This window comes from Pteronotus mesoamericanus, unplaced genomic scaffold (genome assembly GCF_021234165.1).
Source record: "Pteronotus mesoamericanus isolate MK-2021 breed Mesoamerican mustached bat unplaced genomic scaffold, CSHL_Meso_final scaffold_232, whole genome shotgun sequence".
NCBI lineage: Eukaryota > Metazoa > Chordata > Mammalia > Chiroptera > Mormoopidae > Pteronotus > Pteronotus mesoamericanus.
In genome coordinates this window covers 11524358-12101073 of record NW_026555311.1, presented here as the reverse complement: position 1 = coordinate 12101073, position 576716 = coordinate 11524358, and the positions used below count along the sequence as shown (strand labels likewise).

The window sequence follows — 576716 nt, the reverse complement described above, 5'->3', positions numbered from 1 at the left end:
AACATCACCTTCCAAATTCTAATGAGCCTTTGGATGAGGGGAGAGGAGGGTCTCTATGCTGAAGTTTTAAAGCTCTTGAGAAGATGCCTGTAATCTGCCTCACACCGCTTTCGGAGTCACTTTATGTCAGCATCTTAACAAATCTTACATATAAATCAGTAGCAAAATTTGTTCTGTGGAGACTAATGCTTTATATTTTTAGGAAAGACTATTTTTTGGAATAATGCAAAAAGGAAGCCTCTACTGATGGATTCAAGAAAAAGAGACAATTTTATTCACCCAACTAACTTAATTTTAAGACTTTTAATTCTTCCCAGTACTTTTACCTATTGGCTTAAAAACGAACCCACTGTCTGTCTTTGCAATGAAATCTCAGTCCTGGGCTGGTGGAGAACAATGGAGCAAACTAACTCTGTATATTAAATTATGAAGTTCATTATGATACAGGACTGACTGCCTTTTGTCTCAAACACCGTTTAACTGGGGACCTGAAAGTGCCTTGTAGCAGCACCTAAAAGTAAGTGAAGAATATAATTTTCACTAGTTTTTTTTTTTCAGAAGGAAAAGGTATGTTTCCTCCAAATTTAACTCTGAGAGCCACTCTTATTTTTAGATTTTTTCTCAAAAATGTTTAGAAATATATAACATATATGTAAAGCAAAAATGTAAGTGATGATACATTATCACGGCTAGTAAATTTAAGTATCCATGGCATTTCTTTATGGGGTTATGACATATTTCCAAATCATTTAACTCTATCTCTTATCTCTACCTCTACATAGATATACAGACATAGATATATTGATTTTTGACCCATAAATATACAATAAAATCAATTATGTGTATACATGCACACATACATCTATCTACTTGGTATCAGGGATATACATTAGCATTTGTGGGCGAATTTTAACACTCCATGGCCATTTTTTCTTACAAAATTTTAAATGTATCACGAAGCACTTATAAATACTGATGTAGTTTACTGTTGTTTTTGTTTTCAGAATGTGACAGTTGATGATTATCTCCTAAATTAATTGGAAACATCCTAGGGTATTCAAGATCAGCAAGGACTGAATGGAGACTACTCTGCATGGAAATTGTTCTTTGAACTAACCTTACAAATGAACTTCTTTGCTAGTTGATTTATTTGACCTGATAATTCAATTATAATAAATGTTCATACAGTAAAACCTTGCCTTGGCTTTATTCCTGTGAGACTTATGAGATAAGTAAAGGTAGAAATATGTTGAAAGATGGTTTATTTCCAAATTCTAGGGTAAGTTACTAAATGGCATTTTGAAAAGTTGAAAAATCTGAAAGTAGATTATTTCTTAGAGATCTAGTTACATACTTTTCCTAGACTTCTCTTTCTCTGTACACAATCTTGTTAGGAAGAAGAGAGTTGGTGCTGGGTTTTAGAATCTGGAATATGGGAGGCAGAGAGGAAATATCTAATATACTGAGGAAGTATCTTGGTATCTGGCTGCTAACTTGAAGACGTATTTTTTCCTAGTCTGTAGTTGGCTTTTTATCCTCTCATAGGGTCTTTCACAGAGCTCAGCTTTTAGTTTTGTTAAAGTCTAAGTTACTGATTTTTTTTTTCTTTTATGGATTGTATTTTTTAAGAGTATTAACTCTTAAAATCAGATGGATTGATCCCTCCCATTCTCTAGTCTCCTGTTTCAAAAGTACTTGACTTATTCTGATTTCTTTGACTTTCTATATAAATTTTAGAATTTTCTAGGTCTATGAAAAATTTTGTTAAGACTTTAGAATAGCATTCTATTAAATCTGTATATCAGTTTGGGAAGATTTGACATCTTTAATACATTGTTTTCCAATCCATGAACACTATGTGTCTCTCTGTTTATTAGATTATCTTTTACTTTTTTCTTTCAGCATTTTGTAGTTTAACATCTTTACATACTTTGTTACGTTTACACCTATGTTTTTCATTCTTTTTGAGCAATGGTAAATGGTAATATACTTTTAATTTTGATTTTCATGCATACATTTTTTATATATAGAAATACATTAATTTTTATATGTTAATTTTGTATTATCCTGTGACTGTACCAAACTTGCTTATTAGTTTTGAGAGTTTGTTTTTATTGTTGATTCCTTGGGATTTTCCTGTCATCTGCAAATAGGAATAGATCTTTTCTGATCTGTATGCCTTTTATTTCCTTTTTGTACTGGCTAGAACTTTCAATACTATGTTGAGTAAGACTGGTGAGAGAGGAAATCTTTGTCTTCTCTCTGAACTTAGGGTAAAATTTCCCCTCTACTCCCAGTTTTCTGAGAGTTTTTTTGTTTTTTTTTTATCATGAGTGAGTATTGAATTTTATAAAATGCTTTCTCTGCACCAATATGATATGGTCATGGGGTTTTTCTTCTTTAGCTGTTAATATAATCAAATATATTAATTGATTTTTGATTATTGGACAAGTTTTTCTTTTTGAGGAATTGGTCCATTTCATCTTTACTGTCAAATTTATTTATGTAGAGTTATTGGTACTTGGTAATATTTCCTCACATTATCACTTTATAGAGTTATTTATAACATTTTATTTATTTTCTTAGAATACATTATTTTATCATAAATATCCCTTTGGAGTACCTGAGATATGTATAACTTATGTAATCATTCCCAAACAGGTGTCAAAGAGTACAAAGTAATGAATAAAAATGAAAAGCTATTTTTGCTGTCATTGGTATAGACAGTAAAATTAGATATGGCAACAATTTCTTACAAGCCCTGACAGGCAGAAGTATTTTGTAAAGACTTTTACTAGATTACATTCTAATATTTTAGATAAAAGATAATCAGATTCTTTTTATAATATGTAGTATATATATTTACTTTTTACTTTTGTATTCCAAATGTATCCACTTAATAACTCCCTCCACAATGTATATACCCCATCTTATTAAAGATGAAAATATATTCAGTATTTGTAATGACTAGGTGTAACTGTAATTTTAGCTCTATAGAAATTCTCTTTCATAACAAATTATAGGGTGACATAGTTTCATGTTCTGCAGAATTTTGATTTTTTTTATTATCATTTACAGTTATTTTCAGTGTTGCCTAGGGCAAGATTGTTGCCTTGGTAGCACAAAAATGTACATTTTATTCTAGACCAGAAGAGCAGAATTTTTTTCTTCTTTTTACCTTTCTACCATGCCCTTTTCGATGAGCACCTGAGGCTGGGGGCGGCAGATCCATGGCACTCACATTCCCCAGCCCCATTCTGCAACCATGGAGACATTGTGAATCAGCCAGGGTACTCTGTTCTAGAGAGTGAAGAGTGAGGCAAAGGATTGTTCTGCTTTTTAACATAATCGTTCAGGCAACTATTGCCTACCCAGCAACATTACATACAAGATGAAGTCCACAAGCCTTCTCTATCTAGATGTCTTATGTTAAAATATTTAAAAATAAAATTAAAAACATGATATTATTAGTTTTTACCTGAAACTTGTAGCTGGTCATTTATAGGAAGCATTTAAACAAAAGATTATTTGGAAATGAAAACTTCTGTTAAAGTATGTGACAGACTGAGAGCAGAAAATGTTATTGCAACACCATTGTTTTTATAACCATATTGTATAAAATATGCTGAAAATTGGACCTTGCCAACTTCCAAATTAATATGCATTTTTCCATGGTTCAAAATTGATCTTTTCACTTCCAAATTTTATAAATAGTGAAAACAGCATTTTTTAAAATTACACTGTAACTTTAAAAATGTTTATTTTAGGTAGAATATTGTATTAATTTTTATGTCCATTTATTCATTCATTTCACAAATATTTATTGAATGTCTAATAAATGTCAGTCACTGTTCTTTGCTCCAAAGGTCAGTGGGGAACAGGAAAGCCAAAGTTCTGTTCCCCCAAAGAAGGAGATGGACAGACAGCTAGAATTGCACTGACATTCAAATATACCTGTATGCAGAGTACTGAGTGAGGATGGTTTGCTGGGGAGTACTTGGCAACTGATTTAGGTTGGTGGAGGAGGGGTGGCTTCTCAAAACACCTGATAATTTGATCAGACACATGAGTTAGAGCAAGGAGTCAGCCTTGCGAAGTTGGAGACAGGGGAGGAAACTCTCACGCAGGCAGAGCTGGCTTCCTAACTTTTAGGGAAATGTAGGGCCCCTTGTTCTAAAAGCAGAAAAATTGCCGTTAAAGAAACTCACATAGTAAGCTTTCTCATTTATTTTGTAGTTTTTCTCTGGACTTGCAATAGTGTTTGTTACTTGACATATTTTAACATTATTAATATGTTATATTAATGTTATTCTAAGCAAAGAAGATTAAAATTTCAAATTATTTGACAAATGCTACCATTCTTCTTTGTATTGTGTAGTGCCAGTTTTAAAAGCAAAAGTGACAACACTTAACTCATTGGTGGCGCAACCAAAATTACGTAATTTTTGATTTAATAGTTTGTTTGTACATATATATGTATTTCATTCTTACAAGAAACATTGTACAGAGTTGACCAACTATTTTTATTTCACTTCTTAATAGGTATGCTCTTTGCCTTGAGTTTACTTGGAGTAAGGAAAGGCTAAATAAAAATGAACTATGGGTTACCCTATCTTTTTATTTCTATTTCTTCATTTTGGTGTAGGTGGTTAGCTAATACTGGGAAGTTAAGTGACCAAGAAAGGTTATTATAAGGTTCTTTGATTATTCATGTGTCTTAGAATGCCATTGCTTTCTTTCTACTTATAAGGGAAGTTCTTGTTCTCACCAGAAGGCATGGCCTCTCAGAGCAGTCAGTGGCCCTGCCTACTCAATCCTGGTCCTCACATGCTTAACTTGTACTCATCTGGAGTCCTGATGAACTCCCACACAGTGTAGATCCATCAGAACTCTCTGTTCACAGGGCATTGCGAATGTTGCATGCAAATGAAGAGGCAAGGGATGGTCAAAATATTATATGTGTTTCTTCTGCTCACCCATGTACTCCATTATGCCATTGGATTTCACTTACAAAATACAAGTTAAAAGATGAAGTTATTAAAAACTTTTGTAAGGTGACAGTAGAACAATAAACCATGTGTGAGTCTCTTTTGATATCAGGGCCTTGTGTGACTGCATGGGTCACACACGTGAGGAGGAACTAGTGAAAGGCCTTACAGCAGAAATGATCTTGGCATTTTTTAACATGAGCAAGAAGGCCATTGAGGCTTGGTGTGTGGGAAGGAGAATGAAGGAGATGAGGTCAGTAAGGAGCGAGGGAACAGATGACACAGGACAGTGTAGGCCAGGGTAAGAAGTCTGATGTTTATTTTAATTTTGACAGGAAGCTATTAAGTCTTGTATACTAGGAGCCGTGTGACCTGATTTACTTTTTTAAAAGATCCCTCTTGTGTGGAGTATGAACAAGGCCCAAAGAGTGTGGCGGTCTGAATCATGTTGGAAATAGTATAGATGGAGATATGGGCAAGGGTTAGGATGTGTTTTAGAAGTTGAATGGACATAGCTTCTATTGGGTTGGGAGTATGATATGAGGGAAAGAGAGCAAGAAAAGAGAGAGATTTTTCTCCCTGCCCAATGAGGTGAGGAGGTCTAGTGGTAGCACAGTGTTTGGCAGAGATAGGAAATCAATAGGTCTTTTTCTCTTAGTTGCCTGCTAAACCTCCAATGGATTTTGCAAGTTGGTTATTTAAAAGTGAATAGATGAAGGTGAATTAAAGAAATGTATAGAGAAAACTTATAAAGAATTATAGATTGTCATTTTTTTCTGCAAGAGAAACAAATGACTCTTCCTCAGGGGGTTCATTTCAGTGCACAAACTAGCAAGATGACAAGCTAAGTCTTTCTTTCTTACTTGTAAGGACAGGTCACTGTGCACACCTAGAAAGGTCTGGAGGTTCATCTATTAGACAAGAAACAAAATATTATTAATAGCGAATTACACAGATACTTGAATTTATAAAGGTGGTATAAAAATTTATTTTAATACAACTTACATATCAATTTAATGGAAATGGCAGCATATGAGATTACAGAGGTCCTCCCCTTTTGTTAGTCTTTTCTGTTCTTTCCATTTTATTTCTCTGACTTTTGGATCTTATTTAAGTGGTCAAAGTCAATGGGTCAAAGCTGACCCTGGGAGGTTGCATCCAGAAGACTAGGGTCCTGTCTCCATCCATAGCCCCTCACATTGTGGACACTCACGCTTACTGAGAATTTGCTTGGGCTGTTCAGAATTTGCAGGAACGACGTCTAGAGCAGCAATACCCCATTCTTGTATTAGTATCCACCACTTCTCATCTCACAGCCTCTACGAGCTCAGTTGTGAAAAGCACTTTGCTACCATAGGTGAAGATGTGGAAGTACGAAGGGGCGATAAAGAAGATAACCCTGTTGTGCCCTAAATAGCTACAATTATTGAACATCTATTATATGCTATTCGTTTCCACACACTGTTTTTAAAACGTATGACACCTATGCAAGATAAATGGTTCATTTCTGCATATTACAGCGAAGTCAAGATCAGATAGCTTGTAAATTTCATCTTTGCAAATCAAATGCATTCGACAAAATCTGTGCTCTTCCCATTGGACAACACTATCTTTCCGAGGAAAACTTTGGTGTTTGAAAGCTTCCTTTTCACATCCCAAAATCCATCTGCTTTCGAATTCTAACTGGCATTACTAGAAGGCTATTTTTATAGACTAATTCAATATCTAATTTTACAGATGAAAACACCAAAGAGGTTAGTTGATCTGTCCAACGTCACATAATAAACATACTTAATTATAGTAGCTTATTAGTATTATATACAAATTATTCAATAAGGTTTGCAATTTGTCCTTGTTAATAAATAGTGTGATATCTGATAGATGTAAGAATATGCAGGGACTTACTTTTCTCTAAGTCCCTACACAAATTACAGACAGTTTTTATTTGGAATAAATTAAATAAATACTAATAAACAAATGTAATCATAGACAGGACTAGATTGTAGTCTGTCTTCTACTTAGCCTAATTCTGCATCTTGGGACAAATGCAATTTGGTCTTATTATTTATGAAAATTAGTCCAAATGTAACCTCATTATATTTGTTCTAAAATGGAAGCAAACATCAGACATTACAATGGGACATGCAAAAAAGACATTTTCTTTTTTAACACAAAATAAGAAAAGGATACCACAGAACTTCCCTGTAATACAAGTTAACTGAAATGACTGACTTGGGATCATAGCAGGATCCACAAGGATTTGGATATTCTTTATTATCTGTAATTATAGCGAATGTTAGCCACTGGGTGAACAGGGCTAGGAAAGAGGGTTTTTCAGGTGTTATACAGCAGGAATAAAATTAGAATCTGCTTCATTAAGGAAAGAGGTTAAAAAAAATTACCCTCTCTTTTTTTCAGTTTTTCCAAATATTTTGGAGACCTGGAGAAGTTGTTAACACTGTTTTACAGCTTTGTGATCTTTAAGTGTAAATTCTACAGAATGGGAACTAGTTGGTTAGAAAGTTAGGAAGAGGCAACAGTATTTTTCAGCATTGTGAAATTCATCCAGGATCAAGGTGGCCAAGTGCAGCTGAGCATAATACAGTTTTAGTGGTTTATGTAAAATACATTGGTAGTTTTTCCAGATCTTAATTGGAAAAATCCACTCTTCCCTGAGAGAAATGATTCTGTTCAAGCCAAAATACAAGAGGTAGATGGAACATCGAGTAATGATTCCTGTTTCACATGCCAAGGGAACTGTGTGAAGACTGAAAAGTAAAAAGTTGGAAGAGAAAAATGTGTTCCTGCTGCACCCTTCAGTGAATAAAGGTAATATATATGCTTCCATAAGAAGAGACATTTAGGAAGTGCTTGAGACCTCCACTTAAGTTTTTAAATAAGCAATTAGCCAACAAATATATCTCAAGAATCTGCGTGTTCACAACTGTGATAGGCCCAATGGGGGATACAATGGTCCCTGTATGCATCCTGCCTTCAAGGGATGCCCCCTGGAGTCACAAGAAAAAGATGCTACAACAGTAAGCCATAATAGGTTTTTGGATGTACAACCAACATATACAGTCATATTTTTTCACTAAAGTCCAAATATGATTCAAAGAGCCACCTTGTATTCAGCTTTGTAATCTTCGTCATGGTTACTGTTTTGGAAAATGCTTTGAGGGATGTCTAGAGCCCTTTGTGTAGATGTGGCAGCTGTGTGACTGGCAAATACTCAATCTCTCTGTGCTTCACATATATGGAATAGGGATAATAACAGAGAATATATGTCTGTATTATTCTAAGATTGAAAACAAAAACAGTATGGACAGAAAATGTTAGGCCTGGACATAAGATGTCCTCAGTCAATATTAGTTGTTGTCATCATCATCATCATATTGTGAACCTTCCATACAAATTTTGTTTATGGTTAGAATTGAATATGAATGAAAATAGAATTTTTCTCTTTTTTCGTAGCAACATTTCACCTGGGTGAAATTGGGACTATGTGCATAGTTTAACAGGGAGCATCAGTAATTGTAATTTTATTCACTCCAAATTAAAAAAAAAAAAACAACCTGTTTGTAATTCAGTTCAACAAATAATCATTGAACATGAGAATATTCCAGACACCGTGTTAAGCATGGGTATGTGAGATAAATAAAATATACCCAACTCTCAAGGATTTTAGAGTATGGAAGGGGATTCCAGCAAGTAAAGACACTCAGTAGCTTTTATGCAACTCTCTGAATGGGAGCAGATTGGAAGTAGGCCCATCCTAATATGGAAGGGAAGGAGAGCATCTGTGAAGTCTTCTTAGAAGAACTGTGCATAAGGTGAATCCTGAAAGATGACTTATATTTAGAGGAAGAAGGGGGTTGTAACAATGATGGGAGCCTTGCATGGACGTTGTGTTTTGAGTAAATTATGAGTAGTTTTGGACTAAAGAATGGTGTGGCATACTTGGATGGAAAATTTGCTATAATTATAAGCAGGGTCTGGGTCATCAAAGATACATAATCAGACTAGAAAGGGCTATTCTAGACTGGATTGATGAGAATCACCATTCAGATTATGTTCAAATTTTCTTTCACTTCTAGTTACTACCCATATCAGCAAAAAACTGATGCAAAGAAAGGGTTGCATTGCTATTTGCATTTATGGAGAAACAAATGAGTAACTAGTCTCTGGTTCCAGACCTATCTAAAAGTGAAAGGCAGTGTTGCCTATGGCGTAAAATGTCAGAGTTGCAGATGGTGGCTGCCATTGGGCTGGGGGAGAGATGAAGCAACCACTCAAGGGTTCATTTACTCCCATGTAAAGCAATCCTTGCTGAAGCCTGATTATGTTCTTTAGGTGTCCATCTCTAACTGAGTCATCAGAGTTAAAGAAAGACTGGCCATGGCCTGGCATAACACTTCGTGTGCTATTCCTTCAGGTCAAGGAATGTGGACTTGCTCTTAGAAATAATTTGGAGTAATTAAAAGATTTAATTTTAAAAAAGAATATGATTCCTTATATTTTGGAAATCACCACAGCATCAGCATGTTTTCTGATACTGTTATAATGTACAGAAGATTATAAGAGGGAGTTGCTGAGGGCTGCATAAACAGTGAGGAGACTTGCCTGAACACAAGCAAGAGAAAATGAGAACCTAAACTAGGTCAGTGGCAGGGGGTGTGGACTGTAGGTGAGCTTGAGAAAGACAGATAGATAGGAGGCAAATCATCAGGACTCATGACAGAGAATAGAAGAGAGATGACAGGTTTTGTGAGCTTTGGGCTATTTCTGAGCCTTTGAATAGTCGGGAAATCCCAATCCCCTTTGGCTTAATCATTTAGGATCAAGTCCATCTTTTACAGCCCTCTTTGGACTATACCATTTTTCTGTTAAGGATGTTACATCAGCAGATCCTAGGGATCATACCAGTTTTACCTTTCACTGTCATGGACTATATGAAACCAGTATTATAATACTTGATTGTATTTTGTATATGTTTTTTAACTTTTTATTTTTTAAAACTTATTGTTGTTCAGTTACAGTTGTCTCGCCTTTTCCCCCCTTGCTCACCGTAACCCTTCCACTCCCACAGCCAACCCCCGCCCCCTTGTCCGTGCCCATGAGTCCTCTATTCATGTCCCTTTTCTTGCCCCTTCCCCCTCTTTGCCCTGTTATCCCCTCCCGCCTCCACTCTGGTCACTGTCAGTTTGTTCTTTATTTCCAAGTCTCTGGTTCTATTTTGCTCATTTGTTTGTTTTGTTCATTAGGTTCCACGTACAGGTGAGATCATATGGTCTTTGTCTTTCACTGCCTGACTTATTTCACTTAGCATAATGCTCTCCAGTTCCATCCATGCTGTTGAAAAAAGTAAGAGTTCCTTCTTTCTGCTACATAGTATTCCATTGTGTATGTACCACAGTTTTTTGATCTACTCATATACTGGCAGGTACTTAGGTTGTTTTCAGCACTTGATATTGTAAATAATGCTGCTGTGAACATTGGGGTGCATAGGTTCTTTAGAATTGCTGATTCAGGATTTTTAGGGTATTGTCCCAGCAGTGGGATCTCTGGATCGAAAGGCTGTTACATCTTCATTTTTTTTAAAGGAAATTCCATACTGTTTTCCAAAGTGGCTGCACCAGTCTGCATTCCCACCAACAGTGTATTGGGGTTCCCTTTTCCTCCACAACTATATCAATCTTTTTCTACAGTAATCTGCATTCTCTATTTTTTACTGGTAATCGTGGCCCTAAGAAAAAAACAGAAATTCTTGTATGTATAAATATGATATAACCTCATGGTAAAGACTTGAGAAAATTTGAAAATCATCAGCTGAGTATAGATAAATATAGAATGATTCTATTATGATATCTACATGCTGAAAGGACCTCAATCAAACACATAATTATGAACAAACTAGAATCTCTGCACAACAGTATACGTTTCTACATAATTCATGTTTGGTATAAAATTCCATTACAGAACTTTCAAAATTAGTAAAGTTTTTCTCTATTTATTTTGTTAGCTATTTCTGTTCCAGTGAGATGTGGGAAGTGGGAGAGTTTGGATTGGATCAAGAAACAGTAGAGCAGACTTCCCTGTAAATATTCTGATTTCATAGGTTTGGAGTGGGACTTGGAAAATTCCATTTATATTTAAAAAACTTCTGATACAGGTTTAGAAGGACATGCTTTCTGGATCTAGCCCAAAATTGTTATTATGACAGAGGTGGTCCATCTCTGGGCATTGCCTACCACCTTAGCCCCATTTTTCTACCACCATCTGCTTTCCACCTGGACCAAGTAACTTGTAATTCTCCAGACACATCAGACTGAGTTGCGTCTGCCTGCTAAACTCATAATTCAAGAACCCAGGTTAGAATTGATTACTAACCCCTTTAGTTTCTTCCCTACTCTGTAAGGACTCCTATTCTAGCACATAAACACTTCAAGCCAGGGTCAGAAATGTACCATTTGAAAATTGCCTGCAAGCTGCCCCTATTGTACCAAGACTGTTGACAAACTCTTAACACTCAGGAAAACTGCTCGATTATTTAAGAAAAATGTTTAGTAGAACTTCTGTTTGTGCAAAGGAAAGATTTAAATCCTACCTTGAAAGGATAAAGTTGAGCAAAAGGAGAGCTAAAACCCCCTGAAAGGATAATAAGGCTGAAAAAACTCTTGGTTTTCTGGGAGAAGAAATGTTTTGCCAAAGCAAGGCCAGTTTCAGACTGACAAAGACAGAGTGTGGATTATAAAGAATTCTTACAGTGTTTCAAAGTAGCAAACTGAATTCTGAATCAAGAGCAAAGGCCTTTAGTCCTACAGTTTAATTTGGTGCTGACTGATGGGTCTAAGCCCACAGGGGGTTATTGGAGACAGAAGGAAGTTAGACTTCCAGGTGCCTCCTGCTTCTCTTGAGTCACAACACTACTAGAAAATGATCAAAACACATCCACCCAGTGGGGAAAAAAACTGCAAAAGGTGCTTATTATCAGCTATCAAAAGCCTCTAAAGATCCCTAGTGATCTTTACTGTGAAAGGTAAATTCCATACTGTGAAAGGTGGAGTAGGGTCTATAACCACAGAATAAATTAGAAGTAGAGATGTCATGGGGTGAGTTTGTTTGCATTAATAATTAATAACCTTTACTGAATGCTAACTGTGTATACCAGACTTGATGTGTCTTAACATTTAATCCTTACCACAGCCTTTCCAGTTAGTCCTATCTGAGAGCACAATAAGGATGTGGAAATAGAGATCAGGCTTCTAGCAAGTGGCAGAATGAGTTTTGACCCTAGTTTTGAGCTTAGATACAGGTCACTCTTTTAAACACCGTGCACTTTAAGACAATGTAGTCTACAATGACAAAGGTAAGGAAACCTGCTAAAAATGTTTATTATGAATAGGGAAGAAAGATTAGATTAGAAATTTTACCAAGTATATATTAGAGTATACCGCAGGACACTAAGAAAAGCCCAGATGTGATTAAAACAAAACAAAACAAAACAAAACAAAAATCTTATTTAGGACCTATTTCAAAGTAATAGCAACCTCTTGTTCTCTTTGTTGTGGCTAAGTCATTTATGTGTAATAAGTTAAATTTCAATGGAGTCAAAATTCCTAGTCCTTTCCCCCTATTATTATAGATTTTTAATTTTATTAAAATATATCTTCTTTCCTGTTCCAGTTTGTTTTACTTAATGATTTTCCAGCTTTAATTATATGTATATTTTATTTTTTATTTTTTAATTTCTTCATACTTCATTTAGTGTTTTATTGTTTTTTGCTATTAGAGTTGTCCCAATTCTTTCCCCTTCACCCCCCACTCCCACAGTCAATCCCCATACAATTGTCCATGTCCATGGGACCTTCATGTATGTTCTTTGACTAATTCCTTCACCTTGTTTCAAACAGCCCTCACCTTCTTCCTACCCTCTTACGGCTATCAGCCTATTCCATGATTCTGTGTTCTGGTTCTATTTTGTTCATTAGTTTATTTTGTTCATTATATTTCTCTTATAAGTGAGATCATAGGTATTTTTCTTTCACCAACTGATTTATATCACTTAGTATAACAGTCTTCAGTCCACCTATGCTGCTGCAAAAGGTAGGATTTCCTTCTTTCTTTCTGCTACATAGTATTCCATTGTATAAATGTACCATAGTTTCTTTTTAAATTCACTCATTTATTGATAGGCTAAACTTAGGCTGTTTCCAAATATTGGTTATTATAAATAGTGCTGCTATGAACATAGGGGTGCATTAATTCATTTGAATTGGTGTATCTGGATTCTTAAGGTATATTTGCAGCAATGAAATCACTGGGTCAAATGGCAGTTCCATTTTTAATTTTTTGAGGAAATTCCATACTGTTTTCCACAGGGGCTGCAATAGTCTGCATTCCTACCAACAGTGCACTAGGGTTCCTTTCTTTTCCTCCACATCCGCACCAGCTCACTAAACTCCTCCACTCAACTAAGTCAACTTGAGAGTTTATACAAGAAATCTCTCCTTAGTCCTAAGTAATTCATTTTTTCTATTTTTCTATTTATTTTTAATTATACTTTATTGATTATGCCATTACAGTTGTCCTGATTTTACCTCCTTTGGCCCCTCCACACAGCACCCCCTATTCCCTGAGGCAATCCCCACACCATTGTTCATGTCTATGGGTCATGTGTGTAAGTTCTTTGGCTACTCCATTTCCCATACTGTACTTTACATCCCCATGGTTATTCTGTAGCTACCTATTTGTATTTCTTAATCCCTTAACTTCTTCACCCATACCTCCACACTCCCCTCCCATCAGGCAACCATCAAAATACTCTCTGTATCCATGATTCTGTCTCTGTTCTTCCTGTTCGCTTAGATTCAACTGTTGATAGACATGTATTTTTTGTCTATTTTATTGTTTATAGTTTTGATCTTTTTATTAATAAGTCCCTTTAAGATTTCATATAATAATGGTTTGGTGATGATGAGCTCCTTTGGTTTTTCCTTGTCTGAGAAGCTCTTTATCTGTCCTTAAATTCTAAATGATAGCTTTGCTGGGTAGAGCAATCATGGCTGTAGATCCCTGCTTTTCATCACTTTGATATTTCTTGCCAATCCCTTGTAGCCTACAAAGTTTCTTTTGAGAAATCAGCTGCAGACTTATGGAAACTCCTGTGTAGGTAACTAACAGCTTTTCTCTTGCTGCTTTCAAATTCTCTCTTTAACTTTAACTTTTGGCATTTTATTTTATTTTATTTTATTTATTTATTTTTTTGCCTTGATTCTTTGATTTTTTTTTAAAATTTATTTACTTTTTAAATACATTTGTCTCTGCCTCCCCCCTACCTCTTTCCCTTGCCCCCTCCCACCTTCCCTCCCTCAGCTCTTCCCCTTTGGTTTTGTCCATGAGTCCTTGCTATATGTTCCTTGACTTTCCCCTTCCCTTCCCTTTCCCTGCTCCCCCTTCCCTCTTGTCTCTGTTGATTTCTTTTCCTTTCAGTGTTGCTGGTCATATTTTCCTTGCATCTTTGCATTGTTGGTTAGGTTCCGCTTATAGGTGAGATCATATGGTATTTGTCTTTCGCCCCCTGGCTTATTTCGCTTAGCATGATGCTCTCCAGTTCCATCCATGCTGTCGCAAAGTTTAGTACTTCTTTTTTTCTTTCTGCTGCGTAGTATTCCATTGTGTATATGTACCATCATTTTTTGATCCACTCATCTACTGATGGGCATTTAGGTTGCTTCCAAGACTTGGCTATTGTAAATTGTGCTGCTATGAACATTGGGGTGCATAGGTTCTTTTGTATTGGCGTGTTGGTGTTTTCAGGGTATAGTCCCAGCAGGGGAATCGCTGGATCAAAAGGCAGTTCCATTTTCAGCTTTCTGAGGAAATTCCACACTGCTTTCCATAGTGGCTGCACCAGTCTGCATTCCCACCAACAGTGGACTAGGGTTCCCTTTTCTCCACAGCCTCGCCAGCACCTGTTGTTTGTGGATCTGTTTATGATGGCCATTCTGACCGGTGTAAGGTGGTACCTCATGGTGGTTTTGATGTGCATTTCTCTGATGGCTAGTGATTCTGAGCATCCTTTCAAATGCCTCTGGGCCCTCTGTATCTCCTCCTTAGAAAGCATCTGCCCAGGTCCTTTGCCCATTTTTTGATTGGATCGTTTGTCTTCTTGGAGTGGAGTCGAGTGAGTTCTTTATATATCTTGGAGATCAAACCTCTATCTGATGTATCATTAGCAAATATATTTTCCCATACGGTTGGCTCCCTTTTCATTTTGCTGATGTTTTCTTTAGCCATGCAGAAGCTTCTTATTTTGATGAGGTCCCACTTGTTTATTCTTTCCTTTATGTCCTTGCTTTAGGAGACATACCAGTGAAAAAATTGCTGCATGGGATATCTGAGAGTTTCCTGCCAATGTTCTCCTCTAGGACTTTGATGGTGTTGCGACTTATATTTAAGTCTTTTATCCATCTTGAGCTTATTTTTGTGCATGGTGTCAGCTGATGATCCAATTTCAATTTTTTGCATGTAGCCGTCCAGCTCTCCCAACACCATTTGTTGAAGAGGCTGTTATTGCTCCATTTTATGCTTCTGCCCCCTTTGTCGAATATTAGATGCCCATAGAGACCTGGGCTTATTTCTGGGCTTTCTATTCTGTTCCACTGGTCTATGGGTCTGTTCTTGTGCCAGTACCAGAATGTTTTGAGTATGGTGGCTTTGTAGTAGAGTTTGATGTCCGGTATTGTGATCCCTCCTACTTTGTGTTTCTTTCTCAAAATTGCTGCGGCTATTCGGGGTCGTTTATGGTTTCATATAAATTTTTGAAATGTCTGTTCTATTTCTGTGAAATACGTCATTGGTATCTTAATAGGGATTGCGTTGAATCTACAAATTGCTTTGGGTAGTACGGACATTTTGAGGATATTAATTCTTCCAATCCATGTGCACGGTATGTGCTTCCATTTATTTGTGTCTTCCTTAATTTCTTTTTTCAATGCTGTATAGTTTTCTGCATACAGGTCTTTTGTGTCTTTGGTTAAATTTATCCCTAGGTACTTTATCTTTTTTCATGCTATATTGAATGGTATATTTTTTCTGATTTCTTCTTCTTCTATTGCATTGCTGGTGTACAAAAACGCCTTTGATTTCTGAATGTTGACTTTGTATCCTTCTGTTTTGACAAATTCATTTATTAGGTTGAGGAGTTTTTTGGGAGAGTCTACAGGGTTCTCTATGTACACTATCATGTCATCTGCAAACAATGATAGTTTTACTTCCTCCTTTCCTATTTGGATGCCTTTTATCTCTTTCTCTTGTCTGATCGCTGTGGTTAGGACTTCCAATACAATGTTGAAAAGTAGCGGTGAGAGCGGACATCCTTGTTGTGTTCCCGATCTTAGTGGGAAAGCTTTCAGTTTTTGCCCGTTGAGTATGATATTAGCTGTAGGTTTTTCATATATGGCCTTTATTACTTTGAGGAATGCCCCATTTATTCCCATTTTGCTGAGTGTTTTGATCATAAATGGGTGCTGTACCTTGTCAAATGCTTTTTCTGCATCTATCGAGATGATCATGTGGTTTTTGTCTTTTCTTTGATTTATGTGGTGTATCACGTTTACTGATTTGCGTATATTGAACCATCCCTGCATCCCTGGGATGAATCCCACTTGATCGTGATGGATAATCTTTTGAATGTATTGCTGGATGCGGTTTGCCAATATTTTGTTCAGGATTTTAGCATCTATGTTCATCAGGGAAATTGGCCTGTAGTTTTCTTTCTTTGTAGGGTCTTTATCTGGTTTTGGGATCAGGGTGATGCTGGCCTCATAGAAGGAGTCTGGCAGTCTTCCCTCCTCTTGGATTTTTTGGAATAGTCTGAGAAGGACAGGGGTTAGCTCTTCCTTAAATGTTTTGAAAATTCTCCTGGGACCGTCTGGCCCTGGGCTTTTGTGTGCAGGGAGTTTCTTGATGACTGCTTCAATTTCCTCAGCTGTTATCGGTCTGTTCAAGCTTTCTGTTTCTTCATCCTTCAGAGTTGGAAGATTATACTTTTCTAAAAATTTGTCTATTTCATCAAGATTTTCAAATTTCTTGGCATATAATTGTTCATAATAGTTTCTGATGATCATTTGTATTTCTGTGGTATCCGTTCTTATTTCTCCTCTTTCGTTTCTGATATTATTAATTTGGGTCCTCTCCCTTTTTTTCTTGATGAGTCTGCTCAAAGGTTTGTCCACTTTATGAATCTTTTCAACGAACCAGCTTCTGGATTGGTTGATCCTCTGAATTGTTCTTTTTGTCTCTATGTCATTCAGTTCTGCCCTAATCTTGACTATTTCCTTCCTTCTACTTGCTCTGGGATTTATTTGTTGTTGTTTTTCCAGTTCTTGAAGTTGTAGTGTTAGGTCTTTTATTTGAAATGTTTCTATCTTTTTTAGGTAAGCCTGTATTGCTATGAACTTCCCTCTCAGGACCATCTTTGCTGTGTCCCATAGGTTTTGGACAGCTGTCTGTTCATTTTCATTTGTTTCCAGAAATTTTTTGATTTCTTCTCTTATCTCATTATTGACCGATTCATTGTTTAATAGTCTACTTTTCAATCTCCATGAGTTTGCAAGTTTTTGAAGTTTCTCTTTGAGTTTGATTTCGAGTTTCAAGGCCTTGTGGTCTGAGAAAAAGTTTGGTATTATTTCAATTTTCCTGAATTTGCTGAGGCTTGCTTTGTGTCCTATCATGTGGTCTATCTTTGAAAAACTGCCATGAGCATTTGAAAAGAATGTGTATTTTTCTTCTTTGGGATGTAAGGTTCTATATATGTCAGTTAAGTCTCTTTGATTCAGTGTGTCATTCAGCGCCACGATATGTTTATTAATGCTTTGTTGGAAGATCTGTCCATTTTTGACAGTGGGGTGTTGAAATCCCCTACTATCAGTGTGTTGCTGTCTATATCTTTTTTGAAGTCATCCAACAATTTCCTTATAAACTTGGGAGCTCCTATATTGGGAGCATATAAGTTTACAATGCTGATGTCTTCTTGATAGATTCTTCCTTTAAGTATGATAAAGTGCCCCTCTGGGTCTCTCTTTATGGCCTTTGCTTTGAAATCGACTTTGTCTGATACAAGTATGGCAATGCCAGCCTTTTTCTCATGTCCATTTGCTTGGAATATTTTTTTCCATCCCTTTACTTACAATCTGTGTAGGTCTTTTGCTCTGAGGTGGGTCTCTTGTAGGCAGCATATGTGTGGGTCATGTTTTCTTATCCATTCAGCTACCCTGTGTCTTTTGATTGGGGCATTTAGTCCATTCACATTGACAGATATTACTGATAGAAACTTACTCATCTTTTCTCTTTGTACTTGTGTTCCTCTCTGTCTCATTCTTTTCCTTCATCTGCTTAAACCAGTCCCCTTAGCATATCTTGGAGTGCTGGTTTGGTAGAGATGTATTCTTTTAACTTTCTTTTGTCTGGGAAACTCCGTATTTCTCCTTCTATTTTAATGGAGAGGCTAGCTGGGTAGAGCAGCCTTGGTTGTAGGCCCTTGCTTTTCATGGCTTGGAATATTTGTTGCCATTCCCTTCTTACTTGTAGTGTTTCCATTGAGAAGTCAGCTCCTAGGCATATCGGGGCCCCTTCTATGTTACTTTCTCCTTCTCCCTTGCTGCCTTGAGGATTCTCTCTTTGTCTTTGACATTTGCCATTTTAATGATGATGTGTCTTGGACTGGACCTTCTTGGGTCCTTCTTGAGTGGGGTCCTCTGTGCCTCCTGGATCCATGAGAACCTTTCTCTCCTCAAATTAGGGAAATTTTCCATCATTACTTTTTCGAGGAGGTTCTCTATTCCTTGCTCCTCTTCTTCTCCTTCTGGTATCCCTATTATACGGATATTATTGCGTTTCAGGTTGTCCTGCATTTCCCTAAATGCTTCTTCATTCTTTTTGAGCCGTTTTTCCATTTCTTGTTCTTTCTGGGAGCTTTTTTCTACCTTGTCCTCCATCTCACTGTTTCGATCCTCGGCTTCATCCAGCCTGCTTTGGATCCCTTCTACTGTGTTCTTCAATTCAAAAATGGTATTCTTCATATCCTCTTGTGTCTTCTTGATAGTTTCTATGTCCTTTTCCAGGCTGATATAGTTTGCTGTAAGGTCCTGATAGTTTCTCTGCAGTTTCTCATAGTTATCTTTGAGCTGGCTGAGCTCATTGATCTTCCTTAGAACCATTGTTTTGAATTCCATGTCTGATAGTTCCCTTGCCTCTATTTCATTTAGCTCTCTCTGTGGGGAGTCCCCTTTTCCACTCATTTGAGGGGAACTTCTTTTTCTTCCCATTTTTGTGAGAGTCTGTTAAGTATTTTTGTCCTGTACTTTTCTTTCTGGGCTTGCCTCTGATGATGTCAGTTGTTGACCCTATAGGGCCTTGGGTTGTTTGTTTGAGCCTTCCAGGAGTCTAATGCCTGTGTCTGACTCCTGCTTGGAGCAGCTCTGTGACCCATTCGGTCAGGGCTGGGCTATTTTTTGGGATCTCTCTGTGCTCTCACATGGGCTCCTTGAGCGCGTTCCCAACGCAGCAGGATCCTCCACCTGCCTGGGCTCGCATGTGCTTGTGCCAGACCAGGGGGCTTTTTCGCGACCTCACGTATTCATGATGCCTCCCTGGCACAGGAGCTTCGCGGCACTGGTCAGTTTAGGGTCTTCTATTGTGTATTTTCCCTGCTTTTGGCTCTTTGGGTGCGTTGCTTGCCCTCGCCAAATGGGGACTACGGAAATGGGAGGAAATCAGCTCTAGGACTCCGCGGTTAATCCTGTTTCTGGTCTCTCCTCCAGAGACTCTGGGCAGCTCTACTTATTTTGTGGGCCGCTCCGCAATCGCGGCGGGTAGGTCAATTTACGCCTGCCCTTGCCCCTCTGTGCACACCCTCGCAGGCCGTATGGGTGCCAGTCTGTGTGAGGCCTTGCCGGCAGGTGCAAGCGTTGGCCAGCCCGCGTGGGTCACACACACGCTCACCAACCCTCGCCGGTCAGTCGGCGCAGGTGTGCGCGCCTGCTTTGGGTGTTTTGGGGGTGTCTATGTTTGCTTTTCAGCTTTTGGCTCTTTGGGGGTGTGGCCTCTTCCCGCGCAATGGAGACTTCGGCAAGGAGAAGGAGTCGGGACTCCCCGGTTCCTCCTCCCGTTCTTTCCCCGATGCCTCCGTTTCTAGTCTCTCCTCAGGGGCCTCTGGGCAGTTCTGTGACCCCTTCGGCCGAGGATCCAACCCCTGTGCGGACTGCGTTTCAATCGCAGGCAGTCTGGTTCATGCGCGCCCCGCTTCTGCCTCTTTGGGGTCACGCCTTTCCAGCCCGCAATGGAGACTACCAAACGGGGAGGGAGTCGGGACTCCCCGGTTCCTCCTCCCGTTCTTTCCCCAATGCCTCCGTCTCCAGTCTCTCCTCAAGGCTCTCCCAGCCAGTCTGCACTCAGCCCCGCAGGTCACACGCGCACAAGCTGTGTGCGGAGTGCACAAAAGGCAGGTTAATTGCTTCCCTAAGGCCTGAGTGAGATGGTAGCTGCGGAGTGGGAAGTGCATTATCACCCGGGCTCCACCGGCCGCAGAGTCAGTTCTCTTCACAAAGTTTTCCTCACCAGTCTTTTCCCAGGCACCAGCCCACCCTGCTGCCGCCTGTACCCAGCGATCAAGGAGGGTGGCTGCCGCTGCAACTTTTGCGTTTGCCCTTTAAATGTCTTTTTGCATTCCCAGCCACCTGTCTCTGGCAGAGAGCGCCCCTAAGCTTTTTGGGGTTGCGTTTTGTCTGTATTTTCTCGGCTTTAGCTGCTATAGTTTAGGGGTTCCTGTTTATGATTCAGACCCCATTCTTCTCGGGGGGAGCTAACTGGGCCTTTCAATGTCCCTCTGGTGCCAGTGCCCGTGCGCACCCAGCCCACCCTCTCGAGCCTCCACCGCAATTCTCACCCGTTGGGATGTGTGAGAGTCGAATCCACTGTCTGCGGCACCAAGGCTCCTCTCCCTCTATCGCTCCACTGCTTTCCAGGTGATTACTCCATTATTTAGTTGCAATTCCAGTTTGGTTTTGGGAGGAGGTCAGCGTGACTCCCTTTCACTCCTCCGCCATCTTTCCTGACACTTTTGGCATTTTAAATATGGTGCATCTTGGGGTGGGCTGCTTTGCATCCCTCTTGTTTGAGACTCTCTGTGCTTCCTGGACTTCCATGTCTATTTCCTTTACCAAATTAGGGAAGTTTTCTCTCATTATCTATTCAAATAGATTTGCAATTTCTTGCTCTTTCTCTTCTCCTTCTGGCACCCCTAAGATGTGAATGTTGGACTTCTCAAAGTTGTCCCAGAAACTGCTTACACTATCCTTACTTTTTTGGATTCCTTTTTCTTCTTGTTGTTCTGATTGGTTGTTTTTTTGCTTCCTTATGTTCCAAATCATTGATTTAATTCTCAGCTTTGTCCACTCTACAGTTATTTCCATGAAAATTGTTCTTTCAGTTAGTGTATCCTTAGCTTCTGACTGGATCTTTTTTATGCTTCTGAGGTCCTCATTAAGTTCCTTGAGAATCCTTATAATCAGTATTTGGAACTCTGCATCTGATAGATTGTTTATCTCCATTTTGTTTCATTCTTTTTTTGGAGTTTTGATCTGTTCTTTCATTTGGGCCATGTTTCTTTGTCTCATTTTGCAGCTTCCCTTTGTTTGTTTCTATGTATTAGGTAGAGCTGCTTTGACTCCCTTGTCTTGATAGTATGGCCTAATGTAATAGGTGTCCTGTAGGGTCCAGTGGCACAGCCTCCCCTACCACCCAAGCAGGATACTTGAGGTGCACCCTTCATGTGGGTTGAGTAGACCTTCCTCTTGTAGTTGAGCCTTGGCTGTTATTAGCAGGTCAATAGGAAGGATTTACCCAGGTCAGTCAGCTGCAAGGATTGGCTGTGACCACTTACCACCAACCTCCACCCTCTGTGGAGGATCAGCTGTGCAGGGGCAGGGTGGTAGTATCCTAATGTGATCTGTAGCTGTCCACCGGGTACACTGTCTGTGGGGTTTCCCTGGTGGTGCAGGGCAAGTTCAGCCCTGTCTTTGTTGACTTTGCCTGAGTTATAAAGCAACCTGAGATGGCTGCTACTTGTGCAAGGCTTGGAGATTCACAGGCAAAGCCAGACTGTGAATCTAGGCTGGCTGCTGCTAACGCTGGTCTTAGGGCTCACTGAGGCCAGCTGTTGCTCATTTGAGAAATTTAGAAAGTTGTGAAGCATGAACCAAGACAAGCCATTCATATGGAAAAGCAGCTTGGGTGGGCCTGTAAGTTGGGTGGGACAGAGTCCCTGGGGACTTCCAAGGTGGGTCAAACAGTATTAGCCAGGTTGATGGAGTCTCAGATATGGCACCAACGTGTAGGCTTTGTTGGGGGAAGGTTTAGATAGGGGATAATGGCCTCTGCTTGCTTTGATGCCAAACACTTCAGTTTCTCCATCTATGCCACTGTTGCCTTTTAAGCTGCTACCCCAGTGCTGGAGCTCAGAGGGTAGAGTCTGAGTAGGTGAGTCTGTATGTGGATTGTTAAAGAGGAATTGCTACGGGCACCAGAAGTTCCTACCACTGACTAAATCCCCTCTGTTTTTTTAACCAGAAGTTGTGGGGACTTATCTTCTGGGCAGTGGAACCATATGCTGGAAGGCCTTGTGTGGGGCTGGAACTCCTTACTCCTGAGAGATCCCTCCCAAATTTTTATCCACCACATGTGTCTGAGGCCATCCATTGCCTGCACTCCTCCTGCCAGTCTGAATGCATGTGGTTTCTTTAATCCCGTAGTTCTCCATCTTGCACTCAACTTGATTTCTGGTGATTCTGAGTAATGGTTTTTCTATATTTCAGTTGTAATTTTAATGTGGTTGTGCAAAGAGGCAAATCATGTCTGCCTACATCTCCATTTTGACCAGAAGTCTCATTTTTTCTATTTTTTTAGCAAATATTTCAGCAACCCCTTTGAAAAGAATTGGCAATAAGACAGAATTTCTTCTAATTTTAAGAAAGTGTTTTTTTCACTGAAAATACAAATTCCCATAAATATGAGACAGTACAGATAAAGCCATATGTGTAAAGTACAGATACCAAGCTCATGATAATATTCCTTTAAGAGATATTATAATACTCATAAAAGGACCTGTCTGAAGAGTAAGGCTTGGCTTTTGCCTTTTAGGTTATGTAATACAAATTAAATTTGAATAACATCTCATCATGCTTACCCCAATGAGTTTCATGGAGGCAGCTAAGCACATATTCATTTTTGACAGAGTAGTACAGTGTAGAGTCTACATGGTGGTTTTGCTAAGAAAAAAACTGTAAGAAGGTACAGTATTATTGATGGATTTCAACTAATAAAATCAATAAAAGTTATTTGTGACCATGTATAACTGCTGGAAAATGGTGTGTAGAGTCCTAAGAGTAAGATAAGAACAAAGGACTTTTTCCTGTTTTCTTATAGATCAAGATGTTGTGAAGCATTCTCTTGCCAGTACAATACTCCAAGGGTTAGCTTTTGGTAATTAAAACCATTCACCCTTATTATTAAAGTTTATCTATATTTAAAATTTAAAGTCAGCCAGCATGAAGAGCTCAAATCATTATTAATTTAATAAAACTATCCAGGGAGGTGATGTGATTTAACAGAAAACACTGAAAGTCAATGAGATGGGTATTGGTGTCCACTTTGTGACTGAGACCTATGCCTCTACTCCATGTCTCAACCGACTCTTTCTAAAAAGGAGACAATTACATTTCCTTCATCACAGATTAGCAGGACAGCAATAGTTTAGTATTGATGCCTTCACTATTAATGTTTGACCAATAGTCAGTCTGCAGTTGGCAGTGTCGTTGGGTACCTCTTCCATTGCCCGAATGCTGATTCTTCCAGTTTCCCCATAAAGTTATTACCTCCCAAAGCCCCTGCTACTTCCCATTTACAATGTGGGTGAAACGCATGAATTATTTTAGTGTTAGACAAAATGTTTGATTCCCCCTTAAAGATTTTAAAATTGTTAATGTATGGTCTGACTTTGCATCACAGAACAAGCCATATGTTAATGTTTTTGAGAAGCAAAATATTCTCAGGAACTAATAGTTAGTTAACTATTTCACTTTCATTTTATTTAAGTTTCCAAATTATGTGTGCTCAGGTTAGTATTAAATAGACTTGTGATAGATTACATTTCCAAATACACAACTGCTGGACAGATACAGAAAGTATCTGGGATCACATTGAGTAAAAAAGGGACAAGTTTAAGGGTAGCATCCATAAAGCGAATGACAGAGAATAGACTTCAATTTTTATATCAGTAAATAATGGATTAGTAATAAAAAATACTTGCCTTCATTTATTTCTTTCAGATTAAAAAAAATTGGCAATTAAGTACCTATAAGCCTAATTAGAGGAAAGATCATTGACTCTTGAGTTAGACAGATTTTAGTCTGAATCTTAGTTTTGCTTATTATTAGCTATGAGACATAGACATCTACTCTTACTAATTCTCATACCTGTTATTAGTGAAATAAAGATAAAGGAAGATGTGAAATTCAATAGGGACAAATAAAGCATCTGGCACATGGCAAACATTACATTAGTTGCTGTTCCACTCCCCCTCTACTCCTACCATTCCCCTCTCCACTCCCAGACAGAAGGATGTCAGGGAAACAGGAATGAATATGACAGTAGCAATCGGATTGCAGGTTTTACCAGGGCAGGCATTCTTTCCTACCTACTCTTGTTTCTCTAGTCCTGGGCTTAATGGTGGCATATTATATACTCAATAAATGCTGCTTGGGAGAGTATGCTGTGTCTGTATATAGGGACTTATATCTATGTTGGTTAAAAATAGGTATTGCCAGGAAAAAGTAAGAAAATTACACACACACACAAAAAACACAAAGGCAGAAACACATGAAAAACACCTAGCAGGGAGAAGCAGCTCAGTGGATGCTCAGCTTCTCTGAGAAGGGCTGGAACCCAGAGGAAGAAGCCACAAGAAAGGTTAGGAGTTATTGGAGGTTTATTAGTTTCCTTTGGTGTTGTCAAATTTACCTAATTTTTCATGATTTTTTGTTCCATATGTTGGTATCTATGCATTTGATAAATTGGCTTCTCTACCAAACTTCACAGGTTTGCTTTGGTACAGACAGCTTTTTTTCCGTCACCTCAGTTTGGCTTTCCGAGTGTGTCTGCTGGTAATGTTCTTCTGCAGAGGGAGCCTACTGTTACGGTCTATTTTGGGGTAAGGTAACTGTTTGAGCTCTGAAGGTGGGGTTTGTACCGCTGATTTCAGCCAGCTGATTGGATGCCCAAATGAGGCTGCAGGGAGGGATTCGTGGTTGCCTGAGTTCTCTGATCAGACTTACCAGAGGGTTGGGACTGGGTACTGTGTTAAGTAGTAGATAGGGAAGCTATAGATTAACTTCCCTGCCCAGGCAGGTCAGCAAAACAAGACCCAGGGCCTGTACAGCTCATAGTTTAGGTACTCAAATCAGTCCACAGTGTGCCCTGAATTCTTTTGTCAGGTGAGATCACTGGTTTTGCTTTGCAGATGGGAGAAACCAAGGGCTGTGCTCTCTGTTCAAGTGCCACTGTATGTAGGGGTGTTGAATGTACTGAGCAGCTTCCCTTGTGCTGAAGTTAGGTTCTCTGGTGGCACAGGCTGATGACTATGTTCAGTGATGAGTAGGCCTATAAATTGGATTCCCTGCCTGGGTGCAGGAGAAGCAGCTCTAAGGCCAGTAAAGCTTTTTGTTGTCTTGACTCAAGCCAACACACACCTCAAGTTCCTTGACCAAATAGGGCCACTGGTTTTGCACTGCAAATTACTGGCTCTTCCCAACTCTCTTTCTGAGCCACACTGGCTGCACTGCTTTCAGGAGTTGTTGCCAGCCCTTCTGGCAGATGGGCCTGGAAGGCACTCTCCACAGTGAATGGGGCTGTGATTCAGCGTCTTGCCTGGGCATGGGACAAAGACTGGAACATTCTTGTTTGAAGATCCAAATCAGGCAAATCTGAATACTGCCAAGTTCCCTGGTCAGAGCGTATCTCTGACTTAGGTCTGAAGATGATCAAATCAACCATACCACTGGTTGGTATGAAATTGGTCTGCTAAGTTTCCTGTACTCGTCATTGTAAGCCCCCTCCCCTTTTCCATGACAGTCAGATTCCCACTGTTTGAACCCCTTAGATTTCCCTGCAACCTCCATGGTGTGACATCAGAGTAGGAGCTCTCACAAAACAATGCACAATGTTGAGAAGAGCTAACTGTGCCCTGAATTTTCTTTTCCCACTGAAGTCTCAGGGGAGACCTTTCCACATGGCCCTGCCCTGCCCTGGGGGAGGGACAATGTGGTCAATGCTGAGCCACTTCTCTAACCCTCTAATGGTATCTGTTTTGGTCTCTATGGTGCAGAGGGATACTTTGGCCTCTCCCCCATGTTCTAGGATTCTCTCAGTGGTGTCTTGTCCTTAAATAGTTGTCAATTGTTCTTGTGAGGGAAGGTGAAGTCAGAAACAACCTCTGTCACCATCTTGGTAATGTCATACCCATTATCTGTATTTATTGTCACACTATTATATCTTGAACTACTAAAACAAAGTATAACACATGATAGTGCTCAATGAATATTTATTAAGTAAGTGAATAAAGGACTAATATCAGGAAAAATTTCATTTAATTGGTGACATTTTTTCACTTGCCCGAAGGAAAAAATAGAAATTGTTGCCCGTACACACTTTCTTATTGAAATTATTCAAGGCTGTATTGTCTGTCTCTTGAAGAAAAAGAGAAAACTGGGCCATGGTGGAAGATGATCTTTTGTTGTGGCTTGAGAAAGGATGATAAAGTACAGCATCTGAGGACAAACTTTCCTTTGCCCCCTACCACTGAATTAGCTTTGATATCCTGATCTTTAAAGATTTCATGTAGTTTATGTGGTAACAAACTGTCATTTCCACTCTGTTCCTTATCCTGTCTCTCAGAGGAGTTCTCATGATCCATGCATGATCCAGCAAGTTCACCCGGAAACTAGGGGGATGGATTCAAAATCACAGTTAGTGATAGAATGTGACTGCCTATGATCTCTGTGTACTGACCAGACAAGTATACAGAAAGGGTATGTGTGACTATAGTAGGAGGCTGGCAGGAAGTCCAGGGGCTTCAGAATGTTGGCTAGTTTTTTATTATTTTCTACTATAACTATCTGCCCTCTTTTTAAAAATAAAACTTATGGTGAAGTACAGGCTGGAGATGGATAAGATGATGGGTTATGAACATTGGGAACCAGTGAAAAATGTGATCTGTAGATTATAATCAGATTTTAAAAAGGAGTTTGGATATAGTACAAATATAGTAAAAAGCAGGGAAACAAGTTTTTAAGAAAGAAAAGAATGCAATACAGTGTGTTTTAGGAAGACTAATCTGGCAGCCGGTGGTATTTGCTTTAGCACTTAAAAGATTTCAGTGAAATTAAATAGAATAGGTGACATTACCTCAGTTGAATTTATCTTAACTTTCTGCAACTTTTTTGGATCAAATGCAAGGAGAGAAATTTCAAAGAAGTTAAAAATAAATGAATCTTTTACTTTCAACGGAAGTCTTATAAAATATTGTGAATTTATTTTTTTATTACAATATTATTTAATCTTTTGGTAATGAATTAGGGGCAGGCAATTCATGTAGCCCTAGGGAAAAAAATTAAGCTGTATTTAAGACTATTGTGGAGTTCATGTAATGGATAAAGTGAGTTTTTAAAGTACTAATTGTGTGTGTGTGTGTGTGTGTGTGTGGGTGTGGGTGTGTGTGTGTGTGTGTGTGAGAGAGAGAGAGAGAGAGAGAGAGAGAGAGATGGGTGAAAATATATTATTATATTTCCTTTGAAAATTCAGTCAGAAATGCTTAAGAGAAAATAGTTTCAGATTGGTGAAACCAGTATAACTCATCCAGTATGTCTTTTTATATACATTTAGTAAATGCCTATAAATCTAAATTTTAGGATCTCTATTATATATATTTTTAGACACATTTCAAAGTAGAAAGAGGAGCTTGCTAAATTAGTAAATCTACTTGCATTGAAATTTGGAGTTAGATTCAAAAGATAATTCTCCTTTCACAGGTGGTGATTAACAACTATATTCGTTAGCACACCATAAACTTAACACAGATAGCTTTCTGTATAAATGTTTTCGAGAGGAACTATTATACAAAGGAACATTAACTCTTTAATCTACTATAGTTGGTTTTCAGATATTAAATTGCTGCTCTGATCTTTTGGGCTCCTGGTAATCAAAATACTAAGACCTGCAAATGGCATTCTCTGTGCCTAAAGCCTCTCAGCAGCAATCTGTAACTGAGAAGAGCATTTAAGGCTCATTTATCAGTATTCATGGTTGGGTTGAGTTAGAGAAAAATATTTTAATGATATTAGAGATTATATTGTAATAAGAATTTTTTGGAAAACCTGAAGTTATGTATGGTATAAAGCCCATTAACTGTATGGAGACCCACTATAATATCATCTACATTTATTTTTACTTCAACATCTAAGCTATACATTCCTGGGAACTTGTCGTCTATAGAGCTGTGTTTAAACTATTTCACCTTCTAGATGTGTGACCCTGATTATGTTACCTCCTCTTTTTGTTTCTTTCTTATGAAGAGGGCCTGTGGCCCAGAGCAGGTCAGCATGAAATAATGTCCTTTTTTTAAGTACTAAAATATTAGCATCTGGTATAGTGCAGAATCTTACTCAAAGAATTAAATACAACAAATAATATCAAAATATGAATAAAAGAATGAATCAGCAACATAAGTCTTTCGCAATGAAGACTGATAAAGTGCCAAGCTCCCTCACTTCATGGCTGGGTTTTATGACACTACTTAAGAGGCCCTCACAACAGGGTTTGAAAGTGCAGAATCTTAGAACTCTGCTGACTGGCCAATTTAGATTCAATTATTTACTAGTTATATAGACTTGGACGCATCTCTTCATCTCATTATACTTCAATTTTCTTATCTTTAAAAAAAGATAATGAACATATCCAAACCCAGCACCATTCAGGGTTAACTAATATAAATCAAAGAAATCACATAAAACCATTTCTGGATCATAGTATTCAATGAATAAGTATTAGCATTGTTCCCAAGTCTATAACCTGGGGCAGTGGTCTTTGAATTGGACATATGTACCTCTTGAGGCAGATGAAGACTTTCCAAAGGATGATAGGCATAGAGAGTTTCAAGTGAATTGATCAGACTTATCCTGCTTTGTCTAGCACAGTCCTGATTTATGCTTGTTATTATTGACCTATTATTAGTGTCATCCCCTTTTACTCTCAGAATAGCCTGATTTAGTAATTAATAAATAATAAATTAAATAATATTAATAAATTAAAGAGTATTAATCAATAGTATGATAATGCTTGTTTTGAAAGAATCAACTCCCAGATTCTCAACTTTCCTATGGAATCATTCCTAAAATAATTTCTCTAAAATGTTCTTATTTTTAAAATAATTTCTTAAAAAATGGTCAAAGTTGTGCCAGTTGTTCTTTCCCATATCCTCTTACATAAGTCAACTTTCTCTTGCTTTATAAAATTAGGTATACCTTTCTTCACCTGACTTCTTGGAAAAAGAAACATGAGAGATCAAATCAAAGTGGGCAATGGTAAATGTTATACCCAGACATCCAATCTATGTTCATCTTCCAGATGCATCTTTGTTAACATTGGAATTTAAAAATGAAATTATTGTCATAGAGACTTACAGTAAATTATTTACTATTAAATTATTTATTTAATTGAAAAAATTCAGCCATATTTTATCTGATTAAAAATAAATTTCATTGGCTTGATAATGAGGAATGGCTTTGCCTATTATATTTTAATGAGCTAAGTTTGCAGTTCCAACCCTTTTGAAAAAATATGTATTTAACTTACAAGTTAAATGATTTTTTTCAAAAATAATGTACTGAAAAGTATGTATTAAATTTACCATTTTGACATTTCCAAACTTTTTGAAACATATCATGTTAATAAAACAAATTCTAGCAAAAGAGTCATGGGCATATTTCATAGTTATTTGGTAAGTCTTGGTACAGATTTTTTTTAAAGTACTTCCCTGAAATTGGGGAAGTGAATGACTCATAGTAACACAGTAAGAAAATCTTTTGTTGAGTCAGAGGTTTTCTACTTTGTTTAAAAAGAAATTCAATTGCCTACTGGTAAATCATTAAAAATATCCTTTGTTGAACACTCACTATGTAATTTGTGATATATAATTTGGAAGGTGTTCAACAAATTGAGTGACATTGCTATAAAAATTTTTTTTCATTTTCATCAAATTATTTGTGTAAGCCACTTTTCTCATTGCTTACATGTATGAGAAATTATTTGAGCAAGAAGTAACATGTATTTACAAATCCATAAATAAACTAAAAAAAGCCTCATTCATTTTCTTAAGTATTGCATTTCCAATAAAAATTACTATGCATACTTAATGTTTTTCAAAGGTTAAAATATAGTCTTAAATGTATATTAGTAATAATTGCAATAATTCAATCAGGAGAAGATCAAATATATTACTGCATAAGCAAAAAATAAGCATTTTTATTTTTTTAAATGTGAAGAAAATTTTTAGGTGTGTTTGTGGGGAGAAGTTTGAAGGTTATTAATCTAGAGAATCTATCCCTGGCCTACTCCATTTTTCCTAATATTTTTCCTTAATAATGTACAGGTATTATTTTTAAAGAATACAAAATATGACTGAGATTTTTATTTGTAAAGGTGTTATTAACTTCGCAATTATAGTACCTAAAGTACCTATAGGAAAAATGACCAGCTGTTCTTTATGACATTGATGATTTCCTCAGTCCTGTCGTAATTTCCCCCCAAACTTCCCTTTTATTGTTTTCCAATACAAATATCAGGGGACCTCGTAAATATGCTCTATCTTGTCTCATTGCTTTTGATTTATTACCGATCATTCTTAAAATGTTTTCTGTCTTGCCTCTTGATCTATTTAAAGACTCTTTTCATTAGAATACAGCCCAAATGTTATCTTCTCAACAAGGCCTGTTTCTACCAGTTTTTATTCTGGGCCATTTCATTTCATTCTCACATACCTTGCATTGCGTATGTCTTGAATCTGCAATTAGACTCTCACATAAACACTATCCCTCTTGTACTATCAACTTCCACAAACATGTCATGTTCCAAGTATGTGGAGATACTAATAATTTTGCTCATCAAACACTGTATCTAAAATATCCTTTCTCTCTGCTTTCCGTTTCTTCAGCTCACAGAATTTTCACTCATTCTTTTTAAAGTTTTTAACAAAATACTTTATTTAACCCAATATATTAAAAATATTGTCATTTCAACCTGTTAATGGATAGCTCATATTTTAATGAAATATTTCATGATTTCATATTTTTTTGTACTGAGCGTTTGAAATCTGGTATATAGTTTACCCATCAGCAGATATCAATTTGGACACTAAATTTTCCTTTCTATTTTTTGGTATATATTTGGAGTTTTATTTATTTGTTTATTTAAATTTATTTTTAATTATAGTTGACATACAATAATATATTAGTTTCATGTGTACCACATAGTCTGATTCACCATTTATATACTTTATGAAGTGATCGCCACAGTAGGTTGTGTCCATCACACACATAATTATTATGATACTGACTATATTTCCTGTGCCGTGCATTATATCCTATGACTTGTGATTGAGACTGTGTACTTCTTAATCCCTTTCCCCGTTTTTGTCCATCTTCCTCCTCTGTGGAAACCATCAGATTGTTCTCTTTACCTATGAATTTGTTTCTGCTTTGTTTTGTTGGTTTGGTTGGTTTTTTCGATTGTACTGATAAATGAAATTGTATGATATCTGTCTTTGTTCAGCTTATTTTATTTAACATAATACTCTCTAGGTCCATCTATGTTGTCACAAATGGCAAGATTTTATTTTTTATAGCTGAATAATATTCCATTGTGTGTGTGTGCACGTGCATGTGTACCACATATACCACATCCTCTTTATATATTCATCTGTTGATGAACACCTAGCTTGCTTCCATATCTTAGTTATTGTCAATGATGCTGCAGTGAACATAAAAGTGCATATATGTTTTCAAATTACTGATTTTGTTTTCTTCATATACCTATCCAGACATGGAATGTTTGTGCATAATAATTCTATTCTTAATTTTTTTCTCCATACTGTTTTTCATAGTGGCTCCACTAGTTTACAATCCTGCTAGCAGTGCATGAGGGTTCCCAATTATGACAAAAGCTCTCAACAAAGTGGCTATACAAGGAACATAACTTAACATATTATGGCTAGTTATGACAAATCCACAGCTAATATCACACTCAATGGTAAAAAGCTGAAAGTTTTTTATCTAATACCAGGGACAAGATGAGGATGACCCCTCCTTTTGGAAGTCCTGGCATAGAAATACAGCAAGAAAAAGAAATAAAATATATCCAAACTGGAGAGAAGGAAGTATAATTTTCACTAAATTCAGATAATATGATGCTATATAGAGAGAACTTAAAGAGTTTACCAAAAACCTATTATTATTAATAAATTCAGTAAAGTTGCAGGATGCAAAATTAATATTTAGAAATCTGTACGTTTTAAACACTAGTAACAAACTATTAGAAAGAGAAATTAAGAAAATGAACCCACTTACAGTTGCATCAAAAAGAATAAAACATGTAGGAATAAATTTAATGAAGGAGATAAAAGACCTATACTTTGGAAACTGTAAGACACTGATGAAAGAAATTGAAGACACCACAAGTAAATGGAAGTCTATGCCTGCTCATGAATTAGAAGAATGTATATCCTTAAGATGTTCATGCTACCCAAAGCAGTCTACAGATTCAATGCAATCTCTAACAAAATATCAATGGCATTTTTTCACAGAAGTAGAACAAATAATCCTAAAATGCATGTAGAATTACAAATGACCTCAAATAGCCAAAGCAATCTTGAAAAAGAACAACAAAGTTGGAGGTGTCAGGCTCCCTGATTTCTATCTATACTACACAGCTATAGTAATCAAAATAGTTTGGTACTGGCACAGAAACTGACACGTAGATTAATGGAACACAATATAGAGACTTTAAATAAACACATTTTGTGTGGTCAATTAATCTACAATAGAGGAGGCAATAATATAAAATGGTGAAAAGACAGTTTCTTGAATAAATAATGGTGGATAAACTGGACAGATACATGCAAAAAATATAAAACTATATCACTTTCTTATAATATATACAAAAATAAACTCAAAATGGATTAGAGATTTAAATGTAAAACCAGAAGCCATAAAACTCCCAGGAAAAAAATATAGGCAGTAAACTCTTTGACACTGATTTCAGCAATACTTTTGTTTTTTTGGATATGTCTCTAAGGACCAAGACAATAAAAGCAAAAATAAACAAATGAGACTATATCAAACTAGAAAGCTTTTGCACAGCAAAAGATAAAACAAGATGAAAAGGCATCTTACTGAGTGGGATAAGTTATTTGCAAATGATTTATCTAATAAGAGGTTAATATCCAAAAATATAAGCAACTCATACAACTCAATATCAAGAAAACAATCCAGTAAAAAAATAGGCAGAGGACCTGAATAGATATTTTTCCGTTCTTTAAGGTCTAGCTCTTAATCGCTTTTGGGAAGAACTCTGTGGTTTCTCCAAAGTTTTCAGTGCTATCTTTGTGATCTCACTGAATATACCTATGTTTATGTCAGTTAGCAAATATTGTATCTACTTGTTTATATTACTTGCCTCTCCCATTAGAATTCCACGCAAAAGTGTTAATAAATATTTGTGGAATAAAATATGTTTTGACTCAGATTGTTGATCATAGGCTGAATCATATAGTAGAAACTAACTGAATATTTATTGAATTAATATCTCAGAGAAAAGTAGTAATTAATTGAATGAATAAGAATGTTTGTGCATTTATCTCTGGTATATTAACTCAGAAAATTTAAAAGGAGCAAGCAGCAAAAGTATCAAGCTTTGTCTAAGTGGGTATATATAGAAACTCAAATCTGTAGAATTTATGAAACTTCTGTAAAATTTTTTCATTAATTTCAACCCACATTATATGATGACACTAAAATTAATTTGCAAATGACAAAGTGTAGCCAGAAAAAAAACATTAATCTTTAAAATTAAATTTTTTTTTCTTGTGACAAATAGCAATGCATATGTTAATAAGATAAAGAATAATTCCATTACACCAAATAATCCCCCTCTCCTGCCACCATGACAACTACAGTTCTCTATTTTTTTTTATATTTATCACCACAGGTTAGTTTTGCCTGTTCTTGATCTTTATATCAGCAGACTTATATGGCATGAGTTCTTATGTGTTTTGTGTGTATATGTGTTTGCTTCTTTAGAGATCTGTCCATCCTGCCTTAGTAGTTTATTCCTTTTAATTGCTGAGCAATTTCCCAGTGTATAAATTTACCAGTTTATTCATACATTTTCCTGTTGATGGAATCTCAAAGTGTTCCGGTTTGACGTTGTTATGACTAAAAAGGACATGAACATTCCTATCCACACCTTTTTGTGGACATATTTTAACGTTACTTGTGTAAATAAATGTGAAGTAAAATTACCCTGTCAATGGATATGTGTATCTTCTTTCTAACAAGAAGCTTCCAAACTATTTTCCAAACTGCTTCTACCATTTTACATGCACCCCAGGAAAGTATGAAAGTCCCAGATCCTCCACTTACAACAGGAACTTTGAGTACTGGCAGCCACCTTGATTGTAACCATTCAAGTATGTGGGATCTGGTATTCCATTGGAGTTTTGATTTGCATAGCTCTGATAATAAGGTTGAATAATTTTTCATGTGCTTGAATGGCTTGGAAAAAAGTTTCTGAGAGAGTTTTTCTCTTTTTGGACCTAAATTTAAAAAATAGTCCTGAATATTTTTGGATTAAAAATGTTAGAAACCTGTTGATTTCTAATACATGACACTTTTCATTCTTCTCTTACAGACAAGAAAGACACACAGAAATATACAAATAGTTTGAGTCAAGATGTGAGAAAAAGCATCACATGCAAATAAAATGGTGCCAGTAACTTTAAATTATACTCTCAGCATGAGCCCCCAAGTCTGACCAAACCAAGGCTGCCAAAAGCAGCAGTTAATGTGTTAGGGAGAAATAAAACTATAAATCCCAACACAGTTACCTCACCTGCCTGAGAGTTTGATAGCAATACCCCATTATGTGATTTGAAATATTTTCTAAAGAAATTGACATGTAACTGCCTATCTCCAAAGACAAATTGATGAGTTTGATTATAAATTTGCTCAAATTTAATAAAGTTCTTGTTTTATTAGGTTATTGGGATTAGTAAGGCTTATATAAATTTGAAATAAAGTAATTCACAAATTTCCATAAACAGAAAAAAACTTTAAGTGCTTATCGAGCTATAACTCAAGGAAAAAAATAAAGAGAACTTTAGAATAATTACCTTGATTGCTACACTATAAGAAAAAAACACAGAAACACAACTGATATCAAATAGCAAGGAAAAAAAATAAAGAACATCAATACTTCTAAGTATATTTAAAAGATGGAATCCAAAATAAAAAGACAACCCATGGAATGGAAGGACATATTTGCCAATATATCTGATAAGTTAATATCCAAAATTTATAAAGTACTTACAGTACTCAACATCAACACACACACACGCACACAATTAAAAAATGGTCACAGGAGATGAATAGACATACAGATGTCCAAGAGACATATGAAAAGATGCTCACTGTCACTGATCGTCAGAGAAATGCAAATTAAACCACAGTGAGATACCAACTCACACCTGTCAGAATGGCTATCATCAATAAATCAAAAAACAAGTGCTGGTGAGGTTGTGGAGAAAGGGGAACCCTTTTGCACTGCTGATTGGAATGCAGACTGGTGCAGCCACTATGGAAAGCAGTTTGGAGGTAACTCAAAAAATTAAAAATGGATCTGCCTTTTGACCCAGCAATCCCACTTTTGGGAATATATCTGAAGGAACCCAAAACACTAATTCAAAAGAACATAAGCACCTCTATGTTCATTGCAGCATTATTTACAATTGCCAAGATATGGAAGCAGCCCAAGTGTCCATCAATAGATGAGCAGATAAAACAACTATGGGACATTTATTTACACAATGGAATACTACTCAGTTGTAAAAAAGAAGAAAATGTTATCCTTTGCAGCAGTATGGATGGACCTGGAGAACATTATGCTAAATGAAATAAGCCAGTCAGAGAAAGAGAAATACCACATGATTTCACTCATATGTGGAATCTAACAAACAAACTGAACTAACAGACAAAACAGAGACAGACTTATAGATGGAGAGCAGGTGACAGCTAGGGGTGGTCGAGGGGGGAAGGTTAGAGGGTGGAAAGATTGAGCAAAAAGGAAAAAGGACTCATGGACATGGATAACACTGTGTTGATTGGTGGGGGGAGGGCATATAAGGGCACTAAATGGTAATGGGAAAAAAGTACAATAAATATTATATATTAAAAAAGAAAGATGAAATCTAAATAAAATTCATAATTTAGTTAATAGTACTATGCCAATTTTAATTACTGAGTTTTGCAACTGAACCAAGGTAATGTAATGTGTTAACATTAGGGGAAACTGAATAAAAGGCACACAGGAACTCTCTGTATAATAGGTGTAACTTTTCTGTAAATGTAAAACTATTCCAGAAAAAATGTTTATTTTAAAATATGCATATTTAGAGAGAGATTAAGAAAATGTGACAAAATGTTAAAAACTGGTAAATCCAGGCAATAGTTATATATGGATGCTTACTGGCCAATCCTTCCAACTTTTCTATAGGTTTAACATTCATCAACGGGTTAAAAGACAATAAGAAAAAAAGAAAATCAAACTAGATAAAACATAACAAAAAATAATTTAAAAATATATTTGTATATAAATGTTGAAAATAGTTTAGACAATATTTCTATTCCAGGTGAATCTTTGGACAATTTATACTGGTTTAATAATATTCATTTAAAATAATATGTACTATCTCCCTGATTTTATTACAATTTAAAAAAAGAACATGTTTTATTTTATTATATTATATTTAGTGATGTTTTAGTTTATGTAAAATATGTTTATTTGTTTATAAAAAGCTTAATTCTTCCATAGTTTCTAATTTTACATACTAATTTTATGAGTCAAATCATTTATCATTGTTTTCGCAAAATGTTTAGGTAAAATTTACTTATACAACTCAAATTATAATAACAATTTTCTAACATGGTTTACTATTTAAACTTCTTATTATGCTAAAAATCAATAGGACTAATCATTTCAAATATACTATTTGGGCAAAAATTTTTATACAATAAAAAATGGCTATAAGTCAGTGAAAAAGACATAAAATATTTTGTATTAGCATACATGCTTATTATTCATTTTCACAAATATAAAAGGCATATATATGACTGTACTGTGATTCAGCCAGGTATTACCAAAATATTGCATATTTAACTACCACAAAACTCAGTGGGCTAAAGGAATAAATATTTATTTTCTTGCTCATATGTCTGCAGGTAGTCTGCCATTTATTGGGGCTAGACTGGACTTCCCAGCTCTGGGATTCAGCCCCCAGACCCCATGAGGCAAGAGTATTTGTTTTGGGGTATAGACCGAAGGGCATTGACTACCTGGGGCATTTTGCTCTGATAGGCAATCTCTGGAGTACAGGAGGGCATGCTCTTTCATAAGAAAACATTTCAAGCCCCTGCTTATCTCATGTACAATAACATCCCAATGACCAAAGACAGGTACATGGCCAATCCCAAGCCAAGAGATGAAGAAATGCATTCCACCCATCATCAGACCATGGCGAACATGTGAAAAGTAAAATACTTTAACAGATCAGTGAAGAGCTGGGAATTCTGCTACTCGGCTAATGTGTCTGTGACAGACAGTTCTTGGTTTATTCCCTAGTACATTTTAGTCTGTAACAGGAATAAGAAACTACAGTTAGGAACAAGCTATCATTGGTAACTGATATTCTAATAGTAAATTCAAATGTTTATGGAGAACAGTGGGTTTGATTTTTGTCTATGGAAGGAAAAAAGAGAGTAAATAAGTAAATGGTTGGTTGTGACAGAATGTGAAAGACCACAGTCTAAGACAAATTGAGCCTCTACAGTAAACTTTTAAATATATGAGGTAATGTTAACCTTATTTGTCTTGGTTTTTAGTACCTGCTATAGAGAGTTTAGAAATGAACAATGTAATTTGCTTAATTGTGACGAAGATGGTCAGTGTTGAGTTTATTTTAATGAAAGTTTTGGTTCTCACTCACGCCTGGCATCATTATTCCCTGCCTTTGTCACTCTTCCTCCTGTTATCTGCCCCGGGGCGATTCATCTTCCCTTACTGACTCCCTTAACCCTGACTGCATCTCCACATATGGTCCCTTCATTTAATTTTTTATAGTTTAAACCCTTTGGAAGGTTACATCTGTTTCCTTCTGGCATCTTGGCTGATACATATTTATCTCTTTGTTTCATTTTGTGAAATGTGGTTTTGCCACATTTTAATGTTTAGATATTACTTTATATCCACTGTTGCTAGTTGTTTACAGAGTATAGAAAAAAGCTCAGTGTGTGTAATCTTATGATGTCATCTTTTATATTAAAGATATTCTACCCTCATTGATTATCATGGAACATATACACTTATTTAATCAAAAATTTATCTAAGATTTTTTCCATCTTATCATTCAAGAATCAGAAAGGCATATCTGAAATTAAAGTAGAAATAAATGTGTTAAAAATGATTCATCTGGTTTTTTTTTTTAGAAGAAACAAACAAAACTCTCAATTTCCTTGCAATTTAGGATCTTTTAATGGACCTTCTACTTATCCCTTCTTTAGACTCCCATTGCATCTCTCTGCTCTGGTACAATATGGTGTCTGATCATAGAGCCCATGGAAATAGTCTAACCCTGCACAAAAAGAGAGATTACGTGGGTTTGCTGCTTCAGATGTTTTATGGCAAATCTCAGACTTAAAGCTAGAATTTATCTTAGGCATCAGTGTTCTGGGAAAAAATATTTTTGCATTTAATGGGAGGTGCTTTGATAGTCCTTCCTTCCTTGCCTTGAAGAGAGAAAAATTCCTTAAAATAAAGGAAATAGTTTGGGGGGATGATTGCTTTCTGCTAATTAGAAACATGATGAACTAATGAACAACCCCCAATTGGACAAATTGTTACAGTGGGAAGTACATAAATTCATGACTGAAACCTGGGTTCAAATCCAAGTTGAACAAATTATTTGTAGGAGGAGGTCAATGAGAGGGCATGACCGTCAGTTAACCACACGCTGGGCCCATTCTTGGAATGAAAGTCTGCCCACCGTTCCTGCTGTGGCAGCTCTTTTCAGAGATGCAGCCTTGGGAGGATAATGCATTGTTGAGACCATCTGGGCATTATATATGGATGAACCTGGTTAAGGTTTCCATATATACTTTTAAAATTCTGGCAGGTGTGTGCAAAGATTCACTCGTCTTGTGGCCGCTCAAGACAAGCCCCATATATAAGTTCCCTTGCTCATTAAAACTGCTACCTACCAATCTGGAGTGGCTGCCTCTTTCTTCAGTCTCTGCTTGTGCTCTCTGGAGGGGCTAGTTTCTAAACCAACGTTGTTTCACCCTTCTGCATCTTTTCCAAGCAATGCCTATTTTCCCCGACTATGTCATGTAGAAAAGGACCACTAAAGAATATTATATCTAAACCTCTTATTTACAGAAGGATTTTTATTAAACTAGACTGAATAGTGCTTAGGAATTCCCTGCTCCGTGATTGTCTTCAGCCCTTCATTGTTTCATGTTATCTGGTAACCTTGAGCAAATGCCTTAAGTTTGCATTGCTTCATTTTCTTTATCTTATAATGGAGCTAATAAGTGCCATGTACCCAATATAGTGCCTGGCTCATGGGAGGAACACAATAAATATGATTATTGCTATTTATGTTATTAGAAAAGGCATATATATGAGTGAGTGCTATTATTGAAACATTGAGAATAGGGACAAGGGGCTCTAGAGATAATATTGAGAACTCATGAATAAAATAACCTAGAGAAGATATATGTATTTAGAAAATAAGAAGGTATTGTATTTTGGCCTGAGTGTCATTTTTCTCTCCTTTAAGATTCTATTGTGCTACCTTCAAACTGGGTTAACCTGAATAAAACACCTAGATGGTGGTAGTTTGCCTGCCCCCCAAATACCAGGGGACAGAGCCTGTGCTGGACAGTCAACAAGAGGAAGAGGCCATTTTACCTGGGTAAAGTACTTGTGTTCTTATCTTCATTATTTTAGTCTTGTGGATAATGGAATTATAATATTTACCTGCTTCATAAAGATGTTGACAAAGTAAATTAATTTACTTCTTAGAAATACAAGTTAAAATTATTTATTGCAAGAAAATCAATCTTTTCTGTTGGAAACAGACAAAAAGATTTTTCTGCATCCTTTGACTGCAGTTTTGGGGTTTTCATGAATTTTGAAAACTGATGCATAAAGAAAAGGGTATAATCCCAGGAGTGAGTCGGAAGGTTATGATGCAGGATGACTTGTGGATGGATATCAGCAAGTATCAGGAACAGGTAAGGCAGAGATAAGGGAAGGTGTTGTGTTGGGTGGAGGGGAGCTGGCTTAGCTGTCTCAGGGTGCCAGAGATAAACCACCCAAAATATCACCAAAGGTCTGGTTCCTACCATATCATATATTTTTTGCATATAAACTATGATAAACACTCCCTTGGGCTCTAATTTTTAAATGTTTTTTTATTCTAATAAACTCAATCTTCCCCCTTTAAGTGGAAGAGTTTTAGTACTATCAATACTATGAATAATAATAAAAGCAACAGCAGCAAAAATGACAATCAGCAATATCATCTTAATATATTACCTTCTTGGGCCTGAGTCATCTTACTGAATATCATAGCAAACCTTTAAGGAAGATATCCTTATTTTACATATGTAAAAATGGAAGCTTATGGAAGCTAAGAAACCTCACTATGGTCACATAGGCAGGAAAACCTACAACTAGGATTCAAACCCAGATCTACCTGTTTTGAAAGCTGAGTTTTTAATCCTTATATTGGTTTATTGTTTCCTTATCTTGTAAAAAATATTTATTGTTGTTCTATTACAGTGGTCGCCATTTTCCCCCCATTGCTCTCCCTTGCCCTCCTACCCCCAGCTTCCACAGTCATTCCCCACACTTTTGTCCATGTCCATGGGTCCTTTATACATGTTCCTTGACTTGACCCTTTCCCTTGATTTGATCTTTCTCCCTTTATTCCCCTCCCCTCTCCCTTGTGGTCACTCTCAGTGTGTTCTTTGTTTCCATGCTTCTGGTTCTTTTTTGCTTGTTTGTTTTGTTCTTTAGGTCCCTCTGTAGGTGAGATCATGTAGTATTTGCCTTTTACTGTCTGGCTTATTTCACTGGGCATAATACTCTCCAGGTCCATCCATGTTGTTTTGAAAAGTAGGAGTTCCTTTTTTCTTTCTGCTGTGTAGTATTTCATTGTGTAAATGAACTATAGTTTTTTGGTCTACACATTTGCTGATACACACCTAGGCTTATCTGACACTTGGCTACTGCAAACAGTGCTGCTATGAACATAGGGGTGCATGGGTTCCTTTGACTTGGTGCTTCAGGATTCTTAGGGTATAGTCCCAGCAGTGGAATAAGTGGATCAAAAGGCAGTTCCATTTTTAGTTTTCTGAGGAAATTCCATCCTGTTTTACACAGTGGCTGCTCGAGTCTGCATTCCCACCAACAGTGCACTATGGTTCCCTTTTCTCCATATCCTTGCCAGCACTTGTTGTTTGTTGATTTATTAATGATGGCCATTCTGACCATTGTGGTTTTCATTTGCATCCCTCTGATGGCTAGTGATGCTGAGCATCCTTTCATATGTCTATGGGCTCTCTGTATGTCTTTGGAGAAATATTTGTTCAGGTCCTTTTCCCATTTTTTAATTGGATTGTTTGTCTTCCTGCTGTGGAGTCATATGAGTTCTTTACATATTTTGAAAGTCAAATCCTTGTCCAAGATATCATTGGCAAATATGTTTTCCCATACAGTCAATTCTCTTTTTGTTTTGATGATGTTTTCTTTAGCCATGCAGAAGCTTTTTAATTTGATGAAGTCTCATTCATTTGTTTTTTCTTTCCTTTATTTCCCTTACCATAGGAGATATTATCTGTGAAAATGTTGCTGCGTAGGATATCTGAAGTTTTACTGCCTATGTTTTTCTCTAAGACTTCCATGGTGTCACAACTTGTATCGAAATCTTTTATCCATCTTGATTTTATTCTGGTGTATGGTGTAAGTTGGTGGTCTACTTTCATTTTTTTGCATATAGCTGTCCAGATCTCCCAACACCATTTACTGAGGAGGCTATTTTTACTCCAATTTATGCTCCAACTCCCTTTGTCAAATATTAATTGACCATACAGACATGGGTTTATTTCTGGGCTCTCTCTTCTGTTCCATTGATCTTTGTGTCTCTTCTTATGCCAGTACCAGACTGTTTCGATTACAGTGGCTTTGTAATATAGTTTGATATCAGGTATAGTGATCCTTTCTACTTTTTTCTTTTTTCTCAAAATTACTGAGGCAATTTGGGGTCATTTTTGGTTCCATATAAATTTTTGAAGTATTTGCTCTAAATCTGTGAAATGTGTGATTGGTATTTTAGTAGGGATTGTATTAAATAATCTATAGATTGCTTTGGGTAGTATGGGCATTTTAATGATGTTAATTCCTCCAATCCATCCATATCTTCATAAAACAATAATTTTATAGTGCTTTATAGAATTAACATTTTGGATTGTATATCAGCAATAAGAAGAATGGACATAAAACTCATGAACTACAGTGGCTTTAATTGCTATTTACTGTTTATCCTTTTGGAAATGACCTAGGAAATTCTACCAAGAATGCCAAGCTGCACAAGAAATAATTTACACACTAGAGAATATTAGTTAAATATGATCACAGAGTATTTTTCTTTTACGGTAAGTCAACCTTTTATATGGTGCAAATTCTAAACATGTTTGAAAAGAAATTATTTTTAATGTTTCCTAAAGTACACTTAATTTTCAAAAATTCTGATACAAACCTGTAGGCCTTTAATTAGAAGATGGAATATATGTTGACATAACATATAGAGGTTAAATTATGAATTGCCTTTTAATTCTTTTCTTTCTCATTTTCCTCCTAGCCACAAATACACCTACTTTTATAATTCAATTTTAGGTCTTAATTTCTGAAATGCTTGGCTGTGACTTTCTTTGGTATATAGACCAAGGCAAGCTTATAGTGACAAGATATTCAGTTTAGAGTCTTAAACATGTTAAGAACATATAAGTATATGCACGGTGAGTGAAAAACTTTTATAAATAATTATGGTGTCCTTATTATCAATCTCAGAAACCTTCTTACTTGAAAGAACATTTAAGATACAGAAAGAACCAAATTGATGTACATTTCACTTATTTAACCCATAGAGATCTATGAAAAAATATTATGAGCATTGATTCTTTCTCAATTGAAATTTTAAACCTAACTTAGAACAACTTTTACTTGATATATTTTAGTTTACTTTTTAATATTTAGCAAGATTATTATCACTGTAACTATGTGTGCAGAAAACGCCCTCCCTCTGAAGAACTACTGTTGCTTTTCCAGTAGAATGATGCCAATTATGTAATGAGAAACAGGATATAAATCAGGATTTTTGTGTGTGCATATGTGGCATTACTTACATCTATTTGAATAAAGAGCCTAAGATTTTAGGGTTTTTAGTGTCAGTCCGAAATGGCCTTATTATAATCAAAAATATGTTTTCCAAAATATGCCATGAGCCTGTGATGGTGAATGCTTTAAAAGATTAAATTTTTGCCATGCCTCACCCCCCTGCAATCAAATTCAAATATATGATATATGGCCTGTGCCAGTTTTTCTCAGGAGAGTTGTTCCTTAAGGAACGTTATTTTTTTTTTTCATAGAAATGCTTTTAAAATTATCTGAATAGCTGTAATTGACTGAAGAAATTTACTTTTGATTGCTGAACCACCTTGTTAACTGCTTCAGAATCTAAGTAAAATAAAAGGTGAAATACATTTAAATAGCAGTATATGACTCAAAATATCAGTTTTTAAGGTAAAATCTACTTGTTTAAGTTGCTTTTATTGTTTTAAGAGGACAAGCAATGGTTCTCAGTTAGGGCCAATTTTGTTCCCCAGGAGACTTTTTTTATTGTCACAACTTGGGGAGTGCTCCTGGCATCTATAGGGTAGAGGCCATGGATCCTGTTAAACATCTTGCCGTCCACACATCCCCACAACCAAGAATGATCCAGTCCAAAATATCAATAGTGCCAAGGTTAAGAAACCCTAATGTAAAGATATATCTAATTAATGTGATTGAGCATTATAAACATTAAATAAACAGAGTATAGATTTCAAGTTTCAAAAACTGTATTTTTGAGAGGGTTAGAGTACAAGAAGCTGTGTCAGATAAGGAAGAAAATTAATAAGCTATTGAATATGTAGAAATCATAATCAGAAACTGAATACAGTGAAAAAATAAACTGATCTGAGGTATCTGAATAGTTATCATGTTACAAAAAAAGGGAGAAAAGTGAAAGCATTATTATGTATAAGTTTTTCAACTTTAAGGCCATGAGACAATTCAATGAGAAAATAAGTCTTTTTACTATGTGGTGCTTAAACAACTGGATATCAATATGAACAAAAATGAATGTAAATCCTGACTTCACTGCACACACAAAGATTACTTTGAAGTAGATCAGAGATCTAAATGAAAACCTAAAGCTATATTAACTTCCAGAGGAAAACCTAGGAGAAAATCTTTAACCTTGGTATGTGCAAAGGTCTCTTAAATAGAACACAGAAAATAGAGCCAAAATTTGTTTGTTGTTAATTTGAAATTCATTAAAATTAAACATTTTGCTCTTCCAAAGACATCATTAAGGAAACAAAAGGTAAACAACAAATTGGGAGAAAATACAAAATTTATATAAAGGACTTACATTCAGAATATATAAAAACCCTAAACATAATTATAGGAAGACAACCTCAATATAATGCTGGTAAAATATTTGAACAGACATGTAATCAATGTAGAATAGTCAATAGAAAGAATGGTTAACATCATTAATCATTTGGGAAATGAAATTGAAACCATAATGAAACAGCACTACGCACCCATCGAATGACTAAAAGTTAAAAGGCTGATAATGCCCTGACCAGTGTGGCTCAATTGATTAGGTGTCATCTCTCAGAGCAAAGTCTTACTGGTTTGATTCCCAGTAGGGACACATGACTGGATTTCAGACCCAGTCCTGGTCAGGGCATGTGGGAGAGGCAACTGATCAATGTTTCTCTCACATATTGATGTTTCTTTCCTTTTTTTCTCTCTCCCTTCCCTTTTCTCTAAACATAAATAAATAAATAAATAGCTGATAATACCAAGTGTTTTTGCAAGGTTGTGGAACAATTGAAACTCACATATGATATTGGTGGGAATGTAAAATAGTACAATCACTTTGAAAAACAATTCAAATGTTCTTAAAAGGTTAAATACATATCTACTATACAATATAAAGATAATGAAAGTATATGCCTCTGCAATTACTTGTACTCAAATATTCATAGCAGCTTTATTTGTAATATCCCCAAATTGGAAATAATTCACATGTTCATAGACAAATGCATAGAGAAAGACGATATATGATAAAAACAATGTAGCAGCATTTAATTAAAATAAAATAAACTTATGATACATGCAATAAAATAATAGATCTAAAAATGATTATGCTGAGTAAAATAAGCTAGACAAAAACAGTATATACTCTATAATTCTATTGATATAAAATTATAGAAAATGCAAACAAACCATCTTGAACCAGATAGGTCAGTTGTTGCCTGGTGACCTAGGTAGAGGGAGGCATGAACTAAAAAGAGATGTGCAGGAACTTTTGGGACAATGGAAATGTCTAAAATGATGATTGAGGTGAGAGTTTCATGTGTATATACATATATATCAAAGTATACACTTTAAATTAGGATATTGTATGTAAAATTAACTCAACAAAATATTAAAACTAAAAATTCTATGGAATAACTCTTGACTAATGTGGGAGAAGAGGCAGTAAAAATATGATCCCCAGTTCCAACCATCAAAGAGAAAATTCTGAGGGCTCATTCTACACACTAAGAGATTTGAGGTCCAGTTGGCCAGAAAATTGGCCAGCTTGATAACATAACCCAGTATTGTCTTTTCTTTTCTTTGTTACATTTTTTCTATTGCCTGCTCCTATTCTCTGGTTTATTTCTAAAAATAAACTACCACATGTAAGCCCTTTTTTGAGTCTGCTTTATGTTGAGTTTTCAAGATAAGATATATGAGGTCTGTTGGGAAAAAGTCCAGCCATTGTTTGCATAACAAGAATGATTTGCATGACATAGATGTAACCTGGCAGCCAAGGAGAATAGACTGCAGTGCACATGCACGCACAATGATGACTTCACTGTACTAGTCAGTGGGGATGGTAGATGCCACTGAGTGAGCATGTGTACTGTGTGGCCATTGCATTCAAAATGACTGAGCGAGTAGAGCAATGGATCTGAATCAAATTTTGCATTAAGCTTGGAACATTCCTCTGTGGTAACTATTCAGATGACTCAGAAGTCTGCAGCTATGAGCACCTGGTGATTGGCAGCTGCATCAAAACAACATGCCCACTCATGCATCATGTCTTGTGCAGAGTTTTTTGGTGAAACATCAAATCACACAGGTGACTCAGCCCCCCTACAGCCCAGATTGGGCTCTCTGCAACTTATGGCTTTCTCCAAAACTAAAATGATCTTTGACAGGGAAGAAATTTCAGACTGTCAATGAGATTCAGGAAGATATAATGCAGTAGCTGATGGCAACTGGGAAAACTGTGGGGTGCATACTTTGAAGGGGACTGAGGCATCATTGTCCTATGTACAATGTTTCTTGTACCCTGTGTCTTCTTCAATAAATGTCCCTATTTTTCTTATTACATGACTAGTTACCTTCTGGACAGCCCTCCTATATCTTTTCTTCAAAATCTCTCCACACTGTAACTGTAGCCAATGCTATAAATAGTGCATGTGTAGTAAGACCTTACAATAGAGAAGATATTTTTGAGTGATGCCTTCAGGAAATATAGGACTGCCTTCTGTAGATTTCTTTCCCAAAAAATTAAATTTTGAGGTGACATTGATTAATAAAATTATATAGGTTTTAGGTGTACAATTTTATAACACATCATATGTATATTGTATTGTGTTTACCGCCCTGACTCGCCTTCTTCCATCGCCATCATTTATCCCCGCTTTACTGCCCTCTTTTACCTCCTCCATTCCCCTGCCCTCTGGCAATCGTCATACTGTTGTCTCTGTCCATGAGTCTTTTTTTTCTTTGCTTTATCCCTAAACCACCCTTCAGCCAGAGCTCCAGCCAGAGCCCCCTCCAGCCAGAGCCCTCTGCCCCTGCCACCAAAAGTGTCAGCCTGTTCTCTATCTATGAATCTGTTACTATTTTGCTTGTTGGCTCATTTTGTTCACTAGATTTCACACATGAGTAAAATCATATAGTATTTTTCTTTCTCTGACTGGTTTATTTCACGGACACACTTTCTAAGTCCATCCATATTGTTACAAAGGGTAAAATTTTCCTTCTTTTTTACAGCCAAGTAGTATTCCATTGTGTAAAAGTACTACAGATTTTTTATCCACTCATCTACTGTTGGGCACTTGCGCTGTTTCCAGATCTTGGCTATTGTAAATAATGCAGCAGCAAACACATGGTTGCAAATATTCTTTTGAATTAGTGTTTCAGATTTCTTCAGATAAATTCCCAGAAGTGGAATCTCTGGGTTATAAGGCATTTCCATTTTTAATTTTTGGAGTAACTCCATAATGCTTTTCACAGTGGCTGTACCAGTCTGCATCCCCACCAACAGTGCACAAGGGTTCCATTTTCTCCACGTCCTCGCGAGCGCTTGTTGTTAGTTGATTTATTGATGATAGCCATTTTGATAGCTGTGAGGTGATATCTCATTGTGGTTTTAATTTGCATTTCTCTGGTGATTAGTGATGTTGAGCATCTTTTGTCGATTTCTAAATGTGTTCAATTGAATCATTCACTTGAAACTTGTCCAACCTTAAGCCATTCCTCAATTTTATTTGGTGTAAATTCAACCTGATATTAAGGGATGTATTTCCAGCCTATTTGAGTGAAAGGACTCACTTGAGCTGCTATGTTAAATGAGAATTTGCAGACTTGCAACCTACTTTAGTGTGAAGTGAAACTGAGGTGTGTTTTGTGCATTTCATTTAGGTTTATTAGTTTGCACTTTTATTTCCCCAAGGCCAAAACAAATGGATACTGAGTGTCTTTTCATCCAAATATGAAAATGCTCCTCAAGAAAGCTTTGGTTTGCTTTGTTATTAACATATCGTTTTAAAGAGATAATGAATATTTGTTGCCTATAGCTTGAAACTAAGCTTTAGATCTGGAGAATGAAGTTGGAGGCCTGCTGGAACCTTCTTGTACCAGTTTCTGAGATCTGAATACACAGATCTTTTCTGAACTTTTGTTCAGTGACTTTGAAATTGGCAAAGGTGAGACTATTTATGCTGAGGAAACTGGCAATCCCTGCAAACCAGAGTCTCCCTCCTCCTCTACCTCCTGGTCAGTTTATTGGGCCGTCACTGATGTAATCAACTAGGTGGCAAAGGGCACACTGCTGCAATCACCATTTCCTCCAAGTGGTGCATTGCTGAGCTACCTATGCCAAGTAACCATAATTAACACGTGGAAGGGAATGGAGACCTCCTCTGCAACCTAAAACTTCCTTACTTTGCAGATGAAAGTATTAATATCTGGAGGGGTTACGTGACATAGGCAGCATCACACAATTGGTTTCAGGGCTTAGGCTAGACTCTGCCTCTTGACTCTTAGCTACTTGGGGCGACAAAAATTTTCTAATTATATAATTTTCTGATTATTCAAATTTGCAAGTTACCTCTATAGTTGTATGGACTCAACTTGACCTAAGGTTTTCATCCAAGCCTTAAACATATTTGTGTTCAACACCTCTATTCATGCTATTCATTGTGGAAAATCCTAAAAAAGCCTGCTGAGATATTTTGTCTGTTTAATTGGCAATTTTAGGTTTTTTTTTTTGAGATTTGAAGAGCTCAATGTTAACTTTCTGTAAGCACTAATGCATATACAGACTCAAGTGAAAATTGCAGTGTTGCTCTATATATGCCTTTTTAATATAGTTGTTTTTATTTTTATTGCTTTTTTCCATTACAGTTTATCCCTCTTATACCCTCTTCCACCTCTACTGATGCTGCCAGTCACCACACTGTGGTTCATGGCCATGAGTTCTTTCTCTTTTTTTTCTTTTTTGCTCAATCTCCCTACCCCGCCAGAGATGGCAGCTTACTCTCTATCTATGAATCTGTCTCTCTACTGCGTGCTAGTTCAGTTTATTCATTAGATTCTGCATATGAATGAAATCATATGGTAGTTGCCATTCTCTGATTGGCTTATTTCACTTAGTTGTTTTTTCAACTCATGTGATTTTTTGGACCCAATAGAAAAAGAGCTAGTGAAATAGATCTGACCTTTGAAGATCTTAAATGCTTAAACAAATGATACGAATGATATAATGATATGAAATATCTAAGACCAGAACATATAAAAATAAAAGTGTACAAATAAAGGTGTACAAATTAATAAAGGGAAACCTCATTTAAAATGGAGCCAAGAGGCTAATAGAGAGAACTGTCAGGCATGTGTCACTCAGTATACACTACTGACCCCAACAGGAGGAGCGGCACCTTGCATCTCTGACAAGAAGTGACACTACTTGACTACCTCAGCAGAGGGGAGATTCCTTCTGGCCCTGTAACAGCTCAGCCAATGGGAGATGGCCATAACTCAGCCAATGAAAAGTCATTATACTGGGAATTTTCAGTGCCTCCAATGGACTCATCCTTTTCAACAGCCCCTCCCAAGTCCATAGAAGAGCACTCCCCTTCTTTGTAATTCTGGATTTGTGTGTGGTTTGCCATTAGACTACCTGTCCTGAATTACATTTCTTTGTTGTTCCTTAATCAATCAATTTTGCTGGAGAAATATCTGGCTATTTGTGTAAGGTAAACAAAAGCAAAATTTAAACAAAACACTTAGAATCTTGGACTAAACAAATTTTCTTCTAAAGATTTTATTTATCTTTAGAAAGAGAGGAAAAGAGGAAGAAAGAGTGGGAGGGAAACATCAGTGTGTGGTTGCCACTCATATGCCCCCTACTGGGGACCTGGCCTACAACCCAGGCATGTGTCCTGACTGAGAATTGAACCAGTGACCCTTTGGTTCACTGGCTGGCACTCAATCCACTGAGCCACACCAGCCAAGACAGACTAAAAGAATTTTGAGAAGACCCTGAGTAAAATTTTATTAGTGATTTCTGAATTGGTATTCATTGAATTTAATTGAAACTTAGATGGCATTCTAAAACTTAATGTAGTAATTTTGTTAGCACATTTCAGTGTTTCTAAGTGTTTTGCAGACTATGGGGAGTGCTTGCAGTATGGAACAAGAATGTTAATTTCCATAGTAGGATATGAAAAGAATGGCATTAGTTGGGGGATGTCATCCTGAAGGGAGTAGTTTGTACCTCCTCATCTCTGGACTGTGGTTCTCTCGCTGCTGCTTGGTTGTGTTTGGGAAGTCTGTGTCATCTACCTTCCTTGGTAAAGTTTTGAGATGCAAATACTTTTAGGTATATTCTGGGAAAAATATCCACACGATTATCTGCCAGAATTTACAAAAATTCTTTGATTTTCCCAATGATAAAAGTTTAAAGAAGTTAATTAACTCTTTTTTGCATATTTGTGCAGCACTGTTTAATGCATTTAAATATATAATTGCATTTATCTAGCCTTCACAGTTTGAAGAAATGCTATTACTTGCCTCCAATATGTCTGGCCTGCCTTCCTGATCTGCTCCAGTGTGTTCTAAACCTTTTAATCCTCAGAGTTTTAGATAGTGGATTCTATCTAAATTGGCTGAAACAATGTGCAGGATGGTAAATACAGTAGTTGTTTGACAGATCCTTATTATTCAGTTTACTTCCTTGGGTGTCATTATTTACCCAAAGTGTCTTCTTGTATCAGGACCTCCCTTGGGCAAAAGCACATATTCTACTATAAAAGGGAAGCATCTGTCTCTATATAAAGAGAAAATAGTCTATAAACTTCTTGTAACTGGACTATAAAATGAACAACTAGAATTCCATAATGAAGGGGCCAGTTTCCCCTTTGAGTGTTCAGAAACTTGGGTTTCCTTTGGTTAAAGGTGAAATATGTGGCTGCAATTTTCCTACATTCATGTGAAGATTTTGTCTGGATACCACAATCAGTCAAAACATATTGTAGCTTGACCTGAGGTTTTCATCAGTTGAGTTGATGAGAAAGCAGATGGTTGCAATGAAGTAAGACAAGTCGTAGGCTGCTGCAGGCATGACTCTATGAAATACAGGTGAGCAATATATGAAAGCAGTAAAGAATCGAAATGATGGAATAATTTCATATCTCAACACAAAAGTTTGCTTAGGAATTTTCCTATTCAAAAGAGGAAATATGACCATCTGTCCTGGCTCATAAACAATTCTATTCAACATTTTAAACTTGCCTACTTTTTCATACATTGTTAGATGTATTCCATAGCCTTGAGCGAACATAGCAAGTTGAAGCCTGAAAAATACCCTAATTCCTCCCCAAGCATTTAAGAAGAATCTGAGATTCCAAAGTTCTACTCCTGTTACAGCAGTTTTCAAAGCCAACTGAAAGCAACTGGATTTTTCGAAGGAGAACAGAAGGTGTACTGAGAGAGGTTTGAGCACAGGGGGCAATTTTCATGTCGTTAATTCACCTGAGAAACTGTGAGGCAGAGGTAGGAATTTAAGTACCCTTGCTGAATTGAGTTAATGTTTGAAAGTCAGGTGACAAAATTCTTGGTGTGCTTAAGTCCCTTTATAATGACTTAGATCGTTAGCTAAATATACTATCTTAATGACCTTTATAATCTAAATAACTTTTAGAAATTTATAGGCATACCACCATTAGTATGAAGAACATCTCATGTGATAGGTAATGGGATAGTGTTTCAAGGCAAGGACTTTGGAATCAGAAGACCAGAATTTATATATGTCTCTACCACTGCTAATTGTGACAACTTGGGCAAGTTTGGTAACCTTTAATTTGTATATGTGCAAGTTTCTTCATGGATAAGATTTAAATTGTAACAGCAATCGTCTTTATAAGGTTATTTATAAAAAACTGCATGGATTAATGCATATAAATCCCAGCACAGGATCCTGCATCTTGGAAGCACTCTGCATGTTGGTTCTTGCTACAAGCCATACTGTTGGCTGTAGGAAGAGGGCAGTACTAGGACAAGTCTTGGCATCCTGGCTCTGCCAGATGCTGTCAAGTCATCAAGGCGGTTCACTTCTCTGGGTGCAGAGTTCTCACGCGGCATAATGAAAGGATTGACTGGCCATAGCTTATATGAACAAAAATAAGGACGCATTTAATAAATTGTAGTAAAATAATAACTAACAGTTGTTGGTTAGTTTGTGGGTTACTGTTTAAAGTACTTCACATGTATCAACTCATTAATTCTTTATAAAAATCCTACAACATAAGAATTATATTTTAATGTCCTTTTTATAAATGAAATTAAGACACAGAGAGGTTAGGAAACTTGATACACAGTAAGTGGTAGAGCTGAGATTAAGTGGATTAAATATATGTATACACACATTTTTGGAAAAAATGTAAAATGCACTTTTACATATATAAATTGCATTTATACATACATAAATGTATTTCAAATATATACTATATTGTATATGTTCATATGTGCATGTGCTCACACACACAGAGTCCAAAAGAAAATTCAGAGAGGTTTACCTGATATGAATGTTTTGAGCAAGAAACATATTGTAGGTGAACAGGGAAGCATTAAACTTGAAGTCGTATGAGGCTTAAGGGCATGATGTTAGAGGGTGGTTTATGAAGAGAAAATGAGGAAGTTCTTTAACCTTTACACTGATTAATTATTACAAGGGGCTTTCCAGACAGCAGGGGTTTGGTTACAAGTGGTTCATTACCTAATACCATTTTAGGGAGACAACTCAGGTTTCATGCATGATCTTCAAAAGCATTTACAAAGAATAATTGAAGTAAAATATCACTTACGTTCATGGAATAAACTAGATTGACTTTTGCTTACCTGACTTAACCAGTTTTGTCTACTCAAGGGATATTCAAGCCTAATCTCCATTTTATATTATTTAAACAGTTCCACTTTTTAGATTAATCTCTCAGCAAGCAAAGAGTGCAACCAAATAGTACAGTGTTACTCTTGGAGACCACTGTTGATGCCTTTCTTGGACTGATAGTCATGCAATCGCTGTTACCAAGGAATAATCTTTAAAATGTTAAAATGTTAGAAGGAAATACATCTAACAGGTGGAATAGAGGGTGACTTTATATTTCTTCTTTTTGCTTGATGATGTTTTAAGTCTTTCTACAGTATAAATGTACTGCTTGAACAAAAAAATAAACGTTATACAAAACAAAAATATGATTTCGACAAAATGAACTTTCAGGTCCTGCCTGAAAACACTATTCTGTGATCCCACGCACCAACAAGCGCAGTGGCGGGCGGCAGGTTTGCTGTAGAAGCGCGGGCAGTAAGTACCCTCCCGCTCTCAATCTGTCTCAGGTTCCCAGGAGACACCGATGGAGCGCCTGCCACCATTACCGCTGCCACTGGCCTCAGGAGAATTGCTGGTATGGAATGACTGCCACTCTGTTGTGACTTCAGTGCCACCGGAGGCTCCCTTTCCTCTCCTCTGTACTGGTTTCCAAAGCAGCAGTGGAGGGACGGAAAGGGCTTAGGGGCAGCAGTTTCCTGGTGTGTTTGTGAGTGCCATTGTTCAGTGACACACAGTTCCTTTCGATATGGATTGCAAAGTATGCGTATACTAGGTGACTCCAACATGTCTACTAAAATGATTGCTAATTAAAACTTTCAAGGAGATAAAAGAAGGAAACAGAGATTAAATGCTAAAGTAGGGAGCTCAGCTACTGCAGTGTTCATATTTGAGATATTCTCACTCTGGAACACAGAAGAGGCTGGTCCAGGTTGTGCACAGGGCTCAGCATGCAGGAATGCCAAATCTTTTTTAAAAATAATTTTATACATGATATGTTTTTTGAAAAGTTGCATCCTGTCCTGTGTGGCTCAGTTGGTTGGGCATCGCACGCGAAGTGAAATGTTGCCGATTTCCTGTCAGGGCACGTGCCTCGGTTCAGGATTCAGGGCCCATCAGTCCCCAGTCCAGGCTCATGGGAGACGCAGCTGATGTTCCTCTCTCACATCCATGTTCTTCTCCCTCTCTCCCTCCGTTCCCCTCTGTCTAAAAATAACTAAATAAAACTTTTTTTAAAAAGTCGCTGTGGGAAAAATACAAAACTTCTTGCAATTTTTAATACTTATTTTATTGTTTATTATTGGTCATGGTTTGCATGTGTGGGAGAGTGGAGTGTTCTCTTTATAGCATTTAGAGTCTCCAAAGGTTTTTTAACAAATCTTTAGCATCTGATTCTTTAGAGGCAGAGAATACAGAATAATAATTGAATGAGAAGAATAAGAGCTGTTACAAATATTTCTAAACTAATGGCTGTGATGTTTACTTAAGCATAATTACTGATTATTGATCACTGCCCATAGCTCTTTACCAAAGTTAAGTTTTCTCTTTGGACCTAACTATCCTAATTTCTGGAATGAAAAAGATAAATGTGATAGTACCTGAAAGTATGATTTTTATATACAAGGATGAGCGAAAGTAGCTTTACAGTTGTAGTATGCAATACAGAGTTTATTCTTATATTCTTAATTATTAATTGTTGTATTATTTATTTGTATTACAACTGTAAACCTACTTTTTCTGATACCTGTATACCTGAATAAACCTTACATTTCCTCCTTCAGAACTGAGTAAAGAGGGAAGACATTTCTCATCTGGATTAAAGTCACTTGAATATTTAATTACCATTTTAAGCTCTCCTGTGACCTCATTTGTTTACCATCAAAGGATAATCTGACATGGAAGACAGAGCTAAAAGGGGTCGTCTTAGGTTATTTTAGAGAAAAAAATAACTTTCCTAATAATGTGTCTTAAACATGAAGCATTTTCTTGATTAAATCAATGCATTATGTCTAAATTGGTGTATGCAAAAACTATTTTTTTCTGTCTGAAAGATGGTTTGTCTGTGTATACTATGTACAATATACTCCAATTCTTTAACAAAATAAACATGAGGCATCTATTTCTTTCTAGAAGAAAAAGAATCTTAAGAGTCAAGAGACATTTTGAAGCAAAATTCTAAGAAAGAAAAGAGTATTTAGGTTAGAAAAAAAAGGAGTTGGATTCAGTTTTACCTCTTCTCTTCAGTTTTCCTCTTCTCTAAAATGTAGAAGGTCAAAAAACAAGGAGTGAGTTCTAGATATCAATAGCCATCTTAAAAAATGAAAGGAGAAGGTGTTCAGAGAATCAGGCTTTCTTGAGACAACCTAGACTTCGAACAGTTGATGAAACATTTGACAGGCTTTTAAGGGTTAATAAATAATGACAGAAATAGAATCAACTAATTTTGTTTTAACTTGTACCATGGTGAATGATTTGCATATATTTTGGAGGAAGAGACACTTGAACCCAGAATTCCCCTGGGCTCTACTTTATTTTCACTTCCTGGAATAGCAGCTGAGTGAAAGTTTCAGATCATGGAAGTCTTGCTTGGTTGATAGAGAGAGAGTGAATTTTCATCATAGAATCTTAGCCCCACAAACATTTAGAAAGAATAAATTTAAAACTACTTAAATACATTTTTTTTTATATCCCACATGGGTTGAAATCATATGGTTCCTGCCCTTTTCTTTCTGATTCATTTCATTTAGTATGATACTCTAAGATCTATCCATTTTGTTGCAAATGGTAATAGTTCATCTTTTTTATGGCTGAGTAGTATTCCATTGTGTATATATCTTCTTTATCCAATAATCTCTTCGTCAAAGGGCACTTAGGTTCTTTCCAAAAAGCAACAAATGAACAAATAAAACAAACAAATGTATAGATACAGACAATAAAAAAGTAGTTATCAGATGGGAAGTGGGGTGTGGGGAGGACCAAGATGGTAAAGGGGGTCAAATATATGGTAATGAAAGGAGACAAGACTTTTGGTGATGAGACCACAATGGAGTTTACAAATGTATTATCAAGTTTTATACCTAAAACTTATATAATGTTACTAACCAATGTTACTCCAATACATTTAATTAAAATTCAGAAAAAAGCTATTCAAACAGAGATTTAAAGAGTTGAAGAAAAATGAATTAAGGTAAAATGGAGTTGCTTTGTCAGAGATGCTGGTGATTGTTTATTTCGTAATGAAACTTAGTCCTGTCATGGCAATACCAGAGCAGCAGCTCCTTATCTTTTAGATAATAACATTGAGGTTTCAGTTTTTGGCAATTAGGAATTTTTTGGTACTACCCAAGTGAAAACACAACTTCTTAAACATTTTTAATCATATACCAGCCTATAATTTATTCATTCAATATATTGTATATTTGTAACTACTTCATATATGTCAGGTAAACCATTTTTATTTAAAGTGGAATCAGGGAAAAAATAGGTGGGATTAACATATTTCTAAATATGAGACACATTCTTTTCTGTCTCTAATTCTGAAGAACTTTCTGATTGGACCTTTTTATATGCCCAAGTGATGCCTGCCCAATTAAATAATAAAGACAGGATAATTTTCTGTCAATTCTGACTCTGACATAATATAGGAATCTCTAAGCCTCAACTTTTTTCAAGTATCCATTATTAATTGACTATGACTGTAATTTTCTTCTGAGAAATTCTCTGAATACGGGAATGTTCCAGAAATGGGATGCTCTGCATTTGGTTCACAAAGTAAGATTAATGACACCATGTTGTTGGTGATGACAAGGTCATGCTGAGCAGTCATGGGAGATTAGCTTGTAACCATCTGTTTTCTGTGTGATGTCTTAATAAATACCACCACCTACACTGAGGTGTTATTGCAGTGAGCCTCCTGCGAATGAGTAGATCACGGCACTTGGGCACAAGGAAGAAATTGTTGTATCCTCCTGAGCTAGCACGTGGAATGTTTGTGGCCTACATTCACACAGTGGTCCCATTTTATGGGATGTGTGTGTGTGTGTGTGTGTGTGTGTGTGTGTGTGTGTGTGTGTTAATTGTAGGGAACATTTGGTAAAGGAATGCTGGTCATGGAAGGTTGAGATCAAGAGTGCTTAGAGAGAAAGCATAGATGAAAAATTATAAAAAGTAAGACAGAGGAAAATATATCTCTAATCTTTGACCAAAAAGAATGAAATAGAGAAAATCCTTGTTTTATATTATGCCTAATATGAATGCCAATAATAATAAATTCCTATGAGTATATTCTAGTTAAAACTGTCTATCCATGATAAACAATATATGTGTATATACATATTTGTGTATCTCATGCATTCATTCTATAAACATTTATGATACTATGGGAAACTACTATATGCCAAGTAAACCAGTTTTTTTTCAATATGAGGTATCTGATCTTGTTATATAAAATACAATTAGTAAGTTAAATTCTGCTTTTTTATAGAGATGATAATAACTTATGAGTCTGAACGTAACTTATCTGGTATATTACTTAATTAGTGTACACAAATGAAAAAACAAATTGAATTAAAATAAGAAAAAGATCTGCATGGGATAAAAGATATATACTTGGGTCTAAGCTCAGGGACCTTCTTACTTTATTCATAGAAGTATGCCTTAGCCTTTCATTCATAACATATGGGTTACTTTTATTTTTTTTAAATGCAGACAGCATTATGACTGCTCTGATTAGCTGCTGATTAGAAGGGGCAAACTCAGGGAGAAGAAGAATAAAGGGAACTGTTAGACTGATGGCAAATAGACAAGAGTGAGAAAAAGTGGTTGAAATAGTCACAAAAATAAAGATAAATCAACATTGACCCATTTAGTTTAGGGGTAATGATATTGCCTACATCAGTAGGACCAAGGGTAGTAGTATTTTTCCAGCAGTATATTATAACTGTTGTTGTTAATAATAAATTTGAGCCACCCACAAAAAATTTTTAGGTTTATTTGTTTAAGACAGAGAATCAGTGATAATTTTAGAAATATTTCTATCTAAATTTAGGAAGAGAAATTAAAGCTTGACTCAAAACCTATTGTGAAATTTGTTTATTTAGAAAATCTTATATTTGAATATGCAAGATAAGTGAGTTTTTATTTGCAGTAGGGAACTGTCTTTTGACTCAGCAATTCCACTGCTGGCAATTTACCCTAAGAATCCTGAAACATCAATTCAAAAGAACTTATGCACCTCAATGTTCATAGCAGCACAATTTACAATGGTCAAGTGCTGGAAACAGACTAAGTGCCCATCAGTAAATGAATGGATCAAAAAACTGTGGTATGTTTACACAATGGAATACTGTGCAGCAGAAAGAAAGAAGGAGCTCCTACCCTTCTCAAGAGCATGGATAGAACTGGAGAGCACTATGCTAAGTGAAATAAACCAGCCAGACAAATAACATATGATTTAACCTTTAAATGAAACCTAATCAACAAAACAAACAAGCAAGCAAAATATAACCAGAGACATGGAATAAAGAACAGATGCACAGTGACTGGCTGGGGGGTGGCACAGAGAGGGTTGTCAAGGAACATGGATAAAGGACCAATGGACAAAGCCAAAGGGGAGTAGGATTGAGGTGGGAGGTGGGGGGTGGGTGGGGTGGGGGAAAGTAGTGGCAGGAAAATGGAGACAACTGTACTTGAACAACAATAAAAAAAATTTAAGGAAAAAATCACTAAAGACAAACAAAAAATGTTCTTTTGTAACCTTATTCTTTATTAGTTGACTTTAAATTTAGAAACCGCAGTTCAGACTTGATTTTGCTAACACACATCGTCTCATACTGGGCAAAGATAAGACAGGTCCCTTCTTAGAGCTTATTTTAAGAAAAAATTATGCTTGCGAAGTCCTGGATTTGGACATGCTTCAGTTTTATACCAAGAAACTATTACCATTGACCTCTTTTGTTCCAAAAGACCATTTCACATAGGGAGTGGAGGGCAGGGCTAGTGAGAAGTGGAAATTTTGTCATATCACTATCTGTATTTACAGATATCCTGTACTTCTCATAAGTCATCTTGCTTTTAGTAACTTCACATTTATGCACTTTCCTGTCATTTTCTACTCAACTGAATATTTTATAACCTTTGTTGTAACTTGATACAGTGATCTTGCAATACTTTAAGTCCATTGTTTTAAAGAACATACTAAAGTGATTCATGTCTCAGTAAGAAAATGCTAAATCCTTTGCTCCTTTTTGGGGCCTTGCTTTGTACAGGTTTTTAGAGTCAAGAAAACAGAGCCGAAAGCAGAAAGCTCATTTAGGAAGAGAGTGAGGTCCCTTTCCTGATTAACAGTTGACTAATTGTGACTTACTCTCCTGTCTGGAGGGACATGGCCAATTTTAGCTTTTATAAATGCTGAAGTATCTATGTGCCTTTTTGAAAAGCCTCATCCAAACTCCAGTGACATCTTTTCCTCCGTTAGTCATTGCCCAGACTTTTCAAGTGAGCAAAGGCAGAAGCAAAAGCAAACCAATCAACTAGAAAAAAAAATTCCTCCCTGGGTGCCTTGAGGCTTTCTAGAAATAGATCCGCACCCTGCTATCCATGATTATGATACACAAGAAAAAATTAGAACAATTAAAAATGTTTGAGTCTTTTTCAGTTTGTATTCAAAGTTCATAAGGCACAATAAACACTGGGAAGTTGTGTGTGTGTGTGTGTGTGTGTGTGTGTGTGTGCGCGTGCGCATGTGTTTTCTCTCTCTCTACTTGTAGTTTCCTGAAGGGCTCTAGGCTAAACTAGTTCCTTGCTGTTTGTGTTGTGCACAAAGTCTTTACTTTGCAAGATAAGCCCCAGAACCTTTTGAGAAATGGATAGCAATGTTATCAGCATTTATAAGGAGGCTTCTGCAAGGATGTTGGCAACCTCACATGAAAAATCAGCCTTTTGTGCTAAAGGTAGTGCAGACAGTTGAGGCCCAAGGAATTGCCTCTTGCCTTTGCTAAGTCTTTAACTCTTCCTTTTGATTATTTTTACCCTTTTCTTCTTGAGTACAATTCATGGTACCTGTAGAGCATTAGAATACTAACCCTTGTTAAAAATACAGAAAGACGCCTGATCCTATAAGAAATCATTCTTAAATTCAAAATGCCAGGAAGCCTGCTTATTGTTATCCCTATGAGATTATTTCAATAATTAAAACTCATGCTTTCTTATAGATAATTCCAAGTACCTCACTTATGGTATTTTTGAAAACTATGCTGATGGGTATATTTTGAAGTGAAGATATGAATTGTATCAGCATCTTTAAAATCTGAAATATTTAAAAAAAATGAGTGAAAAATTTCTACAGGTTTGGTATTCTGTGGGTTAACAAATAGGAGCTACAATTCCTACTTTGTTTTAAAATTACTGGAAATTATTAAAAAAAATTGTGGCACATTGATTATCCAAACACTATAAAATGTCTTGATTATTTTCACTGCAGCAATTAGTAATGAAATGCCACAAGTTTTATTTTTCAGTGCACTTTATGGTTTTTAGTTTTAAAGTTTTAGCAAGATATAATTCAATAGCAAGTATTATATTTCAGAGAAATTATTTACTTTCAAAAATGATTGATCCTAAAATATTTTCCATTGAATCTTACAAACACAAGATACAAGCAGAACATCATATAAGAAAAGAAAGTGAGCTAAGGTAAGGCAATAGTGATGAGAATTAGAAAACATAAAGCACTCAGATTTATTGTTATACATATTTTAGAGAATAGCCTTAGTTTGGAGCTAATTACTTATTGAAACAATTATAATTGTCTTCAAATATTTACATAAGTACTATGTCTATAGCTTGCAATGACAACTGTGATGTATCTATACCCCTGGGCTCATATAACAAACATAAGAACAAGTTCATGATCACAATTTGTTTTTCCCCAAATGTTATTCCAACCTAGTCCTGTAGGTTGTTTAAAGTTATAAAAATAAAGAGTTCTGTGGTCAAATAAATTTTGGAAATACTGTGTAAAGTTTAAACTGGTCCTTGAATATAAATCTTCCCTGTTTTATTTATGTGTTAATGTGAATACTGGCTCTAGAACAGAATGATCATTTATCAAATTTGTTTGACAACTGTACTAGTCAGGGTTCTTCATAGAAACAGAACTAATATGATGATAGATAGATAAATGATAGATAGATAGATAGATAGATAGATAGATAGATAGATAATAAATTATGGGGGATTTGTTCCCATGACTACAGAAGCTGAGAAGTCCTATGATCTGCAGTTTGCAAATTGGAAGCCCAGGAAATCTGATGGTCATGTTCCAGTCCAAACCCTAAGACCTGCAAATCAGGCAGGAGCGTCAGTGTCTGAGGGTAGGAGAAGATGGATGTTCCACCTCATGCAGAGATTAAATGTGTCCTTCCTCTGCCTTTCTATTCTATTCAAGCCTTCAATGATTGGATAATGTTCGCTTAAGATGGAAACTTTTACTTAGTCTATGGATTCAGTTCTAATCCTTTCCAAAAACCATGTAGACACACCTAGAAATAAAGAATTACCAGTTATCTGGGCATCTATTCACTCAGTTAAGTTGACATATAAAATTAACCATCACAACAATGAAGCTCTTTTTTTATGCTAAACTTATCAGATTCCATGACTGTTTTTTGTAAGCTACTGGCATATGTACATATATATATATATATATAGAGAGAGAGAGAGAGAGAGAGAGAGCTATCTTTGCCATTAAAATGATACTATTTCAATTATGACACTTTTAGATAACCAAATAAAAATATATAGCTCCCTCACTTTTTAATATAATTTTATTATATTTTATAATATGTCTTCTTTTAGCAATTGCTGTTCACCTATTTAGACTATTTGAACTTGACCCAAATGTCAAAATATATTTTTCTATAAGTTAAAAATGGAACTCTTGTCTCACGTACTCCCAACTTTAAAGTTACTTTGCCCCACCCTGTACATCGCTGGGATTCTCATCACCTGTAGGATCTAGTAGTTTCATTTACTATTTTATGTCTAACCTGTAGAGATGCTTTTCACTGCATACCTAAGTAAACTTACTGTAAGAATGTTCATTCTTATTCTTTCATTCAGGTAAGTGCTTTCTTCGTCTAAGCACTAAAGGGATATGTGAAGCAATGTTAACATTTTTGGTAATGCCTTCAACTAGGGATTATTGTGTTTAACTGCTTACAGGAAAGCTTGAATAAAATAAATATTGTCTTTTTATATGTCAAAAAATATATGCTGACTGTTAATTACTCCAAGTCCAAAATAATAATGCATTGAGCTAGTCAAGCTAGGTTTATTTGACAGTTAGGGGGAATACCACCTTGACCAAGCTTCAGTGAGAAAGGAGACCACCCAAAACAAGGCGACGCTGTTAGCACTAAGAGCTGAGATAACGTATGTGTACCAGCATGACGTTGTCCCAGGAAATCTTTATGATGGAAAGATAAGACTGGAAACCAATAAATATTTTCACTGTTGGCTTCAGTAATTCATGTAAATCGATTTTTTCTGAGATAACAACCTGCTCATCTGGGTAAACAGCTCGCTTTTCCAACAGCAACTTATGAAGATCCGCTTCAAGGCCTTTGTCTCACTATCTCCACCAACCTCGAACTGTTACAAACTTTGCTCATTCCCCGGACAGCCCTCTCCCTAGAAAACCTTGAAAGGCCCACCTTAATTAAACCACTTGAAAAATCTATGAACCTCTCCCTCTAACTCCCCTCTTCTGAGATACCGCTAAGATGGTATTCTGCTTTAATAAACTTAGATTTATTAACTTATTATTTGGTGAAGTTTTGAAGAATTCAATGGTGGGACCTCAGTTAGGGGAAATTAAATAAGTCTATTTTTAGGGTTTTAGGTCCTCAGCAGGGTGATTTTGGGATAAGGTGTATAAGGCAGAGAATTGCACATAGTTTGTATATAATAGCTTTGAGTTGGTGAGAACAGCAAGGGAAGGGTTTTGAAACAACTCTTGATAAGCAAGCTATTTGTTTTAATACATATACTCTTTCATGAGTTTATAGTCTTATCATTTAGGAGCATATATATTTAATTGAGCAGGGAGAAACAATTTTTTAACTTGGTCCCAGTGTTACTTAATACAGGGATAGAAAAATATGCATCATTTTTGTATTTCAAAAAATACAAACAGGCAAGGAATTATGTTGGTTTTAGTTCTCACTGTTATGGAGATATGGAATGAACATATATTTTTAATTGGATTAAGTCATTAGAAGAGCATTTAAAGCAGATTAAGTTAAGGATGCTTGGATAGCTATAACAAATGGCTAATGGCCCATAGCAATAAAACTGTAAACTTTGTGGTTATCTTTTCTACTGGACAGAAATCATATAACCTCACAATAACTGATTTTAATTCACATATAAGTAACAAGGCAAACAGAGATGTATTAACCTAGACAATTAAATAATTCTTGCTTGGGTCTTTAAAAAGTGTCCTACTGTGACATTAAAAGGACATGTCACCCTCGACTTACTTCAAGTTTTATATTTAAAAATATTGATGATTTGACATTGTAAAAGAGATAAATCCCTTGTTTAACATTCCACTCCACAAAACCAGGGGCTTGTCTCAGAAAAGGTTTTAGAGTACTGCACATAGTACATGCTCAATTTGAATTGCCTACTTTTCCATCTCTAAAATTTTATGCCTTATGTATTTAAATGCAGCCCTGGTGACTTGGAGGTTTATAATTCAAGGTAGTTAGAATACGCTGTCTTATTTCATGCTTTGTTTTTCCCAGGAACTGCCATTATTGCTGTGGCAGTCAGGATGCTTTAGCATAAACAAGTTAAAGAGATATATGAATGCTAAGGGTTCTTACGTGACGCAATTGTGCTTAATTTCATCTGAATAACTAAAATAAAATTTTAAATAGGGAGGACTGAAAATTAAGTGGACAGTGTTATAAACATTTTCAATTGAGTGAAAACACATTTGTTTTTAAGGGAATAACCTCCCTCCTGGGTATGGGCACAAAGCATATAATATGACTAACAATTGTTGAACAAACTAGGAAAAAAAGTGAAGCAATAGAGGTAAAGACAGTTTGAAAAAGTAGAGGTTTGTCTTGGATAAAATTTGTCTTTGCATGATGGTAGGTAGTGGGAAAAGAATTCTAAGCAAAATTAGGGGGAAGTGATGAGAAACATAATGGGAGAAAAATTTACATTTGAAAACAATAGATGTTCGGAGAAGTAAATGAAACCACTTTTTCATAAATTAAGAAGCCAGGATGAGAAATTTGATTTGATTTTGTAAGTGTGAAAATAGGACTGTCATTTATTAGAAAACTAAACTGAACACAGTGTTCAGGATGTATAAGAAAGGGAGACTGAAATTAGATCAACTAGTTGAGAAGCAATGGCAATAACTCAGACAAGAAGCTGAGAGAGTTTGGATTAAAATAAAAGGATGCATCATAGAATTTTGATGGATATGTTTACAGAATTTGATGGCTGATTGTTTATAAGAAATAAAAAGAAGATTAGAATAAAAGAGAAATCTAAGATTTTAATGTTCATCTCTGAAATGAGACGTTTGGGAGGTAGAGGTGGAATGGGGACAGAATTGAGAATCTAATTGAGACATACTGAATTCATGGTTTGAGGCGTTCAAACAGTGAGAAAGATGCTGGAGGAAAAGGCTCAAAGTTGACAAAGGAATCTGTCTAAGTAGGAAGACAGTCTACGGTAGAGATCTAAGAATCAGGCATCATTCAGCCTGTGAAAGTGGGTGAAGTTTCTCACAGAAATATAAAAGCAAATGGCAAAGTTCAAGGCCACAAGAGATACAGAGGATCAAGTATAAACATCAGTTATTATAAGGAAGAACAGAAGGAAAAGGGCTGTGAAAAAAATATTAGATTTGACGAGGTGAAAGCCATTCTTTGTTTTAGAGATAAAGATTCACTTAGGGGAAGTGGATTGTAAAAAAGTTCAGAAGAAATGGAAAGATGAGGAAATAAAATTGGTAAGTGTAGATACAGACAATGTATTCAAGAAACCTGACAGAGAAATAATGACAGTTAGAGTGGGCTGTACATATGTGAGATGATGTTAAATGAAAGCTTGTTGTTAAAAATGCAAATAAGGAAAATATGTTTTAAGGAATACATTCAATTAGAGAAAGAAGGAGCAAGTTACCTCAGTAGTTAGGAAAGAATAGGGTCAGGACAGTAGTATTAATTTTAGAGAAAAGATACCATTTTTCAAACCAGAAGGAAAGATAAGATCATCAATGCAAATTTATATATTGATATATACCATACATATAATACCAAAAAATTTATATTTTATTTAGATAAGAGAGGATGTACACTTATTTTGCAGTGATATAATGTTTGGGAGATGAGAAATGGGTCAAGAAAAGAGAGCATTTTATAGTGAGAGTTTATCTGGCTGGATGTATTAAGTGAGTCAGGATGGAGACGTGACTCTGTGCCCTGTTTTCCTACTTGTTGCTATGCAGAGCTGGGAGTTCTCGGTGAAAAGCTACAAATATCTGTTTTATGAGCAGACAGGTCTTTTTGGCAGGAGGGGATCAAGACCTGAAGTACTTTGTTGTGAAATGAAAGACATCAAAAACTTTAAAAAGATCAGGAATCTTTTAACAGGATTATATGATAGAGTAGCAAGGCTGCTGAAGTAAGAGGCAGAAAGAGGAGCATGGGCTGGTGCCTGAATTGGAAGGTTGAAGGTCTATTCGGTGACTTACGAGGGAATCTACTTTGACCCAGCTGTCCTGTTGGCAACCTTCTGTCCTAAGTAGGAACCATGCAAATGAATAAGTAAAAACCGAAGTTATGAAAACCTATAACCCTGCGGCCAGACCTATGAGACACTTATTGCTGAACATGAAATCGAAGATAGGTGGATGTTTCCTAGCAAATAGAGAAAGCACTGCAAGACCAGCAGTTTCTGAAAAGGCCTCTCACCAAACTGCTGGACTGTGCCAGTGCTTTAGCAAGGACACCGGGCCCCACTCTTTACAAGTGTTAGAGCTACATTGTGAGAAACTGAGTAAGCCAGCAGGAGGTGCTGCTTAACTGTCAGGCCTAACAGGTTGGTCACAATGGACAATCTGATTCAGTGCAATAGGTAAACCCGAGAAGAATCTGTGCAAATGATTAATTTAGAAGGGTCTTTATGAGTCCTTGGAGAGAAAAGCTCAGCAAAAGATGTTCTTTCTGCAAATTTGGACATATTAAAGCTGAGTTTTTATGTATTGAACATCAGAAGACTTGAGAACTGATTTTCTGTCCCATCGTAGAGAAGTAGAATAAAGATAGTGGAGTTTGCCCCTGACTGGTGTGGCTCAGTTGGCTGGACATCGTTCCACAAAGTGAAAGGTTGCCAATTTGATTCCTGGTCAAGGCACATGCCTGTGTTGTGGGTTCAGCCCCCAGGGACAACCAAATGATGTTTCTCACACTGATGTTTCTCTCCCCTTCTTTCTTTCTCCTTTCTTCTCTCTCTAAAAATAAATAAATAAAATCATAAAAAAGAGATACTGGAGTTTTTCTTGTTACAACAAAATTCTTGCATATATGTAATATTTAGACCACAGGCTTTGTTTCAATAGATTATGACTTAAGTTCTGGTTCTACTAACAGTTGTGTAATTTTATGGGAATTATTTAAACTTTAGGAGAGATTCAATGAGAAAAAATAATACGTGCTCTGAAATACTTTACTAAGTAATACAGATAGAGAAGACAGAGCTCAGTGCCTGACAATATACAGGGTGGGGCAAAAGTAGGTTTAAAGTTTTTTGTTTGGGAAATACTACAATAACATAAAAATAATAATACAAGAATAACCTGTGTTTTGTGTAGTCATAACTGTAACCCTACTTTTGCCTCACTCTGTATGGTTGTGGCGATTGTCATGATGATTACTATTGTTATGGTTAATTCTAACACCACGTCTATTATCTATTTCAGGTGACTTGCAAATTTTGGAGTTGAATTTTTTGTGTGTGTGACTTGCTGTATTTATCAACTAAACTCTGTGTCCCAACAGAGGGTTAGTACATTTGTCAATGTTAGGAGAGGGATTGTTTCTTTCCCACTTTTGAGGACCTCCTTTCATGCAACAGGGTCTTTAACAGTGGAGTTCTTCTGGCCTGTCTCTCTGCTTCTTTGCATACTTTGCTCCATGGGGATGATTTAAAAACCTAATCTGATGGGTGAGTTTGGTTGCAGGAATTGTATATGCATATCTCCCCCAATTCTTCTTGTTGGAACATGAGCTGCATGCAAGGACCATGCATTTTCCCTTCTTCACCCATGCTACACGTACACCTACGGTAGCCCTGGCAGTAGCGGGAGGAGGCCAAGCCAGGAACAGGTTGGGCTATTGAGCGGGCATGTCTATCTTGTTCTGAATGTCCATTTTAGGTAGTTCATTTGCCTATGCATTTAAACCACATCTTCACTTTTTACTTCTTATAGAAATTTTAATTTCTTCCTGGAAGTATTCACCTTCCTATGGGAGATGAATAACAGCTGTTTCATTATCAAAGATTCACGTATTTTGGGAATTATGACAATTTTAAGAAGCTGCAAGTGAGAAAGAACCTAGGACTAGGAAAGTATCCCAGCCATCGATGTTTCTCCCAGGAGAAACCACTTAATACCTAATCCTGTGCCTCATGTAATAGCAGCTAAAAAATCTAGGTAAGGGCGCTCTTCTGCTGCTATTGCTGCCAGCATGTTAAAATTTACAAATTTGCTCCACAGCAGATTATGTTTTCTCTTTTTTTTATGTTAGCCATGTTTGTTTTGACTAGGCTCAACAAACATAAGAAAATTTATGTTGAGTGACTTAATCAGCTATTGTTTCATATGTGATATCACTACTTTCTAAAAATATTCTATAAGTTGAGTTATATGGATCCCATTTTCCAGGTGCAGAAGCTAAAGACTGGAATGGTTAAGTAACTTTATCAGGATAATATATTTGTAGATTTTCAGGTTATGATTTCTTTCAACTCAGGCCAGACCTGTGTTGTTCCAAAGCTCATGTTATTTCTATTCTATCATACTTTCTCATTAGAACTAATATCTTGCGAATTCCAGTCCTGTTCTACTTTTATTATATTGCTTAAGGTATTGAATTTGTTTTCATATTAATGACATTTGTTTAATCTAAAGGGCCTAAAGAGTTATTGCAATTCCGTTTCTAATTTTAACATCAAAGAATAAAAAGATAGAATGTTTACATATCTTCATTTCACCAGCTAATAGCTTTGCTTTGCATAGACCACAATGCTGAGCATACCAAATTTGAGGATCAAAAGAACTGTAAATTGCACATTCTTTTTAAATTTAAATATTTAAATGCATACTTTATTTTAACCTGCTAGTGTCATTCATGCATTTAGCAGCATGATTAAGTGCAAGGACTATTTTAAGTTGTAAAGGCTACAGCTGGTCCTTGGTAAGGCGGGGCAGGTATGCAAGACAGAGAAATTATTTTCCAAGAGAATTATCAAAAAAGTAGTAAAAACTAGTAGTCCACAAATAGGATTTATAATAAATCTAGGTCCGAGGCTGCTCACATGAATGGCAGTAGTTTCTCAAAAAGAATGTATAGACTAAACACAGCATTATCCTGAACCCTCAATATAAATTGCATGCATGAAGTAATAAATAAAATATTTAACCATTTTATTTAAATTTTCAAAACACTAATTTCTACCATCTTATAGAAAACGAATAAAATGTAATACTATAGATTTGGTGAAATATTTTGAAACATTTCCCAAGGAGAAATCTGATAGGTTTATCATTCCTACATCTGTAAAACATGCTATTCCCTTGCAAATTGTAGCTTTTGCTATTTAATTTGGATAGCTGCCCCTGAATGAGGTAGTTTTCAATAAGTGATGAAACAAGCCTATATTGTAAGCATGATTTTTTCACAAAATGGGTATGAATGTTTCCATTTTTTGTTATATAGAACTGTATCTTGAACCAAAGTAGTTGTACATAAGCAGGGGCCAGTGGACCATAGTTTCTGAGAGGACAGGCTGTGGACTAATTCAGGGACCAGCTCTCTCTTTAATGACTGTGCAACCTCAAATAAAGTCCTTCTCTTCTATCAACCTTGTTCCTCATTTTTAAATAAAAACAATGATACTACCTATTTGATAACTACATAGTTATTACCAAGAATAAATTAAATAGTACTTTTAAAATCCCCAATGCATTGTGATGACTCAAAGCATACTGGATATTATGATAGTGGCTCTTGGCTATATTGTTCAAGGTCACATTTAAAGCTATGTTATGATTTATAGAGCTTTTAAAGAAAACTGAAAACATTCTGTCAAAGTAATCATTAACTTCTGCCAGTTTATCGTGACTGCCATTCTTATTTACAATCCTTGATTAGAATTTAATTTTATTTACCACTCTGTGTGTCTGTATTTGAATTTTTATAGCTAATAGGAAATATTTTCACTTGAATCAACTTCCCAGCTTTTCCTTTTTTGCTTTCGCAAGTGTATAAGAAGCCTTGTAATGGAATATAATGAGGATGCTAACCTATTAGTATCCAAATCCCAGGACCATTGTCCCCAACACAGATTTATTGCCCCTTTTACTTCACATAAGATAAGAGAGACTACACTGTGTTCTCACCTTACCTTTGTCTCATTTAGCTAGAAGTTTGCATACAATGGAGTAATTCACTGGAAATGGCTCAATTTGCCCAAATCCCCTCAATGTAGGAACTGTAATGAGACTTTGCCAAAATAACATCCAGTTAGGAGCAGAGCTGAGGTAAGACAAAGTCCTCTGGATTCTCAATCCAATACAGTTCCCACTAATTACCTAATGCCTCTCAGCTGGCCTCTCAGCTGTCATTCTAATCCTAGATTTGGCCCAGGTACAATCATTCTTTTCAAAAGAAACAAGCCAAAAACAAACACAAACTTTGTCTTGCTTGCAAAAAGTTTGTTTCCTACTCCTACCCTCTCTCTTCATACCATTGTCCACTGGATGAGAACAAGACTGGAGATGTAAGTTTGGAGGCTGAGCTAATAGTTGCCCTCCCCAAAACCCATACATTAGGAATTTCAGGGATGCAAATGAAAGCATATGTTATGGCTCTAAGAAAGTTGCTAGGTAAGTCAGGTTCTCCTCTGTGTCTAAGATCTCTAAAGCCTCGATTTTCTTCTTTCTTTTCTTTTGCTGTAAGAAACTTTTAAATCATTGATCAGGAGAAATTGTCCCAGCCTAGTCCAGTTAATTAGGAGAAATGCCTGCCCATGTATTTGGAAGGAAAAGTTTGATATTCAAAACATATAGCTTTGGGCTTTGTATCAAAATGTATTATTTTTAAGATTTTAATTATTTATTTTTTTTATTTTTAGTTTTTGATGTTTCTCTTTAATTTTCTTTATTTTTTCAAATGCATTTGTCTCTGCCTTCCTCCCACCACCTTCCTTTGCCCCCTCCCCCCTCCATCCCTCAAACCTTCCCCTTTAGTTTTGTCCATGAATCCTTACTACATGTTCCCTCACCCTCCCATTCCCTTCCTTTTTCCCCGTCCCCCGCTCCCTCCATCTCTCTTGTCTCTGTTCGTTTCTTTTCCTTTCAGTGTTGCTGGTCTTATTTTCCTTGCATCTCTGTATTGTTGGTTAGGTTCCACTTATAACTGAGATCATATGGTATTTGGCTTTTGCCCCCTGGCTTATTTCACTTAGCATACTGCTCTCGAGTTCCATCCATGCTGTCATGAAGTTTAGTAGTTCTTTTTTTCTTTCTGCTGTGTAATATTCCATTGTGTAAATGTACCATCATTTTTTGATCCACTCATCTACTGATGGGCATTTAGGTTGCTTCCAACACTTGGCTATTGTCAATTGTGCTGCTATGAACATTGGGGTGCATAGGTTCTTTCGAATTGGCGTTTTGGTGTTCTTAGGGTATAGTCCCAGCAGGGGAATCACTGGATCAAAAGGTAGTTCCATTTTCAGCTTTTTGAGGAAATTCCACACTGCTTTCCACAGTGGCTGCACCAGTCTGCATTCCCACAAACAGTGTACTAGGGTTCCCTTTTCTCCACAGCCTCGCCAGCACCTGTTGTTTGTGGATCTGTTTATGATGGCTATTCTGACCAGTGTGAGGTGGTACCTCATTGTGGTTTTGATCTGCATTTCTCTCATGGCTAGAGACGCCAAGCATCCTTTCAAATGTCTCTGGGCCCTCTGTATCTCTTCCTTGGAAAAGCGTTTGCCCAGGTCCTTTGCCCATTTTTTGATTGGATCGTTTGTCTTCTTGGAGTGGAGTCGAGTGAGTTCTTTATATATTTTGGAGATCAAATCTCTATCTGATGTATCATTAGAAAATATATTTTCCCATAGGGTTGGCTCCCTTTTCATTTTACTGATGTTTTCTTTTGCCATGCAGAAGCTTCTTATTTTGATGAGGTCCCACTTGTTTATTTTTTTCTTTATATCCCTTGCTTTAGGAGACATATCAGTGAAAAAATTGTGGCGTGGGATATCTGAGAGTTTCCTGCCAATGTTCGTCTCTAGGATTTTTTTGGTGTTGTGACTTATATTTAAGTCTTTTATCCATCTTGAGTTTATTTTTGTGTATGGTGTCAGCTGATGATCCAATTTCAATTTTTTGCATGTAGCCGTCCAGCTCTCCCAACACCATTTGTTGAAGAGGCTATTTTTACTCCACTTCATGTTTCTGCCCCCTTTGTCAAATATTAGATGCCCATATAGACCTGGGCTTATTTCTGGGCTTTCTATTCTGTTCCACTGATCTATGGGTCTGTTCTTGTGCCCCATAGTACCAGATTGTTTTGAGTATAGTGGCTTTGTAGTATAGGTTGATGTCCGGTATTGTGATCCCTCCTACTTTGTTTTCCTTTCTCAAAATTGTTGCAGCTATTCGGGATCATTTATGGTTCCATATAAATTTTTGAAATGTCTGTTCTATTTCTGTGAAATACGTCATTGGTAACTTAATAGGGATTGCGTTGAATCTATAAATTGGTTTGGGAAGTATGGATATTTTGATGATATTAATTCTTCCAATTCATGAGCACAGTATATGCTTCCATTTATTTGTGTCTTCCTTAATTTCTTTCTTCAGTGTTGTATAGTTTTCTGTGTACAGGTCTTTTACCTCCTTGGTTAAATTTATTCCTAGGTACTTTATTATTCTTGTTGCTATATTGAATGGTATTTTTTTCTGATTTCTTCTTCTATTTTATTGCTGGTGTACAAAAATAGCTTTGATTTCTGAATATTGACTTTGTATCCTGATGTTTTGACAAATTCACTTATTAGGTTGAGGAGTTTTTTGGTAGAGTCTATAAGGTTTTCTATGTACACTATCATGTCACCTGCAAACAATGATAGCTTTACTTCCTCCTTTCCTATTTGGATGACTTTTATTTCTTTTTCTTGTCTGACTGCTGTGGCTAGGAATTCCAATATGATGCTGAAAAGAAGCAGTGAGAGCGGACATCCTTGTCATGTTCCCGATCTTAGTGGGAAAGCTTTTAGTTTTTGCCCGTTGAGTATGATGTTGGCTGTAGGTTTTTCATATAGGGCCTTTATTACATTGAGGAATGCCCTATTTAGTGCTATTTTGCTGAGTGTTTTGATCATAAATGGGTGCTGTACCTTATTGAATGCTTTTTCTGTGTGTATCGAGAAGATCATGTGGTTTTTGTCTTTTCTTTTATTTATGTGATGTATTATGTTTATTGACTTTCATATATTGAACCATCCCTGCATCCCTGGGATGAATCCCACTTGATTGTGGTGGATAATCTTTTTAATGTTGGATGCAGTTTGCCAATATTTTGTTGAGGTTTTTAGCATATATGTTCATTTGCGAAATTGGCCTGTAGTTTTCTTTCTTTGTAAGATCTTTATTTGGTTTTGGGATTAGGGTGATGCTGGCCTCATAAAAATAGTCTGGAAGTCTTCCCTCCTCTTGGATTTTTTGGAATAGTCTGAGAAGGACAGGGGTTAGCTCTTCCTTAAATGTTTTGTAAAATTCTCCTGTGAAACCATCCGGCCCTGGGCTTTTGTGTGCTGGGAGTTTCTTGATAACTGCTTCCATTTCCCCAGCTGTTATTGGTCTGTTCAAGCTTTCTGTTTCTTCCTTTTTCAATGTTGGAAGATTATACTTTTCTAGAAATTTGTCCATTTAATTGAGGTTTTCAAATTTCTTGGCATATAATTGTTCATAGTAGTTTCTGACAATCCTTTGTATATCTGTGGTATCAGTTGTTATTTCTCCTCTTTCATTTCTGATATTATTAATTTGGGTCCTCTCCCTTTGTTTCTTGATGCGTCTGCTTAAAAGCTTGTCGATTTTATGTATCTTTTCAAAGAACCAGCTTCTGGCTTGGTTGATCCTTTGAATTGTTCTTTTTGTCTCTATGTCATTCAGTTCTGCTCTAATCTTGACTATTTCCTTCCTTCTACTTGCTCTGGGATTTATTTGTTGTTGTTTCTCCAGTTCTTGAAGTTGTAGTGTTAGGTCTTTTATTTGAAATGTTTCTATCTTTTTTAGGTAAGCCTGTATTGCTATGAACTTCCCTCTCAGGACCGCCTTTGCTGTGTCCCATAGGTTTTGGACTGTTGTCTGTTCATTTTCATTTGTTTCCAGAAATTTTTTGAGTTCTTCCCTTAGCTTATTATTGACCTATTCATTGTTTAATAGTGTACTGTTCAGTCTCCATGAGTTTGCAAGTTTTTGAAGTTTCTCTTTGAGGTTGATTTGGAGTTTCAAGGCCTTGTGGTCTGAGAAAAAGTTTGGTATTATTTCAATTCTCCTGAATTTGCTGAGGTTTGCTTTGTGTCCTATCATGTGGTCTATCTTTGAAAAACTGCCATGAGCATTTGAAAAGAATATGTATTTTTCTTCTTTGGGATGTAAGGTTCTATATATGTCAGTCAAGTCCATTTGATTCAGTGCGTCAATCAGCTCCACAATATCCTTGTTGATGTTTTATTTGGAAGATCTGTCCATTTTGACAGTGGGGTGTTGAAATCCCCTACTATTAGCATGTTACTGTCTATATCTTTTTTGAAGTCGTCCAACAATTTCCTTATATATTTCGGTGCTCCTATGGTGGGTGCATATAAATTTACAATGTTTATGTCTTCTTGTTGGATTCTTCCTTTGAGTATTATGAAGTGCCCCTCTGGGTCTCTTTTTATGGCCTTTGTTTTGAAATCTATTTTGTCTGATATAAGTATTGCAACTCCTGCTTTCTTTGTGGCCCATTTGCTTGGAATATTTTTTTCCATCCCTTTACTTACAATCTGTGTAGGTCTTTGGCTCTGAGGTGGGTCTCTTGTAGGCAGCATATGTGTGGGTTATGTTTTCTTATCCATTCAGCTGCCCTGTGTTTTTTGATTGGGGCATTTAGTCCATTTACATTGAGAGTTATTAATGATAGAAACCTGTTCATTTTTTTTCTTTGTACCTGTGTTTTTCTCTTTCTCACTCTTTTCCTTCATCTTCTTAAACCAGTCCCTTTTGCATATCTTGTAGTGCTGGTTTGGTAGAGATGTATTCTTATAGCCTTCTTTGGTCTGGGAAACTTCTTATTTCCCATTTTATTTTAATTGAGAGCCATGCTGGGTAGAGCAGCCTTGGTTGTAGGTCCTTGCTTTTCATGACTTGGAATATTTGTTGCCATTCCCTTCTGGCTGTAGTGTTTCTGTTGGGAAGTCAGCTCCTAGGCGTATCGGGGCCCCTTCTATGTTACTTTCTCCTTCTCCCTTGCTGCCTTGAGGATTCTCTCTTTGTCTTTGACATTTGTCATTTTAATGATGATGTGTCTTGGAGTGGACCTCCTTGAGTCCCTCTTGAGTGGGGTCCTCTGTGCCTCCTGGATCCATGAGAGCCTTTCTCTCCTCAAATTAGGGAAATTTTCCATCATTACTTTTTCGAGGAGGTTCTCTATCCCTTGCTCCTCTTCTTCTCCTTCTGGGATCCCTATTATATGGATATTATTGCGTTTCAGGTTGTCCTGCATTTCCTAAATGCCTCTTCATTCTTTTTGAGTCTTTTTTCCATTTCTTGTTCTTTCTGGGAGCTTTTTTCTACCTTGTCCTCCATCTCACTGATTCGATCCTCGGCTTCATCCAGCCTGCTTTGGATTCCTTCTACTGTGTTCTTCAATTCAGAAATGGTATTCTTCATATCCTCTTGTGTCTTCTTGATAGTTTCTATGTCCTTTTCCAGGCTGATATACTTTGCTGTAAGGTCCTGATAGTTTCTCTGCAGTTTCTCATAGTTCTCTTTGAGCTGGCTGAGCTCATTGAGCTTCCTTAGAACCATTGTTTTGAATTCCATGTCTGATAGTTCCCTTGCCTCTCTTTCATTGAGCTCTCTCTGTGGGGAGTCCCCTTTTCCACTCATTTGAGGGGAACTTCTTTTTCTTCCCATTTTTGTGAGAGTCTGTTAAGTAATTTACTTATTTATTTATTTACTTTTGCTTCAATTGGGCCTTCTAGATTTCCTGACTTTGTGGATTAAACTTGTATGGTAGTAGGCGGGTCTTTTTATTTTTTTCCTTTACTTTTCTTTCTGGGCCTGACTCTGATGATGTCAGTTGTTGACCCTATATGGCCTTGGGTCATTTGTTTGAGCCTGCTAGGAGTCTACTGTCTGTGTCTGACTCCTGCTTTGGGCAGCTGTGTGACCCCTTCGGCCAGGGATCCACTATTTCTTGGATCGCTCTGCCCTCTCCTCCCAGCTCTTTGATTGCACTCCTGGGCCCGGCAGGATCCCCCACCAGCCTGGCCTCACACGTGCTTGCCCAAGCCCAGGGGGCTTCTTCGCGACCTTGCGTACTCGTCTGGCCTCCCAGGCCGGCAGGCACCCTGGCACTGGTCCGTTTAGGGTTTTCTATTTTGTGCTTTCCCTGCTTTTGGCTCTTTGGATGCGTTGCTTGCCCTCGCCAAATGGAGACTATGGAAATGGGAGGAAGTCAGCTCCAGGACTCTCCAGTTAATCTTGTCTCCCGTCTCTCCTCCAGGGACCCTGGGCAGTTTTGTGACCCCTTTGTCCCGGGATCCACTATTTCTGCGGCCTACTCTGCACTTGGGGCCCTCACAGGTCGGTTTACACCTGCCTTTGCTGATCTGCGTACTCCCTCGCAGGCCCCGTGGGCACCAACCTGTGGGAGTCCCTGCCAGCCCTCGCGGGTCCACACATGCTTGCCAATCCTCGCCGGCCACTGGGTGCGTGTGCACGCCTGCAGTGGGTAGTTTTGGGCTCTCTATTGTGTGCTTTTCAGTTTTTGGCTCTTTTGGGGGTGTGGCCTGTTCCCACACAGTGGAGACTAGGAAAGGAGAAGGAGTCGGGATTCCCTAGTTCCTCCTCCCATTCTTTCCCCAACACCTCTGTCTCCAGTCTCTCCTCAGGGGTCTCTGGGCAGCTCTGTGACGCCTTTGGCCAGGGATCCACTATTTCTGTGGACCATGTTGTAATTGCGGGCAGTCTGGCTTGTCTGCTCCCTGCTTCTGCCTTTTTGGGGGTGCTTCCTCCAGCTCAAAATGGAGACTACCGAATGGGGAGGGAGTCAGGACTCCCAGGTTCCTCCTCCCGTTCTTTCCCCAATGCCTCTATCTCTGGTCTCTTCTTAAGGCTCTGTATGCAGCTGTGTGACCCCTTTGGCCAGGAATCCATTATTTCTTTCAGCCAGTCTTCACTTAGCCCCCCAGCTCACACCCGCACAAGCTGTGTGCGGAGCGCACAAAAGGCATGTTAATTGATTCCCTTATGCCTGAGCGAGATGGTAGCTGCGGAGTGGGAGGTGCGTTATCACCGGGGCTCCACCAGCCACTATCTCAGTTCTCTTCACAAACTTTTCCTCACCAGTCCTTTCCCAGGCACCAGCCCACCCTGCTGCCACCTCTACCCAGAGATCAAGGAGGGTGGCTGCCGCTGCAGTTTTTGTGTTAGCCCTTTATATGTCTCTTTGCATCCCCAGCTGCCTGTCTCTGGCAGAGAGCGCCCCTAAGCTTTTTGGGGTTGTGTTTTGTCTGTGCGTTTTCCTGGTTTTAGCTGCTGTAGTCTAGGGGTCCCTGTTTATGGTTCAGGCTCTGTTCTTCTCAGGAGGATCCAACTGGCCATTTCAATGTCCCTCTGGTGCTGGTGCCCGTGGGTGCCCAGCCCACCCTCTCGAGCCTCCACTGCACTTCTCACCCGTGCAGATGTGTGAGAGTTGAATCCACTGTCTGCCCACGGCTCCAAGGCTCCTCTCCTTCTATCGTTCTATTGTTTTCCAAGTGATTTCTCCACTATTTAGTTACAATTCCAGTTTGGTCTTGTGGGGAGGTCAGTGTGACTCCCATTCACTCCTCCACCATCTTAGCTCCCTCCATTGATGTTTCTAATTATTTTTTTTTTACAAAAAGGGAAAAGGAGGGAGAAAGGGAGTGAGAGAAACATCAATGTGTAGTTGCCTCTTGCCTACCCCCTACTGGGGATCTGGCCGGCCACCCAGGCGTGTGCCCTGACTGGGAATTGAATCGGTGACCCTTTGCTTCACAGTCCGATGCTCAGTCCACTGAGCCACACTAGCCAGGGCTCAAAATGTATTTTTAAGAGAAAATATTTTAGACAAGGGACCTCTGGTCTTCCTAACCTCCTTAACCATGTGTGTGTGTGTGTGTGTGTGTGTGTGTGTGTGTGTGTGTGTGTGTGAATGTTTAGTTCTTTATGTTCTGTGTAAAAATGATTTAGAAAAAAACAGAATGCTTAAAGTTGATGAAAATATTGAACTTGACTCTGAAATATTGGTATGGGTAAATTTCCTAAGTCAACTTTCTGAGTCAGAGCTGAAGGACATCATTTCCTAACTCTGGCTCATAAAGTCTCTTCCTCATAATTTCTTTCTTCAAAAAGGGAAGCCACCCAAAATGAGAAGAAGGCAGGAGTACTGAGTGGAAATGATGATTCATTAGTGATCCCAGCAATACAATAATCCGTTCACACAGATCTTGGTCATCTGTTTTTCTATGCCATTATGCTAATGAATCACTACTGCTTGGGGAGTCACACCTTTCAACACCTGTGAGAAAGAAATACTGTTTGAAAGCTGGCTTCTTGGGTAGAATGCCAAAATATTTGGTGACATGCTCTAGTTCCAAAAACCTAGCAGCAGAAAGGACTACATTCATATTCTAAATCTGAAGAGGCTGCTTCTCTGAGGGAGGGACTCTGTTCTTCCAGGAAGTGTCCATGAAGCGAGATATGCATGTGCTTCCTTCACTGTCTCTGTCAGACAAAACAGGCTTCAGCCTGAATTTGACCATGTCAACTCTGGCTCATTTAAATTAGGCAAGCACAAATAAGGAGATATAACACTGTTTTCCCATGGTAAAGACAATTTATTATGTTTTGGACTTACCATTTTGGCTTTGAAATTTCTAAGATGTTTTAGGCCAAGATTGCAGTTACCTCTTTTCCTAGTTAACCTTGGTATGTGAATTCAGACTTCTGAAATTAATTCTAAAAGCAGTCAATTATAAAAACATGTTAGAAAATAAGATAATTTGATCTTTGAGGTATCATATTTAGTTCTATTACCTGAGAACTGTTTTACTCAGATGTCTTCTTGTTCAATCATTTGCTTCTTGTGCTGATATGATAAGGAATAACACACTCCATGTTTAGGTCCTTTGGAGCTGATGGATGAGATGCTTTGCCTCACTACTTTGAATGCGTATCAGAATGTGGTAATTCATTTTCTGTCTCTCTAATAGCGTATACTATTGTGATTGCTTCAAAAGAGCTTTCTGGTAAGGAACCTAGCTATCATCAATTAGCTATTTGAGAATTTCACTGAATGGAAGAAACTTTGAGTGATAGGATTCTTTTTGAAAGTATGATTGATGAGGCCTCCCCAAAAGAAATAAAGAGATTTAGAATGCAAAATGGAAGACCAGCACAAACACTATGTTTCTCTGATAATGCTGGGGCAGCTGAAAAGTCTTAAAATTCTGGCTTCCCAAGTCCCAAAGCCAGCAAAAACAATTCCCGAGAGATAGACAATATCTCCAGTTGCACATGAAAAAAAGTAAGTAATACAATGGAATTGTTAGGGATTAAATGGCAACTCAATAATCTCTTTCCTTTTAGGTTGAGTACATTTGTTTTCTAAGCAAATAGCAAATGGATCTTAGGAATATTATTTTAGCTAGTGTGGTATTTTTACTTAAAGACCATTTTAAGCCTAGTCATAGTTCCAGATGGTCAGCATGGAAATCACTCAACTCACTGTAGAGGTAAAACTAAATTTATAATGGCAAATTTACTAGGATTTTGTTGTATTCTAGAAATTCAGAATGTTTTAGGACGTCTGATATGTTTGAACATGGTGCAGAAATGCAGTAAATAGGCATGATGTGGTTATACTATGACAAAAGCAATTTTATGCAATAGACATTATAAAGTGACGGAAGTGTGAAAGACATCAGCCACATGAATACTTGGTCACCTATAATTCAAGTGGGTTCTATGGCAATATAATAATTTCTTTTTTCATGTCCTTGGGGTGGATTCATTCTTTTAGAGAATATTAGAAACAACTGTAACAAAAGATTGAAATTGTAACCATTTCAATGGGGATATTACTTTATAACCAATTACTACAGACTGTTGCTCCAGGGCTGATAAAAATTTAGTGGATTTTTGTGGTTTGTGCTATTTGTTGAAAATCACTAATGATACAATGGCACATCTCAAATTATAACAATTTATCTAAATCTTTCTTTCTCTTACGACTTTCTTGTGAATTACATTGCCTAAATTTCCCATGATCACTTACCATTCCAAGACATTTTAAGACATCTAATGGATCCCGTTTGTGAATTATACACAGTCAAAATATCATATTCTTGCAAGGTATGAAGTTTGAGTTTACTAAATTTAATATAATAAATATTTATTTAGCAAGAAATGCATAGCAGGTATATGCCAGGTACTGAAGATGCAACCTAGGTCCCAATAGCCCCTATCAACTTGCTAGAGTATAGAAATGAGTGAGAACAAAAGGCCCTTGTGTTTTCAGAATAGATGCCTTCATGGGGAATTCAGGGACTCACAATATCTCTGAAATATTTTTGAGTTTTGGTGTCCTTAGCATTGTAAACTATGGAATAATATTTTCCTTCTCTGAGCCCCATGTTTATGTGTAAAATGGAGATAACACTTCATTACATGGTGGTTCTGAGAACATATATATATGTTTATATATAAACATATAAAGCACCCAGTATAATAACTGAGAGGGGATGCTCCACAAAGAGCATTTATTCCCATTATTATTCTAATGTTTTTAAGAGAACCATGTTCATTTAGAAACACTAAGAATTTAGAAAGAAGCATCACAGCTTTATTTTGCTTGGAAGTTTTTGGGTTAACTGGGCCAGATTATGAAAGATCTGTGGGGCATAAAGAACCCTGGTAGCAGTCCAAATTCCTCACAAGAAGAAAGAAGAAGGTACATTTAGCCAAGTCCTTTGGAGATTGAATTACTAAACAGGAAGACCTCTGCTGAGGTAAAGAAGATGCAAAGAGATGCGCTTCCCTTTGGAGGATTCAGTGAAGGTTCTATTGATACCAAATAGAAGAGGGCCACATTCTTTGCTCCTCATCCAGCTCCTGAGAAGTAAGCATTATTAGTTGATTCTACAAATATTTATTGTGTGAGTACTATGTACCAGACATTGTTGTTAATTACTGAAAATGGAGAAGCGAAAGGACAATTGATAAAAATCACTGCCATCATGCATAGTCAGTAACATAGTCAATAAATAATGTGTGAGGTATGTTAGAAGGTGATAAGATCTAGTGAACATAATAAATCTGAGAAGAAGGCAAGGAGTGCTGGGGGTTGCAACTTTAAGGGTAGGCTTCAGTGAGAATGTCTCCTCCGAGAAAATTTTTTCAAGAAATATGTGAATGAGCCAGGCAGGTCCTCAGAGTGAAGAGTATTGCAGGGAAAGGAGACGGTGTCACTGCAAAGGCTCTGAGGTGGAAGCGTGATAAGCCAGAGCCAGGGTTCAAGATAAAGAGTAAGGTCTCTAAAAAAGTATAGGGAAAAAATATAGGAAACCAGATCATACAGGACAGTATAGACATTGGTAAGGATTTGGCTTTTATTTCCAGTCATGTAAGGAGCCATTGGAGAACTTTGAACAGATGAGCCTCATGCTTTGACTTTGGTTTTTGTTTTGTTTTTTAAGTCTTGCACTAACTACTGGATAGGAATAGACTTTTGGGGTGGTGGGGAAGAAAGGGTGCACAGTGGGGTTAAGAGCAACAATAGGAAGCTCTCTTTGGAATTTGTGATTCTTTACATTGAGGAAATTATCTGCCATAGCAACCAAGCTGTCTTGATGGTTAATATTTTATAGGTCAGGACATTCAGTGTTGATGAGAAACCTGTTCTGCTTGAGCAAGAGTTGCAACTTACAAGAAATCCTGTTTGGAGTCCTGGAGGGCCATTCTGAGCAACAATGGTTGCAGCACCTCCAGTGCCAAATAACCACTATAGCAGCTGGTGCTAGGGGACAGCACAGCGGTAGGCGCAGGAAGCAGGAGGACTGGTACAGCCTCCATGGGTTCACGCATCATTTAACAGGAAGGTGGGGGAGGACGGCTGTAGAAAAGCATGACTAGAAGAATGGCTATGACCTTGGGCTGTACAGTAGGTGGCTCCAATACCAGAAGTGAGGCCCCGAGTAGTCTCGTGTTTAGCTGTATCAGTATGGATTGTTGTAGAGTGAATTGGAACTGACGTTGTAGCAGGATGTCTTTTGTACATATTAACAAGTATTATAGTTTAAACATCTAGAATCTGCTGCATCAGTTGCCTGAGGGAAGGAATGTTGCAGCAGAAGCTCAGTGAAATTTCAAAAGTTCTGTCCCCTGAGAGGACTTAGGGGTAGAGAGAATGTTTGATGAGTCAGAACAAGTCTTGCAAATCCCCGAGGCTTCAGGTTTTGCAGTGAGGAGAGGAGGAAAGGCAAAGCAAGAAAGTAGTCACTTCAGGGGTCTGAGAAACAAGAGAACTGTTCAGCAGTGAGGTTCAGCAGTGAAGACCAGACCCTACAGAAATTTGAGGGGATGTGAGAACAGAAGGTACTTTAGCCTTTTTTGCCAGGTAGACCCAAGGATTTGGCAAGACACCTGAGAAGGAAGACCTGAGGGGTTTGTCTAGGCAAATGTGTGTGATATAGTCACAAGTCATTTGTATTACAGCACGAGGCAGGAGCAGAATGAATGTCGGAGACTCTCAAAGGGACCGGTGGATACAGAATGGAGGGTCAAAGGGAAGAGAGACTGGGGAGAGCCCTACTTTGCATAGGGATGAGGAAGGATACATCTGGGACCTTTGTGGGACAATCACTGAAGTCTGCAGTGAATCGTGGACTTCTCAGAAAGTAGTAACTATGGCCTGACTACCTGCCCTACCCAGAACACAGGTGCAGCCCCACTGGAAAAAAGAAAATAGAATTCCATGGGGCTAGAATGAATGTCAGGGACTTGTTGAACTATACACTGAATTTCTTGTACAGTTAAATACTTGAATTGAAACCTGTATTTGTGATCCATTTGTATATATCTACTTCATTTAAACTATTGCTATTAAAAATAAACAAGCAATAAGCAAAATTTGGTGAACCCTTTAGGCAAAGATTTTTTAGATTATAACTTAGGCTCTTGATATTTTTTCTCAGAAGTGAAAAAAGAGAGTTGGATGATGTGAGAATAAAGTGTGACTCTATTAAAGGCAGAAGAAAGGCAAGAAGCACAGAGACAAGGGAAGATGGAGAAGCATGTGAGGAGTGAAATGAGGGCACTGAATGGTCCAAATTCAGAAGATCTGGTTGAATAGGATTAGAAAGAGTGAGGGAGTAAGGAGAACAAATGACAGAATTTGTGCTAGATGCTCTCCCTGCTTTGGGGAAGTAGGAGGCAAATCATCTGCTGAGAGTCGGACTGGGGGAGCGGGACAGGGACCTCCGTAAAGCAGACGGTTGTAACAGATGCTTGGGAGAATGCATTACGAAACCAACAAGGAGAGAGCTCCCAAGCAGCAATGAAAGCTCAGTAGAAATTAGATAACATGAATCTGTAACATGCCAAGGAAGGAAGGAAGGAAGGCGGGGAAGGAAGGGAAAGAGAGTGAGAGGACAGAGAAAGAGAAAGGGAAAAGAAAGGAGGAGAGAGAATGTGAAGGTAGGGAAAGGAAGGAATGGAAAGCAAAAATGGAGAAGTAACATAGTCCAGGAATTTGGGGCACCCTCCTCACAACTTTTCTTTTAGATGCACAGATATTTGTACCACAGTTTAAGTAGCTGAGAAGTTCTTGAGTAAATAAACATCCTTAATCTTATACTGCTATCTTGTTTAAAACCCATAACCTATAAGAAAATATAGACCAGAAAATAGTAGGTGCAGTTCAAGAGGAAGAGCAAAGCATTTGGAATGTTATGGGCTTGAGACAGGCACATAACAGGCTCTCAATAAATAACTTTAATTCATATTTTTAAACAGTTTTTCAAGCCCTCTGTTCTAAGGCCAGTTTTGGCACATTAGGGGTAGAAGTCAAGAGGAGGAATAGGAAGTGGGGGTTATGGACTTTGTGGCCTGGGTATCACTCTGTGACTCATGACGTATCAGGGGCTGGTCCCTTCTTGTAAGAGGGACCAGGAGATGCACTGGTTAGAGCTGTGGGAAGAGAAGGGTGGGAAGATACTCAGATCAGTGTTGGGAAAAATAATGAAGAAAGCAGACTTCGTTATTGATGGGCTTTCATCACAATGAAACCTCTGTCAAAAAAAGAAAAGAAAAAAGGAAAATATGTTCGCATTTAATCACTCTTTTATTTGTACCGTCACCCCATCATATACATACAATCCACACAATCTTATCTTTCACTTCTTCAGTTTCTTACCAAACATATAACAGCAACTAAGATTTCCATGTTGTAGCAGGATATTAACAGGAAACTCTTGCTTGCATGTTACCCTGCTTTGCTCCTTCGCCCTGACCCGGCATATCACTTTTGTTCTGTTTCCAGAGCCTGTTTATTTAGTTTATCTTCATAATTTTAAGGATGGAGGCAGCAAGCTTTAAAATTAGGTTAGCCACAAAGCTCATTTGTTTTTTTCTGTAAGACGGCTCTAGTAGTACTTAGTTGCCTTTAACTTCATTCGAAACAACTTTGTTAGATTGTATTGTGACAGCTGTCATATCAGCATGCATTAAAAAAAATCAAAATTGGTGAATTTTTGTGTAGCCATTTTAATATTGAAGATGGAATAAAATACGCAACATTTCCTGCATTTTATGCTTTACTATTTCAAGATAGGTACAAACACAACTCAAATGCAAAAAGAAAAGAAAGAGGTTTGTGCTGTGTATGGAGAAGGTGGTGTGACTGATCGTTCACGTTGAAAGGTATTTGCAAAGTTTCGTGCTGGAGATTTCTTGCTGGACGTTGATGCTCCGTGGTTGGGTAGACCAGTTGAAGTTGATAGTAGTCAAATCAAGGCATTAATTGAGAACAATCACTGTTATACCACGTGGGAGATAGCTGACATACTCAAAATATCAAAATCAATAGAGTTATTGGTGAAAATGAAAAATGTGTCTTCTATGGAAAAAACTAAAAGGACTTTTTAACCAAGCCAATACTACTTTTGTAAACTTCCTCTTTGATTCATATTTATTTTAGATAGATAGGAAGGTGGCCTAGAAGGCTGATTCTTACACTTAGGATATTCCTAATTTCAGTATTTCCTATTTCTTGGCAATTATCCTTCCACTGCTCATTTCAAAGACCTCCCAATGCCTGCATCTTTAGGTGGCTTACTTTCCTTTGAAAGCAAAATAGATACTGCTGCTGAGTGTTTAGCGCCTCCTGACTGTACACAGAGGAGGCCTGTGGCCTGGGAAATCCATCACTCCACTTGGTTTCTAAAACTCACCAGAACTTTGACAGGAAGAATGTAAGACCCTAGAAGTTTTACTGGAAACAAACCAGTTTCTCACTAAAGCCATCTTTTGTAAAAAAGAAGTCTGAGAAAACCTCTCATGAGTACATGCTAATGTCTAGTATGTAAATAAATTATACTTAGTAAGTTCGCAGAGGGCTATGAGTGTCCAATCCAATAAAAGCAGCCTCGCTCCTGCACTGGGAACAAATGATGATGTTCCTTGGAAATTTTCCAGGTAAACTAGCTTGGGATTATGCGAAGGGCTTTAATGGCATTAATAATACCTCCCATTAATTTCAGGAAAGGCATATTTCACAGCTACCTTTTGCTTTGTTAATCTCAAGAACAGTAAATCATTTGTTCAAAGTCACATGGCACATGAGTGGCTGAGCTGAGACTGAGGCCTACGCAGTGTCAAACGTTATGATACACAGGCCCACAGTGCCTTTGTTGATTTGGGTCAGATGTTATTTCAGCTTTCACAATTTTTAAGATTTTAGAGAAATAGACAGTTCATGTATGTACATTTTAACACCCTTAATGGGAGTCGGGGTAGTGTCTCATGATCAAATACACAACGATATCCGTAATAAAAGAACAAAATAAAAGAAAAATGTATCAAATTTAAGTCATATATATAGCAGCACATAAAAATACTTATGATATGGTAAATTAAAAAATCTATCTATGTATAGTTACAGACTATTTAAAATTCTGCCTGGATAAGGATTAAAAAGATTGAAAGGGATTGTGGCAAGTCACCTGGGATCTAGAAGCTTCTCAATAAACATTGATGAGTGTTCTATTAATGTACGTGAAAAAAGAAACAATAGTTTATTAGTGTGGTGGGATTGTTGGTAAAATTACTCAATTTTGTTATGAATATTCCACTTATAAAATAAGTAATTCTTAAAAATCAATGGGCTAGGTGACACTGTTATTAAAACCCTCTATCTTCTTTATCACTCCACCCTTTTCTCTACCTGAGCTGTTTCTATCCTTCTTATGGCTGGTCTCTAGTGATTAAAAAAAAAAAAAAAAAAAGTCCAAGCGCTGTGAAAGTAAATGTAAAAGTTGTTCGCTGATGCAACACAGACTACCAGATACATATCACTGCATTCTCAGATTAAATATTGGCCAATACAATGGTCTACTTAAGGGACTATATGATGTGTTTTCAAAGAATGTTGGTCCCCAAATATTATTAATCTAAGACTAATGCTTAAATTTTAACTTTTATAAATGTGTTCCCTTGTTTAAGGCTTGCCCCAAAATGAATGAAGCTGCCTGGAGAAATAATACTTTAAGAATTCTTGGTCATTTGTACATGGTGTAAATATTATAGTTTGGGCAAGGGAGAGAACCTGAGGATTCTGGAGGTGGGAGGGGGCACATTGAGAGGAAAAGTGGCAAAGAGAAAGGATAGAAGAGAAGGCCAAAACTCCTTCCCAGAGCTCGCCCTGCTGTTCAAGGGTGCACCTAGGACTGCTGAAGCTGCCGCCGCTATGTTCAGTTGTTGAGAACGTAGTCAGGGATTTATGGTTTGGCTGCAACTATGATTGGGGTAAGCATAGTCATGTTTAAGCTGCCTCATGGTCTGTGGAATTCCTGAGCCAGTAGTAGGTCTACTGAGGGACTAAGACACTACATATTTTCAGATGGGATTTGTAGTCAAAATGCACAACCTGGATCATGGTACATTTAACAGTTTTTAAGAGGATACTATGTGATTAAGATCACATATTGGCTTTTAAAACAATTTTATGCTATAGATTATGAACCTACAAATTCCAACCCTTCACTCTTAATAACAAAAGAAATATCTCTGATATTAATTACAAGTTTCTAACTATGCATTAATACCCAGTCTCCAAGGAATCCAAACTCTTTGCTTGTAGTGATCATTAATCTGTACTTTCTTTTGACTAATGAAAGAAAAGGTGAGAAAAGGCGGCAGATATACTGTGCAGTGACATCTTAAGTGTTTATTATGTGCCAGGTGTTGTTAGGTAAGTACCACTATCATTCTCATTTCATTCATTGTGAAATTGAATAGATAAATCATATAAATATTTTTTTTAAACTATAGAAGAGATTAAAGCAATGGAAAAGGAGTGGCAATTCTGTCATTTTCTATCCTTTTCAGGGTTCTATTTAAGTGGGACAAAATGAAAGCAGATAGATTTTCTGGGGGCAGTATTGGAAAATTAGGTGAGCTAGACAGGGATATTGAGATGCCTTTAATTTCTTTGTCCATTTTATTTAAATCTCACCAAAATAGTTGGATAGTTGTTTATTTTATTTGTCGTGATGGTACTGTTCATGAATTGACATTCAAATCCATACCAACTAAGAATGTTGCTTACAATTATAATGATACTCTTAACAGAAAGAGCCCATAAAGGGTCTGAAATATATTAATGACATTGCTTTTAGAGGCAAAGAGCATGATGTATTGATGTAGAGCTACATTAAAAAAAATTACATCCCAAGACTCTGCTCTAAGTCCCAAAATGGGGCATTCATGAAATAAGTTTTGCTATTCATTGTCAAACAAGCAAGTACGTAATCAGTTTGATTCTATTTCACACACACAACATATAACATACATATCTGCAAAAAATACTACAACCAAAAATACTGAGTGGTGATTGTTGAGTGATAAATGGATTTTTTTTAACTTTTTGACTGCATTTTAAAAACTGTCCACAAGAAAATAATAGGCCCTCATTTTGCAGTAAGAAAATTTATGGAAGTCAGTTAGTCAATATTTATCATGCTGCTGCCAATTAAATGATATTGTACTAAAATCTTTGTAGAAAATAATGTATTAGGAAGGAATTCTGCCCTCTAGAAACTGTTTATATATTGTAGAGATAACACAAAAAATGAAAAAAGTAAATGAATGGCACAGGTATTGATTCCTTAGGAGGGAGCGATCCCTGAGAGTTGTGCTTTTGAGGGAAGATTGCCATGTGAGCTTCACCATAAGGCTGTTGTTCACTGTGTAATACCTCCCAGACCAAGTGATCCAAGAGTGAGAAGAAGAGTATAAGATAAAACTGTCAAGAGAAAAACCACAATGCTTTTTATAACCTAATCTCAGAACTGACATAGTATTATTTATGCCTTATTCTATGGGCCACACAGACCATTGTTGGTACAACGTGGGAAAGAACTACACAAGAGTGTGAATACCAGGTGGTGAGGATCATTGGGGACCATCATGGAGTCTGGCTACCATGGATCGTTAGGTAATTTTCATTAACCATATTATGGTATAAATAGATGATTTACTAGGATGAAATTAACAATTATATATACTATATTCCTGCCTTTAACCTGATGAAGTGGAGTCTTTAAAAACAGTCACATATCTGCTCTATTGGCAATATTTAAATACATTTGAGAGACATATACTTCCTTGAAATACTATTTTCCGTAACAGTGGCACAATGCTATATACAGAAATGCCAACTATGAAGCAACACCTACCTTGTGGTCTGTATCTGAGCAGAGAGCTCTACACTGTCCTCCTGAGGTCAGGCTTACTTCCTGGGGAACATGGAGCAGGAGACATGTGGGTGTGTTCCACAGCCCCAGAAGCATGTTACCCTGGGAAAGAGCCCTGGTCCAGGAGTCCAGGCTCTGAGCCACTGAGCGACGGGGTGACACAAAGTTGCCCTTTCTGGTCACCTCCTAAGTAACTTGAGTGCACTGAAGTAGATAAAACATTTAAACTCTTTAACTAATAGAGATGTCTGCTCTCTCTGATCAAATAATGGTCTTTGTAGCAAAGGATTGACTCCCACATAGCTCCAGAAACACAGTGAAGCCCCCAGGAGGGCTGATGGAAAGGATTAGACTTCTGTACTTAGTATTTTGGCTAATGAGTTTGATCATAAAAGTGCAAAGTGAAAATTGAAGAAATAAGAAATTGAGCCCCAGGAAGATTCAAATAAGGTAACTCTTGAATTTCAAAATTTTAAAGCAAAGAAATACAAACAGTGTGCATTCAAAGAAATAAAGCTATTATAGCTCATGAGTAACCAAGATTTATTGCCAGTGAATTTTGAAAGCTTAGTACCCACTTGAATAAGGAGTATGAATTTTAAAATATAATTTCCATTATAAATAATTTCTACCATAGAAATTATAACCTAGATTTCTGTGGTCAAATTTAATCATCACATGAAGTCAAATTTTTCTTTCATATTTGTACAAGTATCAGTCATAATTTCATTCCATACCTCATTGGAAGGCTGGTATCTTTCCTATGATTTCTGGAAATTTTCAAGAATTTATGCATACCAGTCTAATTTTCAATTTCTACTTCAATCTGTTTAGCATGTCCTTTTTTGGCTTATTTAAACTCTCCATCAAAGATCAGCATAAACATGGACCACAAGCCCTGTTCTGTGATTCCCTCAAAGCATCCAGAATGCATGTTAGCAGCATGTAATTTTCTGGAGGTTTTTCAGGGGGTCAGAAACAGGTGCCAATGGATACATCAATTATATAGCAGAGAAAACAAGTTAGGATGCAATAGCGTCCTTAAGAGATTTCATAGGGATTCCTACTACTAAGCGATCCTTTGACCACAGCCTCCTACCATGTTGCTTGGCCTATTTTCTTTCCAACTATGGCACCTTCTTCATTTCTGCCTTACTTCTTGTTATTGTTCCAATGTTCTTCTTGATTCTTTATCCCCTCCCACCTGATCCCACATACATCCTTTTGTTTTATGTTCTCCTTCAAGAAAATGCAAGTAGGACCTTTTTCCTACCCAAAGCTGCCATCAAGGTATTTTTCCAAACAAAAGGCCATTTCTTTTTGTATACACCTTATAGCATCTCCTAGTATGCTGAAATTCACTGTAATCTATGCTTGAATTGCAGAGCAAATTTTCTTAATTCCCAAGTGTAATGCAAAAATGTTTAAGTATAAGCAAAAATTAAAATAAACATTTATTATTGCATGACTTCTGACACTGGTAATTAAATATATTATTTTAATCAATCATATTGTATTTATACTGCTAAAACTTATTGGAGGCATAACACTTTAAACATTGTACCTGGTTTGTTGGCAAGCCTAAGCCTTTCTAACACTTGACAACTGATGAAATTGCAAGTACCTAACAACTTACTTCTGTTTTGAATAATCACACATTATTACTTTAAATACAGCATGTGAAGTGCTACAAAAGGAGGTAATTGACAGTGAAATGCCATAGCATAGCTATTTATTATTTGCTACAATAATTTTTGTAAACATGCTGTCACCTGCCAATGTATAGCATTTATTCAGTATATTTTATCTTCAAAATACTTCACCCACATGAATTAATTTATTTCCATAAACACCTCAGCAAAACAGATGATGCATAGTATCTTATTTTCTAGGTGAGAATATGAGACAGATAAACTGCTCTACATCATACAAGAAGAGGATTAGAACAAAGTTACAAGCAGGACTTTCTACTGTATTCTAAACTTCTGTTACAATATCTAGGTAGTTTTCTTTTTAAATAAAAGAGAAATTGAGTCTGGAGATGAGCATTTTCCTCAGAGACAATGATGTTGGCTTCACTTATAATCCTTTCTTTCATCTTTTTTGTGACATTACCTTATCACTAAACTTTTACTTAGTTTTATTAATGTGGAAGAGAGTGTGACAGTTTTAGATTCTAATGTCAAGATATCTGTAAAGGTAAAGATAAAAAAGCAAAATCCAAATTCAGTCTTGTTTTAAACCTTCCAAAAGCATCATAGGAATCTTCTGATACATCAAGAGCTCATAAAACCAGAGGAGCCCTAAACCAGGGGACCCTGTGGTTGGACGACTTACAGCTGGGTTTCTACAGCTTGTTTCGTGTCACTGGAAATTTTCCCTTCATTTGAATTTAGGTAATTCTCCAACTGTTAAAATTAAATTTTTATTGGAATCACCAAAAATGCCCATCAGTGGATTAATGGGTAAAGGAGATGTGCTATATATATGCAATGGAATACTACTCAGCCACATAAAAGATGAAATATTGTCAATTGCGACAACATGGATGGATCTTGAGGGCATTATGCTAAGTGAAATAAGTCAAAAAGAACAAGAGCCATATGATTTCACTTATATGTAGGATACAAAACAAAAAAGAAACAAATGAAAAGATAAAAACAAACTCATACAGACAAAGATTGGTGGTTACCAGAGGGAAAAGTGAGTGTAGGGAGGAGGGTGAGATGGGTAAAGGGGGTCAAATATGTGGTAAATATAGCACCTAGATTTTTGGTGGTGAGTGCACTATAATTCACAGGGAAACAGAATTATAATGCTGTACACCTGAAACACATATAATATAATGTTATTAACCAATGTTATTTCAATAAAGAGTTAAAAATTAAATTTCTATTGGGTAAGTGACTTTAGTGAGGGAAAATCTTATAATCCTTTTACTCTGGTAGTTAATAATTATTTTTTTGAACATTTGATATATATGTATACTTTTCTATATATGTGTATATATGTATATATGTGTGTGTGTATGTGTGTGTGTGTGTGTGTGTGTGTGTGTGTGTGTACATACTTTTTAAATATTTTTAAGCTAGGTTGTCTCACTCTTCTCTTCCAAATCCTCTGATGACCTCCCATCCCCTTTATCACAGCCGTCAAAACTCTTCTGCGGCTCTTCTCCTGCCTCTGTGTTCCAGCCACACAGGCCTCCTCACCCTTTCTTATACACAGCACACTCTATTCCCCACCCCCATAGAGCCTGTGTGCTTTTTTGACCCACTGCTGTGATTTTCCAATGATGGTCTGGCTTTTAGTTACTCTGAACTTTTGAAAGTGGGCCTGCTCTAAATATATGTTAAGCCTGTTTCTTGACACAAACTTCTGATAAATAGTCCTTAACTTTGATAATTATACTCATTTCTAAATGTCTAAGTGTAAGACTATGGATTCTTGGTATGAGCATTCATCTAGAAAGGGGAGCATTACCAGCTAGTTCTGAAAATTATATCCTCTTAAAAATGCAAAAATATTCTCAAGTTCTGTATACAATTTTCTTCTTAAGACATCTTTTGACATTTTAGGCATAAAAACTACTGTGAGAGGTTTTCTAGTTTGTCTTCAAATTCCATAAAATATTCGCAACTGGATCAGTTAGTCTCCACCCATAAATCAGAATATTTATTAAGTTATTAGTTAATGTTCAGAGTGAAGAAATAAAAGCCACAAGGTCTGTCTTTAATGTCTATTCTTCTTCCAAGTTACTGCCATTTGGAAACATAATGTAATAAAAACATAAGTAGTCAGAGAGCCATCTGCCCTTCCTTCTGATCCTAGTCTCCATGATAAAATCCCAATATTCTTAAAGATTGACTTTTTCTCTGAACATCTGTCAGGGATAAAATTTACCTTTGCTTACCGATTCACATTTAGGGCTGAAAGTATTTGGAACAGTTTTAATTACCTTTAATAAAATTTTATTTAATCTGAATTTTTCCTTCTATGTGTAGTGGTTCTGTTCTATCAATGTGCTTGCATAAATTTATAATGTCCTGAAAATGTGAATTCAACATGATAAAAACAGGAATATTGATTATATAACATTCTAACTGCATTACACATGGACGTGGACAAGGGATTAGCACAGGTACTTATAAAATGCAAGTTTGCAACAGAGATAGCTTTGTAGTCATTCCTACAAATCCCTAGGGATGCTGTTGCTGAAAACCATTTCAAGTAATGTAATGCTGCTCTGCCTTTTCCTTGAAATGACTGCTGTAATAGACCCATTAGCACTACGGGTGTTTATATTCTGCTTTTCAGAGGATGGACTCAGGAGATGTGTACCAAGAGTTCATTGAATGAATTTCTACTAAGCAGCATCTTCCAGCATGTTTGAGAATGTCAGTAGCAATGGGACAGATTTAACTGTTCAGTGAACTGGAAATGTTTGCTTGGTTAATGGTGTCTCTTTAAAGCAGGTCACTTTATTATGGCAAATTCCAAGAAACCCACCCTTAGAAACAGAAGGAGAATTTTGATGTTATTAGATAGTGGGAGGTGGAGTTATCAGCTTTAATATTGTGAGAAATTAATCCATTAGAATTAGATTTCTCAACTTTTGTGTTTCTCATTGGGACCTTTAATCAGATCTTAGATATATTAGTAAACTGAGATTTAAAAGATGGGTTTAGACAGCCAGACTCAATGATAACTCTGTTATAGTCTTCCTTGAAGAGTTGAAAAATTGAAATATTGGTATTTATTGGGTCATGTAATTAAAATGCCAGGAATCTGCTTTATAACTTATAGGTTGCAAATGAAATACAATTGTGTCTAAGGCAGTAGAGCACAGTATTTGCAAAGATGGCAAGGGTAACAAAATTTCTCTTCTCTGGGAATGTGGAAGTGTGGCTTCCTTAGACTTCTGTTTTGAACAAAGTTTTTGTCTAGAACCAAAGTAATGATTCTTTTCTAATAAATAGTTCCAGTTGATTTTAGTAGTACTACCTATTTATATAAAAATATTTGCTTAATCAAAATGAAGTAGACTTAACAAGTTTAGCATTGATGACTTAAAACTGACAGAATTTTAGCTATTTCAAAATATAGTGAGACATCTGCCTGTGATTTAATACTGGCGCTGGGATGAGCATAACACAGTTTTTAGAGAGCATGTGATTGTGCCCTTATGGAGTTTGCTGAAGGGTAATGGAGAAGAGATGATGTTTAGGTAGTTAGGTGGAAAATCCAAGTGGAGGGAAGTCTATAGCATAGTTTCACCATCATTCCTTGGCATGAGTTGACGTATATCATAAGTGAAGTTCAACAATGCAATGACTAGATGGGAGGGTGGTGGAAGAAAGGGCTCCAGAAAATTCCCGGACCTTTTTCCATGAAATTTTATCATCTGTTCAAGGATTTCATTTGGATGACCCTGATGTCATTCATAGAGTTGAGGCTCTTAAAGATATTGGCCAAGGTAGACAACTCCACATCCCATGAAGTCCAGGAAAAAACAAAAGTGCCCTAGGTGTTTCCTAGTGGGACATGTTAGGGGTATGCTGTGGTGACTCTTGGGCCTGAGTTAACTTTCAGCCCATAGTTGCCTCTCAATCAGATATTTCATTTGAATTCGAAGAAATCCCAAGAAAACTAATAATATTAAATGTTCCAATTTTCTTTCCTTGAGAAATAGAGTGGGCCATAGGATGTATTAGGATGCTTTCCGATGCAAGTAACTAAGGAAACAGTAAGGAAAAACTACTATGACATATGAGATCTGAGGATGGTACTTTTAATGTTGGCTTACTCAGTAGCTTAGTGACAATATCAAAGATCCAAGTTTTCCCCCCTAGTTTTCTCCTCTTTTGTTTTCTGCATGTCATCTGTTTCCTTCACAGGGGCAAGGCAGTTTCACCAGCCTGGGTGTTACATCCTATACAACAATATCCACAGGCCAGAAGAGACTACAGTACGTTCTTTCATTTAAGAGTAAGGGAGGTTTCCCCAGAAGCCCCTAACAGTTACACTGTTGTATCTCATGTGACAGAATTGTACTTTTCCTCTAGTCTTAAACTATAGCAAAGGAAAAAGAATGGGGTTATGACTGAAGGACTGACGAACCCAGAACACACTGAATCTTGTCTGATGCTTAAGAAAGTAAGGGTTCTTTTGGTAGGAAAAAGAGATGAATGGATAATGTGTAGACTGTCGGGTGGAAGACCACAAGTTTCATTTCCATGGTACTCAGCTTAGCAAAGAGGAGTAGAAAGATCTAATGCAGGGTTTTTCAATCCTAGCACTACGGACAGTTTGGGCCAAATAATTCTTTGTTGCGGGGGTTGTCCATGCATTGTACATTATTTAGTAGTATCTCTGGCCTCTACTGAATAGATGACATTAGCAGTCCCTCCCACCTCCCTGCACAAGTTGTGACAACCTGGTTGCATCATTAGGCAGGTAGGAGGAAGGGGACAAAATTATCTTTCATGGAGATGCACTGATGTAGTGGAAAGACATGGGAGAGGAAAACTGCCCTTGGTCTTGACCATAGGTCTATGAATTTGATCGTGTGCTAGAGTAAGTTGTGCATGAGTGACTTAAGGCCAACTATGCCTCGTGTACCTTCTGACAGCATCTGCCTAATGCACAGGGCTTTCTCGTCACAGATTTGCAACTTTCTTTAGCTCCATGTAAGGTGATCTATGAGTCTTCCTCTGCGTGTGGAGGTCTTCTGGATAGTGGTTGAAGTCTGGGAAGATGCTGGTGCAGGGCTCTGTGGGGGAAAGGCAGAGGCTGAAATGGCGATTTACGGAGAAAAATATACTCTGCATGGGAATGTGAAGTGAGTTATTATAATGTCATTTTATTTGACCTGTTTGATGTCTTAAATGTTGTAGGAGGGTTGCACCTGAACTAAGGAATTTAACAAATGGTCCTCCAAAATTAGGGCCTGACCTGGAACCCTGGCTTTGAGACATATTTAACTGAAATTAGTAGAGTTCAGAAATTCAAATTTCTTCAACTCAAAGATGAAAATAGTCACCACATTAGATAAATTGAACAGCTGAAATAAACCACTTCTTACATTTACCTGGCGTGGGAGATACCATGATCATGAAGGTGGTTTCCCAGGACGAGGCTTATCCATTGGACTCCGGATGTGCTGACCCCTGCGATTTCCCCAAATGTGGGAAACCTGACTGCACAATTTGTGGTAGTGGGGGACTGTGTTCGTGCTCGTCCCCTGAAAAAAAAAACACCACCAAACAATGCTTATTTAGAGGCAATGTTACTTCAAACTAAAGTAATTCTGACTAAGGATTCTCTCCCTTTATTCTATTTAATCTTCATTTCAATATAAGAAAATAACTTACACTGTACAAAATTGTGGAAAATTTGTAAGAGAGACATTTTGGGGATACAATTAAGCAAAGATATTCTTGGAGGGGAAAAAAAGGAAGGCAATGAGGAAGTACAGCACAAAAAATGAATAGTTGGAAAGAATGAGAGAAGACATATGGACGGATACACAGCAAAGTACCAGTGGTACCATCCTGCTTATAATTTATTCAGTAAATTCACAGATTTTAGAAACGCTGTTGTTTATATTTTACAAATGATAATTAGTACATGTCTTGTTCCTTGACAGTTGATTGCTCCGTGATTTTGTTTTAACATTTAATTTTGTATGACATAGTGGGTAAGAGTAGGAGTGTGAAGCACATCCTCACTGCTTAACAGCCGTGTGCCTGGGAAACCGCATGACACTGCTGTGCCGCAGTCCTGTGGAATGGGGTAGCCCATAGAACCCAGGCCATGGGGCTGCTGTGGGCATTTCCCTAGTTATTGCAAGGTAATGACTTGCAGAGAAAATGTTTAACAGCTACTGTTACTGTTTTAAAAATATTTTCTTGATCTCTCTCTAGCCAGCTGATCTTGGAACTTTTCTAAATTTAACCAGTAAATTTAACCGGCTAAAGGTGTCAGCATTCTCCATTAATTGAATACAGTTAGTGCTTCTCATCCTAAATCAAAACAGTGGAGAACAACAGTGAGCATGCCTAGATAGGAAACATTAAAAAGTTATAGAATCAACAGTGATTAAAATTTGGGATATGCAGTTGACTAAATACCAGTTTGTAAAATGATAATAGAAACTCAAGAAGAAAAACAACATTTTGATATTTTGATAATTGAATTTTTTACTGTGTTCAACTATAAAACAGTACATGTGTAAAATATAATGTGTATAATGCATTTATATAAGGTATAAACACTAGTAAAACAAGCACCGATGTACTCACAATACATTGAAAAAAAATGCATTGATGTTCAATATCCTTGTATGCCTCTCTTACTGAATTTTGTGTTTCATTCTTTTTTCTTTATACATTTGTAATATATTAATAACCCCTAAGTGACATAATTGTTTGGCTTTACTTTTATTTGAACATCTTGTAATGATATCTGTCCTCTGTATGTTTCTGAGACTTACTTGGTATTTAAAATCAACAATTCTTTTGTTCATCTATGTGGATATGGAGATGTAGTTCACTTATTATCACTACTATAAATATTTTATGTTAGAAATATACTATTTTCTGTTTGTCTACTCACCATTTGAAGGACGTTGGCTTTTCTTAGCTGTTTGTATTCACAAAGATGCTGCAATGTACATGACTTTTGGATCCCATGTGCAAGGGTTTTTGAAGTATGACAACTGGGCCAAAGAATTTTTTAAGTATATTTTATTAATTATGCTATTACAGTTGTCCCATTTTCCCCCTTCGTTCTGCTCCACCTGGTAACCCATTCCCTCCAGCAATCCCCCCACCTTTATTCATGTCCAGGGGTCATGCCTGTAAGTTCTTTGGCTTCTCCATTTCCCATTCTATTCTTAACCTCCCCGGTCTATTTGTGTACCTATTAATTATGCTTCTTATTCCCTGTTCTCTCCTTTTCTCCTCCCCACTGATAATCCTCCATGTGATCTTCATGTCTACGATTCTGTTCCTGTTCTAGTTGTTTGCTTTGTTTGTTTGTTTGTCCAGGTTCAGCTGTGAGTTTTTTGTCATTTTACTGTTCATAGTTTTGATCTTCTTTTTCTTAGGTAAGTCCCTTTAACATTTCATATAATAAGAGCTTGGTCAAAGAATTTAAATGTATTTGTGGCTGCAAGATAATGTCAGTTGCTTTCCAAAGTGAATATACTAATTTACACTCCCATAAATTGTGTAAAACTTACAGTTACTCTACATTCTTACCCACCCTTAGTATTATGAGTCTTGCAAACATGAGGGTGTGATTTGCTGTCTTTCTTTTTGTCTGCAATAAATTTAAACATTATATTTTCATATTTTCTTTTCTGTAAAGTACCTCTTTCTATTATTTGCCTATTTTAAATCATATCGTTTGTCTTCTTACTGGTTAAAAAAATATCTGGGAGAATACTCCACTGTCAGTTATATATGTGATAAACATCTTCACCCAGACTCTGGATTGCTCTTCATATGGTTTAAGGTACCAATTGTTGATAGGAGTACTGGTTCCAACTCTTCACTCCCTGTAGCCGGGTGATTTGTTCATGCAGTTATAATGACCTACCTCCAGAATAGTTGGAATATGACATCTTGCCACCATAGTGTTGGGCTTGGCCAAGAGTCTTGCTTTGGCCAATGGAATATGAGCAGATGTCATACAAGCAAAGGCACTAAATATTGCTTGTAAGGTTCAGGTTGCCATCTTGTGCTTCTACCATTCTCCATAAGAACAGCATGTCCTGGTAGCCACGGGTGAAAGGAGGACCTCTGGAGCAGCCTTAGTTCAGTCCTAAGCTGGATCCAAGCCCAACTCATCTACAGCTGACCTGTAGACCCAAACATTTGATTTTCACAAGATTTTTTACATCTCAATTTTATATCAGCTGAAGTCAGAACTAATAGGGAGAAGTCCTTAATTCAATGTGGTTGAATTCATCATCTTTTCCTTCAGGATTTGCACATTTTATCTCTTCTGTAAACTAGTTTCTTACATACATCTTCATAAACATGTTCTTTATGTGTTGATCACAAACATCTTTCCTGTCCCAGGGTTATCAGTACAGAATATTATATGCATTTAAGTCTATTAGGAGCAGAGAATAGATTTTTTGTATGTATGAAATAGGGCACAAATTTACTTATTTTTCACATGAATGCCACAATTTCTTAGCACAATGTGTTTATGCATTCTTCACTGATATACAATGGCGTGATATTCGACTGGTGAAAAGCCACTGATGTGCAGCGCAGAGATAGCCCCGCAAAGACGATTTTCTTTAATTTCTGATGATTTTAATTTCCACCAGCCACACTGAATCTCTGCTATAATTGGGCCAATGTAATTTATTTTCTTGGTGGTTTTTTGCATCATCCAAGATGACTGACTTTTACTAACACTTTTCAGGGACTATTTCAACTATTCCAGCCCCACACCACTCCCTCCCTCCCATGCCCAGAGGCAAAGTTACTCCAGACAAGCTTCTTTGCAGAGCGTTTTTGCAAAGCAGTTCTTTCTAATTCGTCATTTTATGGAAGATGTAACACATTAGGGCTCCTAGATTGTAAGTGGGTCTCCAATACAACTATTCAAGTGTCCTGTTTTATTTATTTATTTTATCTCCTATGTGGTTTTTGAAACTGCCACTTCGCTTTGCTGAGGATTAGGTGACGCTCCATGCAAGCTGCTGGTTTAGTGCTTCCTGTCTGCTCTAGACTCACACGGCTGCTTCATCTTTTGGCCCTTGAGAAGGAATTTTCCTGATTTTCTTTCACATTTACAGTTCAGATATGTAATAAATATAGTTTTAAAATATTTCGTACACCAATTTTAGATATTTAGTAGTGAACTGTGTTTCAGATACATCTAGGTACATGTTTAACTTTAAAGAAAAGCTCTTTGACTCTTAATACTGACATTGTGTTTTTCCCCCTTCACTTTAGAAATTATTCTGTAGAGTTGATATTTAAACTGAGTCATTCTTTGTACCAACACTTTTGGGATTTTTTAAATTCACTTTTTGTTAACTTTCCATGTGTTCAAGTGCTTGTTTCTTTGCTGCAATGCACACACACACGCACACACACACAAACAGAAAAAAATCATTTTGTTTTTGGTTTTTGGGTTAAGGTACTGCTATTGCTGGAATTGCAGGAAATCTGCTTTAGATCTGCATCTGCATTGTATAGTAGTGCAGCTTTCATATTATAAGATCTCTAGTACAAAATTAGATACTTATTGAAATGCACTAGGTACTATGTACTCAACTAAAATGCGTTGAACTTAAAACATTTCATGTATTTAATACAGTAAAAACAATGAGTATGGGATACTCCTGCATCTCCAATAATTTAAATAAAATAAGTAGGTAGCTTAAAATATAGGTATGTATATTTTGTCTGTTTTTTGGTCTTGATCAGTTTGGTGTTTGTAGAATTTAATGTATATGGGGATATTACTGTGGATATTTGTTATAGTAGCAGCAGCAGAAAATAGCAACATTTAGGAGAGAAAGGATGTATTAACCCTGATTATTGTAGAAGCAATTATTACAATTTTAATGGAAGTATAATTGTGAAAGAGCAGAAACATCCCCTGCCTCAAAATTCATTACAAATTCTTTAATATTTATGATCTAAGACTATCAAAGAATTTTAAAAACTAAACTAAATTATTTTCAATGCAAACAAGTTCTTAAAAATATGCATTTTGCCCATTGTTTAAAAATCCACTATATTGACTATTCAGTGTTTGTATGGTAGGTATTCACAAAGGTCAATTCCTCTTCTATTTCCTGGCTTTGGGAGACTTTATCTTCTCACCTTCTCATATTTATACAAGGCAGAGTGATTTACTTTGACCAGTGAAATGTGACCGGGAGTGATATGTGTCACATCCAGTCAGAAGCCTTTAATGGGTAATCTTCTGGTCTTCGAGACTCTCCCCATCCTGGTGCTCATAGAAGCACTGAATGATTTGCAGCTACCTTGAGTCACATGCAGCCCAGAAATGGGGATCCACTCAGCACAGCTGCGCAGGGAGTTGCCAAGATCTGCAGGTTTGCATGTGAAAAAATTAAACTTTTATTGTATAACAGCACTAAAATTTGGAGTTGTTTTTAATTATGGTATAAACTAACCTAAGCTAACTTATACAGGTGGTAAAATATGAAATACTTTTTAACAAATACAAAGAGAACACTTCATAAATGCAGGCAAAAGGAAAAAAAACTTGAGATAAAATATTTTCTATTAAGAAATATTTTCCATGTTTTAAAATGTATCAAGACATCAGGTAAAATTAATATTTTAGAGTTCTTATAAAAGTAAGTCGAAATGTAGTTTACCCTGTTTTCTCAGCTTTTTGAGCTCAAATTTACTTTTTATAGATTGTAATGTTTTATCCTGAGATAAAGTCTCTGAGTATTAAATATTTTTGTATGCTGATATTTTTTGCTGAGTATACTACTTACTTATTGAATTTTATTATTCTGATCTGTTACTCTAAATCTCTTTTTTTCATACCCAGGGTTAGAATAGGAACAAGCCTCAGCTGAAATTTTAGAGAAAGTGTGATAGGGAACAATATGATTTCATAATTACAGGTAGACCTTTATTTTTTGTCTCAGTTCATTTGTTTTATATTTGCTTGTTTGGCTGCTTGGCTTTTGAAGTCCCCATCCATGTTGGGAACTTCTCTGCTGTCTGAGTCTTGCTGGGAGAGATTTATGTGCAGATGTAGCACAATGCCAGCCAACCAGTGCCCAGCAGTGGGATGACAGGCTCCTCCCCAGAGCATTGCTGTGGTAGAGAGGTGGCTATTGTTCCCAGCCTTGCCACCTGGCCACGTATTTTTTCAAGCCATGGAAATGGTTTTGGAGGACTGTCTGGCCAATAAATTTCCCTTATTGGTTTGTCAGTTTTTATCTCTTTTTACCAAAAATATTGATAAAAAGAATAAGAATTTTTTTCAGCTTCTATATTAACCAAATATTGAGATTTTTAAATCTTGGTGCAGAACAAATGAAGCTTCAGCTTTTACATTATGTATCTGATTTCACGTATGTCATTACATTTCCGTTACTTAGACATTAATTTTGTTATGATGATCTGTTGGGACACAAGGATGTCATGTTATAATATATAATACACAGTTGACCCTCAAACAGCATGGTTTTGAATGGCGTGGGTCTGCTTACATCCAGATTATTTTTCAATAAATACTGTTACCTTTCATATTAGGGGATTTCACATCTTTGGATTCAACCAATTGCAGATATAAAATAGTATTTTTGCATTCCCAACTCTGGATTTCCAGCCACAGGTGGAAAATGCTGTTTTCCATCTGAGGTTGGTTGAATTTGTAGGTGTGGAAGGTCTGACTATAGAGTCAAAAATTATACACAGATTTTTGACTCGGTAGGGAAGGGTCAGCAGGTGTTCCAAATCCTTGCATTGTTCAAGGCTGAACTGTGCATGTGCGTGTGTGTGTGTGTGTGTGTGTGTGTGTGTGTGTAATTATAATAATATAGTAATGTGGGTGAGGGAAACACATGTGGTAACTTGGAGAAAAATGTCATGTGTGCAGCTTTGTGGGGAGGCATATTATGTGTAATACCTTCAATGTTAGCATAATATGATGAGTTCCCTCTTAAATGGATCTGTGTTTATAGTGAGAAGATGATCTTTGACTTGATACAGTCTCTAAGTACACCTCCCTAAGACCTCCTTGGGAGCTGAAGCTTTGGATAAGTTATCAGCCTGTAAAAGTTAATGCTACAAATGAGTGGAGAAACTAGCCCCTGGAGGGGTAATGTTGAGAGGGTAGAATTGTTGGTGCTTCATATTAATCTGAGTTTTGGTTTTATGCTGTGAAGAGCAGATGGGAGAAATAGGAAATTTGTAGGATATAGTGAAATCTAGTGCTCCAATTTAATTCATCAAGCATTTATTGATTGCCTACTAGGTGTAAGGTGTCATTCTAAGTGCTATAGGTAATAGAAAGAGTAGTGCTCTCTGCCCTCAAGGAGGACATCTCTCCATTTAATAAGTGCTTGAGCCCTATGTATTCCTGGTACTAGGTAGTGAAAATAAAAAGATAAATAATAAAAAGTATCATCTCTCAAAGACCATACAGACTAGAGGATGAAACACACATAAACAAAGATCTATAATATCAAGTGATGGTATTACCATAGACATGTCAATCTAGGGGGGACATCTTTAGTTGCTGGACACCAGTACTATGCAATGACAATGGGACTAATATAATAATCTATAATTTTTCAGCTACCAAAGGAAATTTTGTCTATAGATGCTGCTACTTGCTACTTTTTTTACCCTTCCCTAGGGATATGTTTTTATTAATTTTCAGAGAGAGAGAGAGAGAGAGAGATGTTGCCTCCCATATGCACCTTAACCAGGAATCAAACCTGCAGCCTAGGTATGTGCCTGACTGGGAACTGAAACAGCTACCTTTTGGTGCATGGTATGATGCTCCAACCAACCAAGCTACCCAGCCACACAATGGTGCTTCTTTTTTCAGGCACATAGTTTCTAGCCCATTCATTCATTTGCTCATTAAAACACTGTGTGTCAGCTAAGTATGTTTTTATCACGAGTGACATGGTGAACAAATATGCATGCAGGGATGCGTGGGTTCCTTAGGGATCTTCAACATGCTATATCCTTCCTACTCAGAGCCGTTCAGATGCTGCTCCTTCTATTTGCACTGTCTCCACACACCGTTGTATCCTTACTCTAAACCTGTACTGCTCTCTGTAAATGGATTCTATTCTATCTAACAAACTTTTTCTCAGCCATCAAATTTTAGTGCCAAGGTAAACTACCCATAAGGGTTCATTCAGCTCTGTAAATTTCATCCATAGCATTTCATGTATTCTTCAACTGTGTATTTGTGGATTATTTTTTGTTTCTCTCCGTGTACCCCTTTCGCTCATCGTGATATCCTCCCTACCTAGGGAGGAAAACAATCCCTTTCATGGCATAGGTGCTCAGATCATATTTGCTCAGAGAATGAAGGCCACAGGCAATCAAAATACAGAGATACATGCTACAGTTTGAGTAACTGCAGGGGGCTATGGGCTCCCAACATGAGTGATCTCACTCAGCTTTTGAAAATCAATGATATGTAAACTGAGATACAAGTGGTAAATCGGTCAGGAGGAGCTGTTATGGGGGAGAAGAGAGAAAATAGGGGACATGAAAATATGTAAAGGAAACAATGTGTAGAAAGGTCAGGAAGCAAAATATCATGGAAACTCATAGAACATACCACGTTTGGCATCTGGGACGTACTCGATGCACATGCTCATTGGGATGGGGTGAGCTCACATTCAGTCTTAGTCGCAAAGTTGCTGTGGCTTCTCCCTGTAATGGTTGGTTCTTCTTTCCTCTGATCATCTCACCCCATCAAGGAGAGAGGAGGCAGGGCTACAAAATCGTTAGCACAGGGTTACACCCGACTAGCCCTCTTCCTAGTGAGAGAACAAGGGATGCCTGCTGCATCTCTCCAGGGTTACAGATTTTATCCCTCAGCTTTTTATTCACTTTGTGGCAGGCATAAATACCCAGGTTGTGCATGCTACTCACATGAATCAGTTGTTCTTGGTCTCTATCTATCTTTCTTTTGGAAGCTCTTGTGTTTATTTCCAGTTTAATTTTTTTCATGTATCTATATATGCTGCTTCAGTTGTGTATCAATATCTGTTACTGGTATTTTGTAACAGTGGCTTTTCATTTTGGACTTTTTTGTAAATTGAAGTATTGCATATATAGTATTATTATTGTGATTTTTTGGGGGGTCAGGGATCTTCATCTTCCCTGTCAACTTATTAATCATAATAATGTCTATGCTACAAACCAGTAAGTCTATAATTGACTCAGTATGCAGACAGTGGTTTCCCAGTGAAGAGGAAGGAGCTGGGTTTTCAGCATCAGTAGCCAAATTCTTTAGCTATTGACATGCTTTACCTAGTGTTCTGAAGTTTATTAATGTCTTCCATATGCATATTGAATTTTTAATTTTATTTTATATCTTTGGAAGCAGTGTTGGGTAGCAGAATAAGTATTGCAAAAGCCTGTTTTAAAGTCTTTTTCATTCAGTAACAACACAATTGCCACAGAGTATCTTCTAAGGAGACTTAGTGGCCTTATTTACAAAAGGAGGCTAACAATTCTCGCCACATGGGTGTCATAAGGATTAAACAAGACACTAATTCAAAACAGAGCTTCTAAAACATGGTATGTGGATAACTAATTTGTTGCTTTCTCTTTCCTAGTTATTCATATCATACTGATTAATTCACATGTGTAATACACAATGTGAGCACTCATTTTTTTGTGCAAAAATTTGATAATTTCACCATGAAATAGATTCCCTGACTTTTACATTATGATTTTGAAGTTCCTAAGGCACGTAAGTAGGAGGCTTATTGTTTAAAAATAGACTCAGGCTCAATTTTCTTGGAATACAGTTCTGCTACTTTGGGTATTATTTCTTTACCCTCCTACTTTTTTTTTTTGCACTCCTTCAATGATTCATTTTCATGGCTTTAAAGGCCAAATATTTAAAGACAAAAATTTATACTTCAGTAGCATTTTACTTTTATATTTATTTATAACTAATCCTGGTTTGTAAATATGTATGGCAGTGAAATAGTGCATTTTCCTTGAGAAAGGAGATCTCATTTGAAAGAAGTTATTCTTTTGAAATTAATAGCAAAGGAAAAAGAGATTTGGGGTCAAAAGTTGTTTGCTTTTTGGGGGTCAAATCTCTTTTGACCCCAAAAGTTGAGTTCAGAGCTCTCTCTGAACTTCATTTTCTTGGTCTATGTAATTAGAAATCATATAATTATTTTAAGCAAAATAATGTACTTTGGAACTTTATAACTTAGAAATTACTACATACGTGTTAGTTTTTGTTGCTATGAAAATAAGAAATTACCTCTGTTGCTAAGGATAAAGTGAAAGTAGAAAGAGATGTAACTAGTCTTTTGTTTGAGTAGGCTACTCTTCCAGTTAGAATTGAAAAAGTAAGCTCAGTAAGTAATTTGTTTCTCATTTTGCATTTTCTCTATTTCCAATTTTTAGTTAGTTTTAACAGAATATGGATATCATGTTTATTGGGGGGCAAAGTCAAACTCAAGAACTCTAAGACTGATAAAGTTTATGACCAGTGCTTTCAATCTCTATTTCTTTTTAGCTTGTCGACCCTGTAATACTAATATTTTTAGGTGCACTTTGGACCCTCAGGGTTTTCCTCTCTGATATTTAACTAAAACAATATCTTTTTTATGCCCACCAGAATTAACCTTTCTAGTCGGCAATTAAGAACTAATCTAGTCAGCTAATCTGCTGAATGTCAAGATGGTCAGATGGTCTCAGGCTAAGAATATAGGGGGAATAGCATGAAGTATACAAAGTTAAGTCCTCTAGGAGGGTAGCTGTGGTTAGCATTGGTAAAGATTATTATGATCCATGGAAAATGTGTAGTGACCTAACATTTCTAAGGGTTATATTTTATAACCCTAAGATTATATTTTAATATAATCTAACATTATTACTATTGAATGTTATACTTCTTGATTGTGAAGATGAAGAGAAAAGAAACGAGGTCTGTCCAGAACGTATCCAGCATTGTAACATGGAAAATAGGGACATTTATTGAAGAAGATACAAGATACAAGAGGCAGTGTACGTAGGACAATGACGCCTCCATCCCCTTCAAAGTAGGTACCTTGGGACCCCACAACAGTTCTCCCAATTGCCATCGGCTGCCCTGTCATATTTCCCTGAATTTCACCATCAGTCTGAAATCTTTTCCCTTTCAAAGGTGATTTTAATTTTAGGAAAAGCCAGAAGTCGCAGGGCACCAAATCTGGGCTGTTAGGGGGCTGAGTCATCAGGGTGACTTGATGTTTCACAAAAAAACTCTGCACGAGATGCATGAGCGGGTGTGTTGTCATGATGGTGCTGCCAATCACCAGTTGCCCATAGCTGTGGCCTTCTGAATCATTTGAATATTTTCCATGGAGGAATGTTCAATCTAATGCAAACTTTGATACAGATTTGTTGCTCTACTCTCTCAGTCATTTTGAATTGAGATGGCCAAGTACACATCCTCACTCAATGGCTTCTACCACTCACACTGACTAGTACGGTCAAGTCATCATTGTTCATACACGTGCATTCCAGTCGACTCCCCTTAGCTGCCGGGTTACATCAAAGTCACTCAAATTGTTCTTGTTATGTTAACAATGGCTGGACTTTTTCCAGAGGGACCTTGTATTTTCTCAGTAGAAAGTATGAGAGAGTATTGCTGAGACCACAGCATCACTGACAAAATGCTTTGCTAAGTTCAGGGTAGAAGCTGAACCTTCAGGGTTTTAATATGAACTGAAATCTTTGCTTGCGACCAGGGGAATGATCACTTGCATACTGGAAGAACAATGAACAAAGCTAAAGAGTGGGGACTTAGTGAGACAGTAAAAAGACAGCCTCTACATACACGATGCCCTTGATCCTCCCCCTCATGTTATTAAATCAAATTGTTAAATTTAAAATTAAATGACAAAATACTTGAGGTGATTTTTTAAGAATAAGATTAGATATAGAGCTGGGGTTTACACTTGGTCTAACATGGACTGATCTAAGACATCATGTCCCAAGAAAAAATGTGAGCCTAAGATAGGTATATGAAAGTAATTGTCTGAGAACTCACAGAAATCAGAAAATAAGCTCTAGACTTTCTCGTGAAAGGAAAATTAACCAATTAGAGCCCACGGTAAGTCTGACCAGGCCATAGAAAGATGGGAAACCTAGACAGCATCTAAGCTATAACAGTAGAAATTATTTCTGCTATGGTTTGCAAGGGCCTATCTCTTCTCTTTAAAGATAAGAAAATTGAGACCTAAGTATCTAAGGAACATGCTTAAAATCACTAGGCTGACCCTCTGGTCTAGTAATACAGTGAAGAGACGAGAATCCATTCATATACCATTTACAGTAAGTGAGGAGAGTCCTATCAAAGAAGTGAGTCAATCCTTTGTTAACTGGCCCACCAGTCCTGGGACTCTTTCAGAGCAGAGTTAACACAGGGTGGTTCTCAACTCTCATTCCAATTTGGAACTAATGTTTTTGACAACCCACTGTGACATCAGAGCCCCATATTTCACATCTGTTATCCTTGATGCATCTTTATGAGTCCATCACCTCAAGTCAATCAGTCCTTTTGTGTTCTACAGTTTCTCCTTCCTAGTTTGAGCCCAATTTACTTTCCTCTCTCCTCTAAGCCTTCCCACTATGACTTCTTGAGTCCCTCTTTCATGATAAAGCATGCTTTATCCTAAAACTCTTCACTAAATACTTCTCTCTATTGGCTTAATTGATTGCTTGCCTCTCTTACGCTTCTCTATCCACTATCACTCGGCTTCTGCCCCTCATCATTTTTATAGGAATGGAAACATTTGCAGTATAAACCCACAATGATTCTATGATTTAGGTACTATTATTATCCTTATCTGTATCATAGGTATGATAATCAAACTGACTTCATAAGGTTAGTGAGGGCTTCAAATGTCATGCCCACAATGTACTCACAATTTAAACTCACAATTGCTACTCTTACTATGTTTTTGTTGTTTTTGTTGACTGTTCCCTTCCTCTAGAAAATGCTCTTATTCTTGGACTCGGGGACAAGTTTCTCTCTAGACTTTTTTTTTTTTCCCCCTGGATACTTTTTCTCTCTGCCTTATAGCTCCTCTTCCTTTATCAATTCTTGAAAAATTAGCGTTCTTTGGGGGCTCTTCCTGAGTGACAGGCTATCAGCAATATCTTTTCTTCTGACCATTTTGGCTGTATCTATTGTTTCTTCTCAGAGCTTTACCTCCAGGCCATAACTCTCCAGAGCTTCAGAAATATGAGTATAATCACTACATCTTCTATTTTCCATATCTCAGTAAATGACAACACCTGCCAGTTGTCCAAGACAAAAATTGATATCAGTAATGACTCTCTTCCATATTCAATTAAAAGTTGGTCAATTCTGTCTTCTAATTCTTTATGGGTTCTATATGCTTTGCTTCACTCTGTGTCCCTGGCATTTAGGATTGCAGCAATTTCCTAATTGGGCTTCATTTTTCTGGTAAAGAGATCCGTTCTCTGCATCACAGCGAGCTTATCCCAATTGGACCCCAGATCCATTTTTCACCACCTTCTTCTTGAACACTATAGTCCAACCTCATTAAACTACACTAAGTTCCCTCAAGATTTCCTGTTCTTAGTTTAGCTCAGGGCTTTGTACATCCTCTTCCCTCTACCTGGAAAGTTGCTTCCTTTCCCTGTATCCTTCATTTAGTTGATCACTTCCCATCCTTCAGGTTTTACTCAGATACTATTTCTACTGGAAAAACTTTCATGCTTTACTCAAACTCTGAATGAGATATTCTTGCTATGTACATCTAGAATACCAGTTGCAGCTCTCACCACCCTGCTTCATGATTTTCAAGGTACTAGTTTGTCTCTCCCACTAGGCTGTAAACCATCTTTAGCATAGAGATTGATACTGTTTATTATTGTATCTCTAGAAACCAGTGCAGTGGTAAGTACTTAAGGATAATTTGTGAAAAGATAAGAATGGACAGTAAAGACCCACTTGAAATTTAAATGTATTTTTCTAAAATCCACCTCCAAGTGGAAGCACAGCCTAATTACAGTGATATACTTTGAGAAGTCACTCTTGTTTGTAAAATAAAGAAGTTGGGTGAAAAAAATATATATCTCCACAAGTCTATTCAGCTCTAATATTTTATTACTTTCTCTGTATAGATTCCGCAATTAGAAGCTCCAAATACTACCATCAAACAAACCCATTAAGCAAAAATCCAGAAGAACTGTTGCCTCTTGGCTGAGTCAATACATGGTGTCTTCCTAGATCCTGAATACAGGACAAGAAGACAACTGTCTAATTCCAGATATTCTAGAACACTTGCAATTCAAAGACCAAAGTATTTTCTAGATGGGACTGTAGACCATTCTAGAAGAACCATGCCAATATGTTCTTTTGAATCCTGGTTTTATGCTATTGGTAGTTTAATGCTGAGCCAGTATTATAACCTTTGTGGCTTCCCTTGAAAATTATAGGAAATACAGAATAGAGAAGCTACTTGGGAGTCAGACAGCCTGCACACAAATCACTGCTCATGGTGGCTTTGGGAAAATCTCAATTTTTTAACCCACAAATTGGAATAACAATAGCATTTTATGAAGATTAATGCATTAATGCATGCACAGTTATTAAAAAAGTCCGATGTAGAGTACAAAGTCAATAAATGTTATCTTTCATTGTGTTACCTTATTATTATTATTTTAATTACTTTCTTGTTTACTTAACTTTCAGTTAAGAAAATTTTTAAGATAAGATGGTCTTAAGCCTTATGTAATCTCTTTTCATGTGCCTTCCTAGAACAACCCCTTTATTAGACCACCAGATGTCACTGTTTTGGACAGTTTCCAACTTCTTGACCATCTTTAGTAGGTATTGTGCTATTTCAAAGGAAAGGTGTGGGTAATATTTTGGGGGGAGAAGATATTTTAATTCTATGGACTTTTCAATAAAGTTCCCTAAAGCTATATCTAACCATCTACAAGTTATATTTTTCATATAATACTCACAGATTTGTATTACAAAAGCCACTTCTGCATTAACGCTGATGATAATGAAGACCTGAGACTGATTCCTAAATGGATTATTTTGGGTTTATTCATTAATTAAACAACTCAACAAAAAATGTTTTAATCACTGACTATGTTTAATATACTTTACAAGCAACTAAATTAAATCAGACATAGCTATTACTATCAAATAGAGGCTAATCACATAGATTAGGAGGTTAAAAATAGCTATACCAAAGTAAGAGTGATAAATGTTCCACCTGAAACTCTTATAGTAGTGTATGTCAACTATAATTAAAAAATAAATTTATAAAAAGGCATATAATTTTTTTGAAGTGCTGTCAGTTAAACAAGAAAAAGTGTTGTGCTATGAAAACACAACAAAGAAAAAGATTTTTCTTAAAAGGGCACGAGAGACAATGCTTTGGAGGAGAAGCACTTGAGAGAGTTCTTAAAGAACAATTAGGATTTGACATTTGGAAATAGATTAGGGGTGATTAGTATGTGCCAACTGTAAATACTGTACAGAAAAGTACAGAAAATATATGCAGAACAGTATGAGGTTTATTTCATCTTACACATAAGGCATATAATACACAGTGTTAATATAAAGAGATCATGAAATCAGATTGTGAAAAGCCTTGAATACCAGGGAATAATATTTAGGAATATAGCAAAACAAAACGGAGCTCTGAAGATATGCATAGCCGAGTTTGAATCCTCATTTAGACTCTTACTATTTAATCTTAAACCAAACAACCCCCTCCTCCCCTATAGAGAGAGACAGACAAAGAGGGAGGGTGGAGAGAGAGAGAGAGAGAGAGAGAAGAGAGGAGAGACTTATGTGGTAAAGCTGAGCAAATAACATTGTTGAGAAGATTGATGATAATGCACTATAAGCACTTGAAATATGTATTATTATAATTTCATCTGTGGCTGATGGTTTTTCTGTTATCAGAAATGATGCTTCTATATTTAGTGAAAAGTGAGAGACAATTCACCTGAAGTTGCATAAAAACAGATTTTGCCCTCCCCTGAGAGCATGTGTAGGCTTTGGGAACCTCTGTGTCTACTGTTGAATAAGACATTAGTATAAATGGAGACCCTCTCCATGGAGCAAGTGGTCCTGCGACTCTCGACCTATTCTCAGAGGTGTTTAAAGATTTGTTGAAATCCTTACTTGCAATTGTCAGCTTTAGGCCACATCTGCCCCAGCCATTGTTTCCAACTAGGGTGCTGGAGCCTGTTAGTCTCTGACAGGGAACACTTCTGTTAGAGTAATTAGGCTCCTCACCACTTCACAAGCTCGGAAAATATGCCCTGGTTTGAGATTTCCAGAAATCTCATTTTGCTTTCAAGAATGAAAATGAGCTCATTATTATTTGTTTTCTCTTTAGAGAGATCCTATGCATTACAGTTACATATTTTTTGGTCTTCTCTATTAAAAAATAATTATTACAGGTCATGTGAACCAAAGAATCATAATACTTAGAGGCTGAAAGAAAGTAAATCTTCACTTTTGGACCAGTATGCCTTGCTCTAATGTTACCTTTAATGTTTTATAATGATTCACTTTTCCATTGTCCCTAAGGACAGAGTTTTGCCTGACTTCTTTTCAGAGACCATTCTGGAATATTGTAACGGAGCTACTAACTCATTTTTTCTCTCTTTGGGATATTTCTCTTGACACAGTAAATTTTCTTTTCTGAATTTCATACCTACCTCTGTTCCCTTGAACCAAGCTAAATAATTCATTTCTTTGCCATTTCAGCTTTTTATAACACATAGCCTGTTATTCTACTCCCAGCTTGCTCTGCTTTAACCAAACTGTACAATTTTAGAGGCTTGAATCTTCCCTGTTTTCCCCTCATCATTTTACTCTTGATTTCATTACTTCTGCCACTTGAATATCAACAGTAAAAGAAGGAGAAGAAGAAGGAGAAGGAGAAGCAGGAGAAGAAAAAGGAGAAGCACAGAAAGTTTTCCAAGTTTGAAAATGACTTCAGTAGCTATTGTTGCCAAGGAAACCACTTCCACTGTATCTCAGTTTTATTTAGCACATAGAGTTCATTACCAACTAGATTTTGAAAAATCAGTGCTAGATTTGTCTCCCTATCTTTTTCTGTTAGAAAACTGGGTCCCCATTCCAGGGAGAAGTTGAGGAAAAGAGTAAACGCCCTGAGTATCCACTTTGATTACACAGAGGTCACAAAATACCCAGTGGTAGGCTGAGGCACTTGCTGTTGAAATATTTGGAGTAAGAGCTGGGGAACTCATATTTATCACTGAATTTTTGAGTGATCTTGTAAGGATTTAACCTTTCCAATATTATTTCAGTTTAAATATTCAGTTGGTTTATCTCACCAAATTATTCTCCCTAACGGTAACCCATTCTTTGGCATGATAGCAGAATATTTTTTCCTGGAACTCTCATGCTTGCTGTTATTGTATTTTAGGAAATGTTATATACACTTATGAAAATGCTATGAAATCATTTGTTTGAATATTCATATTTACATACTACACACATTCATTTAAAATTTACCATCTTGGTTTTCAGTGAATTCAGTTAACCAACAATATGGTAATTTTTTTTCTGTCAAATTCCTCAGAACACTTGAGAAATCCAACACTTGAAAAGCATAAATATTTGTTGATTGCAATGTCTTCTTATAAAACAAGTATTTTCAGCCTTTAGCAGCACAGAATTTTAATATATTTGCCTCAAGTATTCAGAGGCACACAAGATCAAAAGCAAATGAAGTAAGTCTTCTTCAGTTATCACTAAGCATGAGAAACTATTCACCATGGGCTGGTGGCTACTTGCAAGGTGGCAGTCCCATTCTAGTATCCTCATCACACTTCCTAGCTTTTGTTACCCCTATTAATAGGCCTGTATGCTCAGCCAGCTGGGGGCTGCGGAGTGACTGATATTTCTGCCTTCAGCATCTATTATTATTATTATTATTTTGCCTAGATGAATATTTAGAGAAACTGGCAGGCCCTTGTTAGAACTGCAGAAAAGTTGATATTTGTCCTTTTAATCCTTGCTTATTTGGCATACTTAACCCCTCTCTTTAGACCATCGGCTGCCAAACCCTTCCCCCTAATCAAACAGACATTCAAACTTACGGTTGTCACATATGCACACCACACAGTACAATTACCCCTAGCATATTTGCCTTAATTTAAACTTTTACTTTTCAATTCCAGGAAAATTCCACATACTTGCTGCTTTGTACTAGATTCTTTCACACCCATTAACACATAGTGACATTATGAAAAAAATGGTTTATTGCCATTTACAAAAATCACCACTTCTGAATTTTATTTCAGAAGTTAGCAAACTATATGCACCCAAATAAACAGTTTTCTCCCCTTACCCCTTACGAAATTACAGGCTCTAAATGTTTGGGTAGTTTGTGGGAAAAGGCAGCTCTCTACTTTTGCTTCAGTCCTCTTTGAAGCTGCACAGGGGTGAGTGATGTTCTCTGAGCCTTTCTCATTCAACTACTTCCCTGGGAATGTTGATCCCCAGATGTGCTTGTGTGTGGCTCCTTTTCTGGAGCTAACAGATACACAGGAGTATGTCTCGGCATGTAGTCTACAAGGTTTTAACCAGACCTGCCCATCTGTTTACTCTTTGCTTCTCTATACCCTGATACCCCTTCCTATACCACTGCTCTCCATCTTCCTGTGCCTGACATCCAGCAGCTCTTACTCACTAGGCCCTTGCTTCAGGCACAGTGCTGAGGTTTAGCAGGTTAAAGACAAAAACCACAATTTGGTCCCAGTCCTCTTAAAACTGACAGTGTAATAGAAAACAAGGACATAAATAGATATTTAAGAAGTGTTGTATAACAACACAGCTAAGTGCAAAGTGCTGTGGGGGCTGACTTTAAATGAGTCATGGAACATGAACTAGAGCCAGTCAGGAAAAGTGAGTGCTTGGTCCAGAGGATCCTGAGCAGGGGTGGCCTGTGAAGAAGGAAGAGCACATGCAAAGGCCCAGGGGTGGATCAGTGGGAGCCAGTGGGCAAATTGGCGGGAGCTGAGGGTATTTATTTCACTGTGGCCAGGCTCTTACTTACCGCCATGAGCAAATGTCAATATGAGGAGGGTAATGATAATTCATTATTGATGTTGACAGTAATTGCTGGTGCTGAAAAAGTAAGCATTAAAGAAAAAACTGTAGTTTTACAAAAGTCATAGAAATTATAACTATTCATGACAGCTTTTTATTATGTATCTAGTTTTAATAGAGCAGAACATACATGTTGAGAATCACACAGATCTGAAAGGGGCCTTATGGATTACTGAAGTCAATTCCTCATTTTACAGATGGAGAAAATGAGGCTCAGTTGTATTGACTGACAGTTTCAAGGTTGGCTGCTGAAACAGAGCAAGGATGCCGGATTAATAAAAGGTACTCCATTAACTTAGTAGTAGTGTAATTTTGTTACAGTCATAAACTCTGCATTTACACTTATTTTCATGAAGTTGTATTTATGGGGCAGAGTCGTTCTCTCTTAATTAATCTTTTGCTTCAGTTAAAGTTTTCAAGTACCATGATTATAAAGGAATGATCAACCGTAGAGCCCGCTTTGTGCAGAGCTGTTCCGGTCCCAGCGAGGTACAGGTGAATTTCTGTATCTGAAATACTTCCACGAAGTTTGCAGTGAGAATGAGGGCCATGAGTTATCAAATGAATCTGTGTAAGTATAGAATAGTGAGAACCTATAAATTGCAATTTTGAAATTAGTTCATTTGTAATAATAAAAGCCTTGTTTGCATCGTTTAAACATTGCTGTTGGCAGTTGGACTACAATGTGTTTCAAACAGGACTCACCCTAACAGAGAATAAGATTAACCATTTATTGAAAGAGTAAAGATCGCACTAGAGCAGAGCAAAGGGAGATAACTCTCAGAAGAAGCCAAACGGGTATTATATGGACCAATACCAAGTTAATCCTCCCCCTTAACAATTCCCAAATGCAAATGGCAAGTTGTTCTAAGGCAGAGTCTAATCTCTTTTGCATCTGTTCTCTAAAGCCTAGTGTTAGATATTTCTCTGCAGAGCTGGCATCCAAACAGATTTAGGAAAATGCAAATCTAGCACTAGAATTAAATCAAAGAAATCTGAAATTTGATAATTATTTTCTCCATTTTTGTATTTCCGATTTTAATTTTCTGAATGGAGGAAGCAGGGCAGCACAATCTGAATAAAGGTGCATATTGTCCTTAGTAGACAGTATTACATATTCTCAAAACTCTTTTTTCTCAGTAAAAGTGTACCCAGAAAGAAGGACACAGACCCTGAGATACCGAATACCTGAGTATTAGATCCCTGTTCTTGACTTACCACATAACACACTGTGAAGCCCCAGAGTTGAAAGATATGTTCACAAAATGAAGCAAGGCAAGAGGAATATTTAATGTTTCATTGCTATATGGGACATTACCCCAAATCCCAATTCAGTTTCTCCAAAATACAAGGCTGAACCATTGAAAACTTCTCATTGTTTTGAAAGAGATGCTTTTTAACCTAAAATCAAATTTTTTGATTAAATTTTAATAAAATCAAATTTTTATTTCTTAAACTCATTCTGAGTCTTGGCTCTTTATATTCCAACTGTGAGGAGGAGCTGGCATAGAAAGATGAAATCAGTAGCAAAAGAGAAGACCACAGAATGACAAAGGAGCTGGGACAGAGAAGCTAGGGCTTCTTTCAACTGTTACTCTCAACTGTGAGATACCAGGACTCTCCCCTTCTGGAACACAGAACATTCACAGAGGTGGAATGAAAGATTGGTCTTCACATAGGCTTGTTTAAGCACTTCGGTCAACAAAGCATCCTTAGTCCCTAACCAAAATTACCCTCAGGGCAAAAAGCAGAGAGAATTCTTGATCGTTTTCTCCTCAGAACTATTGGAGTACAAGATTTGATCAGCAAGATAGGAGTTAGTGGTTATCAAAACCTCTGACATGCTTAGGTTTACAGGAAAACTCCCGCAGGGCTCAGGATCTGAGTGTGGGCCTGTGGGCAAGCCTTCCCACCCACATGCATCTGGAATTAGCATCAGAGGTTCACAGTATGTCAGAGTTGGAGGAAACCCTACAAGGTAATCCAATTTATGATGTGCTTGGATGCCTTTTACCTGTTCTTACTGGTTGGTTGTCATTCCTCTTTGAACATTTCTAAAAGAGTGAATGAAGAGAGGAAAGACGGATGACAAAGAGCACTAATTAACTGCTACTATGTAGAAGGCTTTGTGATGGATGTTGTACATGTTTTACCATTTAAAACTTGCATCAGTTTCTGTGAGTTATTATTCAATAAGAATCAACACACAAAAATTGTTCAGCTTTCTGAGAGGTACTGGTATAAGTAGTCATGCTAGGATTAGATAGCCTCTCTGGACTCAGAAACAGCAACTTTACATTTTAATCTATGGACCTCAATTACTTGATATGTTTAAAAGTACTATTGAAATTTTGGGTAACGTTGAGGTAAATAACTTGAATATATTCTTTTTACTGCAGTAATTCAGTCTTTAATATGTTGATGTCCTCTGTGCTTCTCTCAAGTGTGGTATAAATATTTAACATTTATTGACTATTTAATATTCACAGCAGCCCTGTTATGAGGTAGTGTTAACCCTGTTTTACATATGCAGAAACAGGAGTTGATTAACTTGTGTAGACACACCAATGGGTGATGGCAAAGCTGTGACTTTGAGTTTAGAGAGTGCCACTCAGGAGTCTGACCTCTTAGCCACTACATTGTACTGGTTTTCCCTGGCCCTATCTGTGAGTCCTTCCTTAGCTTATTTATCACTAGCACCAGTGCCCAGTGCAATTCCAGAGAAAATCCTGAAGTATAGAAAATATCAATGTATTTAATAAACCCATATAGACTAGCAGACACTGTGTGATATATACTCATTCATTATTTAATATTTTATCAAGTAGCTAACCATTTTGGACATAAATTATGTTGTTAGTTATATTTCTAGAAGACAAAAATGTTATAGTAAATATTAAAAGGGGAACGTTTACTGTAAATGATTACTTAAGGAAGCAAATATTTCACTAGTAACCTATTATTTCTCCAAAATACAAGGCCGAACCATTGAAAACTTCTCATTGTTTTGATAAGAGATGCTTTTTACCTAAAATCAAATTTCTTTTTTTGATTAAATTTTAATAAAATCAAATTTTTATTTCTTAAACTCATTCTGAATCTTGGCTCTTTACATTCCAACTGTGAGGAGGAGCTGGCGTAGAAACATGAAAGCAGTAGCAAAAGAGAAGACCAAAGAATGACAAAGGAGCTGGGACAGAGAAGCTAGGGCTTTTTATTTTAATATAATGGAGGCAAGCACTGATTTAATTGGAACACTTGAAAGTTTTTTTTTAATAAAACAAGTATACAAGTTAATTTTTAAAAGTTAAACCATTTCTTTTAAAATCTGAAGATACTATTTCAAATCTACTTTTATTTAAAACATAATAATGTATTATTATAGCAATACTAACATATATATGAAATTGATAGTTTACCTCCATTGTGTAGGTGAGATAGAAAGCCAAAGATTTCTTTGTTTTGTTTATAAAAATATTAAGAGGAAGAGCTGGGAATCAAACCCAGATCTCTTTGGGAGAACTCTCTGTCTACCTAAAGAAAGTTGATGGCATAAACTAATAAGAGTGGGTATGGAGAGAAGTGAGTGTGTGTGTGTGTGCGTGTGTGTGTGTGTGTGTTATATGGAGTAGGTTTGTGAGTGGAAAGTGCTAAACTCTAGTTCTCAGTACAGTGTGTTTGTGGTTTCTGTGAAATTTACTGGTGGGGATATTTGGTGGCAATCAAAATGGGCATCTGGATTTAGAGGCTGTTTGGGGAGTCCTCAGCTAAAATGGAGGTTAGAAACCATACGTTCAATTGCACTGTGAGAAGTGAGGAAAGAGGAATGAAAATCTGACTCAAACAAGAAAGAACTCATTAGATTTTTATACTTTCATACTGAGTTATTGACAGGTAATGATGAATATAGCTAATGTGCAAAGACAAGTTACAGTATGCAATTCGTGCTACATAAATATATTACATAGTTCTTTTTATAATAAAATATGCTAGGGAAAGAAAACATGGGGCTTTTATCCTCATATCCAATAAATATTCCATAAAACTGCAGTATCTTTAATTACTTTGCAACAATTACATATAATCAAAGTAAAAACTTAGGTCTAGTTACATCAACCATGAACAGGAACCATGACATTTTTTTTAAAATTTCCTACCAACAGTGGAGTGAGGTGAACCAAAAGAAAGAGGAACTCATGATATTTTTAGTGTTAAATGCAAATGATAAAGTAATGTCAGAACCTTTACTCAAGTCTCTCCTAATTTCAACAAAGCAGCCAGAATGCTCTGAAACTTGTCAGATTTTCTCACTCGTATTAAAACCTTTAGTGGGTCTTCTAGCTTTACCTAGAATAAAAGCCAGTCTTTACATTTACCTCTAAGGCCCCACTGGAGCAGACTCCCACTCAGCCACTGCCTTTTTCCTCTCACACTTTCAAGACTTTGCTTAAATGTCACCTTTTTATTAAGTCAGGACAAGGCCTACCCAGACAACTCTATTTAATACCACCGTTTGGCCCCCTTCCATAAAACCTCAGCTTTGATCTCCCTTACCTTAATTTTATTTTCATACTATTTCTATCTTATAGTATACTATATAATTTACTTACAGTATTTTAGCAAATCTAAGAATCAACAATTTTATGACATGCCATTATTTCATGCACAACTGAGAAGAAAAGCTGCCAAATTATGATGCGCCATTAATTGTTAGATGTATGCAGATTTTCTAGGTGCTGAAATGAAAAAGTTTCCAACTCAGACTTCATAAAATATATATTTATTATGTCCAATATTTTTTTCATCTCCCTATGGCAGGATAGAAGTTTATAATGGCAAATTCCTTTATATGTCTTGCTCACTGATATACTCCAGTTGCATAGAATAATGCTAGGCAAGTAATAGGTTCTCAATAGATGTTCATTAAATTAATTGTTAAGTTTATAATGTAGAGAGAAGTAGCCCTGAGCTAAATAAAGATTATAGAAGAGGAAGAATGGATGTCACCCAGAGATTTTAAAAATGGGAGCAAAATGGCTCAAAGATATCACCTATGGATGAGGAATCAGTTCATAACTCTGGATGGTCATTTTATAAGGTTGAGGATGAGCACAATTTGCAGTCCTATATAGACAAGTAGATCATGTTATGGGCATTAGTTATTGTTGCATGCCAAGTTGCCCCCAAACTTCTCAGTTTAAAACAACACACATTTATCAACTCATAACTTCTGTGAGTTAGGAATGTGGTCATGGTTTAGTTGGATCCTGTGTCCCTGGATCTTTCACAGGCTGCAGTCGAGGTATTGTCTGGCTGCAGCGTTCTCAAAGCTTGACTTGGGAAGGATCTGCTTCCAAGCAAATAATCATGTGATTGTCTGTAGTCCCATCTGCCAACAACAATATTTAAACAATGCAAATACTGGCTTTTATCATTATAAATGGACTAATTTCAAAATTGCATTTTATAGATTCTCACCCTTCTACACAGATTCATTTGCTAACTCATGGTCCACATTCTCACCGCAAACTTCATGGAAGTATTTCAGCTACAGAAATTCACCTGTAGAGTGCTGGGGCCAGAACAACTCCACACAAAGTGGGCTCTACAGTTGATCAATACTTTATAATCATAGTACTTGAAAATTTTAATTGAAGAAAAAGAATTACTGAGAGTGAACAACTGTACCCTATAAATACCACTTCTTGAAAATATTTTTTTATTTTTGGATTAACAGACTCTAGTTCAATATTGCTTTGAGAGATGCTATAAGCTAAGGTCCTGTAACTGATCATCTCCCATCACATGGAATGAGGAGTCAGAAAAAGATCTGAAGAGAGGACAAAGATGTCCAGAGAACCACAGAGACAAAAGACAGAGAGTGTCTGATGGGTTTCCTGTTCACATTTCTGGACATTTCTATAATCACTTTTCATGAGACCCTTCTATATTGTTACAAACTCCCATCGTCTTTTCAACTAAAGCAAGGACAAGTTGGTTTTGCAACTTGCAGCCAGAGCTCTTACTGCTAATTATCTCTGTATGAAGACCTTCAAGGTACCTTTGTTACTGTGACTATGAATGTGACACATTGTGATGACATTTTCTAACAAAGAGACAGGGGAAACTTGAAGAGAAGGATCGAAGGCCTTGAGCTGACGTCAGTCCAAATTACAGCACAATTTAAATTGTCGGCAAAGTGGCTATTATTTTACCACTTCAGTCTTTATAAGATTTTGAAAGAAAGCTTGTCAAGTTGTAATAGGTTTATAGGACCCCCTGTGGAACTAAATAGGCAGAAATCTGAATGATGAGAATTGTCTCAAGATACATCTAAAGCATAATGGCTTCTGCCTAGTCATCTCTTAATAATGACAACACATTTGTTTACTTGAAACCTTGAAACAAAAGAATAATACCAAACTATAACACCAGGTTCTTAAACATTGGCTTAAACTAACAAAATAATATTATTATGGTTGCATGCAAATTTTACTTGTAACCATGCTTTTGTAAAGGTTTTTCAGTTTTTGTGCAATGCAGAAAAATTATCCCAGAATGTTTTAGGAATCTGGAAATACTTACATGGTAAAAGAATGAGTGATAGATTTAGTGTTGTCTGCATTGCTATTTCCTCCATTTGAATTGTTTAACCAGCCTCCAATCCTATTCCAAGACACTGTAGATACCAAGTCACTTCTCAGAGCAATGCTAAGCCAAAGGCTGAATTTGGACCCTTTATAGTGAAGTGTCAGTTCTGTTTCCATGCTCTCCTGTCTTGGTTTGAAAAGGATTTATATGGATAGCTCCTATTTTATGCTCGGTTTCTCTCATGTACAATAAATATTTCCACAAGCAGTAATCTCCCAGGTGTTTAGCTAGTGACTTCTTAGTGAATGATAGCTGCACAGAACTGACTTGTTTTCTATTGCTGACTCAAAGGAGACTTCCTAAACAGGGGAGATTATATGCCAAGCCAAAATAAAGTATTTAAAAATAGGAATAAAAAACAAAAATAGAACGCTTTTAAAAAGAACAAAAGTAGAGCTCAGTGAGTTATGTTGGAGAGCTTTCCCCTTATTTATATTCTCATTTAGGATAAAAGTGCTATCCTTGTTTGGTGAAGGGCTTTATCCAAGCCAAGGGCTCGTTATAGTCAATAGATCTTGCACTCACCGTGTGTTCCTGAGCAAGTTACTTCAGGACAAAGGTTTCATAAGAAGAATCTTTGGGCTTAATCCACCACTGATTGACACAATTACATTTGTGGGGAAAATTGGCCATCTGTGAGTGGCATGCGCTGGGGTGTGTAGGTGTGAGTGGGTGGCATATGAGCCTACTGGGCAAGTTTGTGCTGAGCTGTCCTCAGCTCAGAGGCTAAATAAAGATGAGAAACTGCCATGCAGTATTGAGATGGAGCCATTGCAAAACCAGGAAATATTATTAGCTTCATCATAAATCAGAATTACTATGGAACATGGCAAGATCACTTTGATTCAGTAATATCTTGAAGCATATGATGAGAATGCAAACTCATAATTTTCTTTCAACTTTTAGTGCTTCCAATTTAGTTCATTTTCTGATCATTTTGTATATCCATCACTATAGGCATCCTAGTGGTTGTGTCTGACTGCAGGTTTCGGTGTTACCAGCTCATTATTGCAAGGGTCTGCCAGATTATTCTACATTTTTGAAAGCTGTTTCCCAATTCAGGGCCACAATCTACTTTCAAAGAATGCTGGTAGCATCACACACAGGGGCTCTTCTTAAGCCTAAATCTCCTTCCCCTCCTTCCATTCATTCTACTTTTTCCTTACTGTTCGTTGCCTCTCCCCTCTCGCCTTAACTCTCTCTGCTCTCCTATCCCTCTGCCCCTTCCCTCCCTTCCCTAATAAATAAGCACAACCTGTTACATTTATAGAATTTGTTAAAAAAATCTGTGTTCTAAAAGACATTTTAGATAATAGATTTTGAAATTGCACAGCTTTAACTGTTATAACCACTATTTGTAAAGCACCATGGCTTTCTCTTTTCTATAGCATGTCCATCTCAAAACTTTCTGTACTTTCTTTTCAAAACATTTTTATATTTGAATATTAGTAATAGTTTTCCACAAACACAAAGGAAAAACTGCCCATAATCCTACAATGTCTTGACAAATTAGGAAGGAAAAGGCCAAACCTTCTCCATCCCAACTATCTAGTGCTATTTACCAGAATAGTTACTGTAAAGATTTTGAGCATAGCATCCTGTTTTCTTCATATTTACATAAATATGTTTATGTATTATAAATAGTCTACTATATACATATTTATAAAAATGAAAATTTACAACTTTGCTATTTGCTTTTTAGGCTTGAAGTTCTGTCATGATCATTTTTTCCAGCCGCGCTTCAAAAATATCTACTGAATTCTTTTTAATGACTACAGCATCCCAATATTGCAGATGTAGCACAACTTATTTTATTTTCTCACCCAAATGAACAAAATAAATGGAATAAAGACCCTTAAAATATATCTCCAACTGATAAGAATGGATTTATAAAGGTAAAACTGCTTAGTAAAAGATATGTAAATTTTAAATGTTAATTAAATGTTAATTTAAAATTACATTTCAAAAGATTATATCAATTTGCGTCTTCACATATAGCATGTTAGAGGACCTGCTACCTTGCCAGAACTTGATGTTCTGAAACTTTTTATCTCTTGCCAATCTGATAAATGGAAGAAAATGTCTCATTCTTATTTATATTTACATGTTCCTGATTATTGCTTTGCCAGATCATATTTTTTCCTGTTCTTACTCTTGTTCCTCTTCCTCCTCCCCCTTCTTGAATTTTTCTGTTTTCTTTTTTTTAGGGAGTTCCTTTTTTATTTCTTCTTATTAACTTGCAGGGATACTCTGAAAAGTATAAATATTAACCCTTTTCTGTCTTTTATAAAATAAAATTCCCATGGACTTTTTATTGCCTCTTAACACTCTTTATATTCTTCACAGACACTCTCTGTGACTGATAAAATCAAATTTCTATATTTCTTCATATTTATGGCTCATAGATACTCTATTTTATTTAGGAAGTCCACATCTCAGAATATATATAATTATTCTCCTATATTTTATTCAAATATTTTTTGTTTTTTATTTTTGATTTTTAACTTATCTATAATTTATTTCCTTATATAGTGCAAGGCATATTTCCTTATTTAGTTTTTTAAAAAGCATAAGGTGTCAACAAATGGTTCTGGAACAACTGGACATTCGCATGTTAAAAAAATGAATCTAGACAAAGACTTTATATCCTTCACAAAATTAATCCAAAATGAGTCCTAGACCTAATTGTAAAATTCAAAATTATAAAATTCCTAAATGATAACATAGGAGAAAACCTAGATGACTCTGGGTATGGCAATGACTTCTTAGATATGCCATCAAGGCATTTAAGAAATAACTGATGAGCTGGACATCTTTAAAATTTAAAAATTTTACTCTGTGAAAGACAGTGTCAAGATATTGAGAAGACCTGCCACAGAGAAAATATTTGCAAGACACATCTGATGAAAGACTGTTATCCAAAACACATTAAAGCTCTTAAAACTCAACGATAAGAAAACAAACAACCTAGTTTAAAAATGGGTAAAAGTCTTGAACAGACACTTTGCAAAATAACATATACAAATGGTAACCAAGCATATAAAAAGATGCTCCATATCAAATGTCATCAGGGAAATGCAAATTAAAACAACAATGAGGTATCGTACACCCCCATTAAAATAGTACTTAGAATAGTATGAGGATAGTTTTAAAATCCGTAGTACTGACAACAGTAAATGCTGGTGAGAATGTGGAACAGCAGGAACTCTCACTGCTGTTCCACTTTGGAAGACAGTTTAGCAGTTTCTTACAAAACTAAACATACTCTTACCAGACACCTCAGCAATCACTCCTCGGTATTTACCCAAAGAAGCTGAAAACTTTATTTCCATACAAAAACCTGCACACGGATCTTTGTAGCAGCATTAGTCATAATTGCCAAAACTTGGAAGCAACCAAGATGCCCTTCAACAGGTAAATGGATAAACAAACTGGTAAATCCAGGCAATGAAGTATTACTTAGTGCTAACAAGAAATGAGCTATGAAGTCATGAGCAGACATGAGGGAATCTTAAATGCATATTGCTAAGTGAAAAAAGCCAATCTGAAAAGGCTACATACTGTATGATTCCAACCACTGTGTGTAACTTTCTGGAAAAGGCAAAACTATACTGGCAGTGAAAAGATCAGAGGTTACCAGGAGTTGGAGGACAGATGAATATGTGGGTCACAGATTTTAGGACAGCGAAAACACTCTGATACTATAATGACAGATACATGTCATTATACATTTTTCCAAACATTAATGTAAACTATGGACTTTGGTTGATTATGATGTGTGAATGTAGTTTCATCAGTTGTAACAAATGTACCATTCTCATAGGGAATGTTGATAATAGATGAGGCTATACATACGTGAGCACAGGAGATATATGGAAAATTTTTGTACCATCTTTTGAATTTTGCTGTGAACTTAAACTGCTCTAAAAAATTAGTCTTAAAAATAGTATGTTATGAAAAGGAGAACCTTGATCAGTCATACATTTATTCAGCATGCAAACATTATATGAATGTCTACTATATGACAGACACAGAGAATAAAGTGCACAATGACACAATTGTTGCTGTAAAATATCTCACTAAGAGGGTATAGAAAATTAGTGCACAAAAATAAAGCATTATGATTCCATTACATATACAGAACTGATACAGTCCAGTGATTACTATTTTCATCAAGGGGAAGTCTAGAGAAATTACAATTTTATTCCTGGGATGCTGCTTTTGCTCACAACATTTTGGTAAATCTCTGGAACTTCCTTTAGAACCTTTGGCACATTGTGAATACTTTTAATGCTATGAATTTACAGCTTTGGAATGTAAGAATAATCTGATTTTTGGACAGTAAAAAGCTGCATATATGTATTAGATCAAACAACTCCCTCCTCTTTTACTATTCACTTTTTACCCTCTCACTAAAACTATACTTTTTATAGACTAAGTATTGCATTATTTTACTATGATTGTAGATTTGTCTATGCCTTCTATTTATTTTCTCTTTATATATTCCCAGATTATGTTATTGGGATTATGTAGCTTCATGTTTACTATAAATGTCTAAAGGGTTAAACCATCATATTGTCTACCTTAAATTTATGCATGTTGTTATATGTCGATTATTTCTTAATAAGGCTGTGAAAAAATCTCGAAGGATTTTCTTTTTTATTCATTTGAAATATCCCTTTTTCTCTTTCAAGACTATTTGTTTTGTACTTATTAATAGATATAGATATATATTATATGTCTATTACATAATATGGAGACATATAATATATTACATAATATAAGATACATATAATATATGTCTATAATACATAATATATTTATATCAATAGGTGTGTCCATCTATATCTATATTTGTATCTATATCATCCTCTATATCATCTCCCTGTCCCTTGTTAACCATTCCTTGTTTAATGTTTGTCTCTTACAAATAACCACACCTGAGTTTTACTCTTTTATTAGCTTTAGGGTTGTCATCTTTTAATTAAGGATTTTAGCCCCTGTGACTTTAAAATTATTGATGTATGAGGTTTATCTCTGCAATTTTATTTTGTGCTTTATATTTGCCATGTTTTCTCTTGATTCCCTTTATTTCTCCTCTGCTGGTAGAGAAATTATACATAATATGTTTATTCATAATATGTAATAGTATACACAATACTATTAACATAATATAATGTATATAACATAATATGTTAAATATTGAAATTTATAGTTTTCTACCCAGGTCTAAAGATTATAAATATCTCTATCATCTCCCTTAAAAAAACAGACCTTAGCATTACGGCTTTGTGATTTTAAATTTGAGAAGTCTTAGTAGATAATCTCTGCTTCTTTTTTAAAAATATATTTTCATTGAATTTATTGGGGTTACGTTGGTTAGTTAAATAAGTTTCAAGAATAAAATTTTATAATACATCATCTGTATATTGTACTGTGTCCACCACTCACAGTCTAGTCTCCTTCCGTCACCATTTATCCCCCCTTTTACCCTCTTCTACCTGCCACACCCACCTTTCCCTCTGGCAATCACCGTACTGTTGTCTGTGTCTATGAGGGATTTTTTTCCTTTCACTTAATCCCTTCACCTATTTCACCCAGTCCCCAAACCCCGACCCCCTCACATCTGTCAGTTTCTGTATCTATGGCTCTTTCTATTTTGTTTGTTTGTTTAGTTTGTTCATTAGATTCTACAAATAAGTGAAATCATATGGTATTTGTCTTTCTCTGACTGGCTTATTTCAATAAGCATAATAATCTCCAGGTCCACCTATGTTGTCCCAAAAGGTAAGATTTCCTTCTTTTTTATAGCCAAATAGTATTCCTTTGTATAAATATACCATGGCTTTTGACCAACTCAAACACTGATGGGTACTTGGGCTGCTTCAAAATATTTGCTATTATAAATAGTGCTGAAATGAACTTAGGGGTGCACATGTTCTTTAGAATCAGTGTTTTCAGTTCCTTTGGAAATATTTCCAGAAGTGCAATTGCTGGGTCATGAGGCAGTTCCATTTTTAATTTTTTGAGGTAACACCATGCTGTTATCCACAGTGGATGTACTCATTCTGCAGTCTCCTCAACAGTGCATGAGGGTTCCCTTTTTTCCCATCCTTGTTAACATTTGTTTGTTGATTTATTGTTGATAGTCATTCTGACAGCTGTTAGGTAATATCTCATTGTGTTTTTAATTTTCATTTCTATGATGATTAATGATGTTGAGCATTTTATAATATGTCTACTGGCCATCTGTATGTCCTCTTTGGAGATGTGTCTATTCATGTCATTTGTCCATTTTTAAAAAATTTAATTGTTTGATTTTTTTTGTTGAGTTGCTTGAGTTTTTTATAAATTTTGGATATTATCCGCTTCTCAGATATATCATTGGCAAATATGTTCTTCCATTCTATAGATTGTCTTTTTGTAACTGTGCAGACTGGGATTTGGCTGCCCATCGCCCTTATGTATGACCCAATGATTTGTGTTGAAGGAAACAGATTTTTATTAATAGGGTTCTGATTTTGTGGATGCTGAGAGCATGCCTGCTCTGAGCCCTTCTTTCCCACAAGACCCAGAACTTCTCCTGCTCCCCAAAAGACTACAAGCCAGCACCACACCCAGAAGTTCCCCATATCTTTATCTGTCCTTAAACCAGTCATGCAAACAGATCTCCATCCTCTCTGGAACGTGCATTCGTGGGTTTCAGAGTCAACATCTTATAACAGCTCTCTCTTTCAGGATCTTGTGTGTGCTGCTCTCAGACTCCGTACAGCAATCCGGAAACCATGTGCTGTGCTGCCCGGGATCATAGTGTCCCAGAGGTGGAACCCAGGGAGGCACACATCCCATTGTGGGACCCTGCCTCCAGGACAGGGCTTCCTTCCATGTGAGGTTTAAGCCCCTGGTGGGCCCGGCATCTACCTGGTTCCAGAAGCACTCCTGTCTGTGTGGGGAACAGGGCCAGAGGCCCAGGATGTCCAAAACGCCGACACCCGGAGAGAGCTTGCACCATGCTCCAAACCCCCGTACCAAGAGCACCCATCCCAGTGCCTGCCATTCTTGTCAGCTCCCCAGTGTTTTTGACCCTCTTTCAGCTGCTGTTTTTAGTCAAGACAAAAGTTTTCCAACCATGCGCAGGCACACAGGCATCTGTTAGTACAGGATTGGGCCTCACCCCCACAGCTCATGCAGGCCCTGTAGGAGTTTCCCTCACTGCTCTGTTACCAGAAGAGTTCTGCTGATGTATGTTGGCATAACCACATTTTCTTCATTTACAGTTTGCCCCAGGCAGCAACTTCTTTCTGCAGCCCATCCCTTTAGTAAGAAACCGGCAGCATTAATCTGCCTTTATTATGCAATGTGCCCTAACCGCTGTGCCTTCTGCTATATCGGCACCCTTTCCCGCTGCCCCCCCCTCACCTTTCTGCTTTGGGAGTTCCCCTGTCTTCCAGGGCCCTCTGCTTCAGCCTACACCATTACATTTTCATTTTGTTGATGATTTTCTTAGCTGTGCAGAAGCTTTTCAGTTTAATGGAGTCACACTTATTTTTTTGTTTTTGTTTTTGTTTGTTTGTTTCCCTTGCCTGAGAAGATGTAGCAGGAAAATTACTGCTACGAGAAATGTCTGAGATTGTACTGCCTATGTTTCATATAGGATTTTTTTGGTTTCAAGTCTAACATTTAAGCTTCTAATGCATTTTTTAATTTATTATTGTATGTGGTGTAAGGAGGTAGTCTAGTTTCATTCTTCTGCATGTAATTGCCCAGTTTTCTCAGCGCCATTTATTGACTAAACCATTTGTATGTTCTTGCCTCCTTTGTCAAATATTTACTGACCATAATAAAGTGTGTTTATTTCTGGGCTCTCTATTCTATTCCATTGGCTATATACCAGTTTTTATGTCAGTACCATGCTGTTATGTTTACTATGGCTTTACAGTATCATTTTACATCAGGTAACATGACACCTCCAATTTCATTTTTTCTTCTTAAGGTTGTTGACGCTAGTCAGGGTATTTTGTGGTTCCATATATTTTTGGAATATTTGTTCATGTGGAATATGTCTTAATACTATGTTGATAGGAATTATATTGAATGTACATATAGCTTTGGGTAGTATGGCTATTTTAATAAGGTTAATCCTTCCTATCAATGAATGCAGTATATGCTTTCACTTATTTGTATTTTCCTTTATTTCTTCTTCAGTATCTTATAATTTTCTGAGTACAGGCCTTTCATTTTCTTGGTTAAATTTATTCCTAAGTACCTTATTTGTTTTTTGTAATTGTAAATGGGATTGGTTTCCTAGTTTCTCTTTCTGATAGTTCATTGTTGATACATGAAAGTGCCATGAAATTCTGAATATTAATTTTGTATCCTGCTACTTAACTGAAATCATTTATCATTTCTAGTGGTGTTTTGGTTGATTCTTTAGGGTTCTCTCTTTACGAGGTCTGTTGAGAAGGTATCCAGCGATATAATATAAAAAATAGAGACATTTATAGAAGAAGATAAAAGATACAAGAAACATTGTACATAAAATAATGACGCCTCAGTCCCCTTCAAAGTAGGCACCTTGGAACCATTCACAGTTCTCCTAATTGCTCTCAGCTGCCCTGTCGTATTTTCCTGAATCTCATCAATGGTCTGGATTCTCTTCCCTTTCAAAGGTGATTTTAATTTTGGGAAAAGCCAGAAGTCACAGAGTGCTAAATCTGGGCCGTAGAAGGGCTGGATGACTACTTGGGTGATTTAATGTTTTGCCAAAAAACTCTGCATGAGACATGATGCATGAGTGGGAGCATTGCCGTGATGAAGCTGCCAATCACCAGTTGCCCATAGCTTTGGCCTTCTCAATCATCCAAATAGTTTCCATGTAGGAATGTTCAAGTTTAACACAAAATCTGATGCAGATTCATTGCTCTGCTCACTCATTTTGAATGTGATGGCCACACAGTACACATGCTCACTCAATGGCGTCTACCACCACCACTGATTAGCACAGTGAAGCCGTCATTGTTCATGCATGAGTATTCCAGTCCACTCTCCTTGGCTGCCAGGTTACATCAATGATGTGCAAACTCTTCTCACTATATTAACAATGGCTGAACTTTTTCCAGAAAGACTTTTTATACAGTATCATGTCATCTGCAAATAATGATGGTTTTACTTCTTTCTTTCCAATTTGGATACCTTTTATTTCTTCTTGTCTGATGCTATGGCTAGAACTTCCAGTACTATGCTGAAAAAGAGTAGCAAAAGCTGACATCTTTGTCTTGTTTCTGATATTAAGGGAAATGTTTTTTGTTTTTGCATGATGAGTATGGTATTGGCTGTGGGTTTGTCATCTATGGCCTGTATTACATTGTGGTATGTTCCCTCTGTTCCAGCTTTACTGAGTTTTTATCATAAATTGGTGCTGGATTTTATCAAATGCTTTTTCTGCATCTATTGATGCCATCATGCAATTTTTATTCTTCTTTTTCTTATTCATTTATTCATTTTCTTTATGTGGTATATCATGTTTATTGATTTGTGACTATTGTTCCAACCTTTCATCCTTGTAATAAATCCCACTTGATCATGGTGTATGATATTTTTAATGTAATGCTGTATTTGGTTTGCTAATATATTGTTGAGGATTGTTGCATTATTTTCATCAGGGCTTTTGGCCTATAGTTTTGTCTCTTTGTAGTGTCTTTATCTGGTTTTTTAATTACGATAATGCTGGTCTTGTAAAATGTGCTTGGGAGTCTTCCCTCCTCTTGAATTTTTTGAAATAGTTTGAGAAGGACAGATGTTAATTATTTGAATATTTGTCACAATTTACCTGTGAAGCCTTTTGGTCCAGGACTTTTGTTACCTGGGAGGCTTTTTACTACTGCTTTGATTTAATCAGTAGTAATTGGTTGATTCAGATTTTTGATTCTTCCTTATTCAGTTTTAGAAAAGTGTATGTTCCTAGGAATTTATCCATTTTACCTAATTGTCCAATTTGTTGTCATATAGTTGTTAGCAATATATTTTAAATTCTTTGTATTCTTTTTTGCTGTCAGTTGTTACTTCCTTTTTTTCATTTTAGATCTTATTTATTTGGGTCTGCTCTCTTTTTTTCTTTATGAGTCTGGTTAAAATCTTGTCAATCTTGTTTATCTTTTCAAAGAACTAGATTTTGGTTTCTTGATCTTTTATATTTTTTTAACTTCCATGTCATTTATTTCTACTCTAACATTTATTATTTCTTTCCTTCTCCTTATTCTGGGCTTGTTTTTCTTTTTCTAGATCTTTTATGTGAAACATTAGATTGTTTATTTGAGATTTTTCTTGTTTCTTGAGGTAGGCCTATATTGCTATGATTTTTTCTCTTAAGACTGTTTTTACTCTTTTCCATAGATTTTAGATTGTTGTCTGTTCATTTTCATTTGTCACAAGGTAACATTTGATTTTGTTCTTGGCCTTCTTGTTGACCTGTTCATTGTTTAGTAATATGTTATTTATCATCCATTTGTTTGTATGTTTTTATAGTTTTTTTCTTGTAATGCATTTCTAGTTTCATACCATTGTTGTCACAGAAGATATTTGATAGATTTCAATCTTCTCAAATTTTTGTTTTGTGTCTTGAAGACTTGTTTTGTGTCCTAACATGTGTTCTATACTAGAGAATGTTTTATGTGCATTTGGAAAGAATGTATATTCTAATGCTTTATGATAAATGCTCTGTAATATTAATTTAATCTATGTGGTCTAGTATGTCATTTGATGTCTCTGTTTTCATGTTGGTTTTCTGTCTGGAGGATCTCTCATTTGATGTCAATAAAGCATTAAAATCCCCTACTATGTCTGTATTACTGTTGATCTTTCCCTTCATGTTCATCAAGATTTTCTTTATATAGTTAGGTGTTCCTAAGTTGAGTGCATATATGTTTAAAAGGGTTATATCCCCTTGTTGGATTGATCCCTATAGCATTATATAATGTCCTTTCTTGTCTCTTGTTATGGTTTTTGTTTCAAAGTTTATTTTGTCTGATACAGGTATGGCTATCCCAGCTTTTTTTTTCTTTTCATGTCTGTTTGCTTGGAATATATTTTTCCACCCTTTTATTTTCAGTCTGTGTAGACCTTTTATTCTGTAGATGGATCTCTTGTAGACAGCATATGTGTGGGTCATGTTTTCTTCTCCATTCAGCTACCCTATGGCTTTTGATTTGAGCATTTAATCTATTTTCTTAGTTTTTCTTTCTTTATCTACATATATATATTTGATTATGCTATGACATACACACACACACACATACACACACACACACACACTTGATTATGCTATGACAGTTGTCTCATTCTTTTCTTCCCTTTACTCCCCTCTGCCTTGCACCCCACCTCCCACCAGCATCCCTCCTCTTAGTTCATGTCCATAGTCATACATAAAAGTTCTTTGGCTTCTCCATTTCTTACACTATTATTAACCTCCTGCTGTCTATTTTGTGCCAACCATTTATGCTGTTTATTCCCTGTACTTTCCCCCGCTTTCTTCCCTCTTCCCACTGATAATCCTCCTTGTGATCTCTATTTCTGTGATTCTGTTCTTCTACTAGTTGTTTGCTTAGTTTGTTTTTTAGGTTCAGTTGATAGTTGTGAGTTTGTTTTTATTTTACTGTTCATGCTTTTGAGCTTCTTTTTTTCAGATAAGTCCCTTTAACATTTCATATAATAAAAACTTGGTGATGAACTCCTTTAAGTTGATCTTATCTGGGATGCACTTTATCTGCCCTTCCATTCTAAGTGATAGCTTTGCTGGATAGAGTAATCTTGGATGTAGGTCCTTGCCTTTCATGACTTCGAATACTTCTTTCCAGCCCCTTCTTGCCTGTGAGGTTTCTTCTGAGAAATCAACTGATAGTTTTATGGGAACTCCTTTGTAGGTAACTGTCTCCTTTTCTCTTGCTGCTTTTAAGATTCTCTCCTTATCTTTAATCTTGGGTAATGTAATTATGATGTGCTTTGGTGTGTGCTTCCTTGGGTCCAACTTCTTTGGGACTCTGAGCTTCCTGGACTTTCTGGAAGTCTATTTCCTTTGCTAGATTGCGGAAGTTCTTCTTCATTATTTTTTCAAATAAGTTTTCAGTTTCTTCCTCTTCTTCTTCTTCTGGCACCCCTATGATTTGGATGTTGGAATGTTCAAAGCTGTCCTAGAGATTCCTAAGGCTCTCCTCATTTTTTTAAAAAAATTCTTGTTTCTCCATTCTGTTTCAGCTGAATGTCTGTCTCTTTCTTCTGTCCCTAATTGTTGATTTGAGTCCTGATTTCCTTTCTTTCACTGTTGGTTCCCTGTATATTTCTCTTTATTTCACTTTGCATAGCCTTCACTTTTTCCTCTTTTTTGTGACCATATACAACCATTTCTGTAAGCATCCTGATTACCAGTGTTTTGAACTGTGCATCTGGTAGGTTAGCTATCTGTTCATTGCTTAGTTCTATTTTTGGAGCTTCGATCTGTTCTTTCATCCAGACCATATTTCTTTGTGTCAGTGTACATGTTATGTTGTAAGGGGTGTAGCCTTAGGTATTCACCAGGGTGGAGTAACCTAGGTTGCTGAGTTGTGATGCTGTCTGTGGAGGAAGGGTCTGAGAGGGAACAATGCCACTTGCTCAGTCTTGGCAGGCTTTCAGTCCCTTCCCCTCTACCCACATGCAAATTGGGCCCTTCTGGTTCTGATTACTGGGTGAGTGGGCTTGTATATGTTCTAGGACCCTGTGGGTCTCTCCAATGAACTTTCCTGTGAGTCTGAGAGTTTCTCCCATTGCCACAACCCCCACAGATGTTTACAGCCAGAGGTTTTGAGGCTTTCTTTTCCTGCACTGGAACCCTGGTTTGCACAGTCTGTTTTGCTGCCCAGTTGTTTCTCCTGGTTTATCCACTGGCAAATGTGTGACAACCTGGTCTTCAAGCTGCTGTCTTGCCGTGCCTCATCTCCACCCCAGCTGCCTGTCCTCACCCCTCCTATTGGCCTGTAGTCTGGATGAATGTTTCTTCTTTAACTCTTTAGTTGTCAGACTGCCATACAGTTTAATTTTCTGGCAGTTCTGGTTATTTTGTTTTTAAATTTGTTGTTGTCCTTCTTTTGGTTGTGCGAGAAGGCAAAGTATATCTATCCATGCCTTCATCTTGTCCAGAAGTGCTGATTTGAGCACTTAATTCATTTTCATTTAAGGTTATTATTGATAGGCACTTATTCATTGCCATTTTTTCCCTTTGTAGCTGTGTTCCTCTCTCTCTCTCTCTGTCTCTCTCTCTCTTTTTCTTCATCTTCTTAGCAGCCAGTTTAGCATCTCCTGCAACACTGGTTTGGTAGAGATGTATTCTTTTAGACTTTTTTGTCTGGGAAATTACTAATTTCACCTTCCCTTTTAAATGAGAGCCTTGCTGAGTAAAGTAGTCATGGTTGCAGGCCTTTTATTTCCATTACTTGGAATATTTCTTGTCATTCTCTTCTGGCTTGTGGTGTTTCTGTTGAGTAATCAGCTGATAGCCATATCAGAATACCCTTTATGTTACTAGCTGTTTCTCTCTTTTTGCCTTTAAGATTCTCTATTTGTCTTTAAGTTTTGCAATTTTAATTATGATGTGTCTGGAGTGGGCCTCTTTGGGTTCATCTTGATTGGGACCCTCTGTGTTTCTTGGACTTGCTTGATTTTTTCTCTCATCAAGTTAGGGAAGTTTTCTGTCATAACTCTTTCACATAAGTTTTCTATCCTTTGCTCCTTTTCTTCTCTTCTGATATCCCTATAATACAGTTAACATTATGTTTCTTGTTGTTCTACAGCTCCATTAAACCCTCTTCATTCTGTTTGTCTTTTTTTGATTTTGTTGCTCTGCCTAGGAATTTTTTTCTACTTTATCCTCCAATTCACTGATTCTATCCTCTTCTTCATCTACCCTGATTTTAATTCCTTCTACTGTGTTCTTCATTTCAGATATTGTATCCTTCATTTCCTCCTGGCTCTTATTGATAGTTTCTATGCCCCTTTTCATGCTACTATAGTTCATAGTAAGTTCCTTGTAGCTTCCCTGGAGTTCTTTGTAGTTCTTACTAAGCTCATTGAACCACCATTATTTTAAACTCAGTGTGTGAGTTTGCTTGCCTCAATTTCATTTATCACTCTTTCTGAGGACTCCTCTTTTCCTTCCATTTGGGGGTTGGTTTTTTTCCTACCCATTTTAGGTGACTCTTCTTGTTTGTTTCTCCTTCTTAGGTTGATCTGCTTTGATTCCATGTGTTCATGGTGTGAACTTCTGTGGTAGAAGACCTGTGGGATTCAGTCTCCTTGACCTCCTGAACTTGATGCTCTTGGGCTCCCCTTTATGCAATTTATGTGGGGTCTCTGGTTATAATTGCATTTTGGTTATATAATGCAATTTATATTGCATTCTATAAATGCAATATATAATGCAATGTCTGTGTTGGGTCATTCTTCGGTGGGTCATTCCCTCAGGCTGGCTGACTGAGGGTCACTCCATCTACCACATCTTGTATGCTGTTGTAAAGGTACTGCTTTATAAAAGGACAAACCAAACATCCCAAGAAACAAACTCTTACCTGCAAATTAACCCCAACCCACAATCACACTGTCAACAGTAAAAGAGCCAATATCAATAAAAGTGTAAAGAGGTAGACTACTTTAAGAAAGGAAAAATGAATATGAGATGACTAACAGAAAGAAAGATGATTTTGAGAGGGTAGCATGAGGAGTAATAATAAGAGTAGGGAATAGGGACAAGGCAAAAAGAGGAGGAAAGAAAAATTTACATCATAAATTAAAAAGGAGGGAAGGAGACAGGGAACCAAAATGGAGAAAAAGGTACACCACAGCACTATCATTAAGAATGAACAAAGATTAAAACATGTGATAGAGAAATAAGAGGGATAAAAGAAAAAAAGCTTAAGAAATGTCTAGATGAAAGAGAAGAGATTTTGAGATGATAGACGGAGAAGGAATACTAAGAGTGAGGAATGAAAATCAGGCTAAGACAGGGAAAATTAAAATTTAAAACAAACAAAAAAGGCAGAATGAAGGCTCAAAGGAGTAAAAAAGGGGAATGGTAAACTTTGAGATTTGAAATACAAGAATAGTGAAAATCTAGAAATAAAATTGGAGATATGCAACAACCACCACCATATCAGCAGCTGATGAGCAAAGATTGATAACAGTGGAGAGAGAATAACTGTATTTTAAGAATGGGAAAAAAGAATGTGAGGTTACTATTGACAAGAAAAATGATTTTTTAAAATTAATTAATTTATTTTTTTCCAAATGCATTTGTCTCTGCCTACCCCCCACCACTTTCCCTTGCCCCCTTCCCTCCCTCCCTCCCTCAACTCTTCCCCTTTGGTTTTGTCCATGAGTCCTTGCTATATGTCCCTTGACTTTCCCCTTCCCTTCCTTTCCCCACCTCCCTCCTTCCCTCTTGTCTCTGTTGATTTCTTTTCCTTTCAGTGTTACTGGTCATATTTTCCTTGCATCTTTGTATTGTTGGTTAGGTTCCACTTATAGGTGAGATCATATGGTATTTGTCCTTCGCTCCCCGGCTTATTTCGCTTAGCATGATGCTCTCGAGTTCCATCCATGCTGTCGTGAACTTTAGTAGTTCTTTTTTTCTTTCTGTTGCATAGTATTCCATTGTGTAAATGTACCATCATTTTTTGATCCACTCATCTACTGATGGGCATTTAGGTTGCTTCCAACACGTGACTGTTGTAAATTGTGTTGCTATGAACATTGGGGTGCATAGGTTCTTTTGAATTGGCATTTTGGGATTCTTGGGTATAGTCCCAGCAGGGGAATCACTGGATCAAAAGGTAGTTCCATTTTCAGCTTTTTGAGGAAATTCCACACTGCTTTCCACAATGGCTGCACCAGTCTGCATTCCCACCAACAGTGGACTAGGGTTCCCTTTTCTCCACAGCCTCGCCAGCACCTGTTGTTTGTTGATCTGTTTAGGATGGCCATTCTGACTGGTGTGAGGTGGTACCTCATGGTGGTTTTGATCTGCATTTCTCTGATGGCTAGTGATGCCGAGCATCCTTTCAAAAATCTCTGGGCCCTCTGTATCTCCTCCTTGGAAAAGTGTCTGCCCAGGCCCTTTACCCATTTTTTGATTGGATCGTTTGTCTTCTTGTAGTGGAGTTGAGTGAGTTCTTTATGTAACTTGGAGGTCAAACCTCTATCTGATGTATCATTAGCGAATATATTTTCCCATATGGTTGGCTCCCTTTTCATTTTGCTGATGTTTTATTTCGCCGTGTAGAAGCTTCTTATTTTGATGAGGTCCCACTTGTTTATTCTTTCCTTTATGTCCTTTGCTTGAGGAGATATATCAGTGAAAAAATTGCTGTGTGGGATATCTGAAAGTTTCCTGCCAATGTTCTCCTCTAAGACTTTTATGGAGTTGCGACTTATATTTAAGTCTTTTATCCATCTTGAGTTTATTTTTGTGTATGGTGTCAGCTGATGATCCAATTTCAATTGTTTGCATGTAGCCGTCCAGCTCTCCCAACACCGTTTGTTGAAGAGGCTATTATTGTTCCATTTTATGCTTCTGCCCCCTTTGTCAAATATTAGATGCCCATAGAGACCTGGGCTTATTTCTGGGCTTTCTATTCTGTTCCACTGGTCTATGGGTCTGTTCTTGTGCCAGTACCAGATTGTTCTGAGTATAGTGGCTTTGTAGTAGAGTTTGATGTCCGGTATTGTGATCCCTCCTACTTTGTGTTTCTTTCTCAAAATTGCTGTGGCTCTTCGGGGTCATTTACGGTTCCATATAAATTTTTGAAATGTCTATTCTATTTCTGTGAAATAGATCATTGGTATCTTAATAGGGATTGCGTTGAATCTATAAATTGCTTTAGGTAGTATGGACATTTTCATGATATTAATTCAACACACTGATAGTAGGGGATTTCAGCACCCCACTGTCAAAAATGGACAGATCTTCCAAACAAAACATTAATAAAGATACTGTGCTGCTGAGTGACGCACTGAATCAAATAGGCTTAACTGACATATATAGAACTTTACATCCCAAAGAAGAAAAATGCAGAAAAATGATTTTGAGAGCCTGAAGCAGGGAGAAAGAGTAAGAGTGTGGAATGGAAACAAGTCATAGCAAGAGAGAAAATAAAATTTAAAATGAATAGAAGAAGAGGAAAAAAGAAGGTAAAATGGAAGCAAAATATAAGATAAACTATAATATAAAAACTAGTGACTAAATATGCACAAACTTGAAGAACAAGAAATGAATGTTAAAAAGCAATGGAGGAGGGAAAATAATGCAAATCATGAAGAAGACCACAGTGGTGTTTGTCTCATTGTTATCTCTTTCTGGATCCACCCCTGGTGATGTCAGATATTGTCCCAGCCTGGCCACAGACAGCCTGTTGGGTGCTACCAGCAACCCACAGTGTGTGGCTTTCTCCTTCCTTTGTTCATCTAGTCAGTCCATAATCAGCAACCAGGATAAAGCTCCACAGGGTAGGGCAGAATAATTCCTGTGGGCAGGCTATTTCTTCCGCTTAGGCTGATGCCACTTGGAAGGGACTGCTCTGCCTGAACAAGATGGTTCTTGCAGTATAAGGGGTGACTCAACACAGGGATCCTAGTGGTTGCTCCTTCAGTTCTCTCCCCAAAGCCTCCCTCCACAGACTCTCCTGCAGCATCTTTAGTCCATTCTGTACCCCCTTCGCTGGAGCCCAGGGTAAGTGGCTGCAAACAAAATTATGTGTGTTGGCCCTTTAAAAGTCTCTCTGTAACTCCAGCCATCTCTTCCTGGCAGACAGAAACTCTGCTGCTTTTCACAGCTAGATGTTATATGGGTTCCTTTCCTGGTTCTGGTGCTGTGGGTTGGGGAGCTTGGGTTTAGACCTCACGCATCTCAGGGGGAATCCCATGACTGATGAATTTCCCTTTGGCTCTTCAGCTGCCACCCATGGGAGCCCAGCCAGCCCTCTCACATCATCTCCACATGCCCTACAGGTCACATTGTGTTGAAGTGGTTTCTTATATTTGTCCATTGTTATAGGGCTTCTCTCCAGTTATTGTTCCATTGGTTATTGTGGATGATTTCTGTACAATTTTGTTGTAATTCCAGAATGGTCCTGGGAGGAGGTCAGTGTAGCTTCTACTTACTCCTCTGCCATCTTTGATGTCCATTCAGTTTTAAATGATAACTTAGCTGGGTAAAGTAGTCTTGGTGTAGGTCCTTGCTTCTCGTCACTTTGAATATTTCATGCCAATCCCTTCTGTTCTTAAGTGTTTTGTTGAGAAATCAGCTAACAGCCATATGGGGGCTCCCTTGTGGATAACCAGTTGCCTTTCTCTTGCTGCCCTTAAGATTATATCTTTATTTTTAACCTTTGCCACTTTAATTATGGTGTGTCTTGGTGTGGGCTTATTTGGGTTCATCTTTGTTTGGAGCTTTCTGTGCTTTCTGGGATTATGTGTCTTTTTCACTTAAGGAAGATTAAGGATGTTTACAGTCATTATTTCTCCAACCAGATTATCCTTCTGATACCCTTATCATGCAGATGTAATGCTGCATGTTGTTTGAAATGTCCCTCAGACTTTCCTCATTTTTTTAAGTTCTTTTTTCCTTTCTTTCTCTGCTTGGGCATTTTCTGTGATTTTTTGTCCTCTAAATCATCAATTCAATCCTTTGCTTCATCCAATCTGTTGATTCCTTCTAGTGTATTCTTCATTCCAGATATTGTATTCTTTATTTCTGAGTGGTTCTTTTTTTGTGGTTTTTGTGTCCTTTTTAATACTTACTGTCTTTTTAAGTTGTCATTGAGATCATCCATACTTTCCCTTAAAGCTCTTGAGCATATTCATAAGCATTGTATTGTACTCTGCATCTGGTATCTTGGCTGCTTCCTTTTCATTTAATTCTTTTTCTGGAAATTTCTCTTGTTCTTTCATTTGGGGCACGTTTGTTTGTATCCTCATATTGTTTGCCATTTTGTGTTCGTCTTTGTGTATTAGGTAGATCTGCTATGACTCCAAAACTTGTTTTGGCCGTTTTATGTTGTAGGTGTCTTGTGAGGCTCAGTGGCACAATCTTCCAGGTCACTGGAGCTTTAATCTCCAGGAATGTCTCTCATGTGCATTATGTGTGTCCTCCTGTTGTAGTTGAGTCTTGAATGCTGCTGCCTCATTCATGGGTGGGTTAATCCTTGGACTGGATGACCATATGGATAAACCTTGATCACAGTGTATGAACTGTTGTGCGGGGTCTTCCCTCTCCCAAGGTGATGTTGTTCCAAGTAGTGTCTGGCATCTTGCAGGGACCCCAGCTGTTGGTGTGCTGCTTGTGTGGCTGGTTGGGTTGAGTTTTGATGCAATCTGAAGTTCACTACTAATTATGTTGGTTTTGGGTTCCCTTGAGCAAGGTTCTGGTGCAGGTGGATGTTAGAAGATGCCTGTAACTGGCCTTGGGCCACCTGTCTGGAGCTACCACAAAATCCACTATTTGTGGCTTCCTTTATTGTGCCTGGCTGTGTGTAGGAGGGGCTAAACTGTGTACAAGGGTTGCAAGGGTTGGTTTCCTCCAACTCTAAGATGGGGGCAGATCAATAAAAGGTCCAAGGTACCCTGAGGTCTGCCTCTACCTGTTGGCCACTCTGCCACCCCCTGAGGTTGCCTGGTCTTCCTCAAGAGACCTTTGGAGAAAGACTGTAGAGTGGACCCAAGTTGGCTGACCCACAGACCCTGCCACAAGGCATGAGCTTGATAGCATGGGGCAACCAGTGCCAGAAAGATGAGGCTTCTAACACTCCTACTTGGGGACAAAACAGTCAGCACTCAATGGAGGAACATGGCCCCTACTCAGAGCGATACCACTCAATCTCTATCAGAGCCTCTGACCCTAGCTTCTTCAGGAGGAGCAAACTTCAAGTTCAGGTTGGATGCAGCCAGCCAGCCTTTCTTGGGGAGCAAACTCAGCAGAACAGAGTTCCCTGGAGTAAGAAGGGAGGTTTAAAAGACCTCCCTTTGGGGAGGTGGTACCAGCTGACCTTGTAGGAGGGGTAAAATACCAACCCCTCCATGCTGTAGTCACATAGCCCATTGCCCACCTGAATCCTGGATAAGATCCTCCCAGGGAGACGCACTCTCCAAAGATTCTAACTGAGCAGCACTCTGATCCCTCTGTGGAACTGAGCTAAGCAGGGCAGGGACACTGGGACTAGGAAGGACTGGTCAAAAGAATCTCTTGTTGGAGAGATAGTGCTGGCTGAGTTTGTCAGGGAAAACACATGCCACTCCTACTCCCCACCCCATTCCATAGCCACGCAACTCAGCACCCATGTGAGTCCTGAACAAGAGCTTCTGGGGAGATATACTCAGAAGGTCCCAGCTATGTGCAGCATTCCAATGACCCTGCAAAACAGCTCAGCAGGGCAGGGCCCCTAGGACTGGGAAAGACAAGTCAAGAGAATCACTGCTTGGGTGGAGGGATGGGTTGTCTGCTATGCACAGGGGAGGTGAGGAAGAATGATCCAGTTCCAAAGCTACACTGCTCAATGAATATCTGAGTCTCCACCAAGAGTTTCAACAGAAAGAGAGGACACCAAAATGTTAGGAACCATCCCACCTGGTTTCAGGAACTACAGTTTTGCAGACAGGCGAGAGGGCACCAAGGCTGGCATTGAGCAAAGAGGCCTTGGGAAAATAGGCCACTGAGGAGACAAAACCTGTCCCATGCTCTCACATCATCCTGCTTGGCCCCAGAGAATGGCTGGTTAGTCAATGATGGGTAAGACCCCTCGATGGCAGGGGCAATCTAAGACAGGCGCAGTTGCATAGGGGCCATCAGGGAAGGACTTGGGGAACATGGAGAGGGGACAAAAGACCATCACCCCTCTACTTTGTCATGGCTGGAGTCCTCATTCTACCTGAAAGAAGTCTCCTCGTCTCGTGGCTGCTCTGTTCCCCCACCTGACTCAGGCTTAAAGCAATGTTAGAGGCAGGTACAGTACTAAACTGGATCAGGCGGTTCCCAGGGGCAATTAGGCCTCGAAAAGGAATGCATTCAATCCTATGAAACCTGCTTTGCTAAGATGCCCTCAAATTAATGAGTACTGCTGTTTGGGGTCTGAGCAGAGTATGAGTTTATTTTCCCAGGTTTTAGGGTAGAATGGGCATCACTCTGTCTACCAGATCCTGATTCAGAAAGACTCTTGTAATCCCTTTACTGTTATCCTTAAACCATATCTCCTTTCTTTAATCATTACTGTTTAACATTGATTGATAAGATTTACACACATGCTATATAACCCAATGTGAGCTAAACTCAATAAAAGTCCAAGGAGAAAGTTGCTCAGGGCTCTTCTTCCCTGAAAGATTAGCCAGCCTTTCCTCCTCAAGCAGATCTTGTGTTGGGCATTTTCATTTCATCCATGATGCTGGGGAACACCGTGGGATGGAGCTCCCCCTTCACCAAAAGTCCTAGTTGGGTGCAGTGAGCAGACCTTTCTGTAGGACTTGAACTCAGCAGGGTGGTGTTGCCAGTAGTTGGTGGACCAGGCAGTGCACTTCCCAGGCTGGTGCTGTAAGAATAGGAGTGCTCATTCCCGGGAAGATGGCATCTGAGGGCAGTGTGGGATAGGGACTCAGCACAGGGACCTGAGTGTGTGACTCTTTAGATCTCTCTGGAGCCATGTCACCCAGAATTTCTGTTTATGACTCCCATATGCCCTGCATTGACTTACCTCTACCAGAGACCTGGTTGACTGTCTGAGAGCAAAATCCTGTGTGCTGACTCCTTAAAAGAGCACTCGGGTTTCTAGCTGACTCCCTTCTCTTACCGGCAGATGGAGGCCCCACTGATTTTCACAATCAGATTCTGTGGGGGCTCCTCTTCCCAGCCCTGGTCCTCTGAGTTGGAGACCCTGTGTGGAGTTGAGACCCTATGTTCCTTGGGGGGAATTCTGCAGCCAAGATATCCCTCCAGGGTATGGGAGGGCCAGTCCTTTCTGGGTCTTCACACTTCCTACCAGTCTCTACGAGGCTTCTTTGTAAATTTTTGGTTATAAAACTTCTGTTTAGCCAAACTTCGATTGGTTATTTCAGTTGATTGCTCTATAATTTAGCTGTAAATCCAGTTTGGCACCAGGAGGAGGTGAGTATAGCTTCCACCTACTCTGCAACCATTTTAGAATATCCATCTCCACTTCCGAGCTCTGTGTGGCATTGCCTGAAACTGCTGTTGCAACTGCATCTCAGCCCAACTTCTCCCTCTGCCAATCCTGCTTCCATTGGGCTCATGCACTCTGCAAAAAACTTCTGAACACAGTTCTTAGCAACTCAGTATATGCTCCTGGAGAAACCAACTTGCAATATTCAGGTTGTCCTCAGCCTGAACAGTATTATGTTATTGCTTACAATGTTTTACACCCGTTTTGCCATTTGAATGGACTCCTTAGAACATAATTTACTATTCCTCAGTTTAATGTGGCATAAGTTCTTGCACAGATTGAAGGTCTTACTACATCAACAAAAATCAATAAAGGTTCAATTTAAAATGTCCAGCTCTTGAAGAGACTGTTTAAAGATTAAGTGCACTTTTATGTTTAACATTATTTACAAAGATTTACTCTTCTAAACAAAGTACACATAACAAGGACAAATCAACAAATATACAAAATGAAATCATTTGATTTACAATAATAACAGATGGTGGCCACCTGTTGATTGTGTTAAATATGAATCATGTTCAGTAATGTCACAATTTAGGAAACTAGAGATAATCTCTAATTTCTACCTCAAATCTGTAGAATAAGCATAAATGAATAAATGTATGACTGGTTTGGAGGTTGAAAGAGTGGTAAAGTTCTAAATTCACATTAGTGAGTTTACTTCACATTAGTGAGTTTATTATGAGTTTTTACTTTGTAGCCTAGTGATTGAAGCATAGTCAATATAGATTAAGCATGGATACTTATTATATTTTTGACATAAGGACTGTCTGGTGAGATATCACCTGCTTAACTTTATTCAAGGAAGTATAAAGAAGATAAGTAAGAATAGGTATAAAAACATGTTGAAAGCTGAAAGGTAGATTAAGTGTTATTTTAGTCACATTTTCTTGGTCATGCTACAGGGGTGATGATTGTGACTAACATGCCAGAGTAATGGGTCTAAATTATCTGTGACCCAAGATATCCTCAAAACATAACATATTTCTGTAACAAGCCTGATTTTATTATGCAAATATAAAGTGATTCTGAATTGATCCCAAAAGCAGCTCTGGATTTAGTGACAAGAACACTAGACTCTGAGGTTCTGCTCACCAAGGATAGAATTCTCAGTTTTAGGCAAGTTACTTAACATCTCTGGCACTCAATTTCTTTACTTTAAAATATATGATACCTAATTCATATATTCAGTCCTGCAAACATGAATGCCTTACCGCTCTTCTAAGTCTAAACACACAGCTATATCAAACAGCTTCTCTGGGGTGACAGTGGATGTTAGCGGGCATTTGCTGAGGCTTGCTATCATACTTGTCCAGCACAGTTAAATGAAGTCACTCATTTAAGCCTCACAGGCACTTACATTCTCAGAATTGAGTATATGAATTAGGAGAATGGCTGAAGAGCCTGTGTTTTATATATTTGTTACGGGTTGAATTGTGTCATGATATTCATGTAATTGGAAAATGCAAATATTGAAGTATTAATGTTCAGTACCTTAGAATTTGATTTCATTTGGAAATAAGATCATCGAGAATATAATAGATTAAGAAGAGGTCATTAGGCTGGGGCCTAATCCAGTATGACTGGTGTCCTTACAAAGAGAAATTTGGACACAGAGACACATGGGACCCCCCTATGTCCCATGTCGAGGGACGTGGGGGTTGAGGAACCCCCTGTGAACATGCAGGTAGCCCTGGACAGAGGCCTGGAAAAGATTCCCCCTCACAGCCTTCAGAAGGAACCAACCCTGTCCTGAATGACCGTGGACATTCTAGCTTCTAGTGTACTGAGATAATAAATTTCCATTGTGTGAAAAACAAAAAACAAACAAACAAATAAAATATATGACACCTAAATTACAGCATTATTTTAGTGTATAAAATAGGATAACATATCATTCTTCCTAGAACAAACTGGGTGCCTATTAAATATTTATTGAAAGAGTAAAATTGTTTAAAATAAGGAAATATTTATTACCAACTTTCTTCCAAAACAGAATTATACTTTACAGTGATAAACAATAACGAGAAATCATATATTAAACTGCAGTGGAAGAGACTTAAAAAGTGAACAGGATGGAGAAAATAATAAGCCAAGATGAGACTATGATGAAAACTTTAAGTGGCTATACTTAATTTAAATGTAGGCTTCAGAATTAGCTCTAATTTTATGTAACCCACATTCAAAACAGACCTTTAGTTATACAACAGATTTGCTCAGAGGCAGTACTGAATATCTGTTCTTGGTACTAAGAGCCAACAAAGATTTCTCTTGAGGTTCTTCATAAAGATGATATTGTTGGAAGTAATAAACAGCATTCTCTATGGTATCCTTGAAATAGATGCAGTGACAAAAACTTTATAGAACTCTTTCTAAATAGGTTTCATGCATTATTTCAAGGAGAAGTTCAGTAAACCTGCTTCTATGGATGGAAAAGCAAGCTCAAGTTATTAAGTCTTGGATATTTGCTAAAGGGTACTGAAAAATACAGGGATAGAAGAGACTGCTGTGGTCTAGGCTTAACGTAGGGAGATATTACAGATGGGCTTGTGCCCTCCATGAAAATCATCTTGAACACCTGTTTTTTTCTCAGAAAGAAATTTTAAACAAATAAAAAAAGCAGTGAGCTTAAATAGTAATCCTTGGAAAATACAAACGAGAAGCTATTCAGCTTTGCTTGTTCTGCTCATTTAACAAATGTCTGAGCACTGACTATGAGCTAAATATCAAGCTAGGGATACACTGCACAGTATTGTGGTTTGACAACTATATTTATGCATATGTACAACTACATCTACATCTCTATATCTGTCTCCACATCTACAGCAATACCTATATCTATTTCTATATCTAAACATCTCTTGACATCTATATCTAGACATCCACAAATATCTCAGTGCTAAGTGTCTGTCTTCAGAATTTGTTACAGATAAGCGAAGAGGAAATGCCACTTCAGTCACATAAACCTTACAAAATAATTAATATGAAAGCTGCATTATCAATCCTTTTAAGGACATATGGGTTGCTTGATAAAATTCATACTTAAATGGAAGGCCATGATCTCTGTTACAAAAAAAGAGAGATTATTATTTTGTCTTTCCCATGTAGTAGTATTGAAATTCATCCCCACCATTCTAGATCACATTTCCTTTTTTAAGGTAAGTTAAACATGGGATATTCTGAGTAATTTTCTTATACTCAGAGAGGCTTATTCTTTTAAATGAAAATTTAAAACACGAATCCCCTGAGATGTAAACCCTTACAAAATTGAAAAGATATATTATGCGGACAACACTAAACATTGTGAAAATCTGTAATTATGTGAATCACTGATATCTGCCAAGACTGATGAGGTAGCTTGGTATTTCCCACCTGCCTTTATTATCCAGAATACATACAATTGTAGGAAAAAGTTATTGCAAGGTAGTTTTATTTGTCAGAGAGACAAGAATCGTATGATTTCACTCATATGTGGAATCTAATGAACACACTGAACTAACAAGCAAAAGAGACTCAGGTAGAAAGCAGTCTGACAATTAGGGAGGGGCATTAGGGCAGGGGAGGGATTGAGCAGAAAAGAAAAAAAGAGAAAAAACTCATGTGTTTTTATTTTAAATGACACAAACCTCTTCAAATCAGGCCCTAGGAAAGTGAGACTGGTGTTTTTAGTGACATTTGGAGCTCAAATGAGTTATTACATACTTCTAAACTGCAAGAGAAACACAGGAAAACTCTCCTTGAAAGCCTCATTAAAGAAGGAGGTGGGGGGTATGGGAGTTAATAGTATAAAACACAGATTTCCTGCAAGTATGTAACATTAAGTTCCTTCAAACAGTCCAAACTTTAGATCCTTTATCCTAGGGCCAAAATTGATCATATTTCAGGAGAGAAATCTCAGTCATTGTGGAAAATGCTCCAGTTGATATAAAGTTATGCATGTACAATGAGTAGCTTGTCATTTTCCAGCTACTGTATTATACAGAATCTTACCCTTTCTTTCTTTAGACTCCATCTTCTTTGCAGCCAGAATCCCAATTTTGTTTATGAATTGTAGGCCTACGTCCATCAGGAAAGGCAGGGACAAGCACCAGTGCTCAGGGTGTGGGTCTACATTGTTAAGTCTAACAGTCAACAGCAGTTCCACAAGAATCCTTTCTCCTTTTCAGTGACTGGTTTAGGAGTAGAAAAATGAACACAACGAGATGCTGTCCCATGAGATGTAAAGACAAGTTGATCAAGAGGCTTCAGGGAGGTTTTCTTTACACCTAAAAAGAGACTAATGAAAAATATATCCTGTCTTCTGGCCTTAACAAATTATCGTGCAAGAAACTGATACCTCAATTGTTGCAGCCTTCTTGCAACCATGAAGGAATTAGATATTAAGTTCACGGTGGCAGAGCAGAGAGGTCACATGCTGAGACTATGTCACCACTACATTAATGAATCCTGCAAGTGCCTTCTCTCTGGATTTCTCTTCATGGTGTGTTGTTACAGTTTATGTTGTTATGTCTAAGTGTTCTCTTAAGTCTTTTGTTATTTTAAGATAACTGCATGCTAAATAACACAAAAATAACAAAGTCACTTTGTGTTTCATGCTTTCTGGAAGCATGAAATATAAGGTCTGAAAAATAAGATACTAGGTTTTTAAAATTTTCATAAATGATTTATTATGAACTTTTTGAATTTGCCATACTGAAACATTAATGAGTCTGAAAAGCATTGTTAATAAATATCAAAGCATTTTATTCAAAAAATAAAGATAATTTTGAACAAAGGAAGGCAAAAAGATTTTATTACCAAATTAAAAAAAACTTTTTTTCCTTAAAGTTTCATGAGATTAAAATAGTAGGGATGGTATTTAAAAATCCCCACACTTGATGCATTGGGCCCTGCCAAGACAGGTTTAATGTTGAAACTTAGACTTCTCTCCAAGAGCTTTTCAATGCACGTGGGCTTTTTTTACAGGCCATGATAAGTTTTAGGAGTGTTTAAAAGTCTTCCCTGGCTTTCAGGGCCACCGCAGAGAATCAGAGGCATGTTATCTTGGGCCACACCAGTAACTCCCCTGTCCTACTTCATAATCTTGCTGTACTTTAAACACATCTCCTTCCAATGGCCCTGCACCTCCTGCCCTGCCATTGTCATTTACACAGACTGAAGTTGTTCCTAGTGACAGGTGAACCACTCATTCAACTGTGTTTTCAGGGAATACAGTTGCAACTGATTTTTCATGTGAAAAATTATATAGAGAATTTACAGGCGCCAGCATAGAGACACAGGCGCCATCATTAGGTAGCCAAAGAAGACTCATAATTAAAGAAATTTTTATTTATTTAAATCAACTTAATCTGATTATTAAAATTTTTCTGGTTTTGATTACCATTATGTTTTGAACTGATCCTGGCAGAGAATGAAATCATGGTTTGTATTTCTAAATAAAATGAGGAAGAATTTTAATAAAGAACCTTCAGATGTTCATTGAGCTATCTATCGTCCATGCGTGCATTCAGCCAGGAATCTGCTAAAGATTTCTAGAACAATCTCTTCTCTATTTGAGAGCAAGTTAGACCACTTAACTTTACTTCTTTCATGTTTAAACATATTTAAAATCCAGGTGAGTATAACTATATGTTAAAATCATTTTGAAGGGAGCCCTCCCCGACACTGCAGTTCTTACTATAGTCCCTTCAAAATCTTGGGGCGGGGGGAATCTTTCCACATATACAGATTAACAGTAATAATGAATACTTTGATTTTGTAAAGTGGTTAGCACCCATGAAAAAATATACCTCCCATTGACATTTAGATACAAAAGCAAAACACAATATGTAATTATTCACAACAAATGAGTTTATCTTTAAATTTCAGAAACTTAAAGTCAATTTTTATTTTAAACTAGCTTGTAGGAACAAATTTAAGAGATGGTCATAGTTAAGAATTAAAAAGATTAAATCTGTTGAAAGTCACTTTAATCCAAGATCAAACAAGTCCTGCCAGTCTAAGGACAAAAATTGATTTTATTATACATATCAGAGCAGGTGCATGGTTATTTTAACTTTTTTTTTCTTTTTTGTTGATGTTGAAGGAGGATTGTATATGTAGAAGATAACTTTACAATGCTCAGATTGAATCAGCAATTCCAACAATTCTGGTATTCTTATTCACATGCGTAAGTGACCTTTGCCCCCCAAGGCTAGAGTCACCAGTATAATTCTTTTTGTTTAATGAAAAAATGCATTCACTGTTACCTAAGAAAACATTTCTCCTCACATTAGTGTTATCTGTTTCTGTGCTAGTTTGTTCCATGAAGAGTGTCAAGGCAGCTTAGTACTGAGGGTGCATTGCAGGCACGCAACTGGGTCTAGGAGTGAAGTGGCACAGTCTTGGCTGTAGATGCAAGACATGTGGCGGGACTGCGCGAGAGAGGGGCAGAACACCTGGAAAGGACAGTGTGCAGCCATCCCCCTGCCCCCTTTCCTGGAGCTCTGCAGGGAGTGACAATGGGCTGTCAAAACGAAGGCACTGCTCACAGGGTAGAGGGAGGAACAGCATGCTGCATTGTCAGTAAAACTAAGCTGTCACCTCAGGAGTTGACATGAACACTGTGAGCTTTTTTAGAAAATGAAAGCTTAACTTTCACTTGTCGTTCGGAAGAGTGATCTCTTCAAATTCTAGCTGTCAGTAGAGTGTGATGTCAGGAAGGCAAGCTGGGCTCTTCCTCCGCCCTGCAAGGTTGTGAGATAGCTGTGGAGTGATGCCTGTGTGCAGAGCTAAACCTGTGCGAAGTTGTGAATTAGAAGTTTATCTTCGGGACAGTTTCTTTGTGTTCCTAATGCTGTGTGTTCCTAATGCTGTGTGTTCCAGGGTTCCTCCTTGCAAAGCCCTATTGAGGCTTATTTCACACTCAATCAAAACTGGCCTTTGCCATTTCCCAATGCCCGAAGTCCTCCTCTTCACTACAAAGGGCTCGTCAACCTTTTGAGAAAATTATTAGTGAATATTTATATTCATGGTTACATTAGGGCTGTAAGGGAACTTAGAGGCTCTTTAGCTCTGCTGTAGTCTCATTTCATAGATAAGGTGCATTGGTATGTACATGAGCAACTAATTTCATGGGAGGAGAGGGCAATAAGTTGTTTTTATTACAATTATTATGATAGCATATAATAATTAAACAATAACTTGCTGAAATTGAAAGATGGCAGGTAGTGAGATAGAGTTGTCATCAGGGAAAGTTGATGGACTGGCTACCCAGAGACCTCCCTTTATTTCCTTTAATTAATTTATGGCAATACAGAGTCTTCTCAGCTCACAGAATCTCAGTATACAAGTGCTTCAAACAGTTGACTAAATTCTGGCTTACACTTACCAAAATTACAGAAGACTCTAGTAGAAAGCTGAATGTCAATGTATTAATTAATAAAGAGAAATATAACTGCAAATAGACTAGAAGGATACATTGATCTTTTAGAGAGTATAAGTGGAAGTAGTAATAATTAATTAAAATTATTAATAAAATATTATGTGCTGGGCACAGATTGATGAGCTTTACTAAAGTTGTCATCTAATCTTCTCAGCAACCCTGTAAGGTAGGTGCTATCATTCTCCCTGTTTTAGAAACAAGAAAGAAGAAGCACAGAGGAGACAAGAAATTGGACCGCAGACATCGACCTAATAAATGACATGTCTGGCCTGTGAACCCAGGGAATCTGGTTTTATCCACTCTTTCATAATGCCTCAGCAGATGGCTGGGGAAACACAGAAGTAGAACAAACGTTTAGACACCTGATTTACCTCTTTTCTGATTGGTACGAGGAGCCAACCAACCCCAGCTGGTTCTGTACCAGGAGAGAATTTGCCACTAGGGAACATTTGACAACATCTGGAGACATTTTAGGTTGTCGCAACTGAAACAGAGGCTTGCTACTAGGATCTAATAGGTAGAAGCCTGGAATGCTGTTAAATATCCTGCAATGCATAGGACATCCTCAACAGAAAAGAATTAGCCAGTCTATCCCTGGCTGGTGTGGCTCAGTGGATTGAGTGCTGGACTGCAAACCAAAGAGTCGCTGGTTCGATTCCCAGTCAGGGCACATGCCTGGGTGCTGGCCAGGTCCCCCGCAGGGAGCGTGTAAAAGGCAACCACATATTCATGTTTCTTTCCCTCTCTTTCTCTCTCCCTTCCTCTCTCTCAAAAAATAAGTAAATAAAATCTTAAATAAAAAAGAATTAGCCAGTCAAAAATATCAGTAGTCCTGGGGTGGAGAAACCATGTTATTAGGCAGTGATAGCTGCATCCAATTGCACAGTGTGGATTTACGTTCCACTAGGGGACATTAGGGCACACTTGAGGAGTTTTTAGGCTGGATTACTCTGTTATTTGCACAATGTTTAAATATCCAGTTCAGATCTGCATTTCTGGGAGGGTCCACACTCTTATGATCTCATCTAAGCTTAATTACCTCCCAAAGTCCCCATCTCCAAATATAACTACATTGAGGGTTAAGATTTCAACTTATGAATTTTGGGGGGACATAAATATTCAGTCTATAAGACGAAACTTTTATCAGATTTACAAGGTGTTCATACTTTTGATACTACTCTAAATAATACTGTTTTTTAGATTTTAATTTCTGACTGTTAATTTCAATACATAGAAATATAATTGACTTCAACGTTCAATCTGATATCTTACAAGCTTTCTAAACACACTTATTAGTCCTAAGAGCTTTTTAAAAAATACATTCCTTGGAGTTTTCTAAAGATAATCATGCCATTTGCGAATGGGGGCAGTTTTGGTTCCTATTCTCCAATCTGGATGACTTTTTTTCTTTTTTTCCGTAGCTGTTGTGGCTTGAACCGCCAATACCACAGAATGAGTAGCAGTGGTAGACATGCATGTCTTTGTCTTGTTCCTGATATTAGGAGGGAAACATTTGGACTTCCACCGCTGGGTGTAGAGTTGGCTGTAGGATTTGTATAGATGCCCTTTTTTTGACTGAGAAGCTTTTATTCCTAATTTGCTGAGGGTTTTTTGTCATGAATAGGTAGGTGTTGGATTGTGACAAGTGCTTTTTATAAAGCCCATTAAAACCTTCCCTCACATTTAAAACAAAGTCCAACTTTCATACCATGGCCTATATCTCTCACCATTTCTCAAAACACAATCTATGCTATACCACCACCAAACTAACTTATAGTTCTGTGAATGTACCAATGCTATCTCAGGCCTTTGTGAATTGTCCTAGGTTCCTTTCTCTGGAATATTGTCCTTTTCACCCCCTAATCCTTGAACCTGTCTCAAACACCCAAACATTCAAGTGAACTTGAACTGTCCTTTAAAACTCAACTGAACATAACTTTCTTAGTGATCCCTACTTCGTCATAGTTGTATTTATGCCCCCACTGTTGACGCTGCTGCCCTGCATGTCATTATTTGTTTAGTTTTTTGTTTTTCTCTTCAAAAGATAGTGGGTAACTTCAGGAGTGGACCATGTCTAGAAAAATACTTAATAGAAAGTAAGCCCTCAGTATAAGTGAAATAACGTTCATGAAATTCTTTGAAGACTACTAAAAAAATTTCTTTATAGAAATTGTAGACATTATTTTTGTATTATATTCTATTGTAAACATGTGCTCTTTTCTAACAGTAACTAATGCAGTATAAATATTAATAAGAAATTAATACAAAATGGTATTATAATTATCATCATATCTCTGCAGATGTATTAATACTTAGAGCCAATAGCAAAATCTGATCCTATACTGTTCACCAGGCCAGGACTCCAGCAAGAATACCTTATATAATACTTACAAGTATTAATTCATTTAATCATAATGAAAAATTTATAGGCAGATCTTATTATTATCTCTATTTATTAATGAGAAAACAGAAACAGAGAAATTAAAGCACAGAACTGGAAGTAGCAAATCTTGTCTTTTAAATCAGACAGTTCAGCTTTAAAACCCATTCTTTTCATTTCTGTGATACATTTAATGAAAAACCTTTACAAAGCAAAAAATAAATCTTTCCTGTCCATTTTGTATTTTTTAGGTATTAACAGAGGATAGTTATACCTAATTATGATGTATGCAAAAACTAAATATGGCTTCCAGATTCCCTGTAGTGGAAGTATAAACATATTATGAAATATAAGAAATAAAGAAATGTTTCTTACCTCCTTGAATTGTTCACTGAGAACTAATAACTCACCAGCTATAGCTTTCAGAACACTGGCTTAAAAACTTAGCCTTCCTAGAATTCAGCATATTAGAAACAACTATCAAACAGAAGTGAACTTAAAATAGTTCTATGAGAAAAATAGATTTTATATTTTTATATGTTCATACCACAGTTGCAATGACATTGTTGAATCTTTGTGCACTGGGTATATAAATGACCCACAAAACTGGAATACTTATATAGATTTCACTTAGGAATAACAGAGTACTTAAAAAAGAATTGAATATGAAAAACATGAGCTTAAAAGTGCCTCCCCAAATTAAGTGTCCTTAATAACTTCTCTGTTACTAATTTAATACAGCCTTGAAGACAATAAAGACTTTCTTAAAAGACAGTATGAACCCTGACTGGTGGGGCTCACTTGGTTGGAGAGTCATCTCATATGTAAACTGAAAAGTCAAAGGTTCTGTTCCTAGTCAGGGCACATGCCTATGTTTTTGGTTCAGTCCCTGATGCATATGAGAGGCAACAGATCTACTTTTCTTTCTTATACCAATGTTTCTCTCTTTCTCCCTCCCTTCCTCTTTCTCTCTAAAATCAGTAAGTATTCTCTCAGGTGAGGATTTTTTAAAAATCTATAAAAGATATTATGAAGTAGGTTACCTGCATATGAAGCAGAACTTTTTTTCTTTCTGATGTTCGTGACTGTTCTTGCTTTGCAACTTACATCAGTTAATGAAGATGTGTCATGTTAAGCCAGAGCTAGACAAAATAATAAAGTACATTATAATTTTTTTCAAAAATTGCCTTTCTGAGTTGTATTTTTTCATGCTTTGCATGGTTAATTCCCAAAGAAATCAATTTATCTTATTAGATATGATAAAACCATGGTATGTTCCTCTATTCTCTCCCAAAGTTATTTGCAACTCCAATACTAAAAATATCAAAATCAGCAACAAATACTGAATTCATGTCATGCATTGTGTGGTTTAAGCCAGAGTTCTATTTTTTCATAGGCCAAAATAATATATCATTAGGATAAAAACCAAAAAAAAGAATGCTAAGGAGCACTTCCAAAACATTCACCGACTTAGGACATTTCACTCGTGTGACCTGCACCATGCTGGCATTTGCCCCTCCACACTTCTAGCTCTTGTTGGTTCAGGCTGTCACCCATCCAGCTTTGTATCATGGTTTGATGCACGAATGTTTTTCTCTACTTCAGCTGTTCAATGCTGCAGTCATACTCAATTGTCATTACCTTCTTTTAAACACTGTTATTTTTAAATTGTAGCAAAAAAGTCCATGTGATAATTTGTCACCAAAATTTGTACTATTTTGCTCATGATTATGCTGAATTGCTCTCCAAAAAGATTTCAAAGTGTATATATTCACTGGGACTGTAGAAATACATTAAGACATCAGTATGCTAATGCATATTATTAATCTCTAAAGGACAGCCATAATAAAAAGATTTTCCCATATTTATTTCACCGTAGAACTATTTTGCCACGGGACATGTGTTAATATGCTCGATAGGACACTATGGTTTTCAGGACACAGCTTGAAAACCATTAAAATTTGGTAAGAAATGATAAAACCTCAGGGATAGCCTCATTACTGTCAATATTTTTACAACACTCTTCCATCTGGGATAGACTATAAAAATTTCAAAATATTTGTGAACTAGGAAAAAGCATAACATGTAGTATTTTATTTTATATTAAAAAGGCTGAATCATATGTCATCAGGAATTTCTGGAAGTTGTACAAAGAGGTGACTAGTGAATTCAGTATTTTGTAAACACCAGTTTTTAAATTAGAGTTCACTACATAAAATCGCATCAAGTACTTAATTTTAAAAATATTTGTTTAAGGGCATAAACTATTTAATTATAGTTCACATTCATAAGCTAAAGATATATTTTGTGTTTTATTATTTGAGAAAAAAGTAATTTCAAAATTATTTGAGCAGCTAAGGAAGACATGGGACAAAAACAATCTTTAAATATGAAGGTTAAAGTAAAATTCTTGATTGGGAGCTACATTTTTATCAATGTGGTGGATTGGTTTAACTATAAATTCCTCCCACTACAAAACCACTCCTCTCCCCCGCCACCTTCCCCGAATAAAGCATACTTCTTAGGGCATTGTTCCCATTTTAAGAGAAAAGGCCATCTCTATGCTCACCCCGCCCCTCCGCCTCTCCAAATATTCCTGTCATCTAAATCTGGAGCTGTGGTCTCGGCCAACAAACAGACTGAAGAGGCAGGGTGGACCTGAGAGCAGACATGGCTTTCAGGCTAAGCACTAAGCAGAGTAAGGCATAACGCCCCCAAGACTCCCTCTGCACTGGGATCTGCCCGTAAAGCAAGGCCAGCAGTGCCTTGGGCTGTAAGAAACAGGCGAGTCTAATTGTCTTGGAGGAAAGCATCTCCACTGTTAATTCTAGCGATTCCTACCAATTAAGAACAAATAACTCTGAGCTCTAAACAAACAAACAAAAAATGAGACAGAAGAAAATGAGACACAACTTTTTTCTCTTCTGGTTTTTCTGTACGGTTATTTCAGCAGCGCCGCTTCCGAACACCAAAATCCTTTTTCCTTTTCGTCTTCTGCACACAAGTTTCCAGCCTCCCTTGCAGTAGTTACAGCCATGTAACTTGAGTTCTAGCCTCTGCTCGGCTGATAAAAACCTTTCCATAAGCCCTCTTTCATGTTATTCTTCCCTCTGGCAGCCAGTGGGGCCAATAATCATGTGACCTTAAATGCCATCAAATGCAGATGGCAGAGTATCCATCTCAAATTTCCTGCCAAGTGACCATGTTGGGTAGAGCGGGGGAGTCTTCCCTATACTGCTCAGTAGGAATCTTATGTTGCCACGGGAATGTGACTGATACATGTTCACTCTTCCCTTGAGAACCTTTATTGGGGCTAACCCCTTCATACTCCACTATTATCAAACCTTAAGGATTCATGTCTGGACCTGATGGAGAGACGTAAAAGTCATAAAGAAATCTAAAGGTTTGGATGGGTGGATGGGACTCTGAATTGTCCCCCTTCAGGACAACATGGATATGTCCTAAAGAGAAAAGAAGAGCGTGTAAGGGTTATGTTGGCTAAAACTATGGCAAAGATTGAAAGCAATTCACTAAAATCATTTTACCATCTTCTTGACCATATTGTTAGTTGACCCTTACTGGCAACCCTGACCGTGTAGCCATGTGACTATACCTATGAAGTGTGAACAGAAGTTATGTGTATCACTTGCTGCCCTGGCCTATAGAAACTTTCCACGTGCAGTCGTCGATGAGCTTTTTCCCTCCTGATTGACTTAAATAGTGACAAATCCCAGGGTGTGTTTTAAAACCATTTGTTGAAAATGGCAGAGCCTTCAGCATGAAGCAGAGCCACAATGGATTTGGAACCTCTGCCTCTGACACAGGAATGTAACATAAGAAAGAAATATAGGGTTCCCCCCTCCTTTTAGCTACCAAAGCTTGAGTGCTATTGATTAAAGCTGCTTAGCTTTCCCTTGTGAATACAAGCCTGTTACCTAAGCTTATATGCACTATGTTCTAGTGTAACTCAAGCAACAAGAAACTTTAGCCCATATACCAGTAAGGAATTGATATGTTACATTTGTAGAGTACTCTTACATATGTATATCAATTCCTTAGATTTGTATATTACTACTCATGCTTTCATAAACTCCACTTTATGTGATTTCTAGTATAATCCCTAAAGATAGGTATGGATTTATGTCTGTATTTTAATATGTGCTCATAATAAAAATATTTAAACAACACAGACATCTGAGGTGAAACATACCACCAGAGATAACACATTATTAGCAGCTAGTTATATTTTGTGCAATGTTTAATTACATTGTCAACAAAATGAAGCCAAATGCGTGTAATTAATTTTAACATGTCATTAATTGTAATTAATAATATGTTTTCATGTCAATATTGATTTTCTATTAAACCTATTGAATAAATGCTTAAAATTCTGTTGTAGAGATTTTCTTGAATTTACTTAACCAATCACTAAATGAAGAGCATGATTTTTTGTAGAATTTTTCTTTCATTTAAAGAAAGGTAATTATGAACATTCATAACATACATTTTAATGCACTTGTCTATTGTTTCTCCAGTCTATGGTAAGTTTAAAATTGAGATTCCTATTGCCAAATTGCCCTGTAGAAAGGCATTAACTAGAAGTCTTAATAGCGTTTAGTGTATTTCCTTATTAACTTCCTGATACTAGGAATTATTTATCATTTTACAATTTGGCAAGTGATAGAAGATCATAACACTTATTTCTTTCTTTGCACTTTTAGTATTAATAATGTTGAGCATCATTTGTTTTTATAGGCAATCTCTCTGTGCAAAATTTTTTATTAATTCCTTAATCATTCCCAATTTTCTTCAGCTTTTTAAAAAATTAATTCATTTGTTTTACTGATTTTTTTACAGGAGTTTTTCATATTTTATATTTTAGAAAAATCTCAGGTTTCCATATAGTGCTAATGACTTAGAGAAAATGAGAAAGTAAAGCTTGAAGTGGTTAATTGTTGGTTCCAAGATCCAAGTGGCAAAATCATAACCTAGACGCTAGATCTTCTGAGACCAGTTTTGGGATTTTGTTCTAAACTCACCTTTGCAGTTGCCTTTCTTGAAATGAGGAAGTTAGGAATCCAAATAAAAGATGCAAGAATAATTGCACTTTGAAAATGCGTTCCTCCTAAAATATTTTTAGAGTGCTTACTCAGGTAGACTGCATACTGCCCCATAGGAAACTAATATTTCTTACTTTCCCTTTCAACCCATGTGCTAATATAATTCCTGGCACATAGTAGATTCTCTGTAAATGTTTGTGGATGAATAAGTGAATGAATGTGTAGTTAAAGAGTTTATCTTTAACCTAGTTACTGCATTCAAAGGACTTCCAATCTTGTGAAAGTGACAAATAAAAGATAGACAAAATAACAGAATAATGAGATGTGTTATGATGAAAATAAGCATAAAATTAATCTGATATCTAAGCACCATATTTTGCTGTGTATAATGCACACCCACCTTTTTGGCCCAAACTTTTAGGAAAAAAAATCTTTTAATGTTTTAATCCAATTATTTATTTATTTATTTATATGTAGATACTTGTTTTTTGTATTATTAAGGAATTTTAACATTTATTTTTGAAATATTTTTATTCTGGTACAAGAAATTTTATGTAACAAATAATTATAAAACACAAGAACAGATACAAGGTATTTCAGGTACTACCCATGTATAATGCACATCCTTATTTTCTCCTCAAAAATTTGGGCAAAAAAGTGTCCATTATATGTGGCAAAACATGGTAAATGTTAGAAATAATTGACAATGACTCCTAAATCCCTTTACTCAAATATATTAGCTAGCAACACACCACCTTATGATGTGACATTATACTTTAGCGAGAAATAATGGAGTCAGGAGGAGCACACTGATTTTGTAGTCAAATATACCTAGGCTGAAGATCCAGCTTTTCTAGTTCTTGTCTGAATAATCCCAAATGAAGTGGCTTCTATGAACTTAAACTCTTTTTGCCTGTTAATATCATTAACAATGCCTGAATCTATCCTAAGACCTTATGAGAACCGAATGACAATAGATAACAAATAAATCAGCTCTTCAAAGGTGTTCTAGAGACATTGCTTCCTTTTTATGCTCCTCAGATAAATGATCTTAAATGTAGTCCATATTTAAGATAACTTGTCATTCTATGCCCATGATTATACCCTTTAAAAAAACTATTTATAGTTTATTATCTTAATTTGACCTTTCTTATTAATAAAACTTTGGACAATCAGCAGCATATCCTTACCATGAGACTGTACACTTGTCTTACACAGAACAATTTAGAGACAGAATTGTGTATTAAGAGTTTAAATTCTTCAAAAATATATGTGGCACTTGGCTTTTAGGTCGCCAAGATCATAAAAAGCACTTAATAAGAGTACTGTATAAGGTACAAAAATATTATTTATGAAAGCTTATGCAAATGCTGAAGAGAAGGCTTTCAATAAAGATTACATGGTGTTACATTGCCTGTTCTTAAGTCATAATCTGGTTTCTCCAAGTGGGCATTGGAGACATGTTGATCTGCGTATACTATTCAGAATAAGGAACCACTGGCAATTCAGTGAAGTTGTTTGTGCTGAAATCTCATGTACTTCCTGTTGTGAGAGTGTGACAAGGACAGCCCTTGAAGGTCAATGTTTGCATTTTCCAAGATGTGATAATTCCAAGTTCCCAAGGAGTTGGCCCCTCCTTCCCACTTTGGTACTGGGTAGTAGCTGAGCTATCCTCTTATTTCTGTTACTTTTCCAGGAAGTTTTGGACTATTTATGTGATTAATTATTTATGGTTTATATTGCCATACCAAAAAGAAGAACTTCAACAACTTTACTTTTAGAATGTATTTTGAGTGGTCCTAAAAATCACTAAATAGTTTATTAATTTAGTGGTAGAATAAATGAAGATGATTTTTTTAAAAGTTGTAATTCTTTATCTTAAACTGAACTGGTCTTATCAAATATTTTATATTATTTTGTTAATCTTCAGAAGCCTTAATTTTCAGATTATTTGTTTATTTACTGAAAAAACTGTTACGGATTTTTTTCTCTACTATGATGTGGCTTCAAGAATTACAATGGGATCTACTGCTGAAGAAATATTTCAGTAATTGTATTTACAAATATGAAAATACAGCAGGCTAACTTTTCATACTTTTGAAATGTTTTTCTCCAGGAAATTTCATTTATTTTTTGCTTCAAAACTAATTTAATTGACAATAGGATCAATGGCTCAAATCTGTGCAAAATATGCTGATAGTTATGAAACAGATAAGATTATGAAATTTTCCTTCAAAGACAAGTTAGAAATTTTTTGATTCCTTTATTTGAAGACAGCAAAGTGCATTCCTTTAATGATATAAAATGAAAAAACATGAATTTGGAGGCAAATGACAAACTTTCCTCTATAATTCTGGTGGAGAGAAAGTATCAGAAATGGAAGCTGGATAAATATTTCTTTTTATTCCACTATTACCAATATACATAGTACAAAAAATACAAACAAGGAATAAATCATAATGCAACCAGTAAGAGCAGCACAGAGACCATTTATTCATATGTAAAGTTTGCCCCTTTTACTAGAATAAAAAATTTTCTCTGTCCAATTTTCTCTGCATTATAAAAATTATCTTTTCCTCATCTTCTATTTGCCTTTAATACATCTAACCTTAATTCCCTACTTTATGAATTAAAAAGTTTAGATAAGCATGAAAAAACATGCCAAATCTCAATAAATAGTAATTGTCACATCCTGGGCACTACCAAGAGGAGGAGGAGAAATGCAACCTCTGAAAACTTTGCAGTAGAAACTACCAAAAATCAAGCACAAAGAAAATATAACACAATTGAGAAAAGAGTCTCTCAGTAACCTATACAACAATATCAAGTGGTCTATCATATATGTAGTTTAAATTCCAGAAGAAGTGGGAGAAAGGGAGTTAGAAAAATATTTGAAAAATAATGGATAGCTGAAAAATTTCCAAATTTTATTAACTATATATCCACAGCTCCACAAAATACAGTAAACAGCAAAATAAATAAATAAATAATAAAAAACAGAACAAGGCTCACACAAAAGCACATTGTATCACATTTTTGAAAAATTCTTTATCCCTTTTGTCTTTTAGATATGTAAAATGTTAAAACATTAAAAAGAATATATTACATATAGAAGCACAAAGACAATAATGAACATAGGCTTCATATCACATGTTAAATGTTTTGGGAAATTGTTGTATTCAGGATTATGTTTGGATTTCCTTCTCAATTTTCATCATCCAGTGTTTCCTCAAAATTGTCCTTGGCTAAGAGTGTTAACTGATGCTTCTGGATGAAGCCTTATCTCCAAAGGTTTATAACCAATTAACTTTATCATATTACTAAAATAACATTTAGTAGTGCATTTGCGATTTGACATGTATGCAAATTAAGCACATTTTATTTAAGGTCTATTTTAACTGTCTTTGTTCTGGTTGATAATCTTCCATTATCTATAATTTTATTATATATTGTGATAATCCACAAAAGAGAGGATCCCAAAGTAGATAGTAAATAATTTGCCACTGTTGAAGATTTAATGTATTTATATACTCCTGACTAAATTGATAATGAAAACTGTTGAGAACAAGGTCTTAATAAGGTAACTTTCTGTCCAAGTTGAATTAAAAAAAAATGTTTGCAGTCCTTAACAAATAATCAGCTTTTATTAGGATTCATCAAAACCTTGATCATCTCACTCACACTTGTACAATATTTAATCTGTAAATATATTTCACCAGTTTATAATTAGAAAAAAGTAACAAGTTCAATGAACTTTTCAGTTCAGATATAATGAAATATTTCATTTAAAAATGGTTTTGTTTAAAAAGTGGTGTATTTCACCTATAAAATTAGTTTTCCCTCAACTTTCACACCTTCTACTCATGCTTAAAATGAAATTTTACGTTCCTCATGCCTTCAATAAGAGTCCTCTTTGAGGTTCACAGTCAGGTAACATTTTCAGATAGCTTAGATACCAAATAAGATGTATGAAAAACTGATAATGTGTCAGAAAAACTAGGCAACTGATATCTATATAATTTTAATCATTGGGAACTGCTAGATTTCTAGATTCTTACAAGCTTTAGCCTTAATTCCTCTCCTCCTTTACTCACCTCTGTCCATGGGCAGATAAATGAGATTAAACCCAAATCCATTAACTTTTTTCCCAGTATTTTCTTTTACTTAACATTCCCTTGTCTTTCCTGGCCATGTACGTCCACTTACCTGCTTTATCTGTAAACTGTGGGTTAACTCCTTGGAGAAAGTGCATTACTCTCACTAAAGCCTCATCACATGGTTTCTTGCTTTCATCTGCGCAGACAGACTCCATGTGTTTGTTCCTCTGACATCTGATGGCCACAGCCTGTGTTTACTCTTCCTTTTGATTCCTGTTTTTTGTCTGTTAACAGTTTGACTTTGCTCCTTGCTTTCCTCTCTTATGTTGAGTTCTCATAGTTATTGACCTCATGGATGCTTCTGACTTTCTGCATTTCTCTGCCCATAATCTCTGTGTTTGATGAAAAAGTCTCTGGACTTTTGCTTCAGTTTTGATCATCGAATTTCCAGTTTTCAGACCTGGTTCCTTCTTGCCAAAGTCTTTTTTTAGACTCTTCCCTTGACATTGCTCACTGTCTCTTTGTTCTTAAAAATTGTATTTTTAGAGAAATGTGATCAAAAGATTTAGTGGGGAAAAAGAAGTGTTGAAAGTAACTGTTATCCCAGCTAAACTATCTGGTTTTGGTAAATAAAACCACTTGAGATTTAGGATGACAATAACACTGGTTGAAATTATTGTCATTTCTTCCCCAACTGGGAACACCAGATTCCTGATAATAACTGATGATAACAAAAGAAATATTTGAGAAATAAAAGAATTTACAAGAAAAATTAACAGTAAGAATTAGGCATCATAAATGAAAGCTTTTAGAGTATTAATATATTATTATATTCATTAACATGATAGAACACTAAATCAATATAACATTGGTGATATTTTATACATGCTTCAATATCACTGTATGCAGAACTTCAGTACTGGCCTTCTGATGTTGAATCACAATTATTTGCCCACCTAGCTCCATCATTAAAATGAAATATAATTCATGTAATTAATTTCTAACCTTATTCTAAAAAGAAAATTGTAGGCAGTTTTTAGGTCCACTGTCAGGTACCCTATTTTACTCATTATTTCAAATGTATAATTAAATAATTGGTTCAAAATTTCAAAAATTAATATATAATTTGATGTGCTTAATGTAACAAATTTTTACAGTATTAATTATTGTCCTATTGCAGCTTATTTTGGATGTCATTGTTTGTTTAGGGGCATAGGAAGAGAGGCATTGATTTGGAGGGGAAAGAATATTCCCTGGACATTTCAGAGAGAAGCCTCCCTGCAGAAGGGGTGGCTTTTCTGTAGCTGGATTCTGAGACGTAATGGGATTAACTAGCATCTGTAGCCTGTGAAATAAGGGAAAACTGAAGCAAAACTCCCTTTTCAAGAAAGATAGGCAAAGAATCAAGAAGAGAAAAGAAGAGCACAGTTTGCAATTAAGATGAGAAAATTGGGGCAAGGGACTTTAAAGAGACAAACATGAATTTGTGCTATGAGAGATTTCCTGAAACTTCTGGCACAGGAAACCCTTTATAGAGTGTCCGTGGCCCTGCTCACAGACGGAAGAGAAGGGGCTACTAAGTGATCTTGCAGGTCAAGACAACAGGTCAAGAAGGGATTTTTTCTGGATCTTCTTGCAGGCAGTAGGCTTTCATTCCTAGTGACAAAATATATTTAGATCACTAACTATGATTTTCAGTCAATTTCACATATGTGTAAATATATATACAGAAGGTGAGAGAGACAGAGACAGATAAGGAGAGAGAGACTGATTTATTGAGAATTGCTCATGCAATTACAGGAGCTGGCAAGTCTGAAATCTGTAGGGCAAGCCGACAGTAGAAGTTCTCAAGCAAGAGTTGATCATGCAGCCTTGAGGCAGATTTCTTTTCTGGGAAATCTTCATTTTTGCCTGCAAAGCCTGTCAACTGATTGAAGGAACGCCACAGACATTGTTGAGGGTGATTTCCTTTCTGTAAGGTCAACTGATATGTAGATGTTAACCACATCTACAGAACATCTTCCCAGCAATACACATATTAGTGTTCAATTAATAACTGGTGCCACAGCCTATCTAAGTTTGTACGTAAAATTACTGCAATCCACTTCTTGACAATTCGGCACCCATACACATACCCTCAAACCAATAAAACCTCTGTATAAAAAGAGTAACAAAATCATACTCCTGTCTCACTGAAAGCAACTTTCCTGTTACAACCCAAAACTCACTTATCCCATTGAGAGAATGTAATGTCCTTCTGTGGTGTTTCTTTTCAATATCTCATTGCTTAATACTGTGATATAGTGTTAACTACTATTAATAATAAGGGGGTAAAGGAGGGAAGGAAAACAGTTTAGTATGTATGCATCAATACTGAGTAGGACCTCTGATGCATGGAAGTCTGATTTGGCAACCCAATTCTTTGTGTGAGCTCAAATATTAATATTGATCTGTGGCCAAACATGTTTTTTTTTAATTAATTCTTAAGATATTTGCCTTATAGTTGACATGAAATATTATATTATTTTTCAATGTACAACATGGTGACTAGACATTTATATAACTTTTGAGGTGAATACCCCAATAAGTTTAGTACCTATCTGACGCCATGCATAGTTATTACCATGTCACCGACTATATTCCCTAAGCTGTGCTATACATCCCCATGACTATTTTTATAACTGGCGATTGAAACTTTTTTAACCCCTTCACTTTTTTCACCCATGGCCCTAATTTCCTCTGTCCCAACTGGCAACCATCAGTTTCCTCTCTGTATGGGTTTGTTTCTGTTTTTTGGCAAACATGTTATTTCTCTCTCTCTCATTAATTATGTAAGCAAATAAGACATAAGACTCTGTTGTCAAATTTTCCTCTCCAGAATAGTTTTCATAGTGTATATCAAACAGGAAATTAAAGTCAATTGAAATGTGCTGCAGTAAATGTAAGTCAGTCTCCAGAATTTAAGCAGAGCTCAGCCTCATGAGAAGTGAAAAAGAAATAGACAGTAACTAATGAGCATACAACCATAAACAAAATAGAGTTGGTCTTGTGAACTTCTGCCAAGGAGTGGAGATAGAGAGCTTGTCAGAGCTCATATAAAATTTAAAAAGGCACGTGAGTCTTGAAGGCAAATTAAATCTTGCTGGTATCATAAGCAGTGCTTTGTTAAGTCTGATTTCTATTTGTTACTGGTTGTGTTTATTTTCCTTTGGTAACCCCTTGGAGTTTATAGAACTACTTAGAATGTCCCATAATGTTTCATAGGTGCCAAATATAAGAGTCTATCCATGCTTAGACAGGAGATATACAGAGAGCATGGCATGCCATGAGGCTCAGGATAATGCGGACAGCCATAATCACACTGAGAATGCTGCCTGGGCTCAGAAATGTCATGAAACTAGGTTACGGTATTAGTGAGACCACAGTGGACAAATACAGGGGAGATTTATTCCAGGAATGTTAGTACAAAAAGTGACTTGACTATGAACAGAAGAATGAGTTTTGAGATGAGTCTTTAAAGAAGGTATAATACTGAAAAGGAATAGATTATTCAAAAGCCTTGAGCCACCATGAATGTGACAATAGACCACTTTATCGCCCATAAAATATAATCTTCCTGTTGGACACATTATAGCCTAGATATTATCATGTATTTTTCAGTGTAGATCTGATCTTTATTTTTTAATGACTAATATATGGCAGCAATATCTGAGAGCTGATCCATTATTTATGTATCTCATTCAAAAAATTATTTATTTATAATATATTCAGAAAAAATCCTCTTATTTTATTTGAAGTTAGCCTTCAATAGAAGGTATATGAGGATGTTATTGTATACTCTGCAAAAGAAAATAGGTACAATGAAATTCACAATCATCCCAGGTATGTGCATAACCTACATATGTTTAACAGCAGTTAAATGGTCCAGACTGGCTTCACAGAGGCGTTTTCTTAACATTAAGGATTTTTATTTAAAGATAAGAGGCCAGTCCATGTGTCAATTTAGAGCTATAAATAAGAATTAAATTAAGAATAAAACATTTTTAGAAATTTATTTTTCTTTTTTTAAAAGATTTTATTTATTTATTTTTAGAGAGTGGGAACAGAGGGAGAAAGAGAGGGAGACAAACATCAATGTATGGTTGCATTTCGTGTGACCTCTGCTGGGGACCTGGCCTGCAACCCAGGCATGTGCCCTACTCTGGGAATCAAACCAGTGACCCTTTGTTTTGCAGGTTGGTACTCAATCCACTGAGCCATACCAGCTAGGGCTAGAAAATTGTTTTTCTAACTTATTTCTGTACTTTTACATTCCAGTGAAAACTAATATGATTACTCAAGCACTATGCAATGTGAAAAATATGTTAACAAGATATTATATAAACATAATTCTAGTTGTGTTCACTAGCACTTAAAATGTAAAATATCTTACCCAATTTTGTCAATACACGAAGAAAGAATCTGTCAGGCTCTTCAATAACATATAACTTTCTTTTAAACAATAACCATATAGCATTATTTATTAATTTATTTTCTGATCAAAACTTCTCAGTAACATTAGAGAAGACAAATTAAATTTGGAACAAACAAAAAACTGAAACTAGGGTAAAACCATGGGAAAGTATGTTGAGAGAGAGGAGAAGAGCTTAGCAAGCACGCATCTTTAAATATCTGAACCTACCTCTTTCATTCAACATTTATTTAACCCTACTATGGGCAAGTTACTGTTCTAGGCACTCAGGATACATCCTTGAACCGAACACCAGTTCCCTCATCTCAGGGCTTTCATTCTACTTCCTTATATAAGGTTGGAATTTTAAAGAACAACAATAAGAACAAAAAGAAATGTACAAAATCTTTAGTTCTAATATCGGTAGTAGGAAAATGTTGAATGTCTTTTGTCATCAACATGATTACTTTTTAAAAGCTTATTAAAAAGAATATTTTCAGAAAGTGGCACAGTAAACATCTTACATGCCTCCTAGAAAATTAAAAGGAAGCATTATTTTGATTGGAATATTTCCAATGAGTAAGCTCTTCTTCGAACAGTCTCTGCAATACCGAGCATCAAATTCAAAATGAAAATGTTCAATTAGTTATTCAGAAATTTCTTACAGACTTAACTCAAATATAAGAGCAATAGATTTCTTAATTATTATAGGTCAAAATAGAACAATTGGCAAATTATTGCTTGGTATGTTTAAAAAGCCCTGACATTTAACAAAATATAAAATTTTTTCACAAATGCATTTTCTTATTTGTTTATTTATTTATTTATTTTCCATATGATAAGACAGCGAGTCAGGCCTCTGATGTTTTATAGGGAGAAAAATTCTTTTTAAAAAAATTATTATGTTTAAAATTATTATGTGAATTTTCTTTCTTTTAGCAAATCTTAGCATTTAATCTTAATTACTGATGTAATATATGCTCAATTCAGAAAATTGGGGAAATACTGAGAACAGAAAGCTGGAGAAAACTCTGAAGGGCCTTTTCAAAGTACGGTTAGGAGTTTTTGTGTGTGTCTTTTATTTTCTATCACGCTTTTTTTGTTATATAGTATATATCATTTCCTATCATGTCATACAGCATATGTAATTTCAAACTCTTCCTAGTTTGCTTTTTTCCCATCTTAACATCTTCCTTTGTTAATAAACAATCTAAAACATGTTTTTTTGTTAATAAGTATTCAGGTACTTATGGCATCTAGTCTTTTCTGTAAGTATAAAAATGCTTTGAAATGTATAAAATTATTGTACATATATCTGTTTATTTTCTAAAGGACAAATAACTCACTCTGAAGGTTGTGTGTGTGTGCACATGCATATGTATTGTCCCATGTTATTCTCTGGACAGTCACCCCTTTAGCTTCATTGCATTTCTAAACCTTCACAACTTACATCAAGGTTTTTTCTACTCCATTTATTCAACATTATCCTGCCTTCTCTCACAGAAGAAACAGAAGACATTAGAAAAAACCCCACAACTTCACTTGTAATCTCCAAGCTTATTTATATATTTGTCCATGATTCTTACTTTTCTTCCTTGCTCAGTTTTCCCTAAGTTTTCTGTGCGTGATCTTTCCTTATGTCCTGAATTCTATCACCTTAGTACCACATCTGAGGCCATATGCCAACATTTATCATGGAATTTGTTCATTTTATCTACCTGATTATATTTCTTGGCAAAAACTTTTTAATAATGTGTATTGGCATACAAATATTAATAGATACTCCTTTTAAGAAAACTTTTTTTTATATTTATTTTTACAGGGAGGAGAAAGGAGGGAGAAAGAGAGAAAAATGTCAATAGAGAAACATGATTGGTTGTCTCTCATCTGTGCACTGACCAGGAATGGAATGGTCATCTTTCCCTTTGTGGAAGGGTGCCCAACCAACTGAGCCACACTGGCCAGGGCAGATATTCCTTTATTTAAATGAAAATAAGCTTATCATTAAAAAAAGAATATTTCTTTTAAAATGGTATTATATTTTTTAATCCCTGAAACTGATTGTTTATAGTCTCTTTTTCATCTCGTATGCTGGGAATTTATCAATTTTACTAGTTTTTTTTTAAAGGACTAACATTTGATTTAAGTTTTCCTTTAGTAATTTTTCTTTTTGCCTCAGTTGATTTCTGCTTTTTTAAAAGTTACTTTTTCTAATTTTTTCCTAATTAACTTTGTGATTCTTCTGTAAACCACATATTGCTAAATTTAAAAAAAAATTAGGCATTTGCTCTACTTACTACCTATCATTCGTTTTTAGCTAAACTCCACTGTTGTTACAGAAAATTCTCTGAATTATGGAAGTACATTGATATTTTCTAAAGATTTGTTTTACTACTAGCAAATGCTCTGTTTTAGTAAATAGCCAATGTGTATTTCAAAAGTCCATGTGTTCTGCAGCTCTTTGGTCTATATTAAATTTAAATAAAGTAGGTCAAAGTTATGTTAATTGTGTTTCTCAAAAATTTTTATATTCTTAGTGATATTTGGTTTGCTTGTTCTGTCAGTACATATAGAGTGTACTCAAATCTCTCATGTTTTTGGATTTGACTATCTCTTTTTTTAGTTTTGCTGATTTTGCTTTATATATTTTAAGCTAGAAGATTACATACAAACAAACCGAAGGTTATTATGTCTTCCTGCTCAGTTGATCCTATCATTATGAAATATCCCTCGTTATCCCTGTAATGCTTCTTTTTTTAAGGGTAATTTTTTTTAGATGTTAGTGCTATAAAGACTATTTGCTAGTCTTTGCGTGGTATATATATTTCCTTCCTTTTATAGTCAACTCACCTGTGCCCACAAGTATAAGGTGAATCTGTTGTAATTACCCAATATTAAGTTATTTTGAAATTTAGTCTAACATTTTTATTTCATTAAAGTGCTATACAATTTATATTTATATATATATATTTATATTTAAATTATGTATTTAAATGTAAAATTTGATTACTTTTCTTTGTATCCCATCTGTTTTTATAAATTAATTTAAAAATATTATACTTCCTCCCCTTATTTGGTTTGTTTTTATATGTGTCACACAGTTTTAGTTATTTTATAAGTAAAGGCTCTCAAACAGGAGTCAGCAAACTATAGCCCAAGTCCAGCCTGTCACCTGCTTTTGTGAAAAATGTTTTATTGGGACAAGTCATGTCTTTTCATTTACTCATAATAATAAATTCATTTACTCATTGTTGCTGACAGCTTTCACACTGCATCTGCAGAGCTTTTATCAAACTTATAGGGTGCACAAAGACTGAAATATTTACTATCAGACCTTTTAGAGACAGTGTTTGCTGACACCACTCTGAATTTCAACATGATTCCTGAATTGTTATGGTCTGTCTTAAATTAATATTACCATAGACGAGGAAATTTTATCAGAGCATTTGAATCCTACTTATAATTTCTTGTATTCTGTACTATTTTAATCGTGTAGGTTGTTTCTACATATATTTCAAACCTCGACAATTATTATAATTACTATTTTACGTAAATACTCACTTAGATTTACATAAATAATTATACTTTCTGGTCATCAATTTTACCTTCCCGCAGTACTGTGATTTCATCTAGGACAGTCTTCTTTCTCCTTAAAGAACACCATTTAGTATTTATTTTATTGTGTGTCTACTGGTGACAAATTCTTTCAGTTTTTTTTTTTGCCTGAAAATGTCTTTATTTGACTTTACATTGAATGACTTCTTGCTGATTATATTATTCTGGATTGAAAAATGTCTACTATTAATATTTTTAAAATGATTATTTCATTATCTCCAAGCTTCCATATTTCCTGTTGTATAATCAATTTTTGAAATACAGCTGCTCCTTTGAAAGCAATATATCTTTTTTCTCCCTCTGGCTACTTTTGTATTTTGCTTCCAGCAAGTTTTCTATGCCATGGCTATGAATGATTTTCCCTCTCTCTGTTTCTCTCTCTATCTCTTTTTGTAATGATTGGCTTTACAGAAATTCTTGAATTTGTGGTTTGGTATGTTTTATATTGTTTTGGAAATTTCACAGCCATCAGTATGTGCTCAAATATTATGTCCTTCCTTCCTCTCTTTTGTCACTTCCTGGAACCCCAGTGATTCTTAGGAAGTTTTATCACTGTGTTCCATTTCCCCATTTTGCTGTCTGCATTTCAATAAACTTTCTGTAAACTTACCTTCCTCTCATTTGCTGACTTTAATCTGTAAATATTTTATTTAATAATTAATTTAAGATAATTTTCAGTTTTAAAATTTAGTATTTTTCTGTTTTAAAATTTTTATAATTTCATCTTTACAAGATTCCATTATTCTAGAAAAATTTTTATCTATTTTTTGAACATTTCCATTAACTACGGGTACATTAAGATCCAAGTCTACAGTTCAGAACACCTAGATTAACCATGCATGTTTCCCTATTGCTGTGTGTTTTCTCTTGGTTTTGAACACTTGTTCCTAATTTTTGACATAACTGTCATAATTTGTTGAATATTAGACATTCCTTATGAAAAATTATAGAGGTCACAGTTGATATTATTTTCCAATGAAGAGGATATAATTTTTTCTTAGTAGTCAAACAGAGTAAGGTCAGCTTTCCTTGACCTAGTTAAGGCTAGTCTATTTCCAATTTGCACTTAGTTGAGATAAATGGTGTTTTTTGAATCTCAGTTGAAAATCTAAGGAGTTTCTCATGGCTTCTTTTCTTTTGAAGACTGAACTGTAGCACTTGGAGACCACCAGAATTCATGCTTAAATTTTTGCTACTTAGCAGCCACATTCTGTTGGTTTCTCAACTAATGCTTTATACATTAACAGATTAGGAATTTGCAAATGTATCTAGAAAAATTGTGATGTATCTGTTGAGTTCATTTTTCTGTGACACTTATTTTCCTGCAATTTTATCCATCAATCCTAGATGCCTTTATAATTTTGAATTTTGAGTTCTGTTTCCCAAGCCCAGTATACTGCTACAAGCTCTAACCTATTTTCTGTCGTTCTGCATCTACACTTAATGGTGAGCATCAGCAATTCCCTAAGGGGGTGTATGGCATTTAGTATAGAGCTCACTATTCTCTTACACTTCCATTCTCCTGAGAATTTGGTTCCTTGTATACAGTTTGTCCTGTTCTCAAATGTGTTGATAATACAACTTTTAAAATATTTTAAAAATGTATAAAAATACATTTGTATTTTTTTACTTTAAATAATTTTTTAGTATTTTTCAATTACAATACAATACAGTTGACATACAATATTATATTAGTTTCAGGCATAAAACCCAGTAAGTAATTAGACATTCTATAACTTAGTAAGTGATCGTCCCAGTAAATCTTGTACCCATTTGACATCATACCTAATTATTACAAAATTATTGACTATATGCACTATGCTCTATTTTATATCCCTGTGACTATTTTATAACTACCAATTTGTGCTTCTTATTTTCTTCACCAGTTTCACACATCCCTCCAACCTCCTTCCCATCTGGCAACCATCAAAATGTCCTCTGTATCTATGAGTCTGTCTCTGTTCTGCTTATTTGTTTACTTTGTTTTTGGGTTGAGTTGTTGATAAATATGTATTTATTGCCATTTTATTTTTCATATTTTCTTCTTCTTCTTCTCCAAGAATACCCTTTAATATTTCATGTGATACTGGTTTGATAGTGATGAACTCCTTTAGCTTTTTCTTGTTTAGGAGGCTCTTTATATGTCTTTCAATTCTAAATGATAGCTTGGCTGGGTAGAGTAATCTTGCTTTTCATCGCTTTGAATATTTCTTGCTAATCCCTTCTGGCCTTCAGTTTCTGTTGAGAAATCGGCTGATAGTCTTATGGGAGCTCCCTGTAGGTAACTACTGCTTTACTCTTGCTGCTTTTAAGATTATCTCTTTATCCTTAATCTTTGGCATATTAATTATGATGTGTCTTGGTGTGGGCCTCTTTTGGTTCATCTTGAGTGGGACTCTCTGTGCTTCCTGAACTTGTATGTCTGTTTCCTTTATCAGGTTAGGGAAGTTTTCCATAATTTTTTTTGCATAGGTTTTTAATAACTTGCTCTCTCTTCTCCTTCTGGCAACTCCATGATGTGAATGTTGGTATGCTTGAAGTTGTCGCAGAGGCTCTTTATAGTATCCTCATTTAAATAAAAATTTTTTTTTATTATTTGCTGCTCTGGTTAGATGTTTTCTGTTTCCTTATCTTCCAAATCTCTGATCTGATCCTCTGCTTCATCTACTCCACTATTGATTTCCTGTAATAGATTCTTTTATTTTTAGTTTAACAGATAATTCTATTGTATATTTTCCATTATCATTTATCCCCTCATCTACCTCTACCCACTCCCCCTTCAATCATCACACTGTTGTTTGTGTTCATGAGTTCTTTTTTTTGCTTGATCCCTCCATGCCCACAAACTCCCTGCCTAAATCTGTCAGTCTACTCTCTATGTATGAGTCTGAATCTATTTTGCTTGTTAGTTCAGTTTGTTTATTAGATTCCACACATGTGTGAAATCATACGGTGTTTGTTGTCCTCTGACTGGCTTATTTCACTTCGTATAATGTTTTCTAGATCCATCTGTGCTGTTTAAAAGGGTAAAATTTTCTTTGTTTTTAAAGCCAAGTAATACTCCATTGTGTAAATGTTCCATAGCTGTTTTATCCACTCATGTACTGATGAACACTTGGGCTGCTTCTAAGTCTTGGTGGTTATAAATAACACTGCAATGAACATAGGGGTGCATGTATTCTTTCAAATTAGTGTTTTGGGGTTTTTTTTCCAGATACAGCCCCAGAAGTAGAATCACTGGGTCATAAAGCAGTTCCATCTTTAATTTTTTAAACTATCAGAAAGGGAAATTAAGATTCCCTGTAATACATTCTTTATTTCAGTTATTGTGCTCTTCATTTCTGACTGGTTCTTTATGTTTTCTATCTCTATTTTTATGTTTCTTATCTCTGTTGAAGTTCTAAATTCTCTATTCTTCCCCTAACTTTATTGAGCATTCTTCTAAACAGTGTTTTGAACTCTGTATCTAGTAGATTGCTTGTCTCCATTTTGTTTAGTTTTTTTTTAGAGTTTTGTTCTGTTCTTTCATTTAGGATGTTTATCTCCCCCTTTTAGCTACTCCTTGTGTTTGTTTCTGTGTATTAGGTAGAGCTGCTACATCTTTCAGGCTTGGTAGAGTGGCTTATGTAGTAGGTATCCTGTAGGATCCAGTGACACAGCCCCCTTGTTCACCAGAGCTGGACTTTCCAGCTGCACCCCCCATGTAGATTGTGTACCCCCTCCTATTGTAGTATTGTAGTTGGGCCTCGATTATTGTTGGCATGCCAGTGGGAGGGATTTGTCTGAGACCAATTGACTGCAAGGACTGGCTGTGAGCACTGTGGAGGATTGGCTGTGTAGGAGTCCTTCCCATGGAGCAGGACTTACTTCAGTGGGGCTCTGGTGCCTGCTGAGTCTGCCCCTTGAGTGTGTCACTTGTGGAGGTGGTTGGGTGGTACTTTGACATGGTCTGAAGCTGTGTGCTTGCTCTGGGGTCTCTAGGCAGGTACAAGCCAAAGTCAGCCACTACATTTGTGGCTGTAATTAGTGGGGGTAAAAGAACTTAGTCTGATATCAGCTACTACAACCTAGCCAGAAGTGGAATTGAATTCCTACTTCAGTAAATTTTACTTTACAGTTCATCACTTCTGCTTTTTTGAGATTTCTTTTTTTTTTCTCACGCATTAACTTGAAAGCTTTCGACATCTCCTTGTACTTTTTCTTGTGTATTTTTTATGGCTATGTTTTTTCTTCTGAGCCTCGCTTTAGCTATTACATGGAATCTGGTTTCTGGTTTGTGCCAACCCATTCCAGTGACCTTCCTGAATGTTATGGAATTTCCCTTTATATTTCTTATTTAACCAACCAAGTGTGTAGGAAAGAGCTGTATTGTTTTAAAATTTCTAGATGTTAGAGGTTTGGGGTTTTTTTCCGTCCGGTTTTATAACTAATTTCCAATCTTATTGCATACTAACTAATGAATGTGTTATTTACATTTTGGAGTTTGTTGAGGCTTTTTCTTAGGCTAAGATATGAAATTTAATGAGTATTTTTTGTTGCTTGAAAAGAAAATGTGTTCTTTGTTTTGAAGTTATTGAGCCCCCTCTCTTCTGAGGCCTGATGCTGTTTTTCTGCCTGCCTCTGTGTATCTTCTGTCTCATTGATTATTTTCTGGTCTGAATTTAAACTTGTTATGATTTCTACTTTAATTTTTTCACTAGTGTTTTACCTAATATTTCATTTTTCACCTACCCAAATCGAGTTTTTCACATTCTGCCTCTTGCATGTAGCTCACAATTTTATTTTTCATGTGTTCCAATATTTTACATTCAATAAGTTAGGCCACTTACTTTTATTGAAATTGTAGAGAGATTTTAGCCCAAATATGTCACATTATTTTATGCCTTGCCTACTGTTTTTGTAACTTCACTTTTAAAAAGTCTTTCATTCTGTGGTCAATTTATATTATGTCTTCTGAAAATTGGAATTTATTTATATCTATAAGTTTTATATTGCATTACCCATGTATTATTAACAATAGTAAAAATTTCTATGTTCTTGCCTCTCAAACATCTACCAATCTAACAAATTGGGTTTACTGTATTATTTTTGGTTTTAGTTACCTTTGTACTATTATATTTACATTTTAAAAATCAATGTTAAGTGATATTATATGACTTCCATCAGGAAGCAGTTAAAAGCACACACACAAATACACACACACTTCGACCATGTGGAGACATTGCTGCTGCCTTGACCATTTCTGCTTTGCACTTGTCATGTGCATATATGCCTAAAACAAACACATATTAACTCCTTGCCTAAAGAATTTGTTGATGAAGGTTGACTGCCAGAAGAGCTGTTGAATTAATATTCCTTAAGCAATGCTGAAGAAAGTTGGTGGATAAACAAACAAGCTACTTTAGCCTTTGTTTGGAATAACTCCAATGCTTACTCTGCATTCTATCCCACAGCAGCCCAGTTAGGTCCATCCCCAGTTGACTGTTGCTCAATGATGCACCTTTAATGGTAATTCCCTTACCTGCTTCATTTCTTCATTCTCTCTCTGGTGCTGACTGGGGATTACCCCCCTTTAAAAAATTATTTGCACTCAAATCTTTATCTCAGAGTCTGCCTTTTGGGGAACCCAGTTAAATACATGATTTCCCCTTCATCAATATACTTCCATTAGTTATATAATATCTGCTTTGATGGGCATGTTATTCACTTTGTTTTTAGTGTTAGGATTACAGTAAAGAGATTCAATGCTAATGGCTTTACTATTTCAATTTATTTCTTATTTGGCTAAAGTTCAACCTAGAATTGTTTCTTCAAGTTCTTAATGGAGCGATATTCCCTGAGTGCTTTTATTTTTAAAAGTATTTATTTTTTACATTTGTATTAAAAGATAGTTTGGCTATGTATGGCATTCTTGTGTCAAAATGAAATGTATAGCACCATTGTCTTCTTGCATTTAATATTGCTGAGGAAAAGTGTGAGGACACCCTTATATTCTCACCTTTTGTTTAACATGTATTCAACATTTAAATTAAAGTTATTGGGGTGTCATTGGTTAATAAGATTATATATGTTTCAAATGTATAATTCTATAATACATCAGCTGCACATTGTATTGTATGTTTGCCACCCAAAGTCAGATCTTCTTCTCTCACCATATATTTGACATGCATTAATCTTCAAAGAAATAACTTTTATCCTTAAAGTTTAGAAATGATTGTCAGGTGTGGTAGGTCATTTCAACATGTAGATCTAATACTTTTTTGATACCTGTAAATTTTTCTTGAATTAAATATTTATTTGTTCATTTATTTTGATTTTATTCTTTTGGGACTCCACTTATGCCTATACTGAATATTTTTCTTTCAACTTCTCTGGCTAAATGTTCCTAAGTATATTTTATTGATTATACTATTACAGTTGTCTCAACTTTTTTCCCCCTTTATCTCCCTCTGCTCTGAATGCCCCCTACCCTCTGGCATCTGACCCCCCCCCCCTTAGTTCATGTCCATGGGTTGTGCATATAAGGTCTTTGGCCTCTCCATTTCCTATACTATTCTTAATGCCTCCCTGTCTATTTTGTGCCGACCATTTATACTTCTAATTCCCTGTACCTTTTTCCTCCATTCTCCCCCCACCCTTCCCCACTGAAAACCCTTTATGTGGTCTCCATTTCTGTGATTCTGTTCCTGTTCTAGTTGTTTGCTTAGTTTTTGTTTTTGTTTTCTAGGTTCAGTTGTTGATAGTTGTGGGTTTGTTGTCATTTTACTGTTCATAGTTTTTGATCTTCATCTTTTTCTTACATAAGTCCCTTTAACATTTCATATAATAAGTGCTTGATGATGATGAACTCCTTTAACTTGACTTTATCAAGGAAGCATTTTATTTGCCCTTCCATTCTAAATGATAACTTTGCTGGATAGAGTAATCTTGGTTGTAGCTCCTTGGCTTTCATGACTTCGAATATTTCTTTCCAGTTCCTTCTTGCCTGAGAGGTTTCTTTTGAGAAATCAGCTGATAGTCTTATAGGAACTCCTTTGTCAGTAACTGCTTCCTTTTCTCTTGCTGCTTTTAAGATTCTGTCCTTACTTTAATCTTGAGTAATATATTTATGATGTATCTTGGTGTGTTCCTCCTTGGGTCCAATTTCTTGGGACTCTGAGCTTCCTGAACTTTCTGGAAGTCTATTTACTTTGCCAGATTGAGAGTTTTCCTTTATTATTTTTTCAAATAAGTTTTCAATTTCTTCCTCTTCTTTTTCTCCTTCTGGCACCCCTACTAGTCAGATGTTGGGACATTTAAAGTTGTCCCAGAGGTTCCTAAGTCTCTCCTCATTTTTTTGAATTCTTGCTTGTTCATTCCATTCTGGTTGAATGTTTCTTTCTTTATTTTGTTCCAAAATGTTGATTTGAGTCCTGGTTTCCTTCCCTTCACTCTTGGTTCCTTGTATATTTTCTTTTATTTCACTTTGTATAGCCTTAATTTCTTCCTTCATTTTTTGACCAAACTCAATTATTTCTGTGAGCATCCTGATTACAAGTACTTTGAACTCTGCATCTGATACATTTTCTATCTCCTCATCCCTTAGTTCTTTTTCTGAAGTTTTGACCTGTTCTTTAATTTGGGCCATGTTTCTTTGTCTCAGCACACCTGTTACATTGTAAGGGGCATGGCCTTAGATATTCGCCAGAGTAAAGCAATGCTCTTCGCTGCATTGTGGCACTGTATGTGGGGGAAGCGAAAGAGAAGGAACAATGACACTTGCTCAGCTCTCACCTACTTTCAGTCACTTCCCCTGCTTCCTACAGCAGATCATGCCCTTTCAGGTGCTGACTCATGGGTGGATGGGTTGGTGTATGTTCTAGGATATCATAGGTCTCTCCAATGGACTCTCCTGTGAGACTGGGAGTTTCCCCCTCCCCGGTTGCCACAACTCCCACAGGTTTTTACAGCCATGGGTTTTGAACCTTTCCTTTGCCGCATGCTGGAAACCTGGGTTTCGGTCTGTCTCAGTCCCCAGTCATTCCTCCCAACTTATCCATGCATGAATGTGGGACCTCCTGGTCTGCGAGCCCCCTGTAGCTTGTGTGGTCTGCCACCTTGTCACATTCTCTCTGCCCTGGCTACCCATCTCCGCCCCTCCTACCAGTGTGGGTGAATGTTTCTTTAACTCCTTCATTGTCAGACTTCCATGCAATTTGATTTTATGGCAGTTCTGATTGTCTTTTGTTTTTAAACTGATTGTTATCCTTCTTTTGGTTGTGCGAGGAAGCAAAGCATTGTTACCTAAGCCTCCTTCTTGGTTGGAACCTCTAATCCCTCTAGCTAAATGTTGTCTTCTATATTTTAACTCTTCATTTCCTTTCTATTCAGTTTGTTTTGCTTATTACTTTCCTCCCTGTCCTTTACATATTTTGAGCAGTTTCTATTTTTTAATTACTTCCAATTTTACCTTTATTTGGATTATGATTTTATCACTTCCTTTAACATAGATAACTTGTTTTATCTTTTTCTTATATCTTAATATCTCTTTCCTGAGGTCTGTTATCCATGCTTTATATTCTTAATATATAAGGAAAATTGCTACATTAAGAGTCTGGAATATTAATAGCAAGATATTTGGTTTAAATTTTTATTTTTCCCTGGTGATATTTTTCTGATGAATTTTTTATCATCTTTCTTACTTTTTATTCCTTTTCTGCATTTTTACTCATAATATTTTTGTATATACACATCTTTGGTAATTTTCTTTATTCAGATACTTGAGGAATTTCACTTGGGAAGGGAACTGTGATTTGATTCAGATTAATGTTTATTTTACATGTGACACAGAGGTAACTTTTATTTCTCTCGATGCAGTAGATGAGAGATATTTGGGCAGAACTCCTTATAATGCAAAAAACTTATATTACCCTTTGTCATTTATCATGTTGACAGACTATTTCTTTTTAATGGGACTTCTCTAGGTAACTTTTTGTTCAGTCCTGTGTCCTCTGCTTTTAAAACATATTCATGTTAGGGAATTTTTTTTCCCAACCTTTGTTCCAATGTCTACTAGTAACATACAAGAGTAGTTTGTATTCAGTGTATACCTTTTACTTTAAAAATAATATCTGCTAGTTTCTTTGTGACCAAGTGCTGTAAATATCTTATCTCTACTTTTTTCTTTACAGCTTCTGCCAAATTTGTGGTTTGGGGTTTTGCGATACATAATTTATTTTAAGCCAGGTCTTGCCTCTTTCTTGCTTTTCTTGATGCATTGGTTGATGTCCAGTGGGAGAAGGGGGAACTTTTAACTTTTCATCATAACTTTCAAATTGAATGTCTGATCTACATTTTAATCTTAGATTTTAAGAGCATAAAATCTTCTGATTTAAGCATCTCATTTCTCAGAAGGAGAAATTCAGATTAAAGTAAAATGATATTCCCAAGGCCAATACCAAACATATTATAAATAGTAAAATAAAAATTTCTCCCAGACCTTTTGATTCTCAATTCAATGTCATTTAAGCTACACAAACTATTCCATTTCATAATGTCTAGTGAGCTGTGTCTCAAAGCAAGTACTTGTTAGCACAATAACAAGTACTGTTATTAGGTTTGGACAATATTTGCAAACAATGTCAAACATCAACTACTTTAGTTTATAGTATGAACTTTCATTTCTCATTATTTCTACTTTGTAATAAAATGTTCTAACTTTTTTATGACTGGGTATGTTTTTGTGCATTAAATTGTTGAATATAAAAGTGAATTATTTTTCTATGATTTCATTTTATTGTCATGTACAATAACAATATCACATTTACCTTAGTTATTCAGTTTAACTTATCCTCTTTTATTCCAATGCCTAGGCCAATACAAATGTTAATTTTTAATGGAGTTTTTTAGCTTCATTTTTATTGTTTACACTATTACTGGTGTCCCTGTGTTCCTCCCCTTTACCCATCTCCATCCACTTCCTGCTCCCCCATTTCCTCAGGTTATCACCACAATATTGTTGGTGTCTATGGGTTATGTATGAATGTTCTCTGGATAATCCCTTCACTTTCTTTCACCCAGTATCCCTTCCCACCTCCCCTCTGACCGGTGTCAGTTTGTTGATGGAGTTTTAATTCAGGACATTGAATAACTGATGGCTGAGATCTTATACATAGAAACTTTCCCATTTTATAGCTCAGCACCTGGGAGTCTATGTTATATTTTAAATTAGACTGTGAATTAGGTACATGCATAAATGATTCCAGTCTGTCAATAATCAATTATGTTATTTTCAGTGCTTGTATTACACATGGATCTTCATAAAAGTGTTTAACTTATCTATTGCTGCATAAACAAACTACCCCTAATCTTAGTGGCTTAACATTTGTTCTTTCTCACTATTCTACAGTCTGAGCTGGTCTCAGGTTGTTCTTCTGTTTCATGTGGCAGCTGCTGATGCTTGAGTATCTAAATGGCTTTTTTCATTACACACTCCTTAATCCGTATGGTCTATCAATCAGAGTAGCTAGAGTTCCTTAAGTAGTGGCTCAGGGTTCCAAGAGAGAGCATTGCAATACAAACCCCAATGTGTAAAACTTTACTAAGCCTTTGTATTTAGCTTGTCGATATTTCATTAATGAGAGTTACTCAGATGGCCAAGCTCTGAGTTAGCATGGGAAGGAACTACATGAAGTTATGACTACCACGAGGACTGATACATTAGTGGACCACCTATATAATAGCAACTACAGGTTTCCTTCTGGCCTCTGTTGATTGATATCTCCAAACTTGAAAAAATAGACTCAGCTCTTCCTAACTTCCATAATCTCATTCCATTACAACATCAGACAAGTGTGGCTTAGGCTCCTGGAGTACAATTCCTCAGGTACAACTTTATAAGCATTGTCTTGAGTACAGAGCACTGGAAACTAAAAATCAAGTTATCTGCACAATGGGTAACCTCACTAGAGGTATGTGTGGTTTAACCGAGGTCCTGAGATCATGTGTGATGTCCTGCTGATGAAGTAGAAGAAACTGTATATAGATTTGGAGTCTGAAGACCTATGCTCATCTCCTGGTCTTCCACTTCCTGGCCAAGTGGTCTTGCACATTTCATCTAAAAAGCAGTGGCTATAAGCCAAAATTAGAAACAAACAAAAGCTTATCAGGATGCAAAATAGATAAGGAAGTTGGGGTTTAGTTACATGGTAATTTACTGTACTACATGTAATAAGGAATGAGAGGACTTCTGGTCAAGATGAAGACATAGAAAGACATGGCTTGCTTCTTTGTACAACCCCATCAAAATTGCAAATAAAATATAGAATAACCATCACTCAGAACTGTCAGAAATCAAGTTGAATGGAAGTCTGACAACTATGGAATTAGAGAAACCATATCCATCCAGACTGGTAGACATGGCACTGGTGCAGAATGGGTTGATCCCACACCCACATGTAGTAGATACAAATTCGGGAGGTATATCTCAGAAGCAAGAAGTCCCAACCTCACACTAGGTTCCCCAGGGTTCTAGTGCCAGGAAGATAAGTCCCTACAAATTCTGGCTCAAAAACTGGTAGGGATTGAGTCAGTAGAAGAAACTGCTGGAACTCTAGGCAGTTCCTCATAAAGAATCCACACATGGACTCACCTACTCAACTCATTCCCTCTGAGTTCCAGCATCAGGGTAGCAGCTTGAAAGGTACCAGTGGTATACAGGGAGAGACTGAAGTGCCTGGCATCAAGGTGAGCAGAGGCCATTGTCCCTTTGCTAAATGCTCCTCCAACAGAGCGAGCAAGTTGGTGCCATATCCGAGACTCCATCAACCTCACTAATGCTTTTTGACCTGCCTTGGAGGTCCCAAGAGACTCTGCTCGACCCACTTACAGGCCGACCTGAGCTGCTTTTCCATATGAATGGCTTGTCTTGGCTCATGCTTCACAACTTCCTAAATCTTATCAAATAAGCAATAGCTGGCTTCAGTGAGCCCAAGGCCCAGCACCAGTAGCAGCCATCTCAGATTGCTTTAGAGTTTAGGCACGGTGGCACTGGGCAAAACACAGGTGGTGACTGACCTTGGCCTACACAGTCTGGGAAACCCGAGGGCCGCCACGCAGTGAACACCTACAGACCACATCAGAGTGCCACCACCCTGCCCCTGCATTGCTGATCCTCCATGGACGGTGGAGGGTGGTGGTAAGTGGTCATAGACAATCCTTGCAGCTGACTAGCCTGTGTAAATCCCTCCCATTCATCTGCTAATAGCAACCAAGGCTCAACTACAAGAGGAGGGTGTACTCTGCACACATGAAGGCCACACCTCGAGTACCCAGGTTGAGTGATAGGGGAAGCTGTGCCACTGGACCCTATGGGACACCTAATACATTAAGCCATGGTACCAAGACACAAAGTCAAAGCAGCTCTATGTAGTACTTAGAAACAAACACAGGGAGACTGCCAAAATAAGGAGGCAAAGAAACATGACCCAAATGAAAGAACTGATCAAAACTCCAAAAAAAAGCTAAATGAAATGGAGTTAAGTAATCTATCAGATGTAGAGTTCCAAATGCTGGTTATAAGGATGCCCAAAGAACTCAGTAAGGACCTTGACAGCATAAAAGAGACCAAGTCAGAAATGAAGGATACACTAATTGAGATTAAGAACAATTTACAGGGAAACAACAGTAGAGTGGATGAAGCTGAGAATCAAATCAATGATTTGAAACATAATGAACCAAAAAATGACCAATCAGAACAATAAGAAGAAAAAAGAACACAAAAAAATGAGGATAATATAAGCAGCTTCTTGCACAATTTCAAGAGGTCCAACATTGGCATCATAGGCATGCCAGAAGGAGAAGAGAAAAAGCAAGAAATTGTAAATCTGTTTGAAAAAATAATGGAAGACAACTTCCCTAATTTGGTGAAGGAAATAGACAAGCAAGTCTAGGAAGCATGAAGATTCCCAAATAAGATGGATGCAAAGAGGCCCATTCTAAGACACATCATAGTTAAAATGCCAAATGTTAAAGATGAGAGAATCTTAAAAGCAGCAAGAGAAAAGAAGTTAGTTACTTACAGAGGAGTTCCTATTAGACTGTCAGCTGATTTCTCAAAAGAAACTTTGCATGCCAGAAGAGATTGGCAAGAAATAGTCAAAGTTGTGAAAAGCAGGGATCTATAGCCAAGACTGCTCTATCCAGCAAAGCTATCATTTAGAATCAAAGGGCAGATAAAGAGCTTTCCAGACAAGAAAAAATTAAAGGAGTTTGTCATCACCAAATCATTATTGTATGAAATGTTAAAGGACTTACTTATTAAAAAAAGAGAAGATCAAAACTAGGAACAACAAAGTGGCAAAAAATACATATTTATCAAAAATTAAATCTAAAAACTTAAGCAAACAAGAAGAACAGAGACAGAATCACAGATATGGGAAATGTTTTGATGGTTCCCAGATAAGGGTGAGAGGAGAAATGGTGAAAAGGTGACAAGATTACGAAGTACAAATAGGTAGTTACAGAATAGCCATGGGGATGTAGATGATAGGCAATGGAATAACCAAAGAACTTATATGCATGACCCATATAAATGAACAATGGTGGGTTTATTGCCTGAGGAAGTGGTGAATGCTCCATGGAGGTGAGCAAAGGGGGAAGAATCAGGACAACTGTAATAGCATAATCAATAAAATATAATTTTAAAAAATCAAGTTATCTCCTCCCTATACTCTCCCCACCAACTCCCACTTAAAATGGTAAGATAGGGGCAGGATAATTTAGATTAATACTTCTATTCAAGGGAATGATGATGGTGTGTTTATGGAACATAGTGGTCACTGGTTCACAGGAATTCTAAAATCTAGCTGGGCAAATATTTCTGATTCACCCTCCTCTGGAACTTGGAGAAAAATTGCTTCTTGTATTGAAGTAGGAAATCCCAGTTAGCTTCTGATGAATATAATTAGTGTTCAAATCAGAGTTAGTATGCGCTGTATGTAAGTCAACAGAACACTTAATAATTTCTCTAACATATAATATCTGAGTAAATGACTATAAAACAGTTTTAGCAAGGACTAAGAGAGTCATTACCATGAAAACTTGATATGCTGATGCAAGGTTTTTCCTCCTAGATATCTCTTTCTTTTACTGGGCTCCAAATCTGTGAAATGGCTCAGGCCTGAAAACAATTTTTCTTTAATGTAGTTTGAGCAATCTATAGATTGAACAATATCTTTCTTGGGTGTCTAGCTATTTTGTCTGAAGAAGCTCTGGTGTTCTATTAATTATCTGCACAGATATCTGCAGATCAAGCTCCCTTGTTTGTCATGTCAGCCTTGATGCCAGTTGAAGTTATTGGCTGATTTTGTTCCTAGTGGTTAAAATACTAGATTATTTTGGGATTCTATCATCCCCTTTACCATCTGGGATCCTCCTTATGTAAAAGTCCTGGTCTTCAGATGATAGCTGCTACTAAGATTATTAACAATTCTAGTTCCCCACACAGTAACACATTCTTTTTCTTTTTTTTAAGATTTTATTTATTTATTTTTAGACAGAGGTGGGGTGGTGGGGAGAAACATGTGTTGTTGCCTCTCATGTAGCATCTACTGGGGATCTGGCCTGCAATCCAGGCATATGACCTGATTGGGAATCAAACCAGCGACCCTTTGGTTCACTGGCCAGTGCTCAGTCCACTGAGGCACACCAACCAGGGCGCAACACATTCTTTTACCATTTTCTAAACAGTATCCTCTGGGCTTTTCTATCAAACATATCCATCCCATGAGTATTCTGTCTGCTGTAATATTATCCTATCTAGTAAACCTGTCTGAACCTTAAAATCCCCTTGCTCTACCATTTGCCATAGCAATTCTACTTCATGTAATAAGAGCTATCAATATTTCCAAGCTTCAAAGTTCCAAAACATTGTATTAGCACAATCCCTGCCAGGGGACGTTAAATAGTGTGTCACTAGAAGGCAAACCCGTATTGAAAAGCCCTCCATTATCCAACTCTATGTTTCACTTGACCTGCTTCATCTCCTTCAGGATCCAGCCCCAAATCTTGCCGGCACATGTTACCTAAGTCTTCCAGCTCTTTTGACTCACAGATGCTTTTCTTCTTCCTTTAAGGAGCCCACCTCTCCCTTTACTTGGTCTTTTATAGCTGAATCTTAATTATTAATCTGGTGGTTAAGAGAGGAGCAGAGATAAATAACGAGAAGGGATGACATATCTTCTCTTCTAAGGCACAAGCTTGTGTATTTTTGTCAAGCAAGAGGCAGTGCTAGCTTTTATCATGGAGATACGGTTTATTTCTCTGGGCACAGCATGTTCAGAGGCATCTGGAGATTTAAGTGCATAAAACCATGGACGCAGTTGTTACCAACACAAGTTTCAGGGTCCGTTCCTTCTCAATCTGGTTCTGATCTTGGCATAGCTGATTTGTTGAGACTGAGAATTTAAACTTCTCCTGAGTTCTGCTATTCAGAAAATGAAGTCTTGGCCCTGGAGGTGAGAATTTCTTTGTTCTTTACACATTGCCCAGGAGACCCTCTGTGTTTTAGAATTTGTTTTATATTGGTGACTAATCACCTTTGGCCATTTGTTTGCCACAGCCATTCTGTTCCACAGTCCTTATCATTACTATTTTCCCAAACCTCTCATGTGCTTGAGATATCATAGCTGTCAATTCATTCCTTTCCACTGGCATCTCATTCCAGTGGAAAAGAAATTAGCAATTACACTGAAACCACATGCCAAGACTTATCAGTGCAAGAGATGATCAGGGCTGGAGTGGGATCCAGCTTCAAATTCATTTTAAGGTTTGCTCCCTAAGGCAACTCCTAATACCAAGTATCACAAATTCTCTGTTGATAAATATTCCTAGGGTAAATATTCCTAGGAACACTTTAAGGAGTAAGGGAAATAGGGTAAGGACAAAAAAAGAAGATGACCAAAGAAGCTGTTGCAACAGAGACCTCAGGCCACACTTGGGAAGTTTTCATGCTGGAGGACCCTTCAAAGTTGTCTCACTGGGTAAGGAATCCAACACTTTCACTTCCACATCAAGCTCCCACAGGAGCGTGTTGTACTCCTGGATGCAGGCTATCTCCTAGGGATTGTGAGTAGCCCTGAGTGAAGCGGCTCTTTCTGCCAAGGGCAATCCTGGAGAGAAGGGGTTGTCAGCTGTCCCTAGCCGATACTCCCAGTAGCTGAGAGGTGAGTGCCTGCATACTATGCCACTCCAGGCACTGCTTGAGCCAACAGCTAAAGTCATATCTAGGCTTTCAAGCTGATCTCTTATGGTAGACATTTTTTAAAAACATACTTCTTTCTTTTATTTCCCGATTACATTAAATTTTTTGTTTTTTTAATCACCATTTATCCCCCCATACCCTTTTCTACCTCCACCCACCGCTCTCCCCCTGACAGTCCCCACAGTTGTCTGTGCCCATGAGTTCTTTCTCTTTTTTTCTTTTTTGCTCCATCCCGCCACCCTCTCAGTTCTTGCCCCGCCTCCCCCCAGAGAGCTGTCAGCCTTCTCTGTAAAGGCATTTGTTTTTTGATCTACTCATACTTTTTCTCTCCTTCTGGCAATAACATCCACTTTTTTCTGGGAAATGGTTTTCTTCTAATCCAACCATGTACTCTGAATTTTTGTGGCCATCTTCCTATGTATCATCACTCCTCTTCTAACTATTGTTGATTGTCCCAAAGATGATCACCTGACTTCAACGAAATGAATCAGCATGCTCTACACCTTCCTCCCGGCCTGCAAAGATTAGCTCTTGAATCAGTCTAGATCAATTAATGTCTTTCATTATAAATGTTTAATAATAGTTTTATTGAGATATAATTTACATGCCATCAGTCATAATTAGTACACAGTCCTGCAATCAAACCCACTATCTAATTTTAGAATATTTTTATAACCTGAAAAAGAAACCCTGTAGTCAGCACTCACTCTCCATGTGCCTCTAACTCCCAATTCTTGGCAATCACTAATCAACTTTCTGTCCCTAAGGATTTGCCTATTCTGGACATTTCATATAAATAGAATGGTACAACATGTGGTCTTTTGTTACTGGCTTCTTTAACTTGGCATAAAGTTTCTGTGTTATGGCATGCATCAATACTTATTTCTTTTTTATTAAAGGGTAATATTTTATTGTATGGTTATACCACATTTTTTAATCCATTTATCAGTTGATGGAAATTTGGCTAGTTCCCCCTTTATGACTATTATGGATAATGCTGCTGTGAACATTTGTGTCTATAATTTTTTAAACTTGATAACCAGAGAGAGCAACTCACAATGCTATGCATTTGCCTCACCTAAGCTGTTTTAACCTTTGGAGGGAACTAACCTAGAATTAGAAAAAAGAAGTGGAGGAAGACAGAGCAATCCTTTATTTCTTTTTTCCACAAGGAATAGGTATACTATATCTCTTCCCATAGCTTTGTTACATGATCCACTAATATAACCCATTTTACATAAGCTGCTTTGAGCTGGGTTTATATCATGTGCAGACAAGAGTCAAGGCTAATACAAAACTTCTGCTAAAACCTCAAACAATGCTACTAGCAGTGAAGCTGTTTAAATAACAAAATTCCAAAGTTTAGAAATAACTTACAGCTGCTTTCCAATTTTACCTCCATCATCTCTGTGAAAATAACCTGCCTATGGAAATAATCCCCAATCTTAAAGCACCAAACTCCAATCTTTATTTTGTTCAGAAGTCTCCCTAATGACATCTTATCACCTCTTCCACTTTTGGCTTAACCGGTTTCTTCTGCACTCTTACTTAGGGTTTAATTTAATGTAAATTATCATTAGTTTACATATCTACCTTCTCCACTAGATTGAAAGCTCTTTGAGATCAGGAATTTTTTTCCTGTTCAATTTTGTGTTTCTAATAGTTTTCACAGTAATTAATTCATCACTTATTAATTTTTACATATTTGTCTCCTGCTCTATTTGGAAACTATGACCAGCCAAAATGAATAAGATCCTTGCAAGGCTTACATCTTAATATGAGAAAGCTACATTTAAATCCATAAGAATAAAATGTATGTGTTTTTATGGTAAAAATAATTACAGGGGATAAAAAAGTCACAAGAAGATGTAGTCAATTCTACTCAGATTATTGAATTTTAGGTTGAAAGGCAGGTCTACTCTAAGCCTAAGGAAGGAATCCCCTTTAGTTTCTGACAAACATATGTAATGGTCAAGTCAGGGTTAATCTGTACTACATGTGAGTTAACTAACTAGCCCATTCAGACTCACAAAGAGGCAATAAGCCTCAAACTGATCTGTACTGTGGTTTCCAGTTCATCGGGACACGTCATATAGTGGATCTTTTCTTCCCTTTGTGTCTGAATAGGAGTTAGGTAGATGGGCCTGCTCCTTGAAGTAGAAAGGACCCTAGCGAATTCATTCTCGCTGGTTATGCTTGTGTGGCAAGGGACTACGCAGGCCCTTGCATAATATGTGCTTCTGCAAAGGGTGAAAAAATGACATGCTTTCCCCACACGTAGCTTCCCAGTTTCCTCTTTAAGGCAATATATATGATAAAAAAAAAGTGGCTAGCAAGATAGAAATTGCAAACTATCTATCAGATCCCTCTTTACTTGTACGAAAGATATAAAAGGGAAAACTACCAATACAGTTGGTATCTATCCACTTCAAGTAGAGTTTCAAGGGCAGAAGACTGAAAAAAATTACCACTTGCTAAGGGTATTACAATAAGGAGTATGTTGTAGTAAAGATTTAGAACATAAAGTGACATATTTAGCTCTATACTACAATAACTTTCCAGATCTATTATGATGTTTTATTTGTTTTAGTGTAAGAATTTACTTGTGAAAATAGTTTTAAGGTACCAGGGGACACTTGCCTTTTCCTGTATTGAGACTACTTTAAAAATGGTATTTTAATTCACTTAAATTGGTCAAGAGTAGGGGTAATTGATCCTCAGAAAAGGTTTTCCTCACGTGAAGGCTAGGCAAAACCTCCTATGCCCTGCCTTAATCTACTAAATATGTCATATAACCCATATTATTAATGCTAATAATAGTATTTCTTCTCTTTTATAATATTGGAATAATCTATTAGAATTATTTATTATAGTTATTTTATTTGTGGTACGGGAAATACTCTAAGGATACAAACCACGATATATAGTAGGTATTCAATGTATAATTACTGACCGACTAGATAATATTGCATTGTAATAGATTTTTATATATTTACTTTTTCAAATTCATTAGTGATATTTTATGGCATGTATTTATTGTGTCTGTAAAACAAAATACCTTAATTTTTAGATTGAATTTTTATTAACCTGTTTGTTATTATACTCATAAGCTTTGTTAATAAATTATATATTTTATCATATGAAATATTCATCCTTGATATATCATTATTAGAATTTATACACATAGAATATAATCAGTAAATAGTTATATAATGAAAATAATTTTTAATCTACATTTTAAATGTATTTTCTTCTATTTTAGTTACTTTTCAATGTTGTTTTCAATCTTTTCCAAAATAAAAGGCAGATTTTTTTTCAGTAGGAAACAAATGTAAAATAATTTATACAAAATATTTTCAGCGGTACTCACAGGATTAAATATATTTTCTAGACTCCTCAGCCAAATTTTTTGAGGTGCTCTCTCACTTACGTCTCTAGCCATCAGACAAATTCACTATCCCCTTTACTTCCTCTATTTTTGTGGCTATTCGAGCTATCTCCCGGAAGGCTTAAACTCTTATCTCCTTTCAAAATAGTTTTAAATATCCCTCTCCTATTTATGTTTACCTACTCTCACAAATAGCACACCCCTGAATAATGCCTTCCCTTTCTTTCTAAACATACATGATATTTTTGATTCCAGGAGGTCTTCAGGAAGAAATATTTTTTATTGGTCCCGATAAGAATGGCCTGTGTGTCCCCCTCTGCATTCCTCAAAGGCTTGGGCTCCATGAACTACGTGAAGTCTGTGATGGACTATGGAGCCTGTGCTACTGAGAGGCCTGCACTCGGAAGTCCCATAGACAACTCACACACTGATACCACACAGCTGATCTCTCAGAAGGTGGGAAATGCATGCTAAGCTAGCTACAGGAGAGGTGCAAAATGAACTCTCCGAAGGTCTGCAGGAGATACTATTCTCTTGGTGTTTGTTTCATGTTATAAACATTTCAGAAAATGAAAACTCGTTTTTAGTGAGAATTCTCACCATAAATTGCCACTTTCTGTTCTCATTTCCTTTTTTTAGCTCTTTGTAAAAGTCCATTATGCTGACTTCTTTTTCTTCTTTGAATGGGTGTTGCATACATCCATTGTGATGACTTTTGCTTTTCATGTCATAGTCCAAGAGAAAGGACTCATAGACAGGGACAACAGTGTGGTGATTGCTGGGGGAAGTGAGGTATAAGGGGACTAAATGGCAATGGGAAAAAAAGACAATAAAGATTAAATTAAAAAAAGAAAAAAGTATGGACTTTAGAAGGAAACTAACTTCACTTGCTTCAAATAAATATCTGCATTTTCTTTTCTTTTAAACTGTTAACAAGCTACTCACTACCTTATGAAATTGTATTAGCAGTAGACATGGAAACTATCTTCTATATTCTCTCTTAATTTTTAAGTTGTGTCAAGGGGCACAATTCTTAGAACCCTCCCTAAGCAGTAACAGCTTAATTACACCACTGACTGAACCATTATCTGTTTCTCTTTCTGTTGAAATTTTTCTCCAACCACTTCCTGTTGTTGTCTTCTGGTTTCAAACATTCTTAATTTCAAAATTTCCTTACTATGATTTAGTCATAATAAGCACTGTACTTATAGTCATATTACTTATAGGAATACTCTTAATCCATCCAGTGGTCTAAAGGTATTTTTCAATCACCACAAATCTGTTTAGTATTACTTTATCTTATACAATTCTACCCCCAAAGCTGAAGCAGAATGTTGAGAAGGCAGAATTTTTGGAAGCCAGGGTTGTGTATTTTCATCACTGTATGTCCAGTGCCCAGCACTTTGTTTAATATATGGTAGATACTTACTAAACTCTTATTGAATGAATTAAAAATGAGTAATTAAAACATGAAGAGAAATGTTTCCTTTTGTCAATCCTGTAGAGGAGTGAAGCCAACAGGTTCAGGTATCACGAGACCTTTGGTGAATTAAGCGCTAAGAAAAACACTATTATATATTTGAGGTAGGGAGTGGGCTGAAATCTTAAACAAATCAATAATTATAGGGTAAAAGTAGAAGCAAATTACCAGAGTTTACAAAGAAATTCAAAACAACCATAAACAAAAATGGCAGATTTTGGATTTCTTGACATTCAAATGTTTTCTAGTATTGGTTTTAAAACTCAGATTTACTGAGCAAACTCCTTTTCACTTCTTAGCACAGGCCAGACTGTAGAGGGGGTGGTGTCAGCTGCAGTATAAGCAGAAAACTTGGTTAGTTCGACAAGTCATCCTAAATCAAATAGGAAAGAAAAGATTCAGCACTTCTACTCAACCACTAGAGAACAGAGGCAAGTACACAGTGCCGACAGCCCTGCAGGAAGGAATATCAAAAAGCTACTACAACCACCAATTAATAGTGAAATATTGCTCCATAGAGCTTAGAAAATTAATGCTAAAGGGAATTGAATGTTCTCTCATATATGTTTATTTAGAAGAATGTAAAAGAATTTTATTAATGAATTTCCCCAAACACTCAAAGTACCACCCTAAGTTTATGTGTTAGTTTCCTATTGCTGCTGTAATAAATTACCACAATCTCAGTGGTCTAAAACAACCCAATTTTATTCTCTTACAGTTCTGGAATTCAGAAGTTTAAAATCAGCCTCACTGGGCTAAAAGTCAAGGTTCCCGCATGTCTGGTTCCTTCTGGAGGCTCACAGAGGAATCTGCTTCCTCACCTTTCCAGCTTCCACAGGCCTCCTTGGATTGCAGCCTTCTCTTCATATTACAGGCACATTGCTCTAGTCTCTGTTTCCTCATCATGTCTCTTCCCTGACCTTCCTGCCTCCATCTTATAAATACTATCGTGATTACCTTGGCCCACCTGGATAATCTAAAATAATTTTCCCATCTCAGGAACCTTAACTTAAATCCACTTTGCATGTAATGTAAGGTAGTATATACACAGGTTCTGGGGATTATGATGTGAATATATTGACAGGGCCCACCTTTATATAGATTAGTATTAAATAATTTAGTTAAATGTGAGAAGGGATAAGAAAATGATGAAAGTCTCTCACTAACAACAAAAAAATATTATTGGTAGGAAATTTCTTCAAACCTTTCCAGTAATTGTTATAGTTTTGAGCTAGCAAATAAAAAAGCATAATAATAATCTAAGGGAATAATATAATTTGATGTCTAAAGATCTGGACAAGAGGAAAATTTTCAAGAGGAAAAGTCTCCACTAAAAAATAGCCATGAAGAAGCAAAATGCAATTTCACTTTTATAATAGGCGGATGCTTTATTTAGGAAATAAAGCAAGCAGCATTAGCAAAATAATTTGGCCCACACCAGGTCCACGGAGTCCGTCCTGACAACCGCAGGAGGAGCACAGTGAGCAGCCCTAGACTTCCACTTATTGGAACAAAGGTGCAGTGTGAGGCTCTTATAATCTCCGCAAAGTGGAAAATAATATTGAAGTCATCGACATGCTGCCCGAGAAAAGGATCCAAGGGAAGAAGTCAATGGATCCAAGAGTTTGATATATTGAGAAACAGGAAACCAACTGTGGCTAGCATTTTGTCCTTCTGTAACACAGGTAAAATCAGAAAACTGGGATTACACGCTGTTGGTGGCCTTCTAGTCAGAAGCATCTCAGTGTGAGAATTACTAAGTGCCTCTTCCCTAAGAATAAGAACCAAGAAATAACCCAGGATTTCAGACAGTATTATTTCTTTAAGGGAGAAAGCTGGGGGGAAAATAAAGTCACCTGTGACTAAAGATGAAATTGACCCTGAGAAGAAGACAAAAATGAGTGAAAATATTTCTAAAATATCTTTTCATAAATGCATGGCAAAGATAGAATGCATGTAAGACTTAAGTCACCACCTCTGTGTGTATGTGATCACCATACATTTTCCTTTTTTTTATGAAAACAGTGTCTACCTATCCTCAGCCAAATGGCGCCAACATTGTAATGAATTATGAGTTTGGTTCATGCCTATTTTAAAAGATATGGATGTTCACTTCTATGAGATTATTGCTTGGGGAAGTGGGTAGAAAAACAAAAGCAATTTTGATAAGTGTATAGGTATAACATTGCTTATGATGTCCGTGACATATTTAGCAATGACTTTATGTGACATTGAAAGGACCGGAGGATTATTAATTAAAAGGGCAGGCTATGGAGTCAGACTGAGGATTGAATTCCAGCTCTGTCACTTAAAAATTTTAAAACCCAGAGTCCTCATTTGTAAAATAGGGTTAAAACTGTACTGTTTGAAAAACTAGATGACATGAATATTGTGAAACACATATAGTGCTTGGCACATTGAATACTTAAAAAAAAAACAAAAACAAAAACCAGAGTAGCTGTTAATAGCAAATAATGAAACAAAAGCATAAATAAGTAAATGAGTTAAAACATTACTCCATAACTTCTGAACAAGAACAATGTTCTCATTCAGTGCCTGAAACAAATATATAGCTACAGTAATTTTTGAACTTTAGTGAAATATTTTAAAAGATTTTCTAACACAAAGCCCTTATTAAAATAAGTAGTAAAAAACCAGCCCATAATTTTAAACATAGTTTTGCTTTCATTTTTCCATTTACCAGGATTATATTGATGTAAATAGTGAAAGTGAGCATCTGGAAATATACTTAATTGTTCAATGTATAGTCAATCTTTTTTTTTCCTGTGGGTACTTCAGGAAACAGGGTCATAAAGTTGTATAGCTGACAAAGACTTGAATATAATTATTTTAATCTCCTCATTTAGCTGAGATTATAGAAATATCTATTCCCTGGTTGCCCAGATTGAAAGATGGAGAGTGAACACGGCAACCTCAGCCTTCTGACTTGCAGTCCTGGGCTCTTCATCCAGAAAGGATGCTACACACCACACACACGCATGCACGCACGCGTACACACACAAATAGTTAATAAGGATAGTTTTCAGATACAACTTGCCATCTGAAGACTATTAATTATGTTTTGTGTGCATGGAGGAAGTGACTATTATGTATTTCAACAGGACTCACTAGAATGGATGCCTTTGAAGATTTGTATGCTTAATTGGGGAGCATAAGTTGGAGTGTTTATGTCTCTTCCTTCCTCCACAAAATCTTGGTCAAAGAATCAGGTAAGACATTGCATCAATTAAGACATTGTTTGTTCATTAGATTCCATGTATAAGTAAAATCATATGGCATTTGTCTTTCTCTGACTGGCATATCTCACTTAGCCTAATGTTCTCCAGGTCCATCCATACTGTTGCAAAGGATAAAATGTTCTTCTCTTTTTACATCCAAGTAGAATTCCAATGTGTAAATGAACAAACTGAACTAACAAGCAAACCAGAGACAGGCTCATAGGTGGAGAACAGATGACAGCTAGTGGGGGGCAGGGAGGTTTTGGGGTGGAAGGACTGAGCAAAAAGGAAGAAGGACTTATGCAAATGGACAACAGTGTGGTGACTGCTTGGGGACAGGGGTGTAAGGGGACTAAATGGTAATGAAAAAAATACAATAAAGATTAAATAAAAAAAAAGTCATTGTTTCCCCAGTAGGTTGGGTTGGTTTAAAAAGGCATAATGCTGTCCTAAAATATTCACCCAGAATTTCATGTACACTGCAATACAAACCCTCCGTCTTTACCTTATTATACTGAAGTCTCTAAGGAAACAAGCATTCACTGAAGACAATAAACTTGTTAATATATTATTTTTTAAATTAGATAAAATTTCTTCATTATTTCAAATACAGAGATGAACTTAAAATCAATTATAAGTTTAGAGGACATTCTGGAAAACACATAAGTATGTCTACAATAGTTTTCAAAATTTGCTGACATTTAACATATTTCTCCAAGTTTTCTTCATTATATTATAAAGTATAAAAACAAGTTCAGCCCTAGCCAGTGTAGCTCAGCTGGTTGGAGTGTGGGCCCATAACTGAAAGGTTGCAGGTTTGATTCACAGTCAGGGGACATACCTAGGTTGGTGGTTCGATCCCTGGTCTGGACGTGTATAGAAGGTAAACCATTTGATGTGTCTCTGTCCCATGGAAGATTCTCTCTCTCTCTTCCTTTTTCTCTCTAAAAGCAATGAAAATAATGACCTCAGGTGAGGATAAAATAAATAATTTTTTAAAAAAATCTAGTTATGTGAAAAAATTAACATTTTGATACTTGATATTTATGGTATTTCTAAAAGACTGTGTATGAGGTAAAGAGTTGCTACACAACACAAGCCTTCCTTTCAGGTTTCTTTCCTAAAAAGGGAGTCAGGGACTTTTAACCAAAGATTATTGCCAAATCTTCAAATTGACCTTCAGCCTTTTAAAAAAAAATTTTATAAGGTAATTTAGAGATCTTTGAAAGAACAAGGAAAATTTATTTTAAGGATCTTGGGCAACTGTGAATTTTTCCAGTCTTTAAAGAAAAGAAAGTAATGAAGAACACTCTTGTTTAGAGGACCTATTTAGATCCATATCTGATTTTGTACTGGGCCCAGTTTTGACTTTACAATGTATGAATCTTACCTAGAAAGTCTGGGCCAAATGAACTATTTAAAAAAATAGTATATATCTCATCTACATCTTTATATCTTTATTTTTATATTCATACTTATATTTTTTATATTCGTACCTATTATTCCCCTTTTCCAGCAAACGTCTACTTCTCATATCCCTATTTCTGACTCAAGTTGGGGGCATGGTGGAAGACCTAGAATTGGACGAGAAGAGCTGCAGTAACAGGTAGCACAGCTCTAAAACTATCCTGGGTGAAAAGGTAAGGAGGGAAAGGAACACTGAGTGTTAGAAACCAAAACAGGCTAAAAAAGGATGCAAGAGCAAGCCCTTGACCAGTTTCACTTCCTTCGGGCGCCCTGCAAAGCTGAGCCCGGTCGGGCGGCCTGAGTGCCGCAGCTGCGTTTCCCGGGACCTCGGCCCCAGCTTCCCCGGGTGGGGAGAGCGCTGCGGAGGGCGGGGCCCGACGGACGGCCAGCGCACGAACCGCGAGTCCGGAGAGTCGGGGACTCTGTGGCACCTGTCTCCAGGCGCCTTGGTTTCAGCGACGCGATGCTGCCTGCTGCCCCGGGAAGAACGGGCGGGAGCCGGGAGCGGCCTCCCGGCTGCCCAGCGCCCCCAGGTGGGTGGGCGCGCGTTCGGGGCAGTGGAGCGGGAGGCAGCGTGCGAGGCGCAGGGGCTCCGCGGAGACTGAGGACCATGCGGTCCACTGAGGGGACCAGGTCTTCTCCCCATCGCTGCCTGCGGTCCGTCTGGCAGTCCGGCGTCTTTGCTGGGAATGTGGACGCGGCCAGGTGGGAGTTAGACTGCTGGCCAGTTCGCCACCGTCAGTGTCCCTACCTTCCCAGTAACTGGAACTTTACAGAGCACCCGGGACAGGGTCCTCGTTTCTAAAATCACCTCGGAACGTGTTAAAGATATACAGGTGTTTCAAAGTTACGCGTAACCCTAAAAATTCTGTCCACATGTTACAGCAAAACGCGGTTTGGCATCCGCTGTTCGTGGCATCCCCCATTTACCTGCTCCGCCTTACAAAATCCAACCTAGGAAATTGCTGGGAAGGATTGTGACCTGCTTATCCCGCTAATGTAGAACGACTTCACTTGCTAACTTGTTAAAAGGAAAATACGGCCAACTTGTTGAATACATAAATGAATTTACAGGTCAAATAGATATTAAGGCATTTGTAGTCTGTTCTCTTTGAAGTATTTTAAATGCACTTGTGAACTTTATAATATTATAAGAAAGCGTTCAGATTTGATTTTTTTTTTCTCCAAAAAAAGTCTTCAGTTTGGTATTAAGAGAACTGGAGATGTTCACAGTGAGAAATGCACAAAGAAAATCTGAGTAAAATTTTATGACCCTGCTGAATAGATTTTCTCACAGCTTCCTACCATTTTTCAGGTGATATAGTTTTGGCTTCAGTTGCTTCTCTTGGTTAGTATGTTTGTTTTAATATATAAAATTTAAAAGACCGATTTTCTGTTAAAACTTGTGACAATGGAAAATGACAAGAGTCGGAGCCCATGATCTCTCAATATACCGAGTTTTAAATATTAACCATTGACATTGTTGAAAACTGTGGCTCTGCTGGAAGGCAGCAGAGCAGCCTATGCTGGCTCCCATCTGTGAGCAGCCAGCCATATCTTCTGAACCTATAGCAGGTTAGCTGTTTTGTAATTTCAGCTTGATAATTTAGTTACATGGAATGAACTACGGTTTGTCATAAACTTTTAGACTGAGCAGATCAGCCAGAAAATGACTTTTGTTTTATTTGATACTCAAGTAATATTTTGAAGTACTTGCTGTTACGAGTAATGCTAGAGTGATGTGAACCAACTTTTCTCTCATTCTGATTATTCCTGTTCCTTCTCTTCATTTTTCTTGATCTCCTTTCATCTTTCCCAATATGGTACTTACCACTTGCTAAATTTAGATCCTTGTTTGGCCAAAGAATTGAAATTTTTCATGTAGTGAGCTGTCTTTTGATATTAACCCAGCCCCCTTGCTAGATATGTGTAGTCTTCCAAGAAAACTAGTTTGGAGTAATCCTTTTATTAAATGGAGAGCTTTTTTTGTGTGACATTGCTTTCTGCTTTGGGCTTCTCTATAGCATTGTGGATTTTAGCTTAGGGGTCAGTCCAACTGCTTCATTTTAGGGTTCATTCCAAAAGAAAACTCAGGTACAAGGAGTGATTTACCCATAGTCCAATAATAATTATTTGAAGATCACCTATTCATTAACTTCACCAAAAATCTTCTACCCCCCCATAAAAGCTGTGTAGTAATAAAAATGTAAAATGGCAAACAATCAAAAATGGTAAACATGGTTTTATGCCTATGAAGGTATTTCTAGCATTAAATGTATGCTGCACTTGTAGTGGCATCTGTGTTTGCTGCCATCAGAGATGTCTATGAGTATTCACTTTGTCCTTTAGTGGTACCCAGTACTAAAATAATGTAAAAATGATTCACAATGGGTAAAAATTGTATTTAGACTGTATTTTGTGATTTATGTTAAATTACTTACTATCCACCAATGTCCAAAAGAGAAATTATCCCTTTGCTTTATTCTAAAACTAATGATTTTAAAATTTAGTTTTAACTGCTACCTTCAATAAGGACTGTAAATTTATTAAAGCACAGATTATTCCCTACCCAATAGTTTTTGTATCTTTATCAATATTATTTGATGCCTCCTATGAAGAGAATTAAATAAATCATTAGCTTAAAAACAAGGAGCATCTCTCCTCTCTTATCATATGCTACATGTTTACACATACATAGCCTGTAGGGAACATGGTTTCTCTGAGTCTCTCTCTTCTGCCTTGAAGTTCTTGAAGATTTGGAAGCTTTTTACTCTGACTACACTTTTCCAACATAGTCAAAAACCTAGATTTCAACCTAGATTTCTTCTTCTAAGGAGATATCTTGATTCTGATTATACTCTGCTGGCTGGTAAAACTTGCTTCCTTCAGACCAGCTGGAAAGGTTCTGATAACACTAATGTTGGCATTTTAATGAGAGGCAGTTTCTTAGGGCATTTTCACTTCAATGTGAGATAATTCTATAGTATCTGATTGCTTAGGAATTCAGATTAAAACAGTGGCATGTTTGCTGTTAGCAGAGGGAAATTTTTTGCCATGTCTATCTGAACACATATTGTGGGTGATCATGCCCACTTTTGACTGCCTCACATCCAGTCTAGCTTCATTGCTTATCCACTATTTGATCTGGGATACATAACTCAATCTGTAGTTATCTCAGTTTGTCTGTTAAAGAAACAAAAACAGGGAGAACAATAACATTTATCTGAAAGAGTGGTTTTGAGGATTAAAAGAGAAAATGCATATGAAGTGCTTTTCAGGGAGCAAATAGTAATTGCTTAATACACATTAGCTATTATATTTTTGAATTTTTAGGCCATTGGTCACTAGTATCATATTTGCATATAAAATATGGAGTTCTTATTGGGAAACTGATCATGTTGACTTAGGGGAAAACTTAAATGAGTGAAGTCATCAAGCTCTCACATCAAAAAAATTAGGGAGTATGGCTTCCTATTGAAAGATACTGCCTTATCCTTGGGGAAATAGTGTGGTTCTGATTATACTCTGAGAAGAGGGAAAAAAACCTGCAATGAGAGGAACTATGAATAGGTTGATTAAAATGGTGTTAGACTAGGATGGTTACAGAAAAGAATAAAATGGAAATTTAATAGGACAAAAGGAGACTTTCCTATATCACAGAGTACCAGGTGGGACCCTATTAAAAATATACACATACATGCAAAAAATAAGCATCAAACGGAAAATTGTGAGATACTTCATCATAAGAATATGGAGAATTTATACCAAAATATTACTCCTGGGTTGAAAAAATCCAATGTGAAGTAAAGAGTACTCCTGTCAAATATAAATCGCATTTTAACAATTTAAGTGGCAGTTACCTGACCATCTAAGTTACAGTTGCTAATTTATCACTTTCTTTACATATTATAGAATGTCTTGCAGTAATTTTATAGACAGCTAAGAAATAAAACTAGGGAAGGCAAACATTTCAGAAGTTATTATTTAAAAATAAGTTTTTATGGCCTTGTCATTCTTTTTTTGTTTCAAATATAAAGAATAGTATCTAAGTTTCACTGTAGACATTGAATTAGTCCAGGTGGTGAAAATATCAGATATTATATGGAGTTATACCCCTCCTGTATTTATTTCTCACTCAGAGAAAAATAATGAGCCTTTTAGACATTTACCACTGGACAGAAATTTCTTTGTTGCTTCCAAGTGCTCTGCATTGAGATAATCCAGAAGGGCCACTTCCCTTCCCTTTGCAATTTTAAAAAGTAGTCCACCAATGTCTTGTGGTGTTTTATAAGATTTCCTTTGTATCTAGTTCATTAAAATGTTATGTTTTGTCACACTAATTGTGTGTCATATTTCCCTTTCTTTTAAGCTCCTGTACCACTTTTCCATATTAATAATTCCCATTGCTTCATGTTTTATGTGATTCATCATATAAGATATAATGAAAAGTACAAGAACAGTTCTTGACTTAAAACTTCATTTACTATTTGCCCCCCTTTTTTTTTGTCATGATCCATGCCAAGGATTAATCATTATCTTTCGGTTAGGATCAATATTCTCATTCCTTTTTGTTCCAGTTTATCCATAGGATCATGTCTAACTTTCAGAAGAATAACATAGTGTAAGGATCACTTGAAATTTTGGCCTTCTTTTAATAGCTACCATTTATTGTGTTCCTACTTTGAATTTATGTGATATGGATATCATATTACCTTGATAAGGGAGAGCATCAGAAAATTAGCACCTACTTTGGACAAAATGCTGTATTGTTCAATATAATCATATGAAGGTACTGAATAATTATTGCGTTCTTTCACTTCCTACAAAAACTTTTCTAAATGGTGAAATTGTAACTCCTAAGTCGCTGTGTCTTTTATGGGGGGGAGGGGTAGAAGGTGAAGAAATACCTGCATTGTAAAGATGTGGAGAAACATTCCATATCAGAGTGGTGTGATTCTATAAAATCAGGCCACCGGAATGACACACTGTAAAGTACTGTATTTTTCTATGTATAATGCTCACCCATGTTTTTGTGCACACTATACATGGGATACCTGTTATTGTGCCCATGATATGTAATCATTGTACCCATGTATAATACACATCCTTATTTTTCTCTCAAAAATTTGGACAAAGAAGTATTCATTATACACAGAAAATTATGGTTATTTCTTGTGACTGTATGAAGAATTCTTAAAGTTTACATATTTTCTATATTGGTTGATCATATTTTATTTGTACTTACTAGACTGATATAGTTTTAATTCTCAGGGGATAACTGCAATTTTAGTACAATTAGTGAACTAGTAGGTCACTATTAGGAAAGCGAATGAGATAAAAATTGAAGCAAAACTCTATGTTGATTTTAATTAATGGGATGATTTCCTTAATTCTGCCATTGATTTTCAATGAAAGTTTAGAGCTTTCACTATTCCAGGCACTTATGTGTAGACCAAAGACCCTTCCATTATCATGTCCTGTCCATTGATACTCATGTAAAATGGGTAGAACCCTGTATTGTCCAGTTTCCCAGAAACAGTCACTTGCAAAGGTAGGCAGCCAGCCACTTAACTGATTAATGACCAATGATGGGGGTTGTCTGGCTTTTGCAGATTTGTTGAATTCTCCCAAGTCCTCTTCTTTCAAAAATGAGCAAATGAGACTTGTCAGTGGAAGGTCAGTCTTTGATAATATACAGTAGAAGATGACAACCATGTTGTCTTATGTACAAGATGGATAATTACAGAAGATGAGATGAAAGAACTGAACCAGCTATATTTAGATGCTCATGAGCCACAATCTAGTGGATGTAGTGTTGAGTAACACAGTATGCTAATTTTGCCCATCACCCAATAGAAACTATGTAAGTTTTCAGTAATCTAGCATCACAGGAAAGTATGCATTCTACACCCTTGTCAGGGAATACAATTTGAGGTCAATGTCATTGTTAATCAAAAACTATATGAAACAACTAATATGTAACAGAAATTTCAAAATTTATAATGTGACCAACCTGCTTGAATGTGTTTTTTAAGCAGCATTTAGTGTCTTGAATTCAGACTGAAAGAATACAGTTAGACAGACTTATTTAGGGTTGGAGTTTTAGCAGGTGGGTATGACAGAAAAAGATGGATAGGAGTCGAAGCATATGCAAAGATGTGATTGTAATAATGATACATAGATTCCAATTTGGATAAAAAGGAAAGGATGATCAATTAAAAGTAAATCTAAGAAGTTATTTAGCATGAAACAAAGTTTTCATAAGAAGAAATACATTATTTTCTTACACTGATATTCACACTGAGTACAAGAGGGAGTGTGAGGAAAGGAAGGAGGAGGAAGAAAATGAGGAGAAGGCGCTCCAGATATATGGAATAAAAGAAGGAAAGAAGGAAGAGGGGGAGTGAGACAGAATCCTTAAGCACATGAGAAAAACATGTTCCTAATGGAATTTATGGAATTTGTCTTTAAAAGTTTGCATAGAAGAAAATCCTTCGGTATGATGTCATAAGCTTTTCAGTACAGTTAAGTTACTATAGTAGCACTGATCTTAAAACAAAAATAACAATAAAATTCTTCCTTCGATTCCACATCTCCTTCAGCTACTATCTTTCCACACTTTGGCTGCCATGCTTTCAAAAGTTGTCCACATGGCAATCATGTTCTCATCTCCTTTCACCCTTCAACTCATTCCAGTTTGGCTCTCATCCCCTTTACTAAAGCTACTTACTTCTCTCCCTAAGGTCATCTGTAAGTTTCATATGCCAAATCGACCAACTAAATTTCAATCCTCTGCTTAGCTGAACTACTCAAAGAATTTGAGCTAGTTCATTGTTGTTTCTCCAAAGCAGTTTGGTTTTATTTGATTGTTTGTTTATGGTTTTTTTTAAAAGATTTATTCGTTAAGTTTTAGAGAGAAGGGAAGGGAGGGAGAAAGAGGAAGGAAAACATATTTCTCTTGCACGTCACATCGATTGGTTGTCTCTCACAAGCCCCAACCCCCCTAACCTAGGCTTGTGCCCTGACCAGGAATTGAACCTGTGACTTTTTGCCCTGTAGGACAATGCCCAACCAACTGAGCCATACCAGTCAGGACCCAAAACATTTTGTTTCTGAAGTTGTCAGTATACTCTTGTTTTCCTTCCTTCTTTTTTAGCCTCTCCTCAATCATATTGGGCAACACTTCCTTCTCTACCAAAACTTAAATGTTTGTTTTCTGAATGTCTCTAGCATAAAAAATAAAATATAAAATCTCTCCATAATTTTCTATTGATTACATGTTAAAAATATATTAAATTTATTGGAGTAAATAAACATATTTTAATAAATTTAATCTACTTATTTGTTGTAGCTGTTAAAAATTAAAATTACATTTGTGGCTTTCATTTGGTATTTGCATTACATTTCTTTTGGATAGTACTGCTCTAAACTTTCAGAAAAAAATTAAAATGAAATTTATTAAAGATTTGATTTCTCTCTCATAAACCATTGTTGAATATACATGTGCTTGAGTAGTTGGTAGGGTAATAATATGAATGTAATAATTTATAGTTTTAATTTGAACATTTTACCTAAAATATCATATGGTGTGCTTGAGTGTGATACATTATGTTACAGAATTACATGCTTCTGATTTTGTAATAAAAGGGAGGCGTTATTTGTGCCGGACCCTGTATATTACCAGATAATTCTCATAAATACTAGCATAATTCATAATTCCTTCAGCAGTTTAGAGAGAATCCCTGTCCTTTCATACTCACCACAGAATGTACTTTCATAGTGATATTTCACTATAAAATATGAAATGTTCATTAAATTTTAGTTAGCATTTTAATATCACTTGCTCCAATTTTGTCTTTTGTCTTAATAATTTGTAAGATTGTAATGCTTTACATATAGAAGATTTCAACTTTATCTTATATATCACAAACGTTTTTAAAAAATTATCATATGTTAAATGATTTTGATTTTGGCATTTGTTGCCATTGCATATGTTTTAATGTTCCTTGTTTCAAATATACTTAACTTTTCTTTCATAGCTTATGTTTCTTGTCTTGACTGAAGAAGTCTTGCTAACTCCTATATAACCAATAGAATTTTCTAGATTTTTTTTCTGACATTTAAATTTTATATAGTTGCTTGTGGTGTGCCTGGAATTTATTTTTGTATATAGCGTGAGACTGAAATCCAACTGAGTTGTTTGTTTGTTTTTTTTAAATAAGGGTAGCCATAGTAATCAGTATTTATTAAGTAAATCCTACTCTTCCTGTTGAATCAAAATACCACCACTGTCATCTAGCAAACTATCATATATTCTGAAATTTGCATTCTGAATTTTCTATTCTCTTCCACTGGTCTATTTGTTTATTCCCAAGCCAATATCTACTAAGAAAAGTTCTCCCAAGAAATCTTCTTTACCCTAACTTTCTTGGCTATTAGTAGATATTTCTTCTTTCATTCTTCCACTTTCATTTTAAATTATTTTGTCCGTTTCTCTTCCTCCCCATTTAACAATTGGGCTGTTGTGTAACACATGGTTTAGAGGCATTTAATGGAAAGCAATCTATCAGTTTTAATCAGAAAGAATTTTAATATAGGGAATCAGTTATAACATAAGTGATGTAAGTGTCTTGGGAGCAACATCTAGGCAGAGTCACCAGAAACAATTTTTGTAACTGACCCCCTGGGTGGGGGATGGGGTAGTGAGAGGATATCTGTTATCACCATAAGGAATAGAGGAAATCAGGAGGGCACTGAACCAGCTGTTGTCTGGGGAGAATCAACTTGAAATGGTATTAAATCTTCCATTGGGTTAATATGGGTAGAAAATGCTATGTATAAAATGTCCTAGGTTTAAAAGAAATATATAGCAATTTTGATTTATTTAAATCAAATGACAAAGTTGGAAACCTCCCTCTCACTCATGTTAGCATCACATGAATGTTGAACTTTCCTGATGTACTTCCGTGAACGAATGTAATAAGATTTTGCTTTTTATATTTAAAATGTCTTTCCATGTAATATTTTATTGCAAAATTGGTTCTTCGAATCATTAGCTAGAAAATATGACCGCTGCATGGAAGTTATGGGAAGGAAAAATATCTAATTTTCTATTAGTTATTATTAAACTGTATAAGATGTTAAAAATTAAAACAAAACATGTAATGCTTTTTAAAAAAGAATTTAACATAGATCTTTGGGTAAGCATAGAGCATTGCAATTTAAAATATATCAAGATTTTTATTTGTATTACAGACCAAACTAATCTCCTAATGCAATTTAACATTTCTTTTCCAATTTAACATTGACAAATGTTATTTTAAAAGATACCTGAAGCTCCAAGTTGTATTTGCATTTGTGGGTTGACTATCTATACTGATATATGTATTTATCTATATTGACTCCGATATGGATCTGTCACTTATTTGTTGTGTGACTCTGAGCAGAGCACTTATCTAAGATTCCATTTTTTAATATCTGAGATGGATAATGCACTTATTTTATCGGAACATAATTGGACTTAAATGTAATTCTGTGTGCAAAGTGCCGGGAGCACTCATAGCAGGTGTTTAGCAAATGGCAAATATTATTACTTTCAGCCAGAACTAGTATTCAACATTCACTTTTATTAGAAGGAATGTGTTTACATGGCTCATTTTATAAACTTCTGGTGTTACATGCACATGAATCTTAGAATTGAGTACTTCTTAAAAAAGCTGTTCCAGTTCTCTTGTTTGATTTTTCTTATCATTGTATTAAAAACTATAATATCTTTAGTATATATTTCTTAGGGAATTCACTACAAATTTTATTTGATGAAACCTATGATCTGCTATGAAAGCAAATGACATGGTACATGAGAATTGTGTGATAATAGTTAATGGATAAAGAACATTTTCTCTATTTTGAGAATTTAATCCTGTTTAGACACCATATATTTCAAAATAAAAACATGGTTAATTTTTATTTCTTTGTTCTTGAAGGACATTTGTCCACAACTATATCATGTATTGCTCCTCCATGCCTGCCACAAAAATACAGCATACACACAAAATTGGATCACAGTGGAGTTGACTCAGAGCCTCTTAACTTTTTTGTAAAGGCATTTATAACATCACATGGATGAAATTAAGAGTTGATATAGTTTTATAGGTAAAGCTTTAGTAATATATTCAGAATTGTTTAAATTATGTCTGAGCAATTTATTCCTTATAGGGTATAAATTTATGCAGTGTCTCACCTAGATCTTTGAGGGTGAACAGACTAACAGAAAGTTCCCCTTAAGCAGATTTCTAGTTCTGAGTAACCTGTGGGTAATTAGAAAGTATTAGTGACTATGGAAAGAAATGGACAGCTTTTCTATTTCTTTTAATAAGGTCAGGTTTGATGAGAAGTTAATTGAGCAATTAACACAGTTCATTTCTGCTTATTGTTAAGAAAACATAAAAGAGTCATTAAAAAGTATGTTTACATGTCATATTATAAGTATTACATCACATAATTTTCTGATCTGCCGCACATAAAAATCTAGGCTTAGGTGTCTCTTTCGAAGTTGGAAGCCTAGCTGCATCATTTAATAGTAGTTTTATGGCTTTAGTGAACTCTGTTATAAGACCGCTCTGTACCTACCTCATTATGAAAAGATGGAAAATCATTTAGTTATACACACCTGCAGCATAGTAGGTGCCCAGTAATTTACAGTTAAGCATGATGGTTGCTAAGTGAGTGAGTGGCCATGTGGGACTTTACAAGAAGTAACATACTTCTCTTACCTGATGTCCAATACCTGGAAAACTTGAACTCATACTTCCAGGGCTTTATTCCTTTAGTATTATGTTGCCCAAACTGTATTCCATAGTGTACATGTTCCTTGAAAAAAATTGTCCTGTGGTGAAGTAAGTTTTGAATGTGCATATTAGAACATTCCAATGGGCTAAGAAGTTCTGCAACTAACAATGCATCTTCAATTTCCTTGAATCCATTGTTTCACAAATATGTTTAACCATGGGATGTGTTGTCATCTCAACATTGGTAGAGAAACAGTTTTTGTTTTTCTTTCCCACAAGGTTATCCCTGTTAAGTTGCAAATGGCTCTTGAGAGGATGATTCTTACAGCCAGAGATTGGCAGCACTTCCTTCAGCTATGTATTCCTGGGTGCTCGTCATACCATTGTGTAAATAAAGTCCTTATCCTTTACTGGTAACCACATTTTGAATGAATGAGAGTGAGGGAAGCTTATAATGGGAATAGAAATTGAAGGGGCTGTAGAGAAATTGGCATCAGTAGGCTGAGAAGGACCCACACATTTACCTCTCTTTTTAATTCTCTTATGATGAATTCTATCAGGTCACAGCTTTGATAATGAGATATGCTAGAGAAAATGAAAGGAAAATCAGAAGTTGATTATCTGTTAGAGAAAGTAAAGTGTGTGGATCAAATGGAACAAGGAAAGTGCATAGAAAATTATAATGTAAGAATATTTTGTAGTGTGTGTTTCTGTTTAAATAGCATTTGTGCATCTCAGCTGAGCAAGTGATTTTACAGGTATTTTCAGATTAAACTGCCATGGTGTCAATAATCATGTAGGCTATGTTAGGAGCCTTACGCTGTTTAAATATTGGAATTTTATTTAGGGAAGCATTCCAAAATTAAGAGCCACTTGGCTACATGACCATAAACAGATTGCTTCCGTGTTAAAAATGTCTGTCAATGAAACACATGTTTGAAGCAAGCACATGGGCTATTAAGAGTCACCCAAATAAATTATTGCTGAAATATATTACTACTTGAAACAACAGAAGCTGATGTAAGTGTAAATAATTTAGCCAGAGAGTGGATTTTATGTCTTGGAGGTTGACTAACTTAACAGGTTATGTTGAAACAAAATTAATGTGATATTGGCTTTTATTACTTAGCCTGGGTACTCTTTAAAGGGAGGGGTAATCTCTGGCTGAGGTCAGCACAGATATGCACCTTAATACATGTTTACTGATGAGCTGGTATAAAGAATGGTGTTAGAATGCCAAATTAAGTTTATGACAAAAGATAATTGAAGATGTATCCATTTCTGAATGCCACATTTCTGAATATGCTCAGAGGCCTCTTCTCCCCTTATATAATTACCCTTGTTTTGGTACTTGTTTTTCAATTGTTTAGTTTGAAGAAGGACTTTCTTTCATTAAAACAAAAAAAAAAACCTTAAAAATTCATGAAACTTTCTGTACAAGATAATTTTATGACATTTTAAATATTAAATTAACTTTTAATCTGATAATAAGTAATTTAGGTATTTTTACAAAGATTCTATAATTTTTTAATATAACTTAGAATATTTAGCTAATTAAAATGCTTTCTGGGGCAAACAGAGAGAAAAAGTATTATTGGAGTTTAAAACCAAATATAATTTAATATCCTCCATGTATGTTTAGAAGATTAAATCATTTTTAATATTCTTTTTTTTCCTAAAAGAATACAAGCACACAATTGAAAATATCTCACAAAGACTTTTTTAATCAAAAAAAAAGTGGTGTATATACTTCTAGTTTTTATTTTTCTACATTTAGTAGTTTACTTGTTCAGCTTTCTAGTTTTAATATATTTGACATTTGAATGTACACTTTATAATTACATTAGTGTGGCCATTTGGTGACTTCTTATTCATAACTATTTCAGTTTTTTTCTCTCCTTATATAAATTTATTGCATAATATTCAAAATCAACAACAAAAAAGAAGGGAAAGAAAACCCAGAGTGATCCAGTGATTTATTGGATAAAAGAAGATATCATCCTCCATGCAAGGTTATTACTAATTAATGTAAAGAAAGATTGAGTAGTTTTTACTTTTATTTATTTTAAAATTTATTCTTCAGTTACAGTTGACATAGAATCTTATATTAGTTTCAGGTGTGCAACATAATGGTTAGACATTTATATACCCTATAAAGTTATCACCTCAATAAGTCTAGTATTCATCTGGCAGTATACATAGTTATTACAATATTATTAACTATATTCTCTGTGCCGGAGATTATATTCTTTGAGTATTTTTATAGGTGGCAATTTATACCTCTTAATCCCTTTCACCTTTATTGGTCTACCTCTCAACCCTTCTCCCATCTGGCGACCACCAATTTGTTCTCTGCTTATCTGTTTTGTTTGTTCATTTATTTTGTTTTTAGATTCCACATATAAGTGAAATCATGTGATATTTAAGCCTGAATGGTTTTTAATAACATAAATACTTTTTAGTAGCAATGGATTTGAGGTCAGATAAGCACAGGATTAAGTCCTGACTCTTTCAGTCATGGACCTTCACCTTTTGCAAGCCGTGCGATGTCTCTGATTCTCAGAAGGCATTTTGCATATTGGTAATCACATTAACTATGCAAAAGAATGATTGATTCATAATAATTCAATTAATATCACTTCAAAGAAAAACACTACAGAAATTAACATTATTTTCACAAGGCATTTGAGATTGAGAGTGTTTATCAAGAAAGAGTGGACTAATGCCTCTATAGTTTTATGAACGAATAATTATCCTTACTTTATTCATTTATTCTCTAAACATTTATTCTTGATCTTCTCTGTTGGGTTCAAGGGATACACAAAAATGTGTATTTTAATAAAATCCTCAGGGACTGTATTTAAGTGAAAAAATGGATGGGAACATCTGCGTGGCTTTATTTCTTCTTATAGTCATTCTAATTCAATATCAAATGACTCAAAAAACCCCTCAGCCTATAGAAATCTGAATAATTGAGTCATTGGAACTAGTTAACAGGGACAAACAACAGCTAAGAGTGTTTTCTCTGAGTACTGGGGGTGACTCCTGATGCATAACTGCTGTTCCAGAAAGTCACTAATCATTTCAGAATTGTAGTCATGAGTATAGTCCCCTGGGAGAGTGCTTTGCAAATTTCGGTCCTTCTCATAAGACCTTCCTCAGTTTTTGGCTAATCTACCTGTCTTCTTGTTTTAGAAAAAATTTTCTTTAGCTTAAATATAATTTTTTCACCATAAGTAAAAAATTATTTCCACTGCATAAACAGAAGGTGAGCACTGAAATAAAATAGTATTGAGATAATTATAGCTGTAGAGAGGCTCTGGGAACATATATCACTTTCTCTTTGATAGGGTTGGAGTTCATGAAGTCGCAAGCTCCCTACCGAGACATTGTCCTTGGAGTAATCAGAATTGGAGACGTTTTCTGCAGGGACTGCCGTTCTCCCTCTCTGACTCTCTGCCATTGTGTCTCCCCAAGTTTACATCCCACCCACTGCAAACACTGTCTCCAAAAGCATGTTTTACTTTCCAGAAGGTCAAAACAAAGTTTTATTTAGAACTTACTGGTGTCGAGCACTATGGGAAATGCTCTAAATACTTTATCTCATTTCATTCTCACAACAACTGATTTCATAAGTGGTGTTATCCAAATGTTACAAATGGGAAATTCAGGCTCAGATAGGGACATTATCTGCTGAAATTTGGATGCTAAGAGCTTGGCCTCTTCACCACTACATGACTCCAGAATGAATGCATTTCAGTCTCACACAGACACGTATGTACACCCACATCAGAACGGCTTTCTTCCCATGCAGGCACTTTTTTTTTAATCAATAAAGTAGCTGTGTATATAGAAAGTCATTTTAATAGAAAAATGTGCAACATAAAAGATGATATAGTTACTTATCACTAGATTAACTTAGAAGCAATTTTTATAAGGGATAGACTAGACAACCACAGTTTCCAACTAATAATTGTAAAAATTTAGAACATTTTGCTACTTTCAAGGACCCTGGATGTGAATGAGAAAAACAGGAAGTAAAATATCTACAGTAAAATGCTAGAAAAACATTGTCTTTAATGAAGGCCATTAGGGTATTTAAAATCATGAAAGCTATAATACAAATGTGATTAAAATATATTGTAAAATGCTTGTAATAAAGAGTACAAGACTAATAATTTGCAGCTGTCTAATGCTTTCCATCTTCAAAGGAATTTTCAACCCCCTACTACCTGAGGTAGAAAATTCTTCTAATGTATCATTTACTTTGATTCAATGACAGATCTAAAGATGAGCATTTAAGCTATTTAGTCAGGGTTATCCTACAAACGCTCTGTGAGGAGGAGCAGAAACTGTATTGACTATTATCTGTTTTACTTCAGAAGACTGTGGAAAAGGAAGAGAAGAGTTGAAAGCAGTGTTCAGATGTTGTGGCAGACAGAATAGTGGCTCCTCAAGGTGTCTCCATCCTAATCCCCAAACTTGTGAGTATGTTAGGTCACATGGCAAGGAAGGATTTCAGGTTGCAGATAGAACTAAGATTGTAATCAGTTTACTTCAAGGTGGGGAGAGTATCCTGGGTTATGCAGGTGGGCCGTAAGTGAAAGAGGGAGGCAGGAGAGGCAGAACCAGAGACGTGGCAGCATGAGGAAGACAGCCCAATGCTGCCAGCTTGAAAATGGAGGAAGGGGGCTGTGCACCACGAATCGTGGATGTCTTCTAGATGCTGGATGATGTAAGTGAGTGATTATTCCTGAAGGCCTCCAGAAGGAACATATCCTTGACAACATCTTGATTTTATCCCATTGAGGCCCATTTCAGACTTTTATCTTCCAGAACTATAAAATAATAAATTTCTGTTACCTTTATGCCACTAGGATTGTACTAATATTTTACAGCAGCAGAAGGAAACTATTATAGATTTTGAAACATATATGGACTCAATAAGGGCAAAGTATAGCGTGAATGCCACAGATAGGACCTTATCCATCAGACATTCATATACCGTCAGTCTAGTTGAAAAACTGTGTGTAACCATCAAGAAATAGCTTTTATGAATATCAAGAGAATATCATTGTTACCCTTATGTAGGCATCCTCAACACGATGTATACTTATTGGAACATCTTTGTGGAATTACTGTTCTTTTAATATCAAAATAAAACTAATAAATCCCATTATTTAGGGCTTTCACATTTGGTATTTGTTCACATTCAATGGTTTTACCACTTTAATAATCCTTGTCATTAATGCTATTAGCTCCTCCTGCCATTACAGTTGTTACTGGTACAGACAGATGAACTTGAGCAATATATTTATGTTCTCACTGTTTTCGTCATTTTATGTGCAAAATAAGACAATAAGAGTATTTGTTCACAGGGTTGTTACCAGGTTGAAAGAAGTTAATGCTTGTAAAACACGAAAACAGTTGTTGATATGTATTGGACACTCACTCACTACAATTTGGTAACTTTTATTATTATTATCATCACCATCATCATCATCATCATCATCATCACTGCCATATCCAGTGCTGGGTGCCATGTCCTAACCTGGTATTTGGGCTTTATATTTTATTTTTAAGACTTAGGGATCATTATCTCAAGTTTTTTAAGGTAAAGAAACGGAAACATCTTAACCAGGATACAACTTAACCAGGTTGAAGAGCTTTTAAATGAGGGAATGAGGACTGTCTCTAAAATATTTGGCTAAACCTCTACTAAGGTTAGTGCTAGATGCCAATTGTTTTCAATTGCGTAAAGTCTTCTTCCATCTCAAACTTTAAAGGACAAAGATATTCTGAGAGATAACTAATATAGATGTGTATTCCTTGCCAAAGGTAACTAATATCATTTTATGATCCCACTTTGTTTTGCTATTTGAGAACATGAACTATTTCTTAATCCTGGTATGGAATTATTTTAAGATCATTTTCTCCTAATGATAAAAATTCTATTGGAGTCAGGCTGGTTTGCTGTGAACAGAACCATATGGTTATTTTCTTATAAAAGTAATATATGTGTATTATTAAACATTCATAACATAAAGACTAACAAGAAAAAATTATGCCACAGTCCTCCACTTAGAAATGGGTATTCACAACATAATATTTGTCTCATTTGTGTTTGAGTATGCATATATAAAGGGCCTTACATTATAAATATGGTTTTGTAATGCTCAGTGTGGTCTGAACACCCATTAATGATACAATTTCAGATATTTTAATTTCAAACACGGGCATTTTGTAAATTATTTAGATCTTTTTGATTTGTAAATTACTCAGTCCTATATTTTGTGATGCTTAAGGGTTTATTGATACTTTATTTTCAAGGTAATACTTTCATACTAATCCTAGGGTAAACAGGGTTAGAAGATTCTTCAACCACAGGTCTTAATTAGATATTAAAATGAATTCCTTTTTGTTAAAGTAACTTGTAAAAGTCTATGCTTTTTTTAAAAATAATATATAAGTCCCTTTAAGGGCAGTAACTATGCTTCATAATTTTTACATCTCTTAAAATCTGAACATTTTTACAGTAATCATTAAGTGATTATTAAATAAACATATAAAAAGATATACATAATTAAGGAATTGATATTGAGATACTTATGGATGATTTTTATTTTTATTAAGATACTTATGGATGATTTTGGGAAATCATCCTGTTGAACTTCAAAATATCTCATCTGAAAATCTCAGTGATGAATGAGAACTATAAAATGTTGGAGTAGTCAGAATCAGGATCATAGAAGGGTAAGAATAATTATCTGTAAAATATGACTGGCTGGAAAAATTAAAAATTTCCAGTGAATGAACTGTATCAATCACCTCACTTTGTTAAGTATCTGTTGCTGGTTTTCAACTTTGCTTTCAATTGTAAACTAATTAAAATATAGTAATTACTCAAATTCAAGTGGTAACATCTTTCAGTACTAACACCATCTTATTTTTACAAGCTGAGAAAAGTACAGGGGAAAATTCAATATTTGGATAGCTATTTCTCTACACTGTGTTTTAAATGTAAGTTATTAAGTAGGTTCAATAAATAAAATGGATTACTAAAATTTACTAAGAATAATTTTAAAACATTTTCATATATTCTTGACATAGCTTTATCTTTACAACATTTATGTAGTGTAGAGCTTAAATTTTTGATGAACTGTATCTTCACACATTTTAAAAGAAGAGGAGAAAGAGAGGAATAATTATAATAATCCTGTCTGATTCTTCCTATTCTGAATTAATATTTCTTTGTCTAGAAGTCCACATTTTTATAAGAATTCATGCATAGATCTTATTATATTATACACTTACAAATGTCAAATTATTAATGGAAATTGCCCTGTTAGGAATTACTAATGCTTCATTATTTCAGTTCAGAAGAGACTTTAGTATTTAGTCTGGTACAAAATATTAGCCATGAGTAAAGTAATTGAACATTGATTTCTTTTTTAACTTTGCCCTTTGTGACCAGATTAGTGCCTAAGTTCTGGATTGTTAATTAACTAATATTTCACTTGGAGCATGGGAATTAATAGTAGTAAAAACATTTTTTTGTAAAAGCATAAAATTCAATACTCAAAATTGATTCATTACATATTTTATTATAAAATTCCTTTCCCCCCAAATCACATTCTATATTACTTTTTATAATTTTGGCTAACATAATAAACACAATATTTACTTCAGAGTTGCAATCTAAATTTTAGATACATCTTGCAAATATTGTGTTCTTTGGAAATAGGGAATTTGGCCCTTATATGACAAACAAAATCACTGGGGTAAAATAAGGAACATTTTGAATAAGTTAATGATTTATTGAATTGAGTTATTTACATATATTTATTGGTTAATAAATGGCATTATAAATCATTTGCATTTTTTTCATTGGGAAAGCCTAAAATCTTAATTTTCTTTTTTTATATCAACAAAACTTGAGAGATAGCTGTAGCTGTAATCATCAAATATGGTACTAGTAATACTATCAGTATAAAAAAAAGATTCTGCAGTAATTTGTGAACCTGAGAATTAGCCAGGTACTTAGTTACATGGTGGATGATTCTTTCCTGGGCCCCAATCCCAGAAAATTCTGATTCTGTCAAGCTCTAGAAGTGGTTCTGATGCAAGTATATCCTGGATCACATTATGAGAAGAGAATGGTGTCACAAGAGGGCAATGCAGCTGTTACCAAGTGCTTAACAGAGTGGAGGACTTCTCAAAAGACACCCAGTGTTTTCACCACTGGCTATTGTGTGAACTCTGCCCAGAAGTCATGTTTACTCTGGGCACGGGTCCCAGGAGGCCTCAGGTTCCCCCTGAGGAGTGGTAGAAAACATACTGTCCTAGGTCTGCTATATCCTTTCTGGTCAAGAATGGCTGCAGAGGATGCAGACATCAGGAAGAGGTAGAGGTTACATACTTGCTGATACTGCTTTCAAGAAATGAGTAAAAATTCATCCCAGTCTTTGTTTCAGTATGTACATATTTTCTAGTATATAGCCAATTTCTAAAATAGTTTAGATTTTAGAAATCCCCAGCATAGGATGTGAGATAAATCCTACACAGAAGGTTTTGCTAGGTGTGTTTTTATAGTTATATTCTCATATTGTGACATTATATGCTGCACGTAACAAAACTGTTGAAAGACATTAGTGTCTAAATGATAGTCAAATACTTGCTAATGTAATGAGATTGCAAGATTCCATTAGTGTTTGAGAATGTGAAGTGTATTTATCACATCCTGGATTTATATACTTCCGTAATAGAGACCAAAAAAAGAAAAAAGAAAAAAGAGAAAAAAAAGCATTCATTTGCACTGATGTGTTTATGAGTGCCTGAAAGGGATTTAGCAAGAGAAATGTAAACTATTTGGTCATTGCTAACAAGCCATAATAAGTGCTTTTTTTTTTTTTTACCCCCCACCACATCTTGTGCTTTAGAAAGAAGAGGTAGTAATGAGAAGTGAGGGAGGACAAATAAACTAGGGAATATCAACATTCTTGCTCAGAACTAGGACAGCAAAATTAGATTTGCCAGTGAAACTGAAGTTAATTCTCTTTTTAATCTGCTCAACTGATTATATGCTCTTGTCTATTGGGAACTTCAAGGAAGGGACTGTAGTTTTATTTCATTTTCTCAATAATACTGCCTGAAGTGTGGCTTGATACTCAAAATAGAGTTGTCAGTAGATGGTGTGAATATAAGCTCAGCTTCCTGACTTACTATTGATATGATCTTGGGTAATTCTCTCAAACTTTTTAACTTGTGTTTTCAGTTAAAAAAATTTTTTTAGTTAAATTTAGTTCAAATACTTTTCTTAAAATTGTAGCATATAGCATAAAAACACACTGTAATATTCATGTGAATGCACTTTGTATATTATTATTATTGAATAGAATTTCAGTGTATATTCCTTTGAAATGTGTCACATTCACAATCAAGAATTAAGCCATTTTTAGTAAAAGAAAAATCAAGAGCTTGTGTTATAGTTGGGGTGGGGATGGAACAATAAATATTCTACTTCAATGCCTTAATTGTTAAGTAATTGAGAAATAAAAGAATAATTCAAACGGGAATTCAAATGTTGCCTTTATTATTGGCGGAGTTGGCATTGGCCAGTTGTGGTGTACGTCTGTTAGACAATAGAATTTATAATGTGAAATCTCAGATAGAGTTGCTCCTTCAAACACAGAAGACCTTAGACCATAATCTGAGGTAGTTTAACAAAACAGCGATAGGTAGGTATTGGGATTGGATTGCAAGGTTATCCTGAATCCTGGTTCCCACTAACATCCTAGGTCTTAAAGAATTTACAACTTTAGATTAGAGATGGACTAACATTATTACTGATAATAACTTTAGATTAGAGATGGACTAAAATTATTACTGCTAATATAGATTTATATCAAATTTTGACTTCATATATTTTTATATTACTATAGGTACATAAAAGTTAATAGAATTTAAACAATATTTTAAGTATATTTTAATCATTATGCTATTACAGTTATCCCAAATTTTCCCCCTTTGCCTCCCTCCATCCGGTACCCCACTTCCCTCCAGCACTTCCTTAGTTCATGTCCATGGGTCATGCATATAAGTTCTTTGGCTTCTCCATTTCCTATATTATTCTTAACCTCCCCCAACCTATTTTGTACCTACAATTTATGCTTCTTAATCCCTGTACCTTCTACCCCATTCTCTACCTTCCCCTTTCCCACTAATAACCCTCCAAATGATCTCCACATCTATGATTCTGTTCCTGTTCTAGTTGCTTGCTTAGGCTGTTTTTGTTTTCATTTTTTAGATTCTGCTATTGATAACTGTGAGTTTGTCATTTTGATGTTCCTAGTTTTAATCTTCTTTTTCTTAAATAAGTCTCTTTAACATTTCATATATTAAGGACTTGGTGATGATGAACTCCTTGAGCTTTACCTTGTCTGGGAAACACTTTAGCTGCCCTTCCATTCTAAATGACAGCTTTGCTGGCTAGAGTTATCTTGGTTGTAGGTCCTTGCTTTTCATCATTTTGAATATTTCTTGCCAGTCCCTTCTCTGCAAAGTTTCTTTTGAGAAATCTGCTGATAGTCTATTGGTAACTCCTGTGTAGGTAACTCTGTGCTTTTTTCTTGCTGCTTTTAATATTGTCTTTTTATCTTTAATTTTTGGCATTTTAATTATGATGTGCCTTGGTGTCGTCCTCTTTGTGTCCAGTTTCTTTGGGACTTTCTCTGTGTTTCCTGGACTTGTATGTCTGTTTCTTTTTTCAAATAAGGGAAGTTTTCTTTCATTATTTTTTAAATAAGTTTTCAATTTCTAGCTCTTCTTCTTCTCCTGGCATCCCTATGATTCGGATGTTGGCACTTTTGGAGATGTCTCAGAGTCTTCTTATTCTTTCCTTGTTTTTTTGAATTCTTGTTTCTTCATTCTGGTTGAATGTTTATTTCTTTCTTTTGTTCCAAATTGTTGATTTTTACCCTGGCTTCCTCCTTTTCACTGAGTTTCCTGTGGAATTTTCTTTATTTCACGTAGTGTAGCCTTCATTTCTTCCATTATACTTTTGCTGTATTCAATGAGTTCTCTGACCATCCTTATCACCAGTACTTTGAACTCTGCATCTGATAGGTTGGCTGTCTCCACTTTGTTTAGTTATTTTTCTCGGTTTTCATTCTGCTCTTTCATTTGGGCCATATTTCTTTGTCTCCTCAATTTGGCAGCCTCCCTGTGTTTGTTTCTGTGTATTAGGTAGATGCTTTGACTCCCTGTCTTAGCACACCTGTTAAGTTGTATGGGGCAGAGCCTTAGGCATTTGCCATGGTGGGGCAGTCTGCTTCACCAATTTGTGGCTCTGTATGTGAAGAAGAAGTTGGAGAGGGTACAATGCCACTGCCTGGCTGCTGGTAGCTTGCTTGGCACTTGACCCACTTCCAGTCACTTCACCTACTTCCTGTATGTGACTGGCACCCTTCAAGCTGTTGCCCTGGTGGTTGTTCCCAGAGTGGGTGGGTTTGTGTACACTCTAGGACCCTGCAGGTGCTTTCAATGAACTCTCCTGAGAGGCAGACAGTTTCTTCCACCGCCCCAGCCCCCACTGCTTTTTATAGACAGAAGTTATGAGTCATTATTTCCTGGTGCCGAATCCCTAGGCTGCATGGTCTGGCCTGCAGCTGGGATTGCTCGCTCCCAAGGTGTTCCTCACAATTTTCGTCCACTCCATGTGGATGTGGGACTGCCCACTCCACTGGCCACCATGTCATGGCCTCTCTAACGCAGCTCCCTGTCTCTGCCCCACCTACCTATTCGGATGAATATCACTTCTTTAAATTCTTTGTTGTTGGTTTTCCATATAGTTTGACTTTCTGGCAGTTCTGGGTATTTTTTATTTTGAGGTTAGTTGTGATCCCTCTTGTGTTTGTGCAAGGAGGAGAAGCATGTCTACCTATGCCTTCCTCTTGAATGAAAATCTAAAAGATATTTTAAATCTATTAAGTTACTCTGTTAGGGAGTTGCCACCTTGGACATATTTTTTCAATTTTTATACTTGTATTAATTTCTCATAGATTTATTTTATAATCATAAATGTTGAGTTACAATCTAGTGTACATTTCTATGCATTTGACAAATCCATATAGCCATGTAAATTTATTCTAGTGATGTAATTACTCAGATAATATCTCTGTTCCATATCTGCAAGATCTCTACCTTGACTACCCTAACTTTGTTTAATTATATGGTTTTTATTTGAAATTAACTTTATGTTTGTGAAAAGTGCTTTGCTGCAGGGAAAGTTATTGATATTTCCAATATGAATTTTCTTGCATTCGTATAAAAACTTGTCAGACTTTGAGCCTACTGGGGCTTCAACTGTGATTCTAGCAAATATTCAGCAAATGTTTGTTGATCACCAGTGTGGCCATAGGCTTGTTATACATGCCCAATTACTCACAAAGAAACAGGGAAACATGAATTCAAGTCTGACTTGCTTTTTATTTATTTATTTTTTATTTTTAAAAGATTTTATTGATTTTTTAGAGAGAGAAGAATGACGGGAGAAAGAGAGGGAGAGAAACATCAATGTGTGGGTGCTCCTTGTGTGCCCCCAGCTGGGGACCTGGCCCACAACCCAGACATGTGCCCCTGACTGCACTCAGTTCACTGAGCTACACCAGCCAGGGCCTTACTTGCCTTTATATAAGCCACAAAGAATATAAGATTATCACTGCATAGAAGAAAGTAACATGTAGGCCCATGCTTCAAAGATGCTTTCTTAATTAGTAACCCAGTGTATATATTTTAATTCTGAAATAAGTGTATCATTTTCCACTTTTCTTTTACTCAATGTACATCCGTATCTCATGCCTTTTCATCAAAGCAAAGTGAACAATTAGAGATTCTGCTCAAGGTTCTGTCAACTGGGAAAATTTCCTTTCACCATTCTGTTTCAGGGGTAACGATGAGTCATGAGTGAGTCCATAATGCAGCAACCATCACTTGGGACTGGTGCCAGTGTATTTTCATATTCATTCATATCCAGCAAAAATATCACACATACAACAGTAGTTGATATCAACATCGGATTATATTTGTGAACTCAACAGTTGTTTTATGTTTGCAAACCATCAAGTTAAGCAGAAATATCAGCATTATTATATCTTTTAAATTTTTGTTGGTGACACGAACATTTATAATTATCCAAGTTTTTGTTTTAGTTTACTACTTTGGTGATGGTGGGGGGATGGGGCCGAACAATTCCAGAGACATATGTTTTTTTCTCTCTATCATAATATTCTCATTCTCTGTAAGGATTATGCCATTTTCTATTTGTACATATTGCCATTATACATTCATGGCTTTAAAAATACCCACAGGATATATTTATGGGCTCACCAAAACTATTATTAGATACACCTAAGATAAGATGTGTTCTACCTTACACCTTACTTCCATAAGTTCACACTCTTATCCGTGTGCCATGGTGGTATTTTGGGTCTTCAGAAATTTTTGTCAGTAGAGATCAGTAACTAAAAAGCATTAGAAAATGTGGATATTCCTTTTTACCCAGTGTATATAGCTGAAGGTCTCTGTAGAATGCTTGGAAGATACGTTATATACATGTTTAGCAGCAGAGAAGAATCCTTTCTGAAAGAGACTTGACCATTCATTAGTCAAAGGGCCATGAGCCTGAAACTGGATAGGAGGCTGTGAATCCTCAGCTTGAGTCAATTTTTGCACTCTGATCTAAAATTGTCTTCTTTATAAAGGTGAAATTGAAGCTTCATGGGCTATACATAAATCTCATTTCTAAGGACCCTCGGATCTACTCATACAACAGACCCCTGCAGTGAAAAACCCTGATTACTTAAATTGCCTTTAATGATTAAGTGTCTCTATTCATGCTCTACCAATTCAGATGTCATTATTTCCCATTGAACTAACAAGTTTAGTTCAAAGCTGCAGTTCTCATCTTTGTCTCCATGCTGCAGAGGATATAACCCACAGAGCTTTCATGACTGAATTTCTTAATGTTTAGTAAAAGGAATGTCAGAACTATCTGGAGCAAAGGTCTGCAACTACAACCTATAGGTAAAACCCAGCTCGTGTCCTATGTAGGTACAGCCTGTGGAAAAGAATAGTTTTTACACTTTTAAAGGGTAGAAGAAGGAGGAGGAAAAGAAGGAAGAGGGAGAGTGGGAGGTGAAGAGGAAAGGAAGGAAGAAACAATGGAAGGAAGGAAGGGAGGAAGGAAGGAAGAAAAAGAGAAGATCTTCTATGTGCACTGCAAAACCTGGAAGTATTTATCATCTAGCGCTTTATAGAAACAGGTTTATCTCCAGACCCCTTTTCTCCATGGTGACAGGCAAGTACTGACTTGTAATCCCCTTGGCTGCAGGCCACTATGTACTCCAAGCTTTAATTATCCGTTCAAATTGGCTGTTGGGACAACCCAAGTACCTGAGGTAACATTAAATTCTGAATCATGTATGAATGCAATCATACTGATAAATTCAGTCAGACCCAATTTTCTGTTTTGCCCTTTGAAGTCTAATAACTCTTAAAATCCATTTTATATGTACTTTTCAGACCATGCTAATACATATTGGCAAAAGCCTGTAATACTTTCAATGTATGAAATAAGTAGTTTCTCTTGAATATTTCTTTCACTTACAGGGCTTAACTCTAGGTATTGATCTCAGAGGCAATCAGTGAGGGGTGTTGTCATATCTAATGAGAAAAGTTGATATCACTTGTAAGACAATTGCCTCAAGTGAAATTTTGAAAACTACTTTTTATCTTGTTTTGTTTTAGTTTGTTTGCTTTTAAAGGGAATGCAGGTCCCCACAGTAAAGAAAGAGCCAAGAACATTGGGAAGTTTAAAGTTCTAGCTTAATCTCTGTCCCAATCTTTTCTCCAAGTCTTATGATTCTACATTTTCCTAAACATCATTTAAGAATCTTGGGAGGGTTTTGCCTGCTGCTGGAGTTGAAACTATGTCTTCGTGCACATGCATGCTCTTCAAGACAGTCAAAGAAACCATTATCCCTGTCAGCCCTATTGCCACCATATTAGTTACACAGACACCTGATCTCCTGAATCTTTCCTCTTCATTGACAGTCCATCCCAAATAATCACTGATGCCAATCTGAGTGACTGTGGTACTTCTGCATGCCATAAATTGCCAATGTACTCTTTCCCCTTGGAAAGGGGTTGCTTGTAGTCTACACAATTATAAGAACAACTCAATTCCAAATTCTACCTTACAAAGCCTGTTTCCTGGGGCCATTTTAATACCTGCATTTGTTAGGATCCCAGCAGGAAACAGATGCCACCATCAAAGATTTTAACTGAAAAAATTTAATAAAGGTATTATTTATTAAGATGTTCAGGACTAAAAGACCCAAAGACAGATATGGGAGCACTGAAAGACTAAGAGCATGATGCCTTCATTGTCCCTGTGAGGGAAGAGAGGGGAGATCATGGTTGCCCGAGCTGTATGAAAACTGGAAACATGAAAGGAAAGCGACAGAAGGACCACAAAAGAAAGCAGCCACTGCTCAAACTGGCAATGTGTGAGTAAGTGAGAGAGCCAATAAATAGCCCTATGGTTTCTTTCTCTCACCTTCTGATGTTCTGACAGTTCTTTCCATTGGAGCAGCCATGGGAACCTGGGTGATGTAATCCATAGGGGAGGATTCAGCTTGGAGAGGTCACAGAAAACATTCAGGTCCCAAGGAAATCTTTGGAGAAATGAGAAACCCTTAAGAGACTCTGTGAGATGACAGTACTACCATATTTAATTGATTCTGATGATTTTGTTTTGTTTTGACTTAGTCGAATTCTCTGAAATCAGAATTCTTCCTAAAATTTGTAATATTCTATAGTTTATTTGATCACAGTATTCTTAAGAGTAATGGGCTATCTTATGGTCAATGTCGACTTAGGTTCAATAATCTACAGTGCATTGACAATAAAGGCTGGGAAAAGGGATGGATATTGTAGAAACAGAATTCCACAAACTTGGGCTAAGTTTGAAACATTTTAAAACCTCCTTACAGATTTAGAATCTTTTTATGTCTGTAGTCTTAAATTAACTATTAGCAATTTGTATTAGTGATAAACAGTGATAGAAGTAGGAGCTGAACATTTGCGGTTCATATGTGATGATTAGGAGGCTTTAGCAAAATAATCCTGTAAAAATTAATGCTATGCCTTGTTTTTTAGAAAAAAAAATCTCCAAGTTTGTTCAGTGAAACATAAAAACATCTGTTTGCATCTTAAATGGAAGAAGAAAGGGGAAAGTTTTACATATGTATAAAAATAATTTTTACTGGTCATTTTTCACCATCTCTGAAAAGCATAATTTTAAAATGTGTTGGTACTTTCCTGTATTTGAAAGGAGGAACTAGGTTAATTAACATATATGTGTGTAGAGATTTTCCTTGAAAAAGACTAAGAAATGGACACAAATACAGATAGTTTACTTAGAGAATGAGCCCATGAAGTTCTAGTGAGAAAATGGGAAATGTGAGACAAAAAAGGGAGAAAAGCCAGCAATGTGTATATTGATAAGCAGATTAATGTGATGTGCAGCTACAATTCAATAGCACTGAGAACCCTCTCTTTACTCTGTAAGTACAAACCTCAGAATCATCCCACTAAAGATGGCAACGATGAGTTCTTTACACATTAATTTCCATTGACTAAGGGTTGCCCCCAACACTGCCCAGCTCTCTAAATTCCCAGATCTTCTGAGCTGCCAGGCAGGTGCATAGGGCTGTGGCAGCTCCCTTAGCTCCAGAGAAAGTCCCCCAGCACCAAAGCAGATGTTGGAAGGGGTCAGTGTGCTTAACAACTGACCATCAAGATGTAGCTGGTGGTCCAGGAAATTATGAGATATTTAGCAGCAGCATCTGCTATACAGAAAACAGCTGATACCTTTTGCCATTATGAATACTTGAAATTGACCAACTTTCCTGGGGGAGAAATATGAGCTTTATTTTGTTTTACTACCTTTATCCTATGGAAAACCCCTAGTTTTGTTCTCCTGTTGTGCTGTCAAAGTATAAGAACGATTCAGTTACACTCACTATATAATCCGAGTACTGATATATTTGTGTGTAATTATATCAAGATTAATATTCATGTTAATCACTATTGAGTCCATTATGGCTGCAAATTATTTCTTTGTAATTTCCTGTTTGTTTGTTTTTTCCTGCACTTTGGTTACCAGTTAGAAAAAATATAATATTGAATAAAGGCATCATGCAATCTTTCTTCATTATGCACAATCCAACATGGGTAAGAGATGGGATCTTATTCAAAATGAAGAAAATCTGCCATTTGAATTAATGAGTATGTATTAGGAGGAAATCAGGTTTATGATCAGTCTCATTCTTTTGGCAAAATGTAGTATAATCTGTTCTTGATGTAAAAACAATTATTGATTTAAATTATTGATACAAATTACCTTTAGGTTTAAGGATTTGTTATAGTATTTTGCATGATAAATAATGCATCAATATGAAATCTGAAAGAAAAATTTATAGTAAATTTGCAAAAATTAATATGGCTCTTTTTTTATATAATGCTCTCATTTACCTTATTTTGCTGGATTAGACATTTACATTTTAAATAATTTATTTGTAGACTTTTATTGAAAATGGATGCTTTCCTGGAATGAAAATTTTGTGTTTCTATATTTTAGGTTTATTACTTATTGTTTCATTTCATAGCCTATTAAAATTGGCCAAACTTAATGACAATAATCCTTTTTAAATGGGCAGAATAATTATTTAAATTTGATTTAGTTCAAGTGTATAAAAGGAAGTGCATTGCAAGGCCAGAAGACTCCTCTTTAGAATTCACAGAAAACTATTGTTGGATCTATACTTCATATGTTACTCAAGGACAAGGTCATATTTTCTAGGATAAGGGAAAAGAAAACATGACTATGAAAAGGTGTTTCATTAACTTTTGTAGTTTGATTCAACAGAGTTTCATACAAAAAGATTAGAAAGCAGCAGAAATACCAATTACTATCTTCATGGCTCTGACAACTTACTTAACTTTGCTGAATCTCAATGTGATTATCAGTAAAATAATAATAAAGCTAACTTCATGCAGTTTATAAATATTAAATGAAGTAATGTATGTTAAATGCTTAGCAACATACCTGGTACATGGAAAGTCTTAGTAAATAACTTAGAAAATTAAAGATTAAAGACCCAAATAATTTAATCTAAAGAGAAGGGAGAAAAGACATATAATAACAAAATTTGGGTTTTTGAAAGCTGTCAAACAGGAATTATGGACTAAGTATCAGGTTTTGAAAAATTGTCAGTGATTATTGACTCAGTCTAAGCCAACACAAATTTAAAAAGAAAACAATTTCAACATAAAAAATAGCCATAACATATTGAGAAAGAGTAATTTTATTGGGAAGTTTTGAAAGGTGGGTTATGATTGTCTCTAAAATTGATTTTCTATGGTTGTGTTTCTGTGAAGGTGTGATAGCCAACTATATAATGTCAGAGTATTCATGCTATACTTTAATATGCCCTTATAGCTTAGTCTGTAATTTTATTGATTTAAATTTTAGAGTCAAGAAGTAAGTTTTATAAATTCTTCATAGGTAACCATATTCTTGGAGTATGTCATATAGGAAATCAGATTCCTATAAACTGTCACATACTTTGCATATTTGAGATTAATTTATAGGGTGCTTAATATTGATTAATCTAGCTCATATCAGTACAAAAAATCTATTAGAATCTTCTAAATAATATTATTGTGTCTCTTGCTATTAGGCTAAAAGTACAGTGTGTGGAGTCAGACTGCCTGCAATAGAATCCTCATTCCATTATCAATTTCTTCTTCCCATCTGTAATATGAGACTAAAATTACTGTCTTGATAGGGTAATTTTGAGAATTAAGTAAATAACATGTAAAACATGAAGAGTCTAAGCTTATTTTAAGCACTTGATAATTTATAATATTATTAGTTTAATTTTTACTGTAATTATTTATAACCATACAACAGTTACTTTGGATAATTATAGTATAAAGAAACCCTTCCCCTACTGTTCCTCGAACATAAAATTACTGAATGATGACACCATGTCTGAGTTTGTTCAACAAGTCTTTATTTAGTATTCAGTTTGGGTGAGACACTACATAGAGAATAACAACTATACTGGTGATTCATATACAACTAGCGTATGTTTCTCATACGTTTTCTGCCAGATTTCTCTCATTTTGTGTGTGTGTGTGTGTGTGTGTGTGTGTATACAAAAATATATTTTGTATGTATATTTTTCAGATATCCCTTTAAGAAATTGTGCTAAGCATTGTGTAGGAAGCAATCAGTGGAAGAGAAAGCATCTGTCTTCAAAGATAACTTTTATGTAATGAGAAAACCTGGCTGCTTTGGTGACTCAGTGTTTCCATTGGTACTAGATCTAGGGTTTCTAGGGTGGGAGATAAGTTTAGGATTAGTGCTTTCCTACCAGGACCTTCTAGTATGTTATCAGAATCAACTTTTCAGTTTATGACATGAGATAGTACTGCTTTATTTGTATTTTGCTATTGAATTTCTTTTTTTAAATTTTATTTTGTTTTCTGGGCATGGAAATTCTATAATCTGTCTTTATGTACCCAGCTTGACTTCGAAGAAAGATTTTAAAATTCTCTAATGTAAATTCTCTCATTTCTTCTAGGAATAGTCCAGTACATTAGATAGGACTTTTTTCTTTGTAAACCTTCATTTAGTAAAAAAAAGCCAAAAAACAAAAACAAAAAAATCAGAACAGCAACAACAACAAATGGCTCAGAGGAGTTAAATATCATAATCCAGGTATGGTTACTGGCATAGCCATGCCTGGTAGCTCAGCTCCCCAAATCCCACAGAATATTCTTGCCATTCTACCACCAGGCCTCGCACTTCTGCTGAGCATCCTAGATTCACATTTGTATGTGAAGTGTGTTGTATCTGAGGGATTAGTTTAATCCCATATGATTATAATGGGTATAATATGAATTTTATTATTATATAAGCAAATTAATATATTCCTTAAGCAGTACATTAAATTTTTTGAGAAATGACAATATAACCTTTTGTTAACATTTTAAATATAAGAAAATAAATATATTTTTTATTTTTTCCAGAAAATACAAAAGACATCATAATGATATATGAAGAAGATGCTGAGGAATGGGCTCTGTACTTGAGGGAAGTTTTTTCACAAATTGTGAAAATGGAAGCAATCTTGTTATATCACTTGGAGAATTACTCTCTACGGGATTTGGAACTGCTGAATTTAAACTCTTATAAATGCAAACTTTTGATATTATCAGATAGCCTGCTTAAAGACCTTACTCCAAAGAAATGTCAGTTTCTGGAAAAGGTACTTCACTCACCAGAAAGTGTGGTTACCCTGCTGTGTGGAGTAACAAGTTCAGATCAGCTCTACAAATTGTTAAACATCTCTGAAAGCAGATGGGAGATCTCAGCTGAGCAGGGACCCGAAGATTACATCTCTGTAATTGAGAGTATCATATTTGGAGGTAGTGTTACCAAATCTTCTTTATCTATTTATTTATATTTTTTTGTTTATTTCTTATAATTAAAAAAATTTAAAGTTTTTTTAAACAATGAATATCTGATGTTAGGACAAAAACAAACAAAAAAGAAAGCAAATTTACATAACAGTATGTTGCACTTTTCTGAAAATGCATGTTCTTAATTTTTAGCTATATTCCAATAAGGACATCAGTTGTTCTAAAAATGGTTTATAAATATATTTATTAGGGTAGCTTATATGAGAACATACTTGGTAAAACAAAAATGCTATGCTATGCTATGCTGTGCTGCTATATAGTAGTTCGGTTCTGGGAGCTGGTCTCTTACTTAACCTGAGATAACATTATCTGCTGTAACGCTCTTGCCACCCAGTAACAGTCCAATGTTTGATGGTCTGGGTTAAAATTTCAGAGCCTTTTGTTGTGTTGATAATTGTATGATATCTATTACTGGTATGAAATACTGTTATTTTTACTAATTTTAAATAACAAATTTAGATTTAATAATATATTCATTGTTAAAGAGCAACATATGAGGGCTCCTTCATTAATTAATCACAGTTCCATGCAAGAGTCGGAACTCCAATGCTTACTAATGTTAAAGCTCCTCCTTCCCCTGCTCTTTTCTGCTTTGGGCTTAATGTGTAAGGGGTGTAATGGTCAGTTCCTTCTCCGGTTTTCTCAATCTGCATTTTGCTTCGCAGGTTTCCAGCTATGGTTTCTTCTCCTACAGGGAAGAGGTGGGGTTTTTATTTTTCACTGGCCATATCAGGTAGTAAGCATTGGTTCTTTTTCTTGGAGTATTTTCTGGGTTGTTTGGTGATCCCTTTATTCACTGAGTTTGTCCCACCTGCAGTTCCTTAATGGAGATGAATGTTTCCACTCCCCTAAGCATGTAGTTGTGGTGGTCCACCTATACAGATGCTTATTGTTGGTGTCTATGGCTCCTTCACATGTCTCTTTTAATCAAAGTCTCTGAGGTATCCCGACTTGTCCTTTCTCTTACCTGGTCCCTGTCCATCTGTAAAATTATTGCTGGAGGTACTGAGAACAAAGGGAAAGAGAACAAAGGGAATTAGACATTGAGTTTAATAGACTGGAAAGCATAAACCTGTCTGCCCGCTAGCCAGAAGCTACAGTTTCACATTCCAGGGGATTACAACATTTCTCTGCCAAGAGGATTAACAGTCCTACCTCCCCACCCTCCAATACCAGGTTGGGGGTGGGACCAGGGGAAAACTGGCCCATGACAATAAAGGGCAGAATGGCGCAGGGAGAGGTGCTGGACCATAGAGTCCTGTCGGTCTAGCCTGGGGAAAGAATGGATGAGTTGGAAGGTCAACCCACCAGAAGTGTACAAAAGTTTGGGAAGTTGATAGGTCATTCTGAGAAAGCTACTGGTCCATCCCATACCCAAACTAACATAATGCCTGGGGAACAAAGAAGTTCTCTCTTTTGCCAGGGAGACCCACACTCGTCCTGTGTTTTCACTCGCCCTTTCACCATGGTCATGTGGTCCTAGCGGCCATGTAGCTCATGGCTGTGCAACTTCACACACGGGCTCCAGGAGGGAGTCTGAAATGGACTTCAGCTGGAAAAACGTACTAAGCTAGCCAGATGCTGGAATGGACTATACATGAATATGGAGCACAAACTCTGGGCAGTGGCCTTCATCCTGGCCCTATTGAAGACAAGCATGGACTTTTCCCATAGTGAGGTGCGTGGAATGGGACAGTGGGAAGCCAGGAGGGGATCCCCATTAATTTTACATCATCAATAAGCCATACCACAGAACCACATCCTCCTGTGCGTGTCTCAGGAAATTCTTTTCTTATATTTTTAAAAAATATTTTATTGTTTATGCTCTTACAGTTGTGTCAATTTTTCCCTCTTTGCCCCCTTCTGCCTAGCCCACCTCCCACTTTCATAGTCTATCCCCTCACTGTTTTCCATGTCCATGGGTCTTTCATACATGTTCTTTGACTAATCCTTTCATCTTTTTTCAAATAGTTTCTGCCTCCCCCTCTCCTCTTACAGCTCTCGGTATGTTCCATGATTATTTGCCTCTGGTTCTATTTTGCTCTAGTTTATTTTGTTCATTAGATTCCTCTTATAAGTGACATCATACGGTATTTGTCTTTCACTGAATGGCTTAATTCACTTAGCATAATGGTCTCCAGTTTCATCCATGCTGTCACAAAAGGTAGCAATTCCTATTCCATTTTGTAAATGTACCACAGTTTTTTTATCCACTCATCTTCTTATGGGCAGTTAGGCTGTATGCAAATCTTGGCTGTAGCACTGCTATGAACATAGAGGTACATAAATTCTTTTAAATTGGTGTTTGGGGATTCTTTGAGTATATTCCCAGTAGTGGAATCGCTGTGTCAAAAGGCAGTTCCATTTTTAGTTTTATGAAGAAATACCGTACTGCTTTCCACAGTGGCTACGCCAGTCTGCATTCCTGCCAATAGTGTACTAGGGTTCCCTTTTCTCCACATCATCACCAGCACTTGTTGTCTGTTGATTCATTAATGAGGGCCATTTTGCCAGGTATGAAGTGATATCTCATTGTGGTTTTAATTTGCATCTCTCTAATGGCTAGTGATGCTGAGCACTTTTTTCATATGTCTCTGGGCCCTCTGTATGTCCTCTTTGGAGAAGTGTCTATTCAGGTGCTGTCATAAGAATAGACACATATATCATTGGAGCAGAATAGAAAGCACAGATATAAAATCATGTCTTTATGGTCAATTCATATTTAACAAAGGAGGGAAGGGCATACAATGGAATAAAGACAGTCTGTTCAATGAATGGTATTGAGAGAACTGGACTGGTACATGCAAGAAAAATGAAACTAGACCAACATCTTACATCATACACCAGAATAAACTCAAAGTGGGTAAAAGACTTAAATATAAGTCATGATACCATAAAAATCCTAGAGGAAACCATAGGCAGTAAAATTTCAGATAGCTTGCATAGCAATATTTTTGCTGTTATATCTCCTAGGGTAAGGGATATAAAGGAAAAAATAAAAAAATGGGGCTACCTCAAATTAAAAAGCTTATGCACAGCTGAAGAAACCATCACCAGAATGAAACTGGACACGCCAAAATGAAACAGGACACAACTGCATGGGAAAACATATTTGTCAACAATACATCAGACAACGGTTTAATCTCCAAAATATATAAAGAGCTTATATGACTCAATACCAGGAAGACAAACAATTCAATTTTTAAAAGTGGAATAATTTTTTTTCCCCTTAGATACCATAAGATCCCCACTTCCACTGGTAACAAATGGCATTCCACTGTAGCAAAACCATTTGTTTGTCTTTTGCCCTGACAATCTGCACATGCAAGCCATTTCCAGTGTAACCACCACATCCTGCACTCAAAGCAGCAACGCAATCAGTCACAGCCTCTTGCCTTTAATCATACCCAAACATGGGTCTTGCATGAGTCTTGGTATTCTATAAATACAGAGAACATATATCAATCCCAAATAATTTGCTGGCAGCCCTAATTATTATGTATGAAGACCGTGGTATCCCTCAGCTTAACTGTGAGGTTGGTCGGACTCACAGCACATCAACAACTGTCATTAAAAAATTCTTTCTGCCTTCCAGCATTCTGACACATTGCAATACTTTTAAAGCCTCACTCTAGTTATTTGTTGTTGTCTAACAAGTTACCCTAAAATTTAACAACTTAAAAAAGCAAATATTCGTTCTATCACACTTTCTATGGCTGAGGAATCTAGGAGCAGCTTATCTGGGAAGTTCTGGAGCAGAGCATCTCATGAGGTCGCAGTCAAGCTGTCAAGAACTACAATCATTTGCAAGCCTCTACTGTCCACTCGAGAAGAATTTGCTTCCCAAAGGATCTTACAATGTTCACAAGTTTGTTACTGATTTTTAAACATCTCTTGCATGGATGTCACCTCTCATAGATTCCCAGGGAAGGGTCCTTTGCAGCAGTGTTTCTGAAATCTTGCATGTTCAAAAGTGTATGTCTCTTGCCTTGTACTTGAAGTACAGTTTGTACTAGCATTATAGTATTTAGGGAGATCGTATTTGCTTGGCTAACTAAAGAATTCTTCATTTGTATTTTAGGTCCAGTGACTTCATTAGAATGTTATCTTAGTGCTGACTGTTCCGGACTATTTGCCCAGATACATGACTATTTTTTGTATAAGTCCCCTCCCACTCCTCACGATGTATAAATTCAAGTCTTCTTTTATTTCAAGAACAATTGCTGCATTTATAGCTTTAAAAATTTGCTCTTATTATGATGATTTTGTTATTCAGGGATTCCTTTTATATGTAGGTTGGATTTATTTTTGTGTGTGTGTGTGATACATTCCTCTCTAATTCATTTTGATTCCTTATGAATATCCATGACTTAGTTTGTAATTATCACTTCAGTTTTTTCTATCTTCTTATGCTGTCAGTGCTCTCTCTCTTTCCCCCTCATTTTTATGGTTTTCTACTGTTTTCAATTATACCATTTATTTGAGCATTGAAAATTTACAATTCATCTCTTGTTCTTGTCTTGCTAACCTCTCCTTAACCCCTTGCATTCTGCACTATATAATTGCTTCAAAGGGGTGGTTGCTCTTTAGTACATTTTAAAAATTCGTGATCAAATGTTTGGTCACAATTTTTCACTTCTCTTATGGCAACGTGTGTTTCTGATGTGCCATTGGTTTTCTTTTTTCTCTTTCTCTTTATTTTGTAGTACATTTGTATAGCTCCTGTGCCTGCCCAGTTTTTCTTTTGTATCACTGACCAAAATATATATATATATATTTTTTTCTTGGTCTAGCCAATCAAGATAGACAATGTGGGTTTTTTTGTTGTTTGTTTTCTTCCGTTTTTCTCCCCCAAATGAAAGACTTTACTTCTCTGTTTCCACAGATACAGTTTGCTTTCTGCAAATACGTCTTCTCTGTATAGTTCCTCACTTGGGCCTACTTTCTTTGTTTCTTGGAACCAAATTTCTTCTACAAGTGCTACTATCTGAAACTGTTTCATCATGTCTATAATATAAAAATGTATATCTCCTAATCTTAGAAGAAGTTAGTTCTCCTTGAAATCTGCAGTTTCCAGATTAATTCTTCAAGGTTGCTTTTCTCTATATCCTCCTGCACATCCTTTTGCTCATCATCACTGATTTTGAAACCATTTCATTGATCTAGTAGTCTAGAATTTCACTATTTTCTATTTTCAATAAATGGGGCATTTGCATAATTTTTTCTTATTTTCAGTGTTTTCAGGTGATTTTCAGGAATAAAAAGAGGAAATGTTGACTGTACATAAAATGTTGAAACTGGCAGTCCTCAAGTTTATTGTTACTTTTTTTTTGTATTTCCCAAGTACTTTTTTTGTTATTGTTGAAAAGGAAAAATGTTGCAACTGGAAATTATTAAAAAATCACAAAATGCCTATAAAGTACAAGTAATTGGGCTGATTTTCTTCCCTGAGACAGAAGGGCACTATAAATTGCTGGAAAAATTTCAAATGATTTTCCACACCCATCATTTCTATTTGGCCACTTAAATTATGCTGTCACTATTATATAACAATATTAATAAAAAACCTGTTGCATTAGTTGTTTTGTTTTATGATGAGTACTTTTAGGTCATTATGTCAGTAGTATTCTGCTATATCTTCCAATTCTTTTCCTGTTGATATTTGAATAAAAATAAGATTATGGTTTATGGAAAAGTAGGTATATTTTGAAGATATTGTTAGCTCTCATCTTTCCATATTCAAATTTTAGACTATGATTTCTTAGAGTAACTTAGATGCACCTACCAAATGAAAAACACAAGGATGTGCACAAGAAACATATTCAAAGCCGATAAATTTGTCTTAACTACAAGCATGCAACCAGAATGTAGACTTGTAAGCAATTTGTAAACCATGCATAAAATAATTTTTATATATGAGTTTAGTTCCTTGACAAAATTGGTATTAATTGCTGTAGTCTATGCAATAATAAATGTGTTTTAATAAGTAGCTTATGTGGTTGGCTAAACTATTTTGTTTCATAATTGAACACATATAGTCTACTTTCCAAAAATGGGTGAAATACAATGAGATGTAGAATTCAATTTTTACTTTCCTTTTCCTACTTTCCCTTTATCTCATAGAGAAATTAAGAGAAATTATTATTCACAAACATGATGTGATAAAGAGAATTTTAAAAAGCCCAGATAGTCATGGAAATAATTAAATGTTCTAATATGTACACATAAGAAAGAAAAGGCAGAGAACATGTTATAAAACTTAATGAAAGAAAAAGGTATTTTATAATTAATCTAGATTCCAGAGATTTTTTAATGCTAAAAAAGGATAAAAAGATATAGTAATTCATGTTTAATCTGATTTTTTTTTATTTTGAGGATTTTATTTTCTTCTAAGAAATAATGGAAGCTAAATTTTCTATCTCTTTAATTCCCAAATTAAGATTAGTATAATACAAACCTGTGTGTGTTTCCCACCTTTCTCTGTGTAGTGTAACCATTTAAACCATATTTCTCCCATTTTCTGTCTTCTCTTTATTTTTTGTATCTTTAGCTCATTTTCAGCTTCGTTTTTCTGCTAGTGTAGGTTTCACACAGCATTGTTTACATGTAATATAAATGATCTGATCTCAAACTTCTGTGGAAACAACCAACATTTCTGAGTGTTATCATTGGGCACTTTGTTGTTTATAAATCATCCCCGTAAAAAAGTTTCTGCGATCAAGGCAAATCTGCTGGGTCTCCTTCTTTCCATTCTCTTTGTTCTTTATTCTTGTATCTTTGCCTTTGGACATTTTTTTAGGCACTCTGGTTTGCTCTCAACAATTGTGTAAGCTCTCTCTGAGCTTTAGTATACTTTCACATAAATGAAAATATATTTGTATTAAATATATATTTCATATTCATTGCATATTTCAGTATTTCATGTTCATTATAGTTTCTTCATTGTCAAATTATAGAGGTAATGATAGCAGGAAAGCTGCTAATTTTTCATAAATAAACTTAACATTTTAATTTTGTTTTTATATTACCAAACCTAGGATTTAAATATTTTAGCTTCATTAAGCATAAAAGAAGATGCCTAAAAGAAAGAATAACAGTGTAATAGTAGAGTTATTGGAAAAACAAAACAAGAAAAACAACCACACAACAGGAACAAACTACGTAGAAGCATTTGTTTTTCTTTCCTGCCATCAGAGCTGTGGACTGCTGTGAGCACTCAGGTTTCCTGGTCAATGAGGTCTCTTGGCCTTTCAAATGAAGTCCATCATTTTCACATGACCTTTCAGCTCCTTGAAGGTATGGCTCCAGCATAGGTGTTTCTGTCCATGGTGCAGGCACATGCCACACGCTAGGGTAATTGCATCACCTTCCGCTGAGCAAACACAGTTGACCATTTCTGCCTTCATACCACATCACACCACTATTCTCTTGCTGCCCTCTCTACATGGAGCCCTCTCCTGTATTTTCAGTCGAAATCCCAGCTATCTTTTAAGGTCAACTTGGAAAACCTCCCTTATAGTGAATTTATCTCAGATCCTTTCTTCTTGGAAAACATTTACTTCATCTCTAATCCCATTAAATTTTTATTATTGTTTACTTATGCCTCTCATTAGATTTTTTGTATTTTTAACAATTCTTTTTCTTCCTGTTACTTTCTGTTTAAAAAATGTGATGCTAGTAACTTTTTTCTAAAACATTTTAGCACTCCAAGCATTCAAAAAAATAAAATAACAGAAGGGTACAAATGGTGTTCCTAAGTGTATATTTATAAATGTTATTTGGTACAGTTAGGCTTCTCATTTTTTAATGATAAACAGGTTTACTCTGGTATTCTTGCCAAAAATACGCAACCTTAATCTAATCATAAGGGGATATCAGACACACCTAAACTAGATTCCTCAAAATAATTTTTTGTAGTCTTCAACTACATTAAAGCCAAGAAATTAAAAGAAAGGATAGTTATTTTTCCAGATTAAAGGAATTTAAAGTTATACAGTATTTAAACTTCATACAATATTTAATACTGAATTGGATGCTAGACTAGGAAATATGGCTGCAGTTAATAATTTTGATAAAAGGAACTCCTCAATATAGTTACATATGTAAATATTTTTCTTTTAGCTTACTACTGATATATATTAAGAAATCTTTTCCTCTCTTAGGTCAAACATATATCTTCTAAAATTTCAAACTTTTGACTTTTCTTATTAAAGTATAACATCCATCTGACTTATTCTGTGTGCAATGTGAGGTTGGACTTGAGATTATTTTTTCCATGGGAATGAATTTTTATTTTAATGTTTCAGTTGAATATATTTAAGAATTTGGAACCATTCTGGCTTCCTATTTGAGTCATTTTTGTTGTTTTATTTTTCTAGGAATTTGCTGATTTCAATTGTTTTCAAATTTATTGACATAAAATTGTTTATAACATTTATTTATTTTTTATACCTTCTCTATATGAAATTTTCTTTTTTATTTCTAAGATGATTTGTGTCTCTTTTTTATATCAATTAATCCTCCCAGAACTTTGTTAATTTCATTTGTGCTTTCAAAGCACAACAGTATGAATCTTTAAAAAGTATTTTCTATTGTAAAATTTCTTTATTTTTGTGTTATATTTAATATTTATTTCCTTTTACTTTCTTTGAAATTTTAAAATGCTTAGCTCTTGGAAATGCACCTTAAACACTTAAAGCTATAATTTTAGGTACTTTATCATCTATATCCAATAAGTTCTTAACTTTTTAAATCATTAGTTAAATAGAAATTTAAAATAGTTCCACATATTTTCTTTTTTTAATTTTTTTATTTTTTTAATTTTTTTTTTTTTTTTTTTCAAAGGGTATAGAAGTCATTTTAATATTGAGAGGGATGGAATTTTTTTTTTTAATTTATTTACTTTTTAAATACATTTGTCTCTGCCTTCCCCCACCTCTTTCCCTTGCCCCCTCCCACCTTCCCTCCCTCAGCTCTTCCCCTTTGGTTTTGTCCATGAGTCCTTGCTATACGTTCCTTGACTTTCCCCTTCCCTTCCCTTCCCTTTCCCTGCCCCCCGCTTCCCTCTTGTCTCTGTTGATTTCTTTTCCTTTCAGTGTTGCTAGTTCCACATATTTTCTAATTTCATTTTGATTTCTTCTTTAGAAATACCATAAATAAACAGCAATGTGAGCTTTAATTTTTCTTTTTGTCATTGATTTCTAAACTTTGTTGTATGGTCAGAGAATGTGGTGTATATTATTTTGGTAGTTTGAAATTTATTGGATTCTATTTGTCTGATTTTAAAAATATTCCATGTATTCTGGAAAAGAGCACATCTCCAAATTTGGTTATGTGTTGTTATTTATGGCTATTAGATCAAGCTTGTTATTTATATGGTATATAGTTGTATGTTCTTTTCTTTTGAACTATATTATGTATTTGCTTATCTTTATAAATGTATATAGCAGGATTTTTGCAATTCAGTCTTAAAACTTGTCTTTTAATATGTAATTTAATTATACATTGATTAATACTTGATGTATATGGATTCAATTCTGCTATCTTATTTATTGCTTCTTTTGTTTCATTTTTTTGTTCCTTTTTTTGTTTAACTTTTTTTGCTTCTTTTTGTATTGAGTTCGTCTGTATTTCATTTGCATCCTACTTTATTCTTTCAGTGATATCCTAGAAATTATAAGGTGCATATTTAACTTAGCCATTAAGTTAGTATTATTAACAATCGTTAATTTTTAATTATATTTAGTTATCTTTTCTTTCTTCTAAAAATATATAAAGACCTTTTGTAATGCTTTAACTCAAATTATGTCTTCTCCTCACTGTACAGGATAATTATTCTAGCTGACATTTTTCATGTTTTTGATTTTAAGAGAACCAATATTTGTTTAGTTTAAATCACATATTATGCAGCATTCCTTATATGCCATACTTTCTTGGATCTCAGCTCTTGTCCTGAGATCATTTTCTTTTTCCATAAAATTTACTTTTTACTCTGCAATTATGATTTTCTTTTGAATTATAATAGAAATCTTAAAAATTCATTTGATGAGCTTTGTTGGTAATAAACCTCCTCAGTTTCTATTTGCATCATTACTGATGATAAGCTCAGCAATTAGCCCTGGATTAAAGACTGTTCTGGCCACACCTAATGAAATTTAAAAGGAAAACTTAAAAAATGTCAAATGTCTTCAAGTAAGATATCTGCATGTCAGAACAAGGTTCAAGAATATCTATAGGAATATGGCACTCAAGAAGGTAAAGTTCATAATGTAGAACACCAAATCAAAAATTATCCAGCCTGCAAAGAAGCAGGAAAATTTTATGCACAATCAGTAGAAAATCAATCTTAAAGAACTTGTATTCAGAATATATACAGAACTCTCCACGCAATAAAAAGAAAAGACACAAAGCAATAAAAAAAACAAAACTAGGCAAAAGATTTCAACAGCTATGTCATCAAAAAAGATGTGCAAGTAAGCACATGGAAAGATGCTCAATGTAATTAGTCTTTGTAACACAAAGTCAAAACTGTTTTCCCAAGGTGTTATTCCAGTTTACATTTCCAGCAGCAGTGTTGAGAGTTCCAGTTGCTTAATACCCTCTCCAACACTTGGCCAGCCTTTTTAATTTCAGCCATTCCAATGGTTGTGTAGTGGTATGTCATTGTGTGTTATTTTTTTAATACAAAATTAATGTTTATTTTAACCACAAGTGCTTGGTGGGTACTACTACAATTTGGTGACACGGTCTTTATTATTAAAGCTTAGGTGACTGTAGGCAAATTGCATCTTATGAAAATTGTTATGACTTCAGGACCCCTTTAATCGCTGAACTAGAATACAATTTTCCCCTAAATCTCACATTTTTAATTTATGTTCTACTTTAAGATTTACTGAAATCATTATTTTTCCATTAAAAAAAAAAGCTCCATGTATTCGCTGTCTTAAAGATATCACTAACTATCCCTGTCATGCTAATGCTATCAGAGACCACTCTCTTTCCCACACTGAATTAATTTCTTTGCCTAAGAAATATGTCTGCATTCCCATTCTCCGTCCCCATTGGCCTGGATCATCATCTTTCCTTTCACAGTTCATTGCTGGTGGCCCGTGTCTTTCTCCTCCACGCTGCTAAAACATACACTCAACTATGGGCACTACACTACCTACAGAGTAAATTCAAAGGTCCTTAGAGAATCAGACAGGCTTCTCATACTCAAATATTATGAAAAATATTTTAGAAAATTAGCAATATGATTTTTAATTAATATTTTTATTTTTAATTTTTTTGAGATTTAAAAAGGCATCCAAATATTTTATTCTCAAAATGGGATTATTAGGTTCCTAAACAATTGTTTTTTGATAAGCATTTACTTTGTAAATACGGTATTCTTTACAGCAAAGACTACCTAGAAAAAAATTGAGTGGGGAATCCTCTCTTTTTTTTTTTTTACCTTTTTAAAAGCTTTCTTTTGTGTGTGTTTTTTGTTTTTTCTTTTCTTTTCTTTTCTTTTTTATTGTTCAAATACATCTGTCTCCACCTTCCCGCTGCCACTTTCTCCTGCCCGCTCCCCAACCTCTCTCCCTCAATCCTTTCCCACTTTGGCTCTTGTCCATGGGTCCTTTATACATGTTCCTTGACTTGATCTTTCCCTTCCTTTTCCCCGCCCAACCCAAAATTAGCAATATGATTTAAAACACCTACATTGATTGTTCGTTAATTCAGACAATAATTAATCAGTTCTAATAGTAAATATGTAATAATAACTTGATAATATTTAGAACAAAGGCTGTAGAACTGTTTTTGTACTTTTAAAATTTATTAGGTTCTGAAAAATTATCGGCTGCCAACTTTTAGATTCAAGGATTGAATGTCTGCTTTTTTATTTCTCTAAGAAACTAATAGTTCATTATAACTTCAGATTTTCAATTAAAATGATGGATTGTTTGAAAAATATATTACTCAAAAGGTCTGAGCTATAAATGTGAGTTCAGGTATGTGATGCTTTACACAAGGGTGTTATTTTGTCCCAGAGAGCGTCACTGGCTTGCATGATTTAATAACGTAGCTCCAATTACTGCTGAGGCTGCAGAGACTGAGGTTCCAAGGTGTTTTCCACAATTTATGATAAATATTCAACTTCTCTTTGAAGAGGTTTATCTTTTTTGTTTTAATCAGTTCATGCTTTTGAATTCTATTTTTCATTATTTTATTTTATTTTGTATTGTTTCCTAAATTCATTTTGGGGTCATTATTATATATGTATAGAGAGAGAGAGAGAGGGATGAAATTCAAAAACATCAAAATTGTTAATAGCTTATTAGTTCTAGACACCAGAGTATAGTTACAAGTTATTTATTGCTAATAAAGACATTTGGTTGTGATATTTTTGTTCTGCTAATAATGGCATTTTGAGCACTACTCTGGGTAGCTTTTGCCATATTCATATTATGAATGAAGTGCCCTCTATTCCAGATTTCTATTACTTCCCTTTTCCAATCAAAACTAAGGTACACTGTTTCACATTACTCAGGGTCATTGTTTTTATTAGCTACATAATACACTAGCTTGTATCATTCCTTGCTACTCCAGAAATACCACTCCCTTTAGGTGATTTTTCTTTCTTTGTGTTAAAACTGGTCTTCCTTTTCATGTTTCAACTTCTTTCACATGGGGAATGGTCCTATATTGTATTAACAGCGCCATTCTAAGGTTTCTCTGAAGCTTAGTGTTAAAGGGAAGAAATTATGTATAAGTAACAAAAACAAAATATTACTGCCATATCTGTAATTATGACTTTCTTTTGAATCATAATAGATATATTGGGGCAGATAGAAATCAATATAATTCCTCTTCTTAGGCTTATCCTATGTATGTATTGTTTTGGACTGTTAATAGCATCGTAATGCTATAAAATATATTTGTAGGGATATAAGTAATGCTTATAAATCTCTTTAATAGATTCTCATATGAAGAAGCTTAGCTTTTATTCAATATTCCCTTTTATTCGAGTAGCTCAACAAAAATTCAATTTTATTGAAATTATGGTAATTAAGAACATGTATTTTTCAGGCCAAGTTAAATGTCACCCAACCCCCTGTTATCGCTTTCTCCAGTCTGGACCTTCTTAAGCAAGGGAGATTTTCTCAATTATTATTCCATTAGTCACAATGACTAGACAATACACAATCATATTTTTATTTATAGCTCAGTTAAATTATCTTAAATGTGAAAAATTATGGTTTATGTCTAATCTGCACTTGTTTCTTAGTCTTTCATAACTGTTCAGAAGTTAGGAAAAAAAGATCATACAATTATTTTCTTTCTATGCTTCTTAAGAAAATACTATATGATTTCAAATATTTAATTTTATATTTTATTTGGTCTCAACAAATATATGGCACCAACTTTAAATCGTGGATAAGAATTTTAAAATCTAAAGAAAAATATTTAAAAGTTTTAACTTTATTCCTTCTAATTATAAAATGATATGTGTTCATTGTAAAAATATCTGAAAAGTACAGAAAATGTAAGCATGAAAAAAATGTCACTAAAAATGACTTTCTCTAGAGGCAATCACTGTGAACATTTTGGTATGTTTCATTCCAAAGATAAATTCTTATAGTATAAAGTATAGGTTATTTAAAAGTTAAGAAAGTACTTGCACAATGTATACATAGGACCATTTTAAAACAATACCATAATATGTTTGAGGAAAAGGCAAAGCGTAAGTGGCAAGTTAGGACTATACTGTTGAACGAATGTGGGAGTAACATTTTTTGAAGACCTGAAATGATAGGCCAAGATGTCAAATTTTGCCTTTGGCTCAGGCATGGTATAGTAACAACTGTTCCATGAGAAAATGAAAATCTCACCAAAATCAGTGTGGTACTCTAATGAAAGATTCCAGTTTGGAACAAAAGTTCGTAATAATGAAACAAAATATTAATATATGGATACACAGATAATTTTAATTACATAGAATTGTACAAAATATTGATGTGGGGAGAAGCAAAATACAATGTTTCAGAGATGAGCTACAAAGAGATGAACTATTATGAAAAATGGAAGAAGATATAAATTTGTAATGACAATTTTTCTAGTACTTTATAGGAAGAATTATTTCTAAAACACTCTTTCTATAAATAAATCAGACTAGTTCTAGAATTAAAAGTGATCTCAAATAATATCTTCTCCCACATTTGTATTTGACGAATGATATAATGGGGGCCCCAAGACAACACAGTATTTGTGCAAGACCCATAGTGTCACAAGTGGGGAGGAATCTGGGAGCAGCCACACGGAGGCAGAGCCTGGGCTTCCCGCTTCCAAAGCCCAGTTCTCAAATGCTGTTCCTGCTTCCAGCAGCAAGCATATTACTTCTCTTTTACTGTTTGTTCATGACTGACCCATTCCTTTGGTCCTAACATTAGAATTTTTTCTAACATTCATTTATGAATTTCTGTGAATCAAACATTGTTATAAGAACTTTATACACATTTTAACTTTAACCCTCATAAAAACAATGAGGTTCAGATACTAGTACCATTCTGATTTTTAAGTAAAAATGCAAATATAAGAGGGTAGGAAACTAGAAAGGGACAGAGCCAGAATGGAGATGAGATACTTCAGCGCCCACATTTCAAATAAATACACGATTAGACAAATTTTGTTTGATTTGAAAAAATAATTATTAGGGTACTTTGAGAGTACCAGACCAATGTTAACTTTTTAGGTATATACATACTTAAATCTAATCAGCGTGTTCTTAAAGTCATCCAGAATTGTATATTTCAGCATCTGGGACAAAAACGTTAGCTGGCAGTAATTGGATAAGCTTTGCTGAGGCTCACGCTATCATAGGCAGTGGATCCCCTGCTAACCCACAGCCTATGTTTTCAGTTGTGGGGAGGTTCTAAGCTTTCTTTCATAAGGCACCTCCGCATTTTAGATTGAATAGGAGGGTCACAATTTAACATATTTTATGTTTTAGGCTCTGTGTCTTGATTTACATTTACAAGCTTGCAATGTATTTCATTTGAATACAATACTATATAGTCTTTCCATTTCAGTTGTCTGTTTCATGAGTTAAATCAGGTTTAGAAAGTTTTCCTGTCTGGAATAGTATAGCAATACTTAAGAACATTTAAAATAAATGTTTCTGAATTTTAAACTTGAAAAATTTCCTATTTCAACAAAACTCTATTCATTATCATTTTAGGCATCATACTTCAAAATTGCAAAAAAGATTATTATTTGCTTTTCCTGTTTTATGAGTATTCATCTCTCTCATTGGTCTCATTTCATTTTAGTACATTTTTTCAAATTTTTTTGTTAATATTTCTTTCCTGTTTTATACTTTCCTGTGATACAGATTCTAGCATATTAACCTTGATTTAATACCATAAAATGACAACCCACAGTGTCCTTTTCATCAGCGTATTAATCATACTAAATTACTCTGATCTTCATGAATTTGTATGCTTTCTTCATATTAGTCTTTTGATGTCTGGGATATATTTTCTCATTGTTAATTGAAACATTAGAACTGAGTATTTTATAATGTTTCCTCTTAAATGTTATATTTAGATGTTAGGAATGCTTTTCTTTCATAATCCTGAAACTCACTTAAATATTAGGAGTACTTTTTCCCTAATCAAAAAATTCATATTGTCTATGTCTAACATGTTTTTCCACTTCACATGGTACTTAGTGTTATGTCTATATAATTTGTTTTCCCTCATCACTCAACTTTGCATAATTTTTCTTTGAAATATGTATATTGGCTATAGGGAAAAATCAACTTCCTTAGATATATGTTTTTGTTTTGTTTTTTAATTTGGCTTGGTTGATTTTTCCACTAAATAATTGTTGTAGCCAATTGACATTTATTGAGCTTCTGCTGTGTGGCATGCCTTTGGTAAGTACTTGGAGAGAAATAAAGATCATCAGTTACTGCTATCAAGAGCTCCCAATCTAATGAAAGAAATAGGAAAACAAACAGTGTGCAAATAATAAGATCAATGTGACACTTTCTAATGAAATATAGTGTCTCCAAAGAGCTATGATTATGGGGAAGCTTGGAATGGTCTTATACTGGGAGCAACCATTGATGGGAATGTTGAAAATTAGGAAGAAAAATGGGACTATGCACAATAGGCAAAAAGAGAAGAGCATGCGTGACTGTTAAAATCAAAAGCAAGCGAAGACTAACTTTGAAGAGCAGACAAAACCCGTTTAGTTATTAATTTAGCTTAATTACCAATTACCATGGAAACATCACTTTCTCACTATATAAGCTGCTTTCTAATGGTACATCCCTGAACCTCATTCCATGTTTGGATTTGAGTGCTCCTGGTTTGCAAACTGCCTTTTTGGTGTGTGTACAATAAGTTTTTAGCAATTACTGCATCGGTGATTCATTGGTTTTATTTAACTTGGCTACTTATTTGTTATAATTTATTGATTTTAGAGAGTGAGGGAAAGGAGGGAAGGAAAGAGAAAGAGGGGGAGAGAGAGAAACATCAATTTGTTGTTCCTGTTACTTATGCATTCCCTGGTTGCTTCTTGTATGTACCCTGGCAAGGGATTGAACCTGCAAACCTAGTGTGTCAAGACAACGCTCTAACCAACTGAGCCACCAACTGGCCAACTGGCCTACCTTGGCTACTTCTGAATCTTTCACAGTAGAATGAAAGAAGATGGTTATGATCAGAGACTGGGTGATCAGGACGGCCACCGTGGAAGCGCACCATAGTCACAGGTGAAGGACACAAAGTGGGTCATTAGGGTTCTTCTTCATTCTTAACAGAACATCTGCTTGAGTGAGAGACAAGATGTGAAACAGCTAAGGCTCTTTTACCTTCAGTGGAAACTTTAATTCCATGGCCAAGGGTTTTGTATCAGATAGTCCTAGATTCAAGAGCAGCTCTATGTCCTGTGACAATTTTCAAAAGTTTTCAAAGCTCATATCTTCACCGGTAAAATCAGAAATATAATAGTACGCATGACTGTGAGGATTAAATGTAATTATGTATATAAACATCTACCTAGGGTATTTGTGATTTAAGCCAAACTCAGCACATGCTATCTATTATTGGTACCCCAACAAACAGACTTAGTGGCCTATCTATTAACAAGGTGAGCACGAAGGAAAGTTTTCCTAAGCCTAATTGCTAAGAGTCCTTGCTCATTGTAATATATCTCTCCAAATAGATGAGACAAAATCACAACCTATTTCTGTCTCAAAGGTGAGTAGACAAAGTTTCTACAGTTTTTATTCAAGTTAAGGAAAAGTTTTACTTATGTACTCGTATAATGTTCCTGAGGAAGTGAAAGAAAATCAAAGTATTCTTTAAAAGGCTGCTTTTACTTTGAAGCAGGCAATTTCAAAATCACTTTGGTTAGTCACATGAAAATAGGAAACTAAAAACTATAACATATCTCCCAAATTTTACATTCATATAGCACCGATGTCTTTATTTATATAATTTGGAAGTTAAAATAAAATCCTTAGATACTGAGTCCCTGATATTCTATGGATATATTCTTAGATATAACAATTTGAACTGTGTAAAATCCTAAGTGAATATTTTTTTAAAAATACTAAGTTAGGTCTGTCATTAAAATTCAAGATCTACTCTTAGATAACTGTAAATAATACAAATATTTGAAGGAAAAAAATAAGAAAAGTATTTGTCACCTTCAAATCCAAATTACATGGAGAAGAACTCTGATTACCTATGGACAGCAGCTCCACATGTTGGACACTGTAAGAGTCATTTTCTCTAGCAGCAAGTGTCATCCCAACAACATACAAACCACCCCTGGAAGTTCTCTGTAAAATAAAACTTTTTCTTTAAGGAGAATTAATTAATTAATTTAATTAATTTTTTTCAAATACATTTGTCTCTGCCTACCCACCACCACTTTCCCTTGCCCCCTCCCTCCTTCCCTCCCTCAACTCTTCCCCTTTGGTTTTGTCCATGAGTCCTTGCTTTATGTTCCTTGATTTTCCCTTTCCCTTCCTTTTCCCCTGCCCCCCTCCCTCCTTCCCTCTTGTCTTTGTTGGTTTCTTTTCTTTTCATTGTTGCTGCTCTTATTTTCCTTGCATCTTTGTATTGTTGGTTGGATTCCACTTATACGTGAGATCATATGGTATTTGTATTCCACCCCCTGGCTTATTTCGCTTAGCATAATGCTCTCGAGTTCAATCCATGCTGTCGTGAAGTTTAGTAGTTCTTTTTTTCTTTCTGCTGCATAGTATTCCATTGTGTAAATGTACCATGGTTTTTTGATCCAATCATCTACTGATGGGCATTTAGGTTGCTTCCAACATGTGGCTATTGTAAATTGTGCTGCTATGAACATTGGGGTGCACAGGTTCTTTTGAATTGTCGTTTTGGGATTCTTAGGGTATAGTCCCAGCAGGGGAATCACTGGATCAAAAGGCAGTTCCATGTTCAGCTTTTTGAGGAAATTCCACACTGCTTTCCACAATGGCTACACCAGTCTGCATTCCCACCAACAGTGTATTAGGGTTCCCTTTTCTCCACAGCCTCGCCAGCACCTGTTGTTTGTTCATCTGTTTATGATGGCCATTCTGACCGGTGTGAGGTGGTACCTCATGGTGGTTTTGATCTGCATTTTTCTGATGGCTAGTGATGCCGAGCATCCTTTCAAATGCCTCTGGGCCCACTGTATCTCCTCCTTGGAAAAGCATCTGCCCAGGTCCTTTGCCCATTTTTGATTGGATCATTTGTCTTCTTGGACTGGAGTCAAGTGAGTTCTTTATATATCTTGGAGATCAAACCTCTATGTGATGTATCCTTAGCAAATACATTTTCCCATACGGTTGGCTCCCTTTTCATTTTGCTGATGTTTTCTTTCGCCGTGCAGAAGCTTCTTATTTTGATGAGGTCCCACTTGTTTATTCTTTCCCTTATGTCCCTTGCTTTAGGAGACATATCAGTGAAAAAATTGCTGCATGGGATATCTGAGAGTTTCCGGCCAATGTTCTCCTCTAGGTTTTTATGGTATTGCGACTTATATTTAAGTCTTTTATCCATCTTGAGCTTATTTTTGTGTATTGTGTCAGCTGATGATCCAATTTCAATTGTTTGCATGTAGCTGTCCAGCTCTCCCAACACCATTTGTTGAAGAGGCTATTATTGCTCCATTTTATGCTTCTGCCCCCTTTGTCAAATAATAGATGCCCAAAGAGACCTGGGCTTATTTCTGGGCTTTCTATTCTGTTCCACTGGTCTATGGGTCTGTTCTTGTGCCAGTACCAGATTGTTCTGAGTATAGTGGCTTTGTAGTAGAGTTTGATGTCTGGTATTGTGATCCCTCCTACTTTGTGTTTCTTTCTCAAAATTGCTGTTCAGGGTCGTTTATGGTTCCATATAAATTTTTGAAATGTCTGTTCTATTTCTGTGAAATATGTCATTGGTATCTTAATAGGGATTGCATTGAATCGATAAATTGCTTTGGGTAGTGTGGACATTTTGATGATATTAATTCTTCCAATCCATGAGCATGGTATATGGTTCCATTTATTTGTGTCTTCCTTAATTTCTTTCTTCAATGTCATATAGTTTTCTGCGTACAGGTATTTTACCTGTGTGGTTAAATTTATTCTTAGGTACTTTATTTTTCTTCTTGCTATATCGAATGGTATTTTTTTTTTCTGATTTCTTCTTCTTCTCTTTCATTGCTGGTGTACGAAATGCCTTTGATTTCTGAATATCGACTTTGCATCTTGATGTTTGCCAAATTCACTTATTAGGTTGAGGAGTTTTTTGATAGAGTCTACAGGGTTTTCTATGTACACTATCATGTCATCTGCAAACAATGTTAGCTTTACTTCCTCCTTTCCTATTTGGATGCCTTTTATTTCTTTTTCTTGTCTGACCGCTGTGGCTAGGACTTCCAATACGATGTTGAAAAGAAGCGGTGAGAGCAGACATCCTTGTCGTGTTCCCAATCTTAGTGGGAAAGCTTTCAGTTTTTGCCCATTGAATATGATGTTGGCTGTAGGTTTTTCATATGTGGCCTTTATTATGTTGAGGAATGCCCCATTTATTCCCATTTTGCTGACTGTTTTGATCATAAATGGGTGCTGTACCTTATCGAATGCTTTTTCTGCATCTATCAAGATGATCGTGTGGTTTTTGTCTTTTCTTTCTTTTATTGTGATGTATTACGTTTATTTACTTGCGTATATTGAACCACCCTGCATCCCTGGGATGAATCCCACTTGATCATGGTGGATAATTTTTCAAATGTATTGCTGGATATGGTTTGCCAATATTTTGTTGAGGATTTTAACATCTATGTTCATCAACGCAATTGGCCTGTAGTTTTCTTTCTTGGTAGTGTCTTTATCTGGTTTTGGGATCAGGGTGATGCTGGCCTCATAAAAAGAGTCTGGGAGTCTTCCCTCCTCTTGGATTTTTTGGAGTAGTCTGAGAAGGACAGGGGTTAGCTCTTCCTTAAATGTTTTGTAAAATTCTCCCGTGAAACCATCCGGCCCTGGGCTTTTGTGTGCCGGGAGTTTCTTGATTACTGCTTCCTTTTCCCCAGCTATTATCGGTCTGTTCAAGCTTTCTGTTTCTTCCTCCTTCAGTGTTGGAAGATTATACTTTTCTAGAAATTTGTCCATTTCATCAAATTTCTTGGCATACAATTGTTCATAGTAGTTTCTGACAATCCTTTGTATTTCTGTGGTATCAATTGTTATTTCTCCTCTTTCGTTTCTGACATTATTTATTTGGGTCCTCTCCCTTTGTTTCTTGATGCGTCCGCTTAAAGGCTTGTCGATTTTATGTATCTTTTCAAAGAACCAGCTTCTGGCTTGGTCGATCCTTTGAATTGTTCTTTTTATCTCTATGTCATTCAGTTCTGCTCTAATATTAAATATTTCCTTCCTTCTACTTGCTCTGGGATTTATTTGTTGTTTCTCCAGTTCTTGAAGTTGTAGTGTTAGGTCTTTTATTTGAAATGTTTCTATCTTTTTTAGGTAGGGCTGTATTGCTATGAACTTCCCTCTCAGGACTGCCTTTGCTGTGTCCCCTAGGTTTTGGACTGTTGTCTGTTCATTTTATTTGTTTCCAGAAATTTTTTGATTTCTTCTCTTATCTCCTTATTGACCCATTCATTGTTCAATAGTCTACTGTTCAGTCTCCATGAGTTTGCAAGTTTTTGAAGTTTCTCTTTGAGGTTGATTTGGAGTTTCAAGGCCTTGTGGTCTGAGAAAAAGTTTGGTATTATTTCAGTTCTCCTGAATTTGCTGAGGTTTGCTTTGTGTCCTATCATGTGTTCTATCTTTGAAAAACTGCCATGAGCATTTGAAAAGAATGTGTATTTTTCTTCTTTGGGATGTAAGGTTCTATATATGTCAGTTAAGTCTATTTGATTCACTGTGTCATTCAGCTGCATGATATGTTTATTAATGCTTTGTTTGGAAGATCTGTCCATTTTTGACAGTGGGGTGTTGAAATCCCCTGCTATCAGTGTGTTGCTGTCTATATCTTTTTTGAAGTAGTCCAACAATTTCCTTATATACTTGGGGGCTCCTATGTTGGGAGCATATACGTTTACAATGTTGATGTCTTCTTGACAGATTCTTCCTTTACGTATTATCACATGCCCCTCTGGGTCTCTTTTTATGGCCTTTGTTTTGAAATCTACTTTGTCTGATACAAGTATGGCAATGCCAGCCTTTTTCTCTTGCCCATTTGCTTGGAATATTTTTTTCCGTCCCTTTACTTTCAATCTGTGTAGGTCTTTGGCTCTGAGGTGGGTCTCTTGTAGGCAGCATATGTGTGGGTCATGTTTTCTTATCCATTCAGCTACCCTGTGTGTCTTGATTGGGGCATTTAGTCCATTTACATTGAGAGTTATTACTGATAGAAATTTATTCATTTTTTCTCTTTGTACCTGTGTTTTTCTCTTTCTCACTCTTTTATTTCATCTTCTTAAAGCAGTCCCTTTAGCATATCTTGGAGTGCTGGTTTGGTAGAGATGTATTCTTTTAGCCTTCTTTTGTCTGGGAAACTCCTTAATTTCCCCTTCTATTTTAATTGAGAGCCTTGCTGGGTAGAGCAACCTTGGCTGTAGGCCCTTGCTTTTCATGACTTGGAATATTTGTTGCCTTTCCCTTCTGGCTTATAGTGTTTCTGTTGAGAAGTCAGCTCCTAGCCATATCAGGGCCCCCTTGTATCTTACTTTCTCTTTCTCCCTTGCTGCCTTGAGGATTCTCTCTTTGTCTTTGATAGTTGCCATTTTAATGATGATGTGTTTTGGAGTGGACCTCCTTGAGTCCCTCTTGAGTGGGGTTCTCTGTGCCTCCTGGATCCATCAGAGCCTTTCTCTCCTCAAATTAGGAAAATTTTCCATCATTACTTTTTCGAGGATGTTCTCTATCCCTTGCTCCTCTTCTTCTCCTTCTTGTATCCTTATTATATGGATATTATTACGTTTCTGGTTGTCCTGCATTTCCCTAAATGCCTCTTCATTCTTTTTGAGTCTTTTTTCCATTTCTTGTTCTTTCTGGGAGCTTTTTTCTACCTTATCCTCCATCTCACTGATTCAATCCTTGGCTTCATCTAGCCTGCTTTTGATTCTTTCTACTGTGTTCTTCAATTCAGAAATGGCATTCTTCATATCCTCTTGTGTCTTCTTGATAGTTTCTATGTCCTTTTCCTAGCTGATACAGTTTGCTGTAAGATCCTGATAGTTTCTCTGCAGTTTCTCATAGTTCTCTTTGAGCTTGCTGAGCTCATTGAGCTTCCTTAGAACCATTGATTTGAATTCAATTTCTGATAGTTCCCTTGCCTCTCTTTCATTTAGCTCTCTCTGTGGGGAGTCCCCTTTTCCACTCATTTGGGGGGAACTTCTTTTTCTTCCCATTTTTGTGAGAGTCTGTTAAGTAATTTATTTATTTATTTATTTATTTATTTATTTATTTTTGCTTCTCCTTTAATTGGGCCATCTAGATTTCCTCATTTTGTGGATTAGACTTCTATGGTAGTAGGTGGGTCTTTTTATTTATTTATTATTATTTTTTCCTTTTCTTTCTGGGCCTGACTCTGATGATGTCAGTTGTTGACTCTGTATGGCCTTGGGTCGTTTGTTTGAGCCTTCCAGGTATCTACTGTCTGTGTCTGACTCCTGCTTTGGGCAGCTGTGTGACCCCTTCGGCCAGGGATCCCCTATTTCTGTGGATTGCTCTGCACTCTCCTCCCGGCTCCTTGATTGCGCTCCTCTGCCCGGCAGGTTCCCCGGCCAGCCTGGGCTCACACATGCTTGCCCAAGCCCAGGGGGCTTCTTCGCGACCTCGCGTACTTGTCTGGCCTCCTAGGCCCGCGGGCACCCCGGCACTGGTCAGTTTAAGGTTTTCTATTGTGTGCTTTCCCCGCTTTTGGCTCTTTGGATGTGTTGCCTGCCCTCGCTAAATGGAGACTATGGAAATGGGAGGAAGTCAGCTCCAGGACTCTCTGGTTAATTCTGTCTCCAGTCTCTCCTCCAGGGACTCTGGGCAGCTCTGTGACCCCTTCGGCCTGGGGATCCACTAGTTCTGCGGCCTGCTCTGCACTGGGGGCTGCGCCGGTCAATTTACACCTGCCCTCGCCAGTCTGCGCACTCCCTCGCAGGCCCCATCGGTGCCAACCTGTGGGAGGCCTTGCCAGCCCGGGCGAGCCCTCGCCAGCCTGTGCGGGTCCACACACACACTCGCCAACCCTCGCTGGCCACTCGGCACAAGTGTGCGCGCCTGCACTGGGTGGTTTTGGGGTGTCTATTGTGTGCTTTTCCGCTTTTGACTCTTTGGGGGTGTGGCCTCTTCCCGCACAATGGAGACTACGGAAAGGAGAAGGAGTCGGGACTCCCTGGTTCCTCCTCCCCTTCTTTCCCCAATGCCTCCGTTTCTAGTCTCTCCTCAGGGATCTCTGGGCAGTTCTGTGACCCCTTCAGCCAAGGATCCACCACCTGTGCAGACTGCATTTCAATCGTGGACAGTCTGGTTCGTGGGCGCCCCGCTTCTGCCTCCTTGGGGGCGTGCCTTTCCAGCCCAGAATGGAGACCACTGAACGGGGAGGGAATCGGGACTCCCTGGTTCCTCCTCCTGTTCTTTCCCCAATGCCTCTGTGTCCAGTCTTTCCTCAGGGCTCTCCCAGCCAGTCTTCACTTAGCCCCCCAGCTCACAGGTGTACAAGCTGCGTGCGGAGCGCACAAAAGACAGGTTAATTGATTCCCTTATGCCTGAGCGAGATGGTAGCTGCAGAGTGGGAGGTGCGTTATCACCGGAGCTCCACTGGCTGCCGTCTCAGTTCTCTTCACAAAGTTTTCCTCACCAGTCTTTTCCCAGGCACCAGCCCACCCTGCTGCCGCCTCTACCCAGAGATCAAGGAGGGTGGCTGCCACTGCAATTTTTGCATTGGCCCTTTAAATGTCTCTTTGCATCCCCAGCCACCTGTCTCTGGCAGAGAGTGCCCCTAAGCTTTTCGGGGTTGCGTTTTGTCTGTATTTTCTTGGTTTTTGCTGCTGTAGTTTAGGGGTCCCTGTTTATGATTCAAACCCCGTTCTTCTCGGGGGGAGCTAACTGGCTGTTTCAATGTCCCTCTGGTGCTAGTGCCCATGGGCACCGAGCCCACCCTCTTGAGCCTCCACCGCAGTTCTCACCCGTTGGGATGTGTGAGTTGAATCCACTGTCTCTCCGCGGCTCCAAGTATCACCTCTCCCACTATAGTTTCATTGTTTTCCAGGTGATTACTCCATTATTTAGTCACAATTCCAGTTTGGTCTTGGGAGGAGGAGGTCAGCGTGGCTCCCATTCACTCCTCCACCATCTTTCCTCCCAAAATAAAACATTCTTGGGAGATAATTCAGTGAGCAACAAGAATGGTCACACACACACACACACACACACACACACAAATGGCCATTTCTGTGTAAATTAGTAATCCTAACTAGGTCATCAATTTAATGTCAAAAGGAATATTACCTTATTTTATTGTAGAACTAATGCCTTAGACATTTCCACTGGAGTTGTGGGGCATATGTTGTTTTTAATAGCTCTGGAAATTTTGTGTCTTTGTTTCTATCATATTAATTCTGTGTTAATTGACTGTCACATACATGGATTTAACTGTGGCTGAGGAAACAGTATAGTGTAGTGATTGGGAGTCTCTGAAGTCTGCCTAGCTAGTTCCTCTTTGACTTCAGCAATGGCTAGCTAACTCTATGGTCTTGGGAGAGTTACTTAGTTTACTACTCAGTCTTATTTTCCTCATTTAAAACAGCAACCCACCCCTTCTCCTTGAACTACCCATCAGTCTTCCTAGCATAGTTTGTTTCCAGTACTTCCCAGCATCTGTTCCAGTCTGCACTGGACTTGCGTATTGTTTGCTTGCACCCCATTAGATTACACATCCTGTGAAGAAAGGCTTACCTCAGCGTCTTGTATAGCACTTGGTTCACAGCACTTCATAAGTATTTGTTCAAGAATAAAAAATGAATCTATCAAGTGAAGATGATGTTATCATCTACCTCATGAAGTTGTATTGTCTGTTAACATATGCAAAGCACTAAGATCATTACTAAGCACATAGTAAATGCTCAGTAGTTGTTAGCTATTATTAACATTCCTGAGGAAGTTTGTTTATAAAATCATGAACATTCATTTTAGAACAAATCTCTGTTTAAATTTATTTTCCTTTTAGGCAATCAATTGATTATAGCTCTTCTTTCATTTACTAAGCTAGAAGACATCATCACTAAAAACTGGTAACCTACAGCCGACCCTGCTACTTTGCAAAGGGAAAGGCCAGGAGTTGGAATCACTGGCTAAGATACTGTAGTCACTCACTGGGGATAGAACAGAAGAAACTCAAGCCCAGTGGCAAGAACATGGGATTTGAAGTGAAATTAATATTTGTAGTTGATATTTGTATGTAAATTTCATTTAAGATTTTATCTAAATTAAATATTCATTAATTCGACTAAAAAAGTCAATTCTATTATTACTTAAACATAGATAATACAAATGTGCAGCTTGTTTTGCTTGCTCTTTCCAAAGGCAGGGGCATCTCTAACATTTAAACACTGTGAAAGTCTGTGCTTTCCTCTCTTTTTATAGTCTCTCCCTCTGGGAGCCTGTTCTTGTTCTTCTAGTGTCTTCCCTCCGTTCCCTCTTAGCCAGTGAGTCTTTCTCCAAGTCTAGGTACTCCACAGCCTGGTGCACTTCTCTGCTGAGCCCCTGAGGAGGTCCGATTAGACACACATGCCTTTGTCTTACTTCCCTGTACTAAGGCCTCTGTATTCTCCTGAAGCCTGTCACACTAGGATCTGTACCTATGTGTATATACCTGCACTGAGGCAATACCAAAACAGAAACATTAAAATGGTCATAAATACAGATGGTTCCCTGAATCTCAAAAGGAAGAGAATTACAGATAGATCCTTTGCAAACAGAGGTTGGAACTTTACCCCTCTTAAGCTGATTTCCCTAGTCTCATCTCCTTCAAATATTTCTAAATAAAATGTATTAATTCCTTCATTTTACAAATAATTATTGAACACTAATCATGTGTTCAAAAATAAACAAGATAGCCCATTCCTCAATCTCATGAAGATTGAAGAAAATTGTGATGGGGTCATGGTTCCAAAGACTTGAATGTTCTCTTTCTTCTTCACCACTTTACATTTAAGGCCTGCTTCTGAGAAGGCCAGCCTGAACACCTAATCATCATAATGGTCTTTATCTTCACAAATAACATATGGTGTTGGTGTTTTTAATTAGGATATGGGAGATACACACACCATGCATGCACACACACAGAGGGTATGCATATAAAAGGCAATATCAAATTAATTAAACTAGTTAAAGTTTATTAGAAGAAAAATAAGCTCAAATCATTTTCTAAACAATATTGAAATTTTACTTTCTCCCTAAGAACCAGAAGATCCTCATCATTTATTTTGCAAAATTTAAGATTTTGCTCTTGATTTTACTACAGATGGCTCTGTTATTTTATTCCTGGGTTAATTGTAGTTTTTTAAACCCTATTTGATGCAAAATACTGTGTTGTCTTCACATTATTTTAACTTATTAGAAGAGAAATAAAATATCTTATTTAGCTGGACAATATATGGGGGAGGAACAGTTTCTGACTCAGAATTTGAAAACTATCTATAAATAGTTTTAAATGGTTGACAGAAATTCAGTATTCCAGCATTGAATAGGGATTATAGTTTTAAGTGTGTGTTCAAAACAAAGTACAGTGTATGTGAAAATTTTGATTGCAAAGAGCCATTGGAGTATAAAGTATTATAGTATCTAATAGTGTAAATACATTTAAGATTATCTCATTTTAATTTTTTAACAAAATGCACTTGCATTCTTCGAACAAAAACCAGGAGGATGGATGGATATATATATAAAATCAGAGGAGAAGAAAAAGAACTAATTGCCTGACCTCAAAAGCTTGCATTCTAAGTGGAGAGATGAGAAACAGGAGAGGGATAGAATACATTTTGCCATGTATAGTGTGCTAACGTGCTCCCATGTTTTTGGCCCAAACTTTCAAGAAACAAAATCCTTTGTTTCAGGTTTTTAATTCAAGTATTTATTTATTTATATTTAGACACTTATTTTCAGTATTACAAAAGAATTATAGCATTTATTTTTGAACATATTATGGTACAAGAAATTTTATTTAACAAATAATTACAAATGTAAGAACAAATACAATGTACAAGATACTTTATGTACCGGTAACAAATTTATGATATTTATGCATCATAGAAGGCCAAGAACTCTTCATCACTGTCAATATCAGAAATATCATCTTCAATTTCTACATACCTGTGTCTTCTGAAGAGTGACTTTCCTCATCCCTGTAAATCATCATCCTTAGTTCTATCCATAACATTGCTAATGCCTCATTTTTTAAACAAGTTCACCACTGCTTCCTTCTTGATGTCATTCCATGATCTTAGGATCCAATCACAAACCTGGGCGATGGATGCTTTCCTGATCCTGCCTATAGGTGTTATATCGTTACCAATTGACTGTGCCCACAACACACACTCTTTCTTCATTAGGGCCTGAAAAGGCTTGTTTACTGACACATCAAGAGGTTTGCAGTTGGCTGGTTGCCTACCAGGTTTCACAGTTAGTTGGGTTTTCAAGTCTGCTGTGATTGCTTTTGCACTTTTTATAACATGGACTTTGAAGTAATCAAAAACAAGTAAAGCTGGTTTTTTTAACTAATCCTCCAGGCTTGTATGACCAAACTTTGTTGAACCAGATTTTCATGTCTTCTTCATTCATCCATCCTTTTTCATGCACATGGACAATAACTCCACTTGGAATCTTTTCTTTCAGAAACGTTTTTCTTTTAAAGATGACTGTAGGTGGGAGTTTTGTCCCATCTGTACAACAGGCGAAAACAACGGTGAAAAGTGTTTTCTAACAACCATGAGTTTTAACAGCCACTGTCTTTGCTCCTTTGATGTCCACAGTTCTCTTGGCTGGCACGTCAAATATGTGTGGGATCTCATCTATATTGGTGATTTGGGAGCTTAAAGTTGTAAGTCTTTCAAAAATTGATATTGTAAGAATGATATTCCAAAACTTGACTCTCATAGGCTGCTGGAAGTTTGGGGGCAAGTTTAATTCGTGTCCTCATGCTCAAAACTTCTCTCTTCATAAAGTTAAATCACCATTTAGGTGTCCCTGAAAAATTGTCAATTTTCTTCTCTTGTATAATCCTCTTACCTTCTTGTGTCATCTTGGTTGAAAGATAGAGCCCAGTGTGACGCTGCTCCGGGATCCAGGTCTTCACCTCCTGCTCCACCTCCAGCCACTTTGGAGGTTCCCCTCGCATTGCCTCCTTCTGTCTTGGAAGTTTTTCCTCCTGTTGCCTCCCCAATCTGATGACACTTTCTGTGGGGGGAAGTCCAAAGGGTCTCTTGGCAGCTCTGTTGCAGTGCTTTCTAGCATATTTAATAACTTTTAGCTTGAAGCTTGCAGTGTATGAAAACCATTTTGACATATTCCAAGGGATTTTCAATAATTTCTCCAGCCTAAAGTGTATGAAGAGAAATGTCATGCTGTTCACCGTAAGGTAATAAAGTTGGCATCATCTATCTTATCAAGTGGGTAAAAATCATCATCATTTATCTTACTCTGGTCGATAACAAGTTGCTCTTCATTTCATTTCATTGAATCATAGGAAGAAACTGCTATTGTTGCAAGTTTGCACTAAGCGCAACAAAACCGATTATCATATTCTGGGGTACTATTTTGCATACAGATATTGTTATTGCATTCTAGAGTTACACTTTTAACACATAAGCATAAATAAAAGAATAAAATACATTTATATAGATCCAGAATTAGTACTATCCATGTATAATATCACCCGTATTTTTCCCTAGTATTTGGGCAAAAAAGTGTACAGTATACATGGCAAAATAAGGTAACTTTAGTTTATGATTTATGCTATGATAATGTTATGGAAACACATCACATCAAAGTGTTTATAAATTGCTCCTCAAACTTTAATGTGCCTCAATCATCTTTTATAATGCTCATTCTGATTCAGTAGCCTGGAATGGGGGCTGGGGATTTGCATTTCTGATAACCTGCTGGTCTGGTCTGAAGACCACACTCTGAGTTGCAAGGTTTGCTCCTATTTCTCTGTAGCAAGTTTGACTAAGAGGTCAGAAGCAAGAGTGATTAGTGGGTAATGGAAGAGGAGAAAGAGAGGAAAATGGAATGAAAATGCAGGCAAAATAAAACATACAGGCCACCAAAGACAGCATCTCTTTACGTATATACTTTGTGTTGGAATCACCCTGCATGTTATGAACTAAAATTAGAAAACTAAAGTACCAAGAATAAAATATGAATATACATTCAAGCTAACATATGAGAAAACTTTAGTTGGTAGAATTTGTGCATTTAGAGTGCCAGGGAGAAAATGAACATTTAAAGCAAAGTAGATGTATGTTCTTCCTTTTGGAAACTAACATTATTTTTGGCTGTATTAAGAATATTCATTTTTATATATATCTGGTGGGTAAGAAGTTTTATTATTATTATTAATCATTATCATTAATAATATCCTTGACTGAAATATTTCTTATACTGTGTGCATTGTAATGCACCACAAACAACAAATGATTGTTTGAAATGCTGAGGACTAGACCGATGTGTTTGAAACAGTTATGTCTCTTTGTAAAGCACGCTTGTGTCCTTTCTTTTGTAGAAATATCCATCTACTTACCTGACTGGTGGGGAGTATTATAGTCTTTAATGTGACAAAAACAATGATGTTTAGTGCTGAAATTCTATGGGAATGTTGTAGTCCTTTCTAAACTGTAGTTCAATATACAAACTGAAAACTACTGATTTCGAATCTTCATTTTGATATCAGAAATCAGAAAAAAGGGAAGGAAAGTAATATTGAGCACCTATTCTAGACCTATTATAGATATTATTAAATGTTATCAAAACAATTAAATAAGGAGGTCACTATCAGTCACATTGCATGAGATAACGCTATATCACTTCACAGGTAGTGTTAGTACCTTATAATAACAAAATAATCCTAATCCCTTCATCCTTATCTCTATTATTACTACTTTCATTTATATATAAACATACATAAGCATATATATTATATATACACATCAGCATATATAATTGAATGTATTGTTACTATTAAACAAAATGTTATCTGTTAGATCAATTATAATATGAAAAATAAATGTTTTAATTTTACATTTAGTTATTTCTTCTTGACACTCTTCCCTTCTTTATATAAATCTGAGTTCCTGACCTATATTATTTTCCTCCTCACTGGAAAAATTCAAGTTTTCTTGCAGGCCAGTCTATAGACAACAATTATCTCAACATTTGTTTTCATGAGAAGTCTTTATTTCTCCTTTACCTTTGAAGGATAATTTTACAAAGTACAGAATTCTGGGTTGGGTTCATTTCTCTCACACTTTAAATATTTTAATTCAGTGTCTTCTTGCTTGCGTGGTTTCTGAGAATTCAGTCTATAAATAAGATTTTCTTTTTCTCTAGCTTTCTTTTTTTTCAGAATTTTTTCTTTATCTTTGATTTCCTGCCATTTCAAGATGTTATTCCTTTCTATACATTTTTAGGATTTATCCTACTTGGTATTATCTGAGTTTCTTGGATCTATGATTTGGTATCAAACATTAATTTGGGAATATTTCCAGTTATTATTGTTTGAAATAGTTCTTCTGTTCCTTTGTCTTCTTCTACTCCTTCTAGTATTACCATTACACATGTTATATCATTTATAGGCTTCTCAAAGTCCTTGGATATTCTATAATTTTTAAGTCTTTGGCTTTTTTTTTTCAGTTCTCTAAAATTCTATTGAGATATTCCCTAACTCAGAGATTCTTTCCTCAGTTGTGCTCAATCTACTAATAAATCCATCAGAGACATTTTTAAATTTCTGTTAGTGTTTTTGATCTCTAGAATTTTTAAAATTTTTCTTAGGATTTCCTTTTCTCTTCTTACATAGCCAATCTTTCATGTTGTCTACTTTATCCATTAGAGCCCTTAACATATTAATGATAGTTGTTTAAAATTCCTGATCTGATAATTCCAACATCCCTGTCTTGTCTGGCTCTAATACTTATTCTCTCTTCAAATATTTTTTTGCATTTTATTATGCCTTATAATTTTTTTCTCAGTTCCCACATATGATGTACTGGGGGTAAAAGGAACTGCTGTAAATTGGTCCTTAGTAATATGGTAGTAAGGTGTAGAGGTAGAGGAAGCTTTCCTTAGTCTTATAATCAGGTCTCAGTTGTTTACTGAGCCCATGCCTCTGGACTGTGAACCTCACAAGGATTTCTCAGTCTTGTTTTGTTTTTCTGCACTGGTGGTACTGAATGGCTACAGTGGGATTCAGGTAGTTGTTTCTCTCTCCTAGGTTAGTTAGACTCCCATATTACCACAGTAATGTAGGCTGGGGTTAGCCAATTCCCCTTCAGAGCAGGTGGTGCTAAGAAGTATCTGGGGTATTACAAAATGGTTACCCTTCTCTTTTTCCTGTCAGAAGCAGGAGAGAAGTTTCTTCCAATGTTCACTGTGGGCATCTGGTTAAGTTCCTAGGGAAGACAAATCTCAGAATAATGTGTCCCCCTTCTTTTCTTCCCTGCTTTGAATAGATTCCCCTGGAGTTTTTAAGCTCAGATTTGTCCAGATTGAGCATCCAGCAATTTGTCAATTGCAGTTCAGTTTTCCCTTCCCTGGTACTGGTTCCTGGGTGGTTCTACTCCTGAGTCTCTGGTCTGGTCAGCTCAGCCCACTCTGTTTGCCTGCCTGTCTCTCCAACCTTGTGGTCAGCAGGTGTGTCATGTCTGCCCCTTTCTTAAGTATCCAGAAAAAAGTCGTTGATTTTTTTAGTCTGTTCAGCTTTCTGTTTGTTAGGATGGGTTCTTTACATGGAATATCTGAAAACAGAGATCCTATTTTTGTTTTTTAACTAAAATGGGAACCTATTAAATTGAAAATTCTGCAACTTGAATTTTTTCGATTATATTATAAACCTATTTCTTGTTAAATATTCTTTGATGGAATTTTTATTAGTGGCATTACATATTTTTATCTGGTCTCTCATTACTCAGACTGTTTCTAATTTTCTGTGTAATAAACTGTGCTCCTGTGAACACTCACAGAGATAAATCATCCTGTACATCCATGATTATGTCCTTAGGGTAAAATAAAACAGCTCGTCTTAATCTAACAGCACAGAGAAATAATCAGAAAACATCCTACATAGTTCCATGGTGGGATAATTTACAGCTCTTTCTTTTAAGGTATATTAAATACAATCCATTTCTTTGTTCTTTCATCAATTCACAAAATGATTGTGCAAGTTCTATAACCTTTCATTGTTTTGGGGCGTGAGTGAGAGAGAGAGGAAAAGAGAGACACAAGAGACAGAGAGAAGGAGACATTTTATAGAAGTGTTTTAAATTGGTAGAGAAATAGAGGCTGTTTTTAAATTTCATGTCAAGCAAGACTATTACTAAGAGAAATCTGCAATTCCCAGGTGCTTTTGTGCCTTTATTCTGCAGCTTTCATAAGGTAGGGGGAAAAAAACTCTCCTTCTTAGATGTGCCACAGGGACAGCTTCTCTCCAGAGGGCATCTCTTCTGTTACTCTGCTTTCCTGATAGAATTACCTATATGAAACTGGTGGCTTCACTTTTCTTGGGTACGATCAGACCAAATTCTAGCTATTTTCATGTATATTGTCTTTGGCTCTTCTTCCTTTTTGTCCTGCCAATGTCCCTTAGCCAAAGATCACTAGGAACACACCTGTACTTTAACTACTTGTTTTTTGTTTTTGTTTGTTTGTTTGCCATTTGTAATTAATAGATAGCACCATGGAGAACCATAGAGTGTCTCAGTAACAGGGTATTAAAAAAGACTTACTGCAGGATTTAGGCTTGTGTTAAGAGATTTGTAGGAGGATTCAAGGAAGCATGGCTGTCATTTGGTTATGTCAAAAAGCAGGTGTGATTTCATGATTTGGTACAGTCATGATTCCTATCAAGAAGCAAGTGACCCACTATCGCAGCATGCTTGGGACTGAGGGGATTTCCTGGGACACAGCATTTTCAGTGTCCAAGCCAGGAAAATTTCAGGCAAACTGGGAGGAGTTTGTTACCCTGTCCAGAAGGCAAGAGAAGTGAAAAGACACTGAGGCTGGAACTGATGAAGAAGCAATATCACTCACAGGAGCCAGAACTTGTAGTAACTGGTCATGTTTGTGGTTTGGTCAATATCCACGTTGTTGCCTAGATTCAGACATGATTGCACAGTGGTCTTATCTCTAACGTGGTCCATCATTGTGACAGAGTGGCTTTGTCTGATGTTGATATTGCTCTTAGCAACATCAAGTCTTTTGCGCAGTGTCTGGCCAGTTTCTAGCTATCAAGGTCTTCCTTCTTTCTTCCAAGTCCCTTTTTTGGAAATTTGAGGCATACTTTTGGGTTTGGCCTGAGATATTGCAGATGTGATCTAGTTGTTACAGCCTCGGTTTCAGCCACACTGGGTCTATCCCCTAACGATGCTTTGGGCTTTGAAACATTGAGTAATAAAAATAGTATTATCTATCTTAAACACACTTTTTCCCTTCAATATAGAAAGGTGTTTCAATGATTAAAACAAAATGATAAATTACTAAATGTTACAATTTTAAAAAATCAGATACGGTTTTTCCTTCTCTGAGATTCAAAATTCACATTAGCATGTTTCAGTATTGTAATAAAACTGCCATAAAGGTAACTTATTTGATATAGAACACTTTTTCCCCCACAGAACACATTAACATTTTGATGAATACTAATAGTTCCCTATTAAACTAATGTTTCTACTAGTTTATTTAGTGAATGTCTCCTAGTTAAGCATTTTGTTTTTAAAAACTGGAAATATATGTGAAAATAATTGTTCTGATTTAAATTGTTCCACCTTAAAATAAAATAAATTTTAATTACAGTCATTGAAAATGACTGTAATTAAGTTATATATTTTCAGAATTGCTGTTTCAATAGTAAGAAAATACTAAATGACAGTTTGATATTTGTGGGGCAAACCTTTAACTAGTACATGAACATATTAGGTAATTACTCTAGTTTAGTCACAAGGTTACACCACCAGTTAAATTGTGGAGCATTATTTTAGTTATTAACTTTGGTTCTTAAATTCAGTTTGGTTGTTCTGAATACTAATTAAATTGATTGTTCAGCACATAGCCTTTATAACAATGGAGGAAATAAAATGGCCTTAGCTGTATGATAACCTACATTCATGCACTTTTCTCTAGGTTCTAACGACTACCTTGAGGTCAACATTGCAACAGATGTAAAAGTGAAACATTCTGGGAAAGTAGGTGAGAGGAATGTAATTGAAGAATTATCAGAAGTTTCAAAAAGCAGTCCACCACTGGCTATGGTGCTTCCCACTGAAATTCCCTGTGAGGTCAGTAAAGATGCCTTATTATTTATGTGGCCCTATTGCTTTTATGGGTATTGCACAAATTCCAAAATAACTGGTGTTTTTGTCTACTTTGTTCATGGTTGTGTCCTCAGAACCCAAAACAAGCCTTGTGATTAGTAGGCTTTTGATTCATATTTGTTGAATAATTGACTATTGGAGAATATCTGAAAGCTTAATATTATCAGCTGCGGCAAACAGATTTACAGTTGCTACATATATCAAGCTACTTAAAAAAGAGTATTGGGATTCTATTAACCAGATCAAAGATTTTATTTCATAAAAGGAAACGTATTCTTTAATAGAATTTGAAAATACTTATTTTTCAGGATGATCAATATTTCAATTATATAAACATGTATCTAAGGCTTATGTTATCAAGGGAAATAAATCAAAGAGCTAGAAGAGCTGCCCTTTTGGTAATAGAAGTATAATGGAAGGGCAAGGCAGATTTCTGAAGGTGAATATATTAATACATGTTGCTGACATTTTCCCTCTTGTCTTCTTTGGAATGAAAAACTGGAATAAGCCAAAAACTGAAATAAGCCTCTGGGCAGAACTTGAGTTGAATCCCAGGCTATGTAATCTTTAGACAATGAAAGAATGCTGGCTCACAGTGTCTGTGTCTTTGAGTGGGAGGAGCCAAAGACACCGGAGAGCCTTGGGAGTTGCCAGCAAGGGCCCTTCAAGTACAAGCCAGCGGATTTCTGTGACTGGATGACAGGGACTGCATTGTCTGCTTGCTGGGCAATGCGTTCTGGGAGAGACCCCCCTGGATGTGCTGGGACCAGCAGTCCAGGGGGCAGCTACACATTCTGTGTAGTTGGGCAACAGTTAATTCCCTCACCCCAGACTGCATCCCTATGCAGAAAACCACAGTTTTAAACTATTATTCTTATTATTCTGTCAGTTGCAGAGGAACAAAAACTTATCTGACGGTACCTTAGAGACCCCAGGAACTGAACTGTACAGGTTCAAGGAAACTGGCACAGATAGGCCAAGAAAAACTACAACCCACTTAAAATACTCAAAAACTCAACGGAGAATACTCAGGCTAAACAATCAGAACCGCTGGCTACTACTGAGTCAGAAATAAGGGAAGAGAGAGAAATAAGTAGAAAAGACTGTATGTAATAAAAGACAAATGAGAACTGTTCTCAAGTAGATAAAATCAAAGAAGAAAAAACAGGAAGAAAGAGAAAGAAAGGAAAGAAAGAAAGAAAGAAAGAAAGAAAGAAAGAAAGAAAGAAAGAAAGAAAGAAAGGAAGGAAGGAAGGAAGAAAGAAAGGAAGGAAGAAAGGAAGGAAGGAAGGAAAACCCTATGGAACTAAAAATAGCTCACTAAGAATTATGAAATAAGTCTAAATAGCTGTTTTTAGAAACACCTGTAACAGTAAAATTTGAATAATATAAAACCTTTCCAAAATTAAATTTGCAGAGAAATTAAAATCCAAAAATTAAACCCCACTGGCCTTCAGGCAGAGATGGCTGGTTAGGATCAGGGTTTTTCCAAGGGCAGAATCGTGGGCTGTTTTTAATTTAGATAGAAAGGATTCTTCCAAAGCCTCTAAAGTTAAATTATTTCATTTTCAGCTTTCTCTTGCATACCCAACTTATCAAGCAACCCTGAGTTGAAAGGTCATAAAGAAATAATGTAGCACCAGCTTTGTACCCTAAAAATTCAAAATAAGCTAATCTGTGGACCAAAATAGTTATCCCAGTCAAAATCTTGTATTCTCAGAACCTCGATTATAGCACAGTTTGAATCCATATGACAATTGCCAAGGACCGCAAGAGAGATCACTTGTATCAAAATAAATGAAACTCATGTTTCAGATCTTCCAGGTAACATTCTGTCTGTACCTGTTGTCTGAAAGCACAACCTTTGAACTTACTCATTTCTCCAAAGTCTTAAAATTAATGGGTGAATAGAGACCCCTTAAGAATATTGCTTTCTCTCCCAGAAGGTTATGTTTGATTCCCTGCCATCTAACAAGATCTAGAAATTTACCATACTATTATTGCCAATCACCAGGACTTACTTGAGATAGAACTCTTCCACACCCAGCATCTTCAAAATCTACTAATTTCTCTGTGTACTTTTGTGTTTCCAGCACGCCAGCATTGACTTGAGTATGAGTTCTACGTAGTGGCATATCTTTTATCATTCTGATGAAGAGGGAGTTAATTGGAATCTGTCCTGCTGCTGCCTCTTGCTGGGGACCTGCCTGCTAGGGAAGTGCTCTCCCTCTTCCTTTGTCTATTCTGGAGAATCAGCTTCAGTGGGTTGTTTCACTGAGGCAGCTGGTGATGCTGCTGCTGCTGCTTTTGCGCGTAGGATCCCGGAACTATTGTTCCCTCAGCCTCACCATCTTTACCAGCCTTGCTCCTTTCAGTGGATTGTTTTCTTGCCTGGGCCTTGAAAATTTTGTGCCACTTTAAAAACAGCATAAAATATTTTTCCTTCAACTTTTTTTTATGCATTGGTGAAGATGTTCCTCTCATGCTCTATTTATTTAAATTATTCCCTGTCTCTTTGAGAAATACCTAAGTTAATTTTGGCCTCTTCCTTTACTTTTTTCAGGATTAGCATTCTTCTTCTATTTTGTATTTTTAAATTTTTTTTAATAGGCCAAGGCAATTATTTTTCTAATATTTTTTTTTATTTTGTCTTGTGGGGTAATTGATTATGGGAGATACAAAGTCAGTGAGTTCTGGGTGCCCAATGCATCCATTATTTAAATGAATCTTATCTAATCTTATACCTATAACCAAAAATCTACCTGGGAGTCATTCTCCCACTGGAGCAGCATCTAAACCAGAACTGGACCTAGTCTATTATTTGCTAGTTTCTCTTCCCTATGTTCTGTGTTACTTTAAAGTCTTAATCTCATTAATTTTTCTGGCAAATTCCCTCAGAACAATGATTTTCATCTGGGAGTGATCTTCATCTGGGAGAGCAGCCCCTCCCCACAGAGGATGTTTGACAAAGTGTGCAGTGAGTTTTGGTTGTCATAACTGGGGGGCTACTATGGGCATCTAGTGGGTAGAAGTCAGATATGTTGCTAAATAATTTATAATGCACAGGGCAGTCCCCACAACAGTGACTTCTCTGGTCCCAAAATGTCAATAATGCCAAGGTTAAATCCTGTCTCAGAAGATAAGAAATACAGTCCTGGCTTACGGTAGTAAACCACCTCCAGATCACTTAATAATGGCATCAGTAATTCCGTGCTTCCCTTCAAAGACTTCTCTTCCATTGTGTTCTCTGTTGTTGTTGTTCTCTAATCACTTGTTAGAGCTGTGTAATCTGTAAGCAGTTATGCTATTCACTCTTTCTGAGGGGAGAGTGTGGGATGGGGTACCAAATTACTTTGTATGAAGGAATTGTACAACTGAAAGAACATAAGTACACGATTTGGTACAACTTATACAAAAGATAAAGGAAACCCCAACATGCATGTATTGTAGTGACCAGTGAAGTCACCTGTGGCAATAGAAAGCCAGCCTGAGGCTTACCTGTCATCTCTGTCTCCCAGGGGATGCTTGTCAAAGGGTTACTTTGCCCCTCGAGACTCAGGACGCCCACCTTGTGTGTGCGTTGGTGGGAGAGTAGAGCACAGCTGCCTTCCAGTCACTGTTTTTATGGATTATACCTGAAGCTTTAAGAAGGAGCCTCTAAAACTCTTCTGCAGTGGGTCTGCTCAGAAGTACTGTAGTTTGCTCTCTGTGGTCTCCTGCCTCTCCTGTTATTTCTGTGAGCCCCGATCCCAGGTCCAGTCATGGCTTCTATATTTCTTTTGCAGTAGCACCATCCTAAAGAGCAGTTGAAAGTGAGCTTATTTTCTTTGTTTTATCTTTGTAGGTAGGCCTTCAATTTATTACTTTCCTTTTTTATTGATAGAATTTGTTCACTGCAATCTTAGCTCTCTCCCTCTCAAATCTCTTACTTCCTTTAGTATAATTAACCAATATTCTTTCAGTGTTATGCTGTTCTCCCAGTGCTGCTGTTCTGATGATAGGACTTGAAGCATATTTTTAAAACTAGTTCAGTCATTTGATTTCTTGAGCAAATTTAGTTCTTAAAGGTATGATATAACTGCTAAAGGCCTTTTAAGCATCATCATCGGCATTTAGATATATATTAATTTCATTTAATTGTCTTTCTGTCTGAATCCTAGAACATGGCATATTCACTAATAAAGACCTTTATTTCATTTGACCTGTTCATTGACATACCGCTGTGTCTGCTCCATAATATGTCTCCAAACCTATAGTACAGACCACAGATTATGTAATTTACAAATCTAGAGAAACCCTGAGCCTATTTAAATGGATATGACTCATAAGGGCCTGTGGAAAAGCCCCAAACATCTCAGAGGTTACCTCCTTCCTATTTATCCGTTGGCCATAAATCCAGAGTAAAACAATACACAGAAGCTAACTGCACTGCCCACTTATTTCTGATACCAAATTACACACTGGTTCATGGTAATCATCCTTAACCTAAAGTCTGATCCTGTGATTAAATTAAAAACATACAGTAAAAGTAGCAAAAAATTATTATGTGTATCAATGCCAAAAATATCTATCTTGTAAAGTGCTGCCCCTTTGGTGTTAAAGTTTTATAATGACCAATAGATGTATATTACCTTTAACCAAGTGGTTCTCAAACTAAGATGCATATAGGGACTACAAGTGGAAGTTTAAAAAAGTAATACCTGAATTTTATACCCAGTAACTCAAATATAAATGGTCTGGATTATGGACCGGACATTGGGAGTTTCGGAATCTTCCCAGGTGCTTCTGAAGGAAAGAATTAGCATCCCAGTTTGGAACTATCACCATAACCTAATCTTTGCTCTGCTGTCAAGGGTCAGATGCACGACAGCTACAGCAACATGCACATTCCTGATGTAATAAGGCCCATGCATCTGTGCTCAGTAAGCCAGTGTCTATTAAAGTAGTCATGAAATTAAAAAAAGAGTCATTGGCCTGTGTACAGAAGTCATAGCAGGCTTTCAGGATGACCACTAGGATCAAAATTCTTTGTTGCCTGTACTTGATAAAGGCATCCATCCTTGACAGAACCAGAAACTTCACTATCTATCGTACAACATTCACAAATCAATAAATGTGATTCACCGTATAAACAAAATGAAGGATTAGAACCACATGATCATGCCAATAGATGCAGGAAAAGCATTTGCTAAAATCCAGCACCCATGTGCATTAAGAACTCTTAGCAAAGTGGGAATAGAGGGAATATACCTACACATAATAAAGGCCAATGTGACAAACCCACTGCCAGCATCATACTTAATGGGCAAAAAAATCAAGCATTTCCCTTAAGATTAGGAGTAAGACAGGGATGTCCCCTTTTACCTCTCTCATTCCACATAGTATCATAGCAATCAGACAAGAAGAAATAAAAGGCCTCCAAATTGGAAAGGGAGTGATATAACTGTCTATATTCACAGATGACATGACTCTGTACATAGAGAACCACAAATATTCCACCAAGAAACTACTAGAACTGATACATGAATTCATCAAGGTAGCAGGGTAAAAAATAAATATCCAGAAATCAGTTGTATTTTTATGTGTCAATAATGAACTAACAGAAAGGGAAATTAAAAAATAACCCCATTTACAATTGCTTCAAAAAGAGTAAAATACCTAGGAATCTAACCAAGGATATAAAAATCTCTACTTGGAAAATCATAAGACACTGAAGAAATAAATAGAAAAAGATACAAATAAGTGAAAGCATATACCGTGTTCATGGATAGGAAGAATTGGCATTATTAAAATGCCCATACTACACAAAGTAATCCATAGATTTAACACAATTCCTATCAAAATTCCAATGACATATTCACAGAACTAGAACAAATATTTCAAAAATGTATGTGGAACCACAAAAGGCTCTGCATAGAAACAGCATTCCTGAGAAAGAAGAACAAAGTTGGAGGAATCACACTACCTAATATGAAACTATAATATAAGGCCATAGTAATCAAAACAGCCTGCTACTGGCATAAAAAAAAGACACATAGATCAATGGAACTGAATAGAGAACACAGAAATAAACCCATGCCCTTATAGTCAATTAATATTTGACAGAGGAAGCAAGCATGTACAATGGGCTAAATATAGTTTATTTAATAAATAGTGTTGGGAGCATTTAGACCTGAAATCATAAAAATGCTAGAAGAAAACATAACAGCAAAATCTCAGACATTGCTCATAGTAATATTTCTTTGGATATATCTTCCCACCCAAGAGAAAGAAAAAAAATGGGACTACAACAAACTAAAAAATTTTTACACAGCAAAGGAAACCATCAACAAAATAAAATGACAACCCACAGAATGGAAGAATATATTCACTGATACATCTGATAAGGAGTTAATATCCAAAATTTATATAGAACTTACAAAAGTCAATACCAAAAAAACAAACAACCCAATTAAAAAATGAGCAAAGGAACTGAATAAACACTTCTCCCAAAAGGACATACAGATGGCCAATAGACATATATGAAAAGATGTTCAACATCAGTAATTATCAGAGAATTGCAAATTAAATCCACAATGAGATATCATCTCACATCTGTCAGAGTGGCTGTGATCAATTAATTAACAAACAACAAGTTCTGGAGAGGCTGTGGAGAAAGGGGAGCCCTTTTGCACTATTGGTGGAAATGCAATTGGTGCAGCCACTGTGGAAAGCAGTATGGAGATACTGCAAAAAATTAAAAATGGATCTGCCTTTTGACCTAGTGATCCTACTTCTGGGAATATATCTGAAGGAACCTAATTTGAAGGCATTAATTCAAAAGAACATAAAAACCACTATGTTCATTGTGGTGGTATTTACAATCTCCAAGATATGGAAGCAGTTCAAGTGTCCAGCAGTAGATGAATGCACAAAACAACTATGGAACATTTACACAATGGAATACTACTTGGCTATAAAAAATAAGAAAGTTTTAACCCTTCAAGAGTATGGATGGGCCTGGAGAACATTATGCTAAGTGAAATAAGCCAATCAGAGAGATAAATACTATACGATTTCACTCATTTGTGGAATCTAATGAAGAAACTGAACTAATAGGCAAAATACAGACAGTCTCATAGATAGAGAGCAGGATGATAGCTAAGGGGGTCATTAGGGGGTGGAGGGATTGAGTAAAAAGGAAAAAGGACTCATGGACACGGACAACAGTGTGTTGATTGTTGGGAGGAGGAGCTCTAAGGAGACTAAGTGGTAATGGGAAAGAATATAATAAAAAATTATTTTAAAAAAAGATATCCACCCTGACAGAACCAGAAATTTCACTATTTATAGATCATATTAAAGACCAAGTTCCAGCTTTTTGTTTAGGTCTCAAAGTTTTTTACTAATGCACCAAAACATTAGAGTTTGGAAGTGATAATTATAACCCTTTCTTTCTTTGAATGGTCAGAACTAAGTATGGAATAAACAGAGAAAAGATTGAGAGCAAAATAATGGCTTTATAACTGATAAAACTATTTTGTGAGTATTTGACTATGCTAGGATTTTCTCCATGGAATTAAATGTGTCCATATAATTTTATCTTTAATTAAGATGCACACAATAATTAAGGACAAGGCTGGGCAAGTGCAGTCCTTTCCTCCGGGAGCTGGCTACTTCTGCATGCAGATGCAGGGACCAGATGAAGCTGTGAGTCCAGAGGGAGATAAGGAATAGAGTGGAGCATGCTCAATTTAAAAGAGTCATATTTTCACAGCCTTATTTTCTCTTAATTTGAAAATATATAGATTGTCTCTTATGTGCAAAATTTTTGCAAGATGCCCCAATGATATGAAAAAATAAAAATATCTTCAGGATGCTTTAAACCAACTGGAAAGGGAAGCCATAGACATGAAACACTAATTAAGAGCAGAGGACATGACTTAGAAAGGGTCAAAGAAATAGTGTAGGTGTAAATACTTTGTGATTCCTTTGGAAGTTGTACAATTCCTCATGAGCTGATGTTGTAGGAAGGATTTGTGGAGCTGGCAAAGCTTGAGATGGACATTGATAGAGAGGATAAGTATGGAGAGATGGAGGGAGATAAGGAACGAAATGGCAAGCCAACAAACATTATGTACAAATGGGACTGGCTACCTAATCAGTAGGGACCAATGCAAAATGAAATGCAGGCACCCTTGTTCAAATTACTATGTACTTCAAGGCAGTGACAACAAAGCATTAAACTAAATGCAGGGACCTGCTAAGCACAGGTTCTGGAGCAAATGCACAGGTCACATGCCCATGAAGATGATCCTGTGTACAAATGAACGTGTAAGTGCCTCCTTAGGGGTGATCAATATGCTTGTCTTTTGTAAAAACTTTTCTCTAAAAATGGTTGAAATGTGGAGTCATGCCCTCTATTAAGGAGAGAATTTGATGCATAAGAAGCAGTGATTGTGAACGCTCATGAGTAAGAATGCATTGCTGGATGAATAAGACATTGGAGAGAGGATGCTTAGGTTTACAAAGTTCTGATGGAGAGAGGTCAAATTTAAAGAAGTGAGCCCTGGCTGGTGTGGCTCAGTGGATTGAGTGCCAGCCTGCGAACCAAAGGGTCGCTGGTTAGATTCCCAGATAGTGCACATGCCTGGGTTACAGGCCAGGTGCCCAGTAGGTGGCACACTAAAGGCAACCACACATTGATGTTTCTCTCCCACTCTTTCTCCCTCCTTTCTCCTCTCTCTAAAAATAAATAAATACAATAAAACATTTTTTAAAAATGAAAAATAAATAAATAAGAAGTGGTGTTCCCATGAAAGAGAACTCTGAAGAGCTTTGAAACAGGAATTGGAGATCTGAGCCAAAGTGAAATGTGGTCATTAAAGATTTGAAGTAAGGTGACAGATACAGTAACAAAGAAACTAAAGCACTGTGCTGGACATGAGGTCCTGTGCAGAGGAGATTGTAGGACCCTCAGGACTCAGATGGAATAGTGCATTGAAGAAGGTACAGGGAAGAAAACAAGAAAATGCGTCTGACATGTTGGATGTGTGGGGCAAGGGAAGGAATATGGTAGTTCCCTTGAGATGGGATCTTTTCTTTTATTTTTTAAATGGGAATTTTATTTTATTTTATTTCCTTTTTCTCCCCATTACTCTCTCCTACCCTGCTCCCCATATTCAGTCCTCCCTACCCCCATTGTCCTTGTCCATGGGTCCTTTATGCATGTTCCTTGACTTGACCCTTCCCTTTCTCTCCCCCATTGTCTTCCTCCCTCCTCCTCTCTCATCATTGTCAGTCTGTTCCTTATTTCCATGTCTCTGGTTTTATTTTTCTTGCTTGTTTGTTTTGTTGATTAAGTTCCACTTACAGTTGAGAACATATGGTATTTGTCTTTCACTGCCTGACTCATTCCACTTAGCATAATGCTCTTCAGTTCCATCCAGGCTGTTGTGAAGGGTAGGACTTCCTTCTTTCTTTCTGCTGTGTAGGAACTTTTCTTGATGTGCATGCAATTCAATTGGTGAGGAGAAATTTAGATCACAATATCCAGTGGACAAGTACTGTTTGGGAGCATTGGACCCTGGTGGAAAACTCCCAAAGTGAATGTGCGTCAGCTGAAATGATTTTGTAACATCAACGAATTTATAGAAACACTTTGGTACAGAGCATTATAGATGTTAGCTTTATTGGTGGGTGATTTTTGCTTTGGGAGATATTTAAATAGGAGAACTTTGAAGTTAATGACTATTGGGTAATCATGATTTTATGAGTATAAAATTAGGTTCCTGTTTATTTTGTGAAGAACTTAAATTTAGTTCGACTTTGAAGAAAGTCTTTCAAGAGTATATCTGAGATCATCATAAAAATAGTATTTCCCTTTGGTTATTTTGAAGGGTTAAGCAATATAATCTAAAGAATTAGAGTGCAGATTTTAAATTTAGGTAGTTCTAATGCATTTTCAGACGTAACTCTGTGTATTAGTTACCCCGTTCAGAAAAGAAGATAATAGTCTCCCATTTTTTAAAATTTATTTTTCCATTTTTTTCTTTTTCTTTTTAAATCATGTTTATTCTATTAAGTTGTCTCAATTTTTCCCGCTTTGTCCTCCTCCACCCATCCCACTCCACCCCGCTGCTCCTTCAGTCAATTCCCACTCTGTTGTCCATGTTCGTGGGTCATTCATTCATGTTCTTTGTTTAGCCTCTTCTTCTTTCTACTATTGTCCTCCTTCCCCATTCCCTCTGGTCACTTACTGTCTGCTCCATGTTTCCATGCCCGTGGTTTATTTTGTTCATTAGTTTATTTTTTTGAACACATTCCACTTATGGGTGAGATCATATGGTATTTGTCTTTCACCAATTGGGTTCTTTCACTTAGCATAATATTCTACAGTTCTATCCATGTTGTCGCAAAAGGTAGGAGTTCCTTCTTTCTTTCTTTTTTCTTTTAAATGCAGATTTATTTTATTTATTTTTTAAATGTCAAGATCTATTATAAAATAATAAAAAATTTAAATCCATTATAAAGTTTCAGCAATTAAAACATGAAACCAGCACAGAAATAATCAAGTAGATAAATGAAATAAAACGAGCATTCTAGAAACAAATGTATATATCTGTCTCACAGTGTAATATGTGATTAAATTGATATTTCAAATCCATGGGGAAAATAAGGCTTATTCAACAAATAAGGTGCATGAACCACTATTACTTCAAATAAAACAAACATAGAGTCTTATTTCACACATTACACAAAAAATATTAAGGCAAATTAAAAATCAATATGTAAAATCTAAGGAGTTTTAAGAGAAAATACATAATAATATTTTTATTACCCTGAAGTAAAATATTCAAACCCAGAAGCTATAAAGTTAAATATTGACAATATGATTATATTAAACATTTAAGACTACACAGTAATATACATATAAGAAAAGTTAAAGGACAAGTAATAGAATAGGAATGTATTTGCAACACATCTAAAAAACGGTTAATAGTTTTGTTTTCTTAAAGGAAAAATTTCTACAAACCTTTAGTCAAAAAAATGGATAAAGAATACCAAAACGTCATTTAAAGTTTTTTGAAAATAATAGAAATAGGCAAGAAATATACAAAAATAGGTTAGGTTTCAACAAATAATAAAGTAACATCACATCATTGTCACAATCAGGTTAATAAGTATTAAAAATATTGGTAATATCAAGTATTAGTGACTGTGAAAGGAGCTGGGTATTCATAGATTCTTTTTCTTCATTTTTGTAAAGCAGTCCCTTTAAAATATCTTGCAATGCTGGTTTGGTGCAGGTGTATTCTTTTAACCTTCTTTTGTCTGGGAAACTCCTTATTTTGCCTTCCATCTTAATTTAGAGCCTTGCTGGGTAGAGCAGTCTTGGTTGCAGGCCTTTGCTTTTCTTGACTTGGAATATTTCTTGCCATTCCCTTCTGGCTTGTAGTGTTTCTGTTGAGAAGTCAGCTGCTAGCCATATCAGGGCTCCCTTCTATGTTACTACCTGTTTCTCCCCTGCTGCCTTTAGGATTCTGTTTGTCTTTGATATTTGCCATTTTAATGATGATGTGTCTTGGAGTTGGCCTCATTTGATTCATCTTAAATGGGACCCTCTGTGTTTCCTGGACTTGTGTCTTTTTCTCTCTTCCAGTTAGGGAAGTTTTCCATCATTACTTTTTTCAAATGGGTTGCATCTATCCCTTCCTCTTCTTCTTCTCTTTCTGGTATCCCTATTATACAGATATTATTATGTGTCAGGCTGTCCTGCATTTCCCTCAATGCCTCTTCATTCTTTTTGAGTCTTTTTTTCATTTTCTTGCTCTTTCTGGGAGCTTTTTTCTACCTTGTCCTCCAGATCACTGATTCGGTCCTCAGCTTTATCTAGCCTGCTCATTATTCCTTCTACTGTGTTCTTCAATTCAGAAATCGTATTCTTCATTTTCCCTTGTCTCTTATTGATAGTTTCCGTGTCCTTTTTCATGCTGATATAGTTTGCAGTAAGTTCCTCATAGTTTTCCTTTAGTTTTTTTGTAATTATCTTTGAGCTCACTTAGCTCATTGAGCTTCCTTAGAACTGTTTTTTTGAGCTCAATATCTGATAGTTTACTTAACTCTATTTCATTTGGTTCTCTTTCTGGGGATTCCTCCTTTCCCTTTGACTTGGGGATGTTTCTTTGTCTTCCCATTATTTGTGAGACTTCCTTTTGCTTTTGCTTTTGCTTCTTAAATTGATCTGTCTTGATTTCCTGACTTTGTGGTATGAACTTCTATGGTGGGAGACTGCTTTTTTTTCTTTCTGGATCTGCCTCTGATAATGTCAGATGTTGTGCCTAACTGACCTTAGGCAGTCTTTCCGAGACTTCCAGGAATCTACTATCTGTGGCTTTCTCCTAAGCTGTTAATCTAGTCACCCTGCACTCAGAAGGCTGGCTTATACACCACAGGGCAGGGCAGGGTCTCTCCTGGGGGCAGGGTTATTGAGTCCTCTCACGTTGCTCCCACTCAGGGGAGTGGTCTGCCTGAGAGAGATGGCTGCTGCCATATGGGGAGGAGTCAGCACAGGGATCCCTCCAGCTACTCTCTCTATTCTCTCCCCAAAGCCTCCATCTCCAGTATCTCCTCAAGTGTTTCTAGACCAATTTTGCACCTCCTTTAGCCAGGGATCTACTATCTTTGGCTGCTACCCTGTACTCAGCAGTCAGGCTTTAGCACTACTGGGCCAGGGCCGAGCCTCCTTGTGGCAAGGCTATTGTGTCCCTTCACATTGTTGCCGTTCAGGGGAATGGTTTGCCTGAGCAATATGGCTGCTGCCAGATAGGGGATGAGTCAGCACTGGGATCTGGCCAGCTACTCTATCAGTTCTCTCCCAAAAGCCTCATTCCCCAGTCTCTCCTCAGGCGTCTCTAGCCCACTCTGCCCCTGTCTTTGCCAGAGACCAGGGTAAGTGACTGCAAATAAAATTTTATGTGTTGGCCCTTTAAAAGGCTCTTTGCATCTCTAGCCACCTGTCTCTGGCAGAGAGTAACCCTGCTGCTTTTCACAGCTAGCTGTTATCTGTACTTTTTGTGCTCTGATGCTCTAGGCTGGAGATTCCCTCTTATGGTTTAGACCCCGCTCTTCTCAGGGGGATCCAACTGGCTGTTCAATAGTTCAATATCCTTCTGGTGCTGCCACCTGTGGGTGCCCTGCCCTCCTTCTCAAGTCTCTATCACAGTCCTTACCAGTCGGTTTGTGCTACAACTGATTCTTCTGTCTGTCTGAGGTTGTAAGGCTCCTCTCTCGCTATTGTTTAGTTGTTTGTTGCAGGTGATTTCGCCACAATTTAGTTGTAATTCCAGATTGGTCCTGGGAGGAGGTCATTGTGACGTCCATTCACTCCTCTGCCATCTTGATTCTCCCCATTTTGGTTTTGATGTGTGCATTTATTTGCATGTGTATGTATGTATATATACTCTTGTATGTTTTGGTTAGAATTTTTTTAAAAACTATATAAAATTTACTTACAATAAGTTTCAGTATAAAAGAGATACTTAATAAATATATACTTTTCTTTCTCTGTATTAATTTCAATCTTCTTATCCCTAATTTAAAAAAGTTTCCAATAGATTTTCAAAAACCTTTACATAGATTTTGCTTTTTCACCTTAATAAAAATCTTTAAACTTTTAGACTTATAAACTTTAGTCAACTCAATGACCTTTACAGACACTCAGCATAAATAGACTAACCAGAGAATCTCTGTTAGGTAAGATTTAAAACAACTGGACTTTAAAAATTTTACACTTAAATTTTTTTTTTAAATCACCATATTTAAATGTTCAGTCCTTTCATTCATAGATAAATACACAAAGTTCTAGAAAGGCAGAGGAAAAAGATTTGGAAAAAGGGTTTGTTTTAAAGGTTGAATTACAGTACCCTGGAGGTCTGTGAGACAGGGAGCCTCTCACACAGGGAAGAGACAAGAGGAAAAGGAAGCAGCTATATGCTCACTAGTTTTTCAGTTGCAACAGAAGGTATTGAAAAAAAATTGAGTAGTCAATAAACACCAAGTCCATAAACTCAAAATGTAATGAGATTGACATTTACATATTTCCTTTCTAAATATGGTTGAAGATATGGACATGATAGAAGACATAATGACCATATTCAACCTCTATCATTAATAATTTCAGTGTGTTATTTGGTTAATGTAAACTTTTTCATATTCTTAATTGGGTTTTATTTTTATTTTATAGAATCCTGGTGAAATATTTATTATTTTGAGAGATGAAGTAATTGGTGATGCTGTGGAGGTTCGATTTACGTCAGATAATAAATGTATTAGAATACGGCCAACCCTTTGGAATAAAACAGTCTGGTGTATGAAAGCTTTAGGTAAGAAATTATTTTATGCTTTAATAAATATAAAACACCATCCTGAATTTCTTTCAATAAATTTATGATAAATGGTTTCACTTCCCTACAGAAACTAATATTGTCCTGCAGGTGTTTCCTGTGTTAACTTTCACACACCCAAAGTTGTTACTACTAATCTGAATTTTCCAGAGTACAAATGTGTAAATTATGAGAAATTAGCTTGTGTGCCATGTGGTGAAACAGCACCCAGTTACATCACACATTTTTATATATGTCAGCAGAGAATACTTGAATATATGATAGCTATTAATTATAGAACTAAAATTATGAGCTTTATTATAACAGGATTAGTAAGTATTTGGATTTCCATTAATGAACTTTGAAATTTTTTTGCTTCTCCTTCCCTTCTTCCCTCCCTTTCTTTCTCCCACCCTGCCTCTCTTCTCTCTCTTTTTTTTTGGTCATGCTCCTGAGTATATTTTTGGTTGTTTTGGAAAGCATAAATCTTTTTCAATATTTTACTCATGGTAACATTTCTATATACAATCTTCCCTTCTTTTCCTAATTTAATTTATGAAGCTAACCATCTCATTATGCAACTCTGCTTGCAGCATGGTAAATAGTATCAGATGGAATATGCACACTTGCCACAATAATTGTACTAAATTCAAAGTCTACTCTATTAATTTCTGAATGTTTTGATAAAAATGTAGGGCTACTTGTTTTTTATGTATTTATTTTATAATCAGAGAATAAAACTACCTTATAAAACTTTATAAATGTGAACTTCATTAAATATTTTAAAGTAAAAGATATGCCACCTTACTATGAATTTGGAAATGTAAAAATATTTAAAAGTAAAGAGTCTATCAAATGCATCCTGAGCTTTTTAATGTACCTGTTATGAAGTATGTCCATTTACAGAGCATCTGCAAACCTTTTCTATTATGTTATGCAGAGCATGTGTCCCCGCTATGGATTTCCTTGTACAGCTGAGATGTGTGTTCAATGGTAGAAAGGAAAGACTCTAAAACATTTTAGAGATTGCTTTCTCTCATGGACAAGGACATGCAGGAGTGAGATGAGAAAGAACTCTCTTTGTCTCTTTCTCTTCCAAAGACCCCTACTTCCTCATGCCACATTTTAAAGTGATTTAATGAAGACTAATTTCTAACTAATTAATTTTAGAGGTTAAACTAAATCTAGTTAGACTAAAATCACTACAGAAAAAAATCAATATTGCAAATTAATAAGTACTTAGACAATATTTCCCAAATAGCAGATCAAAATGTCAAATAAAATTACTCACATTACGATTTTCTGTTCTGTTTACCTAGTACTAAAAGCAGTGCGAAGAATAAAGCATATCAAAGTTCAAATGTTTTTCAGAAAAGCAAGAAATGAATAGTCTGCATTTCCCAAGTTATGCTAATTCATTATATGTCTATATAATTGAACAGCAAGTTTGTAGTGAAAAAAATAAACCACTATTTACTAGTTATGCTAATTAAACCTCTCAGAGTCTTTCTCTCAACTATTCTGTTCTGTAAATCAATGAGAGATTTTTCTTACGAAATTTTGTCTGCTATGTGGTATGTAGCAATATATAGACTAATGCCATGTGTATGTGTGGGAATATGGATTGGACATTCCTCTGCAGACATGACCCCAGAGTTTTATTTTCTCTGCCTCATGACAGTGTTACTTAAATTTTTTGAGCCCTGCCCTCACTGATGTGGCTCAGTGGATTGAACACTAGCCTGTGGGCCAAAAGGTTACCTGTTCGATTCCCAGTCAGGACACATGCCAGTGTTGCAGGCCAGGTCTCCAGCTGGGTACATGAAAGAGGCAGCCAATCAAAATTTTTCTCACACATCAATGTTTCTTTCCTTCTCTTTCTCCTTCCCTTCCCCTCCCTCTAAAATTGAATACATAAAATCTTAAATGTTTTTGAGCCCTAGTGAGAACTACACTTTATATTAGAACCCAGTATGATTATATATGCATAAATCCATAATTAAAACATAGGTTTTAAAAGCAATAGTGTAGTTTAAAAGCATTAAACTAACGGTGTCAGCCCTATCATGTAGAACTTGGAAGCTGTCACTCCCACTCCTGCAACACACACACAACAAAACTGAACAAACAAAATAAATTACTTTTCTTGAGTTCACTGAGAACTGTGGTTGCAGGGCAAACCACCATTCCCGAATACGGAAGGAAAGGTAAATCAGGAGAGTGATTCCCAAGGTCTGCTTACCTAGAACAGAAGTCATTAGAGCCAGAAACTGGTGGAAACACTTAAATGGTAATTTTGATAAATTTCTGGTGGCTGAATGTAGATTAATTTGAGTAAGAATCTTCTGGGGACTGTAGTCCTGTGAGACACATGTAATTTTGTGGGATTTACCTCTGGGAACTTCACCAGGTTCTCATAGTGAAGGTGCAAGAAACAACTTCAGGAGCCCCCGCCAGGCCAGAGGGAGAATAATCATGGTGAAATACTCCTAGTGTGTTCTCCATAACAAAGCCTATGCTCCAGGAGAAACCACTTTACCAGAGTTTTATCCCAGCTGAAGAAGGGCATCCATCCCACTGTACCCTCTCTAGTGTTCCTGGAGGTGGGGAGGGAAAGCTATACCATAGCAGAAACACTTGCAAAGGTCACAACCAAGAGACAGGGGCTCATTAAGAGACTGAGACTTATTTATAAGATTAGAATGCTTCCCCTCCCCCCACCTGACCACCACCACCACCACGGCAGGGTTCAGTATAATGGCAATGGACTACAGTTGAGAGTATGGCAAGATGCAGAATCTTTCTGAGGAGGAGTACGTAGGGAAGTAGAAGGTCAAGAGGGAGGACAGAAACAATGACGATAGAGGAATTTGAAGCTTCTGGTATGTATAGTTATAGCTAACACCAAATGCAGCCCAACTCCTAGCCACTTTACACTCTCACTGCCTACTGACTTCATTTCTTATACCTGACACAATATGTCTAGTTTTCAAGAAATTACAAGTCATGCCTAAAGCCAAGAATAAAACATTAGCTTAAAAAGAGAAAGGAAACATTAGACCAGAGTTAGCTGTGACAAGGATGGTGGAATGATCAGAGAGGGAATTTTAAATAACTCTGATTAATATGTTAAGAACTATAATGGAAGAGAAGACAGCATGCAAGAACATGCAATGGGTAATATAAGCAGAGAGATAAGACATATTTTTTTTGTTTTTCTTAATGCCAGTCAACACCTACTAAAGTGATGTCATGATGTACTAGTGGATCACAAACCATAGCTGGAGTAAGTGTGCTTTGTAACTGCACTGGTCAGCACTGTAGCCATTGGTAACATCCGGTTTTTTAAACTTTTCCATCACCTCAGGAAGTTCAGTTGTAAGGCACTGACTGTTCAATAAGCTTCCTTTTTTTCTACACCAATTGTGGAGTAAGAGAGAATGACCAGCATGCTCTTAAAGGCTAATGATAGGTCCAAATCTGCTTGTAACCAAAGAAACAATTAACTAGTGACCAAAAGAGCTGGGTTTTTTTTTTTCTGTATGGAGGCATTTACTGGGTAACTTTAGGCAACTCTCCTGATCATTCTATGCCTCAACTTTCTTGTTGATAAAAATAACTTAACTTACATTTAAAGTATTTATAACATGTTTGGAAACAAGGAAGATAAGATATAAGACCACACTTAAACAGACATCCAACTGAGGAACAAACGTCTCCCTCTAGAAATTCCTTTAAATACAAGGAGTGATTTTTATTAAATAACCCACCCTCAGCTTTTGGATGGGGTGTGTTAAACCATTTAAAAACTTTCTTTAAATAGTCCATCTATTTAATAGTCCATCTGAGGGGTCCATCTTTCTTTATAAATATTGTATGCTTCATATTCCCTGCCCCCTCTTCTCTTAGCCCTCTGTTTATATCTCTTCATAGAAAAGCTACCAAATTGTCCCCATATACCCTTGGGGAATCATGCTCAGGAGAGCTCCCAATTCTTTGTCATCTCCTATATAGTCCCTGTACCCACTGGTGACTTCCAAGACAAGAAATGATCTCAATCAGTATCTCACATCATCTTTAAAACATTTTTCTGTACGTTTTTTGAATACCAGGTTTAAAATAGAAGGGTCAAAAACCTAAAGTGGAAGCATACCAGAAACCCTTTCCCCCTCTCAAATTTCTTTTGAAGAACATTGATGCATCAGTGTCAAGAGGAGGTGTCTATCTGTCCAATCTCTTTTTAGTCTAGAAAAGATGCTCCTGTGACTAGATTTCTAATCATCTGACCCAAGACTTAATCAGTCACATAAAATGTAGTTTGCTTCTTGTAAATGTTCTGTTGTCCTATAACCAGCGTTTCCTGAGCTGAAGCTGGCTGGTGTTGAGGGCTGGTATGACAGCTTCACAGTATTTTCCAGGGCACAGGTTTATTTCTTATCACCACAAGCATTCCGCAGTCCTATGGTATGGCCATAATTATCATGGAACAAGATGTCTTCTAAGACTTCTGCCATCGCACCTATGTTCAGAGCAATATGATGAAGCAGTGGTGTGCTGGAACCATCGCATACTGGATTGCGAGAGCTTATTTTGTGTATCTCCTCCATAATTCATATTCAATGATGTTACTTTGTGTATTACACTTTTCAGGCTTTCCTAACAATATACCACAGACAAGATGGCTTAACCAACCGAAGACTACTTCTTACAGCTCTTGAGGCTAGGAGTCTAAGATCAAGGGGCCAAAAGTTGGTTTATGGCAAAATCTCTTTCCTTGGATTTCAGATAGCCACCTTCTCTGTGTTCAGACATGGCCTTTTCTTTGTGCACCTGTGCTTATGGTGTCCCGTCCTTTTCTTATAAGGATGCCAGTCTTACTAGATAAACCCCCCGCCTTCTGACCTTATTTAACCTTAATTAGCTCAAGTCCTCATTTCCAAACACAGTACTTTGGGGTTAGGGCTTCAACACAAATATTAGGTCACAGGGGACACCATAAAATCCATAACACTTTGGTAGCTTGAAATCAGTCATAGCCTGAGTATTTACACCACAGAAATTGGCAAATCTAAAAATCAGAGCTTTTTCGTCCTTCTGGAGAGTCAGTTTCTCAACACATTACTGGGATAAAGAAATGAAGATTTCATTAAATAAGAAAGATTCTGTAAGGCATACCTACTGATATATCATTAGTCAGAACTTAGCCCCAAGGTCATATCTAGCTGAAAGGAGGAGCAGAAAATCTAGTGTTTTTAGTTGGATCTAAATGTGTCCTACAACAACAAAAGAAATTCAAAATCTGGTTCTAACAGGAAGAAGAGAATAGACATAGGGCTAGGCAACTAGCATTTTCTGTTAGAAAAGGATATCTCTAAGACTAATTACTCTATTTTCTATGTTTGGATACCTCCTTCTAACCATTTAAGAGTGTGTGTGTGTGTGTGTGTGTGTGTGTGTATTACTATTCTCTCAACATTGAGTTATATCAAATACTCTAAGGTCTCCTTCTTATAGTTCTCAGATAAAACTCTCAGATTTCTCTCCATCTAACCCAACCTTGTGCCATATTAATGTTCTTTTTAAGTGTGTTTCCTTCTAACTTAGTAACAATTCATAGAATAACAAAATTATATTAAAGTACAATATGCCAAACAGGGAAGAAATCATAAGATGCTGTTTCTACATGTTCTTTCTTTCCCTTATGACACACTTCCAAACATTAACCTGATTTTTTATTTTGAGAAAAAGTGTTCTAATTTTGCCTTCTCCCTTTCAGCTCAATAACTTGACACACTTATTAGTACTTTGTTTTTTTTAAAAATCACACCATCCCAATGGTGTCCACAGGTTTGTCTCTGACAGAGATTGTTTTATGCTAAAAGAATTTCAGGTTATTATAGTCCCAGTGTATGTCACAACATATGCAAATATATGTTAGGACTTTAAACTAGAAAAATTAACTAATTTTTATTCAGAAGGAAGAGGGTATTTCTCTGGTACCTACAGATCAGCCAGAAAAATACTTTCCACAGTAGCGGGACAACCAATTAAAAACTGGAAAGAATATAAAAAGAATCCACAAAGATATAGAATCTCTTTGTTAATTAAGAAATTATATTCTGAATAATATAAATGATAACTTCATATTTTATTAAAAGAAAATGAAAAATACTTTAGGATTTGCCAAATCTGAACCTGACAGAAAAATAACAATAGAATTTTTTCTAAACTTCAGAAAAATAATTTTAAACATATAGAAAATTGATATTAATTTTTAAACATAACCAAGATTTTGAAGCTACTATTTATTTAATAATATTGTTCTAATCAAAAGAGTCATGTTGATTTCAGTCCCCAAGGAAACATTAGGTAGGTTCATTTAAAGTTTACCATGTGTTAAGGGGCTAAAATTGATTCTTAAAAAAACACAGCTTCTCAGACAATGTAAATATAGAAAGTAAAAAGCTCTTAAATTAGTACATTTGTGAAATATCCTTTTATGGAATTAGTGATGTAGGTCTGACTCTTAAGAAATGCCTTTGGAATATATTTTCCATAAATTAGTTTGTCCTTCATCTGGAAGGATAGACCACTTAAGTTGCAGAGACAGAAAAGGTTGACAGACACTCTTGAGGAGCCTAGACCCTGAGCCTGGAAATTTAAGTAGAATTTCTTTTATATCTTTGCTCTTCTAAAAGTGTACTTTGTTGTTTATCTATGTCTGATGGGGCCAAGGAGCTCCGTTTTTCTTCCATTATAAAAGAGAGAGAGGAAGAAGGAGAGAAAGAAAGAAACATCAAAGATTGAACCTGCAACCTTGATTTATTGGGATGACATTAAAAACACTTGAGCTACTCAAGTAGAGACTGTCATAAGCCTTTTTTCTTCTTCATAGCTGACTCTTATATCCTTACTTAGTTTGGTGATTTTGACCTATGTTTGTGTGTACCTCCAGTGTTAAATGTGACTTGCCTACTTTAATCTAGATAATAAATAGCAGAATTCACTTTACCTGTCTTCTACTTGAGCACTTAAAAGAATTGACTTTATTTTCATTGAAGAGCTATAAAATGTAGATACCATAATGACCACAGTTAATGTAAAGCTCAAGCCATACCTGGTATTGTTCACAAAAAGGTCATTTCAGTAAACATTATGAAAGAGGGCCTCCCAAGCAGATGAATACATAACTCGCCCTCCTTAATATATGGGTGGAAACATTAATTAGGTCTTACTTAATCACTGACATTCAATTGATGTGAAAATGTACACAGCAAACACAACTTCAAAAGACATCTCTTTGGAGGACTACTCTAAAATTAACATCATCATCACTAGATCTAACAGTGTTTTGAGTCAACTAATGACCCCAGAGATCAGGAAAAAAAATAGCTAGAATTTTTTTCTAGCTAATTTTTCTAATAAAGAATTTAGAACATTTTAAATATTCTATGTCAAAGAACCAGCAGGCAAATCTTACCATGTCTCTTTTATGATTTATCACCTGGCCTCCTTTCAGAAAGTTAAATCCCGATTGTAAAACTCCTAATCTCATTTCTGATAAACAACATCCATGTTTTCATTTGAAATCATCTTTATGAAGTTTATTGTAGTTGATTTCATTTGAGTCCAAAAACTCCAGAACCCTCATTACCCTCATGTATGTGCAGCTGTAACTGATGAGAAGCACTTTACAACTTTCAGGGTTTTTTTGTTTTTTGGGGGGTTTTTTTTTGCTGTGATTTCTCTTTCACTTTCTATTGGACAGATACTTACTTTGGTAAGAGGGAAGTTTTCTATTTTATTTCCTTTATAATACAAGTGCCTAGTCAAACAATACAGTAATAGGAAATTTCATTCAGTTTCATCTAGTAAAGCTTAAGATTGTTTTTGTTGGCTTTAGATTACCCTGAGCAATATTAGAAGGTCCTTTAACCTGTTTGGGAGATAAAGTAAAATTAATGTTTAAACTTTAAGAACTTTTAAATATTCAAAGCTTCTTTAGGGGGTTAGGGTTAAAACTAGCTTTTTAGTCTTGTACTTAATGGCTTATTCCAAGCCCCAGACAGCGTTCCAGGAGAATCTGGGAAATGTCTCTAGAATAAAGAGTCAAAGTTTTAAAAGTGTGTTCCGAAAATGAATTAAAAGAGATAAATTATGTTTAATTTTGTTACAATAAAATACAACTTTTCTATTGACATGACTATTTATTGTTATTCTTTCCTGGCAGGCCCAAAATTCTTAGATAACTAGGACTGTTGGTATGTTAGATCAGAATTCACAACAGAATATATTAGTCACTGTAAACAGCTTGTTCAAAAAAAGCTTTGGATAAATGTATGGTGTAACTGTAACTAGTACTCAAATAGCAGGGCATTAAATTTTGCCTTCCCAAGGGTTTTTCATTATAATCAATTGAATAAAATTTCTATAATTTCAATCAGCTCTACTCTTTATCTGTTCAAACACAACTTTGAGAAACTTGCCTATAATTTAGGTAATTTTCTTCATGAGAGTAGTAACAAATACCTAACCTTTTATGAGCAACTTCACTGTTCTAAATTATAAAGTATTATGTAAAGATGATCATAGATTGTTTTTTTTAATGGAGGTTAGTCATTAGGGAGAAGGGATTTAGTGTTTTGGGCAATGGGATTAAAGAGTACAAATATAATACAGAATTCTATATGATCATTAGAACAAAAAGTGATCATTATCTAAGCCCACTTCTGATTCTGACCACGATATTCATCCAGATCTTAACTTCAACTCAAACTGAACCATACATGCAAGTATAACTACAATTTTAATGTTATGAAAAGGAATAAGTCTAAACAAATTGAATGGCACAGATAATTTTGGGCATAACCTAACGCTTAAACTGAATGCTTACACTAACTCTGCATTTGTCTACTAACCTTCTGACCTGTAGAACTAACCAGAATTTAGATGGCTAGTCAATTCTCACTTCTATACGATTAGCTAGCCCTAAATACATAGCATGAACTCAAACATCATATATTATCATATTTTATGTTGAGACTAGGAAATATCTTTTAAAACAACAACAACAATCAAACAGTGTGTTCTTAAGAGTGTAGAAAAGAAGAAAACTGTTTTCTAAAAACCTATGGGAAATATGATTGTTCTATCTATAAAACTGTAAATGAAATGATATTATAATGGTATTCTTACAAAGAAATGAGCCATTTGCTCCGTGTATTGTGCAACATATGCTTTCATACAGATGAACATATTGTTATGAAGAAATGCATGTACAGTTTATTACATAACTACTATTGTCCAAGTTTCTCAAATCCACCAGAAAAATATGTCTTGAAAAATTAACTCAGTCTTCAATCTGCTTTTCGTTCTAGAATGCTAAAAAAGTGTATTTGAACACATTCAAGTTTAATTCATACCAAGCCGGATTTGGGAAACTTTTCAGCTGTGGATATAATTACTAAATACTGACTCTTTTCATTATGTAAATAACATATATGACCTCAGAGATAATAAAACATGTTGTTTTAAAAGAAAAAAAGTAAAACCACTATTTCATTTTAAAAAAAGAAGTACAAATAGGCAGTTACAGAATAGTCATGGAGATGTAAAATACAGGATAGGAAATGGAGTAGCCCAAGGACATGATGCATAGACATGAGCAATGGTGTAGGGGTTGCCTGAGGGAGTGGCGGTTGCTGGGTGGAGGGGGGCAAAGTAAGAAAGGATGGGACAACTGTAGTAGCATAATCAATAAAATATAATTTAAAAAATAGTTTTATCATGTGTTCTTGTAATTTTATTATACAAGTCTAAAATTAGACATCCTATTTTGTGACTTCTAAGAATTAAAAAGAAAACATAAGCACTAGTAGTTAATGAAATTGTTATGAATTCTTAAAGCCATCCTACGTGTTCTCTAAGAGATATAGAATGTGGGACATATTTGTTCAGTTTTTAACTCTATTTTTGTGTTTTATAAGATTTCCCTGCTGGTTTTGTCAATGTCGATGTCTACTGTGATGGAATCATGAAGGCCACAACTGAGATTAAATACTATACAACAGAAAAGGCTGGGGGATGCCTGTCGGGAGTGGCAGGTTCAGGAGATGGTGTGTGCAAGGTAAGTTCATCTCTCTGTGAAGTTGATACTGAGCTAAAGAGCCAATGTGGATAAAAAAAGTGCATGCCTTGGTAGAAAGTCTGTATGTTGGTTGAATAAGAATGAATTACTGATCAGTAGAAAAGGAAGAAATCAACTTCTCTCCTGCAGAGATGTAAATGAATTAGGTTGCTTATGTCATGCATTCCAGATAATGTCACTGGGACACAGGTTACACATTACAAAATAGCCATTGTGATAGGGTAATTTTAAAGCTGTTACAGAGCAGATAAATAAAGACAGAAGGATTAAAGAGAAGCCTTAAGAAATTAATTTATTTTTTATCTAGATTTGGACAACACAAAGCAAAAGTCAGGTCATCTGATGCTTTGAAGTTAAGAAGTTAGACAAACCAAGAATACCCTCAAAAAGGGAGCATGTGGTGCTAATCTAGAAATTGTTATTTTCATGTGGAACTTTCCAAACTCAGTGTATGTTTTTCTGTGTGTTTCATTTATCACTGTTACCAGATTGTGAAAATTCTTGTTTTAAGTTAACAATGTTTATTAGAAAGTCTGAAAGGTTACAACTTTCTGAGAAGTATACAGAGAGGCATTTTTGAGCCCCAGTTGCTGCTATTACTCAGCAACAATGACTTAGTGGGGAATTTGTGGTCTTCTCAAAGAGCTCTCATTAGGGACGTTTTTCCAGTGAATGTACATACTGTGAATCCCTTCCATCATGGATTTAGAATGAGTGATTGTATTTTGATTAATCTTATGCTATTAGTTTAATTTATCTATTTTATTTATCTTTTTGTTATCTGACCCACTTTCAATGAAGAGAAAGCTTGCTTGATGTGGAACTTTTATCCTTTTTAAGTTTTTTCCATCACATTTTTAGAGTAAAATAAATGTAATTTCTCTTTATAGCTACAAGATAATTAGAATTATAACCTTGCTTAATTGCTATTGCTTTTTCTTTTCTTTGGTGGGGAGAGAGGAAAGGTAAAAGGTAGAGGTAGTTGAATGAACAGCGTGATCTTCAAATTTACCATGAAACACTCTGCAAGAACTTGTAACAAAACTTTCAGTGATAGGGAAGTTGATAGGTTGTCATGAAGCCTTACATATTTAAGCTGGTTTGGAATTGGAGGTTTTGTTATTTATTTTGTGTAATACATTTTTCTATTACAGTTCCTTTATGAACGACATATTTTAGAACAATAAAAATGGTAAAAATGTCTCAGAGAAGACAGGGAGTAAAATATCACTTGTCAAACCAGGGAGTCTATGGACATTTGACAAAATGTCTATTTTGTGATTGCAAAGTAGGAACAAAAGTAATAGCCTAAAATACATATTGTTTCACTTTTTTGTGACAAGTCTACCTTATCTTCTACTTAAAAAATGTTGTTCATTACAAAAGGATTAATAAAAGTGATATATTACATTATTAATATACACTCAGCATGGAAATAAAGTAGTCCCCAAAACACATTTTTGTGTTGGTTTTGCCTTTAGGGGAGAAAAATCATTTTATATGGTGAAAAATAAATGTAATTTATGACTCATAGACAGTTTTTCAGAATTCTGTAATATGCAAGTTAAGATTTCTCCTACAACTTTGAGTGAATAAAACTTTTAGATAACTAGAAAATGCTCTGTTTCATTTTCACCTTCAGTGTCAGAAGTGAGAAGTGGATTAGGGTCATGACAGCATTTTAGGATTTCTGCTCTCCACCACGCCCTGGTGGTCCAGCGACAGGAAGAATGTTTGACAGTCACAGCTTGGATGAGGCTGTCACTATCAGGAAAGAGCCACTTGAAACTCGAGGTGAGAGTACTGAGAGGTGGACCTATTCTAGTTTGGTGACAGAGGACCACAGTGTAAGAAGAGACACTAAGAGATAAGGTATAATATATACAACTTAAGATAGATAGGCTTAGAGATTTAGCTACTATCACCAGGAACCTAGACATGTTGTGGGATTGGATCAAGCAAATTCTGAGACAGATCTCAGACCAGACCAGAGCTATATGATCACATGCCTAAAGGAGAAAAGGGCTGCAATTCAATCAGACTCCACCAGATCTTAGACAAGATATGATGTGGAGTTTGTCTAATCCAATGGCATCTGGACCACCTATGTTATTCCTGTTGAGAATTCACTGAGATGGTGAGTGTCAGACTCTACCCCTGATGAAAAACAAGGAAACACAGCAGCATTTCCTTGGTGTGTTTTAAGGATGTTCAGACTCAAAGGAGGTGGCCCAGCGCACGCTGCTTCTCCTTGGGGGCATTTGGATATTCTCCCACATAGGTTACTTTTTTTAACATTTAACTTTGCTCCCACATAGAATATATTTTTGAAATTGCATAAAACTTTGCTTTTTCTTTTTATTATAGACCAGTATAGTAACTGTCTTTTTCATGTGCTTGCTATTATATCATTTAATTGGAAAATTTGAATATTTTGCAAATAGTCCATTGAACATCTCTATTTAAAGAACAATATAATTGTAATTTTAATCACATTACTGTTTGTAAGAACATACACTGGCAGATTTCAATTTTTTCAATATCCAACCCATCTAGCTGAAATGGTATATTGTAAGAGCTAGCCTGAGTTTCCCTACAAATTTTAATGGTAGATGTGACTTAAGTAGTTCTAAAAATTAGTGATAAAATACTCCCTATAATCATTTAAAAGCTACTGAGCATATGATACCATGAAAATTCTCTGAATTTGAGGAAAGGAATAATGATAAGAAATCTATGGATTTTATTTTTCAGTAATCCTAGAATTTGTAAGAGACTTCACATATTCATTTAAAACTTGAGCATATAGCAAAATCACCATTCTGTGAATATGAGAAAAAAGTGATAGTGAGAAATTTTATTTTCTAGTTTGTTTTTAGTGATGTCCATTAGGTTTTAAAATATGTTACCAAAACCAGCTTAGTAAATCTAACTGCTTCCTAAAATCGTTTTATATTTTTTGAGTAGATACTAGATCCCAGCTCAGTCTCATAAAGATACAATTTCCAGATCGTCACCTATAACTGTGAATTCAAGGTAGATGAAGTGAAAAAAAGAAATCCAAAGTCCAATTTGAGAAGATAATTAGAATTCAAGTGCTAGTGTTGGAAATACTAGTAACTCCTATTTAGCCAAGATAATTAAAACCTTTGAAACTTCCATACTCTTTACAAAAGTGTCTAGAGACAACAATAAAGTTAACTTGGTATAGGAAGAACTAGGTACAATATAAAAACCAAATGAGGTTGACATGATAAAAGAACAGAATTATTGATCAAAGCTTTAGGATCCTATTCTCTAAGAGTTTTCGAAATGGTACCAAATAATTCTTCTTAGTTGAATTTCTTATCAGTAAAGTGGTATCTTTGTGTTGCACGCTTTACCTTATACTTATTTAAATCTCATTTTCATCTTTACATTAGATATGCTTCACTTCCAGCTTTTATTCAACTGTATATATTACTCTATCTTTGGTTTACTACCTGCAAATATTTCATACAGTATGAACATACAGATGGAGTCAGGTAAGGGAAGGTACAGGCTTAGGGAACTCATATCATTAGGAATTTTCCAGTTATGCCTACTTTCCTTACAAGTTAGTTCCTTCAGTAAGTTCAAGCTCAGGTGTTAGCAGTTGTCTCCCTTAAAGAATCTTCAGGAGAATCTTCCCACTGAAAGATACTGGTAATTCCCAGGCCTTTCAGTAATTTTTTTTAGGTCAATGTTTCCCTCAAAAGTTTGATGGACATGTTTCTTCCTCTTTTCATCAGCTCCTGTTGATAAGCGGTATGAATGCATCTAGTCTCTCACCATAACACCAATGTTATCTAAGACACTCCCTTGCTACAAACTTTCAGTGGCTCCCTTGATAAGGTCCCAATTGCTTTGATTGGACACAGGGCTGCAGGGTCACAAATATTTTCCAACTCAACTCCAACCACAGCATATCCTATGTCTTCTTAACTTTCTTTTTATTTTCTATGTTCTAGCCATCAGGATTGGTCACTCTTTTAGAACACAATGTCCTACTCCCTCCTCCATTCCCAGCTTCTTAAAGGCAGGGGCACTGTGTCTTTCATCTGTGCATACCCAGTTTATTTCATACAAATAGCCCTAAATCAAGGGATACAACTGGGAATTATTGCTTAAAAATTGGGAAAACTCAAAGTGATTGCTTATTTTCTAGTGCTATTTGAAAAATAACTAAAAAACTATAGTATAGATATGTGAGATATAAAGAGAAATAAAACTACCCTCTTAAAATACACCCTTATTTATTTATAAAAATGAATAAATAAACCTGATGCTTATGAAAATGAGGAATTCTAAGAGGTCCAAGATTTTAAAGAAATGAAAGATTTGTGCTATAAACTTTTCTTCATGTTCTACTTCAACAATGAACTGAATGTTAATATATATCATTACTGACTTTTAACAACCATATTATTCCAGATTCCATTCTTGCCTTTCATGTAAACACTGAGGAAATGTTTGCTGCTCAGAAATGCCCAAAATCTTACCTCTCACTCAAAAGACTGCACTTTATCTTTCCTTTTCCTTTCCTGGCACACAGCACATGGCACAGGAAACGTAGTCTTCCCATGGGGCAAGAGCAGGAGTGAGATTTTTTTACTGAAACAGCAATCATTTACTTCATGAAGGTCAGTGCTCTTGGTACTAAAGGAATTTCGTCCTGTATACAATGAAGAAGCTAGAATATATGATCACCAGAGTCACTTCCAACTTGAATATTCCATGAGTTTATGCCAATAAAAAAAAACTTCACTACGTTGGAAATTAGGACAGCTCTCCATTAAAAAGGATTGACTTGCATATGTGTGGGCTCACCACATAGCCTTCATTTCATTTTTATTTGCACTCCTTCCCAATTCTCCCTCCAGAGAAGAAGGGAATGATTTGTTTCATGAATCTTCCATCAGTTTTATTACTTGTTTTATATTTCTGACAAAAGATTTGAAATGAGTAGAGAAAGAACGGTCAAATAAAATGCAACTTGGAGATTTATTTCTGTATTCATTTTTCATATTGTTTGTGCCCCTTATAAAAACAGATCAATGAGAATAAGGCAGACATATTGAAGCTTCTAGTGTGCTAACAAAATAAGTGACATTTCCTCTGTGCTATGTCTCCACCTGTGGTAATGGACAAGTGAAAGTTAATGATACCTGATTAGGATAGTTCAGACCTAACATTTATTTTCACCTCAGTTACAAATTATTGACTCCAATAGAAATATACTATTTAGTACACCCATACATTTATTTAGAGAAAATCAAGTAAATTGATTAATTTTAATAGCAGATATAATAGCCATTATAAGGATAAATAAATATTTCTGAGTGCAGATACTTAGCCATTAACTCAACCATACTGTTCTGAATAATTCTTTATCTTACACGGGATCTCAGTCCCTTTTAATAGTTTTTGGCCCCTTGTGTTTTAGCTATGTTCAACTACTGTTTAGAATACATTTTCTTAATGACTTGCTAATTTATAGTTTCTAATTACTCATTGGAAATAAATACCCCATTTGTTATTTCTCCCAAAACTAAGCATCTCTTTTGCTTCTTAATCCCTCTTTCCTCTGTCCACTGGGATGGGCTCTGACTGCCCTTTACAGAGGGTATCAGTGAGCTGGTGTGAGTACTGCCCATAGCTGACCCTGTAAGTGTGCAGGCTTTGGCTTCTACTATATAGTTGTTTAGAGGGTTGAAATCTTCAGGCACAAGGAGCATTTCAAAATAACCCAGAATAAAAAGCACAAGTCTAACACAGTTAACAATGTTTCTTCATAGCTATTATTCATAACAAGATAATTATAGAAAATTAAAGAATCTGCCTCTGATAGGAACAAACCCCAAATCATTAATAACCCTCTGGAAATTAGGAGACTAAAAAAGTTATTTTGGTGAAATGAGTTTGTTTATATATTTTAAAAAGCCATTATACATTCTTGTGGGCTTATTTATTGAGAATGGTTTTACTTCAACAATAAGATAAATAAATAAAGTGGATATATAATTTGGGAACTCTAAATTGTATTTGGCATTCACAAGTTGTGCCTCTACAGTAAATTGCATCAAGACACAGGAAATGAAGCAAAAAAATCTTTGACAAGGAAAATTCAACTTCTAAGAATCCCCTCACTTTGGAGGTTAGCAATTTAGCCTCATCAATGTTATTACTTTAAGTTGTAACACAGATATACAGGGTCTGTCCAGAAAAACCCCAACCATTATTAATATAATGAGAATAGTTTTTGTGCCATATTGATGTAACCTGGCAGCCAAGGAGAGTGGACTAGAATGTGCATGTGTGAACAATGATGATTTCACTGTGCTAGTCAGTGGGGGCAGTAGACACCCTTGAGTGTACATGTGTACAGTGTGGCTGTCGTATTCAAAATGACTGAGCAAATAGAGCACAAATCTGCATCAAATTTTATGTTAAGCTTGAACATTCTTCTGTGGAAATTATTGGGACAATTCAGAAGGCCACAGCTATGGGCAACTTGTAACTGGCAGCTTCATTAAGACAATGTGCCCACTCATGCATCATGTTTTGTGCAGAGATTTTTGGTGAAACATCAAATCACACAAGTGCCTCAGCCACACTATGGCCCAGATTTGGCACCCTTTGACTTCTGGCCTTTCCCAAAACGAACATCACCTTTGAATGGGAAATGATTTCAGACCCTTGATGAGATTCAGAAAAATACAAAGGGCAGCTGATGGTGATTGGGAGAACTGTATGAGGTCAGAAGGTACCCACTTTGAAGGGAACTCAGGCTTCACTACATAAGTGTACATAAGTGTATATAACACTTATATACAGTGTTATAGGACAATGTATCTTGTATCTTGTATCTTCTTCAATAAATGTCTCTATTTTTTATATTACATGGATGGATACTTTCTGGACATAAATTCTATGCATCATCATCAATCTAGTTTAAAAGCCAGAAATGTTGAGTCTCTTAATATGTTCTATTCCCTCACCCTATAATTAGTCAATCACTAAGCCATATCAATTTTACTTATTAAACATTGCTCACTTCTCTGCACATCTCTCCAGTTCCAATGCTTTGATCTACAACTTTTTTTCTTGCTTAAACAACTGTGGTAGCCTCACAACTGGTCCCCACCATGGGTTTCTTGCACAAGACCTATTTATCTTAAGTCCATAGCCTGAGAAGTTCTTTAAAAAAGAAAGATCTCAGTATGTTATTCTCCTGCTCAAACACTTCAGTAGATTCCAATTATGGGATGGATTTTAAAAAACTTTATCATGAACAATATAGCCCTGTAAACACTGTCCCCTCTCCTTCTTTCCAGCTTAGTCCTACCCCTCTCCCTCCCCATTCCAGGCACACTGGCCTGATTTAGTTCTTGGATTTTAGTACCTACTTTCCTATCACAGAGCCTTTACATATGTTCCTCTCTCCAAGTTTTTGCAGTCCCTCCTTCTCTCTCACAATCTTTACCTAATTTATTCTAATTCATTCTCCAGATAATTTTAGCATCTCTTCCTAAGTGAAGACTTCCTGACCTTGCGTATCTTCTACATATCTCTTTGTAACACTGATCATGTTCTAATACGACATCTATGTGTGAGATATTTCTGAAATAATGTCTGAGTCTCCTTTAGACTTTAAGGCCCAGAATGGCAGAGATACTATTTGTTTCCTCGTTTCTAAAACCAGGTACACTGACAGCACATAGCTACTCAATGTTTATTTTGTTGGGTGAAGTAATGACAAAGTGAAAGAATTTTATCCATTGTTTCCCACATAGCCTCAAGGGGCCCACCCATCAGAACCTCTTGTTCCAACAGCCAGTGCCTCCCTGATAGCACAGGCACAGCCTTTTTTAAGAAGGTTATTGGACGGTTGGCTGAAGCAGTGCTGCTACTGATTTCAGTAAAAAGAGCAGGGCAAGGAAAGGACAGCAAGGGGGAAAAAAATCCAATGAAGTTGGAATGGTGAGACCAGTTCTGTGTTGTCTAGCTTGGAAATTAGAGTCTAGAACAATCCAAAAGAATAATTCCAGAAATAGTGTTTGGAAATTATGGCATGAGTTAGAGAAGCTTTTTTTTGAAAGATAGTTCTTTGAATATGGTAGTGCTGTATTTGTTTTAAAACTTGTCTTATGACATATATATAGTAGGTTTGTATTAAAAAAGATTGTTAAAAGGAGGTAAGGGTGAAATAAGACACGGTCCTTATGACTTCTCTATCTAATGCCTACAATAGGAAAACTGGCTTTTTGTTTGTTGCATCAATATTGTCATTAAATAACTCCATTAATGAGTTTGTTCAAGTTTGATCGAATTAAAGTTTTGAGACTTTTTAACGTTATACATAGAAGGTCAAAGTTGAAAAAATTCAGCACAATCAACTTTAGTAAATTATCTAAAAAGGTTTTGCCTTTATATAAATTATGATGTTTATACATTTTGCGTAATTGAGATGGCAGAAACTGCTAGTTGTCCCCCAGTATTTCTTTTTTTCTTTCTTACATGATAATATAACTTTAATATTGGCATATGATTGCCCATGTAAATACTGCACTTCCTGACTTTCTTTCAGCTAGGAATAGCCACGTAGCTAGCAGCCAACAGCATGTCAGTTGAAGTGTTATGTGCACATTTCTGATCATGTCCTTAATGGAAGGATTGAGTCATTTCTGATCATGTCCTTAATGGAAGGACTGAGTCACACTGACTTTTTCCTTTCAGGCTGCCAATTAGGGAGTGATAGATAAAACAGCTAGGATCATGAAGATGACATATAATAAACAAAATAAAATAGAACTTCAATTGTCTAATCAGGGAACCACCGTGTCAGCTCTGGACTGCCTAATTCCAGGCTTTTATGAGAAAAGGAAATAGATACCTATCTTGTTTGAACCACTGACATTTTGGGTCTATTATAATAGCAAAACCTACATTCTACACAATTTAAAAGGTATACTATTTAATTTAAAAATTTAGAAAGAAAAAAACAAACTATTTGTTCAGTTAATGCAAAAACAAGTTTGGGGAGCAAAGTCTCATTGACAGACACACACTTTTCTGAATCACAATTATTATTTTCATAATTATATCTGAGAGCTCACATCACAGTATTTAGAAAAAAAATTAAACTTACTGGAGATTTTACATATATACTCATTTAAACTCTAAACAATTTTGTCAGTTAAGTATTATTAAGGTCCATAGTTGATGAGTCCTGGAGCAGACATTTCAAAACAAGTTTCTTGGATCTCAAAACATATTTTCTTGTTAGACTATAACTTTTAAGTTACTAAATGAGATTCTTCAACAATGTGAATCCCTAATCAATAACAAACATATGAAGCAAGGCTTTAATTGCACTGAGTTTTATATTCTTGTACTTATTTTTGCATATGTAATCACAGACATGCTGAAATTCTAAGAACTTACTGGAATGAAAACAGAAAAAAATAATTTGACAAAAGAAAATACATTGGTCCTATTCACTTATTTTGATTATTTTTTAAATTAACTTTTTAACTTAACTGCTTGGACTCAAAAGTAAAAAATAAAGAAAAATAAAAGGAAGAAAAGGGGGAAAAAGGCATTATATAACCCTAAAAATATTTACTTTGCACTTTTACCTATCATTTTTTTTTGCAAGGTTCAGTGGAACTTTTGTTTAAGGCATGTTATGTAAACTATTTATCAAATTCTCCTTTAAATGGCTATTTTGGCTCCCTTTCATAGCACACATTATGAACAATGAAACAAATGAAGTGACTTTTCTTTCTTTTACTAGTGAAACTTAAACAAGCATAACAATTTGTTATAATAAGAACAAGATGTTTTCAGCTCAACTACTGAATTCCCATTTAGATATCTGAAGGTAAAGCATAAAATGCTGGAACTATTTCATAGGGTTTTTTTCTCCTTTTCTGAATATTTCACAACCCTCCTATGTTTTATGTCACTGACATTGTTTCTTTTGTTAACCAAGACTCTCTTATTGCCTTCCTCTAACAGATTTTAAAAATTACCTTAATATTCTGTGGCCAGCCATTTAAATTATGCACCAAACATCAATATAAAACCTCTTCCTTGCCTGTGTTTACTATGGAATCTGAAATCCAAATTCTCACAATTTTAACCTGTGAAGTTAGAGGTGGTTAGATGAGACAGTTTTAAGCAATGAGGCAAAAGGAGACAACTTTGGAGATTTTGTTTTTCTGATTAAAAAAGAAAAGAATAGCTCTGGTTGGCAATAGCCATTTTCTATGTTCCGCCTCCAGATACACCTAAACATGAATACGATGTCCACAGTGAAACTGTGGGACCATAATTTATTCTTCATTTTACTCAAATTGCACTTCAGATTTTATTCTTCCTACCATGACTAGAAAGTGGCATAAAATGCACTTTTTTAGAATGTGAAGGCATAAATTAAAGTTCTTATTCTACTTATTAGCTCTGCCACTTGGGGTATTACTGACTTTTTAGACCATAATTATCACATCTATAAATCAGGCATTTAAAAAAATATACCATGTAGGAATGTTATGAAAATTGTAAATAAATTCTATAAGACTAGCATTTCAAAAGTGCCCAAAATGTGGTAGTTATTATTACTACTTAAACTCTTTGAGTCTACCTCATTATATACCCTTATCTTACACCTACAGTATATAACCTATCACATCATTCCAAACATCTGAAATATCTCCCAACTGCTTACATTAAGTTGCCCTAAAATCCTTTTAAAGGACAGCCTCTCACATTATACCCAAGCAGTGTTCACACTCTTCATCCAAGAAAGAAACAAATTAGATATTGAAGGGGTGCTGCTATGTAAATAGCTATTTATCTCAAGAAATTCAACTTTGAGAAATGAATATCTTTTTATTTTTTGTTTATTTATATTTGCTTATATTTCATTCAACTTTTAATTATTAAAATTATATATTCACAGATATTTATAAGAAATAATAGAGAAAGATTGCGATTGGTAGTTTGTGCGTTTTAAGGAATTGGTTCATTTCATTGAACTTGTCAAACTTATGGCTATAGAGTTATTCATAGTACTCCCTTATTATCATTTTGATGTCTGCAGGGCCTGCAGTGATCTCTCTTGTTTTATTCATCACATTTGTCATTTGCGTCTTTGTTCTTTTGGTTAGTCTTGCGAGAGTTTGTCAATTTTCTTGATCTTTAAAAAAGTCATCTCCTTTTGCATTTCTCTGATGATTAGTGACATTGAGCATCTTTCCATATGTCTATTGGCCATCTGTGTGTCCTCTCTGGAGAAATGTCTCTTTAGTTTCTTTGCTCATTTTAAATGGGATTGTATGTTTTCTTGGTGTTGAGTTGTATAAGCTCTTTATAAATTTTGGATATTAAGCCCTTATCAGATGTATCACTGGCAAATATGTTCTCCCATTCATTGGGTTGTCTTTTCATTTTGTTGGTAGTTTCTTTTGCTGGGCAAAAACTTTTTAGTTTGATGTAGTCCCATTTGTTTATTTTTTTCTTTAGTTTCAAGGATATACATTAAGAAAAAACTATTGCTATGAGAAGTGTCTGAGATTTTACTGCTTATGTTTTCTTTTAGGATTTTTATGGTTCTAAGAGTTACATTTAAGTTTTAATTCATTTTGAGTTTATTCTTGTGTATGTTATAAGTGTTAGTCTAGTTTCATTTTTTTTGCATATACCTGTCCAAGTATCCCAACACTATTTATTGAACAAACTATCTTTAGCCCATTGTATGTTCTTGTCTCCTTTGTCAAATAAAAGTGTGCATTCATTTCTGGGCTCTCTATTCTGTTCATTGATCTATATGCCTATTTTCATACCAGTATCATGAAGTTTTGATTACTGTGGTCTTGTGGTATAGTTTTATATCAGGTAGTGTGCTACCTCCATCTTTTTTTCCTCAAGATTGCTAGGCTATTCAGGGTCTTTTGTGGTTCCACATAAAGTTTTGGGATTTATTTGTAATTTTTGTTTTAGTTCTGTGAGATATACCATTAGTATTTTAATAGGAAATGTGTTGAATCAATAGATTTCTTTGGGTAACATGGACATTTTAATGACATTTATTCTTCCTACCCATGAACATGGTATATGCTTTCACTCATTTTGTTCCTACAGTACCTTATTATTTTGGGGGTACAGGCCTTTTATCTCATTGGTTAAATTTATTCCTAGGTACCTTATTTTTATTTTTTGATGAACTCATAAATGAGATTGTTTTCTTATTTTTCCTTTCTAATATTTCATTAACCATAATGATATATCACCCCACAGCTGCCAGAATGGTTTTCATCAAACAAGTGTTAGTGAAGATGTGGGGAAAAGCAAACTCTTTTGGATGTTGGCACAAATGCAGATGTGTGCAACCACTGTGGAAAACAGTATGGGGTTTCTACAAAATATTTTTAAATGGACTGCCTCCTGACCCAGTAATCCCACTTCTAAAAATATATCCTAAGAACTTTGAAACACCAATTCAAAAGAATATATACACCCTCATGTTCATAGCAGAGTTATTTGCAATAGCCAAGTGCTGGAAGTACCCCAAGTGCCAGTTCAGTAGATGAGAAAAGAGCTGTGGTGCATTTACACAGTGGAATACTATTCAACCATAAAATATTTCTTCTTGCTACAGCATGGCTGGTCCTGGAGATTATTATGCTAAGAGAAATAAGCCAGTCAGAGGAACGCAAGTACTGTATGATTTCACCTATATGTGGAATCTAATGAACAAAATAATTAACAAACAAAATAGAAATAAACTCATAGATACAAAGAACAGACTGATAGCTGTCAGAGGGGAGAAGGCTTGGGAGTGAGGTGAAATAGGTGAAGGAATTAAGCAAAAAAAAAAAATGCTCAAAGGCACTGTATGGTGATTACCAGAAGGAATGTGGGGATATGAGGAGGTAGAAGAAGGTAAAGGGGGGAATAAATGGCAATGGAAAGAGACTTGACCTTGGACGGTGAACATAGTATACAATATATAGTGATATATTATAAAATTATACACTTAAAACATACCATTTTATTAACCAATGTCACCCCAATAAATTCAACAAATTTTTTAAATCATCTTGTTACAATATGTTTCATATTTTTAATTTCATTGCTTTCTGCACTTTATTATTTTCTTCTTTCTGCTTGCTTTGAATTTATTTTACTATTTTTCTAGCTTTCTGAAGAGGGAGCCTAGATGACAGGCTTGAAACTTTTTCATATGTATATATGAAAATATATATAAATATATGTTTCTTATATATAAATATATATATTTACTGTAAAATTTTCTTTCAGCCCTGCTTTAACTGTGTTGCACAAATTTTGGTATGTTGCATTTCACTTTCATGCAGTTTAATGTATTTTTTAACTTTCCTTGAGACCTCCTCCCTCTTTGACTCATTGGTTACTTAGAATTGTGTTGTTTGGTTTCCAAATGTATGGAGACTTTCCTATCATCTTTCTTTTACAGATTCGTAGTTTGATTCCATGCAGTTGGAAAACACAATCAGTATAATTTAAATTATTTTAAATTTGTTGATATTTGTTTATGTCCCAGAAGATGGTCTCTCTTGGTCTATGTTCATGGGCATGTGCTGAGAATGAGTGTTCTGCTATTGTTGAATGGAATGTTCTATATGTGTTCATTAGGTCATTGTTGGTTAGATTATTGGATAATGAGATACTGTGTTTAAATTCTTCTATATTCTTGGTGATTTTTCTGTCCATCTGTTCTAGCAATTTTTGAAAGAGAGGTATTTGACTAGTTATGGATTTAAATAATTCTCCTATTTGTCTTAGTCTTTACCTCACATATTTTGAAGCTTTAGTGTATACACATTTAGGATTACTATGTCTTCTTGGTAGATTGACTCTTTTACCACACAGCATGGCGACTGTAGTTAACAATATTTTGTAACATAATTGAAAGTTGCTAAAAGAGTAAATAATAGTTCTCATTATAAGAAAAAATTTACATGATGATAGATGCTAACTAGACTTATATTTCAATATATCAGGGTGTGCAACCATTGAATCATTACATTGTACACTTAAAACCAATATGTTATATGTCAATTAAAAAGGGTAATTATTGCTAACATAAAATTGTCACATCTTTATTTATAGAATGGGTTTAATTCAATATGAATAGTCAACCAAATAAGCAATCATAATCATGTTGCAACTAAATAAACTTAATTTAATCCATATAATAAACATTTCCATTTTAAGCATTATAAACCATAAACAACTTTCTCAGTGGGTACAGCATGAATTATAAACTTCTTATCCAAACATTTTGAAATGCCCACTCCTTTCTTCTTTCTCATTCTATTACAGTCTTATATAAATTCTGAAAGTACTTAACCAGGTCATTTTTCATAGTTCCTCCATGACTGTAAGCAAGTTGTTCAGTTAGTCCAGAATGTCCCTTATATGTATGGAAATGTCAGGCTAGGTCATCTCCTCCATAAAGCCTTTCCTGGCCATTTATTCCTTTGTGAAATTGAGGCATTCCTTTTGCCCACTCTATATGCAACCTATAGCGACTTTCTGTCACAGGACCCAGAACTCAATTTATGCCCATATGTAATTATATGCTGAATTCCTTGAAGGCAGAGCTTGTAGTCCCATCTCTCCCTCTCCTTTTCTTTTTTTTTTTCTTTTTTCTTTTTTTATGTTCCAGAGCTAAGAGTTCCACAGAGTCCATAGCATTAAGTAGCTTAAGTTGGGTTTTGCTCTACATTATACAGCTACAGGTTGAGAAAAGGACTTACGTCCTCTCCCCCAAATTCTTTTTTTTAAACATAGTTGGCATACAATATATTATTTTCAGATGTACAACATAGGGATTTGACATTTTTATATCTTAACAATGTGCTCACCACACTAAGGCCTCTCCTAACTTCTCAAGAGGACACAGAAAACTCAGTGAGCCCTGAATCACTTTACCATTTGAGGCACTCAGATTTCTGAAAAATGAAGAAATAGAGTAACACAAGTATCTATTTGTTCAATGCAACCATTTAATTTATGTGACTATGTATTGACAATATGTCTAATTTTATTTGGAAATCATTGCAGAAATTTTAATTAGGAACTTTTCCCCCACAATCCTCTCTCCACCCCATGGCTTTGTTTGATTAACCCACCTCTTCAACTACATCCATCTGTGTCTCAAGTCAGTTTTTAACAGTCATAAGCTTCACAAAACACAATGTTAAAATAATGCTGGTCTTTGTAATAGGTTATGCCATCGGTGGTTGAACACTTGATTTCTGCTTGCCTCTTCCTAGAATTAGAGAAATAGAGTAAACATATAGTTAGTTACTCTGTATTTGCAGGGGGAAAAAGCTAAAATGAGTATTTTCTCTTACTTTGACAAAGTAACAATAATCTGAGTATCCCATTTCTGACTCTTAAGTTGAAGAACCAGTCTCATTATTTTAGTATTTTATTTATTAAAACATGACATATGCTTTACCAAAATTTAGTGTTAAAACAAATTTCAGTGTTATTATTGACCTGTTATAATATTCTTTTATAATTAGCAAGTATTTAAGCAAAGGTGCTCATCCAAAAGCAAAACTTTTGTTACTTGCATCTATTTTTCTATTACTTTAATAATTGGTTTTTAAGCAAACACTATATTTTGTATGAGTCTTCAAAATGGTAATAGCATTATTGAAGATAGCCAATATGTACTCCAGCTAATACTTCTTATTATATTTCACTAAGATGAATTTCTATGTGAATAATTGAACTAATACAAAATGTCTTTTTCATATGAAAACAGAATGACATGGACGAACTTGATGTTATTCTCACATCTGTATTCAAACAACAGATACCATATTATGAGTTGCAATCTCTCCAAACTGAAATGTACCCTCAAAAAGAATGTGAGTATTTTCCAACTGCATCAATTATTCTTTAATGTAATATTTCAATGTATGTGATTTGGTAGTAAGTTTTATAGCTAAGAATATAGTTTAATTTATGATTAGCTACTTTAGAAATTTCCCATATCTTTATAAGAAAGTACACTAATACAAACTTCTGAAGATCCATTTGGTAAATTCTTTTTTATCACAGGCCCTAAAAATGTGCATAATTTTTAAAAATCAGTAAACCCACTTCCTATATTTTTATTCTAAGGAAATGTTTAGAAAAAAACATTTATGATAAAAACTGTTCATCAACAATTATAACATTGTTTATAATTACCAAAATTCAATAAAGGAAGAGTATGCAGCAGTAAAGTACAATCATCTTTAAAAAAGCACATATATTTAATAGCATATATGTTTTTATCTATAAATTGTTGATATATACAGACATATACCTGTTAACTTTAGTTATGTTTGGGTTTGTGAAATTTCAGGGTTTACATTTTTTTTTTATTATTTATTTATTTATTTTTGTAGGTTGGTGGTCTAGTTTTTTTTTTTTTTCATATACCTGTCTATATCTCCCAACACCATTTATTGAAGAGGCTATTTTTGCTCCCTCAAGCCTTTCCCACTTTGGCTTTGTCCATGGGTCCTTTATACATTTTCCTTGACTTGACCCTTCCCTTCCCTTCCCTTTCCCCAACCCCTCCTTCCCTCTTGACTCTGTTGATTTACTTTTTCTTTCAATGTTGCTGGTTATATTTTCCTTGCTTGTTTGTTTTGGTGGTTAGGGTTCACTTATAGGTGATTTTTTAGATTTTACTTAATCTGTGTTTTCTACTCTGATTATGTATTATTTGATGAAAAAATATATATACAAGGTATAAGTATCAAGAAAAGTATATATAGGACCTATTACCAAAAAAAATGACACTTCTTATTGTTATCATGAGCTCAGTGGTATATTTTCAAAATTACTTCCCCATTGTTTATTGATATACTGTTTATAGTTCACTTATATGCCCACTATGTGCCAAAAACTGTAATAGGAATATAATGTTGAGTAAAATAGGAATGGAACAGAAGAATATGAAAAACCTACTGTAGGCATATTAAGGACTAATGAGCAGATTTTTTTTTCTGTAGAGTCTTTGTCTACTACAGGCATTTTTATTATCTGGCGAGTTCAAGGCAGCAGTAAGGAAAAAATGGGATTCCTAAAACACAGCAGACTGCTATTCATATGGGTGTGTAAGAACCTGTGTTATGTATGGTGAGGTTATATTTCCCTATAAATCAATTTAGTGAACTGGCAATGATATGCTTGTTTTAAATAAGTAATCTTGTGAGATTAGTGAAACTTACTTTCATTCCCATATATTTTAACAATATATAATTTACTTACAAAGTTTAGATATTTGTTTAGGATAGAAAAGAAATATGATTTCTCACTTAAAATGCAATTTAATTGGAGAAATGAGATTATATATAACAGAAAAAAATGTGCCAAACTTTGTGGAACTGATTATATCAACAATAGAATTTTAGAGAAAATATATCTTATTTTTCAAGACCACCTTCATTAAGAAGGTGGGATTTTACCTAAGTCTTAAATGGTGGGTATGATGTTAGTGAGGGAAAAGAAAGGCAATAAAAGATGCAGTTATGGCAGTTTTTTACAAATTCCCTCAGAATTTTATTTATTGAGGTTTGTAGAATGAGAATTGTATGGTTGGAGAGGTAGAGCATATTTAGTCTTTCATTTTTATAGGTAAAGAACTCGAACTAAATTTAAAAGTGCTTCTTAGTGTATTGTTTAGCTTATGGAGTAAGAATTTTAGAGCTGGAAATGATACATTATTTTGGTACCTTATTTATATAGGAAAATAATTCTGAATGGGTTAAATGAGAGCTCCCAAAACTATGGATCTGACTCAGTAGATATGGGGTACAGTTTAAGCTTGTGCTTTTCCAACAAGCTACCAGCTAAAGCTGATGCTAGTCCTCAGACTTCTTATTGAGCATCAGGATTTAGAGCAAAAGATTGTGGGTATGGTTCCTGATCAGGGCACATGCCTAGGTTGCAGGTTCGACCCCAGTTCAGTTGCTTACAGAGCAAGGGGATGCAACAGATGGATGTTTGTTTCTTACATTGGTGTTTTTTTTCCTCTCTCTCTCTCTTTCCTTTCCTCTCTCTCTCTCTAAAATGAGTAATAAAAAATTCCCTTGTGTGAGGATTGAAAAAATAATGAAAAAAATTAAGTATGCCATGTCTAAACCACACCTCATACCAATCAATGAAGAATCTGAGGGAGTGGGTCCCAACTCTCAGTAGTTTTCAAAGCTTCCCCAGTGATTTTAACTGTTGTGGAAGTTGACCAGTTTCTAGTTGCTTCAATGTATTACAGACTAGCCAAACAGTTCATACTGACCTTTGACATAGAGAAAATATTACTTTATATAAAGGTTATAAAGATGGTAGCTTATAAAAGTTTTGAATCATTACCAGAATTGAATGATTAGTCTGTACTTGACAAAAATTTTTATTAAAAAAATTGTATTTTGTAACAGATGCTAAAAATGGGAAGTTCAATGTAATCTAAGTAATTTATTCAGAAACTTATTTGGGTATTTCTAGATGACAGTTGCTCTTAAATTTGTAACAGAAGCAAGAAACCCTCATAACATTAAGCTCCAAATCCTAGTTGAAGTACAAAATAACATGATACAAATTACATAATAAAAATATGCAAGGTAGAAATGAATATGACTGAACTCATGTTTTGCTGGCCTTCTTGATCCAATTTCATCTTCAGATTATTTGGTCTTTAAGACTTTGCACCTGCATTTTCATAATTTTCAAGGTGAATCTATGATAAGGGTTAAGATGCCCTTTTACATGAAGTTCAATTAATTACAGGAGAAAGCTTAGGAAAACAATGGTAAGTTGCTGAGGAATTTCTATAGAAATACCACCAGAGGTATTTTGAGAGATAAATTCAACAAATATTGATCAGGTGTAATTCCAGATGTCTATACATGAGGACAGTTCTTCAATTATTTGGTAAAATGTTCTATTTGTTAATCATTTATTATTCATTACTCCATATTTTCACTGAAATAAATTGGAGGCTTGGAGACTGTGAAGGGATGGTAGTCATGGGAATTGATAGAGTGAACCTTGAGCATTGATCTACCCTGAGGATGAGCCATGCCATTACACACAGATACACATGGTTCTTGAAAAGTTTGAAAATAAATGCTATGAGAATCAAACCTGTTTATCTTATTGTTGCCCATCTTCTTTTCTTTTCCAAGTTGTTTTTGGTAAGTTCTGAGTTTATTTCCTTGTTATGTCAATAATAATATGTAAAATGCTATTCCATGCCATTACGTCTTGGTCATTTCCATTGCTGTCTAGCCAACAAACTTCCTCATTTGACTTTTTCCACCCTAGGTAGGCAAATGTGGAAGAGTGTGAGGGTGGGGTAGTTGCAGAGATAAGATAGAAATATTCTCTTCCCTTGTAATGCTTCTTTGTTGACTTTAAAATAACATTTTCCATTGATCAGAATTTCCGATAGACCAAAGTTCTCCCTGGGAGAATAATAAAACGTTTTCAGATAGACTTGGTATAGTAATGTAATGTAGGCTGTTTGAATGAAACAGTCATAGAAATAATTCACAGACAACTTTCTAGTGTATGAATCATCAGGAGCTGTGAAATTTATATAAGGGATTGTAACAGGCAAACTTTTTTACTGATATATAAGATACTAGAATAAAAAAATATCTGAATACATTCCTTAAAGTAAGAGTGAGTATCATTTTGAGCAACTTCCATTTTGGTTGTAGATTTACATATAAACCCACATGATATGGGTCACCATGAAATCAGTTTGAATGTCTCTGACTTGGTATGGCAGTGAGGCAGAACAGCACACATGGTCAAGCACAGCTTGTTTAGCCCCTCTGTAGCTCTCCCATATTCTGTGTTTCAAGCCATCTTATGTAGTCTCTTCTTAGGGCAGAAGGTACATGAATCTCCCTAACTTCTCTTCGAAAGCCTTCCAAAGGCTGGGTAATGCAGAGAACCTCCTGTCATGCCGAGGAAAAATAAATAAAATAGCTCCATTTTTTTCCTTATTTTTATTGTTTACAATATTGCAGATGTCCCCAATCCCCACCCCCTTCGCCTGCTTTCACCGGCCCCTGCTCTTCCTTCCCTCTGGCCATCACCACACTGTTGCCTGTGTCTGAGATATACATATATGTTTTTTTAAATGGCTACAGTTGCTGGTTCAAATACTGTAAGTAGCAGTTAGTTTAGAAAAGAGGAAACTAGGTTACTTTGAGGCAATTTTTTTACCTTCAGCCAGAAAGGAGAACAGCCTTAGAAAAGCCCACACCGATATCTAGAAAAATCTGTCAAAACATACATCAATTAAATAGCAATATCTTAATCAGAAAGAGAGCAGCAGTCTAATGACATGTGAATGTATTAACTCAGACTATTATCTTCTAATATGTCTATGAAATGTGGAACATGTAACTGGATATTCAATATGTGCACAATAGTAACTATAGACCTATAGGCCCTATAGGCCTCAGATTTATCTTGAATTTGTAGGATCTTTATGTTCACAGAAAATAGCTCACTTGCTATCTGAGGAGAATGAAATGTCATTGGGTTGTCTCCTTTCATATCATCAAATGATGTAATCATGCAGAAAAATACAGAACAATATGAAAAACACTCTTTTACCCATAACTTACCTTTGCTGTATCATGACATTTTGTCCTGATTTGCTTCAGAACTTTTTTTAAAGAAATAAAACATTACAGGTCTCATTCAATTTCTCTGTTTCCCTCTGTGATTCCACAAATCTGAAAAGTAACCAGTACTTTAAATTTCTTACAATGAGCATTCTTGTATATGAATGCCTATGTATATGTGTAATAATTTCTCAGTAGAAATAATTACCAATAGAATTTCTGAGTTAAACAGGTATATACTTATTCTATAGTGCTAGATATTTTTAAATTTCCTTAGAAAATATTTGTACCAATTTATAGTTCCACCAGCAGTATTGTGCCATTGTTCCACATTATTTCTATGTTAAGAATTGTGAAGCAATTTATTTTTGCCAGCCTGACAGTTGTGAAGTGCTATCTCCCTTTTAATTAATATTTTTTTATTATAAGAATAGCTGAACATATTTTCTGTTAACTTACAATTTCATTTTTATTCTGTGACTTTCCATTTAATAGTCCTTTTTTATTTCTTTTAGCTGTTATTTTTCTTATTGAATTTTGGGAATTTTTTTCTTTTTTAATATGTATATTCTAGATAGTAAACATTTTCCAGTTTTATACATTGTGAATATCTACTTAATTGATGGTATGTCTTTCAGTTTATACATTAGCTTATGTAGGCATATGATTAGAGTTCACAATAAAACTTAATTTCTATTAGAACTAATCTCCACCTTATTTTTTAAATTGTTTTTACTCTTCTTACTTTGTCTATCATATTTAGGATTTGTTTGTCAAATTCCATTTAAATACTCTAATACAATTGAAATAAAATTATAGACTAATTTGGTAAAAACTGCTATTTGTATTATACTAACTCTGACCATAGTATGATATTTTATTTATTTGATCTTTGTATTTCTTTTAAAATTACATTTTTATAAAATTTGTCAAAACCTATCTTAAATTTATTTCTAGTTATAGTTTTGTTCAGATCAAAAATTTTATTTTAAAATTCTATTTTTTATATTATTTGTGACTGCTCTCTTCCTTCATATTTCTGGGATTGACCTATGTATCTCATAATGTATCATAGTTATACATAAAAAGAGGAGATTTTCAAATGATAAATTACTAAATTTACTCCCTGAAATGAAAATTGGTAACAGAGAGAATTAACATCAAGGATATATTACAATAAACATTTTCAAATGTCTTTCCAAAAAATGAATTTTGCCAAGCATTAGCAATCTTATTCATTCATTCATATAACAGAGGGGCACTATGGAAAAGCTGTGTTCATGGAGCTTTTGTTTTATTTAAAATAAACAATTAAACAACCACAGCAGCACAAAATAAACATTATTATTTCAAATAGTAATATGATTATGAGAAAAATAAAGCAAAGGGAGAGGATAGAGAATTAAGAAGTGATGAGAAACCATGCAACGAATTTAACCATGATTTGGTGTCATCTCTTTTATATTTAAAAAATATTATCTTGCTGCTATGCAGAGAACAGATGACAGGCATTTATAAATGGGAGCAGGGGCTAGATAGGAGGCTATTCTAGAAATCTCGGGGGAGACATGATGGTGGCTATCACCTGCTGTTAACAGTGGAGGCATTGAGACCTGCTCTTACTTGGTAGATATTTGAAAGTAAAGGTGGGGGACTTGCTAAAAATTGTCATAAGCCCAAGAAGGAGGTAATGCATGGTGTTCACAGCCATGACCTAGATGAGATCATTCTGTAAAGAATGTAGTTCATAGAAAAGGTCTGAGTCCTGGGCAGTGTGATATCTAAAGGTCTAAAAGAGAAATTTCCATCACAGCAGACTGAGAAGGAGCACCCACTGAATTACAAGTGTGGTTTCTTTAGGGCCAAATGAAGAAAAGTATTTCTGAGAAAAGGAAGTAATCAACTATGTCATATCTTACTGCAGAAGAGAGTGAAAACATGCCACAAAATAATTTGTGAATTGCAAAACTGCTAGTGCCAAAAATGTGCCCCCAGTGGAGCTAGGTATTCCCAAAATATTTGTAGCAGAAATATCACATAAATTTGATGGTTTTTCCTGAAAGTCTGTATCAATAGATGGTGTCTATTGAGCAAATACTGGGAAAACAAAGGGCTCCTCGAGACTCTCAAATTCTGAAAAATATCTAGAAATAATTGTAAATGATATTCAGAGAACATAAGATGTCAACAAGTGAAAAACAATGCACTATCCAGAAGAAACAGAGAAGAGGATTGTGTATAGTTACAATTCACTGCTCCTTGGGCTCATTTTCCACTGTAGTGAACGAAAATTTCATTTGGTATACACCCTTCACTTATTTTAAGCATATCTGAAGTTGAATACTGAGTTGAGATATACAGATGTTGGAATAAAGTATGAATATTAGTCTACAAGAAAAATTATAAACAGAGCAATGTGAAATACAAGGGACAGGATAGCAGATGAGTTTAAAAAAAATGTAACAGATTAGGCTGAGAATCCATAGTGTGTGGTAATAGCAGGATTAACAACACATAAAGTAAGGGTTGAAAGCTGAAACAGTTAGCTGCATTATCTTCCAGCTACTGTCTTACCATTCTTATTCAGCTGAGGACCAGTTAGTATTTAGGTCATCCTAGAAACCAGAAAGGTAAGTTGGAAAGATGATCACAAGTACTTCTTGAAATAATGGGAATCTGGAAAAGAAGCATGACCTCTACCCATGATATCTGACTGGCTATAAGAAATTACATACTCTGTGATCATTAAATTCAGATTATGGATGGGGATTACTTCTGTAAGAATATACTGTGTGATGTTTGGTTGAAATATTGTTTCTAACAGAGCTTTATTTCTCCAAGGACTATAAGACTGTGTATTTATCTAAGAAATAAATTAAGATAACTATCTTTCAGCATATAATTTTCCTTTCCATTAGAGTCTTTTCCAATGATTAGACATGAGAAGGTATTTTTAAGTATGTAAACCATAAGAATTTCCTCCTACTTTTGTAGCTGTTGTGAAGTAATGGTTCTCAAACCTAGAGTTTTTATTCTCTGAAATTCTTGACAGGTCAGAATGCCCCCTATGGTATCCTATTACTAACTCCCTCCAAACATACCGCCTTCTGCATCCTAAAGGGACTCATTTGATCTCTGGATTCTGACATCAACATTTAGTTACAGAAGATTTTTGTAGTGTCACTATAGATCTAAAGACTCATTACGTTACTCTGAAAAGGACAGGAACTCAAAGATGTAGAATTTATTTTAATGTGTTGTATCTATCTATAAGTTGTGGTTTACCAAAACCACTGTAGTCATTTTCTTCACCAAATTAGCCAAAGTTCTCCAAAGAAACAGAACCAATAGGATGTGTGTGTGTGTGTGTGTGTGTGTGTGTGTGTGTGTGTGTGTGTACACATAGAGAGAGGCAGAGACAGAGACAGACAGAGAGACAGGGAAAGAGAAAGACAGAGACAGAGACATATTTACAGAATTGGCTCACACTGTTGTGAAACTAGCAATTCTGAAAAGTTCTAAAACCTGAAGGGCAGGCCAGCTGGCTGGAGATTTTGGCAGAAGTTGATGTTCAATCTTCAGTCCAAACGTGGTCTAGAGACAGAATTTCTTCCTATTTCGTGCATATTAGTCTTCCTCTTAGGGCCTCCAACCGGTAAAATGAGGATAATATGCTTTATTCAAAGTTTACTAATATAAATATTGATCACATCTAAAAACACCACAGTAACAGCTAGATTGCTGTGTGGCTGAAAACCTAGGCACCATAGCCTGGTCAAGTTGATACATAAAATTAACTACTACACTTACCACTTTCCCATTCAGAGGTTGGGAGCTCTAAACAACTATAATTTACTCATGCACTTTTGAGGATCCCCAACAATCAGTTAAATAAACACTGGTTAATAGATTTATGAAGTTACTGTTATCTAGTGGGTAGAAAAATCTTTCAAAGTATTTTCTCCTGGTTTATACTGAGGATGTGCTAATTTATGATAATAGATATGACTTGGGTCATGTACATAATATAAATTCTCGGTCAGGAAATATAGATGTTGCTTGCTGTGTTATGACATGCTGAATTATAGAGCTATTACCACTTTCCTGTTTCAGGAGAGTTCTGTGTAAGTTAACATCTCTTGCTTAATGCAGTAAGCTAAATAATTTCTCCTAAAAGAAAGTCACATCCTACCCTGGCTGGTGGCTCGGTGGATTGTGTGCCAGCCTGCAAACCAAAGGGTTGCTGGTTTGATTCCCAGTCAGGGCACATGCCTAGGCTGCAAGCCAGGTCCCAAGTAGCGGGTGCTTGAGAGGCAATCACACATTGCTGTTTCTCTCCCTTTCTTTCTCCCTCCCTTCCTCTCTCTCTAAAAATAAATAAAATCTTTTTTTTTAAAAAAAGAATACCAGTAATAAAGTCACATCCCAATTCCCAGATTTGAGAATGTTACCTTGTATGGCAAATGGGACTTTGTCTGGGGTCCTATATCAGAATGTTTTCTCCTCCACAAAACAAGTGCTCTGTCATGTTTATTAATGTCTAATGACACAGGAGCTAAGTTTATAGTCAATATACTCAAAGACACTTGTTTCTAATTTGACTTACTCCCATGTAATTGTATTGCTGACAGCTACCCTATCAACTATCACACATGCCCCTCCCTATAGCAATAATTTTTGTCACCATTTCTAGTGAATATTATTTTTCTTTCTCCCTTGTGACCTTATAGTTATGAGCCTGAATGTTTTCTTAAATCCAACTCTTCCCTTCTGAGCCTAAACAAACAATATCAAAGTCCTGTTAAAATTTCTTTGAAATGTCTGACATCTCTGTTCTTTTACGTTTATTTTCCCTGCCACCGCTTTAATTCAGATCACCAATTATGTCTCCTTCTTCCTGAAAAATTCTTCTAGTAGGTTTCTGTAAACATGTTTCACCTTTCTTTCCAATCCATCCTGCAAATAGGTGCTTCCCCAATCATTCTCATATTCTGTTTTCATTCTATCACTATATTACATAAAATGATGCTCCCAAAGGCATCTTAAGCTCTACCCAGTTATTTTATTTCTCACAGAACTGCCTGGGTTTTCTTCATTTCCTTAGTTCATTTTTATTATCAAAATTATTTAATTTTTTTAGAGACTAAATCTCGTGCTTGAGACTACAAGTAGTCCTAAAAAAAAAAAATGCTGAATAATTGTTCCTACTGAAATCAAGCATCCTTGCCTGATATGTTCATTTACTGCTTGTTGCACACATTCCTTGAATTTCCATGTGAGACCAACCAAAGCCAGTGGACGACTTTCTAACTATAAGGCGTGACCCTGCAGTAGAACGGTTAGCCGTCTAATCCCAACCCAGCCCATCTGGTTTCCACACTTTGTTTCCTGGCTCTTTCTAGGATCATTCCTGGTTTCCTCCTAGGTTTTTGGTTTCTTTACTGTCAAGATTCAGCAGAGTTGCCTTGGCTGCTGTGGCTCAGTGAATTGAGTGCCAGCCTGTGAACCAAGGGGTTGCCCGTTGGATTCCCAGTCAGGGCACATGCCTGGGTTGCAGGTCAGATCCCTAGTAGGGGCCATATGAGAGGCAACCACACATTGATGCTTCCCTCCCTTCCCCTCTCAAAAGGAGGGAAAGAAGGAAAGAGGGAAGGATGGAAGGAAGGAAGGAAGGAAAAGGAAGGAAGGAAGGAAGGGAGGAAGGGAGGAAGGAAAAAGGAAGGAAGGAAGGAAGGGAGGGAGGGAGGAAGGAAAAAGGAAGGAAGGAAGGAAGGAAGGAAGGAAGGGAGGGAGGGAGGAAGGAAAAAGAAAGAAAGGAAGGAAGGAAGGAAGGAAGGAAAGGGGGAGGAACGAAGAAAGATTCAGCAGAGTCAGTGTTGGTAATTTTCAAAAGACATTTTTTTAAATGAACACAGAGAAACAGAACATAATCATGCACGTATAGACACAAAATTTCTAGAGATTTCTTATTTTAACCCAACGTTAACCACAGATTGGCTGGGCTGGTTAAGCATGGAGAAACCACACTCTTCAGTACCTCATCACTGTCTAGGTTTGATAGTGGAAGGTGGATAATAAATATATTCAAATGCATGAGATTTATCTTTACTCCTGGAATTGTTGTCAATTCCAGGAAGTTCTAGTAAGAACCACACATTATTCTTTGCTTCCTAACATTATCACCAGACATGGACTCCAAACTCTAAGACTGTTCACTGTGGCCTGATGGACTGCCTTAGTCTTGTTCTGTATGTTGCCTTATTACTCCCTGCCTATTTCTGCCCCACTGCTCTGGATAAAGAGGCATTTCACCTAATGTCCTCAGGTAGACCTTCTATGAGATCAAACTCTCTTGTACCAACCTGCTACTTACATGTTCTGCTGCTCTGCTATTACTTATTCTGACCTAGGTGTCTAAAATCCCTACCTCTCAACCCCATTCATTAGCCATCATGTTTCTTTTCATTCCTTTTCCTTTGTCCCCTTTTCTTTTTCTTTCCCTCTTATTACTGCTGCTGCTAATTTTATGGTGATTTCTATATATTAGGGTGTTCAGTGAACAGTGAACTCTTTCTGAAGTCAAGGTTACATGCTCCATTAATTTCTCATGCTTCCTGTCAATTCATCACTCAGATATTTACATATTCAGAACATCAGTCTTCCAGAAGTCTATTTTTGTAGTTTTATAAAACTTTCTAATCTTAAACACAGTTACCACATACATAAAGAATTTTCACCAAAATTAAAAAGATGTAAGTCTTACATTACCTAAGAATAAGAGAGCAAGGATTCACTTTCATCCTATATTTTTCCTATCATTTTGCCTGAAAAGCAGGGAAGAGGGAAAATTAGCAAGATAGACTCAAGACCCTAGGACTGTTCTTTCTATCTCCAGGGTGGTTGCCAATGTGAGCTCTAACCATGCCTAGTTTGGGTTTTCATGTGGTGGGCCCTGAACACAGAGGCGGCTGGGGGGAGGCCTCAGAAATCATGGGTTTGGGTGCTGGCAGCTTCCTCTATCAGTCCCACACCCTGAGGAGCAGGCCACAGGCTGCTCTGAGAGCCTGCTCAACTGTGGGAAAGAAAGGAAAAAAGCCTTCGCACTTTTGAGAATGACTGGCTGTGTTGCAATTGAAACCTCTTCTGAACTCCCTCTCCAAAAGGAAAAAGGGGCCTTTAGAAGGCTTTCAAGTGCAGTTGATTCTCTTTATTTATACTAGTTCTGTTCTATAAAGTCTCTGAACAAGAGAATACTGAACCACTGCTCCCAGGAGAAATACAGGGATTAAGTTTCCACCAGCTCTGGTCACAAGTTTCATCAACTGATCAATATATAATATTGTTTTATGTGTGTTTCTGTTTAAAGACACATTATTTAACATATACCTTTTTGTATTCTTTTTAAAATTGTTGTTCAATTAAAGCTGTCTCCATTTCTGCCCCATTACTCTCTCCTGTCCTACCCAAACCCTTCCTTCCATATTCAATCCTCCCCCCAACCATTCTCCTTGTCCACGAATCATTTTTACATGTTCTTTGACCTGACCCTTCCCTTTGTTTCCCGTTATCCCCCTCCCCACTCCCCTCTGGTCACTGACAGATTGTTCTTTATTTCCATATCTCTAGCTCTATTTTGCTTGCTTGTTTGTTTTGTTGATTTGGTTCTACTTATAGATGAGATCATATGGTATTTGTCTTTCTTTGTCTGGCTTATTTCACTTACAAAAATGCTCTCCAGTTTCATCCATGCTGTCACAAATCCATGTCTCTATGGTCAATTCATATTTGACAAAGGGGACAGGAGCATAAAAATGGAGTAAAAACAGCCTCTTCAACAAATGGTGTTGAGAGATCTGGACAGCTACATACAAAAAAATGAAACTCAACCACCAACTTACACCATGTACAAAAATAAATTCAAGATGGATAAAAGACTTAAATATCAGTCAGGACACCATAAAATTCCTAGAGGAGAACATAGGCAGGAAGATTTCAGATATTCCATGCAACAATATTTTCACCAATATGTCCCCTAGAGCAATGGATATAAAGGAAAGAATAAACAAATGTGACTACATCAAATTAAAAACTTTCTGCATGGCTGAACTCACCACCAATAACATTATAATATATGTCTGAATGAAGCTTATATAATACAATTATTTTCTTGTTAGTAGCACTAGATAGCTCTTCAGCACCATGGCAAGGGGCCACGTAAAACAACTAAATCACCAGCCTTGATCATGTTTTGTACATGACTGCAGATAGTGCAAATGGTGGCCAGTTCCTTTCTACTTCCCCACTATTTGTCAACCCAAAGCCTATTTTTCTTTCCAAGGAATCTGAGGTCTACATTGATTGGATTGAAGTCTCCCCACAGGGTGTCTCTAGGACCCTTCATACTAACTGTGCATCTCTTCAGAGTGATGTGGACATTTTCTGGGATGTTGACATTTTGATTGCTGAGAATGGTCTTCATCCTCGCTGTATGCTCACCTCCTCATCCACGTTGTGTTTCAGGAGAATGGTTCTCTTGTTGAAATCAGAAATTTTGAGGGCAAAAAATGCATCAGCAGGGTTCAGATGAGGTCAGGAGTTGGCTTGTTCAGTATCTCAAGCCTGGTAAAATTAGTTGATTTTTGAAGGAAATGACGTTGAACTTGTACAAATTGAGCTGCTGTGTTTCAGCAAGCCACAACTGTTTAAAAAAAGGTATTGGGAAATTTTTTAATATTTCTGAGAAAGTAACAGTTCAGCAGGCTAATGAATGAGACCTAAGTCATGCAGCTGTAGAAACAGCAAGATACTGAATGATTCCTCAGACTCATTTGTGATTTTATTTATTTATTTAATATATTTTATTGATTATGCTATTATAATTGTCCCCATTTTATCCCTTTGCCACACTCTGCCCAGTACTTCACATTTCCTCTGGCAGTCGCCCCTTTAGTTCATGTCCATGGATCATGCATGTAAGTCCTTTGGTTGCTCCATTTCTTTTTTTTTCTACTAGGCTCTTTTTTTTTAAATGATTTTTTATTTGTTTCTTTTTCCCCCATTACCACCTAGTCCCTTTACCCATCCTTCCCCAAACAGACCTTTTTTTAATATGTGCTTATTGATTATGTTATTACAGTTCTCCCATTTATTTCTCCCCTTTATTCCTCTCCACCCTGCACCCCCACCCTGTCCCCCCAGCATTCCCCTCCACCCCAACTTAGTTCATGTCCATGGGTCGTACATATAAGTTCTTTGGCTTCTCCATTTCTTATACTATTCTTAACCTCCCCCTGTCTATTTTGTACCTACTATTTATGCTTCTTATTCCCTGTACCGTTTTTCCCATTCTTCCACCTCCCTCTCCTCTCTGATTTCCATTTCTGTGATCCTGTTCCTGTTCTAGTTGTTTGCTTAGTTTGTTTTTGTTTTTGTTGCTTAAGGTTCATTTGTTGATAGCTGAGTTTGTTACCATTTTACTGTTCATAGTTCCTGATCTTCATCTTTTTCTTAGATAAGTCTTTTTAACATTTCATATAATAAGGGCTTGGTGATGATGAACTCCTTTAACTTTATCTTACCTGGGAAGCACTTTATCTTCCCTTCCATTCTAAATGACAGCTTTGCTAGATAGAGTAATCTTAGATGTAGGTTCTTGTCTTTCATGACTTTGAATACTTCTTTCCATCCCCTTCTTGCCTGCAAGATTTCTTTTGAGAATCAGCTGATAGTCTTATGGGAATTCCTTTGTAGGTAACTGTCTCCTTTTCTCTTGCTGCTTTTAAGATTCTCTCCTTATCTTTGATCTTGGGTAATGCAATTATGATGTGCCTTGGTGTGTACTTCCTTGGGTCCAACTTCTTTGGGACTCTCTGAGCTTCCTGATCTCCTGGAAGTGTATTCCTTTCGCCAGATTGGGGAAGTTTTCTTTCATTATAATTTCCAAATAAGTTTTCAATTTCTTGTTCTTCCTCTTCTCCTTCTGGCACCACTGTGATTCAGATATTGGAAAGTTTAAAGTTTTCCCAGAGGTTCCTAAGCCTCCCCTCATTTTCTTAAATTCTTGTTTCTTCATTCTGTTCTTATTGGATGCTTATCTATTCCTTCTGCTCCAAATAATTGATTTGAGTCCTGGTTTCCTTACCTTTACTGTTGGTTCCCTGTAAATTTTTTATTTCACTTTGCATAGCCTTCACTTTTGCAACCATAGTCAACCAATTCTGTGAGTATCCTGATTACCTGTGTTTTGAACTGTTCGTCTGATAAGTTGGCTATCTCTTCATTGCTTAGTTCTATTTTTAGAGCTTTTACTTGTTCTTTCATTTGGGCCATATTTCTTTGTCTCAGCATGCCTGTTATGTGGGAAGGGCTGGAGCCTTAGGTATTTGCCAGGGTAGGGCAACCCAGGTCACTGCATTGTGGTGCTGTATATAGGGGAGGGGTACAAGAGGGTATAGTGCTGCTTGTTCGGTTGCCAGACAGCTTTCAGTCATTTCCCCCATTACCCACAAGCAAGTTGGGCCCTTCTGGTGCTGATTTCTGGGTGGGTGGGTTTGTGTACATTCTGCAACCCTGTGGGTCTCTCCAATGGACTCTCCTGTGAGGCTGGGAGTTTCTCTTGCCTCCACAATCCCCACAGATTTTTACGACCAGAGGTTTTGAGGCTTTCTTTCCCCATGCTGGAACCCTGGATTGCGCAGACTGTCTCACTCTCCAGCTGTTCCTCATGGTTTATCTGCATGCTAATGCGGGACCATCCAGTCCATCAGCTGCCACCTTGCCTTCTGGGTCCTCCAGCCGCCGCCTTGCCGTGTGGCCTCTCCACCCCAGCTGCCTGTATCTGCCCTTCCTACTGGTCTGGATGAATGTTTCTTCTTTAGCTCCTTGGTTGCCAGACTTCCATAGAGTTCTATTTTCTGGCAGTCTGGTTATTTTTTGTTTTCAAATTTGTTGTTGTCTTTCTTTTGGTTGTGCAAGGGGGCAGAATGTATCTACTTATGCCTCCATCTTGGCCGGACATCTGGATACTCCATTTCTTATACTGTTCTTAATATCCCTCTGCCTATTCAGTACCTACTACTTTATACTTCTTAATCCCTGCACCTTTTCCCCCATTCTTCCAATTCCTTCTCTCAGCTGATAACCATTGAAATTATCTCCATATCTATGATTCTGTTCTTGTTCTGGTTGTTTGCTTAGCTTGTTTTTTAGATTCAATTGTTGATAGTTGTGAACTTATTGCCATTTTAATGTTCATAATTTTGATCTTCTTTTTCTTAAATAAGTCCCTTTAACATTTCATATAATAAGGTCTTGGTAATGATGAACTCCTTTAGCTTTACCTTGTCTGGGAAGCACTTTATCTGCTCCTCAATTCTAAATGATAGCTTTGCTGGATAGAGTCATCTAGGTTGTAGATCCTTGCTTTTCATCACAATGAATACTTCTTGCCAATCTCTCCTACCCTGAAAAGTTTCTCTTGAGAAATCACTGACAGTCTTTTGGAGAATACTTTGTAGGTAACTATCATCTTTTCTCTTTTGCTTTTAAGATTCTCTCTTTATCTTTAACTTTTGCATTTTAATTATGATGTGTCTTGGAGTGGACCTCCCTGGGTCTATCTTGTTCAGGACTCTCTGTACTTCTTGGAATTGTATGATTTTTTTCCTTCACCAAGTTAAGAAAGTTTTCTTTCAACATTTTTTTCAAATAAATTTTCAATTTCTTTCCCTTTCTCTTATTCTGACGTCCTTATAATGTAGATGTTGGTGTGCTTGATGTCCCAGAGGCTCCTTACCCTATCCTCATTTTTTTTTCTTTTTTCTTTTTGTTGTTCTGATTGATATTTTTCTTCCTTGTGTTCCAAATCATTGATTTGATTCTCAGCTTCATCCACTCTGCTGTTGTTTTCCTATAAATTGTTCTTTATTTCAATTAGTGTGTCCTTCCTTTCTGGCTGGATTTTTTTTGTGCTGCTGAGGTCCTCACTCAGTTCCTTGAGCATCCTTATAACTAACATTTTGAACTCTGCATTTGATAGATTGCTTATCTCCATTTTGTTTAGTTCTTTTTCTGGAGTTTTGATCTGTTCTTTTATTTGGGCCATGTTTCTTTGTCTCCTAATTTTGGCAGCCTCCCTGTGTTTGTTTCTATGTATCAGGAGGAGCTGCTTTGATTCCCTGTCTTGGTAGCATGGCCTAATGTAGAAAAGTGCATCCTTAAGTTGGATGGGGCAGAGCCTCATGTAATCACCTGGGTGGAACAACCCATGTGAACCAGGTTGGTGGAGTCTCAGAGATAATGGTGTCACTGTTCTGTGGCTCTCTGTGGAGGAGGGCTCAGAAAAGGAACAATGGCTGCTGCCCAGCCTCTGGAGTTTTGTCTGGGAGGGACCTGTCCCCCAGCACTCACCCTGCACCAGACACTTTATTTTCTCCCTGTATGCCACTGGTGCCCTTCAGGATGCCGTCCTGGTGCTGGAACCCAGAGGGCATGAGTCTGTGTAAGTCCTCAGTCTGTTGCCAACCCTTTAAGGGGAGATACCTGAGAATCTTGCAGTTTCTTCTGCCACCCTAACCACCACTGGTTTTTGTAGCCAGAAGTTATGGGGACTTATCTTCCTGGCACTGGAACCCTGAGCTTGGGGACCTGGTTGGGGCTGGGATATATCACTCCTGAGATATCCCTCCTGATTTTTATCTACCACACATTTGTGTAGGACCACCCATTCTGCTTATCTGCATCTCCATATCTCCACCCCTCTTACTCATCTGAAAGAATGTGACTTTCTTTAATTCCTCGGTTGTTGGACTTCCATACAGCTCTATTTTCTGATGATTCTGAGTGATAGTGGTTTTTTTGTTTAGTTGTAATTGTTGCTGTGGTTGTCCAAGGAAGTGAGCCATTTTTACCTATGCCTCCACCTTGACTGGAAGTATTTTTTGTGATATTTTAAAAATTCAGTTAAAGTCATGTATGGGGGGGGGAGCAACTAAATCACCAACAAAAATGCAAAAATGTGAAAAATGTGGCACTACATAGGTCACAAAAAGGCCACTTGTTAACAGTATGAAAGCTAAAACAAGAATTGTTAGACTTCAGCTGGGAATGTACACTGCAGGTGACTCAAATTTTTCACTGCTCCCCACATGTCCACAAGTGACTGGTAAAGCACCATAAGTACTGATTTTTGGGATTATAAATACATTATTATTAATAGGCAAATTTGCAAATATGGAATCCTGAAGTAATGAAAATCAACTTTACTGATTTGTATGAAAAATACATTGGACCTAGGTTTAACACCTGATGAATAGATGTTATTATCCTCATTTAGTGCTTCAGAAAATTGAGACACAGAAAGTTTAAGTAGCTCATCCAAATCACACTATTTGTAAAGCTGGAGTTGAGACTCTACCCATGTAATCTTGTCCTGAAGCCCTAATATTTAAGCAAATAATGTCTCTTGAAAGAAAAAAATGTAAGAGTTTTTAATTTTAGGGTTTAAAATAATAAAATGCATTATTTTTTATTTTATTAAGATGAAATCAAGATTCATTTGAATATAATACTAATTGGAAATTTAAGAGTTTAACTAAAACATTTGAAAACAGAATATCTGGTATGAAGTTTCTTGAGAAAATTAACAAGGGACATTCAAAATAGATGCAAGTTTTAAGTTTTTTCTTAAATATTTAAGGGAATATTTCAGTAACGAGAATGCAGTTGCAAAAATTAATGAGCTGAGTACAAAATTGAGGTTAACATTAATGTGTATATCTGTGAACTTCCAATTCTTATATTTTACATAATATAAGAGAGAACAAAACTGCAGTAAAGGTCTTTGATGGACCATTATTTCTCTTGTTTATGTAATTTATATAATCAAGGTTTTAGAAATGTGATAACCTTAGCAGTGTGTTTTGTTGCTTTGAAATTCTAAATAGGATTACTGTATGTGTCTGCTATTTCTATAGGGTGAAAAGAGTGACACTTCATCCTCTCACAGAACAATCAGATTCATAAACTCAGCTACATTGTTTTACAGATCCACAGAAAAGCTAACATTTCATCAGACTCCAAATCCTACAGTGAAAGGAACAAAAATTATTACCTTTCTTTAACCTTTGCAAATGCTATCGTCTTACTCCTTTCATTGGAATCTGATAAGAATCCATTGAAAATTACCTTAAAACCATCTGTGGCATGGTTTCTAGCTCAGAAGAATACCAGAAGTCCTACAATTCTGAACTGAACCCTCTATTTGATAAATGAATATACTGAGGTCCAGGGAGATGAAGGAACTTCCTTAAGTATGGCAGATTTAATGGCTGAGCTGGTCTTAGAATACATGTTCCCCGACTATTTATCTACTCTTGTTGTGTGCTTCATTGTTTTATCCTAAAGTGTCCACCTGGTCATCCTACTTTGAGTGAATAAATATTTGCAATTCCAGATAGTGATTTATGAGAACAAATGGAATATATGGTCACATACTTCCAGTTTACACACAGCTTTCTTTAAAATTTTCAAAGCTGATATTCTAACATTGTACACATTCCAATTTTAGTATTCTGGTGAGCTGGGTTTATCTTTTGAAAGCTTTGGTTTGACTACATTAATCAGTGCTCATCTTTTGTAAGGATTATTTTGAACTGTTAGAAATAGGTCAGCACAGGGCTCCCACTGCTGGCAGCTGCAGTTCTGGAGGATAATTCTGCAGCTGGGTGGTCACCCTGAAAAGTGGGGGGTCTAAAACCCAAGCTGGGCTTCACAGTCTAAAACACCAGAGCTGGAAAGAAACCCAGATAACATCTATCTGTCTATCAGGGAGAGATGGCTAGAGGTGCAGAGGGCCTCTTAAGGGCCAATGCACAAATTTTCATTTGCAGCCACTTAACCTTGGGCTCCAGCAGAGGGAGGGCAGAGTGAACTAGGGACACTTGAGGAGAATATGGGATTGGTCCCTGTGGGGGTAGAACTGAAGGAACAGCTGCTAGGTTCCTTATGCTGAATCATTCCCCACACTGCAGAAGCCATCATTCCAAGCAGAACACTCCTCTCCAAGTGACATAAACTTGAAGCGAAGCAATAGCCCTGCCTGCAGGAATTACTCTGTTCCACCCTGTGGAGCTTAAAATGGGATGCTGATTATAGCTTGATGAGTTTAACAATGGACCAGTTTAATGACTGATTCATTTAACAATGGTAGAAAATACAAAGAAGCAGCCAAAATGGGAAGACAAAGAAACAAACCCCAAATGAAAGAGCAAAATAACTTTCCAGAACTAGATGAAACAGAGGCAAGCAATACATTATAGAGAGTTTATACTAATGATTATAAGGATACTCAACAGCATGAAAAAATCATAGAAACTATAAAAAAGCACCAGTCAGAAATAAAGAATGCAATACCTGAAATAAATAATACACTGGAAGGAACAAACAGCATGGCAGATGAAGCAGAGGATTGCACCAGTGATTTGGAAGAAAAGGTAGAAAAAATACCCAAGCAGAGCAGCAAAAAAGAACAAAGGATTTTTAAAAATGAGGAGAACTTAAGAAACATTTTGAACAACAAGTAGCAGAACAATATCTGCATCATGGAAATACCAGAAGGAGAAGACAGCAAGCAAGGGATCAAGAACCTATTTGAAGAAATAATGACTGAAAACTTCCCTAATCTGGTGAAGGAAAAAGTCACAGAAGTCTAGCAAGTTCAGAGAGTCCCAAACAAGTTGGACCCATAGAGGCCTACATTAAGACACATCATAATTAAAATGACAGGTCTTTAAGACAAGGAGATAATCCTAAAGTGACAAGAGAAAAGCAGGTTATTACCCACAAGGGAGCACCAATTAGACTGTCATCAGATTATTCAACAGAAACATTTCAGGACAGAAGGGAGAAGTATGAAATAATCTAGGTAATGAAAAGCAAGGACTTAACAACCAAGGTTTCTTACCCAGCAAGGCTATCATTTAAAATTGAAGGAGAAATAAGGAGCTTCCCATATAAGAAAAAGCTAAAGGATTTTGTTAACACCAAATCAGTACTGCAACAAATGTTAAAGTGCTTGCTCTAACAAGAAGAAAAAGAAAGAAAGAAGAAAGAAAACAGAGGAAAGCAGTCTAACAATAAAATGGCACTACATCCATGTCTATCAATAATCACCTTAAATGTAAATGGCTTAAATTCTCTGACCAAAGGACACAGGGTGACTGAATGAATAAGAAAACAAGACCAATATATGTGCTACCTCCAAGAGCCCATCTCAGATGGAAAGATACATACATACTAAAAGTAAAGAGATGGAAAAATATATTTCACGCAAATGGAAAAGAATAAAAAGCTGGAGTAGCAGTGTCTATATCTGACAAAATAGATTTTACAACCAAAGCTATAGTAAGAGACAAAAAAGACACTGCATAATGATAAAGGGAACAATCCAAAAAGTGGACATAACCCTAGTAAACATACCCAACTTAGGAGCACCTAAATATGTAAAGTAAATCTTGATAGACACAAAAGGAGTGATTAACAGAAATAGTATCATAGTTGGGGATTTTACACCCCATTGACTTCAATGGATAGATTTTCCAGGCAGAAAATCAACAAGGGGACAGCAGGCTTAAATGATACAGTATATCAAATGGATTTAATTGACATCTTCAGATCATTTCAACCCAAAGCAGTAGAGTATACATACTATTCAAGGACACATCGAACATTTTCTAGGATAGACCTCATGTTAGAACACAGAACAAGTCTCAATAAATTTATGACTAAAATCACATCAAGCAGCTTCTCTGACCACAATGCTATGAAACTAGAAATCAATCACAAGAATAACCTGAAAAACAGTAGAAGACATGGAAGCTAAATACCGTGTTATTTAACAATGAATGGGTCAACAACGAAAACTAGGAAAAAATCAAAAAATACCTTGAAACAAACAAGAATGAGGACACAGCAATCCAAAATCTGTGAGTCACTGGGAATGCAATCCTAAGAGAGAAATGTATGGCATTACAGGCCTACATTAAAAAAAGAAAAGGAAAAAGAAAGGAAAGAAAGAAAAAGCTCAAATAAACAATCTAACTTTACATTTAAAGGAACTTGAAAAAGAACAACAAACAAAGCCCAAAGTGAGTAAAAGGAAGGAAGTAATAAAGATTGGAGCAAAAGTAAATGAAATCGATTGTAAAAAAATGATACAAAATATCAATGTATCCAAGAGCTGGTTCCTAAAAACATACAGCCTTCCAAAAATAAATCAGGACAGATCAGAGAATATGAATACACAAATTACACCTAGTGAAACTGAAGAAGTCATAAAAAAACACTGCCAACAAACAATGCCTTGCACTGGATGGCTTCTCCGATAAATTTTACCGAACATTCTAAGAAGAACTAACACTTCTCCTTCTTAAATTATTTCATAAAATTCAAGAGGAAGAAGGGCTCCCAAACTTGTCTTACAAGGTCAGCATTATCTTTATTCCAAAACCAAATAAAGACGCTACGAATAAATAAAATTATAGGCTAATATCTCTAATGAACAGAGATGCTAAAATCTTCAACAGAATACTAGCAAACCAAATACAGCATTGCATCAAAAATATCATATAGCATGATCAAGTGGGATTTATTCTGCAAATGCAAAGATGGTACAACATTCACAAAGCAATAAATGTGATTCATCACCTAAACAAAATGATGGACAAAAACTACATGATCATAACAATAGATGCAGAAAAAAACTTTTGATAAAATTCAGCACCCATTTATAATCAAAACTCTCAGCAAAGCGGGGATAGAGGTAACATACATAAACATAAAAAAGATCATATATGACAAACCCACTGCCAGTATCATACTCTAGGGGCAAAAACTACAACTGTTCCCCTCAAGTTCTGGAACAAGGCAGGATTGTCTGCTTTCACCTCTCTTATTCAACATAGTACCAGAAGTCCTAGCCACAGCAATCAGACAAGAAGAAGAATTAAAATGCTTCCTACTTGGAAAGGAAGAAAAGAAGTAAAACTGTCTTTATTTGCAGATAATATGGCAGTGTACATAGAGAGCTCTAAAGTTTCTACCAATAAACTACTAGAACTGATAAATGAATTCAGCAATGTAGCAGGATACAAAATTATATCCACAAATCAATTGCATTTTTATATGCCAATAACAAACTAACAGGAAGGGAAATCAAGAAAACAATACCATTCACAATTGCTTCAAAAAGAATAAAATGCCTAGGACTAAACCTAACCAAATATGTAAATGACCTGTATGTGGAAAATCATAAGACACTGAAGAAAGAAATTGAAGAAGATACAAGTTAAGTAGAAGAATATACCGTGTTCATGGATAGGAAGAATTAACATCATTAAAATGTCCATACTACCCAAAACAATCTATAGATTCAACACACTTCCTATCAAGATTCCAATTATGTATTTCACAGAATAGAACAAATATTTTAAAAATATATATTGAACCACAAAATGCCCCACATGGCAACAGCAATCCTAAGAAAGAAGAACAAAGTTGGAGGAATCACTACCTAATATGAAACTATACTACAAGGACATAGTAATCAAAACAGTCTGCTACTGGCATAAAATCAGACACATAGATCAATGAAACAGAATAGAGCCCAGAAATAAACCAATGCCTTTATAGTCAATTAATATTCAACAGAGGAAGCAAGCACATGCAGTGAGCTAAATATAGCTTATTCAATAAATGGTGTTGGGAAATTGGACATACGTGCAGAAAAATGAAACTAGACCACCTTCTTACACCACACACAAGAATAAATCAAAATGTGTGAAAGACTTAAATTTTAGACCTGAAATCATAAAAGTACTAGAAGAAAACATAGGTAGAAAAGAAAATCTCAGATATATCTCCCCAGGCAAGGAAAACAAGAAAAAATAAACAAATGGGACTACATCAAACTAAAAAGTTTTTGCACAACAAAGGAAAACATCAACCAAATAAAAAGACAACACACAGAATGTGAGAATATGTTCACCAATACATCTGACAAGGGGTTAATATCCAAAATTTATAAAGAACTTAGAAACCTTAAAACACACACACAAAAAAACCCAATTAAAAAAATGGGCAAAGGACCTGAATAGACACTTCTCCAAAGAGGAAAAAGATGGCTAATGGGCATTTGAGAAGATGCTCAATATCACTAATCATCAGAGAAATTTAAATTAAAACCACAAGAGATACCATCTCACATCTGTCAGAAGGGCTGTCATCAATTAATCGACACTCAACAAGTGCTGGTGAGGATGTGGAAAACAGGGAACCTTTTTGCACTGTTGGTGGGAATGCAGATTGGTGCAGCCACTGTGGAAAGTGTGGAGATACTTCAAAAAATTAAAAATGGATGTATCTTTTTGTCCAGCAATCCCACTTCTGGGAATGTATCTGAAGGAACCCAGGATACTAATTAGAAAGAAAATAAGAACCCCTATGTTCTTTGCAGCTTAATTACAAACACCAAGATATGGAAGTAGCTCAAGTGTCCATAAATAAATGAGTGGATAAAACAACTATGGAACATTTATACAATGGAATTCTACTAGGCCATAAAAAAGAAGAAAACTTTACCCTTTGTAACAGTATGGATGGACCTGGAGAACATTATGCTAAATGAAATAAGCCAGAGAAAGACAAACACCATATGATTTCACTCTTATGTGGAATCTAATGAACAGACCCAACTAACAAGTAAAACAGAGACAGACTCATAGAAGGAGAGCAGATGCCAGCAAGTGGGGTGGGGAGGTTAGAAGGTGGAGAGATGGAGCAAAAAGAAAAAAAGGGCTCATGGGCATGGACAACAGTGTGGTGATTACTGGGGAGATGGGATATAAAAGGACTAAATGGTAATGGAAAATACAATAAAGAATAAACTTTAAAAAATATGAAATGATAGGATTGAAAGAGGTTATCTAAAAAGGAGGGTGCACATTTCATAATCTCTGCAAAGTAAAAATATTCCAAGATTTGTAAAAAATAATCATGTTTATATATCTGTAAACTCTACCTTAGAACCGATTGGCCTGTTTTTCATCACTAGTTTATATTTTCAAATGAATTGCAACTGAATTAATTATGTAGTGATTTATATTGAATGACTTGATTCCTTTTCAACACAATTGCTATTCATCATGATATAGAGTGGAGTAAAACTTGCTGATTGGGTATGCAAAGTGATTTTGATTGGCTTAGATTTTTAAAAGAACTTGAGATGTTAATGTAGACTAACACAAATATCAGCTGCCTCGATCACACACACAAACTAAGAAGCCACTTATCTGACAGTACATATCTATTTTATTAACAGTAACAGTCATCACTCAGAGGTGAAGGAAACCTCAGGAGATCATTTTGTATCATGTACCGCTTGGTGGTTTGGTGTTGTTAATATCTCCTTTGGGACTGGGGATTAGGAGAGCATGAGAGGAGAATAAATGAAAAGCTCATTTTTTTTAAAAAAAGAAAGGAAAGAGTTCAGCACAAAATGTAACTCAACTTCTTTACTATGTGCCAACTCATCTACTTACTTTTATTTGGAAAAACTATTAAAATTGGATTTTCCTTAAAAAATATCTCTCAGACGTTTAATTCTGTTCTCCTTAAATTCCCATTTGACAGACATTGGCTAAAACAACTGAAAACTGAAAATTTATTTTGTCTAGAAAAAAGTCAAAAGTCAAAAGCAAATTGGTAAGACCTTAGGGTAAATGATGGTTTATTTATTTTGCTTTGGCAATAAAGACAGATGTAATGAGTCTTCATTAATTAAATGAAAATTGCCATGAATTGAAGCAAAAGCGCACTGTAGATTAAATATATTTTTAAAGGTTTTTAGGTTTTTAAAATATCTCTTGAAGAATGTTTTATTTTAATCAGGTAACTGAGATTATAAACTGTCTATAAAATAAATCCTATGACTTTAAGAAAATAACTTTTTAAAAAATCCAACAGAAACATTTTAAAGTAAAAACCTTAATGATCATGTACTTTAGATTTAAATTATGACTGAAGAATAAGGAAGGACAGCATGTAATATGCCCTGAGTCAGAGGCATCTCATCTGATCAACACTCATTCTCTGACACGGAATGAGTGCCCAGGATAGGGATTAATCTCCCCAGCAAGCTTTTTTGTTAAACTAAAGGCCTTTTCATCTTATGCTGTTTATAAGCATACCAGTAACAAATACAGAGGGAACCATTGATATCTTAAGTACTCACAATAATCAAATCAAGGTAAAAATATAAAAAGTATGATTTTATAAAAGATACAACCCTTAAAAACCCCAATTAGTCCTCAGTATTAATTATGCTTTGTTGACATGAGTACCTTTACATATTTGAATATCATATATATTAATATAATATGTGCACATACCTAGTATATTTAATTTGATGTTCTAGAAAAAAATACTAGAGATTATTAATTAATTAACACTAAAATAACTAATATAGCTCCTGTGAATCATCAAATTCTTTGAAAGTTTTACTCCATCATATTTTAATTAAAAAATGTTAAATTTGAAAGTTGTCTAGTTATTGACCATTTACATTAGCAGGCTGAGCATTTCTTACCTAATGAAAATAAGCAAGCAAAATAACCCCATTCAAGGTAATGAAAAGGATTGCAGTAAATGATCATTTGGGCAGGTTTGAAACAGATTTATTTTATAGCAGTCCAACTACTATGGAGCCAGTCTCAGGACTGTAAGTATTGTAGAGTAATGCAAAGAATTAGGAATCATAAGGCTGGGGCAAAGATGATTTAGGACAAAGATGTTTTAAACTACTTGATGCAGAAAGAGAAAAGGAAGGAAATTAATATTTATTGAATGTTATTTTTCAGATACTTTGCTGGGCACTTTTTATATGTCATTTAATTACCTCAGTAGCCTAGCCTACAAATTTGGATGAGAAGGCTGGGCTCAGGTAACTAGTAGCTTGCTGAAGTTCACATAATAAATAAATGGAAGAGCCTATTGATTCGAAGCCCGTGCTTTTGAACTATGATTCTCTATTTCCCAAATAGTGTAAAGATATGGGAATTCAGAGGAAATGCATTTTACCTCAGCAGAGGTAATGATTGTGTAACCAAGAAACAGTCTGCCTTAGGATGTAAAAAACACTGTCATTAGAGGTATGCAAGTAGTACCTACAAGATCATCTGGGGACTCAACTTGTTTCCTAGGTGGGAAATTGGAAAGATGTCCTCCAAACCTCATTTACGTCTATAACTTCACAAAGCATTATAGTAGATTAAAGGAATTTTAAGCTCTCACTAAAAATGAAAAAAAACAAAAAAAGAGGCCAGGCTTCAAACCCCTTGTCCTCTAATAGTATCAGGGTATAATCTTAAATCAGCAGAATTTCCTTTTGTGAGTCAGAAAACATGGTTCAGAGTATCAAAACTGTTATGAAATGTTTCCTGGGGAAAAAAAAAAAGACCACTTGTGACAGTCCTTCTTACTCTTTTTGATGTACAAATGTAGAGAGCTTCTTAGTGAAGTTTGTTGTTTTTAATATCATATTACCTTAATGAATTTACTGACAGGGGAGGTTGGTGAGGTTAAAAGGTGAAACTGCTCTTATGCTGATTAAACACTTATTTAATAAAAATAACATTTTAAGATGCATTGAGAGTGATCTTTCAAATTCACCAGAATAGCAATATTTAGTAATACATAAAACATAGATTGGCAGGTAATTTTCGTTTTGTATATTGTATGGTGTGGCAAAGAGATGACCAAGAGCATGTAAAAATCTGATATTATCCTGTAAATATTTTTTATTAACTTTGGCCTGGCTTAATTAGATCAGACAATTATATTTTATACTACTTTTTAATGAATATAAAATTATATCTTAAGAACTTTTAAAGAAAATACATTATTTTTATTTTGAAAATTGGTACCTACCTTAAACAGTTTTACCTTTCCTAAGCTTCTATTCATAAAATATTTGATATTTGATGTACTACACATCATATAAGAAGGGATCAATGCATTTATTATTGAAATACGACCACAGATTTACCTGCAGCCATTTAGTTCCAACACATAATTTTGAAGGGTAAAATATTTTCTTACAGCAAGTTCTTAATGTGTCTAGAAGGTTTTGTTTGTTTTGTTTTCTTTTCTGTTAAAAGATATATACCAACAAACTAAATTTCTTCAGCCCTGAAATACGCAAGTGAATTAAAAACTCAAGAATTAATTTCCTTCTCTTTTCCTTTTCTTCTTGTCTGAAAAAGACAAGATAAAAGGTAAATGAGGCCAGATTCAGTTTTCAAAAATATTATGAGGTGGCTATTTTCATTGCTTTAGAATTTTGCTGGAAGAGAATCTACTTTTGCTTTGAGGCCTCTGTTTCTGTTGCTGTAAGTCTTCCTTTGCTTGCTTCTGGTAATTCCACAGCTATCAAAGGAAGCTGATGTGTACTTTCTATTCCACATTTTTTTCATCAAGGTGTGAAAGTGTAGAATAATAACAAATCATTACTCAGTGTGTGTTTGTGTGTTTTGTCATTGGAACAGAAGTTTATATTTATCACTTTATAGTTATGCAAAATACATATTTTCTAATTGATAACTAATAAGTGATTAAGAAACTCAAACTTCAAAACACTGATATGAAAACTATAAAATCCTGATGTAAATTTCCAAACTGGAGATATCTATGTTGGGTTGGGCAAAACGTTTGGTTTTTTTCCTTAAGATGGCTCTGGCAGTGCTTAGTTGTCTTTAACTTCATTCATTTGAAACAATTTTATTAGATTGTATTGTAACAGCTGTCATATCAGCATACATTAAAAAAACTTATCAAAATTGGTGAATATTTGTGTACTCATTTTAATATTGAAGATGGAAGAAAATATCCAACATTTTCAGCATATTATGCTTTATTATTTCAAGAAAGGTAAAAACACAACTGAAACACACACAAAAATTTATTTGTACAGTGTATGGAGAAGGTGCCATAACTGACTGAAGATGTAAAAACTGGTTTGTGAAGTTTTCAACCAGAGATTTCTCACTGGACAATGCTCCAGGCTCGGGTAGACCAGTTGAAGTTAATAGCAATCAAATAGAGATATTAATTGAGAACAATCAATGTTATACCACACAGGAGAGAGCTGACATACTCAAAATATCCAAATCAATAACTTTATTGATTTTAAAAACGAAAAATGTGTCCTTTATTTTACAGAAAAAAAAATGGACTTTTTTTTGCCAATTCAATATAAATGCTTACCTATATTTTCAGTTGCAGTTCCCTAGGGAAAAAAATTTTCACATAGAAATCTAATATATCCCTCCAGGAATTTCATGTTTATTTCAACTTCAAAAGGAAGCAAATAAGGCATGGCAAAAGAAAATACAAAAATGTTTTGTAGATGAACTTATTTAATTTTGTTATTTAGTGTTCAGCTAATGTCAAAGTACATTCAAAAGGAGTTATTACTCCTTTTAGTACATTCAAAAGGAGAGATTGAAGATGGCAGAGGAATAAGTGGAAGCTACACTGACCTCCTTCCTGGACCAATCTGGAATTGCAACTATTCCAGAGAATAATGTGTTTTCTTTAAAAGGTCTTAAGATATAATTTCATGTTTATTTTCATTAAAAAGCATTATAAAATATAATTGACTGATCTAATTAAACTAGGCCAAAGTTAATAAGAAAAATTGTAGAGAAAGCGCCCTAAATAACCAACTGAACACTAGCTTGAGAAAATCCTTTTAACCATGGATAGACAGAATAAACTGCTTCACCAAAACGTGACTGGTAGGTAGTGCAGAGACACAAGGGGGCTGGCTGGTCTCCCACGGGTGACAGCTGAAGATTACAGAGGGATATATCAGTGGCTGGGGCGTTCCCCTTGAGAAGTATGAGGTGTAAACCACAAGTTGGGCTCACCCATCTACATCACCAGAACCAGAAAAGAACCCAGATAATATCCAGCTGTGAAAAGCGTAAGGGTTTCTATCTACCAGGGAGATGCACAGAGCCTCTTAAAGGGCCAATGCACAAAATTTCACTTGCAGCCACTTAACCGTGAGCTCCAGCAAAAAGAGGACAGAATGGACTAGAGACGCTTGAGGAGAGTCTGGAGTTGGCTCTGGGGAGAAAACTGAAAGAACAGCTACCAGGATCCTTATGCTGAGTCATTCTTCACATTGCAGAAGCTATGTTTCTTAGAAGATCACTCATCTTCAAGTGGTGTCAGTCTGAGGGGAAAGAAGGGCCCTCCCCATAGGAATTACTCTGCCCCACACTGTGAGCTTAAGCTGGGATGCTGATTACAGCTTGATCAGTTTAACAATGGATCAGTTTAATGACTGATTAGTTTAACAACGAAGGTGGAAAATACAAAGAAGCAGCCAAAGTGGGAAGACAAAGAAACAAACCCGAAATGAAAGAACAAAATAACTCTCCAAAAGAAGTTGATGAAATGGAGGCAAGCAATACATTATAGAGAGTTTAGAGTAATGATTATAAGGACACTCAACAGCATGAAAAAAGACATAGAAACTATAAAAAAAGCACTGGTCAGAAATAAAGAATGCAATACCTGAAATAAATAATACACTGGAAGGAACAAACAGCATGGTAGATGAAGCAGAGGATTGCACCAGTGATTTGGAAGAAAAGGTAGAAAAAATACCCAAGCAGAGCAGCAAAAAAGAACAAAGGATTTTTAAAAATGAGGAGAACTTAAGAAACATTTTGGACAACAAGTAGCAGAACAATATCTGCATCATGGAAATACCAGAAGGAGAAGACAGCAAGCAAGGGATCAAGAACCTATTTGAAGAAATAATGACTGAAAACTTCCCTAATCTGGTGAAGGAAAAAGTTGCACATGTTCAGGAAGTTCAGAGAGTCCCAAACAAGTTGGACCCATAGAGACCTACATTAAGACACATCATAATTGAAATGGCAAGACTTAAAGACAAACAGAGAATCCTCAAAGAAACAAGGGAAAAGCAAGTAGTTACCTACAAGGAAGCACCAATTAAATTGCCATCTGATTGCTCAACAGAAACATTTCAGGCCAGAAGAAAATGGTATAAAATGTTCAAGGAGATGACAAGCAAGAACCTACAACCAAGGCTTCTTACCCAGCAAGGCTATCATTTAAAATTGAAGGAGAAATAAGGAGTTTCCCAGATAAGAAAAAGCTAAAGGATTTTGTTAAGTCCAAACCAGTACTGCAACAAATGTTGGAGTGCTTGCTCTAACAACAAGAAAAGGAAGGAAAGAAAGAAGGAAGGAAGGAAGGAAAGAAGGAAGGAAAGAAAGAAAGAAAGAAAGAAAGAAAGAAAGAAAGAAAGAAAGAAAGAAAGAAAGAAAGGAAGGAAGGAAGGAAGGAAGGAAGGAAGGAAGGAAGGAAGGAAGGAAGGAAGGAGAAGGGAAGGAAGGAAGAAAGGAAGGAAGAAAAGAAAAGAAAAAGAAAGAAAGAAACAGAGAGAGAGAGAGAGGGACAGAGGGAGGAAGGAAGAAAAAGGAAGAGGAAAGCAGTCTAACAACAAAATGGCACTACATCCATATCAATAATCACCTTAAATGGAAATGGCTTAAATGCTCTGACCAAAGGACACAGGGTAGCTGAATGGATGAGAAAACAAGACCAATATATGTGTTACCTCCAAGAGCCCTCCTCAGATGGAAGGATACACACAAACTAAAAGTAAAGAGATGGAAAAAATATTTCATGCAAATGGAAAAAAATAAAAAAATAAAAAGTTGGAGTAGCAGTATCTATATCTGACAAAATAGACTTTACAACCAAGGCTATAGTAAGAGACAAAAAAGACACTGCATAATGACTAAATCCAAAAAGTGGATATAACCTTAGTAAACATTTATGCAATCAACATAGGAGCACCTAAATATGAAAAGCAAATCTTGATTGATAGACATTAAATGAGAGCTTGACAGAAATACAATCATAAATGGGGATTTTAACACCTCATTAACTTCAATGGATAGATCTTCCAGGCAGAAAATCAACAAAGAGACAACAGCCTTAAATGGCACACTAGATCAAATGGATTTAATTGATATCTTCAGAGCATTTCTCCCCAAAGCAGCAGGATATACACACTTCCCAACTATACATGGTACGTTTTCTAGGACAGACCACATATTAGTACATAAAACAAGTCAATAAATGTAAGAAGATTGAAATCATATCAGGCATCTTCTCTGACCACAATACTATGAAACTAGAAATAAATCACAAGAACACTGAAAAGCACTCAAAGATATGGAAGTTAAATAACGTGTTAGTAAACAATGAATGGGTCAACAATGAAATCAAAGAAGAAATCAAAATATACATTGAAACAAATGAAAATGACACTTCAATCCAAAATCTCAGACACTGGGAAAGCAACCCTCAGAGGAAATTCATAGCATTATAGGCCTATCTCAAAAAACAAGGAAATGCTCAAATAAACAATGTAACTTCGCACTTAAAGGAACTTGAAAAAGAACAACAAACAAACCCCAAAATGAGTAGAAGGAAGAATATAACAAAGATCAAAGCAGAAATAAATGAAATTGATTGTAAAAAAAATGATATAAAATATCAATGAATCCAAGAGCTGGTTCTTTGAAAAAATAAACAAGATTGACAAACCTTTAACCAGACTCCTCAAGAAAAAAATGAAAGGGCCCTAATATATAAAATCAGAAATTAAAGAAGAGAAATAACAACTGACACCAAAGAAATGCAAAGGATTGTAAGAAAATATTATGAACAACTATATGCCAATAAACTGGGCAACCTGGAAAAAATGGATAGACTACTAAAACATGCAGTCTTCCAAAGATAAACCAGGAAGAATCAGAAAGTACTGATGGAATACTACTTGGCTGTAAAAAAGAGGAAAATTTACCCTTTGCAACAGTATGGATGCACCTGGAGAACATATGATAAATTAAATAAACCGCTTAGGGAAAGGCAAAAACCATATGATTTCACTCATATATGGAATCTAATGAACAAACTGAACTAACAAGGAAAATGGGGACAGACTCATAGATGGAGCGCAGGATGACTAGTAGTGAGGGAGGTTAGGGGATGGAGGGATTGAGCAAAAAGGAAAAAGAACTCATGGACATGGACAACAGTGCAGTGATTGCTGGGGGGAAGAAGTATAAGGATGCTAAGGGTAATGAAAAAATACACAATAGAATAAATTTTAAAAAAACAAAAAATGTTATTACAACATGATGTTTTGTTTTGTTTTATTATATTTAAGAGGTTTATATTCCTTTCTAAATTAAATTTACTGATAAGTAAGTGTTACACATTAATGCTAATGAGTATATTAGTTTTTATGTATACAAGGTCTGGCCGAAGAAAGGCCTGCTTGACTGTGGTTGGTCGAGTAATAATATGAGTGTAGTAATTTATAGTTTTAGTTTGAACATTTCACCAAAATGTGATAAATGTGCTTGGGTGTGATATTGTTATGTTACAGAATTGAATGTTTATGATTTTGTAATAAAGGTTTTGTAACAAAAAGGGGGTGTTATTTGTGTTACACCTTGTTTTTTAAGACGAGAAATAGAAAGGGGAGATTCTACATTGCTAAAACCACTGACGGTTTTCTTACATGTAAACTCACATTAGAAGTCTCCCCTGCTATGTGGAAATTACTTTTAGAAGCAGATTTCATTCACTTCTTCTTAAGGGATTGCAGATATGATAAAAACATTAAATTATATTAATTTTTATGCTTACAGATACTAATTTCAAAGAACTTCCAACTCTTCTCCACTGTGCAGCAAAATTTGGCTTAAAGAACTTGGCTATTCATTTGCTTCAATGTTCAGGAGCAACCTGGGCGTCTCAGATGAAAAATTGGGAAGGTTCAGATCCAGCACATATTGCTGAAAGGCATGGTCACAAAGAACTCAAGAAAATCTTTGAAGACTTCTCAGTGAGTTTTTTCCTCTTATTTTATCTCTAACAGTCTTTATAAAATGAGCATGTGTATCTGTCTTTGTGTGTGCACACATTCACTGCCCCTCTGAAAATGATGCTACTATGCAGCTAGTTGGTAGAGTCTGTTGGTTTTGAGTCACTCATTGTCTTAGAAAAGCATTTTGCAAAATCAGTCAGCTTATTTTAGTATTGCTGTAAACCATCTCTGACTCCACACACCCACCTTTAAGTAGCCTTTTTGAAACTTATGTGGTCCTTGTGGTGTCTGTATATCCTGTTTGATATTGGAGAGGAGATAGTGAGAAGAAAATTTAAAAAACTTATTACCTTTATTCTTTTGTTCAAAAGTCTAAATATGACATTATTAGGTACAGAAGGGTTTATATAAATGCTCACGTTGTCTCTCCCTTCAGCATTATCTTTCCACTTTCTATAACCTTTGACTATTCTCTTATATTCGGTTCTTCCTACTCCTACAAATACATATAAATAAAAAAAAAGAGTATTTATTCCTTCAAATTGTATCAACTTAATAAGGACAAAGAAATCATGATTTAAAATAAACATGGTAAGTTTAAAAAAATTATTAGGCACATAAAAGAAGATCAGTAATTATTAGGTTAAAGGAATACATTCTAATAATCATTCAAAAAATCTATCCCATAAAAAGTTAATTCATGTTGCTTAAATATGTTTCTCACTTATGACTCCTTTTCTCTCTTTGTTAAGTCTCAGGTCCTTATTATGTAGGTTGAAGACCTAAATTTCAGGACAGTTGTGTTGAAGAATATTAGTTTTGTAAGAATGCAACCAAGGGAAGCATTTCAAGGAAGGAATACTACCTTAGTACATAAAACACATTTTATGTTTTCATAATCAACTTTAGAAAAGCAATAATTTTCTGTTTGTAACAAAAGTATGCATATTTTGCTCAAGAAAGTAAATTGTAATTCTGATGGCTCTTAAGGAAATATAGTAAGACAATGGTTCTGTTGGTGAATTTGTCAAAATTTGAGTTCTTGTAAAATAAATAATTATTGCCCATAAGCATTTAATATAAAACATTGAAAGTTATAAATAGCTTCTGGTCATTTTAGCATTTATTCTGATTATTAGATTAAGTCAGTGTCATATTATACTTCTAAAAATCATTGGTATTCATGATTTTGAGAGAACAAAATAACAACTAATGTAAACTTTTTCTTTCATTTTAAGAAATAGCGAAATAGTTATCAGAAGAGCATGTATGTCACTATCTGGATTTATAATAGGATATATTTTTTCTGTATTTAAATACAGAGCATAAAGTTTTATAATAAAATTAATAAACTATTAGATTTTAATCTATGTCCTTCAAGTATAGAATAAGCATTATTTTTATTCCTGGAAAGTATTTAGGTTGTAATTCTTACATATTTGATGAGTGCATACATTTTAGTAATTAGCCACCGTGTGTTGCCATTGACCAAAGGAACATGGAAACATTGACTCAGGTAAAACAATGACTCAATTCAGCCTTGCATACTTTGGCCCATGATACTGTTAATTCAGCTACATCTCAATTCTCTACAACCCCTTTCTCAAATTATTAACCACTGGTGGACTTCAGTTAAATTTTCCCCTAAAAACTGTTCAGTACTCAGAGTTACTTTCTAAGATAAACCCTGATTTTCAAAGATTGAAGTTTCCACCTCTAGGTCTCCAGGGAGGACTCCGCTTTTAACAGTTGGAGCCCCATGCAAACCACACATGCTCCATAAATAACATAATGCTGTATAATAATGACAACGATATGACAGTGAGTATGAGCAAAGGATTTGATGGAGATGGGAAATACTTTCTCTCCCACATCCTCTAGATATTTATACCTCTGCTCCTGTAATAATAGTGCTAATATAATTTGACTGCGTTCATTGTCTTTAGGTGACTACTCATTCTTTTATAGTGGCTGCATTCAGTGTTGCCAAGTTATATTTGATAATTAATCTATGAAATTTGTTAAATGATTTTCCATCTCTTAGTAAGGTGTCACATTTGTCTACTATAGAATGTCTAGAGTAGACATTATAGTTATAGGTACAATGGATCAATTATTTTGTGAATGTTCTGCTGTCAGCAAGGACATGAATGTAGCTGTTGAAAGGGACAGCAGATTTTTAAGGGCATTTTATGGCTATGGATAATTTGGAGTACAATAATTTTGTAAGCCACCAAAGGCCTTTGGCAAATGTGTGTTTTGGAAAATGAGAACATATGTATTAGGTCACAACAAAGAAAGAAAAATGTGTTTCCTATTGATTTATTCTTCTAATTATTTATTTTATTTAGTATAAATCCAAAAGTCATAGCTTTTTATGCTTCGTAATCACATGTTGAAATTTTATATTCTAAATTATGGAACCTATGTCTTTTTATGAGCATATCTAAACTGGTAGAGAAAAATATGCAATCTCAGATACTGTTAAATATTTTATTCTTTAACAATATTTACTTGGCTTTAATGTTATAATCACATATGATAGATCTGATTATCACATATACATTTAAATTTTCCATGAACTATTGTTTAAGAATTATTGAAAGAAGTAGATATTCTTTCATGTTTGAGGTTTACAGTCTACCAATGGTCCTTTCAATACCTTCAATGGTATTGAAGAAATATATATTTTTAAGTTCAAACATATTTTACCCCCAGATAATTTACTTATTTGTTCAGTTATTATTTAATCAATCAGTGAAATATTGTACATTTTAGGTTCTCAAAGGGAGTTATAAAACAGTAAATTTGGTTATTACTGAATAAAGTGAGTGGAAGGAAAAAAACCTCATTATTTTTAGAAATACAGAAAAAAAAGAGAGCCTTTAGCATGCATTCATAAACAAACAAGTGCCATCTAGATCTCAGTGTTAGCTATGTGAAGGAGGAAAAGAAGAAGGAGCCTCAAATCACATTTCTTGCATTTCTTCAAGATGTTTTTCCTCTGAGAGGTTAATAATTTGTATACAACCTATGAACAGAGCCTCTTCATTATGAATGAGTAATTTTCACATTTTAATAAGTTATCTAATTAACACCTACATTTCTTTCATGTTTTCAGTACTGCTAAAGAAAACAATACCATATATTTCTATAATCTATAAGGTCTTTCAAATAATTTGGTACTCCGTTTTCAGTTTCTGATAATATCTCCTGGGAGAATTAATATGAAAAGTATCTGGACAAACAGAAGTGTTAGTATTTAAATCCACTGTTGGGTGTGAACTGCAATTTGCTTTAACAGAATTCTTGAGGACATCCCCAGACTATTTCACATGCCAAAGAGCAATATTGAAAATGAATTCAGTCCTTTAAAAACTTACCTTTTCAACCAAAAATACCTGAAATATGAAAATAAACTGGAACTTGGCCACTGATTAAGAGATACTTTGTGATTTAAGATAAAGCATACAGCAAAAATTAGAATGTTTTCTAAACAAAGTAATATATGATATTCCTTTCTTTTATCTTGAGCATGTCATGCCATGCATTTAGAACTCTTATACATCACTGTGTAAGTAGAAAGGAAAATAATACTTCTCTGTGGGGTCCCTATGAGATTGCAGAACCAGCAGATACTTACTTAAATTAGGACAATATCCAGATGGTGTCTTCCTTCTTCCGCCACAGTGTTCACTAATATAGTTTGTTGTGTCTGTTAATAAGATCTTAGTCATAAACAATCTGAATTTAAGTTGAATTTAAGAAATAGAAAGTTACTCTTCCATGCACTTTCTCTAGATGGCTTTTTAGGAGACTTCTGACTGGGAATCTTTCTATTGCTCTGGACAGTAATGGGAATCCGGAGACATCTTGCTCTTATTGACTCACCTAGACACTCTGTTTGCCCCTGTGGACAGTGGACTGATGTGAGTGAAAGGGGAAGAGAAAATAAGAGAGAACAAGGCAGAGGGAGAGAAAGAGAGAGAGAGAGAGATTGAGTATGTTGCCCTCTAGTGTGTGTATTTGGCTGACAGGCAATAACCATGATCTCTTTCAAATGGTCAAGGGTTTGGAATGAAGGTACAGAGGGGTAGAGGTTGAATCATTTAGAGTTATCTCTAATATAAAGCAGTGATTGACTAACTGGTACAGAGAACCAGTTACTCAGAAAACAGGCTTCTTTATGTGTTTAGGCCAGCAAATATTCACTATGCTTGGCCCTTAGTTCTCTCATCCTTAGTATTGTTTGTTTGGCACTTTATATACTGTTATGTTCTCTAGTCGACTGTTACAGTTCATTTAGTATATATTAGTATACTAATTAAGTCTAAATGGTAGCATACCCTGCTTTGCCTATGTAGTTTTTATTCTTGTAAGTCTAGAAGCTGATTACATGTAATGGTTCTCCTTTCTCCCCACATCAAATGTAGCAGAGATGCTCACTCATTGATAGGGCAGAAGGCAAGCTTTAAAATTAAGCACTTTTTTGATCTCACTTACATAATAATATACTTAACTAGATCTAATGTTTTAAATAAAATAATTGTTTATATTCTCTCTGTATTCAATATTTTTTGAAGTTTGGTTTTAGAGAATTCAGAGACAAATAGACAAACCGCTGTCTTCAGCATGTATTTTTGATAGGCTAGACTACAATGAATTTTAGAAGCCTGGCCTTTGTTCAATATTGATGTTCTGGTATAATTGAAAAAACTGGAACAAGTCACATAACTGCGCTTGACTGATGCATTACAAATTCATGTCTCAGTTAAGTTTTTGGAGCTACTTAGCAATCTCTTTCTAAAATCTCATTAAAAGAACCATAGTGGCTATCACAGAACTTTACTTTTCCCTAAGTCCTCAAACCCAGTTTTGATACTCCAACTCTGCACCTCTAAACATCCTGTTAAATTGCTTCAACCCCCTCTCTTCTTAGTCACATTTTCAATCTTTCTCTACTCATAGGGCCTTGGGATTCAGCCAGGTCTGGATTTGAATCCTAATTTCATCAAATACCAAGTTTGTGGGATGAGGGGACCAACCTCTGTTTTCTTTCAGTTTCAGTTTCTTTATCTGCAAATTGGAAAAATAATTCTTTACATAGTGTTTTAGGACTTGAGATACATATGAAAATATTAAATATATAGTAGATACATAATATATGGCACAACATATACCTTATTTTGTTAGAACTCACCATCAATCACACCCATACCTTCTCTTTCTCTTATATCATTAATCTCTCCCATTAAACTGACAAATAGAAGATACATAAACACTCTCTCTCTCTCTCTCTCTCTCTCTCTCTCTCTCTCACAGTCCCCAAAACCCTGCTTTCTCTTCCATCTCTTTTTCAATGCCAAAATTAACTGAAAGAATGGTCTACACCAGCTGCCTCTTCATTTCACTCATTTCTAGCTTCCTAATAATCAAAGCTTTGGCCCACTGAAGGTGCTCTGTCAAAGGCCATGAATAATATATCATATATCAGATCTGTTGGATTCCTTCCAGATGTTCTTTGGCTCAAGCTTTGGCACTGGTTTTCTTGACCTTGCCTTCTTCCCAAATCTCCACTGACCCCTTGTTACTTTCTTCTCACTCCATCAGCTAAGATTCTTTCTACACAGTCTTCTCTTGTGATTGATAGCTAAACCAAGGTCTTTGATCGGATCTTTCTCATGTCTTAAGATTCTAGTTTCAGTTTGTAGGCCGAAAATGTCCACATAGATATATGACAAGCATCTAGATATCAATATACCCAAATATCCTTTTGCCTCATCCTGGTTAATGGCATAGTCATCTGCATATTGACTTGGTATAAAACTTGAAAGTCATTTTCAACTCCTATTAAGGTAGTCATAAATGTCATTTACAAGGACTAACTATGTGCAAACCCTGGGCATAACTCTAATTCCATTATCTCATTTACACTTCCACGCTGCACATAAGTTTACTATTTCTCATTTTTCATGTGAGGAAATAGACATAGAGATGAAGTAACTTGCCCAAAGTCACTCAGCTAAAAATATGTCCAACTAAATCTTGAACCCATTTGTATAACCTTTCTCTCCCTCAAACAACCCCCTTCAAGGCTATCAATTCGGTCACCGTATCTCAACAGTTTTACTTAACTGTAATCTATTGCATCTGCTCCCTTATTTTTATTCTCTCTGTGGCTCCCTTGGTTTATACCTTTTTTTTTCTCTCTTTTGGTCTTCTCCCCTGAAAAGTCCTAAAAGGTCTTCTTTTCTAGTCTTTGTAGCATCAAGCCATCCCATATCAGGCCATCTACCAAGAACCCACCACAGAGTAGACCAGCCCACCATTTTAGCCTCATCTTTAACTGCACATCTCAGTCACTGAAGTCCATTTGTCCTTCTTTTATTACATTATTTCAGGCTATTGACTTGGCTTACAATTCCCTTCTTCCTAACTAAAATATTCTGATCTCTTAACCATGATGAATCTGAGTTCAAACTCCATCTACTTCAGAAAACATCAAAGAAAGAGGTTATAAGTGTCTATCTCCACAGCATACCTCTAATCCCCATTGCAAATTTTAGCATACTCTAGAAACATTGTGAGAAAGAAGCTGAGAACATACACTTTGGAGCCTCCTGCCTAGGTCTAAACACTGGCTCTGTCTGCTATTTTCTAGCTAGGTAACTTTAAGCGAGTCACTTCCTCTTTCTATGCTCCAGCTTCCTCAGCTGTAAAATGCAGATAAAGATAACACCTTTCTTCATGGTACAGTTACAATTATTAAATGTAAGTATATATAAAGACCATGTACAACAACCTGATAAATAATGAGTACTCAGTAAATGTTACGTGTTATTATGTATTATTCTTTTGTTATTCAGTCTTGGAAGACCCTTTTGTGGAACTTCTTATAGTTTTAAGTAAATACTGGTGAATTTTCAATATTTGTATTTATTTATTATAGGTTCTTTTTCCTGACTCATTAATAGATTATGAATTCTGTGAAGGCGTGGCCAGTTTTATCTCATTTACAACAGTATCAACAATACCCAAAATAGTTTTTGGAAAATACTGTAGGTTTACTATTTACATGTTGAAATGAATTAAACAGTCAATCAGTGTTGATTTTGTCAACTTCTCAGTTCCTGGAGGCAAGTACTATGCTCCATTTGTTCCATATTTTCGTTGCACTGATCATAATGTCTTTCAGTTTGTAGATAATAAGTGTTTGTTGAATAACAATAGCAAAGGCTCTTTTCCTGAGGAAAAAGTTGTGAAAGCATTATTTGGATAAGTTCAATCAAGGTCATGGCAACCATGCACAAAGACTAGGGAAACTGTGGCTAAAAAAAAAGGGCAAAGATTTATTCAAGGGTTTTAGGATATGCAAATCAGAGCCACAACCAAGCAATACCCAGAGTATTCCAAAGAAGCAAAAAAAGATGAAAATTTTTATACTAATATTACTTCTTGAGAATATTCAGCCCTGCATTTTGAGAGTCTGCATTGATCCAAGATGAGATTCCCATAGATGATGAGTGATGTGGAAAATGGATGTCTGTTGGTTCTTCACAGGGTTATCTACAGGACATATATAACCTCCAGGAACTGATGCACAAGTGAAAAAGTTCAAAAGTTCAAGTTCTCAGGCTAAAGTAAGAATAGAATCCTTTCCTCATGCTTCATTCTACTTGATTTTAGTAATTTAGCAGCTTAACTATAATGACTCCATTTTTCTTCACTATTTCTTCAGTCAGAAAGTAATGTTATTTTTCTGTAGTTATTTAAGAAGAGTGACTATGGGAAAGTAAAATTTAAAAAGAAGAAACATTAGTCACTCCCCCCACAAAAAAATATCTAGTAGCTTCCAGGAACTTACCATTAGTGAAAGAGATATTTAACACTGTTCATTATCATGGTAGAAGTGGTTTTGATCTTGGCAAATATTCCAGTGTTTTAGTGTCAGTACACACACTTAATCTTTTTGAGACTCTCTCCAAATCCTCCACAAACAACTTTTTTCTCTTATTCTTAAGAACTAGATTCAGGCCAATGCAATGCATTAAAACATTATCCAGAATGTTTCCCCCATCATTTATCTAAATATCTAGAGCTATTTTGTGACTTTATTTTAATATTTTCTTACTAAAATTTATTTTCTTAGAGACAGAATATCTAGATTTGCCAGTTTTCCAGTTTGTAAAATATTTATTCTGGCATTATTAGTCATTTATATAACAAATCAATGACAAAGTATGTGCTTGTTATTTTACTGCAAATGGCCAGAGATGAAAAGAGATTATATACTTCTGTTGTCAATATCAAAGAACTAAGTGGTTTCATTTCATATATGTTATTGTCCATTTAATGAATTCTGCAGCCGGTGACCAATTACTGAACATAAGGATGCTATTTATTACATTTCCTGAGTAGTAAGCATAGTTACTATGGATGATTTTAATAAATGCTCTTGAGTAGTGGAATTATAAATACCATACATTTTGAGCAAGACTTAAAGAACACAACTATGAAAATATCCAAGATCAGAATGGGGTTGTTTTTACTTTCCTGATGGTGAACATTTGCCATGAAATTATGAATTGGCTGTTCACATTAAGTCTACTGAATTAAGATCCTTGAGATTAGTGGCATTGTTCCTATAACATTATCTGAAAGGCATATTGATCCTTATTCAGATCAAATACATTCTTTTTGTTTCATATAGATCTGACTCAAGAAAAGAAGAGAAAGAAGAGAAAACAAACTAGCCTTTGTTCAGTGCTTCTGTATCAAGCATTGCGCTTGGTGCTGTCATATTACATCCTTATACTAATCTGTGTGAATTGGGTATTTTCACTACCATTTTACAGATCACAGCTTCAGAAACTGCTAATTGTTTGGAGCTATGCACTAATCTAGCAGAGCTGTATTTCTCACTTAAGCTCAACTATTTTCCATTTAATGCTTTTTTAAACTAATGCCTTTCTCTGTTTTCCTAAAAATTATAGATCATTAAAGTATTATATTTCATACTCATCTTCAGTATTTATATTCTGATTGTACACAAGTATATCTATAACTCTGTTATAGATATGAATCTTATATTAAAACAGTACTATTGTTAGATCCCAGAAATAAGAGACAAAGCTCTTCCCACATGTAGGAAAAGGCTAAAATTCAATTCAGAAATACATTTCAATTGGGATGTTAAATACTTTTTTACCATTTTGATTTTAAAAATGACTTGAGGTAACAAATATAGAAGACTTTTCACCTCAAAACAATTATGTAAGAAGTAAATTAATATCTTGTGTTGTATTATAGCCTATTGTATTTAAATGAAACAATCTCTAACAGAGCAGCATGTAGTCATTTTGGGTTGGATTGAGATTTGCCTGAGGAAAAAAAAAACAGTTATAGGGTTTATAGAGAAGCACATAAATTTAACTCCTGGTTGTAACTGCATTTTCATTTAATGGAAAAAGAATATTTCTATGTCAAAGGAAAAAATGTGTAATAATTTCTCTCCTTAAATCATGAATGCTTAAAGCTGAAGCCCCTTGGTGGCAGTGCACTCAAAGAACAAAGTATCTCAGGCAAAAGCAAGTCCCCTTGGTGCAGAATTTGTTCACAACAAATAAAGCAATAACTAGTATCCCAGCAAATAATGAAGTAGGCGAATGTAAAAATGTCCAAAACATCTTCATAAATATTAAAAGACTCAGAAATGGAAGGCAGTGTCATAATTGTAAAAATTAAAATCACATGGAATTTTCCTAAGAAGATAAATCATGAACTGAATTTTAAATAAAAATCATTTAATGGAAAAATATGAAGGATACATCTAGGTGAAAGGAATGAAGTGTGCAATTGTGGGGAGAAGGCAGAGAGAGCAAATGTAGGCTCTAACTTGGACCAGAAAACCTAGTCATCTTATGTCATTTTTTTCATAAGATATACAGAGTCTGGCAGAAGTAAGGCCTGCCTGAATGTGCAGGGTAATAACATGAGTGCATTAATTTATAGTTTTAATTTGAACATTTCACCTAAAATGTCATGTGGCGTGCTTAAGTGTGTTATTGCTAGTTACAGAATTACATGCTTATGATTTTATAATAAAAGATTTTGTAATAAGAAGGGGGCAGTATGTGTGCTGGACGATGTATCTTAGCTTCTTGTTTACAATAATGAATTAAGGATGGTGAAACTATTTTTAAAAAAGCTTTAAAAGTTAAAATGTGATTTCAGTAAAATATGTACCAAGAAATGTTTTTATTTTTATTTTTTAATTTATAAATCATGTCTATTCTATTACAGCTCTCTCAGTTTTTCCCCCTTTACCTCCCTCCACCCATTCCACCCCTACCCCCCCGCTCCCACAGTCAGTTCTCACTCTATTGTCCATGTCTAAGGGTCGTTCATACATGTTCTTTCTCTAGTCCCTTCCCCTTCTTTCCAAGAAATGTTTTTAAAGCTCAAAAGAGTCAACACATTCATATTAGGTATTTAAAAATATAGGCAATATGATTTATTTTTACTAAAAATTAAAAGATGCAGTGAAATAAATCTTGATGCTCTTCATTCAGTCTTCCCTTTTTGTAGAATTATTCTGCAAAAATGTCATTTTTTATCACTTCAAGGGAAAAAAGTTTAAATAAAATAGAAAGAAGAAAAGAGAGAGATTGCCATTTATTGGTGGTCTTGATTGGTTGCAGAATACCATAAAATAAACCACATTGTAAGACAGAGACAGGCAGACAGACAACAGTGCCTTTTAAAGGAATCATTATTATTTTTACAGTTCAAATTAGTATTAATTATTATTAATAAAAGTAAAGTAATATTTGAAAATAGATTTGTTGACTTTAATGCTTTACGTTTGGAAGTCATGGATATCCAATAAATTAATGCATAGAATTCAATAAATACTGGTTATTTTCACAAAAATATAATCAAGGCACTTAACATCTGCTAAAATCTACTTAGCTTTCCTGTTCTATTACTTAAGTGTGTACTTTTCTAAGAGTTTAATTTGGTTCTTATTTTTTATTCAGCTCTTATTCTTTATATGTTCATTTTGAATTTATAAATAAGTAGTTGATATTTTAAGAACCTAAAATACAATTATATATTCATTTTCATTTTCCTTTCTTAAAATGATTAGGATATGAATGCCTCTTGTAAGTCAACATCTACATTTTAAATAACTCACTGGGTCAGAAATTTCTTATCAGTGAATCACTTTTCTATGCCAACCTGTGGTTTTGCCCTTAAAGACTTCATTATGATTTTACAGAGATCCTATCTACCTTTTTATAAATATTTCAGGGAATTAAATCTGAATAAAGAATGCAGAAGACAATATTCTAGGAAAAGTATATGAATCTAAATACCAACTTTCTTTCATGTTGTATTGATATATGTTATACCAACAGTGGTACAGAAATAAATTTCATATTTAGTACATTTCAACAAGAAAATGAATCTATATTTTTCTTTCAATTTAAAAGTAATGCATGTTATTTCAGAATATCTGAAAAATACAGAGAAATATAAAAGTTATTTAAAAACCCCACCTTCTAGAAATACCACTTTAAATATTTTAATGTGTTGCTTTGCATTCATCTTTGGAAATTTAAATAAATTTAAATGACCCCGAAGCCATTATTAGGCAGAAGGCTTTCAGATTATAATCATTCCTAGGAATTTTACAGTAACAAATTTCTTATATTGTTTCTAGTAGCAGGTGGTTCCATGCTCTGGCTTCTTTTTTGTATTTCCAGATTCTGGTTGGTAGCATCCTCCTCTAGCTATGTTGACATTTCCTCACAATGTTGACATTTTCCCTTTATTCCCACACAAATACCATTCACAGAAGACTTCTGTATGAATAGCACATATTACTAAAAGTTTAGAGCCATGGAAGGAGTTTCACTGTACCAATGAGCTTGGCAGTAATCTTCACCAATAATGATCAACCCCTTTGCCTCCAAACACTCCCCTAAAACAAGTCTTCTCTTCTCTCGTAAACCCCCAAGAGTATGGTCATCTTATATCATTCCCATCAATGTCTGTCCTTAAAATATTATTTTCTTCTTCAAACAATTTATCAAGGATTTCAAAGAAAGTAAAAGAAGAATCCTGGTGTGAGCTCTTAAGATATATATAGATACAGATATAGATATAGATGTGTAGATATAGATAGATATAGGTATATAGATGTATAGATATGCTATGCATTACTTTTACAAACATATTATAAAACATTTTATATTATGAGGTTTTTAAATTATATTTTATCGATTATGTTTACAGTTGTCCTGATTTTCTCCCTTTGCCCACCTCCATCCAGCACACCCCTACTCTGTCAGGCAATCCCCACACCATTGTTCATATTCATGGATCATGGGTGTAAGTTCTTTTGTTAGTCCATTTCCTGTACTGTACTTTACATCCTCATGGCTGTTCTGTAACTACCTATTTGTACTTTTTAATCCCCTCACCTCTTCACCCATTCCCTCACACCTCCTTCCATCTGGCAACCATCAAAACATTCTTTGTATCCATGATTCTGTCTCTGTTCTTGTTTGCCTAGTTTATTTTGTAGATTCAGATGTTGATAGATATGTATTTTTTTTTTACCATTTTATTGTTCATACTTTTTATATATTTTTTTCTTATATAAGTCCCTGTAACATTTCCTATAATAATGGTTTGGCAAAGATGAACTCCTTTAGTTTTTTCTTGTCTGGGTAACTCTTTAACTGGCCTTGGATTCTAAATGATATCTTTGCTGAGTAGAGCGATCTTGGCTATAGGTCCCTGCTTTTCAGGACTGAATATTTTTTGCCAATCCCTTCTAGTCTGCAATGTTTCTTCTGAGAAATCAGCTGACAGTCTTATGGCAACTCCCCTGCAAGTAACTAAGTGCTTTTCTCTTTCTGCTTTTAAGATTCTTTTTTTATCTTTAACCTTTGGCATTTTAATTATGATGTGTCCTGAAGTGGGCCTCTTTGCATCCATCTTGTTTGAGACTCTATACTTCCTGGATATGCATGTCTATTTCCTTCATCAAATTAGGGAAGTCCTTTTTCATTATTTTTTCAAGTAGATTTCCAATTTCTTGCTGTTTTTCTTCTCCTCCTGGTACCCCTATGATGTGAATGGTTGAATACTTGAAGTTGTCCCAGAGGCTGCTTATACTATCTGCATTTTTTATTCTTTTTTCTTCTTCTTGTTCTGATTGGTCATTTTTTTGGTTCCTTATGTTCCAAATCATTGATTTGATTCTCAGCTTCATCCACTCTACTGTTGTTTCTCTGTAAACTGTTCTTTCTTTCAATTAGTGTATCCTCCATTTTCAATTAGTGGATCTTTTTTATGCTGCTGAGGTCCGCACTAAGTTCCTCGAGCATCCTTATAACCAGTGTTTTGAACTCCGCCTCAGATTGCTTATCTCCATCTTGTTTGGGTCTTTTTCTGGAGTTTTGATCTCTTCTTTCATTTGGACCATATTTCTTTTTCTCCTCATTTTGGCAGCCTCCCTGTGTTTTTTTCTATGTACTAGGTAGAGCTGCTATGACTACTTGTCTTGGTAGCATGGCCTAATGTAGTAGATGTCCTGTCGGGTCTGGTGGCACATCCTTCCCTTTGCTGAGTACTTAAGTTGTGCTCTTTGTGTGAGCTGAGTACACCCTTTTTTTGTAGTTGATCCTTGGTTGCTGTTGGCAGGTCAATGGAAGTGAATTACCCAGGCCAGTCAGCTGCAGGGACTGGCTATGACCACTAACCACCAGTCTCCACCTTCCGTGGAAGATCAGCTGTGTGCGAGCAGGGTGGTTGTGCTCTGACATAGTCTGTAGCTGTCCACTGGGTGGGTGGACTCTGGGGTTTCCCAGGTGGTGTGGGCCAAGATCAGCCTCCACCTGTGTTCTGCCTGTGGCCACTGTGCATGAGCTATAAAGCAATCTGAGATGGTTGCTACTTGTGCTGAGCTTGGAGGTTCCCAGGCAATCTGTGAATCTAGGATGGCTGCTGTTAATGGTAGGCCTGGGGCCACTTAACAATCTGTGAATCTAGGCTGGCTGCTGTTAATGATAGGCCTCAGGTATTGAGGCTGGTGGGCTCACTGAAGCCAGCTGTTGCTTGTTTGAGAGGATTTAGGAAGTTGTGAAGCATAAGCCAAGTCAGCCGTTCATTCATATGGAAAAGTTACGATGAATAGCTTGGAAAGGCCCATAAATTGGGTGGGCAGAGTCTCAGGGGATTTCCAGGGCAGGGCAAACTGAGTTATCCAGGTTGATGGACTCTCAGATATGGCACCTACCTGCCAGCTCTGTGGCTCTGTTGGAAGAAGGTTCAGAAAATGGACGGTGGCCTCTGCCCACCTTTCTGCCTGGGCAAAAACTGTCTCCCAGTTCTTGCCTTGATGTTACACACTTTGGTTCCTGTCACAGGGAGTGACGCATTGTGAGGAGCACCGTGGTGGAGCAGCAGGCTCCTGGATCTGAGGGTTACTGTCCAGAGCCAGCTGAGGTTGGAGCAGGGCTCTGAATCCCCCAAGCCAGTCCAGGGGTTATCATGGATTGGGGGAATAAACATGAGTCTTCACAAATACTTCTCTGTTTGACAGGAGAGGCGACATGGCTACATCCCTCTAGTGGGGAAGGACCTGAACCCCCATGTCCAAAGGTTTTTATTGAAAATCATATGCACAAGGGTATATAGCAGAGCTCATCAATCAATGTCAAAAGGCTATGTTTACAGAAAAAAGAGAGAAAGACAGAGATCATAGATAACAATTGAAGGAATACAAGATATCTGCCTCAGGTCAGGGTCTATGAATAATGTAAATCCCCTTCCCAGTATGAGCTGGTTAGGTTATCATCGCTTTTGAAGGAAGAACAAAACAGGCTTAGAGGAACTTAACTTCTAAGCCTGATTTCCCTGGGAACTGCCCAATCCAGTTTAAGGCTGTACCTGCCTTTAGTAGTGTTTCAAGCCTAAACCAGGTGAGTGGGGCAGAGCCACTAAGAGATATGGAGACTTCTTTCAGACAGAATGAGGACTCTGACCAGGTCCAAGCCGAGCCGAGGGGTGTGGGCCTTTTTGCCCTTTCTCTGTGTCCCCCAAGTCCTTGTCCAACTGCCCATACTGGCTGATGTTTATCTTAGGTCATCTCTCCTCACAAGGGAACTTACTTGTCATCAACGACTGACCATCACAGGGCCAAGTAGGGTGATGTGAGGGAAGCAGGGGCTGTGCCCCTGCCAGGGGGACAGGTTCGTCTCCTCAGTGGCCTGTTTTCCCAAGTCCTCCTTGATTATTTCCAGCTTTGGGGCCTTCTTGCCTGTTGGCGAGACTGCAGTCCCTGAAACCAGACAGGGTGTTTCCCAGCAGGTTCCCCCTTATATGCCACTGGTGCCTTTCAGGGCTGGAGCTCAAGGGGAGTGAGTTTGAATAAGTCTGTGTGTGGGTACTTTAAGAGGAACTACTTGGAACTCTAGAATTTTCTCCCACTGACTCAATCCTCACTGGTTTTAGTAGTCAGAAGTAATGGGGACTTATCCTCCCGGCACTGGAACTCTGGGATGGGAGTATGGTGTGGGGCTGGAATTCTTCCCTCCCAACATCCCCTCTGAACTTTTATCCAACACATGTAGGTGTGCAACCAGCCCATTCTGGGTCTCTGCCTCTTTTACTAGTCTGAATATATATAGGTTTTTTAATCCCATAGTCATCAGACTTCCATGCAATTCGATTTCTGATGGTTTTGAGTGATGGTTGTTCTATAGTTTAGTTGTAATTTTGATGTGGTTGTGCAAGGAGACTAGCTGCGTTTACCTATACCTATAGATTGTGAGCTTTTAATTTAATATTACATTCAATTCCTTTACTTATTGTTATATATACTTTGTAAACCTGATAACTTAATTTTAGTAGAAATATGAGATAAATCCCTTTGAAGGGAGCCCAAGATGTTGCTATCTACTTAGAATTGTTTTCCTTCACTTACTCAAAATGATCATCAGAGAGGAATCATTAAAAACTTCAGCACCTGCATCTAAAAGGTGGCATCATCATACTGAAAAGTGTAGCAGGATTTGAACCAGTTAGCAACCCAAATGATGCTTATCAGGAGCAAGATAACAGATGTTGATTAATAGGAGTCATAAGGAAGGCCCCAAGATTGGACATGCTGAGCACATAGAAGCAGAAAGTGGCTGAATTTCCCTTCCTGAGGACAAATTGTTCCCATCCAAGTGGAGAAGCTCTGCCTTGGACTCTTACAATTCTCTGACTTAAGGACTAGCAGCGATTTCCCTTGATAAAATTTTGCTTTCATAGTTAGAATTTAATATCTTTCTTATAAAACTGACATTTACTTCTAAGGAGTGATCCAGGACAGACTTGATTAAGGAAAAGAAAACCATAACAAATATTTAAGCGCTCCAAGCAATGATATTTATTTAATCACATAACATGCCACTTTGATAATGTGTGGGTCTAGACAAGCATTACCACAGATAAAGAGGAGAAAGATGTAACCTAATACTCATTTGATATTGTTTCAATGTAATAATTGGTTAAAAAGTGAAAAATCCAGCTAATTGATAAGTTGTTTGATACCAGAGTTTACTAAGTATTCATTAAATTTTAGAGTCAATATCTTAAGTTTTATAAATTGCAAATATACAACAAAAATTCTCCTTGTTTTGACTTTAGAACTTGCCAAAAATGTGCCTAATGAGCTAAAAAATCAAATAAAAATGTATGGAAAAAAAGAAAAAGAGGAAGAATGGAGGGACAAAATTAGAGGGAAAAACAGACATTAAAACAGAAGAAATGGTTAAGACAGGCATCTGTGGTGTTTCTGCCTACTCAGCGACTCTGAGGAAACAATTTTTACTTAAGTATTTCTTTATATATTATCTCACACATTATATGCTTAATGCAATATATATAGGAAACAGCTTAATTCAAACTGGAGAACCTGCGATATTAATTTTCCAAATTTATTTTATCAACTGTGAGTTATTAATTGAGAAAACTATCCTTAGGTTGTACATCAGTAGAATGACCATTAGAAAAGACATTTCTCCTGTCCACTTAGCCCAGTGACCACTTAAAATAATTTCTCCCTGAAATGGTGTTAGTTTGGTTTAACAGCCAAGCAAAAATGCCACTTATAAGTCACGGTAGGAACTATTCACAGATGTCACAGCTGCTCTTTTCTCACTGTTTTGCTACCTAACAAGTGATTCATATTTTCATAAAGTCCCTAGAAGAGCAAACAGTACCTATGTATTTTCTCTTTATAGACACACATAATATAACTCTAAAAAAAAAGTTTTCCTGGGTCTTTACCCCTTATCTGCCTCCACATAGAAGGAACCAGAAAGCAACAAAGTCAGGATAATACTGAATAGTCTCCAGAACAGTATTATTTGGGTGAATTAAGGGAGCAAGTATCACTGGGAAAAGCAAGATGAATAAAATATCTGAGCAGCCCTTGAGTGTTCTTTTTCCCAACTCAAGCACTGAAACATATTTTTGTATTATCAATTTATACCACATCAGGTGAAATTACCTCTAGTTAAACTGCAGCAAAGAAAAGATTTTGTAATACTGATATAGTGCATTTTTTCTGTTACCAATTTTTGGAATAGGCACAGTGTATTTGTTCCATGACTCAGGTTTTCTATATTGAAAATGTTATTTTCTCATAAAAAGGGTATACACACACTTATAATAATATAGGTACCTGTCATTTTTCTTATTCTAAGGTCTGTTTTATCTCCTTTACTTCAAAATTGTGAAGTAAATTTTTTACGTCGATTGTATAATCAGCATTTTGAAAAAATACTTATAGTTAAAATAATTGTTTCAAGAAGTAATGACTCTTCCCATAAACCCTAGAGAACACTTGGTCCTCACAATAGCTTAACCTTAAAAAATAATGTCTCATCTTTCCAGACAGAGGAAAATCTTAGCCTTTGAGGGGGTCATAATTTCATTCTTAAAAGAGATTTTTATCTTGCAATATTTATTTGAATATCTGTTCATCCTCACTCTTTGGAAAATATTATTTTATATACACAGTTAAGCCCCTCAGCCTACAATTTAGGCTCATCTTCCACTGTCCTAATCTCAGAGTATATGGAAAACAGCTGGGGTGGCAAATTCAGTCACAGCAAATATATATTTCAGAATTAATAATATCTCTGCTCTAATCTTTGTTGTTCCAAATGTCATAGCTTCTTGGAATGCAGCCATGGTATATGAGAACAATCAACAGTATTATTTTGATTACCTATTGGCACAGTGGGTAGTGATTTTAATGCTTATTAAGTTAAAATTAATTGAGTAATCATTGGGTAACAAGGCAATTCATGAAAGTAGTAGAGGGAAACAATATACATGTGCTCAGAATTCCTATCCAATAAAGATCATTAATATATCATTAATTTTTTTCAAGATTAAAACAGCATCTCATTCTAAACAGATAATTCCTTATATTTAATATATTTGCTTCAGATAGAGGGAATGTAGAGTTTTCTTATAAGGGTCACACCCCTGCATATGTTGTCAAAATTGTGTCTAAATCCCCTGAAGTCCTAAATTTTAATAATCCTTAGACTTCTGATTACTCGGAAACCTTCCAAACTTGCTCTTTTGTTTTTCTCTGGCTTCTCTCAATGCAATTAGCTTGTGTAAAACAGACTAGTCTAGAGCTGTCACTTACAAGCCTATTGGTCAAAAGGAAATGCAATTTTTGTGAAAGCAGAATTAATCACAAATGTTAATTAAAACAATGTGTATTGATACCACAGCTTTAGAAAGTGGACTGTATGCAATAAATACAATGGCATTATGTTTTCAGAATGAAAACATGCAAAGGCAAATTAATTAAAATTTCAGTGAGAAAATATAGGTCTTAGAAACCCTTCTCTATTAATTGGCTCTGAATTTCAGTCATTCTTGATGCATAAGGATAGAAAAAGGTGTGTAAAATAATCCAACTATTATGTACTATAATCCAACTATTATGGCTATGTATTTTTCTACTGGTAGTGTGGCATGGTTTCTTCTTTAAGTGTATATAAATACCTCTCCAAGGTCAAATTATATAGAAGAAAATTATATATATATATACACTTATATATACTTTATAAAAATATATATACTTATATACTTATTTATATAATTATATATATAATAAAATATCATAGCTATGAACCAAGCAACATGATTTTTTTCCTCATCTCTCCTTATGAGGAGACACCTTTCTTGTGATATATATAGATATGAGAAATTAAGGATTTTGTCTGACTTATTTTGCACCCAAACACATAGTACACAGGAAAATAGAGAGTATCAGTTGAAGGCTAAATTTGGATTTGCTTTAAATAGTTTTCTCTTTATGGAGCCAAAAAATCAATAGTCTTTGCAATTTTAGTTTAACAAATCAATTTATTGATTATCCCAACAAATATTTATTGGGTACATATTGCATGCCTGGTATTGTGGTAAACACTGGAATTTAAAACAGAACTCCTGCCATCTCGGAACTCAGACTCAAATGAGAAAAAGACTATAAACAAATAAATAATTAAGGCACCAATGTCTCAAATGGACATTAGTGCTTAAGGTCAAGAAGACGTGGGGTGGTGTGTGGGAGGAGTTGGGGGCAGTTTTGAAATGGTAGTTTGAGAAGCCTCAACTGAAAATGCAGCCTTTTAGTCACAACCAGAAAGTGATGAAATCTATGCAGATATCTGAGAAGAAACTGTCCCAATAAGAGAAAACAGCACAGCAAATGCAAAGGTCCTGAGGTGAATGTACCTGGCTCGTCCAAAAAAGAGCAAGTTGGCCCATGTTACTAAAGTAGAGTGAATGAGAGAGAAAGAAAGTAGAAGTTGATGGGGTTAAAAAGGTAACAAAGGCCAGAATACTTAGGGCCTTATACATGAGGGTGAAAATTTTGGAGAAAGAAAGCCTTTAGAGAATTCTGAGGAGAGACATATTCTGGTTTAACTCCCTGGCTGCCCTTTTGACAATAGACTATGCAGGACAAGGGCAGAAGGAATAGGAACTGAATGGAGACTATTCCAATAATCTGGAGGATAGATGATAAAATGGTTATAGTTTAGGTTAGGGTAGCAGAGGCAGGGATAGTAAGAAGTAGTTATATTTGAAATATGCTGGTATTTTACAGAAGAGCCAACAGATTGATTCTTTGGTGCTGAGATGTAAAAACGTAAGTAGTTACTAATATCTCTAAGGATTGTGGTAGAAGCAGTGGAATAAATGAATTGCTATGTACTGAGGTGAGGGGTTGTAAGAAGAACAGGTTGGCTGGGAGAAAACAGTAGTTTGGTTTTGAACATATTGCATTTGAAATGACTAGTAGATATCCTAAAGTTGAGAAGTTGAGATGATGGGGGTACCAGCAGAGAAGAATGAGCAAGGAGCTTTTGAAATAAGAAAAGATATCAAAATCTATTGACCTGGAAGCCAAGTGAAAAAAAAGTTCACCAAGAAATAATATCAGCTGTCTGAAATGCTCCTGACAAATTAACCAAGTAAGGACAAAGAACCAGCCTTTGGATTTAGCACTGTGGCCATCAAGAGCAATTTGTCTCAAGTGCACTGGGGGGAGAGGTGTGAGAGAGGTGACAAGTCTTGAAATGATTAGAGAAGGTCCAGTCAGAACAGGAGGAGTGGAATTGGGGAATAATGAGTATAGAGCAATTCTCTGGGGTGTTTTACTGTAAAAGTAAGCGTAAAAAAGGTATTGTAGCCAGTAGGCAACATGGAGTCAACAGAGGTGTTTGTTTTTCATTTTTTGAGGGTTGAGGAAATTACATGATTATAAGTTAATGGGAATGATCAATGGAGACAAAAATTAGCGGTTCTGATAAAGAGAAAAAGCACTGGCCAAACACTGTTGTATCTGTTTAATAGGGTAAGAAATACACTGATATGAATAATATATATGTATGTATATTTATGTATTTTTCCTTAAAATAATCATAATTTGAAGTCTTTCTAAATATTGAAAAGATGGAACAGTGGTTCACTGGGAGAAGAGAGGGTAAAATAAAGTTTTCTAATGAAGCATGAGCTTTGTGATACTTTGAGAACAATTTTGATGAATATTTTACTCTAATTTAGTTTGTCCCAAATATGCCTTATTAGCTGCTTGTGGGGGAAAAATTTTTTAAAAAACAGTGAAGCATGGTTCTATATCAGACACATTTCTTGACAAGGAGTTAGAAATCCCTGATGAAAATCTTCTCAAGGAGGAGACACACTTGCAGCTTCAAACCAACATGAGTGTCTTAGAGAGAAAGAGAATTGTCAGGGGAAACATCAGGGCAGTCTCCTCTGCCAGACATAAATGTCCACTCACACTGACAGATCTTAAACTCAAAGCCTCGATTTGAGCCTATGGCTGAGACTTCAGCCAAAGCAAACACATTTCTCTCTTTATTAGCATTTAATTTGCTTTTCTCGGTACCGCAGAGTCCACTTATTCAGATCTGGCCTTCACTAAAACATTGGTAAGCCAATTAATCCATTTCCTTAATGAGAACTCTCTATTACAGGAATGGGTAACTGCATAGACTTCTATTGAATCTGTCAATCTTGCATTTGGTGGGAGAATGCCAATTATCCAAGCAATCTGGCTTATTATATGCAGTGTTGGATCACAGTGGTGGACAAGCCGGCAGCTTGATTACGCTAATACTGTAGGAGTGGGGAGGGCTTGGAATTAATTGTCTGTTGAGGACCTGTTATACAATAGATTGGGCTGGAGGCTTCGTGAACATTTCCTCATTCCATGCTCTCCACTAATGTGTAAGAAACTGCTACTTATTTTACATTTTGGGAATCTGAGGATCACCTCTTGGAGAGTTAGTGAACTGTGGAGCTAGAATCTACATCAAATGACTTTCAAAAAAGATAGTAACATCCTGGCTGGCATAGCTCAGTTCATTGGAGTGTCATTCAATAACCAAAAGAGTACAGGTTTGATTCCCAGTCAGTGTACATGCTTAGGTCCCTGATTCCATCCTTGATCCCCTATCTCCAGTCAGGGCACATATATGCCCCCTGTGATTCCGGTTAGGGTGTGTAGGGGAGGCAACCAATTAACGCTTCTCTCTCTCTCTCTCTCTCTCTCTCTCTCTCTCTCAATTTTTTCTCTGTCTATTCTTCTCTCCCTTCCTCTCTCTCTAAAAGCAAACTCTGCTCCCTTTCAAATGCAAAAATGAGTTATTGACATACTAATGTCATGAATAATTGGCAAGTGACTATTGTGAAATTTATCAAAACAATGGCCCACGGTAAAGACGGGGTATAGAAAAGGAGATTATTCAGAAAAATTAATGGAAACAAAATTTAGCTTTATTTGTGTAGGAGTAACAGGTAGCGTATTTAATGACTAGAGGAGAAGCAGGTAAGGAAAAAAAGTTACAAATTAGAGCACACACGAAGTAATTTCTCTTACAGAGAAAAGAAATCTATGAAAAAGAAAAGCATATTAAAGAGGTAGAAAGTTTATATGGCGATAGCATCAGAGCCTTTGGCCTAGTACAAAAGATTGTTATGTCTACACCCTAAGAAAAGCGAGTGTTTCCCAGGGCAGCTGTGCTCATTGCTGTGTTGTCGTCTCTTCACAAGTATATCATCCAGTTTTGGGCCACCTGTACTTTAAAGCATAATTTAGCCTACATAATGCTATAGTGATGACTGGTAGCACAATGTCATATACAGACAAAAACAACTTACTACAAAAGAAAGATTAAGGAAGTAAAATCAAGTATGTACCAATGGAAGCTCAAATAATCCTTAAAAAGAGTGGCAGTTCTGTCTCATGTGTTTAGTGGAAAGCTGGTCAGGACAAGAAATGGTTCTACTCAGACTTTATGGCAGTGCTGAAAAGTTACCAAATGGGTAGTGTCTGACAGGGGACAGGTTCATAAACTCTGTGAGCCACTGTTATGCAGCAGTCAGAATCTCCTGCCATTATCGCTGGCTTGTTTAGAGTGATTTGACTGTTTTCATTCATTCCAGTTTGCTGCCAAAAAATAGCGGGCGTTAAAAGTGTGTCTCACTGCAACCATATAAATATTGTGAACCCTGCCTGAGAGCCAGAATGACACCAGCAAGCTGTGCAGTGTAAATGTGAAGCCAAGAGGCAAAGGCAGAGCCATGAGCACAGGCAATGGGATCTCTTATTCAAAAAGGAAGGCCAAGTATGTATGGGCATTAATTATGATGAAGCTTCCAGAGTGAGTTATAAAAACCTTCATTAGCCACATTAAGTGTATGATGAAACTTTTGAAAGGACTTTGTATTAAAGGAAAGAGACTGTGGTCCTACAAATTACTTGTTTAAAATGGATTTTTCAGTATCTCTCTACCCAGTGGTAGCTAGAGGAGTAAACTGAGTTGTGTATGTCATAGGCTAAGAGGCTACAATAGGCAACAAACAGTTGGGAAGAGTTGAGGGGAAATTATTTGATGGCTTGATGGAAATAAAAGAAAGTTATAAGCAGTAGAGCCTACATCCTAAGTGAATTCTAGAAACCAGAGCAACTCCTTTGTTTTACGTTTATAAAGAGCATTTAAAATGTCATTTCTGTCAAAGCAAGACAATCAAACTTTAAGAAGCCTTTTGATTGATGTAGCCAGTGACCTTATGGCCAGAGCTTAAAAAGAAACAAAATAAACTAAAACCAAACCAAACCACAAACTCACCTACAAACTGGTAGAACAATTCAGTGAGTTGAAGATTCTGTATGCAGCACCCTAACAGGCACTATTGTGACTGCACTGACAACGTTAATACATTTAAAAACAACTTTGCTAGAGGAATTTCTTCCAAATTTTATACATTTCCAGCAACATCATAATTCTTCATTGTCCACGTATTTTATGGGCAGTGTTTACCTACTTTTTTTCATAATCAGGACCACGTCTGACTCCCTCACGTCCTTAGGGACTTGCTGAAATGTCCGTTCAATGAAGTCCACTCTAACAACTCTACTGAAAACTGCCAGCCCCAATCTTCCCTTCACCCGGTGTTTCAGTTCTCCCTTATGCTGCTGTACTTTCCCTCTTTCCACAGCACTTAGGACTTTCTGAAATACTGCATGACAGTGTTTATTATCTGCCTCCCCCTCCCTCACCAAGGATATAAGTACTATGAGGACAGGGATCTTTATTTTTATTGCATTAAGAATCTTTCCAAAGTTGAAGAAGGCAGATTATCAAAATTAACATAGTAAAATTCAACACCCACACTGCAATTCTGAAAGCAAAGCAATGAAAAAGTTATAAGAAAAGTTCTTAAGGAGTCAATCAGGAAAACAGCTGTGTCAGAAAATTGCCTTGTGGATGTAAATTGAAATGTAAATCTTTCTGTGGGCTGTTAATTTCCTGAAAAATACATTTGGCTCATTAGAGGAGCACTGGGACTACTCATTTGCTGAGTGGAGAGAAATATACCTTCAGTGCTTTCACCCAAGGCCCGCATCTACTTTTTGAGAACGTATCTATTTCAATTTTTAAAAACCATTTGTGAAGACAACGAAGGGGTAGAGGGGTCTTTTTTCAGTTCAACACTAATTTATTATTCAATTTATCATCAAATGCCATTGAAAATCTCATACGTGGGTAACATCATAGTTGATAGAACCTGTAATAGTTCCCTTAAGTAATTAGTTTAAGGAGGATCCTAGAGAATATATGAAACATGGAACAAACTATCTAACTTCAGTTGTGTTAAAAAGTTTAATTACCAGGAAAAACGAAAACAAACCTGAAACATATGTCAGACATGACTAAGGGAATGGTAGATAGCTCTTGGGGAATCTCAGCCCATAAAACCCATTTTCTGTGCTGACTGTGACTAATGATACTGCTTGAAAGCTAGTCTCTGAGACCTTTGCATGCAGAGTGTGAATGTGTTTTATGTTCATACCCCTATGTTTTATCACAATTACAAACAGCATCTTACATTTAGTTCCTAAAATGCTTTAAAATATATCCAGAAAATGCCCATTTATCTCTACCTTCAATACTAACAACCTGGTTTATGTCTTTTATCCTATGTTCCTGAAATCAAGTCAAGCTGTAGGTTTTGCTTACCCTCCCCTCTCTACCTGGTATGTGTCTTCTGAAATACTGTGCAATGAAAACGCACTTTTGCTTATATCTCCATTTTTTTCAATAGGTTGAATTTATGTCAATTTTCCCGGCTTGACCAAGTTACTCTCCTTTCCAAATGGGTTATTCTACAAGGACCTATATCTCTACTCAAAATTTCTATACCTGCTTATGCCGTATAAAATTTACAGTATTCCTTTGTGTCAAGTAAAGCTTATAGTAATCTAAAAAGCTACTTCTGTCTACCCATAATAACATAGACTAAATTATAATATTAATTTCTTAAAATAAATGCAATTTTTCTTACTAGTTGTAGTAGGTTAATTAATACTAAATATTGCAACAGAAAAACTCTGGTACCTTATGACTATAGTATATAATATATTTCACATGTTCAACATAGACTGTCGGCATTTAGGGAAGGAGATGCACCCCATGCAATAACTCAGAAAACTAGGCTAATGGAATGCTACACCTGTTATAGCAGCAGCACCTAGAAATATGGCTTCTGAAGTTACAATGGGAAGGAAATATAAAGATGGAGGCGTAGAGACCTGGGCTCTTCACTGCCTCTGTCCAGAAGTGACTGGCATCACTTCCACTCACAAATCACTGTCCTAAACCAGTCACCAGGCCCGAGCCCAGCTACGAGGGATTCAGAGAAATGTAGGAGAACATGTAGAACATGTGGTATAAACTATCTCTATCACACATTTCACATATCAGCTATGGACACTAACTTAAGACAAATCAGACTTCAAACAATGCAATTTTAATACAAGTAATTTGAAATGTGTGCTGATATTCTGAAGGCACAAGTAAGGATAAAATAAAATATATCAATAAGAAAGTAATTTTAAAAAATCACACTAAAATTACTGAAACCAATTTCCTCTGACAAGTTAGCTTCTCTGGTGCTGCTTAGATATCCTCTAAATGACAAAGTTAGCTTGAACAAGAGCAGATTCATCCCCCTACTGACTGTTGGATGCTTCCACAAACCAAACTACATGGAGCTCATTCATCTGTTGTCTATTCACTCTAATTTGTTTCTTTAATTATTGCCCCTAAGAGATTTCTTCTTTCAGCCTTTCCTTCCCTGCACATTGTTATGGGGCATTTACTCATCTCTCTAGATGAATGACTGTAACTAGAATGATAAAAGTTATATATATTAAATATTGTAATGGCAGGGACTTTAACTTTTCCAGGTATAAGAAAAAGGTTTTGGTAAAGTCATTTTATTTTCTTTTCAAAAATAAACTTTATATTTAAGAATACTTTTAGAAAAGGTTATGAAGATAGTGTACTTTCCATTTACTCCCTGCTCAGTTTTATCTATAATTAACTCCCAACATTATTATAGAACATTTCTCCCAATTAATAAACTGATATCAATATATTAGCATTAACTAAAGTCCATACTTTATTCAGACATTAACATGTCCTTAGTTTTTACCTAACATCTTATTTCTATTCCAAGAGCCCTTCAGGGGCACTACATTGCATTTATTTGTCATATCTACTTAGGTTCCTCTTAGCTGTGACAGTTTCTCATACTTTGTTTTTGATGACTTCTCTGTGTTAAGAATCGCTGGTCAGGTGTTTTGCAGAATGTTTCTCAGGAAGAACTTACGTTTCTCTTATGATTAGAGAGAAATTATGGGGGAGAAGGGCCACAGGAGTAAAGTACCGCTCTCATCACATCGCATCATATAACATCAATGATTCAGACTGGCCCCAGGACACACCCCACTGTTGTTCTTGATCACCTGGCTGGACAATGTTTGACAGGTTTCTCTACGATAAACTGCTCCTTCATAATGTCCCCTTTGGAAGGAAATCACTATGAACAGTTCACTCTGAAAAAGGGGAAATTTAAACTCGACCTCCTTTTTTCTTCAAAGCCCACATCCTTGCCAAAGTTTTCCAGCCCATTCAAGGTCATAGTGTGGTGGCAATTCACCCCAAGGCACAGCCAGGTGCCCACGCTCTATCTTCTTGGGAATCCATTATTTACATAAAATACGCAGAATCTTGCATGGGAGGATTGCCTATTTCCCCTATTTGTTTACTTGGTGCAGTAACATTTATACCAGTATGAACTCCTGGATGTTTATCTTATACTTTAGGTTATTATCCTATTTTATTTTGTTGCTCAAATTGTTCTAGCTTTGGCTGTTGGGAGATGTTACAGTTGATTTCTTTGCCCCTTGATATATCCATATTTTTAATACCACTTTCTGACACTATATTTTTTATATTATCTTGTTTCTTTCCTGCCTGTCCTAGTATCAGCCATTTCTCGAGGAGCTCTGATTACTCTTACTGGAAAATGGTATTAGAAATCAAGGTCATGGTGAGGCCCATGCTACTGGGTTATTCCTTCTAGGCCCTCTAAGCTGGAAAAGCAAAAAAAAGATACGTTTTTTATTGACTTCTAACTGAGGTCATCATCAATTTCCTGGGTTTTCCAGCAATCCTAATCTAGAATAAAAGACTTTTCCTTCTTATCTGAGTTACTTTGATAATTGTGGAAAACTGCATGATGATAAAGAAGAACTGCCAGTTCTGAAAAATGAATATGGGAATCTTTCCTGAAGGACTGCATCCTTTATTCATCAGAAGTATAAGGTGGGACTATGAGACTATGGGACTATATATAAAGTAAGCAGTCAAAGTATGATAATTTTATATACCTATAATGAGACGTATGTATTTGATAAAGCTGATACAGATATATATGTTATATATATTAAATATATTTTGCTTATATTTAAAATGATAGCTAAAAGTTTGCTTTCTAATAAAAGTAAGGAGGTTTGAATTTTATTTCAAGTTTTTGACAATTAAATTAGTATTTCTATTATTCCCCCTGTGTTTTTGGAGTTGTCATTTCGCCTCATCTTTTAGTGTTATTGTCACTGACTTCCCTGATGATCTACTGGAGGAGGGGGTGGTGGATGAGACTCCTAAGCCATGAAAATATTAGAATAGACTATGGCTTTTACTGTATTATTTGCAGCCCCTCCAGTAATTGGCCTTTATGTGAGACCAAGAGCAATATGTATTTATATCATGAGGTATGCCCAAGAATCAAAGACATATCAGGAAGAATGAACACTGATGTGCCAGTCAGCAGGGCTCAACATCTGGGTGACTACCAACCTCAGCATTTTCATTTTTCTGCAGTTACTAAAATTGGCAACCAGAGACTCCATTCAGCCTAATTGATTCTGCAGCTGCAGCACCCAAAGCCATTCCATAAAATTTCTCTCACTCCATAGCCTTAGAGCTTGCTTTTAATGCACACTGAAAGGCCTGTGGCATCAGGCGGACCTCTTCATCACCACAGTGAGAAACAGCTGCAAGACACCAAGCAAGGGGGCAGGGCCTGTGCAGGGCATCTTGAGCCTGTTTTTTGTCAGAGAGTGCAAGAGGTCAAGATTTCTCTGTAGATTATTATATGCGAAGGGTTGAGCTAGAAAGCTGGAATTGAGAAAATAACGTAAATAAGTGAAACAGCACATATACATCTCGACTTTGCCCTCATATGGAAATTTGCAAGCTGAAGGAATTACGAAATTGTTTTACATTTTAACGTTAGGTCAGTGTACAGAGAAAAACTGAGACCTTCCTTTAGAAGATCAATGATGACAGGACGCTGAGCTGGGATAGAGAGGGAGGCAGAGAGTAGTCCACTTAAAGATGCCGTAAGGGACAGAACAACAGGTCATGATGGCTGAACTGACATTGGGATCAGGGAAGCAGAACGTTTCTGGCTTAAGTGCCTGAGTGGTGGGACTCTCTACTAGTATGCAAATTAAGAGGAAAGGGGATCTGAGAGGAAAATATAAACTGAGTTTGAGATAGGGATAGGTTGATGTGAAGTGTTTGCTTTTTATTTCAATGTTGATGCTAGTAGGAAGTTTGATATCTAGACCTTGATGTCAGCCAAGATGGTCTAGGCTGTAGAAAATGGAATAGTAAAAGTAGTGAAGATAGTGGGAATGGAAAAATGACTGCAACAGAGCACACTACAAAAACTTTTTAGAAAGTAAATTTTTCATGGCGTAGTGATTATATGCTTAAGCTCTTGGTTTTCTGGTTTTGGAAACTTTTTATTTGTTTTAATTTTGAGAAAGTTACATAATTCTTTTGGGCTTTAGTGTCTTCTATAAAATGAATATAATAGCTAAGAGGATTAAATAAATTATTATGTGCAATTTTCTTTAAAATAGTGTCTGGTATTTGCAAGTAACCAGTAAAAGTATGTGTGTATTCATGTGTGCAGAGAACCCAATTTATTTGACACTTCCCAATATACTACTTTTTTTCTAATAGTCATTGTGTCAATCAACAAATTTTAGTGTATGATGCAGTGGAAAAACTGTATGAGAAGCATAAGACATGGCACTTGCCAGGAAAGTCACCATTAAAAAGAGTTGTGAAAGAGTAAAACAATAGTGGATAATGATTCATTTTCCCCATTCTTCTCTCTCCCTCAGCTTCAGCCATATGAGACTGCCCTTGGCTCCTCCAATACCATGACCTCCCTTTCTTTGGGAAGGTCCTTAGGACTTTTGCCCTTGTTTGAGAAGACATTTAACAGGCTTTTGCACTCGGCCAACTTCCATCATCCATCTCTCAGCTTAAGCATCCCCAGCTATGTTTCCCATAGCCACTTTTTCTACCTCAAAACACTTTAATTATTCATAGTTATTCAGGAACTCAAGAGAAAAAAAAGAAATGAATATCATTAGTGGGACTATGAGCAAGCCAACGTGGGCAAAAAAATGAAAACTTTTCAAATGGATAGTAGTTCTCAGGTATCAGATTAAAAAGATGCTTTTGTTTTTCTAAAGGTGTGGCAATCTTGTGGATGGAGAGAAATTTATCTGAGTTCTCAGAAGACTTCTTAATTATACCTCTCCTATAGTTTTTGGGGTTAAGTGTTATGCTGTTAATATGTACTGAGGGCCTGTCTCACTTTCATTAAAGAAAGCCATTTTGGAAAGTTTAAATAAGTATAATCATATAATGGATGATGACTAAGCTTGCTTCATTCACTGTTTAAAATTATTTTTATTATGGCCAAATAGATTTAACTTGAGTCGGCATTGGGCAGGCCATGTCTATCACTGGTAATCATTAGTTTTTTTCCTTTATCATGTGCAAATTATTATTGCAAACTTTCATTTGTTCTGGGAGTGGGAGGGGTAAATGTTCCTTGCGTCCCTTCTATGCCTCAGAGGCTGTGCCATGCACTACATATATGCCGTTTTATTCATTGTTCAAAACAACCTGATGAGGTATTATTATCTCAATTTTACAGGTAAAATTCACATTTTTACTTAAATTATATAGAATTTATACTGGAAAGATTAATTCTTTAAAGTCAAAAGTGAATTAGAGAACCATGGATCAACAGAATTCATGAACCAACCACAACAACAACAACAAAAACAACTAGAAATATAACACCAGCATGAGTTGTGTGGCATGTTCTTACTCAATTCAATCTTTGTATCAATATTTTTAAGAGTTACTTTTCTGTGTTTGAGGAATTTTATACTTTCCAGGCACTAGCATTGTACTAGGTTTTGTGAGGAATATTGAGTAGAAGGAATAAGGAGGCAAATATAGAGCATAGCACCTCATATCTTTATAAACTTTTTCTCATTTGATAAGTACTCATTTGGAGAATAAAAATAGCATTGTATCATCTGCATGTAATCCTTTATTCTGACTAGGAGGCAGAAGCACCTGGGACCCTATGTGTTATTTCCATCTCTTCCCCTAGCGGAAGCTGAGACTTTGGAAAAGAAGTAAGGTCTATGAGAACTGAACAGACCAATACACTGAAGCCTTCAAATAGAATACATATAATAAAGGTTATAATATTATATATAAAATCAAAAATATATGTAAAATTCCACCTCACTGAGGTGAAAAACAATAAAAAAATAAGAATTTCAAAAATGAAAAAGATTTCACTGGATAAAGATGCATGACTGAAATATGACAATGGAATTAAAGTAGTGACAAGAAGGGTGTGGAAATGATATTCCTAAATGGAGCATTTAAAACTGTGTCCTCTTCTTCACTGCATTTGTATTTCTGATACCTCTTACTCCACTGGCCTTTTTTTTCTCCTCAGTGCTTGTCACCTATTAACACTACTAGACAATCTTCTTATTTATGTTGATTGTTTCCCTCAATTATTCTATAAGGTCAATAGTGCAGAAATTCTGCTCCATTTTGTTCACTGTTTTAGGAGGAGTATTTAGAATAGTGCCTGGCACAAAGTAAACTCTTGGTGTATATATGCTGAATGAACACATGAAAATGAAAGAGCTGAGAGTTGGAGCTTATTGAAACATATTTAAGCAAGCATAATAGAGAATAGAGATATGATGACATCAGCACATAGACCATGTGGAATATGGTCTCCTAATGAGTATTTAAAACTGGCAAAACCACAAAATATATTAGTGAGAGAACTTTATTTATCCAGATACAATGGGAGCCTGTTCCTTTAAAAATAACACACAATCCATACTTCCCTTACCCTGCAGAAAAATTCATCTCCCAGAAGGCTGAACTAACAACGAGCAAAGATAATTTTTTGTTATTAAATAGTAACAATAATCACAAGCAGATAGTAAACTTAATCCAGTAATAAACTCAAACCAATAAAATTTTAACTTTACAATTACAATAAGAAAGCATGGTGAGGAATTTTACAAAGAAGGAAATAGAGTTCTCTGATGAACCCATATTTTAAAATAATACATAAAGAAGTTCAAAGGAGCGGTAACCAGGCCCATATGGCCAAACACCATACCCTACCTTTTATGTGAAATCTGCAAAAACAAAACAAAACAATATAATCACCCTATTTGGGCTTCCAATTTGCTCTGTTGATTCATCTATCTGTCTGACTTTCTGTCTCTCTTTCTCTCTTTTAATTTTCAAATCTCTTTTTTCAGTCTTTCAATGGTTGGTCCAAATTTCTTAGATTTCATGGCTTTTGACCTTTCCATAACACTGATACTTCCAACCCACAAAATTTCTTGTATACATTTCATTTACAATTAAGTTAAATCTTTAATGGGTTTTGACCAAACTGTTATCTATTTCAAATAATTTTTAGTGCCACATCTTAATAACCTAGTGCAAATGTTATCTATGCAATCAACTCATTTTAAAGTTTTTATTCCCATAAAGCTGCTTCAACTTCTCCCTGTATAAACTGAAATTACCTAGTCTTTACTGGACTATTAATCTATATACTTCAGGCTATTAGTATATAAGATATTTTTGGTGAAACAAGAAGCATGTTTTTTTGAACCTTGCCCAATAATTAGTATCAGCAGCTTAGAGACTGATGGTCTGACTTCATTAAAAAAAAAAATGGCTTAAGAAACATGCCAAAATTAAAAAAAAACCCACCTTGTGTTTGGCACCCAGCAGATGCTCTGAAGATTTTAAGTTGTGCTAATTAAACCTATGTTTGGGGAGAATGTTAAAGCCAAGCAGAGGAAGTATTTTTACCTGTGCTTAGACTTAGCATAAAACAGGGACAGGAGCTCAGCTTGGAGTAATTGCTCTGATATTAGCAGATGACAAAATGCAGGGAGGTCTTTTGTTTCCATTTCCTAGGAAGTGAAGCATATTCAAACTTGAAAAGTTAAAGCAGCATGTAAAGCAAAAAACAAAAACCGAAACCAAGGGTTTGAGAGCCAGAGAGGATTTAAAGACTAACTCACTCTTTTAAGTGAATCTAAGTTCTTAGGTGCAGTCATACTACATGACAGCTCCTTAAATAGACTATTCTTGGTAATTGTAGAGAAATCATCGAAATTCACGAGGTGGCGAGTATGTCAAGTATTCTTGATTTTCCAGAAGTAGAGGGAAGGTATAGCCTTGTCCCTGTAGAATAACAATATAATATCAATCCCTCATGATTTTCTAGACAGCAATGTGATTTATTAATATTTAGGAGAGAAAAGGCATTTTAAAATGAAGTCATGTTCTCAATAATATCAGAAATGAAAAATAATACATTCTTTTTTTTTTGATAAGTTTAATAGTTTAGTTGAGATTTTATAAATTGGGCATTTTTTTCCCTGTTTACTTTTTGGGCAAGATAGAAAAGCAAGCCCTGAAAATGAAGCAGTTAGGTAGATTCTGCACTTCCTAAGTAATATTATCAAGTGTTGATGAATGGATTGATATCAGCTTAGACACCCTGTACTGTATTGCTATATATCCTGTTAGCCCTTAGTCACCGTTTCTTTCACCATTGACTTGAGCCCATATTCCTGAAACATCAGTTTCTCAGGTGGTATAAAGCTTACAAGAAATCAACATTTACAAGGAATGCTACTTTGGGGGCAGTTTGCCCAAAGAAGTTTACTTCTTAGGATAGTATTGATTTACTATATTTAAAATTTTCTATGTGGGGCACTTACTCTCTTTCTACACTCAAAAAAAAGGGGAGCAGGGCAGAGGGACAGGAGACTTTTAACCTTCTCCATTCCAAATACTTCCCTAGGGAAATGAAAAAAAAGATAGCCCAACCATTTTTACAGGACAGACATGCTATACCATATCCACCTGAGGACTGAATTTCCTCCAAAGTGGTCTCAGTTCAACAAGTATATACCTTAGGAGTAATGTGTCCTAACCTCAGGATCTCAGTAACTTCTGAAGGTTCATTAGGGTTTTACCAATCACTCAAAGTAGATGTATTCAAATGTGAAACCTGCAAAACCTAAGAGCTGCTTTTATGGGCAGTAAGAGGGAGGTTTGTGGTTGAAGGCATGGCAAATATGTATTATGCATTCTGTTCCTCAACAGACTCAGGAGTGACCCCTTCCATCTCACAGGAGATTAATCAGAGTGCGAGCCCTTGGGTTCCCATGAGAGTCTGGGAATAGAAAACTGAACTGAAGGCCACATTTAATTGAATTTATTACGGAAGTCTGTCAGGTTCAAAAGAAGTACAGATGCTTGCAGTCTGATTCATGAAAGCTCCAGGTGGCAATATTTTACATTATCTTTACATGTACATTTTAGATTTAGTGTTTCCAAATTTGTTCCTTATGATTCATTAATTCAATCCATAAACTATGAAAAGGTAAATTGTAAAATTGAATCCATGCATTCTCAGGGAAGTAAATAAAATCATGCTTAACATCTATTCTGAATAATTCTACAAGTGAGAGAACTTTGCTCTCACATATCATGTTCTTTTCTTTCTACTGAATAACATGATATTGTTATGAGAATTCTAAGTTTTCTCATGTTTGCATCCAAAGAATCAGTGCTATAAAATATGTTTGAATAATTTATTCCTCTGTTTCTGTAAGTCATTGAAAATCTCCTGATACTGATATAAATTTATAGACAGTTGTTCTTCCAGGCAACAGTCCTTTCCCTCTCAGGATTATCCATTCATTTTTACACATTAATATATACTTACTATATGTCAGACACTAGAAATAATCATGACTGTTTTTATTTTATTAATTTGACACTGCTATGCAGTACATTAAATAAAACAATGAATGCATATTACTTAGTACTTTATTAAAAGTATATTTGGCGTTAAGCACTCCTGTTACCAAGGAAAACAGCAGAGCATGAGCTTAGCCTAATTAAAGAAGAAAATGACAAAAATCTTAAAATCGTAGTAACTGGAGGGCTACCACCAGATTGATATACAATGCTACTGAGCCTGCGTAGTGGGCACCATTGGCACCCCGCCCACCTGTGTTCCCTTTCCCTGACCTGGGCACCACCCTTGGCAGAATTGCCCTGTGAATGGGAACTTCCTTTCTCCAGAGGTTATGTAATCATACCACAGGTTGCAGAGTTTCAACATTGACATTCACATGTGCAGATAAAACAGTTGATTTAGATTCTGTCTTCTTCACAATGTCCTCATCCCAAGGAATGAGGAGGGAGAATGATTTCACTACATCTCGTAAATTCACTACAATTCAATAATCAAAGTAATCATTTTAGGAAACTCAGTTTTTGTTGGATGACTGTTTTTCATGTCTTTTCACCTTGTTCCTTCTGCCTAATATACCACCAGTAAGTGAGGCTACATCAAACTCATCTATCAAGAAATCCTCACTTAGCATAATGCTCTCCAGTTCCATCCATGCCAGCATGCAGGGTAGTAGCTCTTTCTTTCTGCTACATAGTATTCCATTGTGTAAATGTACCACATTTTTTTGCCCCATTCATTTACTGATGGGCACTTAGGTCGCTTCCAGCCCTTGGCTATTGTAGATGGCAGGGAGGGGTAGGGGAAGGGTCAGATCAAGGAACAGGTATGAAAGACACATGGTTGAAGCTAAGGTGGGGAAGGACTGAGGGGGCGAGGTGAGGGTGGGTAGGGCAGGGGAGAGTGGTGGCAGGTAAATGGAGACAAATGTATTGGAACAATAAAATTTTTTTTTAAAAATCTTAAAAAAAGAAACCTTACTGCCACCATTGTGTTCCAAAGGCACAAAGGTCATGGTGCCAGGAAGATTGAGCTATCCTAGGGGTCTTGATCTGCTGGGGCTTTTTCTCCATAACAGGACGTTAGATCCAGCCCTCAAAGGGCTTGTGGCTCCCAGGGGGCACTCTAGACCTGTCCTCTTTCCTACCACAATCCACCAAGTCTGGGACAGCAGGTTTTCCTGTTTCTCTTTCAGTGAAAAAATTATTCTATTTATATATAACACTCCATAAGCAAATCCAACGAGCCTGCCTTCCCATATAATAGAAACCAATGAATTTTAGAAAACTTTTTTTCTATTTTAGTAACATAAGTCTTTCAAAATAAAGTCTAAATAAAAACATTATTCTGCCCTCACTTTTGCTTTCCCTTTTAGGATAAGCCTCAGAGCAGTTTAGGGATGTAAGTAGAGGGTATAATGAACATAATTTAAGTGGGAAATGGAAATGCATAGTAGTGATATATTTAAAATAAAATAATTAACATTAATCAAGCTCTTTCTACATTTAAATTCTAAGTCATATTAAACCTTATAATATGAATATTCTCATCTAATTCTAATAAAATTTATTATATAATTTACTAGTCACATTTTCAAGATGGGGATACTATGTTAGTAACTTTCCAGGATAACAATGCTAGTAAGTTGAAAGCTTGGATTCAAACCACATCCATCTGACTTTAGAGTTAATACTATTAATTACTATATTCTTTCATTATCACATTTAAGATTAGAATATTTTCCTGTGAAATTTTTTTATATGAAATATATAACTGGTTAATGTAAGGGTGAGAAAGGGAGATTTTGTGGTCAAAGTGCTTTTATTTGAATACAAGTTTTCCAAGTATTATCTGTGTGACCTTGAAATTAATCCCTCTCAGTATATTATTGATGTATAAGAAACAAAACTCCAAATGTAATAGCTTAAAGCAATAATCACTTGTTATTTTTCATGATTTCTTAGGCTGGCTGGGTAGATAGTTCTGCTGGACAGAGCTGTACCAGCTATACTGGTGCCTGAGGCAAAGAGGAAGCTCAGTAATATTAACTGTTATTAGTTAAAATTTTGATATTTTGTCCATCATGAAGTTTTACATTATTTTGATTTTTTTTACTTATTGCTTTAAAATATTATTTTCTGTTATTTCTGAGTGTTTTGGTATCCCCTTAAATTCTGTACCCAGGACAAGTGCCTCACTTGCTTTGCCCTAGACCTGGCCCTATCACTGAAGCTTGGGCTTACTCATCTGGCTGTGGTCAGCTGATAGGTCAGCTGGGAGCTGACTTGCTTAGGATGCTCTTAGCTGGGATGGTTTGGCTCTGCTCCATATAATCCAATATGCACTTGTCTCTTGTGTTCTCCCGACAGGCTAGACCAGCCATCTTCTCAGGCCAACCTGGTCATACTCTCTTAATGAACACAAAGAAATAAGACAGAAAGCAGAAACAGGCCAACACCTTTTCAAGCCTCTGCTTGCAAAAAGTTTTTCCCTGGCCCATGGCCAAACAAAAGTCACCAGGACTGAGTCAATATGGGAGGGGACCACAGAGTTACAAGGCAAGGGATGTGAATACAGGTAGACCATTAATTAGGGTAATCAATTTAACACTCTCTAAGCCTCTCTTTCTTCAAATGTAAAATAATAATACTACTAGAACCACCTCTATAACATTGTGTAAGCACTAAATGAGACATTTCATGTAAAGTTCTAGTGTAGTTGCTGGCACATGCTAAGTTTTCCATAAAAGCTATTATTTTATTATGTAACAGAATACATATTAAACTCTGGATTGACATTTTGAACAACTGAGAACAGGGCTATCCTTTTGCATGGGGAAGAATACATCTCTGCTTTCTTGTATAGATAATAGCAATAAATATGCAAGATTAGTATATAGCTTTTAAAATATAGCATATATGAAAATGTCTGTCAGAATGCCTCCCATACACAGTATTCTTGAAACTGAGCCTGAGTTTCTGTATTAAAAAGCATATGTGGCTTGTCAAAGTGAAATTCTGGGGGGAAATAAAGAGCAAAAATATGCCACATAAGAGAAGCCTTGACTTATCTAGGATCAGATTGTCTCCAGAGCATCTTATTAATTTTACCCATGGGCAGGAACACCTATAAACTCTATTTAGTTTAAGAAAGTAAAGTGTGTGTGTGCACGTGCACGCACGTGTGCCTGCACAAGTGAGATCCTAAGAAACATTATGCCTGGAGTTGCTGGGACTGCCCGGCGCCTTGCCTCCGGATGAGCTAACTGATGGAGTAAGGTGATGAAAGATGTGGCTGGTTGAACCCACTGGCAGAGATTTTCCATCATTTTGCTGTTTCTAGTTTCTCTCAGTAGTAACTCTGAAATACATAAGCCACAGAGCCCATGACGATTCAATTTAAAGAGGGTGATTGCTATAATGTACACTGTGGGTTATTCAAAGAGTAGAATATGGGGTACTGGGTTCGTGTAAAAACTCTACGTGAAATCTTAGGATTATGCATATTTAAAGAGAAACTGGGTCCAAAACAAATAAAATTGCTGCGGTTAAGACTTCTCCAGTGAGTCCTGCCACCAGACATTTAGAACATCACCCCCAGACAAGTGCTTCCATAAGGGAGGAGACCTTTGTAGTATGCACAAATGTTCTTGCTCTTTCTTTGAAAACTCTTATCAAATTTAAAGTTTAAAAATGCTAAATTGGCACCCCTAAAGTGTGGGTTGCACACAGTGACTTTCTTGTCCAAACTACATACAGTAGCAACTGGGGGTAAGTAGTGCTTTATCATGGAGAAACCTAGCAAACACTGCTCCAGTCAGGTGATCAAGGAGAACAACAGTGAGTCCTGTGGACCGTCTCTCTGAACCGTTGATGTGCTGTGATGAGACTGGCACTCTGCCAGGTGGACTTCCTCCCCTCAACCCATTACCTCTGTCTGTCTAATCATGAGAAAGATTAGATAAGCCCCTCTTGAGGGACACTCTACAAAACATCTGCCCAGCAATTCTTAACACAGAGAAGTCATCGGAACACCGTCCAACACAGTTATAGCCAAGAGGAGCCTAAGGAGACATGACAACTAACTATAAGGTGTTATCTTGGATGGGATCTTAGAAGAGAAAAAGAAGGTTAGGCAAAAAATGAGGAAATCTGAATAAAACATGGACTTTAGTTAATAGTAATGTATTGATATCGGTTCACTAGTCAGACAAAAGTACCATATTAATGTAAGCTCTCAATTACAGGGGAAACTAGAAAGAGGAACTCTCATCTACTGTCAAGATTTTTCTTTAAATCTAAAGCTATTTACAAATAAAGAGATTATTTTAAAAATTGATTTTAACCTACAATTTGGTTAAGAACTCATAGGTTTTTTTTAACAAAACATAAGAAATGTATTTGTAATGTGAGTAATTTTTATTCAGTAAGAGTGTTATTTTTCTATTTGCCAAGAACTGTTTTCATAAACTTTAACCCAAACACCAATTTACAGGGAAAAGTTAGACATAACTAAAAGCAGTTGCTTTAACGGTTAACATCTCAAGTTAAAGTATTTTATAACTGCATGATTATTCTACATTCCCTTGAACAAATTTAAAACATTACTATTTTTACCATTTGAAATTCAAAAGACATTAGCTTAAAGTATCTCTTTGTAAGAAAAACAAATCCTTAGATTCATTCACTTATATAATGCAGATATTTATGAACTATTAGGAAGAAACAAAAATGCAGGTTTTGATATTTTAAAATATATTGTTTTTGCTGTGATAAACTCAGGTACAAGAGCATGCCCATAATTATTACTCCAGTTTTCTAATATGGAAACTAAGGATAATTATTTAATTGCATACAAAGCAATAGAAACAAGCCTGTAAACATTTGCTCGGATTTTCCTTAATCAATCTAGCCAAAATTAAATAACCATCAATACAAATGGTCTTTTTGTTAGTTTTTATGTTCAGAATGCATCATGTTTATAAAACAAAATAATCGTGAATACATGCTCATAAATAGAAACATGTGAAACTTTTATGACTGTTTTGGCGTTCCACTATAGCAAGTGAATGGCTACATGCTGTTTTAGTCTATTCCCTCCAGGACAAAGTGAGTGCCTACCTGATGGATGTTTCTTAATTACTGTCTTCTTGTTAGTCCAGAGACTTGTGGCTTTTATCTATTACAGAAATAAATAAACGACCCAAAGTACTAGCACACATTATGTCTAAGTATGTCTGCCTTTGTACATGTACTAAGTAATATTCTAATTGGTATCATTATCTGTGTTTATCTTTAGAGTGGAATTTCCCATGGACAAGAACGATTCTGTATATAAAACAGATTCCTAGTTTAAATAGAAAATAAAACTTTAAGAAAAAGGACATTTATGCTTAGTAATTCAATAGTAGTAATAATGAAAAGAGTAATAATAATAGAAATAACTAACATTTGTTGAGTGTTGAGTATATGCTTATAATTTGAAAAAACATCCCCTGTATTGTAGGTCTGAAGACAGAAGTTTGTCTGTTCGGGGTACAGTCAAGTCTCCAGCATCTAAAATATTAGCATATAGTAGGTACTCTGTAAACATTTGTAAGAAAAGAAAATTCCAGGCCTTGGTTAGAGAAAATCAGTAGAACAGTTGTATTATGTTGGTCATATTAGCAAAGTGAGTCAAAAACGGTTCATAAACTTTCTCACAGTTAAAGCGGATTTTTAAATCCAGGACTTGATGCCAAGCCTATACTCTTCCCGCATTCCTGCCTTGCCATGTTCCATTTAGGTCAGGTGATTTTTGCTTATAATTAAAGTAAAATCAATAATTTTGAAGTTCCTAGCTTTTTCTTTTGAATGAATGACAACCAAAGGAAAAAACAGAAACAAAAATCATCGTACTAATGATTACTGACCAGTGAATGGAACTAAGCGAGGCCTCTTGCCCACATCTACACCAATAGAGGGCACCCCACGCCTATTTAAACCGGTAAAATGGAGAGGTTGGAGGTGAGTCAAGGTTAATTTTTACACCAAAGCTTAGATAATGGAAATGAAATGAAATAAGACATTTTGCTACCTGAAGCTTTAGTATGTGTAAGAACTCTGGGGAGAATACAATAGTGCTCCTTCATCCATTAAGCTGATGCTATTAAGATGAGAACAAAGGTACCATAAATAATAAGTGAGAAGGGATTTAAATGTACCCATCTGCTTTTTCCCATGTCCTGTCATACTTATAGAAAATGCCTGTTCAGAATACTTCATCTTGAAAGGGTGAGCAGTGAGAAACCCGCTCACAACTACAGCCTCTCGGTTCCTGTTCAGTATATATCTAGATCACAGTATGTCAGGATCACATGGAGAGAATACACTGATTAGAATGTATTTGTAGAACAAATGTTCAGACCACTTCGAAATTTGCAGCAGACTTGCTTCTGCATTGTACTACTTTTCTGGGTCCACTTAGCCAAAAGACAAAAAAAAAAGCCAAGTGTTCTGAACTAGAGCCGAGGAAGTATGCCTGCCTGCCTTCCCTCTTGATTGCGGGCACTCAATATCTGATCGTTCATTTTCATATGAATTTGTAAGTTGTGACTTAAAAAGTAGAGAAATTGCCTTCTGCTTTATGAATAATAAGATGATACATGTATGTTAAGCCTAATATTTCTCGGTTATCTTATATCTCTAGCTTTCTATATATGTTTCCTAGGGCTGTAGTAACCAATTACCAGGAACTCTATGGCTTAAAACAACAGAAGTGTATTCTCTCATGGTCCTTGAGGCTATAGGTATGAAACCAAAGTGTCAGCAAGGTTGGTTCTTCCTCAAGTTTCTGAGAGAGAATCTGTTTCATGGCCGTTAAAGAGCTTTTGGTGATTGCAGGCCATTCTTGGTGTTCTTTGACATCGTATGGTGTTCTTCTTTTGTGTATCTCTGTGTGCCTTCGGCTCTAAATGGCCCTCTTAAACGGACAGCAGTCATTGAGCCTAGAACACAGCCTAATGCAGTATAAACTCATCTAAATTTGATTACCTCTGCCAAGAACCCATTTCAAAACAAGGTCACGAGAGTTAGACTGCAACTTATCTTTTGGGGGGAGATGAGGGGGATACAGTTCAACTCACAACACCTTCCTCATGAAACCACACTTAGGAGGAATAATGAAGGTGATTTTTATATTATGCAAATTTAGGGCTCATTTGTAGGGGCCTTGCTTTTCTTCTGACTTTCACACACAGAGAGAATATCAAGTTCAAATATCACCCTTGTTAATCATTTTTATGCCTGGAAAAAATGGCAGTAAACTCCAAGGTATGAGAATTCTCTTTTGTCAAGCAGCCAGACCAGTGAGGTGATAGATTGACAGTGGGAAGAGACTGTGTAAGAGCTTGGAGACTTGGCATGTAGACAAAGGAAATACCACAATGATAGTAGGAAAAAAGATATACCCATGAACATAAATTCACTGAGTTTGTGAATTTTTCTAAGTTGATTGTCACCACAATTCACCAAACATGTGATCAGTTTTCTGAGTAGAATTTTTATAAACCACATGCAATTATTTGAAACATAATAGACACATTTTGTTTAATACCACACACATCAAAATCACAAAGGGAGGGAAGAATGTTGCTTTTTACCAAAAAGGATTCTCCTACTGCTAGATGAGGGAACAGTTTTGAACACCAGAAGGAATATTTTCTAAATTTTTGTTTGTTTTTCATGAAGAGCAATGTATGGTTTGTAGAGACAAACATTAGAAACGTAAAGATCCATGTTGGGTAGGCCTGAGCTCAATTAATTAATGAAAGGAAAAAGAAACCTGTCTTAGTGAGGGATTATGTTAATGTTAGCTCTGTGGGAATAAACTGTGAACTCCTCATTTACAGTTCATAAATGCTACAGTGACAGGTGCTCTAGAGAAGAAGATGATAGATGAGCTATTGCACATGCAGGCAACGGTGCAGAGAGGGAGAGCACGTTAGACCAAATGATCAGCCAGAAACAGCAATAAAGTCATTACTAAGAGACACTCAAACACGAGAATACGTATCTTTCTGACATAGCCATTGAATTTATTGATGTACCACACATTCAAATAGTGTTCAAAAGACACCTTCTAGATTTAGATAAGAAAAAAAGATCATCAAGTTTCAGACTAGGTCTCTTGCTGTTTTTCAGTGTTACTGACATAAACTTGATTTTTATTTCCTGGTGCAGTTTACACATCCTTCTTTCTATCTGTAATTCCACTACATAGCTAAAGCCATTGTTTCATTTCCTTTCATATCCTGTATCTTACCATTTAAGTTGTTATTCTATTATATAAAACAAGAAAAACGGTTCCCTGTATGTTATTCTACCACCAACCTCTTGAAAGATAATGCAGCATGGTTATGTAACAGGAATTTGATATTCAGTTTCTTTTTGAGGAGAAAATTGTCTCTTGCCTGTTCCTTTCCTTGGTTATAGTTATGTAAGATCACCAACATTTTTAAATTATAAAATGTCTGCACTTAGAAGTGACATGTAAGAATCTGTTAAAGCAAAATAAGCTAGAAAATTATTTAATAATAACATTATGATTAAGTTTGTGTTTATATCCCAGTTCTATAAATAAACCAGAAGTGCTAACTTAAACAGAGCACTCAAATATCTTAATCTGTAAAATGGACATAATTGTGCCTATTTCATATATTGTTGTGGAGGGTAATTGAAATAGTTGATGTGAAATGTTTACCACAGTATCTATATAGTAAGTGATCAATAACTTTCAAAACAAAACTAATCTAAACTGAAATAATTCCAAAATAAGCATTCTCAAAATGACTGCTATGGGATTTTTTTAAATGCTACCATTTTATTAAAGTAATATTAAATATTTTAAGATGTAATTTTCTATATGATACTTTGGGACTATAACAAAATATAATTCAGAGGCTCAAAATAAGTAAGACTGTTCTAACAATCAAACTGTTAAAAACCAGAATTTTTTTTCAAGAAACATGTTTCTTGTCAATGAAATGTTTAAGCAAAATTACATTTGCAGGTGAGAGGAAGGTCTGAATGACCCCTGCTACCCCTCGTGACTTCGTCCTGTGTTCCATGGAAACTAGGCCTATAGTCTTGTTTCTTCGTCTTTGCCTTCACACCATTCTAAATGTTCAGGCAATGTTTTTTTGCTATCTTTTTAAAAAAATTTATTAAATTTATTGCTTCTCGGCCTTTTGGCTAAGATCAAGTGTAGTATCTGTTCTTATCAGTTTAAATTTATTGGGGTGACATTGGTTAACAAAATTATGTAGATTTCAGGTGTACAATTCTATAATACATCATATATATTGCATTGTATGTTCAATACCTAAAGTTAGATGTCCTTTCAACACCGTTTATTTAACCCCCTTTACCCATTACTATCTCCCCATACCTCTTTTCCCTCTGGTCATCATTATACTATTGTCTGTGTCTATGAGTTCTCATTTATTTGTCTTGTTTGTTCATTTGTTGCTTTCAGTTTTATATTCCACATATGAGGGGAAATCATATGGTTCTTTACGTTTTACATCTGACTTACTTCACCTAGCATGATATTCTAAAGATCCATCCTTGTTGTCCCAAATGGCAGTATTTCATTTCTTAAGGTTAAGTACTATTCCATTTTGTATATATACCATATCTTTATGCAATCATCTACCAAAGGACACTTCAGTTGTTTCCATGTCTTGGCCAGTGTGAATAATGCTGCAATAGACATAGGGGCACACATATTCTTTATGAATAAGTGTTTTCAAATTTTTCAGGTGGATATTCAGGATTGCTGGGTCATATGATAACTCTATTCTTAATTTTTTGAGGAACCTCCATACTGTTCTCCATATGGCTGTACCAATTTACATTCCCACCAGCAGTGTATAAACCTTTTTCTCCACAACTGCTCTAACACCTGTTATTACTTGTCTTGTTGATAATAGCTATCCCAACAAGTATGAGGTGGTAGCTCATTGTGTTTTTGATGTGTTTTTTCCCTAATAGCTAGTGAAGTTGAGTATCTTTCCATATATCTGTTGGTCATATGCACGTCTCCTTCAGAGAAGCGTCTGTTCAGGCCTTCTGCCCAATTTTTGATTGAAGTGTTTAGTTGTTGTTGTTGCATTTGTGAGTTCTTTATATAGTTTGGATATTAACCCCTTATTGGAGGTGTTGTTTGCAAATATATTCTATTTGGTTAATTGTTAGGCAATTTTAATGCCACCTTGTTTCTTGTTTTGTTTTTATTCTTCTTTTTAATTACAGTTTGAAAATTCAGAGGAGAGGACTGAAGCAAATGATCCTCACTTACCTGGCAGTCCTAGACATTATCTATTTCAGACAGTTTGAGCAACCCCCTTGAAAATACCTCAGCCACTAAAAGTGCACCAAGTTGATCATAACCTAGAATGTAGCACTTGAGATAATGTCCAGACATGGAGAAGTGCCAGGCTCACTCAGAAGCTTACGCTCCCTGCTTATCTGGAGAGCAAGCCAGAAAACATTCTAGCTTTCATCACTCCGGCTCAGTCCCCACCTTGCTCTGCCTTACTGCCAGTGTAGAATGAGAATAATGAAATCTGTCCACAGGAAACTTGCAGAGAAAATGCTCAATATTTTGTTTTCTTTTTGAGAGAAGAATTATGTAGAAAGGAAAAACCACAGAGCCCTGATAGCACGGATGGGAAATTGACAATTATAGGGGAGGTTCATGAGTTAGTGTCAGATCATTTAACAGTGGGATCCTTGCTAGAACACACTTCTCCTGACATGTTGATCTTTTCATTCAGAAAGAGCATTGTCCATCACTCCCTCTAAAGGTCCCTCAGCCATATCTTTCCCTATGATAACATGCCTAACAACTCCATTCCTTCCCTTCACCTATAAACTTAATTTCACTAGAAGCTATATGTACTAACAAGAAGATAAATATAGAAGCTCATTTAGCTTTGTATTTTTTGCTCAAAGTAAGAAATGCCTTTGATGATCTGAATGAACCATTTAAGCTGTCTCCCTGCATTTTACCTTTATTAAGTAGTATGACGACCTTGGTCCATTGTGTTCATCCACTCCCTCCTTCAGTCTCACAGCCACTGTTTCAGGATTCCATTGACTAGGAGGGTTCCTGCATTGAATTGGCTGTTTTCCTGTGGACCCAGTTACCTACTTTTGAAGCAGTTTTACTCTTATAATTAAAAATAAGTAGTAAGCTTCATTTATGTGATTATTCAAGGCCTAAAAGACACTGAATGGGTATCCTTTCTCCAAGGAAGCTACCAAGTGGGCAACGCACAGCCGTTCTCCACTGAGCTGTGGTCTGTGAGTCAACCATGACTCACTGGCTGAGGGGCAGTTTAAACATCATGAAGAAAATAATGGCTGAACTCACCGCGGAAACTTAGAAGAGAAACGATTGGGACATTGTCCTTTCACTTTCTTAACATTTCAAGATTATGTGGAAAATTTGAAAGTGTTTCAGTTTTCCACTTATAGGGAGAATCACTTTTCTTCATTTTACTTATATTATTAATCTTTGTGTTTGAAGATCTTAATGTTGTAAGTGTAACTGGAAACACAGGATTTGGAGTCAAATTTCTTTCTGCAGTTTGTGTACATGAAAACTATCCTAGATTTGCTATATAGGCATCAATGTTTATTTACACTTATCACTTATTTATTGCCTGGTATGTACTGGGCATTATGCTATGTATTTAACATATTGAATCCTGACAGTAAGTTTGCAAGAAAAACACTACCATTCCCATTTTTTAACAGACTCTTTAAAATTGAGATTCAAAGTTGCTAAGTAGTTTCCTAAAATAGGCCGGTAAATTAAATAGCTGGGATTTAAAAACAAGTCTGAGATTAAAACCCATACCCTTTTTACTAAGTGATGTTAAAAACACTTACTGTCATTTTCCTCTTTATTTTGCAGACTGCTCCAGTGTTTTTTGCTTAAAATATTTCTTGCAGTTTCTGATAGTTATATGCCAGCTTGGCCCATCTGGTGCTATTTTCTGAGAATTTCACAGTCCTGCCTCTATTCAAAGACATACTTTAACATTTCCTTAAAACATTTCTTACATTCCCATTGCAATGGTCATTCTACTGTGATCACCTTGGTGCAAACTGAATTCTGATGGGCTGGGCATGTAGGCATGAGGATATCACCAGGATCCCAAGCAACTGTTTGAATAATACATACTGACATCCATCTACTACGCACGCTCAGCTCTTCGCAGTTCTGAAGCAGTGAGCACGGCTTCACAGCACAGTGGCTGGATTCCAGGACTCTAGTGGTAGACTGAATGGCAGTGCAGGTATTTTGAGAAACTTTTACACCTCTACTAGTTGAGAATATGTATTATCAGGAGTCCTTGAGAGGACTATGTGATGTGTTGACAATTTCACTTTGGTGTGTAAAATCTCACATATTGTCTTATAAAATTAGCATTTTCCTATGGTTTCATGATTAGGACCTAGAAAGTTGAAGGCACACACTATACAACACAGAAACATTATGTCCGGCTAGAGATGTTTACATTAAATTCTAAAAACTATTAGTAGTCTGCTTCCTAGAGAGTGGATTTCTGATGTTCTGATTTATATAGACAAGGAAAATTGAAAATAGGACATGTTTTGGGGAATTTGAAAAGTCAACTATAGCAAGAGAATACCTAAAAGTCCAGGGCAAAGCGAAAAGTATAATGAGTAAAGGCAATACCCATCAAAATATCATGTAGGTATCATAAGATACTTCTCCAATATAGTCCACCATATTAACTGCAAGCACCTTTACCATTGACAGAAAAGACAGTCTCATTAGCTAGTTTATCAAATGTGGTCAGTCAGTCCACTAAATGAAAGTGACAGGTACTTCAACACAGCTTCTTTCAACAAGGCTGGGGGATCAGAAACCCACCCTTCATGAGCTAAGTTGGCAAGAAAAATTTGTGGCTAAACTGCTGTACAATTTTTAAAAATAAGACATGGATTATGGCATAAGTAGTCAGAGATTTTAAAATTTAGTAACCCCCCCACCTCTGCTCACAGAGTAGGATTCAGTGTCATTTTTACAAAATGTAGCAATTCCCTTCCCTGATCTCATCCTCAAGAGTCAGGATCTTGACATCAACCCATTATATTCATATGTTAGAATGGGAAGGGACCTTAGACATGGGTTAGTGCTCTTCCTCACTTTATAGATAAAAAGCCTGACAGCCAGATAAATTATTACAGGTAGATCTAGCAGTAAAACCTCTAACTCTCATTCATCATTTCTTTTAGAAAGGAAAGTAGGAAGACGTTTTTATTAGAATCACCAAATCACCACAGTCTAAAAATGCAAGTGGAATTTATTAAGGGGCTACTAGGTCCCTCACTCCACTGTACTATACTGACTTTAAGGAAAATTGATGAAAAAAAAGTTGAATCATCATGGTTCTTCTGCTTAAAGATCTTATTTTCTACTCAAGGATCCATGTAGATCATCTACAATTTTATATATAAGCAGTTACTCTAGTCTCCCTCCTTATCTGCAGTTACATTTCCCATGGTTCATTTACCCACAATTAACCATTGTCCAAAAATATTAATGGTAAATTCCATAAATAATTCATAAATTTTACATTGCACACCTTTCTGAGTATTATGATGAAATCTTGCTCTGTCCTGCTCTGTCCCTCCCAGGACGTGAATTACCCAGTGGATCCACTTCATATACCCTCCTGCCCTTCAATCGCCTAGTAGTCAACTCTGTTATCAGGCTGATTATTGCAGTATCCCTGTGCATGTGTGCAGATAACCCTTATAGTTTAACATTGTGTCACAAGGCCGATCTCATTTCATCTCATCATGTAGGCATTGTATCTTCTCACGTTGCTGCAGGAAGAAGAAGGGTGCGTATAGTTCAACGAGATATTTGAGAGAGAGAGACCATGTTCGTAAGACTTTGTTTACAGTATATCGTAATAATTGTTTTATTGTATCGTTAGCTTTTAATCTCTCATGGTGCCTAATTTATAAATCAAACTTTATCATAAGTATGAATGTATAAAAAAAGAACATAGTATATCTGGGGTTTGGTACTATCTCTGGTCTCAGGCATCCACTAGAAGTCTTGGAACAAATGTATCCCCTGCAGATAAGGGGAAAAATGTATAAATTGACATGGTAAGAAGGTTAAAACTTGTAAGAAACTTTGGCCACTGAGAACTTTCTGTCTTCTGGTTAAGAATGCTGGCAGTCACATTGAATATCATATCTATGCACATTTACCATCCACAAGTAAGGAGTCTGACTAAGTAGATGATTATTTATTTGGCTGTGGTGAACTGGATGGTTTGAGGAGGCTCCAGGCTGAGACAACATACACTGGAGAAATTAATAGGGGTCAAACAGAGGAAAAGGGAAATTATTTCCACCTGAGATGAAAGAAATGGAGGTGATCGTTCATTTGTCTTCCCTGCCTGATTCTAAGCTTTCTTTACATTGTTCTGTCCAGCTTCACTGAAACATAACTATTATTCTTCATGAATAATTAATCGGTAAATAATTTTAAAGCATAACTATGTGTCATTAACCACCAACAAGCTAAGTAACTGTTCAATTTATCATACATGTAAAAAGTAAGGACTGAGAGTAATGCGATAGGATTTTTAGCTCCGCCTCTTCTGCTAACAACCTACTTGACCCCAGGCAAGTCGCTTCTCAGATACTCAGTTTCTCCATCTATAAGATAAAAAGATTTAACTAGATGATCACTAAAAAGGTTTTGACTGTCTATCTCTATCTTTCTGACTTGAGACGGAAGGGAAGATGAAGTAATAATGGTCAAATGCTGAAAATATGTAGAGGGGAAACAGTGATGCTCCTTCTTAAATCCCTCCCCTAGTTTTGGATCACTTGTTTAGCATTCTGTGGAAAAAATTATTTGCCAGGAGATGTAGAAATGTAAATAAAAGTATATAATGGAAGAAACCCAGAGATAAAGTTAAAATCTTCCATTATAAACAGCAGCATTTTGAGCATTCTACAGTCAGTATACAATATTAATGAGGTTTGGTTACATGGACACGTATGTTTAATAAAATAGTGACATTTGCATTGCTCTTGTCAGAACACAAATTTAACATCACCATGTCCCAATTCTCATGGTACCAAATCGCCCAGTTATGATGAAGACCTTCTCAAAAGCTTATTCAGCTACCCAGGTACAGTCCCGCACACATTAAAGCATTAAGCTACCAACTTTAAGAAGGCTGACAGATTCACTTTCCTGGTGAGTTAAATCATTTTTGTTTTAGTCACTCTCCTTTTATTCAGCTAAGACAGTTTCCTTAATCTTCTTCAGAGTCACAAACTGCCTGTATTTTATTGTGCTCACATTGATTTCACCATTAACCCATTTTCTTGAAATTATTTTGAAGAAAATCTAAAGCAAATAAATGGTTCTTTAAAAAGTGAGTTTGCTTTAGGTGAAAAAGAAAACCAACGGTTTCAGATAGATTAAATAAATGTGTATCGTTTCACTTATGTTTTTTACTAGATAAAGTAAATATAGCCCCTGCAGGGGCAATTTAAAATATTATCCCCTGCCTTACCCCCCTGCTCTCATCTCCATCCAGCTGGGTCCCTCAGAATGGGAAGTAATTTACCCTGCTAGGTGGTACATTGAAGTGTCTAGTGAACAAATTGTGAGATTTTATATGTAGGCTTTTCATGCCTCTTTACGTAAGTTTAGTCGCCAGGAATGATTTTGCTGTCATTGCTGTTTCACTCCTTTATAACCAATTCATTTCTACTGTCTCACTGATAAAGTAATAGAAAGGTTTCAAAACATGTGGAGATATATCAAGTATATTATTGAGGTGCTATCACCCACTCCCTGGCAATCAGTCTTCTCTTATCAGTCATTCTGCAGATTGTTTTCTCAGAGGTTATCAATAACCCCCATCTCAGTCACCACTGCTCAGGTTTGTTTCTGGTGGACTTCTCTCCATAGCACGTGACGTGGTTCATCCGCCTTAGACTCCCTTCTGTCAGCCCAATGACATTAAAAAAAACAAGTTTTCCTCCATGTTTCCAGTTCTCGTGCTCTGTTCTTTCCTGCCCTTCTCTTCTTACCTAAACACAGCTGTTGCCAATGTTTTGCCTTTGGACAATTTTTTTTCCTGCCTCCTCTGCCACCACAGGCAGCCCATCCACTGTGATCCAGTGCTCATCTTTATGTAGAGGACCCCATATATTTGTCTCTCTCAAATGCTCCACTGATATTCTCTAGCAATTGCCTAGTTAATGAATTCATCTACCTAAGCTGTTGACATTTTTAAAAATTTTATTTTTCAATTACAGTTTATATTCAACACTATTCTGTATTAGTTTCAGGTGAGAATATAGCAGAAAGACATGCATATAGGTCACAAATGTTTCCTCCAATCATTCAAGTGCCCAATTGGCACCATGCATTGTTATTACAATATTGTTGACTGTATTCTCTGTGCTTTAACGTACATCACCGTGTCTATTTTATAAACACAAAATTAGTACTTCTTAATCCATCATCTTCTTTCACCCTGTCCCCAACACCCCTCTTCTCTGACTTCCATCAGTTTATTCTCTATATCTAAGTCTATTTCAATTTCATTTCCTCATTTATTTTGTTCTTTAGGTGCCACATATAATTGATATCATATTGTACTTGTCTTTCTCTGTCTGGTTCATTTCAATTAGCATAATACCTTCTAGGTCCATCCATGCTGTTGCAGATGGTGAGATTTTATTCTTTTTTATAACCAAATAATATTCCATTGTATGTATGCACTAAACTCCTTTATTCACTTGTCTATTGATGGGTAGTTGGGTTGTTTTCACATCTTAAGTATTGTAAGTAATGCTTCAATGAGCTTGGGGGTACATACACTCTTCCAGATTAGTGTTTATGGATTCTTTGGATGTATACCCAGAAGTGGTATTGTTGTGTCATGACGCAGTTCCAATTTTAATTTTTTGAGGAACCTCTACACTGTTTTCCATAATGGTTGCCCCAATCTGCATTTCCACCTACAGTGCACTATGTTCCCTTTTCTCCTCATCCTCACCAACACTTGTATGTTGACTTACTGATAATAAATTTTCTGACAGGTATGAAGTCATACTTCATTAAGATTTTTTTTATAAAGTCTGTTTTTAAAATGGTTATTTCTTCTTTATTTTTAGAAAGAGGGGAAAGGAAGGAGAAAGAGAGGGAAAGAAACATCAATGTGTGGCCACTCCTTGTGTGTCCCACACTGGGGACCTGACCCAGGACCCAGACATGTACCCTGTCTGGGAATCCAACCAGAAACCCTTTGGTTCACAAGCTGGTACTCATCCACTGAGCCACACCAGCCAGGGCTCATTATAGCTTTAATTTGAATTTCTCTGATGATTAGTGACAGTGAACATCTTTTCATATGTCTATTGTCCATCTGTATGTCCTCTTTAGAGAAGTGCCTATTCAGACCCTCTGCACACTTTTAATTGTGTTGCATTGTGTGTATAATAACCTAGCTATCTTGCTTATTATTAATTTTCTTGGGCTTTTATATATTTTTCATCAAAATATTCTGTCATTTTAATTTATTTTACCTTGAGTTATACTACTTCTCAGATCTCACAACAATGATTTTCCATTTAGAAAAACAAATCTTGAATCTAATCATTTATTAAAGGCCTGTTCTTATACCTTGTCCCAAACTGACTCTCTCTTTTGAGCCTTCCATTCACCTGAGATACTGTTGTCTTCACTTCTCCATCACAACCTTCCAAAAGAAAGAATCCACCCCTTATTTTACTTCCATAAATTCTTACCTGATATTCTGGACATTATTTTACATTTTCCGTCTCTAAATCCTCTCCTACAGCGATATCTCCCGTAGCGCTCCTTTTCTGTGCAAGTTGTTTGACATCAGCCATTACACTGCATATCAGTTGGAGGCAAGGGCTATCTTTTGTCATTTTTGTATCTTCTCCAGCATGTAGTGCTGCTTCCTTGTTTGTTGTGAGAGAGCTCAATACATATTTTTGTTCAAGTTAATACATCAAATGTCTGGAACCTAGAATCTTAGCCAGGTGGGTTCCATTTACTACTCATCCCATTGCTGTACCAATAATCATGGATGGATGAGGTTTTTTGGCCATGTATCACTGAGTAATTAGAGGAAGAGGTCGACAGAACATGGGCTTCTTACTTGCATATGCTCATAAAAAGGCTATTTGATTTCTTCCTGATGAATAGTCCTTCCACTTTACCTCAAAATGCATCATCACACAGCCCCGTAGAAACAAAAATCTGAAAAATCTTAACTGATCTATAGAACTAGAATTATAATTGCTTTCTTTTCTGGCTGTTAAAATGTTCTACTTTGAAAAATATTCATTTTATTTTTGTAATTTAATTTTATATTTTATGAGTATATAATGTTGTTTTATATTACAGTTTTAACTAGTATGTACCTTGGGGTTCAATTACAAAACTTACAAAATCCCTTTATATTAAAAGCTATAATAGGGTATCATTTTTCACTAAGGTTTTGCATTAAATAAGTTCTTTTCAGAAACAATATTTTCCTCTTCCTTAGGGATGGAGAAGCTTAACCTTTTTTTTTCCATTAGAGATGAGGTTAAGGTAAAATAAATATAGAAGAAATATGCTAATGAAACAGCAGACAGACAAAACACTGACCCATTTCTATTTATAATATTTGAAAGCCATCTGTATTTTAATCTACTTTTCTTTTTATTCAAAATAAAATATGGTAAGCAGTTTCTGTCTAAAACAACAGGCTCTTAAAATGCAGGAGAAATTAAATAGCTTTTGCTACTCTCCATTGTAATGTTTCTACATTGAATAGCTACCTAAATACAAAGCAGTGCCACAAAGTGTATAAACAACTCGGTCTGGACTGAAGCAAACATAACAAGTAGTGTTATAAGGCCTGGTGATAGTAAAGCCTGTTTACTCTTAATTAAATGGTGCAGTGACACAACAGTAAGGTTCTTTGAGATCTAAAGAGAGTTTCAGACTGGTTTTATCTGCCAATCTTTCCTTCATTTAAAACAGTCTCTTAACTCAGACACTATAAAAACTAAGCACATTCCTCCGTGAAGCCACATAGAGTGCCTGTAAAAGTAACAACACTTATGGTCCATGACACTCAAGTCTCAGCAAGCGGTTCCTAGAGAAACGCCGTGTTGTGGAGTTTCTCTGCAAAACCTGTGGCTCTCGTGTTGTAGGATACTCACTGAGATAGATGGTTGGATGCCCACTGAGTTTTCTGATTATCTACAAGTGTTATCATGTAAGTTCTAATAATTTCCAGTTCTTGTACTGATATTACCTTTCTTCAGAAATTTCCATTTTATAATAGTGTAAGCCACGCTGGAATAATGCCCTTTGAACTAATTCATAGCCTTATGATATCTGGGAAGGCCGGGTAGCCCTCTTATTGCAAAGTCAGCATCCGTTTTTTCTGTGGCTTGCTGCTTAATCAAACCCAAGTGAAGTAATAAACATAAAGTATCAAGAGAAAATTTGTTTCCCCAGAAGCCTTTCCCTAACATAAGTTTATTTTCCTTACCCATTTGTTCTTCTATCAGAATGGCAATAAGATTAAAATTCATACTTGATGAAAATTAAGATACCAATCGAGATGCAATTTTATTTTTAGTCCACCTCTTCAAAGAGGCTGTTTAAGCATAGTTGGAACCATTCACTGAGTGTTTCACTCTACTTTTTTTTTAAATAATCTTTCTCTTTCTTTTCTATCTTCTTATTCTTTTTTTTTTTAACAAAACAGAGGTCATTATATAAGAAAGATTTTGAAATAAGCACTTGATTTTGGTTTTTAAAAAAGGTATATTAAGCTTCTGCTTAATGCCAAAAAGCAAGGCAAGCATTTGTTATCTAGAAAAGTTGGATGACATGTGTGCAATTTAATAAATAATAATAATAAATGATTTAATCTCACTGTGATAGACAACATGGAGAGTGGTTAATGTGGACTGTGGTAAACATAATTCTTTGATTTTTTTTCCCAAACTCCTAAAATTGTGGCTAAAAGGATAAGCAAGTCATTTATCATTTGTATATCAAGGACTCATTTCTTTTTATTCAATAATATTTTATTAGTCTTGATTTAGAAATGACTGGAACCTCAAATGATCTCAGATACACTTCAAACTGCCAGCCATAGCCCACATTGTGCCCTGGCTCACAAAGCCACAATAAATCACATAAAAACATCTTCAAAAATAAGGAGTATTAACCATTAGCCAAGATGTGAGACTTGGGAGATGTGAACTCAAGACCCATAGTCTGCACCTGAAGCAGCATATCGTAGCCTGAGACTGAGAACATCTGATTTCAGTACATCTGAATTCCGGTTCATGGACTACTGAATACACACAGCTTTTCTATGACTAACTTTCTCCAAATCAGGAGAAGAGTGCTCATGCATCCTTCCGGGAAGTTAATAAAACTTGTCACAGGGAAAACAAACATTTGTCAAGTGCTTTACATTACTCTGCAAAGCATGCTTCCACTCAATTTATTCCAATTCATTAAACATCAATTGAGCACTTATTCTAGGCAATATGCTTGCTTCTGGGGAGAATAAATGAGTGGGACTGAAATATTGCCATCAAAGAGGTTACAGTTGAATGAGAGTCATAATGTTTACGAAGCAGTTACTATATGCCAGACGATATGTTAAGTCCTTTACATTCATTACATAATTTATTTGTACAACATTCATATGATGTTGGTGCTATTATATGCCTGAATGTAAAGATGACAAAACAGACACAGGGAGTCCAAGGAAATTACAATGAATATTCAACAATTTTGGACCAGGATTCATGCTCAAAATTATGGCTACAGAATTTACACTCACAATCACTTCACTGTCTCTGGAGAAGTAGACACAATTCAATGGTCTTGTTGTGGTTCTAAGAAACTTAAGAGGTACAGAACAGCAGATGAAGTGATTTATTCAAACTGGGAAGGTGTTGTGGAATAGGTGTTCAGAGACAATAACATTAAATACAGTAAACACATGGTCTTTGTAATTATCCTACTTTTGTTGTTTTACTGAAAAAATAGTGTTCTCTTAGAAAGTTTTAAGGTCATATAGCTCTTATATAACAGGACTGAACTTCATATCCCATACTGTCTGAATTCCACTCTAATGGGGTACTTCTTTTGGTTTAAACCCTAACTCAATTGTTACTCATGAGGAAAGAACCAAACAGAAGTGATAACATGAAAGGTAACTGGGGAAATAAAAAGAAGACGATTGATGGGAGAATTAAAGTTAAAATTAAGCAGCAGTGTAGGGAAAAAAAGGACTTTTAGGATGATTCAGAGTAAGATACAAAAAGCATAAAACTTAGCTGTTTTCAAGCAACCAACTGCATAGACATAGCATTAGAGAAAGCAAGAGATGATATGGAGTTGGTGGTGGCCTGGCATAGAAGGAGGAAGCCTATGCGTCTCTGAAGGAGAAGAAAATTCGCATAACCTTTGAAACAGCAATTTCATGTCATTGTAATACACACAAATAATAGAAAGAAATGTGCACACAAGAGACTATGTGGGTGAGAGGGTGGGGACATCAATTATTTATTGAGAATTTCATCAAAAGTTATATTTACTGCAATTTAAATTGCCAGCAAGAAATAATTTGATTTAACTTTGGGGAATGGAATGATATGTGACAAATGTTAACATAAGTATAGAGGGAAGCCACAAAATCATTGAGAGGCATTTGCAGGAAACTGTTCAACAGCCACAGAATGAAAATGGTATATTCAATTTAAGCACAAAATGTAAGGAACATGGTGATATGACTGCAGAAATGGCACATTCATGTTATAGACTCTTCCAACAAGATTTTGAATAGATTTGGGCCTACATTAAAAAAATATATTGCAGGTGTCAGGTGAAATTGTACAGGAAAGTTTTTTGTTCTGTTTTATAAAGTAGCCAGCATGTAGACTCAAGAATAGACTGCTGGGTGTCCCAGGAGACAGAGATGAGCTTCCAGGCTCATGTGCTGAGTGGAACGTAGTGGGATGTCCCATTGGCTGCAATGAAAGAACCAGAGAAGCAACAGGGCAATGGGTGGTCTCTGGGCCACTATAGAACAAAAGTACAAGGAATTGCTGAAGAAGAAAACGAGACCAATTTGAATATGAAATGGGGAGTTTTAAAATTATAGGGGATTGCAGAGAAAAGAAATTAAAAAATCAGTAAGGACGGTTTCCACACATAGCATGACTATGCTAAAAATTTTCTTACACAAAAAGAAGAGGAAAATCCAAATAGATAAAACTCTTACCCATGGGAAAGCAAGAGAAAAAAAATGACTGAGAAATAATGATGAAAGAATATTTTGAAAACAATATGATGCTAAAATTTTATTGAGAATGGGAGCACCCAAAGGTGATGGTGGCAATTCATATTAGATGAGAAATCATGCCTCTTTCCCGGATGCTTGTTACTGCTGACGGTTTCTGAAAACCAACAAAGAAAGCCGTAGTATGATAACATCTGAGATCTGAGCTCATTGGAAGAAGGGAGCCTCCTCTAACTAGACTGTGTTCATCATGCTTAGGTATGACTTGGAGCTTCTTGTGTTTGATAAACATTGAATGCTCTGCCTCCTCAGGGAATTGGCACCAAACACAGAAACAGGGTCATACAAGGGTCCTAACCAATATTCTTCTCTATACTTGACCTTGGATAAATAGAAACACAAAAATCCAGAAAAAAAGTCAAACTAGAAAGTTAAGTCAGTTGAAATATATATGGAGTTTTTATTTGCTAATGTAAGTGGAATTGTGGAAGGAAATTGTGTCCTTGGCTAATAAAAATACCCCCTAGACAACTAATTATGAATGGATTTAAAAATTGGCATAATGAGAAACATATCCATAATAGTGAAGTTTCAGAGATTATTTGATTGGTGTAGGTGCTAAAAATATCTTGGTAAATGCTACATGAACTAAGAAAACTCCAGTAAATTCTTAAAAGTTAACAATTTTATAACAGTAAACTACCTTCTATTTCAGATACCATAAACATTTCCAAATTCCTAAAAATTTTTCTCTTAATATTATGTTACTGAAGCAAACAACCATTTGAATAAGAAACATCTCTCTCACTAAATTCGATGTTTAAATTTAGTTGGGCTAAGTTTACAAATTTAGGTAGAGTGCAGAGAACTATGATTTCACTCATGTGTCGACTCTAATGAACAAAATGAACTAACAAGCAAAACAGAGGCCGATTCACAGGTGGAGCGCAGGCTGACAGCTGCGTGGGGATGGCGGTTAAGGGGCCGAGGGATCAAGCAAAAAAGAAAAAACCCGTGGACACGGACAGCAGTGGCGTTATTGGCGGGGACGGGGGAGGTGAAAGAGTGTATGAGGGGGAAACGGTAATGGAAAAACACAATAAAAATGAACTATTAAAAAGAGAGAGAATTACATCATTGAATGAAATAGACACTATTGTTACTATGGATGACCAAGAAACCTACCTTCTTCAGCAGGCAGGAAGGGAAGGTACCAACCCTCCACATCAGCAAACTGTATGTAGAGACTATTTCAGGCTTCCTCCTGTCATGAGAATCTTCAAGTAAAATAATATATAGCCAGAGGTCTGAAAAATTCATCATTTCTCCAAATAAGCCATCATGTGAAGAATGTGTATTTAGGGCCAGTTATTTGTATATAATGATTTTATGCAAATATGGCTTTGAATAAGATGCCTTCTTTGTCCTTGCAATACTCCAGACCTGAAATAAGAACAGATAGGGGTGATTTTAAGTAAGATTTACAGGAACATATTGTTTTATGAAAGAGGAAGGGTAGTGAGTCCAGTCCTTTAAGAAAGTCTTGAGTTTTATAGGATCACTGGGAGACCTCGGTTAAATTATTTCATCTCCTTAAGTCCCTACTTTCTCCTCTTAGTTCCTGCCGTTCTACCCGAGTCAACTTTCTGTTGAATTGTACTGTGGTCAGGCACTCTCATCCTCAGGGCTCTTGGGAGGATTAGGGGAGCTGGCACATATTAGGAATTCAGTAAATATTTACTTTTACCATCGATATTGTTATAGTGAAGTAATGGAGACTGGAATGTGAGGCTATGGAATTCTACAGTTACGGAGACCATTTTAGAATATTTGAGGAAAGAAAGTTTGGCAACTGTGTGTGAAATATTGTTAGAATATTCAGAAATTACCTGTAAGAGCTGGAGTGGGGAAATTCCATTAAGTTAGCTATGGGAAAGTGTCATAAATGCGCAGTACCCAACCTTACTTTGTTATATTTTTGTCCTATTGCCACCACAGCCTCTGAGATGGTGACAGAAAGGTAGAAGGGTGGGCAAAACGATCAGACCTGAAAATAACCCTGTTTGCCTCACTTTGAGAAGGTCATCTTGGCTTTTGCAGCTTGGCATTTTGATTAATTAGAAAATGGTGAAGGCAAAGGTAGATGTCAGCTTACTCATTGTATTGAATTTCCACCTCACACTTCCACATAGCCTTCCAGCTAGTCTCCATGATACTCACTTGGGACATTTGTCATGACCTCACTACATTCCTCAGAAAGGTAATATTGGTGTAGAGACACCAAATAGCTGGTAAGGGATTAATTAGTGAATCCAGTTTTCCCTTTTTTATGTTCAACTCAGAGTATGATATGAGAAGGAAACAATTTTCTTGAGCCTTTGTTTTGTCTACCATTATTTAAAAATTTTCCAGGTAGGAGGATTCTGAACATACAGCCTCAAGTGAACTGGTCCTCAGCTTGTAACACATGTGCCTCAGCGTGCAAGTCTATAATGAAAGTGCCAAAGGCAGAGGACCCGGTGGACTTTGGGGATGAAACATTCATGCAGCCTGGTGTCGGCTTGTGCTATATAATACGTTATCAAAGGGGAATGGCAAGAAATATGACATAACTTTAGAGTGTTAACCAAGAAAACATGAGCTCTCTCAATGTACAGAGGTTCACTCTCTTGAACAATAAGCAATACCAAAGAGCAATTAAATAAATTAAAACTCAATCAGGACCCAGAGATAATTTGTATTTTTTACATAAGATGCAAATGTTCTTCCAACATTCTATTAAGCAAAATGTATCAAAAACAGAGAAGAATTCAAGACTCACTGATCCATTTGGTAGAAATTCTGATGCAGTCACATAGATATATAATAAAAATTATAAGTAGGCCAAAACCATTTATTAAAATCAATAAGACTGACTTGGTTAGTATCTTTTCCTCTAAAACTCTTCTAAATTTTTTACTTTATAAAAATATCAATCTTCAAAAAATTTACAAAGCAGATTTTGTTACAATCTATATTTCATAGATTAGGAAACTTTATTTAAGGGACTTGCTTAAAACCATATGGTTAGTAAGTTGCATAGTTAAAATTTACATGTGACTGGGTCCAGAGCTTGCTTAATCACTGAAATCTATTGACTTAGTTGCTAAACTCTTCTGCCTGAGTATTTTTCATGGGAATGGGTGATCCGTAAATACTCTGTTTCATGGTGTGGAAAGTCCAGGAAATGCTAAATTCTTCTCTGATGATAGAAAATAGTCATTATATATTACTTTCATAAGATTTTGAGTTCACTTACTCAAAGCCCCCAGGTTACATATAATCTAGTACATTTTAGGGTAATTATATCATGAAATATTCACAAATAGAAACAAAAGCAATATTTTTTTGCTCTAAAACATTTTCGCACAGTCTGTGGGTTGGGAAAGACAATATTATTATTTTAGGTCCATTTTAGAGGTGGTAAAACTGAGTCACAGTAAAGCTAATTGTGTCTAATTCTAACAAGTGTTCAGCTTAATCTCACAGTTCTATTAAAGAGGTTTATTATAATCATTTTAAATTATTTAACAATGAAGGGTTTTAACAATAGAGCTCTTTACTTTTCCTACATATTAACAAATATGGCTTTGCTACTGAAGCCTGGTGTCTGGTGTAGGGTAGATGCTCAATAAATGCTTAGTGTCTTAATGAAGGCAAGAATGTATATATCAAATGAATTTGAGTAATAAATATTTCTATTTGGTTATTTAAATACTTTCTCTGCTTCCTCTCCATGTAATAATTCTGATTTATATCAAAAGACCTGATTGAATGGAGAGAATTTAATAGAAACAAACTATTTGTTTACTCTTCTATTTCTCTGTCATGGGAGCAGAATAGTTGTTAGCTCCTTTCATTCTTATCTAAACATTCCTCTCTCAAAAGTACAAATATGCTTTTAAATAGTCTACCTAAACAACAACAAATTTCTAATGTATGGGATAAGAATCAGGAGAATGAGTCATAGTATCCAAAATACCTTTTATTTTTTTATTACCTTTGTCACTGTAGACAGTGTAGCTTTATCTCTTTTTATCACCAGATTCTGAACTTAAAAGTAAGATTGCCATAATATTCTCAAGGCCCATCCATATTGTCACAAATAAGAATCATATGACTTTACTCATTTGTGGGATGTAAAACTGAAACTCATAGACAGCAGTATGGTGGTTAGCAGAGGGGGGAGTGGGGAGGTAGTAAAGGGTCCAAATATATGGTAGCAGAAGATGATTTGACTTTTGTGGTGGGCATTCAATGTAATATACAGATCATGTATCATAGAAATGTGCAACTGGAACCTATTTAATCTAATTAACCAATGTCACCCCAATAAATTTAATTAAATAATAAAATTAAATTAAAAAGAAAACAAAACAAAACTTGCATGGAAACAAATAATTCTGTGATCTCAGGTAGTTTGTTGTACTAAATGGACTTTCCCAGGAATGTTGTGTGACTCACAATCTAATATACTTTAAGCAGTAACTCTCACGCAATGTCTTACCAACATTTTGGTCAGCCCCCAGTGGTGATGACTTTTCATTCTGAAGGCTTCATCTTGAGAACATAGCTCTCTAAAAACTGAAACATTTAGGCACAGTATGCTCACCAGTAGCCTAGAAGCCTGAAAGAATAAACATCATCCCTAATTGTTTAACATAGAAGAGAGACATGGGGAAGGGATCTGCTTCATTTGAAACTCATTTTCACAGATGTCAAGGGAAAATTCTTCAGAATGTGTATAAGGAAATGCTGTTTCACTATGAAATGCCTCACAAGGAGTTACTTCTTCGAGTCTGTCTAATATTATTTTCAATGAATTATGAGTGGTTTTGGAGATAACATTTAGATTGTCATTAAACATGTTTAGCTATTTTTCCCTTTTGTTCAAATTGGAAACAAATGATATAAAACATTTATCTGACTAATTCCATCAGGTTGCAGATTAAATACGAGTTCTTCATGAAAGTCTAGGCTGTTATTCTTGCTGTAAAAGCATATTGATCTCTGTGTTTCCTTTGCTACTGCAGTCATTACAGTTCATGAAAGAGATATCATAACATGAGATGGTCACACATTCTGCTACTGTTCAGAACTTTGCTCTGCCTTTTACTAGTTATTTGCCCCAAAGCAGTTCTCTCTGTGTCTGTTTTCTCATCTGTAAAATGGCAATGCTAATAATAGAACCTGCTTCATAGATTATTGTGAAGACTAAATGAGTTAATACGTTAAAAGTACTTTTACTAGTGGCTGGCAATGACACTCAAATATTAGATATAATTGTTATCATGTTTTACTTACTGGCTTTTCTAGAAGCTATAAGTCCCATAAAGACCGTTTCTCTTTCTGCTCTTTATTTGTAGTAATGAGCACAGGTCCAGATATGGCAAATGATCAATCACTATTTATTAAACGAATAAATAAATGTGCAAGCCTTGTTAAAATGAGAATGACACCAGTGACCAATTATAACCGCAGGTAGTGTTTGACAACTTCTATCATTTTTCTCTGCCAACTTTCTTATTCAGATATATTATTCTTTATTTAAGGCCTTTTTCCTGTAAGGTCTTTTCTTAATAACGTTTTTACACAGTATGCCCTCCCCAAACAAGGGAAAGAATCTGGTTAGACATTAATTTATTCAGTAAATAATTTTCAGCACCTGATATGTATATAAACTACCCATGAAAGTCATTTAAAGAAACATCTCAGGTAATCAGTTTTTCCAAAGATCTAATATATTTCTGGTCATAAACAGTGAATTAGAAGTATTGCTTTTTGCTGCCTCTTTTCAGTATTCTAAGTACAGCTTGGCTATATCTGGATCTGTACTTCAATGCCACAAGAAAAATCGATAGTAATAACACAAGATGCTGAGAGCAGGAGCTAAACTTCTGTTTTCTAAACTAATTTTCTAAGTCTGAGACTTTGCTATGAACCAGGAAGATACTGAACTATCCAGGATTCAGATTAATGCTGGCAAAGAATGTACAAAAATAATGTATAAAAAGATGTATGAAAATATTTTAGTCATTAAAATGGAATATTTCAGTTAGTGAGTACTTGTAGATTTGGCATCCTAATATTTTCTTTAACTTTCTAGCTAAAATAAGATGTTGATTTGGCAGTTCTCTCCTTTGAGTGTTAATATTTCTAAAATTGAAAATTTGGGTAAAAAAGAATCCAGGTTTGGTCCCTTCATGTGCAAAATAAACATCATATTTTAATTATCAATGACAAATTTTATTTTATTCTTACTAGAATGCCATGTGCTTTGTATGAATATCATAAAATTTTACCTGAGTTTTATTCAATTTTATAACTAATGCTTTTGGAAAGCTTATTCTTTAATGTAATTGTGTTAATAAATTATCTGCAAGTGTAGTTAACATAGGCACTTCATGGGTGCAATTTTTAAAGCTTTCGCAGTATCAGAGTTTTATATGCAGCATGAATCTTGCACATTGGAATATTCAGGGCAGGATTATTTTACAGAGAGCAATGCTCAATTTATTTCAACTCTAACTATAAAATTAATCATATTACAAATCAAAAATATTATGAATCAGAAAGTCAGATACTTTACTGTTATGATAATCATCAGGACTTTGTGCATTTAATCAAGATTGATGCATATAGGTGGAGAGAATTCTTGAATTCTAAGAAATGCTGCTTCAGACAGGGTGGTCTATAGCTGCAATAATAGGTGATACTAAATTCTCAATGGATTAAAAGCACATGCATAAACTGCACGGTGAGTGCAGTTTTGCCTTGGAACCTCTACTCATGAAAGTCACCAAGGAACCCAGGCTGGCAGTCTCTGTCACAACTCCTATTTTCACACTTCTGCCTCAGGAGCAAAAGAATATGGTGAATCGCACACTGGTTCTTAAGCTTCCTGACAAAGCAAAAGCTACATGGCCAAGCCTCACTCAAAATTGAAGTGTAATCCTGCCTTATGATGTGCTCAGAGTAGTATCAAAATATTTGAATAGCCCTTAGGACACATATTAGCCCTAAAAGTGTTTTTGTCACTCTGTCATTAAGCACTACTATCTACATCTTTTTGATCATGCACTCCATTGTTACTTATTAAACTAAGATATTTCTGTGATATGACCCACCCTTCTACCTTATTAGCTATTGGGTTAATTTAAGGGACAGGTTGGCAATTCTTAAGAACCTAGTGATTTTCAGACTAATGAAGTAGTTGAACTGCTCAACTTTCTTCCTTTCATGTGTTTTCTGACCTTATATCAGTAAGATCATATGAATTCCCATACTGAGTCAGACCCATGGTCATTCCCCCAAAAATCTTATTTTTGCCAAAAAATGAGTCACTTGTATTATTTCTCCATTGTTCTTGAAGAAAAATGATAGAACTATTGTAAGAATTGCTATTTAAAAAGTAGATAATTCTATTTAATATGGCCAAAGATGAATATGCACTTACCAAAAATCAAATATTTCTTTCTTGAATTTCAACAAAATACAATGAAAAAATATAGCACAAAAATTCAGTTTTAAAGAAGTATTTGTAAAAACAATTTTGAAAGTTATAATAAAAAAATAAAATTAGGTGCTCTACTGAACAAAAATAAAGCAATGAAACTCTAGTGATTTCTTTACTCAGTTTTATAATTACAGAACAAAAAAAACGATGTACTTTATTCTTTAGAACTACAACATTTTAAAACACAGAATCTATTTAATAGAATACAACTCAGCCCAATTATTTTACAAATGACAAAACTGAGACCTAAGAAATATTCTGGTGAACAAGATAGACCAAAATCCATTCCTTTATAATATTAAATTGTATGGAGAGGGGAAATAGAAAACTATGAATTCTACAACTGATTCACTAAAATAATATATATGGTGTGCCTGGAATATAGTAAGCGCTCATTATTACTCATTAGGGATGGTCCTCTATCCCAACTTTTCTCCCTATATTTTTATTTCCAAGTAAAATTGATATATTGACATTCAGCACCTGATTAATAACTTTCAGATCTATAGAGCTGTCAAGGCAGTTAGAAAGCTTTCATGGTTATATTTTTAAGTTATACTGAAAGAATTTAGATATCCATTACTATAATTTGTCACAGTTTGTTCTGTTTCTTTCCAGTTTTCTTAAAGGCATGGTGGTTTGACCACAATAAAAATATCATTACATTTGGTTAATTTGAATGACACAGAATTCTGTTTAAAGTGTCTTTTCTATTGAAATAGACTTATAAGCAATATAATCTTTGTAAACACTAAAATTTATTTCATATATAACTGACCACCATATTTCAAAACTTGAGATACTGTAACATTTGTTTTTATCAGTGCAATGAATATTGTTCCCTTAAGGTTTAGCTTCCCTACTTAAGTGTTAACTCACTAGTTGTTATTTGGCAAAGAAGCCAGCAGATAATTATGTTTGGAATAACACATGCCTTTTGCATTTAATTATCTCTGATGAATTTTCAGAAAGTATATGACGTGCAAAAACAAGCAGTAATGCAAATATTAGACACATTCAGTTTTATAAAATGGAAACCCAATAAAGTGTAAAAATAAGACAAGAAGAAACAACTTTTAATAAATGCAAGATAATAGCCAATGTAAAGGCCTCTTCTTTGAAAAGCATGGTAGCATTGTTATATCTCTATGCAGCAAAGGCAGTTTTAAGGAAAAAAGACTGCCTCTGGTAGCATTTAAAATTTTATAGTACTGGTTTTTGACCATATAAAATTAATTTGTATAAAAGGTTTCAAAGGAAACCAATAAAGCTATGGATATAATCCAGAACAAGAAGGAACAGTAAACAACCTTTATTGTTCTGAGTAGGAAAACTACTTGGCTCTTACTGAAATGCTCCAAATGACTCATACTGCTATTAAATGTTTCCTTTTCATAGAGTCAATTATCAGAATTTTTAAGGAATAAGTTGCTTTCAGAAAGACATAAGCTGAGAGAAAGTGATGAAAAGGGCTTAATAAATGATGTGAAAGTTTCTATTTCAATTAAGTCATTAAAACAAAATCTCATTTGTCTTATATGATATTGATTGTCCCATTTTTATGGGCTTCTAATTTATATATTTACATATATGCATTTATATAACAAGTATATAAATATACATATATAAATATAAAAATAAACATATGTGCTTTGATAGGACTGGCAAATTGCCTTCCATAGGTGGTGAGCCAATATATAACCCTCCAAGTCAATGTAGAAGAGTATTTGATTTCATTGCTATGTATTATCAAACTCTTAAAATTTTTCCATTCTTGTAGGGATAAAGTAATATCTCACTTCTCTTACTATTATTGATATTAAACATCTCTTCATGTTTCCAAAGAGTTTTCCTGACATTCTCTATGAATACTCTATCAATATTCTTTGCCCATTACTTTTTGTTACTGTTGCCGGATTGTTAGTCTTTTCCTTCTCCATTTTGAAGAGCCACCTGGATTTTTGCGAGACTAGCACTTTGTCTATAATATAAATTGTAAAATTTTTTCAGAGTTTTTTCTTTTTGTTTGAATTTACTTACATTATTTTTTCTAAGAAGAAATTTTAACATTTATGTGTTGCTAAGCCCATCTATCATTTTTTATGGTTTATAGATATTTGTGTCAATGTCAGAAAGACTATGGAAGAGATTATAAAGAATTCTGTGATGTTTCTTTCGTAACTTTGTTTAAATTTAAACCATTTACCCATTTGGAATTTGTTGGTTTAGTAAGTGAAGCTTGTATCTACATTTTTTTTTCTCTTCAAATGAGTACTTAATTGTCCTAAAAATGCCCAGTTAATTTTTCCATGCCACCATTTTCACTTAAAATCCATGTGTACTTGGGTCAATTCTTGTACTTTTAGTTGTTCAGTTCTATTGCTCTTCCTTTTTTTTTTTATATAAATGAGTCATAAAGAGGTCTTTTGGTCTGGGAAGGCTGGTCTCCCATCTTCCATTGCTTTTCTTTTTCAGGATTTTGTTAGATATTCTTATTTGTTTTCTCTTCCAAACTTTTAAAAAACCTTGTGTAGTTCTATGAAATAAGATAAGATTGAGATTGCTTTTATTTATAAATTAATCTAAGAGACAATTGACACTCTTATGCTATTAAACCTCCCTTTCCAAAAATTCAGTATGTCATTTCATTTATCCTCATTTTTTTCTTCATATCCTTAAGGATAGTTTTATACTTTGTTGGCTCATTCTTGTTACATTTATTCCTCAGGAGTTGTTTCTTTGTTGAAATTATAAATAAGAATTTTTCCTGTATCATTATTAAAGTATAATTGTCATACAATATTATATGAGTTTCAGGTGTACAACATAGTGAATCAATATTTACATACCTTACAATGTGATCACCACAACAGGTATAGTAACCATCGGTCACCATAGAAAGTTATTATAATATTATTGACTGTATTTCCTGTGCTGTATATTATATCATCGCAACTTATTTATTTTATAACTGAATGTTTATAGCTCTTATTTCCCTTCACCTTTTTCACTCATCCCCTTACCCCTATCTCTATCTTGTAACAAGTTATTGTTTATATATAATAGAGGCTATTGGTTAATGTGTCTTGATACTGGTACCTTACTAAATTATTTTTCAGCTTTGTTGACAAAATTGTAATGTATTTAAAGTGTACAACATAATGATTTGATATGCATACACATTGTGAAAGGATTCCCATATCAAGTTAATTAACACATATATCATCTCACATATTTACCTTTTGTGTGTGTGAGAATGCTTAAGTTCCACACTATCAGCAAGTTTCAGTTGTACAATACATTATTAGAAACTACAGTCACTGTGCTATACATTAGATCCTCAGAATTTATTCATCTTATAACTAAATATTTGTACCCTTTTTCCACCCTCTTCCCATTTTCCCCATCTTATAGCCCCTAACAGCCACCATTCTAATTTGTTTCTATGAGTTCAACTTTTTTTTGATCCCATAATGTAAATCATTCATACAGTATTTTTCTGTAACTGTCTGATTTATTTCATTTAGCGTAATGCCTTCCAAGTTCATCCATCTTGTCACAAAAGGCAGGATTTCCTTCTTTTTAAAAACTGAATAATATTCCATTGTGTATCTATACTACATTTTCTTTATCCATTCACCGATCAACAAACACTTGTCTCCATACGTTGGCTCTCATGAATAATGCTATAATGACTATGGGAGACAGATATCTCTTTTGAGATGATGATTTCATTTACTTTGGTTATTACCCAGGAGCAAGACTGCTGGACCATATAGTAGTTCTATTTTTTATTTTTTGAGGAACTTCCTTCCATACTAGTTTCCAGAGTGGCTGTTTCTGTTTACATTCCCACCAGAAGCATACAAGGGTTCCTTTTCTCTACATTCTTGCCAGCACTTGTTGGCTCTTTTCTTTTAAATAATAGACAACTTAACCAGTATGAGGTGGTATATCATTGTGGTTTTTAACTTGCATTTCCCTTATAATTAGTGAGCACTTTATAATGTACCTGTTCACCATTTGTAAGTCTTCTTTAGAAAAAATGTCTATTCAGATTCTCTACACATGTTTTAAAAGATTTAATTTCAGAGAGAAAGGGAGGGAGGGAGAGAACAATAGAAATATCAATCGTTTGCCTCACATCTGAGACCCAACTGGAAACCAAAGCCGCAACCCAGGCACGTGCACTGATCAAGATCCTACCGGTCACCTTTGGCTTTGTGGCATAGTGCCCAACCAACTAAGCCACACTGGTCAGGGTTCCCCATACATTTTTAATTGGTTTATTTGTTATTTATCATTGAGTTGTATGAATTCCTTACATATTTGGATATTAAACCCTTTTCAGTTTTCAAATATTTTCTCCCATTCCATAGTTTGCCTTTGTATTTTGTCGTTGCCCCTTGCTGTGCATAACCTTTTTAGTTTGATGTAGTCCCACTTATTCTTATTTTGCTTTTGTTGCCTTTCCTTTTTGTGTCAAATCCAGAAAATCATTACCAATATCAATGTCAAAAAGTTTATCCCCTATGTTTCCTTCAAGTTGTTTTAAAATTTCAGGTCTTATATTCAGATCTTTCATTCTTTTTGAGTTGATTTTTGTGGTGATGTAAAATTAGTGTTCAATTTCATTCTTTTGCATGTATTCATTTTTATCAACACCATTTTTTGAAGAGACTATCTTTTACCCACTGTGTGTTTTTTTCACCTTTTTAAAAATTAATTGACCATAAATATCTGAGTTCATTTCATCTCTCTATTCTATTCCATTGACTGGTGTGCCTAATTTCATGCCAAACCACACTGGTTTGATTACTATGGCTTTTTAATAGAGTTTGAAATTGGAAATGTTATGCCTCCAGCTTTGTTATTTTTCTCTAGAATTTTTTGGCTCTTCAGGGTCTTTTGTGGTTCCATACAAATTCTAGGTTTGTTTTTTCTATTTCTGGAAAAAAATGCTATTAGATTTTTGATAGGGTTTTCATTAAATCTGTAGATTGCTTAGAGACATTTTAACAATATTAATTTTTCTAGTGCACAAACAACAAATATCTTTCAATTTGCTTGTGTTAGCTTCCATTTCTTTCATTAGTGTTTGAGAGTTTTCAGTGTACATATCTTCCACTTAAATTTATGTCTTAAGTATTTTATTCTTTTTGATGTTGTTAGAAATTGGGTTGGTTTCTTAATTTCTCTTTCCAATAGTTCATTGTTAGTGTATACAAACACAACTGACTTTTCTATATTGATTCTGTATCCTACAACAGTTTATTAGTCCTAAAAACTTCAGTGAAGTCTTTAGGGCTTTATAAATATAATATTGTGTTATCTGAAAATATAGACAACTTTGCTTCTTCCTTTCCAATTCAGATATATTTTATTTTTTATTCTGTCACTAATTGCTTTGGCTAGGACTGCTAATACTATGTTGCCTTGTTTCTGATCTTAGAGAAAAAGCTTAGCTTTTGACCATTGAACATAATGTTAGCTTTGGAGTTAACATATATGACCTTTATTATTTTGAGGTACACATCCCACCTAAACCTAATTACTGAATTTTGTTATTCTATTTATTGAGATGATCATATGGTTTTTAGTCTTCATTTTGTTAATATGTGGTGTGTCACATTTATTTATTTGGATATGGTGAACCATCCTTGCATCCCAGGAATAAATCCCACATGAAACTCAATAAAATATTGAACTTGAACTATACATTAGGTCAGATAAACTTAGCAGATATATACAGAACATTCTACCCAAAAGCAACAGAATACACATCCCTCTCAGGCACACAGAATTCTCCAGGACAAGTTATATGTTGGGCCACAAAATAAGTCTTGACAAATTTAAGGGGATTAATAACATATCATACATCTTTTTTTGGCCATGATAGAAGAAAATCAGGAATCAATTATAAGAGGAAAACTGGAAAAATCACAATTATGTAGAGATTAATGCAAACACAACTGCTCTGAATAATTAATGCATCAAAGAATAAATAAAAAGGAAAATTTAAAAATATCTTAAGACAAGTGAAAATGGAAACACAACACACCAAAACTTACAGGATGTATCAAGAGCAGTTCTAAGCATGCTTATAGCAATAAATACCTACATTAAGAAAAAATAAAGATTTCAGTTAAACAACCTAACTTGATACCTCAAAGAACTAGAAAAGGAACAAACTAAGCTAAAAGTTAGATGACGGAAAGAATTAATAAACTTGGAACCAAATAAATGAAATAAAGACTAGGAAGACAGTAGAAAATTAATGAAACTAAGAGCTGTTTTTTAAAACATTTAGTTAGACTAACAAAAAAAGAGAAGACTCAAATAACAAAATCAGAAATGAAGGAAGAAATATTACAACCAGTAACACAGAAATACTATGGAAAAGAAAAAAAAAGCTAAGAACAATTACACACTAAAAAATTTTATAAACTATTATTAATGGATAATTTCCTAAAAACATGCAACCTAAAAGCACTACATCACAAAGAAAAATAAAATCCAAAGAGACCAATTATTAGTAAGGAGATCGAGTCAGTAATCAAAAGTCTTCTAACTAAGAAATTTTAGTGTCACGTGGTTTCACTGGTGAATTCTACCAAACATTTAAAGAAGAATTAATACCAGTTCTTCTCAAACTGTTCTCAAAAATGTAAGAAAATGGAATGTTTACAAACTCATTCTACAAGGCCAGCATTACCCTGATACAAAGCCAAACAAGGACACTACAAGAAAAAAAATTACAGTCCAGAATCCTTGATAAACATAGATGCAAAAATCCTCAACAAAATTTTATCAAACCAAATTTAACGGTACATTATTAGGACCTTATTAAATTATTTTGATGTAACGTCCAATTTTGTTATCTTATTAATTATAACTATTAGCCCAGTGCAGTGTTTTTGGGTAGGTGTGGTAATAGGCATCCTTACCTTATTTCCAACTTTAGTGACAATACCTCTATTATTTTCCCATTGAGCCTGATACTGACTTTCACCACACAGCTCACCCTCCTGATTCTACTGCAACACCTAACTCTGGACATGAGACCTATTCCACCAGCAAAACCCAGGGGCACATTTGCATGCCCAGAGCCACACAGAAACAGGGCCCCTAGGTCTGGTACCCCTTCACTCTATGATCTGAAGTACTGGATCCCAGGGAAATGCATTACCAATCTACTCCCATTCCAGGACCCTTCCCAGTTTACACACACCCACCTGGATTCAAAGAGGTGACTTGAAACTCCAGGCTGGGGTTCAGAGAACCCTCCCCCCTCTGTTGCCCCAGGGGAGCACACCTCGGTCCCCATGACCAGCAGCACTCATTTCCAGCCAGTACAGGCTCCAAGCCTTGTGTAGAGTGAAAGTAAGGCTCCCTTATTTAAGGAAAGCAGAGAGAGGGGATGCAAGCTATCCCTTTCCTGAGGCACTTGAATCAGTGGTTTCAATGGCATTCCCAGCATTCAGCTGACTTCCCTCAAAGCTGACGAGGGGCAGGGAGACCTGCCTGAATGATTCTTCCCAAAAATGCTATAAAGGGAGAAGAAAGGGCATACTTGGGAAAAGAACACTCTAGAAGGCTGCAGAAAGAAGGAGGGCACAAGGCAAGGAGATGAGTGAATGTATATCTCTGTAAAGAAAAAAAAATGCCTGGCACAGAATGTTAGCTATTATAATTTCAGGACATCCCCTTCAGATAATTAGAGGCTTTCTATTGCTACAAAACCAGATTATGAATAACTGATCTATTTGAAGTGTAGCATGGTCTTCACTTATATTTAAAAGCTAACCATGAGATTAAAGGAAATAGGTGGGCCTGATTAAAGACTTCCCACCACAAAGGAATTTTCTGAAGAAAAGGAAAAGAAAGACTCCAGATATTTAACAAGTGTTTAACACAGAAGGAGATTCCTTAGCTTGGAGCATTAGATTTGTCAGTGCTTCAAAGCCTCTCCAAATTATCTCATTCATCTTCAATATTATTTTAATTAATTTGCCAAAAAGTAACCCAAATTATCACATTGGATAGCATTATTGTCATGGCATAGGCATAACAGAACAGTACTCAGAGGATAATATAAAAGCCTAAAGTACTCGAGGAATAAAATTCCAAATTCGATTGTAATATATTTCCAGTGTATTAAATCATAATTATGTTTACAGTAGATAAGAAAGGAGTATGTACAGCTACATATAGACATTGTGACATCAAATATGAAGCACATCCTGCTAGGTGAGCAGAGAATTTAATTTATATTACAAGAGATCTAAGTACTTATTAGTCATAATTTTACTGAACTATTGTGTTCAGCTCAAGATGCCCAACTTCCAAAAGGACATGAAATATCTAAGATAGTTTGAAAAAAAGGAGATAAAAAATAATAAATCTTTAGAAAAGAGGTCTTAGGAATAAATTTAAGGATTATTATAGTTAGCCTACAAAGTAGAAGTCAAGATCAGTATAATTTTCCCTTCAAGAATGTGATGGAATTTTATGAAAATGTTGCCTGTTACCTGTGTATAAATTATAACTAATCCTAGTTTCAAAACCACTGGTTTACTAGGAAAGTCTCTTTGATGATATTTCTCTACCCAGAAAACAAAGATAGTATTTCATTTACCACTAACCACTCAGAATTATTAGACATATAGCATGAAATCAAAGTAAAAAATCAGGATTACTAAGGGATTTAATTATTACTTCCACTGACAGTTTTATAGAATAACAATAATTTTTAAGAAACCAGTTTAACTAAAGATGGAATTTCAATGAGATCTAAGGACAAATGTGCCAATTATCATTGTGACAAACATAAAAATGAGATTCTAGGGGGAAGATTAAGTGATATTTCATTCTCAGGGACCTTTAAGAACAGAAAGAAAACTATCCTCCTGTTATTTCAAATATATAGCTATGTAAGAACTAAGATGGTAGAACAAGGCCCTTGTAGTATCTTAACAGTTCTGAGATCATATGATGATGAATGTGACTTAAGGTGACAACTACTAGGAAAGATGACAACCTATGCCAATCACTGAGTTGATGAAGTGAAACACCAGAAATACTCACATACACAATCCATTTTCTTTAGTTTTCTTAATATATTACCATTTAATGTTATTGAATTCCCACAGCAGAAATTTATGTCTAACTTGTGTGACAGAAGTGAGTGCTACTTTCTAATGTTACTGTTTTTGTCACTGCAGTGTTAGTTGGCTTTGATTTATACCTCAAAAAAAAAATTAAACTGTCATATGTAAGATTGTGTTAAATCTTTGGTTTCCATTAATGTTTATTATCAGTACAAAATACCTTGCAGTATGAAAGTGAAAGGAGGTCAGTTTTAAAGTTAAAATATTATATTCAGCAAGTCATAAGATAGTCAAATTTTACTTAATTGTAAATAAAGTTTGCTTCTAGCAAAATGAGTCTTTGTATATTTTATGTATTTATTGAATATTTATATTTTGTCAAATTTCAAAATACTTAGGAGAGCTTGCTAAGAGTTATGAAAACATTCAAGCATCAAAGTGTGTATCTGAAAGCATTAATTTATGTATTCCTTAATTCACTCATTTGATAAATATTTATTTAATGTCTACCAATTACTGTGATGGGAGCTTAGCAATATGAAGGTGAATAAGGTATGGCTTGTTCCTCTATTCAGGAAACTCAAAACTCTGCTTTACAGAACCATAAACAATGAGTAATTTAAAATGCTACAAAATATGCATAAAACAAATAGTAATTTAAAATGCCACAATAAGTATATGTATAAAAGCTAAGGTATGTGAGAACTATTTATAAAGGTATGCATAAATTGCTATGGGACCCCTGAAGCAGATGTTTCAGACATTCAAGATGTACATATTCTTATAATTGAGCTTAAGTTTTAGGCAACGGAAACAAATGATTTCAATACATGAAATAGACCTTTCTAATTGCATTCTTGCTAACTCCTTAAATAAACCAAATGACCCAGGCAAAACAGATTGCTCATTGTTCTCTGAGCTTACAATCTACTTTCTCCCATCTTCATAGAATAACAAACAAAAACAAAAATCACTGGCTTCTGGAGTCAGACAAACCAGATTCAAGTTACATGAATCTCAATGAGCCTCAGTTTCCTTATTTTTAAAATGGAGATGCTCAGTTCACCTCTCTGTTATCTGATGACAAGAAATAATTAAAGTGAACTTGGCATTCTGTAACCATCCAATGAGTGACAGTTACTGTTATTATTAAGGTGCTGACTTGCTGTGCTCTCTGTACTAGAATATCCTATCATCATACACCTGATAAAATTCTTTCTGATTCTGAAGCTCTACATTTCATGTTGAATTTACTTCTAACTTACTCATTTTTCTAATGTAATTACTCCTTTGCTACATAGTAATGTTTTTACATTGTATACACAGTTAAGACCCCTCGTAACTATATTTTAATTGAATTAGGCTTACCTAGCTTAGAAAGAACAAAAGAGAGGGAAAGAGGGAAATGCCCAGAAAATGTTAAATAATATACTATAGGTTGCACAATTAGTTAGGAGCAGGGGTGAGGCTGGAACCATATATCCTGATGCTCAGTCTCAAGGTCAGTGTCCCTTAGGAAGCATGGCTGTTTATCTTAACAGACTAAATTTATCCTCAGTACTTCACTTACCCAGTCCTTGTCCAGGAAGAATTAATACCTCTCCCTCTCACACTATTTTAAAAAATTCAAGAGGCGGGAAAGCTCCGAGTTCATTTTATGAAACCAGGAGTATCTTAATTTGAAAACCAGATAAAGACACTACAAAAAAAGAAAATTACAGGCCAATATCCCTGATGAATGTAGGTGCTAAAATCGTCAACAAAATATTAGCAAACTGAATACAGCAATACATCAAAAAGATCATAGACCATGATCAGGTGGAATTTATTCCGGGAATGCAAGGTTAGTATAACATTTGGAAATCAATAAATGTGATTCACCACATAAACAAAATGAAGGACAAAAGCCACATGGTCATATCAAAAGATGCTTAAAAACATTTGATAAAATCCAGCACTCACTTATGATAAAAACTATTAGCAAAGTGGGAATAGAGGGAATATACCTAAACATAATAAATGCCATATATGATAAACCAACTGCCAGCATCACACCCAATGGGCAAAAACTACAAGCCTTCTCCTTAAGATTGGGAACAAGACAGGGATGTTCACTTTCACCTCTCTTATTCAATGTAGCACTAGAAATCCTAGCCACAGCAATCAGACAAAAAGAAAAATAAAAGGCATGCAAATTGGAAAAGAAGTAAAGCTGTCTTTATTTGCAGATGGTATGAAACTGTACATAGAGAACCCCAAAGAATCCACCAAGAAATTACTAGAACTGATAAATTAATTCAGTGAAGTAGCAGGATTCCAAATTAATAACCAAAAATCATTTGCATTTTTATATGCTAATAATGAACTAACAGAAAGGGAAATCAAGAAAACAATCCCATTCACAGTTACTAAAAAAAGAATAAAATGCCTAGGAATAAATGTAACCAAGGACATAAAAGACCTGTGCATGGAAAATTATGACACTGAAGAAAGAAATTGAAGAAGATACAAATAAGTGAAAGCACATACATACCATGTTCATTGATAGGAAGAATTAACATCTCTAAAATGTTCATACTACCCAAAGCAATCTATAGATTCAATGCAATTCTGTCAAGATTCCAATGATGTATTAAACAGAACTTAGAACAAATATTTCAAAAATGTATATGGAGCCACAAAAAGCTCTGCATAGCAACAGCAATCCTGAGGAAGAAGTATAAAGTTGGAGAACTAACACTACCTAATATCAGACTAGACTATAAGGTCATAGTCGTCAAAGCTGCATGGTACTGTCATAAAAACAGACACATATATCAATGGAACAGAGTAGAGAGCCCAGAAAAAAACTCACACCTTTAGAGTAAATTAATATTCAACAGAAGAAACGGGCTAAAGATTGGTTATTCAATGTAGGTAGCAGCGATTTGCCTTGCCTCTGGGAGAAAGCAGCAAGATCCTCTCATTCCCTTCCCACTGGGAAGGTGATCACATAGGCAGGGATTGACATAAAGCCTGAGCCGCAGGCTAACCCGGTAGAGCAGAGGACCTCTTGGCAACTCATAATGAAGACACAGAGTAAGCAGCAAATAAATATTTCTTGAGTGAAAGTTCTGAGATGTTTGCGGTTACTACCCAAACCAGTTTATCCTGCCAGTTTTGAGGTCTAACTTTCATTAGCAATACTTTATATAATTTATATATTCTTCTAAAACAGTTAAATTTTAGAATAGTTAGCAAATTACAATGGCATTGTTTATCTCAACCTTTATGCTTCTTGAGTTTTCACAGCATATTTTTTAAAATAAATTTAAAGCATGAAAATATTTCCTAAGTATTAAGACAGCTTTTAAAGTCCTAATTAGCACTAAAATAACCTATACTTTCACATCCAGGCATGTTCCTTGACGTACAAATTTATTTATAAATAAACATATGATAGTGCCAACAATGTTCACATTTTTAGGTTCCTATGAATGTTTTGTTCACTCCTCCCCGTTATTTGAAGACTACTGCACTTAGGGTGCTCCCATAAAGCACTTTCAGTTTTTTCATAGTTGTTCAGTTACAATTGTCCTGCCTTTCCCCCCATTGCCCTTCCCGACCTCATCCTCCCGCTGCTCCCACAGTCAATGCCCCCCATTTTCCATGCCCATGAAAATTGCTTCCTTGCCATGCCCCGCTTCCCTGTCTTGCCCCTTCTCCTTCTTTTCCCTGTATGCCCCTCCTCCTCCCTTCTGGTCACTATCAGTTTGTTCTTTATTTGCATGCCTCTCGGTCTGTTTTGCTCATTTGTTTGTTTTGTTGATTAGGTTAAGTTTTCAATTGCAGCATTTCCTTTCCTCTCGTACATTAGCTTCCGACTGTAGATGTGGCCCGTGACGTGTGTGTTCATCACAAATCCGAGAACGATATTTTGGCAAATATTTAGAGAACTCTTCAGAAACTGCATTATTTGTTGACTTACTCTAGCTTGGATCATTCTTGAACTTCATTCTCATAAAGGTCAAGCCCTTGATAATTCGAACTCATGGAAGGGAACAGCACTGTACATTAGTTCAAAAGCAGAACTGATCCAAAAACCATTAATATTTGGCTCTGGAGATCATTATACAATAACAATATATGAGCGCCACATCTTTATCCCTCTACTTTTGTAGCTCTTGGCCTTCACTAGACATGTATTAGTGAGCATGGAGGCACCACCCAGTAGCTGCCTCTGATGTTTACCACTTCATTTTATCTCCAGGGTTGATGTGTCTATTAAGCGGTGTCTGAATCCTCTTCTCCGCCTTTAGAAACTGCATCTTTAGAAACTGCATCTTCTAAAAAGATCAGCCTTTCCAGTTCTCAAAAACATCCTTTATGCCAGAAAGCAACCATTCTAACTTCAGATTTTACTAGCAGGTCTTATTCTGTTTTCATCTCATTTATCCTGAGTATGGTAATTTCTAAAATGTTCAACTCTCTCTTTTTCGAAACTATGGTACTTTACACTAAACCACACAAGTATTTTTTTTTAAACAGATGGGTGGTGGAACTGATTAGAATTTAATAAACACTATAGTAAGTATTATAGTAGAATGATATGTGAACACCCTAAAGTAGTGATTCTTAACTCTGGCTTCGTATTTGAATCATATTGGAAGATTTTAAAATACATATTCCCAGGCCCCATTCAAGAGACTCTAATTAAATTGATCTAAAGAAGTCATTGTGCAATCCATATTTTTAAAAGCCTCTCAGAATTATTCATTTGTGCAGCCAAATTTGAGAGCCATTGTTTAGAGTCACCTCCAGGAGAGAATTGCACTTCATTACTCACAGTTCATAAAGCGTTTTGGATCCTCACAGCTTCCAATATGCGGGATTTTTATCTTACTTCTTGTATAAAATAAGTACTCATTTTCCTCTTGTCTTTGTGCTTCAATATTTTCCACAGGCATTGAAACAGTTTTGAGAAGATCACTGCTCCAGGCTCTTAAAAGTACAAAATTCTACTAATTAAGACTGTTCCCCAAAGTAACATTTGTCAATGCCTATCAGCCAAAGACCTCCAGAAACACATTTGTAGGCAACAAAGTTAGGTTTATTACTTGCGGCAGCAAGGGACTCTGCTCCTCAAGGGAGACCCCCCCACCTGGCCTCCAGGTAACAGTGCAGAAGACACCTCAAAACTGTTTATATATAAAAGATATTTTTAACCTTTGGGGACACCATTGCCCAATACTGGTCAGAATGTGCAAACTAGGAAGGCACAGAAAGTCAGTGATCTTATGTATAGAACATAAAAGTTTGCGAGGAGTTAGTATGAGGTCAGTTGGGCATTAGCCTTACTTTGGGCATAAACATTTGGACAAACTGGTTTTAAAAGAGTTTGAATGTCAGTAGTTTATGATGAACATCATGGTTCTGATTTGGGACACTTTATTCCTTTTGAAAAGTGTAAGTTTTAATGATCAGTTCCTCCCTCACAGTACACCTAGCCTGCAGCAGAACTGTTTCACATTATAAGATTCATGGAACAAAAATGGTTTTCTGTCTTCAGTAGAGTAATTAATGCTTAGCTATCTAGCAATAAATCATATATGATTAGTTCTAAGTAAAAAAAATTTATGTATGTGTCATTCAAAATATATTTAATAGTTTTTACTCTCATTCATTTCAAACCCCAAGCAAAATAATGTGCTCGTTTGTTTACTCAAAAACATAAAACTCAGCAAAGTGAGTCACTTTACCTTGTAATGTTAGTGCTGATACAAATCAACTCTAGGGCCATTGAGTTTTAAGGCCAATCCTTATGAAAGGGACAAAAAAACATCAAGGGGATTGTTCCTTATTGGGAGTGTTTTTCTTCTTAATTTACCCCACACTCCAAAGAAATGATGCAAATTTAGAAGAAAAAACTTGTAATATATGCTTCTTTTATTTTCTTTTTTTGGAAATTCAGTAGGAGAAATTCAGGCTATACTCCTCACACATAAAATTATAGGGCTGAATTTAGAAGTCATTTCAAATAAATCATTAGTAACTATTTCCTACTGATTAATGATACATTTTCTATAAAATGATCAACATGATGTTCAGGTGTAGCAATATAATACAAAAACTTAAATTTAAAACACTGCAACTGTTATTTTCTGTGTCCTTAGCCGCATGACTTTGGAATGAAAAGATCTGGGCTGGATCCCTGACTGGGACGCCACTTACTGCTGTGTGATCAAAAACATGTCGAATGGGTTTAAATTTGTATTTATTTGTTTTAATTTAAATGTGAAATCATTTCCAACTTACAAAATATTATCAGCATAGTATAAATTCTCATAATACCCTCACCTAGCTTCCCAAAATCTTAACATCTTTAGTAACAACATTACAATTTTCAAAACCAGGAAAGTGATATTGATACAGTCCAATAGTATTAATTAATCTAAAGAATTTATTTCATTTTCTGTCAGTTTCCCCTAATATCCTTCTTCTGGGCCAGAATCCAACTTGGAATCATAGAGTACATTTAGTTGCCATGTCCTCTGAGGCTCCTTTAATCTCAGTTTTTCTTTTCCTTTCATGACTGACAGTTCTGAAAAGTACAGTTATTTTGTATTAAATCTCTGTTAGCATCTGTCTGAATTTTTCCTAATGATTAAATTTAGGTTATCTGTTTGTGGTAAGATGCCAGAGCAGTGACACTGTGCCTTTTTTCAGTACAGTGCACTGAGACAATAATGTTGCTTATTCTAATTACTAGTGATACTAACTTTGGTCAGTTGAACAAAGTAGTGTCTTCTATGTTTCTCCACTGTAAAGTTATTTTTCCAACATTTTTTAATGATTGCACATGCTCTCCCTCCAATTTTGCTTTCTTATCCTTTCCCCATATATGATAGGAAGTGATGATAGTCCAAAATTTAAGAGCTACTAATTAAACTGCTAGATTCCCAGCATTGTTTTCTCTGTCCATTCTATATTTTCAGATTGGTGAATTATTCTGAATAAAATTCCCAATTTTATAGAAAAGTCTGTAAGAAAGTGGTCTATAGGTTGTCCTGGGTAATTTAACCTAAGGACACATTAGTACATTCTTAAAATTTTGGTCCTAACTATACTCTAGTCCCAGCAGCGGCCATGTGGTAAAGAGCAAAAGAAGGAATAATTGCATTCTGCTCCATTGTGGAACTTAAAGCTCTCAGAGTAAAACTGGAATTATATTTCTTTCTAGTTATTTCATTAACAAGACATTATTAAATAATGAACATTGCATGGTGTGCATTATATAAATTTATTATAAATTCCTAGTATTTACTTAAATAACCCTTTCCCCCTGGTTTTCTTTTTCTACTTAAACAGCACATGCTTGGTTTCAACCCATTCTACAATTCTTGAATAATTTAGAGAAAGTACCTTGAAAGCGGAATCACTTAGAATTCAATATACATTTGGCAGTGCAGATGCAGGATTCTGACTTTATACTTGGATAACTTGAGTGTGACTGAGCTCCGTCCAAGGTTCACAGAGGCCAGGGCAGTGATCTCACACCTCTCAGAAAATGCGCAATTAATGGCACTTAGGCTGACAGCAACCAGAATACAGCCTGACAAGAGGAAAAACCTTGAGCTTTGCAGTTATGAAGCATAATGTCAAAGAATGCCTACGGGAACCAGAATGGGCTGGGACACTTTGCGTTAGCATCATTGGCGAGGAGCAGGAGTCACAAGCTGTGTCAGGCAGTCGGCATGTGCGATGCTGAGCCTGGAGCTCCGTCTGCCTAATTAGCCAAGGGAAAAACGGGTCAGTTGATTTTGAGCACACTGACTAAAAGTTGCCTGCCTTCTTCCTGAAAATAATTCCATAAAAGTAAATCTTAATATATTCTTTTGACCTAAAAATTATTAAACATTAGAGTTTGGGTTTAAATATTTAAAAATAATGACAGATTATATTCACTTCATGCTTACTATTTTACACAGTGCTCTCATACGTAGTATCTCCCTTGGTCCTCCTAGCACCCGTGTGGCTTGTCTCCTCCACTTGTTTTAAAGGTGAAGAGCCTGAATCTCAGAGAGAGTGTAGGTGGCCTGCATCAGATGATATAACCAAAAAAACTTGTGTCAGAGAAAACAGAAATTACAATGAATTCTGCTCATATGCTTTAATAATGAAAGTTTTTAAAAACTCCGTGGAGGTTGCAAATACTAAGTTCTAAAGACTAGTAAAATTCAATATTATATATTGTGGCTTATTCTGAGGATATAAATATTGACTGAAGAGTCCTCATCTAATAAAAAGAAAGAAAATAACAAGACCAAAATTTGACTAATTTCATTGTCAAGAATTTGAATTGTCTCTACAACTCAAAAGGAAACTTTTACTGAATCATCAAGCATCAATAATTTCAATAAAATTGTCATTGACAGAAAATGCTTGAAATGCATAAGAATATTTGAAATTCATATGATCTGCCATCTTTTAGTGACAATTTTCAGGATTTGTTCAAAATAAAGGGTGGTAGCAGAAAGCAAATGGGATAAGTGACAGACTTGGTGTGTTTACTAGGAAGAGAAATCAGAGAATAAGAGTATACAGTAAAAACAGCATTTTCTTCGAGTATGAACAAATCAGCTCATTAACAGAACTAGAAGTAAAAGTTCAACTCCATTTTGGAGATAAAGAAGCACAGGCACAGGCAATTTAAGTGGTTCTTTGCTGAGGCCACGGAGCCAATGAACTGGAGTGGAGCTCAATTCTCTGGTTTGAAGTTCAGCTGCCACTCTGCAGCTTTGCCCACATTAGTTAGCTATGCTAGTTACAGAGAAAATCTTCTGAACATGGCATGTGACCATTTATTACGTACAATTTTAATTTGCTTATTGTTTACTAAACACTCACAACACATACGATTCTAAGTCCCTCAAATTAAGCAATATGGATATAAGGATGCATAACTTGTAATATAACCATAAATAAAAATTCAAGTTACCCAGAATATTAATCATCTAGAGTTCATCAGGAATCAGACAGTAGTGATGGTAGTAGTGGTGGTAGAAGAAGAAGCTGCCAAGAGATGAAAAAGAGTGTTCTGAGCTCAGAGCTTCTGAATTTAGAAACCAAAAATACATTTTGTTTTGTCACAAAGTGGAATAGTGATGTGATGAACAGAAAGATACCAGAACACATAATTAAAAGCTATATAATTTATTTTAAAAAATATAAACACTTAAACCCAAAATTTACAAAACAGGAGATAATAAGATCGTACCCAATTTTCACATATTTATAGGGACAAAAGCCTACTGATAATACCATCCATGCAGGCTAAGTATCCTATCAGTTAAAGAAACTATTCATTTCTATATTTATTATGAAGGTTAAATTACCTCTTGCCCAGTCCTCCACTGCAGCTGACTGTGGTAAAAACTGAACACACTCTTTCCTGTGCAGTGGGTACAGTAAAACAACCCAAGCACGTCCCAGGTTTTATCATGAGATCAGATGAATCAATGGTCAACTTTCTTGGCATAACGTTAATTGGCAAACTCAGACTTCAGGCCAGCCTGAAGTCCATCACACATATGCAGACACCAGTTTTCACAATTTTGTAATTTTCCTTTGGGTGCTGACCAATTTGTGCAAAGCTGTTTTGTTTAAATTTCATGGGGCAAGACGACTTTAAGCTGTGGGTTGAGATGAGTGAGAGGCCAAAATCATAGGTAGGCTTAGGTTAGCTTCTGAGAGCCCAAGTATAGGGCGCAAAAACCTAACTTGGAAAACAAATATAGGGTTAAGAGAATATGTGGTTGGTAGAGCACTATTGAAGTGGTGTCAAATCTAATCTGCCGCAAGCATTAGAAGCATTAGAGCAAAGCCAACAATCTGAGTTTGATGTCGATAAGCCAACTTTGGAAACTGAAGGATGCACCAACCCACCCAGATGACTTCACCAGAACATAACTTGCTTGACAAGAGCTTCATGTGTAGGCTCATAGCTGGAGGCCTGCCTCGATGAATATTAAAGTGATCACTCTCTAAACCTGGCAAAGAAAGACAAATGATCAGATTAGCACTGAAGCGCTTACTGTTCAAGCAAGCACAAGAAAAGCTACAGAGGCCTGGCTCTGAGGATGCTAAGAAAGGCAAATAGAAGTGACTGGCCATGGAGTCTGGATTGTTTGATGAGTAAGATTTAATTATCATAAGACTAATAAAATGGATGGAAAGAAAAGAGAAAATGAAGGACAACATGTTTAAATGAGACTAAAGTATGGGCAAAACAGAAATAAAGTGTTTAAACCTAGGGAGAGAGTAAAAAGATCAAGTTGCCAGGGGTTATGAGGGATGGAGGGTTGGAGGAATAGGTGGAACACAGAGGATTTTTAGGGCAGTGAGACCACTCTGTAGGATACTGTAATGGTGGATACATGTTGTTATGCTTATGTTCAAATACACAAATGCATAACACTAGGCATGAGCCCTAATGTAAACTGTAGACTTGGAGTGATGGTGGTGTGTGGATGTAGGTTCATCATTTGTAAGAAATGTACCACTCTGGCAGGGGATGTTGATAATGGGACAGGCCATGTATATCTGGAGGTTAGAGGTATGTTAAAAATCATATACCTTTTGCTCAATATTGCTGTGAAACTCAAATTACTCTAAAAATAGTCTTTTTAAAAGAGAAATTTAAAAGATGGGAGAATTTGGCTTGAAAATGGGATTTCAGAGTTTTAGATGAAGGATAAAGATGGAGAACATAGGCAGAGATGGGCAGAAGAGACATAGTTAACCAAATTATTATCAGAATTTTTGTATAATGCAGTTATTGATTGAATAACCCATCCCCACCCTGCCACTTCCAATCTATCCTTATCCATAGAGTGATTGCTTTAAATGCAAACACAGCAAAGCATCCAAAAGCATGACACCACTACCTATCACTTTATTGGGATTCTATTTGATTTTCCAATTACACATTCTTGGGAAACCTTCCAGAAGCAGATCCATATACTCTTCCGCCCCAGACTGTAATAATTAATAACTGCATTAGTGAAAAAGCAAAATGTTTGCTATGACTTCAGAGAATATGGGCATATAATCAGAGAGCATCCTAGGTACTGCTTAGATTTACAAGAGAAATTCAATTATTTTTCTTGTTCACCTCATAAAAAAAAACAAAGCAAGCAAAGTAACAAACAAAAGTGGTATTCTTTGGCTCCAGTTGCAAATTAGCATGAATGACTTTATAATTAGAAATTTTCCTCACCTAAATAATTTCTATTTTTGGTGTCTTTAAATCCCTCAACATATATTGCACTCTGTGGATACTGCAAAATCTAATAAATAGGTAGCCTTTCCCCATGAGTTCAAAATATTTCCCTTAATTTTCACCATGTTTATGTTAAAATTTACTGCTGTTGTCTTTTTACAGAACATGCATTGTCATTTGCAAACTTTTAGAAAAAGAATTATCATTTGCAGACTGTTCTGACATGTAAAAGATGGGATGTGTTTTCCATTAAAATCTTTTTACTCTCAGGAGAATCAGTGGACCTCTAGAAATAGTATATATAGTGATTAAGCAAAGAACATCCCATGTTTGAATCCTGGCCTCACTACTTGAAAAGTGTGGTTACACCTCTTTTAGTTTTTGCAAAGTAGACCACAGAATGCAATATATTTTGAAACACTGAAGATCATCAAAATACAAATTCTTTATGCAAAAAACATTAAGCCAGATATTTATCTTTTCCCCCACTATCTTGTTCTATAAAACTGAGATGATAATGGAACTTAACTCAAAAGGTTCTTATGAGAATAATGAGTTAAATTTACAGTATTTTGAACAGTTCTTGGCATGTAGTAAGTGTTCAATAAAATTAACTATAAATGCTTTCTTAATGGCTTTCATAGATTGATTGCTTGCTCAATACAAGGTAATATGCTGAGAGGTTTCATATATTAGGATGTTAATCTTTATCACAAGCATTAGGTGACCGTATTACCTCCATTTTGTATGTGAGGAAGTGAATTCTTAGGATGATCATGTAACTCTCAAAAGCCTGCTAGGTGGTGAGGGTGAGCTGGGATTTGAATCCTGCTCCCTAAGCTTCAAAGCCCATTTCTTTAGTTCCTTTGCTAGCCACCTTCCTTAGCTTGCACTTGTGAGAATATTCTTATTTTAATCTTAAAATAAAACAGATTTGGAGTGCATATAACAGTTTTTGCAACTGTGGTCGCTTACAGTTGAAAATACAAATGACTTAGAAGACTGCTAGCAGGTATGCCCGTGTACAGTGTCCCAGATGAGATCTCGATTTTCCCACATAGGTAAATTGTTTCTTTTTCTTTTTTGTACTTTGTCTATTTGTAGGTCTCATTGTCTCAGGGTTAAAGAGAGACAAAGAGAAGCTGAAAATATCTTCTACTATATCTCCCAAGAGTGTCATGTTGTTGACACCCAAAAAATGAACCCAAGAAATGGCTTTTATTGGCCCTTGGACAAGTGACCATGTGAAACTTTAATTCATATAAGCTTCAACCATGCTATAAGGCCTCATAAAACTTTCCAAGCATTCCACATGTGCTTTATGTAAGACAGTTCCCCGAATGTCTAGAAGTAAAAAAAATAAAAAAATACCAAGGAGAACTTTTCAAAGATGAACAAAGAGTGTGTGTGTGTGTGTGTGTGTGTGTGTGTGTGTGTGTGTCTAATTGGGCTGGCTCTTTCTCTCTTTAGCAGACCCAGTCTTCCTAAAGGGTATAGAGAGAATAGCTTACCATAACATCCTCACCAACACCTCTGAGTGTACAAAATTCCTCCTTAACCCTAAGAGCTAATTAATGAGGCCCTTTTCCACTCCTTCTTGGTTCACATAGTTGTGTAGGATATAAGCAATGCTTTCAACCTATATGATTGAAATTCTTAAATTTATGGGTAAAAGATTGGAAGCTTGAGGATTCATAAGAACTTCTAAAAATTATATGGCTATTGTTGGTCAAAGGAATAATTGAACTAAGGTCCTATTTCAATCACGTGTATTTGTTACCGAACCACGTTGCTGGTTTAGCTCAATGGGAAAAAACAAACAAAAAACAATGACAAAAAAAAAGCACCGGGAACAAGAAAAATTTTGGAATCATTTATTAATGACTATAATAATGGGGTCTCTCAAAACAAGCCAACTATAACTGAAAAAGAAGAGCTCTAAAATAATGTAGACATTTTTAAGTGAATCCACCAAAAATCACAACATGAGAGCATAGGAAATACGGGCACAAGTATTTCGTATCAGTCAACCCAGAATATCTGAGATTCCATGATTTTGAATTCAAAATTTTAACGTGATCTATTAGTCTTTTTATAGAGCTTGTCTTGACAGAAATTGTAGAATAGAGCATAGCAGCATTATACAGCATTTGTTTGTCCTTTTACATTTCTCTCATGAGGGTAACTCATTCTGCATAATCTCCTTTTTACCTGGCTTCTGGTAAAACATTTAAATTGCAGATAAATAAAGGGCAAGATGGTACATTTCCCAAAGTTCATAACATATGCAAGAGGATTGCTAGACATCACAAGGTTATAGATGTAAATGCCTATCACTTAAGATTCAAGCATTTTTTAAAATTTTATGACAAAATATAATCCTATGATTTTCTCCAAATACTTGGAGATCTAAGAAGTAGTATTTAAGAAAAAAAAATAAACACTTTGTACAGTGTAAGACAAATTATTCCAGTTTGCCCAGAAATGAAGCATTTCCTCGGTGGGTTTTGGGGCTTTCCATGCTAAAACCTGGACTGTTTAGATTGATCATCCCATAGTTGGTCTATGACTGCACAGAAGTCCACAACCTCCTCAGGAAGTGTTGTTTATCCATGAAACAGCTAATTTGAACCATTTGCAAAGGCAGAGTCAGTTCTAATGGAGTCTGTAGATTATTTTCCATGTTTCTATATCACAATTACTATGGAATCTTATATCCGAGAAGCTAGTCATTGATTCTGCAAAGGATTTGCCCAAATCAGTAGCTGTAAGTGTGCAAGTCTGCATGTTATGGATCTGAAAGAATATGGAAGTAACTCCAAGACAGGACAGAAAGGGGCCCTAAAACAACTAGAAAAAGTTGTATATAGTCTTTTTAATACTTTTTAGTTAGGTTTTCACCAGGAGTAGCAATCATATTTTTTTTCAGGCAATTTTCTTTATGCCCTCCTGGAATACCTAGAGGATCCTTATAAAATCTTCCAGTTTTCCTCTTCTAGAAGTCCTTTTACAGAAAGCAATAAGAAGAGAAAAGTATGGCAGAGAGAGTAAGTGTAGTAAATTGGAGCATGGGACTATCGAGATTTCAGGGACTGGGTTTTTAAATGCATTGCCAAAGCTGATCAAGCACGTTTCCTTCCCAGCATTAATAATTACTTGGCACTAAAGAAACACTTGCTGATAAAGCATTTTATGTATGGTGTTTTATTATCTCTGTCTTGGAAAATGGTAGCCACTGATAATCTAATAGAGAGGAAAAACTCACTTCATTAATTTATTATAGCCCAGAATCCTGGGCAGTGTGTTTGATTATAGGGAATATTCTTCATTTCTGTCAAATTATAAAGTTGGCAAGCCCCGTAGATGATGTAAAGCTTTTGCAAATGCCTCCCGGATTCTGTTTTCTAACAGATCCACCAGGAATTTGCAGTTTAAGCTTAAGCTTTCTGACCATTTTTATGTTTACTTGCTTTCTCCTAAATTATGCTTACTTTAATAACAAGCTCATTCTGGCAACAGTAAGTAGTTTTGTCTTTACCAACATGGGGCCACAGAATCAGAGATCCTGGCAGTGCCGCTATTCACTGTATGTGACCCTGGGCCCAGCGCTTCATAACTCTAGGCCCTTGATTTTTTTGTGTGCCAGATGGAAAGGCTGGACTAAGGTTGTTTCCAGCCTTAATATTTTATGGTCTCTGTTTGAGTTAAAAATGGAAATAAATAAATAGGAAAGACAATTTCTCTCAAAGATATCAAAAAAGGAATATAGTTTTGTTAAATTCCAATGAAAGAATGAGTTACTTGGTTTCAGCTTGTCCTGCGAAGTATGCAGGGCCTGGTGGCTGCTGCGCTGCGTGCTGCAGACGTGCGTAGTGCAGGGTGTGTTCTCCTCCCGGCACAAGGAAACGTCCGGGGGATTTCTGTAAAAGTTGGAATTCATTCATGAATGACCCATTTGCTTTTAGACAGGGTTGTATATTATCCCTCTTGCTCTATACTCTGTCCTTTATGAGAGTTTCACCATCTGTCTGTTAGCAATTATTTGTTTTCTTTATTAATTTGTAAAATCTGTGATTTTAAAATGCTTCATGTCAATAAAAAAGAAGCAAAAGGATTATATACTGCTCTGCATGGTACATGGCAATGAAATCAGAAAGACAGTGTGTTATAGCTGAGAGAGGCCTTAGACCAAAGAGTCCAACTCCCTCATTTTGTAGATGAGGAAAAATACCCAGCTCATTGCTGGCAAAGTGGAGACCTGTGCCTACTGATACTTTTTTTTTAATCAGCAGAAAATTATATCTTTCTTATTTCCAGCAGTACACTTCTTTTTAAATTTCTGTGATTTTATAATGAGAGTATAAAGAAAAGAAACAAAAATTTAGAACTCATTTTATTGTATGAAAGTTTCATGTGGACCCATTGGAAAAGTCAATAATTCCCCAAGCTTTGTAACAAAAAATAGATGCTACTTTACTCTCTCTGCTTGCAATTGTGATGTCCCAGAGGCACCACACTTATTTCTTTGTGCTGTTTTATACACACACACACACACACACACACACACACACACACACATGCACACACACAATATATAGTTGCTTTCACTTTTCTAAATAAATATTTTATACTATTAGCTCTTGATCAGATAAACTATTAGTTTTAGATATCATTTATTGACTTGCTACTATAGCATATGAGAATTTTACTCTTTCACATCTCCCTCCAAAATACCTTCTTCCCCACTCCAGTAGCCCCTATTTTCTCGATATAGTCACAGCCTTCATTTTGGTTAGATTATAGCAAAGATTGCATATTATGATCATTTAAATAATATTCATAGCTAAACCATTGAGAGAATTATTAAATTTCCTATCTTGTTTCACTTTTTCTCCCCAGAGTTTGTATGACTGACTTTGTTGCTATTGTTTGCCTGATGCTTAGTATCCTGCATCATGATGTGTAATTCACACCCAAACCATCTGATACAGTTAAATCTCAACTAAGTGCATTCAAAATCATCAAATGATTTATAAATTTCATTTTTCCTGAGCCATTCTTTTCTAATTTATATGGATAACCTTCTGGGCCTACTAGCTTCTCTCAGCCACTAGCTCTCTAAGACTGAATTCTCTCTTTCCTCAATCCCCTATCTTCTTGTTTCTCATTTACTTCTATATTTCCAAGAACGCATTCTTCCATAACATTCTGAGAAAGGGTGCATGGACCACAAAATATTTAGACAATATCTATATCCTGACCTTACCCTTGCTTAATAATTTGGCTGGATATAAAAATCGAGTTTGGCGATCATTTTCTCCTAGAAATTTTAAGACATTGCCCCATTGTCATCTAGCTTCTGGAGCGGTTCATTGTGAAATGACATGATTTGGAACTTGGTTCATGACTTTTCTGGCCACTCAGTGGAACACTGTCATGTTCAAAACTCTTAACCTGCAGTTTAGAGATATTTTGATAATTTGTGTGTGTGTGTGTGTGAAGTTCCCTAGCTGTCTGACCCAATTTTGATCTCACAGTGCTGGCAAAGGTATACTTTGTCAAGTCTCCTCACATGTTAACTTATTTATACACCAGATTAATTTCCTCTGGGTGCTGTAACAAATTACCATAAACTTGATACTTTAAAACAACACAGATTAATTTTCTTATACTCTTGGAGGTCAGAAGTCTGAAATAAGTTTCACTGGGCTACAGTTAATATTTTGGAGAGCTAGATTCTTTTTTCTGTAGGCTATAGAGGAAATGCATTTCCTTGCCTTTTCCAGCTTCTAGAAGCTGCCTTCACTCTTGCATTATTTGGCTAATGGTCCCTTTTCCCATCTTCAAACCCCTTCCTGCTTCCACCTTCCTGTCACTTCTCCTCTTGTAAGGATGTTTGTGATGCCTACCGAGATAATACAGAATTATCTCCCCATCTCAAGACCCCTAACTGAATCACATCTGCAAAGTCCATTTTGTCATAAAAGGAACATTAGGGAGCCATTAATCAACCTACTACAGGATACCAAAACCAAGAGAGGAGCCCTTTGCTTCATTCCTTTATGATTGTTCTTTAACCCACCTCTCCGAAGCCCTTCACAGCAGGAACATGATTTTTGCACTGCCTATCTCCCAACTCTTCTATTTATTTATTTACTTACTTACTTATTTTGGCTTTACACCTTATAGCAGTAGTGTGGTCAGTGCCAGCAACATCTGCATCCAACCTTTAAAAATCTTCTCCTCAATTGATTTCTTATAGCACTTCTTCTCCTTCCACATGTACAATCTTATCCTTCTTCTTTGTTCACGTATATGTTTTCAGCACTTTACATCTGTCATGTATCTGATCTCATTTGATATGCCACCTAGTGAATAAGAGACCTGACTCTGCTAGCCAAAAATCTTGGTTTACAAATCCCACTCCAATACTTACGTTTGGCATTGGGCTACTTAATCTCTCAGTAAATTGGTTTCTTCCTCTGTAAAAAAGGAGATAACCATAGCACTTAAGAAATTGAATGGTTTTAAGAATAAAAGTGATGATGTACAAAAAGCACATACTATAGTGCCTACAATATGATATGCACTCAAAATATTAGACAATGATTATTGCTATTGTTAACCTAGGCAAAAGTGGGTTTATAGTTTTCGTATAGAAAAAGATGTGCAGGCTATGCTTTTTTTCTTTTTAAAGATTTTATTTATTTACTTTTAGAGAGGGGGAAATGAGGGGGAAAAGGAGGGAGGGAAATGTCAATGTGTGGTTGCTTCTCGCATGCCCCCTACTGGGGACCTGGCCTGCAACTCAGGCATATGTCCTGACTGGGAATCAAACCAGCAATCCTTTGGTTCACAGGCTGGCACTCAGTCCACTGAGCCACACCAGCCAGGGCCAGGCTATGCTTTTTATTAAATAAATAATGATACAAGAATAAACTGTGTGTTTTGCATACTCACAACTGTAAACTTCTTTTCCCACCCCTGAATACACACAAATGAAGAGACTCTTAAAGATTAAATGACTTGTTCCAAGTTATACATCTCTAACTTGCAGAACTTCAATGCACAAGTTCTACCTCAGGTTTCATGTCACACTAGGAAAGCCTGAGCACAGCACTCAGAGTAGTTCCAAGGAAAATGTTTACACCTTTTCTAAGAATTCAACCTCACAGAATCAACCCACAGTATAACCCCACTAAAATAGGCCATGATGTCATTTTTAGTAGCTATGATGGGTAGCTTAGTGGTCCCTTTCTCAAGTCATCCAAGTTATTTTCAAGTTGTTTTATTTTACATCTAATCCTTAAAATTGGAAGGAAAACACTCAACAGAGTTTTAACTAATCAGTTATAAGTATTTGTATGTACTGTCCTGGCAATAATACTGTTGTATAACAAACCGTCTCAAAACTCAGTGGATCAAGATGGTGATGGTGATTGATTTTGTTCAAAATTCTGAAACTTGTGCAGAACTCAGTAGGGGACATTCCTTTTTGTTTCAAATGACTTCAGTTTAGACAGCTTAAAAGAGGACTGGAGTATACATTCAAAAATGGATCATTCACATATCTGGCAATCGAAGGTCTATGTGGAGAGCTCAGCTGGCACTATGCCACGGCTTGTCCCCACGTGGTTGAGGATGTCCCTTGCGGCATGGGCACTGAGTTTTAAGACTGAATGCCCTGAAAGAAAGTCAGGCAAAATTATATCACTTTCATAGCCTAATTTCAGAAGTAACATAGAGGCACTTCTGTCCTGCTGTTTAGTCAAGGAAACTAAACAGGACCATCCATCCTCAAGAAGAGAGAATGGGAACACTTACTTTTTATGAGGGATTGGCAAGGCTCTGGAAGACCGCATGGAGGGGGAAATATAGGGGATGGGAAATGCAGGTATGCATATACACATATGTATTATATGTGTATATTTCATATTCAAATATATATTTCATAGTCATATATATATGAACTTCTTGAGCTATGTAAAATAACAATTCCACTCTGTCATTACCTGTCTCCCTTTATTTTTCTTGTAGCAATTATGATTACCTGGCATATTATGTATGTATTTATTTATTATCTGTCTGACCTCCACTAGAATGAAGTAACATGGAGGCAGGAATCTTTTCATATTTTATTTATTACTGTATCTTTATTACCCAGAATGCAGCATGACACATAGTAGGTGCTCAGTTTATTTGTTGAGTGCATGGACAGTGCCTCCAATAACTAGGGTCATGAATTCATAGATGCTGGCCCTCAGGCTGAACACTGAGACATCAGTTAAAAGAAAAGTTGGTGGCACACTGTTCCATATTTAACAAATTTGGCATATGGCAGAGAATGGCCGTTAAGTTCCTGACACCTGTATTTGCAATCTCATGGAAAATATAACTCTATAACCACTTTCCTCCACATTTTATTTCTCTTTCATAGACCAGCCATTGCTAGCAGCATCAGCAGAGAGATTTTTTTTTGAATGGCAGCTGTGAAGTAGTAAGAGGCAGTGACAGATATAAGGATTTTATTTGCTTTTCATAAGATGCAATTTGTGAGACCTCATAAAGTCATAGTTAATAAGTTGCCTGCTTTGCTCTGAGGTGTTTTTAGCATCTCATAGTAGTATTTATTTCTGAAAGTATATCTTTTGGCGCAGTAAGCATCAAGTAAAAATGATGTGAAAACACCTTATTTGGCTTTAGAAAAGCCCTCAGAGCATGGAAAGCAATAAAAGATTATGTGCCTTTTTTCAGGTGAGATATGCTATAGTGAATCCTTATGGCAAGTTTTAGTTGTAAACACATACGGCAGCTAATTGTGATATTCATTCAGACCCTTGACATGATGATGTGGCATCCTCCGTGGGCATTTGGTTGTGATGAAATTATCTCATACCTAAAGTAGGGAAACACAGAGTAAATTTAAAAATTATATAAGGTTTCTCTGGAAAAGCATTTTAAAAATCTTAAATTTTGATTAAATGTACAAGGAGAATGTCATAAATGTTAAAGATGATTTTGAACACTCTTTGGCAAAAATTCAGCATCTCTTTACTCAAGATACCTAAAGCCATCATTAAGAATATTTTTATTAAAGCCAGAAAGTAAAGAAGCTTTTAAACAAGAACTGCAACATAGAAATCACATGGATTCTCTTAATTTTCCCTTATTATCAACATTAATATTTGATCACATATAACCATGTGATATATGACCAAGACATATGTACACAAAATAAATGGATATATAAAGAGTATGCTGCTAGTTTTTTATCAATAAAACATGATCTTTCAGACCAAAAACTGTGAACTGGCAGAAAAGTAAGAGAACAGTGAACTTTGTCCTTAAAAACTTTATTCTCCACATTTGGTTCTGATGGACATGGTGTGGGAGAATAGCTAAGAACAATGAAAAGGTCTGGTTGACACAGTGTTGAATTGTTTCCACTCATGGAAAATAAACACTTTTAGTTGAAATATCAGTCAAGGAAACCACTACTAATATCATCATTATCATCATCATCATCATCATGATAGCTACTAGTTATTGGATACTATACAATGTGCTGGGAACATAGTAAGTGCCTTATATATATTGTGCATTAACACATTTACTCATCACAACATTTCTCTAAGGCAGGTATTATTAGTAGCCCATTTTATGAATGGCTAAATCAAGGAACAGAAAGTTGAGTCTTTGGCTAATATCACAGAACTAATAAAAGGCATGGTCAGAAATTGAACTTAAATGTTGGCTCCAGAGTTCATGCTCTTAACAACACTACTCTGTTGCTTTAAGAAGGTACAATTTTACTTATAAAGAAAAATTTTAAGTTCTATATCAGAAAGTGATATGATAGTGAAAACATGAAATGCCTTCAGGTATTGGGATACAGGAACTAAAATGTAGTTGCAGAAGTTGGCTTATGCTGTCACACTTCAGCTGCACATTACGTGGCTTTCCCCACATTGCACAATAGTAGTGATACTTAATCTATGCCAAGAATTACCTCATATAACCCTTGAAACAACCCATAGAAGTAGATACTTGATTTACAGATAAAAAACTAGTTCTGAGAAATATTAGGAGCCACTTTGAACAAAACTTCACACACCACTTTTGACACATTCGATCAGTCACAGCACCTTCTCCATATACTGAACAAATCTTTTTTTGCATTCCATTGTGTTTTTCCCTTTCTTGAAAGCATAATATGCAGAAAATGCCGTGTGTTTTCTCTCATCTTCAATATTAAAGTGGCCACCCAAAAATTCACCAATTTTGATGTTTTTTTAAATGAATGCCGATACAACAGCTGTCACATTACAATCTAACAAAATTGTTTTGAATGAAGTTAAAGACAACTAAGTGCAGAAAAAAAATCCAAGAAACTTTTTGGCCAACCCAATCATTTAGTTGGTCTTGGCTGGGGCCTGGGAATAACTAATTCATAAAGGCTCCCACCCGAATTTAATGTGCATCCATAGCCAAGATCACTACATGATCTGATACTGTTCCCCATCTTAAAGTTATTTTTGGTCTCAAACTCCTAAAATGCAATAGTCTAGATTATTCTTTTCAAGACAGAGTATGGTATAAACAAGAAACTTCAGTGATTGGACATGTCCAGTGCCTTCTTGTATGGCTTTTATCATATAAGACATGGTGTTTAAAAGTGAAATGGATTTCTGAACCCAGTCGCAAATAACTACGTGGTTCTGAGTAGGACATTATAATTTTAAAGTCACTTTTTTTCCTGATTTCCTTGACAGATAATCTTTTCATAACATGTGATCTATTTAAATTGCCTTCTAACTGTATTTTTATCCATAGTAAACTTGGTCCACACTTCTTTTAGTTAGTACAGGTTTGATTAACAATGGATAGCATAGGGGTAACCTGAGGCAAGATGCGTTACATTTAGCAATATAAGGTATCTCATCAAATTCTCACTTTAGATGACAGTACAGCTTTGTTCAGTCATAATGTAAAAGCTCATCTTTCTGTGGTTTATATTTATTTCTTTTTAAAAGTAAAAGAAAAATAAGACATTGAGCTAATGGGCATGTCTGAAAAAGAGTAAGTTCATTTAAGGGTGATAAAATATAATTTCTAAGATATAATGCCTAACATTTGTATTATTGTCTGTTAAATATTTGATAAAGTGGAAATGCATATCTAGACAGCAATTTGACCATAAAACATAATTAGAAGAAACAAGAACAAATACAACACCTCTGTTTTAGCAATGACCTTCTTTAGGCTTAGCACTGGAAGAGCTGGTAATGATTATAGGCTGTCAAACAAAAGTATTCCAGAGACAAATCATTGCTAAAAGGCTAAGTGCTTTTGGGCTTATCTTTGAAATGTTGGCTAAAGATTCAGAAAATTAGAAAACAAAAAGGGATATAAAATTTTCTGTGGTGACAGAGTTCAAGGATATAAAGCAATATGAAACCATAATTTAAACTTAATTTTAGTGTTCCTGTAAGAAAATTTAAACAAATGTTGCTGTAATCTGCAAAATTTTACTTTTATTTCTCTTTTATTACATCTATCAAAAGACAGGTAAAGTCTACCTGATAAATATGTTTTCCCACTGAAAATGGTAACACATTCTGGAAAATTCAATTACAGGTAAATAGATGATAAAATACAGACTTTTCTATTATCAAGAATATTCGGAGTCATCTTTAAATGGCTTTAAAGTCATAATGCTCATCCATCCTTGACAGTATCACAGGATTTTAATTGATTACTAGATTTTTTGGATTAACTCCGTAATTTTCTCTCATCCACATGCTCTAGAAAATACATGATCAGTTAAAGATAGAAGAGATGAATTTCAAATTCTTTTTTACCACAACATAAATTTTTAAACCTTTATTATGATTAATAGAATAGAACTTTGATCTGAAGTTGAATGTGATTTCACATTGAATAAAAAGTTTGATTTCTAAATATCTATTAATGTCATTTGTCCAAAGTACAGATAGTTCTGACAAAAAGTACCGTGTGTAGTGTAAAAAGTACTGGACCCACTGGACTTGGATCTACAATATATGAACTCCAAACCCTGGATTACACTGCATCTGAATTTCTGCTTCATACACTATGAGCCATTTACAAGCCACTATGCCTTTTTTTTTTTTTAGTTTTAGTTTTTATTTTTTAATTAAATTTTACACTTAAAAATATTTTATAGTAGTTTCAGGTGTACAGAATAGTGATTAGATAACATATATTTTATTGTTTTCCCCAATTTTATCAATATCCCCCAGGCATGATACAGTCATTACAATATTATTCACTATATTCCCTATGCTGTACTCTATATCCTTATGACTATTTTGTTACTGCCAATTTGTACTTCTTAATCCCTTCACCGTTTTCATGCAGTTACCCAACTATACTCCCCTCTGGCATCAATCAGTCTGTTCTCTGTATCCATGAATTTGTTTCTATTTTGTTTGTTCACTTAATGTCTTCTTTAGTTGCCACATATATGTGAAATCATATGGTATTTGTCTCTTAAGCAATTATCTCTTCATCTATCTTCACTGATAATATTTCCCTTCCCTAACTGGTAGGGTTAAAATGAAGATGGTGATACACATGAAACTGCTTTGAAAATATTAATTGCTGGGAGATCTAAGATGGTAGAGGAGTAAGTGGAAGCTACACTCCTCCCAAGACAAATCTGGAATTACAAATAAATTGTAGAGAGCTCATTCTGCAACTAACTGAAGACTTGCTGGAGAGAAGCCTTGTAAACACGGACAAACAGAAGAAGCCACTTTACCATAAAAAGACCTGTAGGGAGTGTGTACGAGGTGCAAGAGGGCTGGCTGGGCTCCCATGAGTGGCAACTGAAGCTCTGTAAGGATATGTTAGTGGCCCAGGGCTTCTCCCTGAGAAATATGGGGCCTAAACCCCAAGCTGGGCTCCATAGCCTATAGCATCAGAGCCAGAGAGAGACCCAGATAACATCCAGCTGTGAAAAGCAGAAGGGTTTCTGTCTGCCAGGGAGAGATGGCTGAAGACATACAGAGCCTCTTAAATGGCCTCTTAAATACACAAAATTTAATTTGCAACCATGTACCCTGAGATGTGGCAAAGAGAGTAGAGAGTGGACTAGAGACAATTGAGGAGTCTTGCATTGGTGGCTCTGAAAAGACAGCTGAAGGAAAAGCTGCCTAGATTCCTGTTCTGAGCTATTCCCCATATTGCTAGAACCACCTCTCTCAGTCAGAGCACTGCTTCCTGATGGAACCAGCTTGAGGGTAAGCAATAGCCATGCTTACAGGATTATTCTGTCCTATCCTATGGAGCTTAAACTGGGCTGCTGATTATAGCTTAAGGCTATATCACTGATTAGTTTAACAACTAAGGCAGATCTCTGGGAGCTTTATGAGACTTCAGCTGAACTTCCCCTGAGCACAGTGCTGTTTAAAGCTGGACTTGGTGCATAGCCTACGTTTTTCTGCACAAAAGCAGGCCCAGCAGAGGGAGCCACATGCTGTGGATCGCTGATAGCACCAAATAGGTTGACCAGAGCCAGTCACAAGCAGCATCTGACCAAGGCCTACACCAGAGTCCTTGCAGATCTATCTAATACATAGAAACAAATACAAAGAAGCAGCCAAAATGGGAAGACGAAAGAACAGGCCCCAAATGAAAGAACTAGAGAATTCTCCAGAAGAACTAGATGGAATGGAGGCAAGCAATTTATCAGATAGTTCAGAGCAATGATTATAAGAATACTCAACACCATGAAAAAAAGACATAGAAACCATAAAAAAGGACCAGTCAGAAATAAAGAATGTGATATCTGAAATAATACACTGGAAGAAATAAACAGTAATTTAGATGAAGCACAGGACTGAATTGGTGATTTGGGAGACAAGGTAGAAAAAAAATAACACAGGTAGAACAACAAAAAGAAAAGAGAATTTTAAAAATTGAGATGAGCAGAAGAAACATTTTGGACAACGTGAAGCATGACAACATTTGCATCATGACATTACAGTAAGGAGAAGAGAGCGAACAAGGGATTGAGAATTTATTTGTTCCCTAATCTGTTGAAGGAAAAAAGACACACAAGTTCAGGAAGCCTCAAGAGTCCCAAAGTTAGACCCAAAAGGCCTACACCCAGACACATCATAATTAAAATGACAAGGCTTAAATACAAACAGAGAATCGAAAAGCTGCAAGAGAAAAATAGGTAGTTACATACAAGGGAGCACCAACTAGACTGTCATCTGATTTCTCAATTGAAACATTTCAGGCCAGAAGGAAGTGGCATGAAATATTCATGGTGATAAAAAGCAGAGAACTACAACCAAAGCTACTTTACCCAGCAAAGCTATTATTTAAAATCAAAAGAAAACTAAGGAGCATCCCAGATAAAAAAAAAGCTAAAGGATTTTGTTAACACCAAACCAGTACTTCAACAAATGTTAAAGGGCTTGCTTTAAGAAGAAGAAAAAGAAAAAAAACACAAAACAGGAAAATTTCTAACAATAAAATGGCACTACATACATATCTATCAATAATCACCTTAAATGCAAATTGCTTAAATGCTCCAACCAAAGACATAGGGTAGCTGAAAAGATAAGAAAATAAGACCCATATGTATGCTACCTGCAAGAGACCCACCTCAGATCAGAAGATACACACAGACTAAAAATAAAGGGATGGAAAAAGATATTTCATGCAAATAGAAAGGAAAACAAGCTGGGGTAGCAATACTTATATCCAACAAAATAGGCTTTAAAACCTTGGGTATAGTAAGAGACAAAGACACTACATAATAATGAAGTGAACAATCCAACAAGAGTATATAACCCTAGTAAATATATATGCATCCAACATAGGAGCACCTAAATATGTAAAGCAAACCTTCATAGACATAAAGGGAGAGACTGACAGAATTACAGTCATAGTCAGGGATTTTAACACCCATTAACTTCAAAGGATAGATCTTCCAAGCAGGAAATCTGCAAGGAGATGGCGGCCTTAACTAACAAACTATATCAAATGGATTTAATTGATATCTTCAGGACATTTCATCCCAAAACAGCAGAATATACATACTTTTCAAGTGCACATGTAATGTTTTTTAGGATGGACCACATGTTAGAACACAAAATAAGTCTCAATAAATTTAAGAAGAGTGAAATCAATCAAGCATCTTCTCTGACCACAATGCTATGAAACTGGAAATCAATCACAAGAACATTGGAAAACATGCGCAGATATGGAAGCTAAATAACATGTTATTAAACAACGAATGGTTCAACAATGAGATCAAGGAAGAAATCAGAAGATATCTTGAAACAAGTAAAAATGAGGACACAAGCATCCAAAATCTGCGGGACAGTGGGAAAGCAATCCTAAGAGGGAAATTAACAGCTTTACAGGCCTGTCTCAAAGAAAAACAAGAAAAACTCAAATAAGCAATCTAACTTTACATTTAAAGAATTTGAAAAATAACTACAAACAAAGCCAAAAGTGAGTAGAATGAAAGAGATAATAAAGATGAGAGCAGAAATAAATGAAATAGAGCCTTAAAAAGTTATACAAAAGGTCAATAACTCCAAAAGCTGGTTCTTTTAAAAGATAAACAAGATTGAGCAAAAAGGAAAAAGGACTCATTGACATGGGCAACAGTGTGGTAATTGCCGGGGGAGGGTAGTACAAGAGGATTAAATGGTAATGGAAAAATAACACAATAAAGATTAAATAAAAATAAATAAAATATTAATTGCTTTATAAATATAGAGAAATGTAATCAAGATCTTTCTAGATTACACTGCTTCTAGTCATATATTACATATATTTCAGAAAGGAATCGTGGATAAAACTCCAATTAGGAGAATCTCCCTTCATCTAGTGACCTTAGACAAATCAGTAAAAAAATTTTCTGCTTGTTATCCTGTTTGTGATATGAGTGTAAGAACATATAATTGTATATACTGCTTGAGGTAGATTTTGAAGAAATAAGAGCCACACACACTACAGTTCTGTGGTACCAAGGCAACACATCCCATTAAGTTATCAAATGATATTACTGTGAAACCCATATGTTTTTACTTGTAACATTTTCATCTTACAAGAGTTTTATTTTTCCTGAAAGCTTGGGGCCTAAAGCAAGAATTTCTGATTATAACATTTCTCCATTCACCCCATTTTTATTATTCAGAACATAAGAGACATCTATAAGATATTCTTCACTGTATTTGTATCCAAGCCAAATGTAAAAAAGTAGCTGTCTCCTGCTTGTCAGAAATACCTAGCTCCTTTCAAGCAGGGGCAGCAGAGGAAAATGAACAGGGAAGCCTGGAGCCATCTTTGCTGAATGCCACCTGTTTTCTCTGACCCCTGATGCTAGTGTCTCCATTAGCCCTCCCTCGATAAGCACCCATACAACTATGATATGGTTTATCATGTCTTGCTTGTGCTTTCAAATGCCATTATTGCTGTTTGCTCGTCTCTTCTTTGGAGACTGAGAGTAGCCCTTCTTTTTTCTCATAACTCAGACAATAGCCAAGACAGCACTCATCTATCTCCATGTGCTCTGCAGGCTGAATTGTTAGACAGCCTGGATCCCAATCACCTGAGTAGATAGGAAGAGCTGTGCTGCTTGGGATTGTTTACACCTGCAGACAGACATTTGCTGCCCCAGCCCGCTAGTTACCCTGGGCAACATTGTTTCCCAAACACGTGCTATGCTTTACCACATCCGCACTTACTCGTTGCTGACTGCCTATGACTCCGAGCCCATTTTTAAATGTTTTATCATCTTTCAAAGATGTCTCAAATGCCAGCCACCATCCTGAGACTTATGCATTTCTTGCAAAATTTTGTCAGCTGCCCCTCTGATGAAATCTATGATTCTTGATTCTTCGACTCATTGTTGTCCATTCAATGGGTTTGGGCAAAAGTATAATCACATATATCAATCATTATAATATCATACAGAGTGTTTCTCTGCCCTAAAAATCCTATGTTCTGCGTCTCTTTCTCCACCTCCCTCCTGCTAACCACTGATCTTTTTACTGCCTCCATAATTTTGCCTTGTCACAAAGGTCAAAAGTTGGAATTAGGCAATAGGTGGTCTTTTTAGATCAGCTTCTATCAGTAATATATATTCATTTCCTGTATCTTTCCATGGCTTGATTGATTGCTTGATGTCTTTTTATCATTGAATTATATCCTATTACCTGTATATGTACCACATTTTATTTATCCATTCACCTAGTGTAGGACATCTTGGCTATATCCAAGTTTTATCAATTATGAATAAAGCTGCTATAAGCACCCAGGTTCAGGTTTTTGTAGGGACATAAATTCGCAGCTCCTTTGGGTAAATACCAAGGAGTGAGAGGGTTATATCATATGGTAAAAGTATGTTTAGTTTTGTAGGAAACTGCCAAACTGTGTTTCAAAGTGGCTGCACCATTTTGCACTTTCAATAGCAATGAACGAGATTTGTGTTGCTCCACAGCCATGCCCATGTTTTTTGTGTGGTGTTTTCAGTGTTCCGGATTTTGGCCATTCTAATAGGTGTGTAGTGTTGTCTCAGCGTAATTTTTATTTTTCTGATAACATATGATATGGGACATCATTTCATATGACTGTTTGCCCCCTCTGTATCTTATTTGGTTAGGTGTCTATTAAGGTCCTTGGTCCATTTTTTAACCAGTTTTTTATTTTCTTATTGAATTTTAAATGTTTTTGTGTATAGGGCAAAACAAAAGTAGGTTTGCAGTTGTGACTATATAAAATACAGTTTATTCTTGTATTATTAATTAATTATTGTATTATTTTCTATACAAGCAACCTACCTTCCCCCAACCCTGTATTTTGAATAACTATCCTTTATCCAGATATATTCTTTTGCAAGTATTTTCTCTTAGTCTGTGGCTTTGCTTGTAATTCTTTTGATGTTGTTTTTCACAGAACAGAAGTTATTTTAATGAGGTTCAATTTATCAACTATTTTTTTCATAGATCGTGACTTTGGTGTTGTATTTACAGAATCATCACCATACCCAAGGTCTTCCTGTGTTATCTTCTATGAGTTTTATAGTTTTTCATTTTATATTTATGTTTATGATCCATTTTGATTTAACTTCTTGTGAAGGGTATAAGGTCTGTGTCTAGATTTATTTTTTTTGCATGTGGATGACTAGTTGTCCCATGGCCAGTTTTCGAAGAGACTATTTTTGCTACATTGTATTGCCTTTGTGGCTTTGTCAAAGATGAGGTGATCGTATTTATGGGGGATTTTTTTTAATTTAAAGAAACTATTTTTAACCTTATATATCACTTTGTGAAATCATTCTTCAGTCAAATCTCATGGCCTGCCATTTGGAAATAAGTAGTTGTCTACATTTCGAACCAGAAAAATCCCTCTCAAAAGATATGTAAAGGTAAAGCTGAAGCTAAACTGCAGTAGGCAAATTTATTTAAACTTCATGTAAGGTTACACACTCAATTAAGCTACTTCCAGAGGAAAGTGAATATTAGGCACATCTTGATTTCATTAGAGTAGTCCTGATTTCCTTTAGGCTATGAATATGAAAATTAGGGATTATTTTCCCAAGTGACTGAAATCTGCCAAGTAAATCACTGGAAACTTAAAAAATGCTAAGGAACTACCTCACAGCAAGAAGGTTTGCAATTCTCAGTGGCATAATGGAGTGGAATGAGGCTCATTTTTCAGTAATTATAGAATATAAAAAGCAGCACCAGGGTCATCAGTGACCTTAATTGAAATCTTTTATGAACTGTTTTTTAGGGTTTTTCCTTTATAACTTCTATATTTGGGATCTGAATCCTATTCTATAAAAAGAAACTTTCATGAGAAACTATATGAATCTGCTTTTGGACCATATTCCCTAATGGCCTAAGAAGAAACAAATTCTCTTAAAAGATATAATAAGAGCTAAGATATTTATTCTTACAACATGCCATTGAAGAAAATTTTTGAAACTCTATCTTTGCTGTTTATCATGTTTCACTATAACATTGATTATTATTCTTAACATTTAGTAAGAATAATATTCATTATTTAAATAGAAATCTTATCTCAGATTGTACAGCCCAGTGCATTCCTGTTAGATAATATATAAAATATTACAGGATCAATTTGTTACTTTTTAAACATATATGAATCCTCTCATTCTCATTCCACAGACATCTATATGCTTTAAAGCTGGTAAAATCATCTATAATTAACATGGTGGAATGCTGGACTAGAGTTAGGCTAATTACAATATCTTCAGAATCTCATGAAAAGATTTAGAAAACACTGCTATGTGAAGATTGTTTTTATTCACTCCCTCAGAATCAGAATATTATGATCAATTTGCATAGTACTAGATGCCAAAGCCATGTGGAACTTTATATACCTCAGTCAACAGAATATCTTAGTTTTCTTTTTAGTTTATAATTTTAATTTTATTAAATACTGTGTATTACATTGAGCATTTTGACTGTAGATTTTATTGTTTATGCTGGATTTTTCATCTAGAGAAGTGGGAACCAAGCAAATGTCAAGATAATTTTAAAAAATTTTATTACAGTATAGCTGAAATACAATATTATATTTGTTTCATGCACACAACATAGTGATTCAATACTTAATATATATCTTGTGATGTGACTACCACACTAAGGCTAGTAACTGCCACTGTGCAGATTTTTTACGTTATTACTGACTATATGCCCCCGCCCCTTTTCACCCATCCCTCTTACTCACTGCCCTCTGGCAACCATCAATTTGTTCTCTGTTTTCATGAGTTTGTTTTCGGTTTGTTTGTTCACTCGTTTTGTTTTGTTTTAAGACTCTACATATAAATGGTATCATATAGTATTTGTCTTTTTTTTTGGTCTGACTTCACTTAGCATAATACCCTCTAAGAATATTTTTAATTAAATCTCCTCATCTAAAAGCAAATGAATAAAACTTTTCCTTTGTTATCTGATTATTTCTTAATTCTTTATTTCACCTGTAGGAACTGAGTTTGCTATAGTGAAATAAATAAATTATTGTATTCTAATTATTTTTATTATTTTTCTTCTCCCAATAAAAATGTGATGTTTTTGAGAGTAGGAATTATGTATTTTTTTATTTTTAACTTATTCTTCTTAATTACTAGCAGAATAGTTAGCACATAATAGGCCTGCACAAATATTTGATAAATGAATAAAGTCAAGCTCCAGCTCCAGAAAAAAAGTTATTAAAGAATTAAATATCTCTGATTCTTACCCTGATTCTTACCTGATTCTTACCATCCCTACTAGGTTGGAAATTATAGAGGTATTTTAATAGCAATTATGCTGCCACACTCTGTGTACATAGAAATTTAATATCACAGTTCTTCTTCCATTGCAACAAAACTTCTAGAGGCACCCAGTTGAGAAGACATTAAGTTAAATAACTATTGATACATATTAATGATTCCCCCATCAAACCAATGTGGTCACCATTTCTCCCTAAGTGTAGATCTATATTTCTGCCTGATGAAGGAAAATCTAATACATGTAGATTACATTTATTGAGCACTTACTATATGATAGATACATTATTCTAATTTAACCCTCCCAGCCAATTGATTGAATAAATACTACTATTCAAGTTTTTCAGGATATAATATTGAGATTTAGAATAAAGTGTCTTGACCAATTGTATAACTAATACATAACAGAGCTATAATTTGTTCTTAGGTTGTCTTTAAAATCTAAACTCTGTCCACTGCACCAGACAGCCAAATATTAAATTAGATGTCTGGTGCCATCATACTTGTCTTTGAAACCATCACTGATTTCATTAGAGAGTTAATATATCACTAGATATACTATTGTTCAAAATAAATATGATTGTAAATGTAAGAAACTCAAGAAACATTGGTTCTTTAATATAAATATTTCTAAAGATTCTTTTATTGCTGCAAAACATTTACTTTCTGCTGCATAGCCTGATTAAACAAAATATCAATTTTATATAAAACTTATGAAAGTGCTCAAGTCAGTCAAACTCTGGTAATTTTTGAATTTGAAAGCAGTTTCTTTAAAAACATTCTTTGGCTTGCTTTTTGTTTGTACAACTGTTATATAGCTTAAGTTATGACACAAAAAAGATTCCATTAAGCTTCAACCTCTATTGGCACACCTACACTCATATACACACTTGCCCAGGGTTCCTTTATTAATTCACACTGCATTTGGGCTCATAATATCTAGGCTTATGAACAGTATATAGGAAGTTCTTACAGTTCCTGAAATCTTCGAAAACCATTTCTGTTTTTTAATTAACAAAAAATTTTCTGTTACGATTTTTAAAGTATTATAAATTTTTTAGTCTTGATCTGCCTTATGAAATTAGAAGTCAGGCCAATTGGAAATAACGGTTATGTTAAACAATGCTTTTAATATCAAATCATGCAAATATCAATCAACATGTCAATTTCCCTAGTAAAGTTACATGATTTTCACATTATCATTTGATTGAGTCAACCAAGGGGAAAATATAATTTAAATAGAAAATTAGCTTCTCCATCAAGTTCACTTAAAAAATACTAAAGGAATTTTTGTTTTCACATTTCCACTGGAAATGAAACACTATGCTCTTCTCTGGATAATATTAGTTAAAAAAAAGAAGAAGAAGTTCCATTGTGTTCCCATTGACCAAAGTGGGTGACAAACCAAATTGTTGAAGTCAATATGTAGGCCAAATATTCTTGCATACCAATGCTGCTATAAATTTAATAATGTTTTAATGTAGATGTTTTTAATTTTTAAAGGAACAGCCCAAATGCAGAGGAAATAACCTAATTATTTCAATCAGTTTTATTAAGAACAAAATCATAAGTTATTTGAATAATCACTTGTACTTTATGGTAACAAGAGACCTACGTTAACTCACCTAGGCTCCGTTCTTTTCTCTAGATGTTTTTGCACCAATAGAACTGTCACTCATATTATTCAGCCTTCTCTATGAGCACAGATATGTTTCATGAATGTCGACCCCATGTCTTTTTCAGAGATTCTAAACAGACTGGCAATTCTAGAAATAACAGCTTTCTGCCCTTTCTCAGTAATTCTCCCTTCTGAGTGTAGAGGAACTAATTTCAGAAAGACAAACATAAACTCCCTTACCTGTGTTTCCTTTTTCTTTTTAAAGACCGAAAATAAACCACTTTACAATTTCATGTCTTTCACTGTATTGTAATAGTTGATGTAATTAAGGATATCCTTTGGGTGAAAAGATTCAGAAATATCAAAAGGAAAGAAAGTTCATAGTTTTTAAGAGAAACAGTTGTGTTTAGTTTTATTCAGGAGTTATTTATTACACCTAAAACTCATGATTTTTGTAGTGAGTTTCATTTTTAAATAAATGTGTTGCTTATTTTACATGTTCTATTGTTCTAGGTATACTTTTAATGTTATGTGTCATTAAGCAACCATAGATGACACAAATATAGTAAGATAAGTAATGTAATGAGATTAAAGTATTTAAATAAAAACTTTAAAACTATTTTATTTCTATGTATCAGCTTTTTTAGTATATGTAAAATGCAGATTTGTTAAGATTAACGTCTATTATTAAAAATTACGTTTATTTTTTCAGGCTCAAGAAATTAGTAGAAACAATGAGCAAGAATATGACTATGAAGAGGACATTACTTCACTTCCTGAATATCTTCCCAGTAAGTGTCCCTATGTTATATATAATGCATATATATAATGTTTGTACTACATAATGTAACTGAAAAGCAAGACTGAAGAGAGCATGGAAAAGTAATTAATTGAATGCCTTTTAATTTATAATATGGCAGAAATAACACTAAATTATCTTGCTAATTTAAATACTCCTTAATGTTTAATAATCAAACACCTGTTTTTCCTATTCCAAACAAAATACATAAATCAGATTGATGTAAATATTCTGACTATTTAACAACTATATATTTTCAGTTTGTTTCTTTTTCTTTTTAAACAAAGTCACATTCTTTTCAGACCTTACTTTTCTCAGCTAGGAAATGAGAAGATTAGACAAAGATACTCTCTAAGGTCCTCACTGGCTGCAATAGGATGTAATCCTATAGTCTAATGTCTGAAGACTAATTCCGTCTTTGTAGATACATGTCAGTGTGCCCATTATGTCAGATTCCAGTGGTGCACAATAGCTTGTTTCATCAGCATGTCTGATATGCATCACTTACCTAACATTTCCACACCTGGAAACCCTGATCCTGCCACTCCCAACCTGCTCCTCCTGCTGACTTCCCCATTTAAGCAAGTGAAGATTCTGTCCTTAGTGAATTCAGTCCAAAAATCCTGGTCACCCATGTTTCACTTTGTCTCTTATGCCAAATTTGACCTGTCAGAGCTCTGTTGGCTCTGCCTTCAAAAACAGCCAGCGTCCTGTCCTTCCTCCACCTTTTGTTTTGATTGCCCCCAGTCCACTCTGTCATCAGCTCACCCTGGATTATTGTGGTAGCACAGTGACTCATAACGGAGGGCTATTTTCTGCCCCCAAGAGGGGATATCAACGAACGGAGTTTTGGGGTTTTTTTTTTCAATTATAGTTTACATTCAATGTTAGTGTATATTTGTTTCAGGTGTACAACCTAGTGGTTAGCCAATCATATGCTTTACGAAGTGCTCTCCCCTGATATTTTCAGTACCACCTGGCACCATAAACATACTTGTTACAATGTTACTGATAATATTCTCTGTGCTGTACTTTACATCCCCCTGCCTATTTTGTAACTACAAATTCGGACTTTTTAATCCCTTCCCTTCTTTCACAGAACCCCCAGAACCTCTCCCCTCTGGCAACCATTCATTTGCTCTCTGTGTCTATGAGTCTATTTCAATTTTGTTTGTTTCTTTCTTTTATTCTTTAATTTCCACATAAACATGAAATCAAATGGTATTTTTCTTTCTCTTACTAACTTATTGAACAGAACATTTTTTATTGCCATGACTTGAGAAGGGAGGTTTGCATCTGGCCTTCTTAGAGCAGAGACAGCAGAAATGCTGCTAAATATCCTACAGGACATGTCCCCACACAATGCAGGAGTATCCAGTCCAAAATGTCAATAGCACTGATTTTCAGAAACTCCATCAATAGCAGCTTCCACATTTGCCACCCCTAGTACACTAGGGTTCATGAAGGAACTCATCACTCTTCTGCTCCAAATCCTCCAATACCTCCACATCATAGTTACAATCTTTATCATCGCTGATGAGGCCCTAGGTCATCACCCCATCTCGGACCACTCGCCTGCTTGTTCCTGGCCACAATGACATCTCACAGATCACGTATGCTTTTGCCTCAGGTCATGTGCACTTTTAACAGGGCACAGCTGAAACTCAGCTATGCATTGTTGATCACAGTTTTTTTCAAATGATAGGCTAACCTGCATATCAAATTTTTTAAACACAATGCCTTAACATGCTTTATTAAAATCACTAAACGCCTTCAAACATTATTGCAGAACACAAAATAATGCTAAATATTAGAGTAATGATTAAAATGTGAAGTTTTAATGTTATACATTTTATTATTTTTAATGCTAATAAGTGATGATAAAGGCCATCATTAATACCGACCATGTATTCAAAATGACATGTAATCCTCAGAAATACTGTCTATAGTAAGAAACCACTATTTCAGTTATTTGTACAGAAGTCTCATTGCTATAGACAGTTTGGACCTGGAACTGTCTCATATGTGAAACTCGGTGTGATCAGACTCAGGCCTCAGCCTCTTTCACGGAAGAAGGGGTGAAGCATAGGACGCCCACCCTAAGTCAGCAGATTCCCATTGGTTCCACCATTGCTATGAAGCTTCCTCAATCCCTCTGACCCACTACCTGATTCTCCAGGGCTCGATTGCAGGTTTGGGCATATTTGCCAAGGACAAAGGAGGCTGTTGTTTAACCAGTGTATACATAAAACATAAACACTGAATGCCTCCACATAAGGTTGGTTACAAGTAATTTCCTATAATTTCCTATAATGTAAATGTAATTCTAAGTTGGTGTTCGACTTGCCGAGAGAGACATAGTAAAGCCCCTTTGCTAGCCCTGAGCAAAACTTCTTTTCAGTTATTCCATCATCTGTTCACTCCATGAACATTTCCAGAGACTACTTTCTTTCAGGCTCAGTGTTTGGTGTTAGAAGTAGAAAGTTATGTTCCATGCAGAGATCTGTGCGGCAATGAAAGGCTGTCTGCTCGGCCAGAGCTGGTAACTAAAGAACCTTGGTTTGCACCTCTAGGACTGGCAGCTATCCCTTTCTTCTCTCTCACATGGAAGAAGAGCAAAATAAAGCAATAAAATTCCATGTAGAAATTTGGGGTACCGTCACTGGCATGATTTTTCTGCATTACTAATTCATTTTCCCACAGCTGAAAATTTCCTGCAATGTAACCCTTCATTTTTTAAAAAATTATTTTTTCTACATGCCACTCTGTCTTCTGTAGCTATATCTTAGTCTAAAAATAGTTTAAAATGATTATTGTCTTTTCTTTTGCACTGATAATGACAATCCACATATTCCCTGCAATACAGCGATTCAAAAGTTTGTTTTAAAGTTTATGAAAGCTTGATTTAGAGCAGAATTTTTATAAAGAAAATATAAATAAAAATGTTTAAGATTTAAAGATTGCATTATAATATATAATATAATGTATTGCATTACAATATCTATTTTTCTTCCTGAGTGGTTAGAGAGGATTTAATGTGCAGTATAAAAACAAATGTTGGCATCATGATTCTTAGATGGAGGGCATTTGGGTCATTTGGTTAAGTTTCAAGATACAATACATTTTACAGGTGAGAGAACTGAGCCTTAGAAAGATTTACCTACTATTCATGATTGGGATGCCTTTTTCATTAAAAAAAAAAAATTAACACTTTTCCCAAGTAATATTTTCAAGAATTAAAGTATTATCTTTTGATAACTACATATTAAAAAAATGACTAAATAAGAATTACAGATTTATTTTATTACATTATTCACAAGGAATTGAAGATTTACTTTTCCTTGTCTTTACCTTTTCCATCACTTATTACTTATATCAGTTATACTGTTTTCTAATTAAATGCAATATTTCTGTGAATCTGCTTGAATAGTAACTCCACAGAATCAGGATATTATAAGTATGAGTTTACCTCATACTAAGGTAGCAAGATATAATGGAGCTTTAACTGTTTATTCAATAAATATTTTAAAAGCCCAAGAATGACTGAGTATTCACCAAAATTTTGCATTTGTCAGCTTTCCAGTATATCACATCATAAAAATTTTATTAGCAGCACTACCACTTTGGTATGAAATTACAAAATATGACATGCCTCCAGATGGTGTGTTTAAATGAAATCATACAATCTTCCTCATAAACAGCCATACAGAACCCAGCATTTCATCATGAAAGTGGGGAGACATACAGGCCGAGTGCTGAAGGAACTGAGGTGAATGAAACAGCAAAGGAAGAAAAGGAGAATGAATCAAGCACAGAAGCCGACTATATCCTACCAGAGGCTGATGATGAGAGTTCTGAGGACCAGTATGATGACTTGTATATGTTCATTCCTGGAGACAGCCCAGAAATTAATTCACAAGAGCCACTTGGGGACAATAGACCACCTCTCCCCCCGCCACGACCTGTAGTTGCTGCCCTCCAACTGGATAAACCTCACCTCACATTACAAGGTAAATTTAAGGTTAAAATAACAACAATAAAAAAAAACCATTTATAGACTTATGTAGCAAACAGTGCAGTGGCAAACCTATACAGAGTAGATCAGCTTCTAAAACTAAGAGCAACTGTGTTCCGTTCTTTAATAACTAGGGCCTGGAAAATTGGGCAGCAGATACTTGCCACTAACTATTCTTTCCTCCCTCCCTTCCTCCCTCTCTTTCCTTCTTTCCTTCCTTCCTTCCTTCCTTCCTTCCTTCCTTCCTTCCTTCCTTCCTTCCTTCCTTCCTTCCTTCCTCCTTCCTTCTTTCCTTCCTTCTGGAACACAGTCTCGTTGCAAAAGTTTTAAGTAAAAAAATAAAATGAAATAAAACCAGGAATCAGTCTGTAAATATTTCCCCTGAAAAAAACCTCAAGTGACATGGAAAGGTAAATAACAACTTTGCTTCTAAAAAATATTCTTAGTCTTCCAGCAAAAGGGAAAGGCTAATGCTGTACAGGTTTGAAAATGACCTTGGGCATTTCATTCATTTGGTAGCTTCAAGGGAAGCAAGTGGCAAAGGATTTATCACACACTGCATTGCGACCAAAGTCTAAGAACACTCTGTACATATATTGCTTAAGTGGAAGGACAGTAAAATGACTGTGACCATGTTTGCTCCAAATGCAGGATTATGGTGTGTAATGGGGGAGCGGAAGGGGGAGCATCAAGAAGAATTTCCATATTGGCTCTATAAGCCCAGAGTGTGCAACAAGCTAACAAACTTCCGGCTTCACATTCAAATTAGTGACTGTAAGAAGGTCACTAATTTTCACCTGCTTTGTTGATCACTATTTTATATTTACTTTCCAAATTAAGAAAACATTCTTACAAGTAAAATTTTAAAAGGGAGTTAAAAGAAGTCTGTTATCAAAACCCCATTTGTCACAATACTTTAGTTGTTGAGTCCTAGAAGGTTATAAAGTATATAAAAGCTGTTTCAAAAAGTAAATTTGAAGCCATGAAATTTAACATTTGTGTCCTTGGAGATCCTATCTCTATGAAAGTTCAAGGTGATCCACATAAACCTGTACTAAAGGTTATGCACTGTACTTAGAGATAGAAAATACTGTGTAATGTAAAGTATGGAAATCCTCAAGGGCAGTCCTCTGGTCCATTCACTCACTCAACAAATATGTTTTGATTGCTTACTATGTGTCAAGCTCATATAGGCCATTAAGATAGATCCATAAAGTAGGAGTGTCAATCTTGAGGGTGGAGGAAGAAACATAGATTAGTAGTACACTGACAACAAAATTCTCGTATATATTTATCATTTTAACAGATGTCAAAAATTTCATACAATTATTAAAATTAATTGTTAGGAGGCAAAATTGTCTTGTATCAGCTTAAATCTTTTAAAGAAGCTAATATTAAATTATATTTTTTCCTAATGGAAATTTCTATATATGGTAAGTTGGTTAGGAGGTCTAAAACTACTTTACCCAGAGTTTTCATCAGATATCTAAGACCGGAAATGTAATTTTGGTTAATATATTTTCTGTAAAATATTATACATAAAAAGCAAAATAAAACCAAAAACTCACTCCTTTTACTTCAAAACTCTGTGTTTACATTTCATATGTAGTGTTACTTTTAACCTCATCTTTTCATAGGGCAGATATTGGCAGTAAATGGAAAATAAAATGCTAATATTTGTTTTTAATACTTTAATTAAAGTCTTTCAGAGTAAGACTGGAAGCTTCCACCTTCTTTTTTTTTTTTTTTTTTTTTGCCAGAGATTTTATGGGTTCTTTGACTTTTACTAGCGATAGCTTCAGGAATTGTCCTTTAAGAGTAGTTTCCTTATGTCCTCAGGTTATTAAGAAAAAAGACCTCCTCATGGAGGCCCTAAGCATCAAATTCCCTGTGATGGATTTATGGACATATTCACTGTAGAAAACATTAATGTAGAACTCTATAGAACACTTTTCAGTTTATAAAGAAAACATTGTCTCTTTTTATCTTTATAACAAACTTGTAAGGCAGCCATCATTTAGGATCTCTTATTTTTTATTTTTTATTTATTGATTTTAGAGAGAGACAGAAACATCGATTTGTTGTTCCACTTATTTATGCATTCATTGGTTGTCCTGACCAAAGATCGAACCCATAGTCCTGGCGTATCAATATGACACTCTAAGCAAATAAGATGCCCAGCCAGGGCACGATCCCTTTTTGACTCAGATCCAAGACCATAAAGCCTATAATTAGAATGTGTCAAATACTTCTTTGAACAGGTTCCTGGGATTTTGAAGATTCTTTTCTTTGTTACACATTCTTGTACCAATTATTTCAAAAATTATAATTATAGAAGTGATTTATTTTAATGATTATTTACTAATGTACAACTGCATTAAGAAAGTACTGGTCCCACTTTGACATAAAAAGTATAGCCTGATACACTGGGAAATAAAAAATAAAATGTATTATTTCTAGTGCAAGCTTAACTTTAGAAAGAGTTGGGAAGGGAAGTGGGTGGAGAAACAAAGATAACAACTCAGGAAATCGGATCGTAAAAGTAAGATAGTTGACACATTCTACTAAAAATAAGACGCTGTATAAAAGTGTTTCCCACACACTTAATCTGGTTTCATCTGGGGTGCTGTCAGTGCTAGAAGTCACGAAGTCAGAATCTCAATGCCATATTATTCTTAGGGGAAAAGGCAAGTCATGGTGATTTTAAAGTTAGTTATATGTAGGCCTGTATACATTTTTGGTTAAACTAACTGAACCAAGCAAATAAAGACTGTTGGAAGATGATCTTGGTCTCTTCTCCTATGTCTACCCCTCAAAATTGCTGAAACTTCTTATAATAATATTCTTTTATTCTTCTCTGCAACTTGTCTTTTACCTCAGCTCCTAAGTTTTTCCACTAAAATATCCATAAGTGAGCTAAATTTTTTTTTGATCACAGTCTCACCCAAGAGAAAGAAGAATCATTCTCCTTTAGTTCACATGCCTGGATCTCCAAGAATAACATAGAAAAACAACAATTTTTCTGTCAGGAACTAAAATCTTTTCCATTTTATTGCTTTCATTAATACTTTAAGTAGAACATTTGTCAAGGGGGAACTTTTTAAAAAAATTCTCATTGGCCTAGCAGAAAGCCATCAAAATTATTTTCAACTTATTCATTAGCCAGAGTATATGATATCTTTATCTGCTAAGTAACTGCCATTGAACACTAAAATATTTTAATGCATTTTTATAAAAATATGTAGATGTAGCTAAGTATGAAAACCACCAGACAGTTTATTCTTTTCATATGAATTAATGTTCAAACTATTGATTATCCATACCATCTTTTAGGTCATGAACTTTACTTTTCAGTGTTCTTTACCTAAGAATGAGGCTCACATTGGCTTGTAAAAAGCAAAAGTTTGAAGGTCAATTTATCATTGTCAGAGTTAGGCTTGCCATAAGAAACCAAGAAACAGTGCCGTTAGCTATTCCACCCTGTCATTTTCAGAGAAATTGAATTTTAGGCAGAATACCCAGTGCAAACCCTATGAAAGGTAAAGTGACTTTAAATGAGAAAATAATCTAAAAGTATTATATTTGAAAAATACAAAATTTCAAAGCTTTTGGAATTTGAGGCTTAATTTTATAACTCGATTTCCTGATATTAAATTATTCATAAACTATATGGAAACCATTTATATGTTTATTTATATTTTGAAAGAATCCATGTTTTAAACAGTTTTTTTCTCAACACAGTTAACAAACTTTGCTAGGAAAGATATGTTGAAGAATATGTTGGTGAATTCCATGGTTCATTTTTCTTTTTTTGAAATTTATAGTATAATATGTAAATTATTATAGGGGAAATTCAGGCAAGTGATAGATGAACATCAAAAATATTGTATATAATTGAAGAGTAACCACCACCTAAATGTTTCATAAAGGGAAAATGTTGGAAGGCCAAATGGAAAGAAGTCAAAATTGGTGTGATCCCAGTGCAAGACAGGAAACAGGAGGTGAACCTGAAAGAGAGACAGAAAAGACAGAAGATAAAAAGAAGCAGCAGGAGGAAGAGGAAGACCCATACACTTTTGCTGAGATCGATGACAGTGAATATGACATGATACTGGCCAATCTGAGTACAAAGAAAAAAGTTGGAGGTCGGTCTTTTATTATAAACAGACCTCCTGCCCCCACACCTCGACCAATAAGTGTCCCTCCAAAAGAAGAAACCACACCGTACATAGCTCAAGGTAATGTATTTTGTTGTTGTTTGTGTGTGTTGGGGGATGGAATTGTCCTCTTTTTTGGTGGGATCTAAACCCCAAAGATGAAGAATATCTTTTCATGGCACAGGTGAGTTGTATTGGCCTATTGTAAAATTTAGAAATGCAGGGAAAAAAGAAAATAAGAATTAATGAGTAGGGATCTGGTTTCTAATTCTTTATTAAGAAGGATAATTTTGACAAACCACCCAGAGAACATGAAGCCATATCATGTGTTAAGAAATTCTGTTTGACATTTTCATAATTCTCTAAGAGGGAAGCTCAACTCCTATGAATAGTGTAAGAAAAGAAGGTAGGTCCTGTATTTTTTTGGCCCCTAACTTTACTTTTTGCTCCTAATTTCATTTAAGATAACTTTAAAAACTAAACAGTTTGAATACTTGAATCTCAGATATGCAACCACAATTCCTCTGATAATTGCACCTCACCCTAACGATTAAAATTCACTTGATCTGTCACAGAATTTCTACTTCATTATAGATATCAACTCTTCTTTCTCATTCACTACTCAGTTGGATCTAAATAAAAAACTAACAAATCCCTAGAGCTATTGTTCCCCCTGTATTCAGCCCAGTGTATAACACCTGCCACACACTGGGTCTCATCTGATGGCCAGAAACATTTTTGTTCATTTTCTTTGAAGAAGAAAACTTCCATCATGAATCATTGCCTAATTTCATTGGAGAAGGAATTGGAGGCTATAACTCTTTAAGACTTTCAGTCTTAAAGTCCACATATAGGAGAATTGAGATGGTGTTCCTCCTCATGCATGTATTTATTAGTTACATGAAATTTTATTGAATAGCAAATAATGAAGTCTTTCTGCATTTTATGTACATTCCCTACATGACACTGGTACAATTTGTCATATATACACACATAAGGACTTGAAAGAATCTTAGAAATCTTGAGTTTCTAAGAAATTTTAAAGGCTATTTATTGCACCTACTTATAAGCCTGACACCCTTCAAAATTTTTAAATATTCTTTCTAATTCTAAAACACAATCTACTTTTTTCTCACATTTGTGTTATATGCAGAGAGGAACTAGTATTATAATGTATTATTATTATTATTATTATTATTATTATTTTTGCATTTAAATATATAAAAGCTGGTAGGTTATCTGCCCCACATCCCAAATCAATAGCAAAAACTGAATTGTAAGTGAGGTCACCAAAGTCCCTTTACATTATTTCTTCCTTTTCTCTTTCACTGGGATATATCCACTTGCCTCTTCTTTTAAGCTATTGATTGTTTTTTATTCTGTTCCTGCACTAGAAAAACTGCTTCATCAGCTAATTATTTCTTGACGTTTTTTGCATTTCACAGTGTAAAATTCATCACATTTCCTTTTATTTCTAGCTCATACAAATATATTAAATAAAATTGCCACCATTTTCCAGAAAGCCATTCATTCAATTAGAACATTAAATTGCCCCACTTCTTGCCAGAACACAGAAGTGGTAGCAGAAATGTTGGCACATCCAAGGTGTGTTAATGTAGCCAAAGAGAAGGACGTCGAGTAGGCGATGGAAAAAGAATGCAGGATGCAAAATCCCAACCTACTGTTTCAGAAGCTCAAGAAAGTACTGGCAGAGACTAGGCAAACAAACCAGAGAAAGAGAGAGGAAAATCATGTTGGCTTTTGTGAAATAATTGAAAACATGTAAATTAGTGTCCACTCCAGCACAAAGTTCCTGAAAACCCTTGCACTCTTCTGGGTGGTATGAGTGTCTTTCGTTCTGATGAGGCAACTCTGTATGGGTTCCGGATGTGAGCTGGTAACTGGAAAAAATTCTTGGAAGCTTAGAATTTTCAGCCCACCCCCATTCTCCTAAGAATGGAAAAGGGCTGAAAATGGAGTTAATGATCAATAATTGTGTGAAGAAACCTCTATAAAATCCCAATGCAGGGGACTCGGAGAGCTCCAGGTTGACAAACATATCCACACTGGGGTGGTGACACACCCCAACTCCAGGGGGACAGGAACTCATGCACTTGGAACCCTCCCAGACTTCACCCTATGAATCTCTTCATCTGGCTGTTCATCTGTATCCTTTATCATATCCTATATTAAACGTATAAAGGTAAATAAGTGTTTTCTTGAGCTGTGTGAAGAGGGGAGCCCATACAGAATGGGACAGAATTCTAGGATATTTGCATATAGCTGAGAATTCTAACTGCTTTCACACAGCATAACGTCAGAGAGAAAGAAGCTCTGTCTCCACCATCACCACCATCCCCTGCCTTTAGAAATGTAACATTAATACAAAATTAAACTCATGGATTATTTTATTCAAGTGATATGTTTCTGATTTTTTACTTCCATGCCTATTATACTATACCTAATTTTATGTTAACAACCACAAAAAAGTAACTCATATTTCTTTAATGAAAAGTTTTTGAAGTCTGTCTGCTCTCAGATATTGTATTCTTCCCACCTTTTTCTCCCTGTAGTATTGAAAAGTTTCAGATTCATTAAGCTTCAAGAATATTGAGAAATTAATGTGGATTTACAGTGCTTCTTAATGACAGCATTCTTGATTTAAGACAAATCAAGGAAAGAAAATGAGCACTTTGCATAATGTAGATAGATCAGTGGTAAAACTATATTCATAAATCATATGAAGAGATGACTACCTATTGGGGAAAATTTTTAACATCAAATGACAATTTCCCATTTTCCCCTCACATAATTAATAGAGCCTAGATCCTTCTTCAGAGTCCATACTTCTGATTTGGAGTAGAATATAATTTCCCTTTCAATGTTCAATTGCTACTGAGTTGCCCTTGGCATTTTCCAGTGCAACAAAGCTATATATGACCTTTTTAAGAGCTACTCAGCTACCAGGACCCCAAAATGTCAAGTACAACTCAGTTGCTCTCAGAAATCTTCCACTTGCAATTCACTTGTACTTGAAATGGATCACATACAATACAGTTGAAAGGCAAACAGAAAAAAAAAAAGACCTTGTAGAATCTCTTAGGAAAATTAATCCATATCAGAGTGGAATGTCCTCATTAGTGAAGAAATACGGTCAAGTGGATTAAAGTAGGCTTTAAACCAAGTATCTTGGGTCCTATTCTTTGGCTGGGTGACCTTGTTCAAACCATTTAACTTCAGAACTTAGTATGTGTGTTACAGGTGCTCTCAGGTCAGAGAAACATATTTATCATTTTATTTATAAGCCCAGTGTCCCTGTCTTCCCCTGTGATTCTCTCTCTGCCTTTCTCTTTTCCCTGATAGAGTGCTGGTGCAACTCTGCAAAAAAAGCGGTTGTTCAGATCTGTGTGTTTACACTGTTCATTAGAGGTTGTCAAGCCTACTTTTGTAACCCAAGTGTTTTGATGTGCTCTTTCTGTCATTGGAACATCATGGAGACATTGAATACAACCTAAGAAGAACTTTGCTGACCATCTCTTAGTGTTGGCATAATAACAGTGAACTCTTCTAGCTTCATTGTACAGAAATTAAATTTTTTTATATTAGTGAAGGGGGAAGAAGGCAGTAACCAACTGTGGTATAAACTGACATTGCAGGATCTGTATTTCATGTGATAATAAAAGCAAATATTATCAAGCGCTCAGATTTTCATTCAACAGCAAAGTGAATTCTGATATTTTTCTTCTTAACAACATAAGAAGTTTTTAGTGTCTCTGTTAAAGATGCCTTTAATGAGAAGCTTAATGGTCCAAGTAGTAATTCTTAATTGGTGGTAATTTGCCTTCCAGGATACACTTGGCAATATTTAAAGACATTTTCAATTGTCCCAACTGGGACAGTACTATTGGCCTTTAGTTGGTGGAGGCCAGAGTGCCACTAACTATCCTACAATGCACAGGACAGGACCCACTGCACAGAATTATCCAGTCCAAAATGTCAATAGTGCCAAGGCTGAGAGAGCATGGCAAGAGTTGTTTCCATTGTTGAGACAGCCTAAACATTTGAATACTTGAGAGAACAGTCATTTGAAGATGAAATCATAGACATATCAAACAGCTATCTGCACAAATTTTTCTTTTTCCCACTTTAGATTTCCTGAATTCACAATAGTTTTCACCAGCACTTTTAATGTGCTTACCGTTCTTATTCTAAATATGTACTCATTAGAGAATAATAAGGTTCTCCGTGGGTTTGGCCCACTGGGAAGCACCTTCTGTGGGGAGCCAGCAAGCATGATGGAGTGAAAGTCACAAAGACTGTGAAGCCAAATGGACCTGAATTTGAATTATGACTTAGCCACTTAAAAGTTGTGTAACTCTGTACAAGTTACAGAACTTTGTTTTATTTTATTAATATTTTTTGAAAAGGAATAATAATACCTACTTCAGAGAATCTTCATTAACAACTACAACCACACACGTATGGCATGTGGCACAGCACAGGATGCAGGACGGTAGTCACTGTGAGGTAGGGCATGCTGTAGCACAGAGATGAGAAAGGATTGCGATATCCCCCAGGCAGTATGCCTTTTGCTCCTTCCTTTGGGTTTCATATGCAAATCCATCATTTTGCATGACTTTTCCAAATTATTAACTATCAATATTAAACACCACATAGGACAAGTAAGTACAACCCTGCCCTCTCAAAATTTTCCATGTGTATGTAAGTTATTTTCAATCTGCATGTATAGAGTTTCAATCTTTATCATTTGTCTTATTGACAGAACTAGTATTTAACATTTGTTAAAAATAAGCATGATCCAGATCCAGATTCTAGAGGTTTCTTCTCAGTGTAGCAACATATCTTAATACAGAAAAAAGAGAGAGAGAGAGAAATCATTTTTGGTAATAACTAAGTATAAACCAAAAAGTGAACTCATCATAGTACCTAGAGTTTACAGTGATTGTCTAACAACACAAACCATTTCTCTTTGAACATAGGGCAAATTACTAAGGATGTTTCTAGAGTACTATATACACTCATCATTTTCTTACTGACTACAAATGGATGGTCAAAAGGTAAAGTCAAGGAATAAGTCTGAATGAAACCATATGGGAGGAGACCAACCCTCAGTCTGGTGCTATGCAAGCAGCACATGAGACCTGCCTGGTAGCAAGAGGAAGAAGGACCAGTTTGCCAACTGGTAGAGTGGAGATTTTGCTAATAAAATCATTACAATGGTCTCAAGCTCAAATTACACAGAAATCTACAAATCAACTGCTCTCTCTCTCTCTCTCTCTCTCTCTGTCTCTGAATGTTTCAACTTCCTGAGTAAGAAAGATTCCTAGAATGGAAAAATTCTTATTTGCAGTGTAAGAGATAAATATACAAATAAAAACAATTTGTATTCTACTCTTATAAAGATTAAGTTCCTTAGAGGTAGAAAAAGTAATTGATACTGAGATTTCCTGGTTTTGGGGGAGGATTTTTATGGGATCACTCTTATCAGACAAAGATTTTATTACAAAATGGAAACAAAAATTAATGTTTCTCCTTAGAAAACCAAAGCATTCGTTGGTATTGCTGTTGAGCTAAAATTTCTATGCTATTTTCCTTCATGCACGTATGTGCTCTCCAACTCTCCAACTCTACCAATCTCAACAGTGAGCTCCAATCACATGAGTGACTTGATGTGTGCTGCCTGATATTTGCATATTCTCCCTAAAGAAAAAAAGCCATGACTCCTGACTCTATATGTCTTCTGGAGAATAAACTATTTTCAGATCAAAGACCTTCATATATGTGGCTAATGTGATTACCTGCAACCACATCACCCCTAGTATACCTATTCAAATGTGGTAACCTATGTTTGATACATTTCTTCAAACTAATAACTTGTAGCTATTGCTAGTAAATGAAATTGTGGTTTTAAATTGATCAGAGTATACTCACTTTCTTAGTCAATTTAAAAAGAGGCAACACCGCTCTTCAGTGTTTCAGTTTAATTGGTCAGTATGACTACATAGAGGGTTAAAGCATTCCCTTGCCCGTCTTTGCTGGCTAGACAAAGGTGTTGTTTACATTGCTTTCCTTGACCTCATTCTCCTTTTTGTAATTAGCTTTTGCTGGGTGTACATCGAGAGAAAGGTAGAGACAGTAAGGCTACAGAGGCTGCGTTATGACCCTTGTCCATCCTGATTATTTTTAAAGCAAACACTTTTTTTAAAAAGATTTCATTTATTTATTTTTAGAGAGAGAGAAAGGGGGAGAGAGAGGGAGAGAAAGGTCAATGTACAGGTGCCTCTTGCATTCCCCCAACGGGGGACCTGGCCCATAACCCAGGCCAGTGACCTGACTGGGAATCGAACCGGCCACCCTTTGGTTCACAGTCCAGCACTCAATCTGCTGAGCCGCACCAGCCAGGGCCATGTTGATTTTTTTCATCCCTATCTTCCTTCAATAAACACTAATGACACATTGACCTTTGCTTAACTGAATACCTCAAAATGGAGGACAGTATGGAAAGTGTGCCTGAGTCTAATTGACTTTTGCATTCTCAGGACCTAGCACAGCACTTGGCTACAGAGTTAGCAACCTAATGAAAGTCTGTTGAGTGAATAATAAATGCACTGCTGCTACCTATACAGTATCACCCCCTGAAAACCCAAAGCACAATATGGATCTTTATGTTTTATTTTATATCAAATCTCTAGTTTCAACAATGATCATCCGTGATAGCATTTGGCTCTAAACATTTCATTTTAATTTCTAACGGTAACCTCAAGGGGGTTAGCATTCATAATTTATATCTTTATGGATGCATTTAGCTCTTCCACGGACTTTCCATTACCTTAGCTACTTGAGAAATAATTTCAAATAAGCTTCATCAGATTCTCAAAGAAGGGAAGCTCTGCAAGTGTACCTTTGCTTGAAATAGGCTGCAAATGAGGTTCACATGTAGAATGTTCTTGCAGAAGCAACGTGGAAAGACAAATAGTGCAAGCGAATTCATTATATTTCACCTTCTCTCCCTCCTCTGCTTTTCTGATAATTTTGCTTTGCTTAACATTTTGAATATTTAATACTATGCTAATTTTATTCCACTCAATATCATTTCTACTCTAGAGAAAATTTGACAGAAGTTATTCTGCCAATATTTAAAATAAATGGGGGTAGTGTTTGGAACATTTGCATTGTTTAAAATTATTTTGAACCTCAAAAATTGTTTTACTTGCTCTGTGGACTTTCTTTTAATGCTTAAAAGAAGTGACAAATACTGACAATGCATTCATTTTCTCAAATTTCAGTTTTAGGTAGGATGAGAAAAATTATATTTCACTGGGGCTGAGAGTGAGTGAGTGGACTCTGTCATAATTTCTTTGATAGCATTATTTGAACATTGATGAAGTCAAATGTGGTCAAAAAAGAGTATTTTCCATGCATTCAAACACATAGAAACAAGATCTTCTCCATATATTATTTAAAAAATTAACATTGGTCTGTGATTTAATTTTCCAGTTTTTCTATTAGTCTAAGCCCCCAGCAAAATAATATCTCCCTCAAAATATAGCATTCTATTTAAATTTATACTCACTTAAGAACTTATTCAGGCACCATTTGGCTTGGAATGACTTGGGAAAAAAGAATTGGTAAACTTTAAGAATGTTAGAGGTGACTGAGGCGTTAAAGATAATCTCGTCTAAGCCCTAACTTTATCAGCAAGATAATAAAGGCTTGGGAGGAGAAAGTCATTTTCCCATGTCACACATGTGGTTAAGACAAAACTAAAACCCTTCCTCTATTCCAAGTAAATTAACAGTCTGGTATATAAGCTTTTTTTTTCTTTCAATTTCTATATGTTCAAAAGAGACTCTCATCTTGCTCACCACAAATCTAGTACAAAAATTTGTACTTTCATATATAAAATTGAGTGACCTATAACCAAATGTTCAGTTCTCACTATATCATGAGTTTTATGTTTATTTCTTATAAAGGTTGTATAGATGAACATGGTAAATATAAAATTTATAAAGCTGTTTAGAACAGAGGTTTTGCTGGTGGAAGCAATTTACAATGTTTCAGCTAATATTTACTGTAAAAAAAAAATGAATGAATTCTGGAATTTTATACCTGTTCATTCTTTTCCTAAGGCTAATAGAGCACATGTTTTTGGCACGCACGTTTGGGTCAGTGGTCATTTTGATGAGCTAGCTCTTTCTTCAGAAAACAAGTTAACGTTGGTCTTTTCCAAGATTACCTCATGTTCAAAAACACCTCACAGCAATGAGAAATCAGTGTGAGCGGCAATATGCTAATTGCTAATTTGGGTTTTATAAGGAAATGACACTTGTCTGTAGGGGGAAGGAAAGGGACAGCTGTGGTGGGTGGAGCTGGAGGCGAGCGAGGAAATGCCAAGGGAGGCTTTACAGGTGGAAAGGACTTTTGTGAGATGTGGCTTCAAGCACTTTCTGTTTTTAAAAAGTTCTCTCATCAGCACTTTTCATCATCATCCTACTCAGAACATCCTATTTCCTCTCCCCCCCAATTCTCCACCTCATCTCAGGCTATTTCAGTTGTAAACCCTGGTAAAGTCTCAACAATAAATAAATATACTACGTGTAACTTCTTAATATATAAAGTGAAAGAGTGTTGATTTAACATGTACTGTATTTTTAACATTTACTGTGAAGGCCGGGCATTTGTTGTCAACAAAACATGTTTCAATTAAATGTATTTTACGTAAAGCTTAAAGTGATTTTTAACAAATGAATGTCAAAATGCTGGAAAAAATAATGCCATGTCCAAGTTCTCTGTAGCTTCAAAATTCAGCATAATTCCAAAAACAAACTTAATGATTATTGTACTTTTTATGTGAAGAACATATTTTCTGAATTTATCTTTGGATTCAGATTATTTCCCAGAATAATGATGACACACTACAGTTTTTTTGTCTAAACAGTTTTAGTTATTATCTTAATAATACTGGGGGGGAAAGTACAGTGTCTGCATGTTATTAAAATTTCAGAAGTGTTTCATTTTCTTCAAGACTTCTAGAACTAGCCAATGAAAAAAATCAAGAACCACTTGTAAAAATTCTTTTAATATCCTAAAATATATTCACAGGTCATATATCTATTAGTATGCTTTATTTTCATAAAAAAATGCAAGACAAAAAAACTCTAAAACTTGCCAATAGGTTATATTTAGCATGCTTTCCAAATACTAACTTAAAGCATAAAATTGATTTTCAACCAGAAATATGATTTATTTCATGGATGTAATTTTCTTTAAACACATCCTACTTTGAAAATATCTTTGTTTCTCCTGTTTGAAAGAGGACAGTAGAGTGAAGTACCCTTTCTCTAGACAACTGCTAGCAAATTATACTGCTTATTAAATAATTATTGATTTGATATGATTTAGGGGGCTTTTTGTAAATTTGAAAAAGTGTCATCTGGAGTAATCCTGATATGACCTTGGTCTTAATTAGATTGGTTTAAGGAGTATTAAAATCAAAGACAGAGATCCAAGATAACTGCGCTGGTGCTGGCCTCCTGATCACGTGGTCAGGCCCCACCCGTCTGGACAGCTCTTACTCCCACCTGCCTCAGCTTCATGATCCTCGGGAGTCGTGAGGAGCTGCTAAGAGCAAGAGACACAAACCAGTTGAAAATGCTCTAAGGTTCTTTTCAATCCCCTCCCTATGGCTCCTTCTTATCCTTAAACAGAAATAGTTAGGGAAGTGAAGGCAGCAGAGTTGTAAAGAACCAAGCAATAGATTAAAGTTCAATGCTTGAGGGTCTAAATTACATCTCTACTGTTATTGCAAAGTTACTTCACCCATTTACAATTTAGTTACATCCACCTCATTCATCTGTAAACATATGAGGTTGAACTATGTCGCCAAGGCCTCTTCTGGTTCCCAAACCCTGTAATTCAAACTACCTATAAAAAATAAATGGAACTTGGCAATGTTCAGTTTCTAAAGTCAAGTTGTAAAAGGTAGGGACTTTTTCATTAACAAGTGCCAGAAGCTATATGGAACTTTGTGGGTGCTCAATAGATATTAATCAGTTTTATCTTTTATGTGCAAAATGGGATGAGTAATGCTGACATGTCTCACAGAATTTCATGTGAGAAATAGTAAATGAGAACAAAGCGCTTTTCAGATAATGAATTAATTCAAATAAGCCGCTTTAATAGTTTGGAGGTCCAGCTAGATGTTGCAGGAAAAAAGTGTCTTTTTTTTTAATTACATCTGTGAAATACAGCAGTCCATTCATCTGTTCTAGAAGAAACAGTCATTATCCTTGCTTATCACCATGAAGTCAACATGAGTAATTTCTGTGCAAATGGAATTTTTTGTATGATTTTAATGTTTGTCACTTATAACAAAATGCAGCTTTTATCTTTACCTGATATCAAAATGGAATTATATCTTGATTTTAATAGTTTAATGAGGCATTCCATCACCATTATACTGCTCAGCCCACAGAAAATGCCTTTTGAAATGACTGATAAGCTGCACGAGTGAGCAAATTGTAAATTTAATAATCCTCCTACTCAAAAAAATGCAATTCAAGAATTGTTACTAAGAAACATGATGTGTTGCATTCTAGTTTCCTGGAGACTTCCAGTTTGTTCTTATTTATAATTACATTCCAGAAATCACATGTGCTATATTTTTTACAGTGTTCCAACAAAAGGCAGCCAGAAGACCATCTGATGGCGACAAGCTTCATGGTCCCAGGAAACAAGGTATTGACACAAACTTCAGTTTATTTAATTATCTCTAAGTCAGAGTTAGAGAAGTGTTATGAGTACGGAGTAAAGTCTCTTGGAATAGAAATAAATAAATGTACTTGATTAACTTTACTCTTAACTTTGTCCTACCCAAATATAATTTTGCCATAATAAGATTAATGCAAAAAAATATTTTAATTAACAAAGGCAAGAATTGGCCTTGTGAGAATATTTGTGGTGATGTTGATGATGTTATCAGTCCACTGAGCCACACCAGCCCAGGCTAAATCTGGTTTATTGATGATTCCGCAACTTAAGCAGTTTGCTTAGATTCCTTTAACCCTGGACATCAGTAATTCAGCATAGCAGGAAAGAGCATTGATCTATTTGCAAGGACAAGAGAAATATAAACCTCATGAAATGTTAAAAAGAAAAAAATAGTAACTCCCTGATTACTGCAATCTGAGAAAGAGAAGGTAATTGAGAATAATTGGGAATATTTTTTTTAATTAAAAACTTCTAAGTACCTAAAAGGGCTTACTATATCCAACCATTTCTGTCCAAACCTTTCAAGATATTTACGACCATCCAGTCCACAGGACATACTAGTTGATCAGAACTGTTCCTGCTTGAGCTAATGAATACTCTTCAAATATCCTGGGATTTCATGGTATAGTAGGAAAAGCAGTGCATAGCCTCACCAATGATAATCTCTTAATTTGGTAAAGAACAAAAAAAAAGGCCCCTTTATTAAACGTTTGTCAGAGTCAAGATTTTCTGAAGGAACTAGACAAGTTGTCTAAAAAAGGTGAAAGAAATTATTTCCTTAGATGCTAACAGGAAATGGGACTGTGAGAGCCAACTATATTTCCACTGAAAATATAAGTGTTTCAGATGGCCTATGTTCACAACTGCCAAGGGATTGCCAGGAAGTTACACTATTGCTAAATCAAGGAATTTTCCTGAGGAACAGAAAAAAAATTAATTGGCACCATTTCCATGGAAACTCAACAGATTTTTTTCAACTCAGTTTTCACATCTTGAAAAAATATAAGGAACATTCTGAGGACTTTGAATCACAAATAAAAATGTCCATCAAAATACAGTTTTGAAATCAGTTTTCCCACGTTGGTTTTGAAATTAGAAAATACCAGAGTGCTATAGCAGAATATGCTGCTTCCACACCTCCACCTTTTCCCAAAACTGAGCCTCACAGGCTAGTCTAGTGTTTGTTCCTCACATAGCAAGCCAGAGACCTGAATTTTGTCAGTGAGTTTGGAGTTGATCACAGTTTTGAAGTCTCAGTCATGTTAACCAACTTTATAGAGGACTAATTTGTAACCTTTATAGCCCCCAATTCCAACCTATTAAATCAGTACATTCCAAGGACTAGATTCCTTCCCAGTGACTAGAATGCTTACATTCATTAGGCCCCTGCCAAATAATAGTGTCCATAAAATATAATTAGTAATTATAAAACTACTAGGTAAACATGATTAAGTCAAAGGAGAATGGGGGAATTTAAGGGCTGCTTCTTCAAGGACATGGAAATGTCTGCTTAATTTTTTCTGCTCACAAAATCATGTAATAGTCTAGGGTTAAGATTGCTCATGCCTCCCAGGCATGTCACATTTTTTTCCCTGTTATATAATTTTTTTCTTGGACAATGCCAAAGGGACTTTTCTATCCTTACCAGAATCATCCCCATTTTATTAATGTAGTCTTACCTCAGACCTGGTACCTGGCAACTGATGAGGTTTAGCATTCTTAACATCTTAACGGCCTCATCCACAGTTCTCAGCCACACAGTTCAGTACTGAATTGCATCCAGGATGTGTTGTTGCTGTCATTCTTAAAAGGCAAGCCATTTCTCTGAGGGTAGGCTTGGCAGGGGGGTAGAGCACATCTACCCTAACCAACGGTCTATGCCAGTGACTCCCAGCCTTAGGTGAGCACAAGAATTATTTGAGAGCTTCTAAAATGTGACTGGCTGAGTCTGACCTTAGACATGGAATAAAAGTAGAGCACATGAGAATAATAATGAGCAATAATCTAAAAACCAACATGCAAAAAACAAAATCTAATGAAACTTTCAGAGGCATATTGTGGTCAAATTTTACTTCTGAATATATTTCCAAAATAATCTGTGCAAAATAATCTTAATCTTTGCCATGTTTAAACCCATATTTCATGTAAAAATTTAAATCTCCAACCACTTTCTATTATATAATTATATCACTTGCTACAAGTGACTTTTGCTATTATCATTTGTTAACAGGCTTTCTATATTGTTTTCTTATTTTGAGACATTCTCTAAAATTATAATTCTATCAAATGTGGAAAAATAAAAAATATAGAGATTCATGTTATCATAAAAACATGAAAAAGAAGATATTTATTTGTGATAACAAAGACTATTTGGATGTGTTTAATAAGCAGGCAATGAATCTTCTCTGCTTCGTAAGCCTATCTGCCTGGCTCTTGTAGGCTTTGAGTTTGCAATTCCCAGTGTAGTCTCTTCCCACTAACTTCACTATAGATTGTACAATTGTTCTTCGAGGATGTTCATGCTCATGGGAAAGATATATAGTCAGAGAACATATCTTGTGTGTGTTCTGTAAGTGCCCAGTGCTGCAGCAGTTTGATAACTGTTAAATAATAAAATTTTCTATCAGTAGCAGACCTGGGAAATGTGGATGGTATTAGCCTTATTTTGGAAGAGAGAATGCTATTCTCTGAGGTATTTTCTTCAAGTTGTTTTTGCCAGTATGAGATATATTAAAAAGAAAAGGAAAGCTATCGAAAAGTGGTCATTTGTACTCCATAAAAGAATAATGGACTCTGTTCTCTTTTTCAGTATAACTTACATTTCCATTTGTTGTATTGTTCACTAAAGCTTTTTTTTATTAAAGTCATACCTGGAAAAACTTTTTTAATAGCTGGGTTTTTGTTTAAAATGGTGATGCATCTACAGCCCACAGTGTGGCCTCTGAAAAATACTTGTGAAGTGAAGGCATCAATAAGATGGAATTCTTAATAACAGTGAAAACAAAGGCTGGAAAAAAGCAAATGCTAGAGTTTGGAACTAATCCAGCTAATTCTAAGACTGAAAAAGAAGATTGAAATGAATAAAACCAATAGCCCACCAGATCCACAGCTTTCACTCACACAGATGCTAATTTTTCAAAGTTCTGTTCTCTCCAGCTCTGACCTTTCTGTGTACGAGTACAGGCCAAGTAGCCCTCTCAACAGAAAGTGAGGAGGAGGGGTTTCCTGTTACATTTTGCAACTTAAGAGGCTCAGGTAAAGTTTTGTGATGGAAGGATGGGATGGTCAAGAGGAATTCTGTTAGTATTTTATACAGGGATTTAATACTTGACCTGTCAGTACATAATCCCAAAGAATCATGTCCTACCTATAGGTGACAATGCTGCGCTAGCAAAAGCCTGCTGAACTCTGGGGTCTTGAGCTGTGAACTACACATATCAAAAGTCCTCTGAGATTCTAGAGCCGAAATCAAAACATGATCTAAACACAAGCAATAGACTCCAAGGATAAATAAACAATCTGTTAATGAACATGATTCTATAGCTTTCAAGAAGCATTGAAGAAAAACAAACAATGAGAACTTAAAAAATTACTCTAGAGGAAAGAAAGGAACTTTTCCTCATTGAAACTCAGTATAACCATACTTCTGTAAATATTTCTTTAATGAGTAAGACTGTCATAACTTCCACAAAAGTGCCAAGGTATCAACATGGAGATAATAGGAAATACACAGACACACACACTAAGAACATTTCAACTAACAATTTATAATTTTTGAAATCTTAAGAATTTTATAAATATTGTAAAATTTTATAAAATGTTCTAAGGCAATTACTGTAAAAGGTATATGAGCCATCAAAGTCAGGCTGAGATCAAAGCGAACTGTTGAAAGACATTTTAGGTGAGATGACAGGATGAGGTGAAACATGTCACATGAAGAAAAGGGATCAAGTAGCAAGAGGAAGTATGGTAAAAATAAAATCTACTCGGGAGCTAAAACTTTCATAACAAATTAAAATCCTCATTGGTGACAACAAAAAGGCTAACAGTGGGTGAAATCAATTATTGAAATAGAAAATTTAATTGGAGAAGGGTTTGTTCTCAATAAAGACGGAAAATAATCAGAAGATATGGAGTACAGAGATCCAACTCCTGTATAATAGGTATATTTAAAATAGGATAGAAAATACAATAAATAGCATAGCTAAACAAAGCTTTGGAGAACAGAGGGTGGGAAATGGTATTGCGGACTGTGTGGGCTCACTGTGATCCAGGAAAAGGAAAGACATATACCCAGATTTAAACGCACCCTAGCAAATCTTTTAAATTTAAAGATGAAGAAAAAATCCTAATGTACTGAGGAAATATTTAACCTAGATTTTTCTATTAAAAAGTCACAATCAGTTTAAAATTACATAACCTGTGTAACAAAAATTTGAATGAAAGAACTATACATTTTATTAAGACAAGATTATGGCTTATGTTTATATTTAGTCAGATGTTTTGCTCATGTCATGAGAAAACAAATATACTTTTTGGATATCTTGGGTTTTAGAAAGAATAACATTCTATATTTTCATGAAAGTATTACCCCCTAAATTTTCTAGGTAAATGAGAGATGAAGCAAATAAATAGCTCAAAAAAGGAGCCATGATGTTAAAGAATTTGTAGTGAATAATGAATTTACTGAACCATAATGTTCAATTTAAATAATTATTATAAATTTACTTATAGACCATATGAATGTAAAATATTGGTGATAAATAATAAATACATAATGTAACAAATCATATTTTTATTGCCATAATAGGGATTTAATTCTCAAATGCTATAAAAATGTCTAGAAACTAGAAGAAAATGAAAAAAATAATATCGTACTATTTTACTTGTGACTTTACTAATTTACAAAAAATATAAGATAAAAAAATCTCTTAAATTTAAAGAAATAACCATTATTTAAAAATAAATATATACTTCCAAATCCTTTAATATTATACAATTATTTATAAATAAGTACTATACACTATATGTACTATGTTACATATTATATATAATCTTTATAACAAGTCATAAACTATAATTAAATGCAAAAAAAGAAGTACACAGAACCAGATTATATATAAGAAGAGCAGTTTTGACAATACCCCTTGTAAATGTGTCCGTTAAACATCCTCACAGAGCAATAGAAATCATTGAGGATAAATGGCACTGTGTTACGCGTTTCTATACAGCAGCTCATTAAGTCTTCACTGCTATCTTATGTGATAGATACGATTTTATTTTTTAAGAAGGATTGGCTATGTAACCAAGGTCGGTCACCTACTATACTCTTTTCCCAGGTAATCATAGTAACAACTCTCTCTATGACTTCCTGGGCTTTTGCTCGTGCCACAAAGCATGTTACACACATTAGCTCCTTTAACCCTTGCAACGCCCTGTTAGGAAAGTATTACTTAGTTTCATTTTATAGACAAAGAAACTGATGTTTACAGAGGTGGAGTGAAGCAGAGTTGATTTGTACCCGTGTCTGCTGGGTCCATTATGCTATACATTCTCTTTTATAAAAGACAGATTCAAATTTGGATAACAGACAAAATCAAACTACAGTGTGTTTAAAAAAACAAAACAAAACAAACAAACATATTGTCATCCTGGCTGGTGTGGTTCAGTGGTTGAGTGCCAGCCTGGGAAACGAAATGTCACTGGTTTGATTCCCAATCAGTGGACATGCCTGGGGTGTGGGCCAGGTTCCCAGCTGGGGACATGCGGTAGGCAACTGATCACTGTTTCTCTCCTCTTTCTTCTTCCCTCCCCCTGGTTCTAAAAAAATAAGTGAAATCTTTAAAAAAAATACATCACCAAAAATACTAAAGAAAAGTTGAAAATTAATGGTGAGTAATGAATGCTAAAGAAACAGAAATAAAGGCATTATTTCAATATTAATTTTAGAAAAAATAGAATTCAAGGCAAACATGTTTATTAGACAAAGAAAATAATTCTATTTATTTAAATTTAAAATCCAAATAAAAGCTTGTCGTTCATGTCCTTTTAGTGGCAAATATTAAAGCATTAAAATATCTAAAAATGTGATAGAATAAAAGAAACTGACAAAACCACAGTAGTAGTGAGAGTTTATAAATACATTGAATCTTTATAAAGTAGTAAAAATGAAAAAATATAAATAAAAGGGGTATATAAAATGATGTTTGTACTAAATATACTATATACTTTTAATATCCATAATTGTAACATGATAATATGCTAGCTAATAAAATAAACTTCATAATACATGACCTATTCCACCTACATTCTGATCTCAATACAATATTTAAAGTACTAACAGAAATTTAAATGAAAACAACTGAGAAAATTCTTAAAAATTCTGAAGGCAAAGAGAAAATTAAAACACAGTAGACTGCTTAGAAAACAGCCCTATAAACTGTCTCTATAAGGAGAGGCAGCATCATAGCCACAACACTGTAGTTATTACGGAAGAGAAGGGAAACAAAGAAACTAGACACTCTAGTAAAAATTTATGGAATGAAGCCAGTGAAATAGCTCTAATAAAAGTTGAAAATAATGGTAGAATTGAAGTAATTCACATGTGAAAACACAAGGCATGTTGACAAAATCTAAAAGTTTATTTTTTCCATTTTACTTTTTTATTTAAGCTTTATTGTATTTTCCAGGTTACCTTTTATTCCCCTTATATCCCCCTTCCCCAGCCATCACCACACTGGTTTTCATGTCCATAAGTCCCTTTTCCTCTTTGCTCAATCTCTCCACCCCCTCACCCCCCGCCATTAGCTGTCATCCTGCTCTCCATCTGCATGGGTCCCCATTTTCCTCGTTAGGTCAGTTTATTAGATTGCACATATGAATGAAATCATATGTTAATTGTCTTTCTCTGGCTGACTTATTTCACTTAGCATAGTGTTCTCCGGGTCCATCCATACAGTTGGAAGGGTAAAACTTTCTTCTTTTTCATTGCCAAGTAGTTTTCCATGGTGTAAATGTCCTATAGTTGTTTTATCCACTCATCTACTGATGGGCACTTGGACTGCTTCCATATCTTAGCAATTGTAAATAATACTGCAATGAACATAGGGGTGCTTATGTTCTTTAAATTAGTGTTTTGGGTTCTTTCAGATATATTCCTAGAACCGGGATCACTGGATCAAAAGGCAGATCCTTTTTTAATTTGTTGAGGTATCTCCATACTTCTTTCCCTAGTGGTTGCACCAGTTCACATTCCCACCAACACATGCAAAAGGGTTCCCCTTTCTCCACATCCTCTCCAGCACTTGTTGTTTGTTGATTTATTGATGATAGCCATTCTGACAGATATGAAGTGATATCTCACTGTGGTTTTAATTTGCATTTCTCTGATGATTAGTGACATTGAACATCTTTTCATATATCTATTGCCCATCTGAATGTCCTGTATGTCTGTATAGACAATAGGGAGAAATGTCTATTCAGGTCCTTTGACCATTTTTTAATTGGATTTTGGATTTTGTGTGTGTGTGTGTGTGTGTGTGTGTGTGTGTGTGTGTGTGTGTGTTGAGTTTTGTAAGTTCTAAATAAATTTTGGATATTAACCCCTTATCAGATGTATTGGCAAATATATTCTCCCATCCTGTGGGTTGTATTTTTATTTTGTTGACATTTTCCTTTGCTGTGCAAAAACTTTTTAGGTTGCTATAATCTCATTTGTTTATTTTTTATTTCGTTTCCTTGCCTGGGAGCTATATCTGATAAAATATTGCTATGAGCAATGTCAGAGATTTTGCTGCTTATGTTTTCTTGTACAGTTTTTATGGGTTCAGGTCTAACATTTAAGTCTTCAATCCATCTTGAATTTGTTCTTGTGTATGGTATAAGAAGGTGGTCTAGTTTCTTTTTTCTGCATGTATCTGTTCAATTTTCCCAACACCATTAATTGAATAACTATATTAAGCTCATTGTATGTGCCTGCTTCCTCTGTAGAATATTACTCAACTATATATGTGTGGGGGGGGGGAGGTTGGGTTCTCTATTCTGTTCCATTGACCTATGTGTCTGTTTTTATGCCAGTACCAGGCTGTTTTGATTACTATGCCTTTATAGTATACTTTGATATTAGGTATCATGATTCCTCCAACTTTGTTCTTTCTCAGGATCACAGATAATGGGGAAAACTGCGTGTGTTTGGTCAAGAGTTATATGGGAAGCCTCTGTACCTTCTCCTCACTTTTACTGTGAACTTAAAACTGCTCTAAATAATAAAGTGCATTTTAAAAATCAATAAATTTATATTTAAAAACTATGGCAGTTGATAAAAGGAATCTTTAAAAATATTACTAACTAGGGACTTCAGGATGGTGGAGGAGTGAGTGGAAGTCACACTAACCTCCTCCCAGGACCAATCTGGAGTTACAACTAAATTGTGGGGAAATCACCTGGAAGGCAGCTGAGCAGTAGTGAGAGAGTAGTGAGGTTTCAAATCACCTTGAAACCTCAGACAGACAGAGAAATCAACTTTAGCACAACCTAACTGGTGGGGAGTGGGGTGAAGGCTCGAGAGGGTGGACTAGGCACCCAAGGGCACCAGCACCAGAAGGATATTGAGGCAGCCAGTTGGATCCCCCTGAGAAGAGCAGGGTCTGGACCATAAGCAGAGATCTCTAGCCTGCAGCACCAGAGCCCAAGTAGCACACCAAGAGCAGCCATGTGAAGAGTATCAGGGTGCTTTCTGCCAGAGACAGGTGGCTGGAGATGCAAAGAGCCATTTAAAGGGCCAACACAAAGCCCTGGGCTCTGGCAGACGCAGGGACTAGTGGGTTGGAGCCTCCTGAGTAGAGACTGAGGAAGGTCACTTTGGCAAGAGAAACAAGAAACTGGACAGCAGGGTCCCAGTGCTGACTCACCCCTACATTCCACAGCTGCCATCTTGTTCAGACAGGCCACTCCCCTGAGTGGCAGCAGTGTGCAAGGACACAATAGCCCCACCTCCAGGAGGTTCTGCCCTGGCTAGGCATTGCAGGGGCCTGGGTGCTGAGTACATAGCGGCAGTCACAGATAGTAGATCTGAGGCAAAAGGGAATGCAGAGTGGTCTGGAGTCGCTTGAGGAGAGTCTGGATACAGAGGCATTGGGGAGAGAACTGAGGGAGTAGCTAGGGAGATCCCAGTGCTGACTCCTCCCCAATATGGCAGCAGCCATCTTGCTCAGACTATTCCCCTGAGGGGCAACAGTGTGAAAGGACACAATATCCCCACCCACAGGAGGGACTCTGCTCTACCCTGACTACTGAGGGCAGAGTGACTAGATTAATAACTAGAGGAAACAGACATGGACAGTAGATTCCTGGAAGTCTCTTAAAGACTGCCTAAGTTCAGACGGGGTAAAGGCTGACATCATTAGAGGCAGATCCAGAAAGAAAGAAGAAAAAAAAGCAGTCTCCTACCACAGAAGTTCACACCACAAAGTAAGGAAATCAAGACAGATCAATTTAAGAAGCAGAAGTGAAAAAGAAGGGTCTCACAAATAATTGGAAGTAAAAGAAATGCCCCCCAATCTAAAGGAAAGGAGAAATCTGAACAAAGAGAACTAAATGAAATAGAGGCAAGTAAACTGTCAGACATTGAGTTCAAAACAATGGTTCTAGGGAAGCTCAGTGAGCTCAGTGAAATCAAAGAGAATTACCAGAAACTACAGGGAAACTATGAGAAACTTATTGCAAACTATATCACCATGAAAAAAGACATAGAAACTATCAACAGGAGGCAAGAGGAAATGAAAAACACAGTTTCTGAAGTGAAGAACACAGTAGAAGGAATCCAAATCAGGCTAGATGAAGCAGAGGATCGAATCAGAAAGCATGAAGACAAGGTAGGAAAAAAGCTCCCAGAAATAGCAGGAAAATAAAAAAAGACTCAAAAAGAATGAAGAGGCATTGAGGGAAATGCAGGACAACCTGAAATATAATAATACCTGTATAATGGGGATGCCAGAAGGAGAAGAGGAGGAGCAAGAGATAGAGAACTTGTTTGAAAAAGTGATGATGGAAAACTTCCCTAATTGGAGGAGAGGAAAAGTCTTGCAAATCCAAGAAGCACAGAGGGTCTCATTCAAGAGGAACCCAATGAGGCCCACTCCAAGACACATCATCATTAAAATGGCAAATATCAAAGACAAACAAAGAATCCTAAAGGCAGCAAGGGAGAAACAGCTAGTAACAAAAAAGGGAGCCCCAATATGGTTAGCTGACTTCTCAACTGAAACACTACGAGCCATAGGGAATGGGAAGAAATATTCCAAATAATGAAAAGCAAGGGCCTTCAGCTAAGACTACTCTACCCAGCAAGGCTCTCGATTAAAATGGAAGACAAAGTAAGGAATTTCTCAAACAAAAGAAGGCTAAAAGAATATACCTCCACCAAACCAGCTCTACAAGATATGCTAAAGGGACTGCTTTAGGAAGATGAAGACAAGTGTGAGAAAGAGAGGATCACAGGTATGAAGGGAAAAAGTAAATAAGTACCTAATAACTTTAAATGTAAATGGATTAAATGCCCCAATCAAAATACATAAGATAGCTGAATGGATAAGAAAACATGACCCACACATATGCTGCCTACAAGAGACCCACCTCAGAACAAAGAAACTACACAGACTGTAAGTAAAGGGATGGAAAAAAAATATTACAAGCAAATGGACAGGGGAAAAAAGCAGGGATAGCAATAGGTATATCAGACAAAATAGATTTCAAAACAAAGGCCATAAAAAGAGACCCAGAAGGACACTTTATAATACTCAAAGAAAGAAACCATCAAGAAGACATAAACATTGTAACCATATATTCACCCAACATAGGAGCACCCAAATACATAAGGAACATCTTGGAGGACTTCAAGAAAGATATAGACAGTAACACACTGATAGTAGGGGATAGTAGGGGATTTTAACACCCCATTGTCTAAAATGGATAGATCTTCCAAATAAAACATCAACAAGGATATTGTGGAACTGAAAAATGCATTAGATCAAATGGACTTAAATGACATATATAGAACCTTTCATCCCAAACAAGCAAAATACACATTCTTTTCAAATGCACATGGAACATTTTCAAAGACAGACCACATGATAGGACACAAAACAAGCCTCAAAAAATTCAGGAAAATTGAAATAATAACAAGCATTTTCTTGGATCACAAGGGCTTGAAACTAGAAACCAACCTCAAGGAAAAAAACTCAAAAACATTCAAACTCATAGAGACTGAATAGCGTGCTATTAAACAATGAATGAGTCACTAATGAGATAAGAGAAGAAATCAAAAAGTTTCTAGAAACAAATGAAAATGAACACACAACAGTCCCAAACCTATGGGACACAGCGAAGGCAGTCCTGAGAGAGAAGTTCATAGCAACACAGGCCTACCTCCAAAAGACAGAAACATTTCAAATGAATTACCTACCCCTCCAGCTTTAAGAACTGGAGAAACAACAGCATACAAAGCCGAGAGCAAGTAGAGGGAAGGAAATAATCAAGATCAGAGCAGAATTGAATGACAAAGTGACTAAAAGTACAGTTCAAAAGATCAACAAATCCAGGAGCTGGTTCTTTGAAAAGATAAACAAAATCAACAAGTTTTAAGCAGTCTCATCAAGAAAAAAAGGGAGAAGACCCAAATAAATAATATCAGAAATGAAAGAGGAGAAAGAACAACTGATACCACAGAAATACAAAAGATTGTAAGAAATTACTATGAACAATTATATGCCAAGAAATTTGAAAACCTCAATGAAATGGACAAATTTCTAGAAAAATATAACCTTCTATCACTGAATGAAGATGAATAAAGCCTGAACAGACCAATAACAGCGGGGGAAATTGAAGCAGTAATCAGAATACTCCCAACACACAAAAACCCTGGACTGGACGGTTTTGCAGGAGAATTTTACAAAACATTTAAGGAAGAGCTAACCTCTATCCTTCTCAGACTATTCCAAAAAATACCAGAAGAGGGAAGAGTTCCGAACTCTTTTGATGAGACCAGCATCATCCTAATCCCAAAGCCAGATAAAGACACAACCAAAAAAGAAAACTACAGGCCAATAGCACTGATGAACATAGATAATAAAATCCTCAACAAAATATTGGCAAACCGCATCCAGCAATACATTAAGATCATCCACCATGATCAAGAAGGATTTATCCCAGGGATAGAAGGATGGTTCAATATTCACAAATCAATAAACATAATACATCACATAAACAAAAGGAAAGATTAAGAAACACATCATCATATCAATAGATGTGGGAAAAGTATTTGATAAGGTATAACACCCATTTTATGATAAAAACACTGAGCAAAGTGGGAGTAAAGGGAGCAAACCTCAACATAATAAAGGCCATATATGAAAAACCTACAGCCAACCTGATACTCAATGGGCAAAAACTAAAAGTATTCCCACTAAGATCAGGAACAAGACAAGGATGTCCACTTTCACCACTTCTATTCAACATAGTGTTGGAAGTCAAGGCCACAGTGATCAGACAAGAAAAAGAAATAAAAGGCATCCAAATTGGAAAGAAGGAAGTAAATTTATCATTGTTTGCTGATGACATGATAGTGTACATAGAAAACCCCATAGACTCCACTAAAAACTGCTCGACCTAATACGTGAATTGGGCAAAACAGCAGGCTACAAAGTCAATATTCATAAATTGAAGGCATTTTCATACACCAACAATGAAATATCAGGAGAAGAAATCAGGAAAAACATTCCCCTTTGCCATAGCAACAAGAAAAATAAAGTACGTAGGAATAAATTTAACCAAGGAGGTAAAAGACTTGTATTCAGAAAACTATACAACACTAACGAAAGAAATTAAGGAAGACACAAATAAATGGAAGCATATAACATGTTCATATATTGCAAGAATTAACATCATCAGCATGCCCATACTGCCCAAGATGATTCATAGATTCAATGCAATCTTTATTAAAACACCAATGACATCTTTCACAGACATAGAACAAACATTTCAAATATTTATATGGAAGCATAAATGACCCTGAATAGCCACAGCAATTTTGAGAAAGAGAAACAAAGTAGGAGGGATCACAATACCTGACATCAAACTATTTTACAAGGAGACTATAATCAAAACAGTCTGGTACTTGGATAAGAACAGACACATGGATCAGTGGAACAGAATAGAGAGCCCAGAAATAAACCCATGTCTCTATCGTCAACTAATATTCACCAAAGGGTGCAGAAACATAAAATGAAGAAAAAATAACCTCTTCAACAAATGGTGTTGGGAGACCTGGACAGCTACATGCAAAAAATCGAAATTCAACAACCAATTTACACCATACATAAAAATAAACTCAAGATGGATGAAAGACTTAAATGTAAGTTGCAACACCATAAAAGTCCTAGAGGAGAACATAGGCATATCTGAGGCAGGAAACTCTCAGATATCCCACACAGCAATATTTTCACCTGATATATCCCCTAGAGCAAGGGACATAAAGAAAAAAAATAAACAAATGGGACTTCATCAAAATAAGAAGCTTCTGCACAGCTAAAGAAAACATCAGCAAAATGAAAAGGGAGCCAACAGTATGGGAAAATATATTTGCCAATGATACCTTGGACAGGGGATTGGTCTCCAAAATATATAAAGAATTCACACAACGCCACTCCAGGAAAGCAACAACCAAATTAAAAAATGGGCAAAGAACCTGAAAAGACATTTCTCCAAGGAGGACATACACAGTGCCCAGAGACATATGAAAAGATGCTCGGCATCAGAGAAATGCAAATTAAAACCACAATGAGATACCACTTCACACCAGTCAGAATTCCCATCATAAATAAATCAACAAACAATAGGTTTCTGGAGAGATTGTGGAGAAAAGGGAACCCTAGCACACTGCTGGTGGGAATGCAGACTGGTACAGCCACTGTGGAAAACAGTTTGGAGTTTCCTCAAAAAGCTAAAAGTGGAACTGTCTTTTGACCCAGGAATTCCAGTGCTGGGACTATACCCTAAGAATCCCAAAACACCAGTTCAAAAGAACCTATGCATCCCAATGTTCATAGCAGCACAATTTACAATAGCCAAGTGCTGAAAGCAACCTAAGTGTCCATCAGTAAATGAGTGGGTCAAAAACCTATGGTACATTTACACAATGGAATACTACACAGCAAAAAGAAAGAGCTACTACCCTTCGTGACAGCATGGATGGAACTGGAAAGCATTATGCTAAGTGAAATAAGCCAGGAGGTAAAGAAAAATACCATATGATCTCACCTGTAACTGGAACCTAATCAGCAAAGGAAACAGGCAAGGTATATATGACCAGCAACATTGAAAGAAAGAAGAAACTGACAGGGACGGAAAGGAAGGAAGGGAGGGGGTAATGGGGAGGGGAAGGGAAAGGGTCAGAACAGGTGTGAAGGTCTCATGGACGAAGCCAAGGTGGGGAAGGATTGGGGGTAGGGGAGCAGGGGAAAGTGGTGGCAGATAAATGGAGACAAATATATTTGAAAATTTTTTTTTAAAAGAATTTTTTTTAAAAAGTGAAAAAATATATTACTAACTAATAACTAAGCAGTGTTTCAACTCAAAATATAATCAAGGACGAGTTTTTCCACTGAGTTATTTCAAATTCAAGTAAAATAATTTTCTATTATATGAGCCATCCTATGTAGTAGAAATATTAATGTACTGTGCTAGTTATTTCATTAAGAAAAATACATGATAATCTCAGTTAATGATGAAAACAACATTTCATTACTGTTCAACTATTCATAAGTTTTAAAAATCTTACAGACTAAGAAGGAGGAGGATTTTTTGACATGATTAGAAATATTTTACTAGTTCAAGGGTAGAGCTTTTCTCCTTAGGTTTAGGAATAAGATAAAGATGGTTATTATCAACATTTTTACTCACTTTTATTCAGAAAGGTTTTAACAATGGGACTAACACATGAATGTAAAATAAAAAGTGTAAATGTAGGGAAGGAGAGCATACTTTTTCATTATTTTTAGATTATATATATGCCTACCTAGAAAGCATGGCAGAATCAACTGCAAGATTCCTAAAAGTTATTTAAAATGATTAAATATAATTCAGAAATAATTTGTTTTTTTATGTACCAGCAATAATATTTTGAAGACATCATGAAAGAAAACAAAATCTTATTCACTATACACTGAAAACACAAACAGTTCCCAATAAAAAGAGAGAGGCACATCATTTTCCAGGACAGGTAGATAAATAGTCTAAATTCTTCTTAAAATGATTTATGGGTTTAAGGAAACTCCAATTATTTAGAAAGGATTGAAAGAATTTATTTTTTCTCTGGGGAAAAAGACAACAGTTTGGAAGACTACTTCTAAATTCACAAAGAAAACAAATAAATGAATAAATAAGTAGGGCTGAAATTAAGCAACATTTACAAAAATAAAAAGATTAAGGTAGCACCTCTTGCCATATATCTTATTAAAGTCTGCTATTTATGCAGTGCTTAAATCTATAGTACTTAGCATTATATTGACATGACAATCACTAGCAGTAAAAAAAAGGTTTAGATTATAAAACTATTAAGGTTTTGTGCTTTGTTTTACTTAAATAATGCAAAGTATTGCAAAAGTGCAATAAGACAGGCACTCCTTCTTCATCCCAGTGAGACAGGATATATACCAACACACTTCCGGGAAAGGAGATTGGTACTAATTATTAATAGATTTACAAGTATTTAAACAAAAAAATTACCCTTTTGAGAGTCTATTCTAAGACAATTAACAGCCTAACAGACAATGATTTATGTAAAAGACTTTTAAGCAACAATAATATGTATTGTAGTAAGAATAAAGAATTGCCAACAGTAGCAGAATGGCTAAATACTTTGTGGACTCTACAAATTTTGAGATATAATATAGCCACAAAAACACATTTCAAAGAATATTTTGACATGGAAACATTCTTAGGTTATATAAATCAAAAAGACAGGCGTGAGGAAACATATCAGTATAAGCCCAATTTAGGAAAAATAAAAGAAACGTACATTTCAAAAGGAGAAACATTAAAATGTTAACAGTCTTTATCTGTGAAGAATGTAATAGTGAATGACAGTCATTTTTGTCTTTTAATGGTTTTCTTTATTTTCTAAATAGTGGGAGAAATATCATGTTCTAAATCCCCAATAATTAAAGTAAAACAGCAAAGTATGCATTGTTAATGAAAAAAATCATTCAAATGCTTGTCAAAACAGTTAAGGCCAACTTTATTCAGGGAGACTGTGGTTTAAGTATAAGGACCAATGCAATGCTTTTTTGCAGTAAAGGAGAGACACTGGTCTCCTATGTGAATACAAAAGGAAAAGCGAGAGTTTATAACCAAGCAGCGGAATGTGTGGGACAGGCTGGGAATAGGTGGAAAATTACTAAGACATCAGGGGTAAGAGGGATTCTAGCTAAACTGACCTAATAGGATTCCTGAAGTTTGCTGGCAGGTGATCAGATATTACCTGAGAGACGATGGAAGATAAGGAAGCTAATCAGATATTGAGGTTGCTCAGATATCAAGGGTGGGAGATTCTGGCTAAACTAACTTAGCATGAGGACTCTTGTGAAAGTGAGGCAACACAAAGACAAACATGGAAGTATAAAGGTAAAGCTTAGTTGGAAAAGGACTCAGCAGAGTCTGACAAATTTCAATAAAAAAGAGACACTGGTATATGCAGCCTTAAGGAAATGTGGAGACTTGCTTGTCACTTACAAATAAATCAACATTCCAGGTATTTGTTAGTCTGCCCATGTGGACCTGAGCTTATTTATCTGCCAATCTCCTAGCTACGGAAAAACTAAAATAAAATAACTTCAAATTTAAAACTCAATCACTGGCTATTTAAGTCCTGTTATTGACAAGTTCTTTCCAGCTGCTCACAAAATCCTTTGATAAGATGGCACAGTATGATACGGCATGGTCTAGGATGTCTGCCGTGGTTTGGAATGGCCTGTATTCCATGGAGAAACCCATGAGCAAAGCGGGAGATTGTGAAAACAATGTAGTATTATTATAAAGTGTTGGAAATTAGGAAAAAAAGTTATTACCTCTGATATCATCACAATAGAATTACTGGTGCCATCTTTAACAATGTTCGTCAATGCTTTATTGTATGTAGAGCGTTGATAGTGCTAAAATGTTACTGTATATGAAATTTTGTATCCTCCTTTTGTACTCGTCATTATGCAAGGGGCACTTTTATGTGCCCACAGGGTCTTTTTAGTCATTGCTATTATTTCAATGACTACCTAATATTTATTAAGTAAGTATTTTATATTGTAAATTCCTTTTTGTTTGGGCAATCAAGCTGTTTATTTTCAAGTTTTCAGTTAAAATATATTCTAGCCAGTCACTCAGTAAATGGAAAGAATTTGAATGAAAAACCCAATGTTTTCTTACCTATAGATTCATATACTCACCACAACAGGTTTCTTGATGTTTATATGACCAGCATTTGCTCAAATAGAATAACTTGTAAAAAGAATAATACAAAAGAAACTAAAAGTTTGCATTTGGCTTTAGCCAAAAGGCTATGAATTGATTTAAAAAACTTTAGAATTTATAGTTTTTCTTGAAGTTTTTACAGTGAGAGACCAAAGGGCTATAGTATGTATAGTTCATAGTCTGACAAATGCTTTTCAAGGAAAATTATGTTAAACTCATACTAACATGTCTGAAAATAAACTAAGTATAAAACTGAGGAAGAAGGAAAAAATCCTTCCATCCCCCATAAAATAGTAACCTAAATGCAGTAAAGCAATTTTGCATGCCCTACCTAAAATTAACAGGTTGCACATTTTGGTTTGACTAGTCTACCCTTAGGAGGAAAGGTAGTAAAGTGCCTTTGCAACTTACCATGCCTAATAGTAATTTATCTAGGAATTTTATTTAATCTTTTTAGTGTAAAGAAAAGTAAAAGCAGATGTGTGGAGAACTAGTCTAGTTGTAAACAACTCACATTCAGGACTTGGTACACAGACTTCTGCTGCTCCTAACTTCTGTTCTTTCGCTCTCTTTGCACAACCACACAGAATTGAACCCCTCCCCCCCCACCAGAAAAAGGTCATCTTACTTATATTTTAGTAGGTAAAATTTGAAATACAAAAGAATGATTGAACTAAATATTTTATAAGATTTTTTTTAGTTCAGCTAAATATGCACATATAGCAAAACTAAAGTTGGTACAGTTTTCTGGGAAGACTTTTCTTTTAATAACTTCCACAAAAAGCCAAAAATTCAGCTGCATGGGTTACCTGATACAAAAATGGATTCACACTTAGGCAAAGAGATGATGGAAGTGAGGTGCTAGTTAAACGGCATAGCTGTTAAATGCTGATGCTAAACCTCTACGGTCTGGCAAGAACAGCAGGTAAAACTCTACTGCATATTGCATCTCACAAATTGAATTGGAGCATGGAGACCTATAAAAAGCAAATGGTAGAAGAAACAAGACCTCAGTTGTTATCTGTGCTTTTGGCTGCTGAACCAGTGAGCCCTGCGGTTGACTTATGCATCACCAGTTCCCCTGAGATTTCATGCTTCATCATCCCTGAAGGAAAAGATTTAGAGTACAGAATCTGTTGACATCATGTTAGTTCTGGGGAAATAGGACTTCTGAAGAGAAAAGACAAGCAAGAAAGCCTTGTGGGAATCAGAATGATGGACCATAGAGCAGTTTTATGGGCATGTGTATCTTTTCAGAAAGAAACCCTCTCTGTATTCCTGTCCCCAGATTCTCTGCTAGAATTCTGTTCAAAACTGACAGTGACATTAGAAGTCGTTCCATGAGAGCCCTGAGGCTAAGTCTCTTTCATATACTTAAACCTGCTCTAAAGGACTTGCAACTTCTCTCTTCTAGACTAACCAATCCAGCATCATCAAAGAACCCTTATTACTATAGAACTTTAATGTCCTCCCATCTCCCCAGTCCTTGTCGGTCTGCTTTGAATACAGTCTAGTTGATCTATTTCTTTTCTGAAGGGACCCCAGTAAGGAGTGACTTTTCCAGGGATAGCTCATTAGTACACACTGGGTAGGAATGCCTATTCTCTGCTCTGGACCTATGGGCATATTTAGATCCGACAATGCATAATACCTGTGCTGCTGCTGCTGGGTTACCATATCCCTCCTGAGATAAGACACTAAGTGTGTTGGACCTCAGAAAAATATATAAATGACCAGCAACATTGAAAGAAAGAAGCCGACAGGGATGGGAGGGGGGAGGGAGGGAGGCGGGTAGTGGAGAGGGGAAGGGGAAGGGTCAGATCAAGGAACAGGTGTGAAGGACACATGGAGAAAGCCAAGGTGGGGAAGGATTGAGGGGGGCAGGTGGGGGTGGGTGGGGCAGGGGAAAGTGGTGGCGGGTAAATGGAGACAAATGTATTTGAACAATTAATTAATTAATTTTTTAAAAAAATTATAAAAAGAGACGTGCAAATAGGTAGTTACAGAATAGCCATGTGGATAGAAGGTGCAGTATAGAAAATGGAGTAGCTAAAGAACTTAGCATGACCCATGGGCATGAACAATGGTTGGGGTGGCCTGGTAGAATGGGGCAAAGGGGGATTAGTTGGGATGAATGTAGTAGCATAATCAATGAAGTATAATTTAAAAAATTAAAAGCAAAACTAGAACAGAGGCAACTTTTAAAACGATGATTTTAAAAATGTACTTTTATTAAAACTAGAAACCTCAAAAAAATTATATATATATATATATATATGATGGTACAAGTTCAAATGAGTTCTGTAGCCCGGCAGGTAGCACAGGTGTGATACCATCTAGTGATTATCAGGAGTGACAGGGCTTGGGGTAGCCAAGAGAGCACAGAACATTCCTAATGGCATGCAGGTGGTTCATGTATATCTTCCAACACCATGTGCAACAAACCACTGAATTCACCCATGGTCTGCAATATGCTACTCCTGTACTTCAGGCCAGTCTCTGCTGTGGTATTAACAGCCACGCATGGAAAACTGGACCATCTAATGTTCTTCTTGTGTTGAACAAATAATACATGGAATGCTCCAAAGATAAACTCTTGAAAAGAAATCTGTTCACTACAAAATGACCAGCAACTATTTATTTAAAATCTTTCAAGAATAAACTTTCAAAGAACCCTAATCCTTTTACGGCTAAGATTTTGGTTGAGATCTCTTTTCCCAAAGCTGAAGAGATTATTTTTACTCCACAAATATTTATTATTAATTATAATGCTAATATTTATTTAGCCTACTATGCACAGGTTCTGTGCTAAGTATTTTGTGTACATTTTTTAAAGTAATCCTCACAAAAAGACCATGCAGTTGGCACTGGCCGCAGCTAGTGCAGGGCAAAACTTCTGCAACTGTTCTTCCTCTCCACTTTCTTTTCACTGATACAAAACAGTGTTTTTAATGATAAAACTAGGTTTCAGGTACACCATCCTTAGAAAAAAATCATTTAAAAATTTCTACTGATTTATTCTGTAACTGCTTATACACCAGTAAGAACAAGAAACTTAAGCTGCTTATTTTTTAGAGTTTTTCTTTTCCAGTTGTCGTAGGTTCACTACTTATTAAAACACCCTCCCCTCTTATCGCAGACAGGCCTCGAGTGGAGAGTCAAGCCTTTCCCACTGTGATGGGCTTCGTGGCTGCGCAGCAGGAAGAACTCATCCTCCTGCAGGAGAAAGTAAAAAACGGGAAACTCTCCATGGACCAAGCCCTTGAGGAATTTAAACACTGGCAGATGGGAAAGACTGGCTTGGAAATGATTCAGCAGGTAATACTGACCCTATCCCCCTCTGAAACATTTCCTTACAGAGCTCCTAGCTTCTTTGTCAATGTTGAGTCTTCACAAAAAATACAAATAACTACTCTTTTTTTTCAAATAGTCACAAAGATGTTTCCAAACTACCAATCAAAAGTTGGAAAATATCCAGACTTCATGCTTACAAACCATTGGTAAACTCAATATCAGAACTCAATGTATTAGAGCTAATACCTAGCCAACTTCTAAGAATGTTGTTAGTATAGTGAATGTTTTCTGAATTTCATTAATGAAATTAGGATGAAGCATCTTTACAATAACATGTGTTCAGCTTTCAGAGACTGTATTATGTAGACCACACTTGTTAAAGTAAATAGGAAAATGATTAAAATTGTATCAGACAGTAGTTCTAAATGCAATGTAGCATTAATTTCTCTTCATACATAGATGCATATGTATATATGTGTATATATGTATACAAGGTCTGTCCAGAAGGTATCCAGCCATGCAATATGAAAAATAAAGACATTTATTGAACAAGATACAGGATACAAAAGACATTATACCTAGGATAATGACACCTCAGTCCCCTTAGAAGTAGGCACCTTGGGCCCTCACACAGTTCTCCCAGTCACCATCAGCTGCCCCATTTTATTTTCCTGAATCTCATCAATGGTCTAAAATCTCTTCCTTTCCAAAGGTGATTTTCATTTTGGGAAAAGCCAGAAGTCACAGGGCACCAAGTCTGGGTTGTAGGGGGGCTGAGTCACCTGGGTGATTTGATGTTTCACCAAAAAACTCTGCATGAAACATGATGCATGAGCGGGTGCATTGTCACGGTGAAGCTGCCAATTACCAGAGGCCCATAGCTGTGGCCTTCTGGATCATTTGAATAGTTTCTGCAGGGGAATGTTCAAGCTTAAAACAAAATTTGATGCAGATTTTCTTTGCTCTACTTGCTCAGTCATTTTCAGAGTGATAGTCACACAGTGCACATGCTCACTCAACAGCATCTACCACCCCCACTGACTAGTACAGTGAAGTTGTCATTGTTCATGCAAGTACATTCCAGTCCGCTCTCCTTGGCTGCCAGGTTACATCAATATCCTGAAAACCATTCTTCTTATATTAACAATGGTGGGACTTTTTCCAGACAGACCTTATATATGTGTGTATATGTATATGTGTATGTATGTGTGTACACACACACACACACACACACACACATATATATATATATATATATATATATATATTTCAGATAAGCTTAGCCTTATCATCTATAAATTTACATCATGAACGGGGATTAGACTAGGTGGTCAGAAATAAGAATGAAAACAAATATGCCATATACACCCTGTGACATTCCTCAGTGAGGGCTATCAGGACTTTATTCTATGTATCCCACAGGCCTTTCTATTCCTAAAACATTCCACCAGTTTTCATCTTCTCATTATGGAAAACCTAGTTCTCTTAGCAACAAGTTGTCTGGCAGCTGTTTGATGGAAACATTTAATTAGCTAGTTTATATCAAAGTATAAATAATCATTAACAGCTTAATGCTCTATCTTTACTAAGGTATTATTTTTTATTTAAAACAATGCTTAAAAAAACAAGTTAGGACAACATTTTTAATAACAGAAAAATGAATCCCAGTGGTGAAATTTAAACAATATGGCACATAAGCAGGAGATAGTTTAGGCAAGAAGACTTGCCCAGTACGTCTGAGATGACCCCATGTCAGAAACCATCTGTCTCTAAGGGCAGCTCTGGCTGTGGATTGGCAGTTAGACATGGTTCAGACTTTGCAGTGCTAAGCAAGGACAGTGATTTTGCTAAACAAATATGAGAGATCACTGATTTAGAGTTTTATAACTGATCACTGTTCATGCTTCTCCTACTGTGCCAATGCCATCACCACCAAACATCCCTCTTATCCTGAAACGGATAAAATCTGCTTAAGTGAGACATACAAAGCACTTTCCTGAAAATACTAGATTATCTGAATTTTGTTGAAATAAGTTCAGTTGTACTTCATCCTCCTTTGACCCTTCAATAATAAAGTTTACAATTTAGGGTAATCCAACCTAAATACCTTCTTGGAAATGTCTTCACTAGTTGTTTTATTAAACACTTGGTTGTTTCTATTTAGTTTGTGTACTTATATTTAATATTGTTTTAGAAAGAATTTAAGGTGGTCCATACTCACTACTTGGAGACTGATCTGACTTATCTAATATAAAGGTGCAATGGGATAATGAATATGATTGGTATTTATGCAAAAGAAAACAAAAAAATTAACCTGTAATTTCAAAAACTACTTTCCGTAAGACCCAAAATTTAGTAATTCTGACTGAATACTGTTCTATATATCAGTCCACCCTCTTCCTTTTTTTTAATCCAGTTTAATTGAGATATAATTGACATATGACATTTTGTAAATTTAAGGTGTTCAGCCCTGGCTGGGTGGCTCAGTTGGAGTGTTGTCTAGTACACCAAGAAATGTGGGTTTGATCCGCAGTGGGTGCACATACCTAGGTTGCAGGTTCAGTCCCTGGTTGGGGCATGTATGGGAAGCAACCAACCGATGTGTCTCTCTTACATGGATCTCTCTCTCTCTCACTTTTGCTCTCTCTCTCTCCTCCCCCTTCTAAAATGAATAAGTATATTCTCAGGTGATAATTAAAAAAAATTAAGGTGCTCAAGGTATTGATTTGATACACTTGTGTATTGCAAAATGATTACCACTATAGTGCTAGCTAACATTTCCATTGTCACATAAGTACAATTTGGGTGGGTGGAGGGAGTGAGAACATTTAATATCTACTCTTTAACAACTTCTAAGTGTATAATACAGTGTTGTTTACTATAATCACGATGCTATACTTCAGATCCTCAGAACTTACCTTGTAACTGACAGTTTGTACCATTTGACCAACATCTTATCACCCATTCTCTCAGTCTCTGGTAACAAGCACCGTTCTACTCTGTTTCTATGAGTTTGATATTTTAAGATTAAGCATGTAAGTGATATCATGCAATATTTGTCTTTCTCTCTCTGACATTTTTTACTTAACATAATGCCATCAAATTGTGTCCATCTGTGTTGTCGCAAATGGCATGATTTCCTTCCTTCTCACGACTTACAAATATTCCACTAAATATATTACATACCCATTCTTCATCCATTAATCCATGGACAAGCACTTAGGTTGTTCCATATCATGGCTATTGTGCATAGTGCCTCAGTGAGCATGTGAGTGCAGATGTCTTCAATATCCTGTTTTCACTTCCTTCTCATAGATACTCAGTAGTGAATCTGCTGGATCATGTGGTAGTTGTACTTTTCAGTTTTGGGGAATGTACATACTATTTTCCATATGGAAGAACCAATTTATATTTCCACCAACAGTACTCAGGGTTCCTTTTTCTCCACATCCTGCTAACACTGTTGTCTCCTGTCTTTTTTATTATAGCTATTCTAACAAGCATGAGGTGGTATCTCATTGTGGGTTTGACTTGCATTTTTCTTATAATTAGTGATGTTGAGCACCCTTTCATATTATCTGTTGGTCATTTGTATATCTTTTGGAAAAATGTCTATTCAGTTACTCTGGTCATTTTTTTAACCAGATTATTTGGGTTTGTTGTTGTTTATTTGTTGCTATTGAGTTGTATGACTTCTTTATGTGTCTTAGGTATTAACCTCTTATCAAATATAGGATTTGTAAACATTTTCTCTGGTGCTATAGGTTACCCTTTAATTTTGTTGGTAACTCCTTTTGCTCTGTAAAAGCTTTTCAAGTTGACATAGTCACACTTGTTTATTATTTTTGCTTTTGTTGCTTGTGCTTTTGAATATCCTATCCAAAAAATGTTGCCAAGACCAATGTCAAGGAGCTTTTCTCCTACATTTTCTTAGTTCTTAATATAAGGGGCTAGACAACAGTCAGAACAAAAAATTATTGTTCTCTCACTTTCTTAACACATGTGAATGTACATTCAATGCTATACACCTCATTATCATTTTTGTAGTTTACAAAAACATTCATTTGTACACTGAGGATGAATCTATGAGAGGTAATTGTAAAGTTATATTATTATTGACAGAGGCATTATCTTAGGAAATTAGCAGGAAAAAAAGGCACAAACATAGAGTTAATAATAGAAGAGTTTCTAGAATAATGAAGACCCATGCAGAATCATCAGAGCTGAAAGTAAGATGGCTGAGAAGGTAAAAACCTTGTTGTTCATTCTCCTTATTTCTGCTCTAATCGCTGAGTGCCTAATCGCTCCCCTCCCAGGAGAGTAACTGCAAGGCAATGTAAACAACTCTCTATTTAGGAAATATGGTTTATAGGTTTAAGGGAAACCCTTAGGGAAACGTACTACTCTTAGGTTTTCTTCCAATAAGGGATTTTTTAACATTAGCTTATTTTATATTGTGGATAAAAAGTATAGATGTTCAATGCAGAATATCTGGAAAGAATGATTACAAATTAGCTAAGAAGGAGAATCCAGTCGTGCTTCCTTTGCACCTGAGTCGCTAGTACTTAGAAGGGACCCTGGGGAGTAGTACAGAAGCTGCAATTGGGCTCCGGCAGCAAGTCATCATTTTGTCATTCTCCTGCTTTCGGTCACCAAATAGCCTGTATAGATCCTTAGGTGTTAGTTGGCAAAACAGCTCCCAAAAGAGCTGGGCTCTGGGTTCCAATCCTGACTCTACCACTTACAACTGCGTGATTTGGGAAAGTTACTTAACCTCTCTTTATTTCAGTTTCTATATATGAAAAATGAGATGGTGATGTTTTATATCTACTTCATGAAGTGAGGATTCAGTAAGATAATAGGGTAAAGTATCAAGAATAGTCACTGGGACCTTCTCAGTACCAAGTTAGTACTAAGCAGTTGTGGTGGTGGTGGTGATGGTAGTGCTGATAGTAGCAGATGTTTCACCTTGATCCATAACAAATTTGTAAATCATGACTTCTGTTTCCTGGTCGTTCCCTCATTTAGGAAAAACTGCGCCAACTAAGAGATACCATTATTGGGAAGAGGCCAGAAGAAGAAAATGTCTATGGTAAGTAAAATCGGACTATTATTCAAAAATGATAGAGTGATGGAGCAGAAAGGGCAAGGACTGTGAAGCCAAGCAGGCCCGAGTTCACGTCTACGCTCCATCACTTCCCGGCTGTGTAACCAAGCAGGTTTTCAATCCCTAGTACTCAGGTTCCTTGTCTGCAAAACAGGAATAATTATCCACATCTAAAAGTGGTTTATAGGTTAAAATATAAAACACTTACACCTTCTCTGACCCATAATGGATGTTCAATAAATGCTAGTTACATATTTTTTTTTCCTTTGATTTTGATGTAAGTTGCAAACAAAATGATTCTACTCCAGTTTCATTTATATGTGAGCCATTATACAAAGTATTAAATTTTAAAGTAGTCATGCTTTTTTAATAAGTTAGAATAGTCTCAATATAGTCGGTTCTCACAATTGTTCACATGTGGATCATTTTAATGTGTAAATCTCCGGTTGCCGTTCCCTAACAACTAGCAAGCTTCCTGGCAATGCAGACTCCCCTTGCTAACAACTAACAGTTGCTCTCCGGTGGTGGGGCGGAGTGGGGGGACTCATCTTAATGTTAACACAAACCAAACATTATTAAGATGGTACATCCTCTCCAGAGATAGACAACACACTCCAAAATTGAAAATAAATATGTTCTCACTATCTGACCACTCTTTTCCCCCAAGTCCCTACTTTTGTGCAGATAATTAAAAACTAACAACCACGAGCAGAGCTTGAAAGCTTTCATCTCTTCCATTTTCAATAACATTGCATAGCTTTTAGCGAGTGCTTCATGTGGAAATTCACCCTGCTAAAATTCGTTTTCTTTTCACATTATTAGGTTGTTATCTGCTTTCCCATAGAGAGTTCTTCAAGCTCTCTTAGAACTGTTTCTCAAAAGAGAAATACTTTCTACAATAATTAAGGTCATAAAGATGGGACTAATTTACAGATTATTAAATTCGACAGACTTTCATGTAATGTAGAATAAGATGAAAATTTTAAAAAGTACACAATTACAAAATATATAAATAATTTTACTAAGTAACATTAAGTAATAGTAGCAATTAATATGTATTGACTACCTATAATACAATTCATATTACCTTATAATTTATTACAGTAAGTTTTGAGGTAGGCATTGGTTTCAATTTATAAATAAGGAAACTGAGACTCTGAGAAACTAAGACTCTGAGAAAGATATGCATATTAGAAACTACAACCTATTTCTGTTTAAATCTAAAATCAATGCTCTTAATCATTTGGTGTCCTAATTAAGAATCCACTAGCTCCCCTTCCAGCCAAAGTGGAGTAAATAGTACCCAATAAATTCTTCCACTATATAGAGAGCACTAACACTGAGCAAAAATATGAGACATCTGAGTTCAGAGAGTAGACAATAGGCAACCTCAGGTTATCATCCCAGAGACAATTCCCAGGGACTGATTTCCCGACTACAGTCTGTGCAAAACCAGGCAGTCCCATTGAACGGAGATGACAAAGATTAGAGATCAGAGCAACAACTTAAGTTTCTGGAATGCGCATGGTGGGTCACTGAAGCAGTAGCTCTGTAGAGGTAGCCTCAGAGGGGAGTAAAGAACTACACGGGTCTGTGGATGAGAGGTGAACTGGACAAGGGTAGAGCAAGACCACTCACAACCTGCAAGATATTGGTTTCTGGGGTGTTGCATGCAGATCAGAGATACTAGAATTTTAGAACAATGAGGGAAAATCTATACTGAGATATTGGAGATCCTGCCCAGCTATGGTGGAAAGGTCTCCTTCACACTCTGTTAAAATAACTGGCACCCTGCTGTGAACACCAAGAGATGTGAGGAGTAAAGATCATGACTTAGAGTGAGACCTCCTATAGATCAGCCATTGCAAAGCCTGAAACCAAGCCCCTATACGATCCACATAGATCTTACAGGGAAAAGAAAAATATCTAATAATATATATCTACACGCTTTGTATAATTTTCAGTGCTCTTTATTCCTTAGTGGGGATCTGAGTTTCTGTTTTCACTATCCCCTCACCCAATATGATATATTTAGCATTGGTTATTATATTACAGTTTTGCTGTCTGTGAATTCTCTGATTTTATTTATCTGAAAATTCCTTTATTTCAACAAATTTTCCAAGGATATTTTCTCTGGATATATAATTCTGAGTTTAGAATTCTATATAATTCTAAACTTAGCACTTCAATGACATTATTACATTGTCTTTAGTCCTTCATTGTTTCTTTTAAAAAATTAGCTAATATTCTTCTCCTTTTTCCTATGAAATGTGACATTTTTTTCTCTGACTGCTTTCAAGAATATCTCTTTACATTGGCCTGAAGTAGTTTGACTACAGTTGCCTACATGGAGACCTCATAACAGTTATGCTATTTGGAGTTTTTTGAAGTTCTTAGAACTGTATGTAGGTGGTTTACATTAAAACTGGAAAATTTTGGTCATTATTTCTTTTAAAATGTTTTTTCCCAGACTTGGCTGGTGTGGCTCAATGGATTGAGCACTGGCCTGTGAACCAAAGGGTTGCCGGTTCAACTCCCAGTCAGGGCACATGCCTGGGTGGTAGGCCAGGTCCCCAGTAGGGGCGTGCATGACGCAACCACACATTGATATTTTTCTTCCTCTCTTTCTCCCTCCCTTCCCCTCTTCTAAAAATAAATAAATAAAATATTTTAAAAAATGTTTTGTCCCAAACTTACTCTTTTCTTCTCTGGGACTCTAATTATATTCATGCTAGACTGTGTTATATTGGTCTACATGTCTCTAAAGCTGTTTTTTTAAAAAGATTTTTATCTTCCTTTTAATCATATTGGATAATTTCTATTGATTTGTCTCCAACTTTATTTGAAACTCCATTCCAAGCATGGTTTGGAATGTGTCGGTTCTTGGCTCCACGCAAGCAAGAGTTTAAGACAGCAGTCCAGGTGATTGTGAGAGTACATTTATTAAAGCTTTGGACAGTGAGGCTAAAGGAAGAGCAGAGGATAGAGGAAGCAAGCTCACAGGAACAGGACTGAGCCCAGGCAGAGCTTAGGTAAGTGAGGGAAAGGACTGGGCCTAGCTGGAGCTGCTTAGACTTGGGAAACAAGTCACAGACAAAGGGAGTGAGCCAAGAAGGCTAGGTTGCTTGGCTCAAGGAAAAAGATCACTGTAACAAATGAGCCTAGGCTGGGGAGCTTAGATTCAGGAAAAGAAGCCATCATGACAGAGATGAACCTAGGCTGGGCTACTTAGACTCAGGAAACTAGTTACAGAGGCAGAAGGGGGAGCCCTCGGAGACAGGATCAGTGGATCAGCCTGGGGCGAGCTCCTGCTGCCCACTGCTCCCCTGGTTGCAAGTCTAGTCGGAACCCTTAGAGCTTGGGAGAAAGAATGCAGAAGTACACACTTCAGGAAAAGGGGGAAGGGGTGTGCTCAAAGAAGAACGCACCCTGGGTCCTTTATCTTGGGGGTTATCTGTGTTTTGCGGGCAAGAATTTTAGGGGAGGTATTAATCAGAATATTTATCAACTTTTCAGGTGTGTCCTTCAATCTGCTGATATATCAGCATGACTGTGTTGTGGGGTTTGGGAACATTCTCTGGTCAGCTTCACCTCTATCTTGGATTTGGCTCTAATTGTTTTTTTGTTGTTGTTATTTGTTGCCCTGGCTTTACCGTTCTTTGGTCTGGCTGGCACTAATGACACTAACTGGGTCTCTGTTAGCTGTCTTCCTGACTACTTGCTCTCTCCTTGAAGAGGAGAAGTGCCTTTGGTTAGAGTAGATAAGATCTTGTGATTTAGTAGCTGGCTGCTAATTGTTTAACTATTTTGTCTCTCTCTTCCCCATTCCACTTGCCAGGGAATTTTCCTGGCTTCTTACTAACTTGCCTCACATACAACTCAGCAATATATAAGAATACTTATTATTATAAATAACAACATGAATGAATCTCACAGATACTATGCTAAGTGAAAGGTACGACACACAAAGAAGTACACACTGTAAGATTATATTTATCTGGCATTCCAGGTAAAGCTAGTCTAATAGAGAGAGAAGTCAGACCAAGGGCTCCCCGGAGTCATAGTGGGATGAGGATTGATGGAAGACGTGCACAAGGGGATCTTCTGTGGAGGAGAAGTGTTCTCTATCCTAACTGGCTGTATATATTTTTCAAAAGCGTATACTTAAAAATGTTTCAATTTTACTACATGTAATTATTACTGAATGATGTTAACTTCAAAAAATGGAGTAGACCAGACTAAAACAATGTCATAGCAGAATAGCAAGCTTGTATTAGTGTCAAACATATCTAAAAGCATAATATTTTGAAACAAGCATCCGGAAGAAGAAAGACAAAAGTAATAAAAGATATGATTTCTCACACTTAGTGGATGGAGGTTAGTATTTTTTTAAATCAGATTGTGAAATATCATGCTTACCTTAAAGATACATAGTTAAACAGTAAAAGAAAACAAAATAAATATTGAACAAAACTAAGTAGAATGTGCTTTTTTTTTTTTTTTATCTTCTAGACAAGCTCACTATTGTGCACCATCCAAATGGTAAGTGCTTGGTATTTATTGAAGAATTTAGGACTAAAACAAAGCACATAGTAAACCCATTTCAAAATAAATTAAACCTAATATGATTAGGCAGATCAGTGTAGACTACAAAATCTCATATAGATTTTGTATTTATATGCAAAGCCACCTAGCATTAAATATAAATTGTGAGATGGTTCTAGAATAGCAATGCTCGAAGCATTGTTATATGGTAAAAGAAGCTTATACTTTGAACTCTGTTTCACCTGACTTTTTACAACTTATCAGTTGTAACCTTTGGCAAGTCACTTAAGCTCTTTAGACCTCAGTTTCCTCATATGTAAGATGTGGATGAGAATTCTACCATGGAAATTGCTGTGAAGATACATGTAAATAAGAGCAGATGTTTGACGAGTGGAAGCTATTAATAGAGTAAATGAAATAGGAATAACACTCGAGAGAGTGAGTCACTTTAGTTTGATGGAGAGAAATGTGTGCACAATGTTGGGAGGGCAGAGAAGGTCAAGGTCAGCCATGTAGCTGTTAGATAATCTAGAAGTAATTGGCTCTGGCCTGAACCAAAGCACTGGCCGCGGAAATGCAGAAGCAACGGAAGTGAGCCGTGTGGCTGCAATGGAAAATGGGAAGCCTGTGGTAAAACATGAGGGCAGTAGCCTAACCAATGGGGAGTAGTCGGGAAATTTTTTCTTAAAAAGTATATTTTGCAACTGGTGAATCCTGCAAATGGAGAAAAGAAAAAGAGGAGAAAGGTGTAATCACAAGTGGAGGTTGTTACTCAAAGGTATTAGACTGTTGCTGAGCCAAAGCAGCTCCTCAGTATCCTACTCAAGTCAACCTGTATGGGTGGGAGAAATTAACGGCATACTTGCCAAGGAGGCCTTTTTAATGTGCCCTTTTATCTCTTCACTAATTTTTCTCTTTACCCATATCCTACCTTTTGCATATATAATTTTTTAAGTGCTAAGTAAATGAATTATTAAATGTGTAAATGACTAAAGAGATAGTAACAGAGTTTGTACATCTAGGTAACGAAAGTGTCCACAATGAAAATACTTCATATAGCATACCTTTCGGCAATAAGGTAGGTTATATTTATCTTAATTTTTGTAAAAAGGCAGAAAAGAATTTTGTTGAGAAAGAACATAAGAGCTTTCTATCCTGATTTTGCTTTGAAACATTCTGAAAATATGAATAAAATACGTTGCATAAGCATTTGTGTGCAAAATCCATGAGCAGTAATTTAAAGAATTAACTATTTGGAAAAAAGCAAAGAAGGAAGCTGATCAAAGGAAAAGGGCATTGAGGGCCAAAGTGTGGTTAATTCCACATGTGGGGACCAAATAAATCTTAGAGGCCGTATGAAGGCATAATCTTTATGCTGAGTCTATCTGAACCACAATGTGTACAGCCTTTAAAGTCTAGTTATAGAAAAAAAATTAACCCCCAAATATTGTTCATGTAAATGTGCATTACTTTACATTGTAGAGTGAACTAAAAATAAATTGCTAATGAGAAGCTCTAAATAGCACTAAACAAAGACAGCAGCAATTGAAAACCAAGACCAGTTCAAACAACTCTGATAATGACCTGAACACAAATGTTTGTCATAGAAATTGTTATTATATCTATATATGAGATGAAGGAAATTTTCACCGTTACTCCAGGTCATGTGGCAGCTGGATTCCTTGCAAAAAATCCAGAATGAGAGCCCTTGTTAAGTTCTCATAATAAACCAATTTTAGTGTACCAAATTTTAATAACCCTTAATCTCTCTGATGTTTCAAATAAATCATTAGTAATCTTAAAAGCCATTCACTCTTAAGAGCTGATTGAAGTATTTGCATTTCTAGGGCATGGACCTAATGAGCAGCCTACAATATGTAGACTCATTTGGACTCATTTGGCTATAGCAGAATTATGGGGTAACACCTAGGCCCAGGAATTTATCTTTGTGAAACAAAGATCCTTCTATATGATCTAAAGGACTGGACCAGATCATGGTGATGATCTGTTACTTTGGAGTAAGAGTTCAGATAAGAGAAAATAATACAAATTCCTAACACTTGGGCTATTCTCCATCAAAATGGGAATGAAATTTGAAGTCAAGGACTTTGATGAAGTTGAGCTTTACAATGATTCCTTCCTTTTAAAGGGGAGGATTGTCTTGTCAGTTACCTCTACAAAGCTCCTTTTTCATGACTGTGAAAGGCAATATGATTTTTTAATGTTTCTTTGCTCAGCTTTAAAAATGGAGAAATGCTAGCTAGCTATTTATATATATATTTCTTTTTCTAAGCATCCTGCTCGACTCCAAGTTGAAAAGGAATTTGGTATCTGTTGCAGAAAAGATCACTAAGGAAGGTAAGAAAAACAGCCATGTTTTTTTAAAAACCTAAAGCAGGCTTATTAGGGACTTGAAGGAATCATTTGTCTAGCAAACAGAATAAATATTTCATTTTCTTCTCCTGAAAGAATAAACATGTGTATTGTTCAAGCCAAAGGTGATTGTTCCTTAGAAAGATTTATGTATGGGGGTGATTTTATGCTAGCTAATCAATTTCAATTGATGATACATTATTCACTAATGCATTTCCTGTGATCTCATTTTCAGGTTTATAATGAAACAAGAATCTGCAGACACTGTGCTTTCTGCATGAAGCAAGCTTGCATTTAGATTGCCTGCTGTCTTCAGGGCAAATCTATGTTGTGAAAGAAAAAGCAAGTCCTCTGGATTTCAGACTGTATTATTGCCACAATTTATTGACATTGTATCTGCTTCAGACGGGTATACCAAGACTAAAACTGAATACCCGCATTCTATGAAAACAAAAATCCTTGCATTTTACAATGCACTTTCCACTGAAGCAACTATTTTCCATTTTGAAAATTGAAGGAAAACAAGAGCAGAAACGTTAAATGCTCTGCAGCAAAGTTATTGGGCCCACTTTAGGCACTGACCTTAATATATTACCCTTCAAGTCCTCAGAATAACCATGAAAACACAAATTTGTTCAGTACCTATTTGCCTTTTGAGTGACTGGTCAATTTTCTGAATTTCTCACATTTGAAACTATTATTGTTACATCATATTTGCAGAAACCTTCCTTTCTTTAGTGCTTATTTGCATGTAACCCTGAGAACATTATTTTTCTAACTTTTTGTATCCCATATTAATATATATTTCTATAACCTATATACCTTACTAAAAGGCTTACAAATTCATCCACTTATTTCTTAGACACATTTTACTAGCTTACAACAGAAAACAATTTTATCGTTCTGTGATTTTCATGAACAATTCCTGCAAATAAAATGAATGTTTAAAGATATGTTTGACTTTTTTAAATGAATGCATGGGAAATAACCCCTAAAGTCTTCTGCTTACCATTTACAGAGAGAGAAGTCTACCAAAATTATCTGAAAATAAGTGAACATGATTAATAGGACAAAGGCCCCCTTTTTCAGGCCCTCTTTGCCAGAGCCAGTTGGACCCCAAAAAGCATGGCTGACTCTTGTTTTAGGAGCCTCTATCCTCAAGACTAGAAAATTACTGGAAGCACCCTGAAGGCGCAGAGGCTCCTGGGAACTTATGAAACAGGAGGTGCCAGACCGCAGCTACCAGACCCCGCACCCAAAGAGAGCTTCGAGACAAGCTGCGCCTATGCAAGACCTGCTGAAGGAGACATCGTGCTCTACAACCACCCAATCACCTAATGAAAGATCAAAGTCCCCACCTCACCAAGCCACTCTGTCCTCTTGGAGAGTAAATAAAAAACTTTATGCTCTGTACTTCCTTTTCTTTCTGAATTCTTTCACAGCCCACGTCACCAACCACCCTAACATTTATTGATTTCACTGTGTAAGGCCCATTAAGTAGAATAAACACAAATGAGGGTTTTCTAGCTTCTAAACAGTGATAGGAATGTTTAATTTTTTAAAGTGATTCTGCAAAATATTGATTATAGGTTTCTCAAGACTATTAAGATTCTTAAATAAGCTCGTTTTTAAAAATAATACAGTTTAATTCATCCCTAGAGAAGCTGGATTTGATTATTATATGTGGAAATTCAGTCTATAATTTCACATCCAAGCTTTCAAGAAGTGGCATGCTCCTCCACGCACTGAGCCCCCATTTCTGTGGACTGTCACCCAAAAATGAGGGAAAGCAATGGGAAAACTGCTTTACTATCATTTTCTCCATCTATGAAATATAAATGTATGTATCATCTCTAAAGTAAACACTTCCACAGCAGGCTGTGACCAATGCCTGCAAGTGTTCCATTAGCTTTAGTCTTATTAAAACTGTGAAATCCAGTGACAGGTGAAATGTTAACTTTCCTGATTATAATGTAATTAGCTCATTTCTTACCTGAGACTCAGTTAAGGGTGGAGATAAGGCCTAAGTGTTAATCAGGTCGTTAACAGAGATGGAAATGTAAATTCAGGATCTCTAAAATACTGCCATTATGAACTGGGCTGACTTAGAATAAAACGATGGCAAAAAAACCCATTTAATAGTCTCTTTTTGTAGACAGTCTGGCCCTGGAAATCTTACTCCTTTATTGTCACAAAGAAACATGGCAAAAGGAAACCTAAAAATCCCAGAGCTTCCTTTACCATGGCTCATCCCGTCCTGGTGATTAGGCTTTGCCAGAGCAAGAACGTTGGTGAGACAAGGTTGGAGCTGGAGAATCAAGGAGTCTGTAGCATGCCTGTTACTCAGAAGGAAGAGATGAAAAAATAGAGAGATGCAAAGGGAGGGGAAGGACAACCCAAATTTCAAAAGGATCCCAAATGAAAATGCTCCATAAGGAAGCAATATTTTTAATCTCTGGGCTTTATCCTTAATATATAGAATACTGTCCATCAAATTTGAGCCATACAGCAGAAGCTTTGCCTCAGCGAGGAAAGATCAGAGGACAGAGCAGAGAGGCAGGGATGTAGACTAGAAATATGTGAACTTTCCTTAGAGGTTTGGGGCATTTCTCAAAGAGCCCTAGTCACTTCCAGGAAGGTCCACGAGAGACCTAGTTAGGATTCTGTGCTGATTCCGGAAGACTGAGCGGCCTGTAGCTAATACACCTTATCTTTTTCTCCATCTCTTCCTCAAATCAGATTTCTTCTGAAGCCGTTCCTTCTAACTTTAGCCAAGAGCCAGCCCCTTTCTCGGGTTCTTAAATTTACTATGGCTCTGACTGCGAGAAATATGCAATGAACAGGTACCAAAAGTTATCAAAGGAATTTTATGTTTAATATTAATTCCCTTCTTTTCCACTAGTCAATTTTTTAGGGTAACAAAGAGGAAGCATCTAGACTAGTGGTTCTCAAATGAGGCAATTTTGTTCTTTTTGCCCTAGACGTTAGGCCATATCTGGAAACATTTTTAATGGTCGTGACTAGTTTTGGCATCTTAGTATGTAAGACAGGGGGTGCTAATAAACATTTAATACACAAGACAAAAAAAATTTCCAGTCCAAAATGTCAGATATTGACTACAGAGTAAATGTTAAATTTGTCAAAATAAAAACACTTAACTTTATACAGAACTTTCTGCAGGGGGAAGCCCTTATGAGACCATAATTGGATGTCTTTATTTTAGAATACATATGGCTTAAGTGTGAATGGATCATTAAATACTCAAAAGAATGGTTGACTAATGCATTTTGATAAATCAAACATTAGATTACTTTACCAATGGAGACTCTAATTGTTACAAAATGAGACTTCCTCAGTATTTTTCTCATGAGAACGACCTTGTCACTCATGTTGTTTTTATATCCTATTGTGCACTCATCAGAGTTCCTTCTTGTTTTTCATAATGCTCAGGAGGTCTGATTTTACTAATTTGGACTCACCTGAATTTTACAGCGCATTGCTTTTCCAAATGGGTAAACACTTGGGAGAGAGATTTCCATCTTGAGCCGGATCCAGGGGGTCCCAGCAGGTCACACAGAGCCGGGGCGAAGCCCTGTGGCAGCCCTTTGTGCAGCTATTCCGGCCAGACCTGGCACCTGCCCCAGTTCAGTGGGACTCACCTTTGAGGACAAGGACTGGCCACCTGAATGACAGCAAAAGGCAAGGTGCTCACGCAACAGACCTCAGGTTTATACATTACAGTGCATGATTTCCTCAATATCCCCGTCTTCAAAATGCGGGTGATCGGGCTTATATAATAAAATGGGTATCCAGTGACATCGTGTAGCAAATGAGCAGGACAGTACTGCATTCCACAGCGTGGGCTTTGAGGTCAAATGGACCTAGTTTGAATATTGGTTCAGCTATGTCCTACCTGTTTGATCATGGATAAAATGGGGTTAACAATTCCAACATCAGCATAGTTTGAGAATTAAATGAAAGAGATCATTTAATTAATTTATCATTCAAAGAGGATGCCTTTGATGGTGAAAAAAAAGACTGTTAGTAAGTACAATGGAAAAGCCCGCATGGGCCAAGGCTACCTCAGGCATAAGCTGGGCTGTAGGGTCATTTGATTAAAGTGTAAATACTTGACATAGAGTAAATTGTCAATGAAGAAAGTTTGCAAAAAATAATCCTCTTTGAAATGTGAATGGTGTCATGCATGAAGCTGTCTTTGTTATCTGACTGGCTCTTAAGTACAACCTTATAGCATAAAATTCACATCCGTATCACTTTTAAAAAAACAATTCAAAATAATAATTGCAGAAAATGACCACCTGGATCACCCCTAAACATTAGAAGCCTCAAGGGGAAAAATCCGTCAACAGTAGGGTACTATAGCATTGTTTCCCAAGCTGTGTTACAAAGACTCATAGGAACTGCATTAAAAGGGGTTCTGTGATCCAGTGAGCCCAGGGGTGCTACATATTTTAGTCCCTAAATAACATATTAAATATCCACGTATTGAAGGCTAAGTAATCCTGCAACAAAGAAATTTCTACAGTTTAAAAAATACTGGCTTACTTTTTATGTATACATAAGCTGGCTTCATTTTTCACTTCATGGAAAAAGAAAAACTGACTGAAGGATGCATGCAATGGTGTGTTGTGATGGAGTCTAAGCCCTGGGTTCAATGGGAAACTGTGTCAAGATCAATTAACGGTGTTTCCCATGGATAGTGGTGTGATGGGGTGAGGGGAGAGGCGGCATTCAGGATTTGCATTCTGTTTTTAGCATAAAGCAAAAGAATAGGTTCTAAAGTTTGTAAATAATAAAAGTCAGCTTTAGTCAGAATAAAGATTACTGTTTTCAAACCAATGAACTGATAAACTCCTCTCAGAGTAAAACACTAATTTCTCTCATAAGATACTTTGTACATCTTCAAATGAATATCAGCCTTGGTTCCTCTCTGAAGCAGTGTAAGATCATTCAGAAATGCTGTGCGGTGAAATGTATCAGACAACAAAGCCATTTCTGCGTTCATGCAAACCAGTGGGATAGTTCAGCTCAGACTGCCTTTTTGCCCTCTGTAGCAACAGATGGCCCTCAGAGAGAAAACAGCGTTAGCAAATTAGCCAACAATTTCTGATGGATGGTCTCTTTCACTTCTCAAGGTGGGAATGAACATGTTGTACCAGCTATGAGAAAGGTGCTACAGTTCTCTCCTAGCACTTTCTTTCTACATTTGAGCAAAATAAAGACAAGGGACTCAGGGTAATGTGAAATGATGCTGTTTTAGCATTCACGGCCAGCACTCAGTAAAAGCATTTGCAGTCATGCTAAGGAGCCTTAAGCATCCTTGGCAGACATTGACATTTGTCATAATGTTGTAAAATGAGGTGTTCTGTAACTCAGACACGGCAAATCATGTCCCGTACCTCCTACTTCTTCTGCAGCAGCAGACTTAGGGATTCCAGCAGATCACCAGTCATTAGCAGTGACAAAAAAGGGCAAAAGGACCTTACATTATCATCAACATATGTTCTCTTCATCTTGGCTTCCATATACTGTGACACTGTGACTAAGATGCTTTTATTTTATTTTATTTTATTTTATTTTATTTTATTTTATTTTGGTAGAACATTTGGCATAAGTTCTACCATCTCAACAAATTAGTAAGGGTACAACATATTATTGTTGCTTTATAGGTACAGTGTTGTACTGCAGCTCTCTAAAGCTTATTTTGACTGGGATTTGTATAGACCTTCCCAATTAGATTTTGGTCAAAATTGACCTTTCTGGTTTTAACAAAATCTCTCATCTGTCACTATAAAAACTAGCTGCTTCCTCACCTATGTGAAAAAGATAAGAGAAGCAAGCATGATGCTTTCCTAAAGAATAAGTTAGTTCTTCAGCTAGAAAAGCAAATGTCCATGAAGATTCTGCTCATTTCGGCATCTGAAATGGAAATGGGAAAAATATTCTTCAGAATAGGGCAGAACATTTATATAAAAAAAAAAAGAATAGTTCAAGACCACAGCAAGTGCAAAGCAAGTGCAAAGACCCTTTGGCAGAAGGAATCAAAGAGAATTTGAGAAACTAATGTCCAGTAAGACGAACACAGAGAGGAAAACAAAACATAGACTATAAGAACAAGCCATGCAGGGCAATATCAAGGATTCTGGGTTTTTTCCCAGAAAACAAAGAAAGTCATAAATGAGTTTTAAACAAAGAGGATGTTATACAGTAGTTCCCCTTTATCTGCAGGAGATGTTCCAAGCCCCACAGTGGGCACCAGAAATTACAGATAGTACCTAACCCTATATATACTATTTTTTTTCCTACACGTACATACCTATGATAAAGTTTAATTTATAAATTAGGAATGGTTAATACATTAATAGCAGTAACTAATAATAAAAAATGGAACAATTATAACAATATACTGAAATAAAAGTTAAGTAAATGTGGTCTCTCTCCCTTTCTCTGATAACCTTACAAACAAGACGGCTACTAAGCGACTCCCGGGCAGCTTACAGAGTGTGGGTGCACCAGGCAGGGGGACGATTCATGTCTTCAGTGGGATGGACAGGATGGCACTAGATGTCATTGTGCTGCTTAGAGTGGCATGTGATTTAAACTTATGAATTGTTTATTTCTGGAACTTTGCATTTAATATTTTCAAATAGCAATTGACTATGAGTGGCTGAACACGCATAAAGTGAAGCTATGAATAGAAGGGGACGACCGTATTTGCTTTAGAAATAAATGCTTCAGCTGCTCTAGGGACAATAAACTGCAGAGAACCAGATAGGTACCAATTGCCCAAGTACAAGGACTCAGGCTGGTTCTTAATTTTGAAATTATATGTATTCTATGCCATGTAACAAACAGCTACACATTTAGCAGCTTAGAATAAAAAATGTCTTATCTTAAAGTTTCCTTAGGTCACGAATCTGGGCGTGGCTTAGCTGAGTCCTCTGCCCAGGGTCTCACAAGGCTGTAAACAAGGTGTCAGCTGGCTGAATTTTTGTCCGGAGTTCTCAAGTGGGGATGATGTACTTCTGAGCTCATTCCAGTTGTTAACAGAACTAATTTCCTTGTTGCTGTATAACAAAGGGGCTCAATTTTTCTCCTGAAGGTCACCCTCAGGTCCTAGAAGCCTCCTACAATTTCTCACCGCATGAGCATCACCAGTGTGACTGCTGACTCCATCAAACCCACAGGAGAGTCCCTGACCTCAGGGTGTGCAGAGCAAGACAGTCCTTTATTTAGGGGCCTTTACCCAATGCAGCCAGTCTCACCTAAGGTGAGACTATGACTTCTTATTATCTGCTATTTAACTGATTTGAAACCTTAATTACATCTGTAACAACTTCACTTTGCCTTATTCTGTCATCTATAAGCAAAAATATACACTATAGGGGGAAGATTAATACAAACAGTGAACACAAGGGGGCAGCAATCACAGGTGCGACCTTGGATTTTGCTTACCACACCATCAAACACTTAACTTTACATTACACACTGTTGAAAGCAAGTTCCAGGTCCCAGTGTGACCTTCCTACACAGATTCCTATTGCTACTTGTTAATAAGAACATTGCTAAGAGAACATTCCTCTCCTCAAGAGGTCCATTATGCTTCTCTCTCCAAAAACTGTGAATACCTGGTATTCTTTTGCTATGTTTCAGAAAATGGCAATGTCTCCTCCAGTATTATCTGCTCCTATTGCCACCTACGTCTGCTTTTACATTTCAGTTTAGCTAAGTAGTTTTCTCCAATATCACCATTCCCTTCCTGTAGATAGATGCACATTTGGCATTGGAAACAAAGAAACAGAACCAAAAATGAGTGGTGTAAATAATATGCTGTTTGCATGACTTTTTTGAACTTAGCAAGTTCCATTGCATTTGCCAATTTAGAGTTCTTTTGAGAATTATAAAGACTCATCATGAGATCCAACATTGCTAAGAATGATAGACAGAAAACAACCAAAAATTCCAGAAAACTGAAATTTCACCATCTAACTTTTAAATCACTCATGGTAATCAAAATGGAATTTTGAATTCTATTTAATATTTGAAACACCATTTCTTAGAACATGCCAATGGTAACAATCTAGGAGTCAGATAGACCTAACTTTGAATCCTCTCTTCTACTATCTTTCCTTCCTTCTTTTCTTCCTTCCTTCCTAGTGCCTGCCTTTTTACTTACTTACTTACTTACTTATCTACTTCCTTCCTTCCTTCCTTCCTTCTACTCTTGTGCAAAGCCAGACACTGTTTTAGGTGCTGAGATAAAACATTAAACAAGACATTCAAGGGCTTTATTCTCTCATTGCTTACATTTTAGTGAGGTTTGAGGAAAACAGATAATAAGTAAATGAACAAAATAACAAAATATCAGAAAATGATCAGTGCTATGCAAATAAAAAAGCAATATAAAGTGATGAGACAGAAAGTGACTTAGTGGCTTCTTGAGTTTAGGTCATCAGGAAAAATCTAAGTAAAGACATCTTTGAGCTACCAACAAAACATTTGAAGGGGTTCAACCATAACAAGCGAGAATAGCACTGAAAATAGAAAACAGACCCAGTGCAAAGGCCTCCAGGGTGAGAATCAACAGGACTTTTTTCTGCAAATGAGATTAGTGTTATGGTATAAAACGTACCCCCCCTGAAAAAAAATTTCATATTGAAATCCTAATCCCCAGTATCTCAAAACGTATTTGGATATAAAGTCTTTGCAGAGATATTTAAGTTAAACTGTGGTCATTAGGGTGAGTCCTGAACCAACATGACAAACAACACAGAGTGGTAGTTTAAAGATGGGCACTTACCAATCACCTATTCCACAAACATGTTACATAGAAAACAATCATAAAACCTCCTTGTTAGATACTTATAACCTTTATTCAACTCACAAGTATCTGGGCACTCAGCTGCTCTTGACTGAGCTCCTGCCTGTGACTCTTCTGATCTATGGGTTACATAGGTGGCTCCGCTGGTCTTGACTGATTTGCTCACATATCTGGAGTCAGTTGGCTATGCTCATCCAGGATGGTCAGGGCTGGGGCTTCACAGCCTGCCTCCACACGAAGTGCATCCCTGGTACGGACCCACAGCACCTGCAGAGAGTGGGAGGGGGACAGTAATTGCACGATTCTTTTCCTGTTGCTTCAAGCCTCTGTTGATGCCACGTTTACTGCACGCCACTGCCCAAAGTAGGTCACGTGGCTGGCCCATAGTCAATGCAGAAGAGAAGAAAAAGTTATATGGCAAAGAATGTGGATAGATGGAGAGGGGAAAATCAGGTCTCTTAATAAATCAGTCTACTACAGATGCTTCTTAAATCAGTTTATTCTATTAAAATGCATACTAAACTACAGAGGACAGCTATGTAATAAAAAGTAGCAAAGTCACAATTAAAATGATAATGAAATGGAGGAGTATTTGCATCTAATATATAAAGATCACATTCAAATTTATAAGAAAAGTATCAATAAGCCAATGGTAAATTCCCAGAGAAGAGCAACAAAAAGTTCATTTAGGAAGAAATTCTTAACAAGTAGTAAATGAATAAATACAGAGAACAAAAGTTTATCCTTATTTGTGATAAAAAAAACACCAGTTAAACTAACTTAAGATAGAAATTAAACAGTATTAAATTAGCTCCCCCCAGAAAAGATTTAACCAAGAGCAAATAAAATTAATGAGATACAACTCCACTGGAACATAATATGGCAACATGCAGAAAACACAGCAGCAGAATGTTTGCACTTGCTTCTCTCTCTACTTCATTTATTCACGTGGCTCAACTCCTTACTTCATTCAGAAATCCCCCTAAAACTTGCCCTCTCAGGAGGGCTTTCTCTGACACTCCTACCTAAACAGAATATCTTTTCCTCTCCTTTTTCAAGTTTCTCCATAGTCCTATCACTATCTGATATATAATTGTTTATTTATTGCCTATCCCCCTAACTAGAATAAAACCTCCATAGAGTCAAAAACTTCATCTACATTTCTCACAACTTTGTCACTAGACATAAGACAATGGCCAGCCCAGACACTTAAATATTTGGTAAATCAATGAATGAATGATTGAGTAAAAAGAGTAAATAAAACTACACATTTTTATAAATTTTCTTCATAAGTGTAATTATAAGGGAAAATGTAAAAGAAATAAAAGCTTCATGCAATAAGATGTTTATTGGTGTATTAACTATAATCGCAGAAGAGTGGAACCCATCTAAACAACAGGGTTTTGGACATTTATTAATCCATTTATTCAGCAAATTGTTTTCGAATGCTCACTATGTGCTAAGCACTTCTCAATGCCTTCCTACATTAAACTATATTTTAAAAGAACTAGCCACTAAAGAAATCAGTATATACTATAAGGACAAACAATGATACCTGCTGGGAAAAGATAAAACTCAGGAAAGGACAAGGCAGTGAGAGAATGGAAGACTACTCACAGTTTCAGGAAAGATTTCTCAGAAGGTATTAACTCAATGTGATTATTATGAGAACTATGAAGAACAGAGCTCACAGTCCAGCATGTTAAATAGAACCCAACATTGTAGAAGATATTCTCATAACTATGTAGAAAGATATATTCATAGAAGCATGAGTTGGAAAAATCAAAATAATTACCTGAGATGTCAAGACAATGGAATTTTTTAATTTTCAAATTCTTTAATGTATTGTTGCATCATTTCTGCATTTAAAAAAGTAATATGGGAAGAAAAAAACAATTTGGAGCAAGAATACTTAAGAACTAAAACTTTTGGAGTACAATGCTCAAAACTGCCTCTGGAAGAGCCTGCTGTCTGCATACAAAACAACTTGGAGGTAAGCTCAAATTCTGATGTTTCGATGTTCTACCAGAATAACTGCAGATATCTATGGCCTCACTTATTTCAATATCAACTGCTGACAAACCATACATAGTCTCAAAACAAGGAGTTAGAAGTTATCTGAGTGGGAGATTTCGGCATCAATTTTTAGGACCAATAGTGAAATAAGAATTCCCCTATAGTATACTTTCTGCAATAGCAATTTCAAAAGCACGAATCTCAATTTTCACAAAAATTTCTTCATCCTTTTTCTTTTCTTAGTCTATATACAAACAACATCCTATAGGGTATAGGACATAGGTTATTATAATAATTTGGTTAGCATTTTTAAGAAAAATCTGATCCTTTTGGCTCCTCATTTTCAGGCGGAAAAATTGTAACAGGGCATCCTTCCATGTTAGGAGGACAGAAGGAAGGGGGTGGCATCTGACTTCCTATGTGACTTGTTTTTTCTGTTACAGTTGAAGGCCTTACATGTATGAAAGTCATGGGAAAACTTTAAATAACAGTAGAAAGTCTACTGAGTCCAGGAGACTAGCTGTTACATAGAACTAGGGAGAAAGCATCTTCCTTTCTTCCCATGCGGTTTTGTCTGAGAACTCAGTGGGTCACTCAGTAGGCGGTCATCTTAGGAGGAGTGGTATTTTCACAAAGTCACTAGCAGCAGACATAGCAAAAGCACATATGATATAACATGACGATGACTCCACAGAATAGCTACAAAATACTAAAGAGTCCTCTATGGGAAATGAAAACTATCATAAAGTATTGGAATGTGACATCATTAGCACCCACAGATTAAATGGCCTAGACAATTCATATAACACTTGAATTTGACAGGTTTTACCAACCTACTGATGCTCTGACACAACTAGATTTTCTGGTGAACACAAAGTACTCATTCTCCAGCAGTCATTTATGGTTGAGATTGTTCATTATAATGCCCATACCTAATACTTTAAATCCAAATTTTCTCTTCCATTCATTTTGGAGAATAACAAAGACATCTGTTATTGTTTCAAAGACGTATACAAATTCAAAATCCTCTGTGTGAAAGTGGAATAACCATCAGCTTTGAAATAACTAATAACTGTCACGTGTAAGTTGTCTTCTTCTTGCCAGACACTATTCAAGCAACTTTCTCTACATTATCTCTTATCTTCACAGCCACATCAGATGGTTGGTATCATAGCATTATAGTTGTCCAAATTGTTAAGTGTTTGTTATTGGTATTCCTTTCAGTACTGGTAGCCAATATGTAAGTTAGAAGGAAATACACAATCTTATTTACTTAGGAACTTGATCACCTTTTTTTGAGCTTTTTGTTTGGTGTCATAGTCTTTAGCTTTCTGCAGCAATCATTTGTCATATTTGGCTATCCAGTTTCTGAATGCCTTTCCCTTTTGTTTTTGGCATTGCCATCATCCTTTTAAAAAAAATTCCCAATTGATGATAGCTTTAACAGGAAAGCAATTCCAACTTACTTCCACTGCAGCCTCCCCACTTCATAAGCTGAAGATGGTAGATTCTCCTTCAGTCCACGCTTGGCACACTCAGGTTCCTAAGCCCCTCATCCTTGGGATGCTGAATCAAAAGTTGAAGCCAGATTAATCATGCAAGGGCAGAAGGGAGGTCAGACTGTTCCTGCATCATAACCTTGACTGCAGGTCTGCCTGATCATCACCTAGAGGACGCCTGATTTCTGTCTGTTCTCTTAGCTCAGTCCTCTAGTCTCTCATTTACTATCCCACTCTCCAATATCTTCACAACAAATTCCCATTTGCTCAGATAATAATGTTGTTTCTGTGTCTGCAACAAAACCCTAGACTAGAGAAATTAAAATACATCGACTTTGGATTGAATGTGGGCTTCTAAAATATGAAGTCATAACCCAGGGTGCCTGTGAATGTGACTTTATTTGCAGTAATCAAGAGACGATTAGGTCATACTGGAGCAGGACGGGCTTTTAATCCAACATGACTGGCGTCCTCACAGGAGGAAGAGAAATAGGCATCCAGGAGGAAGACAATGCCCTGTGAAGGCACAGACACATGAGGGAAGAACATTGAAGTGTTTTTGGAAATTTGTCAGCAAGCCAAAGGATGCCAGGCTTGCTGACAAATTTTCAAAAACAGAAAGAGACTAGAAAGGATTCTTTCCTACATGTTTGAGAGGAAGCATGGTCCTAGCAACACCTTATTTTCAGACTTCTGGCCTTCAGAACTGTGAGATAATACACTTCATTGTTTTAGGCCCCCAGTTTTTGATACACTATTATAGCAGTCCTAGGAAATGTGAAACAAATTATCACTAATGACAATTATAAACTGTTAGTCCTATTATTTACTCAGGGAATTCATTTTACATCTGTAAAATCATATGGTGTTTTTTTACTTGTCAACCCAAAGTTTTGCATATAGTTTGCATATAAATAAGGGCCCAATTATAAACTTCTGATTAAAACAGACCCTGCACTCCACCAAAAAAACCTTGAAGGAGCTGGAGATAAAAGACACATTACATACAGCGGAAAAACCATTCAAGTGATAGAGGGTTTTTCATTAGAAAAATGGAGATCAGAAGGATCTGACAGAATGTTTTCAAATGCTGAAATAAAGGAACTGGCAACCCAGAATCCTATACACAGCAAAAATATCTGCTGAAATAAAGGGGAAATCAGGCATTATCAGATGAAGGAAAATTTAGAGAAATGTTTCTAACACACTTAACATAAAAATAAATTCTAAAGGTTTCTCAAACAGAAAGCAAACAATAAAAGAAGAAATGAGCACATGAAGAAGAAAGAACGTAGTAGGCAATATTTGAAAGGGTCATTGGGCAAAACTGAGTACATGATATGTGTCATCCCTCTGTATTATGTCTTACAACCACATGTGAATTTACAAGGATCTTGAAATAAAATGGTTAATTAAAAAAAAAAAAACCAATTAGTACATACGAGCATGCATATGAACAGAAAGCACAGGACAGAGTGGGGTTATCCTAAGAAGTTAGGTATTTTCTTTCTTAGTCTCTTTTCCCCAACACTTTACTCATCTTGTTATCTACTCGATAATAAAAAGTCCCTCGTATCAACCATATCACTTTCTGAACATGCTAAAAAAGGGATCCCCAACCCCCAGGCAGTGGATCGGCACCAAGTACATGGCCTGTTAGAAACTGGGCCACACAGCAGAAGGAGAGCCGTATCATCCCCAAGCAATGGGCTTGAATCATCCCTGAGCCATCGCCTTTCCCACTGGTCCATGGAAAAATTGCCTTCCATGAAACCACTCCCTGGTGCCAGAAAGGTTGGGGACTGCACTTCTAAAATATTTACCAAAATAAGTTAAATTTTGTCCTTGACAAACCAAGAGTTAGGTAACTACATAGTACTACAAGGATCTTAGGAGGTCTTCATTCTCACCCTTACAACACTATCAGCACCCTGAAATGTATATAAATAAAGAAAACAGTGTGACTTTTTTTTGGTTCTATTCATATTCAATTTACTGTGAATGATTAAGACAGGTAAAATGAAAATATTAAAACAGGAAAGACACAGAGATACTCACTATAATGAATATATCCTACAAGGCTTAAAACTATGTTGCAACTATCTCATCACTTGACCAGACAACAATAATGTAACAAAAGTAGCCAATGATTAGATTTTTAATTTTTCTTAAAGTTTTGTTACATTTTATTTGACAAATTCAAATTTGACTGCATAATACTTGGCAAACAAATGTGTATTATAGGTATTATACTAGTATTTTTATTTTCTACTGGGATTTTCATTATGCATTAGCTCCTAAGTCATTTCAAAATTCCTCAAATTTCTTTCTGATATTGTCATTAAATTTATCGACTAGATAGAAGCAGCTGAAAGCCTTTCTTGGTCTTAAATTACATATGGCCATGACAAATATTCCCACAAGAATAGAGCGTGAATCTCACACAATTACCAACCGCATCTAGGCCATGTTTGTTTCTGCAGGCCACAGGAGGGAAGAATAAGAATTCTCATGTTGGTAAACTGGAAGTCTAAGAATTACACTTACCATCTGGGGTGGCTTTGACAACAATATGGGTTTCTCCTTCTCACTTCATTTACCAAAATAAAGTATCACCATGCAAAAACAATAAGCTTGGCGATCTGACTTAAATAAAAACAGTAGGAATAAATACCTTCATTTAAGTGGTTGCATTTACTTACTGTGACATTCAATAAGCTTCTTGAATTTTTAGAAAAAATTTCATGCATTAGCCTATACAAACAAGAAGTTACATAAACCCAAGAGAATTAAAGCAATTTATATAGGGCATACACTTCATAATGTACAATATTACAGTCAACTTGTAAGTAAAGACGGCAACTAACAAAAATAACTTCTCTAGCAAAAACACTTATGTAGTTTGCAGAGTTCTAAAATACCAGTCTTTAAATATGTACTATTCCACCAAAGGGCCAAAAGGAGAATAACAAACTAAATACAGCAAAATATGGCCTCAATTTAAAAATCTGGTAAGGAAGTAAAATAAACACCAACTTTTATTTGTGCTGTTGTAAAGAATCAGCTTAATTTCTCCAGCATTATTATTTCATAAACTCCATTAGGGAATACAATTTCAAATAAAAAATTTAGGTTCACCTAAAATTATTGAACAATGAACTCAATGGTAATACTTTTGTTATTTAATCCCTGAATTCCAGAAATACTCAAACTTTTCCACTGCAGAACCTTCCCTGTTTTATAACACAAATAGTGCATTTTTAAGGCCAGATGAGCAACTAAGAAGCATGTTAAATGGTTGCCTGAGGTCATAGTCAGAACAGGGACTCTCAAGTGCTGCTCCTTATGGAAATAACACTAAATCAGGATTCTTCCCATCAGTCTACTGCCTGAATAACCATAGCACAGAGTCCCACACTCGCAGCCCAGTATTAAGCAGATGTCCACCAGCAATTTTACAGTGGATGCTCTGTCAGGCCCCAAACTTGCTTTTGACAGAATTGTTACAGCAGTAAACATTTGCCCTGGGCACTAACCTGACACAAATCTTTGACAAGTAGTCTCAGTAATTCAGTGAAAAGAACAGATAGGTATGGTTCTCCTCTGGTAGGTTTGGCAGTAACCTGATTTATAAATGATGTGGATAAAAACTACTAGTAGCAGCAACTAATTTCCTGATTCTGTTTCCCTAGAAAGAATTACCAGATTTTTTTGGAATTGAATCTCAAAAGTAATTTTTATGAGCTGTACTCTTTGCAAAACTAATTATAAAGACACTAATCATTTTACAGTTCACAGTAATTTCTTTTAACTTAAGTATGTTCATTTTGGGAAAGCATTGTAACCTCTGTGGAAGGGAGTGGCCAAATATTGTGGAGGAACCCTTTAACAAAATTCTCTATGCAAATAAGCCTGTCCACAATTGATCCAGGAATAAAGGATGGGAGGCCTGACTTCATGGAATATGATACTACATTTTAAAGGAACTACGTTAGAGTGGGAGACTAGTTCAAAAATGCCATTCCAAAGTCCATTTTAATTTTTTTCTTCAAGCTACCCATATTATGCATCTTTTTGTAATCTATAAAAAGTGTTATTGCGATGTTAAAAGTTGTCTTCATGATGCCTCTTTGTAGTTCTTTTCCTTCAGAGCGAAATTACCCTGTCCCAGTGAGCCCAAAGAGGAAGAACTTTACCAAAGCCCAGGAGTCACATCAGGGCACCTTATATTTTCCTTGCTGTCCAGGTTGACTCTTCACCACTTTTTATCAGTAGATCAAATGTTATAGGTGTGTGCAGGCTGAGCATCCCTCTCAGATACACTTGGGTTTAGAGCTGAGTCTACAGTCTCAAGTGCTTCCTCCTGATGGGATGGTATTAGAAATGTTTCAGAGAAAAAAAAAAAGAATTGAAATGTTGCTATCATCATTTTCAGAAGAAGAAACAGGCTCATGGACAAAAAAGACATTGATCTTTTTCTCACCTACAGCCAAAGTTCCCTCCCTTTCCCCACCATGGTGTTTTCCCAAATAAGTTAGAGGCAGAGGTACTCTTCCAAACAAGTGTCCTTGATCTTAGAGACAAGGCTGAATTTACTTGTTAAACAGTCTGTGACACACCTCAGAGAAAAGGTTTAAGAAAAATATTAGCTACAAATATATTAAAAATAGCATTTTTTTTTTGCACAGCCTCAGCTTTTGGACAGAGATCAATCATGGCTCTCAAAGGAATTTTCTTAAAGTCACACACCTCATGGATAGAGCCCAAATGAGCAGAGTGATTTGGTATAGATGCCAATTACAAAGCAATAAATGGATGAGGTTTAACAAAATATTTACTAAAATTCTTAAAGGCCAAGACCAGCAGAAATGCATGAGAAAGGACATAAAACTTCTATGATTTAAGTAGCAGTCAAATCTGTAATAATGGTGTGGTGTACCCATAGAGGTACATTGCTCAGATGGCCCCTCAAGAGAGAGCCTGCTGCAAAGGGCCCACTGAGCTGACAGCTTCAGATCCCCCATCTTTGGAATCCACTTCAGCACTCACATCCTTCCTAGGCTGTTCCCCTGCCCACAACTGCATACAGTGGGGAGATTGGAGAGAGGCCATTTCTGCCCAATTCAGACTCCTCTAATGGACAACTTTGCTTCTGAGCAACCCATCAACCTCACAGCATTCTGGGAGTGGCACTGCAGTCTTTGGCTCCTCCAACCAAATCATTCTTCCTTCCCCATATTTTCTCAGTTATCAGGCATGCTGTATAGTCTAAAGCATCTCCCTGCCTAACCCTCCCCTCCCCTTTATCTCTGCCAGGTGCTCCCTCCAATACATAAATCTCTTCCACTCCTAATTCCATCAAGGTGTTCACTTACTGGAAGACCTGAACTGATACTGATGAATACATAAATCAATGTAGTTCTGGCTCATCTTTCTGGGAGACAAAACAATAGCTGAAAATTTTAAATGAGTATTAATCACTAGAGAGAATAAGCATATACTGCTTCCAAAGTCTGATTTTTTTTAAAACAATACTTCCCTATAGTTATTTCAAATAAAACTTCTGTTTCCTTGCCCTTCCTACTTTATTCTCTACTCCATATTTCCCTCTCTAGCTCAAAGTAAAATATGTTCTATTGATATTGATGGAGAAGTTATATGGAGCAAATTATCTCTTCTAATAGATTTTGGCATTTTCTAAGAATAGTTATTACTTATGAAAGGCTATTCACATTAGATACTTATCATTCTAAACTGACACACTTTATGTTTTCAGTACCTGGAGAGAGGTAAGTGAACATACAGAGTTAATGTCACTTAAATAACTTTGGCTTCAGAAGTATGTCATGCTCCAAAGCTTATAATTCATTTGATCACAACTATCCAAAATATCTGTATTAAGATTCACCCAGGGTTGTAAATTTACTTTTGGAAAGGACTTGGAGGCAATTTCATATTTCTTCATCAATTATTCTTCAAACTTTAATTCACTCCAGGTTTATCTACATTATCAGCCTCACCTTCCTGCATAGTTTATGATACTTAATTATCCATTTGCATCACTTCCCTATAACCTCTTATTTTCTTTGTAAACAGAAAGGCTGGAACCCATAGGCTAATCAACCTCCTCATGATGCTGTAGACACCGAGAATGAATTTTTTATTGGAGTGTAGAGTGGGAGGACAGAGGAAAAGAAAGTGCTGCTCCATCCCCTGAGTGCCATCTGCATTCAAGGGCACAGACGGTGCCTACCCAGAGAGCTTTCCTGCCCACAGATAAGCCCACACACTGCACTGTTGACAGCTGTGTGCGGGAGAAACACTCAAGCTGAGACAAACATGTAACTCACTTTAAAACTGCACATATCGGTCATCAGAAGATTCAACAAAAGCCCCAAAGGAACAGAAATTGGAGACTCATTTTAAGTTTTGTAATTGGCTACTAACTCCTCTAGCGAAAATGAGAGAATTTTTCTTTTATAAAGACTACAGAATCTCTAATTACCAATCTGTTCAGAGACTTACCTCCCTTTACAAATTAACAAAAATAGATATGCAACCAACCTTTGAAACTCAGTTAAGAAATAGAAATTGCTTCTTTAGAATTTCTTTGCAAATCAATGTCTTCAATTAGACATGAAGAAGCAAGTCACCTTCTCTATTTCTCATGAAAAAAGAACAAGATGTTCTCTGGGGTTGATATGGAAATCCCACTTTTCCTGACTGTAAAGGAAGAAAGAGGTCACTGGCAGATAAATGAAAAGCTTGAAGGGAAATAATAAAAGCAGCAGGGGGAGAAAAGATAAAAAGGAAGAAAAGAGAAAGTAATGGAAACTTTTCTACTTTTCAAATGGCATTTAGACCCATGTTGAGTACTGTTATTAACAAAATAATATTGCCATTTAACTATCTGTAACAAAGGTATCTGTGACTTTAAATTTTAAACTACCTACCCTTATTTTGATCATTATGTTTTATTTCTTCAGAAGATTGTTGTAATGTATACCAGAATGATACTCTCTTCATTCAGGGCAGGGAATGTCTAGGAATAAAGTCAGTGTCCAAGTCCTTATTCTGTGTGAAAAGATCTGACAAGGATTCAGAAATACCTCTTGTTGGACTCAAATGTAGCCACTGGATAACTGAATAGAAAGACAAATGTTAGTGACAGTTATGAACTACTTCATTAATAGAGCAATTTTACCCTATGTATTGCCTCAGCCCCTCATGTAAATTAACTTCTGGTGGCCTCCAATCATATTCAATAACTCTATGTGGACATCAGCAATGGATTTAATTAGTCTCCAGCTAAGATTTCTGCAACCTAAGATAGCACAGAAATAAATATTGATGAAAAGTTAAAGCACTATAAAAAATATCATTGCCTCTGTTCAGTTGTTTGTTTGCTTTTTTAATGTTGACATATAAGAATAAAAGCAAGGAGATTGAAGATGTCAGAGGAGTAAGTGGAAGCTACACTAACCTCTTCCCATGACTAGTCTGGAATTACAACCAAATTGTAGTGAATTTATTCTCCATAACCAACTGAACACTAGCTGTAGAGAAGCCTATGACCACAGACAGACAAAAGAAATCACTTCAACACAATGAGACTGATAGGGAGTGAAGAAGATGTATGAGAGGGCTGGCTGGGCTGTCATAGGTGGCAGTTGAGTTCTGGAAGGATATATCAGCAGTAGGGTGGGGATCCCTCTGAAAAGTATGCATTCTGAACCCCAAGCCTGGCTCCCCAAGCTATAGCACCAGAGCCAGAAAGGAACCCAGATAACATCCAGCTGTGAAAAGCATCAGGGTTTCTGTCTGCCGGGGAGAAAATGCTGGAGACTAAGGGAGCCTCCTGAACAACCAATGCACAAAATTTCACTTGCAGTCACTTACCCTGGGCTCCAGGAGAGGGAGGGCAAAGTGGACTACCAAGGCTTCAGGAAAGTCTTGGGTGGTTGCTCTGGGGAGAGAACCGAAGAAACAGCCACCAGGATCCCTATGGTGAGTCATTCCCCATACTGCAGAAGCCATCTTTCTCTGTCGGAGCACCCCTCTCAGAATGGCATCAGCCTAAGGGAAAGCCAAGAGCCCTGCCCACAGGAATTACTCTGCCCCACTCTGTGGAGCTTAAGCCAGGCTGCTGATTATAGCTTGAGGCCATACCACTGATTAGTTTAACAACTAAGGCAGATCTCTGGGAGCTCTGTGAGATTTCAGCTGACCTAGGGGTTATTGCTGATAAAAGCTGGCCTTGATGCTCAATATGTTTCTTTCTGCACACAACAGGCCCAGCAGAGAGAATCACACCTGGTAGCTACAAACAGAATGACCAGGGCCAGTCACAAGCAGCATCTGACAAAGACCTACACTAGAGTCTTTGCAAATCTAAGTAATATATAGTAACAAGTACAAAGATCCAGCCAAAATGAGAAGACAAAAAAACAGACCCCAAACGAAAGAACTATAGAATTATCCAGAAGAAGAAGTAGATGAAATGGAGGCAAGCAATTTATTAGAGAATTTAAAGTAATGATTAAAAGATATTCAATAGCATGAAAAAGAGTCATAGAAACCATAACAAAAGGACAAGTCAGAAATAAAGAATGTAATATCTGAAATAAATAATACACTGAAAGGAAAAAACAGGAGGTTAGATGAAGGAGAGGACTGAATCAGTGATTTGGAAGACAATGTAGAAAAAAACACCCAAGCACAGCAGCACAAAAAAATAAAAAAATTAAAAAATGAGGGAAGCTTAAGAAACATTTTGGACAACAAGAAGCATAACAGCATTCACACTGTGGAAACATCAGAAGGCGAAGAGAGCAAGCAAGGGCTCAAGAACCTATTTGAAGAAATAATGACCAAAAACTTTCCTAATCTGGTGAAGGAAAAAGACACAGAAGTCCAGGAAGCTCAAAGAGTCCCAAACAAGTTGGAACCAAAGAGGCCTGCACTCAGATATATCATAATTAAAATGACAAAGCTTAAAGACAAAGAGAGAATCCTGAAACTCAGGAGAGAAAAGTAGGCAGTTACCTACAAGGGACCACCAATTAGACTGTCTCCTGATTTTCAACAGAAACATTTCAGGCCAAAAGGGAATGGTGTGAATTATTCAAGGTGATGAAAAGTAAGGACTTACAACCAAGGTACGTTACCCAGCAAGGTTATTATTTAAAACTGAAGGAGAGCCATGGCTGGTATGGCTCAGTGTGCTGAGTTCCAGCTTGTGAACCAAAGGATCACTGGTTCAATTCCCAGTCAGGACACATACCTGGGTTGCAGGCCGGGTCCCCAGTGGTGGGTGTGCGAGAGACAATCACACATTTATATTTCTCTCCCTCTCTCCCTCCCTTCCCCTCTGTCTAAAAATAAAAATAGAATCTTTTTTAAAAAAAAATAAAGTAAAATAAAACTGAAGGAGAAATAAGGAGTTTCCCAGACAAGAAAAAGGTAGAGTTTGATAACACCAAACCAGCACTACAACAAATGTTAAAGTGGTTGCTCGAAGAAAAAGGAGAGAGAGAGAGAGAAATGGCACTAAATATGTATCTATCAATAATCACCTTAAATGTAAATGACTTAAATACTCCTACCAAAGACATAGAGTAGCTGAATGGATAAGAAGACGAGACTCACATATATACTACCTCCAAGAGACACATCTCAGATCAAAAGATACACACAGACTAAAAGTAAAGAGATTAAAAATATATTGTGTGCAATGGAAAGGGAAATAAAAGCTGGGGCAGCAGTACTTATATTTGAAAAAGCAGACTTTTAAACAAAGGCTAGAGTAATCGACAAAAGACACTACAGAATGATAAAGGGAACAATCCAACAAGAAGATATAACCCTAGTAAACATTTATGCACCCAATATAGGAGCATTTAAATATGTGAAGCAAATCTTGATGGACATAACAGGAGAGACTGACAGAAATACAGTCATAGTCAGGGATTTTTAACAACCCATTGAATTCAATGAATAGATCTTCCAGGCAGAAAATCAACAAGCAAAGAGTGGCCTTAAATGACACACTAAAAAAAAAATGAATTTCACTGATATCTTCAGAGTATTTCACCCCAAAGCAGCAGAATATATGTATTTTTCAAGTGCACATGGAACATTTTCTAGAATAGACCACATTTGAGGACACAGAACACATCTCAATAAATTTAAGAATATTGAAATCATATCAAGCATTTTCTCTGACCACAGTGTTATGAAACTAGAAATCAATCACAAGAAAAACACACAAAGACATGGAAACTAAAAAACATGTTACTAAACAATGAATGGGTTGACAACAAGATCAAGAAAGAAATCAAAAGATAACTTGAAACAGGAAAATGAGGACACAACAATCTGAAACCTGTGGGACACTGGAAAAGCAATCCTAAGAGAGAAATTCACAGCATTACAGTCCCATCTTAAAGAAACAATAAAAAACTCAAGTAAGCAATCTAACTTCACACTTAAAGGAACTTGAAAAAGAACAGCAAACAAAGTCCACAGTGAGTAGAAGGAAGAAAATAATAAAGATTAGGGCAGAAATAAATGAAAGAGTCTAAAAAATTGTACAAAAGATCAATGAATCCAAGAGTTGTTTCTTTGAAAAGATAAAGATTGACAAACCTATAACCAAACTCATAAAAAAGAGAGAGAGAACTTAAATAAATAAAATCAGAAATGAAAGAGGAGAAATAGCAACTGACACCAAAGAAATAAAAAGGATTGTAAGAAAAGATTATAAACAGCTATATGCCAACAAACTGGACAACATGGATGAAATGGATAGATTCCTAGAAACATACAATCTTCCAAAACTAAATCTAGAAGAACCAGAAAATTTGAAGAGAGAGATTACACCTGGTGCAACTGAAGCAGTATACAAAAACCTCCCAACAAACAAAGTCCTAGACCAGATGGATTCACAAGTGAATTTTACAAAGCATTCTGAGAACCAACACCTCTTCTTCTCAAACTATTTCAGGAAATTCAAGAGAAGGAAAGACTCCCAGGCTCATTTTACAAAGCCAACATTATCCTAATTCCAAAACAAGATAAAGACACTACAAAGAAAGAATATTATAGGCTAATATCCCTGATGAACATGATGATAAAATCCCCAACAAAATATTAGCAAACTGAATACAGAAATGCATCAAAAAAACCATACACCATGATCAAGTGGAGTTTATTTCAGGAAAGTTAGGTTGGTACAACATTCACAAATATAAACGTGATTCATCACATAAATAAAATGAAGAATAAAAACCACATGATCACATTAATAGATGCAGAAAAACATTTGATAAAATCTAGTACCAATTTATGATAAAAACTCTCAGCAAGTGGGATTAGAGGGAACATACCTGAACATAGTAAACGCCACATATGACAAACCCACAGCCAGCATCATACTCAATGGGCAAAACTGCAAGCGTTCCCCTTAAGATCAGGAACAAGACAGGGATGTCTGCTTTCACCTCCCTTATTCTACATACTACTAGAAGTCCCAGCCACAGGAAAGAGATAAAAAAGAGAAATAAATGTTATCCAAATTAGAAAGGAAGAAGTAAAACTGTCTTTATTTGCATATGAAATGATACTGTACATAGAGAACCCCAATGATTTCACTAAGAAACTACAAGAACTGATAAATGAATTCAGCAAAGTAGCAGCATATAAAATTAATATTCAGAAATCAGTTGCATTTTTATATGTCAATAATGAACTAACAGAAAGGGAAATTAAGTAAGCAATCCCATTCACAACTGCTACAAAAAGAATAAAATATCTAGGAATAAACTCAACCAAGGATTTAAAAAATCTGTACTCAGAAAATTGGAAGACACTGAAGAAAGAAACTGCAGAAGATATAAATAAATGGAAACACATGCCATGTTAATGGATAGGAAGATTAATGTCATTAAAATGTCCATACTACCCAAAGCAATTTATAGATTCAACACAATTCTTAACAAGATTCCAATGACGTATTTCACAGAACTAGGACAAATATTTCAAAACTGTATATGGAACCACAAAAGGCTTCACATAGCAACAATGATCCTGAGAAAGGAGAACAAAGTTGGAAGAATCACTCTACCTAAGTACAAACTATATTATAAAGGCATATTAATCACAACAGCATGGCACAGACATAAAAACAGACATATAGATCAATGGAACAGAATAAAGAGTCCAGAAGTAAACATACTCCTTGATAATCAATTAATGTTTGACAGAGGAAGCAAGCATGTTCAATGGGCTAAAGATATTCTACTCAATAAAGTGGGATATACTCTACTCAATAAATGTGTTGGGAGAGTTGGTCAGATACGTGTGGCAAAAATGAAACTAGATCATTTTCTTATAAATTCAAAATGGATAAGAGTCTTTAATGTTAGACCTGAAACCAAAAAAATTGTAGAAGAAAATATATGCAGCAAAATCTCAGATATTGCTCGTAGCAATATTTTATCAGCTATATCTCCCCAGGAAAGGGAAACATAAGAAGAAATTAGCAAACGGGACTACATCAAATCAAAATAATTTTGCACAGTGAAGGACATCAACAACAAAATAAAATGAAAAAACACGGCATGGGAGAACGTATTCACCAATACATGTGATAAAGGATTACCTAATATCCAAAATTTATAAAGAACTTAGGAAACTCAACACCAACAAAACAACCCAAATAAAAAATGGGCAAAGGACTTGAATAAACAATTCTCCAAAGAGGACACACAGATGGCCAATAGACATATGAAAAGACGCTCAATGTCACTAATCATCAGAGAAATGTAATTAAAACCACAATGAAATATTACCTCACACTGATCAGAGTGGTAATCATCAATAAATCAACAAACAAGTACTGGCGAGGATGCTGAGAAAGGGGAACCCTTCTGCACTTTTGGTAGGAATGTGAATTGGTAGAGCCACTGTAGAAAGCAGTATGGGGATATCTCTGAACAGTTAATAATGGATCTGCATTTATACCCAGCTATTCCACTTCTGGGAATATATCTGAAGTAACACAAAACACTAATTTGAAAGAACATGAGCACCCCTATGTTCATTTCAGCATTATTTACATTTTCCAAAATGTGGAAGCAGTCCAAGTGTCCGTTAGTAGATGAGTGGATAAAACAACTATGGGACATTTACACAACAGAATACTACTTGGCCATGGAAAAGAAGAAAATGTTATCCTTTGCAACAGTATGGATGGACCTAAAGAACATTATGCTGAGTGAAATAAGGCAGTCAGAGAAGAATAAATACCATATGATTTCACTCATGAGGAATCTAATGAACAAACTGAACAAACAAGGAAAATGGGGTCAGACTCATAGATGGAGCGCAGAGTGACAGCTAGTGAGATGGGGGAGGTTAGGGAGTGGAGGTAGTGAACAAAAAGGAAAAGGAACTCATGGACATGAACAACAATGTGGTGATTGCTGGGGAGTGGTGGGGTATAAAGGGACTAAATGGTAATGGAAAAAAATACAATAAAGATTAAATTTTAAAAAACAGGATAAAAGCTATTGGCTTGACTAAGTTTGATTCTGTGCTAAACAATAATAAAATTAATTGCTTTCTGGATTATAGTTGTCCAGATATAATGCATGGAAAGATGGTGAACAATCATTTTCCATTTTGGAGCATTAGAGTCATTGTTTGGTCTATTATGTAGTGTTTTTCCAACTGCTTCCTAAGTCCTAACTCTCTTGCTACCCATGGCACTGCCAAATTCTCCTTCAGGTAAGTTTATGACTACGTTCTTAACAAGCTCTGAATTGCTAGCACCACAAGGGTCACTATCAAGCATTCCATAAGTAAGTTTGGGTAACAGCACTTACAAACAGATAGCCACCATCTAAAGGACAGGAGAACTCATGTTAACTAGATTGCAGACCTCAGCCCCTTGTTAGTACATCACCTTGTAGCAAAAATTAATTCATGAAAGTAATTATTAGTCATCTGAATTATCTGAGTAATTATAAATTAATAAATATATAAACTATTGACAATTTTTATTGACAATTATTAGTACTAGTTGTAACTTATTACCATAAATTCTCTAGACTCTAAAAGAGAAATGTTCCAGCGGAGAACTTTCAAGAGACGTAGAGATGAGAACACTATAGAAGCCATAAAATTTGAAAAACCAGCCCCGAGAAATGGGGTATCTGATGTGTGGGAGAAACCTTGATATAGGGAGGGTCTAAAAGATAAGCCATGTGCGCCTCAAATTCTGCCTAACTCCTGTTCTATAGCTAATGTTAATGCTCATCTGTTTTAAAATCAAGGGCTTCCAGTATGTTTTTCTGAGATCTGTTATAGAACCACCTTGTGTTCTGTCTTTTGTTTTAAGACTCTAGACAGAAAAGTAGAGTCTTTTTCTTTTAATTTAAGTGGAGTTGAAAGTTTGCATGTGAGAATAGAGTGTACTTTTTCCTCCTCCTCCTGTTTTCATAATTGGTGACCCAAAAACAAAATAGAAACTGTGACACATTTACAGGACAAGTTGATATATTGAGTTCAGAATTTTTAGCTGATTTGTAAAAGAAATACCCAGCAGAAGTCAACTTGAAATTATTCTTCTCATTAAGTAATTCAGTTGAAATTCACTACTACTCAAATATCTTATATCTGTGAATAAAATATGTTACTCAGGTAATGTCTTAGACTACCTAATGTAAATGTACCATATGTTTATAATTTTATTTTGCCTATTTTTTTCATTTTCTAATATGTATTTATTGAGAAGCTACTGTGTTTCAGGCACACTGTTCTAGAATTGGGTATACAGGAGTAGACTAAATTGACAATCTTCTTGTCCATATAGATATTTATATTTCCCTAAGGGGAGATAGACAATACAAACTAACTTTATGCCAGATGGATATAAGAGCCAATAGAAACACAAACCAGGGGAAATAGAAATGACAAGGGTGCCATTTTATATATTGCAGCCAGAGGTAGAAAAATAATCAAAAACTGAGTAGAATGAAGGCTCAAGCCAAGCCCTCCTTTGATATAGAGGAAGAGATTTACAGGCCCAGGAAATAGCAAGTCCAAAGATCTTGATCTGGGAATATGCTTGAGATGTTAGATGAAAATCAGCTTTGCTTGAAATGGGTGAGTGAAGGGTAGCATAGAAATGTCAGAGAAATATTCAAAAACAAATCATCTACGGCCTTATAATCTGGGGTAAGGAATAGGATAATATTTAAATCTACAAGGGGGACCCAAAAAAAATCTTGTAATTTATTTCTAAAATATTGTGTATTTATTAGTACATATTTAAACTTTAGTCACCTTCAAGGTACTCTCCATTTGATGCAATACACCTATTGAGACTTTTTCCCACTGCTCAAAACAGTTTTTGTACTCATCAATTTTGATGTCTTTTAGTGCTTCTGCCATTTTTTGTTTCACCTCTTCCACATCAGCAAGGCCCCTTTGAGGACTTTTTTCATCCAGGGAAACAAAAAAAAAGTTGCTTGGGGCAAGATCAGGTGAATAGGGAGAGTGGGGCACTGGAGTCATGCTCTTTTTGGTCAAAAACTGCTGAACACAGCCCAGCGTGGGCAGGTGCACTTGTAAATCACTCATCATGAAGTGGGCAAAAACATTGAGTGTTCAAAAAAATTCACTGACACAGCCTCTCACAAGACCAGCTGGTACACTGATACAGATAGGTTCCTAGAACACTCACCTGAGAGGGAAGTCTGTACTACAAGGAACCCACCCTCTAGAAGATAATCCCAGGGGGGCTAGGGAGTCCCTCGTTGTCTGTGTATAAGAATGCCACACTAAGCAAATTTCCATGAGAACCTTCGGCTGCTATAGTGGTCCATTGTCCTCGCACTCGAAAAGTTGGTATCTGGCTAATAATAGCATCTTGTAATGAGCTATAGCCAGAAGGACAAGGAAACAGAAGGGAAAAGTCAGGAGAGGAAACATGTCTGCACACTGTGTAGGACACATTTTCTCACTGTTGTGAAAATAACACACCTTATTATTAGGAAAACTATTCATATGACAAGTATGCTCTACATGCTAGAATCTGGTCCTACTGAGTTCAAGTCCTCTAGGGCTTTTTTGACTAAGTCAACAATGTGGTCTCTCCCTCAACAGAACTTTACAATTTAGTCACTACTAGTTGAAATCTTGTTCCTTTTTGACATTCAGTTTCTACACATCACAGACAACCACATCATAATGGTGTTAAGAACTGCATCTCTGGTAAAGCAGAAAGTGCATGGACATCTCCTTCTTGTTTGATGGATTAGGACAATGATCTAGAATCCAGCCTTTGAACGTGGGAGAAGAAAACATGATTCCCTATCTCCTCTTTAGCACATTCTCCCAAGGTTGAAATATTTGACCTGAGACGAGGTTCACAGAGAACATCTTTGCAGGAAAGCTGAGTTTTCAAATGCTCACCTCCCCTGTGGTGATCTTTTCTCAGGCTCTATCATTTCTTCTTCAGGTGACCACCCCTCTTTAATTCAAGTCACCCAATATTATTGCTCATTTACCTATTGTGAGAGCTTCAATAACAGCATTATATGCACATGAATGACAACACATTTCACTAGTGACTGAGGGATCTCATTTTCAAATTACTTAAAATATGGGCTATTGCTTAGGAAAAATAAGAATTTGTTCAGTACATGATCCATCCTGTACTTTGAAACTGAAAGAGAAGCCTATGACTACTAGTTTTTCCATCTAATTCAGAAAACCAGCACATCAGTTAAAACCAGCTTTCATCTGCCAGTAATAGGTGTTTGCCAGTTACCAAGTATAAATATCTAATCACTTTAATAATGTGCTTTCTTTGGACAATGTTCTTCCCGAACTAAGTTCCAAATGCACAAACAATGGCAAGGGCTAATGAAAGTTAACAATAGCTACTCTGTCACGGGTATACTAAGTCAAGAGGTATTAATATCAGGCTGAGGGGGCAGTAGGCACATCCTCAAGGCACCAACATCAGCATTCCACACATCTTAGGAAGTGCCCAGCCTGGCCACACATTTCTCCTTTGTGTATTGTTCTGCACACAAACAGTGATTGCTTAAGTTAACCACATTTGCACTGCATGACCCTGCCTTGTTCTGGCCACAATTTATTGAACCAAGTTATGGTGTGACCCAAGGGAGACAACTTACTGACTCAAGAGAAGCCAATGGGAAGCTCTTCATATCTTTGTTATGAGACACAAACAGAGTTGGTAATTGGGCCCAGCTCTAAAAATGAAAGTCCCAGAGCCTCCTAGGACTACCCTGAATTCTTCCTCTGGCCTTACACTTCAGTATTTCCTTGTATTCCATAAGCTGCTAGAGGAATTGCTGCTTTAATTTAATTTGTGATTAGTTAAGTTATTCTGAAAGAACTTATTGTCATTGGAAGCAAGATGGCTTTGATAGATAATGTCACCATGGGAAAGCCATAGAAGTATTTGTCTGATTCTAGTGGTTTTGGTCATTAATTCAACAATGTAAATCTAGTATATACTGTGTATATTCTGAAGATATGGAAGAAAATTAGACAGAATAATCTCTTGCTTTCATGGAGTTTACATTCTAGAATTATTGCAGAGCAGCTATTTTTCTGACATTTGGTTCATATGAGCATATAAAGGTCTGAATCCTTTCTTCATGATGTTTATTCTAAATATTAATAATTTAAGCATGGCAAAATATAATCAAGTAGATGTGTTTGTCTTATTGTTCTCCATAATACCTAGTTGGATCATCACTAATTTAGCAGTCTGTTTAAGAGCATATGTCACGATGTCAAACTAGACCCAAATTCATATCTTAGCTCAATATTTGCACACAATGTGACCTGCTTCTAAGCCTCAATTTCCTCATATATACAAATGGAGCTCTTAATTACATCAGTTCCCTCTGTAAGAGTGAAATAAATTAAGTAAAGCACTTAGCATGTGCCTGATGCAAATTAAGTTATCAGTAATTTGTCACTAATACAAAATAGAAAGTACATAGTATATGGTTCCAGAAGTAAAGAATGGTGTTCTGGGTAGCCACTCCTGTATTTATCCATAGTTGTGAGGAGAGAGTATGGCTCCTCTTTAGTACATTCTCCCAAGGTTGAAATATTTGACCTGGGACAAGGTTCACAGAGAACATCTTCACAGGAAAGCTGAGTTTTCAAGTGCTCACTTCCCCTGTGGCGATGTTTCCTCAGCCACCTGCTGCCTTTGTGCTGCTGGCTTCCATGTGAGTAAGTCACCCTGGGTAGAGTAATTGACCAAATGATCTGTCATCTTCACACTGTGCAAGAAAAGGTTTCTCAACTTCAGCACTACTGATATTCTGAGCCAGATAATTCTTTGTGATGGGAGCTGTCCTAGACATTTCAGGATGTTTAACAACATCCTTGGCTGGCTGCTACTTATTAGATGGTCCTCTGGTTCTGATAACCAAAAATATTTCTGGACATTGCCAAACGTCCCCTTTGGGGGCCATTAGATCACCCCCAGGTGAGAATAACTGGTAGCAAGATCATCAGGGTGAAGGACCACCCCAGCAACAAGTTCATCAGGAATCGAAATGTTATGTACATGCCTCAGAGTTAGGGAAGGCAGCTTCCTTCAGGGCGGGGAGGTGGGGTGGGGGGAGGGTGGTTCAACTGCATGGCTAGTTCTAGAGGCAATGGGAAATCAGACCCTAAGGCACCACAATTTTTAGCATACCTAAATTTTTAGCCAATACACAACTGTCAAGACTAAGGAGATGGGCTCAGCACACTTATGAAAATTGCTCAGAACTGTGCTAAGGAAACCTCTCAGCTATTGACATAGCTCTGGAGTATTTCACCAAAAGACAAGTCTTTTTTGGTTTTTTTTAATCCGTATTTTTTTTCAAAATAATTTTACCATCCTATGAAGAACACCAAACTTATCAAGGTATTACCTGAAAAATCATTTTGGCGATTGAAGAAATGGTTTGCTTTACCTAAAGAGCTTACAGTGGCTTGCGTTGTCAACTGTAGGAAAAAAACTTAAGGTTTAGAGACTTGTGCTTTCTGACACCACCGGATTTTGTCCCTCAAAGCTGGTGTCATTGACCTGTTACACTCAGGCTTCTTTTCCCATTACATTGAACTCTTTTGCTATGAAAATGTATAGATATTAATATTAGAAAACTAAATTAAAGAGAGTCCAGAAATGACTCCCTGGTTTAAAATGGGCTATTAGTGCCATTCCTAGCGTGGCAAGGACTCCTTCACACCTGCCAGGAGAAGTGAATTACCTGTTGCAGAAAGGAATCGATCTGCCTGTGGCTGTGGAGTTGTAAACAGTCACCACCCCCACACTGCTTTGTCCGTGACAAAGTTTAACATCTTCCAGCATGTCACAAACACTTTAAGGTCACTTCTGAAGAGGCGCTCTCCAGCTAAGTTTTCCGGGGCTGCTTGCCAGAGTCAATCTCAGCTAACATTCCCAGGGCACAATCAGATCTCTTAATAATGCAGCCTCCCTAGGAAGAGAAAGCATTTTGTGTTGCCAGGAAGTTCAGGAGAGAACCTGTTCTCTTGCCCATCTCTGATACACCTCATCAGGCACACCGCCAAAGCTTTCTTAAATTGGGTTCATTATTCTAGTGTTATTCCTCAGATATTTTTATAGCTCAGCAGCTTGACATATTCCTTCCAACTCACTGATTAATACTTGTTTCCTATCAAAACACGGGGAAAATATATCTTTTGATTATGTGTGATTTCCCAACAATGCTAACTCAGAATGTTTTCTACTATGTGTAGGATGGCAGGACAAGCCGTGTTCCAGTTCTTTATTATTCCTTACTCCCACAGAGCTGAATTTGGTTTAGAGTCTTTTTTTTTTTTTAATGTAACTGGCAGGAGGAGCTAAGTTGCAAGGAGAAACCTTATTTTATGTAACAAAGGAAAAGGAAAAATGTATAGAAAGGAAAGAGCAAACAAAATTGTGTGATAAACACTTTACCACTTTTTTAACATATCTAATCATGTGAGTAGCCAGCTACTGTCTTCTAATCAGTTTGACATTAAAGTGTTCCTACAGTATAAAAAGATTTACCTTCCTCCAAAAGTCCACAAAGTATAAAGTATTCCAAGAGAAAGATAAAATACTTAGACACTTAGATAAGTAAAATGCTACAATCATAAGTTATTTTTAAAGGGAAATTGCCTGATTAGTTCCCTTGACTGTTTCATCTCTCTTCTGCAGTACTGTATTTTGGGGAATAGAATTTAAGAAAACCTGAAGCCAATGCCTCCCTCGTCTCTATATTTAAATTCAAGATTGCTAGAGATCATACCAAAATAATATCACTATATGCTCATCTCAAGTTACTTTCCCAAGACACATTCACATGTAAAGGTTACATCACCGAAGCCTGAGACTGTGACTTTAACTGCCAATTCCCTTCATGTCTCAGTTGTTGAGAGCACCTCGTTAATGAAATCAGGATAGGAGAAAACTACCAATGTGTACTTCTTAATTCCTTCACCTTTTTTACCTTGTCTCTCAAAAGTATTCACGGGGATGTGAAGTACAGCACAGAAAATATAGTCAATAATATTGTAAAAACTATGTATGGTGCCAGGTGGGTACTGGAAATTTTGCAGGGGGCACTTTGTAAAGTATATGATTGTTTAACCAATATGCTATATACCTGAAACTAACATAAAATAATAATATAAGCTTTAATTGAAATATAAAAATTTTTTAAAAGACAGGAGCCAAGTCTAATCCATTTTGGGATCATGTGTCCTCCTTCTGTATTCTAGCTGTTGTAGGTTGCTAACTCAAAAATGCTTGCCCAGACAAAATGAGGAGCAAGTGGGTGGATACAAGTAGAGACATAAAACCCTCTCAGCAGAAAAACAACTGAGGGGCATGTCCATAGATATGGGTCAGCAGATGCTGCTCCGGGCAAAGCGGAAAGTGTGCTGTGGCAACCATGGACTGACTTAGTCACCAAGAAGAATACAATCCATAGAACAGAAAATCACTTACATGGTTAGCTTAATTACACAGGCTTTTAGGTATTGTTTTCCTAAGTGCTTATATGAAAGATTTCCCACCATAAAATATGTGGTAAATCATAGGCAAGAAGAATGTCAACAAAATCTCAAGTTCAACTCTCTTTTACAGTGCCAAAAGGAATCGTGATTCCAATCCCCAGTCCTCACTAACTGTTCCAACCACACACACACACAAATGTTCTGCTACTGTAACAACAAGTGTAATTCATTCTCTTTATTTACATAAAATATGCTCACTAAACATGGGAGGCATGAAGATAAAGACATAACAACACCATATTTTTCTGTAATCTAAAGCATTACTTTGCAAAGAGAAATGATTTCCTTATCATGGCTTTCTCATAACCAAAAAGATGAAAGCTCCTGTATATGGCTTTCCAATTACTTCTCCAATCTTATTCCTAACTTAGCTCTAGATTGGGAAATAAATTAAAATTCTTAGAATAAAAAGGTAATTTTCCTTTTCAGAGTCTCATTCAACTTGAAGCAACAAAATGTTCCACCATTACTTGACAGTCACTTTCTCCAAGTCAGAGGCAACTGAACTTGACAATGCTATTAAGCTCTGGCTTCTTTTCCCTTTTCTAGTGACAAGTGGTTTTAAGCCTTAGATTCTGGACAACTGTCATCTCTTCTACATTGAAACACTCTTTGATCAACTATTCAATTTTAAGGGCTAACATAATTCAGTTTGGAAAAAAGTGGCTACTTTATTTATACAGCCCAAATATTTACTCTATTCATCTTATTTTCTCAATTCTCATTCATGCAACATCAAGCAAATATTTCCTGAGCTACTGAAAGTCAGTCACTGTATTTGCTATATGATTGAATTCCTTCCTCCCAATGAATACCTAGGAAGCAAATAAATACAGAGGGAACTGCAATGCAGCATGACCCATTTTACTCCATAACTCAAGCGATGCTGACCAGCATGCTATGTAAACTAATTATTCTTAACTTTATTTCTGTCTTCTTTATACTTCAGAACTGTCCAATAGAAATTTCTGCAACGATGAAATTTTTCTTTAACTTCGCTGTCCAATACAGTGGCCACCAGCCACATGTCGCTATTAAGCACTTAAAATATGGTTAGCATGACAGAGGAATTTTGAATTTTATTTTAACTGATTTGAAATTTAATTTAAATAGCCTCCTATGGCAAGTGATTGCCATGTTGCACAGTACATGGATAGACATCCTTGATTCTATAAATCATATTATCTGATTTAGCTATAAATTAGCTTTTGAATTATAGAAATCCCAGGGAACTAATCATTACAGGTACCACATGATAGCAGGGGAGAAAATGCATCAGATGGTTCAGCTGGATAGAAGGTCACCTCCAACTGAATCAAATCTAAAGATGTCTTTTGGTACAAATTCATCAGGCAGTTACATAATAGCAAAGGTATAATTCTTTTACTAGATTCAGCTATGTCAAGGCAAAGAAACTAGAACATACAAAAGTAAATGAATAGTCTTTCTGTTGGTACATGGTTCCTGCTCACCTACCTCCAATCCAACAGTAAATTGATTCAAGTCTGAATTCACTCAAAATTATAGAGAGATAAATGTTTTATTTAGAAAACTGTTGAATGTTAAATGTGCCTTGTAATAAAAACACAGGTCTTTGTCCTAGGATTTCATCATTTAACTACTCATAACCAAGACACTTACTGGCATGGTACCAAGGGAGAAAGACCAAAGGGAGTTCAATAGAGACAATGAATCAGCACAGTAGACAGGAAAAGACACATTATACCATAGATGAGGAGATGAAGAGGCACTTATGGGAGAGAGATATGGGCACTGAAGATGCATCTTAATTTGAATGCTACCTATGACATTTATAGCTGAGTGTTCTTGAGAAATTTCTTTTAGTTTGCTTATCTGTAAAGTGAGGAAAACAGTATCTACCCCACAGATTGCTGAGAGGACCATAGGTAGTATATTCTAAATTTTCGGTATAAAATACCAAATAGTAGTTAATATTATGACAGCTATGACTATAAAAGTTACAGTCACAGCAACCAGTACAATTTGAATACTGTCAAGTTATTTTGGGGACAAAGCTTCTTTTTTTTTTAACAAGTAAACACCTATAAATAAAATAAAATTCTTTCCCAAGCTAATAGGACATTTAGAAATGTAGAAGTTAAAAGGAATACAGAAAAAATAGATTCCTTGTCCACAAATTTTACCTCCTATGGTCAAAAAGTTTCCCCTGCATTGACACTCTCTCAAATTTAGCAAGAATTAGTAAGAAGTTACAGAGAGAAATGGTAAAAGTGACTGGTAAAAGAACTGAAATAGCACCTGTTTTGATTGAAACTAAAATCACATAATATTCTTTGGAAGTTCCTGTACCTTGCTGTGCATAATGCACACTTTTTTGCCCAAATTCTTGAGGAAAAAATAAGGATGTATATTATCCATGGGTAGTATTATTTCCCTGTCTATATAAATGTTTTTAATTCTTTTATATATGCTTATTTGCTAAAAGCGTAACTCTAGAAAGCAATAATGATACCTGTATGCAAAATAATACCCTGGAATATGATACCCAGTTTTGTTTCTAAATATAAATAAATAACTGAATAAAAAAATTAAAATGAAAGATTTGTTTCCTGAAAGTTTGGACCGAAAACATGGGTGTGCAGTATACATAGGAATGCATTGTACATGACAACATATGGTATAATTTGACCTCTGAGAGGTTATCCAGGAAGAAAGCAATTCTAGAATCAACCTTTAAATTTTTGCCACTACTGGCCCAGCACCCCCACCTGTTGTTATCAATTTGATTCTGATACTGTTACAGAACAGCACTTGGGGTCCTGTTGCCTGCCACCACCCTCTAGGCAGAAATTCCAAAGACAGAGGTTCGGTGATGAAGGAAAGGAGTCTTATTCAAAAGCAGTAACTTACACCCATGAAGTCACAGCTTTAATCACTTAAGCCTATCAATTAAGGCCGAACTCTAACAACTGAGTTCTCCTATCTTTTCCTTGTTTGTAGTTGTCTTATTTTGCAAGGGTTAGTTTACAAACTAAAAACAACATAACATACAAACAAAAACTACACAGTTTTGGAAGAATGTCAAGCTTCTCCCTCAGAGCCTATTCCCTCCAGAACACCCAAAGGATCTGCCACCCTCTGCCAGGCCAGCCTGATCATAGACTGTACCCAGAGTTCCTTCCCATCCGAAACACTGTGCGTTGGGAACTGCAGGCAGCTGCAGCACTGTCATCCAGGCATCCCCGAGGAGGAAGAGCCTGAAAGCCAGTCTGAGGCTAGAGCCAGAGCCTGTAAGAGAACCAGCTCAGGAGCCAGAGCTCTCTTTTCATTTCCATTGACTCTGGAGGCATCAGCTTCTCAGCCAATCCTGTCCTAGACTGCCCACAGTTGCCTCAGCCAGCTCCTCCTATGGTCCCTCCCTACTTCTTCCCAGTGATCTGAGTTATCTTAATTATATCTCTCTGTATCAGTACTATGGACTGCCGTTCTAGCTTGTCATCAGATTCAGATGTTGAGGAGCAACATTCAAAAAAAAAAAAAAAAAAAACCAGTTAAAAAGACATATGGGTAAAAAATGTGTACTCCTGTTGACAATGAGAGTTAGAAACCTTCCCACAACTCTTAGCTAGCAATTTTTCTCCTTTCACACGTGGATCTTACATTTGTATTACTAATAATGAGATTATTTCAGCTATCACCAGGGGATGACTGTTTGCAAAAGGAAGAGTAATGAGCAAAGAGTGCCTCTAAAACATTTCATTTGCACAGCCGTTCTCCACTCTAACAGACATCGCAGTTTTCAAGTTATCATCATACATGTACCAAATTATCAAATTATACTCAAAGAAGTTTGCATGAAAACTCTCTCTCCCCACACACATAAATTTCATTAATTATGTAATTTATTTTTAGTTGCATTTAAGTAAAATTTCTCCTTAAAATATTTACTAGAGTAGCCCTGGCTGCTGTGGCTCAGTGGACTGAACGTCAGCCTGTGAAACAAAGTGTTGCTGGTTCAATTCCCAGTCAGGGCACATGCCTGGGTTGCAGGCCAGGTCCCCAGTAGAGGGGTGCACAAGAAATGACCACACATTGATGTTTTCTCTCCCTCTCTTTCTCCTTCCCTTCCCCTCTGTCTAAAAATAAATAAAATCTTTTTTTTAAAAATTGAATACACTAAACCATACATAGAGTACTGATCAATCAAGTAGGAAACATTTATCATGATGTATATATAACTAGACTTATAAGGTAACAAGGTGATATGGGAAAGATCTTGAGTTAAACAACCATGAATTAGATACTGCCTTAGCTAAGTGATCTTCAGCAAGTTATGCAAATGTTTTAAACTTCAATTCCATCATCTCGTAAATTGGAAATAACGATAGTATCTATTTTACAAAGCTGTTGTAATGGTTACAAGATAATGCATGCAAAACCCTTTGCAAATTCTAACAAAATAAGAATCAATAATAGAAATTATTTTCTGCATGGTAAATAGACAAACATGAAAAATCACTCATGCATGTTAATATATTTGGAGTTATGTTTATGGAACCAAACCACATCTTCTTTTATTTTTCCAATATATAAAGTTACAAGCAGAATAAAAAATATATATCTAAACACAATGTCATAAATTACAAGACATCAAAAACAAGACATTCAAATTCTGTAAGCAATTTGCTAGAGAAGAAGAGTAGACAACCTAAAATAATAATAATAATAATAATAATAAAATTGCTATCCCATGTAAGAGAGACTGGATGCAAGAAGACAATAAAGTAATATTTTCACATTGTAAAGATTGGATGTTTTTAACTTAGAATACATCCTACTAAAATATTAACTTTTAAATGAGAGTAGAACAAAGATATGTTCATATATAGAAGACCTCAGAAAATTTACTATACAAGAAGTCATTCTTAAAATCTTGAGTCACTCATAAAAAAAAAGAAATCAATGTAAAAATTCTTTCATAAAATATGAGAAATATGAGAAGACAAATTAAAATAGTCCTCTCTTATCCATAGTTTCTATTTCTGTGGTTTTAGCTACCCACAGTCAACCATGGTCCAAAAATATTAAATGAAAAATCTCAGAAATAAATAGTTCTTTTTTTAAATTACATGCCATCCTGAGTAGAGTGATAAAGCCTCACACTACCATACTTTGTCTCACCTGGGATGTGCATCATCCCTTTGTCCAGCATCTCTGCACTGATTCCTTCAGATCGATTGTCACAATGTCACTGGGCTTGTCTTCAAGTAACCTTTATTTTACTTCATAATGGTCCCAAAGAACAAAAATAGTGATGCTGGTAATTTGGATATGCCAAAAGGAAGCCATATTTCCTTTTAGTAAAAAGGTGAAAGTTTTTGACTTAATAGGGAAAGAAAAAAAATGTATGCTGAGGTTGTTTAGTTTACAGTAAGAATGAACCTTCCGTGTATGAATTCGTAAAGAAAAAAGAAATTCATACCAGTTTGCTGAGAGACAGAGACTAATACATATAACTTCTAATGCAGCATATTATTATAATTGTTCTTTTGTATTATTAGTTGTTATAGTTAATTCCTTTACTGGGCCTAACCTATAAATTAAAATTTATCATAGATGTGTATATATAAGGAAAAAATGGTAGTATATATGGGGTTCAATACTATTTGAAGTTTCAGACATTCACTGGGGATCTTGCAACATTCCTCCAAGGATAAGAGGGGACCACTATAATACCTTTTTATGACATAATATAAATAAACAATTACCAAATAAGTAGAAAACCAAGGCAAAATGGCAGCATAGGTAAACATAACTTATTTCTTCACACAACCACATCAAAATTACAACTTAAATGTAGAACAATCATCATTCAGAACTATCAGAAATCAAGCTGAATGGAAGTCCTACAACTAAGGAATTAAAAAAGAAACCACATTGAGACTGGTAGAAGGGGCAGAAATATAGAACAGGCTGGTCCCACACCCGTATGTGGCAGATAAAAATCAGGAAGGATATCTCAGGAGTGAGGGGTCACAGCCCCACACCAGGCCCCCCAGCCCAAGTTTCCAGTGCCAGGAAGATAAGTATCTATAACTTCTGGCTGTTAAAACCAGCAGGGATTGAGGCTGTGGAAGACAGAAACTTCTGGAGTCTCCAGCAGTTCCTCTAAAAGGGCCCACACACAGATTTACTTGGACTTACTACCTCTGAGCTCCAGAGTGGGGCAGCAGATTGAAAGACATCAGAGACATACATGGAGGAAATGAATTGTCTAGCATCAAGGTGAGAGCTAGGAGCAGCTTTCTCCCAGAGAAAAGTGCTGGTAAAAGGCCATTGTTCCTTTTCTAAGCCCTCCCCCAACAGAGCTCACAGGCAGGTGCCATATCTGATTTCATCAATATGGCTCACACAGTTTGCCCCACCCTGGTGATTCCCTGAGGCCTGGCCCCACCCAACTTTCAGGCCCACCCAAGTTGTTTCCAGTGGCTTTTCCTTACCAGTGATTTGTCTTGGCCCTTGCTTTGGATTTTCCTAAATTCTCTCAAACAAGAAACATCTGGCTTCGGCAAGCCTCATATTAAGTAGCTCCAGGCCTGGCATTAGCAGCAGCTGGCTTTGGTTCACAGCTTGGCCTTGCCTTGATACGCCAAGCCCAGCCAACAAGTATCAGCCATCTGTAGAATGTTTTGTAGGTTAGGCTGTGTGACCATGGACAAAACACAGGTGGTGGCTGACTTCGGAAACGCCAACAGCAGCAAGGCTCAACTACACAGGAGAGTGTACACAGCCTATGCAGTGGGTGCACCTTGAGTACAGAGCTTGGGTAATAGGGGAGTCTGTGCCACTGGATCCTACAGGACACCTACTATATTAGGCCACTGTACCAAGCCTGAGAGATATAGGAGCTCTACATAACACATAAAAACAAACAAGCACAGGGAGGTTATCAAAACGAGGAGACAAAGAAACATGGCCCAAATGAAAGGAAAGAACAAAACTCCAGAGAAAGAACTAAAAAAAAATGGAGATAAGGAATCCACCAGATACATTGCAGAGTTCAAAACTCTGGTTATAAGGATGCTCAATGAATTTAGTGAGGACTCAATAGCATAAAAAGGGTCCAGTCAGAAATGAAGGATGCACTAATTGAAATAAAGAACAATTTATGGGGAATCAACAGTAGAATGGATGAAGCCAAGAATCAAATCAGGAATTTGGAATACAAAAAAGCAAAAACAACCAATCAGAACAGCAAGAAGAGAAAATAATCCCCCCCTCAAAAAAAAAATGAGGATAGTGCAGAGAGTCTCTGGGATAACATCAAGCATATCAACATTTACATCATCAGAGTTCCAGGAGAAGAGACCAAGAAATTGAAAACCTGTTTGAAAAAATAATGACAGAAAACTTCTTTAACTTGGTTAAGGAAATAGACATACAAGTCCAAAAAACTCAGGAAGTCCCAAATAAGATGAACCCAAAATGCCCATACCAAGACACATCATAATTAAAATGCCAAAGGTTAAAGACAAAGAGATAATCTTAAAAGCATCAGGAGAAAAGCTATTAGTTACCTACAAGGAGCTCTCATAAGACTGTCAGCTGATTTCTCAAAAGAAACTTTGCAGATGGGAAGGAATTGGCAAAAAATATTCAGGGGACTTGCAGTCAAGAAGGAGTCATTGGCAAATGCGGCCTCTTCACACAATCACATCAAAATTGCAAGTAAATTAGAGAACAACCATCACTCAGAACCATCAGAAATAGAGTTGAATGGAAGTCTGGCAAAGGAATTAAAGACACCGCATCCATCCAGACTGGTAGGAGGGGCACACATGTGGAACAGGCTGGTCCCTCACCCACGAGTGGTGGATAAAAATCCAGAAAGGATATCAGGAACAAGGAGTCCCAGACTCACACCAGATCCTCCAGCCCAGGTTTGCAAAGCCAGGAAGATAAATCTCCACAAGTTGTGGCTACAAAAAGTGGTGGTGATTGAGTCAGTGGAAGAATATTCTGCAGCCCCAAGCAGTCCTCAAAGAACTCTCATATGGACTCGCCTATTCAGACTCACTCCCTCTGAGCTCCAGCATCAGGATAGCATCTTGAAAGGCACCAGTGGTATACAGGGAGGAACTGAAGTGCCCAGCATCAAGATGAGCAGAGGCCATTGTCCCTTTGCTAAACCCTCCCGCCTCTGCTTATTTTAAAACATAGAAAAATGTTTGTGGGACAAAAGTCTGTCAAAACTCCCAATGTTGTCTGGCATTAAATGATTGCATATAGAAAAGTTATCATCTGTGTTTCAAAGAATAACACCACCAGCACTTAATGTTGCAAAATCATGAAATCTGTTCTCCTCTCATTGGTCAACTTGGTCATTCCTACCTGCCTTAGCCTGTTAATGTCTTGAGTGATTAACACTTCCCTCCTTGCATATTCACCCATGAGAAAATAGAGTATGCCTCTTAAAAAATACAAGTTACATTGAAACAAGTGTATTCCATCTGCTAAAAAGTAAATATGAAAAAACTGTACTCATTTGAATAGCCAACAGGCATCATGGAAATTAAGCAATATAATCCAGCTTGATCTTGTTTAGTGATTTCTTTAACAGCCTGTATTTCATGATGTTTCCTGGGTTTTGTGAAATGTATAATTAGAGTGGTGGCAAAGGGACTAGAAACAGGCACTGAAAAGTGTGCTGAAGGACAGTGCCAAGATTTCACATCATTGATACTCACATTGACATTCAAGAAGCACTACTATTAGGCATTCAGCATTCTCAGGGCCAAGTGTTCCCATTTTTGCTCCTGTGAATAAGGTGATAACCAAGAAAAGCACATAGTTAAAAGAGGAGAGCAAACAGGCAGAATTAAAGAAATTTCAATGGAAGATGGAGCATTAGCCCTGTTTGGCAAACCTAATTGTTGGAAGGGTAAAGAAATCCAATAATGTAAATGACCCCTTAAATTGCAGCCGCAAAGACTACTTGATACTAGACGATACAAAGACTACTAGATTGACATCAGGTAATCCTAGCTCCTTAGCTGAGCATGAGCAGTCCTTCTCCAACCCCCACCCCAAGGAGCTACCAACCAGGCTCTCCTTGTACGTGGGTTTATGAGCTTGCTCTTATATCTGCATGGGATTGCCCTGTTACTCTGGTTTCCAACTCTTACATATCTGACCAACTTTGACTTGTGCTTTTGGTCTCAGCTAAATACTAGTTACTAGGCACCTTTCTTGCCCTTTCATGCCCCATGAACTTAGTCTTTCTCTTTACTTCATTACCACTATGTACCACAGAGTATAGTCATAATTTTTTATTGCCTATTCATACAGCTTTCACCCAGTTGGCCTGTGTGTTCTAAGAGTTCCAAGATAAAGCTGCTCTTCCCAATGTATCCCTACTATCTTGCATGTAGTACATGCTCAGTAAATAATTACTGCACATTAAATGTTAAGAAAAGAACACTACCTCAATTCCTGGAATTGGATAAATCTGTCCTCAAATCCTCCCTATAACACTTAAAAGTTATGTGACCTTGATCAAGACAGTCCTGTTTTCCATAAAGTGAGACACAATCAGAATTGATGCACAGGTTGTGGTGAGCATTAGTACGAACTAATATGTGAAAAGCATTTGGCTCACATAAAGTAGCTGACACATGGCATAGTTAGTGGTAGTTGTTTTAATAGTAATATTATTACAGGTAGCTAAAGTTGGATTTAAATGTATTTCTCTGCTTTATAAGCAGTGTTCATTTAAGTCATAAATTATAAGGGTTACCATAAATACATGGACTTGCTTTAAATATTCCTTAAGGGAGTTTATTCAGCAGGTTTATGCTTTTTAAATTTTATAACAACAATCTATTCTCTAGTTTCCATGAAAAACAACAAGCTACAAGGAGTCATTGCTAAAGCAAAAACACACAGAATGGAAAGTTAGAGGGAAGGTGAAAGGAGAATTGAAATGTTCCATAGAGAGAGAAACACAGAGAAATGGAGATTTTGAAGTGTATGCCCATGGTCATAGTACCAGACATCTTCTGTCTCCTTTTTCAAGGTTTAAAGAGACAGCTTTTTTATTATTGTAGGATAAAAATGGCAGCTTCCTCAGCATAGAATATCAGCTGAAATTTAGATATAGGAGGAGACATGTAACAAAGACAGCAATTTAAAGGGACAACCTCAAGGAAGATCAAAGTGGAATTCTCTTGGCATTTTTGCCTGAAGTTAGAGCATTTACCATCTGATTTAATACTTCTTTATCAATATTCAAGAGAGGGAAATACCTTTTCCAAGGACAAGTTTACTGATCAGTTGTTTAAAACGCTATGCGTTGGGACTTGCAGTCAAATGCTTTTCAGGAAAGTTTTGACATTTATTTAGTTTTGTTGTTCTGTTTTAGTTTAGTTTTTTTTTTTTAAGGAAAAGCTATCTGCCCCAGTCCTCTTTTGTCCATAGTAGGTTATGTTCCATCAGAAAGCCTGTAATTATATTAAGAATACCATGTTGAACTCAGTGGCAATAACATAAACAAAGTACTACTATAAATGATAAGCTCAAGATATAAAATATAAACTATAAAGATATACATTGATTTGTTATCATTGTTGTAGGCATTTGGCACACAGGGAAGTCAAATTGTCCTGGCTCCTCAGATTCACTGGATCACATCTCCCTTGTGCTCTGCTGAATTTCTGTCCATAGCCTTGTGCCTGGCACAAAGTTGATGCTGAATGAAATTTATGGAATTGATCAAATGGGCTATGTTGAACTGGTTCTAAATCTGACTCCACAACTTGTTCAATCATCTTGTCCAAATTATCCACCTACTTTGAGCCTCAGTTTCTTCATGGGTAAAGTTAAAACATCATCCACTCTGTATCATTTTAGTGACAATTAAAATGAGATGCCTTGTAAACCAGTTAGTATAGTGTCTGGTATTGCAGATGCTCAGTATGTGGTGCTATTTTGAATATGATTCTTTCAGATATCAAGAATTAATCATGGAACCCTCTGGACCTTGTTTTCAAATCATCACAACAGGCAACTGAAACATATTAACAGTTACAGACTGCAATTATGAAGACCTTAATCAGCTAAAATAGGATAATCCTGGAATAAAATAAAAAAGAGCAATAATCAGCCTGACTTTCGATAACTGGAGGACTTCTCTGAGGCTTGCATAGGAATGGACCATGGTTTCTACTCTGGAGCCCTACTTGGCACACTTCAGCAGTCACCTTGGAGTTTTGATAAAGCTGCCTAATACACTGATAACTCTCCTTTTTGTGGAATATTATTTTATTGGTCACACCCCTCAGGAAAAATAAAGCAACAGTAACAAGAACAGTGCATGTATAATATTGTATATAGGAGGAGACTATGAGCTTTGACATAACAGACTAGTGCTCACTCCTAGCTTCAGCACTAAGTTGCTGGATACCTTTAGACAGGTTAGTCTTTCTAAATCTCAGGTTTCCCATCTTTATGCTGGGAGTAATCATTACTCTCAGATTGTTGACAGAAATAAATAAAATGATGTATATAATACATATGTGTAATAGATTGTCCTTTGTGTGTGCCAGATAGTAAATGCTCAATAGATATTCTCTGTCATCATCATCATCAACATTGAGGAAATATGAGGAGGTCTTGGTTGGCATGATACTTTAATCTTACTCATTTTTAACTGAGTCTAAGTTTAAAAATACATTCATATATCTGGTAGAAAAAGGAGACAAGAAGAGGTGACAGGGTGAGAGTATCTAGGTCTTGGTTTATTCTACTTAGTTTTGCCAGATGACTTAATCTTTATAATCCAAAAATGGAACAGAGTCCATCATAAGTTTGCCTATGCCTTTGAAGTCTTTTCCAGAATTGTCCCGAAGTGTCCAAGCAACAAGATGAAAACTTGTTCTTAGACATACAGTTTTGCATGTACATGAGGACCCATCCCAGCAAACTACTATGAATTGTCTACTTTAAAAAAAAATTCAAAGTGTTTTCCATCATAAAATAGTCACAAAATGAGAATATTATTACCCAAAATGGTGAAACAAATGAAAAGGAAACCACCAACAAAAATAGATGGACCCCTTCTAACCCCACCATCATTTTCTACAGGAAGATGTTCCAGCCCCCGAGAGCTCCTCTTTGCAAGTTCCTCGTGCCCCCATGCTGCCGCCCCCAAACCCTGCTGCTCCCGAGTCTGTCCCACTGGCCTTTCATCCTCTCGCCACACCTGCCCGCCCCTCCTTGCTGACAGCCTGCCCAACCCTACGAGGAATCACATGCAACTATTTTTTGAGGTTTATCCTGATATTAAAAACAGAAAGAAAGCAGAAGCTTAGAAAAACAGATAGTGATGGAAATAGAGCCAAGAAACTGACAATATCATCAGAATGCAGGACTAAACTGGGCAAGAATGAAGAAAACTAAAGGTCCTTAGAGGGACAAACTTTGAACTCTAAAAAGAATTTTGGTTTAATCAAGTCTGACAAGTGACAGCCATATAGTATGTAAGGGGCAAAAGTTTGAAGTCATATGTTATCATCTGAGAAAGGGTATCACAGGGGAAACTCTTGGCAGTTAACTCATATACCGTGTTTGGCTGCAAAAGTTCAGAGCCATTTGTTGCTGCCATTGCTGTATTTTTCCAGAGTCGTTTCCTATTGATTCAGTGCACCAGGAGACCAGGGCTGGGTCTACCTTGCCAAATATGAATTTCTTCTTTGCTGACTGGATGGCTTCCAACAGCCACATTATATTGGAAACAATAAGCACCTTGCCTTAGAAAGGAACCATTTGTATGGGCAAGTAAGGAATGTCTCACAGATTTCTCATCAGTTCTGGGACTTAGTTATCCCTTCCATCTGACCCTGAAATTTGGACTGTTGGTTGCTTCTCCATGGAGAAAAGTTCTCTACTCTGGGAGGCCATGACTCCTTCCCCACAGGTTTATCTAAGGGATCCTAATGTTGTAGCAAACAAGTTTATTAAAAACTATATACTTTAGAAATAGACCATGGATGGGAGAATAACATGGACATGGTTGCAATATTCAGATAAACCTTTTGTACAATAGGGTGTTTGACAGTATGGTATGACAGGAGATAAATACCATAAAGGAACTGAATATGACCTCAACATGATTTCTAACTTTTAGGATATTTGTCTATTATAGGAGGATAATAATGCTAGTCCTTTCTACTAAAAATGGTTTCTGTGAAGAAGAAAGGAAAATATACATAGTCACCATGCAAAGTAGGAAAATGTGGATTATTTTGTTAGCATGAAAATAATTGCAAGATTTGGGTTTTGCTGACAGAAAATTTGTCCTATAGGGACTGGGTATTAGCACATCAACAGTTTTTTCAAATGCACTTTCCCAGCTTGCTGCTTTCACAGGTAGAAAAAGGAATGCTGTGACTCTTTTTACTTTGTTTTACTTTTCATAAAACCACATAGGCAGAACTGAGTGGACACTTATTCATCCCACACTGGGCAGTGTAGCAGAGCCCTATCAATCATTTGTAGGCTCCCAGATGATAAGGCCAGACTAATGAATCTACCTATTTGAAAACTGGCAAATGACAAACTTGCCAAAACTAAGAGCTTGAAAGATCAGAGAGGGTCCAAAGTAAATCTTTGAAACAGCTCCAAATCCAATTCCACCCATTGCCAACCGCACTTGCTTGCAGCCAGAGTATCTGCATTACACCATGGTTGCCAGGAGTGCTATGCTACAAAAAGAAGAAAATATTATAGACAAGATATTACTGGAATGAAGCAGAATGGCTGATGTTTTCCAAGGCAATTTTTTCAGTAATCACATGTAGTACATAACTCTATAACAGTTAACCTAAAGGCCCTACCTCACTCATGTCTCTAGAAAAGAACTTCCACTTTCTTGTAGAATTGACAATTAAGTATGTCATCTCCACTCACAAACTTTATTAAAGAAGGGCCATGTACTAAACATCACTCAATCCCAGGATTACAGAGGTGACTTCACATCCTAGTGATGAGTGTCTATCACAAGATTATGTGCCAGATGCCGTGGAAGCCAAAACTGTAGAATGTACTTCTCCCAGGATATGAAGGAAAGTTCAGGAAAGGCTTCTGAAAGGAGTCAACATGGGCTGAGTCTTGAAAGACAAACATAAGTCTGGCAACAAACAGGGAGAATGAATTGGAGAGAGAGGACGTGCAATGAGGAAAGGCAAAAGAGAACAGGCTACATTGAGAGGTCTGAAGGTGGGGGATGTGGTGTGGGAAGGCTGGATTCAGCCTTTATTTTCAGTCGTGCCTCTCAAGAGGTTTATCATGCAAAAACATCATTTTCTTTTTCTCCCACTCATCCCTCTCCGCCAGTGTCACTCTGGCTGCAGCTCTCAGACTGGTCTAAGCCAGCGCTGCTGTCTTCTCCTTCCAGTGCCATCATGATCATCTACCCTCATCTGCCATGGTGAGAGGTCCTCCCACACCTACAAGACCCAGGAGGTGGCAGACGGACTGTGCCTGGAGGTGGTGGGGAAGGAAACCCCCTCACAAAACAAGCCAACAAGAAGTACATCAAAGATTTCATGAACTCAGTCAAAGGGAAGCTTGAAGAACAGTGACCAGCAAGAGTCAAACTTATTATGACAGGGGCTGCAGAACAAATCAAGCATGTTCTTGCCCATTTCCAACACTACCGGGTCTTTCCTACACGCATGAATCCAGATGGCATGGCTGCTCTACTAGACTACTGTGAGAATGTGGGGTGGTTTAAAAATGGAAAAATGTTAACAAATTTAGCGATTTGGACCTATCACCTATCATCAAAACTAGCTGTTGCTTCTCATCTGGACACCAGGACTAGGACAAATGGGACCAATGTTATTATCCTGAACAGATCTATTTGAAACAGTGGCATTGTTTCTAAGAAAAACACATTATGTAGGTTGTCCAAAAATAAAATGCATTTAAACTGAAGAGAAAACAAAAAAAACCTTTTTTCTAAAATGCTGGGTGTGATTGTGGGAGTAGTGAGATTGGGGGGGGGGTGAATTACAGGTAGAAGTAGGACAAAACTAAAGAATAATTTAACTCAGCCTTTCTGAAAGTAACGTTTCTGGATACTAGATCATCTGTGGTGGCTGTGAGAAAATGTAGGGAGTGTAACCCCTTTGTTGAAGAGCCCGGGCACACCTGTGCTGGGAATGAATTGCTTAACTTTTTTTTTTGAAATGTACATGAAACATGTCTGTTCTGTGACATTCCTTGTACCTCAGCTTCTAACTGTCTGCACCTGCATTTGGATTGGGGTCTCACATCACATTTGTGCCCATCCTCTGGCCAGCACCACTTAAGCATCTAAAATGAAGGCAAGTAATAAGCCATCCGAGTTGAGGAGATCTCTACAACTACATATTATTCATGTGTGTTTGGTGGTAAAGAGAGCCGTCTGTCCTTTCATTTTCAGGTTGCCTATGAAACATTAATGCAACAGTGACATTAAGAAATATTTCTTAGGCCCTTGCCAGGTAGCTCAGTTGGTTAGAGCATCATCCTCATAAGCCAAGGTTGGGAGTTTGATCTCCAGTCAGAGCACATAAAAGAATCAACCAATGAATGCATAAATAAGAGGGACAACAAATCAATGTTTCCTTCTCTTGCTCTCTCTCTCTAAAATCAATCAGTAAAAAAATTTACCAAAAAGAAATATTTCTTAGGAAAAAGTTAAAAATAAAATAATTTTAAAAATATAGTTCAGTCATTGTATGTGACTTTATCTACCATGTTTTAATAAAAATTAATATGTGTTATAAAGCAGAAATTAATTTCTTCATGTAAGCCACCAAGACTATCCTATCCAATTTTCTAAAACGTTATTTGAAAACAGTAGTACAATAATTTATTTCTAAATCTTTGTAACAACATTTTAAGAACCCCACCATATATGATTCTTACTGACTCCATAAGATTAAGACATATAGATGAACCTAATGTAACTAATTAAAGAATAGTTACAGCACAAAATGAGGGATACTTTATTTCTCACAAAAAATAAAATAAACAGTTTTTTTATGTCAGAGAAACACAGGTGTAATGAGTTAATTGATGGAGATTTACATATCATTTTCATAAACCATTCATTTGCTTAATCACAGAAACTTTAAAGCTTTCCTAGGGAAAATAAACTTCTAGTTGAAAAAGACCATCTTTGGAAATTGAAAATAAAACCATACAGTTGATTACATGTCCAGAAACTCTTTGAATATACTTAAAAAGTTAATTGTTCCAAAAGATAATGTTCTTCCACCCAGATCAGCAAAACTGACTATACCATTTCATCTCCAATTACCACATGGCTGGCAACATGGAATGCCAAAGTGATGGTTGTAGACTCAGGGGAATTGGATTGAAAAAAAAAAAATAAAGTTGTATCTGGGCTCAGCAACGCTGTCCGTTGGCTGCAGAAAGGGTCATGGGCACATACTTACCAATCCTGAGTTATCCTTATGTGAAGCCATCCCTAAGCTAACATTTTCCCTTGCCTATTTGTCTTCCAATTAATGCATCCTTTAGTTTCTTCCGCTTTCTGAGTGTAGCTGCTTATCAAACGTTGTCAGTGTTGTTCAATAACATAACTCCCAAACGAAGTAAGCTCCCAAGAGCACAGATGCTTAGGACATTTTAGAGTTTGGTACAGTGTATGCCATTTATGGACACTACATGAAAATTTTCCACCAAAAATCATTCACCCAACTCTGGAATATCATAGTAAGAATGCTGCCCTCTATAACAATTACTACAAGTAGGGTATAGACCAATGCAGATGCCAATAGCTTATGATACAAAAGCAAGGTTCTTCACTAAAAATAAAAAATTAAATGCAAGAAATATTGGGTTGGCAAAAAAAAAATTGTTTCGTTTTTTTCCATAAGATGGCTCTAGTAGCACTTAGTTGTCTTTAACTTCATTCAAAACAATTTTGTTAGATTGTATTGTGACAGCTGTCCTATCAGCGTGCATTTAGAAACTTATCAAAGTTGATGAATTTTTATGTGGCCATTTTAATATTAAAGATAGAAGAAAATAAGTAACATTTTTAGCATGTTATGCTTTATTATTTCAAGAAAGGTAAAAATGTAACTGAAATGCAAAAAACAATTGGTGCAGTGTATGGAGAAGGTGCTGTGACTGATCAAACATGTCAAAAGTGGTTTGCGAAGCTTCATGCTGGAGATTTCTTGCTGGATGATGCACCATGGTCAAGTAGACCAACTGAAGTTGATAGCAATCAAATTGAGACATTAATTGAGAATAATGTTATACCATGCAGGAGACAGCCGACATACTCAAAATATCCAAATTAATAAAGTTATAGGTGAAAATGAAAAGTGTGTCTTTTGTTTTATGGAAGAAAACTAAACAAATGTTTTGACCAACCCAATAATTTGTCAAAGACTATAAAAACAGAGAAAAGGAGCCTTTTCAAAAGAATATCTTTAGGAATTTCATTTAAAGTATCTCCTTTAACCCTTGCATCATTCCTATGAGTAATATTAGCTAACATTTGCTGAGAACTTACTTTATGTCAGTGGCTGCTATAGGTGCTTTATCATCATTAAGTCATTTAGTAGTCATTTAGTTTTTAAAGCTCTATGCAGAAGTTCTATTACTATCCCATTTTATAACTGATGAAACTGAGTCACAGAAAAACTCAGCTAGGTAACAAGTGGGGTATGAATGCACACAATCAGAGGTCACAGCCCATACTTTTAATTACCTCACAGAGCTTACTTTTCAGATGAGTACGCTGAGGCCTAGAAGAGTAAAATAACTTAGAGAGGTAGTAAGAAGTATGCTCAGAATTTAAACTCATGTATTCCTAACTACAACAACTATATTCAATGTACTACTCCAGACTATCCAGAGAAACAAAATTTTTAAGTATTTAAATTAGATTCAATTATAATAAGCTTAAAGCAAATGAAAATATAAATCCCTTATATTGGATTTTTTTCTTACTAGGCCTAATTGAAACACAAATCAGATATAAAACTCTCTTCCAGTTCACAAGACAATAGACTTTTATCAGCTGGAGGCCAAACTGAACTGACCGTTTCTATGGCCCAAGACAATTAAGTGTGTTTAGGATAATGAATTTTTGTTTAATTCACAAAAAAATAAATAAATAAATGCAACTTGTTTCTTAAAAACAAAGAAGGGGCACACTGATCAGAGGATGAGGGAAGAGGAAAGAGGCATGGGGAAAATCTTCAAGGCTCTCTTACTTCATATAACCTTCAGGGAATGGAAATGATTAAAGACATTTTCAACTTAACCTTTCAAAAAAACACCAGGCACCTAGAATCTAAAAGAAGTGAAAGCAACAAACAGAACTAGAAGTAAGCAAGTAAAAAAGGACAGAAGAAGAGAAAGAAGGACTGTTTCAGTAAATTAGGTTCCCGTTCACCTACTGCTATTTTAATGTATAACTTTCTTATTCAGAAGTGTTTTCACAATAGCTACAATATAAAGAAAAGTGTATTATTCTTTAACATGCAAAGCCAAGGCTTTATCAAGTTAAATCCTTCTTCATGTGCCTGGGTCCTCAAGAATCCCAGTGTAAGGATGCTTCAATATCCCTAAGCTATCATTTCTTTACTGTGTAATCTTAAATTCTTTATAAACAATCAATAAGCTAGCAACACTAATCACCAGCAGTCAACTCTGAATGGCTGCATTATTGCAATTCTGGATTTTGTTAATCATATATTGTGAGTGTAGAAATCAAGATTAAGTAATTCAGGGCTCCTCCTTTTGAAGCTGGGCCTGTCATGTTTGAAGACGCAGGAGCTATTCACAAGAGTAAAAATATCAACACTGTCTGTGAAAAAAATGTGTGTAATAGCTACCAGCATTTTCACTGTCTATTAGGATTTGAAAATGACCATGCTCAAACAATTACTAAAAAAATAAGGGTTCTTCCCAATCAATATCACTAAACATGACCAATCATTCTTCCCTTGCATTTTAAAATGAGGATATCATTGGGTCCTATTCATTGACTCTCATGCGAATACAGCAGGTCGTGGAATAACATGGATTTATTATAACATTGATCAGAAGTCATAGTTATTTTAACTCTTGTTTATATCAATTAGCCTAACAACAAATTGTTTTCATTGTATGTCATTTGCCTGAAGTTGCAGAACCTATCAACAAGATTAAATAAGGATTTACTGTATTGTATTGGGAAGATATTTTCAAGTTGCATTTCTGTCCTGGTTGCTTGCTAGTAGATAACTTCCTGGGCCTTCCTAGTAGGTTGACTCCCAGATCACTTCAGGATGCATGCCTTATCATGGGGCACTCGCCTTTCAGCCACAGCAACCCCACTGACTTTGAGTATCTCTCCGTGCCTCTTAGTTCAGATTCCTGAGTGACACAAAATGATGAATTAGATACCACACCCCCAACCCTGTATGCTGAGCCTGTGTCCTCCCCATTGAAATGCCAAATATACACCTTCTTTTAAATAAAATAGTTTTGTTCTTTCTTTCATCACTGCTGACATCTTAATGATACTGAAAAACAAGACATTCTATTCTTGTTTTAGCTTCCATGAAACTCAGGGAGAATTTAAAGACCTAGATTATGATCATAGGAAAATAATAACAAATGCTGACATCTGATTTTTTTCTGATACCAAAGTATTCTATGTTAAAGGTCATCCAATGCAGACTATAGTGAGTTGGCTAAAATGTTCTGGTATCCTTTTGGCAATAAGAACAAATATATGTTTTGTGGGCACTAGGAAATGTAGGTTACTAAAACATGCTACTTATTTGTTCATCCATTTCTTCATTCACAAATGCTTATTTAATACCTTCAAATGTCAGAAACTGTTCTAAGTGTAAAGTACAGCAATAGATAAAAAAATTCTGAGCCTCATGAAGCTTACATTCTAATTGGAGAACACAGAGAGCTAAATAAGCAAACAACACGCATATTAGGCTATTATTATTTCTAAGGGAAAAATAAAAGGAAGAGATATGGATTATTGGGAGGGGAGTGATTTTAAAAGGAGTATGTTTTCTTCTCAACATTCACTAACCACATAAATTTATAGCATAATATTCATTAAATCATTAACAACCAACCACGTACTCATACTGTTTCTCTGTCCATGACATATATTACAGAAAACTTTGACATACTACAGAGATCAAAGATGTGAAATAACTCTAAGGTTATAAACTTAAAGTCACATGCTCCACCCTGCTGAGGAATTATGATACTATTGAAAAATTTAAAGTGTTTCCTTCTTGGAGGCTATTAGAAGAAAATCATGGAAACCACATAAAATGTCAGTTTGCAAGGGATAAACCAGTTGGGTCTAACCTTTGAAGAATTTTCAGGATTTTGGTTAACTCTTTCTACTCAAGGAATTTCACCACTAAGTGCTAAACTGTTTTTGTCTTTAATAGCTAAAAACTAGAATATGAGTTTCTTTCTATATGGGCTGCAGAAATCTGAAGAATCTCATTTTAAATGTAGCCAGATTGCTTCAACACAAGAGTTGTGGCAGAGTGTTGGTTGGAACTTTCCATTTACAGCAAAGCCCTACAACTAAAAATAGGGTGCTGTGACCACATTTTCTAAATAGGACTATCAACAAGCTGGGCCAGGGAGAGATAACAGAACTGCTGAATATGGTCACCCAACACTTCAGCTTCTCACCTACAAGTTTGTAAAACCAAAAGGTGGGGAAAGGGACAAAAGGCCTTGTGGTCCTCAAAGACCTTTAAGTTCCATTGCCTAGTGTGGTACAAGTTCCTTCTTTCACCATGAGCTTTCTTCTCCTCCCATAAGCCAAAAATATAAAAACTGAGCGATTCCATAAGAGTGAAACTGTCATCTCATTCCCCTGTTGACTGTCTGCTTAAGCAGGAGGACTCACTGATATGTCCCAGACCTACCTAAGCAAAGGAGGAGAAAGTTGGAAAGAGAGGCAGCAGCAGAGCAAAATTCACCTCCACTTGAACTCTGGAAAGGACAATAGAGCTTATGAAGTCTTTTAAGGCTTCTCCCAAGAGGTCCAGCTGTACGTGATATTGGCAAGAAAAGCCCGTGTGGTGGACCATTTATTGCAAGAGCTGAGAAGGATAGAAGAGGTTAACAAAAACTTGATGCCTCATGGAAGGTACCATACACAGAGAAAAGCCTTTAGGAGCCTCCAATAGCCCACATCCATTCCTCTTGAGTGAGTCAGGCTCTGAATCCTGCCCCACCAAAGGCATCCATTCTCAGGTAGAGTTAGTCATAGGAGCGTTGACAACCAACAAAGAAAGATCTACAAACTGAAAGAAGTTGAATAATGAGCTTCTTGCCTTGTTACCTTCTCCTCCTTCCCAGTCCAGATCAGTAAAGAAAGCCTAGAAGAAGCAGAAGTACAGAAGCTTGAATCAAGATATGTTTTGTGAGACTGAACAGAACTTTAATAACCAAAATAACTAAAGAATTCTAAAATATGCTCAAGTTGCCAATAAAGAACTCACTACTCAGTAGGAGAAAAAGGATTCAACATTTTACAATTAAAGTGGAGTCTTGGAATAAGTAAAGCATTCACAGATAAAAATGATATATATCAAGGTCTGTCTGGAAAAAAGTCCAGTCATTGTTAATATAACGAGAATGGTTTGTGCCACATGGACGTAACCTGGCAGGCAGCCAAAGAGAGTGGGCTGGTATGTGCATGTGGAACAATGACAACTTCACTGTAATAGCTAGTGGGGGCAGTAGACCTCACTGACTGAGCATGTGTACTGTGTGGCCATCACATTCAAAATGACTGAGCAAGTAGAGCAACGAATCTGCATCAAATTTTGCATTAAGCTTGAACATTCCTCCATGGAAACTATTTGGATGATTCAGAAGGCCACAGCTACGGACAACTGGTAATTGATAACTTCATCATGACAACATGCCTGTTCATGCATCACATTTCATACAGAGATTTTTGGTGAAACATCAAATCACCCAGGTGACAGCACCCCCTACAACCCAGATTTGGCACCCTGTGGCTTCTGAATTTTCCCCACACTAAAATTACCTTGGAAAAGGAAGAGATTTCAGACTATTGATAAGATTCAGGAAAATCTGATGGGGCAGCTGATGGCAATTGGAAAAACTGTGTGATGGCCTAGTTTGAAGGGGACCGAGGTGTCATTGTCCTATGTATAATGTTTCTTATATCTTATATCTTCCTCAATAAATGTCTCTATTGTTCATATTACGTGGCTGGATACCTTCTGGACATACCTTGTATTATTATTAGTTGTGAGAACATTTAAAATAAAGACATATAATATTTTAGTTCAAAAACCAAAACAATATCAGTATCTATAGTCTGATCATTCCAACCACAGTTCTTATAAATGGCAAATGCTGGCTGAGAAATGAAAGCTTTCTTTTTAAAACCATATCTGTAGTGTGTGGCTACCAAAGACTGGAAGAATATTCGTGGGAAAGTCCTCCTTTCCAATCAACCTTCAAATCATATCTTTCTCATATAATACTATAGCCAAGTTTCTTTCTAATCATATGTAGAAAAATGTCTATTTATTAGTAGAGCTGTGAATCTTCTGAATTTCCTGGAATACTCTTTTACTCCTCTCTTATCTTCAGTGGGGGCATTTGCATTGGACAACTTCCTCACACAACACTATCTCTATAAAGGAATTTAGAGTAGGAATAATCTAAGTCTATATGCATTATTTTATAATTCCAAACCATGAGAATCATGGATATAAGGAAGTGCTCCAAGTCGCATGGTGGGGCAATAACAAAATTGGGACTAGATTACAACCAGTCACCTCCCCTTCTCACTACTGCCTCTGACTCAGACCAGTCCTTTAAAATATACTCCCAGCCAAGGTAATTGACTAAATCAAACAGTTTATCTTAAAGCTGCTAGATAAATCCCTGCCCTTTGGGGTTTCGTTAAATTAATTTACATTAAAAATTATCATAGCTTTCTCAAGAGATATTAATCACAGATTTTCACATAGATTAAATGGTATAAATTAGAATGAATTTTCTAGTACCCCTTTTTTAATTGGAATCAAAATTAATTGTTGATGACTTATAAGCAACCACCCCACACAGTTCACTTTAGTTTTCACTTCGTAATCTAATATTCCAGGATGAAAGATGCTGCACAGAAAACTTAAATTATTAGAATTTGTTCTTGACTGCAGCAAAAAACAAATAATTGAAGTAACTATGCCTTTTTTTTTAAGTGTTCAAAGAGGGTTTAGAGAGTGGGGAGTTTTGAAAGCTCTTTATCATGCTCCCAATACTATACTGATTAGTGAAATAAAAAAAGCCCAGCAGGAAGCTATTATTCTGGCTTCAACATGCACAACATCATCAGGTTGCTTTCAGATTGTTTTTCTAAGGTTTTAAAACCAGATTTCATCAAGCTCTATGTAGTCCCAAATCCTTGGCAGCAGGTACCAATCTCCTGCAGTAACTAAACTCCTGCAGATACTCACAACTAAAGAAGAGAAAGCTTTGAATTAGGGCTTTGCCATAAATCAAAGGCTGCCTAACTGTAATTACTGACACAACTGAGATTAGGAAGTACATCAACAGTTCTGCTGATATAAACTCTGTACTTTTCATTGGTAACATTCTGTCTAATTTCTCCTGAATTAAGACTGTTCCAGATTTCTTAGCAAAATATTTGGAGTTCCTGTAGTATTCACATATGTAATAGTGCAGACTTCATCCATAGAAAACTTGCTCAAATAAGAGGACTTGAGGAAATCTTAGGCAAGAATATGGAATTGTATTTAATATATCAAAAACGTAGATTAAAAACCTTCAGAACCAACTTTGGCTAAAGATAATGGCTTTGAAAAAGAAAAAATTATGAAGCTATGGTCACTATAACAACTAGCCCAAAAAGTTTTACTTTCTTCTAAAGGATTTAATAGTTTAATAACTCAAAAATTACCTTTAGACCCTAAAGTTAATAGTTAGGGTCAAAAGAGTTTAAAAGTTGATAATGGTAAGGGCCTTAATAACAATTTACTCAGAGATATTTTTCAGACTAAATTTAACATTGACGATAACAGCCATTTAAGTAAGAAACTATGGCATTAAGCAAAAAAAAAAAAAAAATGGGTGCAGAAAAAAATAAAATCAGAAATGAAAGAGGAGAAATGACAACCAACACCACAGAAACACAAAAGATTATAAGCAAATATGACAAGTAATTATGTACCAACAAATTGAACAACTTGGAAGAAATAAACTCCTAGAAACATACAGTTTTTCCAGGCTGAATCAGGAAGAAACAGAAAATCTGAACAGACTAAACTACTAGCAAAATAAAGTCAGTAATCAAAAAACTCCCAAAAAGCGAAAGCCCTGGACAGCTTCACAGGTAAATTTTACTAAACATTCAAGAAAGAATTAATACCTACCCTTTCCAAACTATTCCAAAAAACTGAATAGCAAGAAAGGTTCATTGTACAAAGCCAGCATTGCTGACCAAAACTAGACAATAACACTATGAAAAAATTATAGGCAACCTCCTTGATTAACATAGATGCAAAAATTTTCAGCAAAATACTAGTAAACTGAATTCAGTAATACATTAAAAATATCATACACATGATCAAGTGAAATTTATTCCCAGAATACAAGGCTGGTTTAATATCTAAAAATCAATTAATATGATATACCACATCAATAAAATAAAAAAATAAAAGCCATATGGTTATAGTATATGCAGAAAAAAATTTGACAAGTTCAACACCTATTTATGGTAAAAATTCTCAGCAAACTAGGGATACAGGGTACATACCTCAACATATTAAAAGCCATATATAACAAAACTCAACTAACATCATGCCCAACAGTGAAAATCAGAAACAAAAGCTTGTTCTTTAATATTAGGAATAAAACATGGAAGTTCACTGTCACCAATTTTATTTAACATAGTATCAGAAGTCTTAGCCACAGCAATCAAACAAGAAAAAATATTCATTCAGATAGGAAAAGAAGTAAAACTTTCACTATTTGTAGATGATATGGTATTATATAGAGAGAATCCTAAAAAATCTAGCAAAAAAAAACATTTTTTTAAACTATTAAATCTGATAAATGAATTCAGCAAAATAACAGGATACAAAATAAATATTCAGAAATTGGTTGCATTTTTATATTTTTATAGAATAATAGACTATCAGAAAGATAAATTAAGAAAATAGTCTCATTTACAATTGCATCAAAAAGAATAAAATATCTAGGAATACATTTAGCCGAAGAGATAAAACAGCTATACTTGGAAAACTATAGACATTGAAGGAGATGCAAATAGATGGAAGCATATAACATGCTCATGGATATAGAAAGAATTAACATCCTTTGAATGTCCATACTACCCAAAGCAATCTACAGATTCAATGAAATCCTTACCAAAATGCCAATGACATTTTTCACAGACCCAGAACAAAATAATCCTAAAATCTATATGGAATCACAAAAGACCCCGAGTAACCAAAATATCCTTGAGAAAGAAGAACAAAGTCAGAGGTCCCACACTACCTGATACCAAACTATTTTACAAATCTATAGTAATCAAAACAACATGGTACTAGCATAAAAACAGATACACAGATCAATGAAACAAATAAACCTACAACTATGTAGTCAATCTATGACAAAGAAGGCAAGAATATACAATGGAGTAAAGACAGTCTATTCAATAAATGATGATGGGAAATCTGGTAAGATACATGCAAAAAAAAAAATGAAACTGGATCACTTTCTTAAGCCATAAACAAAAGTATACTCAAAATGGATTAAAGATTTAAATGCAAGTTCAGAAACCACAAAGCTCCTAGAAGAAATCATATGCAGTTAACTCTTTGACATTGCTCTAATTAATATTTTTTGGGGTAGGTCTCCTTGGGCAAGGGAAACAAGAGGAAAAGTAAACAAATGGGACCACAATCTAAAGAGTTTTTGCACAGCAAAAAAAACTATCGACAAAACAAAAAGACAACCTACTGAATGGGAGAAAATATTCATCACCAATACTTTCAAGTAAGGGGTTAATATACAAAATACATAAGGAACTCATACAACTTAACATTAAAAGAAAATCTGATTAAAAGATGGGCAGAGGACCTGAAGAGTCATTTCTCCAAAGATGTGCAGATGCCCAATGGATATATGAAAAGATGCTCAACTTTATTAATCATCAGGGAAATTCAATTAAAAGCACAATGAGCTATTACCTTACACCTGCCAGAATGTCTACCATCAATAAATCAGTGAAACAATGTCAGCAAGGATTGTAGAAGAGGGGATCCTTGTGCACTGTTGGTAGGATTTTAAATTGGTACAGCCACTATGGAAAACAGTATGAAATTTCCTCATAAAATTTAAAACAGAACTACCACATGGCCCAGCAATCCCACTGCTGGGTATTAATCTGAAGAAATCTAAGATAGTAATTGGAAAAGCCATATACATTCCTATGGTCATTACAGCATTATTTACAAAAGCCAAGATACAGAAGCAATTTAAGTGTTTATCAACTAATGAATGGATAAATAAAAAGTGGTACATGCATACAGTGGAATGCTACTAGGCCATAAAAAATATTGAAATCTTGACATTTTTGACAACATGGATGATCCTAATGGATATTATTCCAAGTGAAAGAAGTCAGACAGAGAAAGAAGAATACCATATGATTTCTCCTGTATGTGGAATCTGAAAAACAAAATAAACAAAAAAAAGAAGCAAACTGATAGATAAAGAAAACAAAATAAAGATTTCCATATGGAAGGGGAGTTGGCGAATGGGTGAAAATGGGGAAGGGATTAATTGCCAGTTAACAGTCATGAAGATGTAAAGTACAGCATCGCGCAAATAGTCAATAATATTGTAATAATTATATATGGTGTCAGAGGGGTAGTAGGCTTATCATGGTGATCACTTCATAAGTTATACAAATGTCTAAGCACTATGTTGTACACCTGAAACTAATATAATGTATGTCAATGGCAAGCAGAAAAATAAAAAATTTTAATAAAATAAAAAAATTAATAAAAAGAAGGCAGATACATTTAGGAAAAGCATCAACAAGCAGCCTGGAAGAAGTCTTTCAACTTTCTATAATCCATCCCAAGTATGACCTGTTACACATCATACAGAAAGAAGAAAATATAAGCCTGGAGCAAAATTCTAGAGTTGATACACCCTTATTCTAATGTTAAGTTAGGCTATAAAGAGAGTCATTATAGAGTTCACAAATTTATTTACAGTGCAGTAAGCAGAAAACATTGTGTTCACTGTAATATAACACCCTGTGATATAGTGTAGAAAGACTACAAAGTAATAAAAAAGTCACTTGCTTAAAAGAAATTTCAATTTATGGGTTTGAAAACAAGGGAAGAATGCTTATAAAAATGAACGTAAGTACACAAGAGCTAGAAACATAAACATATTTTCAATTACACTCTAGGTTGATGCCTACTGGAGAAATCACACTGGAGAAACCCTTTACAATGGAAAGTGCCTTTCTTCAATTTAGTTTTATATAGCAACATTATTTGTATAATTGAGGGGGAAATGGGTGTTAGAGTGTTGTGCTTTTGTAACATATTCTGCTGATGAACAGCAAACTAAAATTTTTAGCATGTTTTCAAAAACTGAAGATATCAAAGGACATTTGGTATAATAACCTAACCTTATTCCTAAAGATCTGTTCTTAAAATAACAATGTAAGAACCTGTGGAAACACATTGCAAGATTCTAAACTTTTTAACCCAAGAGTAGGAGCTGAAATTGACTCCATTTAAACTACATTTGGTCCACTGGTGAAATTCTGATTTGTGTTAGCTTGTGTTCAATTTTGGTAAGGCAGTATTTTTAATTATTTTGAATTTTAAAGCCCTTAGGTGGAAAATGATCTCTCCAGCACTGTTTAGACTCTACTATTCGCAATTATTTACAATTGGCCTAATTCAAACATTTATTTTTCACCTACTAGCCCCCTGTAGGTATATGAAATTATGATTCCTACCTTGGAGTTACAAACTCCTTGTGCACCAGTTTTAAAACTGCATACACACATGCAAGAGATTTAAGAAAAGTAGTTGATTAAAGGTTTTGTATAATCCAGCAGTGTGATACGTTTTCTTTAAAAAAAAAAAAAATCCAGTACAACCTCTAGTTGTACTAAGAAATGTCTAATGGTCCAATGGCCAGTTTTCTATACTATACGGGATCACTATTTCTAATCCTGAATCCCAGATATTAAAAGGGAACATTGACAAATTAGAATATGACATGGATGCAGAAAGTCTGTAAATCATGTTTTAAAAGAACATTTGACCAAATTATGGATACATAACCTTCAGAAAAGCAGTATAGGAAAAAAGTTGCCATGAGGAAGTATATATGAATCTGCTTTACTTTACTATATAGAAAGCAGAGCGTCAAGTTTAAAAAAGTTAAAATTTGACTCCACACAACTATGAATTTTTGAGTAATACAGGTATTGCAGTAATAATGTTGGTGATCCTAGAGAGAATGCATTTTTCTCCCCATGCAGACTTTCGGATGAGCTTCCATACCTATTTTTCTGGCTACACTGAGTGGGAGATTACCTTATTTAGTATTCTACAGTTATGCCCATCAGAATCATCTAAGAATCCTTTTCAAAAACAGATAGTCCTGACCCCAGCCCAATATATGAAGCTATTATAACCGGGAATAAAACCTGGGGGTTTCTATTAAAAAAAAAAAAACTCACCAGGACATACCTGATAATGCTGAAAATAATCAGCATTTGGGTTTCTACACCAGAGTGACAGACCTGCACTGCGTGACCTCTGTCATTACATTCAATATAAAAATCTAGATTCCTATAAATGTCACATTTTTCATGGCCTGTTCTTGAAGAAATAGCTTCCTTTTTATGGTTATTTAGGATGGCCTTGAAAGTCATGCCACTCCTCTGAAACATCAGCAGCAAAGTTCAACTGCTTCTTAAATAATATAACATTTATAAAACACCCACTATCTTTCAGAAAGTCTTCCCCCATACCAATAGAGATTGTTTTCCCTATGATCCAGCCTTCTCTTTCCAGAAAGTCATTTTTTCATGTCCAAGTTATTTAGATCAATGGTTCTCAAAGTGTAATTCCCCAGACATCCAGCAGCACTGTTACCTGGGAACCTCTTTGCAGCGGAACCAGCAATCTCTGCCACAGCATTTCCTGGTGATTCTGGTGCCCACTCAAGTTCAAGAACCACAGACCTAGATTAACACTAAGGGAGTGGGCAGAGGCTGTGTTGGCAGGGTGGAGAATTTTACTTTTTGACATTTCTGTTGGTACAAGGTGGGTGTGGACCTTTGACACTTATTTTCCTTCCACATCTTCCAGCACCACAAATTGTAGGGACTCTTATTCTCTTAATTATTCATCAAGAAATTTGGAACTTAATATAAGTGCACACATGCACACCTCCTAAGACAAACATTAACTCTGAGAGGCAGAATAAATACACTCACGAGGATGACAGAAATATTCTTTAAAAAGCCCTCTAATGTAGACACCCATGAGTGTTTATTCCTTTCCTTCATTGTCTCTAACTTAGCAACTCCTTTCAATCAGCTGAAACTAATGAAGAGGTCGTTACTTAATGAACTCTTTCAATGCTATACAAAAGCATGCATACTCTTTGACTATAAAATTCCACCTGATTTAAAATTTTAGTCTCAGTTGAGAAAAATAGGAAAAGTATCTTTATTTGGTCTGAGAAATGATACTAAATCCAATATCCTTATGAACCTTATTTGAATGCATGAATAAATGAGTGAATTGAATACAAACTACAGTTCTCTGTATACAAATGAATGCTGAAGAGACCATGGTGTCTGGAATATAATTCTAATATTTTAATTACACTGCATATGTTTTATAAAGAGTGAGAACCCACCTGAGAAGAATATAGGCATCAATATTTAAGATTATAGTCAAGGACCAGTGGAAAGGAGTTTCCTTCTCTGCATTTTTATGAATCTTAAATACTGATTTTGATGGAGATGAATGTTCTCTTTGTAATTAAGTACAAACCAAGTATTCAATCTCTGTGCCATCCGAATTACCAGACCATACTTAACTCATCATAAACTTTAGAGAAGCATTTGATAAAGTGTCTTCTGAAATAAAGCTTCACTTTCATAATACTCTGAATTATTCTTATTCTTAATATTTACTTATTGTGATTTATAGTTTTGACAACTTAAATTTTTTATGCAGTTAACTTGTACCACACTGATATTACCATCCCTGTAAAAGATGTTTTGTTTTGCAAACAGTAAAAAAAAGGAGAACTATTAAAACAAGCAAGAAGGCTTTAAACCAGGTGATTACTAACACAGCCTCCAGCTCTAAAGTCTAAGGTCCAGTAGTGTTTAAATAAACATATTGATTCTTACAATACAGCCTTTCATAACTGGCATAAAGAGCAAGTAAAGAGGGAAAATAACTTTATATTTGAGAGATAATAACCTGGCCACAAAACTAAATGTCTAGCCAGCTGCAAGATTAGAGAGAGCAAATTTGAAAATGAAAGAGAATAAATATAGAGGCTTTGGGGCTTCCTTTGTGGGAGACCCTCACTATTCAATCCTAATCCCTGCACTACATGATTTCTCTGAGTCTTGCTCCAAACCATAGTAGGGAAAATAGAAAGGTGTTTAGAGTCCACATGCATTTTAATTCAGCCAAATGAGTCTCAAAGATATAAGTAAAATTGCCACAAAATAGCAAATAAATTACTTGAATAGAAAAAATATGATAAAGAATTTTTATCTTTTGCTATATTTCACAGGCAACAAAAGGAAAATTACCTTTTATGCTAGTTGGTTTTGCGGCACATTGCCCTAGCTACGGCTGGAGTTTCAAGCTTGAGGGTGGCATGCAAAAAAGGAATAATGTATTAATTAGAAATGATCTTGTCTGTGAATGATAAGAAAAGCAAAATATTATTAAGTTTAAGAAGAAATAGAAGTATATTTTTTTTCTTTCAAGTAAAATTCAACAAGATCCTTCTATTTTGTGGCCCACTTGGCATGGTTTCTATTATCAAATTTATCTCATGGTCCAAGATGACTATTCTAGCTCCAGCCGCCATGTCTCTGTTCCAGTAAATGGAAGAAAGAAAAAAGAAAATTGAAGGCATTCTCTCTTCTGTAAGGACACATCCCAAAATTTCCACTTATATCTCATTGACCAAAACTTAGTCAAATGACCACCTGGTTATCAAGGAAACCTTAAAAATAGTCTTTATTCTGGCCCAATCAAAATGTGGTAATTCCATTACTGACAAAGCAGGGGAAAACTAAGGTGACCATGAAACCTATCTTCCAAACTGAAACCCTCTAGAGTAGCAGAAGAACACCATTAATAATTATACCAGGACAGACACAATCACTGGGCCATCCCTAGGGATACCATATTTTGGGGAAGAGCCAGCAGTCTTTGCCACTGTTAACAATACTGGCTACCATATTTGAAAGCCAACAAATGTGCCAGGCATGTAGTAGTGACTAAGATTTTTATTTACTTATTAAATATTTATATATAAAACTTATTAACCCTCACAGCAACACCAGGAAGTCAATTTTTGCCCCCATTGTAAGGGTTAAGAGATCAACACTCAAAGAAGTTGTTTAACTTGCCTATAGCCACACAGATGGCACATGTCATACCTAGGGACTAAATTAATTGCTTTCTGAGTCCAGAGCTCCTGTTCCTGCACAGTGGCTGGTCCCATATGTTACCAATTTATTTAAAAATAAGTTCTCTGATCTCAAATGCATTACGCTAAGTTCAAGAAGCCCACTATTAAAGAATCCATACAATGTGATTCTAGGTATTTATAACTCTAAAAAAGGCAAAACTAGAGTGGTTTAATGCAGATCACTGGTTATAGGGGGATTATCTGCAAAAAGGCAGGAGGGTAGTTTTGAGATGAAAGAAATTACTGTGCTGGTAGTTAGTTGGTTGAGTTCATTTATTAAAACTCATTGAACTCTATTTAATATTGATAATTTTTATTGTATGTAAATTTAATTCAATAAAACTCATAGCAGAGATATTAGATGGGAGATAGAGAAATAATATATAGATATTGTAGACAGAGTGATGATAGACAGATATATCAATACATCTTTGGTATGGCCCAAAAAAAGAAAAGAAAATAGAGGTGAAGGATATCAGAAACATGGGAGGTAAGTTTGCAGCTTTCCACTCACAATCTAATATTCCCGCCTATATTACTAGAGGTGGAGGCTGAAAAGAATATTTTCCATTTCTATAGCCCTTTGTGTGTTTCTGTAGCCTTTCAAATGAGCTAGAGTTTTTGACTGGGACTCTTCCTCTAAGAACCCCAAGAGACCTCCTCTCTAATAGCATGATTCTTCTTCTGAGGTCACACTTGATTCTACCTAACTTGATCACAGGGGTATATTCTTCAGTTTTTTTTCCTTTCCCAAACAGTTCATTTGGTTATCTATGTGTCTATGATTACTAAATTATCAAAACAAATATCCTGTAAGAAGAGCAAAGGAGAAACCCCCTTGTAACTGCAACACTTCCAAGAAAAGGAATACTGGGACTTCTTGAAGCAGAGCTGCTGTGGTCTTGTGAAGCACTTTGCATGCTAGACAGAAGAGTTTACACTCCACTCAGTAGCCAGATCAGAGTATTTGATGAGATCTGTGTAGATTTTGTACAGGAGAGTTACACATGAAAACAATGCTTCAGTAAGATAAATCTGGCAAAGTTTTCATAGGGTGGATTAGAGGAGGCAGAGACTGTAGGAGGTAAAATCAACTAGGAAGCTTTCACAACGGCTCAAGTAAGAGCAAATGAAGGCCTAAACAAGTAGGGCAGTGAGCACAGAAAGGCAAGGATGAAATGAGATGAGGCAGCTGAGAGCCATGGAGAAGGGTGCAAATCGACTATTCTGCCTCCACCCACCACCCACTAGCCCAGACCCAGAAGTGCAGTGAAGAGGAAAATCACTACAGTCTGACAAATAAAGGTGTGGGTGGTCCCAGAACAACATATTGAGACACTGAAATTGTGATTCTCTCCCTATAATTTATATGTTTATCATCCTACTCACAGAATTTAGATATTTGGGATTTTTTTTAGGGGGAGATATAATTATATACATTTTTTAACAGTGAGGGAGCATTGACATTAAAAGCTTTGCGAATTCTTCTTTATTAAATTACAGTATAATATACTGGGCTACCATCAACAACGTTAATATTATCCTGTTGTCCTCGAACAGCAGTTCCGTCTCCTCCTTTTAATTTTTCTCATTATTCTACATGTGCCTTTTCCATAGTCTATGCAGTTGACAACAATGCATTTTTTTCTTTTTCTTTGTTTTTTTCCCCCTAAATGACCATATTTTGTAACAGACTTATAAAATTCAACACCTACTATAACTCAGATGTAAAGAGAAAATAAAAGTTTTTTACATGTAGGCCTCTACTTAATCTGGCCTTCTGTTTTAGCCCCCCTCCCCACTGGTTACCCAAAAAAGAAATTGAGTAAATTAAAACTTAATTGCATCCAATAGTGCTGACTTCCTCTGCAGGAATATTTAGTCTTTCCAAAAAAGAAAAATTTAGTCCCTGAGCTAGCCCCTCTCCCTGCATGACATATGGTCCATGATGGTGGGTCTGGTAATTAAGGCTCTGATGTCCTCTTGGAAAAGTAAAGAGTCAGAGTCTTCAGTGCAGTGTACTTTGCTTCCCCAGGTCTCCATGGCAACGCCCCAGCTCCTGGGTGCTGTTCCTCCTGCTATGCAGCATAGTTTTACTCTGCATCAGTGGGAGTCAGGTTTTGGTCTCTCCCGGCTTTGCCAGCACCTAGTGCTATATGCTGGTAATCCTGTCTCACCCCTACTCCTACCGGCCACAGATCTCTGCATGAAAGCTGCAATCTCCCTCCAGTCCATGGGCCTGGTGTATACCACCCCTCACTCAACATGCAAAATCACTGAGTTGGGGGCTTCCTGGCTCTTGATCTCTCGATTTAGCTTCTCACTGTAGATCCTTGAAGGCAGCTCAGGAAGGCCATACTGTAAGATCTCCTTCTTCTGTCCACACTCTGTAGCTATCGTGCTATCGCCATGCCTGAGATTAGTGCCAGATGGGGCTCAGAAGTGATTTCCTAGTCTTGAAATCTGCTTGCCCTCTTTGCTTCCACATTATCCTCTCTAACCCATCTCCTTTGGAGCTGGTGAAGCCAGACAGCCCAGTGGTCTCATTAGATGTGTGATCTTGGAGCAGTTACTTACTGGCTCTGTGTTCCAATTCCCACAACTGTAAAATGAAACTAAAATAATAATTTATCCCATATTGATATTGAGAGGGTCAAATGAGTTGCTAAATGTATATGTACATATAGAGTAATAACAGAGATTAATGCATAGAAAGTACTTAATATAATACCATTCTTTCTTTTCCTTCTCAGTAACTTCTTGGGATAGAAAAGGAGGAGGGTTTTATTTCCTTCTTTAGTGATATCCTCTTCTGGACTCCAGCCAATACTAATGGCAGCCTGTTACCTCTCTTCTATATCATGCAAGACTTCAATAAACTAAAACCTTCACACCTGGTTGTGGATATACTGAAGGAGGAGATGAAGAAAATCAGAAAAGCTTCTCTCAAGGCAGAGGCTAGCCCTGCATTTTTGCAGGAACAGTGGAGAATACACCTTTTCTTCCTCTCTTCCCAGTATTCTTTCCCTAACCAAGTAAAATCTCTTCCCACTTCCCCACCCCCATTTGCCATGTAGTTAGACAAATTAGGTCTGAGGTCTTGGGAAAGAAAAGAAAGCAGCACATTAGACATTTTAAATGTTATTCTCTCTTGGTTGTATTTGAGTCTTGCTCTCTATACCCTAAGAGCTGAACAAATAATCAGGATTATGTTCAAATTTTTCTGTTCTACCCAATTTAGCATTTGCATAACATACCTTTGAGTTAAAATTCAATGAATGCAACTTCATCTGTTGCTAAATGCCAAATGGGCATATTTTATAAACTATCTCTTACTTTCCCCCGCAAGATATTGTCTCTCTGTATGATTAAATAAGTTTCATTACCAATTATCTATTCTGGACAAATTATCAAAAAAGAGCGGAAGATCTTAATAGAGACCATGTAATATGATTATTTAATTTTTGCTAAATGTGGTAAGGCTAATTACTTGTAATATTAAATAGGGGAGAAATAGCAAATAATCCTCAAAACCATAATATATTTCAAAACTCAAGAGTAAATTGTAATGGTCAGTGAACATGACCACATATTGACCATGACTATTAATTCACAGTAGTATGGATTGACCATATGTAACAACTGTTTTCTAAATTGAATTATGCTTATTTAGAAACTGCAGGTTGCGTGTGCTAAATGTGAAATTATTACAGACTGTGCATTGCTGCAGTAAATCACATCCCATATCTCTTATGGAAAAGATAGTCCAAAAAGTGCAGTTGGCCTACTTAAGTGCAGCTTATCCATCCATGAACCCTCAGGGTGCATTAAGCTACATCATAACAGCCTCCGCCAGCCCCTGCATCTGTCCCATGTTCCATTTACTCAGAGTGAGTAGGTCTAATCAGAATAGAGTGACATAATTGTGACAGTAATTGTCACTAAGTAGCAAATTTGGATTTATTTATTTGACACTGCAGCATAGAAATAGGGAGTTTGGGGAGAAATAAAATACAGCAAAACCTTGAATTTGATGAAAAGTTTGGAAAACAAGAATTTAAAAAGACGTTATCCAGTTTGGAGAAAAGAACCCAGACAGGATATTTATCAGCTATAAGTTTCAGAGTAATTTCAAGTATGAGTTTTGGAACCACAAAAACCTGAAATTAAATTCTGGCACCTCTAGTTACCAGCTTCATGGGTTTGGACAAATTACACAAAGTTGATGAGCCTTGACTTTCTCATCTGTAAAAGGAAAATACCTGTCTCACTGGAGAATAAATTAAATAATGCAGGTGTAACAGTACAGTCCATGCCCCACCATCCAAGCTTTGGGGTGGGGGAACTCCTTTCAGCACCCGCTAGACACATGAGGTCCTATTTGATCACCTGGGGGCAGCTCTGAGTTAATGAACCTCATAGCATAGCTGCCTGATAAAGCAGCGAAGGAAAATGGCACTGGCCTGATGCAGCTCCCTCTCCCTGGGAGTTAATTACAAAGAGCTCTTACTCACTAAGAGAATTTAAACTAAAGCCGCAATGAGATACCACTTCATACCTACTGGATTGGTAAAAATTAAACTGACAGTATCAAGTGATACCAAGAATTCCAAGCAACTGGAATTCTCATACATTGCTGGTGAGAGTACAAATGTTATGGTATAGTTTTGGGCATTTTCTTATAGATCCAAATTTACCCTTACTGTATGATGCACAAATTCTATTTATGCATATTTCTATTTATATAATATTATTTATACTTGTCCACAAATAACTCCTGTGCTAATGTTTATAGCAGCTTTATTCTTCATAACCCAGAACTGAAAAGTACCCAAATGTCCATTTATTGAAGGAAGTATAAAAACATTGTGGTGTATCCATCCAATGGAATACTACTCAGCAATATAAAAGAACTAGCTCTTGATACATGCAACATGGATGAATCTTGAAAGCATTATAGTAAATCAAGGAGGCCAGAAACAAAAAGCTACATGCTATATGATTCCATGTATATGACATACAGCAAAATGCAAAGTCGTGGGGACAGAAATAAGGTGAGTAGCTGACACAGTCTGGGGGATTGGAGAAGTGATTTACTACAGGGAGTCTCAAGGCATCTGTCAGGTATGATGGAAATGCTCTATATCTTCATTGTGGGAGTTACATGAATATTCATTTGTCTAAAAGCACCAAACTCTATGTTTAAAATTGCACAGCTTTGTGTGTACAATTTATGTCTCTATAAACCTGACTTTTTTAAAAAATCATACCAAAAGAAGGTAAGTAAAAGACAGATGAGAGATAAAAAGAAATGAGTAAGTTGTAGATTTAAACCCAAATTTTTGTTTAAAAAATCTTAGTTATATGTTTATGAAACACATAGCTAAAAATATAATCCTACAGGAGCTTGCAAAGTAAAAGGATGGAAAAATATATATCATGTAAACACTGAAAAGAACACAAATTTAAAAATAAAAGAAAAAGAAAATAAAGGAAGTCAGTGTAGCCAATAATTGATTCTCAGAAAAGAATTATAAGACTCACAAACTTCTCATGAGACTTATCTAGGAAAAATGAAAGAAGGCACAAATAACTAGTGTAAGAAATGAAAAAGCAGATATTACTACAGTTTCTGTAATGAGTATCAAAAGAGGATATTGTAAATACCCTCTAAATTTAAACATGCAGATAGAAAGGTCAAGGTTGTTGAAAAATAGAACTTACGAACACTGATAGAAGAAATGTATTGTTCTTTGAACTATTAAAAAAGTTGAATTCAAATCTCACAATTTAAAAAATTAATATCAAAGTCTCTTGTACCAGGTACCTTGAAATAATACATAGGAAAAAATGTCACAAATCTTACACAGAGTTTTTCAGAGAATAGAAAGGGGTGTTGTCATATGATCTCACCTATAAGCGGAACCTAACCAACAATGCAAAGATGCAAGGAAAATATGACCAGCAACACTGAAAGGAAAAGAAATCAACAGAGACAAGAGGGAAGTGGGGGGCAGGGAAAGGGAAGGGAAGGGGAAAGTCAAGGAACATATAGCAAGGACTCATGGACAAAACCAAAGGGGAAGAGCTGAGGGAGGGAAGGAGGGAGGGACCAAGGGAAAGAGGTCGGGGGGAGGCAGAGACAAATGTATTTAAAAAGTAAATAAAAAAAAAAGAAAAAAAGAAAGGGGTGTTGTGTTAGGAGGCTTCCGAAATGACTCTCAACAACCTCTGCCTTCCAGGATCCCCTGGAGTGTAGCCTGGAACAAGTGACTTACTTTCTAATGAACAAATTCTAGTAGAATGTTGGGATATCACTTCCGATATTAGGTTACCAAGGACTGACTTCTGTCTTGCTAGCAAGTTTTCCCTTGCTGGCACTCTCTCCCTACACACTTGGATGAAGCCATCTGTCTTGTCATGAACTGTCTTATGAGGAGGCTCACAAAGCAAGGAACTGAGAGTGGCCTTGGGCCAAGAGCTAAGAGAAACCAAAGACTGAATCTAACAACCAGCAAGGAACAGAGCCTTGCCAAAAAACCTTGCGAGTGAACTTAAAATTGACCTTTCCCAGACAAGACTTGAGATGGCTGCACACTTGTGAAAGCCCCAGAGCCAGAGGACCCACCTAAGCCTCTCTTGATCCACAGAACCTGTGAGATAATAAATGATGTTGTTTCAAAACATTGCTTTGCCCTGATCAGGTGGCTTAGTGGCTGGAGTGTCGTCCCATACACCAAAAGGTTGAGGTTTAAATTCCTGGTCAGGGCACGTACCTAGTTTGCAGATTTGACCCCCATTTGGGACACAGATGGGAGGCAACTGATTGATGTTTCTCTCTCACATCAATGTCTCTCTCTCTCTCTCTCTCTCCCCTCCTCCTCCTTCTCTCTCTAAAATCAAGAAAAATATCCTTGAGTGAAGATTAACAAAAAATGTTAAAAAAAACACTATTTATTGGGGCTTGCTTGTTATGTGGTAATAGATGACTAATATAAAGAGAAACATCTGCAGTTTTATTTGGGGACCTACCAAGATTTTCATCTCTCACACCAAGCAATCATGGGATGTAGGTTGTCCCTGGAGGGGAACATGACCTTAGGCCAGACAGCTGTCTTCAGCCGAGGGCAGGTTCCCGGGACACTCAGCTGAGCACTGTCAATCTCTAACCCTCCCAGCAGCAAAGGAAGCAAAGTGCTCTGGTAACAACGGGAGGAGCTGGGTAATGTACCATGGCACCCAGTGCAGATAATATGTTCATTAACATCATAAATCTTACAAAACCTATGAAAGCTCTCAATGCAGAAAACTATAAAAGATTATTGAGAGAAATCAAAGAAGAATTCAATAAATGGGAAAATATACCAGGGATATAAATTGAAGGCTCTGTATCACAAAGATGTCAGATTTCCTCAATTTGATCTATAGATTTAATACAATCCCAATAAAAAAAACTCCAGTGTTGTGTATGTATATGTCTGGAATTTGACAAGCCACTATTAAAATATATATGGGAATGTAAATTTATAAAGGGTTAATTTTAGCCAAGACATTCTTAAAAAGAAGAAACGGGTGGCGGGATTTAAATATTGAATATTGGGTGTTATTATAAAAACACAGTAATTAAGACAGAAGGTACTAGCATAAGAATAGAAACAACAGCACAAAAAATAATAGAAATCCTAGGAACAACTCATGCACAAATAAACATGTTAGTTACTGCCAATATGGCACTGGAGAACAGTGAAGAAAAAATGCTTTTCTCCAAAAATGGTGCTGGAACAACTAGAAAGCTATATTGATATTGATATTTTTGGTACAAAAATGAACTCTTAGCCAAACACAGATATCAATTACAAGTAGATTCTACAGCTAAATGTGAAAGATAAAAGACAGTCAAATTTCTAAAAATTAATGAGAGTATCTTTATGATCATAAAGTACAAAAAGACTCCTTAAACACGGCACAGAAAGCTTGAACCACACAGAAAATGGATAAACTGACAATATTGAATTTTTTTTGTCAGCAATCATTACTAACAAAGTCAAAAAGCAAACAACAGAATTGGAAAGTATTTGCAACACAAAAGCCAAAAGAAGGCTTACATCTTGAGTCTGTGTTAAACAAAAAAAAAAAAACTTTCTGAAAAATCAAAAGAGAATGTGGAGCAAACCAGTAGAAAAAATGTTTTGGAGATTGAACAGTCAATCCACTAGAGGTTATCCAAATAACCAATAAACTACACAAACCCTATTACTCAGCAATTCTATTATTTCAAATATATTCAACAAAAATGTATATACATGTGCATACAGAAATACATACAAGAATGTTCACAGCAGTATAATTCATGACAACCCACAACTGGAAATAAACAACAGTAGAATGGACAAATGAACTATGGTATGCTAACTTTCAGTTATGAGATGAATAAGATCTGAAGATCTAATGTAGAACATGGTGACTATAGTTAATAACACTGCATTATATAATTGAAATTTGCTGAGAGTGGAAATTAAATGTTCTCACCAAAGAAGGGGTGTACACCTTTTTTAAAAACTGCTGCACTCTGCAATATGGTTGAATTTTACATACCTAATATTGATCTAAAGAAGTTAGCATGAAAGAATTCGTATAGGATTATTCTATTTATATAAAGGCTACAAACAGGCAGAACTAAACTACAGTGTGTAAAAATGCATGCTCAGGTGGTAAACTGTAAATAAAAACAAGGATGTGGTGACCATAAACTTCAGAGAGTTTCTAACTTTGGAACAGAGAGAAAGAGTAGAAAGTAGGAGGAAGCACAGCAGGGATTCCCTCAATTCTGTGTTTCTTCATCTCCATGGTGGTCTCACAAATGTTCATTTAGAAGTCAATTAATCTCTATTTCAAGGTTTTTTTTCACTTTTATTTATCTATGTTATATTTTACAAGAAAAAGTGGAAAGAAATTTATATGGCTCTGAAAAGAAATGAAAGTCCCTCCTTACATAACAGCCTTGCCAGCTCCAACACCCGGGAACTTCTGTTGTGTACTTCTTTCCTATGTATATTTCATATGCATATCTCTATGTACAGCATATATTTTTAACTTTTAAAATAAATTTCACTATTTATATAATATGTACCTTAATCTCTTTACTTACTAAAATGTATGTGACAATCTCTTCACTTAATAATATATTGTAAACATATTTCCTGGTCAGTATATGTTTATTATCCTTATTTCTTAAGGATGAATAGCATTTTATTTTATACACATGCCATAATTTATTTAATCATTCACTAGAAGGACGTTTATACTGGTTCTGATTTTTTTACTCTTCCAGGCAAGATTCCATTAAATATTCTTAGATATATATTATTGCCTTGGTGTTTTGTTTTGCTTTTATGAATCATTTTATTACATTCACTGAGATTGTGAATTTTTTAGCTTCTGACTCACTGTTTCTCTCTCCAGCACAACTTTGTCATAATTTTTGGAGATTTCTGTGTCAATGCACTCAAACTATGAACATTCCAACACCCTGCCACGTTTCTTGGTTTTTCTCTCCTCCTCCTCCAATGAACTCAGCTTCCTAGCCTAGCTGTTCTCTTCCCTTGTTACGTCTTAGAGTCTAAACCCTTGTCATGGCCAGTACTGAGTATCACAATCTTGGACCATCACATGTATCTCCAACACTTTCTGACTTTCCCAAGATCTGACGCTCATGAATTAAACATATTTTATGCTGCCCCTCCCCTTCATGTCTTCGCTTGCCTATTTGCCCTTCTTAAATTTCATCATCCATCATTATTGCCCTCCCTTGCTTACACCAACTTCTCACTCATTCCTCTCTTACCTCATCATAGTCACCCAACAAAACCCCAAACCAGACAACAGCCATCTTTCCACCTATACTGTGCTTGTTCCCATGTACTTTCATAAGCTGGGGAAACATATAAAACAATTCTGACTTTCTTTACTTTAAATTATCTCATAGAAGTGGTAACACAGGCCTTCCATGTGACAGGGTAGGGGAGAGCAAGCAAGCCGTCAGCCCTTAGTGTAAACCCGGTATCCTCCTGTACTTCCCTAGTGCAGTCACTCTTGCAGCCTTCTAGAAAACTGCATCCCACCGTCTCCTCTCTCTCAAACTCCAACACCTCTTCCCCCATCTACACTCTCAGCTGAAGAATGTGCTTTATATTTCACTAAGATAATCAGAAAAAGATTTCCAGAGGTGCTCATACCACATCTATCTTTTTACCAGCAACGGCACCTGCATGGCCTGCCTTCCCAAACATTACTTCAGATTGAATATCCCTGCTCTGGCTAAAAGTAATCCCTCTTGTGCCCCAGGTCCCACTGCTTCTCACCTACACACTCATCAGTTGAGTAATTCCTCCATTCTTTTTCTTCCATCATCATTTTTCTACTTTCCATCGTGACATTCCCATTAGTACACAAACAAAATTGCTGTAATTTCTACTGTCTAAAAAACATGAATAAAACTTCTTGATTTGCTATCCCCTTCCAGTTGTTCTCCATGCATCTGCTCCTCCTTGTTACAAAGCTTCTTTAAAATATTCCTATACGTGCTGTCTCCAACTTATTCCTATTTTTTCTTGAATCTACCATAATATAGTTAGACCTTTACTCTCTACCACCACTCCACTCAAAATTCCTTTTATCAAAGACACCAACAAACTCCTTTTGACCAAATCATTGGTCAACTCCTGGACCAGTCAGCTCCCTTGGAAAACTTCCATCCTTTGTTTTCTGGAATAACACACTCTCCTGATTTCTCTCCAGCTGCACTGGCCACTCCATATCTTTTCTGGTTTATGCACACTCCCCAAATCTAAACATTGGAGTTCCTTAGGATTCAATCTTTATCCATGCTCACTTTCTAGATTGTATATAAATATATGTTTGTGGTTTCCAAACTTATATTAATAACCAAGATCTCTCTCCAGAACTCCAGATTCATGAAGTATCAACTGCCTACTAGACAAATCTCCATGAATGTGTAATAGACTTCTCAAACTTAACAGATTCAAAGCAGAACTTCCTTTAAACTTGTCTCTCCCAGTGCCTGCCCCATATCAGTAAGAAGCACCTCCATACTTCCGGCTCCTCCAACCAAAAATCTTGGAGTCAAAATGAAGTTCTCTCTTTTTCTTAGATTTCATGCCCAATGCATTTGCAAATCTTATTGGACCTGTCTTCAAAATATATCCACTTATTACCCCAACGACTACCGCCCTGCTCAGAGCCACCACGGTTATTTACCTTGATTATTGCTGCAACCTCCTGACTGGTCTTCTTCTACCCTTTAGACAGTCTATTCTCAATCCAGAAATCAGCATTACCCTTTTAAAACTATAGTTGATCTTGTGTCATGCAATTATTCAAAATCCCCCAATGGCCTTTATTCCACTCAGCATCATTTGTTACTGTAGCCTATGAAGTCCTACGTCACCTACATCCCTGCAATCTCTCTGTCCTCATCTATTACCACTTCCTTCTTTCTCTCCTCCAGCCATACTGGCCTCTTTAATATCTAACAAGAAAAACACGATCTTCCTTTTCCTTCTGCCTAAAAAGCTATTCCAAAAGTTAAGGCCATGTCTAGCTTCTTCACTTCCTTCAGATATATACTCAATTACCTAACTGATGATAAATTCCAAGACCAATTTAAAATAGCTTTCTTTTCCCTTCCTTCTACTTCCTTTGTTGTGTGTGCCCCATAGAACATATTACTATATCTGTATGTGTGTATATATAATACATACATGTATTATATATAACCTGTCAGTACTCAAGAATGAAAACTACTTAAAAACAGATTTTTTTTGTAAATTTTATTCATATCCCAGCATCTACAACAGTACCTAACAATTGTTGGAGCTGAAAAATTATTAGTTGAATAAATCAGTGTATACATTTATATTTTCATCAGATACATAGTCTTCATCATTTAAAAGATTGGCTCTGCATTATCTGGGCATTTCAACAAAGCCTCCTCCTGCACTTTGAATCTTTACACTTAGATTTAAGAAGAAAAAAATCATATTATTTTCTAGAGTTGGTGGTTTAATGGATGTCCCCTGTGTAGATGATTCATTTTAAAGCCATGTTATGTCCCTGTCTAATCATTGACAAGGACAGGAAGTAAAATTAATAGCTAATTTTTCAGAAAGATTCCCCTAAAGCACTACCGCATGAGGTAATAGCGGTTTTTTTCCTTATTAGGACACATTTTGTTATGTTTTAGTGTATATTTAGACACTAAGTTCTTTTAAAAGTAATGGGAGGTCTATGAACCAAACACATTTATAGGAAACAAAAGGAAATGACACAGTAAAAACAAGCTGTGGAAAATGATCTTCTAGCTTGCTACTACTTAATCTGGTACATGAAAGACTTATTTTAACATTTCTATTAGATAACATGAACAGAAAAATACCATCTACAGTATTTTTTTGATACCCTTTCTCTTATTTCTGTGAATGCCTCTTCTTCATCTAAGTCATGTAATTGAAGTAAGAAAAACATGTGGAATGTAATTTTTTTACCTAAATCAGAAATGCCATCCTATAGTTAGTGATTAATTGCAAAAAAATTTTAATTGTAAACACAATTTTCATAAAACTTGAAGCTGTAAATTGTCAGTGACTAAAAAACCAAACTATTCACATTTTCAATGAAAAATAACACTTGTTCAGATTGGTTATGATTTGATTTGGTTTATTGTTTTCCTTTGCTTTTTTTTTAAGAGACCTAGAGACTTACTCTCATTTTGGGTATTTTTTTACCTTCAAAACATACTTAGTAGTGCATCTGCTACTCCATATTGCTAGCATAACCACACTTTTATTTTTCTCTATCCCTTGACACATTTTTGCCTATATAGCAGTTTATCAAAAAGAGTAAAAACATCTTAATTTTTTTCTCCAGCTATTGCCAACCCAGACTCTCTGTTGCCAGCTTCCTTCACTGCTCCAAAATAATATCCCAGGAAGATCCCATACCTTTTCAATCTCTTTCAGCATCAAAAGCAATTTAATTTAAGTAACTATGATAAACTTTCAGGTATTGAAAAATCTCATCCAGTCTGACTTAGAACTTCAATCTGACTTTTATTCCAATATTTTACCCCTCCCTGCAACTCAAACTGATCCTTGGAAGAGGTAACTGCCATGACAAAAATGATCTTAGTCTGTTTCCCCTCTTCCTTCTTCCATATACACTATTCCAGGATGAAGGCAGTATGCAAGACAGGTTAGGAAAATAAGAATGTCTTCTATGACAAGGGTATGATAATTCATCATAGACATGCCCTCCGTGGGGACACCACTCAGAGACCTCCCGGCCATAAATTTCCCCTATATGAGTGATGTACTCTAGTTGACTTGTTGCAACTGCCTTCAGTTCCTACCCTCCTTGGTGTACCTCTGAGCCTCTTCCCATGAAGTTCCTTCTCTCAGAAGACTTCTCTCTTGGAAAAGGACTCATTGAGACAGCTGGAATCCTTCCATGGCAGCCACGTGGATCATGGGAAATTTGTGCATTCTTAACCCACCAACAATAAAACACCATTTGTTAGTCCTTTGTGTTCCTTACACATCTTGCCATTGCAAGTTGTTCCAGCCAGCTTCATGCCTTAAGAATTTTCCAGGCTGGAAGCAAGCAGAAAGCAAGCACCAGGTACTTTGTTTATGCATTTTTCTGCTCTAGGGGGCCTGTCAAGATGAAAAAATTTCCTACCAGATACCAGTGTAGTAGGAACATTAAGCAACTTTAAAATCTCTGCAGCTACTCAAGTATCCAGCCAAGAAATAAAACTTCTTTTCCTACTTTCTGGAATCTCCAATCTCTAAGATGCCTTCTCGTAGAGACTCATTTATTGGCTTGGGGTTAAGTGACGGAATCCCACTTCTTTGAGAGTAGAAAGTAAATGTCACAGTACTCTTAGTTAATTCACTGATACACCTATTTTCATAAATCTCTTTCCAATCACTCTTTGAGGTTCCTATTCTTCTCTAATAGAAATTGGTAGTTGGGCTGATAGTTCCTCAAGAGTTTCTGTTACCTTTTAGTAATTAATTTATGGATGTGTTTAGCATTTCTCTAGAAAATATGAGTTCACTTACCTTACTCAGGGTTATGCCCTCAGTTGAAATTCTAAAACAACCAAAAGTGTCTTAGTCAACATCCTGTGTATCACCATTGCAGAATCTGTCATTATGCTTTAAAGTCAACAGTATTGTGAGTAGGCTGAATAATGGCTCCCAAATGTATCCATATTCTAACCCTAGAACCTGTGTATATGTTATATTAAAAGACAGATGAGCTTTGGATATAATTAAGTTGAGAACCTGGAGATGAGGAACTTATCCTGCATTATCCGGTGAACTCTAAATGTATTCACAAATATCTGTAAAAGGGAGACAGAGGG

At 36.0% G+C, this 576716-nt stretch overlaps 1 protein-coding gene, 1 non-coding gene and 2 pseudogenes across 2 annotated transcripts; all 4 read left to right on the top strand.

The window, feature by feature from the left end:
* Positions 1–96158: 96158 nt before the first annotated feature.
* On the top strand, positions 96159–96321 carry LOC129085434 (U1 spliceosomal RNA). The gene has a single exon (XR_008530695.1). It is a non-coding gene; the product is annotated as a U1 spliceosomal RNA (small nuclear RNA).
* A 100763-nt stretch (positions 96322–197084) lies between these two features.
* Positions 197085–497204, top strand: BANK1 (B cell scaffold protein with ankyrin repeats 1). Its single transcript, XM_054591683.1, has 17 exons — positions 197085–197215; positions 227630–228028; positions 262968–263122; positions 277383–277521; positions 287508–287647; positions 303513–303618; positions 337206–337402; positions 445057–445135; positions 448845–449153; positions 453088–453396; positions 464008–464073; positions 484763–484941; positions 489946–490009; positions 494537–494566; positions 495592–495647; positions 496863–496927; positions 497178–497204. The coding sequence occupies exons 1-16, from the start codon at positions 197146–197148 to the stop codon at positions 496920–496922; spliced, it is 2358 nt and encodes a 785-aa protein (XP_054447658.1). The 5' UTR covers positions 197085–197145; the 3' UTR covers positions 496923–496927; positions 497178–497204.
* On the top strand, positions 338201–338310 carry LOC129085431 (uncharacterized; annotated as a pseudogene).
* Positions 381281–381395, top strand: LOC129085441 (uncharacterized; annotated as a pseudogene).
* Positions 497205–576716: the final 79512 nt, after the last annotated feature.

What these genes read in the sequence shown, in the direction of transcription:
- BANK1 (XM_054591683.1), top strand. Translation starts at nt 197,146, where the DNA reads ATGCTGCCTGCTGCCCCGGGAAGAACGGGCGGGAGCCGGGAGCGGCCT. An exon ending in CAGGAGATGGTGTGTGCAAG is followed by an intron (nt 287,648 to 303,512) that starts GTAAGTTCATCT and finishes ATATGAAAACAG; the next exon opens with AATGACATGGACGAACTTGA. An exon ending in ACCTCACCTCACATTACAAG is followed by an intron (nt 449,154 to 453,087) that starts GTAAATTTAAGG and finishes TGTTTCATAAAG; the next exon opens with GGAAAATGTTGGAAGGCCAA.